The sequence below is a fragment of the Choloepus didactylus genome, chromosome 6 (genome assembly GCF_015220235.1).
Source record: "Choloepus didactylus isolate mChoDid1 chromosome 6, mChoDid1.pri, whole genome shotgun sequence".
NCBI lineage: Eukaryota > Metazoa > Chordata > Mammalia > Pilosa > Megalonychidae > Choloepus > Choloepus didactylus.
In genome coordinates, this window is record NC_051312.1 from 131148916 (window position 1) to 131725631 (window position 576716).

A 576716-nucleotide genomic window follows, 5' to 3' on the forward strand; every position below is an offset into this window, starting at 1 on the left:
GTACTTTCTTCAATACCACAACTCACCCCAAGTTACTGTTTTATCTCAAAAGGCATTGTCTCATCCGTCTTCCCTTAAAAAAAAAAATAAGAGTAAATGCCAAGACGTCATTGTTTCTCTTCATCCCTCAAAATGCATAGCTTAAGTTTAATAAGATCTTTTTCCCTGTTGAGGTTCATTCTAGAATGAGTCTGTTCCTTTATCTAATTTTAACTCTTCAGCCATCCTTCTATCTGAATGTGCAAAGTCTCTGACCTTTTCAATATTTCCATCGGGGCATTGGACAGCTGCTCCATGTATTATTCTGGACATCTTGACTTTGGTCTCGAAAATGTGGGTGCCTTCACACAGTCTCGCTTCTGGCATTCCCCCATCTGCATGTTCCACTTTTAACTTGCCACAGTTCTCACCTGCAGATTTATTTAACCTCATCCAAAATGTGACTTTAAAGTTTTGCTCTAAGCATCAGCCACTCACTTTCATACCAACAAAGACAGCACGCACTTCAGCTCATTACAGCTACTTCTTCAAGGCGCTGACAGCACGTCCCTGTTACAAACACTCAAATATTTCATCTCAGCATTCTGGATTCACACCACACAGTCATACCCAGGTCTCTTTGTCTAACAGCAAGACTCTACTCCCTACTGAAATGCAATCTAACAGTTACCCGTGGACCCAGTAATACCACCTCTGATAACGTATCCTAAGGAAATAATTGGGAAATGGACAGAGACTCACGCACTGACATTCACCACATATTATATATAATAACCAAAAATTGGAAACCATCAAAGTATCAACAATAAGAGAATAGTTAAAAAATTATACTACATAACTACAAAGGAATACTATGCAGCATTTAAAGATGATGTTTTCAAAGACTATTTAAAGACATAAGAAAAATGTTTACAATATAGCATTAGATTTAAAAAAAGAAAAGAAAATGACTTTCAAATATATAAAGGGTTGCTAGGTGGAAAAGGGAGTTAATTTATTCTGATGCACTCTGGGGGAAGAGACAGAAGTAGCATCAATAAGAGAAAGCTACATTGAAACTATTTAGGGGCAATATATGAAGAATTTTCTAATGGTTATAGTTGTCCAAAGATCTAAAAGATTATTTCCTTTGTAGGCAATGATCTCCCTGATAGAGGGAGAATTTAAACCAAGGCTGGGCAACCACTAGATGGGGATGCTGTGAAGGGGATTCAGGAACTGACTGAGCAATTGACCCAGATGACCTTCAAGTCCCTTCTAAGCTGGAGATTATAAGATCGCACTAGTAGCTTTTGCATCCTAACCATATCTGAGCATGACCAGTGTAGGAGAAGACTGAAAGGAGAGGGCATGAAGGATAAAGGCATGGCCAGGGCAGTTAGAACATCCAACGGGCCATAAATTTATCGAAGTACCGCAGATGCGTCCAGCCTCGGTTCCTCCTGGCCCATCTTTATCAGCTCGTGTGGCTCAGGCTTTGGTGTCTGTCGTAGCTTCTAAATAAAGAGATTTGTTTACCTTCCTTAGTGGCCCATTTTGCACGGATTGATACTCACAGGCAGACATTTTTCTTCTTGTCCAATTGGAGCCTGCATTCACCTTTTCAGTATGTATAGTTGTGGTCTTCTGTGGGAAGACATGGAATACAGAGGTGGAGGGACCAAGCAGGCCGTGATGACAACTGTCCTTCCTCAAAAATAAGTGCCCAGTGGGCTATTTCACTTCATTAGCTCTAGTTCAGGGTTCCTTTATGTATGTTTGATTCATTGTGGGACTCTGGAAACTATTAGGCTATAGGGCAACTTCACTGGGAAAGGATGGAGAAACTACCTGGGAAATGGCATAAGAGAGGAGATTTGTGTAAGACAAAGGAGAATCTGAGGTTTATTGAGCGTTTAAAAATTCTAAGAAACACCTAGTGCCCAGATCTCATTTCTAACGGCATCTGCCAATAAAAGGAACCAGGGCTCCTTAGAGAAATGGCTGGTTCTAGGACTGAGGCAGGAAATATACAAGATGGGCCTGAAACATCTAGTAGTACCTGAAAGTAAGCACCAAAAAAATAAATGCCTGGGGCATGTCAAAGGAATCCAGGAACCATCCTGAAAGAGTTCTCAATGGCCAAAGCAATTTGAGCAACAGATTAAATAATGTAGTATTGAAATATAACCCAAAATATATTTTAAAAAATGCCCATGAGTCCATACTTCTACAAATATGAGACTGATTAAATAAATAAATGGGGAGAATACACAAATCTCCCAGAAAGAAGATTTCCAAATAATTTATGTAGCTACTCCCCCCTCAAGGAGGTAGAGCAGAACTCCCCTCTGCTTTTCTGGTGGCTGCACGTGGGGACGTCCTTCCCAAGAGTTCAGTATGGTAGGGGAACAAAGAGTGGCTTTTGTTTGAACACTCTCTGGGCCAGGTGATCAAAGTTAACTTCAACAGTGATAAGTTATACTGAAAGTCTGCACCCTCAATATAATGTGGTGAAAATGGCACTTTATCTCTGTGGTCTTCCTCCCCATAACCCACAACCCCAGTCTAACCATGAGAAAAACACCAAACAAATCCTAATTGAGGTGCCTGCTACCTAATTCCTGACCAGTGTTCCTCAAAACTGCCAAGGTCATCAAAAACGAGGTAAGTCAAAGAAACTGTCTCAGCCAAGGGGAATCTAAGCAGATGTGACGACTAAATGGAATGTGGTCTCCTGGATGGGATCCTGGAAGAGAAAAAGGTCATTGAGCAAAAACCAAGGAAATTGGAATAAAGTGTCCACTTTAGAGAATAATAATGCATCGATTTGGGTCTGTTAATTCTGGACAAATGTACCATACAGATGTAAGATACTAACAACAGGGGAAACTGGGCGTGGGGTACATGGGAACTCTCGGTACTGTCTTCACAATTTTTCTGTAAGTGAAAAACTTTTTACAATAAAAAGTTTATTTTTTAAAAAAAGTGTAAAGAAGATACTAGAGAGGATTTGACCTGCACAAGCACTTTGTAGAAGTCAACTGAGGTCAAATGCTCAGAGAAAGAAACAAATTGGTTGCATTTCCAGCATTGGGAAACCAAGGAGAACAAAGTAATAGGCCAGGAGAATCAGGGCACTTTGGGGAGAGCCAGTTTTAGCCTGAACCTGAAGTTTTTGCCTGGCTCCTGCCAGAAATGGCCCTGCTTAGTCAAGCCTCCAAATCTGAAACAGATTGTCTGCTTGGTTTAGAGGAAAGCAAGCTGGAACAAAGATCAGAAGGCTTTGTGTTAAGGAAGACAAAGCTAACCTCTGAGACTCTGCCGCATACCAGCAATTTGACAACCTTTGGTATTTTCTTTAGTCCCTAACTCCAGGACTTAGTCACCTGGAATAAAGTAGTTCTTTCATTTTTTAACAAACAGCTGAGCAAGGCGATGGCTTGTACACCTTCCAACAGAGAAGATAGACCAGAAGCTGGAAGCCAGGCTGCAGGTCCACAGATCGTTGTCTGGAGGGGCAAATAAACACATCTCCATTTACAACCTTTAATTCACGTTTCTTGGAAGCAGATAAACTGGACACTAAAGAGAATGGTTTGACTGAGTCCCTGGCCGCTGCCGTCCTGGAACAAGGTGACACAGAAGACTGGAGAGGGCCAAAAAAAGGAGACCCAGTAATGAAAGAAAAGTGAGGGAGCCAAAAACATCCCTTTCCCAGCTCTGAGTAAATTGAATGAAAAACAAAAGGCGAGGGGGGCAGAGTGGTTGTTTCCTGTAACTTGGAGCACTGATAAGCCCCCGGTCCTGGGTGCCTATTGTCCGTGGGTCCAGCCCTGCCTCCCTTTTCTGTAATCTGCCAGGCCTTGGGCTTTCTTCCACCCCAGAACTCCCTCCTCCCATCGATTTCTATGGGTCTGGCTCTCTGAGCCCAGAGGGTGCCCTCAAGCCATGCCTACTGATTGCCCCCACTTGTTCACATTCCAAGGAAGAGTAGTAGAGAAAAAGTTTGGGGGGTCTTATGATTAAAAAATTGGCTGGGCGATGTTTTATGCATGCATCTGTTATGCTAAAATAACCATCCTTTCTAACCAGGCCCACCTGCTGTCTTTTTCAATTTTAAGTATTTCTAAGTAGCAATCAAATCAGTATAATTTGTTCTTTATCTCGGCAAAACCATTGTGAAAGAAAAATGTGACCATTATGTTACATCAGGGAAAAATACAAGCCCTTTATTTGCAGCCTTCTCTATATTCTATCAGATCTCACAGTTATCATTATGCCAGTTGTATTTAATGTTGTTCAAATGAACAGAGCTTTCTTTAATCACTACAGCCTTCTTTCCCCTAAATGCTCTTTCCAAGGTTATGGTTTTCAGAGATAAATACATAAATACCAATGTTATGAATACGTTAAGGGTATCCAAGAGACAGCTTTCAGGATTTGTAGCAAGAACCTGCTGTCACTGGAGTTACACAATAGCCGGCTGATGTTTTGAGTATGAAGTTACCGGGTATTAGGAGCCGGCCTGATACCCCGTGCGGAGGCGCCGGGCTATTTTGAGCCCATCACAATAGACCACTCAGCAAATGCTGACTTTATAAATCTGGTATCAGGACCCTCACTGCTAATAACCGCAGCCAGTGATGCCCAGGGCCGTGGGCTCCCTCTGCCCAGAGTCGGGTGGGGTGGGGGGTGGTCCTGGCAATCTGCCCTGAGGCTTCTGGACCCCTCCTCAAGGAGTGGAGATGCCAAAGGCAAGCAAGACTGAGGTCAGGCTTTTAGATCCAGAAGGGACAATCTGCTCCAATATATTTCATTTGAAAATTAGGAAACAGAGGTGTTAATATATTGGTTAGATGGTTTGCCCGAAAGCACATGACCAATTTGGGACAGAGCTAGAATCCGAGTCTGCTGAAAGTATAATTTTGCTTCACTAACAATTTGAGCATTCCATTTCCTTAGCAAATATCACATTTATTCATTCAGACATCCCTTTAGCAAATATTTACTCTTTGCTGAGATGTTGAGAATTATTATTGTTGTTGTTGTTATTGTTATTATTATCATCATCAATAGCTAATATTTTTGAGTGTCCAGCAACAGTTTAAGTATTCAGTGTAAATGAACTCAAGATAACCCGACAGGGTAGTACCATTAAAATCCCATTTTCCAGGTGAGGCAAGTGAGGCACAGAGAAGTTAAGAAACTTGCCAGGGTCACACCCTGAGGAAGCCAAGACTCACACCCAGTGGTTTGAATCCAGAGCTGGCCCCTTAATCACCACAAAGGAAACATTTGCCTGTGACATTGTAAATGCCGACTAAATGTTTGTTGAATAAAGCATTACATCTTGCCCCTGAGAAGCATACAATAGAGAGAGAAAACATTTATGTAAACATATAACTGAAATGCAAGCTGTGATATAATGTGTCAAAAGAGAAACAAAAACAAGTACTAAATTGCAGAGGAGGGTGAATACCAGCCAGGGGTCGAAGAGACAGGAGCAGGGTGCAGGGGAAAGAAGCATGGGCTGGGGCGAGAGAACGGGGTCCCCTCTCACATAGTCTGAGCAGGGAGAAACACAAGAGGTCCCTTCATCTTCTCATGTCCAGTAGGAAAATAATATCTGTGCACTTTAATTCAAAGGGTGTGAATGTATTAAAGGAGCAAGTACATGTGGAAGTGGTTTGTAAGTCATGAACCCTTTACTGAATTTAGGATTATCTAGTGGACTGTGAGCCCCTGAGGGCAGGACAAACATCTTATTCACTGGTTGTACAATCTTTGCTCAGTGCAGTGTCTGATATGCAACATGCAATGGGTATTGTTGGACCATGAAAAGAAGGAAGGCAGAGAGGGAGGACAATTAGTCAAGAGATGAGAAAGGGTGCCATTCCAGGAGAAGAAGCTGGTGAAGCGAAGCAGAGAGGCAAGGAACAGACACCGAAGTTGGATATGAGCATTTCTTTAGCTTGAGGATTTGGCCAGTGGCTGCCAGGTAGAGGGTACCACAGGTAGGTGAAGGCAGTCAGCTATATGATTCCTGGGAAGTTACTTACCCTCTCTAAGCCTCAGTTTCTTCATCTATAACATGGGCCTCTTTGTAGTATATCTAGGATTATTGTGAAAGTGAAATAGTATGTACAGACTTAAGGACTTAAAACCAGCAGCTTGAAGTCACTAGACAAACATTTGGGGACCGAAATTAGCCATCTTAGGACTGCCAGAAGCCCCACAAAGTTTGCCACCGGATGGGTCTCGGGTGGTGGGGGTTGGGAGGTGGTCCTTCTTGATCCAGAACCACAGCCTGCCCACTGGGTGTACAGGACCCCAGTGTAAGACAGGGGGACCCTGCCTTGAAGACCAAAGTGCTTTGGAGTTTACAGACCCAAAAGACACAAGAGTCCATCTGGGTCACCTTGGGCAAGTCCTTTAACCTCTCTGAACATCCCACTCTTCATCTATAAGAGGGGGATTGTTCAGGAGAAAGCACATGAGATAATAATGCATGTGGAAAAGCAGCACAACGACCAATGTTAGCTAATCATGCCAAGTGAGTCTGTTTGTTGGGATGTGTGTACCAAAGAGGCCTTCTTGAAGCCTCCAGCTTTTGCTGCTTCCTCTCTACCCCAGCACACTGGGCTCAAGCTGGCCCCACGCTGCTTCCCACGAGTTGGCCTGGCTATGGAACCCAGCATCTAGTGAGAGAGCACCGCTACAGCCCAGCATCTCAAGACTCCCCAGAACTAAAGAAAAGCCTCAGATGACTAAAACCGACCACCTTGAACCAGAGTCCTTAATTAGTTCCAGAATTCAGGTTTCACAACCCCCTTCCCAGCCACTCCCACCACACACTCATATACCTTTTAATGATGAACTTTCTCGAGACGGAGGAAACTGGCAAGCGAGCAAGTTGGCGTAGGTTTTCATTCTGGAATCCGTGTTCAGGGGCAGGATGTGGTTGACTCAGAATCCTCTACCCTTCCTCTTCACAGAACTGTGTTCAGAGAGGGCACTGAGTCATCAAGAGACAGATAGCCTACTTTGTTTCTAGCCCTAACTGCAAAGGCAGGGAAATAGATTATACTCTGTTTTACAAAGATGTGTGACTGCACAGGTGAAGACAAAAGGGGTTTTCTCAGTAACACTCAGTTAATCAGAGAATCCAATTCACCACCGCAGCCGTTACCACAAACATTGTGTAATTGAGACGTTAGACCGAGTGATTAAACATTGTCTCGGGGTAAACAGGGAGAGAGTAGTGGGATTCACCTAATTAGATGACTCTCAGGGCTACAGTGGAAGAGTGAAGTTGAGAATGTGAGCGGGCTTTACTGCGCACCTACCACGTGCCAGGCACTGGGCAAAACACTCTGTGACTCATCACGTTTACTTCTGGCAACAAATCAATTTGATTTAACCTTCATTTTGCAGATAAGGAAACCGAGGCTCAGAAAGGTGACATGATTTACCTAAGGCCACAAACATAGTAAATGGCAATTGTCTGACACCAAATTCCCGTATTTTTGCCCATAGAGGCAGCAATATCAAAGTAAAATAGCAAACTTAATCCATGTAGTTTTGAATACCGGTATTTTATAAAGATGAGAGCTGCAATTGTTCTACCCTTTATTGTCAGATGCTGTTCTGATTGAGAGAGCACCAGTTCCAGCACTGAGGGTCCTTTGAGGATGGTTCCGAGAGAATAAATGTGGACCTAGTGGATTATAGCAGAGGGAAGCCGAGGTAATCCCACTCAGGCCTGGAGAGCAGGGAGGTGGTCAGGATCAGGGAGAAAGGAGGGAACCCTCTTTCCCCTCTTCTTCCCCAATCTCTGTACCACCCCCCTCTTCCTAATATTGTCCTAATATTGCTTTTCCTAATATTATCATGCCCCTATTCTAAGAAAGCTCCATCAGGAAACTCTGGCAGTAGGTGGAGGTCCAAACTGGTTTTGGAGAAAATATGAATCACTCCTAAACATCCCAACATAAGCTATAATGCTGAACTTTGTGAGATATGGGGATCAAAGCAAAAAATAAGATGCTTTGGGGGGTTTAAAATGGATAAGAGATGTGGTCAAAATCTTTCCTAGATGGTACATCTTTGTTTGATTAGTTCGATTTTAATGTAGCATATCCCTCCCAATATATCTCAAGATGTGAATAATTCAGGCTTCAGATTTTTAAAACTTCTGAAATAATGGCATTTAGCATTTATTAAAAATAATGTTAGTCTACTTTAAATTCTGCTTATCTTACATAAATATTACATTGTTATATAACAGCATGCTTTATATAAATTACAATAGTTAAATACTATTATTCTGCTATTATAAAAAATAGTACATATTTGCACCAACAAAAATACCGGTACTTTTGTATTTAAAAATAGTATAATATCCATAATGCTGGGATACCCCAAACCAATGCTGCAATTATGAATTATGTTCCTTTTCTGTACTACATCCCACTAGGCAAGCAAATATTTTTATAACAACTTGAGAAGCACTTTCTTCACACATTAGCTCACTTACTCCTCCCATCAGTGGTAGGAGGCAGGAATTATTTTTATACCTATTCTGCAGATATGAAAACAGAGTCCCAATGTCACACAGCTTGGAAGTGTCTGAGCCAGAACTTGAGTCCAGGTTTTGGGCTCCAAATCCCAAGCGCTCACACCTATTTCCCTCAGCATCTCCCAAGAGGTGGACTGGGGCTCTGTTTGAGACCCCCAGGTACTGGCTCTTGTTATTCACCTGTCCTTTCCCTAAATCAAAGGGGACTTCCTTTCCTGGTAGGAAGGGAAAGCAAGAAAGGCAGCTCCATTTGTAATGCCCTGGCCTTCCCTGGCATTCTAAACCACGGAATAGCTTCCAGCCAAAGCAGAGGAAGATTTCTGCTGCTGCCACAAAGGAAAGGTTACAGTCGTTTTCTTGCAAAAGGGTAGGGTAATCAATAAAGTGCACAAATAGTCGTTTTTCACTCCAGGAAACCTCTTGACAAGACTGGGGAGCAGGAGGAGCAGATACGCTGAAAGGCAGAACATTCTCCCAGACCCGGCCCGCTTCCAGGGACACCCACTAGGAGGCTGGGCCCATTGCAAAAGACATTCTCCCCACTACCAGCCCCTATGCAGGATCAGTCAGAGCAGCGTTAGTGTCACCCCCAGGGATTCTGCTCAGGGCCGGGGGGTCTCTCCACGGAGACGGAAGGTTTGGAGGAGGTCAGAGGAAGATGGTCACTCAAGAGTGGGTCCATGGAAGCACAGCTCAGCTGAGCTAAAAGGCAAGGCTGGTGGTCACACAGGGCCCCACTCAGAAGGGGGCCCCGTGCTGATGGTTTTATTGCTCTGCAATCGCCGTATTTAAATTCTTAATAATTTTATCTTTGAATAGTGTTTTGTAAGTGAAGTCTGACGGGACAGTAGAACATGTGCTGGTAGCTTGGAGCCTCAGCACACTGCGGTTCCACCTGCTGCCATGCCCGCTGCCACCTCCCTGCCTCCCCAGGATGGGCACTTGGCAGCTGGCTCCATGCTCTGCCGAGTGACTGCTGCCGCCCTCCATCCCCAGTGGGTTCTTGGCCCAAGTGCCGGGAAGGTCAGGCGGGTGCATCCTGCACACCAAGTCACAGGTGGGGGCTCTGTGAGGGGCTGCACTCTCCCTGCAAGTATCCCTGTGCCAGAGGAGCATGATATTAAATAGCAAATAAAAAACACCATGATGTGTCATTTTTGAACAAGAAGCTCCACAGTATTCTTTTGTACTCGTCCCTGGAAAGTATGTAGTCAGCCCTTCTAAAAGGGTTAAATGTCAGCTGGGGAAACTCAAGGCCCAGAGAGGAAGCACCATCCCTGCCAGCGTCTTGCAGCAGAAGTGGAAGGTTGGGAAGGATAAAACACTATTTTTTGTAGTAGGCAATGTCGGAAGTCTAAGGAGTGGGTTACTAATGGTGGGGTTCCAGGTATTTTAAAAAGTCAGTATGGTAATAATAATGGCAATAATTGCCATGATTTATTGAGTGCCTATATTGCCAGGCATGGATAAATAAACAATACCTCAAATCCTTACATCAACTCTAAAAAGAAGGTAGTATTACCTCTTTTACAAAGAAACTTAAGTTTAGAGAGGTATCTTACCTCCATCCACAGACCAATAAATAATAAAATAGAATTTGAACTTGCATTTTTCTGACTTCTGATCCTAAGTTTGGTGCAGCATAATCAACAACCTACTGCCCCTCTGCATAAGGAGAGTACTGGATTTAAGAAGCAGGCCATGAGGGGCTTTAAGAAAATGGTCCTCACAGGCTTTGAAGGACCAAGAGAGGGGGCTGCAGAGGTTTTGACGGCTGCCCCATTTCTATCCAGGAAGTGAGGGTCACCTTGGCTTTGGAAATCCAAGCTGGCAGCTCTTCTTAAGAGGAAATGGGCCTGAGAAACAAGCAGCCCAATCCAACCAACCATTCTGCTTCTAACTAAAGTCACTGGTATCTCAAGTAACTGAGAATTCATTCATAAACTAATTAAAAAAAAAATTTAAGAACCCACTCTGTGCAGGACACTGTGCTAGGCACTGGTGGTTCAGGATAAAAGTGATGGGCTTGGTCCCAGGCTTCTTGGAGTTTACAGTCCTAGGAGAGCTGCAGCTTCAAATGTTTATGACCATAAGCTGGATTAAGAAACACATTTTACAAGTCACCCCAGAACACAGACCAGCCTCCACACACCTACCTGAAAAAAATTTTTACAAAGCAATACTAATACTAACTATATATGATCCACTATTATGTTTTCTTAAATTATGTTCTGTTTCATGTTTTAAAAAAACTACTGGTGGTGATCAATTGAATTGATTTAAGACTACCTGATGGATCACTAGTTAAGTAAGTCCTAATATGATAGGAAGTACTGGGTTTATGGAAATGCATGAAATGAGGAGCCCCTAACCCAGATGGGGGGATCAGGGAAGGTTTCCTGGAAGAAATGACCTTTAAGCTGAGATGGAAATCTCAGAGAAGTAAGCAGGAGCCAGATCATGCAGAGATTTTTAAGTCCTGTAAAAGGAAGTTGGACGTTATCCCATGAGCCATGGAAAGCCAATGGGGGCTATTAAACAGGCATAGTCATTAGAAGTGTTGACAGAGATCCCATTTTTCCTTCTAGCACAAGGTAGCAGTGCATTGCCCTCTCTCTTTTGAAGTTAAATGGAACCATGTGATGTGTTCACCTAATGAAACATGAGCTGAAGGGATGTGTGTTATACTTCTTATTTCGGAAACTTTTAAGAGCCAATGAACAATCTGTCATGTTTATTTCCCCTGAACATGATAACTGCTAAGATCAAACTCAGCAATCCTAACTGATATAGCAGGAAGTGGCACCATTTATTAAAGTTAGTGATGAGTGCTAAGAAAAAAATGAAAGCAGAGATGGGGGATATCAAAGTGCCCACTGAAGACCTCACCGAAAGGTGATTTTTTTAGAAAGGAAATGAAGGAGACGTGGGAGTCAGCCATGCAGATATCTGTGGGAAGAGCATACCAGCCAGTGGGAGCAGCATGTGCAAAGGCCCTGAGGCAGAGTACACCTGGTATATTTGAGGAATGACAAAGGGGCCAGTTTGGCTGGAGTGAATGAAGGGGGAGTGGAGTGGGCAATATTTCCCGGGCCCTTTGACTACAGAGCATTTTCTCAAGAAGCTGCAACTTCTGGGACTGCTGGTCCACAGATCACTGTTGAAAAGAAGCTCCTAGACTCTGTCAGTTTAGAAAAGGGAGTGGTGAACAATGGTTGAGGGACTCTGAGGAGCAGAATTTTCCTCATCCTCCAGGGGGGACCCCAGAAGCTCACTTGCTGGGATCATGACCCTTGATGGCTTCTGCAAAAGTGATATTACCTTCTGTGGCCATTGGACAGTTTTGAAACCTCCTCTCTCTACTTTCCGCTGAGAAGCAACTGACCTTAAGCAAACAAGGTGTACTGAGTGGCTGGGGTTTAAAATCTTTACTTGCTAAAAAGAAGTCTGTTGTAGAGAATCCCAAAAGAAGGAGCCCATCCCTATCCTCAGGAGGCCCGAGCCAGCAAGAACTCCTTTCCCTTATGTGCGTGGAGCTGGGCCTCCAGCTCTTATCATTAGCAGTAATCGGAGGTCAGGAGGGGTTGCCTGGCTGTTCTCAGCTACGTGGGCTGCTTGCTGATTTCCTGGGGCCCTTGAGAGAAAAACACAAATTCTGCTTTAGAACGGAGTCTGTGTTTATTTATCGGTAATGATCCTCTCCTTAAGTTCCCTGAATGCGTAGTTTTCCCTGTGATCCTAATAGCTCCACCTTGTCCCTAATCACTCACAATGTCTACAATCCAGAGGGTCTGAAAATCAAGGCCATGCTCACCGACCTCCCAGCCAGGCTCAAAGGAAAAACAAAACAAAACAAAACAGGCCTCCATGTCTTCTCTAGAGTTTCCAGACAAAAAGCTTCATCTCCCAAAGGCAGTGGCACCAACACTAGAGCCCAGCCCCCCAGGACCTACAGCTTTTGTTATGTCTCCACGCCCACCGGGCTCCAGCTGCTTGGGACTCACTGCTATGCATACGTGTGTGACAGTAACCACCACTGTGAGTGTGTGTGCCATGCCAGGCTACTTAGGAAGGGCCAAGGTTATTCTGATCGCTTCTTGCTCCAAAGTCACACAGCGGGGACCTGAGCAAGAGAAGAGGTGGATTCGAACAACCCCCATCCCACATTGGAAAGTGAGTTCAAGGTATGTGACCACCAAGCATTTTGGTGGTGTTATTTTTGTGTAAATCTCAACTGAGTTGCTGCTGGGTGCTGAAGACCAAATTATGAGTATTACATCATCCCTCCCAGCTAGCACAGAACATAGACCTAGAAATGTCATATATATGTGTATGTGCAAGTCTGGACATGTACGATATGGTATGATTCATGTCATACGATGCATGCAAGAAAAGCTAGATGAAGGAGCAATTAGAGGTGAGAGGATGTGCAACGGAAGGAGAATGTCAGAGAGATCAAAGAAATAAGGTCTGATTGGCCTTAAAAGATGAGGAGGGGGTTGCATTTCGGGTGAAGGGAGCCGCATGTGCAAAGGCATGGCAGCGTACAAGTACTTAGCCCATGTGACTGCACAACACGTACCATTTCCCACATAGCTGATTTCACACTTCATGGGAATCAACTAATTAGCCCCAATGCATTAGCTGTAACCACTTCAGGAAGGGTGGCTGCATCATTCTATCATGGTGTGGTAGGGCCTCTGTCATCCCTGTACCATCACATATTCACCGAATGCCAGCTACGCTCAAGGCCTAGGTCAGGCTGTGGACCTACAAATAGGTATAATAATAATGAATAATAACAAAAAGGATTTATTGAACATCTACTATATATTGTCACTGTTTGGGCTCTTTACACTTATGTAATTTACTCTCCCGATAAACTATGACATAGTTATTAATAAATAATTTATTAATAATAACAGATTATTTATTAATAAAATGGGTTATTCCCATTTTATAGACGGAGGAATTGAAGCTCATAGACAGTCTGTACCTTAGGAACTCACAGATGAGTTGTAGAGACTGAATATGTGCTTAGAAAGATAAGCAGGAATTCACTACAACTGCTAACATTTAATGAGCACTTACAAAATAAAAGCATGGTGCCGGGGGCTTTAAATGTCTGAGCTCATGATGCTTACAACACCCCTCTGAGGTCATCATTATTATTATACCCACTTTACAGAGAAGGAAAGTAAAGCACAGAGAGATTACAGAGCTTGCCCAAAATTACACAGTCTGTCCAATTCCAGAGTCAATATGCTTAATTCCTGGAATTCAGTTTCTTTCCTCACATGTGCCAAGCTCAGTGGAGTACACAAAACAGGAGCTAAGGAACTTAGAAGAGAGAGCACACACTGTCATCTTCACTGGTGAGAGTGGCTAAGTTGAGCCTTGTAGAAAGAGCAAGCTTCGGGTAAGAGAGAGAAGCCAGGGCAGGCTGGGAGCAAGACACAGGCTGGCTTCCCTCCAGGCTTGCAGTCTCCAAGAGGCTGCTCAGGAAGGCATTCATTCTCTTTGAGAACTGACCCTGGACAGGGTTTGTTTGCCAATCCTCCAGGCTCAGGCACCTGATTTTCTTGACCACCAAGAAAAGAGCCATATTTCAGAAACTCTCTAATATTAACAAGAATATGTAAAATTGGAACTCCAGTTTATTTATTTGTATGAAGAACTATATTGTCCTGGGGACACAGCAGTTTCTATCTAGAAAACCGATTCATAATCAGAATAATAATAACAACAGCTAACATTTGTTGAGCTCTTACTATGCACTACACACATGAAGCATCATCTGAATAATGAAAAGAGTTGGATAAATTTAATATATGATGACATCGCACTAAGAAAAGCGTATGTGCCATCTCCTCCAATAAGAATGGCCTGGACCGTGAGACTGAAATGCTTGGAATATCATGGCCGAGATGTCCAGCTTCCATCACCAGAAAAGGGCTGACAGTGACATTGCAAGTCTGTTATGTGGCCATTGCGTGGGTGACTGTCTGGCGTTATGTGCATTACGGCTGAGCAGCATCGCTTCTAATTAACACATGCTTCCTGTAGGTGTGTTAATACATTCAATCGGGTTACTGTCAAGTCTTGCCGCCCAGGGAACCGTTCTGTCTCTTGAAGGTGACTTTGCATATCTCTGCTCTGTACAGATCTGAAAGTTTAATTCTCAGCAGACAATCCTAGTTCCCTTATCTACAGATTCTTGGGAGATGCCTGTTCAGCCCTCACATACAGGCAAACATCACTGGAGCAGAACATTGTGCAGCAAAGTTAAAATTGGAGTGGTGGATTGGACCACGGAGCACTGAATGCCAGGATCATTATCATCTAGAATCACCTCTAAAGTTCACTATTGTGCCGGGTACCAAATGGGGCAAAACACAAAGGAAAGTATATGCTTGTATATACATGGATAGATACACAAACACACTCACAAATAAATAGCCCCTGCCCTTGCTAAATTTCCATTCTAGAGCAGACAGGATTACAATTTCATTTATGCATACATTTATTCATTTGTTCATTCCTTCATTCTGCACAAATTTACTGAGTGCTTTCTATGGGCAAGACTTCGTTCTTACAAATGTATCTTCCTGAATGGCAGTGTCTGTCTCCTCTCCCAGCTTTGACACCAGATGGAGTGGACACAGAAGAGGGAGGTACCCCGAAACCAGACCACGCTTGCCACCTTCACTCCAGAAAAGGTACTGAAGTGGGAAGAGTATTAAAGAGAAGATCATACATCATTTCTGCTCCAAATCTGAAGCCTGATTAGAGTTGAGAAGGGTGGAACAGATGAAGTTTGAATCTGATTTGGGATTAGAGTTTTAAACTTCCCTGGACTGTGTTTCTCCAATATAAAAAGTGGCCATAACATTGAAGACTGCCTGAGATGCCAAGGGACAGAAAAGGAGCAGAGCTGCAAGCAGCCATTGGAAAATAAACAACTAAAACCTAGCCCATAAATACATGATGTTTTTATTGGTTCCACCCTCTCCGCTATGGTTTAATTCTCCAGCATCTCTCACCTGGACCCTGCAAAGACCTCCTTTCAGGTCCATCGTCATCCACTCTTGCCCTGGTCCAGTTCACTTTCCAGACAATAATCAGTTTGATTTTTCAGTAACCTTCTATTTGTATCAATCTCCTTCTTAAAACTCTTCATTGCCATCTCATTCTGTGGATAAAGATAAAACTCAACAGTAGAGATTATGGTTAAGAGGACGTACTTGGGAACCAGACTCGATGGGTTAATTCTGTCTCTCCATTTACTAGTTGTTTCACCATGCACAATTTGCTTAAGTCTGTGACTCAGTTTTCTCAGTAAAATGAGGACAATAATGGAGCCACTTCATAGGATAGTTGTGAGGATTAGATGAATAGATGTGTGTGTTAAGCTCTTAGAACATAGTCTTACTGTATATAGCAATCTGTGTTGGCATTGTTATCATAGGGGGCTGGAGAGCTGGAACTTAGTTGACAAGGAGTAGAGTGGGCTTCCAAATAAGGCAGGAGAGACAGGCTCACATTCACATCTTCCCTACCTAGCCTGGGACCTGACATGGATAAAGTGTTCAATAAATATTTGTTGAATGGATGGATGAATGAATGAATGAATGAGATAAAATCCTTCTCCTAGACAAAGGCTTTCACCCAAGGCCTCAAGAACTGCTTGTACTGGACCCTGATGCTATCTGTGCATCTCCACTTCCTCAGTTCTAAAGGCTACACAGAAGGGGCTGCTGTAATTTGGCAACAAGGGCTTCTATAGAGACAAAGCTCCAGACAATAAAATCAGGCACCCAGTCCCACCCTGCACCTGAGTGCAGAGCGTGTGCAAATGGGAGCTTGCACCTCTGCTCCCAGAGCCCCCTTTAGGCCTGCACACTGCTCTTAGGAGCAGGCCTGGCCTGTATTTGCCTGGTTCTCAGAGGGCAGCTCCGGGATCCTTCAAGGCCTCAGAATGGGGAAGGCAGAGACTTATATGGCAGGGCAGGTGGGATAAGCAATCAATGATATTTGACTGGAATATGCAAAATAAGATGCTTGCCCACCCAGACCAGACTCTGGCCTAGGAACGAAATGAGGAGGGTTTCGGTGCTTATTCTGAACTTTGTAAAATGAGCAGAGAGACTAGCTGATCCCCAGGGTCCCTCCCAGAGCTAATAGCCCATGAATCTGTGCCATTTTCCACCCCACCCCAAAGAAGAGATCTACTCATTTGTATCCTGTGAAATCCCAGTTCTTTTCTCCAGCTCCATTCTCCTCTGATCAACCCCATTTTATAGTAACTTGCTTGGAAGACACAGGTGTTGACATAGCGAGATCCCCACATTCCAATTGCCCATACGCAACCTGCAAGCTCATAAATGCTGCTCACCAGCTTGTTAGACATTGGTCCTTCAGAGCCCAGAGTGAGACCACAAAACCATTAGATCGAGGAGGGGCCAGGGCGTCAGAATCTAAAGGATGCTAGATGGGCCTTTGAACCGACCCCCTGAAGCCATGGGGGATCTGAGGGACCAGGGAGAGTCTGGGGGAGAATCATGTGCCCAGGATACTCCTGGTGGCATTTCTGCCTGCTGAATTACTGCACCCTTGCCATGCAATAGAGAAAGGAGAGGTGAGAGGGGCCGACATTAAACGCTGAGAGGAGTTCTGGTGTGACCCATGCTCCCCAGCTAATCGTTAGTGGAAGCAGAGGTGGAGGGCTTGGTGCAGGGACAAGAGGGTGGCCCTTGGGTGCACCTGGGAGCACAATTCAGCTCAGCCTCTGCAGCAGGGCCCAGCGGGCTGGCCTGTTCCTTTCCCAGCGCTAAGAAGCCCATGCCAGAGAAAAGACCTTCCCAGGAAAATGCCTGCCAAAAGGTGGTCACCCATAATGAGGCAATAAACAGGGTAATTACTGGATAATTACTGGCCCTCCAAGTGTCTGGGAAGCCGTGGGGTGAGAGAATTTGGCCCACACGAGTGGCCTCACATCTCCATGAGCTGGAAGCCCAGCTGAAAATTAGACAGTGTGGACGGGCGAGGGTGAGGCTGATTGGCAAACACGCACTTCATCTTTTCTTTCCCTTTTTCTCCTTTCTCTCTCCTTCTGGCACAGGTTCAAGGCTGTCGGAGAGTGCCGGAGGCCTACATACTGGCAGGGAAATAGAGGTTGTTGCACAGTCTCCTGGCAGCTCTGAAGACTAAATCCTGCCCTACCCCACCTGCCTCATCCCACTCTGCCCACAGAGCCGAGCCCCTGAACTCTCTGCTACCAAGAATCCCAAATCACCCATCAGCGCTGAGATGGGCACAGCTTAATTTGCATTCATTTTGCAGGCTGGTGATGGTAGGCTGGTAACTTGGGGTCCAAATGCTGGTTCTTTGCAAATGCCTTCCTCTCCCTTCTCCTTTTGAACGCTAGGTCCTAACCTCTTGCAGCTCCTTTCTTCCAGTGAGAGAAGTCAGGCTAGTTAGCCGAGGAAAAAATGGGAGTGCTTGTATGTGCAAAATGACTGGAACTGTTGAACCATCGAAGAAAATGAGTTTGCTTGGTTTGGCTGAGGGCAGGGTGGAGATTTGCAGGAAGGTAAAAATGAACACAATTTTTTTTCGTGTCTTTTATGGATCATATGTCACTTTGTTAGTTTAGGAGCATTAAAAATGTATAACAGAGCTTGTTCTGCTCATGAAAATGATACTCTTTGGCATATTAAAATTTAAAGTATAGTTTATGCAGGCAGTAATTGCACATTTACTAATTGAATTTACCTTTAAATATTTCAAAGTTTTATAATAAATTGAGCTAGAAGATACTGAGCTTCAAGGTATTTGTACTGGATGCTTTTAAGAAATAGGCAAAACCTTGAAAACAGAAGAAATCATAAGCATTAGAGTAAAATGGAAAAAGGTTTTGTTTTCTGTTGTTTTCTAGCACTGACAAGGACAAGAAGCATAACAATATATTACATGGCCCTTTACTGTTTATAAAGCACCTTGACATAACATTCCTTATTTGATTTTCACAATAAAAGTTTAAGTAGAAAAATAAAGACATGTTTGTTTAAAAATAAGGAAAATTGAACTCAGAGAAGCTGGGTGACTTGCCCAAAGTCACACAGTAGTAGTGGTGGCGTTCAGGTTTGCTCATGGTCAGAAAAGCTTCCTTGAGTATAATTTTGCCCCCAAGAAATCTATTTTATTTGCTGAACTACCCCTTTCAGCATTTTCTGCTTCTTCTAAATCCTCCGTTTTCTCTTATTCACACACTTCTGAGATCCAAAGCTCTGCCTTGATTACTGCAAGATTTCGCTTCTGTTATAAACCAACCAAAACCAATTCAGTTTTCTGTGGATAGTTGAGGGTGATAGTCTCATTCCCAGGTAGTATGTTACAATAAATGCACATTTCAGACTGGGTTCTCCCATGCATATAAATATTTATTAGCAAACTGGCCCTGAAAAAATAACGCATCTGGTAAGCTCAATGAAATTCCAGCCTTCTGATCTTTTAGGCCATGCAACAGCACTTTACATGAAAATGTGACAATATTCTAGTGCTGGGTTAGGAGTCAGGCTTTAAAATTCTGACTTGTGGCTATAAACAGAACTGGTTTCAAGTCTTAGGGTGCCATTCGAAAGAGTTGATGTCACCACTGGACTTGCAAAATTTATGTTATTTTCCCATGTAAGGGCAGGGAAGCGGTCCTGTAGGATACTTCTGGTCAATACACACATTGCAAACTTCGCTTGTTTCAACAAAGAAAATAATTTCTGACATCCATTATGTTAATTAGCAAAATCTCAGGTGTCTATAGGAGATAATAATAGCCCAAGATCTTGTAGAAGCTGCCCATGAGGCTACTACTGATGGTAATAGGGGCTGCTGCTTGGACTCTTTTTAATGCTAGGTAACCACCCCTGAAGTACATATTCATGATAAGGATTCTCCAGATGTTAACTAATTGTCCCCTAGAATTTGGATCCAGAGAATATCTCACAGTTAGTGTTGTCAGTTAAAATATACGTAATATTTGGGAAATATTTATATGAAAAAAGTATTCATTATTTATCTGAAATGCAAATTTAACTCTGTTCTGTATTTTTATTGGCTAAACTTGGCAACTCTGTTCACAGTCTATGCTGTACTGAATGAAGTATTTTAAAATAAACTGCAGATGGTGTAACATATAGCTTCTGAAAAAAAAGTTTTAAGTTAATGTGGTAGGTTGAGTCATATACGCCAACAAAAGACAAATTCTTAATCTTAATCCACATTCCTGTGGATTTGAACCCATTGTAAAAAGGACCCTTTGAGATTGATTTAGGTGATGAATGTACAACTATGTAATGGTACTGTAAACAATCGAAAGTACGATTTGTTTTGTATGACTGCATGGTATGTGAATATATCTCAATAAAATGATGATAAAAAAAAAAAAAAAAAAGGACCCTTTGAAGATGTATCATCAGTTAAGGTGAGGACTCATTTGTGAATAGGATCTCCTAAAATTCTTTTTGGGTGTGGCCAACCTGAGCCAGGTGGGCCTTAATCCCTATGCCTGGAAGCCTTGGAGAGAGAAGCCAGAAACCAGAAAAAGGCTCAGGAAGAAGCCGGATGTCATCAGAAACCGGAAGAGCAGACCCAAGGAGAAAAAGATGGCCAGGTGAGGCGAGGCAGAGATGCAAGCCTGGAACTCCAAGGACTGTGGCAAGCTAGCACCAGAGCACTACAGACTTTGAGGAGAAAGTGTGACCTTCCTGATATCTTGATTTTGGACTTCTGGACTTTAAACCCATGAGACAATTAATGTTTGTTGTTTAAGCCAAACCCATTGTGTGGTGTTCCTCATAGCAGCTCTGGCAAACTAAGACAGTTCATGGTTCCCTGCTTTGAGTGTGAACATAGCCAGATACGATTCTTCTGCTGCCAGAGGTAGACAGTTCTGAGCTGGTGTCACAATAAGCTACTTGTTTCTAAAATCCAGAGAAATGAATGGATATTACTGCCATCCTCCATGGGTCTCCACTCCCAGTCCCTCGATGCCTAGAAGCATAACCACTGACGTTGAGATCAAAATTCAGCAATAGTAAGCCCACAAGCAAAGAAAGACGTCCCTGGATCTCTTTTCTATGTGTGGATGCGTGTGTGTGTGTGTGTGTGTGTGTGTGTGTGTGTGTGTGTGAATATGGTGTGGCCCCTGGATACAGAACTTTGTCTTACTCTTGCATGTAAAAGCGACGTGCACTGCTTGTCCTGGTGGACAGGGATCACAATGAGCTGATACTCCAGATAGTTTCACATTAAAATCTTTTCCTTGCATAGAGGGATTTAGAATTCATTGATGAAGGCTGGGGAAGGAGGGGAATAAGGTAGGATAAAAGCATCCTCTCTAAAAGATCTTAGTCAACAGTCTAAAATAAAACAAATTTTTTTTCCAGAATTTTTCTAATTTTAACTTTCACAATTTTTCAAAGGAAAAATTCTCAGGGCAAAAATCAAACACTGTCCCACTGCCCCCACCCCCATCCCCATCCAGCAAGTATTTGGGGTTGGAAAAAGACAGGAGGGAAAGCTTTTCTTTTTTGTTGGATATTATTAAACAAACTCTCCCAAATGCCACAGAGAAGGTGAATGGTTTAAAAAATAGAGGCAGTGCCCCTGACCAGGCCCGTGTACCAGGAGGGCCTCTTTGGAAAGGTCACGGAGCAGGTCAGAGCCTCAGCAGCAAGCCCAGGGGGCTGGGCTCCCACCGCCTCACTCCTGCGGTTGCGGCTTAATAAAGCTTAATAAAAGGTGTGATTGCCATGGCAACCTCAGTAACACTTTCAAATAGATGGCCAATTATTATTCACTCATTTACTGTTTATTGTAGCGATGCCAATCGCAATGAACTCCAGGGGTGTGTTAATGGAGATGTGATCCAGGCTGGGCGCCCTGGGGAACTGCATTGTAATGCCTCGTTCATTAGCACAGTGCCTTCCAGGTGGGTGGGTGCACAGCCACGCCCCTTGGTCCCCAGGCACTTGGCACAACCAGAGATGAGGTGCCAGTGTGCTCACACACACGCACACACACACACAGAGGCAGATGCACATGGAGATACGCACTTGGCCAAGAGGATGGCCAACATTACACAATTTACCCACTTACAGGGAAAACCCTCAGCACACCCTGATCTCAAGACAAGCAGACAGACTGAAACCTTTGCTCGGCCCCAGGAGGTGTTTTCAGCAGGAGTTTAATATTTTTCACACTTCCCCCTGGACCCTCTCTCCATTTCAAATTCAATAAACAAATTACACCTCCTTCAGGCTCTCAGGGAACAGTGTACCAGGCCTGTTTCCCTTTCTGGGGTGGGGGAGCTTTGCACTTGGTGGTTTAGGAGGCTGGGAGGGGAAACTATATCAAGGTAATGCTTTATCCTTTATTAAAACTCTCCACCCTCCTCCAAGCCCTGTTTCTTTCCTTCCCCCTCCCGCTCCTGCCAATCTGACAGCATAAACACAATCGCTTCATCCTAGTGAGGAGAGGCACAGAGGCGGGATAATTTGTTGAGATGTTAATTTGTGTTTTCTTAAAGTAATTTTCTCTCCCTCTTGAAGAAGGTAGCCGGCCATTTCCTGAAGCAGATGTTACAGGAGGAAGACTCCCTTCCTCGTTCCTTGGACTGATAAGGCCAGGCCCTCCCGAGGGGGCTGTGCTTAGGGAAGAAGTGGAGGGAAAGCGATTTTCCAGGGCTGGATGGGGTGGGAAGCAGCCGTCCTCAGACCAATGGCTTCTTGGTGTATGTGGTGAGCCTCAGCAAGGTTCCCTAGTTACCCCCAAGTCTGGTACCAATGCAAGAGAGCCACCCTCACTCCGGGTCCTTGTAGCCTGGAAATGACCACGCCAATGGGGACAAGTCGGGGCCCGTCGGGATGGAAGGGCAGAGGGATCTCCATGCTCTGCTGTGTGCCCGACCAGGGGCCGAGGGCAGGGCGTGGGTAGGAAAGAGTTTCTGGGATAGAATTCCCTGCCAACCTGGTTGGATTTCGTTTGCTTTTAGATATTTCTTGTACACTGGAGTGCCTGGTAAAACCCAGGCTCACTGTGCAGACCGGCAGCTCCAGCAGCCAGGGAGACCCCACACCCAGGGCAGCCTGATCCTTGCCCTGCCCGGCTCGTGGCTGGGATCCCGAGGCTCCAAGCCCCGTCTCAGTTGCTGTCGCAGCTCCCGCCCACTGGTGCCAGTCAGGACCAAAGACAGATGATGGGGGTGGAGAGGTGTGAGCCTGACTCACTTGTTTTCGCTTGCCTCTGCCTCTGCCCAGGCTCAGGATGTGGGGGCAGGCTCTGGAAAGAGGCTCTGGGGGTGGAACAGCAGAACGAAACATCAGACTGGGCGGGGGGTGTCTTCTACTGTTTTCTGGCAAAACCAGGCAGCACTCATGGACAGCCACTCAACCAGGAAGAGTGTGAGCATAGAGCAAAGCTCAGGGAAGGCTGGGTTAAACTATCTGGGAACTATTTCCATGCATCCGGTCTAAGCTAGACTCAGGGCAATAACTGTTTCAAGTCACATCATTTGGGATAGCCAAGAGATGTTTTGGCCCTCAGCCTTTCCTCAGTGGTTACTTGCTGGCCAGAGAGGAATTCAAATCCTGCTCCACTCTCTTTGCCCTCTGGTGACCATAGGCAAGCTACCTAACCTCTCAGAAGCTCAATTGCTTCATCAGGAAGGTGACGGAAATATGAGATGACCACCCTTCAAAGGTTTTGTGAAGATTTGTCACAATGGTGTTTATAAAGTGTCAGCACGGTGCTGGCCCAGAAGTGCTCAGTAAATGTTGGATCCCCATCGTCACCCCAGTCCAGGAGAACTAGAATAAGCGAAGGCTATTGTTCCCATTTTGGAGGCCTGGAGAAGTCCCAGAGCTCCCCCAGAGGCACAAGGCAATGCTCTCTGAATGATCTTGTCCCTTCTGAGTTGCTTCCCATTGCAGGATGGTGCTCTGTCCTCCATCCTCACAGGGCTGTCTCAGTGGATCCTACCACACACGGAGCTCAGTGCACATTCTCCAGCTGCTTCTTTACGTGGCAGTGAGGTGCAGGAAGGGTGGAGAGCTGGAGAGCAACAGGGACCCCATGAAGCCAGAAAGCTTGCCCTCAATCACAGACGGAGGCAGTGGCTGTGCCACAATTTGGGCATGACTCTGGACTCTTGGTCAAAAGTTCCTGAAGGAATGAGACCCAGGAGAGGTTTCAGGGGGGACATGGGGTGGCAGGGGTCCCCCAAAGAACAGTGCCCAGAAAGCAGACCCAGGCAGGGAATATGCAATGGGACACCTCAGGCAGTTTAGCTTGAAATTCACCACCAGCCCTAACTTCAACTCAGCTCAACAAATGCTTCTAGAACATATTTTGTGTGCCAGACACTGACTGTACTCGACATTGGGAATACAAAGATGAATAAGACACAGGCCATGCCTCAAGAAATTTACAGTCTAGGGAGGAACCAGGAATGCAAACAAATTATAATAATCTGTATGATGGGTTTTATAACAGAGACTGGAAGCCAGGGCTGTAGAAAAACAGGAGGGAACTATTGATTCTGCCTAGAGGGTCAGGGGGCTTTGCAGAAAGGGAGTTATTCGTTTTGTCATTCAGAGAAGGGAGCAAAAACCCTACAGGCATAGAGGTGGGAAAACCCAGGGCCTGCTTGGGGAGCTGTGGCCACAGCTAGAACTGGAATCAGAGCACCGGAAGACAAGGCTGGAGAGGCAGGAGAGCAGAGCATGAGGAGGTCCACGAAAGACCCGCTGGGCTGCTGGACTTTTAGAAAGGTCATTCTGGTGGTGGCCTGGAGGATGGTTTGGGGTGAGGGAGAGTGGGGCTGCCACTGCCAACGTCCTGGCAAGAGATAAAGCCAGTGAGGAGTAGCAAGAGTCAAACCTGTGAGTCAGACAGACCTTGGTTTGACTTCTGCCTCCTGCGCTGATGTGCATTGTGGAGCAGATTCTGTAGCCTCACTGGTCCCCAGGATCATTGTCTGTAAAGTGGGGATACTAGATGTTTTGGTTTGCTAAAGCTGCTGGAATGCAAGGGTTGGCTTTTACAATGGGGATTTATTTACTATAATTTACCATTCTAAGGCCATGAAATTGTCCAAATTAAGGCATCAACAGGATGATACCCGGATCTGAAGAAAGGCTGGCAGCATCTAGGACACCTCTGTCTCGGGAGGGCACATGGCCAGCGGGTGCTCATCCTTTGCTCCTGGGATTCATTGCTTTCAGCTTCTGGTTCTGGTGGCCTCTTCTTTGTGTCCTGCAGGTTCTCTCTTAGCTGCTCCAGGACTTTTCTAAGTTCTCCAGGCTTTTTCTGTCCTTTATCCTCTCATAAAGGACTCCATAAAAGGATTAAGACCCACGTTGAATCGGGTGGGTCACATCTCAAGTTGAAACAACCTAACCAAAAGGTCCCACCCACAACAGGTCTACACCCACAGGAATGGATTAAAAGGACATGGCCTTTTCTGGGGTGCATAACAGCTTCAGACCAGCACAGTAGATAATACCTGCTTTGTGGTTGTGGTGAGGAGTGACTGAAACAGTATTATCAGCCTCCTGACACAGTATTCCTTGCTATTATAGCATCAATCAATGTAGGGTTCTCCTACAGCAGTGTCATAGGAGGGGCAGGTTACACTTACGAAAAAGAAGTACAAGACGTAGAACAGTTTCTAACACACAATTAATACTCCAAAAATATTTGATGAGAGAATAACAAATTGAATGTGGGAGAAGAGGGGAAAAGGAGACAAAGATGCTTCTGGAAGGTTCTAGAATGACCTCTAGAATGGGCATAGAAGACGGACAGGAGGAGGGGCCCACCCAGTTGATATGGCTGCCTTGGGATCCTACTCCTGCTCTCCTGTCTCTCCCGGGTCCTGGAAGAGGCCTTTTCTCTGCCACCACGGCCACATTCCTCCCCTGGGGGGCCTGCAGTGTGTCAGGGGTGGGCGGCCTTCCTGATGTGTGGTGGGAGTGAATAGGAACGGGGTCACGTTCAATAGGGGAGGGGAACACATCCGTCACGCACCTTGGTGTGCCAGGCTCAGGGCTTTATTCCATTCAATCCCCACAGCAAACTCTTGAGTCAAGTCTAATTACCACCATCCACATTTCAGTGATGAGGAGAACGAGGTCCAGAGAAGCTAAGGGACTAGTCCAAGGTCCTATAGCCAGTAAGCAGGGGAGGCAGAGCCCAGCCAGATCTACCTGGCCTCAAAGTCCTTGCTTTTTCCTTTGATTCTCCTAGAGGGTCCGAGACTAATACAGTAAAAGGCAGATGATAGGAACACAGATGCTAAAAGGAAGTGTCGAATGTGAAAAATTGGACAGTAGACATGGCGGAGGGTGGGTCCGTTTGTGGTGAGCCCATCGTCCAGTCTTGAAGGGGGCTGCATCTCCCAGCTAAAGGTCACTCACCACTTCCTCGAGTGTCAGTCACGGGGCTGAGTCCTGCACATTCAGCCTGTGTCACTCTCCACCCTATTCACTCAGATCTTATCCCCTATTACCCTCCACAAGTTGTCCCATTGCCAGTAGGAGGCTGCCTTCTTCTCAGAGGATGTTCCTGTTCTCCAAGTACTTAGGGTCCCAGGGAGCTCAGGGCCCACACACTGGGGATTATTCCCCAAAGGCACAGTCTGGTTTTCCCAGACCGATTTACCCTGACTCACTCCCTGATCTGCATCTCTAAATATTCCAGTGAGCAGCTGGGGGATCTGAAGCTCCATCAGACCTAGATACAAACATCCCTCTTCTGTGAGACCCTCTCTGACTACAACATCTGGAATATTTACTGTTGCTACTGTCATTCAGGGTTTGCTATGTGCCAATGCTGTACTGAGCACATTACATATATTTTCTCATTTAGTACTCACAGCAATCCTATGAATTTGGTATTATTGATCCCATTTTAGAGATAAGGTAACTGAGGCTTAGAAAGCTGAAATAATTTGCCCCAAAGCCTATGGCTAGTAGGAGGGGCAGAGAAGACATCTGAACCCAGCCTACCTGACTCCAAGGCACCCACTCTTGTCCATTAGGATACACTTCTAATAAGCACCTCTACAGTGGTTTGAGACTGCATGTATCCCCAGAAAATCATGTTCTTAAGGTTGGTCCATTCCTGGGAGTGTGAACCTATCGTGGGTAGGGAATTTTTAACTAGGTTACTCCAGTTGGGGTATGGCCCAGGGTGAGTTTTATAAATGGGATGAATACAGAGAGAAAGCCACAGAAGCTCAGAGAGAAAGCCAGGGAAGCCAGAAGCTGAAAGCAACGAAACCCAAAAGAGAAGGGAGCGATCAGCAGATGTCGCCATGTGCCTGGCCATGTGACAGAGGGGTCCAGGATCACCGGCAGCCAGTCTTCAGGGACAAAGTTTCACCTGATTGATGCCTTGATTTGGACATTTTTCTAGCCTCGAAACTGTAAGCTTGTAAGTTGATAAATCCCCACTGTAAAAGCCAACCCATTTCTGGTATATTGCTTTCAGCAGCCCAACAGACTAGAACAACTAGAACAAACTCTGATGAGTGATGGGCTGACCAAAAGGGCATGAGGACCCCAGAGGAGCGCCACCCACAGAATGGATCCCAGGAAGAATATCCTGAGTCCGGAGATGCTGGGGTGTCCTGCTCTGCCCTCCCCTCCTCTCAGTCACTGCCGAGGATGCAGGAGGAAGGGCAGGTCCCTGGAGGCTGCCCGTGCTCAGCACAGGAAACAGACCCAGTGATGCCACTCATTTAGACCTTGGTGGGCTTCCTCACAGTGAAATACTGAGCAACTGACAACCTCCCTTAGCCTAATTTCCTCTATTAGAAAAATGGAAATGATGGCACAGGGTATCACAGAGACTTACTAGGATGGTGGACATGAAACACTTTATAAACTGTAAAGGGCCATACAAATATAAAGTGTCATAGTTAATTATACATGAGCGTGCTCACCCCCCACACCCAGATCCATCTGTGCCCATACATTTGTACACTCACTCACTCTTTTTCCAAAGAGAAATTAGCGTAATGATGCAGCCCTCTGTGAAATCTCCTGCTGGGACCTCCCTGCCCTGCATCCTCCCTTTGCCATTACCCACTTAGACTGAGTGGGTTCAGGAAGGTTGAGGAGGGGCTGAAGAGCTTCAAGGAGCAGGTGGATCTGGAGCACAGACGGCGCAATCCACACCTGCCCATTCCCTCCTCAGAGTTTGGATTTGTTTGCCTCTCCTTGATATGCAGGCATCTGGGAACTGTGAAAAGAGCCCACACACTCAGAGAAAATGCTCAGCAGAGCAAGGCCAGCTCTGAAAGGGAGGTTCAGATTTAGCCGCTTTCTTGGGGGGCTTACTATTTATTCATTCATCCATCATCCCAGTCAACAAAATTTATTGAGCACCTACTATATATGCGCAGAACTTCACTTTGTGCTGGGACACCAAAGATAAGTCAGTCAGCTCCTGCCCTTGAGGGGCTCACAAAGGCAGCTATACGAGCAAAGGCAAGGAGCAATGTGGCAGTGAGAACATTTGGGAATGGTGGGCAGCTCTATACAGCGAGGGCAAAAAGTGGGCAAGTGCTGCTGCCAGAGATGGGGCTGAAGAGGCCAAAGGCTGGGGCCCAGTTCTGGGGGTACTTGAGGCCAGGCTGAGACTTTGGGCTTTATCCGTAGACCACTAAAGGAGTAGTAGGAAAGGGAGTGGCATGAGCTAAGTATATTTCCTTCCTTTTTTTAGTGTTTTCCCTATCTTTATCATATTCCTCTTCAAAAATGAGAGAAGGTATATAGCTTACCAGAAGCAGTGAAGACATATGAAGTCATGTAAAGAAAACATCCCTAATCTCTTTTACTCCATTTCTATGCTCCTGCTTCTTCCTCCATGTCATCTAGGAGCTTGTTAGGAAAGCAAATTCTTGTGCCCAGGCTACTGATTAAGAAACCCTGGATGAGCCCAGCAGTCTGCCCTGCAGGCAATTCTGATGCATGCTGAAGTTTTAGAATCACTGCCCTAGATCCCCCAAGATACCCACTAGTTTTCCATATCTGTCTCCGTGTTCCTAAAACATATATGAGCATGCACACACATATATGCCATTTTTGTCACTAATTGTTTTATCAAAATCATACTCATTACTAAGCAACCTGCTTATATCATATTATGGATATACCTCCTATTCACAAGACACAGAACAAACTCAATTTTTAATGTGTGCATAATTTTTCAGAGTATTGCATGTGGTAAAATTCATTTGACCATTTACTTGTGGATATTCAAGTTATTTGCAATTATGTTGACACCTAAAATTGTATTACAATAAAGAGCCTTACCTATGGTCTTCCATATCAGTACTTTTATTTCTATAGGAGAGATTGCCAAAAGTAGGATTGCTGCATCTAAGGTTTTGGTATTTTTAATAAATACTACTGATTACTTTCCTCCCAAGTTGTAGCAATACACAATCCCATCACCAAAATATGAGATGCCTGTTTCGTCACATCCTCACCAGCACTTGATTTTGTAGCTCTTCAAATCTAGGTTACTATGGCAATTGTGTGAAAGATGGATTTGATCCAATGGGAAGGGTGGTGCAAAGCTGGAGGTAAAGAGATGAGTTAGGGAAGTATTGGGGTGGTCCAGCTGAGAGATGATAAAGGACTGAATGAAGAACGTGACTGTGAAGATGGAGAGGCGGGGTCAGATCAGTGGTGGACACTTTCACTAACTGATTTATTTAATCCACGTAAGAATCCCCTTTCCAGATGAGAAACTTGGAGACGTTGTTAGGAGATGTTGGGATTTGCCGAGTGTACCGATGCTGATCACTTCCTGACCCATCTATGGCCCATGCTGAGGGAACTCACCTTGCACAAAATCCCAATTGCCTAAGTAGCTCATGACCCCACTCTCCCAGCCACAGATGACTGGGTGAGGGGTGGGCACAGGAGCTGAGAGTAACTGATCCAGTGAGTGGCTAGGGACCTATGTCCAGGGGCACACACATACAAGATGAGGAAGATGAGCTGCACCCATCAGGTTCTTTCTGGGGTTGGAGAGGAGGCATTCAGAAGGTAGTACAGCAGAAAGCTTGTGCAAAGACAGGGCTGGAGAGGCCATGGGCAGAAAGAAACTGAAATCATGGGTGAGTAGAAATGATGAACAAGGAGTGTAAGGTCACTGAAAGGTACGAGAACAGAGCAGGTGCACAGGGAAAGGCCAAAATGCTGAGCAAGAAAGAGCAGGCTGCCCAAGGGAGAAGGAGTAGCAGTTCCCAAGAGCTGCTGTGAATCCAGACTCACCTTCACTCCCCATGAAGCCTGGCACCACTGCAGTCCCTGCCCTGGGACAACTATGAGATTCTCATTTCCTTAATAACCCTCTATACAGACACACACACACACACACACACACACACACACACACACACACTACTGTCCTTACAGGAATGTCTGCTCATGATTGTCAACAGCTCTAGCAGGTACCAGGTCACAGAGTTCACAAGTATTAGTTTCAATTTGCCCAGTTCTTTTGATTTCAAGCTAAAGCTATCCAAAGACAAAACAGTACCCCCATATATCATTTGCAAAGTGCTTTTTATCTACATTGTCTATTTCAATCCTTCTCCAATGAGTTAGTAGAAGTTCAGAAAAGTAAATAATTTCTCCAAGAGCACACAATTAGTAAATGGTGGAGAGGGGATTGAATCCTGGTCCTCTGATTCTGAATCCCACGAGAGTCCCGGCCTCCTGCTGCGATGGCACCCAGGCCGCCGGGACCTGCGGTTCCTGCTCATCTCACACCCCCAACCTGCATCCCGCTATCATGTGGCTATCATTCCAAAACCTCGTGCTCATGCTTCAGTGGGTTCTAGTTCAAATGAGGATCTTGGTGGACAAATCCAAACACCCAACTTGTGACCCACCTCTGGAGTGTGGGGTGTGCTGTAAGGGATCAGTTGGAAGACCCCACCATACAAGAGGGTCTTCCTGAAAGGGAGTGACTCAGGGACCAGAATATCCACGTCTTCTGTTAAGGCCTTTTCTTGATTATATCTTTATAAAAGCACATCTAAAACACATCTATTTTAATTTTGGATGAGTCATTAGTTCCCACCAAGACAGGAGCAAGAATAGGCTTAAAAACTAGAAATAACTAACATTTATTGAAGCTTTAGACATTGTGCTCAGTTCTTTACATAAATTCATTCAAAACTCCCAATCACCCTATGAGGTAAGTATTATTAGCCTCATTTTTCAGCTAAGGAAACTGAATCTCAGCGAGGTTAGTAATGCCCAGGGATACAGGGCTACCACACGGGAGAACCCAGATTTGAACCTGGGAAGTCTCCTTTGTGAAGCCGATCAGATTAACTGGACTCTTACAGCAGGTAAGTCCTGGGGATATGGATCACAAAGGGGACGTCTTCTGGGGGATGGAGAAGGAGGGGGGTCACCCACAGTATCTGTTTCTTCTAGGAGGTCAGACATGGGCAGGGGTTTTAGGAAGTTCGGAACATCTGGGTCAGACCAAGGGAACTGGGTGACGAGGCTGGAGAGCAGGTATGTGAATCCAAGAGCAAGAAGTGGTTACCGAAGGAGACAGAAACAATCCTCCTCCACATGTTATTAATCGGGGGCCAATCGTCACCCCCTTCCAGATTTCAACCATCCCATGACTGCCTCAAGACTGGTCTGCGGGACAAAGAGATACCACAGCCCTGGACAAAGCTCAGGAACCAAACATCCATATGGTCCCCACCAATTGCCACCCAGACCCTTCCCAGGAGAATTCTGCTGTAGGTTTCTTAGTCTTCATTGGGGCTTCACAGGAATACTTGCAACTGCTTTGGGAATCAAGAGACCCAGGCTCTGAAATCTGATCCACCACTCATGGACCATAGCCTTGGATAAGGTTCTGAAATACATGGGCATTTAATGATATTGTGATGATGCCTCAGACTCTTTCCAGATCAGAGTGTTCTGAAAGGTGACAAGGTCATGGGCTTTGGAGCCAGAAAGACCTGTCAATTACAAGGTGTATGAATGACTTTGGGTGAGTAATAGAGTATCTTAGCACCTCACTCTTCTCAGCTGTGCAATGGGATAAACTGCTCTGCTTTTATCCCAGGCTTGCTCAGAGAAAGGAGTGAGATCATACCTATAAAAATGCTTTGCACTTGGCAAAGCACTCTACACACAGATGTGAGGTATCCAAATCTGATTTCTTCCCTCCTCAGCCCTCCCTGCAAAGCTGACCTGCTGGGGTCTCATATGCAAGCTCCACCAGTGACTGGAATCCAGCGGGATGGCACGGACCAGAATCACCCCCAACTGGGCCTGGGTCCCCTCAAGACCTTAATCCAGAGCAGGCCACTCCCAGCACCAGGAGGGGCTACCCCTCGCCATCAGTCCCAGCGGGATCCTCTACCCTTCCTCATTCCAAAGTCACCTCTGAAAGTCAGATCTGTTCTGAACTGTAGTCACCTCCAAGCCAAACTTGGGGCCATGGGGGTTTGCTACAGGAGGTGCCCATCCTGTGTGCTCTGGAAAGCAGAAAGAGCTCACTGCACAACCATCTCACAGTCCATTTTTCAAAGTTTGACGTCAATTTGCGGCCCTAGATTGGTTTTTGTTTCTCCGTACTTTGTTTTCTTTTTAGTGATGAATGGTTATTGTCAAGCTGGCTTAGAAGAAGCGATAGGCAGGAGGCGGGGGCTGGGGTGGAGATAGCACAGTGGTGGGTTTCTTGCTTGGGTTATGGTTTACGTTTTCTTTTTAGGGAAGAAAATGGAGTGGGAGGTACCCGAGGTCACGAATGGGTCATACGAGATGGATATCAGTGTTGCGGCTGTCTGTCCCTGTCACCAAGGCTTGGGGAGGCTGAGACCTCTGTCCTTTTCTTTTCCCCACAAACCCATGCCTGGCCTGGGGGACAGGCGGCATGTCACAGCTGCTGCAGTGGATGCTGTCAACTGCAGATAAATACAACCAAAACAGACCCAGAAAATTATTTCCTCTTAATGGAAAAATTATCAGGCTCTCAGCAGCCTGATCTAAGGGCTTTTAGAAATGCACAGAGAAATATACTTGAGCCTTCTCTCGAGCCCCTCTCTCCTCCCTGTCCCTCTGGGGAGGGCTTTGCAGAAACCAGCTTTGCCCAGGCTTCCCTACTGGGGCAGAGTGCACTCCACTGGTTTGCCTGGCTGAAGACAGTATGCTCTCAGAGATCAGGGCTCAGGATCATAGGGTCGGTTCCTCAGAGTCTTTGGAGGTGTGGGCTTGAAAGGACATTTAAAATTAGTCTGCCCATCTCTCTCATAAAACAGGTAAGAAAACTGAGGACCAGGGAGAGCCCACGTTCCCACTCCACTCCCTGAATCAGCCTGGCCAGTCCACTCAGCTATGTGAAGCCTCTTACATCCCTCATCCAAAAAAACACAAGCTTAGAGGCCAGGGACATTCAATTTTTTTTTTTTTTTAATAGGAAATAAGCTATCTGAATGTAAATCTTTTTTATCAAAGAAGTTTTGGGTTTACAGAACAATCATGCATAAAATGCAGGGTTCCCATATACCACCCTTTCATGAATACCTTGCATTACTGTGGTGCATTTGTCACAATTGATGAAAGCACATTTTTGTAATTGTACTGTTAAGCATACTCCATGGTTTAACTTAGGGTTCACCATTTGTGTTGTGCAGTGCCATGATTTTTTTAAAAAAATTATTCTAGTAACATGTAAACAACCTAAAATTTCCCCCTTTTAATCACATTCAAATATATAATTCAGTGCTGTTAATTACATTCACAATGTTGTGCTACCATCACCACCATCCATTACGAAAACTTTTTCATTGTCCCAAATAGAAACTCTGTACATTTTGAGTCTTAATCCTTATGCTGTACCTCAACCCTGTCCCCTGTTAACCTATATTCTGGATTCTGACTCTATGAGTTTGCTTATACTAATTGTTTCACATCAGTGAGATCATATAATGCTTGTCCCTTTATGTCTGGCTTATTTCCCTCAATAGGATGTCTTCACTGTACATCCATGTTGTCGCATGTCTCAGAACTTCTTTCCTTTTTTCAGCTGAATAATACCCCATTGTGTTTATGCCACATTTTGTTTATCCATTCATCAGTTGAGGGACACTTGGGTTGCTTCCATCTTGTGGCAATTGTGAAAAATGCTGCTGTGAACATTGGTATGCAGATATTTTTTTCAAGTCCTTGCTTTCAATTCTTTGGGATATATACCTAGAAATGGGATTGCAAGGTCATATGGAAATTCTATACTTAACTTTCTGAGGTGCTGCCAAACTGTCTTCCACAGTAGCTGCACCATTTTACATTCCCACCAGCAATGAATGAGTGTTCCTATTTCTCCACATCCTCTCCAACACTTGCAATTTTCTGTTGTTTTTTTTTTAAATAGTAGCTATTCTAGTTGGTGTGACATTGTATCTCATTGTGATTTTGATTTGCATTTCCCTAAAAGTTAATGATGTTGAGCAACTTTTCATGTTCTTTTTGGCCATTTGTATATCCTCTTTGGAGAAGTGTCTATTTGAGTCTTTTGTCCATTTTTTAATTGGGTTGTCTTTTTGTCGGTAAGTTGAAGGATTCCTTTTTATATTCTAGATATTAAACCCTTATCAGATATGTGGTTTCCAAATATTTTCATTCTGTAAGTTATCATTTTACTTTCATGATAAAGTTTCTTGCAGCACAGAATTTTTTAATTTTGATGAAGTCCCATTTCTCTATTTTTTTTTCTTTTGTTGCTTGTGCTTCAGGTATAAAGTCTAAGAAACCATTGGCTAACCTAAGGTCGTGAAGATGCTTCCCTATGTTTTCTTCTAGGAGTTTTATAGTTCTGGCTCTTATATTTAGGTCTTTGATCCATTTCTATTTTTTATATGGTGTCAGGTAGGGGTCCATCTTTGTACTTTTGCAAATGGAAATCCAGTTTTCTTAATCCATTTGTTGAAGAGACTATTCTTTCCCCATTGAGTAGTCTTTGCCACTGTCAAAAATCAGTTGGCCATAAATGTGAGGGTTGATTTCTGAACTCTCAATTCAATTCTGTCAGTCTATATGTCTGTCCTTGTACCAGTATCATGCTGTTTTGATTACTATGACTTTGTAATAAGATTTAAGATCAGGAAGGGTGAATCCTCCAACTTTGTTTTTCTTTTTCAAGAAGGCTTTGGCTATTTGGGGTCCCTTACCCTTCCATATAAATTTGATGAATGGCTTTTCCATTTTTGCAAAGAGTGTTATTGGAACTGTGCTTGGGATTGCATTGATTCTGTAAATCTCTTTTGGTAGAATTGACATCTTGACAATATTTAGTCTTCCAATCCTATGAACATGGAATGTCCTTCTATTTATTTAAATCTTTTTTGATTCCTTTTAGCAATATTTTGCAGTGTTCTGTGTACATGTTTTTTACATCCCTGGTTAGATTTATTCCTAGATATTTGATTATTTTAGTTGCTATTGTAAATGGACTTTTCTCTTGATTTCTTCTTACAATTGTGCATTGCTGTTATGTACAAACACTACTGAATTTCAGGTGGTGATCTTGTACCCCAGCACTTTGCTGAATTCATTTATTGGCTCTCAGATCTTTGTTGTGAATTTTTCAGGATTTTCTGTATATAAGACCATGCCACCTACAAACAGGAAAGTTTTACTTTTTCCTTCCCAATTTGAAAGTCTTTTATTTCTTTTTCTTGACTATTGCTTTGGCAAGATCTTCCAGTATAAAGTTGAATAACAGTGATAACAGTGGGTATCCTTGCTTGTTCCTGATTTTAGAGGGAAACCTTTCAGTCTTTCACCAGTTAATATGATGTTAGCTGTGGGTTTTTCATATATGCCCTTTATCATGTTGAAGAAGTTTCCTTCTAATCCCACTTTCCTAACTTTTATCAAGAAGGAATGCTGGATTTTATCAAATGCCTTTTCTGCATCAATTAAAATGATCATGTGGTTTTTTCCTACATTCTGTTAGTGTGTCATATTACATTAATTGATTTTCTTATGTTGACCCATGCTTGCATACCTGAAATAAATCCCACTTGATCAAAGTATATAATTCTTTTATTGTGCTGTTGGATTCACATTGCTAGTATGTTGTTGAGAGATATTTATATGTAGTTTTCTTGTGATATCTTTATCTAGCTTTGGTATGAGGGTGGTATTGACCTCACAGAATGAATTAGGGAGTGTGCCCTCCTCTTCAATTTTTTGGAAGAACGTGAGTAGGATTGGTGTTAATTCTTCTTGGAATAAAAAATTCCCCTGTGAATCCGTCTGGTCTTGGACTTTTCTTTATTGGGAGATTTTTTTTTTAATTCAATTTTATTGAGATATATTCACATACCATACAATCAAACATGGTGTACAATCAACTGTTCACATTACCATCTTATAGTTGTGCATTCATCACCCCAGTCTATTTTTGAACATTTTCCTTACACCAGAAAGAATCGGAATAAGAATAAAAAATAAAAGTAAAAAAGAACACCCAAATCATCCCCCCATCCCACCCTATTTTTCATTTAGTTTTTGTTCCCCTTTTTCTGCTCATCCATCCATACACTAGATAAAGGGAGTGCAATCCACAAGGTTTTCACAATCACACTGTTACCTCTTGTAATCTACATTGTTATACAATCATCTTCATGAGTCAAGGCTACTGGGTTGGAGTTTGGTAGTTTCAGGTATTTACTTCTAGCTATTCCAATACATTAAAACCTAAAAAGTGTTATCTATATAGGACATAAGAATGTCCACCAAAGTGACCTCTCGACTCCATTTGAAATCTCTCAGCCACTGAAGCTTTATTTCGTTTCATTTTGCATCCCCCTTTTGGTCAAGAAGCTGTTCTCAATCCCATGATGCTGGGTCCAGATTCATCCCCGGGGGTCATATCCTGCATTGCCAGGGAGATTTACACCCCTGGAAGTCAGGTCCCATGTAGCGGGGAGGGCAATGAGCTCACCTGCCAAGGTGGCTTAGCTAGAAAGAGAGGGCCACATCTGAGCAACAGAGAGGCACTCAGGGGGAGACTCTTAGGTACAATTATAATCAGGTTTAGCCTCTTCTTTGCAGTAACAAGCTTCATAGGAGCAAGCCCCAAGACAGAGGGCTCAGCATATCAAACCGTCAGTCACCAATGTCTGTGAGAACATCAGCAACAATCCAGGTGAGGAAGTCCAACACCTCTGCAACCTCCCCCAGCTCCTCAGGGGGGCTCCAAATATATATTTTTATTCTCCACCCAAATTGATTTGGGATGTGTTGCTGTTTCACTGTAACCTATACAGACCTGCCATATCTCACCTCCTATTCAAAGTTCCATGTAATTGTAGTGTTTGAACAAACTGACCAGAGAAGTTATATTGTTTAGAAAATAAAGATCCTACACCAAATTGACATCTCTTCCCTTGGTGTCACATGGAAGTTGAAGTTTTAACACATAGTCAGTTTCAACCTTTACCCTTTGGCCCAATTTTCCCTAGTCTTAACCAGATCTGCTTCATTCATATCTCTAATTGAAGTTTGGGGTCTTTTTCAGCTTTTTTTTTTTTTTTTTTTTTTAACAGTTGCTGCATGCGTTAATACTGACATTCATATCTGCTGAGCTCTAGCTCTGAATTTCAGGTGTCACAAAGATACCCAATGTTCCAGAGACCAATCAAGTTATACACAAAGGGATCAACATCTCAGAGTTTGGAGATAGCCATTACAATTCAGGAATAGATTTGACTGCTGTAAGAGCTTACAATCTAGGGACCATTACAATAACCGTTCCCCTCTTAGACTGTGTTCTAAGATTCAATTCTGAGTTTACGCATTGTAGTTAGTCCATATCAGTGAGGCATTATAGTGTTTGCCTTTGTTTCTGGTGTACTTCACTCAAAATGATGTCTACAGGATCCATTCACCTCCTTATGTGTCTCACAACTTCACTCCTTCTCATAGTTGCTCAATATTCCATTGTATGCATACACCACAGTTCACCATTCTGTTCCTCAGTCAGTGTACCCTTAGACCACCTCCACCCACTGCAAATCATGAATACTGCCTCCATAAACACCAGTGTGCAAATGTCCATTCATGTCTCTGCTCTCAGATCTTCCAAGTACATACCCCACAATGAGGTTGCAGGACCTTATGGCCCCACATATCTAGCTTCTCGTGGAACCACCACACTGACCTCCAGAAAGGCTACACCATTCTGCCTCCTCATCAACAGTAAATAGGTACACCCCTCTCTCCATGTTTTCTCCAGCCCTTTTTCCCCTATTTATATTTTTTCCTACAATTTTATAGAGACATATTCATATAACATACAATTAACCACAGTGTACAATCAGTTGTTCACAGTATCATCACATAGTTGTACATTTATCATCACAGTCAGCACTTGAACATATTGATTACTATGAAAAAGTGTTTTTTCTTGGTGAGTAATAAAAAAGATAATAAAAAGAAAACTAAAATGTCATACAATACAATATAATAGTAAGGACAGAAAACAACACCACTACCAAGAATCTCATATCCCTCCCTTATAACCCCCTCTCATGAACATTTACCTTTGGTATATTGCCTTTGTTACATTTAATGGAAGCATATTACAATGCTACTGTTGGCTGTAGACACCAGTTTGCTTTGATTATGTTTTTTCCCACCTTTTTCAACACTCTGCATGGTTGACATTCATTTGCTCTCCCACGTGTGAGAACATTTTTATATTTGTACATTTAGTAAGAGTCATTGGCCCCTCCAGTTTTTGCCAAGTTATACAGTCCCAGTCTTCATCAGCTATCTTTACCTCTGGTGTCATACATTTCCCTATCCCACCTCTCAGCTTTACTCACAGACACCTTTGTTCAGTGTAGTTACAATATTGTGCTACCATCACACAGTGTTATGCTATCTATTTCTGGATCTATACAATCAATCCTGCTGAACATTCTGTAGTCTTTCCACATCAAATGCTTGATCTCTACTCTCTTTCTATCTCCTGGTAGCCTGTGTTACCAGCTTTTAACTCTCAAAGTTTGCTCATTAATGTTAGTTTGTATTAGTGAGACCATACAGTATTTGTTCCTTTGTTTCTGGCTGACTTCACTCAACATAATGTCCTGAAGTTTCATCCATGTTATTATATGTTCCATGTCTTTGCTCTGTCTTACCATTGCATAATATTCCATCATGTGTATATACCACAGTTTATCTACTTGTCCGTTGATGGACATTTGGGCTGCTTCCATCTCTTAGCAATCGTGAATAATGCCACAATAAACATTGGTTTACAAATGTCTGTTTGTGTCTTAACTTTCAGTTCCTTTGATTATATACCTAGTAATGGAATAGCTGGGTCATATGGCAGATCTATACTTAGCTTCCTGAGGAACCTCCACACTGTCTTTCAGAGTGGTTGCACCATTCTACATTCCCACCAATGAATAAGTGTGCCTCTTTCTCCACATCCTTTTGTTGGGAGGTTTTTGATTACTGATTCAATTTCTAGTAGTTATCTGTTTTTTGAGAGCTTCTATTTCTTCTTGAGTCAGTGTAGGTAGTTTGTGTATTTCTAGGAATTTTTCCATTTCAACTAGGTTATCTAATTTGTTGGTGTACAGTTGTACACGGTAACCTCTTATAGGGCTTTTTATTTCAGTGGGGTCAGTTGTAATGCCCCGTTTCATTTCGGATTTTAGTCATTTGTGCCCTCTTTTTTTCTTCATCATTCTAGCTAAAGGTTTCTTAATTTTATTTATCTTTTCAAAGAAACAACTTTTGGTTTTGTTGATTCTCTCTATTTTTTTTTATTCTCTATTTCATTTATCTCCACTCTAATCTTTGTTATTTCCTTCTTTCTGATCACTTCAGGTTTAGTTTGCTCTTCTTTCTCTAGTTCTTCCAGTTCTGACATTAGGTCTCTGATTTAAAATCTTCTTTAAGCATTTAGAGTTATAAATTTCCTTCTCATTACTATCTTTACTGCATCCCATAAGTTTCCATATGTTGTATTTTCATTTTCATTTGCCTCAAGATTTTTCCTAATTTTCCTTGTGATTTCCTCTTTTACTGATTGGTTGTTTAAGAGTACATTGTTTACTTTCCACATATTTGTGTATTTTCCACTTCTCTCTCTGTTAATTGATTTCCAGTTTCATTCCATTGTGGTTGGAGAATGTACATTTTATGATTTCAATTTTTTGGATTTATTGAGACTTGTTTGTGACATAATTTATGGTCTATTCTGGAGAACAATCCATGTGCACTCAAGAAGAATGTGTGCTCTATTTTTGTTGGGTGAAGTGTTCTATATATGTCTGTTAGCTCTAGTTGGTTTAGAGTACCATTCAAGCCTTATAGTTCCTTATTCATCTTCTGTCTATATGTTCTGTCCATTATTGAAAGGAGTACATTATTAATGCTACTATTAATGTAGAACCATCAATTTCTGCCATCAAATCTGCCAGTATTTGCTTCATATATTCTGGGGTTCTGCTGTTTGTTGCATATAAATTTATAATTGTTACTTCTCCTTGTTGAATGGACCCCTTTATCAGTATATAATGACCGTCTTTGTCCCTCATAACTGCTTTGACTTAAAGTCTTTTATCTGATATTAGTATTGCTACCCCAGCTCTCTTTTGGTTACTACTTACATGGTATATTTTTTCAATACTGTCACTTTCAACCTACTTATGTCTTTGAATTTAAGGTGAGTCACTTGTAGATAGCATTTAACTGGGTCATGCTTTTTTATTCATTATGTCAATTAGCTCCGGAGCATTTAATCCATTTAAATTTAAAGTCACTACAGATAATGCAGAACTTTTTTCTGCCATTTTGCTATTTAGTCTTTATAAATATTACACCTTTTTTTGCCCCTTAATTCTTCCATTTACACCTACTTTCATATTTATTTTATTTTTTGTATTTTACCATATTGAGTCCTTTTTCATTTCTATCTGGAAATATTTTTCATATATTTTCCTAGTGGTTATCACGGGGCTAAAATATAGCATTCTAAATATATATCTATCATATTTGATTTGATACCAACTTGACTTTAATAGCATTCACATACACTATTCCTATACCCCTCTGCCCCTCACCTTTTTTTGTACATTGTATGTCCAAAACCATAGATTTATCATTACTTTTTATCCATTTGCATTTTAGCACCTGTAGGAAGTAAGAAGTAGAGTTATATACCAAAAAAGACAATACAATAGTACTGGCATTTATAATTACCCAAATGGTTACTTTACTGAAGGTCTTTATTTCTTCGTACCACTTTGAAATACTGTCTGGTGTCCTTTTGTCTCAGTCTGAAGAATCCGCTTTAGCATTGCTTGTAGGTCAGGTATAGCGGTGAACTCCTTCAGCTTTTGTTTATCTGGGAACGTTTTAATCCCTCTCTCACTGTTGAAAGAAAGTCTCACCAGATGTAAAATTCTTGGCTGGCAATTGTTTGCTCTCAGCACTTTAAGTATTTCAACCCACTGCCTTCTTGCTTCCATGGTTTCTGATGAGAAATTGGTACTAAATCTAATTGAAACTCCCTGTACATGACATGTTGTTTTCTCTTGCAGCTTTCAGAACTCTCTCCTTGACCTTTGCATTTGAGAGTTTGGCCAATATGCGATGGGGCATATTTTTCTTCCAGTTTACCCTGTTTGGTGTTCTCTGGGATTCTTGGATGCACATATTCATGTCTTGTACTAAGCTTGGGAAGTTTTCTGTCATTATCTCTTTGAATATTCCTCCTGCCCCTTTTTCTCTTTCTTCTCCTTCAGGGACTCCCATAATGCATATTGGTGTGCTTGATGGTGTCCCACAGATCTTCTAGGCTATTTTTACTGTTTATAACTCTCTTTCCGTTGTGCTCCTCATCTGACTCATTTCAATTGTCTTGTCTTTGAATTCACTGATTCTTTCTTCTGCCAGCTCCAATCTGCTGTTGAAACCCTTCTGGGAATTTTTCATTTCAGTTATTGCGGTCTTCAACTCCAGTAGTTCTGTCTGGTTCTGTTTTTAAATCTCTATCTCTTTGTTGACATTCTTATATTGTTCATTCATTGTTTTCTGATATCCTTTAGTTCTCTGTATATTCCTTTACCTCCTTGAGCATTTTGAAGTTCATTTTTTTAAAGGCTTTGTTATGTCCACAGTCTGTTCTGCTTCATTGCTGTACTCTGGATTTTTATCCTATTCCTTTGGATGGGCCAATATTTCCTGTCTTTTTGTTTGTCTTATAATCTTTTGTTGTACACTGTACGTTTTAGTATTTTACAATATTAACTCGGGGATTTATTCCCTGAGATGTATGTTTCTTGACTTTGCAACCAGCTGGTGATATGACAAAGATTTTCTTGAGCGTCAGTGTGTCTATCAGAAAGGCCTGCACAAGGTGAATCCCTGTCTTTTCTGGCCCTGGGTATTGTCCTGTGCTGGTGCTTGCTAGTGGCTTAGGAGTTCCCCCATTTACAGGAGTTTGAATGGTGACCGCCCACCCCACCCTCTTCGTGAGAGACAGACCTTCTCCTGCTGGGTATTCCACTGCCAGAGGTAAAGCAGGTAAGCCTTTGCCCCAGGTTGCCCTCCTCAATTGTTTCTTACACTGCTTTCATTGTATCATGGAGGGCATCATTGCATGGAGGGCAAATTCTGGGAGTGGGTGCACGCTGGAGAGGAGTTTCCCAAGTCAGTCTTTCCCAGCTGGAGCAAGGCCAGGGACCCACATGGGAGCACTGGCGAGCTCCAAACTGCCCTGGAGAGGGGATGAAAGAGGGGCCAGGAAGGCACCAGGAGCTTCTTCCATGGCTCCCCAAACCTGCACTTGCTTGACTTGGCCCCTGCCCAGCAAATGCACCCTTCCACTATCCTCTGCAGCTCTGAGGAAATGTTCCATCTTTAAGTCTCCTCTGCTGCCTTTGTCTGGGATGGGTTGAAACGATGTCTACCCTCAGAGCTGGGCCCCCAGAGAGGCCTGAAGAATCTAAAGCAGTGATCGGTGATCAGCCCCCAACCACCATGCCCTGCCCCCCAGACCTTGGAGAAGCAGATTTTCATGGCCTTCTTTGGTGCCAGCAAGCTACCCCAGGGGCCAGTCCCCACTGCCGTCTGCCATGAGAGTGGTGGATGGGTGCCAGTAACCACCACAGAAAGAGGAATTTACTGATATTTACCATAAATTACCAGACTCTTCCTTCTGCTTTCCCTTGGATGATGCACAATGTTCTGCTGGACTCTGGAGTTTTTAAATAGTTGATTCACAGCTCCTGCCTGTCTACTAGTTTTTCTGATGGAAGGACCGATTCTTGGAGTTTCCTACTCCACCATCTGGACATTCGATTTTAGGTAGGTAGTTGATTTACGAAAGATGGCACTTGTGGTTCATTACGTTATTTGTCTACAATTCTTCCTTCTCCCCCTTCCCTCCCTTTCTTCCCTTCACAGTTTGCAGAGTAAACATCTCCACCCTATTGACTCTGTGCTTGGCCTGAAGCCTGCTTTAACTGGTGGAATTTTAGTGACTGTGACATGAGCAGAAGTTTAAACATGCTTGCGTGGTTTGGCATGGTGGTCTTTGCTTCTGCCATCTGCTGTGATGCTGGCGATCCCAGGAGGAGAGGCACGTGGATCAGATCTGAGCAGGATCCTCAGCCTGGAGCAGAGCCACCATAGTCAACACATGGACCTGTGGGTGAGAAATATAAATGTTTGTTGTTGTAAACTGGTGGTTTTTTCAGCAGAATCACAGCATAAAATCAACTATTACAGTATTCCATCCCTTCTCCTTAAGGCAGGACTTGCCCCAGGTATTCTGGTTTGCTTAAGCTGCCATTTTGCAAAATACCAGAAACGGATTGGCTTTTATAAAGGGAGTTTATTTGGTTACAAAGTTACAATCTTAAGGCCATAAAATGTCCAAAGTAAGGCATCAATGATAGGGTACCTTCACTGGAGAAAGTCTGTTGGTATCTGGAAAACCTCCATTAGCTGGGAAGGCACATGGCTGGCATCTGCGTGCTCCCAGGTTGTGTTTTAAAATGGCATTCTCCAAAATGTCTGCGTCAGCTTCCAATGGACGTCTTCAAAATGTCCGTCTCAGCTGCAGCTCTGAGGTTCTTCTGTTTGTGAGCCCCTTTATAAGACTCCAGTGAACTAATCAAGGCCCACGCTGAATGGGTGGGGCCACACCTCCATGGAAACATTCAATCAGAGGTCACACCTTAACCAAAGGTGTCACTCACAGTTGGGTGGGTCACATCTCCATGGAAACAACCTAATCCCAATATCCCACGGAACTGGATTAAAAGAGCATGGCTTTTTCTTGGGGAACATAATATATCCGAACTGGCACACCAGGTTTCTTCTTCTCCTGGTTATTGGGAGCCTCCTCAGAGTTACAGAGGAGCAGGGAAGAAGGGCCAAAAGACATTGGACAGGATGGAGGTGGCTCTAACCTCCATGGAGGATCCAGACAAGCTCTCATATAGGAATCTGATGTGGTCCAGGTCTACCTGCTTCTTTTTCTCTTAGGTGTCCCACATGGCAGGATGCCTATTGTATTAGTCAGAGCAGGCTGACTGCTCTATCAAACAACCGTGAAATCTCAGAGGTTTAACACAGGGCATGTGCATTTCTCAATCACGTCACAATCTAAGATAGTAGTAGGTTTGGGAGGGGAAGCTCTGCTCTGCACAACATCCAGAGACTCAGGATCCACCTATCTACTGTCTTCATCATCCTCTAGGCCTTGGAGTCCTCCACTGGATCCACTGCATCCAGAAAGGTGTTGAGCAAAAGGAGACAGTGTAGAACTCTTAGGAGCTTTGGCGGATGAGGTCTGGAAGCGGTACACATCTCTTTCATCCATATTTTATTGGACAAAATTCAGTCAAATGGCCCCAACTATCTACAAGGCAGTAGGGGAGGGTAGTAAATGTGGTCTAGATGTATGCCAGGACTAAGAGGAGAAACGTGGATACTGGCGAATGATCAGTCTTCACACATGCAGTGTAATTCTCTCTGTGTCCACACCAGAATGGTTTGGTCTCTCTCCTTTCACAAGCCTAAGACTGCAGGTTACCCTAACAAATTCCCTGTGGCTAACCTCTCATGGGCTCGTGGAATTTTTTCTAGGTTCCACCTTCAATTGGAGCCATCTGCCTCTCTTCTTGTCTCCTCAGTTTCCATTACTTCAAATCCAAATTCTCCCTCTACGCCTAGATGCTTCCAGTTGATGACTTTTTGTACAGTGTGTCTGACTCTGATTTAGTTTCTCCCCTTGGATCCACTCTTCCTCACCTCTTTCTACAGATGTTACAGCCCTTTGCTCTTGATGTGCCACCCCTAGGCTTGAGCAGTTTTCTGAGAAACCATATTCTGGCCATGCCAAGAGGAACAGTTTGCATTTAATTAGAAAACTGAAAGTGATTTTGAACTGTTGATCAGGGGAGTAATTATAATGAAAGTGGGGTTTGAAGAAGAGTCATCTAGCTGGATGAATCAGAGAAGACTGAAAGGGGGTGAGAGAGAGGCCAATGAAGATTCTGTCGCCATAAGCCGGGAGAGAGATGTGAAAGACCTGAACTAGAACTGAGGCTGTGGGATGGAGAGAGGAGGCATTCAAGAGGCGCTTGTAAGACAGAACTCATGTTTGGAAGCACAGTTGCCTTGGGAGATGGAGGGAAGGTGGAGGCAGGGCAACCTCCACGCCTCCAGATCTGTGTGGGCAGTGCACTTGCAACGAGTCTGATTCCCTCCGCCCACCTGCTAGCCCCCTTCAACTCCGGCCCCACCAAGTAGCAAGACTGCCCGGCCCTTCCAATCTACTTGGAGGAAACGTGGAGTTACATTTAATTAAAAGTATCTACACAGAAACGAGATTAATTAAGTCTCTTTTACCCAGGAGCCCTCTCTTTGTGTTCACTTAAATGAGGTTTTAAATGTTGTCTCAATGTTATACCTGTGCGAGATTTCTCCAGACAACCCTTTGCGTGGTTTTGAGGCTCCCGCGTAGCTGGCTGGAAATTATCTAGTGATGAGAATAATCCAAAGACGGCCTCTCCCCCCTCAGTCAGCTGCGCCCCAGGCAGGTGGGGACCTTGGGCCACTGAAAGCGGAGTTTTATAATGAAATGGGGAGACATTCTCTCAGACACGAGCTGCCTCCCCAGGCCACCTCTCAGTGTAGAACAGCTGGTCTGGGTGGTTTTCTGAGGCATGTTTATGGAGAGCTCACTCATGGAAGTTATTCTGAATACAAACATAGCCCTCAGGAGCCAGGCGGCTGAGGAAGCACTACCCACAGGCAATACACCTGTTGCAGTCAGCTTTTTGTGAATCCAGCCCAAGACGGAAGTTGGGAGCAAGGCCGAGAGAGGAAGCACCCCAACTACCTTCACCATCCCTCAGGATGATTGCCTTTACCCTAGGATCCTTTATAAAAATTGTTTTCCCCAAAAAGTTCATGGAGTGGGCCATTCTCAGAAGGTACTCTGGGAAACTGGAGACATGGGTGCACTAGAGGCATTTCCCACCGCACGGTCAATGAGATGCATGGGTAGGGACAGACACAGGCACAGCCACCACAAGGACCTTTTTTCCTCAAAGATCTTAGCCTAAGGCCAAAAGAGGCATATGAGACCCCAGGCCTGGAATTTATCCTGGAACTGTTTTAGCCTAATTTCGGCAGAGGTCTGTACCTGGCAACAGCATGCCTGCTTTTGGTTCCTATCATTAAAACAAAAAGGTAATTCTCCCTTCTTGGATCAGATGGTGTTGAATTGTGTATCCTAAAAAGATATGCTCAAGTCCTCACCCCTGGGTTCATCAATGTGACTCTAACTGGAAATAAGGTCTTTGTGCATAAAATTAGTTAAGACTCAGCCAAACTGGAGTAGGGTGGGCCCTAATCCAATATGACTGGTGTCCTTAGAAGAGAGGGAAATTTGGACACAGTTGCACAGACGTGGGGAGAAGGCCACGTGACAATGGAGGCAGAGACGGAAATGCTGCAGCTGCAAGCCAAGGAGCACCAAGGAGTGCCAGCAAACTCCAGAAGCCAGAGGAGACTTCTAGCCTCCAGAACTGTCAGGAAGTAAAGTTCTGCTCTTTTAAGCCTTCTAGTTTGTGGTACTTGGTTACAGCAGCCCTAGGAGACTGACACAGATGGTCCCTTGTATAGTGAAAGTTTTAAATATTCACTTTTCTCTTCATTGCCCCACTTGAATCATTATTAGTTTAACTTGATAAGCATTTTTGAGCACCAAAGGAAATGTCAGGCATTGAGCCATAGGCTAATTTCATAAGGCCCCATGAGACAAACTCCCTGGCCTCAGGGAACTTACATTCTGGGGAAAAGAAGAGCAACCAGCATCACCAAGGAATGGGATCAGCCCTTTGAAAGGTTCCACCCAGCATACCACGGGAGCAGAGAAGAGGGGCATAAGACGCTGCCTGGGGTGGGAGGACTTGGAGGACATTCCAGAAAAAGTGTATGTCAAGCTTTAAAAGATGAGCGGGGATGATCCCAACAGAGAAGGAGGCACTCGAGGGGGTGAAACCGCCTCATCATAGCCAGAGCAACTCGAGCAGGGTGGAGAGTGGAAACAACTCGGATGTGGCTTCTACCCAGCTCCACCACTCGGGATCAGCCAGCTGCTCAGTCCTCAGGTTCCTCAACCGTAAAGTGAAGGAAATTGTTCATTCGGTGCTTCAATGGGTTTTGTGAGGATCGGATGAAACAGTGCCCGAGCCTAGCTTATGTCAGGCTCTCCAGAAACATGAATTTCCCTCCTTCGCCTCCTGCTCTGTCTGGTAAAATGTATTGTTTTAGTCCGGTTTTTGTTTGTTGTTTGTTTGTTTTTCAGTTCCAAGCAATAGACACTGACTGGTAGATTTAAGCAAAAAACAAATTTATTTAAAAGGCATCGCATCGTTCACAGAGTCATCAGGAAGGTGAGAGAACCAGGTTTGGAAAATAGGCGAGAGGCAAAAAAAGACCATGCAGCCAGCAGCACAGGCAAAATCACCACACAGACCTAGGGCCGAGGAGGCTCGTGCCCCCCGTGGCTGGCACCACCGTCAGTGGAAGTGGGTTGCTTCTGGCCCCGCACCAGGAAGGAGTCCCCCTTCCCCCTGCTTCCTTGCTTCCTGGATTTAAAGCCTCGGGTGGGGGGTCAGACTGGGCATGTACGTCAGCATGTCTCAGTGAACTGGCAAAGCGAATGGCCGGAATTTTCTGCTCCTTTTGGGGGAGGGATGCTCTGCCTTCCACCAGAGGGGGAGGCCCATGTCAATAACGAGGCAGTAATGACGCTGTGGAGCCAAAATATAAATAAATAAAAAGAAATAAAACGACAAATGTCCACTGAAGCCCTCCACCGAGCCCTCTCCCTCTGCGGCCTGCAGAGTGCCCAGCAGCAGGCACCTTTCCCTCTCCCCAGCCTTCTCCCAGGACGCCCTCCAGCCCCTGGACGGTGGCCAAAACGGGAGGAGAGGGTTCTCCAGCGCAGAGATTCCGCGGCTACATCCGCCGCTGTCACTGCTCCCTCCTCCTCCCCCAGCTCACTCCGGAGCCCCCCGGACCCATTGAAATGGTGAGCACGAGCCGCCTGTAGCCAAAGATTAATTGGTGCGGGATTGGGAGATTTCTCTTCCATAACAATGGGCTTTTCTGCTTGTACTAATAAGATGCCAATTAAGATATTTACATTTTGGGTTCAACACAAAGTTATGCCCACTTTCTCCGAGGTGGGCCAGCAGGTTGGGCTCTCCTAACTGGGCGTCAAAGGGGTGGGTGCCAGGGTTGAGATGGAGCCCCTCCCCGGGTCAGGGAAGAGGCTGCTGCTAGCTCTGGGGGGAATTCAAATGAAGCTGAGCCCCCACCCCCCACCCTTTTCCTTCAGCAAGGTTCCAACTCAATCCAGTGGCTTCAGACAGTGTCTTATTACATATGCCAAATACTGCTTTCCCCCCCCACCCCCAAAAAAGAGAAAGAAAAACTCTGTTAGACATAAGAAATCAATCCTGCTTTAATTTATTTTCATCCCCCTCTTTATTTGCTCCCCCAGCCCCCTCCTCGAGACGCCATCTAATATCACCCTCCCGATCCCCATCCACTGGCCAAGAGCTGGTTATGGGTCCTGGCACTGGGTCATGGGTTCTACCTGGGCCCTTTCATACTCATGGCAGGAAGTAAGCACCTGCTATAGGGTATCTGTACACCAATAGCACACTTAGAACAAAGGATCCCAGGGGCTCTTGGGAACACATTATTTGCATAGTCAGGTCCTGTTCTTGGGCCAACTACAGAGAAGCTAGAACATTTTCCAGCCTGGGCTAGAAGAGCCACACACTCGGTAATTAAGGTGCATCTCTCACCGGCAGGCACTTCATCAAACAAGATCCTGTTCCATTTGCTAATCGTTTCATACATGTGCATCTTGCTTCCCCAGCCAGCCTGTGAGCATCTGGAGGGCATGGATCCCAGCTTCCAGTTCTCCCGGAAGCCCCCAGTTCCCAGCATCACAGTGAGGACGCGGTGAGTATTGCCTGGTTGGCTGAGCTCAGAGTTACCCACCAGCATGACAGAGGCTGGTTTTCAGCCTGAGGCCGTGTCCGTTCCCAGGCCGGCGGCACGGCAGGGTTTGGTGTCCGAGACCTGAGTCTGACCCGCTATAGACACGGGCCTGCTTCCCAGATTCTGCTTCACTGCCTGTCCTTTCCTGTAGCTGCTCTAACAAATCACTACAAACCTGGTTACTTAAAACAGTGGAAGTGTTCTCTCATGGTCCTGGAGACCTGAAGTCGGAAACCAATATCACTGGGTCCAAATCTGGGTGTTGACAGAGCCAAGCTCTCTCCGAAGGCCAGAGGGAGAACTTGCTCCTTGCCTCCTCCAGCTCCTGGTGGCTGCCGGCATTCCTCGGCTTGGGGCCGTGTCACTACAGTCTGCAAAGCAGCATCTCCAGATCTCTCTCTGCTCGTCCTCCCCATCACTTTCTTTTCTATGTTTGTGTGTGTGTGTGCATGCGCGTGTGTGTGAAATCTCCTTCCACCTCTCTAAGTACATTTGTGACAGCATTTAGATACAACCCGATAAATCCAGGATCGTCTCCCATGTCAAGATCCTCAACTTAATAACATCTTCAAAGACCGTTTATCCAAATAAAGGCTCTAGGAATGAGGACCTGAGATCTTGGGGGGTCGTAGTTCAGCCTGAGCTGCTACCCCTCAGAGCTCTTATGACCTTGATCAAGATGTAGAACAGCCACTCTTGGTCTCAGTTAGCCCTTCTCGGGTACAGGAATGAGCTTTCCTGGTCTGCCAACTTCTTCCCAGAGTAGTGGGGGAAAATGAGAAGTAATATATATGTGTGTGTATATCCATACAAGAAAGCGTTTTGTAAGCTGTGAAACCCCCACACAAAGGCAAGACAACATTATTGCACTGGGACAGTGGAGAGCTCAGCACTAGAGAAAACTATCAGATTTTAAAACATGTAAGGGAATAGGAAACCAATGTTATTCAAAAACCTCATTTACACCCCACACCAAGCCTCCCTCCCTCCCCACCTCCACTCTCCCTTGTGTCTGTATGGGAGGGACAGAGACCCATCTTGGGGGTGGCTTTTGTGGCCTGAAAACAAATCATTCTTCACAGCTTGCTCCCAAGTCCAATAAGCCAGAAGGAATTGATAGATAGATTTAACGATGTGTATTTCAAGAAAAAGATGAAAATGTGTCTACTTTTAAGAGATGCAGTAAAAATGCATCAGGCCACAATAAACTTAGCTGTGAAGATGTATAGAGGGGAAACATATAATACAGTCAATGCAGTAATGTCTCATTTATAGGGAAATCCTCTCAGATATCTATTATAACATGCCTCCCACCCATCCCCTTTAGCACAACCTCTGCAAACTGTGGTATCTTACCCCTCCAGGTACCCCCAAACCCCTGCAGGTAGCCTGTTGGCTCAAAAGCAGCCTGCCCCTTGACTTCCTCCTGAGGCCCTCGGCTCCTCTTTCCTGTAAGATAAACTGGCTGAAAAGAGTGGGCAGGCCAGTTAGACCAGGGGTCAGCAAATTATGGACCCCCAGACCAAATCCAGTCCACCACCTGTTATTGTAAATACAGTTTCATTGGAGCACAGCCATGCTCACTCAATCTGTGTCTTTTGCATTACAACAATGGTGTCGAGTATTTGTGACAGATACCACATGACCCTTAAAACCTATCTGGATCTGCATGAAAAAGTTTGCCGACACCTGACTTAGACTATTAGGTTGTCGGGTTGTCTTTAGGCAAAACTGCACACGATGCTAATCACAGAACAACAGCTAGGGTCTTTTGAGCCTTACCCTGGGCTGGGCACTGTATCCTACCCTTCATGGGCTCTGCTCTATGGCCCTCCCATGCAGTCCCAGCAAGTAGGTACTACTGGGTGTATAGATGAGAAAACTGAGGCTCAGGGAGGTTTAGTAACCTTACTGAGGCTAGAATTGGGATTCAAACCCGTGTCTGTCGACCCCACAGCTGCAGCCCTGACCTCACTCTGTAGCAACAGTCTTCAGGCTTCCATGGGGGCAATTCCAAAACCCTCTGCAGCAGCCTCCTATTGTTTGAGAACATTCCTGTATCTAATTTCAGCACCTTCTGCACCATCAGCCTCCCTCCCGTGCCCACTCCGTTTAGGTCTGGAGAAGAGAAATTCTCCTCCGGCCTGCTTTCTCGTCCATCCTCTATTCCCCACCCACCACCCTGCACGTCCGCGCTCTGACCGCCTCGGTTGAGTTGGCTCTGCAGGCCTGCACGGCCCTGGGTCCCCACCACCCGCCCCGTCTGTCCCACTTCCTGGGTCAGTCCCCGATTCTGTTCCGAAGCCTCCAGTCTGCTCAGAGCAGGCACCAGTAGCGCCTACGGGGAGCGAGGCATTTGCATTCCACTTCCAGGGGCTGTTCAGATCTTACCTGCAATTCTTCCGACAAATCCTTATCAGCAATGCCCATGGCGGAGTCTGTGGTGACTTTGTTCATTCTTATTAGCTCTGCACAGATTAGCTCTTCACAGCGCTTGGCTGGTTCATACCAATTCCTGATAAATGTTTTGACTGATTTTCCTGACTTTGGAACGGTTGGGGACTGGGGCTCGGACCAGGGAGAGGGGTGCCGGTGAGGGGAAGGAGAGGAAATCGTTGACAGGATTACATCTGGGCTATGAAATATTCATCACATGCCTGCAAGAGCAGGGTCAAAACTGCTTCCCCAGAAACAGCTTCTCCACCAAGGAGGTGCTTTGAAAAGCACCAGCCCCAGTCTGGGAGCAGCCGCTGTGGCCCCAAGGCCTGAGACGCTTCTGAGGGAAGGGGCCAGGGAAAGTTAAAAGGCTTGCTTGGGCTTTGCTGTCCTCCTTGGTCCCTCCTTTTTCACCTGCTCTTCAAGAAACAGCTTTTGATGGTGGAAAACTGTGTTCCTGTGCTGGCTCCTCTTCTCCCGTGCCAGCAAGCCCCCCCGAGGTCTCCCCCCACCCTGCCTCTCCTGCCGGTGAGCTCCTCTGGCTCCCCTCTTTGAGGATTTTAGACAAGTGCTGATAACAGTTCCCTGTATTGCTCCAACTAGACTGGGTTTCTACTTAAAGACTTACATTCGCCCACCCCTCAAGTTCTTAGCACAGAGCTGCGCACATGGTACTTGCTCAAACCATCTTTGCTGAATTGAGTATGCTCCACTCCCCTTGGCAGGGTTAGCAAGGAGATACCATTCCCCAAGCCATACCAAGGCAGACATCACCAAAGGGTTTCCATATTCTTTCTCCCTAGGCCTAGAAAAAGCCTCCCAATATTTCTTAAAAAAGAAAAATTTGACCAGGAGATAAAACTTTCTTGCCGTCCTGGTCCTATGGTATCTCCCTGTAGTTTTCTTGTGAGCAGGGACCACTCTGGCACCTTGCCTCATATAAAATAGGTGTTTTTATGTATTTGGAGATGGAAGAGATGACTATTGCCCTACCTAGACATAGGAGTGTACATTCTAAACCAACTCTGGACCTATGAAACAAAGCTATTCCACAACCTTCCATAAGTATCTGGTGGAGGCTGACCCTCTAGGTGGTTTTTTCAGATATTTAACCCAACTCCTTCATTCTGCAGCAAGAGTATTCTCCTGGACTTTCCACCTGATGGGAGAAAAAAGCCATATGCTTTGAGAAATGAATAGCTCCTTCTTCACTGCCCTTCACCACTGCTCAGAAATTTAAACACTGGTCCCCAGCTGCCTCAATCTGGAAAAACCCAACTCATGCCAACCATACGCCCTCTTGCTCTTGTCCCTGGAAGATCATCCACTCCCTGCATCTAGAGGCCTGGAAAGTCCTGAAGGCCTTCTCTTGCTGTGGCCACAGTACACTCATTAGCTTTTTGCCAGATTTATGTTCTAACTGGTAGCCCGTGGGGCTTTGATTTGTCTTCCTGTCTCCAGGACTAATGCTGACAACACCACCCCGGGGGTGTCCAGCTCTCCAGCCTCCTGCCAAAGGCCTCAAGGAAAATGGATGAGCATTGGACCTGCAAAATAAATACCAGGCTTCCAGGTTTTGATAAAGATTAAATATTGGAGGAGTCATTTCAAATGAATATATAAAAGCAAAGGGGAAGACACCAACAGAGTGAAATACAGGCAAACAAAGAGAGACGTCTTCGGGGAAGTTCAATGGCAAGGAAGGTGGAGGCGCAGAATGCAATCTGCCCACAAATACTCCGGCTTCAGGAAAGATTCCAAAACTGTCATCCCTGCCCCCTAGCCCCTCCCCCACCGGCTCACGAGGCAGAGAAAGTGCTAAGTTCCAGCAGCCGCCTGCCAGCTTTATGCTGAAGTCAGCTCTGCTGACATTGGCCCATCCAACCGAGGGAGAAGCCCCATTACTCAACACCATCTGCCTTTGGCATGGGGCAGCCAAGAGCCAAGATTATCGGCGGGGATGGGGCTCCGAGGCCCCAGAGGAGAGAGGTACTGGGGAAGAGCAAGGTCGGGCACTGCTGAGTCAGAGTCAGGAGCCGAGAGAGGAGTCAAATGTCAGCAGATGGAGCTAGTGTTCCTTGGGCCTGGGGTAGAACTTGGTTTCTGGTCCGGAAACTCGTGCTGATTGGTCACATATCCAGAAACCTCAAATAACCAGAATGGCGTCTCTAGAATCAAAGCTTGCTTGATCTAGAAGGGAACAAATGGGAGACAGAACACAAGGGGAGAGGAAACTTCAATTTGTTCCACGCCCACTGTGGGTCTGGCACTGTGCTAGGCCCTTTGCATCCAGGGCCTCATTTAGTCCTTCTGACTACCTTATGAGATGGGGCTTGCTGCCCACGCTCCACTCACAGGGGCCTGAGGCTAAGGAGACTGATGACCAGAGGTGGACTAGAGAAAGAAAGGGGAACTGCATTTTCTGAGCCACTCCTATGGACTGGGCATTGTGTAGACTCTGTATCTATTTTGTTTTTTCCTCACAACCCTGGTCGTGGGTCCTGCTGACCCCATTTCACAGATGAGGCAACTGGGACTCAGTGAGGTCAAGATGGTGCCATTTCAAAGCAGCGGTCCCAACTGTGTCTGGCTCCAAATTCCACTCTCTTCCTAACGGGGATGATTTGTGGAGAGCTTTAAGGAACCAGGGAGATATATATATCAAATGTCACCAAGTTTTAGCTGGAATTTCCAAGTTGCTTTGAGTCATAGAAACTGAGTCATAAAGGGATTTGTAGATAGGGGCAAAAAGGGGAGTGGGCTCCCTCCATCCTTCTCCCCCAAGCAATGGCGACAGCCTGGGCAGCCTCCAGGGCCTCGACTCCTCTGGCTTCAGTAGTCATCAGGTCGGCAGAACAATAAGTCCAAAGGTTTTCATGGAAGAGCTTCTCTTACCATAGTCTGCATACCTCTTCTTCTCCATCAGAAACTGAGCTGCAAGATATCCTGGTTGCACCAGGGGGTGCCATTCACATAGAACCCAATCCACTGTGACTGACATGGCTGTCCAGACAGAGCCCGAACCCCTAGCCCATCTCCCTCAAGGGCTCCACTCTTCCCACAGATCTGGGACATAGGAAAGGGGGTACCCAGAAGCAAGGGATAAGGGGAGAAAACTTCAAGTACATTCCTGCCTTTGGGGTTCAGAGATGGGCTTGCATGGAGTAAACTTTGGGGCATTAGTAATCACCCCCATCCCAATAAGATACTTAGTTCAGATCAACAAATACTGACTGAGTACCTGCTCAGTGCCACACTCTGTCCTGGGCACTGAGCATATGACAAGCAGGGCAGTCCCTGCCCTCAAGAAGCCCCGTCTAGTTGGGGAGACATCACCGGTAGATAATGGGCAACCGGCTCTGTAATGAAAACAGCTGTGTTATCTCTCAAAATGAATCTGCCCTCCGCAAAGCACGCTCCCATCCATGTTTCATTCCATTCTCATGGAGAGTGGGAGCCGTTTCCCATTTTGCGACAAGAAAACCAGAGCCTAGCACAGTCAGGGGACTCAGCCGGTGGCAGAGCTGAAGGCAGCTCCGGGGACCATCTGCTCTGACCCACAGTGGCTCCGTCCACTGCACTCAGCCAGACAGCCCACCCGGTGCCTCCGGAGGGCAGAGAGCCTGCTCCCCCGTCCCCGAAGGCCTTGCAGGGCCCCAAGAGGCCAGGTCACAGGCCTGGAAATAACAGCAGAGAGGTTTATTGCGTCAGGAAGAATGAAGTGTCCAGACCAATTTCCATCTCCTGGCCTCCACTTCCCTTCATATTACCATGCAACTGTTTCCTTGGGTACCAGGGCAATTTAACAAGTGTATTTTGCATCAGGCCAGCAATTTCTGATATTAACTCTCCCCAGGCTTACTCCAGGCTGCCTCTCCTGCTCTCACTCACCCTCTCCTGACTGCAGGAGCCAGAGGGCACCTCCTGGGGCCAGCCCTGCTGCCTGCGAGACTGGCTCCAAGATGGTTTTCTTTGGGTGAAGTCTCCAGGCTCTGATGGCTGAAGGGACCTTTGATGATACCCTTGCATTGCTTCAAAGGGCTTGGAAGGCAGATTTTCCTAGGCCCATTTTACAAAGGCAGAAACTGAGTTGAAAATTGTTACATGGCCTGCCGCATTGGGATGCTGTCTGCTGATTTCCACATCTAGTTAATTTTTCACCACTGTTCTTCCAACGCCCCCATTTCTTCTCTCCATGTTTCAGCCCAAGGTGTGATTCAAAATTTTTAACAGTCTATAAAGCAGGGGTCCCAAACAAGCACAACCCCTCAGTTGTGCCACCTTCTGAGATCTTTGGGGTCTCAGGGGACGGGCTGGGGCAGGAGGATTGAGAAGCACTGGAGGCACTCAGAGCAGCGGGTCCAAAAGTATTTCAAGATTTGATCAACTTGCACGGTCCTCCTGCTGCCCACAAGCTGAATGTCAGCCCTACTGGTGGATGCGAATACTCCAGCAGGCCTTTTCAGTCACTCTTCCCCTCCTTCCCTCCTCATCTCTCACCCCTTTTCTCTTTCGTCTTTTCTTTCTTTCCTTCTAACATAAAGATGAAAGCAAGGGAATGGTTCATTCTAATAATTTGAGATCCCTTGCACAGGATGAGGACATGCCAGGATTTGCGGATGAACAAAAGGGAAAGTTAGAAGAGGCTGAAAATTACTGCCTGCCTATTAAAAATCAGCCAGGCTGAAGTAGTCCTGACTAGCAGACAGGGCCTGTAGCTCCAGGGAAGTGATACTTAAGGGAATTTGCAATTAAGAGATGCTTGGAGCCTTGCCACAGATTGCTTCCCCTGCCTTTTTTTATTAAAAAAAAAGAATCACAAAGCAGGGACCTAAAGGGAAGATGACAATAATGTAAGGTGACAGATGCCAGTTTGGCAGGAAAAGCCAGGAAGACTGAGTTACTTACCTGTCATGAACACTGCTGCCACAGGCTCAGCACTCCATCGTGGTCTGGAAGGCAGCATCCTGGTGGTCTTCCAGAGACAGCTGTCCAAATTGCTGGGAGCCGGGCTCAGCAGCCAGGTCCGTCCAGCCCACCCTGGGTAAACATGGGCATCTGCCGTCAGGAGCCCCAGCCTCCGCTGGCAGGCCTGCTCTGGGAATCCAGCCTTCTACAGCTGTCCAGTGGGGCAGGGGGGTGAGGGCTGCCGCCACCCACAGCAGCCTTTCCAGGGACTTGGCAGCCCAGCCCACCAGAAGCCCCACACATCTTTGAAGAAGGCTATTTCTGTTTTCAGGAGCAATTGACCCAGAGTCCTGGAAGTGACAGTTTGTAGCTAAGGGATGGGGTGCTAGCTAGGGAGAAATTTCCATTAGGGATTCCCAAGCCTTTAGTGCAGCAGAACCATGGGGGTGGGTGGTGGTAGTGGTATGGGAATATAGATTCCCAGGACCCAAGCCCAGAAATTCTGATGCAGAAGAGCCTGAGTGAGACCTGTGGACCCATGTTTTCCTTTTTTTTCAAACCTCCCCAAATACTTGTGATGGGCAGAGAGGTGTGGGAACCAGGGGTCCATATGACAGGATTTGGAGGCCCTCTCTCCCTAAGAACTGCCCCACTGCTGCCTCTGCTGTCTTAGTGCCTCTTTCTTGGGGTATCATACGTGGTTTAAAATGGGGATTCTAGGGCACCTTGATTAGCCTTTTAGATCCTTTCCACCTTGGCATGGAACTAAAACTGGTATTGCCCAAGGAAGGCATGTATGTGTTTCTGTGTTGTGTTTGTGTGTGTGCTTGTGTGTGTGTGTATGCATGTGAGTATCTGTGTGTGTTCATGAGCGTGAGTGTGTGTGTCTGTGTGTGTCTGTGTGTCTGTGTGTATGCAGGGGAAGGGAATTGACCACAGGGATGGAGCCCTTCTCTCCCACCAGCCACTGTTCTACAAGGCCAAGGGCTGTGGGACACTTCTGGAAGGAAATTTTAAATAAATAAATAAAAATGAATTTACATATAAAATAAGTTATAAATTATATAAACATAAAAATGAATATATTCTTATATAAATATATAGATGAATATATACATGCATGTATGTAAACATGTATTTGTGTGTATCAGTATGAATTTGAATATGTATATTTTTGCATAGAAAACTCCGATACTTCTCCATTGTAGCAGAACAAGATCTAAATCCTGGCATTGGGGGAACTCTTTTCCTCCCTGGCTCTCACCACTCAGCAACTACTCCCCTCCACACAGACACAGACACAGACACAGACACAGACACAGACACACACACACACACACACACACACCTCTCTAGCTTGTGTGTCACCAACACCCAACTCCTTGCCATTTCCCAAACAGGTCAAAACTCCTCAGTCGCCGCCCTCCTGGCACCTGCCTTTACTCAGCGGAAGGACCTTCCCTCAGCATCCCCACCCAGTGAACTTTTGCTCACCCTGCCAGGCTATAGAAACAGCACCTCCTCTGTAAAGCTTTCATGCACTCCCAAAGAGAACTGAGTTCTCTGTTCTCGCATACCATTTTGAACACCCCTCTATTGGCACTGATTCCATTGTGTGGCAATTATTCGCTTATGGGCCTGTCTCCCCCAACAGCCTGCAGTTCCTTAAGGAAGGAATTGGTCCCTTCTCACTTTGCAGCGCTGGCCCAGTGTCTGGCTCGCGCGGGCAGAATATGGGGTTGGACGGGGCGGGGCAGAACGCAGCTGGGGGCGACCCGTGGATCTGGGGGAGAGGCGCTGCCCAGGCTCCTGAGCAGCTTGCTGGGGGAGGGGGTTTGCTAGGCGAGTCAATGCCGGAACCGTCCCGTTTTGGGCGTTTTTTTCTTCCCTGCTACCGAGGGGGATCAAAGCCAGGAGTCCGCGCGCTCCGCTCAGCAACGCGAGCCCAGGTGATCCGACAAACAAAAGCTTCGAGTTCAACGTCCGGGGCGAGAGAATTGCGGGAGCTCTCGACAGCAAATTAGGCATGTAAAGCCAAGCGCAGTGGCCTTCGGAGATTAAATGCATTATAGATTTGCTAAATGAGAGACGAGTCAAAGAAGAGGTAGACAGGGCATTGCCACCCCCCAGGCAGCCGGGGTGGGCGGGGGGCGCTCCGCGGCCGGGGCGCAATCACGGCGGCCAGAAGGCGGGACATGTGGGCTTAATTATCATTTGCAATCAAGGCAGCGTCCCCTGTTCTCGTGGTTCCAGCAACACTGGCCCTTCCTCGGGTTCCTTTCACAGGCATCATTGCAGAGAGAAGGGAAAATTATCCAGAGATAATGGTGCTGATTATGGGACGGCAAGTGGCTGGGAAGCGACGCCGGCGCCTGCAGATGAGGAGCCGGAGAGGGTCGGGGCATGCTCGGGTCCGGGGGGGGCCCAGCCGCGCTCCCCAGCCCCACCCCCTGCTCCCGCTGTCCTGCTCTCCTGTCCAGCCCTGAACCGCACCCCAGAGTCTCCTGCTTCTGCCCTGAATGGAGAGATGACCCAGCTCAGACTTGTTTAGGCTCCTTGGAAAGTAATCCATTTTATCTCACCCTTCTTTAATCCAAGGAAAGTCCCAGAATGCACAGTATTCAGAAAAGGCTATGGGGTGGGGTGTCCTGGTCCCTGCTTCCTGCCACAGATGGGGGTGTAAGTCTGAGTAAGTCAGTATCCCCCTGAACTTCATTGTCACGTCTCAGAATCCCCCAGTAGGGTCAAGTGAGCGCCACTCTTCTGTGTTTACTGCAGCGAGGGGAAACGGCTCAAGTCTTATGCTCCAGGAGAAATTTCAGAACGAAATTGGGTGATTCACAATCTTTTCCAAAAAGTAGACAGAAGAAAATTAACTTGGTTGCAGCTTAAGGGACTCAGATTAGACTAAAAAAGAGAGAATTCTCACAGAGGGGAGTTGTTAAAACATGAACTTGGTTACAAAACCTCCTTTTCTCTAGAACTTCAGAGAACAATAGCTGTGCCTTAGTAGGGGACAGACACTACATGCACCTCCTCATAGATGGGGCTGGGGGTGGGGGGGCAGTGCTCTCTGAGCTTCATGACTTGACCTAATTATATGTTATATATCAGGCTCCACTATGATCCTGACACTAGTCCAGGCATTTCATGTGATGCTGTTTCCTTAAATCCTTGCTTTTGACCTAGCAGGTAAGTGTACTTTATCCCTAAAACCAGCACACAGAAATTTGGTGACTTTCCCAAAGTTGCCACTAGCAATACATTGGAGTTGAAGCTGACTGATTTCGAAAGCCATTCTCTCTCTGAGGCACATTTCCTCTCTTGCCTGGACAAGGCAGCATGGAGGGTAAAGAAGCATGTGGTCTGTGTGAGCATTTCTGCCAAGCCTAGGATGGCCACCACCTGCTGACCCTGCCCCACTGAAAGAACTGCATTTGTGGTGAAGCAGGGGTGAAATCTGAGAGCCTGGTCCCATCCCCTTTGCTGGGGGCACGGGGGCCCTGGGCTGGGGCTGTGGGCAGGTAGGAGGGTCCTCAGGGGACCCCGGGCAGGTGAGCCTGCCACGGGACTTCAGAGACTGCAGCACCAACTGCGGCTACCTGTGATCAGATATTCCTTTTGCTCCTTTTTCAAGTATGGAGAATCACCCCCACAAGCATGGTGCTTCCTGACAGCCTGGTGGTGCAGGCCATTAAGTCTCGGTAGAGAAGGAGGCTCTGTCAGCCTTGGAAGGCCAGGCAGGCACCTGTGGCCCTGGAAGCACTGGGTGCCTCGGTGGCTGCAAGGCTCCAGGCCCGCAGCCGGCTGCTCGGAGGCGGACACAGGCTTCCAGAGGAGAAGCCCAACTGCCCCTGTTCCCTGCTGCTAGTTACATGGGAATGTGAGGCCTAAATGCCCCTGGGTGCTGGACAGGGGTCCCAGACCAAGGCTAGAGGCATGGCTGCAGGTGAGCCAGGAGAGGGGGGTCTTTGGCCAAAAGCAAGTGACAGATGGCAGGGGCTAAATTCCTAAATCCTGCCCCAGCTCCTGCTGGCTTCCGCCCTGGGCCTACTGACCTCCTTCACTCTCCGTTTTTTTAATCTGTGGCCCCACTTCAGAGAGTAGTTAGGGGATTAAATGGGTGAGCACAGCTGAACAGCGTGGAGCAGCACCTGCCTTGGAAGCACAGTTAAGGGAACTACTGTTGTCCACATTATTATTACTCTCACTTCTCCTCTAAATCCACTGCTGTGGAAGGACATGGAGGGAGCAGTACAAAAACAAGGCCGGGAGAAACAAGGCATGTGCCGCCTTCCCCACCAAGGACCAGAAGCCTGTCCCCGGGTGCCTCCTGGGATGTCAGACCCAGCATTGCTTGGGCCCTAAAGCCCAGGCTCCAGTGAGATGGACCTGGTAGACTTGGGTGAACAACTAGTCCCAGTTTGCCTGGTTTTAACATTAAAAAGTTCCCCATCCTGGGAACCTCCTTATTTCTGCACAAACTGTGGAGGGTGGTCACTGTAGGTCAACACTCACCTCTAAGAAGACAAAGGTGGGGCCACATGTTAAGTCAAACGTGCAGTTGCTTAGCATATGTAACTTTTGCTTCTGTAGTTGCTTAGCATAGCTGCACTGGGAGTTGAACACTTTTTCCCCTTCCTCCCTCTTTCCTTCCTTCCTTCCTTCCCTCCTCCCTCCCTCCCTTCCTTCCTTCCTTCTTCCCTTTTTTATTCTATTTATTTAGTGTAGATTTCTCCTCTCTCTCTTCCCTTGATATGCCTGCAGGACACACACACACCTGCAGAGGTAGAATCCAAGGCTGGCTCTTAGGGGAGGAGGGGAAAGCCTGTCAAATCACCATGGTCTGGTGGTCTGGAAGGGGGGCCCAGCCCAATCTTGTTGCTGGGGGGAGGGCTTCAAAGACCCCTTTCCTGGCAAGTTAGAGAGAGGGCTCTTGCCTGTCCAGATGTCTGTGCGTGTTTATTTAAGGAAGGGAGTAGAGGCTGGAGAGCAAGCCCAGGGTGGGAATGCAGGAAGAGGGGCATGTGTGTGCACAGGAGAACACGTGCTCCTGGATCCAGTCGGTCTCCCCACACTCTGGCAAACAATTCTGAAAGGCAATAAAGTGAGAGTGGAAGAGGGGGCAGTGGGGGGGGGGGGTGAGGGGCAAATGCTAGTAGGGGGCTCCAGTGGGTGAGGCCCAGGGCTTGGGTGACACCCTTCACTGCCATTCAGGGGGTCAGGCATTAGGAGAGGCAGGGGCAGGGCCTGCATCATGGGGTCACATCTGGGGACCCCTCCCCCCCACACACCGCCTCTGTCTCAGCTCCAGCCCTGGCCGTAGAGCAGCAGCTAGCAATAGCCAATAGTCGGTGCTGAGTATGCGGTAGGGGTGCTGGTCCCTGAGAAGCAACCCTTGGCTCTTCTTCTAAGCCTTGCCCTCCCCTTGGGGCCTTGACAAGTCATAACGAACAGGGCAAGCACGGATGAGCGCCTTGCCCCTGCAGTCTGCTCTGTGGCTGGCTCCTGCTTCGCAGGGGGATCCAGGGAAGGAGTTCCGGAAGTGCAGCCTTTCCCAGGTTGTGTTCTCTAACCTCCTCTCTGGCTCCCTCTGGCCTTTCACAAGCTTCTTAGCGCCATCCGCCAGAGACAGCACTGGATCGGGGAACGCGCCCACCCAGGGCCCTCTGGCACCGGCCTCTGCTCTCTGCCACCCTCACGCCCCCGGGCAGAAGCTGCCTCCCCAGGAGTCTAAGACCCCGGCCCGCAAACTTCACACGCAAACCCTTCCTCCCAGAGGGACCACGTGGAAGAGTGAGGATGTCTTGGCCCTGGACCACCCCCACAGGCAGGGAAACAGGCCACAGCCCAGATTCAAAGGCTGAGGGGTCAATTGATCCCCCCTCGGTTTTAAAGGAGAGCAGTCCCATGCTGAGGACTCTAATGCAGGGATGCTGCCGTAGTCCTTGTCATGTCCTGAATATATTAAACATTTATTTTTCTTTCCCCATTAAAGAGTAAGCTTTAGTTTATGCATGCTTTTTCTGTAAACTTACAAATCCCCTAATTTTAAAAAAATAAAAGCTTTAGGAGAGCAGGGATTTACTATTTTTTACCTGCTAACTCCCCAGCACTTAGAAGTTCCCAAGAAAAACTGTTAAATGAATTAAGACATGAATTAGGTAGCATTATCCCCCCTTCACCCTATTTTAAAGCTGACAACCTTGGTTGGTACTTACCCATGAACATCCCTCCTAGCCTTGGGCTTTTAAGGAAAGTGCTTACCAACAACCATTACTTCCTGGAAGTTCTTCTCCTGGTCTGACTTGCTTCCTACACATTCTTTATGGAGTCCTCTTTTCTGATGAAGTGAATGGTTCCAATTGAGGCTGCCATCTTGGAGGGAAAGTCTTCATCCCTGCTCTAAGTAATAGGAACTGCCTCCACTGTATATCTGTCTTTTGCTGTGTAGAAGGGGAGGGAGCCCTTAAACGACTTTAGCCATGGAGCTCACAATTACTCCCTCTCTAATTTGGATGTTAATGTATTAGCTACAGCTTTGCCTTCTAGGCTAGAAATTGTTTTTTCCCCCACCCTGAAATTACACATCCAGATAGAGCAGTGTTCATTAAAGTAAGATTAGAAGAGGAAAATATGTGAGAGGTATGTAATCTTTTGCAAATGGTTAGTAAATTGGAGCTACCCCAGTTACCATCTTGTTCATCACACGGGGCTGAATTACTCTGCCTGGGACAGGCGTCTCTGCCATGGCTCTGCTCAGCTCACATTTCATAAATATTGTATACACATGATATTCTCAGCCATCTGCTTCGCTGGTCGCCGAGCACATTTTCTGACTTACTGGTTGACTGCAGAGAGAGGCGGGAGCCGGGCGGCTGCCGTGCCCGCCTGCCGCAGAGCTGAGCAGTGCCGGCTGTGTGCCCCGGGCTCCCTCCCACGGACGAGTGCCTCCTCGCTGGCCAGGCACCGGACTAGTGGCCGCTCCAAGGGGCTCACTGGGCAGCAACCTGGAAAGTGTGCAGTGTTGCTGTGCCAAGGAAACATTCTGGAACTGGCATGTGGGGCTGACAGAGGTGATGTAGGGAAGGCACATCTGTCCCTTGCCCTGGGGGTGGTGTGGACATCAGGGCGATGTCCTGGGTTGGGCTGAGGGGTTCAGATGACACACAGAAGCTGGGCCTTTCTTTGCCACTCACCCCTGTGGGTCTGGCCAGAGCTGCTCCCTCGGATTGCTTCATTTCCCTAAAATCCCATTTCTTTTGTGAACTTGATGAAGCATAGTTGTTAAGAGTGAGGTCCTCGGAGACAGAGTATTGGGTTTAAATCCTGCCCTGCCACTTACCAGTTGTGTGATCTGCGCAGGTGGCTTAACAACTGTGTCTTGGTTTCCCCATCTGTAAAATGGGTATGTAATAAGAAAACCTATCCTATAGGGTCGTGGTGAGTTAAAGCTTAGAACAGTACCCAGCATTGTGTCGGTACTCAATAAAATTAGCTGTTATTTTATTGCAGGGATACTTTGGGCCTCTTCCTGCAGATCTCAGCACCCCCCACCAAAGAACATACCAGAGTACTTGTGCTAGATGTTAACTCTAAGCCAGAGGCAATCAGATGAAGAGAAAGGGTCGGAGGTTCTTTGAGTGTTAACAGTGTGACCAACACCAGGTTTAGCAGAAGTTATTTCATTCCATTACTGCAATTCTTTGCAGCAGCTACATATGATTGTGCCCATCCTACAGATGAGGAAACTGAGGCTTGAAGCATTTTAAATACCAGACTTCATGTTGCTGCCTTGTTTAAAATGTTCAGTTTACCATTTGTTTTAGGATAAAATCCTGAAATGGCCTGTAAACCTTCCATAATCTGGTTCTAGCCCACCTCTTTGGTCATCCCCTGATCATTCTTGTCTTTCCTACCAGCTGGCCTCTTCTCTGTCCTCTAACACATCACATGCCCTCCCACTTCAGGGCCCTTGCACATGCTGTTCCTTCTACCTGCAATTGACCTCGCCTTCCCTTTTTGCTTAACTCCTCTACATCCCTCGGGTCTCAGCTTCTGTTTCCCTAGAGAAGCCTTCTTTGAACCCCCAGACTAGATCAGGCCCCACCAATATATGCTTCCCTAGCAATCTGTATGTCACCTTCACAGCCCCTCTTATGACTGTATCTAAATACCAAATGCAATGTGTTTGCCGTTTGCCTCAGTAGAGTGCAAGCACCATGAGGGCAGGATCTGTTTTAGTCAAGAGAGGCTGGGCTATGCAGTAGAAACAAATAACCCCCAAATCTCATGTTCCTCTCTCATGCTACGTGTCTCAGGGGAGTCAGCAGAGGCTCTGCTCCCCTTTGTCACCCAGGGATCCAGGACAGCGGAGGCTTCACCGCCTTGTAGCTGCACCATCAGGAATACCTGGCCTTCTTGGTGGCTGCAGCAGAGGTAGAAAAGTACTGAAGAACCATGTGTAAACAGGGGAAACACAGTCTCAGCCCAGAAGTGACGGACATCCCTTCTGCTCCATTTCACTGACCAGAGCTAGTCAAATGCTCTGCCAGAATGCATGGGGGCTGGGAAATATAGAGGAGCAAAAGGAATATTTGATCTGCCACAGAGACTGGAACGTTTTTTGGCTTGTTCCCTTGTGTGTTCTCCATGCCTAGCACATTGCTTGGCACATAGTAGGAGCCCCCAAATATCTGAATGAATGAACATGCTGGTGTAGGTCAGTCAAGGTCACATAATTGTGGAGCAAGCCTTTGGTCCAAGATCCTTCCAATTTCAAAACCTTTGTGTCCCCAAGTTCATGGAATGCTTTTTTTCTCTCAGTATGTAGAGAACAGAGTTATCATGCATTTAGGTACTTAATAGATTTGTTTTTCCTGATGAAGGTGATGAAAGTTGCATGTCCTCCAATCAGCCTTGCAATCAGTCATTCACCCACTCGCCAAAGACAAGTGGCAATTCAGATTCAGCTAACGTTTCCTAAGTGCCTACTATGTGCCAGGATTGCTATCTCAGCTAGTGAGGTGAGCACTCTTTTTCCTGCTCTGCAAATGAGGATGCTGACCCTCGGGAGTGATACCGAGGTTCCAAGGCTGGTTTGCTGGCTTTCATTCAGTGAGAACAGCGGTTCTAATGCTTGTGCTAGAGGACATTTTAAGGAAATGTGGATTGTTGGGCCCCATCCCCAGAGTGTTGGATTCAGTAGCTAAGGGGCTTTTGTGAACCCCCTCCCACCCCACCCCACCAGCCGTCAGTTGCAGGGCTGCCTGGCTGCGGCCAGCAGCACTTCCTGGTTAACTGGGCTGGGGGGGTCTCGGCTGGGGGAGGGCTGGAGCAGTGACACTGCCTCCCGGGGCTGATGCTTGGTACTTCTCAGCGAGGCCACCTGCAACCAGAGTCTGTAAAATGAGTGGGTTGGCAGAATGAGCTCGAAGGTCCGTGGCAGCTCTGACATTCTACATTCTATGATTGGATGAGCTAAACCAAAGCTACGGATTCCATTTAAGTTTCTTCATGGGTGGGAAGTGCTACAGACTAGAAATTGTAAAACAATAAGTACCCAGGGAAGTCAAGGAATTATTGAGTGGCCACTGTGTGCTTGGCATATTCTAGGGCTGTGGGGAATCTGCGGCGAGCGTGAGGTCTGGCTCCGTTAGCTGTTCAGGGCGCTAACAGCCTGGTTGTGGAGAGGAACCGGGAGAAAGACTGTGTCAGGACATAACCGAGTGCTAATTGGCCTGAGTCAATTTAGGGGCTGCCTGTGGGAGTTCAGGATGCCCCAGGGAGGAGGTAAGACTCCCGAAGCCTAGAAGTGTGACAGTCACCAAGAGCTAACATTGATATCGCCTTTTATCGCTTGCAGCCTCTTTACCTACATGATCCTTACGATCTGGTGGGGGGTGGATATTTCAAGGATGAAGAAACAGGCTGTGAGACTTGCCCAAGGTCGACTTTGATTAAGTGACGACGTTGGGATTTGAACCTGGGTCTGCTACCATCAAAGCTTGAGTTCCTCAAAACGTTAGGCAGGAGGAGCGAAAGTGGTGGCACAAGCAAAGATGTGCAAGTCACATCCTGCCTCCGTCAAGTGGAGAGTGTTTAGTGAGACGAATTATATGCCAGCTTTATAGATCTAAGCAAGCCTTCCCGGGACCCACGAGTACCAGGGAAGTACTAGTGGGCATGAGATGGCTGCAAGAGGTGTTTTAAAATTGCTAGCATTTTCACACAGGGTTAATGGTGGGGAGTGGCCAGGACCCCTACCCCAGGGCACAGTAGCAGAGTAACTGGATCCTGGAGGCTCCGAGTTCCCTCCACCTCTCTCCAGGCCAGTCCATACATTTGTGTGGATTAGGAAAAGGCACCATCCCTTCCTCCAGCAGGTGTCAGGGCCTGACGTTAGGCCAGCGGAGAGCAGGCTGGATTCTCTTCCCCACACACCCCCTTGACCTGACACCCTTGTCAAGCGAGCAGCCTGTACCACTCTATCTCATGATCTTGCCCCCTGCTCCATATGCACAACCCCCCACCCCCCACCCCATGCACATGTACATCAGACCCTCTCTTTGTCCCAGGGAATGCACTTTCCTGGGGTGTGTGGGAATGGAAGACTGGAAACCTCTGTGACTTCCCACCAGATTCACTCTCTCCCTCCCTCACTCTCTCTCCACTCACTCTCTCCCTGGGCTGGACACAGCTCTGAGCCGGGGAGAAAAAAATTCACAAGGTCACGGGAAAGCAGAGCAGGAAGCAGGGGTGCTCTATCTGCCTTTAAGGATAGAGGAACAGAGAGGCACCCAGTTAAGGGCAGACAAGGCTTTTGAGGCTCCCCATATCCCCCCACACTCCTCATCAAACTGTTAACATCGAATACAAAGCTCAAGTCTTTATTACAGAAAAAAAGAAAAAGAAAAGGGGTAGCAGAAGAAGAAGCGTGCGAGCTAGTAAGAGGGGAGAGAGGAGAGAGCCACGCTGAAATCAATACTGCCCAGGACAAGCATTATCCCATGTGGAACACCTCAAGCCTCTGCCTAGAAAATTTGATTGGATCTTCAGAAAAACCTATTAGTGTGTTGTCAGGACCTTCTGGTGATAACTGACCAGCTCTCTCCAATCGATGCTCTTCACTTGTGGAGCTCCTGATTTTTTAACAGCATAATTGTTTTTTTAATAACGGGCTGGCTCACCCACTTCAACTAGCAGAGAGTCCAAGTCAGACTCCCAGCTTAAAATATAGAGAACCACAACACTCTAGCCACTTCTTCCTAATTGCACAATTACTTTATGGAGAACCAGGGATGGAAGACTGCAGTGGCGGGGGGGGGGGGGGGGTTTCCCCCAGCCAAGCAGAATTGTTAAAGTCACAAAAGTAATTACACAAGTCAAAATTATTCACTAAATTAAAGCCAGTCTTCACAAAAGAGCTTTTATTTATTTTTAAAGGAAAAGGGCAGAAATTGGATGATCCCAGGATGGCAAAGACACCGTAAAGCAACAGTGGAATTAGTCATCAATTATTACAGCTTTTTAATTTCCAACTCAAGAGCTCGCAACACATTTTATTTGAGGGTTTTAAATGCAGGATAACAACAGAAGTATTTCTGCTCTTTACTGTGCCTTGGATCTGAGAATGTCAAAGTACTTTACAAACAAATAACTGGAAACAATTTGGGATGGAGACTCTTTACGGATGGAGAGCAGGGCCCAGGGAGGAAGTGATTTGCGATTTGCCCAAGGTCACAGGCTGAATCAGAAGCATAGCTGGAAAGAGTACTCATGAATACGGGCTCCTGCAGACTGAGCTCATCATCACCTGCCTATGGCACAATCTCCCCCCACCAAACAAAAATCAAAAGCCGAAAAACAGCAGCAGGGCAGAGAAGTCACCTGCACTCCAATGCCCAGGATATCCACACTGACAATTTGCTGTACAGCTTGGAGGGTGGGCGTGCAGGTCAGGTATTTCTATAGATCGCTGTTGCGGACACCAGGAGAATCAGGTGCAAATGGAAGTTTTAAAGTGCTCTATGCAAACTCAAGGCAGCTCAGTCTTCCATCCTGAGCCCCCAAGAGTATTCTTGAAAAGTGGCAACTTCCCAGGTGGGGTTTGGTGCTCACACCATAGCTGTACTCTGTCCGCCTGGCAGGTATGGTCCTTTCCTGGGCTGGCTCCCTCCAGAGAGTCTTGTGCGTGGGTGTGTGTGTGCATGTGGGGCGGGGGACAAGGCTATGTGCCCAGGGTCAGTGTGCAAGATTTGGAGGAGGAGAGAAGAGAGAGGCAGGGCTGTTGTAAGACCTTTGCAGGCCCCAGGACCTCCTTTATGGACGCTCTATCCCACACTATGTCAAATACATTACAATCCCACATTAAATACAATTTACATGTGATTGTTTACCAGTTAAACGTGGCTGCAGTTTACTGGTTGACAATGTTATGGTTTTGTAGATATTTAATTAAACATTTAATAATTTTGATTTTACAGTAGTTTTCCTTTCTTCTCTGTATTTTGCAGTACACATATTTTTCTTCCCAGGTCTCAGATACGTTCACAGGCCCTTGAAATGTTTATAGGACATAGGCACTGTAATTATTTAGCTGAATGTACAAAAGAGCCCAGAGAGACAGAAGGAGGGAGAGAGGGGGAAAAACCGATGATGTCAGTGACAACAACAAACCAAATCAAAACTAAACCAAACCAAAAATTTAACAAAGCAGAAAGAGTTCTTGAAACTTTAGCATTGCTGGTGAGAAAGAAGGAAGAGAGCAGGCCTTACCACGATATTTCCAGGTAAGATATGGACAGATGAAAGACAAACCCAACCAGAGATGAAAAATGTCTCCTTCTCTTATTATTCAATAATTTATTGAGCACAGGGCCAGATCCTGTGCTAGGCTTCAGAGATGCGGAGCTGGATCAGATACAGTCTCTGCTCTCAAGGAATTTACTGTTTTACAGAGGGAGACAGAGAGGGCAACAAACAGATCAGATACATGACAGGGGCACACGGGGAGGTAAGCCTGCAGGGTGGAGAAAGCTGAGAAGTGGCCTGAAGGGGTGGAGATGTTCTCTGGAAGGGGAGAAGGACACTCCTGAAATTTCAAGGCACGGAGGTGTGAAAGGTGAGGGACAGCAACTTGGGTATGGAAGGAAAGTAGGGCTTTGGGGGGTTGGCTCAGAGGTGTGAGTGGTGGGGTGCTGAGGGCTGAGCCTGAAAGGCCAAACAAGTTGATAGATTGTGAGGATTTGCATTTTGTTCTGTGAAGGTCAATAGCGAGTGGCTTGAATGCAGGGGAGGGACCCACTCGTCCTTCAGTTTGTGACTCATGGTGGGCACTGGGCGGGGGGAAGCTATTGCAGTCATTTGACTGAAGCCTGAAGGTCCTGGACGAGACAGGTGACATGGAAATGACAAGATTGGGTCAGGGAGGAGAAGCATTCAGGGGACGTGGACAGGAATTGACGACCAGTTGGAGGGTGAGATGAGGGAGAGCCAGGAATCAAGAATGACTCAGGTTTCTGGTTTGGAAGACTGTTTGATGACACTATTAATGAGAAGGGGGATGTAAGGGAAGGAGCAAGTTTGGAGGAAACATCATTTCTCCAAAGCCCTATGATCCTAAGGCAGGTGTCATGCTGGGGGTTGGGGGCAGGGTGATGTCCCAATGAGGCCTCTGAAAAGTTGCGAGGAAACCGCAGCAAAACTCATTATGAGGAGAGGAGAGTAGGGACATGGAGAGTCACTGGTAGAGTATGATTTTCTTTTTTGGGCACCCCTGGCCAAAACAGAAACAGGACCCTTAAGGCCAAGCATTACAATTTTTTTCTGTTTTTTCATTCTTCCTCAGAAAGAAAGGGGCTTGAAAGAGACTGAGAGAGAAAAGACACTTCTAAGGCCACACGGAATGCAGATTGGAGGCTCCTGTTGTGATTCGTGGTTGAAGGGAGTTTACTGGAAGGCAGCTAATAAAGGCTCCAAGCTATACCCCAGGGTCTGTATTCTCCCTGGCTGGTGACAGAACCCACACAGCAGCCAGCATGGGGGCAGGGGCTGGACTCAGACACAACAATCTGTCAATCACACCAAGTTCATCGGGTTTAACTCCCAACACCCAGAGCTGACCCTTTCCTGCCGGAGGAAGTAATGAGCTAGAAATGAGTGCTAGCTGAAGCTGAGTCTAAGTGAATCTGTGTTCATGGGCATTTCAAGCCATAGTTTCAGTTTGGGCTTTTCAAACAGATGGATACTCTAGCATGAAATTGCCAAGATTAAAAAGACAGCGCTAGTTTAATACACATGGCTGGGGAAGTGGCAGGGGACATCCATGGAGCTGGATTCCCAAATCTCAGCCCAGGACTTGCTCAGTATTCACGGGAAGTAAACACCCCAAAAGCAAAGCAACTGCATTTCTTTCCCTGGTCTTTGACGCTGGCAAAGGGAAGACAAACGAGGGCACTCTGGTTTGGGATGGCATGAATGAACCACACATGTCCATAAATAAACCAGGAGCCCTCCAAACACACTGCTCATTTGTTCACACAAAAGCCAGGCCTGGCAGCCTTCTCGCCCAGCCATGTTCACAGTTGGATCCTTAATGCATTGTGAGTGTTCAATCACTTTTAGTGGTGAAACTCTGGGAGCAGAAAGCCAGAGAAGCCCAAATGGTCCCTCGGCTTTTCCGTCTTTTGTGGCTGCCTGGCTGTGCTCTTATGGGTTTTGTTGTCAACAAACTCCTGGCTTGCCTTTGAACACTCCAAATTATTGAAAATGACTACAGCTCAAGACTGGCAGGATGATTGTTAAAAACAGCCCCGGCATTAATCATAGCTTAAGAGCTTTTGGAAAATGATTCTAATTCAGAAGGGGGGGCTTACAGAGAGCTTGTCGAAAGCAAAGCAGACATCAAATTCTGAAAGGCAAAGAGCCTCCTTGGTACCACACCTGGCTCCTTTTGAAATCCAGCTGGCAGAAGTGTGTGTGGGGGCACAGCTTGCCCACCAGCTCACCCAATATGAGACCACCTCGGGTTTTCTACTTGAGTCCCCCGACACTCCTACTCTTGATCTAGGGACCTTGAGCGTGGGAAAGATTTCAGGAAGGGCCCGCAGTTACAGGTCTTACAGGCAGTCCTTGGAATCAGGTAGAGGTGGCTGAGCGCCTTGTTTTCTCTCAACAGTTGGAATGTCTTAGACCGGTGCTAAAATAAGCTGTGTGCACAGAGGCAGCTGTGTGGGCAAACACATGGTCAGCATTTGCAAGGAGGAAGGCAGGGCAACAAGCTAATACTTCTGCCTTTTGCCTGCCTGGCACAACAAAGGAGAATGATTTTTGCCATCAGCATTCTCCCTATCACGGAATCATTACACAATTTAGTATGATTAATGATTTCTATTTAGGAGAAGCTGAGAATGAAAACAGTGGGGGAGTGGCAGCAACTCGGTTGGGATGTTTGTGGCTGCAACTAGAATGGAAGGGAGAGAGATCTGGCTGGTGCCTGCCGGCCCCATGCCCTCCACCTTTATTTTCTGGAGCCCTTAGGGAGACACAGAGGTGAATAAACACGTGGCTTCTGACATGCATTTGCAGAGCAGTCTGAAAACTGCAACCTTGTGATGCACTATTTGCTGTTTGATTCTTGCAGCCTTCCAAACACTTGTGACTGCAAGGCCATTCCCTTTGGACCTGCCAAAGGGAGTTTGGTTCCCAGAGGCTTATAACTAAGGGGCTGGGCCTGAGAGCCAGGGCATGGTGGTGGGGCTGGATAGCTGAAGCTAGTGGAATTAACTACACCACTTCTTGACATTCCTGATGGCCACCCGGGGATGCCACACAGGGAAGGACCCCACCCTTCTGCTAGGATGGTAGCAGGAGCCTCCAACACGGCCACCTCTGTCTCCGGAGCAACCAGGCTGGTGGAGCTAGACTCAGCTCTCAATGGCTGGCTTTCCTGGGAGCTCTTCTTCTCCACTCTGTGGCATCCTTTTCTTTGCACTCTGGAGGCACTGCTTCTTTTCAGATCTCACGGCTCCTGGAGGTGAGTGGTGAGACAAAGGCGGCCAGAGCCCAAGACTTGTGGGTGCTGATAGAAATCAAGCAGGAACACACCCGGGAGGGCCTGCATGTTCCAGCAATAGCCTTTGTGACTGAAGCCAGAAAAGTTGAAAATTGGTGATCTTGGCTGGGTCTAATGTGACTCAAGGCCCTTCTCGATGCATTGGTGTCTCTGCAAGAAAATCTATTATTTTCCATAAACCGTCTTAAGGATCTCCCGGGCTACATTTCTGGTTGTGTTAAGAATCAAGCCATCAAGAACAGCTGTGAATGTTAGATATGTTCAGCAGCAGCAATGGGCTCTGGCAGGGAAGTAGGAGCAAAAAACCCAAGGAGGACATTTCAGTTGGCAGTAATGGCATTTTCCCTTCCTCGTCCAAACGACAAAAGATTCATGCTCCTAACTGCAACACTATAGCTGCCCCCATCACTTTATTCTGGGAGAGGAGGTTAGAGAAAACAGGCCTAGAGAGAGGGAGAGAAAGAGAAAGAGAGAGAGATGGATAGTAATTTTGTCACTAGCTAACAGAGACTGATTAGTGCAGAAGACTGTCTTCCATGGCAATACTTTTTAATCAGGTCTGCTGTGTCTGGGCAAACGGCTTTTGTGGATTAGCTAGACTCGAGCCCGCCAGCATTCATTGCAAATTTAAACGATGAAATACACAACTACAGAGAAAACAAACCAAAAAGAGTAATAAAGTCACACATTTCAATATTCAGCAACCATTAAGGGATTTAAATATTTGCTTGCTATTAAAGGCTTGCATTCGGCTTTTCCAACACCAGCTCTGGAAGACTGAAATATCAATTACGGATCAATTTTCCCCCTAAGTAAACACTAATGCAGGATCAACGGTATTAGAAGATGCAATCGTAACATTGCTGACTTCAGGACGGGCTTCCTGCTGGTAACAGCAAGTTTAAACCTGGTGATTAATTAACCTGAGAAGATAGCACTTCAGAAAGATTTAAGACGGTCATGACTGAAATATAGCTGTAAGCCAGTGCCTGTCTGGAGGGCACCCGGAGTGTCCTGGGCCCTGAGTAGGTGTTGGTTTGCCCCTTGGTGGTCCTCAGTTTCCCCAGGGTCACTGCCCCACAGCTCAAGGCCTCGAAGGATTAGGAGGGAGCCACATGGGAGAAGGCTGTGTGTGTGTGTGTGTGTGTGTGTGTGTGTGTGTGTGTGTGTGTGAAAGAGAGAGAGAGAGAGAGAGAAACAGTAGACTTTAAGTCGGGTTCCTTGGAATTAATTCCACATTTAAATATTGCAGGGTGTGAGTTGCATTTCCCACCACACTGAACACCCGCGGCAGTAGACCGTTTTGAGCTTACTTTGCAATGACAACATAACCAAAAATAAAAACAATATGTAATTTCCTGTGTGTGGAAGAGCCTGGAAGTGGAGGATGGGAAGGCTTGAGAGGGAAGAGGGTTTTTGCTTTCAAGTCTCAGTGTTGGGGTGCTTAACACCTTCTTCCTACGTGTTAACGATGCAGGGGGTTGGTGGGGGGCACAGAGTGCTGTAGCTCCTACCAGAGCTGCCGTTCAACATCGTGAGGTGAACACGAATGAGGCAAGGAGTAGGGTATGATTTTCTCTAGGACACCACGCCTCACCCTGAAGGCACCTCAGACTAGATGGTGGCAATGCTATATCCTCGCTGAGCCATTACTGAAAATATCAGTCCCCATAGGGGAGAACAGGTATTTTGTTCCAGCCGATCCTTGAGAATGATGTGAAGGAATAGACTAAACTCAGGGCCACTGGCTCATTTCTTCAAGGCTGACCTGAAAGCAACCATATTGAAGAGGGACTTCTCATAAATGTCAAGGTTTGAGATACAGAATTGGTGGCGTGTTCAGAGGAAGTATAAAACAAGACTCAGGCAACCAGCAGCTTGACTCTTCTCCCTTCAACCAACTACTATATATTGAGAGCCTACTGTGTGCCTACCGCTGACTTTACAATAATATTGGCCTGCAAGGTCATCCAGATGACAGCTAAGAGTACTCTTTCTCCCTTTTCCTGTATCCATAATACCCAACCGCTTCATGTGGGAAATATTTTCAAACTCTACGTGTGTGGCTATGAATACAAATTTCACTCTTGAGGAATTTGGCTGCAACTTCTCTGTGACTAAGGACTGTATATTTAGCAGCCTGGTGAAAAGGTGTGTGTATTAGTCTTAGGCATAATTTGGAAACAAAACAAAATGCCTTCCCTTAAACAGAGTCTTGATACCTGTAGAATGGTGACTGTGTGGTAGCTTTAAGGTTCTGGATGACAGAATCAAAGAAGCATTTCTCCATGGAGTAAGTCCACAGCAGTCCAAGAATTACATTTCACGTAGACAGAGGACATTGAAAGATTGTACCAATTAACACTCGCATATCACCTCAGGGTTCCAGTTGATGTATTTGGAGAATGCAACCAGGGCAAAGCACTTGTGGAAGCTCTCAGGAGGAAACAAGGGCCATTTTGTTCTCATACGGAAGGAGGGACCAGGCAACTTATCAAGCTCCTACTATTGCGGGCTGCTTCTGGTGCTTTCTCATTTGCATGCCCTGTGGAACTCAAAATAGCCAACATGCAGCAGGTTGCCACCTCACTTCTGCTTCAGCTCAGTGAACTCTGTGGGCCCCTTCCCTGTAGGTTAAAGCCGACTCTGGGACCACATGCTACAAACAAGAGTGAGAGGGGTGGGCACACTAAATGTGATGTGTACCACATGTCATGGAATAACTCGCTAATGAATGATGCGGGGAGGTTCAAAGGGCACGGTATAGATACATGCACAGGAAGGGGCCCACTGCTTGGTAGCCACAGGTAACCTTTATCTTTCAATCACCATTTGCCTCTGCCCTGTATTATGACTAACACATAATGAGCGCTTACTTTGGATCTGGCACTTTCCTTTGCTAAGCACTTCCAGTACTATCTCATTTATCTCTTGTAACAACCCTTTGAGGTTGGGGTGATCCCTGGGCAGGCAACTTGCTCAAGGCTTCACAGCTAGGAGGTGGCGGGGCAGGGATTTGAACCCAGGCCGTCTCACACTGGCCTGTGCCCTTGACCTCTACTCTATATGGCTTATAGTGGTCTTTTTATATAAATATGAGGAATTAGTGCTCTCCATTGCTCCTTGCCCTCTGACAGAGGTTGGGAGAAGCCATGGAAATCTAGATTCCTCTGCCTGGATTTTGAGTAGCGCTACAAGAATGAACCTGCCCTACACACCTAGTCCAATTTCACTTTATTCTCCAATACAAACCAGCAGGCTGCCTGGGCTTATTTTCCTCTGTACCTTTGACTCACATTCTCTTTCCACTAAACCATCCTTTAAGATCCAGCTGAGGTCTTAGCTCCTCTGTGAACCTGTCTGACTCACCAGCCTTCACCAATCCTCCTTCTCCAAGACAGCCCCAAAGTATTTCTGCTCTCCTTAACTATATCCTGTGTGGCATGGCACAGGATCATTTTTCACATGAGTATGACTGATGACCCCATGTGCCTCCAGGTGGGCTTATACTTCTCTGCATCCCTTGCAATGCCAGGCATACAGCTGGTGCTCAACAACTGCATATTTGATTACAGAAACAGGGTAAGAGACCAGGCCAGGATGGAGGTGGCTGAAATGAGGTTCCCAGCCCTGACGCTTTTCTGGAGCTTACCTTTGCTTTCACTGCTGAGCTTTTCCCACTACCTGCCTGAGAGGGGAAAGGGGAGCTCAGCCACAGCTGGGGGGATGCTGGTGAAAGGGCCCGTCAAGACTGAACACTTTTCTGAGCAGTCACCACAGAGTCACTGCTCACTTCAGCCTGCAAGGCAAGGAGGACCATCACAGACCGAACCCTGCTGTCCGCCCGGGTATGGGAGTCCCAGCCACCTAAACGGCAAGTGAAAACAATCCCTGCAGTCAGCCCAGCCAGGCCTCCGCAGATCACGTCGTCCTTGTGTTAAAGGAGAGAGAACCTCAAATGAAGAAGGCAGAGTGAATTGTTGAGACACGAAATCCCAAAGGAAGAGACAGGTGGAGCAGCCGACACAGGAGAGTTGGTGGGGGCGGGGATTGAGCGGGGAGGGGGCGGGGCAGGGGGCCGATCCGAGGGCGGGGCCTGTCCGGCGGTCACTGCTGCTGCCCGCACACCTGCACAAATCGCCGCGTGGACGCCGAGGAGCCCAGGCTCTGCCGAGGCGCCCGGGCCGCCAGTCCGCTGAGCGGGGAGGAGAGAGCAAGGACGGGGAGGATGAGCGGAGAGAGAAAGGAGCTCAGAGAGACCCAGGCGGCCCATGCGAGGCCCTGGGGAGGAAGCTGGGCCCAGAGGCCCATCTCTTCTCTCCTGCCAAGGTGGCCATAAAAAGTGCATAATGAGATTAAAGGATCACTTTGTAACATTAATTTTTTTTATTAAGAAGACAGATATTTTATAGTACTTCTTTTTTTTCCGTTTTTTTTTTTTTTTGTAAAAATGGTATACATGAACCAATACAAAATGCAAATGGGAACATATGGATATGGAGTTTCTTACACTGTAACATTGTCCATGTACACCTTAAAAACAGAACTGGCCTAAAGGGAAAAATCAGACGTCGGTGTGACTAAAGAACAAGCTTATTTGGCATCAATTATACATCCTTCATTATTTTATATTCCTTAAAAAAAACCACAAAAAACAAGTTTGTTCTTTCTTCACTCTAAAAAAAGTGATCAACCTGTACAAAGTAATACTCAACAATACATTTCAAACAGTGCACTGTATACTTAAAAATACATAAACCAATATACAACTAAAATCCATAATTTCCTGTTTTTGCTTTGTTTTATTAATTTTTTTTCCAATGTGTGGGGCCTACACTTTGCAATCTACCTGAGACGGAAAACACCAATCAAAACACGTGAACCTGAGACATGTCAACATCGTAAGCCATAAAGTTACAGAAGGAACACTGCACTACTGTACACTTTTCAAAATAGGAAGATGGGATGTTCCAAAAATGAGATGCCAATTTTGTGAGCAATGCTAGGGTTGTTTTTTTTTTTTTTTTCGTTTTTTTGTTTTTTGTTTTTTCCCTAAAAAGAACTAAAAAAAAAAAACTTCCAACAACATACTAAATGGCTCTCACCCTTTGATGTAGTTATACTATGGTCAGAACGGTGCTAAGGGCTCGGAATAGAGCTGCACGTTATAAAATTCATTGAAAAAGGAATGTTGGTGGTGGCTTTTTGTCTTGGTTAAGTGCCTAGGGATAGGAGAGGGGTAAACAAAAGGCTGCTCGATAATGGAATTTCTTTTACATACCAGTCCGTTCCCAAAAGGCCCCTGTATTGCAATGGTTCTATCAAAGGTCAAAATAAAGACAAGAAAAATAAACACACTTTCAAATAACAAAGAGTTGACACTTTTTTCCCCTTAAATAAATCAGTGTTAAGTTTTCCACATAATGTAACAATAGTAAAAATGCACCTTGCAAAATCCAAAATTACTCACTGAAAATGTTATATAATATATATTTATATATTTATATATATAGATTTATTTCTTTTGATGCCATCTTTCCATAGGGACTGTTATCTGGAGTCTGGAGCCTTACCAAAACATATGGTAAGAGTTTAGTTTTCGTCCTTCAGGACCACTTCTAGATTTCCTAGACGTTTCAGTGAAAATCCCCACAACTTCTTTAGAAAAATGGAAATGGTAACTGGACTCCTCTACCTTCTCCCAAGGCTCCCATCTAAGGTATGTTCAAGGGAACTTATTTTTAGTAGCTGTGCACTATGGCTGCCATCATGCGAGGATCAGTAATTTTTTGGCAGATGGTTCTTAAGGCTGAGGAAAGAGGCCAAGGCTAGTGTATGAAAGGTAAAAAGATAAAAACACTCACATTTGAGTTTTGATTAAGTAACTGAAAATCCCTACATGCTGTTTTTCCACCTCTGCTCTGACCTTTCAAGAACTGAGATCGACAGCAGACCAGTGTGAGAACAATACCGGCCCTTCTTTTGTGCCTCCTGCCTTTGTCAAACCAAATCTGAAGGAATGAAAGTTTCACACAGATTCGAGTTGGAAATCCCAGCATGACAAATATCTGTAATATACAGTACATGCAGGCCGCATCCTACTGCCTTCCGAACTAAGCACAAAGGGAAAAAAAAAAAAAAACCTGTCCTGTTCAGTCATTCACATGCCACAAGGACTTGCTTTTTCCTACAAATTAGTGAGAAGTAAGGCCGATTGGGAAAGGAGGATGGAATCGTTTGGAACAGAAATAACCAGAGCAGAACAATCTTCCCCCCCTCTCTACTTCCCTTCCTGTGGCAACTCAGATTTGTCCACTTACATAAAAGGAGCAGACCTCACCTGTCGGGTCTGTTTAGGGCATTGAAAAAGGAGGAGCCCTTTACGCCCCAAACCTTCCTGTACAGTGTGGGGTAACTATACTGAGCCGTCTACAGATACGGAATTAAAGACAGATTCAATCTCATTGTGACACACCTCACTTGCAGATAACCCTGTACAGTAATGTAGTTCCACAGCAAACAGAACATTTTCTGAATCACAGTCTAATTTTCTAGTCTTCACTGCTCTAAGTATTTGAAACATGGGCAGCAGCAAAGAGTTCTCATTGTTTGTTCACCCAAATCTTTACGACAACAGAGAAGAATGCATTATGGATACACTAAATTCTGAACTATGAAATCTAAACTGTGCTGGTTCTCCTTTTATGAAACTGAAGTTTGGAACAGAAAGCACTTACTTAAAAAAAACAAACAAAAGGAAGTGAAAAGAATAACAAAATGGGGGAGAAAAGACTCTAAGGAATCCCAGCAGGCAAATTCCAAAATGAGAGATTTTGGAAACATTCCAAAATTTTTTTGGGGAAAAATAAATGTACACAAAGGAGGAAAAAAAAAAAAAGACAAAGAAAAAAAGAAACACAACAAACAAAAAACAAGGCACAGAATTTTCTGCAATCTACCTAAACTAAATCCAAGTACCCAGGTTTGACTTGGCAGGAAGAAATAAAAATTAAAACAAACCAACAAACAAAAAAAGAGGTGTCAAACAGCAGAGTGTACTTTTCAAAGAACATTTTGTCTTTTATACAACAAATCCCAAGCCTTCCCAGTCTCACACCTTTCCACCCATTCATAAAAAAACACACAAATTTCTCGCAAGTTCCAATATCACTGTCTCTTTATCGTCTAAATAGGGCCAGTTGGACACCTCATTGAAACAAAAAGGCTGATCTAGATGAAGTACTCTTTCTTTTCTTCAGAGTTGTTCTGTCCTCCTTCTGCATTGATAATAGCTGTGTCTGCGTCTGCTGCGTCATCGGCTCCTTTGGCTTCATGAGTGAAGTATGTACCTGAAAGATGAAGGGGTAAAGCACTGTGACTGTCTGATGGCCTCTGTGCAAAGTGGTACAGAGATGGCAACTTGCTTTATGGCCATCATCAGCCGAAGTGGTATGCAGGCAGCAGAGGGGAAAAAACAATTGGAAGAAGAGAGGGAGGTGGGTGAGACAAATGGGGATCCGGGGGTTCCAAAGGCACCACTCCAACTGAACCGCTGCGATATAATTCAGCAAATGAGACATTAGAGCAGTGATTATGACCAGAGGATGTCAGCAGAAGAAGACGTGAGTGGGAGCTAAAAATGCAGAAAGCTGGAGAGCTGCTGACTAACGTATAAACAGTAAACACCCAGGACCAATGACCAGATATGTGCACGTACATGGTTAAAGACCAAAGCAAGGAAGAGCAATTAGCCAATAAATGAATGAGGGTCCTGATGATGCTTCTGTTGTCATCTCGAATCATTTATGTGAACCCGAGTCTCCGGTCTTTGTGACTCATTACTGCCTATCCATCAATGAGAATGTACTTGAACTTGCATGAGTGTGTTTGATTTTCTCCCGCCTTCCATTTCAGGGTGGGGTTCCAGATGGAGAGAAGAATTTTATATGGTAACAGTTGTAAGTCAAGGCTTGGGGTCTATCTCAATGAACAAGTGATTTTCTCTCATAATGTATTTCTGACCTGGACCCGGATTCATGGATTTGCTAATTGGCAACAAACAGAACGTTACAAAGTTGGTGGCACTCTCATCACCAAGTTCCAACAGTTAAAGTGGAGAAAGACAAGGACTGCACCTCATTATGGTATATAGGTAGAGCTTAAACTGTCCTATCATAAGCAAAAAAGCCTCCTCCTGTTATATATTGTATTCTTATAGGTTCTATTTAAATGAAACCAGGCTGAGACACTGGATACATTTTCAGGTTTTTGAAGTGACAAATCTGAGAAAGCAGGCAGTGCAGTGCTTTCCTCCTGGACCCTTCTTTCCCCCGTGGAAATGACACACGTGCCTCTTGCCCGTCCTCCATAACTGCTGCCCAGCTTTCTACCCTGGGCTCTGGCCTTACCTTCCTGGCTCTGCCAAGCCAAATGCTGAGAGCCTGGCAGTTCTCGCCCCAAGCAGACTGCCTCCTGTGTGCAGGCCGAGGGGGAGGTACAGATAACTCTGAGAATCCCAAACTATTTTACGCTTGAGATGGGCACCGGGTATCCTAAAGGCAGTTGTCAAGTACTTTAGGCCTCCATCACTACTCTCAAGAAACCTTCCCCCAAACCCAAGTTCTCAAGCCAAGCAGTATGCAAGAGCCTAGAATCCTAGGAGGTATGACGGCCCCCCGAGCTCACTGCCCAGGGCTTGAGCAAAACATCTGAGCAAGACAAGGGCCGACAAAGAAAAGGACGCATAAATTCCCAAAGGGCGAGGAGAGGATGAGAGCAGCATGGGGCGGGGAGGAGCACCGGGAATGATGATTGCCCATCCAGACTGCACAGCTGAGAAGTGATGATTAATGGCAATTTAAATCAATTGCACTGATAATTTTAAAAATACATATTTATGTGGCTTTTAAGCCAAAGGAGTTCTTTTAACCCGGGCACATGAAACCAAGGAGGCCTTCTTGCTGTTGTGACCAGATTACACAGAGTCTGGGGCCAGGGAGCAGGGCTAGTCCACCTGCCTTCCAGAAACGGTAGGCTACGGGGATGCTTTCCCCAGGTTCCTCTTTGTGGGTATCACACCACAGCTCCCCTACCAGCCCCGACTTTCTAATCTTTAACTCTGTCCCCAGTTGTGGATTGTAGAATAACAGATCTAGAAAGCTTTATGTTGAGAGAAAAACCCTCATCAGGGAGTGCTACTCATCAACTTCCAGAGGCATCATCAGCCACTGCTAAGATTTCTGGTTTGTTCTCTTCCAGTTCCAGGAATCAAATGGACTGTGAGGCCACATCAACCAATCTGCCTAGTGAGGGCAACCATCTAAAGTCCCAAAATGCAGGGGCTGTGGTGACACGAGGCCTCTTGCCACCCAAAGTGCTCGCTTACCTTTATGCCTGGCAAAGTAGCGCCCCAGAATGATGAGCAAGCACAGCATGGCGAACACCACCACAGCCACGACGCCACCGATCACGGCGTGATCCACCGCCCGGATAGAGCCTTCTTCACCTGCTCGGGAATCTGTGGAGATCAGAAGAGGAGAGGGATGTAGAGCTTATTACAAGACACCAGAAGCCCTGGCGACATTGCCTCCAGGGTTGGGAGGGCACCTGCTTTTTTAATGGAGGAGTCAGAGAGAATTGAGGTGGATCAAGCTCCACAGAGAGGACAGACTGACTTGTCCAGTGCTGAACTGATCTGTTCTCCCCACAAGGCAATTTCACTACAAGCAGTCTAGGAGGACTAATGCAAGTGGAACAAGCTTAGGGAGGTAGGGAGAGAAGAAACAGAGTCTACCCAGTCCTGACCTAGTCTCAGCATTCACTCCATCTGAATCCAGTTGCATATCTTAATTAAGGGGGCCAACGCGGCCATTTAAGGGCCTTCTGAATGACACCTTCCTATAGACGCCCCTTGACTTACTCCCTGGAAGGGATATTCATAGGAGCTCAAAAGCCCCAGTTGCCTAGAGATAAAACAAGGATTATAAGACTAAAGCCAAGTGACATGCCTGCTACATTTAGGATGTATGAGGGAGTAAGCCTCAATCTAAAACCTAAAAACCTATTTCAAAAGCGACAGCAAGGAATAATTGTACATTGCCACAGACAGTTTTTATTTTATTTATTTAACACCTCGCAATGCAATTAATTTTCTTTTATAAGCATCACTCCCTCAGGATGTCTTCCTCCGACTGAGCAATGACATGTTTGGCTGTGGAACAACTCCAAAATGAACCCAGAATGAGCTATGGCGATGTGGAATGGATGTATGGCAGTGTAAACAATTTTAATTTAGGAATGTGGCTACATCACCCCTTGCTGAAATCCTAATGGCACCCGAGATTTATAATGTAGTAAAAAACAATTATTCTCCCGTTGATTAATACATTAACATTTTGGAATGGAAGCTAAACCATTGTCTTTTTTTTTTTTATTGAGTCAAGTACGACACCTCCATTAAAATGATTTACTAGCTGTACCTTACAATTTAAGCACAGCAGCAACAGAAACGGTAAAAATCTTTTAACTTTACATGATTTGTGAAGTCATATGTGAAGGATTTACCATTTAAATCTTTCAGTACAAGAAGCACATGGCCTATAAATCTGTCCCCCTTGCAGTGGCTGGACGCTGAAGAGAAATGCATTTCACCAGGAAGACTGAGAGTGCAAATTCAAGTCAATTTTTAAGAAAGATTTATCTCTGTCTCTCTCCAAAGAACAGAGCAAATCTCTGAAGCCTCCACCTCTAATAATATTTGAAGTTTATCGATCAAGTGTACAGATCCGTGACAGCTAAAGGTAATGGTGCTCTTTTGAGCCGAAACCTGATACAACGCTTTCAGCAGGAGGGCATGATTTATACTTTCTATCGATATTTCCAATTCTGCTCTGAGATTAAGTACTGAAGGATGTGGGGAAATAACTCGTGACTGAGGGTTCCATGAAAAGTGCTTTAATTAAAGGAGTTTAAATTTAAAAAAATGAAGTATTTAAAGTGTTTCATTAAGTTGCCTTTGAAAGGAACCAAAAAGAAAAAAAACCCAAAACAAAACAAAAAAACAAAAGCAGACCCCCCCCCCAAAAAAAAAAACCCCAACAAAAATGCCAAATCTGAGGCAGCAGCAGGTTGCCCAGGCCAACCGGATGATGGGAGTTTAATTGGAGAATGGAGATGGGTTGGAGGCAGAGTGCACTGGAGCCAATTAGCCGGCTCCGTGATGTGCGAGCCCCTCCAGCAACATGTCTAATAAGCTCAACTTGAAACGTGGAGGAGAGGAATCTCCCTCCTCAGTGGAAAGTGTTGCCGACTGCAGATGCTACAGCCTGCACTGTCTTGAAGTCACCTCAACACGGCAAAACTCAGCCAGGGCAACTTTTTGCTTCTTTTAAAGACAACAGAGCCTGCTAAAGGGGAGCATTCCCCATGGGAGGCCGCTGGACACAGTTGGGTCTCATCCCAACTGGACAAATTCAGAATCTTTCAGGGGGTGGGAGGAAGAGGGGGATAAGGTAACAGAAAAATCAGCAAGTGGTGTTTTCCTCAGGGAGCCGTGAAAAGAAGGGATCTGGTGGGAATGAGAATGAACTGATCTCCAATTGCCATAAGCTTCAGATCAATTGAAAATTATGCCTTTCAACTAAGTCCATGTCTCCAGATTGGGTGAAGAAGACAAAATGATACTAGATACTGAAGAGAAGGGAAAGTCAGGTTCAAGAGGCAAGAGGAGAAGAGAAGGCTCATCCCAGGAAGATCGATAGCAGAGAGGCATTTTGAGAAGCTGAATGGGAACAGACTTAGCCCATGTGGGGGAAGGCACTCTTATGCCTACTGTTAAAAGACTGCCTCCTCTGTGCCTAGGCACAGGAATACTCTAAAAGCCTAAGAAGAGAAAGCAAACACACACATAAAACCCAAAAAACCTCACAGGGCATGGATCTGTGGGATTAATTTCTTGAGCCAAAACTATTCATTTGATTTTTGCTTCCCATGAACTTAAAGCTAAATATGCTCAGTGCTGTTATTCCCCCCACCCCATGCACTTAACCCAAATTAAATAGCTAGGTTCTAGTTATCTTTCCCTTCCCTTTCAAGGACATACATATTTTACAGATACTTATTCATAAGGGTAATCTCTCCAGCTATCTCTGATACTCACTTTGATCAGAAAGTTTACTACCACCAGTTAATCACTGAGACATTTTTCCTGCCTTCAATTACTATAGATGGACAAAGACGGCAACTGCTGTTTAATTTACAGGGAACACTGCCAGTTTATGAACTCTTCCCCGCCTCTTCCCGCCCCCCACTCCCACCTCCTGGGTTTACCGTGGGAGGTATTACAAGAGTTGGGACTGCTCGCTGGTGCCTCTGTCACAGTTCACCCTCCTCTGTGAGGAGCAGAGCTATTTCCGGACTCATCTCGCTTCCTCCCTTGTTTCCGCATGTGGAGTGGGTGGGTGAGTTTTGATGGTGCCTTTGGTTGGCCCAAGGAGCGGGAAAGGGGGAGGGCTGGTTACCCACTACCGGATGAGAACCGTCTGTGCCTGCATGCTGGACTCATCTTGCTCATGAATTGAAGCAATAGCACAAGACAATATCCAAAGGGGCAGTGGGCTGATGGAGTAGGATGCCAGCTGGGAGCTAAAGGAAATGCAGACTATCAAAACGAACCTGGCTCTGACAAAGCCCATCTGCCACTTGACTTTTCCTATGCCAGTCATATGGAGAAGCCCTGACCAGTTCCTTGAGAAATGGTTTCTAAGTGAAACACTTGGGAAAGTCTATGGCTTTCACCATCAACCAAAGGTCTTGCTCGTCTTTAGATACAGACCCTTTCACTCTGGTGCATGAACTGCCAGCTCTCCTGGGAACATCTTCTCCAGATTTCTGGCTCCCTTTCAGAACCAGACAGAGAAGGTGACCAGAGCCACACTCTACAGCTGACCCTGGCTTCTAAAAGGCAAAATAAATGTTGAGCATAAAGCACTTACAAAGATGCTGATTCTCAGGAAAATGGGCGGCATCTCTTTGGTTTAGAAGGTATTGCTTTCCTGTTTTTGACTAAGCTTCACCCCATCATTCTGAAAAGAAAAGCTGTTTTTCTGCTTGGTGTATACCTATAGCGTAAAGGTTCCTCCAACCTTGAAGGACCAAGCAAGTTTGGGTAACACAGCCCAGCTGGAGTTAAGAATTGCATTCAAAATTATTTCACATTTGACTTCAAGCAAATTAAACCTAGTCATTTAATGAATCTGAATTTTAGGTGCATGTTGTAGATGTTGGGAGGTGTTCATTACAGCTCATAATCATGTTGCAATCCTTCCTGCCTGTGTTGTCATATCCTGTGGCATTTCTATGGCTCTAAGTGTGACCTAAGTTTCTTTAAGGACCGATAATCATGAGCTATTTAGTATTCGTGAGTTAGCTTTCCTTTTGGCAAAAAGCTGGAACAACTTGGCACCAGGTGAGAGTTTATGAGCTGCCTGCAGAATGTTAACTTGGCTACTACTGCATGGGTCACAGCTTCAACCACTCTGGGCTCACTTTAGAATCCTTGAAATCGCAAGGACAAAAATATTTCAAAGAAACTCCCAAGAGTGATACCCCAAAGTGCTAAGATTTCTTTACCTTGGGCTAGTTGACTTGGCCCAACCCATTCCTCATGGGCAATATGAAGGAGGAGTTCTAAAGGAAAGAAAGGTGACAGCTAGTGGAAATTTAGTCTCCATCCTTCTTCCTCTAGGAGACTCCTCTTTCTTTACTTGCTTTTATTCCTCATTTACTTGCCACAGTCATCCTGAATGCAGCACTCCCTGTTAAGCAGACAGATCCTGGTTTCTATGGCTACTTTACCACCTGGCATGAGACCTGTAACATAAACTGCCATGTGAATGCCGTCATCATGGATCCGTGATAAGCCTGGAAGGCTTTGTTGCCAAAGGCAGGGACCCATGGAAAACCACAGAACAGGCAGTAAATCCTAGACAAGCTCCTGGCAAATAGGGACTTTGGCAGCGGAAATCACTATGCAGAAACCTCACTTTCTGCAGCCTACCCATGTTGGAGCCCAGGGCTGCATAGAGTCTGAGCTCAGTTCTTTTTCAAAAGGATGCTGTTTCTATTTCTGAGGCAGCAGAAGTATGATAAGGTAATGGACAGTAATGTAAGGCACAGGTGTGACAACCACACTGAACTGACTTACTTTAACATTTTCAAAATGTCCCCGGCTGAGACAAGCACATTTTGCAAACCTGGGGGAGTTGCACACTCCCCTTCCATGCACTTCCCTGTACTTTTCATAGGTTATAAACTAACTTAGGTCTCATCTTAAAAATTAATACTCAGAAAATGAGGAGGTTTTAATGGTATTAGTTCTCCTACTTCTATTTATTGGACAATTTTAGATGTTCAACCTTCTGCAATTTTCACCTCCATGGATGCCCAGAGAAACAGAATTGTTGAATTTTTGCAACCCTTCTGTCACTCAGTTTAGTTTTAGTACCTCTTCTGGCTCAGGTCTTCCTGGGCAAGTCAGTTTAACAAAAAACTCTTAGAATAGGGGTTTATAATGGAAATGCTGCCTCCAGTCTCAGAGGTCTGTAGAGATTAGTCTATTTCAGAGAAAGCTAAATGACTATGATGTCATTTGCTACTTCTTACCAGAAAGAAGTAAAAAGCCTGACAGTAGATTTTCCAAATCTGAGGTGGAAACAAAATCTGACCTCAAAAAAGAAAAACCCCCTGGCACCCTCAGAAAAATGTTGCTACTTGTTCTCATCGTCTATTGTATCTCCCATCTATGGCAACAAAAATAAGAGTGCATTTTAAAAAACTATTACTGAAGGAGAACAAACTGAATGGCATGCGCTGACAAAATGCCACATTATTTGCTAATCCTAATATGTTATTCTTCTTTAAGATTTGCTTTTCTCAGCACCAATTCAATTATAGATGCTACAAATCCTTCTGACATTTAATTCCCTCTTGTCAGAGAGTAGTAAATGTATACAGTACATGCACAGCTTTCCCATTAAGATGTTAATATATATTGGAGCACACTAGCCTCTATGCAGCATAACCTTTCTTTTTGGTCTTCTTGGAAAGAGGGAGGGAAGGAATAAATGCAAGGAGAGAAAATCATGACAATTCCCATACAGCATCCCAGGCATCTAGTACTATTTTTCAGCTGCATTTAATTCCAGCAATGTATCTGCAACTATACTCACATTTCAAAGTAACTCTGTTAAGCTACTTAAAGGAAAACTGCAGTGATCATCATTGTGCCACCCGGAGCTCAATATGCGTTCATTTAAATCAGAAGTACTGCACACAGATTTTGGCTGTCTCGGTGAGCAGGACTCAGGGCTTTCTCAGAAGGCAGCCAAGACTGGCATTGCCTCCAGCTATCCTCCGGAAACAGGCGCCAACAGGTGATGTGGAAAGAGTCGGGATCTCTCCTCCTGCATGGCCCAGTGGAAAGTGCCCTGGACTTGCAGTCAGATCTGGGTTAGAAGCTGGGCTTCATTCCTTATCTGTGACTTCAGGCAGGGCACCCAGCCACTCTGAGACACTGAACACAATCATGTATGTGTGTGCACTGCTTTGAGACGCCATCTTTGCTGAATATGAAAATGCTTATCTGACTCAGGGATTGGCAAATCATAGGTACTAGATAAGTATTTGCCAAATTTAAATTCACTGTATTAAAGCCCAAGGAAGGGCTTCGTTCCAGTTCTTACTGATGATCCGAAGCAAACAGTTATCAGTTCTTTGGGGGTGAGGGTTATGCTGCATACTCAGCATTGTTCACAGATGTTAAGTAAAGTGCCCAATAAATACTTGCTGAGTTGAAGTCACCAAGCCCTCTCTTTTCATTTATACAGAATGGACATACAGTGTACCTGTTGGCCTAGCTTCCCCTGAGGTGGTTGAGGCTTGTGGGGGTGGCAGCAGAAGGCTATCTTGTCCAAGTTATGATTCAGATATACTATTTGAGTATCAGTATTTAAAATACATGTTCTTAACTAAATATGAGAATAAGCATTTTTTTAATGTTGATTGTTTTCCCTCTCAAGTTACTTGATTTAGTTAATTTAGCCAACAGTGGAAATGATGTCGATGCAACAGGATGCAAATCCTCCCAAGGCATTGAGCATCACCAGAGAGACCAAAAGGCAGGCTTATGAGTCCCTTCTACTCATCTGATAAATGGACTTAGAAGTATGATTGCCTTTTCCCATTTTAAGCAGCAGGAAGACACTGAGGATGATACCGCAGTTTTCCTTAAAGAAGTATACATCTGACAAAGAGGACAGAGTTGTAAAGTAATTCCACACATATAGTTCCCACTAGAATCTCTCTCTGGAGAAAGATGCTTCAGTGGACCTCAGACATTTGGGGGTGTGAGGAGGATGGATTAATGAATATGGTGAAGTCACCCCAAAGCAGTGTCCAACCTGTAGAAGTGGAGTTCACACTTTGTGATGGGGCCTGCCTCCCTTTTGAGTTTGGGGGAAAAGCCTCTATGTGATGGTCTCCTTCCTCCCCAGAGGCGGAACAAAGTAGCATGTTGGATTATGTGAAATATCAGCAATACCATGAAGTTCAAAGTCTCTTTGCATGAAAGCCAGGAACAAGCTGGCATCGTCCCAATATAGCTTTTTAGTGTGCTGCTTTATACTAAACGGTTTTAAAAAAAGGGAATCTTCATGTTGTAACTTTCCTGCAGCACTTAGGACCATTTTTAGGGGGAAACTGATCCCATAGTTCAGGAGAGTCGGGGGGACAGCAGCACTGAAAACGTCGGAGTTTAGGTCTCCTTTGAAAGGGGCAGGGCTTGATTTATACTGGATTTAAGTCTTTCCAGGTCAGTCAGCACGTGGCTCTATGGCCAATGGACTACAGAGAGCCTGACTCTCCCTTCATTCCCTGAATGTACACACTGAGTTGAAGAGGATTCCCAAGAAAGGCAATCCCAGAGCAAAAGAAGCTGTGGATTTCACGGGGAAAGGATGGCCATGCTAAACAAAGACCTCTATTTCATCAGAGGCAGAAACGCCCACGTTCAAATTCTGACTCCTGTCTCCCAAGTTAATCGCTCAACCTCTTGAGCCCCAGCTTCCTCATTCCAAAAACAACCCTTCCCTAACAAATCTCACAGGATTTTCATGACAGTCTGCCCATGGCTGGCTCATTCTCACCAATCAGGGCCTCCTCTGCCCTACTGGCCTTACCCTAAAGTAGCCTCCTGGCCCCCAGTCATTCCCTTTCCTTTTGTCCAGCTTTATTTCTTTCACAGCATTTATCACTGTCCAAAATGACCTTGTGTTTTGAGTCTGTCTCCCTCAGTAGAACATAACTCTAGGAGGGCAGGGAGTTGGCAAGTGAAATCCACAGTGCTCCAGCTCCTGGCTGTGCTTGGTCATTGCTGCACCCCTACTGCCCACCCAGAGCCCAGCACACAAGGAGCATGCACACTTTTGTTGAATGAATAAAGATCAAATGAGAGAAACAGTGTGTGTGAAAGAGCTTTCAAAGCTGTAAAGTATTATACAAATACGAGCTAAGTAACACCACACTTTAGATTTACAGGCAATGAACAGACCTTGAATGCGTTTCCACAGCCCGACTGGTTTTGGTTGTTTTCTTTACTATCATTGTTGTTTTTATTCTACCTAGGGAGATTGAAGTAGCTTGTTTGCCAAATCTGGGTCACATTCTATGTGGAGGTCAGTAAGGAAAGAGTCCCCCAAAATGCTACATCGATTGACAGTTTCTTGCACACATTTCCAGCCAATTCAGCCAGGCTTTTAGGACACTCACAGTAACCAGATGGCATATATCTCACCCCAGAACTGACAGTCTGGATTCAAAGCCTTTAATGTGTCTAAATTTAGACTATATATTGGGCCCATATTTATAATCCATTTAGGAGACAAAGTTGGTTCACCTAGATTCCTCTTTAAGATCTAGGCAGAGTTATCAAAGCCATTTTAGACGTTGCCCTTCACCCACCCTTTTCTATGGATTGTGAGGGAAATGTAGGATTTTTCCAGATCACTTTCTAGTTTGTAGGACAAGAGTTGAAAACACGTTTGGGGGAAGCATGACAGCTCTGGAATTTTTTGTCAGTGCCTTTGCTTCCAAAGCAGAAGACTGAAGGATGGCTTTGATTGTGCTGGAGGGCCATTCTCTGGCACTCTGTGTATTTACCACCACACTCCACTAAACAGTCCCTGAAGGCCCTTCCACTGCTGAAGGGAGAGAGGCAGTTGGAGACATTTTTTAAAAGTTTTAAAATAGAGGGATAAATATGCTTAAAGCCATTCTATTCCACATGGGTGGCGATAACCACCAGCTGTCACCAGGAAACAGCAGATGTAATTGATAAAACAATTCAAAACTCTTGTGGATCCATCATCAATAAAGTTAACACCCAAAAAGTAAACAAAAGGGTTCAAAGTAGAACTGGATAAGCTCCCCAGGTCTGCCAATAATTAAATCACTGAACTACACACAGGCATGGTTTTTTAATGCAGATTAAAGAGGAGGATCAGCTGGGCAACTTGCTTTGCTGGGTGAGGATGAAGCACCATATGTTGCTTATGGAAATGTTATTAACTGAGGTAGCACCGGTGAGTGGGGGAAGAGGGGGAGAAAACGGGATGAATAGAGAACAGACCATCATTATTTAGAAGGAAATTTGGTATGTAACATTTATCCATAATACAGAAAGGATGAAATTTCTACCCGGATACAGCAGGCAATGGATGGTAATATTATTCATTACCACAGTTTAGCATTAAATGTGCAACACTTACTCTAATTTATTGATGGACTGTTTAAGATGGGTGTTAACCTGTTTGTCTTGTATTATAATTGAATTCAGTCTCTAGGCTACAGAAATTTGAGAAGTTCATCCTTTCTCAATCAATATGCTCCCCTTCAGTGACCCATTTCAAGACAGCTTCATAAAAAATAATGTATTTTGTTTTAATAAATTTAAGCACTATGACAGCTGCTCAATATTTATTGGTTAGTTTTTTTTCCTTTGGATGTCTCTGCTGCCAAGCGAAGCCAAGCTCACAATCAATAGTAATTGATTAATCAGCATCCCCTTTGAACAAAGGTGCTAATCAGTTTTTGATTGGTTCATCAAACCAGATGCACGGGCGGCCCAGCCCAGGCTGACGGTTCATCAGTGTTCTACATGACTTATGGCTCCCGAGCACTGAAGGACAGTGGTGCTCCTGGAGGCAGGTGAGGGAGGGGACAACTTCATTATTAATTTAACTGGATTATTATGAACACAAACAGTTGTTGGTTTATTGTTCCTGACTGGGAGTGATTGTGAGAACTGCAGCAGAACTGGTGCAGAGCTGGGACACCCGGAGGATTCCCAACGGCTGGTACTGGTAAAAGGGGTGGATGGATGATTTAGTCACATTTTCCTAAAGCGGGGAAAAATTTCTTAGGCATATGTGAGTGATCCTTGCCTGGCTAATATGCCAAGAGGTTTCAGGACCAGCCCAGCCCACAAGAACTCTGCCCTGTCTTAATAACTCCTTGAGAAGATCCAAAATGCCCAGGGTCACTGTGTCGGAGTCATTTTATTTAGGGTCAGTATCGGAACTGAGACTACCTGCAATCAGGAACACAAGCAGAAATTACTTAGTTCTAGCATTACATCTTAAGTAGGGAGAAAGACTTATCTACTCTTCTTTTAAAAGAAAATCAGGCTAACATTTTTGCAGCTTCTCTAAATATACCACAAATAAGAGAGGCAAAAATGAAATAGTCACTCCCTTGGTGACCTGGCTATCTTGCTACTGTCCTTCCATATATTTATTTAAGTTCTTTGGGATTCATTTATTCATCCAACAAGTATCTGTTGAGTGCTTACCACATGACAGGCACGGTTGGGTGATGGGTATACAGCCATGAACAAAAGCAAGCGATGTGGCCTTGTGGAGCTTACACTCTGGAGAAATCCAACAGCCGAGCTAATCTGAGGCCATGCTACTTAGAAAATTAAAGGCATCCCTGAGGTTTGACAGAAGCACACATTAGGAAATAAATCTACTGAATTTTGAAAGACTGATTGTCTAAGGTCTGCACCTCAATAACCAACTACTCTCAGGAGCTGCAGTGAAACCTTGCCAGGAAGGGGCAATATGGAGCCTTCCTTTCCCATAGGCTACAGTGTGTGCAGTTCTAAGCTTTAGTATCTCCATTGCAATGACAAGGAAGGGGCTTTGATTACCGATTTAATCAGAAATTACTGATGAAAATGTTTAAGAAGCTGTAGCTGTATGGCACAGAAGTCCTACAACATCATGGGAGCTCATAATTGTTCAGCTCTGACCACTTTAAATCTCCTCCCTCCCTCCTTTTTAGGATATGCTTCTTATTCTGGATTAGTAACACCTAAATCCTGGAATCAAGCATGAAAACTACTTTTGCAAGAGCTCAGTGTGCTGTGAAAAAGGTCTGAGGTGGATAATTAGTTTACATCATGGTGTGTGACAAAACAACTGCTCCCACCCCCCTTTTTTCCTGCTCCTTCCCCATCCTACTTCTAAGATAGCAATGGTGTGGCTTTCCTAGTCTATTCCACAGAAATATATGGTCAATTTTTTTTTTTTTAACAGATCTTGTCACATAATCCAACATCCTTAAACTGCTTGTAACATGACAAAATTTCTCCTGAATCATTATGTATTTAGGATGTAAAAATTATTTTAAGACACTAAATACTCATGGAGTAGCTTTAGTACAACCCCAAATTAACCTTCCCTCCAATGTATTGATAACACTGGCCCCAATGTGAGATGTAAATACCATTACATAGAGAAGAGAAGTGAGTAGGTGGGGAGGAAGAAAGAGCATTAGTGAAAAATGTGTTTCTCTTTAGTCTGAAAATACACAGTCGCTAACTAATTGCTCAGTAAATCAAACGGCCCCTTTTGTGGAAGCGGACAGAGCACCCACAGGTTGGACACTGCAGGGCCTTACCTAATGACTAGCCCTTACCTGAGAGGTCCTCACTGTCCAGTTCTTCTGCGGAATTGGGCAACTGAGTAAGGCCTTACAAGTAAAAACAAATCGTTTTTCTTTCCATTCCTCGAGGGACATAAACAAAACACTTAAGAACTGAGGATGAATTTCTTAAAAAAACATGAGCCAAATCTCTTGCTATCTCTCTCTTTTTTTTGGATAGCTTGAATATATCAAACCATAAGTACAATTCTCCAATCATTTCATTTCATTATTGCTATACAATCAAGGCAGAAAGATTCCTCAGTCTCCACTGTTCAAAGCACATGAAACATGAAGGTGAATGTTTAAAACCACTCATTCATAACAGCATGCGGAAAGAAAAAAAAAAAAAACTAAAGCCTGATTGTTAGCTGCCGATGCTCTGATACAGCTCTTTAATACAAATGTATTTAGATGTTACATACTGATGTATGTAAGTTTTATTTCACATTTTACTGTAAATTGAAATCCTTTGCCAATACTGACAAATACAGTTCATTACCAATTTATGATTATCTCAGATTACATATTTTAAAATGGCACAGCATCTGCTAACTGTAGATTGCAGGTTATGCCATTGTCAGAAAATCTGATTTGCAAAATGATTTTTTTAAAAAAGAGAACTTCATAAATCAATGGTATTCCTGAAAAATAAAACCCTCAAAGCTGAAAAAGCAGTTAGGTCAGGAGCTAATCAAGGGGGATGCCTGTATCCACATCACCACCAGTGCTGGCCAGCCAAGATGGTTCTTAGCTCTGAATGGAATAAAGAGGTGAAGAGAGAGTTTATAAACAATGGGAGGCTCAGCTAGGAGATGGACTGTTTCCTCCTGCTTTATTTGTAGGCTGATCCTCTAGTGAACTTTAATAAAAACACAAAAATGTTAAGAGAAAAAGGGGGCCTTCATTTATTCTTTACTGTTCTGCTCAAAGTCCCATCTAACGGCCCCGAGTCCTCTAATTCACACAACGGGGTGCTCAGACTTTTCTAACGAGACTTGTCACTTTTGTAGATATTTGTGAACCTGTGAAACGGCAAGGTCTTTGAAGGGAAGGGCATGTCTTGTTTCTTTATTCATTTTTTCCCCTTCTTCTATGGCCAAGCACAAAGTATACTGTAAGTATTTGCTGAATTAATGATTTGGGAGTAATGCTCAGTAAACTTCCAACCAGAGCATAAAAACAATAAAAATAAATGCTCTGGAAACAAATAATGTCAAACTGAGCACACCATTTCAAACACACAATTTAACCAAAATGATCAGGGGCAAAAGGTCACTGAAAACTTGGATTTCATAAGCTGTTTAATAAATAAATGACCTAATATTGATAACCAGGGTTGCTTTTGTGAAGGAGGATGTCACACTGTCAATTCTTGAGGGAGAATTTCCTTTACCACCCTTGGGTGCCAATATTCAAGGGCAGGTGCCAATTAAAAATGGGAGGATTTCAAGCTATGGTATCCCCAAACTATGGATTTAGGCAACTCAAGGGAAAGCAATGAGGAATGCAATGAATTACAGAGGCAACCAACTACGGATGAGAGCCATTTGTTCTGAAATCTGATTGGTTGAAAGTACTCCTGTTTCTAATTGGCTTTATCCACTGTATAAAGACTGATGAATACAATTATTTGAATAATTGTTATAAATGGGCAACATAAAGTACTTCTCTGTAGTTAATTATGAATTTGCTGTTCTCAGAAGGCTAATCCCTCACTTATACGTGGCCCTACATACATGCTTGGTACCTACTGAATCATATTAAACAAGGATGTTTCAGGTAGGCAGCTTCACTGCTGAAGGTCTGTTTCCTTTGGGAGGGCATTAGAAAACTAATTAAAAAAAATAAAGACAAATAAGTTTATGCAAGATCACTGAAATGCAAAGCTTCCCATTAAACACCAACAGACAGTTGATATACACCTCATTAAAGATGAAACTGTCATTTTTAATGGCATCAAGTTTAAAATATACCAAATCATTTGGAATCCACTGCTTGGATTATGCTCTAAAGTGGGAAGCCATTCAGATTCGTGGTATTAAATTTGTTTTTGCCCTACGATTGTATTTTGTGAATCTATAGTGCTCTGCCTAGCCTGATCATTTCTGAATAAATATTAAGAAGAGTTTAGTGAAGACTTTACAAGTGAGGACAAGTAAAATTTACCCCCTAAAATTGCTTTGGCTTAAGTATTTTTCTTTCATGTTAAAAATTATACACCTCTCATTTTCTCAAAGAAAAAGACAAAGATGCATTTTATGAAGCAGAGAATATTCTTCAAAAGGAAACTTCACAATTTAAGAATAAGTGGGAAATTACCTCCTGGTTTTTCTTTTTAAACTTTCAAATCATCCATTAAAGCCCTTTCTCTTCACTTCTAAGTAAAATGTATTCTTTACACTTTGTTAAACAAATGAAAGTTTACTTTTCATCCATACAGGATTTTTAAAATGATTAATAAAATCTTGAGGTGCAAACATGGTAATTTAATATATGCACTACAACCATGTCTTCAGCAGAGACGCATGCCTTGCATCTTTGTGGTGGTACAATGTGCTGTAATATCCCCTAAGCCTTCTCAGACAGAGCTTCTGCAGTTGTTACTTCTCCTTTCAACGGATATCGCTGGCTTGTAAAAGCGGTATGTGGCAATTTTAAACCCAGTTCAGGAAAACTTGAGAAAATTAGAAATCAGAAATCCTGGAGCTATTTAAATAAATTCAAGGTCAAGGTCAAGGTCAAGCAAAATTTAAATGCTGATCGATTCACAGTACATCAGGGTATAATTTTTTCCAAAAATTTCAACAAAGAATGATCAAATAAAGCCCACTGGCCCTCGTACCATTCCCATGATGAAAAACAAAGTAAGCGATGGTCTCTCTCTTACCTAAGCGGCACACATCTGATCACGTGGCCATATTATGGAAACTGTTACTTCCATCACCAGCCATGAGTTCAGACGCCCCGGTAGTTTTAATCTAAAAGCTCAGTCATCCTGTTCTTCCTGCTTTGTCAGCTTTTGTGGAGAGTATTTCCCTTCTTCCCATTGCAGAAATTCGGTTCACACCGTTAAACAGTAGCACATTGTTTCCAAACTGCATATCAAGGCTGAAACACAATCTTCAGGTCCTGCAGCCATTCATAAACCTCTTTAGCTTTGTTCTTGGGTAGAACCGACAATGTCTGCAGAGTCCCTCGACTGAATGACAGCCTTTGAATGCCACTGTTATGTACTCAGACAGAGAGATGGGCGTAGGGGCACACACACAGACGGTGGACATAGTGGTTGTAGTAATGTGCACTGCTGGCCATTTTTCTTTAAAATGGACTTAAGAATCCCCCCAAGATTGAATATAAAGTGAGAAGAAAGTTTCAAGTGCTTTTAGGATTCTATCATGGCTTGTACTACTTATAAAATAAGTCAGGGAAAGGGAGATTCAGGGCACCCAAGGGCAGCAGTCTAGGGTATGAGCATGGACCTGGCACAGGCCAACGATTTTGAAATCAAAACTGAAAAAAGAAAAATTATTCTTCAGAGGGATTCCCAGTTTGAGTCTTCCCATGATTGCATACTGAATTAAAAACTATTTAAAAACTGATTTGGAATATAAAAATTCATGAGATCATCAGCCTCTAATGTCTCAAGAAGTGGAAAGCAGAAGGGCAGGTAGACTTGAAAATACTACAATAGCAGAGAGATGGAGATAGAGAGATCGAGATTGAGATAGAGACAGAGAGAGACAGAGAACCTCAAACCCGGAGGAAGCCAGCTGACTGCAGTGCAGCAAAAGCACAAGCACTATTTCCAGACCATGGGCATGCTGTCACCCGAACCCTCACACAGGGGGAGGGTGGGGAAAGGGAGAAGGGGGCACACAGGGCAGAAGAACAAGGCACAAGACACAGGGAGGCAACCACACTGAGACGAACAAACTAAAACAAACCATCACACGCACCCACACATCAATAATCATAATAACGACGATATCATCTGTGCTTTAAGTCACTCATGCATTTCTGCCATCAATTTCAGACCATGGGGTGCCGGGATCTGGCAGAGTGTTTTTTCTTTGTTTGGTTATTTTTTGCATTGCTCGACATGCACACATAACACAGGATTCTTCCAGTTCAGGCCTTAAGGATGAGCTCCAAAAACACAAATGCTCAAGAACCTTATTCAAAATGAAGGTCACTTGTGTCATACCTAATCTAAAATTCCCATTCTTACGCTCATATTTATCTTTATTTCCAATTAGATCCTTAAAAACACATTGTGGCTTGTGGTTTGGTTTCTTTTTGGAGAAAATCCGTTTAATTCTGAATCATGCCCATGCATTTCTAACCTTCCAATACATGCTTATTCCAATCAGAATTGGTAAGAACAAACGGTCAACATACATACACTGGTATACTTCATACATACTCCAGCAACACAAGCTTGAATAAAATATTTTAATGAGTCTTCAAAGGGAAAGCTTTTGTTTTAATTAGTTTTTTTTTTCTTTCTTATGTAAAAAGAGAAATATGGAAGGAAATCCAATATGAAAAATTTTGAGACCATAAGATGGTTATGACTGGCTGGCCTAATATGTCTTGTCATTTAAGTTGCCAAGTTATCAAACCACTGAACATTTTTCTAGGCTAAATCACCATAATAAACACCTCAAGATTATTCTTAAATGAATCCAAGTCAAGTGGTTGCTGTACTAAAGAAGCTGGATTTTTAGCCATGATTCACGTGAATAAAACTCGTTCTATCTCTTTGCAAATCTAACCCCAGCTCTGAAATTTTTACCATATTCTATTACCACCATTTTCTGTCCTGACAACTGACCAGATTTTTTTTTCCCTCTGTCAAGTAAAAATCTAGATATTACTCTGGCTTTCATTAAAGCTTTTTGCTGTGGGCTATACAGTCTGCTATTCCAATAGTGGTGGGACCCCTTTGGAAAGACGGGGGCTTTTGAAAAAGCAAGAAAATGCATTTATAAATGCATTATACAGTGATCAGCCTTCTCTCCTCTGCTGCTAATAGTCCAATTTAAAATATGGTAATATAGAGCTATTCTTTCTTTCCTTCTTATTTTCAAAATTTCTTAGCTCTAGTTGATGTTATATTTCTCATGCACTGCCAGTCAATAAAATCCTACTGAGGCATCACTGGCTTGAACATTGCCCCTAATTAATAAGATAGTGGTTGCTTCTCACAGAACACAAGCATCTCTGCTCCCTGCTACCAGGAATGCACTTAAGTCTGTTTCCAAGTGTCTCTTTGTTATACCACAAAAGAGATCACCTTCCCTTTTTCTCTCTCCATAGAGAAAGACCTGACCAAAAAAACAGTATCTTAATATCAGGATTGGCCCCCAAATTAACTTTACATTTTTCAAAGCAGGCAACAAATTTCCTACTTTAGATACTCCATCTAATTCCAAGATCTGCATCCCTCGGAGTAACATAACTATGCGGATTTTATTGAAAGGACCTAGAAAACAGAACTCAGGAGTCTTAGAAGATAAGTGATCAATATTTCTTCCAAGATCTCACAGAATTTAGGAGTCTTATGCTTACATATGAATCTTATGCTTAATTACATACAGGAAACTCAGAACTTAAAAGTACCTTAAAAAGAATAGAACAAGATCTCTTGAGCTACATTAAAATAACCTTAAAGCTCTGAGAATAATCAATAAAAGTCAGGAAGTGCTCAATTAATGATGAAACCTACAAATAACTAAGCTTAATGGAGTGAAATGCCTAAGATGTAGCAAGCATTATGGGGCATTACCTTCCAAAGTGAAAGTTTTATACCTAATTGATTTCTCATGACTGTCAGTGCACCTGGCCTTTTAACTTATTTTATGCACTTTTCCTCTGTGTCAATGACAGGAAAGGGCAGGGGTGAGGGGAGAGTGGAGTGGGGGAGGAATATATTGCTTCGTACCTAAGTTTGTTGCGTTTTCTCAGAACTCCTCATTGGGAAGTCCAGATAGGGGAATGATCTGCCAAGCATCAAAACTGACCTTCAAGGATAGCTCACACAGGGGGTTTGCTTAGAGATTTCTGATGGATAAGTCCTAAAATGTTGGTCTATTTAAGGAAGTCCCTCTGTGCTAGGAAGAGATGTTTCTCTAAAGTTGAATGAACAGTGCAGGGTTGGATGATCACCATTTGTCATTTAAATGATAGATTTTAACCCTGCACAACATGCAAAGTAATATAAGTAGGCCCTTTAAAAAATAATTCCCTTGGATTCAATTATTTAAATTCATCCCATTTTTAAAGTAGCATATCTTTCTCCAAGCACAATATGGCCAGGGTTAGATTTGAGCTAACTCAAAAAGTACTACGCAGATGAAACACGATTCTAATTGTCTGACTGGAGAGACATAAAGAAGTTAACAGACTTGTTACAACCTAGGAAGCCAATGGTGAAATTGGGAAAAGGAGCACACACTGCCTGATGCCCCCTCCGGAACTTCACTCACTCAGTTTTTATCATCTTTTGGTTAAAATCTTAACTTTCTAGTATTGCCTACAAAATATCCACACACAAATGGTTTTTTGTTTGTTTGTTTTTTAAGTCCCAGTTAATGCTGTTAAAATTTACATCTGGTATCTTTCTTGGTTTGGACATCTTTCCTGACAAATGTTAGCATGAACTTATATGAACACATTGGGATTAAGAGTAAAATGGTGAGAAGCTGTGGGGATAAATACAGTTTGGAACATAATTAAACTTATGACTTTCCTAAAGAAGAGCAATGATCTTCATTGCCACCTCGTGAATTTGCATAGGAAACCTTCCTCTTTGACCTATCCTTCGGTCTCAACTACTAAGTAATATAAATGACTGCTCTTCAAAATTTACCGAGGACTGTAGCCTATAAATGAAAGCAACTGGGCATTTAAATTGGATCCTACAGTTTTTAGGCGAATATGCGGTTTTTTCGAAGTCACATGTATTTCAGCGTTTTGTGGAGTTCTCTCAGTAAGGAGGACTACGTGCAACTTAAATTCCTGCCCTTCCAGCCAGGGAGGAGGTGGCCTCGTCCCAGGGAGCAACACGGGGCTGCTCAACTCACAACAGAAATGACAAGACCCGCCATCCTTTCAAGCCTTGAAAATTACGGTATATTTACGAGATCGGTCTACTTGAAACATGATTTCCCTTGAAGACTACATTTCTCTTTTTCCCAGGCTTGCCTTGCCTCTCAGCAGCGCTGAGAAAATAGATAAACAGTAATGTGATACCAACCGTGAACTGCTGGTTCTGTCGTCGCCGTTGTGTCTACAGACGGGAACAGAGGATTGGAGGAAGGGAAGAAACAGGAGGAACGGCATGCAAAAAAAGGGAAAATGGAAAAAAAATGGAACAGATAATATATGAGCAAGCTTTCAAAGAACATTGCGTGACAAGCAATAATAAATGAAAAGCAAAAAGCATCTGAAGTGAGTTGCACTGTTTTAAGACATGCCTTGAGCTCAAAGCTGCGAGCTAGTGAGGAAAACAGTAAATTCTTTGGTTCTGGGGGTCTTGCCAGGACACATATATTTGCTACTCAATAGTCAGAAGACCATGCAAAGTGATGAGAAACACCAGTGCAAACTCAGTGACTGCTAGATGGCTCTTAACGCATCAAGGCTCAGGACTGCGACAGAAAAGCTCAGTCGGAAGGCTGGTTAAACAATGGATTCATACATTCAAACATTGCCTTTGCTTTAACCCAACCCACCCGGGCACTCAGGCTTCTTGTCTGCCAACTCAGCATCACTGAATCACTCACTGTTAGTATTCTTCTACTGCTTATGCTCAGATGCTTGAAGATGCAGATACGGGTTTAAGTTTTCCATCCAGTATATTATTTCAGCAGAGTTTAGCTGGAAAGTTCAATAACTGGGAGGCCATGGGAATGAACATGTTAAAGTCTTTCATGGATTACTTTCCGTAAACACACACACACACACACACACACACACACACACACACACACAATCCGTTCTTCACTCTGCTGTTCTTAATGTTACAATCTAAGAGCAGAAGCCTCTCATGAAAACATCCAAGTCCACACAATCTGCCAAATGCCACTTCTAATCATAAGATATTCCCCAAATTTAAATATCCAGCCATCCCTTTGTTCACAATTCAGAATCCATTCACTGGTGTGAGCTGCCAGGAGTCCTGCCTTCTATGGCTGGAACTGGAGATAATGTGGTATTTTTTTCATTATGGATGCTCTTGCTGTAGAAGAAATTGTGGTCTTTCTCTTTCTTCTTCTATTTCTGATGCTGTTCACGTTGTTTCTCTCTTTTACCTGGCTTCCACACCAGGCCAGATATACTGATTTCTCCTCATAGGAAATTCTTCAAGGGGCTCAGGCAAGTCAAGAATTTTCTCTTTATTTTTGTCTAGAGAAGTGGGACAAATATCTACAAAATACAAAAAGACATTCTTTTTCCATAGTCATTTTAACTCCACTCTTCTGGCCGGTTTCATTCCAATGTCAATCATCTGGCAATGCTTTCCTTCTCAGCTCTGTACCTCTCAAGTACATTTCCTTCTACCTACTGCTGTCAGGCCAGAAAGGAATGGTGATACTGAGACATGAGCTAGTCATCACTAGTCACAAGCTAGTGGCTGAAGTGGGATTCCAGGTTAAAACTGCAAGGAGTTACTTGCCCTTTTTTATAATGCAGCTATAATTATTTCTGTGAGCTCTGGACACTCCAAACGACTCTTTCAGACTGGACTCAGGCAATGTTTAAATGCAGTAGAATGGTGAAATGTAACTTTTCTTAAAAAAAATTCAAGTGAGCCTGGTGCTTCTGATTTATAAATATGACACATGAGTTCACACCGGCATTCCCCCTCAATTTGGCATGCTTTCTTTTGGACCCTATGCCATTTGAGATGAGAGCCCTTCTAAGGAGCCAGAATTAATCAGAAATCTGAGAGGCCACTGAAGCTTAATATAACTTATAGCTGAGTTTCTGAAGAATAGATAAAGGAAAGAAAAACATAAGATACACCGCATAAGAACACAATACTTACTTACAAGCAAGTCTGTATGCATAAAATAGAGTTAAAACAATACAGGAAATTGTACAATTGAAACATCTATACCCAGATTCTCATGACACAACCACATATCTCTTAGTTGAAACATCCAAGTCCAGCGTTTGTTTGGGATACTTTAAATTTGGGAGGGCAAAAACAATGCATATTTGTACAGAAGCATTTGCATGCATGCTAATACATTTTACAGATAGGCATTGGCTCCTTTCCAAAGTTAAAAAATAAAAGCAATAAACACTTTGGCTCCTTATTTTTGCAGTAGCACTTTTAAGATGCTTTATTTTAACCAGGTTAAATGATTAGTATAAAATGAAAGAAAGGGGGTGGAGTCAAACCCAAGGGTTAAAAATCTTCAAAATAATATCTCAGAGTTAACCAATTTACTGTCTTCCTACAACACAACATTATGTCGGCTTCATGATGAAATTAAACCAAGTGAAGCTAGAAGTCAGCTCCTATGTGGGCACTAGAAAATAAATGAAAGCAAGTTCACAGTGCAGCTTGCTTCCCCATTCTGGGGATGGGAAATCCATCAATTGCACCCAAAAGGGGAGGAAAAAGAATGTTAAGAAGGAAAAACATGTTCTAAACCAGTTAAAAGCAAACGTACGTTCAAGTCAAACAGCACAGTTACCGTAGCAGGAAATGGCAAAACCATGATCAGCGATGGAGGCGCCTGCGGCAGAAACACAGGTTGGCTGCAAAGTTTAGAACAAGACTGAGGGTGATCTGGAGAGTCACTGCTTTCTCTAAGAGCTTCTAGTATGCTATCTAAACAGAGGTGGTTTCAAGTAAAGAATTGGAAAAAAAAAATTCTTTAGAAGTGACTTTATGGTCCCCACAGGAGAGCACCATGACAGAATCTAATTCTCCTTCATAATTGCATTATGACTTCATGCAGAAACCAGAGACAACCGGCTCTGAAGTGAGCACAGCTCTGTGAAGCAGGATTGATTAGGGTATCTTAATCATAAAACTGGAAAAATTTGCAGCCCACCTCTGTGAATCAACTTGTGAAGTCACCACATTGTCTGATAACATTTAAACTGTATGGACAAAATGCAAATAGCAAATTTCCTATATAACTTTAAAAATGCTGTAATTATCTTGAAAAATGAGTGTCTAATTGCCCTAACAGAGGCTTTTTAAAACCTCATTTTGTTGCTGCCTTTAAAAAATAATCTTTGAGCTATGCCTCTGAGAAAAATAGGAAACAAAAAGTTGAGTTGGACTTATGAGGGTGTTAGGTATGAAATTAAAAAGACCTAGTCGAGCTATTGTCTCTTTTAATTTTAATTATGATGAGGGCAAATTTATTGTACATTTATTTTATATAGTCAATAAAAAACAATCCCATATTCTCGCAAACCCAGTAAGTGTGTAAGGCCTTAATAGTCACTCTCTAGCTGTTTTATGAGTATAATCAAACAAGGAATTCAAGGGAGGGCACTGCCCTGCTATATGAAAGATGCATATTTCACTTAATATTGACTTCTTAGTCTCTCAACCATACAAATAGTTTATGGAACCCTACCTTAAATAAATAAAACATCAAATCTATATCAGGTCGCATTATAGGATATTTACAAAATGAAAAGGCTCTGACAATGTGTGAGATTAGAGACACTAGCCATTTAACCGAGTAACAAAAAAAAAAAAAAAAAAAGATTACAGCATGAGAGGCAGCTGGGCAATATTTAGTTGAAACAGTCATGTGTAAGCTCCACTGTGGCACATTCTAATCCTTTCATATGGATTCTCTCCAACTTAGAATTGTTCATTGAGTGTGACAGACTGGGGGTTTAAAACTAATCCATAAATTAGTCTGTGGTCTCAAACACAACGGGTGCCATAAATGAAAATGTAAATCCTAGAACAAAATTAAATTCACAACCTTAAATACTTTTTCTTCCCCAATTGATCTGTGTGTGGTGCTCCTGCTTTGCAGTGCACAGATTCACTCACCACAAGACTGCATTTTGGGGTGTGTGTAAAGTGTACATTAAAAAATGCACAGTGTAATAACCCAGAGAACCCAATCTGCTCGAGGCAGAACTTAATTGTAAAGAATTTAAATTCTCCCATTTTGATTGTCGTAAGCCTAAATGAAAGCATACTAAATAGTCCAGACATATTTTAATACACTTTTCCCCAGTTTATTTTCTTAACCAAAGTCAATAAGGAGCCAATGGGTTTTCTTAATTGAATTCCCCTTCAGTTTGTGTTTTGGAACTGCTTTAAATCTAGACACTAGGGCAGGCGTGGAATTCCCCTGACAATTTTATTTTTATTGTTGTGCTGTGCCGGCCCATATATATTAAATATAGCCTGCTCTCCCTCCCCCACCCCTTTTTGACTTATTTGAAATATATTAAAAGCAAATAAATAAATGCTGGAAAATTAAATTTTGAAAATTTATTTTCTACTGGTTTGTGGTTTAATTTTCCTTCCACCTAGGTTATGCTTTAAATAAACTCCCATTTCTTGGGGATGGGAGAAATGGAAAGGAAAAGAAGGAAAGCTAAAAGGTGCAAATATGAGAGTCATAATAAAGCTCTCTTACTTTTTAATGTCATCTCCCCTTTGAGTGAAGAGATTTTTGTGCCACAGAACAGCAGGAAGGGAAGCTGATGTTTTTTGTTAAGCAATTTCAAGTTTTGTTAAAAGCTTCTTCAGAACTGTTCACTAGTGCTGCTGTGCCCCTGAGATCTTTTCATTTGCAAACCAGATGTTCTGCAAAACAATAGGAATCTGTACAGTGGTTTCCTTTCACAAGGAATACAATTGCTGTATCAAGTAGTGTGTGAATGCTGGGTGGAAGGAGGGCCAGAAACAGGGAAGGCACCGGCCAGAGGAGGCGCAGAAGAGGGTGCTGCAAGGAGGATGGTGGTGGGGAGGCTGAAGAGGCTATGATGCTAACATGCACTTAGTGTTACGTGGGGGGTGGGTGGATCCTTTGTCCCTAGTCCTTATTTCCCTACACTAAGAATGTTAAGCACTCCAAGTACCACTTTCTGATTCTGAGAAACTTATATCATGCTATTATTTATTTGCATTATTAATAGAACTCCAGTATGGAAACATATCAAGTCCTTATCTCCAGGATTATTTTTAAACAAGGAGAATAAAATTATGGAAATATGATAATGCATTAGAAAAAAAGATTCTCACTTTCCATCTCTCATTCTTTTTTAAAAAAAGTAGCACCAGGTGACCTCAGTCTCGGTAGTATTCTAATTTCTTCTCTTCTGCCCCCCAAATCAATATGGGTCCAAAACTGGTTGCTATGATGCTATTTGTAACAGGTTTACAATCAGCAGCAAATTAAAAATGTAGACATTTGTGACAGTATGAAAAAAGTGGATGTGCACTTTTGGAGGAAGATACTTGAAAAGGTGGTTCACTATGTAAAAGTTGGCCCATGGGTATTTACCATGCCCTAATAATATTGTCATCAGGAACACTGGCACATCAGAAAACACTCAGTAAGTGTTCAATAAATGATGAATAAAAAACAATAGAGTAGAGGCCAATCCTAGGAAAATGGTATGGCAATCTGGTAAGTATTCTAAGATAAGAGATGTATATTTCCTAGCAACAAGTTCTTAATATGTTCCTGCAATATAAATAGACCAAAATACATACATTGAAGATAGAAGCTTAAAGTAAAGTTGGATCTTCCCACTTCATTTCCAAAATGTCATCCTCTCTTAGCCACATCCTAACCCTACCCATTCTTTGATGGGAAAGATCCAGGTATACTTTTTCTGGGATGTCCTCCTCAATCTTCTATGGCACCTTCTGCCTGTGACACTGCATGGGCCTCAACTGCATCTGTCTCCTATTGCATCCCAATGGGTTTCACCAATCATATTTTAAGGGGTTCAAGGAGCTTGTTGTCTCTATAGGCACTAGCATAGTGCTTTACATGTTACAGGTGCTCATTATTTGTTGAATGAATGCCTAATGACCCCGGGGGGAAGGGACAGCTCTAAGTGGAGCAAAGCTCTCTCTTACAGTTGAGATGGTCATGTCACAGAGGCAGTGATAAGCACAGGTGCACTTTTTAATCTAAGAACCTGAATCCATGTGCTATGGTGTTGAGCTTCCTACTCTGACATATTCCCTAAACATCACTGAAGAACAAGGGCTGTACTCACCTTTTCCTTATTTATGTGATGACACAAAAAGGCTTATTAGACCACATGACGCAAAAAAGCTTATTAGACCAATAAGCGAAAGTGAGCCTGGGGGTGGGAATCACTTCCATCAAGGCATATTGATTTTTCAGTGCTTAGACACCAAAAAGAAAAACAATGCTATTTCCTTTTCTAAGAAACAACACAAAATGTTTAATTAGATACGTGCCTAAAAGAAGAGAAAAACTCATTTAAAGATGACCTACTTCATTCTTATGAAAGGATTTTTAAATGTGTTTCGGAATTTGGCCCCATAGTTATTCATTTCTTATTCTAAGGTGGTTTTAATTTTTTAAACTTATGACAGTCACATGTACTATGTAACCTACAGGTTGAAAAACTCCTGGCCTGAGTTTTATATTTAAGCTGTTAAGGGTGTTTAAAACCGAGTGCTGAGTCCTTTCTATGGTACTCCTCATCAGGCACCTAACTCGGGTTGCAACCAGGCAGGTACGATACAATATCCAAAGAGAGGGAAACACAAAACATTTTCTTAAGATGACTACAGGGAAAATGCTTGATTCAACCAGCAGATAGGGGTTAAAACCATCACCAAACATAGAGACAGGTAATTTTATGTATACCTAAGATACAAAGCCAACTGACTTTAAAGAAAGTTAAAAACCAAACCAAATCCTAGTGTGACAGGCTGTTCTCCTCTTGTAGTTACTGAGAGGACTCTCAACAAAGGAAGCTTCCCTGGGTAACGTCCGGCTACCTCTGCATTCAACAAAGGATTCCAGGAGTAATTTAAATTATGTGTTTCGCGCTTTCCTATTATAGCATATATCTTTATGAATGAAACTACCTGGATAAGTTGATGTTTAAAAAAAAAAGGAGGGGCAGGCTGGGGACTCACAAATAGCAAGAATAGAAACAGAAATACGGTCAGAATATCACTGAACATGAAAGCTAACAGAGAAACCAAGGAATCTTGTGACAGAGCTTCCATTCTAAGCCTATACCCCAAACTGTTACATTTGTAAAGAGACTCAAATGACATTAATGGCTTAATAGTTTACTATCACTGTTGCTAGGGCAAATTGACACCAAATAGTTCTTTCAATACGTTTAGTGTCTGCAAAAATGCCTCCCTAGATCAAGTCCTCCTCTTAGACATGTACTTGCCACGTCAGGCAGGAGCTGGCTCTGCATGGGAGCAAGGCAGGAGGCAGAGAGCACCTACTCCTCCTACCCACGGGGTCCGAGATCCTGGGTGGACAAAGTGGAATCAGATTGGGCTTACACTTCCTCTTTTGAGGGTCTCCGGCATGAAGCTCTAACATGCTTTGAAGGAGTCAGGTGACTCAGAACAGAATGCCAGTCTGCCTCTCTAACAAGGGAAACAATTCGATTATCTTGGTTATGGAAGATAAAAGACAACAGTGGAACACTCCCTTTCAGAGAAATCAGAAATCAACTATGACCTCCCAAGTTTAAAAATATTTTTTCTATTGCATCTGTACATTTTTCTTGTAATGAAACTCTGACCTGGGAATGGGTTTCAGTTATTGCATCTGACTGGGAGAAAAGAAATAGATGACTATGGGCTTTTTTTTTTTTAGCTTTGACTTAGGCTTTATTTTACTGACACTGGATTTGGCTGCTGAAGCTTTTAAGGCTAATGGTGGCTGTAATGTACCAAACAGTGCAAGAGGGAAGAGGAGTGGAAATTAATTTAGCTATCCATTTGTCAAGATTTAGTCTGGAAGAATTTTTAGGAACCAATCTAAATCCAGGGGATAGCTTGGACCTTTAGAAGTGGGACACCGAATCACTCAGCACCATAATCTTTAATCTGTTTGAAGAAAGGGGCAAATGTTAAATTGCACGAGTGTACTTTCTGGCCAAGATAAATAGATATAAGGCTGCTTGTTAAGACACAGTAAGCCTATAAGATCACATCCATTAAGGCAACAGGTTCTACAAAGTTGTTTTAGTAGCAATTGTAGTTTAACCACTCTTGGGTATGCTGGTGAGGATCTGGGCATTCATTACTCGACTGCATTTTGTGTGTAGAGAGGATTCAACTGCTCCCACAGAGAGGCTAACCTGCATCCGTGAGATCATCTTACATTATCCAGAGCTGAGAGGCCAGCAGCAGGGCAATGGAAGCCAAGACAAGTCCTTATGAGAGATGCCTTTGATGTGGATAGAAATATAGCATTGTTTGTTTTTAAAATTTCGTCTTAAATGGAGCCTCTGCAGTAGGAGCTATGATAAGTGAGTTGTAGCTGTTTGAGGGCATAAGATTAGCTTTAGTCTAGAGTGAAGAATTAAGAGCTATGAACTGGAGTGACTTTGCTGAGTTGCTGAGGTTGGTTGTTGAGAGGGGAGGAGTTCAGGGAGTTTTAAGACAGGTCTTTAGAAAAACAAAAGCCTAAGCTAGTGAGAGGCCAGCCACAACTGAAAAGCATTGTTCCCTATTCAAGGGAAATGTGGTGTTTACACTCTTGAGTGAATAAGGCTCAACTGCTTTAAAATGTAAACCTGGCTAGCTAACTAGATAGGAACTTCAATAACTAGAGGTAATAAAGACTGGCTCATACCTGGGCAATGTCTGCAAAGACAAAACAGACTGCTGAAGGGTTTATTTAAAGGGTTAAAGTATGCTGGGCAATGAAGTATTAGGTGATGCAATTGACCTGACATCCAAAGGGCCTTTCAGAGGAAACTACCAAAACTTGGTAATAAGAGCAGGAGTCTAATTCAGTTTACAACTTGGGGAGAAAAAAGAATAAATATCTAGTTCTGAGTTTGAAAAGCTGTTATAGCACGGTTGCTCTGGAAATCAGTTAGGGTGGAACATCTTCAATATGTTTATTAATCTATAGAAAATGAGATGAATCTATTCACTATGCTAACAAACTGATTTCAATTAAGAAGCAGAAGGAACTAACAAAGGAGCTAAAACAGAAACGTACACAGGCAAGGATTTAGGAAGCAGCTGGGTTGGAGCAGAGTTCAGAGTAAGACACAAAAACCAACTGATGGATTTTCAGAAGATTCCGAATTAAATGCAGAACTGATAGTTTAGTAACCAACATTTGGAAAAATGCTCGATAGTGGCTTATTTAAGGATTCTCTTTGTTCCATTGTAATGGCTACAATGGTGAAGAAATCTGAGGTTAGACAATATACTGTTGTATTTCATAAACCGATGAGGCCTCCTCTTTCACTGAACACTTTGAATGTTTGTCAGCTCTATCTCGCCCACTTCTGTGAAAATGGAAGGATGTCTCCAGAGAGCCAGTGTAAAGGCTAGTTGCCATATCTAGGGTGGTAACAAGGAGTTCCATGTCAAGCACGATGAGTGAAATGGAACTCGGTGTTTATGAAGAAGTCCAGTGAGAGGATTAGAGTCAAAGACCCACAGCTCAGGGCTCCTTGCACTCTTCTCAGGCAACACAGTAGAATGTAAATGTTACCTTTTCAAGAGACCTTTCTTTTTCTCAAAGAGCAATTACTTTGATCTGCTTCTGTGGCAGATACCTGGAAAGCTGGTTGGGGAAGGTCTTACCTAAGGAAATCCTGTATGTCTAGTTGACGTGGCAGAGCCATAAGCTTTCCTACCTTGGTCGGCAGATGAAACTTCAGGGCTCCAAGACAAGTAACATCAAGCAGTGGGAGAAAGATACTGGGTACCAGAAAAGGGGTGGAGGACACACCACCTCCCTCCGTGACATTTGGAAATAAGAGAGAGTGAAACTCATTTTGAATAAGAGTTTCAGACGGTCCAAAGGGATAAAGCCACAGAGTTACAACCACTGTGGCTGCTGCTCCCACCCCTCCAACCCTGTACTGAGGGCAGGGAGGGTGCTCAGTAGGGAAAAGAGGGGACTCTTCTCTGATCTCTCTGGCTACCCAGGCAAACAATTAGGTAGTAACAGCATGTACTCCCCGGGGCAGGAAGGACAACTTTGCATTTGGTAACATGGCCCACAAGGGCAAGTTAAAAGGTGTGTGTTTTCCTTCATGTGGATTAAGATGAAGTTAAGACAAGAAGAAGATCCAAAGCCACAATACTTACCATTTCATCGACCATGGCTAAGCATGAGTTACTGGCATGTTCCCGAGTAGCCAGGCTGTCATTTTCCCTAGCATTTTGTTTTGGATACTAATGCTTAAAAAGGAATTATCTTGTGTATAAGCTACAAAATATCTGATCTACTGTTAAATGCTTTGGTGTTACAGATTTTGAAGTCCTTAAGATTCAACTTAAGAACATAGTATCTAATGTCTTTAAAGTTCCAGAATAAAGGAACAATCAAATTCCAAGGATTTAAAGGGAAATTATAGGCTTCTTTTTATTCATACCAGAAAGACAATATACATTCAGGACATTTTGAATGGTAATGAAGGTACCATACCTGTGATGATGGTAAGGATGGTGGTGGTGGTGGTGGTGGTGGTGGTGGTGGTGGTGGTTGTTGTGGGAGGAGGGATAGTTGTGGGGGGATCTGGATAAAAAAAAAAAGGAAAATCAAACCCACAATGCTGAACACAACAATGACTAGTAATGACAGAACAAAGGCATGAAGACATTGAGATGCTTGTTTGATGGGCTCCCCCCTTTAAAATCAAAAGGTTTTCCTCAAAGATTTATGTCTTGTAATTGTATCTGAAAGCCTTAGTTGGAAGAGCCAAGAAAAGAAGAAAGGAGATTTTTATTAACGAAATGAACAAGGAATAAGGAGATGTAAAGTGGAGGGGGTGGGGATCAAAACATATGACTCTCCTCGATTTCAAAGGTGAGGCTAACTCAGCACCAAGAGATCACAATGGTTGTCTTTTGGTTTTATAATTCTAGCGATAGGGCTCATATCAGCCAAGGATGTGTGTGCTTCTGCTCACTTGCTCTCTATGACTCGTAACTTCATTATTCTCCATCAATACATCTCAGCAGGAAGTAGAACTACTTCTATACTAGTAATAAATACTAAGAAGAGAAAATGTCACCACTAAATATCAAGTTCCAGGCATGTGAGATTTTACTGAGATTTTATTTCTTAAAAGTCAATAAATTTTACAGCTTATAAATATTAATAAGTTGCCTTTGCTCATGTTAAAAGCTTGACCTAAGTGGACTACAATGATAAAACTGAAAGATTGTTTTCCATCTTGTAAACAAGAGAACTAAATATAAAGGAGGTGTGACCCTCAAAGCCAGGGAAGCCTCTGTCAGTTATCTGATATGCTGTATATTCTTCTATCTTCTTAAAAATTATTTGGGGATAAAGAAAGGGCAAAAATGAAAGAGAAAAAAAATCTAAACCTAAATGATCAAACTGAATGTGTTAAATTGTCAGCAAGACTTTGAACTAAGCAATCATTCTGCTATAATAGACCATAAGATGATTTGAAGGCTTTTGATTTTAAAATTTATCTAAAGCACGTCAACTTTTTCTCCCTGACACATCTGGTGTCCTTTTATCTCCAAGTGAGCTCTCAGATTGTCTAATTAATACATCAAGACTTTAATTATATACTGCACCTTTATTGGGTCTGGTACAACTTCCTGAAAGTTTATGAAAAACATTACCTTGTTGCCAGTTTGTAAGGTCTACTTAGAATGACTCCTAACATATAGATCAATAAATCAAGGTTTTAATTTTTCTCACAAACTGCTTCTCTCACACACATGTATTTGTGTAAATTTGACAGGGAAGAATCAGCAGCAAACCGTTCTGTTTTATGGGGGACTTTGCTCATTTAAACTGGGGACACAAGTAGTTCAAACAATTGTGGAAAGCAGGCACCCACATGAGTCTGAAGGATTCCATTAAAAAAATTATCTCATTCTCCCTCAAGAAGTAGAAATTATTAGTTATTTTAAACTACCCGTTATAAATAGCCACGTAAACAGGTTGAGAACCGCTGTAAGTTGGCCAGTATTTTCAGTCTTGGTCCCCAGACATTTTTTACAGAGGCCACAAGTGGAAAAGCATTTTGTAAACTGGGAAAGCATTTGGCTGCATATGCTGATGAATAAGGTGCCCTGGCCCCTGAGCCGAGCCTTGGAGATATCCTGTTCACTCTACTACCCAATGAAGCTGTATCCAGAGTGGTACCTGCTGCCCAGCAGGGGGACAGTCACTGTGCGCTTTCTGCTCTGCTTCAATCACATTTACCACTGAAAAGGCACATCGGCACCTGGGAGACTTTCCCAGATACACTATAATCCTATTTCAGTATCTATTTCTAAAAGAATTAGCACAAAGAGTGTGATGTCCACAATAAAATACAACTGGGCCCAAAAGTGACTTGAAAATATGATTACAAACCAAGGGGTAGACCAGACTAATGAGGGGGTAGACTTAACAGAAAGGTCACCTGTCCTCTCATTTTGTGAAAATCACATATTTTCAAGGATTTCCATCACTATTGGGTTAACTGTCGTCCTTCACATCTGGCTCCAGCGACCTAAATGAATTAGATTCCATTAACAGGTATAACCTGAATGCTTAGATGATTTCTAGCCATGAGAGAAATGTCAGGTCACTGGTTAAGAAAATAGAGTTGGGGCTGATAAGCTGTGTGTGACACACACAGGCTGAAAGAACAAAAGCAACCAGTGCCCAAGCACTAACCAGCTAGTTGCAACAAGTCTATTAGTTACTGCCAGAAAATTAAACGTTACAGTCATATTAACTCCTTTCGTTTATAAAATACTTCAGAAATCACTATAGTAGTACCATAAATCAGCTTTGAAAAGGAAATCTACCCACCTCCTTCCCAAATTGCTAGAATATTTTATTAATAGATTAGCATTACCTCAGGTTAGTATTCTAGTCTGTCACTCCAAGTATTGCTACTAGCACAGGTTAAGGAGGTAGGTGGTATATTGTAGATCTATCAGATGCCTAGAAAAAGAGGCATACCATCTTGGGTTGAGAGATATGTGTACCTAGATGTGCCTGCCTAAAGAGGTAGGTTCCTGTGTTTCCTGGCTATCAAATAATGCACAGTGGCCCAAAGAGTTAAGTCTGAAAGGATAATCTTACATTGGAAGGAACTGTTCAATGACTGTCCAAAGAAAGGCATAAGCCTTCACTGTGGACTTCGGGGCCAGAAAGTATCCTGGCTCTGTAACTTTATGAATTTGGGCAAGTGATATGACCTTTCTAATCCTCATTTTATCATCTGTAAAATGGGGTGATAATAATGCTTATCTCATGATGTCATTAGATGAGATGAGGCAAGTAAAATATTCACCTTTGGGATTGGAATGAAGTGAGTGCTCAATAAATGCTAGTATATTTGTCCATCAAACTCACAAAATGTCTCCCATCTTGAGATGTGGGAGCAATAGATGCAATAAATCAAAACAATTTTTCCAGATAACTTAGTCTTCTCAATCAAGGAAGCATAAAACAGACTGGTGGAAATTTGTCGCTGCTTTTTAAAATATGAACAGTCTGAGGAAAGGGGTGGTTCTGCCTGTGCATCCACAACCAAAAATGGGTCATATCTCTCTCACCTACACAGAAAAGCTGTATCTTCTGGAAGATAAGGAATTAATGCTATCATCTGTGGACAACAGACCATGTGGGCAGTGTGTAAAGAAAAGAACACATAGGTCAGAAGTCTACAAATAAGATGGTAAGACATGTCCTTTCATTTTACATTATGCTAATGAAAAAAAGAAACTCATGAGTAGCCTAAGACTTATATTTTAATATCCATGTAGATATGACGTAAAACATGTTTTTACTTGACTAAAAAGACTGCCACTCCAATTTTCTTCATAAAGGAAGTGGCTATGGTTCCAAGATATACATTTCATCTATCTATCTATAGATATATAGATAGATAGATACATGTATGTATATATTCATACATACTTAAATACTCATACCTTATATTTATTTACTTATATGTGGATTATTTACACTGATAACATGAAAAAAGAAATGTCCCTACCCCAATATACTGAAATATTTGCTACACATTGAAATTTTGATTCTTATGATCACTCATTCTGTATTATATCAATGTTAATGATTATTTTATAGTATAAAACTAACCAGAAAATTTCACCTGGACAGAACAGCCTCAATTTGTCATCATAAGATTAGAGAGGCAGTATGTTCTTCAACTAAAAGAGAATATTCACCATACACAAAACTGACAAGACATAAATAGGAAATAAGTTAAAAATGCCTGGCACACAGTAGACACTCAATAAATATTTGTTGATTAGAGAATGAAAGTCATGATAATATGCTTTAATACCCTGCAAAAAGATGTTGGTTAAGAACACAGACAAATTTAAAAAAAGAAAGAAAGAAAGAAAAAAAAGCATTTCTGTCCAGTGCAGTAGCTACAAGTGGTTTATGTAAGCCATCAAGGACCTAGCATTTTTCCAGGCACTTACTGGTTTGTACCATCTTCTAGAATTTAATAGCTTCATGCTGAAAATGGAATGGTTTTGCTCATCAAAGCAGGAGAACGTGTAGCTCAGGTATCATAGGAAAATACTACTGGGAATAAACTTTCTGAGCTCCAAAGCCGTTAATTGGTCAGGATGAATTTTCCAGTCATTACTTCTAACACAATCGCCACGTCTTGTGCCTGAGGACACAGCTTTCCTACTCAGCATGACCAGTTACTGTGATCTAGTGGGAAATCCCCATGATCAGAGGGAGAGAAAAGTCACTGCTCTCCTAGGTGGGGACTTTGGGGTCCATGACAGGCCAGGCTTCTTTAAGTTCTTGAAAGAAACCAAGTGGTTTTTGGTTTTCATCTTGACCAAAAGCTTTAGGAGTGAATTACAAGTAGCAGCTACATGGAAATGAGTCTAGCAGAAGAACGGTTTATCGTCTCACGTACCGTATACATACAGCATATAATCCGAATGGGCGGTCCCCACTATGTTTGAAGCTTCACAGCGGTATGTACCATTATCTGTTTTGTTTAAGTTATTGATGAACAGATTGGGCCCGGACAATACAGCATGTTGAGGCATTTCATCATCAACTCTCACCCAAGTTACCACCACAGGCCTGCAGAGGAAGGAGAAGAAGGACAAGTTGCATTATTATTTCCTGCTATGCTATCTGTATCAAACTTTTTATCCATGCATTAAATGAATCACATGCAGGGTGACAGAATTAATGAGAACGTACAGGAGAATATTTTAAATTTACAGAATTCCAAAATTTGGTTTGGAATACAATTCCTTTTTTAAACATTATCACATGCTGAAAAAACTTTCAACAGACCACAAGGAGGAGATTCATTATTTTCAATTTATCTTCAACAAATTAGCCAATAAACGAATATGCCCTATTTTTATACCCTGCTGTGTGGTTTCACACCAATTCAGACAGGACACAGCTTACCCATTGTTAATCATCTCATTAATTAAGAAAAAAAATCAAGTTCCTGGATAACAATACATGCATTAATCTGATGGTTACTAACACATCAAAACACTTGCTTAGAAGCTACTTGTAATTTGGAAATGGATTAGACTTTCATAGAAAAGAATAGAATTTTACTGTTGAACAGCTCTTGCTTTTGGCTTTTGTTCCACCTCCAATTCTGGAAAGACACAATTACTTCCTATTCCCTAAAACCTACCTTCCCCAACCCAAGACACCCACCACACTATCTGATACCCCAGTCCACCTCATCTGTTTGTCCCTTGGCAAACTGCTTTTCTTGACTGGATCTCCACAGCCCAGACGGTGTTATACCTTTCCCCCTTGTGTGTGTGTGCAGCTGTGCAGAGGTCATCACAGCTTGAAAAGGAGGCTCTCAAGTTAATCATTGTGGAGTGCATCTCCACATAGATTCCTTAGGTCCTATGGCACTTGCTCATCAGACACAAGTTTGTTTTAGTGATTTAAAGTACCTACATTTGTACCCATCAGAAAGTAAATTTCACAAGATGCTCCAGAGCCAAAAATGCACACATACAAAAATACTTTTCAAACTCATGGAATCTGAAACCTCCATTCTTCACGGTGTGCCTGAAAACTTTCCTTTTAAAGGGAGAGCACAGAGGTAACTTCCTTTCCATTCCCACTGGTACCTCTAGGAGCCATGACACGACAAAAGACCCAGGCTGAATGATAAATGGATACTCAAGTTGGCTCTGTCAAGTAGCATTCCAATTTTCAAATGGGATGTGAAGTTACAATTTTTCTTTAATTACACATGGATTTGTCATCACAACCCAGTAAATTATTTAAAAATTAGTACTGCATATGTCCTCCTTGCAGGCAATGGCAAATGGGCCTGCCTGGCAATCAGATCTAATGTCCTGCTGCTTGACAGCTGAAACAATCAGTGGGGGTAAGTGCTGAGAATATTCACAACATTTAATGGCAAGTTAAATTACCATTTTTATTGTATGCAATTTCTTGAGAAAATAAATAGGTAATATGCTAGAAGGGATAGCGGCAGAGTAATGCGTGCTTGCTCATACAACCATATATATGTTCCTATTTGAGAAGAACAAACAAATACCCTCTCTGGCATAAATGTCCTGAAGGAAACATGTAATTTACTGTCCCCGTGGCACATTCAATTGAACACAGTACCTTCTTCAAAGGAAAAAAAATACAGAAGCGAAATATAGGTTAGCAAGCCATATACTGTATATGTACTTAATGTGGCTGAATATATGGGTATTGCAAGAGGCAAGAGGTTCTGAGAATTTTTTTTTCTCCACTGGGCTGTTTTGGAGGTGAGGTAAGCTACTAATTAGGACACATAATTCATATAGTTTACAGAAACAAAGATCTGAATCTTTTGCAGTGTTCAAAAGAGAAAAAGACCACTCTGCTGAGGCTTCAAGTTTTCAAAACCAAATAAACAAACAAACAAACAAAAACCCCTGGAAAAGCCAAAAAAAAAAAAAAAAAAAAAAAAGAAAAAAAAAAAAGAAAAGCAAAACAGAACTAAGACAACTTCCCGCCTCCTAAAGGTCATCTTTAAACTTCAAATGATTAGTACAGAGAGAAGCAGAGTCTAGCCCATGGAGACACAAGCTCAAAAATCAGGAGAGGTATAAGGAAGAAGAGAGCTGACAGCAGCCAGGCTTCCCTTTGGTTTGCTGGTCTCTTGTCATAAATCATTCCTGAATCATAATGGGGAGATTTCTTTCCAAGATTTTGGGGAAGTTTTGTTAAGATGTTAAACTTCTCATATGAAAACTGGGATGATGTTGGTTAGCAAAACTCTTGAAAGGAAAAAAAAATCCTACCACAGGGACAGCAGAGGGAGCTCAATGCTGTTTTTTTTGTTGGGTACCTCTATAAGTGTGGGGGCCCTTAATCCCAACATTGACCTGTTCTTCCATTTCATGATTCCATGGATTTCTTTTTCCCTAAGACAAGTTACAAAACAACCTCCACCCTATTAGAAAACTGAAAGAAAGATTCCCCCAACTCAAATGAAAAATATTTAAAGAGGTACCACTAAATATCCCCTGTCCCTGCCCCCTGCACCGTACTAAGTGATATGTGTAGTTCCTCTAATTTACTACAGATCATTTAACAGGGTCAAGTGAAATAGCTTCTTTATACTTTGCAGTAAAATTAGGGTGATAGTTGGTTCTTCTTTTCTCTTATGCAATGGCTTCTAACCCTTGAGAATAGTTCCTAACTATGCTTTACTAACAAAAATATCTCTAGGTGTCAAGTGTGACATTTTTCTTTGAGAGAGGGGGATGCAAAATTAAACATAGGGCAAATTCATCTGCCTACAGCTGGCCCTAAACATAGCAGTTTAAGTCTGAAAACCACCTTTCTGGCAGCTTGGACATCAACACAGAAAGTAGATTGTGGGTGCACTAATAAATTCATTAGGATTATTTTTTGTGTATAAAAGAAAATAATCCTGATCACGTTGATGATAATAATATTATAGAATTAGTTGAGATTTCAATCTTAGCTGGCATTTAATTTTCCCCCAGTTCTAAACATTAAGAACAAGAGATATTTATTCCTCTTTTTACTGAATACCCTTTATTTCCTGCAAAATCTACCACTCTTTGCAGCAGGAGAACGGTGACAGCTAATGAGTTGTGAATGTACAATCTCTGTGTTGTGACATTTACTGCTCATGACCCTCTGCCAACCTTGGCCTTCAGAACTTACTGGGGCTTCCCGATGGCTTCACATGTTAACTCAAGCGCGTCCCCTTCCCGGGTTAGGCCTTGTAGAGGATAAGTCATCTGAATATGCACTTGAGGCTTATCTGTGTGACAACAACACAAAGTATAATGTTTAGCAAATGATATTACACAAATCAGACTTGCATGCTGCCACAAACCCCACACTACCAGAACTTACTCTCTTCCCATCCTCATCCTTCAGTAACATCCTTCTAATTAGTTAGTAATCCTGGCATTTGCTCAAATTAAATTGACTAATAACTCTAAGGAATGAACCACAAACAGATAAGAGATTCATAAGCCAACTGCGTCACATCAAACATTTCCTGTGAAATACATTTTGTTACATACAAGTTTATCTCCAAACTCACTCAAGCTAAAGAAAACCCATTTGCCTTCATGCTGAGGTGAAGCCACAGATATTTGTGGTGCTTGGAATTGATACATTTTATCATATATCATATATTACTATGTGACAATATGCGGTGACACTGCATGTTAATAAGTCTGCTTCTTCTATGCTCTTGTTCTCAAATGGGAAAGGCAAAATTTCTGCTTCCACTCAGATGGCTTTAAGAATAAAGAACTGGGGGGCAATGTAGAAGAAGGAAGCACGCTGACATTTACTGAGAGCCTACCATTACAGGATCACTATCACTGGTGATCGCTTAAGTCCAGTTTTAGCGATGAAAACACTGGCATTCAGAGAAAAAAGCAGCCTGCCCAAGGCCATAGGGATAACCTAATGAGAAACAGCTCCATGAAATATATATTGGGAGGGATTTCTGATTCAAAACTGCATTTCCTAGTAGTTGGCAATCCATAAGTCAAGTCAGGTATAGTTTCTCAAAGGAGTGAAGTACTTAGGTAAATGATGTAGGTATTCTTATTTTCAGTAGCTTCTTAAAGTTGCGTGTGTGAGTTTGTGAGGTGAGTGGTGAACGATGGTTGATGGGGTAAGAAGGAGAGATGGTGTAGAAGAAGTTGGAATTAACAAAGATACACACACATTTACATTTATAAACAAAACCCAAATGGAATTGGGAGATTTTTCTTTTCAATGCCAAACTAACAAGCTATTAATCCCTAAATCAGTTTTCTCATTTAATTCTGTGGCTCTCTAAGTGTGTATTTTTGGAAATGTACTCAAGAGTAATACATGTGAGAGGGCAAGACATCAGTTGGCCGAAAGGTCAGAACAATTTCCATAGCTTTACTTTCTGAGACAACCACACCACCTAAACAACAACCCCTTGGCCTTTTACAAGCAGTGTTTAGCTCATTAACATTCATCCTATGGAATAAGGCAGAAGGCAGAAATATGGCAGGGCACAACCAATCTTGACCTGTATACAGCTAAATAAGCTGCACAAGGAAATCCTCCTTAGGGATGGCTGCTTTCCAGGTGCATTTTTATAGTCTTGTTCCTGCCATAGATCTTTCTTGCTTTCACACCCCTGGCATGGCACTGAAAACCCTTTAAGAGAGCCTCCTGTACCCCAGAGTGTGTCACACACTGCAAGTAGGTAATGCCTTCTGAGAAGCCAAGTCATTTGCCAGAGACCGTCAAGTTAACAAGCCCCAAAGCTCCAGCTGACCCATCCAAGTAACATGGTTTATTCTTGGACTTGTTGGCAAAGGAAATGTTTGAGAGCAAAATGGCATCAAGGATTGCAGAAACTGATAAATGGGTTAGGAAGGTTTAAGAAAGGCAGAAAACCTCATAAAGGGTAAACATGATGACCTTGAACTTGCATTGGCTGCTGGGCTGAGGCAAGAGCTCCTGGGTACCCCCCTTTACAGCTAGAGACAACAGCTTAGTCTAAATACAAACACTGAGTGACATATGTGGGCTCAGTGGTGTTACACACATTATGGTGGTGTTACACACATAGAGCTAGTTGGTGGAATTTTTTTTAAAACAGAAAAACAAGATGCAAAAAAATTAATGGAAGAAGGTTATGGCATGTAATGTGCAGATAACAAAAGACCTGCCACCTAATGCTTCAAGCTCACAAACAGCAGTATTTATGGAGCTCCTGGTTAGGGGACCTCTGCCATTCCTACTCACAAACTGTTCTGGGTGAGGCTAAATTGAAAATCCCAAATTTGGGCTGAAATGTAACATTTGCTTATAGGTTAATTTCTGATCCATGGAAGGACTGCATTTTCCATGTGCTGCTGACTTCAGCTCATTAATTAAGGAGAAGCTGAATGCTTGCTAGCCTATGCAGAAAGGTATTTTTTGTTTGTTTTGTTTTTTTCATCATGTAATTTACAAGCAAACAGAGAGGGTATATTTTTCAGCACAGTGCACTTTTTACATGCTCAACTCCCATTAATAATAAAGAGTGTTGAAAATCTAATCCACCGTGCCTCTTCAGTACCATGGAATTTGTTTTAGTTAAATGCTTTTTTATGTTCCTAATGAGCAGTTTACCAGTTCTCAATTACCAGCATAAATTTGGAAGAACAAGCTAAGGACTTGCTATACCTGGAATTTATGTAAAAATCATATACTAAACCACTGAAAATATACCTTCAATTTTGATAACCGATTTTCCCAATTTATTCTTTAGGTTTCTGGAGAAACACCTACCACCTACTTATGGGTTCAGTTGTCACAATTACTTTGATAGCTGGCTGAAAAGGTAAACATTAATCTCGCTTGTATTTTACAGCAAAATGTCCCCCTCCACAGATACATGCAGTCTTTATGGGCATATTACCGGACTATGGGCAGCTGAGCTGTGTTCATGGCCAGCCTAGGAACCAAATAGGTCTGTGTGCCAAGATCCATCCCTGTGAGATGGAAACTTAAAAACAAATTCTGTTCCTGTTCCTTGGCCCTGCAAGAGGAACTTAAGTGTTCTCAACAGGTGAAATAGAAACTCTGGAATTCCACTGGCACCTCCAGATCTCAGAGGCATTATATTTTCCAAGGAAGAGCCTGACTACAACATAAGTTTGTCAAAATACTGAACAATCCAGATGGCTGACTGAATAGCCCAGAGCTCATCACTTATATTTTAATTATGTCCATAAATCAAAATGTTATAACCCACCCAAATCTTTTCTGAAACAGAACCAGACTCCAAGATTTTTTTTTAAGTAATGAGGTAAGGCTTAGTACATTTTGTGGGTGATCGTTTTACACCTCAGTTGGTGTTGTAAGGCACAAGGCTAAAAGCCAGATGACACTTTCTACTCAAGCGCAATAACTGTCCAGAAATGTATTGCTCAGAACGGCTTAATGTCATTATAAAATGGAACTGCTATATAAAAATAAGAAAAATAGTTAGGTTCTGTGCACTTATGGAACATTACAGTTATAGAGACGGCATCACCAAAAGCCAATCAATTAGGTCGAGGGATCTGAGGTTTTCATAATACACTGTAATTTTTTTCCAACCCCATAAAATACATTTAGCAAGACTGCTATAGCAGACAAAATTCGTTATTAGTCAAAGTTGCACAGAGGGTTAAATACCAGGAGGTTTTAGGTCACACCACAGTAGCAACCAATTAAAAAAAATATATTAGAAAGACATTTTGATTTGATGAGACTTTCTTTAAATGTACTTTGCTCTCTATATAAAGGGAATATATATATAAAAGGAAACTCTTAAAGAGGTTAGAATGGCTTGCTGGCAGATTACAATTGATTTCATGCCAGTCTGACCTTGCACCAAATTCTATGATCTTTTCAGAAGATGAAACTCAAGACTCTGTAACCTGTATTTCAATTTCCTATGTAAATGAAAAGTCATGGTCTCCTTCTTTCTAGACCACAACACTAAAGCATCAGGTCTTTAAACTCTTTTTTATTTAAAACAGATATTTTGCAGGCTCCAGTTTCTTTTTGACTGGGATGCCACCTTTCCATGTACCCAGAAGAGTAGAGCTGAGGCAGGACGGAAGGCTCTAGAGACCTATTGCTCTGGGGGCTCCCATTACCCTCTCTCTCTTCATGAGAATTTCTAAATCAGGGAATGTGGGCACTGAATGTTCCTTGCTGTGCTGGCTGCAAGCAGGCCCAAGGACTTGAGTGCATTTGAGACAGACTCTTCATGTTCCTTCCTTAGATTTCAGCCAATATTTTGAAACACCTTTTAGAGTGGGATCTGATGCCTGTGGACCAAGTGCTAATTGTTTCAGGTCCTATCAGGAAGAATCAAGGGCAGCATGGGCACATGTGATGAAAGAATGGCTGGGGGGAGGGTTTTTTGGTCAGTACTTGCGCATTCAAGTGAGCAAGCAGTGATGAAGAGACTTTGTCAATCATGGAGGATTATTACAGTTTGACATGGAACGACAATGCAAAGATTAACCTGAGAGTTGGTGGGTCCTAGGGCCTGCTTGAGCTCAACAGGAATCAACCCGTACAAAATGACTGTCTAAATTACTGGGAGAGGACCGCTTTGCGACTGAAGGAGAGGAATGCCTAGTAACCCAGCATGATTAGTACTGGCTAGAGAACAGTCACACAGAGCTCTCAGAGTTGTTAAAGAGAACACATTGCACAAGGTTTAGCTTTCTATTGTCAAAAGACATTTATGAATAATTTTCGCTTCCGTTTATTTTGTTTGTTTGCAAGGTGAAGGACCTCCTGCTGTTAAATCTGTTGTATGAATCGTACGCTTAAACTGCACTTCTTAAGGCAAGCTGAGCTATTATGAGTGGGATGAGTCAAATCTGGTGGGACTGATGTGGGACCAAAGAGCATGTGCCACATAACCATAGCAGAATGCAATTTCCTCTTGTTGCAACTTGCAAGTCGTTTTGTGGATATTAAAATTACTGTTTACCCAACAGAATCAAATTTTATTCTGTGATGTTCTGGCATAAAGTTACCTTTCCAATGCTTTTTAAAGGGGATAGCACTCACAGAGCACTCTTCCCTATCTTCCAGAACTCTTCAAAATTTGAAAGCAAACATTGGACAAAGAAATCCTTACAGCAAGATTTTATTTTTGCACACGAATGTTATCTCTGTAAGAAGAGAGGCTTTTGGGAGTGGGGGGGGGCAGTATCTCTGGTGACAAGACCAGTACCTGGGATACAGTAGGTATTCAATACATATTCCCTGAATGAATGAATGAGAAAGGGGATATTATATTGAGGCATGGATTTCTAGTCCTTGCTGAGATAGTGATTGAAAAAAAAAAAAAAAAAAAATCAGACCATGAAACCACTTTAGCTCTAATCATAAGAAATACAATTGTGTTTTTCTTTGTGATGGTCAATCCAGCCCTCCAACTTTGAGGTTCAGGGATGTTAAGTTCTCCCAGGAATTCTGATTTACATACTTCCATTTCACTATGCATTTATTTAGCATTTCTAGTGTATTTGAAGGTGGTATCATAAAGGATGTTGCTTGACCATTCTTTTTAGATGCCAGCTTCACAACCATTTAAACTTCCACTATATCAAAATTTGACCTTGAGATAAAAACCACTAAGTGAAGACTTCACATTAAAAGACTAGTTTCATTATGTAAGTATTCCACGTATGCAGCAAAACAGACACAATTTTTACAAATACATTAGGTCAGACAGTGAGACGTGGGAACTAAGGAGGTCTCTTTCTGAAGGATGTGCCTTAAGAAGGTATCTATGGAGGCAAAAGCTTTTCTCCCTCATGGGTCATTCAAGTCTAGTTCACCATGTATTTCACCCAACATTCACTCTTTATATTCTGTATAACGGGTCCTCAACTGCTTGCCCCTTTTGGCATTGCAGAATGCATCGTAAACAATCTATAGAACTAATAGTATCAGGAAACTGGAACTGCCATGACCCTGTGTTAATACAAAAAACAATAAGTTAAACAATTAGTTTGAATCAGGGGGTCTCTATGCCTTGATTATTTCTCATGAGGAATAACAAATACTGACATAAGTTCCCTGAAATTCAATTCATTTCTTTAAAAATTAAAAGGAAGGGAGGAAGAATGTACTCTATTTTAAAGGGGACTGAAGAGAAACATCAGCTATTATGCTTGGAAGACTATAACCTGGGAACAGAATTGATACGGGAGCTGCTCTTGGAAATGGTCTTATCCTCCCCTCCAAACAGAAAAGGTTTTCCAATTTCCAGGTTTTTCTCCCTCCTTCATTGCAGGGCACTATCAATACCAAAGAAACATCTATTTTGGCTCAGATAAAGAACAGATTTTGATCATCTCCTCAATGCCCAATTTTCCCCCAACTGAGGGAATAAAAGAGAAAATCTAGCCTTCTCTGGACCTTGGATAAACAGGAATATGGATTTATAAAATACCTGGCTACATCGAGTCAATAAAACTCATTTTGAAAATGATGCCCACATATGTGATTAACTGTCAGATGATAATCAGAGCAGGAAAGACATTCAAACACCCATTTCTAGAGTCTTTGTTTTCTTTCTCCCTTTCAGACTAACCTCATGCACAAAACACTCACAAAATGAAGGTTTTTGCAAAGACATTTTAAAGAGCAAAGCTGTGATGGGTAAAAGCAAAAGAAACGCAGCAGTAACTCAAGAGCTTCAGATTTGCCTTAGCCTAGAGTAAGCACCCCCCCCCCCCACCTTATGCAAAGCAATCTGAATTCCATATTGAGGGTCAAAGCTTTCCTTTGAATTCCCAGCTTACATTGCCATGTGTTGCCACCTTGATGCTATTTAGACATTTTTCTTTTAACGCTCAGACAGTGAACTATTCTCATGTAAACAGGCTTTCATTTGACAAGAGTACATTCCCTCAGATCTGAAGCTCTACTAACCATGCTACAATTGTATCACACTCTGCTATAATCAACCATGTTGTAAATTTGTGCAATACCACGTACACAGACATCCCCCCCCCCAAATGCACAGAAAGATTTTAGGGTCACAGAGCTCAAAACATTAAAAAGCAAAACTGTTCTATGCATAACATCTAAGGAAAGAGAGCTCTCAATTCCAGCTTGCCAGCATAATTATTTCTGTTTTAAACATTTAACTGTGTGCTGCTGCTGTACCCTTGCTGAGTCTCAGAATGAAAGCTAGAAAACTAAGGGCCCTACTGTATGCTCTTCATTCCCAGCAACATTTCTATGAGAAAACCTTATTAATGAGCTTGCAAACGAGCACCCAACAGGGAAATGTCACCAACAAGAGCAGCTAATGCCCCAGAAAATCAAATAACTGAACACTTGGTTGATTGTGGTGCCTTTCATATTCATAATAAAAGGGGGGGGGGGGCTTTAATTCACTGATTCTGAAGGGGTCAACACCTTGCTGAACAAAACAACTCATTTATTTATGTTCAGAAATCTCCAGATGATAAATTACATTGATGTTAATCACTTCAATGCATACTACACAATTAATATTTGTACTCACTAAAAACTTAAGGATTATTAAAAGTATGACAGCATACACATCTGGCTGATTTTTCACATAATTGGGCACAATAATTTCTCCTGGTACCACAAATAAGGGTCCTAACAAACAAACACTGCAAAATTCTGTGTTCAATTAATTAAGACTTAAATCCAAAGACAAAAGCAATTCCAAGTCGTAGCTCAAGCCTTGTCTTCAGTGCAATATGGTAGCACTCCATTTCCTGGGGAGAAGTGTAACACTTCCTTTAATTTTATACCCTACCCTTTTTTTTCCTTGTTATTCTTAATGTAAGATATTTAATGGCATGCAATGGAAGTTCTCAGTATTTCGTTTGTTTTGCTAAATCATAGCATTAAAAAAAACCCTAACTTTATACAAATCCATTATCTGTTATTTAATACTTTTCATACCCTGGTTAGCATCCATCCATTCATCTTAGATAGGATAGAGGAGGTTTTCATAAACCTCGATTTAGCATAATGGGCCAATGTTAACCCAAGTGAAATACTTGACACCAATCATACAAGGTTAGATTTGCCTCCAACATGCTCTATTCAAAAAGAATAGAGCAATTCTTAATCTGAAGTCAATGGATGAGTTTGGTACTTCCTGAGGATAAGCTCATGTTTATCACTGATTTTATAAGAAATCATTTTAGGTGGCAAATGAAAGGACATTAAAAAATAATGGTAAAACAGTGTATAGATGGATGAGTAGAAAAATGGGGACAGGGACACAATGAAGATTGGTGTGGGATGGGGAGGATGATTTGGGTATTCTTTTTACTTTTGTATTTTATTCTTATTTTCATTCTTTCTGGTGTAAAGAAAATATTCAAAAATGGATTAGAGTGATGGAGGCACAACTGTATGATGGTACTGTGAACAGTTGATTGTACAACATGGATGACTGTATGGTATGTGAATATATCTCAATAAAACTGAAAAAAAAAAAAAAAGGATAGCCAGAATGCTATCTCTAGAAAGAAAAGTTGTCTATCTCAGACATGTGGGACAAGGGAATTTATAAGGACCTACCACTCAAAGTGTGGTTCTGGGATCAAGTGTATCACCTCAGACCCACCCCAGATCTACTGAGATAGAATTTTCACTTTAATAAAATCCCCAGATAATTCATATGGACAATAAAGTTTCAGAAGCATGGGCTTAAAGATATTTGTTACGATGTTAGTGTGGATAGCTGAAAAACAGGCTGTACTATTTTGAAATATTTAATAAGTATTCTCTAGATTTGGTGCTTATTTGAGATGAATTAAAGTTATTGAACCAAAAAAAATAATAATGGTAAAAATATAATGGTTATATAGTATAATGTATATTAGGCATAATATAAATAAATAAAACATAAGTTTATAGATATTACTACATAGGTCTTATGTTAAAACAATAAAGTGATGAAGAAAAATTCTAAATAAGGAAGAATACAGATGACCCATGGGCATGGAAAAACACGTGACTGTGGTCCTCAAATAACTGAAATTAGGAGAACTCTGTGGGGTAAATGGACTCTTTAAGCTGTGATTTTATACATTTTTTTCAGGTCTACAGCTATCAGAGGATTTTTAAAGGGGCCAATGATTTCAAAAAGGTTAAGAACTTCTGACTTCAAGGGTTTGGGCCAATTAAAAAATACAGGTCTAATGTTACTCTTCACTGGGTATCTAAAACAATTGAATATCTGTGCAGATTGGCTACTGAACAAATTATTCTAAGAACCTCATGCATCCAAATATTTGTTCTTTCCTCATGGCCATCAAGATGTGGTGCTGCTGGTGTACAGAGAAAGGACTCCTCCAGGAGGGAATGGAGCTGAGCCAACAGCACTCTTGGCCAATGGCTGAGAAAGCAATTGGGCCTGATGACTGAGTGCCCTTGTCATTGTGGAGGTGCTAGTGTTCAAGGAAAATAAAGCTGGTAGGAAATGATGCAGAGAATTCCAGTTGTGTTTGGAGAAGCAACATAAGGAATTCCTGGCTGACTCTGCAAAGCTCTAAGAAGAGCTCCAGGAATGGTGGGTAGAGAACTACCTGGTGATGTTGTTGAGCACAGTTTTATTTAAGATTTCAAACCAGACCCTAAATTGCCACTTGCATTAAGATAACACTTCATAATTCTTAACCTTCTCTGAGGCAAAATAAAATTGTTTCCTTAAATATATTTAAAAAAAAAAACAAAAACACCCCAGAATATACATCCAGGATAAAATGTTCACATGGCTTCAGTTGAATAAAAGAACAGAGAGTCTCCTATAAAAAGGTGCCATATTAGATTTCAAAGTGATTAATAGGCATGCCCTCATTTTTGGAAGGCATTGGAGTCACTTTCCTGCAGTTAAGTGCTAGCAGTACCTTATAAGACTACAGTCAACTGGATTCAGGTATGGAGCTTTATTCCTTTTCCTGGAAGGACAAATCTCACTTGAATCTCCAGAATATGGAGACAAGGCTTATAAGGATCATCATCAAGGGGAAGAGGCATGGTGATTAAAATACTTTGCATTGGGAGTGAGTATAATTTTGTAGTTGTAGGTAGATGGGGCTGTATTCTTTTTAGAAGACACTCTGGGAAAATACTACAAGACTTTAGGGGTAGGAACTTGGTGAAAGTCTACTCAGGTCTCACAAAGGAGCTAATGTATTATTAAAGCTAATGGGCCCCTACATGGAAAGTTAATGGACATTAAGTTTGCTTAAATGAATTACATATTAACAAAGTCACAAGAAATCTACTATCTGCCAATTTAGTTAATATCTGATCATTTCTGTTTTCCCATTATAGGGACATTACACCACAACAGCTTAAGTGATAGGAAAATTATAAGCATGATGCCCATAATGAAGCTACATAATGAAGTAGATGAAAAGAATTAACAACAACAACAACAAAAATCCTGCATTATGTAATGTTAAATTGAGCCAAGCTTACAGAATAAGAAAAGGTGAGAATGGGAGGGTCTCTTAGATGCAACTCTTTCTAAATTTCCCTGCCCCCTGTTTTGCTCAGGCAATTTGAACATGTGATGAGGATTGCAGTGGGCTGAATGGTGGTCCCCAGAAGACATGCCCAGGTCCTAATTGCCCAAACTGTGAAAGTGACCTTTTTTGGTAAAAGGTTTGAGATGTAATTACCTTAAGGATCTCAAGATGAGAGTATCCTGGATTACCCAGGTGGGCCCTAAATCCAATGACAATTGTCCTTATGAGACACAGAAAGGAGAGACAGACAGGGAGAAGGAAGAGAAGGCCAAGTGAAGAGGGAGGCAGAGACTGCAGTTACGCAACTGCAAGCCGAGGAAGGCCTGGAGCCACCACAAGTTAGGAGAGGCAAGGAAGGATTCTTCCTAGAGCCTTCAGAGGGAGCACTGCCCTGCCGACACTTTGATTTCAGACTTCTGGCTTCCAGAGCTGAGAGACAATAGATTTCTGTTGTTTCAAGCCACCAAGTTTGTGGCAATGTCTAGCGGCAGTTGTAGGAAACCAAAACAAGGATTTTCACAGAAGGTAATGCTTTTCTTTCACCAGACACCTACTCATAGCCATCCCAACCAAATTCTTGTAACATTTCTCTGTGCATACTCAAATATCACCCAGGATTTTTCACAGGCCAACAGAAGCCTTTTGATAAAAAGTGGGAAGCTGGCTACTTAGCCACAATCTTGGCACAAGGATGTTCTGTGCAGCAAACAGAAGGAGATGAGGAGACCATATTTAATCCACAGGGCACAGTGGGAGACAACCTCATTCACCAGAATCTAGCTTTTATTGATGAAGCCGTCAAGATCATGGCACTGATCCCAAAGATTTTGACTTTAAACTCATTGCTATAAATTAAGTTTAAAATTGAAGAAAACATGTAATTTAAAATCAAAATGTTTATGGAGAATGAGAATAAAATCCATTCCGTAAAAATTTAATACTTACCATGGAATTAAAAAAGGGAGGAAAAAAACCTAGAGTTTGAAGGTGGCATAGAAATGATAACAGTCTATAGTCACAAAAATTAATTAAGGCATGTAGTAGAGAAGATTAGAATCATTTTAGAGTTTTACATTTGGTCAAATGTAGTATTTTCAAAATCCTCGGTGGTACTCTGTGATATGGCAGCATTTCAGGAAAATATCCTTGTTTAATTTCTTATTTAATTCCCAATCCCTTGATTAGTTTTCTACCAATACAACAAGATATAAATTCTGTCTAATTATACAAAACATAAGTATCAAATAAATGGCTTCTGAAGTGTTTTTAAGCAACTGCTGCTCTATGCCCTAAAAATAAGGTGCTCAGGTACTTACACTGTACTTCTAGATACCGCTGGGTCTGCAAGTTTCCAGTGACAGCAGGGTGTTCCACCTGGCAGATTACTGGGACCCCGTCATCCTCCTTGTGTACCTTCAGCATCAGCTGACTAGTCACAGTGTACATGTCCGACCACTCTTCCACCTCTGATTTGCCTGGGGGACAGCAAACGTACCAAGAAGCCAGAGGTGAGTGAATTTCCATGGCTGTGTTTTTATATCCCACCCCTTTCCCATTGCTATTTTTACAAAATTGCTGTTACAAATGCTATTTGGGTAAGAGTCATGTGCGAATAGATGACTGATAAAATGATATTCCCTCTAATTTACTATTTTCAACCTTGCAGGGCAGTATTTAATATTTCAACCCCAGATAATATATATGATTTAAATTTAAACATACTACATATGTTTCTTCTATCTTAAAACCTTCTGACCAAAAAAGTCAGCTGACACTTGAACCATTTTTGACACTTGATTGCGCAAGGCTTTCAGGAGGAGGAAAAGAAAAGGGCTTTTCACCTCTACGACCATCTGAATTTGAAACATCTACTACTAGGCTGTCGTACAGTTTAAAAATTCCAGGACATCATCCAAATCCCTAAGTAATTCAATCAGTGGTAGAGATATAAACAACCCCCTTTTCCCACCCCCATCATCGACAATTAAGAGGGAAAGCAACTAAATGGATTTACATAATTGAAATTGTAATTGAAATGTTTAAGCGCTGAGACTTTTGGAAGACCACAAAAATGCAATGGCAGTGGGCTAAGGCAAAGTAAGACACAGGGCTTCAGGCCAAATGGGGGACATTTCCAAGAACACCCAGAAAAGGAGGGAGGTGGCTTCCGGATAGAATGAATAGGCCAAGGCAGCCCCTTTCCTGAACTCGGCACTCCCTGGGACATGGCACACCATTAACTTTCTTTTCATGTTAGGTTCGCATTTAATGGCTCAATTCACTTAGACAGAAAAGCAGAAAGGAAATGAGAAACTCCTTCTTTCCAAACCCATACCTAGGAAATAGTTTAAAACACAGCAAGCCTTTTGAAATTTGGGCTGCTATAGATATAGATTTTTATATCCCCTTTCTAAAAGGACTTACTCTTTCCTTCCTGGCACTCTCCATTTATTTAACGTACAGAGCACTTACTTTGGCCCAGGCACTACGTAAATGCTTTGCAAATATTCACTACTTTTGTCCTCATAAAAATCCCATAAGGCATGTCTTATGGGTTGAATTGTACCCTCCCCCAAAGATATGTTCAAGTCCTAACTCCTGGTCCCATGAATGTGACCCTATTTCTAAACAGGATCTTTAGTTACGATGAAATCAAACTGAATTAGGGTGAGCCTTAATCCAATATGACTGGCGTGCTTATGAGAAGAGGGAAGTTTGGACATGGACAGAAAGAGGGGAGAATGCCATGTGACAGGTGAGGCAGAGAATGGCATGGATAGTCAGCAAGTCATTGCTAGAAGCCAGGAGGGAGGCATGGGACAGATTCTTGCCCTCCGTCTCCAGTGGGTACATGGCCCTGACAACACCTTGATTTCAGACTTTTAGCCTCTAGAACTCTGACAATAAATTTCTGTTGTTTTAAGCCACCAATTTGTGGTCCTCTGTTGTAGCAGCACACAGTGACCAGGGCAGTATGTAATATTTTTATCCCCATTTTAGAGAAAATTGAGGCACACAGCTAGTACACAAGGTCAAACTGTTAGTAAATGGGAGAGGTGGGATTCAAACCCAGGCAGTCTGGCTTTAGAGCCATACTCTATGAAAAGAACCTATTTTATTCTGACCATTGTCAACTAACCAGAGTGGTTCAGCTCGAGTCCCTGGTTAAGGTTTCTTGCAGGGCAGCCTTGAAAAGACAGGAATCTGAATGCTGTGGACATGAGGGACTCACAATAACTGACATAAAGGATCAAATCGGGGCTAGGCTGCATCCTTTACCCAAAGTACCAGCTAAGGCACCCAATATTTCAGGACCCAGGAACCAAACCTGGGGTAAAAGGAACTGTCTGCACTGCTCCCAAAAAATCAGAAACTTTGAAAAGAACAGGCTAGTGAGCAAAGATGGGCAAATGAATTACAGGCTTCACAGGAAAGTCAGTACAGCTGATAGTGCAAAAGATGTTAGAATGACCCCAGGTTCACTGTTTGCAAGATTGTTAAACATTTTCTAAAAATCTGTAACATGAGAATATGGAGTTCTGACCCAACCTGGGCCACCACAAAAAAATAAAAAGGGTAAAACAATTAGAACTGAGGGTACAGACATGGCTGGCCTGAGTTCATGGGACACCAGTAGTTCCTGGCCTGAAGAGCTCTGGTTTACAGATTTCATTTTTTTTCCTGAGTAGCTGAATAAACGTCTAGCAACAGATATCACCATGAACTCACAGAATGAGATTATGAATTTTGGAACGATAAGTTGATGTTGCTGTTTGGGGAAGTATTTAGCAACTGATTACAAATTATATCTAAATGAATACCCTTGTTTCAGGGGCATGTTTTACAGTTATTTTAACTTCCACAAAGGCATACTCCTGTTAAAATCGAGTGCTAAGTACTTCTGCACAGGACAACTTGCATCTTACCTTTTAGCTCCTTATTCCCTTTGAACCATCTGATAGTCGTAGCTGGCTTGCTGGCCATGGCAGTGCAGTTGACTTCAATCTCCTCACCTTCCACAGCAGTGTCTTTCTGGATATCAATCATCAGATTACGTGGAGGGACTATAAATTAAACGTATGTGCTTTTAAAATACAGAATCCACTTCTGGACACTTTCTTCTAATCATTAGAAACTAGCACCACTGTTATCAAAAAAGGGGACAAATAATGGACACTTCTGATGGGAATTAAAATAAAATCAAAGGCACAGGAGGGAAAAAAAAGGAAGAAATGCTAAGTCATCATCAAATAAAGTGAATTATGCAAGTTAGTTTGTTTATTTAGAATTTCTTTCATATACTTGTCTTATAAAATCACCAGTCTCACACTCTAAAATTACCATGGACCAAATTATAACAATACAGTCATTAGATTAGCCACCAGTCAATTAGATACCTGACTAGAAAGTTCATTTAAAAGTACGAGGAGTACACACTATTGAAATATTGTCCTTACATGGAAACCCCTGAAAGCAATATTTTTCCTTGAGCTCAACCTTTGGATTTCAATCTTCACATGCAAGATTCCAAAAGCAACCAGCAAAGATCAAAAAACCTGGGGTCCCTTAAAAGAACCACTCACTGTAAACATTTGCAGAAAAATTGTACCTCAAACCAGTTCCATTTAATTAAAATTATTCATAGAGATCCAGAATATAGCCCCAACCTTCAATGAATGGTATAATAGTAAAATCCTTTAAAACACGAAGATACAGTAATGTAGGAAAAGCCAGTTGACAACAATTTCCCATATTCTGAAATCCAGTGCTCCTGATTTTTAAAATCAAAGTGAAAAAAACTTGAGTGCTTGCAAGCAGATTTCTCTATCAGATTTAAAACTACCCTTCTGTAAAGATATTAAACATATATGTTCAAAAATGGTCAAAATAAATGTTTTTGGACTGAAATGCTGAACATCAAATTCAGAATATATAACATGGTGATGATGATAATGAAAGCATATTATCTTTTATGAAACTGAGTTGACAGTGAAACGATTTAAGGTGCACCCTCACCTTAAGACTGAACCTTCTGAAATAAAAATCAGTAAGAATACTGCATTCAGTAAAGGGAATGTAAGATGTGTCCTGACCGCCATGAATAAGCAAAGACCGCAGTGAGACTTATGATTAACGTTTCTCAACTCAGAAGAGAAACAAGAAATTAAATATGTATAAACATGCCATCCTGATGATGAAGTTGAATAATAAATCTCTGATACTGCTTCAATAAGTTATGGGATTAAAACATGTATTTGGGATTTCCAACTGTTGTAGCCCACAGGAAGACTTTTACACTGCATTGGAGGAGTTGAAAATTCCTTTAAAAAGAAAGAAAATGTAAAAGGATTTGTTGTGTTTCTCAACAAGATAGCGTATGTGATGGTGGTGGTGGAGGAGGTGGTGGTGTGTAGTTATTAGAGCAAAAGCAGGCCTCTTCTTTGTTACTTATGTGAAAGGAAAACAACACATTTGCTCAATTGAATGTGTTGCTAATGTCATATGGTCCATGAGTAGTTAAACATGGCAAAGAACTACCCTAGCTTACATTTTAGGGAAACATAAGCAAAAAGAGAGATAATTTAACATCCAACTTGGACTTATACATATGCCAGCATTTTAAGAGACACAGAAAGGCAGTGACAAAGGTAAATGGGATGACTTCAGCTAGCTGTGTCCTTATAGTAGTCTATCCTTGCTAGGTGACAATCAGGTACCTTATAGATTTTCATCACATGTGCCTAGATAGTTGATAGGGAATACATTGAGCGACTGGGTGTTTAGAACTGACAAATATTACTGCATTCTGAGTGCAGTAAATAGGAATATTGAAGAAAATGCATTAGTTAGATCAAGTATCAGAGGAAAACACTGCCCAAGCCTAAAGAAAATAAGACCTTGGGAAACAAAGAATAAGAGGAGATAAAAAGGAAACAACTAAAAGACCTAAGTGTGTCCTTCCAACAAAAGGAGAAATGAAAGTCAAACAATAATAATTCCTTTCAAGGTCGAGGTGAAGATAAAAACAGTGATGAAAATGATGTTGACATATGCAATGGTTCCCAATGAGAAATGTAATTGAATAGTGTAATTGATGGGATGTGAAGTTAAGGAAGAGGTGACTCTCTTAAGAGATGACAAAGAGGGCAAATATCTAAACTACTGTAGTACATGAAAGCTCCCTTTCCTGGAAACTACTATGGAATGGGGTAGATCAGGGTGCAGCTGCTCACAGTTTATCTGTATTACATTGGGAGAAATTCCTTGATGGACACTCTGTGAAACCTGGGAATTTTTTTGATGAGAACAGATTCAGGAGTTGGTGAAAGATGTTGGTATGCATCAAGTCTCAATGAAATCTAGCCTCAAATTTAGTCTCTGATGGATATTTGTTTTCTGTCTGCTCCTGGTTATCTCTCCTTTCTTCTATCCTTTTTCATCTTATATAAGCTCTTCTCCTAAGCCCCGGGAGCTGTTCATCTTCAGTGATAATTCTTAATAGAAGTAAAAATGGACAGGTATAAATAAGGACTAAGGAAAACTCACCAACGACATGTCCTTCAGATTTGTTTGGGGGCTGAGAGTTTGACTGGCAGCAAATAGGAGCTTATCTGGATTACCTATTATTTGGTATTATTCATGTTAATTCCCTCTCTATTGCAACAGATATACTCTAAAGTTGTACAACCCTTCAGAGTGATTTTTGTGTCAATGTCAGTTCCTGGGATTATCATACCCTAGAGCTGACATCATCTTTAACTTCATGGCTAAAGTAAACTTCAAAACTTCAAAAGCATTGGAAAATATGCCATTCGTAGAAAAACGAAAGACTTATTTATTGATAAAAGCATCCCGAGAAATAGTTGAATGATTTTTTTCAAATCCACAAATAGTTCTCTCAAAATTGTAACCAGCATTTCTGATCTTTGCTAGGATTAGAAGAAGAAATGGGCATATATAGTGGGAGCTGTTTGGTTTACAAATGTAAAATAAAATCTGATAATGGGAGTCATAATGGTTTGTTGATATAAGTTATAAAGCTGACTTCTCTCAGTTGTTTTTTTTGTTTGTTTGTTTTTGTTTTGGAAAGCAAGAAAGCTTTGGAAAATGTAATTCAGGTGATTTAAGTCTGTCTTTCTAAAAGAGGGGGGCTGAACAAGAAAATCTTCAAGTTTATTTTGGTCTATTAACTCTGCCCTGTTTTCCCTTTAACTTCATAATGTCTACTCTAATACAAAGAGGTTAGTAAAGTATAAAAATCCATTTATAAGAAAAATGAATTAAAACTGCTGCTAACCCGAGAATACACTTATACATGGTCCACTAAACAGACACATTTAGTAAAAACTGCCTGCAGCCATTAATGAAAATAACCGAAGACATCTAAAGAGGTACATATAGATGAGAACCTGAATGAAAATCACATGGAGGGAAATACTAGAAAATAGCAAAGATATCTCAAGGTTCTTCTTAGCTAACCTCAAATCTGTTAAGAGTGCTAATTATAAACATTACGCCTACAACATTAAAAAAAAATCAGTAATATCAAGATGAGTCACATTAATTACAACAAAAGAGGAGACTTAAAGCTGATCAGTACATGAAATCTCACTCTAAGACCCTTAAAAATAATTAGGTTCTCCTGTTCCTAGAGTCTGAAGAGTGAACACCAGTCTTAGAAGGACAGGGCTGTAATAATATTAGCTAATATTATCAGTAACTATATTAATCTTAACGCATTTTTGTATTCTCACTCACATTCAGCTCATCTCTTGAATAGTAGAGTTAAGAGAGTCCTATGCTGTGTTCTGGGGAAAGAAACAAATCCATCACATGTGGAAGGAATGAATGAATATACTAAATGGCAGCCAAATGCATGAACATTATAGGAGAGTTTTCAGTTTTTACATGGATAAGATAATAAACATAATAGTAACTTAAGAAGAGTACAGATAACATTAACAAATACCCATCTCTATGTCATAATTATGCTGAAATTTTTGCTGAATGCATCAAACAACGAATAGACACATGCACTAAAATGAGCATCTTCAGTCTATCAAGAGGTTTGACAGCTGTGTAAGTACACATGGAGTCCTTTTTAAAGAACCATAGATAGCAAATGAGGATGCAAATACATCGTTCTTCCTTCATTTTAATATCTGAAAACTCTAAACCTTAGGAGAAAGGTTTGAATATATGAGTATCAGTGGAAATTGTCAGATTTTGGAGCATAAAAGACTCAAACACTGATGACAACAATTTTACTCTGTCAAGGAATCCTAGAGAAAATTCAATGGAAAGGATATTAAATGAATGCATAATATCTGCAAAAAGAACATCTACTAGTATTACGCTCAAGTATATTTAAGTTAATGCTTCTTAAAAAATACAAGTAGGAATCTATTACTTCTAGAATAATCAGACCTCCAAAAGGATTACAGACCTATTGCCTCTCAATGCCTAATGTTTGTATGCTTACAACCACACACAGGGCATATTCATAGTCAAAACAGTCCAATCCAGTGGTCCAGAGAAAAAATGTATCAGATACCGGAAACTGACAGACAGTAACTGCTTGCTGATGGCCAGATACACTCCTGAAAACAAAAGATGTGCACCTTCAGAGAAAAAAAATCTTAAAATAGCGGCACTCAGGATTTAATAAAAAACCTCAACTAGAAGATGTAAAAGTTGTGAAGCAGAATAATACAGACAGTTTTAAATTCCATGATTCCCAATTCTCTCCCAGTGCTTCGTAATCTGGGCAGGATGGCTAACCTCTGTTACCATAATTTTTTTTCTGTGAAACAGAGACATCACTATTTACAGGTATATGTAGGAAAATATTCTGAAAACCCAAAGTTCTGTAAATATACACTATTTTATTGCTGTCACTTCTGTGGAAATGCCATAAACTATGGTGCATTGTTTGGCTTGTACAACTCAATGGATGGTCAATTTGAAGTCTAGGCTAATGACTTACTCCAATAAGCAAACAGTGTTTTCAGATACTTCTACAGAAGTGCATGGATGGGAAATTTTCAAATGCATGCTTGCACATTTGGTATATTTGCAAAACACCGAGGAAGCTTTCCAGTGAAACCATCCAATGTTTACTATCTCTGCAGGTCTAATGAGGATTAAAACAGCAATTAGAGACAAACATGTACATCTGAAGGCCATCTAGCATCACGGACACAGAACATATTAGAAACAGTATGGATGGACTTTAAACATGATTTTCTAAAATCAGCATTCCTCTTACCAAGAGAATATATGTTTTTGTGACATGTTTCAGTTCAATGAATAAAAAATCATTTCCCCTTTTACAGCTGTGTTTAAATAAAGTAATGAGCCAGCAGCTCAATGTGTACATCCATAAATACATATATGTTCACACACACCAAGCAAAAATGTCCTTCATATTTATCTTCCCTCTTTAATCTTCATATCATTACACAGGAAAGCTGCGGTCTGCCACCTCAAATAGACTTTGATTCATCATCTTCCCAAAGGTGTAAATCAGAGATCTTGCCTCATGCTACAGTGTACGTCCTTGAAAACTCTGTTTCAAAAACCTAAATCAGCTGGTGCTATGCACTGGAGTATATGCTTGTGTAAAAGGAGACTAATTCCAACCACCTTCAACACAGAGATATCTGCTGACAATATCAAAATATGAGCATAGAAACCTGGCTACTGGGATTTTGCTGAAAATCACAATCTGGTGATCATAAATGAAGACATTCACCTCACTTAGAGGTGTAGTTAGCAGCCTGTCAATAGACTTTTTTGGTTATTATCAGTCTTCTCTCCCTAGAAACCCTTATAATTCTTTTACATCCAATAGTTGCAATTTGTGACAAAGTATGTGTTCGTGGGGTATGATTTTTACAGCATAATCAAGAGTAACAGCAATAAACAAGGCACTAAGTGAAGCCAAAGAAAAGAAGATCAACAATATTAATATGAGAATATAACTCAGAAGGAAAAATTACTCAGTGGATTTCATAACAGAGTTCTGCCACAGGTACAGATGTGGTAGCCCATCTCCCCCTTTTCTGCACAGAAGAAAAAAAATTCCTGGTAGTTAGAAGCAATGACATTCATGTGGTGAGTGATTCATTCGAGGGCTCTAAATTGGCTTGATCTTTGCTTCTGAGGCTTGAGGGTTGAAACCCAAGAGCAGGTGGAATCTATAAAGACTGCTGATTGCCATTCGTTAGAGCATTTGGTAAAATAGGCTATTTTTAAAATTCAGCAAGATGGGCGGTGATTCTTCCTAAAACAAGTCTGAACTGTAAAATTTACCATTAACCTTTTGCTTGCTGCCGAAAGCCATCTGGTTGTATGGGCCATCCCCTCTCAGTGTCCTAGTAGAAGCCCCAAATGCATTTCTTACCCAGGACTGTGATTGTGGTGTAACTTTCCTGTGGGGGGTCGGTGTACAGCTGGCAAAAGTATCTTCCTTCATCAGAAATTGAGACATTCGTCAACGATACTTTGAGTTCACTGCTAGAAAAATTCAGCAACTGAAACCTGCTGTCTTTCAAAGCTGTGACAGAAAACACAGAGTTAGTGAATGTGCAAAAGACCAAGGACAATATATTTTCCTTACTCAGATGAAGAAAAAGGTGACTAGAAAAGCAGCAACACAGTAGGAAAAAATATTAAGTCTTTTTGCACCTGCTGGCTGCTTCTTGGTACTTCCTGAATTCCTATTTTGGGCTCCTGCAATAATGCACTGTAGACAAATAACCCTGTGCAAAAGGAAACTCATGCTTATGGGGGTACATGACTGTGCACACACCCCTTGGCACAGTTCCAAAGATAATTGCTCCTGGTATTCAACACTGACTCATAAATTGCTTTGGCTTTTCCATCATACAGAGGCAAAATGAAAATGGAAGGAAAGGCAGGCCATGAGCCCAAGTGATGCAGTGCCCCAGGCATCTCAGCTTTTGGGCCTGGAGGTTCAGAGATGGTAGGGCCTACAGCCTTTTTAAGTGCCTATAAAAATCCGGTGTCTTAAAAAAATAAGAGTTACAAATTATGAAAGAAAGTTTAAAAACCATTATTAATAATTCCAAAAACAAAATAAAAAAATCGTTTAAGAAACTTTATAGCACAGTAATCCTATTTAACTTGAATGTGTCTTAATATATTTGGTATGATTTGGGGTGGAGCTGTCAAAAGTTGATGACCTGGGGCCTACAGAGGCCTGAACCCTGTCCTGCAGTTTTCTAACTACATGCAGCTTCACAGCATGAAAGTGATTAGGTATAAAGCAGGAAATCAGAATCACCACAAAAGCAATGCATGTGGACTTCTCATTTATTTTAAATATTCACTTTTGAAGTCCTTACGTTAATTTTGGCAAAAGCTAGCCTAGTATATATGGACAAAAATTCCTTTTAAGAATAGTAAGTTTTCTTTTCTTCTTTTCTCTTTCCCCATCCTCTTCAGGTTCCTTAGGTTTATCAACTCTTTCCATAGGCCATGAATGCTCTGAAGTGCTGGGGAAGAACAGGGAAGGGACCTGTGTGACATCTGCTTTGGTTAGGCACCAGTGCTCTCAAGTAAATTCTCAAAAGATTTGATTCATGCTCTTGCCAAGCCCTGACACCCATTTGAGCCATTTCTACTATACACAATTTCGTTTTGATTATTGGCTTTTGCGATATTACATTTGGAACGATTTCAGCAAGAAACCATATGGACACCTCCATATCCTGGAGGCAGTGGTGATGGGAGAGTTGGTTTTGTCTTTGTAGGCACAGATTGCCTTGGAAACTTCAATCTTTACACCAAACAGATTACCTTTCAGAATGCTATATTTTGCTTGCCTTACCCTATTTGAGTTGTGTCAGTTAAGTATTTGGGACTCGATTGCAATTCACCTTGAATTACTACAGTCAATTCCTATTGCAAAGTAAGACTGTCTTACTTTTAAAAGGGAACATTCAAGGTTTCAATTAAGTAGAAAGACTATGATTGCATGTCTGTTCTTCTCTCTGAAGAACGGACTAAACTTTAAATATCTAGCTTTACATTAAAAAATGGACTATAGCAATCTCTTTATCAAGACAACATGGAGGAAAAAAAGTTGCCGTCTAATACTACAGAGGTGGAAACTTACGCCTGAAGTCCCTGAAATAAATGGTCTGCCTGTTGGGATTCAGCAGCTGAATCACAGAGTCGTCACTCTTATTGACTTGGCAGCTGATGGTTGCAACTTCTCCCTCGATCACTGTCACATCTTTTGTAAACAAATTCTGTCCATCACCTTTAAAAAAGGGGAAAGAAAGGTCAGAAAAAAAATTCTGTAAATTAAATGTTAGCCAGTGGGATCAATTAAATGAGAAATATTCGGAAAAGAACACAAGTAGCAATATTTGGTATGGCTCTAATATCTTTTCTCAACAGCTCCACAAAATGAGCCTGTTAATCCAGCCTGAGAACAAAACACAACTAAGCCTAGAATTGACAGGCTCTCAAAAGTTGTGATGTTAAGGTTCTGGCCTCCAGTACTTGGTACTAGTGGAGTTGGTATTTTGGGGGAAGTACTGGAAAAGTCAGAATACCAGCCTTTCTGAGGAGCTGCAGCTCTCACGAATGGAGAGAGGGAGATACATATAGTTACCTTTAGCTCATATGCCCTTGAGCTAAGCTATTTGGTCACCTCACTGAAAACTCAAGGAGCCCCTTAATGGAAGTAGGTAAGAGGGCTCAATAAATAATCTCATCTTAGTGGATGTCTACATTCCCATTGTACAGGCAGTTGTGTTATTGGTTGTGTGGGAGTGAAGACCTAACCAACGCTGACTGTTTGCAAACCCCAAATCCTGGGAAGGCTTGTGGTTTCCAGAGACTGTTACGCTGCTCTCAGAAGCTTACACATTTGTGACTCACCTCAAACCCCAGGCATCCCCAAATCAATGCCCTTTCTGCAGACTACTTTCTTTAGCCATGCAGAGAATCTCTTTCAAAACCTGTGAAACAGGCACGGCTTTCAGATCTACTGAGATAAGCCTTATCTAGGGATCTGCTTTAGTTTGTTGCTTCCAGGAATAGTGAGAGCAGCCAAGGCCCCTTGCAAATGCCCGACAAGATCCACTAAAACAGGCAGGAGGAGAGGAGAGGAGAGTTCAATTCAACAGCAAAGAATGAAACAACTTTTGGGTCCCCAATTCTGTGCCCGACATAGCAGGGGAAATAAGTATATAGCATTGTCTTAGCCTTTAAGCAGCTAGCAATTTGGGTGAAAACTGATACCTAATTCCCACTTACAGAACAAAAACAAAAAGTGTGGTACAGGCAATAGGTATAATGGTCAATCAGGAAGGGAGTGAGAGACATTACTTTTTATCTGTGCGATCTCAGGTAAATTATTTAATTTCCCTGAACCAGTTGGCCATATGCAAATTAGGGAGGTCTTTAAAAGCTATCTCACAGAGCTGTTGGCAGAATTAAGAGAGGTAATAAATAAATTTAGCACCAAGTGTGGCTTCTAATAAAGCTGCATAATTGGTAGCTGCTATCATCATCATCATCATCATCTCTCTAGATGTCAAATCCAAACATTTATTAATCAACTATTATGTTCTGGGACTAGTGTGGATATAAGGATGAAGATTCACCATCTCAGCTCTTCAAGGAGCTCTCAAGTGTAGTAGTTGTATATCAACTCACAGTGACTTATTCACTTCCTACAGAAACTCTGTCACATTGAGAAACAAAGGTCAAAGATAAATGCTACCCTAAAAAACTGAGACAACATAAATAGAGCGGCAATTAGAATAAATGAAGGATTTCCACCTGCTACTGTATTTTTGCTGAAGTATCCTTTTTGAGCAGAGCACAGTGGGGAAGTGTGAGAAAAGGTGTCTAAGAAGGCTTTAAGCCAAGTCCACCTAGAAATAGACCAGCCCCTGGCAGACGATTAGAAGAGAAGAAACTAGAGGGATAAGGGAAAAATTACTAGAGCCACAGATAAACATAAATTCTTGGTACTTGAGGAGCAAACCAAAGTGAGACCTGACCTGGAGATCCATGAGCCAGGGAATTATCCCAGGTGTGAGCCGCAGGCCTGCAGGGCTTGTGGTGAGTGAAAGGGTCACTTTTCCCTGACCTGATCCTGCAGTGTAAGCTTAGTGGGCTGAACAGTGTGACAGAGTAACAACAAAGAGGAAAAGTGATCCAAAAAAAATGAAGGAATCTTATTTTGTCCTTAGTGGATTATTGCGACAAATACAGAATTCAGAAGCCAGCTGGAGGGAACACATTAGTCCCAGATTTGAGAAAAGAAAAGGGAGAAGGGAATTTCTGCCAATCAAGCAAGCTTTGCAAGGTGGTTTTGCTGGCCCTGGCAAAAGTATGTGCAGAAAGGACAATATCCTTCCTTATTTCCTCAGGGTAACCCAATCTGGTATGAAAATTACGGAAAAAAATTAAACCACACGATTTAAATGCTATAACTGTCTTAAGTTTTGGGACTGGCCTTGAGGAGACCAGAATAACAAATGAGGTCTGTTGGGTTGTGGGAGGGATTTTTTTCTGCCTAAAGGAAGTTTATTAGTAACACAAACAAGAAACCTCAATTTACAAATGTACATATGGAAAGATTACCCACTGACAGGCAATAATCCCTTCAACATAAACCAAGGCCATACACATCCTGGCTACTATCTTGCAGCTACTGGAGGCCTGAAAAACAAGTGCAATTCAATTATGTGCTAATAGAATAGTTCCTCCGGAAATAACTATATACTTTAATCTGAGCTTCTTCCTCCGAATCTTAAGGCTGGTATACTCTGATAGCAGCATACTATATTCATATTAAGGCTATACAAAACATTATAGGGGATAGGAGCAGCAAGCTGTTAGCCATGATTTTGCATTTTAAGCAATGACAATAATAGAGCAGAAGAGTTGTTTTTGTTTCCCCAAAAAAGTCTAAACATTCTTAATTATGATTTATAATTAAGCAGTTTAAGACCATATCACTTTTTTGTATTGTTACTAAGTAAACCATTCAGGTAAAATTTCTGCCATCTATAAATTTTTGTCCTTGCTGTGCTCTGGCACATAAAGTGCTCTGAAAATCCAGGGTGCTATCATCCTCATTACTATATTATTCTTTAAAATTGCTAAGGCCATTCTAAAATCCAGCATCTCAGAAAATGACCATTCCTAGCTGTGTTACATGGTTACAATACTAATGCTTAAAAATTATAAGTTATGAAATATTTTGCTGAAAGATATCAAAGTGCCTTGGCTGGCTGATGGTGGTGGTCTAAGGATATCATTCTGTAAAAAATCACCAACAAATTATACAAGTCAGCTGAACAGCAGTTATATTAAACAGAGTTCCATACTTCGAAGAGCCTTAAGATGGCTGCAGTGGAATAATAATGACCTATTTATTTGAGGCAAAGGAAGTGAGTGACAAGGATAAAAATATGATAGGTATGTCAGTACTCTTAACTGCCTGAAGCCTTTATGTAAAAATAATTTCTGCTCACATCCTCAGGTATTTCTTCCAAACAGAAGGGTACACTGTGACTTGATAAATTTCTCCTTGAAATAGATATCATGACAATTAGGCTGTTACTAAACACAACTTGATGGGTAGCAGAAGGATACAAACAGGCAACTTTGGTGCCTTTCTTAAACAATCCACTTTAAAAACCTTGTCTGATTTTCTGAAACTCAATTAGCAGATACATTGTCAAGGCAGAAATAGCACATGTTCTGGGCAAAAGAAATAAGAAAGGTACAATACATTGTAGCCATTAAGTAAGGCTGTTAACAGCCAGGTAGTTTATTTCAAGGGTGGAACAACGTCTGACATGTATAGGCATTTTGACTGCTAATTGGTATACATAGGTGAGGTTTAGGAGACAGAATCAAACTGGATTTTAATTTTTACCAGTAACTGTATTCCCTATAACTTCCCTAGTTGCCTCACAATTTCTAAAAATAAAAATCTGCCATTTGAAAGGGCCATTCAATCACAAGCAAGTCTGTAGTAAACTAGAAGTTGCTAGGACATCAATTACAAGGCTGAAAAAAGCATATTATCTTAAAAAAACACACACATAAAATTTACTCTGATGATTAGTAATGACCATTAGAGTGGAGTTAGTTAGGGCTGGGCTGGGGGTGGGGGCACAGCTGGTGCGTGTTTAGCTTTCCAGCTACTAAAACAAATACTGTAAGGAAGGGTTGGCTTAACAAAAGGAATTTATTGGCCCATGGCTTCAGAAGCTAGAGAGCTTGTTTCTTCCCAGAATGGGTATCTTCTGGCTGGCTGGCAACCCTTGGGGTTCCTTGGTTTTTCCGTCACATGGCAATGCATACTGCAGTGTCTTCTTTGTCTTCTGGGTTCCACTGACACCCAGCTTTTGGCTGCTCCCCTTGGTTTCTCTTTCCATGTCCAATTCCTTCCGCTTATAAGGACTTCAGCCATATTTGATTAAGGCCCACTGTCATTCAGTTTGGAACACCTTAACTAATGTCTTCAAAGGTCCTATTTACCTAGGACCAAGAACCTATTACAAATGGGTTCACACCCACAGGACCAAGGGTTAGGAACTGCACATGTCTTTTGTGGGGACATGATTCAATCCCCAGCAGTCTGTCCCTGAACCCCAAAAAGACATGTTCTTTCAACATGCAAAACACATTCACTCCATCACAACATCCCAAAAAGCTTAAGCCATTTTAGAACAAAGCTAAGTACAAAGGCTAAAAAAAAAATCGGTTATGAATATGATCCATCCTGGGGCAAAACTTCTCTCCAATCATGGGAATGGTGGCCAGGTTCTCTGAGAATGCTGGGGCTCAGGCCCCACCATCACTAAGCATTGGAGTGGTGGCATTCTCCCCGAACAAAGGGGTGCAAGACCTGATCTTTCCATATCCATGGGTGGGTCCACTCTTCCTGGCCCAAGTTCTCTTTGGTTAAGGCCTCAGCTTGCCATGGTTCCACCTACGTAGTCATTCCTCCTTCAATTAGTCCCTTTTCTGTCCCTTTCAGGCATTGCCTCTGTTTATACAAATTTTGCAAAAATGTTTTTGCCCTTGCATGCAGTTCCAGGGGGTTCAAACCGTCAGACAATATAACTTTCAAAGATCCTTCCTGGATAACTGCATTTCCAGTCCTAACTTCCTCTGAAATGAATGGATGGATCCATGTTCAGCCACACCCTCTTTAGCAAATGGTTGTTCAGTTAAAACACTCACGTGGAAACGTGTTCTCTGAGAACTCACTTCCTGAAATCAGGGCGGTCCTGCTAGAGCCTTGTCTGTCCCTAGTCTCCGAGCACACTACCTGGGTGGGTGATGGTAGGCTGAGAATTTTCCAAATCATCCATTTCTGGTTTCTTTGTGCTTATCAGTTCATCTCTTTATCTCTTTCCTCTCTCATTTCACTCTCAGCTCCAAGGAGAAAGCAGACTGCACCTTCCACACTTAGCTTGCAAATCTCCTTAGCTAAATATTCAAGTTCATTGCGTTTAAGTCTTGCCTTCTATTCAACATCGGAATACAATTTCACCAAGTCATCTGCTACTTTATAAGGACCGCCTTTCCTCCAATTTCCAATAACATATTCATCATTTCCTTCTAAGGCCTCATTGGAAGTACCTTTTATGTCCATACTTCTGATGGTTCTCTTCAATGCCATCCAGGCTCTTCTATCAAGCACCTCACAATTTTTCCAGTCTCTAATCATTGCCCAATCCAAAAACCATTTCCACATTTTTAGGTATTTGTCATAGCAACACCCCACTTTACAGTACCAAAAACTGTTTTAGTTTCCCAGCTACTAAAACAAATATCATATGATGGGTTGGTTTAAAAACAGGAATTTACTGGCTCATGGTTTCAGAGGCTAGAAGGCTTACTTTCTCCTTGGGGTTGGTCTTCTGGCTGGCTGGCAATCTCTGGGGTTCCTTGGCTTTTCTGGCACATGGCAGTGCACATGGCAGCGTTTTTCTCCTTTCTCTTCCAAATTCCATCGACTTCTAGCTTCAGGCTCCTCCCTGTGGCTTTTCTTCCCGTGTCCAATTTCCTTTGCATATAAGGGCTTCAGCCATATTGGATGACAGCCCACCCTCATTAAGTCTGGGCAACCCTTCACTAATAATCTTCAAAGGTCCTTCTACAAATGGGTTCACACCCACAAGACCAGGGATTGGGACCTGATCATGCCTTTTGTGGGGACATGATTCAATCCCCAAGAGCAAGTACATTCCGTATTAATTCCATTTTCAATTAGCTTAGTTCATGTATTCTTTTCCAGAAACCTCATTTTGTTATAAACTCTGTTTAAATGGCATTGCACAAAACACTGGCATAGACTGGAATCTATTCATCAACAATATTGCCACCAGAGAGGGGAGATTGACAAATCTCAAAGCAAGAACTGAGAAATAAGAAATGGTTCATAGGGCAACTGGAAAGGAACAAACATCTATCCAGTGCTAGGCACTGTGCTAACAGTTTTACACATTTCCTGTCTCAAACTCCTGGAGTTTTCAATATCACCATGTTAAAGACTAAGAAACTGAAACTCAGAGAAATTAAAGGACTTGCCTAATGTGATTCAGCTGAGCTGGTGTTTGAACCCAGTTCTGTCAAATTCTACAGCCCATACAGCTTGTATTTTTTTACCAGCCAACAACAGGATTCATTGCCAAGGTTCTACTGGCTCTGCTTTGGAAAATTTACTTGTTTTTAAAGAGGGTTATTTTACTTTAAGCAACTTCTGATTTTTTTTATTTCCGTAATTTATCCAGAACACAATTAAACACTTCACGATGAGAGAGAAACTGTCCTGAATGTAAAACACCTTGTTTACTACTGCTTCCTTCTTTTAACACTCGACATACTATGCCCCTAGAGAATGCCTTTATTACCACTGCACGGTGGGCATTTGCCAGCATGAAGAACTCTTGCTCCTGCTGCCCGGCTGTTAATAAATAAAGCACTTCATTTACACCGGGGGAGTCTCTCCAGTCACGTCTATAATCAAAGGGCAAGTCATAGTTAAAACAGGATTCAGTTTATACTATGGCAACTATGTAAACTTTTACTGACACCCAAGGAATGCCAAGGACTTTTAACTGGAAAGACCGTTTGTCCAGAGAAAGAGCAAATAAAGTCCCCTGACCTACTCCTTTGGTGACAAAATCATATTAGGGAACCTTTTTTTCCCCTTCCATTGTATGGAAGATGAGACCTAACATTATCAGAACAGTCATGTTGTCTAAAGAGGTAAAAGTCAAACCCAAAATATGGATTGCCCTCCACCCACCTCTCAAAAAAAAAAAAAAAAAAAAAAAAATCAACCTGCTAGTGATCAACATAGTCATTGATTTTAAATATACACACACACACACACACACATATATATATATTTCTTGAAAATTTTCACAAATTAAAGACAAAAGGTTATCTAGGTTTGGACTTTTCCAAGAAGCAAAAACCTTGCATGCTTTTGGAAATCTTATTTTCTTCTGGTATGTGAGCCCTCTCTGACTTGACAAATGGCTTTCTCCCCATTCTCTTTTCTGTGGATACCATTATTACAACACTGCTGGTTATGTGCCCAACTTGGAAGAAGAACTCTATGCCTACCAAACAGAATAAAACCATCACCAATAGAAGCACCACAATTCCTGCTAACATTCTCATGTATAGCACAGAGGTGAGTACATTTCAGGAAAAGAAAAAGAAAAAATTAAGATTCTTTTGAAACCCACAGGGAAAAATCTTGTTCCCCCAAGTCTACATAAACATAGCGTTCACTACAAATCACTAACACAGCTATTAAGATTTGATTTCTATCTAAGCAATTATTGTCAGCACAGTTTGTACATTTCCTTTAAAAGACTCAATCCTATCTTTCAATTCATTAAACTGTTCCCTGCATTTACAGAGTTTTATATTAAATCAGAAACCTATTTGAATTAATAAGAATTACAGTAAAAGTAATTTGAAAATAAATTATTTGAAGTTCAAGCCACGAAAGCTTTTGATGAAAGAATTTAGTCCCATTAAAACATTACAGTAACATTCTTAGTTGTTCAATGTGAGATGGTGAGAATCAGTGTCCAAAAACAGGGATCCATCCACCATGGATAAGGTTAAAGGTGAGACCTCTTCAAAACAAACAGAATTCTTTATTTTGAAGAGAGGCAATACTTCAATCTTCATGAGTACTTGAACACTTATTTAAAATCAAATGCATTCAGTCTGTCTGCTGTTTACAAGTCTTCTCTTAACCTTTTTGATCCTCATCCATGTTTCGCTATCCCAAACAGTAAAGCTGAATATGTTGGATTGTCTGTTCTGAGGACTGTCTAATTAAGAGTCACTTAATTAATAATGAATGCAAACCATGCAGATCATAAGCTCAGAGAGAATATAAACCAAACCAACTCAACAAATAACTGAGTGGGCAGGTATATGTGACATTGGCCAAAACATTTCATTTGTGCCACCTTCTTTTTTGTTGAACCCTATGGAATCAAAAATCAGTAGAATTGAAAAGAACCTAGAGATCAACTCTCATTTTACAGATGAAGAAACTGAGGCCCAAGGAGGAGATATGCCTAAGAAAATATGGCCAGAGTAAAGGCAGAGCCAAGAATAGAGTTTAACTCATCTGACTGAGTCATCAAGCTATTTCTATTTTTGGTTATTTTTAAGTAATGTTTTATTGATTTGTTTCTAATTATAAAAGCAATGTATGTTCAAGATCATTTTAAAGCTTTGTTTGATATGTAGTATTTCTAACACTGTGTCCTGTGGCATGGAGATGGTCAGGATTTCAGAAGAGTTTCCTGTAATGTAATTACCGTTGTGTCACTTGAATTTCTGGAAGGAAAAAAATGTTGCATCTAATCTAATCTCCTTTTATAATCAGTAAAAGGTGAGGCAAATTTTTGAACGGCAAGTTAAAGAGTAATCTTCCTCAGTGCTGGTTTTTTCTTCAATTAAAATTGTTGATTTCCCCTGAATACAAAACAAAAAATATCATCTGACACAACATGAAGCTATTCATGAATATTCTGTATACACATTCTTGTTTAGTTGACTAATGGCAAATTAACGTTCTCTAGTTTAGCTTAAACACATACTATAGGTATGTTTGATTAGCATTGAATTCCAAAAGCTGATTACTATGCATGCTTTGATTATGTAATTACATAATAGAGTATAATGGCTCCTTTGGAGTCATTATGATCTATATGGCAAATATGTTTCAGTTATGCTATAGTTTAAATACACGTTGGGATGACAGCTCATAACAAGGCTCCACTTTTCAGTCTTATCAGCTAAATGGGCATTTTCCCATTCATCCTAGCATCTCCTTGACACCAATTAAGGCCTATTGTGTCAAGCTGCATACACTTTTGAGAAATTCCCTTTGTTTTCTTGGCATTCAAAAAAGGACATTAATTTTAAAAGCTGTATTAAGCAAAAGGCCTGGTTTTCAAGAAATAAAAGCTAAAATTCCATCCTTCATCCACCCGTTGAAAGGTCTGCAGGGAATCAAATCTACTTCATTAATCAATGCTTGGACAACCACAAGGGGGTTAAAGATGGAATTTCACCTTTAACTCTAAAATGCACAGGAACGGAGAACAGCCAAGAATATTGATGCTAATGGTGGTGGCTCACCACAGTGTATTCAGCTCCAGGTCCAACATCAACCACACTAAGTTACACAAAGACCCAGTTCTGGAAATCTCATTTCTCCCAATACCCCCTATATTTTGAAGTTCCTTTGGGGAGAGGCAGCTATGAAATAGCACAGCAAGATTTCTCCTTCACCGTCCCCAAAACAGGTTTTTAATGAATCAAAGGCCAACAAAACTTAACTAGTGAATACATTTTTGATAATTCCACCCTCAACTTCCAAAATGGAAAGTAGTCAGGTTTTGAAATAGGATAAAAGGTATTATAAAGAATTATGTAAAGTGTCTGTGTCCCCATGGAATCCTCTAATCTTGTATTACCTCGGCTGCAAGAAGAGCTGTTTCTGCTTTTCCCTCCCAAGAGAACGATCCCTTACACAATGCTCAACCAAAGGTGATCTGAGTCTTAACTTCACAGACTAATAGGCATCAGGCTATTTTTACCTTCCTGTCTATTGGTTTTCAACATTAGGGCTGAAGAATGGAGGTCAAGCACAGTCCAAGCTGTATTTACATGTGGGATGAGTATCTCTTTTGTGAAAGGACACATTGATTAGATGTGGGGAACTCTTTTCACGGAAGACTATGACAAAAGAAAGTAGTAATAGTGTCCAGTCCGGCGCTATTTCAATTCCAACCATCACATTAGCAGCCTTCCTTTTAAAAAACTCCGAGCTTCATAGGGCTTCTTAATCAGAGTCCATTGCACTGAAAGGGCCAAACAATTACGACGTTTAAGGTCTGAGCTGCCTGATCCCATAAAACAAAGAGATACAATCCCCTCCAGAGAATGTTTGTGGGAAGTGATACTCATTCACTAAACTCGAAGATGTGAATTAGCTTCTCCATTAAAACTCACTTATCAAAGAAGCTAAGGGCAATAAAAGAAAAAGGAACATAAAAATAAACCATATAAGATAATAATAATCACTGAAACTTTTTGCTCTTTCCACTGAAAGGTGGAAAGCCCAGCCTTCTTTCTTCTCTTATTTCTTTTCCTAGCTGGACAGATATCCTGGTCTTTTCATTCATCAAAAAGATAACATCTTTTTTGGAGAGAAGATAGCCTAACTCTGAAAAAAAACCCCTCCAGTGGACAGCTTGTATGGGAATTAAAGGAGAGAAAAAAATAGAGAGAGAGCCAAAAGAGTAGCAGAGCCACTGTTATTATTTGCTTGTGAGATGACATTGAAATCACCTTGTGGAAGAGTCATCTTAAGCCTGCTAAATCTGCTTAGAGGCTCTTGGGAGAAAGGGAGCTCTTTAAAAATATTAATTAAAAAATAACCACAGTCATCCAACTTGGACTTTGGAGAAGAACAATCCGAAGACTGAGGCTTCTTACGAAACTAATTGTGTTGGCAAAGCAAGCAGTTTCTTCTCAATGGATTTGATTCTGTGATGCCCGTTTATGGCAAGAGAAGAATAAAAGAACAGCTTTAGATTGAGCTGCTTCAGTAGCAATTCAAAACTGGGTGGTATTCCAGCATTTCAAAATATATTAAGTTTCTTTCAAACAAAATGGAGTTGTGCTTAAGGCCAACTGTTGATCTTCTGCATCACTTTGCTAACAAATTGGTAATATATATATATATTTTGTAATCTCTAGGATATCTTACAGACTGCTTTGTCGAATGAAAACTGGTTGTACAAAATTCTGCTGCTCACAAGCATGGACTGTAGGGGAAGTCACATTCAAAGGGAGAAACTGTGTAGACAGCGGCATGTAACTGATGAGGGACAGACTCTCATGCCACCCAGAGTGGTGATTATGGGCCCTAAACTTAGCTGAAGTCTGAAATAATAGGTGTTTTAATTCATATAAAGAATTATCTACATTTCCAACACTATAAGCTATTCACGACTAAAACAAAAGGTTTACATCATCAAAACTCAAAATACATATTAAAATATTTGAAAATCACAAAGAGATACAAATATTCCATTCTATTATTACTATGAAGTTTTAAGGGAATTTGTGCTTCTCTCACACCAGAAGAGATCTTACTAGCTAAACCATTTAGTCTATACACAGCAGTGGCCTCTGGTGAGTTTTCACTTTGTGAGAAAATATAACGCCTTTTGTTCTAACCAAATGAAAAGAAAAATTTAGAATTTCAAAGCTGTGAGGATGATTGACTACTTGGTCACTTCTACTCAACTGATAGTTCTCAATTTCCCTAGGTCATAAACATATCGGATGCCGGTTTTTCAGAACGCTTGCCACTGCTAATTGTTTCTCTACAAAATTCTTTAAATTGAATCTCCCTAGAACCCCAATCTCAAGTATCAATGAGAAGGGTACATGCATTTTTCTTATTTCTTAAATTGTTTTTAAGCAACCAATTTAGTATCATTTTTCCTTTGATAAAAGGTGCCACGATTAAACTTAGATCACTTTTTGTTCCAACTCACTAAAACTGTTTTTTTTCCCCTTTACATTTGCCTCCAGGATGTTAAAAGAGTAATAATTTATATAAGATTTTTTAAAAATCAGAAGGCTATAACATTTAACAATTACCATACATAGAGAAGAAAAGGGAGGTAACTGCTATTCTTCACATCTGGAGGCAAGAGAAATAAACTATTTCTTTTCCTAAGTATAATTATTTTTTTATTTATTTATTTATTTTTTTAAGATCTAAAAACTCCCACAATTTTCTGGAGGAGGACATTATTTTAATTATCTGCACGATAATAATAGCTAATATATTTTTAATGTTTTCTATGTGCCAGGCACTATGCTTTGTTTTTTCCATCCGCTCATTGAAACCTCACAGCAATCTTTTGTGATTCAACATTTTATTATCATCCCCATTTTACAGATGAGGAAACTGAGATTAAGAGGGATTAAATAAGTGGTAGAACCAATATCTGAACCTACCTCTATTTAACTCTAGGTCTAATGCCACTAACAATTAACACTACATTAATGAGGTAGCTGGAAGGACATTAAACTTCATTATGTTAAAAGAATGGAGGGGAACCAATGAAAGAATCTACTGTTTAGCATTTGTATGACTCAGGAATAAAGCCAAGGTAATACTCTCAGCATATAGACAAACTTGAAGCTAAACAATCTATCAGCAATCAGCATGTTCCAATATGCATCACTGACAGGCTATAACCAGAGTCTAAATATCAGGCCTTTATTGTTTAGAAAGATGATGTCTGTGTTTCTGCCGAATGATCCTGACTCAAAGGCAGTTCAACTCCAATTTCAGTACCTGCTTCAAGGGCATTCATTAGTATTGACAATCTATGTGACTGAAATTTGGCTGTAATAGCAGTCTCTCTTCTACATCTCCTCGTTCGTTTTTTCCTGCCAACAAGAGCCATTGAAAACCTTCCAGATTTAAAGCTTAGAACCGACAGGACAAGCAGGTAAGGATATCAGTTGGAACACATCAGATACAGACTCAGTGAATGTCAGCTTCAACTGGTATTAACTACAGAAAATGAAAACAGGGAAATAGGAAGGGACAGATGTTTCATATTCTTATTCTAGAAAATATTCTGAGTGTGTGTAACATGGTTTGTTTAAGAAACAGCTGTAAATCCACGATAATCATCATGCTGAATAATGCTGCCACATTCAACTTACATCTCCTACCAGAAAGCCAAGTAGCTTTGGACTGTTATATGAATCAACAATTTCTTAGCTGGAAAATTGAGTCCTGTGACTAAAGCCCTCACTGATGAGTTATTCACTCTATCATCCGTCAGTCATAAAACAAGTGATGTTTTGTTTACTTCTGGGGTCTTAAGTTGCTGGTCCCAGCTGACTCTGGGAAGAAACATATTAGAGTTAGAAAGCTCTTTTAAGCCAGAGTTTGAGGAAGGGATTGAATATGGAGAGAACTAGGTAGCCAAAGAAGATTCCAGAGTCTACCTTCATGTTTGCTGATCCCCAATACAAAGCCTATATATGTCAGTCAGATATACTCAATAACTATCCAAATTGGTACCATTAAAAAATAACTTGATTAGTATCAATCAAGGGTATGCTGTCAATCATTCATCACTGAAATCAGAAATATGTGATAGACATCACCTGTGCCTATTTTCCACTAGTCAGAGGGCAGCCAAGGAGAAATGGGAAGACCATGGGCCTTGGAAAACCATAACTTGGGCTGTAGTTTGGAGCTTACAGATAATAAAATTGGGAAAAATCTCTGAAACTCAGAATCTGTTTCTGTTCTTTAAAATGGATAAATGGTATCTTTCATACAGGGTTATTATGAGCATAAAGTGGTAGTATTATTTGAGCTCCAGTAATGCTAAAAAAATTATTACAATCACTTCTTCCTCCTCCTTCACCAGCATAATCATCTTCTATGCTGCCTCTGTCTCCATTACTGACACCTTCCTATGACCTTCCAGAATCCCAGGGAATGTCTTCAATTTCAGAGGCTTAGCTGTTATTTTTTTCATCCAAAGGTTAACAAAAAACATCTTCATCAAACACGTATGTTAAATTACAAACTAAAACCACCATAAGTATGAAAAAAATGCAGGCAGAGGACTGGACATGTGAAATTGGGTTGTATCTATAATTAAAAACATCACTTGTTGTCCTGGTCTCCCTACCTTTAAATATAGGGCCAGAGTTAGTTGAGAGAGTATTTTCCATGTTCCAAGGGTGTAAAGGGTTACAAGAGTTACGATGGTAATGAGGTACCACAAAAGGGAGGGTTCCATACAATAGAATCTCTCTCTCTAAATGCTGAAATTAAAACTGAACGAAATGAAACAAAAACAATTTCTGCAAGGCTTGTTGACTTCACTTTCTTTATTCTATGTTCCTACAAAAGGAGGGCCCAATGAGTTACTGAAATATGTAGAAATGTTTGCCCCTTCTCTCTAAACAATCTCAGCCTGTTAGGCTTATATACGCCCTATGCAGCCTTCCTCCAATGCTGGCTGCCTCTTCTCGGGGATAATTCCTTCCTTTTTTACTAAGTGAAAGAGCTTTGAGAAAGCTACTGGTGTTGAGATCTTTCCTGCTTACTAATGAATTCCTGGGTGTGTCTAGGATGTTTGAGGTCTCTAGAAACCTAACCTTCATAAAATGATGTGCCACTTAGCATGAAGTGTAATTTTTCCCATTCATTTGACCCTAGAGAAAAGAAATGTGCACAAACAAAATTTAATTAATAATAACATTTGGTTTTATTTGACAATTATACTTCAATGCTAAGAGACAGTCTTAGGTAAAAATATACCTTGAATGTAGGAAACAAATCAATAAATAGTTGGTGACTGACACTAGTTTGTTATTGACATTAATTTATTATTTTATTACTTGCTCAAATCCATCTATTATTAATCTATTTAGAAGAGCAGGAAAACTGACCATGAAGAAATTCCTACTTGTTCTGGAGGATTCAGCTTGAAGTCAACAGCTTTCTCGGTGAATCTTTGATGACTGCCCAGGTTTCCTGACTTACAACTCAAAGTGTATCGTTTTTGTTTCCGTCTCCACACTTATTACACTGGTTGCACTGTGATCATTTGTTTATGTTTCCTCCATATGATTTTCATCTAGGTTCAAGTGCTGGCTCTGCTGGTTATTAGCTAGACCTTAGGAACATTATTTAAGCTCTCTAAAGCCTCAGGCTTCCCACATGAAATGGGTCTAACAATACCTCCCTCAGTAAGTTATTTAAATGAACGTGATAACACATGTATTTGTACACCATGATGCTTGGCACATAGGTTGTGCACCCCCCAAAACATATTTATTGATTTTATTATAATTATTTCAATTACTCTTAGCTCCTTGAAAGCAGTCACACTATCCTATTCATCTTTGTATTTTCAGAGCATAATACTGTGCCAACTTATAGAAGTGCTCAGTAAACATTTGTTGAATGAAGTTGCTAAATGAAGGACTGTTTTAAGACCTTTGCAGACCCTAGGCACTCTCATTTTTGGAGACACCATTTCATATAATATCAAAGTATATTAAGTTGCACCCATAATCCACATTTAATATAATTTTGAATTAATAACTGAAAAGGATTTTTATAATTTTGCTTTTGAAATTATTATTCATTCCAATTGCACATTTTATTCTGAAGATCATTTTCTTTTCCATGTCTCAAACATTTTCACAAGGCTCTTGAAAATAAATAGGACCTGGTATTGTGCCTATAGTGCCCAATAGACAAAACAGCCCTGCTTCGAAGTTCCTAACCTTGTGAGGCAGACAGAAGTACACACAAACAATGACAATACAATGTAATGAGCAGAATTTTAAGTCAGAAATGTAACAATGTTCTAAGAGAATGTGGAGGAGGGGGGACCAGCTCAGGCAGGGTGGGGATGATTCCAGAGAGGGGGAAGCAAGAGGGGAAATGTGAGAGAAGGACCAAGGCTTGCTTAGAACAATGTGAAGAATACAAGATGTCTCTCAAGAGTGACAGGAAGGAAAGGTCATTAGGTCCAGATATTGAAGGACATTATACGCTGGGCTAGGGAATTTGCACTTTATCTTGTAATTAATAGGGAGCCATTAAGTGATTTTAATCCAGGGAGTGATACGATCACATCAGTGTTTTAAACGATAACTGCTAGGTAGAGAAGAAGGAGAGATTGAAGGTAGGAAAAGGGCAGGAGCCAGGAAGATCAGTTAAGAGACTTCTGCCACAAAGCACTCAAGAGCTGATAAGAATCAGGCAGAGGAATATGGAGATGAGAGAGCAGAGCTCAGATTGTAAGGAATCAAGAGTGAGATGCCGAGAGGAGCTTCAAGGTTGGCACATGAGCTTTGGCATCAGTCAGTTTTCTACTCCATGAAGAACACAGTGTTCCTTTGTCACCTCTGCTAAATTCTAGTTAACATTTACCGGCTTTATAAGGAAAGATCGGCAAAGAGCTAAGAATTTAAAAAGGAGTTAGAAGACAAAGGGCACACACATTCTCTTCACTTCCGTTGTTCAGTACTGAGATGGGTTTTTCATAGTACTCATACCAAAAACATAGTTAGGAAACCAGGCTTTCTTTTTTCCCCTAGAGCCTTGCTATTCCGTGTGGTTGATCAGCAGCTTTGACAATCCCTGGGAGATTATTAAAAATGCAGAATCTCCAAACCCATACCAAACCTACCAAGTCAGAATCTGCATTTTAAAAAAGACTCGGATAATTCGTGGGCACATTAAAGTTTGAGATGATCTGGTCTAGCGCACATTAATTCTAATTGCTCCCTTTATATAACAAACTTAACTTGAGACTCATGGCTTGACAGAGGAAGATCTTAGAAAGAGGTATGTTCCTGGACAACTTGTCTCAAGTTGTCAAACTGGTGCATCTCAGTGAGTGGCGGGGTGAAGATCATGAATCCCACTACCAACTGAGGACAGTCTCCAGGGAGAAACATGGCTTCAGCAACTTCTATTTATATAAAAACAGATTTCTAAAAATTCAGATTTGTATGAAGACAAATTGATGTGGACCATTCATAAAGCCCATAGGAACTAGAACCTAGAATTCTTCCTCAAGCTCCACAGAACAACCAATAAATACACAAAGGGAAAATCTTCTCCCAGAGCAGCTAGCTGATTGCGTCCAAAGCAAATAGATTATTCCACATTTAGCTGCAAAAAAACGATGACTTCTAGCCAGTCACTTAGCAGGGTTTGTCAGTTCACATGCTGTACCCTAGTTAATTTTTGCTTATTTGTTTTTATTGTTACTGCATGTTTTGTGTTCTTGTGAATGTTGAACCAGTGAAGACAAAAACAACAAACAGGGAAAGAAAGCAAGTGGTCCAAAGTGAAAACTGAAAAGAGGCTGCTGAAATTCAACTATATGATCTGAAGGGAGGCAAAAATAAAAGCTACACTTTCCATTATAGCAAGCCTTTTCACTCTGTGTCTGGTAGATAAAATTTCCTACAATGCAGGGAAACAGTAGCCTTCGAAGCTGCTCACAGGAGGAAGGAACACTTACCTTGAAAGCAAAAAAGCAAAGAATTCACCTACAAGTAAAGATTGCAGTTTGGGAAGATTTTTGCCTATCACTCTGAAAAGTCATATATACCTAGAATTTTGAATCCTGTAAAAGTTTCCCAATAAACTTTTATTTCTTAATAAACTTCTTTTGGGGTGTGGGCAGCAAAAGGGTCATTGCTGTGTTCTACTTTCTAGTCTTTCTGTTCTTAACATATGGCAATTGCAATAGGTTCGTACTTCACTCCTGTAACAAATTTGTTCTTGTATGACGGCTTTCAGCAGTCTTTACCACTGGCACACCCAGATGCCTTTACTGCCATGGGAGATCTCAGAACAGTTTTCTGCTGGGTTACTAAACTGCAGTTTCAGAGAGAATAATGTTCTGAATTTTGGTCTCTTAAAAAAGTCGTTAGGTTTATGGGCAGTCATCCTTGTCACATTTAGAGTGTGAATTACGTACTTCACGGAAACATAGTTAAACTCCCACAGTTGTGCACAGCCATAATTTCTGCAGAAAAAGCATCAACAATTGAGGAACTTTATTACCACTACTTTTCATGTAAAGGATGCCAAAATCAACCCTTCCAATATTATAAGGCAGTGTTTATTCTTTTTTAAAGTTTGTTATTTTTTTAATACCAAAAAAAAAAAAAAAAAAAAAGAAGAAGAAGAAAAAGAAAATCCCTAATGGGCTACTTGCTGTTCTACTCACTTTTTAGATTTGCCAATTTTTGAATGACTGCCAGCACCAGGGACTCTTTGTAGTACCTTGTACTTGGGATATAATAAAAACATGAAATGATTAAAAATACTGTGAGTGTAACTGCAGAAGGGACTATATATTCTGGGCCCCAAGGAAGACTGTTTCTTTGCAGAATCAGACAGACTCCATTTATGTTATTAAATTGTAGCACTATTCACTGTCCAGGCTGGAAGCTTCCTGACATGTCAAAAGCACTAAATATGTCCAAAGCACACCTTACAAAGTTAACCTTTAGAATGCTGGTTACCTCTATCTTTGAAAACCAGAGGAGTGTAAGAATTAATATATCCAGTTCTATGACCTCTGAAAAATGTTTATCTGTCAAAAAACGGTTCTTTTTGCCACTGATTCACCAGTGAATCAAAAAATATGAGGAATATAGGACTTGTAAGCAGAATAAATTATTAATACAAATGGTAGGAACAAGTAATATGAACAATAAATTAAAAACACCAATTAAATGCTTTTATGAACCCTAGCTCTGTGCCTGACATTGCAGGAGTTGTTTTGCACACATCAGTGATTCTCAAACTTTGGTATGCATCAGACTCACCTAGAGGACTTGTACGCTGGGTGGGCCCCACCTCAGAATTTCTAATTCAGTAGGTGTGGGGTGGGACCCCAGACTTTCATTTCTAATAAGTCCTAGGTGATACTGATGCTGTTCCTTCAGAGACCATGCTTTGAGAACCTCTGACAACAATAATTTTACTGAATCCTTCACCATCCATTAAAGTATCATCATGTCTATTTAACAACATGACAAAACTGAGGATCTGAGAGGAGCTCTACCACTTACTAACTGTATAAACCTGGGCAAGTTAGTTAACTTCCCTGTGCCTCTGTGAGGGTGACCACACCCACTACGGCATTTCTCATGGTCAAATCTTGTCCTTCCCCTCTAAATGTCCCTTTGACTTTATCTGAATGTTAATCCATGTCCCTTTTTTCTACTGCCCATTACTAGTACCATATCAGCTCAGATTTATGATCTGCCAGCAGTGTTGTGATTAGATGTCATCCCTGTCTTTCTATTACTCTGATATTGATAGATAAAATTCTGTGGTGATGCATCACCTGCCCTTTCAAAGGTTACTGCCAGCAGATGCTAGGGAATCAATACAGTTCTTATCTGTCACAAACCACAAGAAAAGCATGGTAAACAAGGCTCAATGAAAGGCCTATGAACAGGTCAAAGACAGAATTCTGAGATGCACCACGCCACCAGTTTTGTTTCCCTACCTACTACAGAACCTGGCCTTGATGGATCTCAAATTGTCTTAAGATTTTGGCCCTATAACCTAGTGGTGCTCAAAACTAGGCCCTGCATCCAATACCATCTCTGATGATCCTTGTCATGTACACTGGGAGCTAAGGCCAAGAGGCTGAAAGTATATTTTTACTCTAATATGACCAAGATCAGTAAGATATTTGAGTTTTTTGGAGGCAAGTGATAAATAAATCTCAGAAAATGTGGTAGGCTCATTTATACTTTTTCATTTTCTCTGTCCCTCTTTCAGTTAGGAAAGAGTCCTGATTTGGGGACCAAATGAAGATAAAAAGAACAGTGTTTTGTTTTGTTTTTTTTTTTGTTTTTGTTTTTGCTTTAAATACATGTATCTCCAAGTATTAAACAGACCCAAATGGTGGTTATAGGTGCCCTAGAAAAAGCATATTTCGAGAACATACAAGTCAACTTTCTAGCTTCATTCTTTTCCAAGGGAAGAGCTGCAATAGCAAAAAGCAGGGCTAGAATCCCCACCTACCCATTAGGAGTCTACCCCTTTAAGGCTGAGTATAGCTCAAGGGGAGCTAAAGGAATGGTTCCGCCAAAGAAGGCACTGGTAGAAAGCTTTCCATCCAAAGATCTGCTCCTGAACTCTGCATGTTCACTCTTGCTCCCACTGACAGCTCTAATCCTTCCCAGCTCATTTCATCCAGGTCTCCACCTCCCATTTGCTTCAGTCCCATCTCAAGCCCTAGTTCCTGCATCAGTTAACCTGCTTCTCCAGCACTTGATCCATTTCCAAGAGGAAGGCTCTTCTTCACCTCTTGTTTTAATGTGCTTGAGACTGGCTTAGTCTCAGGAGAGCATAGGCAGGCAGGACTCAGCATGTGAAGAACCTGTTTCCTTCTCTGGTTTGTAACCTAAACATATCGCATCAGGCAACTCTCATTGTGGACAGTGGGCCTCTAATTTCATGCCTGATGGCCTCAGTAACCTAGGTGAGGCCTAAGTTTTAGGAATAATTATGGCTAGAGTTGCTAACAAGACACTTAATCAAATGGCCACATGAGAATGACCAATACTGATCAATGAGGGGCTGCAATTGTGAGCCATGGTTTTTTAAATTAATATTATTAAATAAGATCATTGGTGTCTTTAAGGAATTTGCAATGTAGAGTTCACCCACTTGCTACACGGGACAAATACCTTTCAGTGCTTGAGACTTACAAGCCAGGAGAGAGGAACCATGAGGTGGGCTAAATGTCTGGAGGGCTCAACTATCATGGAAACTGTGTTTCTTCCTATATGAATATATCAAAAACATATTGAGAAAAGTGCACAAAAATGAAGCTAAATTTGAAATTATTATTTATGCTACACAAGAAGACTAAGACTAGCTTTCCTGAGCTCTGGAAGGATTCTCATTTTACTTAAGGCATTTGTTACCTAGCCATTGTATTAGGAGTCCTGAAACCTCAACACCACTACTTTTAATAATTAGTATTCCCTTCTTAAAAAATAACACAATTGTTTTATTCTAATTATAAAAATTATACATATTCATGGTAGGAAAAGTAAAGCCAAATGAGTGTAAAAAGAAAATCCCACAATCTATCACCCTGATAATTACTGCTAATATTTTAGTGTATTTCTTTTCCTTTCCTTTCCATATATACAATATATATAATTTCACAATCTACGTCTTCCACTCAACATCAGAGGAACTTTTGCATGAACACTAATTACTGTATTTTATAGTCCTCCATACAGGTATACCATTAGTCATTCAGCCACCCCTCTCTGGTTCTTCATTTAGACTTTGTTTCTAAGTTTTATTATAATAAAAAATGATACAAGGTAAATCTTTGGCATAAATATTTGTTCTGGTTTCAGCGCATTTGAGAACCTCTTTTAAATATCAAAAATTACATGCACACATTCATTATTTATGTTGCATTTTTTTTGTTGCTAAATAAAAACACAAAATAACGATGATTCCAACCCTAAGGGATCTGAAAGACCCTACCCCTTCCAAAAGCTCTGTAGCGCCCCCTAGGATCTGAGAAACACCAAAAAAACTTAAGACACTCTTCTTACTTTTAAGGCATTTAGACTCTTAGGATAAAATCAACTTCAAAAATTATATCCTAAGTGCATCCTTCCTATAGAAAACCCTGATTACACTTTAAATGAAAGATTCAACCATGGGTTTATTCACATTACAAAGGATTATCAGGAAGCCTTTTCTGGCCTCCCACAACTGGGTCAAGTGCCCCTCCTATGTGCTTCCATAAGCACTCCATTTCTAACAGGGCCCTTGTTGAAACCTCTGCCCACCCCACTAGGCTGTGACTCTAATAAACATCGGCTAGGACCGACCTTCCTCAAACCAGGCACTGTGCCAAGCTCTGCAAAGGAAGAACCCAGCCTTATCTTTTTCACTATATCCTCAGCATTCAGCACAGTGCCTGGTGACAAATATTTGTTGAATGAATAAAAAAAATAAATGAGTGAATAAAAGGACTAATTTAAGGATTCCTTTATCTAAGCTTTCCTATGCCCTTGATAGATCTTTCTTTCTTTCTTTTTTTTTAGCTTTTTATCTTGAAATACTTTAAGACTTACCAAAAAGTTGCAAAGAGAGTACAAAGAAGTTCCCATAAACCCTTCACCCAGCTTGCCCTAATCACAGTACAATTACCAAAACTAAGAAATTAACATTGGTACAATACTACTGCATGACCTTGACAGTTTTGAAGAGTACTGGTCAGGTATTTTGCAGAATGTCTCTCAATTTGCTTTTGATGTTTGCTCACAATAATCCGAGATTATGAATTTTTATGAACAACAACACAGAAGTGATATGTCCTTCTCCTTGCATATTGGAGGTATATGATATCAATCTGTCTTATTACTGGTGAGTTATCCTTGATCACTTGGTTAAGGTGATGTCTTCTAGGTTTCTCCACTGAAAATTTACTATTTTTCCTTTTCTACACTCAATTCACTGGAAGCAGAGTCACTAAATCCAGTCCACAATCAAGGAGAGAGGAATTAAACTCTACCTCCTAGAGGGAGAAGTATCAAAGAACATGTGAATATATGTTAAAATCACCAGAGTGATTAATAAATATTTTGGAGGAGATAATTTGAGGCTATACAACTATCCTGCTTCTCCTTAATCTTTTGCTCATTGCTTTTAGCATTCATTGGTGACTCTTGCCTGCAGCAATGATTACTGTGGTTTTCTGAATGGTGATTTTTTATTCTTCCAATCCTTTTATTTTTGTTAAGCAAACCTCTTCTGTAAGAAAGAACTGTCCCTTCTGCACCATTTATTTTTTTATTCCGTCATTTATTTATATTGACATAGACTCATGAATGTATATTTTATTCTTTGGGTTATAATCCATTACTATTGTTAATATTGTTGTTCAAATTGCTCCAGCTTTGGTCATTGGGAGCTCTTTCTGATAATATCCAGCAAAATAGAATTAGAAATAACTTAAAATTAAGTTATTGAACCAATAACAGACAAATAACGACAATGATAGAACAGAAAGTGAATTAATTAAACAACATTTTAGAAATAGATTTCAGAAAATGAGAGAGAGGAAGAGTACATTGTTTCAAAATAAGAACAACAGCAAAAGAGCTGGAAACCTGCTACATTACTGTGTCTCTATAAATTCTAATTCCAGGGTGACAGTTTACATTCTTATAAGGCCGCTGGGTGATGGGGGCACTGTAATAAGAGGAGGAAGATGAGTTAGAGAGTCAAATTCTAACAGACTCATGGTCCCTACAGGCTGCTGCCTCCACCTGTATGTTTAAATACTACTCAATTAGGATCAACATTCATCTTTTATTAATGCTCTTCCGAGACAATGGCTCTTTTATCTACATTTTATCTTCCAGTTACATTAAGACCAAGGACACTCTCACAGAAGATCTAAAGGAGACCCTGATGAATTGGGAGTTTAAAATACAAATGGAACTTCCTTTGTCAGTCTTGACTTGTTTTATTAACATCTGAAGGTTGATTTATAGCAGATTACCAGGCAGGAGAGAACTGTTTGTCCAACCACTTACTTAACACACACAATTAGAAAAAACAGTCAAAAATGTTTCCTTTCTATGAGCTAGTGGATGGCACATTCAGTTCTAAAATTGTCACTTCCATCTGTCATTTATTGCAGTGGCCAAGGACAGGTGTATCCTAACTCAAGACCACAGAAAAATATTCTCCACAAAATGAAGGTTTAAAAGAGCTTAATTTTTCCATGGATGCAATGAGAGCTCCTGTGCTAGGATGTCTGTGGTCATGATACAAGCTCTGTGCAGAGTCAGATGGACCCAGGCTCAAATCCTGTTTCGACTTGTACAATCTTTGTGCCCTTGTGTAAGTTATTTAATCTAAGCCTCTATTTTCTCCTCTACAAAAATGGAAATATTAATAATCATTGCAAAAGGCTGATGTGACAATTAAAGGAGATGATGGAAATGCCTAGAGCCTGACATTAAAAGGGTTCAATAAACATCAGCTCTTATGATGATAATGGTGATTTCTCTTAGTACTCTAATAGTCACACCCAAAAACGAGGATAAGCTGGAAGTGGGGTGGGGATGTGTAAGAATAATCTATTGCCTGATCTCAGTTACCGACTGGGAATGTCATGGAGGTAAGAGAATGGCTGTATTTCTCCATCTCTTTGGAAGGAAATGTGTATGTGCGAACTGTTACATCAGAAATGAAAAGCAAATCAGTAATAAGAAAAATCTAAAGGCAGCCATTACACTGTGTTTGCTCTTGAAACAAAATATACTGAACTGGCTCCCATCTTCCATACTACCCCACCCCCCCTTTCTGAGGATACTATTTTTGGAAAACTATATACTCCCGGTTTTTAAAACCAAAGATTCTTAACATCCTCCTGTTTTTTAAGGAATTCAATGCCAATACCAAAATTTCCTCCTTTCTCATGAGGATAAAAGAAATGTGACTATAACCTCTATGAGGGAAGGAACCCGGCTATTTCTCTGGTGCCTAGAATACTGCCTGGTTTGGAATCTTCCGGGCCTCTGGTTTCTCACCTATAAAATGAGGACTATAGCAAAGCTGGGCACCTTGGCCAGATGCATTCTAGCTATTTTACTTTCTTTAGGCTCCTGCATTTTCATCTCTCCTCACAGCAACCACTTAGCCCTGTTTCTAGGCATAAGGAAAATGCTTTTCAGCATGTATTTCTTCTATTCTTACATGTTCCAGTGCTCATCCCACATAAAATCATGGACAGATGTCCTCGTGTCCACCACTGAGTACACAGACCTGTGTGGCAAATGCAAATGTTCCTCTTAAGTGCAAGTTGTCTTATCAGGTTTATTTGGGACCAGGAGTTCATATAGTTAATCAACAATGTCACTTATAGCAAGGAATCATTAAAAAAAAAAAGATACATACATGCTACAAACATTTCGTTTTAATTTAAAACATGTAATTCTATATTCATTGACCAATCTTTTGGTGTAAAGTCTGGGTCTTTTGTTAGAGGTGGTTTGGGAACCAATGAAATGGATTCATGGTAACCATGTAACTTGTCTAGTAAAACTGTCCCACAAACTGTGGTCCCCAGACCACAGCATCACATCATGAAGAACTTGTTAGAAATGCAAATTCTTAGACTTTACTTCAGATCTACTGAATAAGAAACTATAGGGGTGGGGCCCAGCAATCTGCATTAAAACACCTTCCAGGTAATTCTGATGCCAACCAAAGTTTGAGAACCATTATGGCAAAAATGAAATATGCAGGTGTGGAAAGGCCCAACCAGTATTCTGGGTGCCGTGGGAATCAGCTAGTAGGAATGACAGAGGGGATGAAGTGTGCCAGTTTATCCAGTTAGTCAGTTATTGTACTTAAAAAAAAAACACAGCATTAGTCAGCTATTCTTTAGAGTGTGGCAGCAGAATGTATCAGTATTGAACCATATCTAATATTCACAACTTCCAATCTTTCTAGAATACTATGACTTTCTCTGCTGGGATGTCTGCACAGAGCTTACTGGGCTATTCTGCCTCTGGCCTCCTATCAATCATCTCTCTGATGAGAGGACCCAACAATCACCTTGACTTTACATCAGCTGATGAAAACCCAGGGTTGTGGGGGCCCCACTCCCCATCAGCCATGCTGCACTGGGCCATAAAAGAGGTTCAATACCTCCCCATGAAGCACACCAAGATACACTGGGTGTTATCTTCTACATTTACCAACTCAATATCTGCTTTATGTAAATCAATGAATAGCACTCTTTCTACTACTAGCCAACTTAACACCCCACAAGTATAAGCATTTCCTGAGTTCTTTTACCATTCATAACTTTGTTCTGTCAATAATATCTGTCATTCTTTGCACTGCAGCAAGCTCTTTCAAGTCCAAGACATTTATATTTCTAAGTGGAATGTTAGATGAATTTCGATAAACATACATTCTGTATCTTAATAAAAGGGGATTTTTCCACCTTAACTACCTGAATACATAAATGTTTAAAAAGTTTCTGAAACCTGTGTTAGCATTAAGCAAAAATTCAAAGTCAAAATAATATTAAAAATACACAAAAATGTAGGAAATTGTTTTAACCATGATGTGACAGATAATAAATCAGGACATGAGTTACTCTGTGATTATGGGTTTTCTTCATTCTTTAAGCTTCTGGCCTGTTACACATCAGTGAATCAACAGCCTTTAGTTTAACAATTATGCACAAAGGCAATTTTGTTAGGACTTGATAAAGCACTGTCACCATCTCTGTCCCTGCCATACAAAATGCTACAGTTAAAAGCTATCATGTACCAAGCTGCCAAGCACTGGGGTAATGTGCCCAAACAAGGAAGTTCAAAGTAAAGTTCCAAAAGATTGAACAGAAGTTGGAGTGCTTGAGGGAGAAGGTAGGAGATAGAACCCAAATATCATTTTGTATGTGGGCAGTTCTCCATCATTATGCCCATACTGACTTCCAGCTTATTTGGCTGGCTAGTACACATGCCCCCTTTTGGATGCTACTGTATTTCAGTTGCTGAGCCTTTTCCAAAAGCCAAGAGCTTCATTTTTAGCAGTGTATTCTCACACGAGGACAGCCAGGATGCTATCTCCTTGAGGGATATTTACTTACATATTCAGTTCAAATTTACAGTGCCTGGCTTGCGAATGAAACGCCACTTAGGAAGAGAATGCCATACCATTGTGGGAGATAAATCAAACAACCACTTCCTATTTTAGCACATGCTGGAAATCACACATTTCTAAGCAGTATGTAGGTTATCTGCACAACAGAAACACGTTCCACCCCTTTCAGTACATTTCCCTGGCTACTACACAAACTAACCTAAAATTGCTTCCTTCTGCAAAAGTCTCCTTAGTGAAGAAACCAATTAACCCCTCTGATTCCTTTAAAGCATATGATGATTTAAAGACAACATCACTGGGTGGAAAGTTTAACCTTTGAGAAGGACATTTTGAAAAGAAGTAAGATTTAGGAAAAGCCCCCTTGGAGGTCAGAATCATATGCATAACACAGTCACTGGGCTAAATTCCAACCTCAAGTGCAAGAAACCGTGTAAATAAGGTTTGTCTGGTTAGCAAAAGAAATACTTATTTCTGAGAATATATTGTTAACACATACCAAACTCTGAGAAGTGGTAGCTTCACGCAGCTGCTCCCGTCTGCTGATGATGGCACTGAATCATCTTCTGTAAGTCTTTACTAAGAATTGTTTTTCCAGTAGTGTTGATGGATTTGCATTGAATCATTCACACCACTGGCCTTGTAACCGACAGCCCACACATTTGTGAGCTGCCAGCTTGGGCTAAGAGACTGGTGCTGGAGTTATTAGCTGTAGATAACTGCTAACAATTCAGAGATATTCCATGTTCCTTAGAAAACAATCTTGGTTTTTACACTTGAGCTTCTCTGGTTTGGCCACTGTACTAAAACATCTGCAGACTTAGGGATATGTAATTCAGCTTGGGAGGTAGAAAAGTTGCTGGAAAACACTGGAGGCTTGTTCTCACACCGTCCTCTTCATAAAAAACAAAAACAAAAACAACTTACCACCATAACAAAAACAAGCCTGTCTCTCTAGAAACTCTCTTCAGCTATCTTCTCAAAAACTCGTATAGTCACTGTTAGTGCTAGGAAGGGGGCCACAAAAGACCTCAGGCTCCGTGCTCAGCAAAAAAAGTCACAGGGGTCTGCAAGGAGGAAAGGCCCCCCAGCTCCAACTCAGGGATCTGGGAGCACTTTTGAGGGTAACTGGAGGAGGGCCCAGCACTGCCTCCATTTATTGTCTGCAGATTTTCTTCTTCGCTTTCTTGACGAAACTGTCAATCTTTATAATGGTGTTAGCAATCACAGGGATGTGCTGCAAAGCAGCTTGAAAGCATCTGATAAAGAGAAAACCTATGCTCTCCCGTACCTGAGCCCCTCTTTAGAGTCAGTTACCAGCGATAAGGTTGAGCATCCTGACTTGGGCAGAGTACAAGAAATTTGACTTGGCAAGTCAAACTGCCACTACCTCGACAGAACAAACAGGATCAGAGCTCTGTACTCTTTTCAATTCTACAGACAGGCAGAACTTGGCATCACAATACTGCCTTGTTCTGGCTGGCTGAACTGACCAGCACCAGGTAAAAATGCTTGGATGTCAAGGCAGGGGCAGACATACTTTGGCCTCTCCAGTCTGAGGTATTTCCACACCCTCACATGGCCTCTAGACTGGCGTCCAAAGAACAGCTCACCCTATACATGAGTGGAGCACGGTACAACTTCTGCGCTCCAATCTAAAAAGTACCATTGCCCCGCCGGTTATAGGAGCCAATGCAAACTAGCCCAGGGCCCAACCCTTGCTCTTGTGAAATCTGATAGGGCAGGACAGAGACCCCCATCAGCAACAACCCACAGACTTGAGAGAGCCTGCTGTTTCTTCCCAGGGCAATTCCACACTGGCAGCTTTACCCAAGCCAAGTGGGCAAATTATCAAACTGCAGCACGCTTCAATGCGTTCTTTGTAGGCCCTCCATTTCCGTTATTCAGGTCTCCTAAATTGCAAACCATTCAAGGGCAAAGTGAGGTTTATGCTCCCAATTAGTTATTCTTGAAAACTAGGAGCTGTACTACACATTAAAAAAGGAAAACTGCTTAGTACATCCTCTATGGGGGCCTCCAAACAGCAGGTGATTCCATAGACCATATGTGATCCAACATCCTAAGGCACCAGAGGGAGTAGAGGGCAGAGCTGGGGCCTCAACTCTGACTCCAAACCACAGAAGCCAAGATTTAGATTCAGAATTGCAAAGTGGTGTGAGAATCATATACAGTAATATCTATCAAATCATGTGACTTAAAGCATTTGTCACAAGCCCAGTATGTTTCCCCTCTGCAAAGTGGGAGTACCCTTAGCCATGCCCATCTGTCACATTGGGATAGGCACCCCAAGGAGGAAAAGTTAGGTCCCTCTGGATTCTATGAGGCTTTTAAGGAACAACTCCTCTACTCTAGTGTCTTAGAAAGAAAGCTGACCCAAATGACCAAAAATAGGTCATTTGTCAAGCTGTTATTTGCTGTATTTTTCCTGCTGGAAATTATATTATGCTTTCTGCAAGGAAGGTTTAGGCATTGAAGAGGATTTGTGTAAAAGTGTGCAGTAGTCAACTCCCACTATTTCCTTCTCTTCAAATACATCCCAAAAGGGACATGCATTTAAGTAGCTCAGCAGGCCAGTATGACCAAAATGACAGCGCTCTTTCCAATTTATACTTCTCAAAAAGAATAAGCAGACACACAATAACAAAAGCCTTTAGTCTAGATTTCATATCAGACACTTTGATGAATAGTAGCCTAAAGGTCAACATATTTATAAGTTTTAAGTCTCTCCTGCAACACAAACTGTCCTGATTTATCCCTACGATAAAGGCAGTTCTGAGAGCTACTTTACCATATTTATTATTTTACAGAGGGGGAAAAATGTTGATTCAGCCCTCAATCTGCCACTGTTGGGAGTTATAAATGCTGGTAAGAGACCAATGCTGATATCTATAAATATTAATCTATTCACCATAAGTTCTGGGCCCCCCTCCCCTTTTCTTCCAGAACATTTCCCCCTTATTCTTGCTGCATCTACAGGATTTGCTTTATTGGATAAAACCTTGAAAGGAATAGAAAGGGTAGCCTCTCTGAAGCCCATTACTGCCTGTGAAGCTGATGGTCCAGCAAAGCTCCAATTCAATGTTTATTTTTAAAAAAGCTTTACAGACAAATGTCATTCCTCTCTTGAAAAAATGATAAACAGGGCCACTTATCTGCTTCTATATACATCCTAGTCCTACCTCCACTTACAACATCAATATGGAGTTATTATCTAAGATTATTAAGGTCCTTTATTTAAAATACAGGCCTCCTTACTTCGACCTTTGAAATCAAGAAAACAGTATCATTTTTGCTAAAATCCAGCTCACTTGATTTAAGACATAGTTAATAAATCATTTTTGGAATACACCTCGAGTCACTGCTTACTTCAGCTAACTGTGAACCATTGGGAGTTTATTCATTAGCAGATATGAAAAACAACTGAACAAAACCACCAGCTTGTGTTTGTCTACAGTGTCAGAGTGAACTGTTCATTAACATTTGTGAGAAACGATCAAGTCACCAAAGGGTCTTAAGTCAACCTGGATGAGGGATAGAGACTTAGGGACTGATGTGTTAATTCACTTTCCTGGATTAAATAGCAGAGACAGGTTCTTGGTACAGCTTCATCTTTATTTGCCTAAGTGTTAGGTTAGAAATAGATGCCCTCCCAGGAAGAAAAGGGCCAAGATATACTATTATAACCATGGTCAAATTAAATTAAAGCTCTTCTGCATATAAGATTCTGGCTGGTGCACTCAACTACTTACTCTATTTTGCTGCATAATATTTATACCCATTATAGGTGAACATAGGTTATAATCTTTTATTCTAAGTTGCACTTCTTGGGAGTGGAGACTCTTGAGAAAGGCATACAAAGAAACTAAGGATTTTCAGGCACTTTTCAGAAGTTCCATTTGTACCATTCTTGGCTAAATGTGAAAAAGGCTCGGTATATAAACACTGTATGTGCTGGTTGGATTGGCTCCCAAAGAGCCACTGAGCTATGGTATTCCATGTGGATATGAATCTTTAATTAGTCTCAATAGATTCTGTATGTAATCAACATTAATCTATACCACCTGTTCTAGACTAAAAGTATGAGAATGGTTCTAACCACTCTTCCGCAGAAAATTACTCTGTTTCTTCTTCCAATAAATTCTGAAGGCTCTCTGGAAGGTCTTAAATGTTGGTTTAACATTTCTTCTTCCGGTTCATTATAGATATTTTTATAGGAACTTGCAAACACTATCACTACACAATTTTGTTAAAAGCAAAACAGAGCAGTTCAAAGATGCATTATTAAAATCCTGACCTGAAACACAAGCAAGAGCCTCACACCTGCATTTTAATTGTAGTCAGTACATTTTTTTCATTTCTACTAAGTCTTCTGGTCAAAGGATTGTATTCAGCTGCAACATTTCTCCAAATTTTGCATCCTAGCTCAGAAATCTGTTAATAATCCACTCTTGATTTTTGAGCTCATTCACTCACTATAATGATCAGACTTTTTTTCTTATTATCAGATAGTTTACTTTTATTTCAGATTTGTTCTGATGCATATATTTTAAAGTAAAATATATATATATAACTGTTTTAAAGTAACTGTTGCTCACAGTTAAAAAAAAAAAAAGGGATTGCAAATTGATTTTAAAATCACTTAGACTAAACAGAACTTATCCAATGGCTAGATCACTAAGAGTTTGACCTTAAAACACAAAACAAAACAAAACAAAACAACCCTTTATCTCTCCAGCATACCATGAAACTTAAACTAAGTTTTCAATGGCATCTAATATTAACAATTTGAAGGGGATGGATGTTGTGATATTCACAAATAATTCAGTAATTATTTTTCAGAAGTATAGAGGCTCAAAACAAGAACATTTTTATGACCAAACTCTTGTGAGCCCTATTTTGATTTAGTACTTTTTCCTGAAGGAAGAAAGCAACATAACAAAGCTCTCTGTTTGATGAAGGAAAGGCAGACAGAGAGAACAACTTTAACTTCTGCTCATTGGCAAGCAGATCAGAGGCATAATAAATACAGGGCTGGTAGGGTCATTACAGCCTGGGAAGATAAACCACTACTGTACCAGGCCTGGCTCCTTGACAGCTACGCAGTGTCGACCATATCCTAGCAAGAGGCTAAAAACTGCACTTCTGATGTGAAGGCTAAAGAACAGAGCTGTTTTGCTCTAAGTTACCTAGTTTATGATAAGTACTCCAAAATGTCTAAATGGCTATCGCTAGACTAGATATCAGAATAAAAAATATATATGCAAAATAAAAAAACAAAATAAAACTTTGCTGGACCACAACCAACAGGCCTGAAACATCATCACTGTCTGTATAAAGTATGTCTACACCTCAGTGGCAGTTTATCATTTGCTATCACATTAAATTCAGAAATGTCTCTTAAATGTTCCTCATTAACCGAACACATTATTCAATTCTATGCTAAATTTCAAAATAGCTCTTTTAACTAGAAATGAGAAACAAGAAGTCATCCCGGATATCAGTTTGATAGTTAAATGAGTTCACCGATGTTTCAAAGACAGGAGGAAAAATGAAACTCACTGATCTTTGTTACTAGAAGCATCATGATTTTTATCACATATTTAACCAAAGAACTAGGTACCTTAAATGCCAGATACAAACATAAACTGTGTTTGGTTTTTAATTAAGTCTTTATCTTTGTGTAAAACAAAATTTAGGCCTGGGGGTTTGGATTGTCATTTTACACAAAAGTAAATGGTAAATGCCTTTCTACATGCAAAGCCATTAGATATAATTATGCAACGGGTAAAGTGTGCATCACACTATAAATGTCTTTTGGTTTTACAGTTATAAACTCATCAACATTTATCAAAACATTGCCTGGAGAAAGAATGAGATGGCTATAGTTAGTGAAAATTCAATGGCATCTTTGAACACATGACAAAGAAGTGTCAGTAAAACCCACACTAATGTACAGAAGTGGTGGCCTTCATATCCATTTAATAGAAATTCTGTTCTCTCCAGAAATGTCCACAACCACAATACATTTCAATGGTGTTTCAAGGTCTGTTTTCCTCCCTGATAATCACACATCCTGCTCCATGCTTCTAAACACTGACATAAGATGCGTGTAATTCTAGCCAACCTCTGCAGGTAGAGAAGCCCATGAATTCTTCTAGATGAGCTTTAGGGTTTGATTTCAATTGCTTATTCAACCACAAACCTTAGAGCTTCTTAGTTAGTAATCTCTTAATGGGGTTCTGTTCAGGGTCTATTCCTGCTAGGTTCCCTTTAGACAACGGGGGTTTGTTTCATATTTCTTGCTCTGAATCACGGAATGGCACAGGTGCTTAAGCATGAACACCAGGCTCTGCTAGCACACTGTGTTAACAGTTCTCCTTTCTGAGTGCCATTTCACTATCCACATCAATCTGGTAGTTATCGCCTGGGGAGATTTGTCCCTTGAAAAACAAAATGGCTGGGCTTAAAAAAGTCTCCATCTCCTCTTGGCCTCATTTCAGTTTCACACAACTTGTTAATACAAAGTCTTGACAATGGGTCTGGGTAATAATGCCATCGACTGTGTGTCTGTCAGAGTCATTCCTATCCTTTGTAGCGCCGTGCCTAAAAATGGGGGAAGGAAAAGACCACAGTGACAAATACAAGGGAGGAGTAATAGTGCGCTGTTGAATATGTAATAAAGATGATAGATACACAGGAAGGTATTTTGATTTTCTATAGTTTCCATGCTATTAATAACCTCATTACACCTTTCCCTGAAGGCTGAATGCTTCATACAGCCACAATAACAGTACTTTCTTGGGTGGGGTAGCTTCCAGGGACCCAGCAATTGCAACAGGAGTGCAGACCTTGTGTTTTCCCACTGCCTGTTTCACCTCCACACTCCTCCTTTGTCTGTGATGTAATTCTTCCCACATGCCCTGGTTCCTCTACACATCTCCTCCATTCAAGATGGCATTTCAACCGCTCTAAATGATCATCTACCATTTTCTTAACTGGCTCAAGAGATAGAGGACTATCAAGGAAACACTTGCGAAATTCTAGTTCTCTTAATTCCACAAAAATCCTTTTTCAGATTGCATTATTGCCATGATCAGTTCCTATAACAGTATCAAGCTGCCCCTTCAGCTTCACCATGGTTTGAGGAGATGCAGCTATCTCCATATGCACTGTAAGTCCCCTCCTCTCTACCCCACTTCCCTCTCACCCCTCTGAAGTCTGGTTGATTCCAACTCATCTTGCAGATCTCAGTTCAGAAGATCTTCAGGAGGCCTTCCTTGACTCCAGCCTCCTTAGGCTTAGGAGCCCTTTTTAGGTGACCCCCAAATACCCTGTACTTCCCTATCTCAGTACTTATAAACTCTTCAATGGCTTTACAATTGTCCTCAAGATGTTTGCCATAAATAAAGAGAAAAATCTCTGTTAATTAAATTTGTATGGCATAGAAGACTGAAGATAAAAGGTATATACAGTTTTTGATAGCAAGGGAACACATGATTTCAAGATAATATAACTGTTTGCTCTTTGATCCTAGTCTTGTATTTTGTCAAGTAACTTATGAAATAACAAATGAAGCATAACTGAAAACAAAGGTGTTTTATACGGGATTTTAGATGGGGTTGGAGGGGGGGGGGTAGAAATGAATTTAAAGGGTAAAGGTTCATTTAAACTATTCTAAGAGGGTCCAGTGAGCCTTTTTAATAAAGGGGCAAATAAGAAGGCATTAGAAGATAATGGTGCATGTCCTACTTAAGGTTCTACATTTCTTGTTTTCCACTAACAGATGTATTTTTTCTTTAAATTCAAGCTGATCACATTAGCAGCAATTTCCAATTTGCCAGTCTTTTCAAATAGCCATGGAACATCTGAAAGCACAAAAAACTATCTATTCCATGACAAAGGTTAGCAGACGCTCAGTTATTTCCATTACTTGTATTAATTTCAAGCTTGCCAACTCATAGCTTCAGAAAGAAAGGAGAAAACAGGTTATTTAAAATTGATGTGTTTTATCATTACCCATCATTAAAAAATGATGCTGTTGTACCATTTCAGAAGTAGCAGGCAGTGAATATCTAATGATTATGCTAGTATTTATTAATTTCTCATTTCTACCATTTTTTACAGAATGACTCTTTTAAATGATGGTGATTTATATTTTTTACAGACTCTCTGGCATTAAATTTCTACTCAAAAAAACATTTGTATTGGTGCTTAAAAAGCTACTTAGTAGCACCTATAAATCAAGGAAATGGTGAAAACAACAGGCACCATCAGGATTACAAGGGAAAAAGTCATGTGTGTACACCTTGAGCATTTGTAAAAGAGGCAGCTTATGGAAGAAGGAAAAGAAATAGCTGCAGCATGCCACTCACAAATTTCTTCGTAGAATACATTAAACTAATAAAGAAGAGCAAGTCAACAGACAAAGCTAGGTGGAGAAGGAGAGAGAAATAAACACAAGCACACATACATACTTCCTCACAATGAAAAATAAAAGTGTATGTAGAGTCATACCCCCCAACATGATTTGGGGGTATCAACATATACATTAGTTTTGTGGTCTCATTATATCATAAACAAGAACCATCTTTTAGGTATCAGTTTCTTCCTTTATCTTCTGTCTATCTAGAGACAAACTAATCGTATTCTGTTTTTATGGACAAGTATATTTCTTTGATAATTAGTTGTTGATTGGAATGCTGCAAACAGCTCCATGAGGGCAAATGAACTATTTCTACCTGATAGGCTCAAATCATCTCTAGCATTCTGGGTCTGAGCACCCGAAAACTCCTGGTCTCCTGTACTCATACTGTCACCTGTCCCCCATTTCTTCCTTGCACTAAGCATCCCACTAGCTCTGCAGAAGCGGACAAAGAAAAGTCGATCTGTGTCGAACACTAATAAAGATCACATTTTCTCAACAAGATTGCATCCAGTAAATTGCGAGCCTGAGGGCAAAGTACAGAATGGGGGAGAGGCTTGTCAGCAAGGGAACATCTCACAGTTGGTAGCCAGTAGCCAGCCTGAGTAGACAGGAACATATTGCTGACCAGCAATCTAATGCCCCTCCACAAAGTCTGCCATAGAAATATATTTTGCTATAAGTTTTTGTTTTGCCTTTTTTTTAAAAAAGCCTATTGGTGGGGGACTCGGGCAAGATGGCGGCATAGAGAGGAGTGGAAGCTAAGTAGTCCCCCTGGAACAACTACAAAAAACCAGAAACAACTAGTAAATAATCCAGAATAACTGCGGGGGAAAACGAGACCATCCACTTATCATACACCAACCTGAATTGGGAGGAATGCCCGAGAACACAGCATAAAACCTGCGGAACCAGGTCAGGAGACCCCCTACCCCATAGCCCGAGCTGCAGAGCCGCGTGGTGCCAGAGAGAAGCTCTCTCCCAGCAAGCGAATACAGCTCAGCTGAGCTCCAACTGGGGTTTTAAGTAGCGAGTGTGAACTGCTCACTACAGGTACGCAGCCCCAAAAAACAGACAGAGGCTTTGGGTGACGACTGACCTGGGAGAGCTGGAGGGTTGCCTTGGACTGGGTCTGAAGGGGACTATCTGTTTCTTTTTTGGCTCACTGGAGAAAGCCCCAGTCATTTTCAGTTTCCAGGGCTGTGACTCTGGGAAGGGTGGAGACACCACAAGCAGAGAGTGAGAACATTGAAATGCTAATGACCTCCACCTGAGGGGTCTGTCTTCTCTAGGAGGAAAGGGGTGGGGCCCTTTCCATTCAGAACCAGACCCCAGAGCCTGGGGGAACACAGCCATACCGCCTCACACCAGTCACGAATTATAGGCTAACAGGCATCACCTGCTGGGCAGAAAAGCACAGTGACCCGAGGCATCAAAGGGTGGAGCAATTTTCTAAGACACACCCTCAGGGAAACCAGATACTGAATATTTCTTCCCTCTGGGACCTGAGCCTGTTCTGGTCTGGGAAAACCTGATTTGGATAACCAAGGAAACCATGCCTAGACAACAGAAAATTACAACCTACACTAAGAAAAACAAAGTTATGGCCCAGTCAAAGGAACAACACTTCAACTGAGATACAGGAATTTAAACAACTAATGCTAAATCAATTCAAAAAGTTTAGAGAAGATATTGCAAAAGAGATAGAGGCTGTAAAGGAATCACTGGACATGTATATGGCAGAAATCAAAAGTTCAAAAACCTACTAGTAGAATCTATGGAAATGAAAGGCACAACACAAGAGATGAAAGACACAATGGAAACATACAACAGCAGATCTCAAGAGGCAGAAGAAAACACTCAGGAACTGGAGAACAAAACACCTGAAAGCCTACACGCAAAGGAGCAGATGGAGAAAAGAATGAAAAAATATGAGCAACGTCTCCGGGAACTCAAGGATGAAACAAAGTACAATAATGTACATATCATTGGTGTCCCAGAAGGAGAAGAGAAGGGAAAGGGGGCAGAAGCAATAATAGAGGAAATAATTAATGAAAATTTCCCATCTCTTATGAAAGACATAAAATTACAGATCCAAGAAGCGCAGCGTACTCCAAACAGAAGAGATATGAATAGGCCTACACCAAGACACTTAATAATCAGATTATCAAATGTCAAAGACAAAGAGAGAATCCTGAAAGCAGCAAGAGAAAAGCAATCCATTACATATAAAGGAAGCTTAATAAGACTATGTGCAGATCTTTCAGCAGAAACCATGGAGGCAAGAAGAAAGTGGTGTGATATATTTAAGATACTGAAAGAGAAAAACCGCCAACCAAGAATCCTGTATCCAGCAAAGCTGTCCTTCAAATATGAGGGAGAGCTCAAAATATTTTCTGACAGACAATGAGAGACTTTGTGAACAAGACACCTGCCCCACAGGAAATACTAAAGGGAGCACTACAGGGTGATAGAAGACAGGAGTGTGTGGTTTGGAACACAATTTTGGGAGATGATAGCACAACAATGTAAGTACACTGAACAAAGGTAACTATGAATACGGTTGAGAGAGGAAGATGGGGAGCATGTGAGACACCACAAGAAAGGAGGAAAGATAAAGACTGGGACTGTGTAACTTGGTGAAATCTAGAGTGTGCCAGTTTGAGTGTATTGTGTCCCCCAAATGCCATTATCTTTGTAGTCTTGTATGGGGCAGAAGTTTTGGTGTTGGTTAGATTTGCTTGGAGTGTGCCCCACCCAGCTGTGGGAGATAATTTTGATGAGATGTTCCCATGGAGGCGTGGCCCCACCCATTCGGGGTGGGCCTTGATCGGTGGAGCTATATAAATGAGCTGACTTGGGGGGAAGAAAGAGAGTGCAGCTGGGAGTGATGTTTTGAAGAGGAGCAAGCTTGCTAGAGAGGAACGTCCTGGGAGAAAGCCGTTTTGAGGCCGGAGCTTTGGAGTAGATGCCAGCTGCCTTCCTAGCTAACAGAGGTTTTCCGGAGGCCATTGGCCATCCTCCGGTGAGGGTACCCGATTGCTGATGTGTTACCTTGGATGCTTTGTGGCCTTAAGACTGTAATTGTGTAGTGAAATAAACCTCCGTTTTATAAAAGCCTATCCATCTCTGGTGCTTTGCATTCTGCAGCGTTAGCAAACTACTGTCCTAGTTTGTCTTTCTTCCCCCCAAGTCAGCTCATTTATATAGCTCCACCGATCAAGGCCCACCCCAAATGGGTGGGGCCACGCCTCCATGGGAACATCTCATCAAAATTATCTCCCACAGCTGGGTGGGGCACACTCCAAGCAAATCTAACCAACACCAAAACTTCTGCCCCATACAAGACTACAAAGATAATGGCATTTGGGGGACACAATACACTCAAACTGGCACATTCCACCCCCTGGAACCCAAAATGACATTATCTTTCCAAATACAAAATACATTCATTTCATCACAATATCACAGAAACTTAAATCATTTCAGTAACAAAAGTACAAGATCCCATCAAAATCAATTATAGGCATGGCCAGTCCTAAGGCATAATTTTTCTTTAGCTGTGGATTTGTGAACTTAGAACAAGTTATGTGCTCCCAATATACAAAGGAGAGACATTCATAGGATAAACATTTCCATTGCCATAAGGAGAAACAGTAAGGAAAACAGGGTTAACAGGAGCAAAACAGTTCCTAAAACCCACAGGACAAAGTCCATTAGATTTCAAAGTCTGAGAGTCATTTACAGAACAACGTTGCATCCTTGGGGCTTGAGAGAGCGGGAGCCTAACCCTTCCCAAGGGCCTTTTTGGCAGCTGTTTCCTTTCCAAATGCTTGGGTAAGTGCTCCAACATTTCCACACACTGGGGAGACCACCTTCTCGGCCCCACCCTCCTCAAACCTCGGGGCAGCTCCCAGTTTCCCTTCCATCTCCGGGGCACACGCTCAACCCCTTCAGAACAGTGTGGTGGCAGCCAGGCTCTCCCCAATTCCCTGGGAATATGCTCCACCCTCTTTGGGGCTTGGGGTGGCAGGACATTTCCTGAGCAACGAGGCGGAAAGCCCGCCCTCGACCTCCAGGGCAAACTCACCCTTTCCATGCATGTGGGCTGCTCCGCTGTCTCAGCCCTAGATCTCCTGACTCCAGACCTCAACCTCCATGGCTCTCTCTTTGAAGAGATTTTTCCTTTAATTTTTTCCTTGTCTGTCTCCTCCCGTCCAGACCGGCAATGGCTCTGTCTATAAAGATCTCGCAAAAATTCTGTTGGCTTTGCATGAAGCATGCAGGGGTCAAAGCCATCAGACAACAGGAGTTTCCACAAATCCTTTCTGGATAATTCCATCTCCAATCTTGGCTTGTACTGAAATGGCAGCTGGATTCCATGTTTGGTTACATCCTCACGTTGGTCTGTAGCTTCTGGGATTCCACACCCTGGAAGCCTGTAATTTTCCAAGCCATCGACTTCTGGTTTCTTTGAACCCAAGAGTTCAGTTTTAAGTTTATCTCTCTCTGCTCGCATTTTACTACAAGCTGCAAGGAGAAGCCAGGATATGTCCTCCACATATAGTCTGGAGATCTCCTCAGCTAAGTATTACAGGTTGTTGCTTCCAGATTCTTCCTCCCATCTGACACCAGGACTCAATTTTGCCAAATTTTGTGCCACTTTAAAACAAGGATCACCTTTCTTCCAATTTGCAACAACACATTCATCATTTCTGCTCAAGTCCTCATCAGAAGTATCTTTAGAGTCCATATTTCCACAAACAGTCTCTTTAAAGCAGTTTTGGCCTTTTCTATCAAGCTCCTCACAACTCTTCCAGAAACTCCCCCTTATCCATTTAAAAAGCCGTTCCAACATGTTTGGTATTTGCAAACTCAGCAGCAAAAGCACCCCACTCTCGGTACCAAAATCTGTCCTAGTTTGCTAATGCTGCAGAATGCAAAACACCAGAGATGGATAGGCTTTTATAAAATGGGGGTTTATTTCACTACACAGTTACAGTCTTAAGGCCACAAAACGTCCAAGGTAACACATCAGCAATCGGGTACCTTCACCGGAGGATGGCCAATGGCATCCGGAAAACCTCTGCTAGCTAGGAAGGCAGCTGGCGTCTGCTCCAAAACTCTGGCCTCAAAACGGCTTTCTTCCAGGACGTTCCTCTCTAGCAAGCTTGCTCCTCTTCAAAACATCACTCCCAGCTGCACTCTCTTTTCTCTCTTTGAGTGAGCTCATTTATATGGCTCCACCAATCAAGGCCCACCCCAAATGGGTGGGGCCATGCCTCCATGGGAACATCTCATCAAAATTATCTCCGACAGCTGGGTGGGGCACACTCCAAGCAAATCTAACCAACACCAAAACTTCTGCCCCACACAAGACCACAAAGATAATGGCATTTGGGGGACACAATACACTCAAACCGGCACAAGAGTATTCAACAATTGTGATAAAATGTACAAACATGTTCTTTTACAAGGGAGAGCAAGCAAATGTCAACCTTGCAAGGTGTTAAAAATGGGGAGGCACTGGGAGAGGGATGCAATCAGCATAAACTAGAGACTGTAACTAATAGAATCATTGTATTATGCTTCCTTTAATGTAACAAAGGTGATATACCAAGGTGAACGCAGATAAGAGGGGGGGATAGAGGAGGCATGTTAGACACTTGACATTGGTGCTTTTGCTGCTTCCTAGCTGTCTTTTTTTTCCTCTTTCTTTTGCCTCTCTACCTTCTACGACTCTCCCTCCTGCCTTGTGGAAGAAATGTAGATGCTCTTGCTTAGTATGAGCAGAATGTTCAATTAGGATGAACTTAAATGTTTGGAAATGAACAGGGGTGTTGGTAGCAAGATGTGAGAATAACTAACAGCGCCGAATGGCGTGTGAATGAGGTGGAAAGGGGAAGCTCAGAGTCATATATGTCACCAGAAGGAAAGTTGGAGGTCAAAAGATGGAAATGTATAAAACTGAATCCTATGGTGGGCAATGTCCATGATCATCTGTACAAATACTAGAAATCACTTCATGAACCAGAACAAATGTATGACAATACAATTAGAAGTTAATAATAGAGGGGCATATAGGGAAGAACTATATACCTATTACAAACTATATACTACAGTTAGTAGTATTTCAACATTTTTTCATAAACTAACAAACGTACTATATCAATACTAGGAGTCAACAATTGAGGGGGGTTGGTTAGGGATAGGGGAGGTTTAGAGTTTCCTTTTCTTTTTTTCTCTTTTCATCTTTCACTTTATTTCTTGTCTGGAGTAATGAAAAGTTTCTAAAAATTGAACAAAAATTAAGTGTGATGGATGCACAGCTGTATGAGGGTACCCAGGGGCAAGTGATAGTACACTTTGGATCTTTGGATAATTGTATGGTATCTGAACAATCTCAATAAAAATGAAAGAAAAAAAAAAAAGCCTATTGGTATTATTATGCTGCATTGATACTCTGAGAGCTCACAATCAGCCACCAAGCTCTCATGTTAGTCTAGAGGCTTGATGAAAGCATAGCCTGACAAAATACACAGGGCTCGCAGCACCCTGAAAGGTATGACTTCTTCTTTAAATTAGTAACCACAGAAATGTGCAGAACGCCATCATTATACAACAGCAATAATAACAATAACAGCAATAATTCTCCAGTCCACTGAAATTATGGTGATTGTTTCCCTGAATGTCAAGATCATAGCAGATCATAATTAGCTAGTTAAAATCATCCCATTGCACCCCACCTGATGCCAGAGATTAAAACAATACAATTTCCAAGGTCAAATCAGGAAAAGAGATGGGCTGAGAAGAAGTCCTTGTACACATCTTAAACAGGAATTGCACACCATCTTCATGCCTGCCTGATTCACAGGAAGAAGGCTTCTGCTAACACAGGGGAGACTGTCCATTGCAGCATTTTTATTTTTTGCTCCGTACTCATCATCAAATGATCATACATTTACTATTCACTGTTAAAACTACAAAAAAAGAGTAAGTCACATTCCCCTTCTGCAAGGGCCTTATGGTTTAGCTGTCTGGGCAGGCAAATAAAAAGTAGCAGAAGAATACAAAGTCAATTTGCTAAATTCTCAGTGAGTGGTGCAGGCACTAAGCTGTATGGGATTCCTTTCCCTACAGCTTGCTAACATATAGGAGTCATTCTCCTCATCAGTTCATTCCATCCCTGATATTATTCTTACAGTGGAGTGTTTGTTTCTACCTACCCCTGAAATACCTCCTCTACCACCAGATTCTCTTGTCCTGTTTCCTGGCTGTGATCTCTGCAAATCCTTTCCCCATTCTGCCCTGCGGATTGCCACGGAGCTTTCCCTGATTATGTTGCAAAGAAGTGATCTCTTCTCCCTCTTTGAATATCATGTACCATACTATAAATGGAAATAATAACAATGATAATAATAACAATACCTGAACCTCATGAGGGTAAATGAGAAAAAATGTGTAAAGCACTTAGAACAGTAATTAGCACATACTAAATATTGGCTATGATTATCATTGGCTATGTTTATTATAATTGAATGTGGTAGATATAAGCAAGTTAAAGAAATAGAAGTTGTCTAGGAATTCAGAAGACAGGTCTTCATGTAACTGGCATAAAGGACAGGCTATGATAATGATCATATGAATACTTTAGAAAGGAGTAGTGGGAGTTAGGATTGGAATTAAATGAAGTAATTACCTTCATTACTGCAGAGAGCTCTGAATGCCACAGAAAGGAATACAGACCTTATCCTCTAGATGTTGAAAAGTGATTGAAGGTTGTTAAAAGTCTATGAACATTCAAACACCACAATTGCATGGAACTTTGAATAGGAAGTGAGATACGGTAGGTTAGTATAGGCTGGAGTGAAATAGTGACACATCCTAGAGTAATTTGGGCAGATAATAAAAAATATATTTACAGCCTCCCCCTCCCCAGCCCTGAGGATCTGGGGGAAGGTGCGGATGTGTTGGACATCCTCACCTGGACTGGTGTTGATGTTGTCACGAGCATTGGGACTGGCAGTTTGATGTGCTGAGCCCTCGAGCATGGGACTTGCCCTTATGAAGCTCATTACCACAAAGGAGAGTGTAAACTTGTATGTAATGGTGCCTAAGAGTCTCCCCCTGAGTACCTCTTTGTTGCTCAGATATGGCCCTCTCTCTCTCTAACTGAGCCATCTCGACAGGTGAACTCACTGCCCTCCCCCCTACGTGGGACCCGACTCCCAGGGGTGTAAATCTCCCTGGCAACACAGAGTATGACTCCCGGGATGAATGTGGACCCGGCATCGTGAGACTGAGAGTATCTTCTTGACCAAAAGGGGGATGCAAAATGAGATGAAATAGTTTCAGCGGCTGAGAGATTCCAAATGGAGTCGAGAGGTCACTCTGGTGGACATTCTTATGCACTATATAGATAACACCTCTTAGGCTTTAATGTATTGGAATAGCTAGAAGTAAATACCTGAAACTACCAAACTCTAACCCAGCAGTCTGGACTCCTGAAGACAATTATATAATAATGTAGATTACAAGGGGTGACAGTGTGATTGTGAAGACCTTGTGGATCACACCCCCTTTATCTAGTGTATGGATGAGTGGAGGAATGGGGATAAAAACTAAAGGACAAAGGGGGTGGAATGGGGGGATGATTTGGGTGTTCTTTTTTCACTTTTATTTTTTATTCTTGTTCTGGTTCTTTCTGATGTAAGGAAAATGTTCAGAGATAGATTGTGGTGATGAACGCATAACTATTTTATCATACTGTAGACAGTGGATTGTATATCATGGATGATTGTATGGTGTGTGAATGTATTTCAATAAAACTGAATTTAATAAAAAAAAGAAAAAAAAGTCTATGAACATTGAGGGGACAGGGTAAAGAGGTATTGTGCACTATATTATACCTCAGGAAGAAGAATTCTACAGAGGTTTATAAGATAGATTGCATAGCATGTGTATGATGAGGGTGGGAAGCAGGGAGACCACAAAAGTGAAAAAACTAGCTAAGAGGTTATTGGAGCATTGCCACAGAAACCAGGGTGGGAGAAGCAGTGGTAATAAACAGAAAAGATCATATCCTAGAACTACAAAGGAGGGGTTCATACAATCTGACTAATCGCAAAACGATGGTGTTGGGGTAGGGTGGAGGGAGTCAAGGTAAATGCCAAGACTGAATCTGAAGGGCTAGGGCGCATTCCCATCGGGAATGGAAAGCCTGAAGGATGTGGGCAGGGAAGAGGAGATGATGAGTTCAACCAGTTGGATGTGTAATCCTCCATTTTTAAAGTGAGCTCAAGGCTAAAGATGTAAATTTGTAGATTTGGGACTACCCCAACTCAAGATCAAAGTTGGATCAGACCCTCAGAGTCCACGGTTATGTGGGCAAATGCCCGGGATCGTCAAGAGAGTCACATGTTGAAGCACATCACCTCCTCCCACTGCACTCCCATCAGTTCCTTTGTAGACAGAACCTTTAAGAATCTACCTACCGGAAAGCTAGACTCATTAGCACAATTTCTCATTACAGTATTATTAGATGTTCCAAGGTTGAAAACTTGGAGGAAAGGTATAGTCAATGTCTACCAATGGGTTATCAAATGAAATCAGACAAATTTAACATTTTTGCCCCCCCCCATCAAATATTTTACCAAGACTACCTAAAAGAAAAATGCCAGGCTAGGAAGGAGGAAATCCTGTGTTCAGTCCTGATTTTCTCCCAAATATCCAAGAATTATTTAATGCTACAATTACTTTTCTTTTATAAATGAAAACATAGTTAAAGCCCTGGTGTTGGTACCATGGATTCTGTATTAGACAATGCAGACAGAATTTTGATTATCTATTATAGAAGACTGAACTCGTCCCCATTCTTCCAAGGAAGAGAAATATTTAAGGGTCAGGATAACTGTTCTGGCTCTCTAGGTTTTATTGTGCTGTCCAGTATTAGTATTGCTAAACAATATCTAAAACAAAAGCCCTTTAGCAAGGATGAGAGGGGGGAAAACCCAATTCTTCTGAAAATACATGTAATTTTTTAGACATACCCCAATATATTAAGTACATATTTTGCCATGGGCATCCAAATTCAGTCTAATTAGAACAATATGCCTTCCTGCATCTGAAATAGTCTGCTCCTTCCCAGCTCGTCGTGCTGCAACGTTCCCCTGTCCAGAAATGAAATTACGGCAAGCCAGTACCCTAGGAAGAGTGTGTGACTTGCATACCACACGGCTGTACAAAGCTAAGCGCCTTTTCATAAAAGGACAACAGACTTAGCTGCACTGCATGCTAACACCAAGCCACTGGACTTAATCCAGTTAAACACAAGCTTCAATTAGTAAGACATTTGCTATCCAGTTAAGGATGTGAATCTTGAGTTAATAACCTCTACAAACAATTTGATCTCTGTGTTTTAAAAGTTATAAAGCAAGAGAAAAGAAGCACAGACCATAGTGGCAATATCTCAAAGAAATAAACCATCATTTTCTGTAACATACTCAGAAGACCAGAGACTCATCACTTGTAACTGGTTGTGCCACCACTCCAGCACCTGGTTAGGGAGTAGACGTAAACATGGCCACAAAATGGAATGCCTTTTTCACTAAAATGGAATCTGAGCTGTTTTCTTTCTATCTAGAGGGGTTACACATATAAGCTTTTTATTGCTTGCATCTCCAAATTGCTTTATGTGGCATAGTGATGAAAAATGCTGGAATTTATATACAAGATAGCCACCAGATAAGAAAGCAGGAGGAGAAAAGGAACAAGGGATTAATTATCAGTCCTACAGAATGAACTTTACCCTGATAAGGTAATACAGTCTCTGCAGGCACAGAAGGTGAAAAAATTATAGCATGCCTAACACACAGAGAGTTATTCATATTGTATACAAATCAAAGCAGGCCTCATCAAGCAGCTCTGGCTCACATCTTCACAGATCCAAGGTGTATCGCCATCATCGGAATTAAATAAGGCAGCTTACTCCGAGCGTGCAGCACCGTTGCTGACCTGGTCGACAAGACAGGAGGACGTCAAAAAGATATGCTTTCTATCAAGATGTGGCTTTATCAACGACTTTACTTATTTGCCTAGGAATGTGGTCTCTCAATGATTAATGATGAGGAATCCTACCATGACAAGTAACTTCTCCTTAATGTGCCCGGTTCAAAAACAGGCAGCAAAGAACTGCACATCTCACTAGACAGTTTGTCAATTTCAGCTTCTCAATGGGATAGAAATAAGAGCTTACTAATGACAACTGCAAGGGCCATGATCCCTCTGGCCTTGACCTAATGTTAGCTATAAGTGGATTGGCCTCTCAGTAGATTGGGAAAATCCACTCAAGTACAAGGCAGAATCTGTTCCCCTCATTATGGAAAAAGGCGACAGAAAGAACCAGGCGGTGTCTTTTTGCCTGAGCCTCCCTAAAGCCATGGTCACAGAAGACCCGTGCCAAGCCTTTTTGAAAAGACCTATCAGACTGCTCCAGAGCATGGGGGAAGGCTCTTTTGTAGTACAGGGAAGACCAAGAAACTTCCTATAACAAAATCAAATCAAATAAACAGCCAACATCAAGAGTTCGTGGAATTTTATCCCTCAAGACTTGAGCTCAAAGAGAACACCAAGGTAGATGCTGTTTTTATACCTGGGAGGGGAATGGATTTTTACAAAGGGGAGCAAAGGCATTTTCAAAACAATTCTCAAATATTTTAACAATTTCCTAATACAAATTCTACATATCAATTTATTTCAAAATTGTTGAGCTTTTGAGAATCAGTGGTATCCAGCTTAAGATTCCGAATGGCCACTGCCAGTTTCATCTGCCAAATAATGAAACTTGTTCTTCAAAGGAATCATTTAGTTTTGTGAGTTTAAAATGAGTCTGCTAAAAAAGATGGATCTTCAGATCCAGGGCAAATACGCAGTACAAGGTACACCGTAAGTGGAAATACATGAGCTGTCTATAACTACAAGTGGTTTTCAATGAAAAAAAGCTTAGTGCCTAATACAAAAAACAATTTGCTTTTCAGCTAAACAACTGATGGGCAGAAGGAAAGTTAAAAGTCATAATATTGCATTTGATAGCTAACTGAAGAAAGAGACAAAACACCATGCCATTGACATTTAATCATGGAGTTAAATAACTGGTTCACTCATTAGGTATACTTCTATTTAGGTATATAAGACATTTGGAACTAGCTCTATAAAGTAAAACATGTATCAAATGCACGCAAGTCATCCATCTTGGAGTTTGATTGAAATGGTTTGGTTTATCTTAGATTCAGCAAGTTCCTTCTGGTTCCTTTCCTTATTATTATTATCTTGGGGGGCAACTCATTAAAAATCTGGATAAGAATACTAAATAAGTACTGCTAAGCAAAATGTGCCACGCACTCTGGTGATACTTTTACATGAATTTTTTCATGCTTTCCTTACAGTAATCTTAAGCACAGTGATTGACCTCATTTAGCAGATGAGGAAACTGAGTCCAAGCCCTTAGCTTCCAAGGTTTCATCGCATATTTTTTTTTAAAGTGTGATGAACCAGATAACATGATCATGAGGATATGTAAAAGGTCAGACACAGCATATAATCTCAGGATTCAAATACAAATCACAATATAAGAGGTATCTTAAGTTTTATTGAGAACACTACAGTTAACACCACTGCATTCCTCTTATAGCACTAGAAAAATATAGCCCAGAGGGCCCATGGGCTTTGTCCCCTCATTCATTTCTAGGAAAACACTGGTTATTTGCCCTCTGGGGAGCTGTGAGGGAGGGCCACGGGTTCTCCCAGGCTATTGCTACAGCTGACAAATAACCAAGGTAGCTTTCCATGGGGGGTGGGAGGAGGGAGTGTTTTTGGGTTTGTAGTCAGTACATTTTCAGACACCAATTTCCTTGAGATGTGGAGGCAGCAGAGACTAGAAGGGCTATGGCTGAGGGGACAGTCAAAGCCTTAGCAATTATTTATAAGGGAAAGAAGGGACTATAAATGAGGATATACTGATATTAAAATTGAAAGAAAAACTAAGTGGGGTTAAGAAAGAATCCAGGGTTTATGGTAAAATAGGGTCTTCCACACAAGGAGTTTACAAATTACTATCCTTTAACGTACACTGAAGCAAAAGGTCCTATGAATTCATCTTTTGCCTCTCTGTGGGCTGAATTATACTCCACACGATATACTAAAGACAGCCATGAACAGCTTTTATAGTGTTGATGAATGGCTCTTTAGTTTAGGTTGCACTATGAGAACAAAACAAGTGGTCATGAATCATAACATTTTATGGGTCTGCTGCTTCATATAGTTTTCTAAAATTAAGCCTCTAAATTATACTCCTCCCTCATTAGGAAAACAGTCCCAGAAAGAGGAAAGCATTTTAGAGGCTATGCAAAAGAGGTGATGGTAGAGAGGTGCCCAGAGAGCCCTCGAACTCCAATTAAACTGATGGGAGCAAGGAAGAAAGGATGTGGTGGTAGAAGGAAGACATGTTGCTGCCCAGGAACCGAGGGCCAGAAGACACCTAACTATAATTAGCTGACAAGCAGCCCTTTCTCACTAGAATTCACTACCTATGAGCAAAAATGGTTCAGAGGCCTGCCACTGTCATATTCTAGCTGACATCTGAAAGAATGCAGTGAGGGGGAATCATTCCTATGCAAGGGCCAAAAAAGGCGGAGGAAAGGGAAGGGGTTCTGAGCAAATCATAAGTGTTTGCTGAGTATTTACTATCCACTGGGTATTGTGCAAAAGCCTGTGGGGATTAAAAAGGCTGCATAAAAAAATAAAATAAAAGCCGGTTGCCATCCAGCCAGGAGGATGATAACAGACAAGAAAGAGAACAATGCAAGCCAACAGAAAATTAAACACTCACTTCCCTGGAAGCTACTTACTACAGCCTCTCTAGACATTTGGGGCAAGATAAGAACAGTGAGGAAGACTGGGCAAGGTGCCCCTCTCTGAGCTCCTGCATACTCTGTGTGTCCCATCCTGCCATAGCACCCACCATGGTGCTGTAAAGGCCTGGCCTGCATCCCCACCACCCCGAAGGTCTTTGATGGTAGAGCCCACCCCACCTGGTACAGTGTTGGGTCTCCAGCGCTGAACACGCAGTAAATATTTCTTGAATTGGATTGAATGTACTGGAAGAGTGAGGAAAAGCTTTTAAGGGAGGTGGGTCTTGGACTAGCTCCTGAAGGATGATAGAATTATTGAGGCTGAAAGAGGAATTCTAGGCAGGGAGCCTGCAAGAACCACGGTGGAGACTTACAAGCACAGATTGTGTGTGTATACACTGAGGAAGAGGGTAAAAGCAGACCACGGCTGTACAGGGAAGCACTTGTAGGTTGAAGACTTTCTGCTCCTAGAAAGGGGTCAATCATTTCATGGCCTAGAGAGGACTTATTATTATATCAGTAATAACAGTAATACATGTGAATTTTTTAAATACTATTACTGTCAATGTTACCAGCTGCCAGAAGGAATAATTCCCATTGCCAGCACAAGAGAAGGGGGACAATAGGCTGGCAGTCCCTTACTAGAATAATGCTCCCTTCCTCCATTTCTCTTCAGTAGATTTTAATGTCAGTTTCACTGCTCCAGTTGACCAATTATTTAAAGGTTATAGTCAGTCAGACAAGGTTTGTTTAAAAAAAAAAAAAAAAAGGAAAAACACAGAAGAAGATAGTTTTCAAAAAAGAATAACATACATTCATGCAAGTTTAAATTCTGTCACCAACCACAATTCCAAATGCTCAGTTTCTCCTTTTTCCCATTTTCTCCTCACTAGTACTCAACCCCAGCATCCAATAAACATGGTCAGTCTGATGAAGGAAAAAAAAAAACAAAAAACAGCAAATTTTTTTTTCCAATGCTTTAAAGGTATGGTTTAGGCTGTACATTAATGTCAAAGGTTATGTATTACTTTGCACCCTAATATTTTTCTGATTTCTTTTTAAAGGATTTGTGCTCGATAACTAATGCTCTCCCATTTTCAATATGTCTAAGTGGCTTACACCGGATTTTCTAAGTTTGTTCCTGTTAAATGAACTGACCAAAGTCTTCACTTCCTAGTTAAATGGACTCTATCCAAGAATGCCATGGAAGACAAAGAATCCAACTGGCTCAGTGGCTCAATCCAATGAAGCATTCACCCTCAGCCTCTGACAGCTCAATCTCAATGCTTCCTGACAGTATGAAGGATTGCTAATTTCTTACGCTCACACTGGTGGTTCTTAAATGCTCACCAACGAACCAAATGTTGATCAGTCAATGCCAAGGAATCAGAAACCAAATTGCCAAGCTCCAGATTTACACAGTACAAAGACTCAGGAGAGTACAGCTTCAGGTTTAAAATCAGATCAAACACTTGAGCACTTACTAAAATGTTCTAAAATATGTATTCACAGTGAAAACAATTGTGAATACAATTTATAATTTAAAGCAGAAAGGCAAATATTATAGCTATTCATATCTAACATTTGCTGAGCCCCGCTCTGGGTTAGGGACTGTTCTAACTACTTCAGAGGCATTAGCTTGTGTTATCCTCAACAAAGAGCTATGAAGTAGTACTCTAATCCCCTTTATACAGATGAGGAAACTGAGGCACAGAGACTTTACTAACTTGCTCACGGTCACCCAGACAGTAAGTGGTGAAACCTGGACCTTCTGATAGAGGCTTGCAAGTTTAGCGTCTGTGATGCAGGGTGGTGTGATCTGGGGAAAGAGGAAAAGACTTGGACTAGAAATGAGATGAAAAATGAACATTGCCTGGGTGACACAGATGTTTTCACATACCTCATTTAATCCAAAGGCAAAAAGAAGGTGGATATTAGTAGCCCCAATTTTATAGATGAGGATGCAGAGAAATTAAGCAAATTGTCCAAGACCACATAGGTGGTTGTGCTGACCCCAGAGCTCCTGATCTCCAGGTGAACCCTCGCCTCTCAGCTGCTGCAGCTCTCTAGGCATTTATTTCCTGTGGGGCAGGGCCCGGGTCTTACACCACCAACCCCCAGAGCCTCGGCTAGCACCTGAAACCTGGACATTCAAATATTTGTTTTTAATAATGATGTTACTCAACTTCTTGGAGCCTCAATATTTTTCATCAATAAAATGATCATAGACATGGTTGTTATGAGGAGAAAATGAAATAGTTTATAAGAAAGCACCATGTATACTGTCAAGCAACAGACATAAAAATTATAAGAGTATGAATAATAATAAGCACAATAAGCTCTTTGTTCTTCAGTTGTTCTTCTAATGGAGGTGGCATCTTAGACATGTATAGCTAATGTTTTTTAAAAATTAGCAAACTTAAAATTGTTACTAGCCCTAGCCCCACTGGAATTTGTTTTGTACTTAGGGCAGAGCTGTGCTGCCCCAATGTATAAGTATTCAACACAGGGTCATATAATGCTACCTTATAATCCTCTTTTCTACCCTCAGATCAAAACATATACACACATACACAGGCATACCAAAACAAGCCAGGAAAGAAAATCAAAGGGAATTTCATTTTCCTTCGGCCACTAAATATCTATTGGCCATTTTTTAAAAGCCTAGGGTGCTAGGCTTTATGCATGTGCAAAATGAATTTAAATGCAATGACCTGACAATGGATACAATAATGAAACAAAATTCTCATTACCATGCTCTAAATAATAGTACGAGAGAATTTAAGCCTCAGCAATATTTTAATGTTACTACAAATGCCTGCTTCAAACCCAGTCAGAGGCTGCTTAGGATTTCTAGTTGAAACAAAACCTAACCAGGGTGAAGCAAACTGTCTGGTAGTTCAATTTGTATGTTCTGGAGAGCACCTGTCTTTATAGAACTACCTTTCCCCCCAATTAAGGGACAATTTTGCCAATCAGTTTTCCTCGCCACTCGGCTTCACAAAAGGAAGAAGGAAGGGGAGAAGGGGGAGGGTGTCAGGAAGGTGGCTGTACCTCCTGTCACATCACCACTGATTAAAGAGGCTCGGAAAGGACAGAAGGAAAGTGCACTTCAAGAACAACAGAACCTTTCAGTGAAAGTACATTCACCTAATTGAAAAGCAACTGGAAGCTGTTATTTTTATACCCCCAAATGCTGAATCATTCTTCAAACAATTTCACAAAATCAATAAAAGAGAAGTAGTTCTCTCCCTAACCCTTATCCAAACCACTGCTGGTTTGAAACACTGCCTTCCCTTTTTCTCTTCTCTTTAGATTTGGGGCCAAATAGCCAAAGAGAAGCAGGAACACACTGTGTTCTCTCAATTAAGAGGGACATGCTTTGCAAGAAAAGGGGCTTATGCATCTTGCACAAAAGTTTTTCTTCTGAAGATTATGCCTTGAAATTCCACAGCCCTGATAACACATGCTTCCAATAGGGGTTATTTTATTATTAGTTGCTGTTATTTTTGTTGTTGTTGAAAGGTATGATTTAGAAAGCAAGGAAGGGAAGGAAGGAGGAAGGGAGGGACAGAGGGAGAATGGAAAAGGCAAGACCAGATGCCTGGTTTAAAATCTGAAAAATAGGACGGTTCATTGAAATTTCCATTATCCTGGCACCATGGATACATTTTGTTGCATTGCCTTAACACTCTAGTCATGGTCCTGGGAGACTGTGTTCAAACACCAAGAATTGCCACACTGGGATGGAAGCACAGAGCATCTGCTGTGTCAAAAGGTTATTTGGTCAGGTGAAGGTGGGGGTAGGCTCTAAGGTTAGACTACTGAGAATAACCGAATTTGCTACAAATCCCTTTAGGGAGCTAGAATATATATCGAGATAGAATTTGTACACTCAGCACATATTTATTAAGACCTAGCATATCTAGGCACTGCACATATGGCAGTGACAAGTCCAAGTCCCTGTTTTCATGGAGCTTACATTCTACAGATGGAAGTCGGACCATAAATAGACAATAAAACGTAATATGCCAGGTGATGTTAAGTGCTTTGATGAATGCAGCAGGTTAAGGGGCAGTGGGTAGGAAGAACCCTGCTTTCTATAGGGTAGCCAGTAAGGCCTGTATGATGAAATGACATTTGAACAGAAATCCAAAGGACATGAGGAAGAGTCAAATAAGTGGGAGGAAGCGTGTTTTAGTTCTAGGAAATGGAGCAATAAAGCACAGGCCCTGCAGGGATAAAGCACAGGCCCTACAGAGAGAGCGGGCTTGGTGTGTTCCAGAAACAGCAAGGAAGCCAGCACAGCCAGGAGTAGGAGTTGCTGACAGGGAGAGAATGGCTCATCTTCTAGGATAGAAGCCAAATAAAATAACACTTTGCTTCCAGTATATAAGGAGAAAACTTACATTACATAGCAAATATTTTAAATGAACTACAGGAGCTTGCTACTTAAAGAATTTTATGACAGCTTATTTTATATAATCAAAAATCACTGACCCCTGGTCTATATAACCTAGATTTTTAGCATAAGCTAAAGAGGGGCACATTAATGGCAAACAAACCAAAACTACACTTGAGGCACAACCTGTGAGCCTTCCTTGATGTATGGTCCTCTTCTTTTCTCCCTCCTCCCCCACTTCCCACTTCAACATGTTCCCATAGAATCCCCAGCACATGTATATCATGGCACTTATCCCACTGCTCTGTTACTGACACTTGTCTCCTTCCATTAGAGATAAAAAGGTTTTGTTGACTTCACTGTAATGGCATCTCAAAGACTAAGAAAAGTCTGTGGAATGAATGAATGAAAACAGGTAGATGCTCAGCCTCCCCACCTTGGCCTAACTTTCTAACTCCCTACCAGGTCGCATGATTCAGACAGCCCAAAAGGAGCCCAGACTCTGCCTCCTCCCTCCCTTTTCTGTGCCTGTTCACCTCGCATACATTGATTTTACTTAAAAATGCCTTTTCAGACTGACTGTTCTCAGGAAGAATTGAGAATTCCAAAGCAGCTTCAAAAATTCTGGAGATAGAAGATAAGAGTGTTATTTGTTTCCATATTTGCCTCTTTAATCACTGTCAGCCTTTAAGAGTGGTGAAGGGCCTGGAGCAGCACTCCCCAAGAGAACTTTCTGTGATAATGGCAGTATTACATATCGGTGCAGTACAATATGGTGGCCACGGGAGACATGTGGCTGCTAAGCACTTGGAATGTGGCTAGAGTGACCGAGGAATTGAATTTTCAATTGTATTTAACTTTGGTTGACTGAAGTTTAAATAGCCATCTGGGGCTAACAGCTTTAGTAATGCCAGCTCAAGCCCTCTAATAGTGTCCTTCCTTTCAGACAGGTCAACAGGGATTCACATGTAAGTTCCATGAGGGCAGGAGCCCAGTTTGTCATGCTTTCCCAGGAATCCTCAGAGCCTGGCACAGTGCCTGAGACCTGGGAGGACCACAGGGACCATCTGTGGGATTGCATAGGCACCCCCAAATGGATGAGTGAGGGGCGGGATGATGATGTCAGGATTTGCAGGGCCCTGGCTGTCCTGACTGTGGATAAACTGGCATATCCTCTGCATGGTGGATCTGAAGACCCTCCTGATAGGACTGTTTCCTTATGCAGTCTGTAAGACACACTAACTTCCCTATTGCTTGTTTTTCTTTTTTTTTTTTTAAGTCAGAGAAGAGTTTCTGTTATGTGAAAGCTGACTTTACAGAGCTGATTCTTCTTTGTGCTACAAGACTGCTGCAGGAACTCTGACAGGATGGAAGTCACTCAGCTAATTTCTCTGCTTTCCTGAAACATTTCAAGAGTCAGGCATACTATAGGGGAGGGATGAATTTTTTAACCTCATTTGTGATTCTGAGAAGGAAATTAAAACCTGTACACAAGAAAAGAAAAAAGTCCTGATGTATTTGATCAGGAGTGCTTTATGAAGAATTTATTATCAGGGAGGAATATCAAATGAGAAACAGAAACAGCACAGAAGCCCCAGTAAAGCACCAGCATTTGACAAAATAAAACAGACGCTGATGGGCTTGAGCTGTTGATGGCAGAGGGGATAAGGCAAATAAACAGAGGAAATTAGAACAAATAAGATGGATGAAGTAATTACGCATTGAAAATAAGTAGAGGGGAAGAGAAGTTTGAGCTCGTTGGCCACGGAAAGCAAGCTATTTCAACCTTTTTGGATCCAAAGTAAGGCATGTTTAGAGCTTGCATATATCATGAAGAATCTATATTTAAATACCCAAAGAGCAAATTGGGCCCGCCGTGGGTTAAGGGTTTGCCATTGCCTTGTATCCTGTCTTCGGCATACCAAAACATCTCTGGATATAATAGCGGGGCTCACCTTCAGCTGCATGATATTAACTCTATCCTGCTCCCCACTCCTTGTTCTCAGTTGATTGCCTTCAAGATAGCACAGTGCCCAACATGAAAGGATTACTATAGCAACACGGGAAGCTCTTTTATCAGTGTGGAGGAGGTTCCTGGAGTGGAGCAGGTATATCCAGAGGGCAGAGCAATGAGGAGTGCCCACTGTCAAACCTTCCTCCAGATAATCTTAACTGGAGGATGTATGTTCCAGAAAATGATTAATGCTTGGAGAAAAAAAAATGTTCTAATTGAACATACAGTAATTCTGAATTTTCTTTTTGTGTGATAGATAAGATAAAATCATTGAATTTCTTTCTCCAGAGGCTTGTAGGAAAAAAAAAAAAAACCCTTTGTGGAAGCAATATCTTCCGTGTCTGAAAGATAGTCTTTTTATATGAAACAAATTCTGCATTGGGTTACTAAAAGCATCCACCTGCTTATCAATCTAAAAGCTGCATCTTTAAAGGTCACAAGTGAAGGAAAATCAGATAGACTCATTCTAATTCCTAGCAAACGGGAGCTCATTTCTCACCAATCCACCCTGCAGCGCCCAGGAACGTGACCTTTCACTTACAAAGAGAAGAGCAGATTTCTGTCTCTCATGTGCTATCCTTCCTTCCTCTTCAGGAATTAAATGCGGTTTTGATATTATCATTACACACTTCCATAACATTCCATGCAAAGGACCTGTAAGTTAGCATTACTTTGCCAAAATGTCCAGCCAAATGTCCCTCACAATCACTTGGGCCCAAAAAAGAATATTAATTAATTAAAAAAAAAAGTTTGGCATTCAGTACTACAGAGTCAGAGAAATCTTATAAAACCTGTGACCTAGAGCAGTAAGTGAATAAAAAAATTAAAAATGAATATTTAATTGCATGTTGCTCTTTTAAATTTGGCCTGACAAATTCACCTGGGAAAATAACTACGGAACAGTCATTCTTTGGCATTTCCAAGAACATAAGCACCTGGGAACCTATGGAAAACACAACTGGGAGAGGAAGAATTTCATGTCTGAGAGTAATGATGACTAGAAGCTTATCTTCTGTTCGTCACCACCCACCGAAACAACAGCTGGCGGGGTCAGCGACACTTATTTCCAAACAGCCACTGACAACCTTGTTAAAGTCTGAAGTCAAAAAACTCCAAATCCATACTTGCACACCAAGATCAGAGTAGTAAACAGAACATGTGCAGGCATGTTTATATTAAAATGAAGGGATTTGTAAGAGTATATCATTTAATTTTCAGAAGAAATTCTTTTTTGTACCTTCATGCAGTAATCTTAGGTAATCTACATTTAATTTATACTAAATTCATTAATAATCTGAAAGGCAAAAGTGATTTAAATAGAAAACAAAAAGCAGTCCGTTTCATTTCTATGTGTCTCAATTTCCCTCATATGAAAGAATGGGAACTACATCACTTCCCTATCCCAGACCAATTTAAATTCTATGTGGAAGCCAGAAAAAATCAGATGTTTAATAAATTTAAATTAGTAATAATAATTCAGAGATGACAGTTTCTTCTGAAATAGAAGTAATCTACACTGAAATACATCATGATATACTGATGACATCATTACCTTTGATCCTCCCAGGGACCTGTATGCTGGGCAGAAGAGACATTAGAATGCCCATTTTGTAGATGAGGAAAATGAAACCGGGGGCAGTTCCGCAAACAACATGCAAAATATCAGACAATGGGGGACCTAGAACTCAAACGCTGATCAAACCTTGAAATCCAGTGTTATTTCCACTACCCTGAAAGAGGATTAACATTAGGTCAGAAATGTTTTCCTTTTGCACATGTTGAAACAATAGTGATATTCTAATTCAGGAGTCAAGGACACGCTTTGTTATTTGCATATTATAATAGCCCTCGGGATAATTATTAGATAGATCTTTCTTAAAAAGAAGCCACATGTTTACACTACTTCCCTGCTTTTAGAAAAATAGAATGCATGACATTTACCAAATGCTGCAGTACAATTAGCCATCATCAAACTACTGTGAGGAAATAAACAGAAAACCCAAACTTCCAATGACTTCTTAGGTAAAAGATTAAATATGACTATTCTGCCCCACATAGAACTCACAAAATCCATTAAAGGTCTCAGGGGTTTTTATCCCTTATTCCACATCACAAGAACAACAAAAACCAACCTGTACTTAAAGTTTCTAGCTTACAGTCTCATCTAACCCAAAACCATTAGTTTGAAGAAACAAATCAAACGTTGTACTGCAGTGCTCTGGGCCAGTACTGCTAGATGAGGCAACAATAGTAGTTTTTGTCTCATCTTCACTTAAAAATACTTATATTATTGGCTATGATTAGTTCTTTAATATGTGCTTAAACTAAGAAACAACCCAGGGTTTGCAAGTTTTGATTCAACATTCTGCAGTTTTAAAGTTCTGCTTCCAAGTATAAAAACAGGGAGAAAAAAAAAAGCAAAATTTCTTCTAAATCATTAGGCATGTTATTCTTCACAAATTATCTTTGTGATCAGAGGCTGTAGTAAAGAGAGGTAAATAAGGAAAATAAAAATGATAGATCTTCAGTTATTTCACAAGCACAAATGAGGGATCCGAGTAATTGTTGGGAGGCGACCTGGGCTTCCCTATGTGTCAATTTGCAAGGAAACATGGTGAGAACCAGGCTGCCTCTTCAGATGCAGCCCCCAGGCAGCACCCCCACCCTCATCAGAGGCGCCTCACAGGGAATTTGGGAGGCCATCTCAAGTCAAGCAAGGGTTTGCAAGAGGCCTCAGCTTGTACCGGGGAAGGGAAAGGTGGCCTTATCTCCATTAGAGCTGTCTATATTTACACTTCCTCTTCCTCACCAAACACTCCTTTCTTCAGTGATTTTTAGTTTCATTGCAACCATGCTATTGAAATGAAAAAAAACTCTCTTGAAACAATGTCCTCTTTAGACACTAACACCGAATAGCCTTTACTCATCTACCTCAATCGCCTTTTAGTATTTAACACTGATGCTGGCCCACTCCCACCTCAAAACTCTTCCTTCAGTTTTGTGAGCCTGCCATTATCCTGGCCCTCCCTTACTGGCTAACTTTTCTGGGCTCTGTGCTCGCCCTCCCATTCCTCCTCCTTGTCCTGCCCACTAAATGTGGTTATTCCTCCGAAGAGCCTCACAGGTAATAAAGGGGAGAGAGGGGGTCTCAGTCTAGTGAAAACATTTCAAAAAGGCTAAACAGAAACTGGACTTTTACCTGTAATAAGCGTCCTACATAGAATTACATCAGCTCAACGAAGCAACAATGCTTATTACTTAATAAACTTAGCTTGCTTAGTAGACATTTTATCACAGGTCTGCTATCAACTCAACTACTAATTGCATATAGAAGACCCTCAAATCTCTCTCCAATATCCTGACCACAATTCATCTACTTTCCCATATCCTTACTGTGATGGTTAATTTTATTTGTCAACTTAGCCAGGTTATGGTGTCCAGTTGTTTGGTCAAACATTGGCCTAGATGCTGCTGTAGAGATATTTTGCATATAGGATTAGGCATCTACAATCAGTTGACTTTAAGTTAATGAGAAGGCCCTTAATAATGTGGATGGGCATCATCCAACCAACTGGAAACCTTAAATGAAAAGAATTGAGGATTCCAGAATAACAAGGAATTCTGACTCAAGGCTACATCTCCACTATTTCTGAGTTTGCAGACTAAGGGATTCTGCCTCAAGACTTCAACAACACTCTTACTGGAATTTGGACTTGCCAGCCCCACAAACGTGTGAGCCAATTCCTTCAATAAATCTCATATAGATACACACACACACACACACACACACACACACACACACACACACACACACACACATATATCCTGTTGGTTCTGTTTCTCTGGAGAATCCTGACTGATACATATACTGACAATGAATGCTGGACTTTTTCACCTGGGTCAGTGAGGACTCAAGTCCACAACAAAATCTATCACATTGATAGATCCTCATGTCCCCTCCATCATGGCTGTTTTAGTTTGCTAATGCTGCCGGAATGCAAAACACCAGACATGGATTGGCTTTTACAAAAGGGGGTTTATTTGGTTACACAGTTACAGTCTTAAGGCCATAAAGTGTCCAAGGTTACGCATCAACAATAGGGTACCTTCACTAGAAGATGGCCAATGGCGTCCGGAAAACCTCTGTTAGCTGGGAAGGCACGTGACCGGTGTCTGCTCCAAGTTCTGGTTTCAAAATGGCTTTCTCCCAGGATGTTCCTCTCTAGGCTTTAGCTCCTCAAAAATGTCACTCTTAGTTGCTGTTTGGGGCATCTGTCCTCTCTTAGCTTCTCCAGAGCAAAAGTCTGCTTTCAATGGCCATCTTCAAACTGTCTCTCATCCGCAGCTATTCTCTCATCTTCTGTGCATTCTTCAGAGTGTCCCTCTTGGCTGTAGCAAGCTCGCTTCTTCTGTCTGAGCTTATATAGTGCTCCAGTAAACTAATTCAGACCCACCTTGAATGGGTGGGGTCATACCTCCATGGAAATCATCCAATCAGAGTCATCACCCACAGTTGGGTGGGTCGCATCTCCATGGAAACACTCCAAGAATTACAATCTAATTAACAATGGCGTTTTGGGGGACATAATACATCCAAACCAGCACAATGGCTAAAGGCCTCCTCCCACTCACAGTTCTGGAATCCTTTCTAGTCATTCTGACTCCTCTCATTTGTCACTGATTGCCCCACCTTTGTACATTCTACATCCTGCTTCTGCCCTGGTTAATGCTCTCAATACTCCTTGCCTGGACTATTGTGATCTCCCAGTCTTCAGACTTTCTGTTCTGCAATCTCTACACCATCCTTTGTTCCGTAAACATGAGGGAGGAAGGGAGGGAGAGAGAGAGAGAGAAAGAGAAAGAGAGAGAAAGCACGAGAGAGAGCGAGCAAAGCTCTGCTATTTCCCCCTCTTAAAAGTCTTCAATGACTTCTTACTTTCTAATGAAAACAATCCAGAGTTCCTAACATGACATTCATATCTCTAAACGATCTACTACAATCCATCTTGCCAGCATTATTTCTCTTTACTCTTCCCAGTTTTCAGTCAAACTGGCCTATAACACACCATTCTCTCAATATGATTTGGGCTTTCCTGCTTCTATGCTTTACCTCAAAATGGGACCTCCACTTAGAATACCTTCAACTGTTATATTCCTACTTGCTACAAATCTTCCATTTTGTCAAACCCCAACTCAAGGGTCCCTCCTTTCATAAAACCATTTTTGATCAGGTCAAATGGAAATGAGTTCTCCTTCCACTACAGTACCATAGCATTTGCTGAGAATTTTCTTATTGAAATCAATACATGATGTTTCTCTCATAATTAATTTTATACATATCTCATCTTTTTTTTTAGAGCAGGAACAGTATCTCACTTTCAAATCATACACAGGGTCCTAAACACAATGGATTTGTCATAATAAGTATTTGACAATGAATTAATGAATAAGTCAGCAAATTAAATTCCTGATTTACTAATGCCAATTTTTACCCCCAAATCTCTGTTTAGCAGATTGCAGTCTCTAGGCAGAACAAGCTCCTTTTATATTCAGTAAGTATAATGCTTCAAATATTCCTAAAGTACACTCCCCTCCTTGCTATACAGTATTTGGCTTTGAAAAAATAAATTAGCAAAAGGTTGTTACTTCACTGAATATGCAATAGAAAATTAACTTCTCATAAAATGGTTCAGTTCATGTTTAGTAGAAAGCTCTCAATCTTACTGGTTGCTTTTCGGAAAATTTTTGTTAACTATGATCAGAACAGTAGAAAGCAGAGCTGCATTGACACAACCATCTAGGATCAGAGAAACCTGGATGATGCAATTAAAAGGTGGACAGACAGGTAGACAGATGTTCAGCTGCATGATCAGGAAAAAGATTGTATGAAAAGTCTTCTTTCATCATTAGAGAAACTGCCATAATGAAGCCCCAGATACCTACTTGGTGTTTCTGCCGGCTCTCATCTCCAGCAGGTGTCTTCTAGAGAAAATAAGGCAAACACAAACAGATCCACTGCCAGCTAGTCAAATCTGCTTGGCATTTTTTCCTGTTGATTAAGCCACAAATAAAATCATACTTGTGTTTCTGACACAGGCAGAGTATGCAGTTTGTGAATCCTCACAGAATATATCTTTCTGAAATATTTCAGTATTCATTACTCTGCTGAGATCAAGAAACTAATATATATGTTCAGTAGAGTATCCTATGTGATCCAAAATGTCCCCAAGGGCTGAGAACATGACACAAACTGTAAGCACCAAAATGGATTTAAAAGGCAAACAAACCACAGGACAGTAAATTTGGAAAATGAAGGCAAATCGTGAACACTGGGGCTGCAGAATCAGTAACACTGAGATATTTAGAAGAGTGGAGAGCTGTACGAATGTGGATCAGTCAAAATGGTGGAGCTAAAGGTCATTCATATTTATCACTGAAATGCACTGCATGGTCCCCTAAAGTAAAGTTGGCTTTTTGTTTCAGTTGAAAAAGAGAGTGGATTCCCTGATCACACAGTAACTGACAGGGATCTAGGTGGTAATTGGGGATTCTCCTGGGAAGATTGTTGCTGTGAATTATCCACCAAGTAGAAATGTGAGCACCGCTTTGCGCACAGTTATTGACACCCTTCAGTGTTGGGCATACCAATTCATCTCCTTGTCTTGGGTTCCTCATCTGAAACGCAGAGACCACTGTAATACTTGTTATTTGTCTGGCAGGGATTTTAGGAGTGTAACTAAGGTGCCAGATGCCTGCATATTGCATTCTTCTCTTTGGAAGAAGATATATGACTCATGACAGCATCATTTCTTACAGTATCTGTTGACTGATTCTGGCTCTGGGCTTCGGGTGAGGAGGAAGAAAAAGGGAAGGAGGTAGGGAGAGAAAGAGGAAGAGATCTAGTCACTAGATCCTATCTTTACAGCTTGGGGCAGAGGTGAATGCCCCAGTAAATCACATTTTCAAAGACAGATGGTCCTCTTTAACAGCAATTTCTCCTTCTAGAGTGATCACTTCATCTTGTGAAAGACTTTAGCTCCATATGTTCATGAATCATTGATCCTGTTACAATTGTGATGGCACAGCTCTGAAAAATATGACTGCACTGTACCAGCATGGTGGGTCTTTGATGAGGAAATGAAAAGATACAACACTGTAAGTCACAGGTCAGAAAATCAGCCAAGACATTGGTGCTCCTTCTCTTCATTTTACAGTCACAAAGCCCATTCTTAATACACTTTAATTAGGTGCTCAATATCACGTGTCTTTTGCTAAATGTAGAAGAAGTAGGTCACAATGAGCATGAAGGAGAAAGGCTGTACTCACTCTTGGTCACAGTGGTTCTCTCTATACTAGGTTTCCGTGAGGAGTTCTTTGCATCACCACTTGAAATCTCAATATTTCAGCCCAATCTGTGATGTTACCTGAACAATGTCAGGTCAGACTCTTTCAGAATAGTAATATCAAGATCACCACGACATCTGCCTACTGTAGATAACAATGTCCAACCATAAAGGTAAACTTAAATTGGGTTCTCTTTCAAGATATCACTAACTCAAATTGCTTTTGTCATAGTTCTTTTCAAAAAAAATATTTTCAATTTAGAACTGGAAGGAAACATGAAAGAGTGAGCCTGACTGCCCATGAAGTTCACTACTATAGCAGTGCTAAATGGGCACAGACTGGGAAGACAAATGAAATAAGACAAATGCACTTCTCCCTTATGCTCAAGTACTGTATTTAATACAGTTGAACACTGTATTTATTTTTATCTTTGACAGGACCAGAAATGGCCACTGACTTTATCTGCAGATGGGATATTCTCAAAAATAATTTTTCCTGCTCTGCAGGAGAACGAATTTTACTGGGAGTTCATCAGCAGAAAAAATTGGCGAACGCTGTGTGCATACATTTTTTTTCCCTTCAACCATCATTAAAGATTAAATATCAGCAACTCTTAATAGATTCTAGAAACAACAGCTGGAAATGAGTGAGAATGGCAAGCCTAGACACCAATATGCATCATGATGGAAAGTCGTTTTAAAAGGTATTTCCTCTAAGTTGGGAGATATTTATATAGTATATAGAATCTCAGAGTTGGACTGCTTTATTATGTTGAAATTCATTCTTATATTCCTGCAGTTTTGCAGTTTGACCTATTTGTCTTAAGGTTGGACTGCATTATACATTCTTAAGAAGCAGAAGCAAGATGGAGATGGCCTTGAAAATCACCATCAACATTGTAATCAGTCTCTTTGATAGAGGTGACACAGAGCAATGACATTTTAGCCACCATTTTCCTTTAAAATGGTATTCTCATTCATTTGAAGACAGCAGCAGAGGCCCCTGCCTTGAATTTGCAATGTTTAAAAATGGGAGAAATATACCATTTGATTCGATGTTCAAACATTAACAAAGTGCATTCAAGGAATCTACATCAGAAAAAAGGAAAGAAAACTTAGTTTGTAGTAATCTTTCCACAAAGGCATCCAAAATTCCTTTCTGATTGAAAACTGTGATTTCAGATTAGCTACTCTAAATGGATTAAAAAAGGTAAATGTAACAGAGTTTTCAGTTGATCCAGCCTAAATTAGGCTACAAATAGTGGAGTGAAACATTTTTAAAAACCTACCAAAACAGATATAGAGACTTCTCAGTACTTTCAGCTGCTCAGTGATGATCATATTTGAACAATATACCTAAGACAAGTTATTGAAAGGTAAAAATTTTCAGGGGCCTTCCACATCTAAATTATGGCAATAATTTCTGCCCTCTTCATCACAAATGCTGGTACAAATAGAAGAAAGAAATTCCTTTCTTGGCTTTTAGGCTTTTAACACTTGCATCCTCACTTTAAAAAATGACCCCATCATTTTTCCTTAGACAGGAATGTCTTTTCTAACAGAATGGAAGGTCTAAGATGCTCCTTTGAGAAGGACCAAATTAAGGGATCAAGGAATCCAAACTACAGTTTCACATTAACATCTAGCTCCCTTCCCTTTTTTTTTTTTTTATACCAACACAAGGTGTATTTTATTTCTTAAGCTCATATAAATATATCACACAAAACAAGTACTATCCCAATTCTGTTCTGAAGAAGAAGAACTTTTGAAACCAATTTTTTCAGCAGTAATATTTCTGGACATGTACAAAAGGAATGCTAATACCTCTTATTTGAAATGTATCTTAAGAGCCTAGATCTACTATCAATAAAATTAAGAAGCAAAAACTACGAGGAGGAGAGAGGAAAAGAAAACGAGAATATGGAGGGAGGGCTGCCTACCCATAGCTTCTCTGTGGTCATCATTGATTATGGTCATCCTGGAGGGAAGAAGAGATTATCTAAAACTTTTAAACATGCATGTTGGCTCTGGTCATGAAATCATGCTCATCCTTGTCAAGCTCAATTTAAGGTGGCGCTCCCTGTTATCAGGACAAGGGAGCTTCTCTAACCATCTGTGAAGCACTAGCCTTTCCCTGAACAAAGCATTTTTGTCCACCCCCTCCCCCCTTTTCCCAAATAGCACTTCCTTTATTGCTCATAGTTTCTTTTGCACTTCAGGGGATTTATACTGAATGATGGCAGAAGAATCCCTCGTCTAAAGCAAAATTCTGTATTGATATTTAGGATGATTTAAGCATCAGCATATTAGAGTGAAAGCGTGGATGAAAAACTCTGGTTATTATTCCTAAAGCTGACTCACCCTCACAGAAGAGCCTACAGCTACTGAAAAGGGTTTAATTTTTCAAAAGAGAGATAGGATAGTGTGAGTTGACCATGGCAAATCGAAAAGCCTTACAGTGTTCAGCTTGCAACACCAGTTTGAGTTTGTTTGACACAGCCTGAGGGGGAAATAAGCATGCTGGTAATTAGTCTTGGGTATTGAGAACTTTAGTTTGAAGAGCATTAATTGTTTCCAGCTGCATCGAGATGTTCAATTGAGTTCTCTTACCAGTCTAACCTGAATATACCAAACCAAACCACATACACAAAAAACTTCCTCGTCTGTCAGTCTTTTGGGACTGCATCACACAGAAGTATCTTGTGATTTTCCAAAAAATGCAAATCACAATTATAGCATTTAAAACTGACATGTGGACCTTTGTGCTTTTCCAATAACTTAGCCCCAAGTCACTTTCCATGAGTTGTAATATAGTGTAGTGCATAAGAGCTTGAGTTCTGGACCCAGACAGAACTGGGTTCCAATCCTGGCTTCACTGTTTATTAGGTATGCAATCTTGACTAAATTATTTTATTTCTCTGAGCTGCATGTTCTTCATCAGAAAATATAACAAAAAAGCAAAAAAGAGATAATAATCATACATACTCCATAACATTATGAAGACTAAATAGTAAATGCATTCAAAATGCTCATCACATAGCATGAGTGAGTTTTTTGGGGAAGAGGAATTATCTGTATCTTGATAACATATATACATATGTTAAAATTTATAGAACTGTACATCAAAAAATTTTACTGTGTGATAATTCTAAAAATGTATAGACATAAACATATGCATATACATATATGTAGGTATATATACATACGTGTGTGTGTGTATATATATATATATATATATAAATATAAATTACATTGGGTAAATTAATCAGTAAATACACTTCTTAACACTGTGCCTAGCACATTATAAGCATCCAAAAATGCTCATTCCAACGTTTTTGTGGTGGGGCTGCTGCTGTTGTTAACAAGCCAAGTAGAACACCTATAATCAGGGTGACCAAATAAAGCGGGTAACTGGCTGGCTCAGTTGAGGATCCCAGAAAGAGTGAAGGCAAGGTAAACGGTGCCACGCCTAGATCTAAGTGGGTTACAGCTGGGAGCTAGGATGTGCATGCATGGAAGAATGTCGCCATCTCTGTGTAGCTCCCAGGTTAGGAAGAAGACACATTACCAGTTGAAATAACAAGATGCCAGAAGAAAAAAGAAAAGAAAAAGAGCAGCAATTTCTGCTGTTAGACACAAAAACAAACCAACTGAGAAAAGTGCTTTGATGAGGAGAGTGTATGCTGCTGGGTGTGTGGGCTGGAGTCTACCTCATCCTCCAAAAGGGAGGGGATGAATAATCCTGCAGGTTCAGCCTCAAATGGGTGCACTGCAGAAAAACAAAACACAAAACACACAAAAACATTCTATTTTTAATAACCTTAAATTCTGTTCTCCTTTCTGGTCTAAACTGCCAACATTCAAAGTTGGAAAGAAGAATTTTGTTTTAAGGACACAAAGGATATGGGAAAAAATTCCACACCAGATTCCAGTATGAATGCAATCACTGAGATTTCCTATGCCTCCATTTAAAAAATAACATTTTTGCTCAAGAGCCAGGAAGCTACTGGCTGCCACAGACCATATAATGTGTTGACGCTCCCCGATGGGCAAGCAGACGACAGGAAAGCACTTATCTCTTTGTGAAAATGTGTTCCCTCTCAATATGCAAGTCTGTTTTTCTTCCTGCAATAAACTACATTTGTTTGATGTGGTATCTGATAGTTTTATAGTGTTTGTTCACATACTCACTAATTTGCAAGATTGGGTAATTTGCAACGGGTCTCACAGGTCATTAGTGCAAATTAACAGCATTCTGTACAAGATAAAACAAGAAAAACTATACTTTGTCATAGTGCACAGTTAAACATCATATTTCAATTTAGGAATTTGATACTCTGTATTCATTCTTCCATAGCGAAAAAGGTAGATTTCATCCTCTTCCCCTAACACTTCCCAGCAGTCAGGGAGCATTAGTAAAAGAAGAGTCTAACCCACCTCTTTTATCTCCAGGTTGTGATATATTTTGAAAATAGACAACGGTATTAACATCCCTTCCTGGCAGTTGTCCACCCTAAACAGTATACTGTTTATATTTGAACCTCAAAAGAAGGCACAAAGGCCTCCTTTCTACACAGCCCGGTAGGCCTTCTTGCAAAATTACTCAATGTATACAGCTGCATTCCACAGTTTTCATTAAGAATTCAAGAGATGAAAACGGTTGGCTTCCATAGGAAGGTGACCAAATCTACAGGGATATTATGTACAAATAGTCTGGTTAGAATAATAAATGCTGCATGTGCTTTATAATGTTAGACATGTGCAACATGGATTCATTTGTGATCTGAGTCTCAGATTCTTAAAAACGGATCCTCGCCTGCCTTGAGATAAACTTAAGTAAATAATGTTTGCCATCAATTCTAAATGAAGAATGACAGTTAAATTTTATAATCATCTTCACAGCTTCAGGACTTACTTTATATTTTCTCAGGCTCATGACCCAAATGTTGCCATAGCAACTAGGAAATCCTACCTTATCAAGCACTTACATTTACATTCCTTGCAGCAGCTTCCCTTTATGAATTAAATCCATCATGGTCTTCTATTCTCAAAATAAAAAGTTCTTAAGATTATTTTGCAGAAACAAGAATCAAACGCTTTGATAGAAATACACTATTCAAAAGTTAATTCAATAGTGGTTTTCTTTGGGAAGAGATATAACTATAGCATAATAAACAGCTTATGTCCAAACTTTGTGGCTTCAAAGCAAACTTAAACAGAGACATTGTGCTAAAAATGACACATCCCATGCCTATGTATTTCATCTGCGCGTTATCAAAGAAACAATCTGATTGGCTATCATACCTCAAACAGGTGTGTAGACGTTCAAAGAATTAAAAGTGCCTAAGATAAAACCTTGTTTCATACTCATGTGCATTTATATATTAATAAAAGGGATGAGAAACATATATAAATTCACTACTCAAATTGGGAAAACGAAACAATAACAAGCTTCACTTTTATTAAGTCCCTATTTTCACACAGACAAACACACTTGGTTTTGGGTCTTGCATTTGGAGTAATCAAGTTGCCTGGTAATATGGGATTACTCCTTGGTGTCTATGGCTGCATGTAATCATTATGTAAGCAATGAATAAACCTATCAACCTACCACCTCTGATCAGAAATAAAGGGTAAAGAAATGGATACACCATTGGTCAGTCTTGCAATCTAAGACTTTTAGTGTGTCTTGTCATGCAAGGAACAGAAATGGAGAGGAGATACAGAGGCTCAGATGGTGAAATGAAAACTCATTCAACTAAGTGAGGAAATGGACTTCTGAGAGATATACTGGAATCCAAATCACTTGGAGTCCTGAAGTCACTGCTTGACAAGCACTTAATGGAGATGATGTAGAGATAGAAAAAAACCTAGACTCTAGCCTCATCTGCCATCCAACCCCCAGAAGGCCAGAAGATTATCTAGACTCCTGCTTAAAGGCTCCTTCCAGCTCAGACAAGTCTCTGATTATGTACACAGACCTCAACCCAGTTTGCATTATCAAAAAGAATTTTCTTCTCTCACTGATTTCAAGGTGTATCCTTTCCATTCTGTCCTTGAAATTCTTTTCATTTTCTGAGTTTTCAGTCCTATGCTTCCTCTAGCCAGTTTTTTTTTTTTTTTTTTTTTTGCTTTTTTGTCCTTTTGGTTCTCTGCTTCTTATATGAACTCTGATTCTCAATCTTTTCTCTCCTCTCTAGCTTGGAGAGTCACAGCACAGTGAGATAAAGGATAAATAGAGCATTGGTTAGCCACAATGGAAGAGTGATTCCTTAAAGTTCTATTAAAACCTAGTTCCTTCCACCACCAATATAGCTCTTTCCCTTTGGTATTTTCTGCAGCTAATAGGGAACTGGCATCTTGACTTCAGATTTTTTAGGGGTGGGTAACATCTCAATTCTAAAGCATTCAAAGACCAAGCGTACACCAAGGATACCCTCAGTGTTTTATTAGTGACTCATGTTACAGCTGGCAACAGACCAGTCATTTCTTTTCAGAATATTCAGTTCTGATCACATTCTTGTACAAGTGAAATAAAAGAATATGCAATGCAAACTTTCAGGTAGTGTAAGATCGAATTTCAATTATACACAGTTCCCCCACATTATACTATGTGTCAAACCACCTTCAGCAATAAGCATTATTTAATCTCATAATTTCATTTAAGGTATATTTAGGGGGTAGAACACACAGACACAGACACACACAGATACACATCACCTACTAAGATTAATGGTCATCTACTCACTTTTAGCAGGGCACCATTTTAAGGATTCCAATAGTCATTGATATAGAACAGAATTTGAGAGAGCATTTTATCTGTTTGCTGAACACAGCATGAGAGAAAAGCCCTGTTATATATGTATTGTAGATTTTTGAGCCATTGAGAACTAGGATTATTTTGCACAAATTAGTGAGCAAGATGAACTGTTGTCACAGGATTATCTCCCCTAACCAGTTTATAGGAGACACAAGGGGAAATTCTGGGAAGTCTTTTTGATGAACATAACTCCATTTTACAGTAATGAAATTCACAAAGACATGTCAATAGCCAAGCATACAGACATGAGAGTTTTAATTTGGTTAATGCAGTTTTCATTCATTATTGGGCATCAGTAAAAACCTGGGATCCAGCTTATGGATGCATTGCTTAATTACCCATGCTTCACTTTGCAAAATGAGAAGTATTTAAGCTGTCCATCAATACTTCATGTAGGGTAGCAACCAGGATCGATAGTAAGTGAGTTAGTGAGTGAATGAGTGAGTGAATGAGTAACACGGTCAGAATGTTAAATAGAGTTGGCATCATGCTGTTGCATTAAAACAGTGAAAGAAATTTCTTGTATTCAGGCTAGTCAGGTGCATTATAAGACATTTATAATATATATTTTAAATGTTTTCATTTCTGTTTTTCTGTATTTCCATATTTGAGGAAAAATTTGAATTCCCTACATTTCAAGAGATATTTGTTACAGCAACACCTCCAATCTATTAAAAGTATTTGTTCACCATGTCTGGTAAAAACTTCAAGTAGAAGCAAGCATTTATAATAACTAGAGTCTAAAAAATTTTTTGATAACATAATTTTCCTCTGCAAAAAGTAACTTGAAAAGGTGAAATGCCCCAGGTAGCCAGATTCTGCAAATCAGAAAATAAGTTCTTCAAAGGGCCCTACTTTCTATCAGTAGGGACACCGAATAGCAGTTACTGTGTTTTCAATGAGACAAGACAAAAAATATAAACATGAAAGAAGAAGGTCAGAAGAAAGTTTTAAAATGGATTTTCAACTACTTAAGCCACAAAGAAATATGCTGAGGCCCAACTGCTAATGTCACATAATGCCAAGGCTGACATGGATCCTGGTTGGATCCTGGTGTTCTGCTTTGGCTCATTAGGACTAACCAGTATAAAAGCCAAAGTATCTGGGTTCTTCCTGTCCTAATGTTGTACATCAGTCTTCAGGCCTGAATAAGGTGAGATTTTAAATTGATGAGACTGAAACTTTTAACAAAAAAAGTGGAATTTTAGATTTAAAGGAGTCCTTCAAAATAGTCACCTTGAAAGGCCATATGCTTATGCAAGTAATGCTGCCATTGCCCCCAAATATTTTGAACTACTTTTTTGCCCTTCCCTTCCAAGACAGTCTGTATGTCCACACCTACCTCCTTGTGTTTTACAGCTACACCTAAGCGTGCTCCCTCTCTCTTTTTTAAGTCCACAACTGCAGTATCCACCTTATTAACATGACTCCAAAATGACTCTGGGCAGGTTCCAAATAAATCAAATTATTCTAAAAGATAAAGATCCTCTACTACTGAGACTATTCAAATAATATTTGAATAAAATCCATAAAGAGGTAAAAAAAAAATTTGCTCCTTGACAGCCTCAATGAAGTAAGTCTATGCGACTTCCAAAAATGATTACTGTAAAAGACACAAAGACATATACATACATTTACTTATTTACAAGATTTTATATATATATGTGTGCATAAAATTATATATACATATAAAAAACCTACAAGTAGGTTTTTGTCCTTAGGTGACAGTTTTAAACATCACAACAGAGGATTTCAAAACTCTGAAACAACACATTCTATGTTATCAGAAGAAGGAATCCAGATCTACTTTCTAGAAACAACTTTTGGGAAGCCCAAGATGAAACATAAGAAGGGTTAAGTCATGGATAGCAGTAGATGCTTCATATATACAAAAATTATAACCATTGCCAATTCTAAGTCTTTTTACTCACTAAATATATTAGAAAACATTTCAATGAAATGAAGACCATGCAAGATAATTTTCATTGAGTACAAAGCTGAGCTTTTGGGCCCCCATGGAAAATAAAAGAATCTTAGGGTGAACTCTTTCACAAAGTGACTTCTTCCATTCTTAACATTGGGATTTTCTTGGAGCAAGGCATATGTGTTAATGATACCAAAAACTTTTTTGTTATGTGCACTATTCCTTTTTCCCTAACTTTCATAAAATACAACTGTTACACAGGGTGTAATTACTAACACATTAACCTTTTCCTTTTTGAAGGGAATTCATTCATTCATTCTGTCAACAAATATTTATTGAGGCACTGTGCTAGATATAAAGTGATGATTTACCTCTCATCACTTTAAGTTGTCTACATGAGACAATGAGCATTCAATTAAGCCAAATGTTCCACAAAAGGTAGAAATTTGCTTCCACAACCCAGAAAAACATATTTAAGCAAGGCATAAACTCTATTCACAATTTAGAATTAAATCAGAAATGCTCTGCTGAAACCAATAATTTGGGGTTTCAATTTTCTTTTATCTTCTCTATTCTTATACCAGCTATAAATCATATCACTACTTACTCATTCTTCTAAGACATGAGAACATTTAAGTGAAGGTTATGTTTATCCTTTCTCCAAACCAGTGACTAAAGTTAAATAAAATGTTCTTGGGGTTAAAAGAACACGCCATGGCTTTTAAAATTGTCAACCTTCTAAAAAAATTTTTTTTAAAGAAACCAAAAGAAGGATTGTCAATGAATAATTTAAAACATACAGATTAGCTTTAATTCTTGAGCGTTCAGTATACAAGCAAAATATTCTGTCAAAGTAAAAAAGAGCAAGTGAATAGATGTCATGAAAAGTTTAATAAAGGACTTAAATCAGTCCTTTTTTTTTTTTTTTAACTTTTTGTCAATTAAGAAACACAATCTCAGTTCTTATAAATTCTGTAAGATTAAATTGGGAAGTCCAAGAACTCAGCAGTGAGCCTTGTGGCTGGTATGGAATCTGCAACATGGGCAAAGGGTTGGTCAGATGGGTGGGGTGCTGATTCTGGCTCTACCCTCTGGCCTGGTGACTTCAGGCAAATCATTCAACCTCTCTGAATCCCCATACCCTCATCTGTAACACCGGGGTGAAAACAGCATCTATCTCCATCAACTGTGGTGAGGATTACTAAGCACTTTTTATGTGAATGGCATTGAGCTACATGCCAGTGACATGGTGGAGAGCAATCCCTATCCTCAAGCGTATAAAGCTAGTCATGGAGATGAAGTGGGTGCTGATACAGCTGTTTTGGGGGTTTGGTGGGATTTAGTTATTTGGGGTGTGGGGGTTGATTCCGGGTGGAATGTTTAAAAAACTAAAAATACAAATGCTGGCAAATTTGACATTCAAGGCACCTTAAGTGTCTCTACTATCTAAATGTTGATTTTAAATTCCTTCCAGGGGAAAAATAAGGGAGAGGAGAATCACATATGCACAGTGTGATAAAGCAACAAAGGAAAGTTACTTCACAATAAAAAGCCAAGACTATTTCCAAAAATCTACCTGGCTAGCTGAAAATGCCAGAGAAAAGGAAGAATTCTCAATTTGTCTGAATTGTCATGTAGTTTTTCACATAATCAGTTTTTTCCGACTCCAATTATATTGATGAAAATGTTCAAAAACTTTATATAATATCTACCTTCCCAAACAGTAAAATAAAACAAATTTCACCTTTATTTCTGGTTCAGGTCAACATTTGAATCCTGCCAAGTATTATCAATGAACTCCTTGCTACATGAGATGACTTTTACTAGCAGCACCCCCTACTCTTTACCTCTCAAACCCCAAATTTCCAGCTCCAGTATGTGTAGTTTAGAGAAAAGATAGCTAAGGTAGAGAATATTTGGTACATATTCTATACGATTATAAAATTAAGAAATAATTTGGCCTGAGACAAACCCCAGGGATTTTTCGTGGAATAATTACACAACCTTTATTAATGCAGACTTTGTGACATCTTTTATTCCAGCTCAAGAGGCCTTTCTGGTTTGTTCCCAATCTTTCAGCTATGTTCCAGATAGCTTAGGTTATCTGATGCATGGCTTCCAGATAAGTGAGTAGCACTGTACCACATCACCAGATGCTAGAAAGAACAGAAAATAAATGCTCTCTCTTCAATAAAAGGTTGGGGGGGAGGGGCAAAAAACTTGCATACTTTGCAGTTTCTGACTTAGAAATCTACTCCTCAAAATGAAGAAAAAAGAAGAGTAATATTTGCAGTTAACACAAAAGTCTGTGGCATCTTATCATTTCACTGTGTTTGAGCAAGCTTTCAGAACCATCTGATAGCAAGGGATTCTATTAGTTACATGCATTAAATGCTGGAAAAACAAACAAGTGCCACTTTAAAACAGTTCAACGAATTCATGATATGACATCCCTATAAAGCAGAGAGGAAGACAGTTCTTACTACCTCTTGTTCCCCATGGCTGTGCAGAACTACACTTACACCTAACTTGCAGTAACTCCCTACTGGTTGGGATGGCTTTTGAGGAAACAGTTCTATTTAAGAGTTAAATGAAGTAAAACAAACCTAAAAACCTAAATAACTCATAGAAATTTTAAAGATTTAGTATTCAAAGAAGACCTCTGAGGAAAAGAAGAAGCTGTTTTCGTCACCACTATCTCCAGGGCTATCATTTGTTGGGAGCTTACTATGTCCCAGGCTAAGCACTTCACCCAAAATATCTCATTCGGTCCTCACAACAGATGGGTAAACAGGCTCAGACTGGTCAAGGAGCTTGCACGTGAGGTCAGACACATCACACACAAGAGGGAATTTTCTCACGAAAAGCTTTTGTTTTTACAGCTAAGTGAATGAAACAATGTTGTCATTTTAGTCCAGTATACCTGATGTGTGTTTTTTTCTTGATTTTTAAGAAAAATAAAATTAAATAATCAAAGGGGCAGAGAAATGCAACAAAAAGATTCCTTCTAGGGTGACAGTGTGATTGTGAAGACCTTGTGGATCACACCCCCTTTATCTAGTGTATGGATGAGTGGAGGAATGGGGATAAAAACTAAAGGACAAATGGGGTGGGATGGGGGGATGATTTGGGTGTTTTTTTTCACTTTAATTTTTTATTCTTGTTCTGGTTCTTTCTGATGTAAGGAAAATGTTCAGAGATAGATTGTGGTGATGAACGCATACATAACTATGTTATCATACTGTGGACAGTGGATTGTATATCATGGATGATTGTATGGTGTGTGAATGTATTTCAATAAAACTGAATTTAATTAAAAAAAAACGATTCCTTCTATACAGAAAACATAGATCCATGTTTTCAAATATTGAGGGAATGACTTTAGCTTAGTGTTAGTATTCACCTATTGGCATAAGGATAAGATTTTCCTACTTTAAGATATTGACTCATCTTTTAATTCATTCATCAGCTATTTATTGACTAGATATGTTATGCAAATATGAATAAAATGTGTTCTCTTCCTGCAAGAAGCTCACAGTCTAGTGTAGAGGATGGAAATGTACACAAAGAATTATAAAGCTGTGTGACAGTGCAGTGACAGCCATATGAGCTGCTGTAAGTGAGCAAGGCCAGGTGGTGATCAGTTAACTATCAGAAAAAGGAATTGTTTCTTGCTCCATGCCACTTTTATTTAAACTTCAGGGACTCTATTTTTGGATAACTCCAATTTAACAGACTCTAGACATTAAGCACATTCACAAGAGCTGGAAAACAGATTAATATCACCATTAGATAGGTGTTTTTTCCCCATCACCTTTAGCAAGCAATTCTACTCTGAAGCATCTCATGTTTTGATCACTGGAGGGTAGATGCTATATAAATATACTGCTGCGAGGTACTAATCCATTAATAGTTGCCTCAGTATAGCTGAAATCACAGGACTGTGAGCTTACAGTGAATCATATGCAGAAAACACTTCAGAAAATATCTACTCCTACTTTATGCAGGCAGTATCAATACTAGAGCAACAAGATATATCAAGGAGGAGTATGTTTAAAATGAAACTATCTTCTACATAAAATAAAGAGCATATATTACATATTGATCCTGATGTGGATTACATCTGGCCCTATTTCTTGCCCCTCCCTCATGAAAAATAAAACAAAACTCAAAGTGATTTGTGCTGGCACAAAACCAAAATTAAGTGTCTGGTTGTGCTAGTACTTTAAAAAGTCACATGACTGTCATCTGAATTTTACCTTAAAAATAACATTTATTGCACAGCATGAACTCTGACAATCCCTTGTTTGTGGGACAGTAGCAAACTAAAAGAGTAAAGCCAAACTAAACACAGGCTTAAATTTCTCAAAGATCTTGACATATATCATCTTGAAGTATCCAAGAGATGGTTGGGAGTATAATTTTTCTGAAAAATGGGAGGAGAAAATCAAGACACTATCCCTAAAATCTAATCAAGGTAGAGGAAAGCATGCTGTAGATGATTTTTGAGATCCTTGGAGGAAATAAGCTAGAAAAGTAAAAAGCAATAACACAGGCAACAATTTCTCATGTCACCTCAGAACTGTTTCTGACAAGATCCTGAATGGAAACATAATTTTACATTAGGCAATGACCATCTGTATATACTATAAAATAATATTTGTAGGCAATACGGACTGTGTCCTCTGGGTTTTCCTGCACAATGACTAGCATACCATTGTATGTCTTCCCAAATGAAGAAAAAAGAAATTACAAATCTACCAAAATGTCCCTATTCTACCATGCTTCCCAGAGACAAAAAGAATGGAAGGAAATGAAGCAAGCATTTGAATACTGTACAATAGCAAGTACTTATTTGTCAGACAGACTTAGGTTATAACTTCAGAATGTAAAAATATGTGTGCACAAAGTATTGAGCCCTTGATATCAGCCAGAAGCAGATGAGCTAGATGCTCTGCCCATTTTTCTGATGGTTTGTATAAACAGTTTGGGCCCAAAGAAACTTAAGTGGGAAATGATCATTGTAGATAGTATTAGCTATTGTTTAAAGTATAAGACCAACAGTGGGATGCTGCAAAACAGAGCTGCTGGCCATCTAATTGGTTAGGAAAAGCCTAAACTGAGGGGTGACGACTGCTCACTGCCTACTAATCCATTTGCCCAGGCAGCCTGGCACAAGGCTGGCCTGCTGTCTACATTGCTCAGCCTTCCTTGCGGTTAGGTTGGCCAGATGACTAAGTTCTTTCCAACGTGAGCAGAAGCGATATGTGCCATTTCCTAGCCATTGCCTAAAAACCAGACTTCTGATCCTCTCTGTTCTCTTTACCCCCACCAAGGGGCTGAAATGACAAGAGTGACTCCAGAAGCTACATGTAGAAGGTGGCAGAGTCACCATGTCAAGTCAGTGAAAGACTGGGTGGAGCTGAGCCACCCACAGACCTGGAACACCCCCCGCCTCCGTTTGAGCCACTGCGTATTTCATCTCTTTAGTTACAACAGATAGGATTTTCCCTTCACTAATACAGTCTCAGAGGGCTGCTGATATAGATGCAAGAGTATCCATAAGGACATCACAGATAAACCTATCAACTGACCAATCATGACTGACCAGTTAACCTTCAAGGTCAACAAGTCTACTGGAACATCAGTCCCTGGGGATACCCCTGTGCAAACACTGCCACTACCTCCACTGGTTGATGACTGTAAGGATAGAGAAGGGTAGGTGTGGAAGCCATTGTCTTCAGGAGTCTCTAATCAAAGCTCATTGTTAAGGGTAAGCGGGCAGACACTGGGGGAGGGAATTGTCAGGAGCCATTAGGCAATTAAGTTAATGAGCTCAGGTTCTGGTTACACATCAACATAGTCACTTTTCCTTCTCACTCCAGTAAATTCTTTCTTCTATGAGTGTAAAAAGTTACCCACACACAAAAAAATTGCTCCTGCCCGTCAACGTCAAAGGTCATACCTCACTGTAATTGATACGTAAGCCTTACTAATTTCTAAGAAACATGAGAAGGATAGCCAAGTAAGCCCTCAAAGTCTAAGATCAGGTGTAGTATGATCATGTGAAAAGTGTTCATTTGCCATTTATTTATTAAACATTTATTTTCAGTGGCTCCATGCTGGGAGCCACGAGTATGGAAGTAAACAGAGTGCACAAAATTCGTGTGCTCAGGAACTATTAAAAATGGAGTTCCTGGAGCCAGCTTGTATGATACAAGTAGCACCACCAGTGGAAGACAAACAATAACGAAACACCCACCAAGCAGCAGTACACAAACCCTGCCAGGAGAAATAAAAACTCTAAAGATGATTTTGTTTCATAGGCAAAGTGGCCATAGAAAAACGAATAACTTCTATAGCTAAATCAATTTTGACCATGACATATTGGCATCTAGAACAAATGGTCACTTTAAGTGAGAACTCATTTTGTAAATTAGGGAAGGAAGTTCAGGAAATGTTAGAAATTCCAACCGAGCAACTGGGATGTAAATTGTGATCAGATTCAGAGCTGACATGTTACAAACAGTTTAATTTCAGTACAGCTCTCAGCAGTGCTGGGCATATGCAAGAGAAACAGATGCCTTGAATCATTTCAAAGTACATTCCTGTCAGAAATGTCCTTTGTGACACTAAAATCAATTTCCTACGGCTTTACTCACCATTCTACCAAAAGAAAAAGGGGGGAGGAGGAGAAAAAAAGGATTCTTTTAATCGAACGTCTTCCCACTGAAGCAAAATTAAGCCCAAACCTATTAAACACTGCAAACTTATGTTCAGTTTTTATAATTAGTGTTGCTTTGATAGAAAGAATGGCATGAAGACAGGATGGGACACAATACATTTTCTTTGTGGAGAAATATAAGGTTTTTGACTTTTCCTGGGAAAATGAGAGAAATCCCAACATGAGTTGTTATATGAAAAAGTGAGACTCCAGTTCTAGCCCAATGAGCTCAGACAACTGCATGAGAACAGATTCTATTTTACCTGGGGGTCTCAACTACATTATCCAAACTCAGAAGCTGTTTTTTCCCCTTCCTTAACAGAATTGTTAAATTCACATGATCCTAAGTAGTGCATCTTTAAAAATACTTTATGAATGGTGCCTGTACAGTTGGGTTTGGAAAATCACTTAAACTCAAATCTCCTATGTTTAACAACAACAACAACAAAAATATCAAAACACCACTGAAACAAGACAAAAATGGGAACACACACTGAATATCTAAAATACTACAGCAGGTCACATCTCTCTGGAAGCAAGGAAAAAGTGCCACAGTCCCCTTCCTCAAGCAGCACCAATTAAAAACACCATTTCCCCCCAGTTTAGTTATTTTAACACACCACAAAAGCCATACTCTAGCTAAAAACAGAATAACTAGTAATACAATGCAATTCTCATTGGGCTGGGAGGGTATTTTCTAGCACACTTCTCTCCACTTTCTTCCAATTTGTTGATTTAATAATCAAAAGCCCTACAGGCTCCTCTTGTACCCAAGTATTCTTCAGTGAATGCCTGGAAAGTTACATCCCACCAGAACCCAAATAATTTCGCCACCCGTGTCCATGCCTGAGAATAACTTTCATCTTCTAAACATGTATTGTTGCCATTTATTGAACTAAGATATATGTTTTTTAATGCTTGGTATGTAAGGTTTTTCAAGTTATTTGGCATTTAGGGGCTTACCCCAACCACTTGGGACCAGCAAGCTAACTTGTATCCCAGAATGTCTGATCCCAATTAAGTCTGCTGGAAAAATCTCCACAGTGACTTTTCTATGGATAATGAAAAAAGGAGTTTATCTTGGAAGAAGTGAATGACTCAGTAGCAAAGAAAGCATTTAAACCTCAGAACAAGGCTCTGCTCACACCTAAGTGTGTTGATATTTTTCATTTTCTCTGTGACAACCAAAGAAGAAAAAAAGAAAAGGCAGAGGTTTGTGCCATGATGTGTGATAGTTCTAAGGTGGAACTCCGGTCCCTTCCATCTGGCACCTCCTCGTACTAAATGAAGCCAAGAGGAGACACAGGCATCAAAAGCAGCATTAAGCAAAAGCAAGGAATCTTATCCGGATATATGCAGCCATAAATCCATCCTTAAAATGGATAGTGTTGACATGAACAGCCATTTTGAGCTGAAACTCAGAGAATTGTTATGTCCCTTTAGTGAGACTGTCTGGTTGACTCCAGTGCAATATACAAACTCCAACCACCTCTCCTTTTGGGTCTGGAAGAGAATATTTAGCATAATGGCCATCAAGAGAAGCCATGTTTAAGTTCCCTCAAAGTGTTCTACTAACATTTTTTACAAGGAATAAGAACGAGAAAAAATAAAGCAAGATAAAGCGAGAAAAAACACAACACACTATACTGACTTTCCAGTCAGCAAAAGTTAATGAGTTGCAGATCACGAGCATCTCAGTGTAAAACCACAGTGGGTGCATGCTATGAAATTACTCTACAAAAGATTGCTTAAGCAAATTTACAATGAAAAACAACACCAAAACACCAAGGAAGTGGAGTGAATATGAATATAAAGCACACTGAAACACCTAGGACATCTTACTTTGGAAGTTTAAAAAAAAAAAAAAAGGCTCCTCAATCATCAGCAATGAGTTTTTCAAACTAAAAAGCATCCTGATCTTCTTCATAGCAATATATATGTTTTACACCAGCAAATAAGACCAACCACAGAAAACTGATCTTCAATTGCCCCTGAAGCCATGCAGACAGCATGCAAAAATCCATCCCTGGGCACACTTCAAAGGGTCGAACAACACCTGGAGATGAACAAGAAAAACTTAAATGGGGCCCACGGGTCTCTAAAGAGCAGTTTTTAACTGGCCCATAAGCTAATAAGAGCAGTTATAAACTGTGAACAACCAATGCCCTACCAGGAAGAACATTTATCACACTAACGTGCCTTTAAAGTGGAGAGGGCTCACCCGCATGCTCTCTGCAGTTTCTGTTAGAATGTTAATTGTTCCTACTGAAGAAAAGGAGACATAAGAAATGGCTTTTACCATCATGTGTTAAGTTTATTTTTGTTCTTCTGACCAGTTCCCAAGGGGCAGGAGGCTAATGACTGTTCTTCATCATCAACTGCAAAGGATATTTACATCCATCCTGTAACCATGACAGCTGTGTCACTAATTCCCTAACTGCCTCCACCACATGAACCAGTCATCTGGCATGAAGCTGCAAGATGGAGTGCCCTGCAGTCATTATTCACCAAGCACTTTCATTAACAAACTGCCCTTAATTACAGAGGTAATTGCAAAATTATTTCATAGCAGCAATTATTTTTCTCAGCCAATCCAGGCTATTTAAGTAGGACATTGCCTATGAAAATGGCATAAGGCCAAGTAATCTATGACCAAAGATATGTTTTAATTGTAACACAAACTTAGTTTCAAAATATTGCATCAGAGGGCTCTGAAATTATATTATACATCCCATTACACACTACACACACACATACCCAACTATAAAAATAAAGCTAACTTTCCTTACTTCTTTATTTTAATTTGAAAGCAAAATGCACTCATAACATTCACATTAAGTACCTAAACTAATGCTAGTATTTAGCAAAATAAAAATAATGAGTTTTTAGATTTTAAAAACCTCTACTTTGAGATCTGCTGAACAAACTAACCGATCCACTAGACAGACTCCCCTATCCATTCCTTTTACTCAAGAGGCCTTTGTTCTTTCCTATCTATACATTTATGATTAGGAATGCTGGTACACTCGTCTGTCTGTTGGCCTCATAAAATCACAAAGGAGTTTCCAGGAATTGCACCTTGATGGTTGAAATTACATTCTGAAATACATTTATGCTTAGTTTCCCTACATTCTAACTTCAAAATTCATCAAAATTTACCCTAAATACGAAACTAGTCAAAATGGCCTCTTTGGAGACTAGTGACAGACAGTTGAGAAACTCATGAACAATTTTGCAGGTAAAATTATGCTTGGTGACTGTGGGAAGAGAGAGCAATAAGGTAGTCACAGATTGCTCTGAGGTGTCTAGATTGCAGGACTAGGTAGGTGGTGAGCTAGGGAATGTAATAATGATAGGTTAATACATTTAAACATTTTAAGTGTCTATACGATATTAACCTACATATTTAAGGAAGTGGCTAGACAGAAGAACAATGAACATTAACTGCTTACTTATATGGCAGGCGCTGTGCTAAATGCCTTAGTGAATTAGCTCACTTGATACTCAAAACAATAGGATCTATTTTCACAACGATTTTTAAAGATGAGGAAGCAGAGACTCAATGAGATCAGACTGCCCAAGGTCCTCTGGCAGAGCACCAGTCGCCTAGCAAATAACCTTTCTTCCCTTCATCCTTGGTAACAGATCCCTTCTTTTCAGCTGTCCACAGTAAAGATAACATTTCCTGCCTCCCTCACCTCTAGGTCCTGGGCTGTAAGAGGAAGTGTTGTATGGGTTGGAAAAGAAACTGGTTCTGCTGGGAGGAGTTCTTCTTTGTCTTTCCCACTGCCTGGGATGCAGCCACACTGGCTAAAGTGTCAGAGTCATGGTAGACCATGAGATGATTTCCAGGATAAAAGGCACCAACTGAGGATGATGACGCAGAAAGGAGGCGGCGGAGTTCCTGAAGACTGGGCGGAGGCACCGTACCAACCCTGGATGGCCCGTCTCCAAACTTCCCTCAGGTGAAAAAATAAACTAAACTTGAAACCACTAGTTTGTCAGTCTCTTTTACCACCAAAAGGAATTCCTCCTGGATACAGTCAAACAGTTAGCCAGTAAGTAGCACAGCCAGGATTTGAAGGCAAGTCTTTCTGATTCTAAATCCTATGCTCTTAACAAAAGGGCTGGACTGACTGCACAGGAGAGAGATTAAAGCTACGAGGGCAGACTGTCAGTTATTGGTTCTATGCACCACAAAACATCTAGATAGATGTCTACTTCCTCTAATTTAGAAATAAAGCAAAATATATAGCATCATTGTAAAAGGCAGATATTATTTAATAAATAATCCAAATAACATGGAATTAATATATTACCAAGTTTAGAAAACTAAAATAAATATTTCTAACATCCCTAAATTATCAGGCACAATTTTAACTTCCTGTTGAGGTCTCATTTGGGAATTCTGTAGGATATTTTTGTTAAATAGGGCTACAAAAGAATTTACAAGTTACCTGGATACTGGGTTAATGGAAAAAATCTAGCTCCTTCTTTTCTAAATTTTAATGAGATACAAATCTAGTTCTATAAAGAAATAAAATGCCAATGGTTTTTTCAATAAGGTATATTTTCATATAAAAATAATTTGCAATGTTCCTTGTCAAAATCTTTAATAACCTATAGGCTGAAATCAGTTATACCCCCTGCAGGTAGGTGTTTACAGATATTACACATTGGTGAGTATTAACTACAGGTTAATAATCTTTGATTCCTACAAGAAGAATCAGAAAACTACTATTTACACTTTTAGTTTTCTATCTTCGATACCTGAGTGTCCTGGAGTTGGTGGGATCAAGGCGAAAAATGCTTCATTTAACTAAATACAAATGTTAGATCTCCAAGTAGACTATCTGGAAGAATGATGTGATCACATGCTTTGTAGTAGCAACACTCTTAAAAACCAAAGGAAAAAGTTGCATTACATAATTTAGAAAAAAATTCAAAAGGAAATGTGGGCTTTTCCAAAGAAAAACTTATGGTCTCTTGTTAAAACATTATTTTTGATGTTCATGATTTAACTAGAATTCCAAATTTAGCCTTTTCAGCAAAGAGAAGAGATAAATGGATTATTCTGTCTAAAGCAACTGAAGCCATATATTTAAAAAACCTTCATAGTTCATACTTTTAACAACATTACAGCCGGTAAGTGAATGTATTTCACTTTGATGACTTCATATATCGCATTAATGAGAAAAATAGAGACATATTATCTTAGGATCTAAGATATTGTACAATTATAAGTTTTATGCCAGCTTTCAAGTAATTCAGTTTTTCAAAGATAGTAGTAAAGGGCAAAAGAATCTGAGCTAATTAAGGAAATGCAAATAAAAACCACAATGAGATATCATCTCACACCTACCAGAATGGCCATTATCCAAAAAACAGAAAATGACAAGTGCTGGAGAGGATGTGGAGAAAGAGGCACACTTATTTATTGTTGGTGGGAATGTAGAATGGTGCAACCACTCTGGAAGACAGTATGGAGGTTCCTCAGGAAGCTAAATATAGATTTGCCATATGACCCAGCTATTCTATTGCTGGGTATATACTCAGAGGAACTGAAACTTAAGACACAAACAGACATTTGTAAACCAATGTTTATTGCAGCATTATTCACAATTGCCAAGAGATGGAAACAGCCCAAATGTCCATCAAAGGACGAGTGGATAAACAAACTGTGGTATATACACATGATGGAATATTATGCAGCTGTAGGACAGAACAAAGACATGGATCATGTAATAATGTGGATGAACCTTGAGGACGTTATGTTGAGTGAAGTTAGCCAGAAACAAAAGGACAGATTCTGTATGGTCTCACTAATATGAACAGACATTAATGAACAAACTTTGGGAGTTAAAAGCTGACAACACAGGCGGACCAGGAGATAGAAAGAGGGCAGAGATCAGCCATTTGATGCTGAAGGACTACAGAATGTTTAGGATTGATTGCATAGATCCAGAAATAGATAGCATAATACTGTGTGATGGTAGCATGGTATTGTAAGTACACTGAACAAAGATGTCTGTGAGTAAAGCTGAAAGAGGTGGGATAGGAGAATGTATGACAGCAGAGGTAAAGAGAGATGATAAAGACTGGGACTGTATAACGTGGCAAAAACTGGAGTGGCCAATGACTGTTACTACATATACAAATATAAAAATGTTTGTGCATGTGGGGAAGCAAATGAATGTCAACCATGTAGAAATTTGAAAAAGGGATGGTATTCAGGAAAAAACATAATCAAAGCAAACTGGAGTCTATGGTCAACAGTAACATTGTAATATACCTCCATTAAATGTAACAAAGGCAATATGCCAATGCTAAATGTATATGAGAGGGGGATATAGGGGAGTAATATGGGATTCTTGGTAGTGGTGTTATTTGCTGTCCTTAGTAGTATATTGTATTGTATGACATGTTATTTTTCTTTTTATCATTTTTTCTTATTGCTAAAAAAAAAAAAAAACAATTTTTCTTGTAGTAATCAGTATGTTCAAGTGCTGACTGTGGTGATAAATGTACAACTTTATGATGATACCATGAACAACTGATTGTACACTGTGGATAAATGTATGGTATGTGAATGTAACTCTATAAAATTGTAGGAAAATATATATATATAGGAGTAAAAGTGTTGAAGAAAACATGGTGAGAGGGATGATGCCTCATCAATACGGACTAACTACAATGTGTAAACTCAGAATTGAATCTTAGAACATAGCCTAACGTGGACACAATAATTGTAATAGTCCCTAGATTGTAAGCTCTTACAGCAGTTAACTCTATCGCTGAATTGTAAGGCCTATCTCTAAACTTTGAGATGCTGATCCCCTAGCGTATAACCTGATTGGTCTCTGGAACAATGCATATCTCTGAGACACCTGAAACTCAGAGCTAGAGCTTGGCAGATATGAATGTCAGTATTAGTGCATACAGCCACTGTCAAAAAAAAAAAAAAAAAAAAAACAACTGAAAAAGAGCTCAAACTTCAGTTAGTGATATGAATGAAGCAGGTCTGGTTAAGATCAGGGCAATCCAGGCCAAAGGGTAAAGGCTGAAACTGATTGTGTTTTAAAACTTCAACTTTCATATGAGACCAAGGGAACAGATATCCATTTGGTACAGGATCTAAATTTTCTAAACGGTACAACTCTACAGTTGATTTGTTCAGACACCACAATTGCATGGAACTTTGAATAGGAAGTGAGATACGGTAGGTTAGCATAGGCTGGAGTGAAATAGTGACACATCCTAGAGTAATTTGGGCAGACAATAAAAAATATATTTACAGCCTCCCCCATCCCCAGCCCCAAGGATCTGGGGGAAGGTGCGGATGTGTTGGACATCCTCACCTGGACTGGTGTTGATGTTGTCACGAGCATCGGGACTGGCAGTTTGATATGCTGAGCCCTCGAGCATGGGACTTGCCCTTATGAGGCTCATTATCACAAAGGAGAGTCTAAAGTTGTATGTAATTGTGCCTAAGAGTCTCCCTGTGAGTACCTCTTTGTTGCTCAGATGTGGCACTCTCTCTCTCTAACTGAGCCATCTCGACAGGTGAACTCGCTGCCCTCCCCCCTACGTGGGACCCAACCCCCAGGGGTGTAAATCTCCCTGGCAACGCAGAGTATGACTCCCGGGGATGAATGTGGACCTGGCATCATGGGACTGAGAGTATCTTCTTGACCAAAAGGGGGATGCAAAATGAGACGAAATAGTTTCAGCGGCTGAGAGTCCAAATGGAGTCGAGAGGTCACTCTGGTGGACATTCTTATGCACTATATAGATAACACCTCTTAGGCTTTAATGTATCGGAATAGTTAGAAGTAAATACCTGAAGCTACCAAACTCCAACCCAGCAGTCTGGACTCCTGAAGACAATTATATAATAATGTAGATTACAAGAGGTGACAGTGTTATTCTGAAAACCTTGTGGATCACACTCCCTTTATCTAGTGTATGGATGAGTGGAGGAATGGGGATAAAAACTAAAGGACAAATGGGGTAGGATGGGGGGATGATTTGGGTGTTCTTTTTTCACTTTTATTTTTTATTCTTGTTCTGGTTCTTTCTGATGTAAGGAAAATGTTCAGAGATAGACTGTGGTGATGAACGCATAACTATGTTATCATACTGTGGACAGTGGATTGTATATCATGGATGAGTGTATGGTGTGTGAATGTATTTCAATAAAACTGAATTTAATAAAAAAAAAAAAAAGAATCTGAGCTAGATAGTCTCTCCCTTACCAATGAGAGAAAATAATTAAATAATTCAATTTAAGAATTTGGTTTTCTCCCAGAAGAGTTGTGTGATCGGAGAGAAGCACTGGATTAATTCTGTATTCTCTCTGCTTATGTGTGTTTTTAACATTTTCTGGAGTAAATGTGTTAGTGGTAAGCACACAGTACTTGGGGGAAAATGCATATTGCAGGACACTCTCTAGACACTCCATAGTGACTAAAAGCAAACATCAACAAACACCTGCCATCAAGTTCAGGCTTCTCCATTTACCGCATCGTCTCTGAGCACTTTAAAACATGCAAATCATATTCCAATGTATGCTTAATGTTTGACCCAGATTACACAAAAGAAACTAGGGTAATAAAAGTCTTCATATACTTTATTTGCAAATGTGGTAAAGACGGGTATGTCATGGATTTTTCTTCCTAGAATCCTAGTTCCAAAAGCCAGAATTTCATGTGGTATTCAGGTCCTGTTGCACATTTGTCCTCCAAGATTTTCTGACTACATTAATATCACATGTTTTTCTTCCTGGTAATTCTGCAACAGTGATGTGACACTCTAGGCAAAGCATTCCATAGGGTTATAGCGCTGCTTGAGGGAACCAGAGGTCTGCAATCATCACCCACAAATGCACCATCTGCCGTGTCTTACTTCTTAATTAAACTAAAACGCGTAAGTTCTTAATTCTCCCAGCTCATAAAAATAAAGGTCACAACAGAGCATTGGCATCATGCATCATCCACATAACATACAGTTGCTAAAATATATTTTGCCAACCCATCACTCAAAAGAAAAATGAAATACACCATCTAGCTGACATCAAAGCATAGCATGGTTTTATCAGTCTGACATCAGATCAATGGCTGAGAGAACAGAAGTTTCAATTACAGGCCATTGTTCGTTTACCTCCCTCTTCCCCAAAATTCTTCAACATGGTATAACAAGACAACTCATGAATTTGTTTGTTCACTCATTCATTCATTCTTCAACCTTTTATTAAAAACTTACATATGCAAGGCATTTTGTTTAGTACTTTGGAAAATACAAAGATGAATCAGATGCAGATGCTTAGTATATACAACTGCTAATGTTCCCAATATATAGGCATATTTTTTAAAATTAACAACCTTATTGAAATATAATTCATATACCAGACAATTTAAAGGTATAATTCAATGGCTTTTAGTATAGTCACAGCTGTACTACTATCGCCACTACCAAATTTTGGAACACTTTCATCACTCCAAAAAGAAACCCCATATCATTAGGAGTCACTTCCTGTTCTCCCCTCCTTCTAGCACCTGGCAACCACGATTCTACTTTCTGTCTTTATGGATTTTCCTATTCTGGACAATTCATATAGCTAGAACCATACAATATATGGCCTTTATGGCAGGCTTCTTTCACTTAGCATATATTTTCAAGGTTCATCCATATCATAACATATATCAGTACTTTATTCTTTTTTACTGCCAAATAATATTCCATTGTAAGGCTATACCATATTTTGCCTACCCATACATCAGCTGATGGACATTTGGGTTGTTTCCATTTTTTGGTTATTATGAGTCATGCTATTGTAAACATTCATGTATATGTTTTTGTGTGGGCTCATATTTTCAATTCTCTTGTGGAGTTGCTGGATCATATGGTAACTCTATGTTTAACATTTTGAGGAACTGCCAAACTGTTTTACAAATTGGCTGCACCATTTTACATCACTACCAGCAATGTCTGAGTATTCAAATTTTTCTATATCCTCGTCCACATGTATTATTGTCTGTCTGTAATTTTAGCCAACCTAGTGGATGTGAAGTGGTATCTCATTAGGGTTATGATTTGTATTTCTCTAATGACTAATGATGTTGAGCATCTTTTCATGTGCTTATTAGCAATTTGTATAACTTCTTTGGATAAATGCTCCATATACTTTGAGCAACTTAACCATTTGGTGGAAATACATGAAATACTATATTTAGTAATCTTCTAGCACCAATGTGTGACATTTTCCACTAAACCACGTACACGTTTTCTAACCCTAAAGTTTCTTTGGGTGTTTAAATGTAATTACTAACAGAAATGTACCAAAACAGAGAAGTCTTGAAATTCCAGAGCACAATTTAAACAGGGGAGGATGAATTTCACTTGACTAGTTAACTCTTGCTAGCCAAAAGCCCATTTCTTAAATCTACTGAAAGTCAACTAATAGAGTTTTGGAAGAAGATATGTGGTGTGGAAGCAGGTGAGTTACAGAAAATTCAAGAGGATGAATTTTTCTCCAGAACAAGGAAATGCAAAAATAAAAACAAAACCAAAAAAAGTTACAGATGTAAAAGCAGCAGAACTTGACTGATTTGGACTTCAATAGTAGAGAGGTGTTGAAGATAGCTAAGTTATTTTCTAGGACAGTGGATGAATTATGGTGTATTAATCCAGAAGAAGAGGGAGGAGGTGTAGGGCAAGAAGAAAAAACACAAACCACACTGAAGGAGGATGTTTTTGTTGCTCTTTTAAGGGGGCTGGGGGCTGTAGAGAAAGGAAAACACAATGGAATCCAATTTGGGCCACAATGGATCAGGTTTGCGATATGAGTTCTCATTCTGTAAAGGGGAGGGGAGAGCCATGGACAGAACCCAGCAGGATCCACAAACATGGAGCACAAGAGAGGCTCTGGGTTAGAGATGCTCATGGGAAAAGAAATAGCTGCAGTCAGTTCATAAAGCAAAGAGAAAAACCCTATTTTGTTCTTAACTCCTTTCAAACCAAATCATTCTAGTTAGAAACAATGGGGAACTTAATTCAGTGCCATAGTTATGAGATACTGATGAATGAAAATAATTGATCCTCATTATCTCTTCAACATCCTTAATGTATCTGTAAAAGTAATCACACATCTCCCTTTGACTTCTTTGAAATGAATCATGCATCTTAAACTTTCTTTGTGGTGTGGGTTTTTAAGATACCTAACATTTCTCTCCAAGGAAGACAAAAAAAAAAAAAAAAGAATCAAATAAACAACATCAACAATAAAATAAAATGATGATTTGTATTCCAGGCGCTCCACAAGAAACAAAAGAAGGCAAAACTATGAAGGAGTCAGCAATACCTTTACATGCAATGTACTCCCAGGCCCCCAATCGATAACCCTCTTCTCTCTTGGTGTGTCTGTGGAAAAGGTGCATGACAGCAGAAACAGACAGAGACCTTAAAAAGCAATTAAGGGTGAGGAATCTCCCTGCCAAACAGCTAGTACAGATGTAACCTTTTTTTTCCCCACAGAGCTTAGCAGAATTCCAAGAAGCTTGATAAATCCTATATGATGAACAAGTGATCAAATTTATAAAAACTAAAGATGAGAAATGACCAAAGGGAGAACCCACAGGTGTTGTGAACAGGCTGAACTCGCGTCTGTGTTCCTTCCTTCCTGTAGGTGGCGCCAAACTCCTTGAAGAGGAAACAGAACAAAGTTAAAGGCTGATGTGCGTCTAGATTGAAGCACTAAAGAATTTGCCTGTGAGTTGGCAATTTCTCTTTCAAGGCAGCTTTTCTTCACTGGTATTGGCAAGCTCTAGATTTCAGACGTGATTCACCTACACCATGTTATTTATGTGCTGCTTCTCTTCTCCTCTAAGCACCCAGCCTCACATTCAGTGTGACCACCTTCAATGCAGAGCTCTGCTGTGTCCATTATGCAAATGAAAGGTTTGTAAGAGTATCTATTAAAAGGATTTTCAAAGGTAAAATAGCATTTTGAAGCCATTAGGGTCTCTCACCTTAAGCTTTTTAGGAAGAAATGTCCCAAGACTGTTATTCCCAATCTTCAACCGGGTTGTTTCTGGTACCCACAGAAGCTGCGGGTATCCAGCAAAAAGTTGGATCACCGTATCAGAGGGCTCTCACATCCCTAGAGGCTCCTGGTCTTCCAGGCCACGGTGTGAGAACACGTCAAGACGCCCTCCAGGAGCTCAACACAACATGGATCTCCTGGTGGCCCTGCTCTGGTCTGTGAGTCATGGCTCATAGCTAAGTGAGTCCTCGGTAAGGATCCTTGCCGAGAGGAAGCAGTGGGGGGTGGCGGGAGGCAGAAGGGTTCAAGTCAGGATAAAAGGAGGATGAAGAGAAGGGTGTGTCTCTGCAGGCATATACAGGCAACCAAGAATTAGATATTTTATGCCAGTTTTCACTATCATTCTCTAGAGCCAATTTTTATAACTAACAAACATTTCCTGACAACCTCCTCAAAATTTTATACGACAGCCGCCAAGATTGACTTCCATTCAGCACAATTACATAAGGCCAAGCAGTGCATTGCTCTCATTTTTGGAGTTTTGTGTTGAGCTCCCTCATTAATCTTTCAGTCTTTTCCCATCTCTGTCTGACTATAACTGCCCTGAATTTATCCAAGCCTGCAGGATGCCAGGCTCACTGGTGTCTAAATCACTGAGAGCTGAATACTTTTCTACTCATGGGACTCTACACTTCTATCAGAAAGAACCAATCACAGCTTAGGAGAGGTAAACCTCTTTTTAATTGTATTCTATGATACTAACAGGCATTCATTACACATGGACCTTAAGACAAGATTTGCTCTTGGCTGCTCATAATTGTATTTCTACAGCAGTTTAAACCGTTGGCACCTGTGATTGCTAGCAGGCCTAAGCTAAGAATTTCTATTATCCCAGTTTCAAGGGTTACATTTAAAAGAAAACTCAGAGGAGCAAAACATTACATACACACATATTTACACAAATTAAATCCTATGCACAAGTCAATACCTTCTGCACACAAAACTACATTAAACTCAATTAGCCCTAAGCAAAACTACAGGAAGCTGGTTCTCCGTGAACCACAAAGTCGTTCTGTATAATAAAGAATATAAAAGCAGCTAGGCTATAGAGATCTGCAGAACTGTCGATAAATGCTTTTAAAAAAATCATTAGATACTGATTTCTAAATTAATTAATACAAACCACAAATTAACATAAAACAACTGAACCCTCAGGAATTTATATATAAGTAACTTCTGACTTCTGGGTGTTAATAAAGGAAGGCTTTTTAAACATATGTGTATGTCATTTGTGACTCTTCCGAAGCATAATCCTAACTGGTAAGCCACAAAACAGTCACCAAACTAATGTACAATGTCCTGCTTGTTCAAGTTTCCTACTTGATTATGACCAAAATTAAATTATACAAATATTTCACTAAATATCTTCTCAAACCTTATAAATATTAATATGAACTCAATCTCCTATGTGCCCAGCATTTATAAATCCATTTAAAAATCTTGGAAACTAATTTAAGATTTCCATCTAGAATACAAATTAGCAAGTCTTCTTCCTAGCTCTGTTTTGCTCAGCACCCATATCTGCACATTTCATACTGAATGTCAGTTGGTAGCACTTAAAGATGATGAATATTAAAAGCATGCTTCTGCCTGCTAACATATTAGAGCTTGGCAACTATTGAATTTGTCATAAGCCACATTTCCAGTGAACAAACTACTGCCTTTAAAACACCAAAACATTCTGTAAATTCCCAACTTGTGAAAAGGGTACACAGAGGGTGAAATTTTACTATTAAATACCTCAGCTGAGAGGATTGCATGAAATTAAAACCTTGTTTAAAACTTACCACCTTATAGTACCCACTTGGCATACATTCTAAAGTATTTACTGGAGGATTGTACCTGAACAATGAATAATAATGCCAGCTACTATTAATCGAATATTCATATGTGCCAGGCACTGAGCTAAACAGTTTAAACACATATATGCTCTCTTTACATACATACTACCTTATTGCATACATGCATCATAATCAAATTCTCTACTACCCCAGAGAATTCAGGTGACTTATTCGAGGTCATAAACAAATGAAATAATAGAAGAGGAATCCCAATTCAGGTCTTCCTCTCCAATCCCCCATACAATACTCTGCAGCCAACTTTCTTGCCTATAAAACCTTCTGAAGGGCTGATGTAGTGGATACTGCTCACCCCATAGCTTAAAACCTATTTATTTAAGTTTTGCATTAAGATAGGCTTCTCATGTACAAATCTTGTTCTGCAAGGATTCATTCATCCAGAATGAATGAAGCAAGCAAAAAAGTACACCTTTGATTGGAATACTGAGATCACTAGTGTTTTTTTTTGTTTTTTTTTTTTACTTAATTAAAAATACTTGTTTGGATCACCTATTAGCATACATAACACAAACACACAACATCTTGGGTTATTCGGTCGAATCGCTTCACAATATTCCTATTCGTATCTAACTTTCTAGCTTGAAGGCAGGAGAGTATAGTGATTGGGACTGGGCCCTGGAACCAGAGTACAAAATACAGTGCTGCTTCCTACTAGCCACCTGATCAAGCCTCAACGTCCTCACTTGTGAAATGAAGATAACGTTAATACCTCTTTCATAGATTGGTAAGGAGATAAAATGAAATGGTGCATTTAGAGTTCTCAATGCATAGTAAATTCTCAATAAGAATTAGCTGTTGTTTTTCTTTGGAGTGTCAGATTTTATCAGCACATCTTTACTGCTTTCCTTGGATGCTATATGGTTCTTTAATTTGTCTCTCTATTAGGGACTGTCTTACACTCAATAAGTATTTTTTCTGCTCATTTTATGCCATCAGCTCCACAGCTCTCCAAATCATTCTAAATTATTCTTCTATTTCTCTGGACTTTGAGAGATTTAATTCTTTTCCAAATTATATACTCAGTTCTTCTTTTTGAGTGCATATTCCTAGCCACTTAATCACTTCTGTTGACCTCTGATTTTTCTATCAGATTGGCCAAATCTTGTGATATGATGACATCCAGATGAACAATCTGAATTAACCTTCGAGAGACCCTAAAAATCAGGACTTGTTTAACTTCTGATTTCTGCTTCCCCTAGAACTTACCAGTATGTTCATTACTACATGCTCATCTCACCATTTCCTCCATGTCTTACATTATGACAGATGTTTTGTCCATATTTCAGAGTAAATTATTTTCTTCCTCTCTCTTGGGACAAATAGTGCAATTCCATATAAAGTTATGGTTGTAGATAGAGTTACATTTTCCAAGTGTACGCTAGTTAATATATGTCTTCATTCATTCCTTCAACAAATATTTCTTTAGTGCCTACCAAGTGCCAGTGTCTTCTCTACCTCGGGTGGATCATAAGCTTTGTAAAGATAAGGCAATGTCTTATGTTTTTATTCTGCTGGATGCCTGATCACACAAGTTTTCTGAAAGAAGGAGTATTATGATTTTAAGAGTCAAAATTATGTTATTTCCAAATTCAATCTGTCTTGGAAAAACAAAAACAAGACAAAACCACAGTGGACTAAAAAGTCCCTGTGAAAGTTGCCAGTATATTTTATGAGAAGTGTTTAATGAGATATAAATGTGAGTCTGCAGATGAGAAAAGGAAAGGGATTCGGAACAATTCTGTTCCTATGTCACTGGATGGGATTAGGGTGTTTTTATTCTGATTCTGTTTTCTGCAATGATTTTTATAGCATCTGCTTTTTCACTTGTATTAATTACAAAATCTTGAATAAATCTTCAAACACTTATAGCTGCACTATAACCCAAAAAGATCATTTTGGTTTCCTTTTAATGGACAACTAAGAATTTAGCATTTTTACTTCCCTTACACTTCTACCTTGACTCCCAGTTTTCAAGTTGAAAAAAAAAATCATCCAGATATTTTTCAGTGTTCATTTGTAATTAGAAACTGCCCGGAATGTGATATGGCATATCAATACTCAAGACTAGGTCTTCTTTAGATCTGAAAAACGTACCTCCAATAATTATCACAGTTGACCAATTTATTTTGTTCTGTCTTTTTCAATAATCCCTATAATTTCTGGGTTGGATCTGTGTCTTTCTAAGATTCTCTTTTGCATTTTGGGCATTTTCCTAGATTGTAATCCTTTATCACTGACTGAATTTTCTAAGAAAAGTCTGCTTTTTTATTATTTACAATAAAGATTTATTTTACCTATTATAATTTTCATTTCATTATATGTTTTTAAAATTTCACATTTACTAGATCTAACCTCTTTACTTATTATACTGAGTTTACAAAGCAGGGAGTTTCCTATCAGTTTCTCATTTCATAAAGCAACTCTGTTTTCAGAAAGATTTTCTGCAGATTCCTACAATTTCTTTGCTCTGGGGCTGTTTTCATTATTCATCTATAATATGTGGTTTGGTTTCTTTTTTACATCCTTAAGCTTGGTTTGTTGACCTTAGTCTTCAATGTTTACCACCCTTTCAAGTCTTTCCTAACAATTGAGTTTCATTAATGAATTTGACAAATCTCTTCAGCACTTAACCGTGTGCTAGCCACTGCACAAAGGGCTAGCGATTCAATGGAAAGGAATTCACCCCCCCCCTTCTTTCTTCCGTGCCCTCATGGGAATCTAATGGGAGAGACAAACCAAAACCCAAACTAATAACCAAATGAAAAGAGGCATTTACAGTAGCCCTTGTGTTCAGGGCGGGGCCAATGGATGACTGCTGGCAGGTACAGATCCTGGTTCTTGACTTCCAAGCCCAGTGACCACAGACCAAACCAGAATGTGGGTGGGAGCCAGCAGTCAGCTCAAAGAAAGAAGCTGCCCTCCCTCTCCTGCACCCCATGAAGGAGCAGAGTAGGTCAAAGAAGGAGCAGGTTAGCTGCTATTTATAAGAATCAACTAAAACAACTGGCAGCACTGAAGATAAACAAAAAGAAAAATAGGCCAGTACGTGGAGAGCAGAATTCATAACCAGAGGAAGAAAATGGCTGAGCAGGAGGAGTAATCAAGTTGTGATGGGGGTTGCTGAAGAAGGGGCAACTCTTAATCTGGTTTCAACGACAGGAAATAAAGTAAAAATTCCTTCCAGAAACTAGAATGGGCTCAATGCCTGACACTCACTGTGGTTACTTCTGGGGATGTGTCTCCTTTTCAGACAATTTCCTGGGTATTTTGAAGGAAAAAGGAAGACATCGTTCACAGCCCTCCCACTCTGCTGTATTCTTGGAAGTCAGGGTTTCAATCTCAAACGAGACTTCTCACTAACGTTATGTTTGGTTACTTGTGCTCTCTAAACAATAAGTATTTTTTAGGCAAAGATTTCCTAGCCTATCCAACTAAATTTTCCATCCCCAAAGCTCCACAGGCAGATCTGTGAAGCTTGCTATCACAAGACTCATTTTTAATTTTAAATTAAATTAAGGGCCCAAAAGGTAAGCACATTGTTTAGGTTATTCCAACCAATCTCCTAAACATACAGTTTCAATGATTCTCCATCCAACTGATGACTCCTACTATAATGAAGAATTCATAACCCATGGAACCAGGTGACAAAAATAAAAATAAATAAATATGATTCACCGCTTGGAAATAGGAAAAAGCACTTGCACAGTCCAATTCCTAACTCTCAAAGAAAAAATATCTGAGCGAAATTTGTGTCAAGATTCTATCAAGTCTACACCTACAAGAAAAAAATGGTGCACAAAAGCTGGCTTTCTAATAAAAACATACAAAGTTAAGAAGATTTCAAATTTCTGACCACTATCAGTTGACACACATACACAAATATTCACATAGGCAAAGCTAGTTAAGACAGTAAAATGTAACTAAAATAAAACACAGGACTGATTTCCTTCAGAACAGTTCTAACGTTTCCCCCTTTCTGGACAGCTCTGTGTGTGTGTGTGTGGGGGGGGGTATTTGACAGATTACTTTATTCCAACACATTTATTGATCCAATTGCCCCATATTTCATGAGGTTTTCTAACAATGCCCAGCTGCCTGAAAGTAGGAGGGAAAAAAAATAGGATGACAGGGAAAGAACCTGGGATGGAAATGATCAAAGAACAGTGTTTGAGGAGATCCATAGGGCAAGTACAATCATTACTGAACCATCTGATTATTTCTGGGCTGTGTACAGAAGCAGGAGATTTGAAGGGAGTTGCCATGCCCCTTCCTAACCTCCTCCATCACAAAACAAGGACAAAACAAGGGATGTGAACTGGGAAGAGAGAAAATAACAGGTACAGGAGAAAAGGGGGGAAGGATAAGATGTAAGTTAGAAGCTGTTTTAAAGAGGAGACTAATAGAGTTTGAAATATTGAAAGTGGAGCAGATCTATTAGGTGTGGCATGTGTGTGCAGAGCTGAAGTGGAGTGAAGATGGTCATTTTAGTTGAGGGATTTAGAGAACTACAAGATCTGGGTATTAGAAAAGTCATCAAAATGAATACTATACTTACTAAAGATCCTGAACTGAAATCACTGAGGAAAACGTGAGAATATCTTGAAGCAATTGCGGCTCCAGAATTTTTATTGGGGAAGTGGGGTGGGGAATGGTATTGAGAGAGGTATTTAAAGTTGGATTGGTAGGGCATTTACATATGCTTGGTAAAGTGTCAATGTCCATATTTAAGAAAGGAAAAGATTATAGATATTATGGGGGAGTACATCAACTCATCCCCTGCTTAATGCCCCCATTGACCTGAAGGTAAACTGCAGTGCATAACTAAGTGATACATGTAAATTTCATGCTTTTTAGGTCATTGAGAAATAATAATGGAATAATCTGTTAGCAAACAGAGAGAGTCAAGGAATATATTAAATCTTTTGTTCTCAACTCCGGAATAGAAAGAATGGGGTGTGGGGTGGGGGCAAGTGTTGTCCCTCAGCCACTCTTGGGATCTCCCAGAGCTTCCCTGAAACCATCACTCCTATGTTCTTCGATTGCCAAACTCACCTCACCAGTTCCAGACCAGCATTTTCAATTATATACTGGTCTATTTCGGCTTCCTTCAAAATCACCATGGCTAAAACCAAGTTTATGATCTTCCTGTTTCTCTCTGCTTGTATTCACATGGCCAACCAAGCCAGAAAGTGATTTTCAAAAACTCTTTCCTTTACCCTCCCCACTCTCCGACACCAAATGGTACGCAAATCCCAAAGAATTCAACTACTGATTTTACAAATCCATCTGCTCTTTACCAGTCTGCAACAATCTTAGAGCCAAATATCTTTTCTCACCTGATCTGCCAAATCACCTCCTAATTAATTACTCAGGACTTGAAAACATCCTGTATGCTACCACCAGGGCAATCTCTAAACAATGATCTGAACAGATTACTTCCTCACTCAGAACTTTCCGTTGCTCTCTGTGCCTACAGAACGAGATTCAAAACCACATACTCTCCAAGGCATGCTCTTCTATAAAACAAACAAGCCAAAAAGGAGCTAGTACCTATCACGCGTCTCCCAGACTTGTTAGGAGGAGCAAACAAAAATGCATGTAGAAGCACATTCAAAAGGGTACAGCATTATCTAGTGGTCTTTACCTTTATGGGGTCACAGTCCCTTTGTAGAGTCTGATGAAAGCTCTGGAGTTTTCACAAAAATACAAACACACACATCCGCCTACACATAAAATTTGGCATCCAATTTCAGAGCATGCATGGATGCTCAAAGCCAATCCACATTAAGAGCCTTACTTATCGTATTTATTATTTTCACATTGGTTCTCAGAATTAGAGTCAGCATCATCTCAACAGCATTTCCAGCCTTACAAACAAGCAAGTGGCTCTCCAGTGGGCAGTCTGATTATTCCTGCAGATGTCTAAAATATTCAACAGTAGGGTCACTAGGCACATAGTGAATATAGGCAGAAAATTAGTACAGTAGTTAGTGCATAGGGCTACAGTCATTTCATCTGAGCGCAGCTGTCTCTAAACACACAACGGTTTGAAAAGAACAGGTTATTCTGAAACACAGCCAGCTGAATTCAGTCAAAAAACTGGCCAGTGGGTCTTCCCCTAACTGAATGAAAATGAAGTGAGATTCCTTCCTTTTCACATAGTTCATCGATGCAAAAACAGACACACTGAAGCTATCCCATAGTATAAATGTTCATTATTCATGAGCCTGCTTCTTGCAGCTGCATCTTTCACAATTTGGTTTAGGCTCTATTTGTCTGTATGTCCTTCTACATATTTGTGCATCTTGACACGTATATTTTAGTTCTCAAGAAACTAGAAGGTAAGGAACAATGCTTACTCTGCATGTCTGTACAGGACCCATCACACAGCACTACAGGGTGTAGTATTTAAGGGTAGCAAACTCAAATTCTTCACCACAGTGTGGACCTTAAATCCACATTGTAAAAAACTGATCAAATTTGCCTTCAGAAGAATGGTATCATTGAAGTTTGTGTCACTGACCAATGTCTGAAGCTCAAATCAATCACAAGTGATGATATGCCACAAAAATAAAATGCCACCATAAACATGTCAGTATTTCAAACAATAAATACACATCCCATGTCCTATAACATAACATACAAGGGGGTGCTGTGTACTATAAAATATACATATGGAATGCAAAAGTAAACATGTTCTTAGTGTAAAGCTGGCCTAAAACCAATGTTTAGCCTTTAAAAATAAGCATGTAATTAACTATTCTTTTCTTGCCTTCAGAAAATTAAATATTTTTAGTACGTCTGTCTTAAGATATATCCCTTGGAAATCTGAACTTCAGTCTTTCTTTTCTCTTGATAAATTTCCAAGAAGCACTCATGAAAGCTAGGCTTCCCCCAAACACCTGCATTTCCCTGTTTTGTCATGAGATGGCGATCTCATGTGTTGGTAAATCATAACCATAAGCAAATGTAATTTATCACTTTAGAGGTGTGGTTCCAAAACTTTATGGTGTTCAGGGCCCCTTTAAACTCTTGAAAATTGTTGAGGAACCCAAAGATCTTTTGTTCACATGGGTTACATCTATCTATATTTGCCTTACTAGAAATTCAAACAGAAAAAGTGTTAAAGATTTTTATTAAATTTAAAAATAATAAACCCATAACATGTCAACATAACATAGTTTTATGAAAATAACTACATTTTCCAAAGCAAAAAGATTAGCTAGAGAAAATTTTTGCAAATTGCTTTAATGTATGCTTAATAGAAGACACCTGGATCCTTAAGTTTACTTCCTCATTCAATCTTTTGTGATATGTTGCTTTGGTTGAAGTACCTGAAGAACATCCAGCCTCTTGCAGATATGTAGCTGGAAAAGTATTATGATGGTATTTTCAGATAATTATGGATATTCATCTTTGGTAGTATATCAAAACTCCACAAGTGGTGGTTTCTCAATGGTTAAACTGCATTGTGGAATCTTTTCATATTCTTTTACATTAAAATCCACTGTCTGTCTTGCACTTTGAATGGATCTTTTACCCATGCATGATTTTTTAAGATCACGCATTGGTCATCTGGAAAATACTGGATCACTGTGTTAGGTAAATCTTCCAAATGTTAACACATTTCATTATTCAGTATAAAAAAAAAAATCTCATTCATTAATATCACCAACAATCTCATCAGAAGAGCCTTTTATTAAGAAGCTGTCAAGCTCAGAGAGAAGGATACAAGTTTCCTAAAATTCTTATTTTCACTTCAAAGGTTGAATTTTATCATTGACAATACTGTCTCTGATGTTTCCCTTAAAATGACAGGCTCACCCTGTTTATTTTACAGATGAGGAAATTGAGGCTCAGAGAATTGATTAATTGTCCACTAATGCAATTTAGTTAGTAGCTGAGCTGAGTTTAATACCAAGTCGGTCTAAACTGGCTGACTTCAAAGATGAAGCTCTTAATTCCTGCCTCTTTTCAGGGATTCACGGGGTTTGCATCTCTGATCTCCACCTGCAAACAGATCTTTGATGGTTAGCTTCCTACTGAAGTTTAGTTGTATAGTCATGTGTTAATTTGACATACTATAGACACCAAGTCTCACACTTAACACAAATTTCATTTTTTCCACATAATGGTATGTCTTCTGATCTTATCAATTTGCTATTTAATTTTTCAACATGAGCTCTCTTTTCCAGTAAAATTGGGTTGCTCACGGTTTATTTGAATACACCACAGATACCCACCCTCTACGATTCAGCCTGCATCCCTCCTTCCTATTGAGATCCTGCCTTCTTACTTATTCTATGAAGTCATTCTCCAAGGAGTTGAGGCCTAGCATTCTCCTTCTATCTCCTTACTCTAACCACCACTTAATCTTTCATATGAATTTGTTGTATCTTCCCAACTAAGTTGCAATTTGTTTTTGCTCCACAACTTCTATCACAGTACTATATTTATCACAATAAAAAATATGCCCACAAACACTTCTTGAGTTAATACTCAATGGAGTTGTGATAATAATGTTGCTGTGATAATGGCTTAGTCAAAATCCATTTTTCAGGAAACTTAAAGGAGATAAAAATGTTATAAGAGGGCCATACAGGTGTTTCTGGTAATAAACCACCTCAGGCACAATGAAGAGAAACAATTACCATTACTAAACTAGGGTTGAATTTGCAAGTTCTGCTTCCAAGAGATTGATTGGGAATAACCAAAGCACAAAGTTGGTGGCATACTAGGTAGCCCTGAATGGACTGTAATATCTAGGGTTGTGAAATACAGGTCTGGAAGCTTGGTTCTTCTCAAGGAGTGAATGACTAAACTGAGAGAAAGCTCATGCTTCTACAAATGAATTCTTCTCAAGAAGAAGAGTGACAATGATGGTGATGGCTAAACACATGCACAGTGTTACCCTGTGGTAAACTATTCTAAGCACTCAACATATTGTTAACTCATTTAATAGTCACAAAAACTCTTAGGAGGTAAAAACTATTGTTATCAAACTGCCTTTTACAGGTGGGAAAATTGAGTCAGAGAAAAAGTTGCACAGCTAGTGATAAACTCACACAATAACCTCATTTGAACTATTTAATTATTTGCCTAACACTGAATTACCTAGGTAATATATCAAATTTTAGAAAAATTACCACTTGCAGAAAGATTTAAAGGATTACTAATATCTATTTACACACTAGTGCATTTTCTCTTTATTTAACTGTGGATTTATTGTCTTTTTAAAGAAGATTGTAAATACTTGAATCCACCATGCTTTGATTACCATAATCACTTAAACCTTTCTCAAATCTGCAAGTGACCAATGGCTTACAGTAGGACCCACACTGTAGACCACTTCCATAATTGGTCACAGAATCCCTACTCTAGTCTATGTCACTTCTCAATTCTCTTTAAATTCTGGCAACACATCTCACCCTACTTTCTCTCCAAATATCCAGATTCCTCAATCTATCCTGGTATAAAATTGATAAAAGTAGGGGGAAGAGACTGTAAGTGCTATACTCTTTGCAATATCCTGTACCTTCTACTTTAAAGAGGTTTGTTCCATATTTTTTTTACCTTCTAAAGATGTTGCAATTTTAAAAAGCAAGCAAATCTAATCAGATTTTTATGGCACTTTTTCCATACCTGCTTTAGAGGCTACCCTCACTTTTTGCCTCTTCACTAATTTTACTTATTAAGACATTAATTTTCATTTTCAATATTTACCTAATTATTAAATAATTTATGAACATACATGCAGCTATCTAATGCCGAAGGAAAGAACTGCAGGAAAGAGAATTAGAGCCAAAGTTCAATTACCAGCTGGGCACCTTTCAGTAAGTGTCTTAACCACCAACCAAGAAAACGAATGTCCTTTCAATCTGTAACATAGAATAAGTACATTAAACCTTTTACTGGAGAGCTTAGGCATGATTTCTCTTCAATCCACTACCTCTCAACATATGCTAACTCAACATATGCTAACTCATTTAATAGTAACAAAAACTCTTAGGAGGTAAAAACTATTGTTAACAAACTACCTTTTATAGGTGGGAAAACTGAGTCAAGAGAAAAAGTTAAGAAATTTGCCCAAGGACACACAGCTAGTGATAAACTCACATGATTTCTCTTCAATCCACTACCTCTCAACTGAGATTCATAATATTCTAATTTTTAAGAGATAGAGAAAAAAGTGTTGATCTGTCTAGGTATTCTGAACTTTATCTGTTTTTCCAGTAAGGTGAGCAAACTACCTGGGATCAAATTTAAAATTGGTCTGTTTATTAGGTCTGCATTACCATTCCCTGTCCAGACATCCACACTGTAAGGATGGGATTCTCAATTACCCAGAACCAAAAAGCTACAGTGTTCCAGTGTGGATCCTGGATGCTGGCTGACTTCCTACCTGGGTCTCCCTAAGTCCACTGTCAACATGTTTTTCTTCTTCAATAATTACAAGTTCTTTTGAGCATACAGACTGCATAAGATTCATATTTGTACACACCTCAGATATTTATTAAATAATAATAAAATATTATATAAGTTTATCATTGTATTTTTGTTTTTAAGGCATTTGGGTCATTTCCAGGATTATCTTAGTTGTGTCTTTGCTCATAAATGCAAGCTCCATTGTTCCTAGGAGGAAATGATTTATGAAAAAAAAAATTACAGTCTTTTTTATGATGTGTTTCTCTAGGAACACTAAGACAAGAGCCAAACTTGGTGGTACTGAAGAGAATTTTAAAAGTTTAGGCAGTTGCTGAAATGTAGTTGTGTTCTGGAGTGGGGTCATGGAAGGAAAAAAGAAGTCAGATCATAATACATGTGGCATAATGCTCTCTATTTAAAATAAAATTTCCTATAGTCTGAGGGTCACAGAACATGATAAGTTTTCAATCCATGCAAATGGAAGAAAATATTGGTATAGAGTCTCTAAAATGTAATACATTTCAAAAATAATATTAATGAGTTCCCATGCCTACTGGAGCACTGGTGACATAGAATACTTCAAAAAACTTAAACTCACACTAGCTTAAATGGAAAAAGAAAATGTCCAAAGTTACCAGCTCTTGGATTGATGGAGAGATCTGCATATTCTGAATGATTTTTTTAGATTTGTACCTTCCTAGGTCAGAGGCATAATTGGTTCATTCAGTATTTTGAGTATTTTCTGTGGTCAGGTTTATATTCTTATATATAGTGAGCAGGACAGGCTATTATATTCCGAGCAATTTAAATGGCCTCCTCTAGGCTATAACAAAGCAAAAATAAGCAAAAGTTAGTAAGCAATCATTGCTGACAACTAACTGGCCTTAATTAATAAGATTTGAAAGCTTTAAATGGGATATTCCACCCTAAGAAAATTTAGAGTTAAGGAGAATATAAAATAAACCACAAGATAAACTTTATATAAACACTGCTGTCCACTGAGGAATGAGAGAACTAGAAAATTCTTTGTTTTGCAATTTTCAGTTTGAGCAAGATAACAAAGTTTACAAAGAAGCACTGTGCTTTTGCTCAGGAGATAAAACATTATCTAACTGTCGACCTAGAAATAACACATAAAATTATAAATTTGTCACATGAAAGCTTTAAGGAAACAAGCAACTTAGGTAGCTCAAAGCAATGGTTAATGGTAGATTCAGGAAGACTGTGTATTTACCAGTATGTGGCAGAGAATAATATTAAGAGCCTTTCTTTCACGTTTTTTTTTACTGTTTTGGAACAGAAAATAAGTAGCAGAACTTCTCCTTTACCTTCTGGAGTTCAATACTAACACAGGATGAAAATACTGTCAACTCTTATATATGTAACTTAAATCTCATAGCAATGCAAAATTACCAATACAAACTTAGTGAATTGGGTTGTATATTATTATACAAAATGGATCAGAATACAATTTACTTCATGCTTGTCAACATAAATGTTTTAATATCTAATCCAATGTTGCAGGCTGAAAATTTTATGAATTCATAAAAAAAATGCCTACCCAATACATAAGATCTCCAGTTATACCCATCTACAAAGCAAAAATAAATTATGCCAACCATTTGTCATAACTGTCACTGAAAAATAAGTAAATCTAAAAATGCTATAACTTACCTCAAGAACTGAGACTACATTAAAATACCTACACTTGCAAAGCCTTCCATCAGACTATAACAAGAGATTAACTTTTCTTCAGAGAAATCAGATCAAAGTAATCACACAGCACCTAGAAACTGAATTCCAGTTTTGCAAACTGGATGTGTACCCTGGCCTGAATTAGTCTTAAGTAATACACAATGTAGTATCATGTTTCTAAGAGAAACTAGGAAATCCAAAAAACTGCCTGTGTCATGAAGGAGATGGAGTCATGATAAAGAGAATCTAGGTGGAGAACGAGTGAGTGGAAAGGAGAAGTTAAGCTCCTCATCAGTCTCTAAGTCCCCAAAGCCAATGGCGAGTATATGCCCTTAAACCGAAAGGCCCCAGAGACAGAAAAGGCCATATGACAGGCCTTGCTACACCAAGAACACCTTCCCTATCTCTATCAAAATACTATGCATCATCAACATCCATTTTGTCACCTCTTGCATGAAGCCTTCCCTGATTTCCCTCAGCCAAAATTAACCTCTCCAATTGATGGGTTTCTATAGTGCTTCTCCCCTTTCGAAGACATACGTCAGGGTGTAGGCTTCATCACAGCAATTTAGTTTTATCTCTTAATTCTCGTATTCGATTTTAAATTCATTACAGATAAGGAAATAAGGAGATTTTCATCCTTGTATAACCTACTATGCCTAGGAACATTTGCATCCTAGGTGTGACTAGTATAACTTACTATGCCTAGGTTGGTAAATTGCACCTACTATGTATGCTACAAATGTTTACTTTTTTTAATATACAAAACTTCATAAAGATTAAAGACCTTTTAGAAAGTCAAGAGGAACACAGCAATTCCACTTCTAAGAATTCACTATAAGAAAACAAGCAGGAAGACACAAAAAGGTTTATATGCATCGATGTTCATTACAGCATTATTCATAATTGGAATGATTATAATGGTAATAGTGAAAACAATCATTAAGGTATTGTGTCCTTAAAGTCAAGCACCGTGAAAGTGCTTTATCTGTACTACTTCACTTAATTCTCATAGCGGCCCTATACGGTAGATGTTACCTAAGCTCAGAAGAATTAAGGCAATTGTCCAAGGTCAAAACTAGCAAAAGGTAAAGCCAGAATTTGAACCTAAAAGATGTAACTCTAAAATACATGCTCTTACACATACTAGAGTTTACCATGTGCCAGAGTTTTAATAAACTTAAAAGTTGTCCCGATAAAGCCTTCTAAATACTCATTTGCTTCCAAATGCCTACTATGCCAAACTCACTTCTTAGTTTCTTTCTCGCAACGTGACTCAAGATGTGAAAATGTCCACATTCAGAGTTCAGCACCAATATGGACATAACAACTTCGTTTATTTCTACTATTATCCCTAGCCCTCTACAGGCTGCCTACCCCCAACCCAACAGCAAGAGCAAAATCAGGTACACTTTTATACAAATTATCTTCAGTCTAAATTTCTAGCACTGATCTCAATCCCGAACTCTTATCCTTTATCTATGTTTAAGGGATATTTCTTCTTTCATTGGCATTTTTTCAAGCCAGGTCAGCAAGACTTACATATTGGTCATAGTTTACTCCTCCAAATCCTGCTTCCCCACAACTGGCTGTCACTACTTCCTAATACTTCTCTTACTGCCTTGTGGATTATATCAACCAGGGGTACCATGCACACAGAACAGGTGCCACCACTCCCCATTCCCGTGCTCCTGCCAGACATCACTAGCTGATCATTGAACTGTATCCCACTGAGCCCAGTCATAACTTTACAATTCTTTCACCACACCACTCCAGGAGCCATAGACATTGACTGGAGTTGGGATATGAGATGAAGCCCATCTCTCATCCCTGGTCTATTTATTTTTTTTTTCCACAACTACTCTTGCCATCCTAATGCAAACCTCTTATCATAGCCTGACTGGGTTACTACAACAGCCCTTGACCCAGACTCTCTGGTACACTTCTCCCTCCAGTCCAGCCTTCGCATTGTCTCTCTCCTGCTCAGTTACCCTCAATAGTTCCCCACTGCCTGTCCACAAATAAAAATATTCTCCTTTGTTGGATGTTCATGACCCTCAATAATTTGGTCAGAGTCTTCCTTTTCAGAACCATTTCTTACTATTCTCCAACATCAGAAGTTTTCAAACATTTTTTGGTTTTAAAACTTTCAACAAATAAAGTCTTAAGGCAAAGTCTCAATAAATTAAACTGATAAAAACAGAACTGTTTTGACTGAAACAGGCCAAGGCGGTCCAGTGGCAATGAACTACTTGGGCTCCCTTCATCTCCTTGGCCAGGGCTAAGGCACTTCTGCAGAACCACCTAAAAAGGCTGTCCACATACTGACCAAAGGAAACGAGAATCTAAATTAGACTCCCAACCAGCCTTGGTTTATAAGCTCTTCTAAGACTACAAAATAAACCCAGAACAGAACTAATCAAAAGAGCACAAACACTTAAAACCAGAGCCAAGCAATACACACAGACATACCCCTCCTCATCCATAAATTTAACATGATTTTCTTCTGCTCTGAAAATGTCGGTGCTCAGCAAGGGACAGGACAAGGTTAAGAGAATCTGACAGAAAGGATTGGATGGAGTTGAAAGCTGAAGTCCTGCAAGTTTATCTACACAAGCAGCACAAGTTCTCCTGGCATATTCCCAACTCAGACTAATGCCCTCCAGCTGCATAATAGCAATAATTTTTTTAAACACCCTCATTCTGTCCTACCACATCTCGTAATGTTTAAAGCCCAGCCGGATGGTCTGTAGGATTTTGTCAAGCTGCCTTTAATCTTTAGCTTTACTTCCACTCCTAACAACTGAGCTGGCAAGTACTTCAGTTGCTGATGTTTACATCCTGCTTGTTTTATTATTCATTTCCAAGAAACACTTTTGGTCGATACAGGCCAATGGCAGGGTGCCATTTGTCAGAGTCTGACTGTGCTGCTCCTTACCCTACCAGGAAGCATTTCTTCACTCAAAACAAATCATTTTTGCATTTCAACTTGACTTTTTCTCATTCAGATTTAGAAAGGAAAAGGTACATGCATCTAACAGTTCCTCTGAAAACAGAATAAAGTGAAATCATCTTAATTAGGTTTTCCAGATGTCCTTTTTCTCTATCCTACATTATGCCTAATGATTCAGTAAGTTGACTGTTGATCATCTCCACTGAAACTGGACCACCTCTTATGGACCCTTCTTCTCATGTGAATATTTTTATTTTAAAAAGTCCTCTTCCCAGGGATCTTCACTTTTCAGGCTGGATGGAAGCACAGCAGAGGCACTTACCTCCCAATTATCCACATTTGGTTTAACATAATCCCTGGCAGTTCTTTAATTCCAAATTGGTTTACCTTGCCACTCACTACCTGGCTTGGCTTGGCTTGCTTAGGGATGGCAAGTATCAAAATAAGAATAAGCAAAACAGAATTAGATTAACCTACTGGAGTCAAATTTCATAATATATTACCAAATCGAGTCTAAATAATTTCAGCAACCCATTGTTGAGAGACGATTTGTGACACTTCTTTTCTATTGAGGTGAATAGTGGAGAACTGACCAGCATTCTTTTTGGAACTCAACTTTACCTGGCTTTGGGGGGATGAACAGGAACTACCAGAGAGAGGACTACACTGGACCACAGAGACAGACTAATCAATGGAATTCCACAGAATCCATCATATTTCATGAGGATTTGCCCCACAATTTAGTTCCTAAGTGTTCATTTTGTTTGTTGTTATATTGCTCCAGTACAGAATATTGACCATTGCCAACAACTGTTTAGAAAACTGTTTGAAGTCATTCCTGCTACCTGATCAGATTATGCATAACCCTACTTTAAAAAGAACAGTAGCACCATACAATGTCAGAAAAAAAAAATAGCTATCAATTTAAAAAATCAAAGAGATGCAACAAAATTTAGGGTACCTAAACAAAATCAGTGCATAAACACACACTCTCAATGCAACACCAAGAAACTACCCAAGGACGGAAGGAAGGGAAGGTGGGGGCATGGGTGAATAAAACAATCCTCATGGTCAATAAAACTCCCCAAGACAGGTTGTTATTAAGAATCTAAACTGCTTTTCCATTCTCAAGTCAAAAGTCAGGGATAGACCACAGTAGGAGATTCCTAAGCAAAGAGCACCCATCTGACTCATAATGTTTTGTGGTCCTAGCCCCACATACAAATTCTTCCTGGCATACATCTTCACTCCCCTCCTTCACCATTATACTCACCCATTGAATAACTTAATGAGACTGACATAAAACTGAGAGCAGGTGTGTGCAATATGTTGTTTCCATCTCCTCACTAGGAGTTATTAGTATCTCCCATCACTCAATTTGGCAGGTCCATTTTAATATTAGCATCACACACAAGCTGCATCCTTGAGAAAGGAGGCCATTTCTGACTTTTCTGGTGAACTATTACTTAGATAACAGAACATTTATTTCACGTCATTATAAAATTAAACTTTACCTCTGGGTCTTTAAAAGACTAATAGTTCAACTTCCTTTTTTGACATGCAAGAAGAGAAGAGTCTCCTGACATAAAAATATTAAAGGGCATTCTTAACCACTATGACAATTATCCCAGGCTGCTACAGTCCAATGGAATATTTTTCGACTGTATAAAAACACCTCCATTAATGCACTTTTAAAAACCACATCATGTTACTCAGGTAAAGAAAGTTTAATGCCCTCACTTTACTGCCATGCTACAATAGCTTTACATCTCAATTATGTACATCCAAAGTAGGTTTCAGAATCATTCACAATGTCAATCGTATCTTATGGCTCAGCTGTAACCAATAGTATTGTCCATTACACATAAATACAGTCTGTTTAAAGAGAAAGAAAAACATTTGACAAAGTGGTGCACAAAAAATAAGGTTAATATAATGCTCTGCTTCCTTTTATACAATTTTAAGTATTTTGAGGGAGTTTTTCAGAAATGCATTCAAAAGAACAGATCATTCATTTTTGGAAGTTAATTACATATTATTAAGTTCCAAGTAACATGGGAAATCAGTTCAAGCACTTAGATTGTGCTTGGGCATTGAAAAGACAAACCACACCAAGATTTATTTGCTAAAGGTAAGGTAGGATTATACTAAAGCCACATATATCTCTACTAGGTATAGATAAACTTTAACTACTAGAATAGAGTTGATATGAGTGAAAAGATTACTGTAGGAAGTTTCCTAAGTTTGCTAATAAAGATGGTAAATTACCAGGGTGAAATCTGTCATTTGATAATCAAATTTAATAGTAATTTCTTCCTGCAGACACAAGCAGAAGACAAATTATCAATTTCTGTAAATCATAATTAGTTCAGAGGCAGTTTCCAATTCTCCTAAAGATTAGCTCAGTGTAGTTTAAATTAAAGGCCCTCAGTTACCAAGCAAATTGTAGAAAACCTCAGCCTTCACCGAGGTGCTTGAAATCTTGGATTATGACCACTTGAAGATTTGCGGTAATAATTCAAAATGCTTTTACTTTGTTATATTCACCGATGCCAATTTTCAGTAAGTGCACAGGCAAGAGACTGAGCAGAGAAGTACTAAATGCAGTTCTTGTCTGCTATATTCTCCCCCATGTAGAGGGCTGTGCTGCCACTGAGACACGAGGCCCTTTCCAATCTTTAATTTTCTTTAAGAGTGGATAAGTGCCGGGAGCAAAACTGCTCACCACTGCTCTTGAGGTGCTTATTTAAAAAGAAATAAAACATGATTAATTTCAAGTGCTTTACAATTAAAAATATATGACAGGAGGGTCATCTGGGCAATTTAACTACATCAGGAAGGGTCACAGGCCTGTGAAGTTTGAGAAACCCTGAGCTAGACTCAGTACATGTATTTATTGTCACTGGTAGCATATTAGATTATTAAAGGGGGCATGCTAATGTGACATTTACTGTTACAAAGGAAACTCAGTACTAAAATTAGAGCATAAATCAGGCAGATATGCTTCCAGACATGCAATCAACTCCGTCTTCCACTCATCTTCCTTTACGCATCAAGGCGTTATATTAAATTTTATTTTGTATTTATTTTTTAACTATCTGTGTTGCTCTTTTCTAAGTTCAATGTGAGTAACAAAAATTTAGTTGCATCCCAGTAAAACAGATTAAATTTAATGCAGATAAAGCATGGCGATTAGGGTGTCAGAAAAATATACTTTAAAAATCAAGACTAAAATATAAACCTATTAGTTCTGAATATTTATCCAGATTACATTTCATATGCAAGACTCTCCTCACTAAAGCTCTCTTCTTTATTGCAGGAAAGTATCTATACCCATAAAATGGTAAGAATTGTCTTCGGAAAAGAGCTTGACAACCCAACCATTTCTGTTCCCAAAACAATGGCTAGTTTGGGGGTGTAAATGACAGACAACATAAAGTAAATCATTGTCATGAAATAATAATTAGCATTGTAAAAATCACCTCCACTGCCTCAGCTGACTAATGCACAATTCCCGTTTGAGCCCATATTTCAAGTCTGAAAGTCAACAAATGAAATTAACGCTTTCATTACAAAGGCAGATTCTGTTGTTATTTTTGCCTGGAAAGAAAGGGAAACCATTTCATACTCTCTCTCACTAATCCAAAATAGCAAAAACTTGTCATCTTTGTTGCTTAAGGGGAAAGCTGTTCAAGGGCTTTGCAGGGAAGATCACAGTTCCATTCAAATAGCCGTCTTCTCCCTCTCCCCACCCATTGTTCTAGGTTTTTCCATCAGCACAGGGATTAGTGATTCAGATTCTGTTCAGACTGTACATGTCTATAGAACTGTAGGGCTGGGCAGTTCAGTGACTGAGAGCCCATATTAATGAGACAAAATCATGGCTTGATACCCACGTGGGCCAATTAGTTTTAATCTGTTTCACTGCCATACCATCTTTAACATTAGTCATCCTACTGCAAAAGCTTGCCATTGGTCAGAAGGATGATTCAGGAAGTGTGTGTAAATGGGTCAGTAGATACTTATCATAAAAAAGAGGGAGGGAGAGAAAGGACCCTGTAAAAATCCTAAAAGTGCTTTGCCTTACTGTCTGAGAGGCCTGTGACCATTATTTCTTATTTTTTTTTTATAAAAAACACAGCATATTCAATCCATATATATTCAAACATCAAATAGGAGTACATAGTGATTAAGAAAATGGTTAGCTAGCTGATTTATTCTGAGTTGATTCTATACTAATTTTCAAAAAATTAACTAGAGCTATATAAAATTAACTAAAGCTATATAAAATTAAACAATGCATAAGAATTAAACACTATATTTCATGCCTTAAAAGAACTCAGCACATTAGCAATTAGCATTTTCTTTGTTTTGAATTCACTGAATTTATATCATCCTTCAACACTGTTTAGCAAAAACAAACAAAAACAAGAAAATTTGTTCTAAGCCATATAAAAGTGATCTGGAAAGTCACGTTTCAAATTGCTATCATGGATTAGCTTAAGGCAATTATTTCACTTGATGCATTCTTTTACGGGAAGTTAAAAAAAAAACAAAAATAAAAAAACACCCAAGCTTCTTGCCTAACAAGAAAAATGAAATCCCATTAGTTGTGTCTCCAGTGTATATTAACATTCCTTTTGTTTAGAAAGGTTAATATCCCCCAAATAAAGGAGCATACAGTGCCTGTTAAAATAATTACATCATGACATTTTAGAATGGCTGGCAGATAGACGTGGTTGCAAGCAAAGAAACAAACAAAAATAAAACAAAGTACTTTTTAAATTATCCATGACTTCAAATAATGGAAAGCACTGGAAAGTCCACCATGTTTGCAATTTCCTGTGAGCTTCTCTGGTTTCTGGTGTTTGGCTTTTCTCCCACCTCTTCAATATTTTTGTCACAGAAACTGAGGAAGATGTACCTTCATGCTCTAAATCAGTTGATCTATTACTTGAAAAGGAAACTACAAATCTGACAACAAAAAAATTTCACAACAGATCGGTGGTTGATAGCATGAGGTACCAACATCAAACCCAAGCATTTCATGGGCACTTAGAGTCCCAAAGTACTATATGTGGTGTCACTGAAAAGGATGGCTTTTCTATCCTAGATAAGCCAAACTAAGGGGGCCTGACATCATAAGACTGAAATCAAATCTCACCCCTAAAAGACCTAAAATATAAAAAAACAAACTAAAACAAAAACTTAAAAATTTATGCAAACAAAATATGGAACTATGACCCTACTGCTTGAGGCAGAAAGAGGCAATTTTCCACATAAGTAAAACAAATTATTAAGCTTTCAAACCTTTGGCTATCATAAACATTTTTTTAATCAAAAATAGGAACAATAGGAATATGAAACCTAACCGGCTCACTATTACTCATTGTCCAGGGCACAAAAGCTCTTCTGGGGCTCCAGAATAGGCCAAACTGTTCTGCTGCTCCCAGAGATAGTGAATGAAATAGGGAAAACAAAGGTGAAGAGAAAGATGATGTTTTTCTCCCCCACCACTTAAACCATGGGAAAGCTTCCTCAGTTAATGATAGCTCAACCTCTGGGCAGCAGGTCAGGGAATCTAATTGAACAAGTACTTTAAGAGGCTTATTAATATTCCCAAAAGTCATAGAACACTTTACATCAGCAATTCCCAATAACACCAATAACAAATTGTGCATGTGTAGTGAAGAAAAGGCCTGCAAAACAACAACAACAAAAAAATCTAATAAATGAAGAGCCTCAAGTTACCATACATGATATTCAAAATAGTATAAATCTCAAAAGGGAATTCGGTGTAACATCCCACCTGACAGTCCTACGATAAATCTGTAAATGATAGCCTGGCCCAGCTTTATATACAAGTAAAGCATCCCACACCTTAGGCCTGGGGCTTGTCAGCATTAAATGATGCCCCTTAAGGCCTCATCTCCTGCAAATGCAGTGCCCTGTTGTTGAATGAATGAACAAATAAACAATTCATATAGAATAGTCCTCCAAAACAAGCTGTAAAGCATCTAAACGGACATTTTTATTTAGCTACTGTGCCAGGTTGGATGTATTGTGGTCCCCCAAACGCCATTACCTTTGATGCAATCTTGTGGGGCAGATTGATGGATCTTTTTGATTAGGGTGTGACCTTTTGACTGGATATTTCCATGGAGATATGACCCACCCAACTGTGGGTGATCACTTTTATTGGATAATTTCCATGGAGATGTTACCCCATTCATTCAAGGTAGGTCTAAATTAAATCACTGGAGCCATATAAATGAGCTGACAAACAGAAGGAACTCAGTACAGCAGTGAGTGACATTTTGGAGAGCAACTGAGAGTGATATTTTGGAGCTGCTGCAGCCTGGAGAGGAAAGTCCTAGGAGAAAGCCATTCTGAAACCAGAATTTGGAGCAGATGCCAGCCACGTGTCTTCCCAGCTAACAGAGGTTTTCCGGACATCATTGGCCATCCTCCAGTGAAGGTACCCAATTGTTGATGTGTTACCCTGGACACTTTATGGCCTTAAGACTGTAACTGTGTAACCAAATAAACCCCCTTTTATAAAAGCCAATCCATTTCTGGTGTTTTTCATCCTGGCAGCATTAGCAAACCAGAACAACTACCATAGGCTATGAAGAGTGCTGGCTGAAATTGAGAATATTTCCGGAAGCCAGCTAAAATCTCATCTCCAAGATCAAAGTAAATTCCTTTCTTTTCCATTTTCAAGGAATATGTGTTTCTTAATAAGAGGACAAAAAATAATGGTGATGATAAAGCAAACACATAGCATTTTCTCAAAGCTGGGTACTGTTCTAAGTATTTTACACTAATTAACTCATTTAATCCTCACAATTGCCATACAAAGTAGGTATTATTATTATCCTCATTTTGCAGTTGAGGGAACTAAGACGGAGGTAAGTTTCATTTGACTAGTCCCTGGCAAAGTCAGATTTCAAGGCCAGGCAGTACCACTCTAGAGTCTGTGCTTTTAACCTAAATATGCTTTTTGTAAGAGTGTACTTCAATAGAACTTTCTGGCATAATGGGAATGTTCTATATCTGCACTGTCTAATATGGAAACCAATAGCCACATATAGTCACTGAGTGTTTGAAATGTGGCTAGTGCAACTGTGAAACGGAATTTTTAAACTTACTTAATTTTAAATTATCATATTCACATATTGCTATTTAAACTTCAGTTCAATTAATTCCATAGTATAGACAGTTTGTGCAACTATGGAACACAAGATTTGTAACACATGTCAGCCTTTGTGAAATCAACCCTTAACAACTTTCTGTACAGGAGCTGACAAGTCAAATTTCAATATCTACTCAATGGGTCACTTCAAAATGGGTCACTGGAATAAAGCAATGCCTTCCAAAGTACACTGTGCCATATGAGTGACAAAACTATCCTAACATAACATAGAAGTTTGTAATCTGTAGGCCCCATTTTGTCCATATTGCCCTCTGAGTATGTACAGGGGCAGGGGTGAGGGGTGTCAGTGGAAGGTATTCTCATGCAATCCTCAGGAAACCTTTCACATCATTCATTCGATGAACATTACTGCACATTTACTAGAGGCTACAGTGAGGATAATAAGATACAGTAATACACACATACTCACACACCACATACTATTTTTTTGGTCCAGTATTTGACAGATAGGATATATCTAGCAAGTGCTGGATAGATGGATGAATGAATGGATGTCCTGACAATGAACAAAGGCTAGGAACTTGTTCTCAATAAACTTACAACCCAGGATAGAACTTTATCATCTTCCTTCACAAACCTGTTGCTCCTGAGTTTTCTTTATCAGCAGCAACCACTGAAACTAATAAGACAGAAAACTGAGTCATCCTCATTCAAGTTGACTTTCTCCTCTAATATCTCTCAAATCATTCTATAAATCTGGTCCTGACTATCACTGCTCCAGGTTGGCCCCAGCATTTTTCATTTGGATCTTTGCAATAGTCTCCATTCCAGTTTTCTTTCCTCTAATATCACCCTCTTTAAACCCATCTTCCTTAATACTTCCAGCATGTCCTTCCTAAAATGCAAGAATGACCTGGACACAACTCTGCTTAAAATCCTTCAGTAGGTTCCCATTCCTATAAGATAAAAGTCCAAGTTCCTTAGTATGGTGCACCATGGCTATGATAACTTGGTAAGTGATGTTTCTTGCCTTTTCACTCACTATTTTCCATCTTGCACTTATTTGGGAATAAAAAACTCCTTGTTTCCTGAGAACACTATCTTATTACATAACTTCATACTTTCATGCTGTTCCCTCCACCTGGGAACACCCCATTTATTTCTTTGTGTGTGCATGTTTTTCTCCTGGATAGTTCATCGCCGGAAGTCTTGGTTGAGGCAAAGTTCCTCTAGGAAGCATTCTCGGAACCCCACACAAGGCTAGCTGTGCAGCACTTACCATACTATAGTAAAATTTCACTGTTTATTAGTTTCCCAATCTTAATTTTCTCAAGGACTGGAAATTAAGTCTTATACTGTATATTTCCAACAATTAATGCAGTACCTTACAGGCAGCAGGCATTGAATAGATGCTTTTTCTGCTAATTGAAACATAAGAAAAAATGATAATTAAAGTGAAAGTTATATTTGTCATAATGGATACAAATAACTAATAAACTGCTTGGGGCTGATCAGGAAAAGGAATAAAGGGCAACTTGGGAAGTCATTCCAAGGGGTGTGTTGAGGAGGGAAAAGTAAAATTCTAATGGAATATCCGAGCAATTATGAGCTCCAGTCATATAAGAAGGGTAGGGAGAATGGAACTTTACTCCCATTCTCTCCTGGCCATCCACCTTTGCCCACTGTCTTCCTAGACAGTCCCCTTCCATCCTATCTCCCAGAAAGAAGGATTTTAAAACTAATAGCACAAATTCTATGGCACTGAGGGTTAAAAGTGGGCAAGATCACCAAGGTTGATGGTTCAGCACATATTTTTTGCACTCTCTTCAACTTTTTGCTTCCAGGTTCCATGTGGTAAATAGAGCAAAGCAAGGTCAGGCCCCTTGAGGCAGGTTGGCCATCCTATCTGCCCTCTCTTCCATATAGCTGGGTGGGTAGATAGAAAGAGGTCTGCTCTCAGCAAGCTCTTACTGCCCCTTCTCTTTCCAACTTCAATCTTTATTATGGTTGGCCAAAAGATAGCAAGATTCCAAGATAAAGATTTGGGCCAAACAGAAGAGCTGAAGGCACCTGGGTTCAAGCCTAAACCCATGAACCAACCTAGTTTTTATCAAAGCTCTGCTTTGGGGACTAGGGTGCTGGTTCTTAGATTCCCAATCTGCTCTTTCTTGCCCTGGGAGGGAATGGAGGGTGACAAGTGGGTAGAGGTGATGGGCAGGGCAGGGTTTGGGCCTTCCTGGGTCCCTGGATATCTTATCCCAATTCCTAACAACTAGGAAGAACAGAGTATTCAATTTGTAAGGATTGTAAAGTATGTGAAGGAAAGCGTTAGAAGGTAAGGCTGGAAAACTAGGTTACAACCAGACTGCCAACCTATGTAAATTTTATTCTCTAGGCCCAAAACAGTGATGAGCTCTTTAGGTTTCTTTGTTTTTGTTACTTGTTGTTATTGTTGTTTTTATCCTGGACAGGACAGGAAAAGTAAAGTGTCTAGCACATAATGAGTAATTAATAAATATTTACTGATTGTGAGCAAGGACTTATTTTAGGAACATTAATCTGGGAGCTATATTTAAGCTGACCTGAAAGCAGAAAAGACTAAAAAATGTCAGGGAAGACAGTTAAGAGGCTATTACAATAATCTAGTGTAATTTAAAAAATTACTAAAGGAGACCTGGATAGAAAGAGAAAAAGAAACTGTCATTTACTGAGAACCTACTATGTGTCAATCATTAGGATAGTCACTCTTTCAATTAGTCCTCAAAACTCCATAAATTAAGCATGATTATTTATGCTTTCAATTTAAGAAACTAAGGCCAGAGAACATGTAATTTACTTAAAGTCACACAGCTAGTAAGGAACCAAATGGCTACCCAAGCCTTGATCTGTGTATAGTCAAAGGAAGCAAATTCTTTCTACCCACACAACCCTGACTCTCAAGACTTGTTAATCAACCGGATAAAGCAGGGAGAGGGAGAAAGAAGGGTCAAGAAATACCAGGAGGTCTCTGAGCCTTGGTGATGGATACTTTCAGTAAGTCAACCAACAATTTCTGAAAACCTCTTACGTAGCAGGCCCTGATCTAAGCACTGTTGGTGCAAATTTCAATATGCAAATTTCAATATGACAAATTTCCTTGACTTTAAGGGATTTGTTGCAGGGTAGCCAGATAATTACAACATATGGTTAAGCTTAAGCCCTTACCAGCAATAGGGAGGTCATGAGAAAAAGCAAGCACACATACAGAAGAAATTATCCTGAAAATTATAGGCCTTTACTAATGAGAAGTTTTCAAATAATACTGAAATTAAGGATAACCACCTCAGAGTCTCTGGAATGTTCCTCAATATCATTAAAAAGGAAGACTTTCACCAAATTAGCAATCATTAACTTAATTAAAAGATTTAATGCATTCATCTTATTTACCACCAATACACTACAGAGAGGATTTACCTAAACAACTCTAACGTACCAATCTTTGCCAGTTAAGAGAAATCTGTGTTTATTTCCCTTCTACCCAACCAAACACTCATATATCTCTTGGGGATGTTTAATTTGCTAGAATGACATTAACTGAAACTATCAAGTTCTAAAACCCAAAGCCTTAGCCATTTTTCAATACAGAACACAGAATATGGAAATAATTAACTCAAAAGTCATCTGAAGAGAAATTTAAATTATAAGCAAACTACCTAGAAATAAAAAACTAAACAGTTTTGGTTCAACCTCAAATCACTAACACACTAACACATGCACATACAAACTTAGAATGTGGATTTATTGTTGAATTATTCCATGCATTTTTATTACTCTTTTCCTAAGGAACATTATTTTTTATATAACCCACATGGGATAAGCTGTTATTATTCTCTTTTTATGAAATAAGGAACAAGGGCAGTAAGGTCAAGCAACTTGACCTAAATAACCTGTGACTTTGGCATCGCTGACAAGTAAAATATAAAAGTGTTAACAATTCTGATACATCTACTATCTCCCAAAGCAAAACTATAGGAAGAAATGATAAATATCCTCCCCTAAGGCAGAATGTTTTTCATTTATCCTCAGCGCCTAACACAGACCCTGGCACATAGTGTAACATTGATATTATTTTCTGAGTAAATACATAAACTAGGGGTATGTCTATGAAACATAAGTCTAATAAAATCACTGGTATATTCCATTTCCCTACAAGGGATTGTTTTTAATGGGGCTATAAGACATCCCAGAAATCTTTTAAAGATATCACCTAAAGGGAAAATAGCAGTCCATGGAAATCCCAATGTGACCTCTACCCAGTAGTATATGAGAAATAATACCTCTGTTTGGAAATTGCTGCTTTTAAGTTAAAATAAAATAAAAAAATTTTGTTTTGTAAGTGTTTATAAATTTAATGCACTGCCATTAAAAAAAAAAAACTGAAGACAAATTGATGTAACTTTTTTAAAAGAAGATTCATTTATCTAAAAAAATTATTTTCACAAATGTAATAATTCTTCATATTCTACAATTCTCAGGAGACAGTATTATAATTGAAAACAAGGGAGAAATAAAGTGCATTTGAACCATGTTAAAACTCTAATGCAAACGTTTTTGTAATCCCTTTTTGGCATTTTAATATTGGTCTACAAAAAATCAACTAGCTTTCAGAGGAACCTAACAAATAATAAAAGTGTGAAGAAAATTTAAACATATGCTCTTTTCCTCCCCCTCCTGGCATAAAATTTCAAATGTGACATTGGAGGAGAAATGGTCCTCAGGCCCTCCAGGAGATCTGGCTAGATTTGCGGGCAAAAATCATGCTCCCCAAAAGTGTTTTCTTCCGCTCTGCCCTACTCGATATCGCATTCGGGTTTCAAGCAGCATAAACAGAGCCACATATAATATGACACTTTTGCTCTGTCAATATCAGAAAAATAAACAAAAGGAAAAGGATTTTCCCCTAAGAAGACCTTGGGTTCATTCATTCATTTTTAAATGTTTACTGAGTTCCTATGGTGAAGGTGGGGTACTAGGAACTGAGTACCAAATCCTTGCCAATTTCCCTGACACAGCTTCATAAAAATCCACAAAAACCAGGAAGAAATGCCCATGGGCTCAAGTGCAGAGGTCAATAGTACAGATTTAAGTCAGGCAGCTTCAATTTAGCTTTCTCTTCACTTACTAGCCAATGATCTAGGGCATGTTACTTAACCATTCTAAGCTCTAAGCTCCGTTCCATTTTCTATAAAGCAGGGATAAGATAGTCTCCCTTAAAAATATGTTGTGAAGATTAATTTTTGAGAAACTGTTCTGCAGATGTTCTAGGGCCTAAACTTTTGTTCCTATGAACACTGACAATTTTCCAGCTGAGAGGCCAAGTGCACCACTCATAGGGTATGAGCTTCTGGTAGAAAACCAATGCAGATGGGCAGGGCAAGCAATTCCCTTCAAAAGATTACATAGTAGGCCATTTCAGTATATAAAAATTGGATCAAACATTCTCTTTCATTTCATTATCAAATTTCTTATATTAATCAAGATGAGATGATATATCTTAAGCCTCACATACAATGGTTGGCACATAATAGGTATCTCAATAAAGCATAGCCATTAGGGTAACATTCCTCATAGAAGATCAGCCTAAGGTAAGATGTGACAAAGTCATATTACTAACTTCCTTAGAGAAATGGGTCCCTCTCTTGATTACAGTGAATACAACATTTTCAAATCAGTCATTCAACAAAAGTGCACATTTCCTGTGTATGCAGTGTTGATCTAGCTGGCCAACAAATATTTAATGAGTATCTATTGCATGCCTGACATTGAACAAGGTTTTTTTTAAAGATGAATAAGATCCTGACTCAATCTTTGTTGATGTTCTAAGTTTGAGTTTAAATGTAAGATAACAGCACATGTAAATACTCACACACCAACACTGTACTGTTCCAAATACAATTTATTTCCCAGTAAGGTTAAGTTTGAGACCCATGAAAATAATAAGGCATAAACTAGAATGTGACATTTCACAAACTTCACTCAATGCTCCTCATTTATCCTCATAATAGCCTTGATAATCCAATATCTAGGTGTCCTTCAGTCAAACATATCTTGAGAGCCTTGAATAACAACCACAATAAAGTTTATATCCATTCATTGCACACCTACTATGTGCCAGACACTACTATGTCAAATTCTGCAGTCAATTGGCTAACAACACAAATAATATAGAGAAGGAAATAAATAAGCCTTTCTTCGGAAATAAAATATATCTGCTATTCTGACTTTCATTTAAATCACATACTTCCAAGTTGACATTGATAATGTATTTGTTATTAAAGATGCAAAAAGCAGCCAAATAATACGATAAGTATGACTACAATAAAAATGAGCCACCTGAAAGCATCTTGTGCTTTTTGCTGACTTTGTGGTTGCATTCTAACCAAAAAGGTACAGTGAAATTAAATTATATTTCTGATACAGGTTTTACATTCTTAAGCATAGATGGAAATGGAGCAATTCTCAAAAGCTGCTAACACTGCTTACTTGATTATTAATGGTAACAGAACCTGGGCATGAACAGCATCAAAGAGGTAACTTAAGAGAAAGAAAACCATACACACACACCTTCCAGATGAAATCCTAGAATTAAATGCTGACACCCAAAAGGCATGCAGGTTAAGCAACTACAGCAGATGAAAATATTTCAAAGCCAGATACATTTCCCGTTGAAAATTTCTTACATTCCATGACTAAATCCTAAAGGCCACAAGCAACATTGCAATCTCAGATTATGCTGATGCACAGAAAGGAAACTGTACTTGTATGGCAGTGCTGTCAGCAGAACCCCTAGACGGAACACGGTGGCAGTCTTAAGGCAAAATAAAAGTGTCTGGAAGGCAACTCACATGTATTCAAAGACAGAGTGCCAGCCGTGACCTTGAGCCTCTTCTAAAAGTACTCCTGCTTTAAAGTCTTACTGGGTTCCTGAAACTTAGCTCAACAAGAATATATTTCTTTTAAGATTTTAATTCCACAATAAGATGAAGACTCCTTGATACATCTGTGGTCCTCAAGGCTTCTACTAGAGTACAAACGTACTAGACATTCAAGCTACTCAAATTATGTTTTAACCTATAATTTACATTTGGACTACAAAACACCTAAAATACTCTATAATGCCTATAGGTAATCGAGAATGCCCCATTTCATGGACTTCAGATTCCGCTAAATTAAAGAAAAAAGTTGGGGGGGGGGCGCGGTTTGCAAAAGCACCTTTAAGCAAGTAAAACGACCACTCGTACAGCATACAACATTGAATCATCCTCAATATCTAGTGCTTGTCTGTTCAAGCTTATTAACAAATAATCCTTTTTTAACTAGAGCTACTGACAGGTTTCCAGACATGCAAAGCTGGGTACCTGGCAATTCTCTTGCCAGAAAGAAGTCAGTAGGATTATAATGAAGTGGTAGTCAGTGTTGCAGTTAATCTGCAGCCCATAAAGGAAATCAAAATACATAACTCAGGTTCTATCTATGACTAACCAGCAATCACTTGAACCATTTTACAAGTCCCAGAGTAGATCCACTCTGTAGCCCATGAATATTTTGAGTAACCTGTGCTTTGCTGAAGTTGACCCTGAAAGGTGTAGGCAAGCCATTATTTATGATTGCTTATGGTTCCTCACCATATTTTGCATCTGATTGGGAAGGAAGCAATTCTCAGAACCAAATTTATTCCAAGGAAAATTCATATTATATGTTTACATTGTATGTGCATGTGCACACACAGACACAGAGACACACAAGCCCGCCTCCAAATCACACACCCAAGCTTTTCTTCCAAATTCTCAACAATTTTAAACTCTGTTGACTGAGTTTGGACACAGGCAGTTTGTCTCATTTAAATAATGGAGTAATATTATTCAAAAACAAGTTCTAACAATGGCTTGTAATAAACTCTTCACTGAGGTTAATGATGCCTATACCTGTGGAATATTGATGAGGCAGAATTGCCTAAGAAGCACTTGGTTTAAAATAAAATGAAATCGAGTACCAAAACATGGTCAAACTCCTTTGCCCTATCTTGCACCACTGAGAATTAACTAGATTAGCCATTTGGAATGTTGATTCTCAAAAGAATATACCTTGATATAAGAAAATTGACAGTTTTGTATTTCACCTTTTCAACCTCACAAGGTTTCCTGTTTTCTGTCTTATCTTTGAGAGGAAAGATAGCTAAGCACAATTCCCACAGGCCTCAAGAGCACTGAGACGTAGTCAATAAAAATAGTTTGAATTAACAGATAAATTTGCAGTTTAGTTGGTAGGGAATTTACTTAAAGCTGTTTAAGGAGAAGACTGGAGAGTAATAGTATAAACAGACTATTAGAGAATTTTTTTTAGTATCTCTTTTATACAGTCTTCCATATCTAGGCAGATCTTGGCAGAGACAGATGGCCTAAGCCTCTATTTAACAATGAATGATTAAAAGCAAAGTAAAAGAGGCAAGATACTATTTAATCCTTCTTCACAAATAAACACCAATAAAATTATGAGATCACTGAGTACTTTTATGCCTATGATTCCAAAGAAAGTATTCCATATTGCTTAAATGCATAACAGTAACTTCATTACTTTTGCAAATCTAATGCAGATATAAATTCTATTAGACACCCACACAATGTTTCTTAGCCAGAAAATGTAGTTCAGCTGATCCTTCATTCAACAATCAAGCACCTACTAGGTGCTAGGTGACAGGAACACAGAATAAAGCTTCCCTTACCTGTTGAAAGATCTGAACTTAAGGTTTATCTCCTCCACTGATTTCTTCAAGTCTCTACCAACAGAAAAATCAACCCAGCCCACTCAATCCAGATAAACCTCCCAATAAGGAGCAATCAGACAAGACTAGAGGCTCAGACTCTTTAGCCTCTTGTCACTACATTCAGAGTTCTTTTGGTCCCACACAGTAAACCTTGGCACTGGTTCCATGATCAGCACGACATGGCATAACTGGAGCCAAAATACCACAAGCATTCAAGCACCAGTGACCTTATATAGAGGTCATTATTACCATCTCCTACTGCTTTTTGACAGTTGGCTGCTGTTCTTTGAATGTCAGAACTCTCGAATTTCTACTGAATCATTCAACTTGTGAACAAAGTTAATTAGGGGGTGCTCCAGGTAATGAGTTTTCAGTATTAAAGAAAACAGTCCCTTCTCTTCCTATATGAAATGTGTCAAGGATTCCAAAAACCTGGACAGTGATAGATTTACTTGCAAAAACCGTTTTAGGGTAATGTTCCTTTTTAAGCAGCAATCTGGATGATTAAGTTAAGAATAATGGAAAGAATAAGATGAATGCATGAAAAGGCACAGCAGAAGAGGTTTAAAATCAACAGAAATTTGTTTCCTTAGACTCAAGGTCCACTGATCATTGCATCAGTTCAACTAGGAAGGCTGAAGAACGTACCTTGTTTCTTAATGGGGAAAGTTGAGATTCCTTGCCTAGTCCAGTGCTGTCACTGGAGCCCAAATCCAGTCCTCAGAATTGCTGCTTCTTCCAATTTTGAATATACCTATGATCCTTGTCAGTGAAATTTAAGAGATGTTCATTCTTATTCTGGCAATGAATGTATCTCATCTCATAACCTATAGCCCTTGAATTACTTGCTTCTATAGACTCTTTTCTAAGGTCAAGTTTCCCTTTCAAACATGTTTCAAATATTTACATTTATGCCCATGATTAAGTCTCTTTTGTACTTGAGGTCTTCCCAATTAAATTCTATTATATCCTTCTTTCACTCCTTTTTTTCCCTCCCTTTTTAAAATAAATATTTGCTGAACTCAACTCCCCCACATTCCCATCAGAAATACTTGGACTTGGTCTGGTGGAAGCATGTAGCCATCATGGCCATAAATGTCACCATTCGAAAAGTCCCCCATGCATTCTCTATAGCAGGGAAAAAATATAAAGCACTACAAATAAGCAAAAATAATTTTTTAATTTAACTTTTTGATAAGGATCAGATCCACACCTGTACTACTATGACTCTGAATATGGGGCATCTGAGACTCCTAGAACCCTGTAACTGTCAGTAGGATACTTAATTCCTTGATAACCTCATCTTTCCAATTTCATTTCATATTGGCAGCATATCTAACTTAAAAAAATTAAAATAGCACCATAAACCAATCAAAAAATATATTGCATATATAACCAATACACAAGGTAGTAAAATAGCCAATTAAGAACCTATCTGCTGGCTTGGAGCTCTTATGTACCCCAGAATATGCCATGTTCTTTTAATCCATTCTTGTGGGTTCCAACCTATTATGGGTGGGACCTTTTGATTAGGTTGTTTCAACTGCAATGCGACCCAGTCCATTCACGGTGGGTCTTAATCCTTTAGTGGAGTCCTTTATGAGAGGATGCAAGGCAGAGACATTTGGAGAGAGAGCAGAGAGAAACACACAAAGAGGCAAGAAGGACCCACAGGAGCTGAGAGAGAGGGCTGCTGAAACCAGAACACAGGAGAGAAGGACCAGCAGATATCTCCATGTGCCTTCCCATGTGACAGAGGAACTGCAGATGTCAGCAGCCTTTCTTCAGTGAAGGTATCCTCTTGTTGATGTCTTAATTTGGACATTTTCATGGCCTTAGAGTTGTAACTCATAACTTAATAAATCCCTGTTGTTACAAGTCAACCTGTTTCTGGTATATTGCATTTCAGCAGCTTTAGCAAACTAAAACAACCTTTAAAATAATGCAAGCATGTAAATTAATTAACAACAGTTTCATCACTGTTTTCTCAACTATATAGGACTTTAATTTGGAGAAGAAAAGAAACAGCAATGGCAAAAATTAAATTCTAAATTAGTTTTCAGCTGTAGTTATTTGTAGACATTTACAGAAAAACAACAGGCTTGATTAAACAAAGACCTGTGTTCCCTCTGTAAAACCTGCTAAGTGGTGCTCAGAATATTCTGAACCAACATACTAGTAGGCTTCTCTAGTATGCCCATGTATTTCTAGTCTTACCAGATGAGATGCATGTCTACCACTAGTTCATGGGGTTTGTTTCCAAACCAATTTATTCTAGTTGTATTTGTTAATGTAATTTTGTAATTGAATTAAAAAGGTATATAAACAGACAATACCATAAATATCAATGAAATGTGAGTGAAAAAAGAAAGTGATTTGTTGTTTCCATCAAAATTAAGAATTGCTTGAAAAGACTTGATAAAGATGAGTCATTTTAAAAAGTAGTAATAAATGTTAGATAACGGAAAAGTTTGGGGAGAAATTTATTAAAATTCCAGGAAGATTCTGCATTTAGATTGTTTCACACTGCCCTTAAATTATGACTCCATTTTAGAGAGACAAGAGTTTGAAAATCATAAGAGATTGCATCATGGGTGTAGTTTATGCAAGAAAGATGTCAGGGAACTCCAATCAGTGAAGTAGATTGGAGTAGCTGTACATCAAATATTGACAAATAAATGAAGAAGAATACTAGATAGATGACAGATAGACAGATGTATAAACACTAAAATTTAAAATTGAAGACATGTATTTATAATTTGTTATGACCTTTTTGATTAACCAACTACTAGTTTCAATCAAACTGGACAAGAAGATTTTTATTATAACTTTTTAGTTACCTTCTATATTAGTGAAGGAGTTCTGGATGCAGTGGGAAAAAAAAAAGTCCTTTTGTTTTGGACCCAAATTTATGAATTTTTTTCAAAATATCAAACCAAAAATGTCAAAATGCCCATATTGCTAATGTTTCTTATGCTACGAATCATTGTTCTATTTCAGGACAAAAGCATTTAGAAATTCAGTCTCACTAATACGGGAAGATTTTACCCAAGTGCCCTACAACAGTCACAGTTAGCATCGGCACAGCTGTCTACTGATCAGACCTTTGTCAAAGCACCAAGTAGGTTTTATAAATGAGGGTGGCTGCCAATAAACTGCTAGGATTAATCTGCACACTGTGTGGTAATATTTTCATCCAGATTAATGGCCCCTTTTAGCTGGGGTACATTTATTTCTGTCACAAGGGTCACATGTTATCATACAGCTCTCCACAGATAACACTGGCATTTTCTATACTCTGCTCTGATCATATAATGCATGCGCATTTGGAATCATCAGAAGCAAACATCACATTTCTCTGCAGCATAAAAACAGACGAACAAAAAGACTTGCTAAGCAAATTGCCTGTCTCAGTGCCTCCTTGATAGGAAAAGTCAGGAACCTACTTAAATATTTATTTTTAATTCCTCTGGCTAAGATTCTGACATGCAAAAATACAAAATGCATAGCTTTTTAGTGTCAAGTGATGTCCAAAGCAACAGGCAGTGCATTTTACACGCAGGTCATCTGTACTGCATTTTGTAAAGCAGTAAAGAGGGTTAGTCTTTTAGTACCTGCCAGTTCACATCCTCTGGGAGATCTCAAAAAGTCCCTTTCTAAATACAGAGACTTCCTAATCTTTTCCTTTCTTCCAGTCATCACGAAAAGATGCATAGAAATAAGCCCTTTTGTAACTGAGTGTGTATGATGTAACAAGTGGCACTGAAGTAGAAACAGAAGAGAAACAGCACACCAAGAATAGATTTGTATTCAAATTTCTTAGAACATGCATTTCTTCCAAATAGGTCAAAGCAATTTACAAAAAAAAAAAAAAAGCTTTCCTGGAGTATCAAATAAGAAGGAATACAGAGGAAATGAGGAAATTAGAAATATACAACTTGACATACTCAAGGTCACAGTAAGTCAGTGACAAAAAAAAAAAAAAAAAAGTAGACCTAAATTACCTTCACCCCCAAAGTAATCTTCCTACATTATTTCATCAGAAATTAATGTGAAATCGGCTGAAAAACACTGAGCACTTTTAAATTATTTTACATGCAATCAATCTTTCCTGCAAGTATCCTAGCATTCTGGCAGTTGGCATTTGGATGTTTCTTTCAGACTTTGGATTGGCCATGAAATGTTTGCCATATATGTTGAAGAATAACAAGTTTTAATAATTTGCATAAAAACCGCGAAGACTTATTTGCCTGACCTCCTGAATATTGTTAAAGATGAAAAACAAACAAACAAACAAAAAAACAGAAGTGCTGTCTAGATAATACATTTTCTCTTAGGAAAGCATCCAACATCCACATGGAATTAGCCTCTGTCCAAAGAATCTCCTTTCTGTTTACTTGATTACCATAGAAAGCATGGCTCTATAAAATCAATCAAGGCTCTTCTTCAGCATGTTCTTTTCAAGTGATCATTTAAATTTCCTTTTATTTTTATAATTATGAAAGCAATGCTTATTTTATAATTATGAAAGTAATGCAATTTTATAAAAAATTAGGAAACAGAATAAAGGAACAAATATCAGCCTAATCACACAGCCCAGAGACAACCACTGTTAACATTTTGGTATATTTCCTTCCAGGCTTTTTTCTGTGCACTTTTAACACATTTATATGCACATAGATTTTCTACATTTTAAAATCCATTTTAAAGGGAATATTCAGTTGTCTTCTGATTTCACTTTCAGTGGCATAATAAATTTTAATCAACCTTCCTCTGCAAACTCTTTGGGGAAAAAACGAGTAAGACTACCTCCAGAGGTAGATACTTTATATAACCAAATTTAATTGAACCCTGAATATAAGAAAGAAAAAAAAAATCCGAATATAAGAAAATCTTCCATTTTCCAAATGACATGATGTCTTTCAAGAAAATAAGGCCTTTTTAAAAACTTGAATATATTAACTTTTAGGAATGAAATTGAAATGGTTAGAAGTCTAGGTATAATAGTTATTTTATTTAGCTATATGTACTTGTTCAAAATGACATGGCATATTATAGAGCATATTAAATTTAGAAAAATGCTTTGCTTTTTCTCCTCTTACATTTCTTTAAGAATTTTATTCAAACCCTCCCCATGCACTTAAGTGTCTATTATCATGAGATAATCTTTTTTATCACTTTATTATCACTTTAGTTTTTAGTGATATTTTCCTTAGTAAGTTCGTGGTTGCTTGAGACATACAAACATACATACATATATATATATATATATATATATATATATATATATATACACTTTTAAAATAATATATATATATATATGTATAAAAGACACAGTTACCCCATGCTAAAGCCACTTAGAGTTTTGTTTTACCTTTCTTTAAAAGGCTTGTTTACAACAATTTCCAAAACTTGTAATTTGGAAGTCATACTCAAATTGTTAAATTTGTAATAAATTTCTTTTCCTCTTTTTTTTTTTTAACTAATTCTGCCAAGCGATTTCTTTAAGCATTATGAACGAGCATTCATAAAGGACATTTTAATGTTCAAAATAAAGTTGAGAGATTGATCAGTAACATGACAGTCTTTTAAGAACTTGACTATACTTAATGACTTCTTTTTGAGGGATAGTTTTCTAGGGAAAAATTCTAATACTAAGGATACATATAGTGACAAGAACACATCAATAATCCAAGGTAATTTTTCTTGTAGCATGTTTTTCTTTGTGCTTCTGTTTTCCTGGGTATCCCTTGATTAACGTGACTCCAAGAATGAACACACCACTACAACCACGTTTTGGGAAAAGACATCTGTATAATAACCTCTAGAGCAGTGGTGTCTAATAAACAGACAGTTCTCTATCTGCACCACCCAACACGGTGGCCACTAGTCACATGTGGCTATTTAGCACCCATAATATGGCTAACATGACTCAGGAACTGATTAGCTAATGTTAAATTGAAATTGCCACATGTGGCTAGTGGCTACCGTATTTGATAGTGCAGCTTGAGGAGGCAAGGGGAGTATATTAGTCCTCCTTAAAGCCCCACAGTGCCTAGCAGACTGAAAAGAACTTTTGTTTTTAATTTAGGCAAGCAATAATCATTTGTTAAATGAATCTTAATAAGGGAGGCCTCTCTTCCTTAATAAAAGCAGTGAAGAAATCACTGTAAGAAGAGACTGTGCTGTGTAAAGGAAGACTAAAATGCCTCTAACAACCCAATCTCACTGCAAAGCTACCACTAAAGGAAAGGTAATATCTATGATCCAAGCATTTATGTATTTCCTATGGTACCTTCTTTGAAACCCTTGGACAAACCCAAAACACATTAGGGAGACTATTATTTTATTTTTAAACTACAGTTGAATTCTATGGGAGTGGTTAATCTCTTATTCAGAGCAAGTAATAGAAACCAGACATATAAGATTTTATAATCCTATCTGCTGTAAGACGCTTGGCAGAAGATGCATTGGTTAACTTAACAAAACACAGTCACAATTTCTATGGTGGTTTGGAGCTATATGCCCTAGAAAAGCATGTTCTTAAATTTAATCCATTCTTGTCGGTGTGAACCCATTGTAAATAGGACCTTTTGATGAGGTTATTTCAGTTAAGGTGCGGCCCAACTCAATCAGGATGGTTCTTACTAGAATCCTTGAAAAGAAAATGAAATTCAGACAGATAAAGAGAAAGCCATGGGATGCAAGAAGCTGGAAGTCAATGGAACTCAGAAGAGAAGGGAGAGGCCAGGAGAGGCCGCCATGTGCATTGCCATGTGACAGAGAAGGAAGAACAAAGGCTCCCCGGCAGCCAGCCCCAGAACGCCAGTCTTTGGGAAGAAAGCACTGCCTTGATGATGCCTTGATTTGGACTTCTCCTAGCCTCAAAATCATGAGCCAGTAAATTTCCATTGTTTAAGCCAACCCATTGCATGATATTTGCTTTAGCAACAAGGAAACTAAAACACAATTTTCTTTTTCAATGAATTTTAAACACTGGGAAGAAAAGTATTTCTCAGATATTCAGAGAAAGGACGACTAACAAGTTAATGGAATAACGTAAAATATAAAATTCTGGTCCCACATAAAATACCAAACAAATGTAAGGGCACATTAGCATTCTGGAATCTCTGTAACAGAAGAAATATATCTGTAATCACCCCTTATTAAGAAAAGAAATACAATTCAACCACCTCACTCACATGAAATTTCTGATTTCATTAATATCTTTACAGATTTTCCCCTGTCCACAAGCACTGATTAAGAAGAAAAAACAGCAATGAGTCTGATCAGGCTTCTGACTCTAATAGTAACTGAAAGGAGAGGGACAAGCAAAAATCAAGCTACAATACATTATTCTGAAATGCTGCCACAGGAAAAAAGACTTAGCACTGATTCCATCCACTTCCATTTCCTTAGCAACAAATCTGTCATTTAAGACTAAGATGTTAAGATATGACTTATCCTTGCTGAAGCCATCTTCTTATAAATGCAGATCTCCCAACAGGCTTCATAGCACTGATCTCTTCCTACAAGTTGCTCCTGATTCAAGCAGATAATTACACACTCTTTAATCCAGTGGAACTGAATACATTCTTGGCACTTAAAAAAATTATGGGAATCAAAATGCACTTGCCAAATAAGTAGAAGTAGAAGTAGGGTTCTAGTCTATTAATGGGTAAAGTGTTCCTTATACTATCACGGAGCCTCCTAGAGCAGTAAGAAAAAGATCAGAGCAGATGTATGGTTCTGGAGCCTTAACCACAACTTAACTGCACAAGTTATATGGAGAAAGATTCAGTTTCGCAGAACACTACACTTCACTTAAGGTTGCACATTCAACTTGAGTTTTACAGTAGACCGCCATGATCCTTTTATACTAACCTCTGAAAGAACAAGTCAAAATCACCCACAGTGAATACTTAATGTCACCACAACTCAGCTATTAAAGAGTTCACCATTAATTATTGGCTATTTAACCTACATTTAAAACTAATGTAGACTTCTGCTTCTCACCAGTTTCCATTCCACCTGAAACAATAACAGCAAAAAGACAAAATACAGAAACAACAGTTTTCAGACACCAGATGTTCTGGGTTGCTAATGCTGCCAGGATGCAAAACACCAGAAATGGATTGGCTTTTTTAAAAGGGGGTTTATTTGGTTACACAGTTACAGTCTTAAGGCTATAAAGTATCCAAGATAATGCATCAACAATCGGGTACCTTCACTGGAGGATGGCCAATGGCATCTGTAAAACCTCTGTTAGCTGGGAAAGCATCTGGCTGGCGTCTGCTCCAGGGTTCTAGCTTCAAAATGGCTTTCTCCCAGGGCGTTCCTCTCTAGTCTGCAGCTCCTCAAAAATGTCACTCTTAGTTGCTCTTGGGGCATTTGTCCTCTCTTAGCTTCTCCGAAGCAAAAGTCTGCTTTCAAGGGTCATCTCCAAAATGTCTCTGTAAGCTGCAGCTCCTCTCTCAGCTCCTGTGCATTCTTCAAAGTGTCCCTCTTGGCTGTAGCAAGCTTGCTCCTTCTGTCTGAGCTTATATAGTGCCCCAGTAAACTAATCAAGGCCCATGCTGAATGGGCAGGGTGACAACTCCATGGAAATTATCTAATCAGAGTTATCATCTACAGTTGGGTGGGTCACATCTCCATGGAAATACTCAAAGAATTACAATCTAATCAGCACTAATACATCTGCCCACACAAGACTGCATCAAAGATAATGTCATTTGGGGGGACATAATACATTCAAACTGGCTCACTGGACATCAGGCAATGAAGGACAGTGATTTCTGAGATATCAAAAATAAATGAGAAGAGCCCCACACTGTCCCCAGCTAACTGTCTTGAGAGAGTCTGAGAGTCTCCAGCATGTGTGTAGGGAGGGGGAATTGAGGCCCAGCCCAGCTACCTTCTTGTGTAGAAGACTTGGAGCTGAGAGTTCAGAAAGACCAAGGCCTCTGCAGTTTGCAGGACAGAGAGCTGAGGAGAGAGCTGCACAGAGAGTGCCCTGGAGATCTGCAGAGGGTCTCTCTCAAGTATTCGGCATAATATTGAATAGTGCCTACATGTGATGAAACTACTCAGGTTGGAGAAAGAACCAACTGAAATGTTCAGATGGAAGACTGCCCAACACTCATACAGGGCTGCAAATAGTGCCAGTTCCCATCAGACAGAATGGAAAACCTGATAATCTCCAGGTACTGGGAAGGGTGCTCAAAAGGGTATTCCCTCACTAGTGGGGAATAATTAGCCCTAGACTAAACACTGCTCCAATTCCATCTAACAAATCTTAAAAACAGAACAGAAAGGATCAAATTGCTTCCAAGTAACTTAACTGCATCCAAGAACAAAGCTCAAGAATATGTACAAAAATAGCTAGCACCCAACAAGTTAAAATCCACATCTGGCATGTTATCAAAGATTAGCAAGCATGCAAAGAAGCAGGAAAATATGATCCATACTAAGAAGAAAATTCAATTAATCAAAACTGACCCAGGCTGACACAAATGATAGAATTAACAGCAAAGAACATTAAAAGAGTTAATATAACTGTATTCTGTATGTTCAAAATATTAGAGACAACACGGATACAGAACGACATTAAGATATGGGACAACCACAGACATGGGAAGTTCAACAGATTCCAGGTACAATAATCATGGGAGAAAAAAACTACACAAAATCATGTCCTTTAAAAATTGCTCAAAACCAGTGATTAACAGAAAATATTAAAAGTCGCTAGAGAAGAATGGCACATTATATACAGAGAAAAAAAGGTTAGGGTGAGACCAGATTTCTCATTAGGATAGAGGAACAGCATCTTTAAAATATGGAAAGAAAAAAAAAAAAAAAAGACTATCAACCCAGAGTTAACTATCCAGTGGAATTCTCTTCCAAAACAAAGGTGAAATAAAGACATTTTCAGACATACAAAAGCAGAAATAATTCATCAACAATAGATAGGCACTATAAGAAATGTTAAAGGAAGTTACTGGGCTGGAGAAGAATGATATCAGATAGAAATATGGATCAATAGAGAGGAATGAAGTGCATCAGAAAATGATAACTACAAGGGTAAATATATAAGAATTTTTTATTATTTAAATTTTTAAAAAGATAACTGACTATTTAACAATAAAATGTATTGTGGAGTTCATAACATATGTAAGAATAAAATATATTACAAAAGTAGAATATAGGCTGGGAGAGGAGAAATAGAAGGATATAGATATAAGGTTCATATACATGAAAAGGTGTATCACTTGCAGGTAGACTTTGATAAGTTAAAAGATGTACATTATAAACTCCAAAAAAAACCCATAATATTTTTTGAAAGTATTGCTAATAAGCCAACAAAAGACATAAATTGGAACAAAAAGTACTCGACACAAAAGAAGGCAGAAAAAGAAGAGAAGGAGAGCAAAGAACAGATGGGACAAATAAAAAACAAACAGTAAGATGATTTAACCTAACCACATCAATAATCACATTAGAAGTAAATGGTCTAAAAACCCTGATTAAAAGGCAAAGACTGTCAGATTGGATTAAAAAAAAAAAAAAGGCAAGACCCAATTATATACTGTCTATGAGAAAGGCACCTTAAGTATATAGATACAAAAAGGTTAAAAGTAAAAGGATTCATTGTCAACACTAAAATCTAGTGAAAATATTTCCTTTAAGCATGTATTTTGTACCCTTTGGTGTCTGATATCCTCAAGTGTGAAACCCTGCCAATGAATTCACATGACATTGGTTAAGAAGAGTATAAGAACTGGTCATAGAAAGTTTATTGGCATATCTTTTACAAAATCATCAGTGAAGGTATAATTCATTGCTACAAATGTTCCTTAGTAGGATTCACACAATATATTCTTCACAGAAGTCAGTGCCAGGAAAACATCTGCATTTCGTGTGAATTCATGCACTTTCTTTAATGAGATAAGTACTATATGAACCAAAGGTTTTCCTTTTTGTCTTGGCTAACAGAAAGCTCAAAGCTAAAATTAGTGCCAAACTCTAAAAATAAATCCATTCCAGGCACTTAGCTTTATTCTCTCTCTTAATTGGTTTTTGACCTTTCCTAAAATTATTTTACTTCCATGCAATATTGGAATCTTCTTTGAATTCTCCCTCTCTCTCTCTCTCACTCTCTCTCTCTCTTTTTTACAGCTGGGTTTTATAACTGAAAGAATACCAGGATTTAAACATGAGTATTTGTTCAACAACTTAATAGATGTGTTACCTAAATCAGAGAGTTGAGTAACTGCTCTGAAGTTCCATTTTGCACCATAAAGTGAGAGAATAACATCGGTCACTCTGCTTCCCTTTCAGGAATATTGATAGAATGTGAACGCTTGCAAATTAAAAAAAAAAAAAAAAAACAACAAAGCTATGTTAACATTAATTGAGGTTAAAGGATTATCAGAATTGATGTGGTTAGATTTTTAACCAGGTTAACCAGCTCCATGTTTTCCCTGTAATCAACACCAAATCAATTAAAAGCTTGATGGACCCATGTGGACCTATAGTCTGTTTTAAGAGGGAAACAATGAAGTGACCAGCTAGAGTCAGATTTCAGAACTCTATGCAGTAACCAAAATAAGGAAAACATGTTCTCTCAGGTGAGCATGGATGAAAGAAGGCACAACCCAAACCAGGTCTGGATCTGCGGAAGTATGAAGATGGGTCCCCAAAGGTTTGTGAATTCAGGTAGGCACTTGTTACTCCTTTGATTGTGAATTAGTATTTCTGCATAAGAGGAAAGAAAGGGAGCAAGGGTATAAGGACATAAATTGCTCTGATACTTTATCAAATGCAGAGGTGCCCTTAAGCAAATCCACTCCAGCACCAGGCATTTTGCTCAAAGCAGTGAGGATTCTCCCTCTGGCCTCAGGCAGAGCCTTAGTTGTAAGGTTCACCTGTATTTTAGCATTCCAAGTGGTCAAAGATAAATTGCAGCTTTGTTTGCACAGAAGTGAAATAACAGTAGTCTTTTCTATTAGATGTGTAAAGCAATGATTTAAACAAGGAAAAAAAAAAAGAATTCAAATGGTTAAAAGGTGAATTATCAAGAATATGGTTAATCAAGAAAAAAGAGAGGGATTCTTAGGAGAAAATGGGAGGTACAGCTTAAGTATCTACAACTTTTATTTCAGGAGTTCTCATACTTGGGAGTTTATCAGAATCACCTATGGAACTTATTAAAAATGCAGATGCCTAACTTAACTCCCTAGAACCAAATAGGTGTGTATGTTGCATCCCAGTTTGAGAAGCCCCAACAACTTACATTACTCCCTTTAAGGGATTCACAGAATGTGATCCAGTGACAGATCTAGAGCCGCAATTAGAAGGACTTACAGCTTTGTACGTTTAGAAAAGCAAGAGTAGGGGAAGGCAAAAGTTTTTGAGTCTTCCGTTGAATAGCAAAAGCACTGTTTTTATTTACAGTTAAAGCCCCTCCAAGCCATCCTTTGTTAGTTCTTGGTGTAGTAATACCACCTACATTTGAGTAATAGGGTACTGCTTAAAATGTGGATTCTTGGGCTCCACCCTAAACCTTTTAAGTAGGAAGGTGTGGAAGAGGGGCCTAGAATATATATTTTAAAGAAGCAGCTCTGGTGATTCTCACAAAATTCAGGTTCAGGAACCATTATTTTGTAGAAAGAAGACTTTATGTTCTCAAGAGAACAGGACTCCAGTTCAGAGTTTCTAAATCTTCCTGGAAATAAAAGGAATGACTCCCACCTGCCTGTCAGTTTCCCAAATTACTGGCTGGCCCATACCAAGCCTTGAGAAATCCCTACTTCCCTGCCTAATCTAGAAAGTGAAATTTGCAGCGTTTCAGTAGCTGAGGTTTGAGATCTTCCCACAATAAAAAGAGGAAGAAGAGGAAGAAAGTTTTATGCAAAAGTGATCAAGGGACATTCTCACAAGCATTGGGGACTACCAATTTAGGAGGCCGAACCTCGATCTTGGGGCTTGCCCTTATGAAGCTTGTTACTGCAAAGGAGAGGCTAAACCTATTTATAATTGTGCCTAAGAGTCTCCCCCAGAGGACCTCTTTTGCTGCTCAGATGTGGCTTCTCTTTCTAAGCCTTGGCAGGTAAAGTCACTGCTCTTCCCACTATGTGGGACATGACTCCTGGGGATGAACCTGGACCCGGCATCTTGGGATTGAGAAAGACTTCTTGACCAAAAGGGGAAAGAGAAATGAAACAAAGTAAAGTTTCAGTGGCTGAGAGAATTCAAATGGAGTTGAGAGGTTATTCTGGAGGGCATTCTTATGCATTATATAGATACAGATATCCCTTTTTAGTTTTTATTGTATTGGAATAGCTAGAAGGAAATACCTGAAACTGTTGAACTATAACTCAGTAGCCTTGAGAATAGCAAGGTTGTGGTCACAGGAATAGAAGTTAAATTTTTCTGAATATACCTTATTTGTTAGATTTGGAAATTAAGTAAATATTTTGTATGACCACAAAACAAAATTAAAATTTTAAAAATTCTAAAAACTAAAACTGCATATTAAGTTGGTGGCATAAACACAGACACCGAGAAACTATTTCAAATGATTTCATAACAAAGCAATTTGACTATACCTTCAGAGAGACGTAATCTAAGTGCAAAAAGAAGTGCCAAAAAAATAAAATCTTAATCTGCTTTCAGTAATCATATTGTTAGCGGTAATGTTGTTATTGTTATTCTGAGACTGTTGTATGTGAATGATGAGATAATGCAAAGGAGTAAATGAATAATTACATTGGTCATTAGGAACAGGGATTTTTAGCATAAAGGAATGGAAATACAAATGCATGACTTAAATAAAAGCACAAATATAAGTAAAAACCTGAATTTGAATAGGAAGAATCAAGATGAAGTCATCATACATTGATAACAACACTGCGTTTCCTAGCTCTGAGAACTAAAATATAATCACAATGACCCACCCAATAGTAATAAGGAGACCCTAGTGACCAAAATTTGGTCTCTAAATACCATTTCCCCCTAAAAGGAATAAACTCCTAGAAAAACAGCTAATTCCAAGTCTGAGAAAATAAAAAGTAATAAGATGAATCTGGAATATTCAGGAAAGAAGGATGTTAACAAAAATTCTAGGCCATGTTAAAAGAGCTTAGGAACCAACAAAGAGTCTCTCATTGGCCAAAATAGGATAAGCTGTGCATCAATAAGAATAATTACTACAGTGGATTAAAGCATGAGTTTAAAACTATGAGTTCATAACATTAAAAACAGAAGAAAACCTCCATGGTTACCTTTGAAGGCTGCCAGAGAACCCATTAATTATTTTGAAAATTAGTAAACAAAGGTAAAGAATCAATCATTTACTTGGCCCTTCCTATCTGTAGTACACCTCAAGGTGAATAATAAGGGGAGTTTCTCTTTTATTCCAAATCATAAATGAATAAAGAATGATGGAAAAGATCACCATTTTGCAGCCCCCGTTTAAATACTGAATCTAAGCAATGATCATTGAATGGTTACTAACATCATAAACACAGAAAAAAGGATAGACACTATATCCCTATATACATAGTATTCTTGTTCTTCACCCACCCACCCTACCCAAAGAGAAGAAAATCAAATATGAATCTGATATACCTCCAGTTTAATTTAAAGAAAATCAAAAAGCAGAGAAACATGTTAAACTAACCTCATAAGGATGTAATAAGCAAAATCAGATTTGGAAAACGCTACAGGACAAATAATCCAGTTTCTTCAACAAATAAACCTCCAGGGAGAAAAAAAGAAAGCTGGAGGGAGAAGCTGTAAATTAAAAGAGACTGGACGTACTTATCGATCAATAGTAATTCATGGATTTTATTTGGAACTTGATTCAAATTAACAAAAAGTTATTTGTTTTTTTAAGTAACAATATTAGAGGAGTACAGAATTTGAATACTGACTGGGTATTGATACTAAGGTATTACTGCAAATTTATTTAGGTATGAAAATGGTACTGTGGTTATCTTTTTAAAAAGGAGTTCTTGTCTTTTAGAGATATAGACCAAATTTTTTATGGATGAGATGATATAATGGCTGCAATTGCTTTAAAGTGATCCACAGTGTGGGGGAGTGGTGAGATTTTAGATGAAATAACATTGGCCATGAGTTGATAATTGTTGAAGTTGAGTGATAGGAACATAAGGGTTCAATATCCTATTCCCTCTGCTTCTGTGTTATGTTCGACATTTTCCACAATAAAAAGTTTTTTTTAAATGTCAAAAGCAAAAACAAATAAAAAACACAAAACGATGGTGTTAATATTCCGATATGGGTTATCTTTAGAGGAGGGAAGGGTAATAAATTGGAAAGGTCATAAGGAAAGTTTCCAGGTGCTAGCAAAGTTCTAATTCTTGACTTGAGTAATGGTTACTCATGTGTTTACTTTGAGATAATTTATAGAGTTGTGCATTTATATTTTGTGCAACCGTTTGGTGTTACACTTCAACCAAAAAATAGTTAAAATCAATATGCAGAAATCTAGACTACTACTCAGCAATATGAACATAGGAAATATATTCAACAGAAAGGAAATATTTAATACTTTGTAATGCATAATACTTAAATAGAGTTTAAGAAGTTTATGGGCATTGACCAAAGGCAAAAGTAATGTATTGTGAAAGTTGCATTGTAGACTTCAATCTTATAGGAATAAATCATACGACATACAGACCCACAAGAAAATCAGGACATATTAAACAACAGGAATATGCGAACAATAATAATAATAGCAAATACTTATAAAGCACATGTCATATGCTAGTTGGATTCAAGGTGGTCATAAATGCTTTTAACTATTCTTTGAAATAATATACAAATATTCAACTTTCATGTAAAATGTTAAATTCATATTTGCTGATACAGTAGGAAGCAGACATTTATTTACTGGTATACGGTATAGTACAAAGGAAATTACTGTCAAGCTCTTAATAAATAATTTTATTTTTAAAATTAAATTAACACATTTATTTTGAAGAAGGCCAAAGTTATTTGAAAGGCCATGTTGCTCAGTGTTAGGAGCATGAACTTTGGTGTCAGATAGTCTTGGATTTGAATCCTGGCTTACCTGCAAGTTAGGTGACATTGAGCAAGTCCTTACTCTTTTTGTGCCTTAGCTTTCACATTTGTAAATGGGTAATAGTATTATCACTCAATTAAATGAGCTAGAACTCTTAGCTCAGAGCTTGGCAAATAGTACCTGCTCAGTAAATGTTAATTACTACATATTTATTATTGTTGTCATTATAAAAGGATATTCCTCGGAAATATCCCCCTAAGTAGAATTTCAAATTACTCCTCTAAAAGATACATGATTTGAGAATTGTAAGAAGTAACGGATGATCATACATAGAGTGGGCAAAAAAAGGAGATTTTTTTTTATTTCAAATAAGAAGGAGAAAACAAATGAAAAATAAAGAAGGAAATGGCCTAGCACATGCTGATGGCTAAAAATTTAAAAGCAAGACATTGGAAAAGCTAAAACCAAAACATAATTGCTGTAATGGTTTCAAGTTGAAAAACTTTAAAATTGCTTCTAGCTTGAAAGTTTACACACCAAGGCAGAGGTAGAAGAAATTATTTAAAAGTTACACACCTGTGGTTGAGAGAATCAGGTCATGCACTACAAAAACCCATGGGACGGGGAGGCGGGGCAAGATGGCAGACTGGTGAGCTGTATGTTTTAGTTACTCCTCCAGGAAAGTAGGTAAAAAGCCAGGAACTGCGTGGACTGGACACCACAGAGCAATCTGTCTTTGGGCATACTTCATACAACACTCATGAAAACGTGGAACTGCTGAGATCACCGAAATCTGTAAGTTTTTGCGGCCAGGGGACCCGCGCCCCTCCCTGCCAGGCTCAGTCCCGGGGGAGGAGGGGCTGTCAGCTCCAGGAAGGAGAAGGGAGAATTGCAGTGGCTGCTCTCATCGGAAACTCATTCTACTGATTCAAACTCCAACCATAGATAGACTGAGGCCAGACACCAGAGACTCTGAGAGCAGCCAGCCCAGCAGAGAGGAGACGGGCATAGAAGGAAAACAACACGAGAAGCTCCAAAGTAAAAGCAGAGGATTTTTGGAGTTCTGGTGAACACAGAAAGGGGAAGGGCGGAGATCAGGCCTTGAGGCGCATATGCAAATCCCGAAGCAAGGCTGATCTCTCTGCCCAGGGCACCTTTCCTTAATGGCCCTGGTTGCTTTGTCTATTAGCATTTCAATAACCCATTAGATCTCTGAGGAGGGCCGTTTTTTTTTTTTTTTTTTTTTTTTTTTTTTAAATCCTTTTTGCTTTTTCTAAAACAATTACTCTAAGAAGCTCAATACAGAAAGCTTCAAAGAATTGAAATTTGGGCACGTCAAGTCAAGAGCAGAAATAAGAGAGCTCTGAGACAAAAGGCAATAATCCAGTGGCTGAGAAAATTCACTAAACAACACAACTTCCCAAGAAAAGGGGGGTGTCCGCTCACAGCCACCATCCTGGTGGACAGGAAACACTCCTGCCCATCGCCAGCCCCATAGCCCAGAGCTGCCCCAGACAACCCAGTGTGACGGAAGTGCTTCAAATAACAGGCACACACCACAAAACTGGGCGTGGACATTAGCCTTCCCTGCAACCTCAGCTGAATGTCCCAGAGCTGGGAAGGGGGAGCAGTGTGAATTAACAGAGCCCCATTCAGCCATCATTTGAGCAGACTGGGAGCCTCCCAACACAGCCCAGCAGCCCAGAACTGCCCTGGGGGGACGGCACTCACCTGTGACATAGCACAGTCATCCCTCAACAGAGGACCCGGGGTGCACAGCCTGGAAGAGGGGCCCACTTGCAAGTCTCAGGAGCCATACGCCAATACCAAAGACTTGTGGGTCAGTGGCAGAGACAAACTGTGGCAGGACTGAACTGAAGGATTAGACTATTGCAGTAGCTTTAAAACTCTAGGATCATCAGGGAGATTTGATTGTTAGGGCCACCCCCCCTCCCCGACTGCCCAGAAACACGCCCCACATACAGGGCAGGCAACACCAACTACACACGCAAGCTTGGGACACCAATTGGGCCCCACAAGACTCACTCCCCCACTCACCAAAAAGGCTAAGCGGGGGAGATCTGGCTTGTGGAGAACAGGTGGCTCGTGGACGCCACCTGCTGGTTAGTTAGAGAAAGTGTACTCCACGAAGCTGTAGATCTGATAAATTAGAGATAAGGACTTCAACTGGTCTACAAACCCTAAAAGAACCCTATCAAGGACAGCAAATGCCACGAGGCCAAAAACAACAGAAAATTATAAAGCATATGAAAAAACCAGACGATATGGATAACCCAAGCCCAAGCACCCAAATCAAAAGACCAGAAGAGACACACCTAGAGCAGCTACTCAAAGAACTAAAGATGAACAATGAGACCCTAGTACGGGATATGAAGGAAATCAAGAAGACCCTAGAAGAGCATAAAGAAGACATTGCAAGACTAAATAAAAAAATGGATGATCTTATGGAAATTAAAGAAACTGTTGACCAAATTAAAAAGATTCTGGACACTCATAGTACAAGACTAGAGGAAGTTGAACAACGAATCAGTGACCTGGAAGATGACAGAATGGAAAATGAAAGCATAAAAGAAAGAATGGGGAAAAAAATTGAAAAACTCGAAATGGACCTCAGGGATATGATAGATAATATGAAGCGTCCGAATATAAGACTCATTGGTGTCCCAGAAGGGGAAGAAAAGGGTAAAGGTCTAGGAAGAGTATTCAAAGAAATTGTTGGGGAAAACTTCCCAAATCTTCTAAACAACATAAATACACAAATCATAAATGCTCAGCGAACTCCAAATAGAATAAATCCAAAAAAACCCACTCCGAGACATATACTGATCACACTGTCAAACATAGAAGAGAAGGAGCAAGTTCTGAAAGCAGCAAGAGAAAAGCAATTCACCACATACAAAGGAAACAGCATAAGACTAAGTAGTGACTACTCAGCACCCACCATGGAGGCGAGAAGGCAATGGCACGATATATTTAAAATTCTGAGAGAGAGGAATTTCCAGCCAAGAATACTTTATCCAGCAAAGCTCTCCTTCAAATTTGAGGGAGAGCTTAAATTTTTCACAGACAAAGAAATGCTGAGAGAATTTGCTAACAAGAGACCTGCCCTACTGGAGATACTAAAGGGAGCCCTACAGACAGAGAAACAAAGACAGGACAGAGAGACTTGGAGAAAGGTTCAGTACTAAAGAGATTCGGTATGGGTACAATAAAGGATATTAATAGAGAGAGGGAAAAATATGGCAAACATAATCCAAAGGATAAGATGGCCGATTCAAGAAATGCCTTCACGGTTTTAACGTTGAATGTAAATGGATTAAACTCCCCAATTAAAAGATATAGATTCGCAGAATGGATCAAAAAAAATGAACCATCAATATGTTGCATACAAGAGACTCATCTTAGACACAGGGACACAAAGAAATTGAAAGTGAAAGGATGGAAAAAAATATTTCATGCAAGCTACAGCCAAAAGAAAGCAGGTGTAGCAATATTAATCTCAGATAAAATAGACTTCAAATGCAGGGATGTTTTGAGAGACAAAGAAGGCCACTACATACTAATAAAAGGGGCAATTCAGCAAGAAGAAATAACAATCGTAAATGTCTATGCACCCAATCAAGGTGCCACAAAATACATGAGAGAAACATTGGCAAAACTAAAGGAAGCAATTGATGTTTCCACAATAATTGTGGGAGACTTCAACACATCACTCTCTCCTATAGATAGATCAACCAGACAGAAGACCAATAAGGAAATTGAAAACCTAAACAATCTGATAAATGAATTAGATTTAACAGACATCTACAGGACATTACATCCCAAATCACCAGGATACACATACTTTTCTAGTGCTCACGGAACTTTCTCCAGAATAGATCATATGCTGGGACATAAAACAAGCCTCAATAAATTTAAAAAGATTGAAATCATTCAAAGCACATTCTCTGACCACAATGGAATACAATTAGAAGTCAATAACCATCAGAGACTTAGAAAATTCACAAATACCTGGAGGTTAAACAACACACTCCTAAACAATCAGTGGGTTAAAGAAGAAATAGCAAGAGAAATTGCTAAATATATAGAGACGAATGAAAATGAGAACACAACATACCAAAACCTATGGGATGCAGCAAAAGCAGTGCTAAGGGGGAAATTTATAGCACTAAACGCATATATTAAAAAGGAAGAAAGAGCCAAAATCAAAGAACTAATGGATCAACTGAAGAAGCTAGAAAATGAACAGCAAACCAATCCTAAACCAAGTAGAAGAAAAGAAATAACAAGGATTAAAGCAGAAATAAATGACATAGAGAACAAAAAAACAATAGAAAGGATAAATATCACCAAAAGTTGGTTCTTTGAGAAGATAAACAAGATTGACAAGCCCCTAGCTAGACTGACAAAATCAAAAAGAGAGAAGACCCATATAAACAAAATAATGAATGAAAAAGGTGACATAACTGCAGATCCTGAAGAAATTAAAAAAATTATAAGAGGATATTATGAACAACTGTATGGCAACAAACTGGATAATGTAGAAGAAATGGACAATTTCCTGGAAACATATGAACAACCTAGACTGACCAGAGAAGAAATAGAAGACCTCAACCAACCCATCACAAGCAAAGAGATCCAATCAGTCATCAAAAATCTTCCCACAAATAAATGCCCAGGGCCAGATGGCTTCACAGGGGAATTCTACCAAACTTTCCAGAAAGAACTGACACCAATCTTACTCAAACTCTTTCAAAACATTGAAAAAAATGGAACACTACCTAACTCATTTTATGAAGCTAACATCAATCTAATACCAAAACCAGGCAAAGATGCTACAAAAAAGGAAAACTACCGGCCAATCTCCCTAATGAATATAGATGCAAAAATCCTCAACAAAATACTTGCAAATCGAATCCAAAGACACATTAAAAAAATCATACACCATGACCAAGTGGGGTTCATTCCAGGCATGCAAGGATGGTTCAACATCAGAAAAACAATCAATGTATTACAACACATTAAAAACTCGAAAGGGAAAAATCAATTGATCATCTCAATAGATGCTGAAAAAGCATTTGACAAAATCCAACATCCCTTTTTGATAAAAACACTTCAAAAGGTAGGAATTGAAGGAAACTTCCTCAACATGATAAAGAGCATATATGAAAAACCCACAGCCAGCATAGTACTCAATGGTGAGAGACTGAAAGCCTTCCCTCTAAGATCAGGAACAAGACAAGGATGCCCGCTGTCACCACTGTTATTCAACATTGTGCTGGAAGTGCTAGCCAGGGCAATCCGGCAAGACAAAGAAATAAAAGGCATCCAAATTGGAAAAGAAGAAGTAAAACTGTCATTGTTTGCAGATGATATGATCTTATATCTAGAAAACCCTGAGAAATCAACGATACACCTACTAGAGCTAATAAACAAATTTAGCAAAGTAGCGGGATACAAGATTAATGCACATAAGTCAGTAATGTTTCTATATGCTAGAAATGAACAAACTGAAGAGACACTCAAGAAAAAGATACCATTTTCAATAGCAACTAAAAAAATCAAGTACCTAGGAATCAACTTAACCAAAGATGTAAAAGACCTATACAAAGAAAACTACATAACTCTACTAAAAGAAATAGAAGGGGACCTTAAAAGATGGAAAAATATTCCATGTTCATGGATAGGAAGGCTAAATGTCATTAAGATGTCAATTCTACCCAAACTCATCTACAGATTCAATGCAATCCCAATCAAAATTCCAACAACCTACTTTGCAGACTTGGAAAAGCTAGTTATCAAATTTATTTGGAAAGGGAAGATGCCTCGAATTGCTAAAGACACTCTAAAAAAGAAAAACGAAGTGGGAGGACTTACACTCCCTGACTTTGAAGCTTATTATAAAGCCACAGTTGCCAAGACAGCATGGTACTGGCACAAAGATAGACATATAGATCAATGGAATCGAATTGAGAATTCAGAGATAGACCCTCAGATCTATGGCCGACTAATCTTTGATAAGGCCCCCAAAGTCACCGAACTGAGCCATAATGGTCTTTTCAACAAATGGGGCTGGGAGAGTTGGATATCCATATCCAAAAGAATGAAAGAGGACCCCTACCTCACCCCCTACACAAAAATTAACTCAAAATGGACCAAAGACCTCAATATAAAAGAAAGTACCATAAAACTCCTAGAAGATAATGTAGGAAAACATCTTCAAGACCTTGTATTAGGAGGCCACTTCCTAGACTTTACACCCAAAGCACAAGCAACAAAAGAGAAAATAGATAAATGGGAACTCCTCAAGCTTAGAAGTTTCTGCACCTCAAAGGAATTTCTCAAAAAGGTAAAGAGGCAGCCAACTCAATGGGAAAAAATTTTTGGAAACCATGTATCTGACAAAAGACTGATATCTTGCATATACAAAGAAATCCTACAACTCAACGACAATAGTACAGACAGCCCAATTATAAAATGGGCAAAAGATATGAAAAGACAGTTCTCTGAAGAGGAAATACAAATGACCAAGAAACACATGAAAAAATGTTCAGCTTCACTAGCTATTAGAGAGATGCAAATTAAGACCACAATGAGATACCATCTAACACCGGTTAGAATGGCTGCCATTAAACAAACAGGAAACTACAAATGCTGGAGGGGATGTGGAGAAATTGGAACTCTTATTCATTGTTGGTGGGACTGTATAATGGTTCAGCCACTCTGGAAGTCAGTCTGGCAGTTCCTTAGAAAACTAGATATAGAGCTACCATTCGATCCAGCGATTGCACTCCTCGGTATATACCCGGAAGATCGGAAAGCAGTGACACGAACAGATATCTGCACGCCAATGTTCATAGCAGCATTATTCACAATTGCCAAGAGATGGAAACAACCCAAATGTCCTTCAACAGATGAGTGGATAAATAAAATGTGGTATATACACACGATGGAATACTACGCGGCAGTAAGAAGGAACGATCTGGTGAAACATATGACAACATGGATGAACCTTGAAGACATAATGCTGAGCGAAATAAGCCAGGCACAAAAAGAGAAATATTATATGCTACCACTAATGTGAACTTTGAAAAATGTAAAACAAATGGTTTATAATGTAGAATGTAGGGGAACTAGCAGTAGAGAGCAATTAAGGAAGGGGGAACAATAATCCAGGAAGAACAGATAAGCTATTTAACGTTCTGGGGATGCCCAGAAATGACTATGGTCTGTTAATTTCTGATGGTTGTAGTAGGAACAAGTTCACTGAAATGTTGCTATATTATGTAACTTTCTTGGGGTAAAGTAGGAACATGTTGGAAGTTAAGCAGTTATCTTAGGTTAGTTGTCTTTTTCTTACTCCCTTGCTATGGTCTCTTTGAAATGCTCTTTTATTGTATGTTTGTTTTCTTTTTAACTTTTTTTTTCATACAGGTGATTTGAAAAAAGAAGGGAAAGTTAAAAAAAAAAAAAAAAAAAAAAAGAAAAAAAAAAAAAAAAACTAAAAAGAAAAACAAGGGCAAAAAAAAAAAAAAAAAAGATGTAGTGCCCCCTTGAGGAGCCTGTGGAGAATGCAGGGGTATTCGCCTACCCCACCTCCATGGTTGCTAACATGACCACAGACATAGGGGACTGGTGGTTTGATGGGTTGAGCCCTCTACCATAAGTTTTACCCTTGGGAAGACGGTTGCTGCAAAGGAGAGGCTAGGCCTCCCTGTATTTGTGCCTAAGAGTCTCCTCCTGAATGCCTCTTTGTTGCTCAGATGTGGCCCTCTCTCTCTGGCTAAGCCAACTTGAAAGGTGAAATCACTGCCCTCCCCCCTACGTGGGATCAGACACCCAGGGAAGTGAATCTCCCTGGCAACGTGGAATATGACTCCCAGGGAGGAATGTAGACCTGGCACCGTGGGACGGAGAACATCTTCTTGACCAAAAGGGGGATGTGAAAGGAAATGAAATAAGCTTCAGTGGCAGAGAGATTCCAAAAGGAGCCGAGAGGTCACTCTGGTGGGCACTCTTATGCACACTTTAGACAACCCTTTTTAGGTTCTAAAGAATTGGGGTAGCTGGTGGTGGATACCTGAAACTATCAAACTACAACCCAGAACCCATGAATCTCGAAGACAGTTGTATAAAAATGTAGCTTATGAGGGGTGACAATGGGATTGGGAAAGCCATAAGGACCAAACACCACTTTGTCTAGTTTATGGATGGATGTGTAGAAAAGTAGGGGAGGGAAACAGACAGACAAAGGTACCCAGTGTTCTTTTTTACTTCAATTGCTCTTTTTCACTCTAATTATTATTCTTGTTATTTTTGTGTGTGTGCTAATGAAGGTGTCAGGGATTGATTTAGGTGATGAATGTACAACTATGTAATGGTACTGTAAACAATCGAAAGTACAATTTGTTTTGTATGACTGCGTGGTATGTGAATATATCTCAATAAAATGATGATTTAAAAAAAAAAAAAAAAAAAAAAAAAAAAAAAAAAAAAACCCATGGGAAACCCCCCTTACCAGAGAGTCATGACAAGTACATTAGCCCTGGTCTGAAGCAGTTAGCGCTCACCTGAGTACAAAGGGATAGTGCCAGACACTCAGCATCTCATTGAGTAACTTCTGAGGACACTGCGCTCCCTTTCTCTCTCTCTCTCTCTCTTCCCCTCCCTCCCTCCCTCTCTGTAGCTTCTCAGTTCTCAAAGCCCATAAGACTCTTAAGCTACTTAAATATGTGGTATATTTTGACAAAAGCATGTTTTAGAAGTCATTTGTCATCAGCAAACTTTAGACAAGGTTAATGAAAGTTCTGTCACTTTAATGTCTAGCCAGCTTTAAATTACAAATGTCATGCGCCGTGACTAAAGAAAGGGCACTGCAATAATACCATAAACCATCATCTCCAGGGACATACAGGTAATTGCATAGCTCATTAAAAACTGTTTTAATTATTAATTGACCATGTCAGAGTTGTCCTTTGAAGTCAATTTTCCTTTTTTTTTTTTCCTTACAAACATTACAATTTCAAGCTGACCTATAGAACTTTGTGTACCACTTAAAAAACTGGCAAAGGTGCTTGTGAAAAAAGCATCTGATAATGGAAATTATTTTCAAGTCATTTGCAAATAATTTGCTTATCAGGGGAGGAAAATGGTAGATCACCTGACGGTGAGAGACAACAGGTCAAAAAATAAATGAGCAAATAAAAATACTCAGGAGTTGAAGCAAGCACTCATCTTTGTTAAATTTCCTTCCATGAGGGTGCAAAAAAAAAAAAGGATTAAAAATTTTTGCAGAAAACCACAGGGCAGTCTTTTTGCAATTTAGTCTAAAGTTATGAAGGAGCTAGCTAAATTCCCTATTCAGGAAATAATTCTAGAAATAAGCTGGCTGCAAACACCAAAACAGAATAGTCATCATTCACAATGGACAGTAGTAATAACTCATACACCTAAATCAATCCTTAAGTTCCACTATTCAAGACAGAAACTAGTATTCTCACTTCTTTAATTTTCTGAATGAATATGGAAAGAATCTTGAAGAAAGTATATGTCCACTCCTGTGAAAGATGCCAATTGCAAGTTTAAATGACTAATTCTATATTTATAAAGAGGCAAGCATCCTAATATCAAATGACAGTGTTCCTGCTGATTTATTCGCAAACTGAACTTTCACAAGAAGAGATAAGAATTTCTCAAAATCTGGATCTTATGAAATTAATCCAGCCCTTTGTGAACACCATTTTAAAAAGACACTTCCAACCTTAAGTTTGAATGATTCATTCTCTCATAAAAATTAGAGGTGAATATGTCTGGTGGCAAGTTTCCGAAATAAGAACCCACTTACAACACGACATAAAAACCATCTGACACCTTTAACAGACTGTCCTGGGGCAGTAATGAAGCTGCTTTCAGACTATTTCCATCAATACAAACACTGGCAGCAAGTTTGTCCACAAAGTTTCAGAGCCAGCAACATACAATTCAAACCTAGGATCAATTTATGGACTATGCTCTTGTTAATGACCATGCAGGGAAAGTAACACTGGAAAACTGACAGCATCCTCAGGACCAACAGAATATCTCCCAGAACGTGAAAATGAGATAAGTCAATTTTGCTGCATTGTCTGCACCTCGAGAATTAAACTGCAACTACCAACTGATAATGGAAATTACTTTCATTGGAGGTTGAACACCTGATTCTCCTTTGCCACATCAAGCAGAGACTGACAGATAATAGAATGAAAGGAAAAATTCATTCCACCAACATTTTCTACAATAAGAAAAAATGACCATGCAAGAATACAGAGCAAATCACCTAAGAGATATAGGTAAATAAATATATACAATATAACCAATAAACTAAAAATACAGTTAGAAATGGGAATCTATAGCATTGGGTCAACAAACTAAGGCTCATAAATCAAATGCAGCCCACTGACTGCTTTTGTATTGCCCATGAGCCATACTAAGAATAGGTTAATACTTTTAAATAATTTTTTTTAAAAGAATAATATATCATAACATGAAAATTATAGAAATTCAAATATCAGTGTCCATAAATAATAAAGCTTTATTGGAACAGAGCCATGCTCATTTGTTTACATATTGCCTATGATTGCTTTCATACTACAATGGCAGACTGGAGTAATTGTGACAAAGACCATATGGCCCACAGACTCCAAAATATCTACTATCTGGTCCTTTACAAAAACCTCTGTTACAGTAAAACAGGACCTAAAATCCTAACTTTTGATGGCCCCTTCAAGCAATCCTGATATTTATATAATAAAGACTTCCCCAAAAGAGGAGATTTCACTTACTGATAAATCTCTCTAGCTAGAGGATACGGCATGAGTATTTCCAAATTGATTATACAGTTCTGTCTCTGGTATACACATATAATCGCAATACAATGTACAATATTCTAATTAAATTGAAGAATGGCTGCACAAGCCATGTTTCTATTAGCCAGGTCTTATTTGATTTAGCAGCAGTAATGAAGGCTGAATCAGGTTAGGGTTGTTAAGCTTATCTGGCTTTGCCAATCTACTGAAATTGGGATAATAAAACTGAAGATACATAATACTGAAGACATTTAAAAAGCAAACTCGTTTATCTTCAATTAAAATATCCACAATACTGACAATAAACTTATTACTCCTCCCACAGAAAGTTTAGATTGAAGAAAACTGCACATTAAAAAGAAATTCAGTCCAGCATGGGGACCATGGAGTTACATTTTAGAAGACCAAAAATAGCCTGGTTTTCTTGTGATACCAACATTTCACACATTTGTGGGGGAAAAAACAACAGGAAAACACAGCAGCTCAAAATATTCTCTAACTGACAAAACGCTGTACTAGATTTTTGGCTTCAATAAGCTAAAATTCCCTATGTAAAGTCAGGAAGGGGTGGTGGTCGAGTTTCTTGAAATGAGCAAAACCCAGTGTGGGCATATTAAATTATTTACTTGTACAAGCCATTGGGGGAACTATATGGTCACCGGCTCTGATCAACTTCACCTTTTGAGATTAAAAATAGAGCTGTGGCTCATTTCATACTCCAGATTTTATGAGTTTATTGACATAAATATGTAGAATATATACTCCTTACCGAAACTATATCAATCATCTTGGTATGTTAGAAGATCCAGTATCCTTAATATTATTTGTCTCAGGCATCAATTAATTTTACAAGGGAATAATAAAACATTAGTCTCTTTCTCCCCCTACAGGACGGACTATACAGTAAAAGCAACAGATATAGGCCAGATCAATAGGGTGAAAATAACCCATTAGTTCCAACCCTCAAGAGACACTGATTCCTAAGGCTCCACAGCCCCACCTCAGCCAAAAAGCCAGAGTGGCCATATATATTCAGAAAGGAAGACATGCATTTCCTCTATTTCCCCATATCCTATAATCTGGAAGGCATAAAATGAATTTGGTAAATAAGTGAGACAGGAAACCAAGAAGAGTATAATCTAGGAAATAAAAAACAAGGTATAAAATGGTCTGTCTGTAGCTGAATAGAAGTTACACAAAACTGCACTTGCACTAGCTCTGATGTTGAACATGAGCAATTCACATCCCTCACATGCCAGTCCTGATTATTCTCTTAAAAGTGCTTCTGTGTGCTATCTTCAAAATATTAAACCATCCATCAGTGTAAGTGATCCCATTAAACAATCTCTGTGTATGCCATCCAGCTGAAAGAAAATGAAACCCTAATGATTATCTGAAATGGAAATGAAATGATTTAAGGGGAAAATATATAAAATGTTTTTACAAATTTATCAAAACGCAAATAATAATTTTAAAGCTTTTGCTGTTCTCCACCACCAAAATACATAGACATTTGTCTATCTTGCAACTTTTAAGTACCAGAAAAATTAGTCTTGAAAGGCTATAGTTGCCTAAACCCTCTTAAAATTATTCAGTGATTAAAAAGAAGTTAGTGAGACTTCATAATTAGAGATAAGCAAGCAAAGGCTAGATGATCAGAAAAGGGGATTCAAACATTCACTAATGGATAAGGATGGTGAATTGTAACACATCACCTCCAAGATTTCATCTCAAAAAAGTATGTTAGGTCACATAAAATGAAAAACAGCTACTAAGAGGCTACCTTTAAATTAAATAAGGCGCTTAATATATGTTTTAAACTCTTAATTAGTGATACTTTTAAAAATTAAAAAATGAGCATATACCTCTCAGAAGTGCTGAGAGGCTCCTTTTACACATGCCTTAAAAGGAAGGTGATAACAACAACTTTCAAGACCATACAAAATACATTTCCAGAGGAAAATCATGACCTATAAATACCATTCACTGGAAACTCTCTTCCAACCAAACAAGAGTAACAATCAGAAAGCAGATCATTATAATAATGCCCAAAGTTAATTAATTATTGGGAATCAGCAAATGTAGCAAAAACAGCTAGCACAGACTTCAGAATCAGATGGATCTAGATTCTTATCTCAGTGCTAATTTTTACTAAGCTGTTTGGCCTTGAGAATATCAGTTTTCTTATTTGTAAAATGGGAACATTTACATCACTGGGTTGTTACAAGGATTAAATGAGAAAACATTTCTAAGCTATTGACAATAGTACTTGACACACCACAAGAACATAATAAATTTCATTCTCTCCCCTCCACAATTAAACAAATATTCACTACATTAGAGACTGTAGAAGGCAAGGCTAGGAAACTGTTTCTCAATATATGGTATATGAGATGATTTTAAGTGGTACATCAACAAAACTAAAAATTTTAATAATTGGGATTTTTATTTAAATGTGTATTAAAAGAAGATACAGCTCAACAAACCTGCAATTCCATGGCTTATAATGATTTGGATAAGGCTGGGTGGAAAAAAATAAATCAACTTAAAGAGAAATAGTATGTAAATAGTAATATTGACAATATAACAATAGGGCAAAAATATATACAGGTTCATAGCAGCATTATTCACAAAAGCCAAAAGGTGGAAACAACTCAGATGTCCATCAACAGATTAATGAACAAACAAAATATGGAATATAAACAATGGAATATTACTCAGCCATAAAAAAGAATCAAGTTCTGATACATGCAACAATATGGATGAACCCGTATTGTTCATGTTGAGTGAAATATGACAGACACAAAAGGACAAATATTATATGATTCCCCTTATATGAAATACTTAAGAAATATGCAAATTCATAGTGACAGAAAGTAGATTACAAGTTACCAGGGGCCTGGGTGGGGGTGGGAGAGGGGAATGAGGAGTTACTGTTCATTGGGTACAGAGTTTGTTCAGGGTGTTAAAAATTTTGGGTAATGGATAGTGGTGATGGTAGCACAACAATGTGAATGTAATTAATACCAAAGAATTGTATACTTAGAAGTGGATATTTGGGAAATTTTATGTTGTATATATATTACCACAATTTTAAAAAACCTTAAAAAATCATACAGGAAAGAAACACTATGTTATAGGAATACAACATATATAAAAAAGAGTCCCGGTTTTCAAGAAGCTTACAGTGTAAGGGTTGGGTAGACCAAGACTGAGCAAAAATGAAACACCACAAATAAGAGCTCAGAGATACAAATGTCATATTCGGGAAGAATGGTGTTAAAAGTCCCTCTCCTCCCAGCTATTTTAACATGCACCACATGTAAAAGCTTCTTAAAAATAAATGAGTTTGACAATTGTCATGCTGAGTTGCAACATAAGCTGATCTGGAAGTCCTTGTATAGTATCATGTTAGGGATTTGTTTGTTAAATCTTCTCTTTAAATTAACTAGAAATCATTATTTTCTCATCTTTATTTCTTTATAAGAAACTGAGAAAACAAACATTTCTCCTGGTTTACCTACCAGGCATATCATTCAAGTCAGAGAAGAATAAAGAACGTTTACTTAAAACTGTAAGATCAAGAACTCTAAGTGGTTTTAGATTTTTGCAGGTATGATCCTTAGAGACCATATATGTGACAGGAATAAGCTGAATTTGCATTTGAGAATAATAGAGTAAAACAAACCAAGTCTCCGTTTCAAGGTAAATGGGTAGCAAAATAGGAAAGAAAAAGAAAAGGACTTTCTATATGTTCCTAACCACAGACTCCTTGAAAGCACTCACAATAGACCAGCCCTTCTTAAAACTCTTACATATCTTTTAAAAAATCTATTATCATCTCATAATTCATTCAATGTATAAACAAACTCTTAATTGCGTTTTCTTCCTGTATTATTCTCCAACATTTTAAGAGTAAACCAGCATCGTCATAATTCTCTATACAAATATTAGTTTAAGAAAATAAAAATAAAAAGCTACAGACAACTGAAGCCATGTTGAAAGTGATCCAATACTCAAGGAACACACAGTTCTGTAGCAGAGATATACAAAAGGGGATTGTGCAATGCAAAAGGAAATATATAAAAGAGAATAAGTGAAAAGATAACTAGCAGTGACATTCTCTAAAATACAATAAGATATGCTTCTATAGCTTGGACCATACAAGGGGAGAGCATGTTAATGGCTAATTAGGATCCTGTATTAGCTAACAGGCAAGAAGAATAAAACATTGCCATATCACAAAATCGCTGTCATATTGGCATTCACTCCAACTGTTGCTAGTGAATCGATTTTCTTAGAAGCCTTATAACCACAGTTAGAGCAATAACCACCTGCATCACCAGCTAAATAACGCTGTAGAATAGAAAGAATGGATAGAGGTGGGAGAATTCACAAATTATCATTTTTCTTCACAACTTGTTTAGGAAATATGTAACAGTGCGAAAAAAAAATCTGTAAAAACAGACTTGGGATTTAATAGAGTTTCTTAGAGAGTAATTTCTGAAATATAAAAAGCAATCCTACATTTACTTTAAAAGCAGTATTTTAGTCCAAACAGCTGCTCTTGACTCAGGTTCTTTTGTTTTCTGAGATTTTTAGCCAGTCATCTTTAGCGACCTTTCACACCAAGGGCCACCAGCCAGGGCCTCAAAGAAACACCTCAGAAATTCAGTAGACCCCCAAGAATTCTGCATGAGTTCCCCCCCCCCCAAAAAAAAAAAAAAAAAAAAAGCAACTGATCTTCATCTATGTAGAGAAGCACAAATCCCAGGGTCATTGCCACCAAACGGGCAGACCAATGTGATGAGCACTGCTGTCAATATGGCTATTCTACCTTGACTTTTGAATGTCAAAAATAATATGGACAGAATTGACTAAGCAGTCTCCAAGGTACTGCCTTTAAAATTTTTAACTTTATAGCCATTAAATATTGAACAGATAATTGGATTTATCCCCTTCAGTGCTTTATGGATGTACAAAGTACCTACCTTCTCCTGTTTTATTCAAATTAATGGTGCTCTTTTAAAGTGTCTGCCCTGAGTGAACACTATTGCCGACTCATTAAAAGGAGGCTTCATCTTCTGCTTACCAGCTCTTTTCTCCATTTGCAGGGAGGGGGCAAAAACTACACTCAAACCCACATCGACAAGTGGAAGAAAATCCACTGAGAGTCACCCTTAAACCTAAAATTTCCCCGCCCTAAGCTCAAGTACACAGTGTGATTTAGCAGTCGATTAGCTGTTATCAGGGAAAACCACCACAAAGAATCCATTTATTCTGTTTTTAATTAAAACATTTAGAAATGCTTCTTTGCAACTGTGTAGCTTGCTGCTTCATTTAAAAAATCAAGTCGGAGAACACAGGGATGCCGGTGTCTCTCTAGAGGATTAGCCAAATGAAACCTTGGATTGGGTATTGAACAGGGACAAAAATACACCCCTGGAAATACTGTGCAATTCACAGTAGTGATAAGGTATTTCTATCAAGTATGACTAACACCTACAAGCTTACAATCTGAAAATAACTCTAGTTGAAGTGTTAGTAGAAAGGGGTTACTAGAAATGTTTTCAATTTAAACAATATAAATCCACAACTGGCATTTCTTTAGCCCATGACCTCCCTTTACCCAATCATTGTTCAAGACATTTGCTGGTGTAATTGAAACCTTCTTTGAGAGTCTTTGGATTTCATTTCATGTTTTGGGGGCAATGTAGCTAAAAGACATTTACCATCCATCTTTCTTAACATTCCTAATCTAAGCAGAAGACCCAAATTCTAGACTGTGCTTTTAATGGATCACTCACCTCTTTATACAGTAGAGGTCAAATAGATCCTATTATTGCTTTCAGAACCCCTACAGAAAACACACATTCATACTTATTTTAGTTTTTACCACCTACCTGAACAGCATACATTTATTTTTTTTTTAAATGTGATTTTAAAGGAATAGATTTTTTCAATTAAAAAATTCAGAAGAATAAGATTTAAAAAAAAATGACATTAAATGCAGGTGGGAGAAAAAGCTCAACAACTTGACACGTGAAAAAATACAATACTGTGGAAACAGGATTTGCTGCTCCTGAGTAAAATGCTATAGATACTCCAGAACTTTGCCAATGCACAGGTTCATTTAATACAGATCTCCATCTGTTAAGAAATGCCTCCATCCAGTCAGCCAATGACATTAACATGACCCTACTTGGGACATACTTCTTCTGAATTTTATCTCATTTATTCTAATACATTGCATTTAGAAGAACGGCTTTTTTTCTAAATGCAAGTTCTATGGCAATATATTCACACACCACATAATCCACCCAAAGTATAGAATCAGTGGCTCACAGTATCATCCCATAGTTGTGCAATCATCACCACAATCAATTTTAGAATGTTTTCATTACTCCAAAAAGAAAAATAACAGATAGAAATAAAAAATAAAACCCAAAACACCCCATACCCCTTATCATCCCTGTTGTTCACCCCTAGTATTGGTGTGGTACATTTGTTATTGTTGATGAAAGAATATTAAGATACCTTGCTTAACTATAGTCTGTACTTGCAATAGGTACATTTTCCCCCATATACCCCTCTATTATTAACTCTTTGCAAAAGTGTCATACATTTTTTCTGGTTCATGAAATAACTTATTTATATTTGTAGGGTTAATAACAGTCATCGTCCTAAACGGGGTTCACTATGTTATACATTCCCATATTTTAACCTCTAGCTTTCCATCTGGTGTTATCTGTGACTCTAAACCCCCTTCAACCACATTCACAGACAGTTCAGCACTGTCACTTATAATCCTAGTAATGTGCTACCATCACCTCTATCCATTTCCAAATGTTTAAGTTCAACCTAGTTAAACATTCTGTACATATTAAGCAACAACTTCCCATTCTCTAGCCTCATTCTATCTCTTGGTAACCTATATTCTAAATTTTATGGCTATGTGTTTACATATTATAATTAGCTCATATTAGTGAAATCATTTGTCCTTTTGAGTCTGACTTATTTCACTCAGCATTATGTTCTCAAGGTTCATCCATGTTGTTGCATACTCGAGGAAGAAGAATGGCTTTTATTTTAGGTTTGTCTTGGAATGTGTGCAAGGCCTATCTAAAATGAGGCCGGCCAATTTTTGACTGCTTATGGCTAGGTAAATTGGAAGGACTGAGGAAAAAAAACAAAAAACAAAAAAACACCTTAATTACATATTAAACTAGCAGCTAACTTAATCAGGAAGCTTTTATAATCTGTTTGCCAGAAAAATCCCTCCTGAACACAAGTGGATAAAGCCTTAACTTCACCATTCAAATAGGCTTCCCGGAACAACTAATCGGCTGCACAAAGGCAACCTCCCTTTATATTCATCTCTGATTTCTTTGATTTACAGATGTCAAAGCTGACCAGTATGAAAATTACAAACAAAGCTTACTGACAGCCTTCCCCCCATCCCACTCCAACCCCCCACCATGGCACTAATTCTAGAGTGTGTTTGGGGTACAAGTTAATTTCTTTCTCTACACTTGGATTTTTCCTATAAAAGAACAGGATAAAACTGGACACATTCAGATATTAAGATTGCATAGGTCACCTCTAACAAAATTACCTGCTGGAATGAAAGGAGAGATTGCAAAGTTTGTTGCTGCCCTTAATTCTACAAATTAGGTCTGTCCTGGAACACCATTTCGCCTTAAGCTATCTGGCAGTTCAATAAGTCTTTCAGGATTAACTGTGGTGAGCCAGTCATTCCACAAACCCCAGATATAATTTTGAACATGAGGGAGGTTATAAGAGTATTGCATGGGCAAAGTGCACAAATTCCAAATATTTAACAAAGAAATCCTATAAATCTCACCACAACCTAAAGTGGGAGGGAAACACTTAAATCCCATATAGAGCTGCAGTATATGTTACCCTTTTATATTAAATATATTTTAAGTCTTCATGTTAAGGAAAAAAAGGCAATTTAATCTAGAACGTAACTCTTAAAAATGCACACACTTGATACACCCACCACTCAAAGATGTTTTTAAAGGTAAACTAGAAGAAAGGGAGCTGGTGAAATTTTCACTAGTAAGCTTATAAAGGAGTCAGAGTGAAACAAACAAACAGGGCAGCAACAGTGTGTGGAAGCAAGGAACTTGATCAACAAGATACACAGAAAAGGGTCTTAGTATTCCATGAAGTACATGGCACTTGCCCCATCTATGAACCAAACATTTCTTATTTTGTACTACAGAAAAAAAAGCAAGGCTGGGTGCAAAAATCAAAATTTATTTTTGCTCTGTTTGAATGCTAGAGAATTATGCTTGATTAAAAAAAAAAAAGAAAAATAATAATTTAGAAGAACAAATAAGGCAATCATTTTAAACATAAGAGAATGATTTCCATTAAATAAATGACAAACTTCCTGCACTGGCACATCTCTGAATATACCTTTATATAGAGGTTTGAATGTGGGGAACATTGCCAATGTTCTGCATTAAAAAAATAATAAAATTAAGTAAACAAGGTTGGGAAGAAATAGAAACCTAAAATTGAAAACAAACTTGAGTAAATGAAGTCAAATGTACTTCAAATTAATAACATGACAACTATGTAGAGAGATAGGAAAAGAATAATACAAGTTAAAACCTCAGTTTTTTACTACGTACTCTATTATAGGAAGGCATGGAGGGAGACCAGCAAACACATCCTAAGCGTTTTTTAGTAGGCTTGTTTTCTATGGTGTTATGGGTGAAGCATTTCTAAAATTATTTTTAGATGTGTTATAGGATTGAATACATGAGTAAATGTGTTAGGATCCAGGGTTTTCACAGTGGGAGAAAGAGAATCAAATATAGAATAGAGATAGGCATCCCCTATGGAAATGGTTTAGAATTGAAGGTACCAGTGTGAACTTAAGGTTCGTAAAATATGTACACTCATGTATGGATGTTTATTTGTGCATATTATTTTTCCTAACCCTGTCACCTAAAAAAGGCCTAGAAGGGATTCTACTCCAGTAGTGAGTAGCATGCCTAGCACCCCAATATTGGTTTTCCAATACCACTCCTCACTAAAAGGAGCCAGATTTCTTCAGAGAAAGTAGTAGATTCCAGGGCTATGGCAGGGAAGGTACAAATGAGCAGCGCAGCTGTAAGTCAATGATAGGTAGGTAGGTAGGTAGAGATATAAGATGGATGGAAGGGTTCTTGTTAATAGGAGAGTATTCACTTCTGATTGGTAAATGTTGACAGGGTGCTAGAGTTGGAAAATGATCATAGAAAAGACTGGTTGATGCAAGAATCATCAATGGATTTAAGGGGAAATTTTTGATGAGGAATAAGCTATTTGCATGATCTTAAAGTATCTCCCACTGATTGCTAATTAGTTGCAAGAGAAAATATAGTAACTGTATAGTGGAAAAATCAGATGACACCTTGACCAGATAATCAAAATCAATATCACCAATGAGGGGCAGAAAGGCATTGGGCATCTCTGGATGTAATACCCTGAGAAGGACACATCCCTTTAGTTTTATTCCTCCTGAAAATACACAGTCTGAAGCTAATCATCAGAAAATATCAGACAAATCAAAAGAGGACCTTTCTATTAAAAAAAAAAAAGAGGGGAGGACTGGATTTTTTCAAAAATATCAGTACCATAAAACACAAAGAAAGTATGAAGAACGGTTCCCCATTAAGGAGACCGAGGATATAACAAGTAAATGTAATATGTGATCCTGGACTGGATCTGGTACAAAGGGAAAAGTAAATGCCATAAAGGATATTATTAGATCAACTGACCAAACTGAAATATGGACAGAAGATTAGATAGAAGCATTCTGTGAATGTTAAATTTCCTGAAGTTAATAATTGTACTATAGTTACCATAAAAAAAAATGTTCTTATTCTTTGGAAATACACACTGAAGTATTTGAAGGTAAAAAGGCATAATATATGCAACTTACTTTCAAATAGTTCAGGAAAAAATGCATAAAGAAAGATGGGAAGAGTCAGAGAAAGGAGGAAGGAGTATCCACTCCCACAAATGAGAAAGCAAATGAAGCAAAAAGTCATTAATAGATGAATCTGTGGAAAAGGCCCATGTATACTATTCTTGAAACTTCTTGGTAAGTTTAAAACTAAATTGTTTCCAAATAAAAGTTTAAAAGCAAGCAAACAAAGAGACCATTCTCTCCCAAACAGCCCCAGTGAATTTAAAATGAGACAGTGTTTCTAATCTCATGACCTTATTTGTGGAACTATCTCATAAATGTAGAAAAAGTGTTGTGCACAAAGATGTTTGTCACAGCATTATGTATAAAGGCAAAACATTTGAAAATACCACATGTGATTTAAAAAAACAAGCAAACAAGAGGATGGTTCATTAAATTATGCTCCGTAAATTCAAAAGACTCAATTATTTAAATGTCTACAAAAGTTTATAATAGAATGGGGAATCACATGATATAATATTACACGAAAATAGCAGGATAAAAGATGATATAAGCAGTATGATAACAACTGTGTAAAACAGACATCTAAAAGGAAAAATACCATAGAAAAGGGGCTATGGAAAGAAAACTAAGAAAATGCTAAAAATGGTCATATGTCTCTGGGAGATGACTAATGGATGATTTTCTCCCCCTTCTATTTTCTGTACATTCTTAATTTATAACATTTATATATAATGTTATGATAAAAATAAGCTTTATTCTTAAAATAATAACTTAATAGAGATAAGTTTCATTTACTTGAAGCCCTTCAGGAATACCTGTTCTATAAAGAAACTGACACCATGGGTGTTCAGCTATTCAAAATCTAATCTGAGTTATTCTTAGTCCCAAATAAATAAAATAGAGAAAGGGAAAATAATAACAAGAGACGCTTCCAAGTGGAACTTATTTAAAGTTTGTGAATTTTCACATTCATAAGCCACTATTGCCTCCTTTTTCCTTATTCTGAGCCATCAGAGGACAGTGAGATCACTTTATACCATCCCACCCTACCCTACCTCACCCTCTTCTCGCAGGAAGGGAAAAGAAAAGTAATGGTGCTTACAAGGATGGAACATGTAACAGTAGCCTTGATGACACCACACTCTGAGTTTCTGGGCTCAACAGTCATATTTCTTACCACTCCTGCTCAGTTGTTTAGGAGCATACATTCAAGCTGAGTCTCCAGTTCAAGCACAGGCAATGACCTTGGTATTATTCCATAGGTCAATTCCATAGGTCAACTGGACAAACCCAACTACGCTGTTCAGAGAATCTGTCTCCACATAGGGGTCATTGGGCTATTTGTTGAAAGAGAAAGTGAGAGAAGAGACTGGGGAGAGGGAGAGGGAGGGGGAGGGCAGAGGAAGAGAGGGACAGGGAGCGGGAGGGAGAGAGAGAGAAAGAGAGAGGACCTGTGATTTTTAAAAAGGAGGCAACAAGGATCAGATATAAATGTTTACTTAATTGAAAGGCTGAAAGGAAAATTGAAGCAGTGCCAGGATTCATTTTTGAATAGCCCATGAGGCTCCCACAATCACTGCCAAAAGGTCAGGCTGTTTTTTTAAGAAGAGGTATTAAGGGAACTGTGTATAATAAAACAAAAAAGGAAGTTCCTTGATTAAACAATTATTACAGCTCTGTTCCTGTTTAAGATACACACATTTGTAAGCATTTAATTATATTTATTTCTTAATGTATCCTTGTTTGAGTCATCTTGAACATCACATCCCATAAATGCAGCCAATGAAATAATTAAAATTCTTTTGCCAACTTGATTTGGATGAAAAAGTCAAACACTTCATTTAAAATTTATGTGAGGCATATTCATAAGAATACACTAATTTCTCATTCTGATTTCAAATTGAATCAATTTAATGACTGCCGATAGCAAAGCGATAGGAATGCAAAGAAGAAAAACAGTCATACAATTGACAATTACCCAAAGTTCCTGTCATGATTTATGAATTAACAATTGTCTCCAAACTGGTAAAAGAATCAATGTGCATTAGGGTCTAGAATTTTATAACCTATCTGCACAAAACTAAAAAATGAGTACAATTAGACATACAAGTTAAAGAATTTATAATTTGAATGAATAAAAATAAAGAACTTTTCTATGATTCCATGTTCCTTTTAAAGACAACACAACTCTCAGACTGTCTAGTTACCACTATTTCTTCTTTGCATTCTTGTTCTTTATCAGCAAAATGATTGCAATGGTCTTTCAGACTTCAGTGATAAATGGCAAAACAACATAGTTCCATTCTAAAATATGAATGGCCTCAGAACACGGCTCCAAAACCCAACAGTAATGGTTATGCCAGAGAATAAATAACACCCAGCAACATTATCAAATTTTGAAATTAAGCAAGAAAAAGGAGGAATGGAAATGAAAGTAGTAGGATGGAAGCAGAAAATAAAAAGAAGATGGAAAACCACCCTACAATTTCAACACTTAAACAATGAAAAGAAAAGTGAAAACTCACTGTTCTTCCTGTTTTCTCCTTAAACAAATCATAACAGTAGGGTTTAGCACAGGGTAGGTTAAATTATTCCTCACCAATACACTTAAATGGTGAAAAAATCTCACTCTAGTTTTATCTCTTGTCTCTCCACCCCAACTCAGATTTACAAAACTTCTTTTTCCAGCTACACATATTCTCATATAAAGAAGCCACAAATTCAAAGCTCTGCTAATACAGCTGGATGAGCCAGATTAAAGGCAGAGTTCCCACTGATGCATCCAGACAGGAAAACCTACTTCCAAACCCCTCCAGCAATGTAAATGGAGGGATCTGGACCAATGTTATTCTGAAAAAGAGATAACCTGCATAGCACGGAATTGAATCTGATTTATTAAAAAGCAAAACAGTAAGCCCACACTGACAATGTCACCACTAAGAATAAACATTTGGGAGAAAATAAACTCACCAGTATCAAATTTAAAAATTGAAATATATATTTTTTCCTCTACATAATTAGCAAAGATTTTAAAAACTAAGATTCCCCAATATGGATGGCAATGCAAGAAAATGGTCGTTCCCAGACAGTGGGAGTGAAATAGAAACAACCATTCTAGAGAGCAATTTGGAAATAAGAATTTAGACCTTTAAAGCATCCATATCCCTGATCCAGGTTTCAATAGTAAAATTTTATTCCAAAGAAATACTTTGAAAAGTAGACAAAAATCAAATCCAAAGATCTTCATCAAAGCATTATATCTGATAGGAAAATTATGGTAACAATCTAACGGATTACTAAGAGAGAAACAGTTCAATTCATTATGGTATATACACAAATTGATATAATACAGTCTTTAAAATGTATGCTTGAAAGATTTTTATAAAGACAAAAGACTGGGAATAATTTAAGATCAAATGAATAGAGGTAAGTCCAGTCTGATCTAAACAATGCACAGCACTATGCATAGAAGGCAAAAAATATTAATATCAAGAGTATTTATCTCTAAGTGTTAGCTACGATTATAGGTGAATTTTATTCTGTAACTTACACTTTTATGGGTTTTCTTTTCTTATTTATTAAAATAGTCATGGTCTACTTCTATAATTATAAAAAAACGTCTTGAAAGAAAGATTTCAGAGAAGAGTAAAAGACAGTAGGATTTCACAGAAGAGCTGGGATAAAAAATGCTTTTAAAGGATGTCATTATTTGCAAGAAGAGTAATAAAGTCATGGAAAATAAAGTCACAGGAAAAAAGAGTAAATGTTAGCAGTATCTGGAAAAACACAGAGGTAGCATGTTTAAGAAATAGAACACCGTCATTCCCCTCTAAATAAAAAACAACAAATAATAAACCATAGCTCCGAATAACCTCTAGAGGGTCCTTTCATTCCAAAACCACATTCTTAGGATTTTTCTCTGAAAATTCAATATGAAATTTGACAGAGAATCTTGGAATCTTTAGACAGGGAATCTGATAACTTTTATTTCTTAGCTCACACAGCTATGAAAGAGGAACAAAACCTGAAGAAAAGGGAAAATACAAAGTATTTATGGTATTAGGACCATCTTTCCTCATAAATATAAATAAAAATTATTGATAATAAGTGAACTTTCCAATATATGGGCCAAATAGTCACTGATTACAGTGATGAATTACCTCCTAGAAAAAAGGTGAATTTATAAAATCAGCACTACCTCTATGGCTAGTTAGAAGAAAAAACTACCCAAGCTCTTAGAGGAGCCCTTTTTCTTCATCTATCCAGGTAGAAGAAATCATTTAGACTATCCTAAAACAAATTCAAACATTTGAAACAAAGATGATGGTGTGGCTTACAGATATAGATCTACAGACACAACATCTGCACACGTTCCTTGGAAATCTAAAGGACAGTGTCAATAGAAATATGAACATCCTCAGCAGTCATCCGACAACACTGCTTAATGAAATTATATCAGAATCTCTATCTAAACCAAATTTTAGGGCTATCCATAGACTCAGTATAAGAGAAGGTGATGGAAAAGTAAGAAAATTCAAGCAAACCTATTACTTTTCTTTTAAGCTCAAATATATTTCTTAAGGCTAAATATCAGAAGATGCTTGGATACCAATGCTTTCCTTTATAACCTTTGCTATGTATCTAGCTCCAGAGGGAAAATCATGTTTACAAGAACCACGAAACATGTGAAAAGCAATAACCAAGATAAATGAAAAATGCTGGGGTAAGTTTTAGTCAGAACTTTATTGCAAAGGTACTTTGTTTTATGAGATGAAGAAATCTACTTTTCCTCATCTCTTCTAGCGTTACATATTGAAAAACTAAAACATGATTAAACTATTCTTTTAATGTCATCTCATCATTTATAAAGAGCTTAAGGAAAACAATTTGCTTGCAGTCTGAACACACTATAGAGATTGTGCATAGTGTGGAACACAATGTCAAAAACTAAAGTTCAATTTCCAGTGTTAATCAAGTTTCTAAAATGGGAATTATGTTCTTTTGCCTACTAGCTGCATGATTTTTTTGTTTAATAGTCTTAATTCAAAATCTTCTAAAACTTTGGAGTTGGTTTTTAAAATGACAAAAGCAAAATGTCAAAGAAAACATCAGAGTTAATTAGTGCTCATCAATTGGTCTAATTCCAGAAGAAAGGGAAAAGTCAGAGGGTCAGAACTTTTTGCTTACTTTAATGGTGTGTGTTTTTGAGAGAGGAAATGAGAGAGTACCAGGGAGATTCACCATAACAGAGAATGACAAAGCACATTTATAAAAATAAAAAACAACAGTGATATTTAAGTTATCAGGCATTACTACATACAAAGCAGTGGGTTGCCAAGCTTGTCTGAACACTAGAATAACTGAAAATCTTTTAAAAATTCCAAATCCAAGATTATACCCAGACCTATCAGATCACCATTTCTGAGGGTAAAATCAGGCATCAGGATTTGTTGAAGCTCCCCAGGTTTGAAACCAAACAAACTCTTTCATTTCCATTGAGATTTCCAACAGATGTCATCCCAGAGAATTAAAAAAAAGAAAAAGAAAAGAAAGGAAAATTCAATAAACCAGTGAATTAACCTGTATCTGCAATTTTAAGAAAATCATTCACATGCATACTCATTGCTGTTACTAAAAGCTGGCTCAACAAAATGCTGAAAAAAATCATTTTAAGAGTGCATGGCACATTATGCTGACATTAATTTCCACTGCATAGCATCATTCCTTTAAGAAGGATGCTGATTTGGGTGCAAGAGTACAAGGGAGAAAGGGTCTTACTACAAACTCAAAATGAAGTCATGCAGATTCTAAGGTGATCACCATGGCTTTCCAGAGACAAAGTGGCAGGAGAGTTGTTTGAAGAATGTAAACTTACTTAGCCTCGCCTCCTTTAGTGTTTTTGCTAATACAGTACCCTCCATTAAATTTCAAGATGGAGAAGTAGAGAGAGAAAAAAATCCTAAACTCTGTGATTCCAATTTTAAAAAGGCTCATTATAGCTAAAATTTCTAATTGTACATATGATTTAAACATTGTCCAAAAGATTTTATTCATTACACAGCATAGTCTTCCTTTGTAGCTCCTTCTAGCTCCTGTATCATGAAAAAAAAAAAATGGTTTAAGGTATGGGTGTTCTGTTTGTACTATTGGTTCACGACATTCAAAGAGTTCATTGTGTACATAGCACCACCTGGGTACTTAGCTTAAATGTGTGGAAATCTTTCATCCCTAGAAACAGCATAGATTATTTTTATGCTATCCAAATGGGAGAATGTCCCAGATACCAGATGATGAAGGGGCCCCTGAGGGACCATAATACTAACATGCATATGAGCACTACAAAATTTGGCTTCAAATACACTTCTTGATTCAGCAGAGCTTCCACATACTTTCATGAATAGTAAAGCTGCAGTTGCTAACGGCAGTGGAAGCAAAGGGCGTTAGGTAGAAAGCATGTCCTTGTGCATACGACAACATTAGATTTAAGATATAAGAAATTCTCTTACAACAAAACCAGAAAAATTGGTGTATCAATTTATGTGCTACAAGCATGGCTGTACTTCATTACTGTAGCATAGGATTAAAAACATAAATCTTGACTACTCTTCAAAGACCTAAGGTCGAGCTGCATAACATTTTTTCCTTAGTGCTTGCTTTTGGCATTTTGGTGATTTCAACGACATTTATGATGAGCCATCCTTCGACAAAGAATCACTTAACTTTTTTTTTTTTTTAAGAGCACATAAATGTGAAGGGAATACTTTTTGTAGAACAGATATGCTGAAGATTAACTTTAGAGTTGTTCTCTTTCATCCTAAAATTTTCTTCTGCGTCCATCCGCAGTGAAATCACGATACAACTGTGACAGAATAACTCCCATGGCAACAGACTGACATCCTAAACACCAGATTAAGACTTGGCTGCAAAGCCAAAGGAGATGACAGGCTGGGAAGAAAGAGGCTATAATTCAAACAAATCTCTTCCGTAACAGCTATGGGAATACTGAACATTACTGGCCAAGTAAATTGCTTCTTGTATAAGTGTTCTCTTTTTTGAAGTTTGCCCCAATGTGAAAGTCTCTCTGGAAGTCAAAACCTTAGCATTATTTTAATGTACTGTTCTGTAATTAATAATCTTATGCTTCAGACATTAGTCTGTTACCATGGGAATGACAGCAGCACAACTACAGGATTATGGCTATCAAGCAGGAGAAAAGAAATTATGAATAAGCCTCGTTATGTTCAATAATTAGCAGCTACATGGGAAAAAAACAAAACCATGAATTTAGGTTGATGTATTTATCTCAGTGTTTGAATACAACTCTGAGTGCATTATTGCTTTAAAATGAGATGCTAACAAACTGCCAAAAAATTCTTGACTAACAGTTGCTAGTCAGTGCTTTAATTTAAAAACTCATCCTGTCCATCTCTGTCTTCTCCTATTTTAGTTCTTCCCAGGCACAAGACTGGTTAACTAATGGGTAGTACACAACATTCCAAGATAGATTCTGGTAACTTCAGCCAACATTTTGGGACAATACTGAACATTACTGGTTCCTTTGTTACCTAGGAATGGAACAGCTTCCAAGGAGAGGATGCTGCCCTCCCCCACAATGGAAAGTCTACATGACTAGATGTATAATGATACCTCTAAGCACAAATCACCTCCCAATGAAAGAGGATCTGAGGATGAAGAAAGCTCTCAGTGAAAGCACTGGCCTAGAGTTCTCCTTTAATTCTGTCACTAAGTTGAAATGTAACCTTAGGCAAGTCTTCTTTCTCTGAGCTTTAGTTTCATTACCTTTCAAGTGTGAAGAACAAAACATAAAGTCTAACTGGGACCAACATGAGATCCAACCAGCCCTATATTTATTTCTTCTTCTAAAGTGACACTAAGGGAACTATGTGCTATTATGTTTACATTAAGGACCAAGGAAGCTCTCCATGCAGTTAGAATTTTCCTTAACAAGGCTTGCCACCTTACTAATTGTAGGGAAGATGAGCAAAATGAGTGATAAAAAATTTTGAGATTACCAAAGAGTGCAGAAGCAATGCTTCTCGTAACCAAACACTACATCAAATAGAGAAGCAAGTGCAGAACATTGCCAATGCCATAGCATCAAGTCTTCCCTGAATATGTGGGGAAATGCCAGACCTCTGCATCCTGTAGAATCATCCACCCTCTCTGTAAGAGTGGCAATTTTAACACTGTCCCATCTAAATCAGGTGGCAAGAACTAAATCTTAATCTTCTCTTAAACCAACAAACACTTAACTAAAACTGACAGCTCCTTGGTACTTTCAGACTTCCCAATGTCCCTCTCTTCCATGAGGTTTCTGCATTCTTATGGCACTGGCACAACACATCATTGGAGGAAAGTAATTTTAGAACATTCCATCCAAATTAACTGGTCATGAATAGGCTCTGATTAAAATATAAAGAGCTTTTAAAATAATTTAAAGCGATTCACTGGAACTAATTTGGAGATATTTTGATCTCTGAATGAGCAATGAACTGTGGTCTCCCTTGGCCCCTAGCCTCTCCTTAAAGAGGGACATTTCTAGTTAGGCCTTTTGCCATTGGGTAAGAGGTATCTGAGCTACACAAACCAAACTGCTCATGCCTGCATTTCCCCTGCCTTTTCTGATTTATGTCTTTCCAACATAAGCACAGGTCTCTTCCACTTTCCAAGCCAGATTGTGTGTACTTCCCCTTCTTGGTGAGTATCACTCATCTATTTACTAGAGCAGATAACTAGATAATTCCTAACCCAACAATGTGGCAATTATTTAAGAATCACATGAGACCAAAAGATCTCAGCTTTCATTCTTTAGTCATTTGTTTGAATTTCAGTTTAGATTAAACAAAGGAATATTTTCCCAACATAATGTTCTAAGATATTCACACAGATTCAGCTAAGGCCACTTGTGAACCAACACCTAAGCCACAAGTAACTTACTATGAAGTTTAAGGGGATGTTTGATGCTTTGGGAAATGCCTTGATAGACCCACTACAGATTCCTTCATAAAATCTTGTGGTGTCTGGTCTCCAAGATTTCCTGAAGCTCATCCAAAGACACTTCAGATAATAAGAGGAAGAGAGCTGGTCTCTAGACCTTGCTAGGTTGCTTTGCTTTGCTTTGTTTTGTTTTGTTTTGACACTCCAGTTAAAGAGCTGGAGCTGGAAAGAAGAAATGACAAGTAAAATCTATTTATGTGGAAGACTGTGACAAGGACAGATATTTCCTGATTTAATCCTTCCAACAACCTTGATGAGGTAGGTATTATTATACCTACTTAGTACATGAGGGAACTGAGGAAGAATAAGGATCCTCAACTGGACGATCACAAAATTGGTAATGGAAGACCTGAATTGAAACCCAAGGCAATTCTAAGAACTTTGATCTTTCTGGACATTCTTACTGAAATCCAGTCTTCTGAAAAGCAGGAACTCCACCTTTTTTTCTTCTGTGTAATCTCAGAGACCACACATACACAGAGTTCTTAATAAAACACTTATGACAAATAAGAGGCAAAGTATTCATAGGAAATTATCTGTTTTCCTCAGCTGAGCCAACCCCCTTGCCCACAGCAGACCAGAGCATACACGTAACTATAACTTACTACCAAAGCATCAGAGACGAGGAATAGAGCCTTAAACACCCATCCATTCTGAAGTTGATGTATCCAAGCATAAGACTCTCACTTACCTAAAAGAAAAATGAGAGAAAACACCATGACTATAAATATAGACATTTGCCTCTTAGAAACTTTATCTACTGAAACACTAAAATACATTCATTTTATAATCAGTGTATTCTGAACACAATAGTACATTAAGAACTAGTTTGTCATCACTCTCAAATTCTCAAGCCCATCTCTTATTCTTTATTACTAAATATTTAAATTCCAATAATTTTCCTACCTTAACCTAGTACAGTCATTCTTTATCTTTATTGAGAAGACAGAACTGATGAGTCCTCTCTCCAGAAAATGACAAACAGGCACCTTTTGCACATAGCTTTAGAGGGTTCACAGTCCTCCTGCAGTTGACCCACTGACCTTACATAAGGAACACCTGACATGGGGACCAAACTGTTCTGATGCCTCTTATCTTAAACATGCTTCGAATCGCTCTGGAATCCCATATAAACTCTAAATTCCTAAAAATGTGTGTGATACACATGCAAAATTCTGCACCCAGCAAGCAGAAGATGCACATTCTATTTAAGCATACATAACACATAAACAAAAAGTTGGTCAATACTAGGGAGCAAAGAAAATCTCTAGAAAATGCAAAGAAATGGCAATTCTTTGAAGCTAGATATTGTTGGTTATAAAATCCAAAATTTAACCAAATTTAAAACACACAAGCCAAACAAAGATTTATGAGGAAAACCTGAAAAAGAAAAGAAAAACAGTGTGTATATGTGTGTGCATATGTTGGTGTGCAGATGAGGCTAGCCCTACTGGATATTCTACAAGTAAAACAGTGTGGTTTTGTAACAGGAACAAACAAACCAATGGGACAAAGCAAAAAGCCCAGAAACTGACCCAAGTATAGATGGAAAGTTAGTATATAATCAAGGTAACATCTCAAAGCAATGGGAGAAAAAAATGGGCATTTAAATAAACGATGTTGGAACAACTAGATAGTCACTGAAGAAAAGACTTAATTGCATCCATATCTCCCATTATGTATCAAGAATACACTCCAAATGATCTAAATATAAAAACCAAAACCATACAAATACTGAGAGAAAATTTGAGTGAATTCCATTATAAACAGAGTAGGGAAAGCAGATCCGGAAATAATAAAATCAAAGATTAATACAATTTTCTACCTAAAAATTTATTTAAAAACTCCTTAAATAACAGGTAAAAGGTATGGATGGGGCCTACAGAAGAATAAGTAAAAATGGTCCAAACATATGAACAGATGCTCAACTTTACTCATAATTAGAGATATGCATTCTTTTCTTACTGATCAGACTGGCAGAAAATCCAAAACCTTGACAATGTATTCTGTTGGTGAGAAACGGCACCTCTGTATCTTGCTGGTGAAAAGGCAAAAATCATACAAAGTCCTATAGAAGGTGATTTGACAGTTTCTAGCAAAGATGCAGAGGTAGAATTACAAATCACTGGAACAAAGATGGGCTCTTTACTTACTGGCACTGATAGAATTCTAACTAATACATGTTGAAAGAATGACGGAAATAGAAAATCACCATTTGACAAATACCACAGTCAAAAATGGATGCTAAAATTACAGATAAAAATTAATGATTTCACTGTGGAGAAAGCCGGCCGACACCTTTGACAAATGGTCAAAGTTAACATCACCATAAATGGGACAAATTGACATCTTGCCTTCCTGATAGGATGCACTGAGAAGAGCACATCACTTTCTTGCCCTCAAAATGCATAATGTAGTTTACTCATGAAGGAACATCAGAAAAATACACATTAAGGGACATTTTTCAAAAATATCTGGTCAGTACTCTTCAGTAGCATCGAGGTCATTAGACAAAAGACACTGAAAATCTGTCATAGACTGGAGGGGATTAGGGACATGACAAGTAAATGCAGAGTGTAATCCTGGAGCAGCCAGAGGTTATTAATGGCACAATTGGTAAAATTTGAATAAAGTCTGGAGATTAGGTAATAGACTTGTGCCAATGTTAATTTTCTGATTTTGATAGTTTTACTGTAGTTATGTAAGATGCTAACATTTGGGGAACTTGGATGAAAGGCATATGTCGGTTGTTTAGGGCTTTTTTTGCAACTTTTTTTGGTGTTTCTTTTTAATGTTAAATTTTTTTAAGTTTTTTTTTTTTTTTTTTTTTTTTAATGGAATGCTGGGACAATCAGATATCCACATGTTAAAAAAAATTAAATTAGACCCTTACCTCATACCATATACAAAAATTCTTGATAAATTAACTGAAAATAAAAGGCAAAACTCTGAAACTTTTAGGGGGAAAAAAAGAGAGAGGACATTTTTATGAGGAGGTAGGGAAGGATTTTGAAAGGAAACATAAAACTAAAACAATAAAAAAAACTGAATTTGCCTACATTGAAGTTAAAAATTTTTGCACAACAAAAGATTGTATAAACAAAGTAAAAGGACAAGTCACCAACTTGAAATGTGTATTAAACAACAATGGACTAGAATTCAGAACATAAAGAATTTCTACACATCAAAAAGAAAGACAAAACAATCCCATAGAAATACAGAGGAAGACTATGTTTAGGCAACTGACAGAAGAAAAAACCCAAATGACCAATAAATATGAAAAATGTATTGGTCATTTGAGATACTCAACCTCACTAATCCAGGAAATGCAGATTAAAACAAGGAGATATCTTTTCACTACCATAAAATTGGCCAAAATTGTATTCTCTGACAATACTAGTGTGGGAGAAGAAATGAAGCAATGGGTATTCTCACACATGGTCTGTGGGAGCACCAATGAGCAACTAGTAGATGTCCAACACAACGTCACCGTTAGGTACGACCCCAGAGAAACTCCTAGATGTGTACAAAAGTAGAAGGCATACTCAGGATGTCATGTATGAGAATGCGCATTGCCACACTGGGCATAAGGGTGAAAAAATGGAAACAACCTAGAAGCCCACCAAAAAGAGAAAAAACAAACAGAGGTATATTCACAAAATGGAATAATATATAGTGGCGAAAATAAATGAACCAGAGATAGACCCATCAAGATGAATAAATTTCACAAGGATGGAGTTAAAAAGAAAATGTCAGCATATGACAGCATGATAATATTGCTATCACTACATTTAAGATTTTATTAAAAACATGCAAAAATACTACATAGTATATATGAGCATACAGCTTTGTAGAGAAATGCTGAAAACACATATGGGAGTGATAAACACTCAATTTGGGACTGTAGTTTAACCCTAAGGAGAGAGGACAGGAAATGAGGAGAGGGAGGGGCCGAGTGAAACAGGCAATTGCAACATGGTAAAGTGTTAAGACAGGAAAAGTGTTACAGTGTGCTGGTTGCATGAGTATGTCCTACACGCTATACATTTTTCTATAAATGTGAAGTATTTCATTTCAAACAGAAAATGATAATAAAATGTGGGGCTTTACTATTAAATCACTCTTCAATTGGATTTTGCTTCACTTTGGTTTTTTGGTTTTTCTTTTTTGTTTTTTGTTTTGTTTTTGAAGTTTTATCATGATACATCTTTTTTTCTTGATTTTATATTGGTAGAAAAAAATATGGCTATCTTTAGACCCTATATTCTAAAAATAGTGCCGCCTTTTTGTTTCCTTAAAAACGTTTACCCAAATACTTCCTCCCTCATTACTCATTCAGTTGCTTCTTGAAGATATCCAGAAAAAGTTTAACCAAATCCCTGTGGAGTAAGCTAGACCCCAGAATAGATTTAAGATGTGAGGATGTTTTAAAGAGGTGTGATTTTTTTTAATCAGATACTTTGTGGTGCCTTTAATAAGATTAAATAACCAAATAAAACGGCATTTTCCATAACAAATGTCAGTTTATATATTACTATCCAATTTGTTGAAAAGGATATATAATTGCAAATTACCACATGACTGAGGAAGCATGATAAAAATGTAATAATCTAGTTTCAGGTATATTTAGAAAGAGGCAGTTTCCTGTTATCACACTGAAGTATTGTGTTCTATTGCTGCTGAAATTCACCACAAGTAACTGTCATGATTCACCACTCAGAGGATCAACACACTCCAGCCTCAGAAGTGCTACAGATATTTTGGTGAAGGCTAAAAAGACCCCACTTGCTGCACTTTTCCAAAACGGTGACCTCTTCTGGGCAATAATGTTAACTGTGAGGCCAGAGACATGGAATCCAATTTTCTCCCATATTAATTTCACAAGGGAAGAAGTTCAGTCCTCTGGTTCCCTAGACTCGGCTTACTGTCGTTCAAATTGAAGTCACTGGATAATTCAATGCAAATCCCCCACCACTGCAAGGATCAAGAACCCCAGCACCGGATGGACCAGAAGCATCAACACAGAGGAAGACTGGAACATTAGTTTTCATTAAGTGCTGCCAAAATGACTAGAGGTATAGGTCTTCCTATCTCTGATAGCCTTAAATATAGAAAGCACCCAACAATCTGACCCTCTACATTAGGAATGTTTCAAAAACCCACGCAAAAAGGATTCTTTTTATTTCACACTTATCTTTGAAATGATGCGTTGTCATCTAAAGCAAGAGTTTTAGTTTTTGTATGATGAACAAGAGCAAACAATTTGAAATGCAGAATAAGCCCCTTAATTATCAACTTTTTTTAAAAAAAGTATTCTTGCTCTAAAGGTGCAGGGGGGCAGGGGGCGAGGATGGGCTTAGAAACTGAAGAAGTTTCATCCCCAAGCAAATTTTCAAACAGGGCCCTTGAAAAACAAAAAACAAAAAACAAAACAAAAAAACTTTGAAAGGTAGTAAATATTGGTATTGGAAACAGCTTAAACAAAAGCCACATTGTTTCCCTTTTCCACATATTAACTTGGGGATGGAAATGCAGGAATGGTGTTCCCTAAAAATAAAATAGCATACATGTAAACTTTCCTCTGCCTAAAGAAAATGTGTCAATTTTAATTCCTCCAACAACAAACTTTGCATGAGCACAAAAGCTCATTTCTTCATACTATGGCCAGTTGGCTCTCCCTGATCAGTTTAAATCCCTGCACAGTTCAAGATCTGGGACTGAAACCAAATGGAATAAATCAATGAAGGCCTGGATTTCTACCCCACTATGCAGGCCAGCACTCTTCTAAGACGAGGAGCAGCCAAAATCAGTGGGGAAGTTCACAATTGTGCTGCTCACTGATCTAAAATTACATGACAGGGGAAGGATGTGCCCCCATCAAACTACTGGGAAATCTCACTTAATCCTCCTTTTACTGTGCCATATTACATCACCAAGTTTCTACATAGCTCCTCCTTCTAGTTGATTATTCATTCTCTATGCCAAAAAAATTATTTAAGACATCCCTCCTACGTGGAAGTGCTCCTAAATAATCAAAACCCTGAGATAAAAGAAATCAACACATTATTGCATCGCACAGAAGCTGGAAGGGGGGTGGGGGTGAGAAGAAGGAGGGAGATGATGGCCAAAGAATACTTATTCCAACAGAAAAGTTACATTTTGATTTGTTCCAAAAAGAGAATATTGGCAGGAACCTCCAGATTTTGTGCTTTCTGCTGCTACTGAAATGAAATAGATTTTAGTTCTAATCCGGTAATATGAAACAAACCAAAAAGCATACAGACTAGCAAAGCAATTCTGGATTCAAAGTGTCATGCATCATCAGCCCAGGGAAGTCAAAACAGAAACCCAGATAGCTATGAAGTGTATGCAGAGATGGACAATGAACTTTGTTTTAATCCTGATCTAGTGAGAAGGCATAAAGGAGTCCACCTGAGCAGAAGGCTTCAAAAGCTAGATAAGGGAGGAGGAAGAAAGCAGCTTAAATGGCAAACTCATCAACAAGCCAAGAATATAATAAAGCAATGCTAAACTTCAATTTTTTTACAAGAACACCGGCATTTCAGCACTCAAAGAACACCTTTTTTATACAAAGAAAATGTGAAATCCATGCAGCGCACAATCCCTGAAGCAAATGCCAGGTGGGGCTAATCCCCAAACAAAATTTCTTAAGAAATCCCATATTCCACTTTATTTCTTTTTGGGTTTTTTTTGGCTTTTTTGCTTTGTTTTGTCTTGTCTTTCTTTTCTTTCATTATTAAATATTAGCATACCAAAGAAAGGAAACTTGAAAAGCAATCTTCATTCACTCAAGAGGCTGAATCAAGTCCTCTTGAACCCAAGGGGCCCACCAAAATAAAGGGAATTCGAATTATGGGATTTTAATGAAGCAGTAGCCCAGCTAAGTAACTAGGGAAAAGTAAACAGAAGGTGCTAAAATCTGACCTGGTGGCAAAGAAAAAAGTCCACGCATATCCATGGTGGATGCATCCAATTTTAAGGATTCTGAGCTCCTTTACCCTCCATGCAATCTTCCTCAGAGAATGCTTCCATATGTGTTTAAAAAAAAAAAAAAAAAAGAAGAATAATCCAGTTTTCCTGCTTCCAGATATATAGCATTAGGGCAGGGATAAATTTCAAGCTGGCGAAAGTCCAAATTCGACAGTTGCAGCTGTAGTAGCTGCCTTGTTTACAAAGCAATTCAGGAAGCTTTTAGAGGGCAGAGTGCACCAGACAGAAGGGGGTCTGTAAGCAAAACATGGATGGATCCCAATGCATTCAGAGCAGACAACACATCTGTTCCCAGGTCCCCCTTGGAAACATGCTGCATGTGAATCCAAGTCAACCTTTAATGCTCATGTTTTTCTTTTTTTTCAGGAAAACGTATTTACTTAAGCACTCAAATCAAAATTACATGTTGCTAGTTATTGAGCCCTTGGGCCATCCCCAGCATTCTGACCAAAACACTGAAAACAACATGCTGCCCAATGTTTTAAGCAGACTTCAAATCAACTATGCCCTGATCAACTTTGCCCATTAACGATGCCATGCATCAGTATGCCTTCTATCGGAAGACTCTTTAAAACTCTGCTCCTTGGCTTCTCTCTGAAATGGTCTATGTCCAGGACAACTATTTGGAGAAATTCCATGTGCCAGTGTGTATAAATATTATGTTCCCAGAAAAAGCCATATTTTTTTAAGCAATCTTGTGGGGGCAGATAGATTAATCTTTTTGATTAGAGCATGACCTCTTGATTGAATGTTTCCATGGAGATGTGACCCACCCAACTGTGGGTAATACTTTTGATTAGATTATTTTCATGGCAACATGGACCCCACCCACTCAGAGTGGGTCTTGATTTAATCACTAGAGTCCTATAAAAGAGCTCGCAAACAAAAGGACTTCAGAGCAGCTGAGAGGGACATTTTGGAGATCACTGAGAGAAACATTTTGGAGACGGCCATTGGAAGCAGACTTTTGCTGACACTGTGGAGATGCTAGCCCAGTGTTTGCTCCAGAGAAGCTAAGAGAGGACAAAACACCCCAAAAGCAACATTTTGAAGAAAGCACAGGAGCTGAGAGAGGAGTGGAACACAACCCCGGATCAGCAGATGCCAGTCACACGCCTTCCCTGCTAACAGAGGTTTTCCAGATTCCACTCGCCTTCCTTTGGTGAAGGTATACTTGTGTTGATGCCTTAATTTGGACATTTTCATGGCCTTCAGAATGTAAATCTGTAACCAAATAAACCCTCTTTATATAAGCCAATCCATTTCTGGTATTTTGCAGCATTAGCAAACCGGAACACTCCATATCCCAAATCAACCTCAACTACTTTTGTTACTTCCTCACGTTCAAAAGATTTCAATAATCTAACCTGCTTCTATTTCTCTTAAATATTTCATAATGTTGTTCCATTGCCATTTTTCATTTCTTGCCATAGATTAATTCAGAATTTCTTTCTAAAGAAAAGAAACATACAGTGAAGAGAGGGACTGGACAAGGCCGGAAGGTAGGATGAGGGGGTGGCAATAGAATAAATGGCAAAAAGAAAGCAGCAAGTACATTATGCTAGTTGACAGAGCTTAAAAACAAAATGCAATGATGATGGAATAGGTTAGAATAAGATGGACACAGATGTGAGCAAACAAAGCAGAAAGGTGCTCCTAGATGTATAAAAGGGGTAATTTAGCTAGGAGGAAAAGTAACCAAATATGTAAGAGTATAGAAGAGAAAATAAAAGGTTCTTTAACAGATGAGTTTAACATGGGGCTTAAAATATTAAATTACATCTACATCTCCTGTAAATTCCAGAGCACGGCTAGCATAGCACAGTGTTCACACACTCAGGACCATGATATCACACCAAAACTTTCTGCTGTGGGTTTTCTAGTGGAATATTTGACATAGCCACAGTAAACGACAATCATCATCCAGTTGCTTCCACAACCATAAAAATGCTTCTCCCATACTCATATACAAAAGCATATACCCTGATGACAAACCACTGCAGATTTACCGTGGGAATAAATGTTTGGCATAAAATCCTAACTGTGTCTTTGTGCATGCAACATCCATATAATACATCAACATAGAGCCCAGCTCTGGTACACCTCTCACTATGTAATTACACATATTAATTACATGTTTAATCACCATATATTAATAACATCTAGTCTATAATTGCAATGTATTCATGTAAACCTAATCAAGGAAAACTAGAGACCTGCATAAAACTTGTAATGAAAAATACAACTCCACTAACAAGATAGGGATAGGAATGCATATCTGTGACAAACTGTGTCAAGAAGAATAGAAAGCGATTCTCTTTCCTGAAAATTATTTCAGGCCCATTTAGCACAATCTGTACCACTCAATGAATGTGCAGTGTCCTACACACATCAAATCAGATTTGGATAATGTTCCCAACTTAAGATAAAATTTCATTACTATATTTAGATATGGAATGATAGGAAATGCTTCCATTTTTAAACTTAAAACTGGAATGTGCTAAGAATTAGGAAATCCTCACTACAATGAAGCGACGTGGTATTTAAACAGCAAACCAAGCCTACTCACGGGTGACACCATGCAATGTCTGACCTAATGTCACCCTTAAAATAAACAATTAAGAAAAAATGCAAATCCTCATGGCCAAAGAATGTAGAAATCCTGTTTTAGGAGAGTTGCAAAGTTAATGATCAGTCATTCCCTGCCTATAATTTTATATACTGTCATTGCAAACGGGGACTTCCTGAGTTGTTGAGGTTTCATTTCTCCAAATATGGACCAGGGTTTGACAAAAACAAATACAAAGTCATCTAAAACATAGCAAATGCTTTGAACTCAAATAATAACTTAAGACTGAAATTAGGTCTCTTTATTCTAATTGTTTTCTGATTTCTATGAAGCACCTCTTTACCAGTCTAAAAACAAACATTTTTACAAAATCCTAAATGACAGACTTCAAGATATTTTAACATAAATCTTGGCAATATTTTCGTTTTCACTCCTTAGCAATATATGCCATTGTTTGCTCACAACTAAATCGAGTTGATGAGAAAAAGCACATAAATAGCTCTGTGAAGCAGACTTTAGAAACAACAAAAAATTAATACTGAATCTGCTATTTAAAAGTGATTCTCAATTGCATGTCTTTACAAGGCAGAGCAATGTAATCTTCCAACTAATTCTAAAGCTGAGGACCTAGTGCAAGCATATTTTAGCAACAAAATTTTGTTTCTCTCTTTCCCTGAGAGAGAATGATTCATAGGCGGTCTGTGTCACTAACATGCTGTCTACTTCACTGGAGTTCCAATGCAACCAGGCTGTCAATCTAGTGAGGGTCCCTACTTAGACAACATAATTCACCATTAACATATCCTGGGACAACTCAAAACCATAGGTATTTTACAAGCAACAAGGGGCCTGACCCGCTAAATATAGCTAATAATCATCCACACACCATAATGGAAGAACGCAATATTCTCCACAAGAAATGGTATCATTTATCTTTTCCAAAACTGCATTCATACCACAATTCACACCTGTCATCATCACTCCTAAAATCCAAAACAAGTAATCAACTGACAGGTGAATTCTCACCAAACTTTCACTGTATTTACACACGAGAAAAGAACTTCAAAACTACCATTTCATTCAGCCATTAAATTAGTCACTTGAAAGTTTCTTGGTAAAAACCTAAAGGAATAGAAATGCCTGGGGGCACAGGAGAGGGTAGGGATGGGGAGTAGAGAATAGGGAGACACAGAGGGAAGAGATGATTTGCATAACCATTATTTGATACATTTAAATGTTTAGAAGATCTAAAAGTGTGTTCTCAAAAATATTACAAGCTTTTACATATCATTCAACAGCAGACTTGGTTTTGTTCTTTCAACAAATATTTACGAAATTATTACTTTGCCTCAACAAAACAAAAGACAGCCCTAAAGTTCTCATCCCAATTCAAGTTTTTCTGGGTTGTTGTCTTCTCCAGAAATATTTAAACATTAGTAATATTTAAAAACCATCCCTGACACCTTTTCAGTACTCACTATGGGCCAGGCATTGTTCTAGATATTTTGCATCTATTAATTCACTTAATTCTCACTGCAACTCTATGAGGAAGGTTTAGTAGTGTCCCCAGTATTTAGACAGGGAAACTGGTGGAGAGAGATTACATACATAACTTGAAATGATCATAAAGCCAGTAAATGGTAGAGGTGGGAGAGGAGCCCCGGCAGGGTGGCTCCAGGGTTCACTTCTTAACCACTTGGCTAAAATTAAGCTCAAACTGCTATCTACTATCAGTCTTATGACATCACACTCAGAAAGAGTAATTCCTCATATAAGTGCTGCTCAAAATAAATAAATAAATAAATAAATAAATAAATAAATAAATAAATATGTATACAGCTAGAGCACATAATTATTAATCCATTAAATAATGCAAATGTTCCATTAAAATAAAGTCCTTGTGCTCATTTCAGCATGGCCCCTGCTCAAGGATGGCATGCAGTCATGAAACATTCCATATTTATTTCTGCTTTATGTGTTTATACATTGTGTCTAACTATAAAGAAAGAGAAAAGATAACACATACACACACACACACACACACACACACACACACACACACACACAAAATGAAGTCCTCTTCTAGAACCATTTACTTATTTTTCCTGGCCTCAATTACATTTAACCTGATGGACTCTGATTTTCATTAAACTATGTAATTGGGGAATAGAAAAAGAAAACCCCTACTATGTGAAGAAGGGCATCTTTATGATATTTATGTAATAATTGCATTAGTTCAGAGACTCCTAGTTATCGTAACATTCAATCACTGCAGACCCCACAGTTGGTAAGGAGACAAAAGTCATCATAACATTAAAATACTAATACACTGACCACTTATAAAACTAATTCCACCCAATTAACATTACAGTCTCTCCCCATCCATAGATGTTTCTTCTTTTAAAGGTTTCTGGAAGATTTTACAATGCATATATAAGGAAAACAGACTGCTGCATAAAATTGAAACACTTATCAAAGATGCAGAATTCCATGAAAGTGATGATAAAGTCTGCTTGAATCACAAGCACAAATCGCTAACCAATAAGTAGTTGGCAAAGTTAGACCAAATAACCAGAAGGGGAAATCTACAAGGTTGAAGAGAAGCTAGGCACTTAAAGTGAAGAGAATGACATTGTAGCATTATCATCCAACTTTTTCTGGAAAGTTACACTGGAAACCAATTAACACACAATTCTTTTGTTTCCTAGTTTTAGGAATTAGCACTGGAAACCAATTAACACGCAATTCTTTTGTTTCCTAGTTTTAGGAATATCGCTTAAATATTATTAAATATAAGATAAAATAACATTACTACTTTTTAGTTTCATTCTCCATAATAAAGTTTAATCAAATCTCTTTATCTCTGTTTACTATGAAATTCTGGTCCCTGCTTTAAGGGGATTCACTTTGGTGACCTTTTCCAAGCATCAATTATCCTATAATAAGGAGGATCTCCTGTACACGATCTGCATGCTAAAAGAACTCACAACTTCAGACCTGGGTGACAGAGAACTAGAATATCTTCTAGCAGAGCTATCTAATGCAGGAAAAGGTTGCATTTGAAAAACAGGGTTCAACTCTCATTGGAATTACATGGTAGCTGTAGTGACTTTGGGCAAATCTTTTAACCTGTCCAGACAGTTGTCCCACCTGGAAAATGGAATATTTCCTCCCTGGTGGTGCTATTACGAAGAGCAAATGAGACAACTTATGTGAGAGCAATTTTTAATCCGTAAATGGCTAACCAAATGATGGCTATTGTTTTACTCTTCACTCTCCCTTTCCATTTAATTTCACCAAGCATTCAGTCATTCATATATTAAATATTGATTAAATATCTATTTCTTGCATCCATTAGGTGCATGTGGGAAGTAGCTAAAAACTAATATATATACACATATACATATGTTTTGAATCTGCTTGAGTTGTGAGTTTTCAAAGATTAGAAGAGAAGGCATATGTGAAAAAATTAGCATACAAGGCAAATAAGTAATATGTCATAACAGTTGCAAAAACAAAGAAAAATGGAAATTCTAAGAAAGAGTCTGATTCCAACTGGGATGATCAGGGTAGGCTTCTTGGAAGAAGTTACATGAAAGAAAGACAAGCCAAGGTGATTTTAGGGTTGAAAGACCTTATATCCACCTCACTGTATTTGCCTCATCCTACTCCTTTGTATCCATGTAAAAGAAGCCCCAAGAAAAAAACGATGGTAAGAAAGCAATATAGGGCTTGCAAAGACCTTCAATTCGTTGTTATCTTTTCCAGCACCTGCCATGTCTGGCTTGTGGCTTAAAAACTGTAGCAGCATACCTCTTCTACTGATAATGCCAAGTCAAAGTATTGATACACAACTTCACTGAAGATGCTGACAGAAAATTTTAGCTCCAGGTCATGCATTTATGAAGAGATAATCAAAGACATATTTTTGTGAGAAGCAAGAATCACATTCAAAACTGTGCATCTTTGGCCAATTGTCCACTGCTTTCCTGTATTAAATCTCCAGACTAAAAAAATATGAAACAATGTATTTCTATTTTTGCTCATCAGAATCACTAAACCCTGATGTGAAGCAAACTGCTCAGATTGTAAACATGGAATGAATAAATCTGCTGGGTAACAGTAAACTCAAGTAGCACAAATCACATCTAGTATTCTTGTAGACTCTCCTTATCAGTGTTTAAAAAGCAGAGACAGTTAGAACCAACAACCAGAGATAAAGCATCCCACACTATTTAGATGCATCTGGTGTACAGTATCCTGGTATTCTGTCCTATGGGAACATGGGCAGCTGAGTTTCTAATTCAACATATAGCCACAGTACTCTAACCTGTTGAGCCCTACCATTAGAGACAGTAGCTGCTGACCTCCTTCATGGTGGTAAATTTTACAAGGATTATAGATGCACACAGAAAAAACGGGTAAATTTTTTTCTTACCGTTAAAAACTCAGCAAGCAATCAGATGTAACCAGCTAGTAAACAAATGAAATTATAAAATATGCTATATAACATTTTGACTTCTTCAAACCATTCCAATAATTATTGTTTGGATTGAATCTTATCAGCCAAAGGACACTGCATTTAAAGTGACAGTAGAGATGAGAAAAGGGAAAAGTTTCTGAAACAGTATAGCAAAAAGCATTTTTAATGAGTTCAGTGGCTTTTGAGATGGATATTTTTGAAATTATTAGGTGTATTTATAGAAAGACAGGAAAGGAGGAAACATTTAGGAAAAAATGTGGTCCAATACATGTCTTTCTTTAACCATCACAGAAAAAGAAATTTCAATTCACTTGAAAACTGGCTGGCTGGAGACTGTAATCTCCCCCAGTAGCTCATTAAACTGTTACATCACCCTGACAGTCAATTTCTAAAAAGTTAAATGCAAATCAAAACATTTTTAATTGAATCATGCATTATATGACTAAGGAATCTCACTGTTTATAGGAAAGTTGTGGTGAACCTTTACAAAGTAATTCATTTCTGTGCTAAAGTAACTACATCACACCTGATAAATATAACTCAGATTTTAGCGCATCAAGTCTTCTTCAAGCAGAGGACTCCTGTAGTGAAAAAATGCTATATTTATACTTATGTTCCTCAACTTCATGTACAGCTCTGAACCATTATAATACTTAATTCAGAAGTGGATAAGAAATATGGTGAGTTGTAAAGGAGTTCAACTTGGCATGAACAAAAATTTGCTCACCCTCCTCTCCTACCCTTCATATATGAAAAATTATCTTTCTTCAACGAAGTAAGATCTTATGAAGATACTAAAAGAAAAACATTCGCCTCACTCAGCCTGGAATGCAAAGGTCACTTGTGGCTCAATGTTTATACTCTGTATATGTTGATAATCCACAGAAGAAAATGAAACTTCTTTAGTAGTATAGCCCGGGGGTAAAGGGGGAGTGGAACACTCAGGTGGTTTAGATTATCCCCCTTAATAAGAACAGACAGTCCACTAGTCTACTACTTCATGTGATCTATTTACAATCAAGAAGGCTATATTTAGAAAAATCCTCCAGTACATGAGAACTGAGAGATAAATATCAAGCTACTACCCTTCCAGGCTTCCAAAAAATTCTATTAGCCTCAGGAAAGCATGAGCCATTGGGGGTTTGTTTCAACTAAGATCCACAGCAGAATCTGAACCAGAAATATTCTTCCTTTATTAAAAAAAAAAAAAATCTTGCTGCAAATTGCATCGTGTACCACTTTAAATTGCTCCATACTTGAGATCAGGTTTTATACATATTAATATCAAAGAGCCTGCAGCCCAAACCCCAATGTTTATCATCATGTGAAAAATTAGATAAAATGTAACACATTAAAGCAACCAACCAAATTCTGTCTCCATTAGACCCAAGCCAAGAGTGAGGCCTTCACAGTAGGACTGAAAAGATTAGGGCTTCAAGTGAACAGAACAATTCAAATGTGAGACTTCACAGGAATGAGTACTTTTAAAGCACCTCAAGACAGATATTTACATAAACTATACAACACCATAATCTACTAAAGATAAAAGATTCAAGAACCCATTAAATCACAATTTAGAGTACAAATATTGCATAAGAGAAGAAAAGGAGACTGTACTGTTAACTGGGCCCTATAAATGAATGCACAATGACAGAAGATTCTTTTGAAGACAAGAGACAAGATCACCAAGGGGTGAAAATGTAAATGTGTTAGCAAAAACTAAAATGGGTTTTTAATTTTGCTGTGGTCCACTACAGATATTAAATGCCCATCACAACCCCCCTTTGAAGTTTTTATACTTAGAATTCTCTTTCTCATTCACTTTGCCCTTATACAGTTCACAATTACACACATTTGGCTTTCTCCAGTTAATAAATAACTTCTAGCCATTAGCCTCTTCCTTTATAGATTATCCCTTTGTTTCAATTTCCTCCTATCCACTCTCCTTTCTCACATACTCTGAGGCACACAAGTAATTTTTAAAAAATTTTTTTATTGTGGTAATATATATACAACATAAAATTCCCATTTTAACCACTTCTAAGTATGCAACTCAGTGGTATTAATTACATTCACAATGTTGTACTACCATCACTACCATCCATTTTCCATCATCCAAAACAGAAACTACATCCAACTCCCCATGCCACCCTACGCATCACTGATAACCTATAATCTACTTTCTGTCTCTATGAATTTGCATATTCTAGTTATTTCATACAATATCTGTCCTTTTCCGTCTGGCTTGTTTCATTCTACATGATGTCACATAAGCAATTTTAAATATTTCTACCCTTTTCCCTCTTTCACCAATTGCAGTAGAAGGTAAAACCAAAGTGTGTTAGGAATTCCTTTCGATGCCCATCCCCTGCCTTTAAGAAACACTCCATAAAAAGAAATACACCTTTCTGATTTTTAAACTCAAACAATTTATAATAATTATTACAAATTAAAATCATCAGAGTTTTCCAGTTTGCAAAAATCTCCCAGTTAATGAAAGCTATGTTTTCAGGTTCATAAAACTAATAACCCATCTGGTCTTTCTAAGTAGGAAATTAACTAAATACTCTAGAGAATTAAGAAATCTTTGACCATGAACCTGAAAATGAGCGCCTGAGATTCAATAATCTGATTAGTTAAACTAGATGAACATGATGACAGGAAGGACCTTAAATGGGAAGATCCAGAGCTGGGAACAGATGCTAGAATCAAGAAGTGGCTTGCGTCCAAACTAAAAGTCAGTCAGTTGGCTCTTCTGTAGAGATTAGTCAGGGGAGCACGTTTATGCCCTTAGCCATTTTCATCTCAATTGTTCCCAAGCCCTGAATGATATATTTTGCTATCTTTATAACGAGTTGATTTTCTTGACCAACGAATTCAGTTTGTGAGCTCTCATGACCTGGTCCAGAATCTCACACTCCTCAACGTTATATTGAGGCACTCATGAAAATACTTCTCAATCAAATGTGTACATCAGAATTATTTGAGGAACTTTTTAAAAAATGCACATGACCAGGGTCCATACCACAACTACTGCATTTGACTCTCCAGGGAAAAGTCCCTAAGCAGGTATCTTTTTTAAGATCCTCAGCATCTAAAACTCCTCTGATACACAGCACTGGTTAAGAGCCATGGACTTGGAATTTAGAACAATGGGTATAATGTGACAAGGAAAGACACAGCCACACAGGAGACTGCCACATAAGCAAGGAGACAAGTAATAGCAGAGCACTTGGAATTGACTTCTTCCAGATGATTCTGAACATGCTCCTGCTCCTCTGATGGTTGAAAGCTGTCAGCCAGGCTGTGGCCCTGTGGGCAAAGGATGTATCCAACAGCCCTGGCACTCCTTTGGAATATTCAACAGGTTGCTTCAAGGGGTATGGACATTTAAAGTTGCCATTATACTACTAGAGCTGGCATCCTGGAGTGTCACAGGTGTATTGATAATTGACTCAATCTGTTTTGTTTACAATTTCCTGCCCAACAAATTGCATGTTTCTGCAGATGTCTAACAAATTCAGGACATTTAATTCCTCAGCTGCCACCATCCTGCTGTTTCCACCCTCCTCATCTATTGGTTACGATGGTGTCCAAAGACACATTCACCAGCATTAGAAAAGGTCATTAAAAAGCTCTTAGAACCATCTGTACCCAGATGGACAGGTCTCCAGCCAAAACCAGAGAGGTTCTCCCCTCAAAGAGGCCCAGAGGACCTGACTCCACACAGTGTCACAGTTGGTTTTTTAATTATTGTTTGTGGGTCCTGAATTATTTACATTTGCGCTGTAAATCTTAATGACCCATGCCGTGTTCGTCTTGGCTTACTGATGGCGAGCAAAGCCAAAGCAGTTTCATTTACCTGATTCAATGCTGCTATAGGATGGGGGCCAAAGAAAAGTGCATCTTCCTAAATCGTCTTACATGCGTTCTTGGAACACATCATTCTTACTTGGATCCTTGTCTAGGCATTTGCCATACACTTACCAGTTAATTCCCTACTGCCTTCACACTCTTTATCATCCAGTGGCATATTTTCTATGCAAATGACTCACTTGTGCAGATATTTTTTTTAATTTCTTGTTCCTCGACCACTGCATTGCACATACAATTTTTTGACTTTATGTCAAATCAAACTGCAATGATTTTTTTACAATGTGTCTATAATGTGTTACAGATATATAATGTAGCAGAGCCCATTTCCAGAGCAAAGAGTTTGAAAAGCTTAACACACCCTGGCAAAGATCTTCACAACTAAAACCAAAACCACAGAAAGAGGGGGTCAAGTGCTTAATAAAACAATCTTGCCAGAAGAAAATCGAGTCAATTCTGGACTTCAGCTAACCTTAACCAAATGAATGAAGGGGAAAAAGATTCTTTTACTCACAACTACCTGGCAAAACTGGAGATCTTTGTCCTAAGTATTGACCGTCAACGCATTTGGCAAAGGGAATTCTGAATTCCTGACCTCACACCTCTAAGCAGAGTGTCTCAGCCACGCCTTGTAACAAGAGCTGGAGTGCTTCCCTACACTCCTTCTGCCTGCCCTTCAGAACTCCAAGCAGACGTGCTCACCAGCGGTGCCAAACTGTTAGACTCATCAAGTTTATGAACACTGCATACAAAATGCAAACATTTTCTTCCATTTGGGCAAACATTGGCACAGGAAACTTTCTCTCCAATGTTAACAGCAGGGAGCTTAAATAAAAGTTCAGTTTCTAGAAGGGTGGGGGGAGAGAAAAAGCTAATTCTAAAAATATGTCATCAGCAGCATGCATTGGCAGAGAAAATTGTGCCTGTTTCCCTCAAGCACGGTTCACTCGAACGAACTTGACAGCTTCAGAGATCACTTAAAAGAAAAAAAAAAATGTTGCATGGGGCCTGCCAGATACAAAAGGGATTGTGTTTCAACAGATAAGATTTGATAGATCCTCATCTTAAATATTTCTGTACAATGATTATTTGAAATCAAAATTAGTGCTTTGTCACATATTCACAAACAGGCTTATGCCCAAAGGGTATTCTTGCACCCAATCACAAGAATCCTTACTAGAATCTGACAATTAACTTTAAGATCTTGCTACTGTTATTAGTTCCCTAGAAAATAAAGGACACCTGGGCATCCAAATAAAATTACACAACTAAACTTAAAGTAAGCAGGTTTTCCTTTGTCCACAAGTGTGTCCAGGCAAGTTAAACAATTTGAACCGGGTTACAAATTATAGCTGCCAGTGCCTTCTCTCAAATCCAACAAATGCTGGAAGACGCTCCTCTCAGGCAGACTATTTCCTAAAAGCAGACCATTCTGGATAGTTTCCCATTTAAATATAATACTCAAGTTACCTAAAATAGTGTAAAAATCAGGTATAAATATGCTCGTTTGACCCAGAGCAGCAGCTCTCAAATATCTGATTAAAAGGAAAAGCAGGCAGGCATTACAACTCCCTAGAAAGCCACAAAAATAAAAGGCTCCATCTTCAAGAAGAAGATCTCCAATTACAACACTATACTGGTTTGAAGAAATGCCCAATGCAGCAGTGAGCTGCAACTACCAATCAAAATTGTTTCTCATCTCAACAGGGACAACATGGAAGCTAAGCTATCCAGTCAGTTGTAGAAGCTGAATACATTTATTTGTTTTCTCATCCTCTTAGCCTAACCTAGATTTCTGCATCCTGGTTTAAACTGAATAGACTCTAAACAAGAATCTTTAAAAACGCCATGGATAGTTCACTGTGCCCTTCAGAAAGATGAGGGAAAAATCACAGGTTAATCTTTGATATTAAATATTTAATGTGTTTTAACACTTCAGTCCTTTAGATTTAATTTCAGACTCTATGCACCTGCCAGAAACTGATTGTTATGATTTTACTGCAACTATACAATTTTCTGACATTCAGAAACAGAAGACTTTCAAAAGATCCTGTATTCCAGAAAATCCCAAGCAAAGTTCAGTTTGAACTATTTTCAAAATACCTACATGGAAAGACATTTTCTTCTACAGCAAAAAATGAAAACAGGTTATTAAATACACTAAAATATAAACCTAGAAAATGCTGCAAGCTGTCCTCTTTTTTCTATGTTTGTGCTTTTTTTTTTTAAATACAGCTGAGACAAAAGCTAAGCCTTAGTGACAACTGGGTAAAAGCTAAATACCTTTTGATTTACATAGCCATCAATCTCCAACATTCCTAAGTGAACACCTAAGGAGGACAACAATAATGATATTTTGATGCCGGAAATCCCACATGTCCATGAAATGACTAAAGTACAGAATCTGCATAAATTTATGTGATCATATTTAGAAACCAGAGTAGTCCCCACCCCCCAGTTCCAGAAAGAAATCCTCGACGGTGAGCTTTTATACTCATGTCTATGTATTGTACTTGCACCTGGATAATTTTAAAATACCCATCACTTAACAAGGGGTGATGGTGTACAGAACATCCATTTTAGACCTAGCAAAATTCAGAACTTGCTGCTATGCGAGGTGAGAGAAGGGTATGGAGTGGAGACAGGGCACATACCTTAGACTGATACTTGAAGAGCATTTCAGCACGGACCACAATTTTAAACCTTCACAACAACCTATCCCTTTTTCTTAATTTGGAAGAGAATGCTGTATGTTATCTTTATCCTTGCACCATACTTCTTACTCTATCAAGAATATGATGGCAACCTAACTTTGAACATTATTAACCAATATTGATTTAAGTAGAGGGAAACAAAGTTTTTACTCATCTGATATGCAGGACACATACCTATTTTACCAAAAGGTTTACTCTGCATATTAATCTTTTATGCATTTTATTCCTCCAAGCGTGAAAAGAAACAAGTTGAAGTAATAGAGGTTGCCAGGTGTTGGTGGCACCCATTCCACTGTAATGACAGCCATGACTTAAGGCTTTGTCTTGCTCTACTCTTCCTATGAATTGCAAATCTTCAGGTTGCCACAGCAACTCTATATACTGACAGGTAAGATTCAGGAAGCATCCTGGTCATCGTTTCCATCTTGTTTGCTCTGCATCATAGCACTCCAAATTCCCTGTTGTACTGGAGCACCCGGGGTTGGTTCACCTTACAGAGTTATTCTAGTGTACTGTCCAGTCGCAGCGATTAATCATTCCTGCTTCTTGAGCTGACATATCGAGGTGGGGAAACGACATCCTAAATGAGCAGAGCTGATTACCTGGGAAAGCAATTCTTCAAGACAGCACAGCTAACTAATAGCTCCATCTGCCACACATAAACACATTCCAAAGCCCCAGAAGTAATGTCAGAATACAACTAACAGAGTTGGTCCTATATGCCAGATTTCTGTGTGTCATCACAAATGTCTGATGAGCACAAAAAGTACTTGAACTTTCCTTCATCTGGGGGATAACTGGTACAATAACTTGTTAGGATCACAGGCCACCACCCAGAAGAGGCAGGTATTCTCGGATTGATTTAAAAATATATATTTTTGTGAAACAAGATATCAGTATGAAGCTATCTGAACTATATACAAAGAACTCATAGGACAGACCTATAGTAAAACATACTTTGCTATGACGGATCAACAACAACAAAACTCAATGATACCACTAAAGATAAGAAGCTTTTCAAGTCCATCAAAATACATAATAGTATATAGTGTGAAAGATCTGCAGCTTGTTTTAAAGTGACTAAATAAAATCGAATCTTTAAGGATTGTGACAATGCATCACAGTTCTGTAAATTGAACAAACTTCTTAAGAAGGCTCTGGCTAGAATTCATCAATAAGCTCAGCAGACAGTTAAATACAATTTGGTTATGAGAAACAGAGTTGTACCAAGCTCGTATTATAGATGAAACTATACATGGCTCTCTGAATTTTCTAAAAAATCTAAATAACCAGCTGTTCTTAAGTCTCCACAACAGATTTTGTCTGCTCTTTTATTAACAAATCTTTGATAGTATAAATCAAATGGTAACATATCTATGATGGGTGTTGCAGGAGGCTGCCAGTTTCTATTTTCCTGACCAAAGCACTGGCATTTTACAGAAGCTGCATTTAGCACTGCTTCTGTATCAAATGGGAACAGGCTCAAGTTCTTTCCACATTAGCTGTGATTTTAATAACATGCCAAGCAAAAGAGGCTAGCGTGATAAGTTTCATTGCACCCACTTCAACAACAGATAAGCACCTCATTTTCATACAGTTTCCACTTGTTGCTAGGTAACCACACCATAACGAGACATCTCACGGCATTATGCAGAATGCATCCTCTTCACCCAAATTTGATGTGCTTTGGGCATTAAATACTGTTATTTTAACCATACCTATCACTCAAACGGTTTAAGCTTTGCTTTAGATTACAACATAGGTTTTGAGGATTGGGGTTTCAGAGGGAATTTTGATGTGCAGAGATTCTAAAAGATAAACTATGATAATATGTACGGCCCTCTCTGGGTTGAGTTGATAGCCTGACACTTCATATAAAGATAAAGTAAACCCTCTCAAAAGATGTCCACACTAAGCCCTCCTAACAGTAGACAATGTCAATTAAAAACTTCCTTACTGCTTTACGTGGCCATGAAGGGAACTTTGTAAGCAGGGGTCTGTATGGAGTTGGGCTTCACCTGCAGGCTTCAAACAGAAACCCTTTAACTAGGCGCATCTAGGCCAAAGCAGGAACCCCATCTGTCAGCCAAACAAACCAGCTTTCTGCTGGAGAAAGGGAAAGCTCTGCGGGAACAGATGCCGCCCGACCTAAGATACTGAAGGACTCAGGCGACAAGGAGGCAGGAGGGCTACCTGCAGGAAAGGCAGCAGACACTGACATTTTAAAAAGAAAATAAATCTTATCAAGCAGCACTAGGCATCTCCCAAACATGAATTTTCTTCTGCATTTCAGGACTATTTTATTCTGCGTGATTAGTGGATGATAGAAGAATGTGATATAACCTCAGATTTGCCCATGGGGCTGAAATAGTTCCTCTCACTTTTAAAACTGAAAGAAAATTAATCACAATTAAGAATGGTACCAAGACACAAAACCAGATTCTGACTCTCAGCCCCTTCTGGGCCCAGCCCTTTATTCTTTCCAGCTTTAATGTCAACCCAAGCATGCCTGCCCTCTCTTTTGAGAGGCAGGGAGAGGAGGGACTCACACTGCAGCTTCACTCCCCTGCTTAAGTCCTGGCTTGCTAAGCAATCCTTTCCCCTCTTATTTTTCCCCCAGTGCTATAAGAAGCAGGAGAGCAAAGGGTTTTGCCGCCATCTCCTCCCTCATGTGTACTTGGTGTGGAAGCATCTATGTCAGAATGGCCCCTTTCTCTATTTCAGTCAGGACAGGCCTTTGTTGCTTCTGCTGCACCAGCTTTGGTTTCATCCATAATACTCTTTTTCTTTATACACCCTCCCGTCCTTCCCTTTGCTCCCTCTGGGACTTTCGTCAGCCTGGATGGTTTGGCCTATTTTAAGTTCCTTTTGAAATTTGGATAATTTTAGTTGGAATGGCAGGAGTGGGTCCCTACCTTCTACAAAGATACACTAAGATGAAACAGGAAGAGAAACCTGACGGATAAAGCAAGACCCAGCCTAACACCCAGCAGGAAAACGTTGTTGTGTTTCCTAAGGCATGGATGTTAATGAATTTCACTTAACCTATTCTAAAACTCCATGAAAGGTAGGAAGGACATGCAAACAAAGGAGAGTATAATTAAACCATCTTTATTTTTGTCCCATATTTTGTTCCATCACTTGGCTCAGCTCTGGACTGATTTTTACCTTTAAAAAGTTGCCTAGTTCCTGACAGAAAGTTTTAAATGACCAGTAGAGTAAAAAGATATCAATTAAAATTTAAAATGTGCATTCTCTATGGTCCACAATGCCATTTCATGGTGCATATGCATATCACACATGCACACAGGGACACAGGTACAAGAATCTTCAGTGAAGCACAGGTGACAGTAAGAAAAATCTGGAAACAACCTATTTATCCATCAATAGGTGAATCATTAAATAAACAGAGATTCAGTCATGCTATGGAATACAATACAGCACTTAAATAGAAAAAGCAAATTTACATGTAACAACATGGCCAAGCATCTAGGACTCTGTTGGTGGAAGAAAGCAAGATGCGCAATGATGAGTACAATATGATATCACTTATGCTAGACCATAGGTTTCTATAGATACAAAATATATATATCTATATCAATATTTACATCTCCATTAGATGATAGGTGGGAAGATAGATATAGGTGGATGGGCAGATGGATGGATAGACGAAAGAGTACAGAAGGAAACAGAAATTAGCTACAAAGAACAAAAGGAGACTAGGATTAGGGGACAGCAGTGGGAATATTAGCAGTTTCTAAAACATTTTTTAAAGGAAAATATATTTAATATTACTTGGCTAATTCAAAATTAAAGAAAAAGGAAATATATTTATAATGAACTGGAATGGATTTAAAAGAGATAATATGAAGAATTAAAGGGAATATATTTGAGTCTTTCTGTTTCTATTGAAGAACTAGTAAATGAACCTGCTCTACCTCCTATGAAAGAGTTAATTTTAGAAAGCATTCCCAGAAAAAGGTACAAATATTTAAGAAAAAATAGTTCTCAGAGGAATGTGAACTTTAAGCTTAAAATATCTAGACATTTAAAATACCTAGACATTTATGTGTTCCTTTAGAAAAGAGTCAACTTTACCAATATAACTAACCTACTATCACATGGCAGTGCATCCATTAAATGAAAAAAAAATAATAAAATAATTCTTATAATGCCTTCAGGGTAATTGGTCTGGGAGGAAAATATAAAATGGGACTCATTTATACAAAAGTGAATCTATTAAGAATGGCAAGAGTCCTTGCATCTGGTAATATTTTTTAAGAGTTTGGAATTGTGCCTAGAAGTCATCAGCTTTGTTGCTAGTGAACCCCCATCTGTCATAGCTTGAATCTGAACTATATATAGCTCTTATTCCCCAAATCAATATGCTGTGCGTTCATGTAATCTAGTATCCAGTCTAGAAGCCTTGCAATTGTCTATAAGCTTCTCAATTTTATTTTCACTATTCGTTGCTTTGTTATAATTCTTAATATACAACTGACAGTATGCAGAAATGTCATTTTCAAGATTTCACTCACTAAAGCTCAGCTGTACAGAATAAACAACTAGCACTGGGGTGGGTGTGTGTGCACTAGGAAACCCAGAAAGGATAAAATTATAAACTATTGTACTACATTGAAATAAAGAAGTTATTGCCTCAAAGAGTACTCAGAGGAACACGTCTTAGACAAGACAGTTTTAGTAATATCTCATCTATGAGTCCAAATATACAGCAAGCCCAGCACTCCAGAGTGTCAGAGAATCCACAGAGAAGCATCTAAGACAGTTGAATGTCACATATCCCTTCCTCTACTTAAGCCATGGAGAGGACAGTGGGCCTTCACTTCTAATTAATTTTACCCTTCTAATAATGTTAGTTATCTTGTTTTCCAGATGACAGTAGAATCAAAACAACAGATTAAAAAAAGGAAAAATAAAAAGCCGAGAGCAAAAGAAAAGAAAGGAAAAACAAGAAATTCTTAAGAACTGGAAAAGCATAGCAATCTCTCTGGGTCTAGAATGTTCAAAATGACCGATCTATATTAATGATCACTAAGCAAAATATATTAATTAGTATTCTAAAAAATCCCAAGGAAAAGTGAATTCAACATACTAATTTTTTTTTTAAATAGCAGAGAATTATGTATTATAATTTGGAACAATTTTCATCAAACAATTTGTTGAGCTCTACTGAGTTAAGAGTGTCATGCAGAGAGAGAGAGGGAGGGGAGAGAAAGTGACTTCAGGTGGTACTAACAAAAGTAATATCCAGAGCAAAAATGTCCATGAGGACAAGGACCTATCAATTTGTTTCCTGCTTAATCCCTAATCCTAGAGCAGAGTCTGGCATGCAATACATTGTCACTTAAGGGGTGAATGTATGAATGTGATGAATGAGTAAAAAGCTCAAGAAATTCATGCGTGGGGAGGTTGGATGAAACGGACGGACCAAGTTTCCTCCAAATTCCATCATCCTATAGTTTAAATTATGTATCAAAAATTTGACACCTGACAGAGTAACCTTTGGAAAAGTAACTTGTAAGGAAAACCATGAATGAAATGTTATTATGAAAAGAAAGTAATGTCAAATAAATTTAGAGAGAAGAGGAGACAATATGTTGATGTCTTTTAATTGCGTAGCTTATTCACAAGAACTGCGCCACTCCCACGTTTTCTCACTGCACTTTGTCATCCCCCTCAGGGCCATTAGCTGTGGGATGGAGATGCAGTGCACATGTTCACCTATCCTTGAGAGGTCTTTAAAGTTGGGTGTTTAGAGACCCTGACAGCCTATTTTTTTTTTTAACTTCAGATTTACCTCAAAACTTCAGTTTTTACTTTGAAAAGCTTTCTTCCTCTAATGTGTCTCAAAAATAAATTCCATCAACATTAAATCACATCTTCTTGAATTACAAACCCATCAAGCTTGAGGAATTAGCCTTAAGCTGCCAACATCAGAGCAAAGAGCCCTGCCTTGAGAGAGAAACCACCTACCTGATTTATAGCCCTGTCCGTTGCATTCAGAGTCATGCTAAGCAGAAAACAAAGGGGTTATCAAATTTCAGTAATTAATATGAGTAAACATGAGTTGAGCTCACAAAAGCAATTACTTGGAATTTTAGTACCATTATCTCAACATTTCATGTTTTTCCTCTTTCAGTGGAAAGCGGAGATGAAAATGAATGCCTCAGGACCAGAGATTTGGTCATTTCATTCAAAAGTTGCCATCCACCTGGGTAGCACGGTTGACAGCTAATTTAATACTCTCCTCCAGATAAAATAAATTACACTGACTTCAGTTTATGAAGAATAAAAGACTCCCTGGTATTTTAACTCATTTTTGATATGAGAAAGATCATTTAAATTTTCTGAATTAAAATCAGCAGGGAAGGTAGGAGGAAGCAAATGTTTGTTTCTGATGGGATCTTTACATTTCGCTGACATGGCTGGAAACTTTTTACTTTGATATTATCATCTGGCTTGGGCCTGTGTCTTTTTCTTTTTGATTTTTATTTATTTTTCTATTGGAGAAGTTGTGTGCTTATAGAACAATCATGCATAAAATACAGGATTCCCATATACCACCCTATTGTTAACACCTTGCATAGGTGTGATATATTTGTTGCAGTTGATGAAAGCACATTTTTATAATTGTATTGTGAACTATAGTCCATGGTTTAACTTAAGGTTCGCTGTCTGTGTTGTGCAGTTCCATGGTTAGTTTGTTTTTGTGGGGAGGGGGGCTCTGCTTCTTTTTGCACTTCTTTTTTAAATCATAACTGAATGTATCCACAACCTTCATTAATTAGAAGGAGCAGAAGGGGTAAGAACTACAACTTCCTTTCTCAAAGACACAAAAAAGTACCAGAAAATAAGGGCTTATTTCATGTTATTTAACCTGTCAGTATAAAATGTCATGCTATGGCCTCTGACTGTCCTCCTTTGACCAGCCTTCTTCCTCACAGCCCATATCTAACCCATCATCAGCCTGTGAATTCTACCTCCTAAATGCTTCTCACCTCCACCCACTTCCCTCTACCCTGCCCCATCATTTCCTTAATACAAGCCACTGGCCACCTCTCTGCCCCACACAGGCAATAGACTCCCATCTATCTGTATCAATCTGTGTCCACATTTTAGCCACAGTGATATATTCCAAAAAATAACTAGGATATGTCACCCCTCACTACCTGATTAAAACCCTTCAAGACTTCCCATCACTCAGAATAAAGCGGCAAGTCCTCCACAAGCCTACAGGGTCCTGCACATTCTGCTCCCACCTTTCCATTCTCCTCTCTTAAAACTACCCAGCTCTCTGCACCCAGCCACAAGAGCCGCCTTTGAGTTCCCTGAATGCACCTCTCACCATACTGTTCTTGGCCTGGAAAGCTCTTCCTACCCTTTTACCCTGGTTAACTCTCGCTGAACCTTCAGACTGCAATTCAATCATCACTTACCCAGTGAAATCTTCCCTGACCTTCTTGACCAGATCAAATGCTCTTGTGTACGATTTCATTGCACCGTAGATCTCTTCTTCACAACAATTGCATCACTTTATTTTTGTTCGTTGATGTGATTATTTGGTTAATGTCTAGCTCTGCCACTCGATTGTAAGAAGAATGAGGGCAAGAAAGGAACCAAGTCTGCTTTTGCTCACCACTGTCTCCCCAGCACTTCATTAGTTGAAGATGTAAAAGCATCTTCAACTAATGAATGTGTGAGCTACAAATATCCATTGGGCTCTGCCTTCCTTAGTGGACTGTGGGGTCAGAGATACTGCCTTTTCCCCTCTTGGCATCCTGAGCACCTAGCCTAGAGCCTAACACCTGGTAGACTCTTGATCAATAATTGTTTAATAAATGGCTGAGAATAGGAAAGAGTAGTTCTCCATAGAAGCCCATCTCTTGGCATGATTAAGAATTCCAATATGTGTATTACTCTGGAGAACCAATTATCCAAACTTCGTGCAATGTTGTTATATGAGAAGGGATTTGTTGAAATGAATAAGGTGGCTCTGATAGCCTAAGGGTATTACACATCCACCTACTTAAAACTGCTCCCTTTAGACAAATTCAACACGCCCAGCTCACACATGACAAACTAAAATCTGTCCACACAAATTTTTTGTTAAACTAGGAACATATCTGTTCAGAAGGAGTGGAAAATTAACTCCTGTGGATTTCTGAGATTTTGAATTCCTATCTTGGATTCACACAGCACAGTTACATAAATGATCAAGGGGTAACTTCCTGGTCAAAATCAGGTGAACACCAGTATTTAAATAGCATTCCAAAGCATGGTTACCAATTGCCAGTTGTCAAGTTCAAGATCCCTTTCACAGGCTCTGTAAGTCCAGCATGGGTAATACATAATGTAGGCATATATCTGTTCTGGTGTTTTGGAAAGTCAGACGCAGAGACCCCAAGCCTTTACACACAACATGGCCCTTCATCTGCTTACGGCCCTACGGTGCCTTTTCTCCATCTTCCTCAAAGCCATGTAGATAATATTTCAACAATAACCACACATCTCTCCCTGTGACATAGACACATACAAAATGCATTAGGAAAAATGCCAATGACTGAAATGCTTTTCTCAGTAGCTCTATTCAAGTGAGTGTCTCACAGGTGCTACAGAAGTGCACAGCTTTTTGAATTTGGTTCCAAAGGGAACTCAAAGTCAATAAGCCTCCTCAGCTATTATCCAGCATGACTAAATCACTCCAAGGGCAAAACTTTCGGAATTATGTGACCATTCCTTTCACAGAGTTTTACCAAAAACGGCATGCCATAAACCAATTTAATTCAAGGTAACCCAAGCTGCTGCATAAAAAGGAGCCCAAGAAATGAAGAGAAGGAATAAAACGTAAATGTTTCAAGTTGCACAGACTCCTCAATCACATGCCGAAATGAGCACAAATTAGCAAACCTAGAAGGTTCCCAGGACCTATAAAGTATCATTCCAAAAAAAATTTCCCATTCCCATTATTATATAAAACTGTCATTATGTTGGGCTTTTTGCCTTTTAAAGTGGTACAGCTAAGGAAATTCTTTGCCAAAGAGAATTATACTGTGCAAACATGTCAGTTGGTTCAATGTTGTTCAGAGGACATTCCAGGATGACTTTTACGTTGTTCTCTTGTGAGCAATGGACAAGAGGACAGGGAATTCTCCACTCAGAAAACACTCAATTATTTTAATAGGATCATATTCTAGATTGACAATGTTTAAAATAGCCTCCTGAATTTATTAGCCTGCCAGCACTTCAAATAAGTAATTTTAATGCTAAGCTCTTTTAAGTTTAAGTAAATCACTGGCAATGAGCCAAAAAATTTCCTCCAGCTTTCTAAAACACAACACTCTAGCTATAAAATGGGAGTTCACGAACTCAGTAGTAAAGACCTTCACACTGGGTCGTTCATGTCTATGATTTGCCACATTTTTAAATATATGAGTTTCTCTGAACTTTTTTTAATTATTATTATTACTCCTCTTTAGTTTCCAAAAGCATATTCTGGCTCAAAAAGACATAGGTTGACTGCAAGTTTCAACTGAACCCCGTCCAAGATATCATTTTCTTTAGTCCCTAATGCCTTATTATTTCATCCTTCATCACCCTAGCCCCCCTTGCTACAGACAAATCAATAATAGGTATGGAAGGCCCATCACAGGAGCTAGTTTAGTACTGTAAGCAAGCCAAGCGGTTTGTGTTTCCCTACTCCAACTACCCACCCAGAGTCAGAGAGCCGAGTTGGAATCCAGACTCTGCCATTTACGTTGTTATCTTCAGCCAGTTTCTTAACCCTCTAGGCCTGGTTTCCTCCTCTATAAAATAGGGATGAGAAGAGTTCTTATCTTTCAGAAATCTTGTGAGGGTTATATGGGATGATCATGCATAGCACTTCACGCAGTGCTGGTTCACACAGGCATTCAGCAAGGACAGGGTCACTACTGGCCCTTGTTGCTTGTTTTCACCTCTCCCTTCCCACGCTTCAAGACACTGAATTCCTACCCCAGCACCCCTTTAAAATGGAATGAACTACTTTCCTTAAAAGAGTTTTTCTGAGAAGTTGAGTTCTGATTATCAGTTCTCTGAGGATTATTAAAGTGTTTCACTTTCTCACACAGTTGCTCCCAAATTAAATTATAACATGGCAAAGCTTCACATTAACAAGTGACACAGGTTGGGGGACATAAACACTATAGGGTCTGGAGCAGGGGGCCAAATGCAGCCTTTGGGCCAAATGCAGCCAGAAAACTAAGAATGGTTTTTATATTTCTAAATGGCTTGGAAAAATCAAAAGAAGAATAATATTTCATGACACGTGAAAATTATATGAAATTCAAACTTAAGTGTCCATAGTAAAGTTTTATTGGAACACAGCCATGCTCTTTAGTTTAGGTATTGACAATGGCTGTTTTCACACTACAACAGCAGAGTTGGGTCGTTGTGACAGAGAGTATGGCCCACAAAGCCTAAAATATTTACTATCAGGCCACTTGCCAATTTGTTGGCCCCTGATCTGGACCAATGTTTTCTGGTTTGGGAAAAGCTTAGCACATTGCCAACATTTAAGAAACTTACAAACCCCCTGGAAAACGACATACAGTACTAGACATACAGTACTACTTGAATATTCATACAAAGACACTGTAACGAGCGGTAACCTACATAGCAGCTCTGAAATTGACAAACTACTGTTCTCTTTCATCTTACTCACTTATCCACCCACTCCACCCCTTTCCTCATAAAGGAATGCTTGGTTTAATTGCATCTATGTTACAAAGGGGCAAGAGGGGCCCATGTCCTTTTTTTTTTTCTTTCTTTCTAATTCTGAAAATCCTTTATAGCTTTTAATTTAGGTAAATATTTTTAGAGGTTTTTTCAAATGTGTTTTTGGAAACACAATTCATCTTCTTGAGTTTCTTTGCTGCTCTGCTCTCAGATCATGACTGGGCATCTCACATTCACCCTCAACCCATTTATTGGATTTTGTGTTTTGGGGACTCCTCTGGCATTCTTTTTTTGACTCTCTGCTCTGTTTCTTAAGTTACTTCATCATATACTTTGACTCTTTTGGATTTAAATACAACTAAGATAATAACAATTATAATAAATGAAATTGGTTAATTCTGTGCCACTATTACAAGTCTTGAACTTAATTCTCCATGGACCAGTTAGTTTCTCTGTCCCATGATTTGGCAATGTCTGCATTTGGTTATAAGGAGGGCCAAGTAAGAGAATGAGGATAACGCATGCATGCATATCCACCCCCTGTTAAATCCTAACTGTATGGTAGCAGTGCCTCTATGAATGACAACTTAGCCCTAAATTTCTTAAAGGAAGGGGACTTTGACTTATTAACCATGCAATCCCCTCCTGCTTCTAACATACAGCCTGGGATGCAGTAAGTATTTTACTTAATTTTTGTTTGAGAAAAAAAGCCCTCTTTCAGTGGTTAGTAAACAAACTGAAGAACTGCTACAGAGCATACCTGAGTCTGATTTGAACTTTGTTCTCTTCATTTTACTCCTATCAGCTTCAATGCTTTGAGTAAGCATGAGGAATACAGATATGAAAGAAAAATAGAACCCAAGTAATTCTTCTGGAAGGTAAATAAAAAGTCTTGGTGAAGCCTGCCGAGTAGCACTAAGGATTGTACATTCTAATATACAACAAAATCTGGCAAAGTGATAAGTTCTAAGAGGACTTAAATCCTTGGATGAAATGTGTCTTCCCTCTTTGAGATATTTTATTACAAAAAATAGGGTAATGGCAAGACATGTAAGACCTGCCTCAAAGGTGGAATGGAGAGCTCTATCTCATTATTGAATACATAATTCTGAGCTTGGTCAATCCTTTCATGAGCCTGAGAAGCAAAGTGTTTTCCTTTTTTCTTTTCTTATTTTGAGCAAGGGGGGAAAAAAGGCACAGATAGATAAGACACAAGGATAAGACCAATTCTCTCTGGACTTCAGAAACAAGAAACTAACACTAAATTATATTTCCAAACTGCATCTGCCAAGAAGTGCCAGTTGTTTCCATCTTAATTATTCTGAATATTTCTACAAAAACAAAGCAGCACAGGAATAAGTTTTCTTGACTAAGGAACGAGGCCCTAATCATATCCAAAAGATGGCAGGTAACCAGAGTGCCCGAGAAGCAAAAGAGACAAACAGGAACATACCAAAGCAATGCGCAGGTCCACATCCCTGTAATCCCCTTTCATGGCAAAGCACTTAAAACTCAAATCCTAATCAGACCAAAATTAAAACTCCAAAGTTGGATTATAGAGGAACTAAAAAAAAAAAAAGAACATACTTCTTGCTACCTTGCTTCCCTTCAGAACCATTCTCCTACCACTGATTTTATTTATTATGTCAAAATGATAGTAACCAGAAGCTATGGTATAGAATTTACACCCAACTCATTATCAGGATGGGGAAAAGGGGAAAGTCTGAGGAGGTTTTACTACTCTAAATCAAAAGAAGTATTTAATGGAGAAAGGAAAACAGGAGAATCACAGCTAACAATACATAGCTTTAAGGCTCCTGATGAAAGAAAACAGAACTACAGGAGCATGGAGAAATGCCTGATTGCTGAGTGAATGTATTTTAACATACTAGTTGTCACAGCAAGTCAATGGGATTTGAGAGCACATTCCTGTTTTGACATCTGGCCCATAACAAAATTACTATTGATCTGTTAGGAGCTTCCAGCAAAACAGTATAACCTAGCCTCAGAACAAAGAATCATCCGCTATTAACGGGCAATAATCATCCTGTGTGTGTGCCTTTAGTCCAAAAATCACATCTTTGCTGGTGTTCTACTTAGCCCATTTTGGGATAAGCATCTTATTCCTGAATAGGGGGTGTTGAGACTTTTTTTTTCTTTAATGATTTTTACCAATTTGGGATTAATTCTGCCTTTCAGTGCCTGGTGGCGGAAGCAGTATAAAGCTGACATCTACCTCACACACACACTCAGTTTGCTGCTGATTCTGGAAACTGGCAGGACAAGCACTATTTTCCAACAGATGTTCTACAGGCAGTGGAAGGAAATGATGTACAAATCAGACAGTCAGAACTGTTCATGGAGAATTGGGAGGGATAGGAAAAAAAAAAAAAAAGGCGGGGGAGAAGAAGAAAGAAAAACCATCGGCCTGATGTCTGATTTATTTATTTTTCACAGCTCTAGAAAAATACACAGGTAAGTGCCACTCACAAATGGCACAGCTTTCATTAGAATGATCATTTAGAACTCTTGGTGTGCTATATCCTTCAATGATGCCAATAAACTATTAGAGAACCTTAACATATTATGGCTTGTTCCAAAGAACCAAGCTCTTTTGCAACACAGTTTATCTGGAGATTGATTGTATGTTGCCCAGCTTGGTAACCACCCAACTCATTTCAAGCCTTGACCATATGCATCCCCAAATTTATATCACTGCCTCCTTTTTAGAACAAAGCTGTATTATCCAAGAGGCAATCTGATGGTCTCCTCTGCCTATATCAGTCAAAAAAAGACAAACAGTATAGATCAACTGCATCTGTGCTCTAGACTGCATTGATTTGTTGCATGTGTGGTTCAATCGCATCTAGCAGTCTTAAAGATGAAGAAACCACCTTTCCCACTCTGGGTGGAGAGAAGGGTGTCAGCTCAGTGGCTCTTTTTCCTGCCGTGCACAGCAGCTGCAAAACTGTACCTGGCCATAAAGTACTTTTCAAACATGCAATACTCAGCACTACTTCCAGCAAGGGACTTTAAGCGAAATGATTTTGTAAGTGAAGGCTAACCAGATGTTCATTACCACCAAAGAGAAAACTGGCTGAGAGGTAGAGAGATGGGATGGAGGAAAAAATAATATTATGAGTAAAGGAATAACTTCTTGCTCCTTAAGGTTTAGTATCCTGGCATTTAACAAGAGCCTGGACAGGTACCCATCTTGGATGGTTTAGGTACAGACATGGCCTTGGGAAGAAGGTGAACTAGACAGCAACCTCCCTCTTAGGAACTCTTGTATTATTTTCCAGCATCTTTGCCTGCTAGCTCTATTTCACTGCCCTTGTTGGCCTGTAGAGTTGTGTAGATTAATACACTGAAACACTACACATTTCTGTTTGGGGCCTCAAAGGATGTGGTCTGGACAGACTGCAGCTTAAAAGGACCAATTATTTAACCAATTTTTGCAAAGATGTCCACAAGCTGACCTCAGCAACATTAAAGTCATAAAATTATTATGCAAAGTCATGAATGTACACCCATTTCAGAGTTATCTATGGGAAACTGTCAGATCAGCTTTAGTGACAAAGCACAGCCAAGTGGTGTTTTGAGAGACAGAATCCATAATACTCCAGTAGCACGGAAGGTCTTTTAATAATATCTACACAGAGAACAGGAACCATTACTCATTTTTTCTGGTTTATTTTTCCCTATCAAAAACCTGGAGTAAGGTTCAGAATTTCTAAAGTATAATAGAATTTTAATAAATTCTGTTATGCCTTTATTATATGCTAGTAAATTTAAAAAACAACAACACACAAACTATTCCCTGTATTAACAGCTCCATAAGTGAAAGAAACCTGAAAGCATAACAAACATTATCCTGGATTTGCCAGGACGGTTGGTTTCAAATATTCTACTTCTTTATAGTTATAAATAAATGAAATATCCCAGAAATTCATATATTTTAATGTCTAAACTACTTCTTTAAGAATTCCACTCACACTCCATCTTGGCACAAAAAAATTATCTGGCATAATCCTTTCCACTCTAATTTTGGTTCAGGAAATATGTAATCATTGCACCAATATGCTAAACTGCAAACATTTCACCTCCTCACAGAGGCTCTCCCTACAATTACCACATATAATATATGTTATATTTTGTTTGTTGCCTTGTAATCCCATTAGACTCTAAGCTCTTGGAGGGCAGGGAACCTATCTGTCTTGGTGACTATTATTTCCTAATACCTAGCATGGTGCCTGTCATGCAATGGGAGCTTAATAAATATTTGCTGAAAAAAAATTGAGTGTACTCTCCACCCAGGGAAATCTTAATTAAATAAATGCAAGAGGGGGCTTCATAACTTCCTCACATACAGGTATTGTTGTGTTGACCACAAACAGACAGAAGGTGAGTTTGATGGAAACACCCTTAATCCAAGGAATGACATAGTAGGTCAAGGAGATCAGGAGACCACCATTCGAATAATGATACATTTAACTATGGTTCTTGAAGTTTCTTTCACAGCTTCTGAGAAAACTATGAATACTCTGTGGTATTTGCCTTTCATTTTTCAAGCATAGAAACCTGAGTCAAGTTTAATTTGGGATCTTAGCAGTCACTGCTCTCAGAAATAGCGACATGGCATCTTTTTTTCTTCTGGAAAAAAAAAAGTAAGACAAATACCTAAGCCCAAAGAGGTGAGGTCCTGTCCTCATGCCTGTCCCTCTAGGCTTAGAAATCATGTGCATACTCAAGGTTTCTCCCATTATATGAAAAGAGTAGGATAAGTTGTGCCTTATAGGAAGGATGGACCACATAAATGAACACAATGACTTGTACCTAAAATGGCCTTGAGGATTTGATCACTCAAATACAAACTGGATAAAGCTTATGGAGATGCAAAATACCCATAAGACAAAAACAAGATTCAAAAATTTTAAAAACTACAATGTTTTGTTTCATTTCTTAACCAAGATATTTAATAATGTAAATGTGACTTCTACATGGAATGGCAAAAACAGTGGAGAAAAGAATGACTGGGCCCAACACATGGGAAATCTAGGTGCTTTTGCAATGACATAAAGATCAGGTGAGGGATTTCTGAGTGAGAAAATTGCTCATTATGCTATTAAATATGTGAACATGAGCAAACTTTATAAAAAGTGAGCAAGGTACTTTTCTCATTCACCCCAACTACCTGGATGCCACAGGCTAATATTTTCAGAAAGGAAACTGGACTCTGAAACCAATGAGAAATTGTTCTGGGCCACCTTCAGCACCCTTATGGTTATTTTACAGTCCCCAAGATTAAGTAAAGCCCTAAATCAGGCAACTCTGCCAGCTCTGAGAGGTTCAACTGATCTTAAGTTCGATAAGCAATGTGCAAATATAGTGAAAGAAACAAGGAAAGTGATAGTCATTTCTACTCCATGCTGATCAAAAACATATATATTCAGGAATGTATATTGGTAAGAGCTGGCATAGTACCATGAACTCAAAATTGTAAGATGTACTAGCCATGATCCCTGCCTTCACAGAATTCAGTCCAGCAGAGGAGGCAGGTGAACAACTAAAAACTGTAATACAGGATATAGAAAGTACTGGCAGGTAAGAGGCATGTGCAAAGTGTGTGGGGAGATGGAATGAAGGGGTAGGGGAAGGGCAAACAAAGTGGAGAGACCATTTAACCTTACCTGGAGATCAAAGGGGTGGGGAAAGAAGGTTAGGAAGAGTGGTACAGAAGAAGTAACTTTTGAATTGAATGATTCAGTGATGAGGATGACTAAGAGGGTTGTGAACATAGCATATGCAAAAGCATAGAGGTATATAAAAGCATTTGATAAGGGGACTTAAAATAAGACTATGTGCAGTCAATGGTGCCACACTTAAGAAGGACAATGACAAGCAAGGATTAGTCTCTGGGGAACAAGGCATGGAACCAATAAGTGGAAGTTACAGAGAATAATAAATATCATAATATTTGAAAAATCACTCCAATAGTAAAGCTATCCAAAAATGAAAATATCAAATTCAAAGCCTTTGGAGAGGCTGTACTAATGCTGAATCCAATCTCTAAGATCCCTGACAACTCTGCAATTCCCTGATTGACCAATCCTAAATACCAACAGTGCCCCACCCAACCCTGCAGAAAAAAATAGCACAAGGAAAGTTCTCATTTTTAAAACAACAGAATAAACAGAATACCACCATCGCTCCATCAGTGCAGGCACATTAAGCAAATCCGAGAGTTCTTCCTCCTATTAGAGAACCTAATGTAGCCTTAAAAATAGGTACCTACCACAAGCAATGACTTATGACAGATCTGCAATAATGTATTTTTATTTCATTGAGTTTACTCCTCCCTAACTAGTAGGGAAAAGAAACTAGTAAAAACATTTGCAAATTGCTCCTTTTCCTGAGTGCTGTATGCCAAGCCAGACTAAGATGTTAATATTCCCAATAAATAGCTTGTCTAAAAGTAACTCTTCATGTTGTAGTGACTCTTATAAAAGGCAGAGTGCTTCTTCTGAAGCACGAGTCTACAAGTATTAATAAGGCAAAGTGCAACTGTTTCGTCCACCATGATCCACATGATCTAATACCTATTACTTAACAAGGTTCCAAGCCAAAGAATCCTTTCTCAGCATGTTTATAAGCTTACTTGCATATTATAATGGTGACAGTACCAGATGACAGCTTATACAAGAGGGTATCATTTCTCCTCTAAGCATATGCCAAAGCATACTTCTGAAGAAAAATGCTGCCTTATTGTTAATAACATACTCCAGCACCTCTTTTATTAAAAACCAAGTTTAAAGTTTAACTATTCTGACTTTAAAATCAAGTAGATGCAAACATTCTCTGGCTCTGAGCCAAAGGCTCCCATGAATTACCAATTAGGTGAATGAAGGGGAAAGGAATTTGAAAACCAAGGGAAAAAAAAAGCAGATGAAGATAAACCCAGCTAACAGGCCGTGTTCATCAACCAGCTTCTCCAAAAGCCAATCTTTGACCATCACCTCAGCACCACTTTATATATCAATTATGCATCAAAAATAAACCAGTGATATTTTTTATAATACAAACAATGGAACACTGTGTGATCCAAGCACAAAGCCCCAAAGCAGGGTAACTTGGGAGTAAAAAAGGTTTGGAAACCAGAAATCAATGGTTCTAATCCCAGCTATGCCTCTCTCTGGCAAATCATTACTAACCCTTGATCTTGATTTCACACCTTAAAAATGCAAAGACTACCTGCCATATGCAAAGTTTTTTATGATAGAATAAAGATGCCTAAACACGTGGTTATAAAGAGTTTTAGTGCCCTCAGAAGATACTGAATCTCAATATTATTGAAGTATTTCTAATTACAAATATCAACAGAAAGAAAATAAGAAAGTATTTAATCAGTACTTCAAAAAACATCTTTTGTACATCTAATATGTGCCAAGCATTCTGCTAAGCTTGTGAATGCAAAGATGAAACAACCAAATCATGACATTCACATTCTCTAGACTTTGGCTTACCAGGGTACAAGGATAAGAAATCAGATAAATTATAACATGACATATTAAGTATGATAATTTAAAAAATGGGCAATATGCTATGAGAGCGGAGGAAGAGTACCCAACAAACCATTTTTAGTATCATATTAAGGCAGGAGACTAGATGTTTGTGGATTTCACATTTTGAAATCCAAATGAACAAAGTTCATAGCCAACATTAGGACAACTGTTCTAGTTTGCCAATGCTGCCAGAATGCAAAACACCAGAAACGGATTGGCTTTTATAAAGGGGTTTATTTGGTTACACGGTTGCAGTCTTAAGGCCATAAAGTGTCCAAGATAATGCATCAACAATTGGGTACCTTCACTAGAGGATGGCCAATGGAATCCAGAAACCCTCTGTTAGCTGGGAAGGCACGTGGCTGGCATCTGCTCCAAAGTTCTGGTTTCAGAATGGCTTTCTCCCAGGACATTCCTCTCTAGGCTGCTGTTCCTCAAAAATGTCACTCTTGGTTGCTCTTGGGGTGTTTGTCCTCTCTTAGCTTCTCTGGGGCAAGAGTCTGCTTTCAAGGGTCATCTTTAAACTGTCTCTCATCTGCAGCTCTTGTGCTTTCTTCAAAGTGTCCCTCTTGGCTGTAGCTTCTGGGGTTTCACCCCCGGAAACCCAGAGTTTTTCAGGCTATCAATTTCTGGTTTCTTTGAAACCAAGAGTTCATTTCTCAGCTATCTCTATCCTCTCACATTTAACTGTAAGCTGCAAGTAAAAGCCAAGCTACTTCTAGATTTTGCTTGGAGATCTCATCAGCTAAATATCCTAGGTTGTTGCTTTCAAATTCTGCCTTCCATCCAACAACAAGGCTCAATTTTGCCAAATTCTCTGCCACTTTAAAACAAGGACCTTTCTTCCAGTTTGCAACAACACATTCATCATTTCTGCTCAAGGCCTCCTCAGAAGTATCTTTAGAGTCCATATTTCCAAAGACACTGGGGTAGAAATCACCATGTTTCCATAGAAGAAATTGCAAGAAGGACAGTGGGAAAGTAGTTACAGATAAGGTCTGAGAGTTGACCTGAGATCAGTTCATATGCGGCCTGGATGGCTTTGGTGGGAAGGTCCCTGGGGGCTTGGTGGCTATTTGCTTTGTCATTTCATCTTATACAGCAAATCTTGCTGCTTTCCTCACTATCGTCCATATTGATAGCTCCATTCAGTCTCTCCAGGACCGTTCCAAGCAAACAGTCAGCCCTTATGGCACCGTTTTGGACTCTGCAGTATATGAGCATGTCCACATGAAGGGAATAAATCCTTTCAAGAGGGACAGCATGTATTCCCAAATGTGGCAGGTGATCAACTGCAGCAATGGATCAGAGAACAATGTTCTGGAGTCCCAAGCAGGGATTCAAAAGGTAAAATACGGAAATTATGCTTTTGTGTGGGATGCAGCTGTGTCAGAATATGTGGCTATTAATGATCCAGATTGTTCCTTTTACACCATTGGTAATACTGTTGCTGATTGAGGATACGGAATTGCATTGCAGCATGGCAGTCCTTACAGGGATGTGTTTCACAAAGGTGGGACCTTTCGATTAGGTTCTTTCAGTTGAGGCCTGCCCCAGGTGGGTGTTAATCCTCTTACTGGAGTCTCCTATACAAGAGATGAAATTCAGAGAAGCACACAGAGAAGCTGAGAGAGAAAAGCCAGAGAAGCTGAAAGAGGATGCACAGAAAATAGAGAGAAACCACAGAAACAGAGAGGAAACCACTGAAGCCAGAAGCTGGAAGCAATGAAACCCAGAAGGGAGAGACCAGGACATGTTGCCATGTGCCTGCCCATGTGACAGAGGAGCTGAGGATAGCCAGTAGCCAGTCTGGGTAGAAAGCATTGCCTACTAATGCCCTGATTTGGACATTTTCACAGCCTCAGAATGGTAAACTTGTAAGTTAATAAATACTAATTGTAAAAGCCAAAAAAAAAAAAAAATGGAAATATGGACTCTAAAGATACTTCTAATGAGGAGTTGAGCAGAAATGATGAATGTGTTGTTGCAGAAAGGAAGGAAGGCAATCTTTGCTTTAAAGTGGCAGAGAATTTGGCAAAATTGAGTCCTGGTGTTGGATGGAAGGCAGAATTTGAAAGCGATGACCTGGAATATTTAGCTGATGAGATCTCCAAGCAAAATATAGAAGAAGTAGCCTTGCTTTTACTTTCAGCTTATAGTAAAATGCGACAGGACAGAGATAAACTTAGAACTGAACTCTTGGGTACAAAGAAACCAGAAACTGATAATTTGGAGAATTCTGGGCTTCCAAAAAGTGAGACCCCAGAAGCTACAGCTCAATATGAGGATTTAACCAAACATGGACTCCAGCCACCATTTCAGTACAAGCCAGGATTGGAGATGAAGTTGAAGTTATCCAGAAAGGATATGTGGAAAGTCCTGTTGTCTGATGGCTTTGACCCTTGTATGCTTCATGCGAAGCCAAAAGAATTTTTGCGAAATCTTTATAGACAGAGCTGCTGCCAGTCTGGACTGGAGGGGACAGACAAGGAAAAAATTGAAGGAAAAATTTCTTCAAAGACAATGGAGGTTGAGGTCTGGAGTCAAGAGGTCTCAAGATGGGAGAGCAGAGTGGCCCACATGCATGGAAAGGGTGAGTTGCCCCGGAGGTCAAGGGTGGGCCTTCCGACTCAATGCTCTGTTAAGAGTTTTCCCACCCCAGGCCCCAAAGAGGGTGGAGCACATTCCCAGGGAATTGGGGAGAGCCTGGCTGCCACCCCACTGTTCTGAAGCGGATGAGCGTGTGGCCCAGAGATGGAAGGGAATCCGGGTGCTGCACCGATGTTTGAGGAGGGTGGGGCTGAAAAGGTGGTCTCCCCAATGTGTGGATATGTTGGAGCACTCACACCAGCATTTGGAGAGAAAAGGGCTGCCGCAAAGGCCCTTAGGAAGGGTTAGAGTCTGCTCTCTCAAGCCTCAAGGATGAAACGTCATCGTTCTGTTAATGACTCTCAGACTTTGAAATCTAATGGAGTTTGTCCTGCAGGTTTTAGGAACTGTTTTGGTCCTGTGAACCCTGTTTTCCTTTTAGTTTCTCCTTATGGCAATGGGAATGTTTATCCTATGAATGTTCCTCCTTTGTATATTGGAAGCACATAACTTGTTCTAAGTTTACAGGTCCACAGTAAGAGGGGAATTTTGCTTTTGGATAGACCACACTTGTAACTGATTTAATGGGATCTTGTGCTTAACTATTGTTACTGAAATGATTTAAGTTTTTGTGATATTGTGATGGGAAGAATGTATGTTGTATATAGAAAGATCATGTCATTTTGGGGTCCAGGGGGTGGAATGTGCTGGTTTGAATGTATTATGTCCCCCAAAATGCCATTATCTTTGATGCAATCTTGTGTGGACAGACGTATCAGTGTTGATTAGATTGTAATTCTTTGAGTGTTTCCGTGGAGATGCGCCCCACCCAACTGTAGGTGATGACTCTGACTGAATAATTTCCATGGAGGTGTTACCACGCCCATTCAGGGTAGGTCTAAATTAAATCACTGGAGCCATATAAATGAGCTGACAAACAGAAGGAACTCAATGCAGCTAAGAGGGACATTCTGAAGAGGAGCTACAGCCAAAAGGGACACTCTGAAGAATGCACTGGAACTGACAGAGGAGCTTCAGCTTACAGAGACATTTTGGAGACAGCCTTTGAAAGCAGACTTTTGCTTCTGAGAAGCTAAGAGAGGACAAACACCCCAAGAGCAACTAAGAGTGAGATTTTGAGGAGCTGCAGCCTAGAGAAGAACGTCCTGGGAGAAAGCTATTTTGAACCCAGAACTTTGGAGCAGATGCCAGCCATGTGCCTTTCCAGCTAACAGAGGTTTTCCAGATACCAACAGCCATCCTAAAGTGAAAGTACCCGATCGCTGATGCATTACCTTGGACACCTTATGGCCTTAAGACTGTAACTGTGTAACCAAATAAACCCCCTTTTATAAAAGCCAATCCATTTCTGGGGTTTTGCATTCTGGCAGCATTAGCAAACTAGAACAACTGACCTGACTCCAGTTAGAATTAAAGAAATATCATTCTGTTTAATTCAATTCTAGTAATCCAGGAACATAAAGGATGATTAAGTAAATAAGTATAGCTGCCAACCAAGCCATACATAAACCCCAACCAACACCCAACAACAGTGAGAAAAAGGAAAAAAAAAAAAAAAAAAAAGAATTCATTGGGAAAAAATGCATTCCAGAAGAAATCAGTAAAGAGTTAATAAAGCCTTCTGCAAACTTAAGAGAAAAATATCTCTATAAAAACGTACATGTAATAAGGCTACAGATCATTGGTTAGCTGCCAGAAAAATGATGGAATATGGTATAGTTTACTTATTTCTTTTTAATGGCTCCAACATTCCACCTGAAAAATTGGTCCCGGAGCTGTATAATTAGGGATAAAAATTAAATGACAGTTTCCATTTGTCATGATGAAAGCTGATCACTTGTATTTTTTCATTTATCCACAATGACTAAAGTGGCTCCTAAAGTCTACCAAGCCAATCTTTTTCCTAGCAGTGAAAATAATGCCATTACTAAAATAAAGGCAGAAATGGAATAAGCCATTGGCACCTGAATGTACACGTCCTTCAGGTCCCAGAGTTCTCAGGTCTCTACTTCCACGTGGAATGGAGGTGGGGGCCTGGTAGAACTTTTAGGCTCCCCTTAACATAATCTGAGAATATGCCATTAGTCCTATTTTCTTATTCACAGAAAGGGGAAGGCAATCCCCCCAAAAAACATATTTCAAGGTTTAAAAATAGATTTATGTCAAGCTGCCTTGAAGCATGTGCCTTCTTCTCTTTCATTCTCAAGTCAGGCTGATTTCAGTTTGATTGGATTTTCATCAGTGACCTCTGATGAAGTGTTTCAAAACTAGAGTTGAACAAAGCAATATGATTGTGGGGTGAAGAGTGCCAGCTCTGGAGTCAGACTGCTGTGTCCCCATACACCCTCTGTGTGAGCTCGAGCAAGATATTGAATGTATTTGGTGCCTGCATTTCTCATCTATACAATGGAGATAATAAGAGGTTTATGAGCATTAAAGGAATCAGTATCCACCAGTTAATAGAATACTTACTTTGTGGTAGCAACTACAACAAAGAACTTTACATATATAATTTCCCTTACTCCTCATCAGAGTACAATGGGCCAGGCATTGTTGTCCCCATTTTATAAAGTAAAAGGCTGGGAAACAGAAAAATGAGTAAGCTGTCTGTTTCCTTATACCTACTAAGTTGTGGCACTGAGATTCAAACCCTTGTGTGTCTGACTCCAAAGCCACACCCCTACCTCCCATTGTAGGTATCTGGCCCTGCTTCAGAAGAAACAAGTAACCCCTATGCACATAGTGGGGTGCCTGTATGTTGGTGCTCATCTTAGGCTTGCCCTCCCAGAACCTGCCCTGCAGGCAGAAGAAGCTTGTGGAAAGCTAAATCACTGTAAGAAACAATTCAGTCCAAGTGGCCTGGGACAAAGGATTATCTGCTCTAAGTCAAACAATAGAGCACCATGGAGGGGGAGGCAATAGTGGGGACACTCAAATTCCTGTTAGCAGGGGAATTCCTAAGGTCAGGAGCAAGCACAAACCCAAGACACAGGTTCAGAAAAGACTGCACTTCACATTTGCTTCAGAATGCCCTTGATAGGAGGGCTAAGCTCTGAAGGAGAGCACCAGCCAACACAGAGCCAATTTGCAAAGACTGTACAGAAAAGCATTATTTTTGCATTAGTTTATTTGTTTTTGTTAGCTCCTGGAACTCAAGGAAATCTCTGTCATATCACTAACTGGATACAAACTTAAGGAACAGATAGCTCAGGAATTAAATCCCAGAGTTAACACTTTAAAATATTAAAATGTATAATGAACAGCAAAAGATTACAAGACAAAGAAATAGGAAATGATGATCCATCCAAAGTAACAGGATAAAAATCCAAAAACCTCAAATGAAGAAGAAGAGACTTCATACTTATGGGACCAAGACATTAAAAAAATGATCCTCGATGTGCTCAAGGAGACAAAGGCAAACACAGAGAAAGAACTAAAGGATACCAAGAAAAGCCAAGAACTATCATCTTCTGCTTCCACCCTCCAGAAATCCTAGTTGAGACCCCAGGGAGCTGTCAAATGGTCAAACAGGCATGGTGTTCAAACTCTTAACTGATGAGTAAGAGCACAGCTATGATATGGGTAAAAAGAGCCTCCGGAAACTGCACTGAAATAGGAACAACTTATTCTTTTAAGTATCAAAATTTAATAATATATGGTGTAGGACCAGTGGGAAGTGAACGAAATAATGAATAGTGATATCTGGTATAACATGTACATAGGAGTACTGGTGCACTGTCAGTTTCTAGACTTGACTGTTAGCATCTGTATTTCAAAGAGACCAGTGGAAAGTACACGGCCTTTAGAAAATGACAAATCTGAGTTTTAAACTTGTATTTGACATTTATTAGCTATATGGCCTTGAACAAGTCAATTGATCTCTCTGATCTTTAATAAATTACTTTGCATGTTAAGTGGGATAAACAATACCTACTTCTAGTCTCTTTAGGATTAAACAAGAAGCATAGATTTATCAATTTATTGGCTCTCAGCTCCAAATACAACCTTTTTGTCTGCTCTGTAAAAAAATGGATCTGTGCCCTTTAAATGATTTTCCTTCACCAGCTGGCACAATGTTAAGCTTTGTCAGTAGAGGGCGCCGGAGAGATAATAAGAGCTTTTTCAGTGTGCAGCTCCTGCAGTGCATGCAGCTTCCCAAGTGCCCTAGTTCAGCACTGCAGAGCAGCCAGCAGCAGCCAGCAGCTTCCTTGACACCCAGGTGCCTCCAATGAGACACTTTCCGGTGAAGTTTTCCCCAGCATCCTGAAGGGAGATTTCCTGCAACTAATGCAGTACCATAGCAATTTCTCCTCCATTTAGTGATCCACGGCTATGGACTCTCCAGCATAGTCTGGATCTCAGTCCACGACGAGAGGGAGGGGTTATACCTGGACCTCACTATACTGGTTGCCCCTTCCTATCTGCTCCTCCTATATTCTTTAGAATTCTCTTTACTTCTTAGTAGCCAAGCTCTCATTACTCCAATACCTTGTTGTAGTTCATTAGTCTTGATATTAAGCTTTTCTTGTTCGAATTACTGTATGGGTTCTCTCTTCTGATTCTATCCAGAATAAGTTTCCTAGAATAGTGCCTGATATGTAGTGTTCAATAAACAGCACATATCATAATTACTATAAATGATTGAGTTCCTCTCATCCTTATTCGTAAAAGGCAATTTCCATCCCTTCCCTTCATTCTATTTTGACAAGAACATAAACCTATTTCTACTACACAAATCCGTACATGGTAGAAGTGAAGTAATGAGTAAGTAAGGAAAAAGATGTCCCAACAATTTCTGCCAAAAATCTGAATTAAAAATAAAAACAAAAACAAAACAACGGAATTGCCTCACAACTATACCCTTACTTGGCATGCAACTTAGAAAATTCTTTCTGCAACTTCCTTGGTTGACCTAAAGAGAATGCCCACAAAGTTTGAAAATACCTTCTTTTCTTTGCCAAGGATATTCCCAAAATGACCTAAAGAACAAAATCCATTAATACATGAAACTTTTTTAAAAATTTAAAGAGTAATCATTTTATTTTCTCATTTCTCAGGTTCATAAACTGCAAACATTTTTTAAAAAATCACAGAAAACATCGAACGTTCATTCACCTATACGAGAATCACCAAATGAATGTGTTTGTATGGTGGGGGGAAATAAGAGGAGAGCTCAGTTGGGAGAGCACTATTCAGAGAGAGAGAAAGAAAAATAATGGGTTTAGGAGCAATATTGCAAAGTCAACATGTATTTCCCGATCTTGTAAATGTACCTCCTTGATTCCTGGGAAAAGAAGTACAAAAATACATTATTCAAGGTGTCATGTATTGTTGGCACATACTGTGAAATTGAATTACTAGAAAAATACAGAAGATCTCAAATGAATTAAGTTTCTGTCTTCAAATTCTGTATTTCAAACCTGAAAATTCTTTTTCCTCTGAAAGGAAAACTAGCACCCTCGACACAACCCATGATATCTGTATTTTTACTTCTGTTTGAAAGTCTCACCTTTTAACAAGGAGCAGTAGACCATGGGGGAAGGAGGGGATCCCAACATCTTTTAGGCAGGCAGCCTGTCCAATTTCTAGAGCTAAGATCCATCTTAAAACACCCCAAAATAGATATTGCAAGCCACCAGCAGGACCCCAACATAAAGCAAGGCTCCTCATTAAAAGTTGGAATGAAACCTGCCAGGTATGCCTGTGGGGATGCTCAACAATAGCAGTTTATACCCCATGCCTTTTTCGTCTAGATTAAATTACTGACAAAATGGACAGACTACCCAAAACCGTAAGCAATACCTTTTGCCAATGAAAATAATGATTGTGCTTGGTATAGCACACATGCTTTCTGCTCAGCTTGTCAGCATCTTCAGTTAAGGGGCTCAGTGGTCTTACCAGTCAACCCTTTCCCTGCCAAAACCAATAAGCTACCTTCGTTTCTTATGCCCCCTCAGGGCTTTGAATTATTATCCATTTTGCACTTAAGGTCAGTCCTGTAAAATTGTTTTCCCCCCTAGAAGAGTCATAATCAGAAGCAGCCCCTTGCTAGCACCAGCCTACATAAAATGCAGATAGAAAAAATATCAAGAATATGTGAGCTTGTAATTATCTCCTGTCAGTTTTTCATACTTGCACTCTTAAAAATTGCATCTACTGCTTAAGAAGGCCAGTGTATTTTTTAGCAATGTGATCACTTAATGTTCTTAGTGTTTTATATGAAAACATGTATTTCCCGAAGCCAACATGTAACAGAGCAATATTTCAAAATGGCTTAACTATATAGTTCCAAACATTCTAGTGAATTCAACAATCTCAGTATAAATAATAATAAAAACAGAGAGAGAGAGAGAGAGAGAGAGAGATCTTAAGTATACATTCTGTGGATTTTATTTTTAGTTTTCTACCAGGTTATTCTGGTAAGTTCTTCATAGCAAATAAAACCTTTCCAGCAAAAACAAACAAACAAACAAAAACAAAAAAAAAAACAAATCTTATCATTTAGTTAATTTTTTCATTCATTCATTTAAATAATTCATTTATTTATGGAATAACTCCCCACTCTAGGAAGTTTTTAAAAAACATGGATGGAAAGAAATCTCCTTTCATTTCACCCTACATCTTTCCATACAACAAGGGAATTGGACATAGTCACTCTGTTTGACCTAGCAAGTTCAACCACTAAAGATAAGGGCCTTTGTCCTAAGGAAGGGTCTGACAGATGCCAGTTTCAAAGATAACTTTTAGATTTCAATGGAAGATGTGGACAAGATCACCATTCTTATAAAGTACTGGCCCAAAGGCCCATCTTTCCTCACAGTTCCTTCCACTTGCATCGAACTTTGGGTTTCTACCTCCAGACCTTCCACAATTCTTAATGCCATTCATAGCCATTACTCCTAGTTCTAAACTGTGCTTCCACCCTAGTAATGTGGTAGGAGGAAACTTGCTAAATGCATCCTTGATGCTGATGTGGTCTTTCCAGTCATTGAATGTTACATTGAATTTTCCACTATACAACTTCAAATGCAGAAAACAGCCAATTCATTTTGTTAACTGTTGTTCAGTATAGACAGCCAGCTCCATAACTATACACTTTGATTTGGTACATGAGAAAACGTATTTTTCATTACATCCCTTATCCTCCTAATGACATTTCCAAACAGGATTTTAAGAACTGTGAAGCAGAAATAAAATTATGCTCAAGTTCTAAATTGATCTCATGGAATGGAAAATGGCTATCATTGCCAGTGAGTGTTAACAGGACTCAAAGCTAGCAAGTTTCTAGTTCAGAAACATTGCTCCAATAATGATTCGCTTTCAAATATCCTTTACATTACCAATCACAACAGAAATTCTTTTCGAGAACTGAGGAGACTACGATGCCATCCTTCATCCCAAACCCCATTCCTTCACACTGAACCCAGTCTTCACCATCAACTTCAGTGTACTTCCCTCCTTTTCCACAGTGAATCAGGACTAAATTTCAGTTATCTGGATTTACACACCCACACAAAAGCCATGAAATTGCTTCTGTAAAGCACGTTCTGTGGTGACTTTTAAATAGCTTTAAGACAGTTATCTTAGGTTAGTTGTCTTTTTCTTACTCCCTTGTTATGGTCTCTTTAAAATGTTCTTTTATTGTATGTTTGTTTTCTTTTTAACTTTTTTTTCATACAGTTGATTTAAAAAAGAAGGGAAAGTTAAAAAAAAAAAAAAAAAACAAGGAAAAAAAAAAAAGATGCAGTGCCCCCTTGAGGAGCCTGTGGAGAATGCAGGGGTATTCGCCTACCCCACCTCCATGGTTGCTAACATGACCACAGACATAGGGGACTGGTGGTTTGATGGGTTGAGCCCTCTACCACAGGTTTTACCCTTGGGAAGACGGTTGCTGCAAAGGAGAGGCTAGGCCTCCCTATGGTTGTGCCTAAGAGCCTCCTCCCGAATGCCTCTTTGTTGCTCAGATGTGGCCCTGTCTCTCTAGCTAAGCCAACTTGAAAGGTGAAATCACTGCCCTCCCCCCTATGTGGGATCAGACACCCAGGGGAGTGAATCTCCCTCGCAACGTGGAATATGACTCCCGGGGAGGAATGTAGACCTGGCATCGTGGGACGGAGAACATCTTCTTGACCAAAAGGGGGATGTGAAAGGAAATGAAATAAGCTTCAGTGGCAGAGAGAATCCAAAAGGAGCCAAGAGGTCACTCTGGTGGGCACTCTTACGCACACTTTAGACAACCCTTTTTAGGTTCTAAAGAATTGGGGTAGCTGGTGGTGGATACCTGAAACTATCAAACTACAACCCAGAACCCATGAATCTCGAAGACAGTTGTATAAAAATGTAGCTTATGAGGGGTGACAAGGGGATTGGGAAAGCCATAAGGACCACACTCCACTTTGTCTAGTTTATGGATGGATGAGTAGAAAAATAGGGGAAGGAAACAAACAGACAAAGGTACCCAGTGTTCTTTTTTACTTCAATTGCTCTTTTTCACTCTAATTATTATTCTTGTTATTCTTGTGTGTGTGCTAATGAAGGTGTCAGGGATTGATTTGGGTGATGAATGTACAACTATGTAATGGTACTGTGAACAATCGAAAGTACGATTTGTTTTGTATGACTGCGTGGTATATGAATATATCTCAATAAAATGAAGATTAAAAAAAAAAAAAAAAAAAAAAAAAGACATAATGCTGAGCAAAATAAGCCAGGCACAAAAAGAGAGATATTGTTTGTTACCACTAATGTGAATTCTGTGAAAAATGTACAATGTTTTATACTGTAGAATGTAGGGGACCTAGAGATACCAATTAGTGGAGGGGGAATGATAATCTAATAAGAACAGATAAACTAAGGAGAGTAATCTCAATGTTATGGGAATGCTCAGGAATGATTATGGTTTGTAAACTTTCTTGGATATAGGAAGATCATGTTGGAAGCAATAGAGTTATTTTAGGTTTTTTTTTTCTCTTATTCCTTTGTTTTCTTAGGGGTTGTTAATTTTCTTGGGGTATGGTAGGAACATGTTGGAAGCAATGTAGTTATTTTAGATTATTTGTTTTTCTTACTCCTCTGTTTGGACATGGTTTATTAATTTTCTTGGGGTATGGTAGGAACATATTGGAAGCAAAGTAGTTATTTTAGGTTATTTGTTTTCCTTAATCCATTGCTTTGTTTGAAATGTTGTGGGGTTTTTTGGTTGTTGTTTGCCTGTTTGTTTTTAATTTTTTGATAAACAAAAGTTAAAAAATTGAAAAAAAATCAGTAGAAAAATGGGAGTAAAAACTAAATGACAAATAGGGTGGGATGGGGGGATGGTTTGGGTATTCTCTTTTCACTTTTATTTTTTATTCTTATTCTGATTCTTTCTGATGTAAGGAAAATGTTCAGAAATAGATTGTGGTGATGAACGCATAACTATATGATCATACTGTGAACAGTTGATTGTATACCATGGATGACTGTATGGTTTGTGAATATATATCAATAAAACTGAATTAAAAAAAAAATAGATTGGGGTGATGAGTGCACAACTATAAGATGGTACTGTGAACAGCTGATTGTACACCATGGATGATTGTATGGTATGTGAATATATCTCAATAAAACTGAATTAAACAAACAAAAAAAAATAGCTTTAAGAATAATATGGAAATAAAAATACTGCTGTAGCAAGTTTTATTTCTTCTACACACATAAATTAGAGCAATTTCTTTCTCCTGGTGATAGAAGGGAGGCAAATGTCTAAACTTCATAATTGCAGCCAACTGCAGTCTACTGTCATCTTGGTTGCATTAACTGTCTGTTTTCCCTACGTTATCAAGGCCTGAGAGAAGCCTAACAGTCACTTACTTCATATTACGTTTGTTCTACTATGGAAAGGATTGTTCTTTATTTCAGGGTCTTTCTGCATTTATGCAGGTATGTAAAAATTCAGTACGGTCCAGAGTTTTACCACTTGAAGCCATTTGGAGAGGCCAACTACTCGCAGCCACACGGATAACCTCCCCTCTCCCTTCATCCCCTGCACCCCTCTGTATTAGTCTGCATTTGCTGAGTACTCACAATGTGGGAAGTGCAACACAAGAACGATCTAGACGATGATCTTCAGTCAAGCCCTACACTTCAATGAGTGATGAGGAACAAGCACTACGGGATTATCCAAGTAGCAGCAGCAACCACTATTATTTATTCAAATATCCCAATAGACCCCTCATAGGTATAGACTACTCACTGGCTTTAGCTTAAGAGACACACAATCCCAACAAAGAGGCTATTCTTGAAGTAGAGATACCATAACCATGGCAGTGCTGGAAACACTTTTCTTGCTACCTTAGGCATAAGAGGAGTTTCCTAACTGGGCTGGGCTTCTTTCATAGCTACAGGAGTAAATGTGCATAAAAGACAATCTGAATAACACATTAAAATACCAAAAATGTCCAGATTTCTACAAAAGGTTGCAAAACATACAAAAAATCAGGACGCTATGGCTCAGGCAAATGAGAAGAATAAAGCATCAGATACCATCAGTTAGTAGGACCAGACCTGGGACATTCCAGACAAAGACTTAAAAAAAGGTTCCTAAATATGGTCAAAGAGCTAAAGGAAAATATGGACAAAGAATGAAAGAAAATGAGGAAAACAACAGACGAACACAAAGAGAATATCAATAGAGAGATGGAAACTATGAAAACAAAGCTGAAGACCACAGTAATAAAAATTAAACACTCCCTAAATAGGTTCAACAGCGGATTGAAAAAATCAGAAGAAAAAGTCAGTGAACCTAAAGATAAAACAATTGAAATCCTCCAGTCTGAGGAGCAGAAAGAAGAATGAAGAAAAGTGAACAGAGCCTGAAGAACTCATGAAACACCATCAGTGCACCAATATATGCATTGTGGGAGTCCAAGAAAGAGAAGAGAGAAAGGGACAGAGAATATCCAAAAAATAATGGCTGAAAACTCCCCAAATGTAACAAAAGACATGAATTTACACATCCAAGATGTTCAATGAACTCCCAACAGGATAAACTCAGATAGATCCCTGTTATATTCAAACTGTCAAATGCGAAAGATAAAGAGGGAATTCTGAAAGCAGCAAGAGAAAAGTAACATGTCCTGTACAAGGGAACCTGAATAAGATTAAGTGCCAATTTCTCATCAGAAACCATGTAGCCAAGAAAGCAGTGGGAAGACATTTAAGGTGCTGAAAGTAAAAAATCACCAATCAAGAATTCTACATCCTGCAAAACTGTCTTTCAAAACTGAGGGAGAGATTAAGACATTCCCAGATATACAAAACATGAGGGAGTTCATCACCACTAGACTAGCTCTTCCAGAGATGCTAAAGAGAGTTCCGCAGGTTGAAAGGAAAAGGACAATAGACACAGATCGAAGCCACATGAAGAAATAAAGATCTCCAGTGAGGGTAAAGACAGGGTAAATATAAATGCCAGTACTATTGTATTTTTGGTTTTTAACTCCATTTTTTTTTTAACTTCCTACATGATCTAAAAGGCAAATGCATAAAAGGTAATGATAAGTCAGTAGTTTTGGACAAATAATATATAAACATGTAATTTGTGACATGAATGCAGAATGGGTGTGTGGCTTCTGTTCAGGGAGACGGGAAAGTTTTAGTAATAGAAGGTGGTGAGGATACTACCATATCATGAAATGTCATTAATCCCACTGAATGGTATATTTGGGAGTGGTTGAGATGGGACGGGAAAGTTTTATATGTTCCCACAATTAAAAAAACAAAAAGGGTGAACAATTTAAGAGACAATGATAATTAAAGGCAATGCATGATCCTGGACAGGATCTAACAACTGAGGAAAGAAAGCTCAAAAGGACATTATTAGGACAGATGAAAAAGAAAAAAAAAAAAAAAAAAAAGAAAGAAAGAAAAAAACTGCAACTTTTAATCGATGTTAAATATCTTGAACTTGAGAACTGTATTTAAGGTGGTTAATTAAGTGAATATCTTTGTTCTTAGAATATGCATATGGAGTGTTAAGTGTTCAAGGAGCATTATGTATACAATCTACAATCAAGCATTCAGCAAACTGATTGATAGAATGATATAGCAAATGTGGCAAAATGTTAATTAGTGGATCTGGGTATCAGAGGGAGAGGTAGGAAGGGTAGGGGTATGTTGGAGTTATCTTTATGGGGTTTGTATTATTTTTGTGACTTTTATTTTTAAAGTATTTCAAAATAAAAAGTTATTTAACAACAAGAACAACAACAACAAAAGACAATCTGAGGAGTAAATGTGTATGTTCAGGTTTGCTAACCCTGCTATTATGCAAAATACCAGAAATGGACTGGCTTTTACAAAGGGGGTTTATTTGGTTACAAATTTAGAGTTCTAAGGCCACAAAGTGTCCAAACTAAGGCATCAACAAGAGGATACCTCCAATGAAGAATGGCCAATGGCATCTGGAACACCTCTGTCAGCTGGGAAGTCACGTGCCTAGTGTTTGCTGGTCTTTTGCTCCTGGGTTGTGTTTCAAAATGGCTTTCTCCACAATGTCTGTTGGCTTTGTCTCTTAGCTCATCATCTCCAAACGTCCTTCAATCTGCCTCTCCAAGCATCTCCAGGCGTCAGCATCAGCAAGCATCTGGGTCTCTCCAAAAGTCTCTCTCAGTTTGTCTTGGGGTATTTTGTCCTCTCTGCCCTCTGTGCTAGCTCTCTTACAGGACTCCAGTGATCTAATTAAGACCCACCCTGAATGGGTGTGGCCACACCTCCATGGAAATATCTAATCAAAATTTTTTATCTGCAGTTGGGTTGAGTCACATCTCCATGGAAATAACCTAATCCAACAATCCCACAAGACTGGATAAAAACATGGCTTTTGGAGGACACGATATATCCAAACCAGCACAGTGTATAAAAGACAGGTACGTAAATCAGCGTACACTCAGGGAAACAGTAAAAGCCAGTCCTCCAAAAATGGCCCAGGAAAGAGATGACAGGAGAGCATCCAGGGCAGGAGGGGAACAAGAAAGGATCTCAAAATAGTCTCAGGGGAAGAATGAAGGGCCTGAAGCTGGCGGCAACTGATAAGAAATGAAGGGAGAGTAAGTATTGAATGAACTGTATTTACCTTTCTTAACCATGTTTAATTTCTTATTTAAATTCCTGAGAATTTGGGGAAAATCATCCCCAAAGACCAACAGACTTACACAGGGAATAAAACAAAAATCACTGTTTTTGATGTTCTCTTTTATAGGTGACCCAGGGCTTCCTCTGATGATGTGAACTGGATTTCTGTTGCAATCCTCTCAGCCAGAACCTATGAAATTCACCTGCAGCACAGCTCACCAACTGCACTTTAGCCCTGAAAGTAGAAGTGAAAGTCTAGTGCTATATCTACTCAGACAAGCGACTTCTTCCCAGCCCAGATCAGGAGTATTTTAATGAAATGAGACTTAAGTGAATTGTTGACATAGGCATTAAATGTTGTCATTTAATATCAACAGTATGTTTGATTTGTACACAGTTATGAAATGTCATTCGGACCAGAGAGTTATATTGAGGTTTACCACATTATAGGGATGGATTTCCAGAGGGAAGTGAACTGATCTGTCTCAAAATATAATATGTTTACATTAATACTTGGGGGAAACAGACAGCACTGCACACATAGATGGAGAGATAAAAGTAAGACCAGCACAAAACTCAACTTGGAATAGAATAAAATATAATTTCTGGGCTCTGCATGTACAATATTTCACCATGCACTTTTCTTTATCTTTCAAAAAATAAACTGCAAAGTTTATATTGGTATGAAATATCACTTCTGGAGACTTCGGTCTCCCAAATAATTTTTAAGGGGGGAGGGTGGCAGTGATTGACAGGGACACGGAAGAAATGATTCAGAAAGCATCCTCACTTTCTATAGGCATTGCATATTTTGCATGATAAAATTATGTTAATTAAATTAGTTTTATCTAACTAATTAGCTAGATAAAATTACATTTGTTTTCTAGTTATTCTAGCAGTGGTATAAATACACTGGCCCATAAAAGGAGAAGCATTTGTCACTAGGTCATGTGTCTTGAACTGTTTTTTTTTTTAACTAGCAGATGGTTGTGAGTTGCACCAAATAAATTACTTTCTTCCACAAATCCAAGTAAAAAAGGCAAATTTCATGACCCCCAAATCAAGTATTCGCCCTCTCACAACAGCCTTAAAAATGAAATTTAAATTCCTAAGTACCAAGATTTAATGGATTAATTCTAAATGGATCAAATTATAAGATACATCTTCCTAATGACCTTGCCTCTCCATGTATTTGAAAGCATTATTGACAAAGTTCTCTCTCCTAGAGAGTCTAAGTCCTCTGGTTTCTAAGCAATTAAAGTTGATTCAAAGGAAAACTTGAAGGAAGCTCTCACAGCAAAAAACAATGCTGTGATGAGCCTTTGTTTACAAAAGATCTTAATTCTTTATCCTTCACTTGAGGAAGCTGTAAGGTCTTTGGCACCTGGCTAAAAATAGCAGCAGTAAAGCAAATGACAAAAATGAATGGCTCTCAGAGACACAATTCAGAGCACAGAAGTATGTGACAAAAACTTCAGTAGTGTCTGCAAAAGATACTTTCTGGCCAGGTAAATCAGTATGGAAGTGAACTCACCTCTTGGGGCAGAATCACTGTTTGCCAGGTAGACAGCTCTCTTTCAGTGTTTCATTTTCACTCTTGTGCTCTATTTTTTAAAAAGTATTTTGAAGCCCCAAGGAGCTGGTTTTGCCACAGGATCAATGAAACCTGTTCCAATGTAACCTCAGAAAATGGAAAGAACATACATTGTTTTTTCACTCAAATCCCTTGAAAGATATTGGCAAAACGACAAGCAAAAAAAGCACATTAAACTGCAATAGGAAATGGGACTTAGGATGCAAGCCTTCGATCCCTGATTGAGTTACAAGGATCCACCTGCCCACTGTAAAGGCCTTGGCTCTTCTTGGTTCAGCTGAGACTTCATATCTTTTCAAGACTTCAATTTTAGATCAGACACCACAAGATAAGATTAAAGATCATTCCTTTAAGCAAATTTCATCCTAAAAGATGCATCTCTTAGTGGTGCTTACATTGTATGTCTGTCCATCTGTCTATCTTAAGGGACAAATGTTGCACCGTATCTTCTGATATTTCAGGAAGAAACCATTTACCATCAGCCCCTTCCCCCAGCTTTCTTGCCAACTCATAAACTAAGAACATTCACCTTCTTGGAGAAGAAAGTTTCAGGCCTTCCTTGCATCCCATGGTGGTAGAACGTCTTCTCTAATGGGTGAGACTGGAAAAGGCCTTGATGGAGGGGAAAGTAGCTCTTTCTGGGCTCTATTTTTCAAATTCATTTAACTAATTCAGCAAAGCCACCTTGGATCTCACCAACTACTAGTTTTAGGTTTATTTCCTTCTTCTGAATCAATTGCAAAAATAAAATAGAAACCCAAAAGCCCTACACATGAAGATCCAAAAATCACGAACCCTCCACCCCCACCCCACTGAAAAGTACAACAAGTTTTATTAGCTATCCAAATCTTCAATGCAAAGCGTGTGTATGGGTGAAGGAAGAGGTATCTGTAAGAGCAGAGACACTGCACACAAAAATAGCATGGAAAAAAAAAAAGAAAAAAAGAATAAATGTGGTGGCTGGTTAAAAATCTCCATATGTAGTTCTAAATAATAATGTACTAAGAATACAAAATGTGAACAATGCCCTGTGGAATGTTCAAAGACACTCTCAACTGTGGAAAAGATCCCAATAGAGTCAATTTCTTTAAGAAAATCTTGGATATTCCAAGAAAACCAAGCAAGTTTTCTGACCAGTGTACCTACCTAAAAGGAACAACTTTAAAATATCTGCCCTGCAAACCAAAAAGCAGTCCTTTCAAATGCTCTTCTTCATGTGAGGGGAGAACCTGTTAATTTGTTGTGTGCCCAGCCTGGTGAAGTATTTCACAGATCCCTGGCACATTAGCATTTCTATCCATTCACAGCAACTTCGAACTCAAAGATCAAGTTGACAACACATGCATGCTCTGCATTCTTATTTGGAAATGCCAATAACTGGCAGGATCCAAAAGCAACTCCAGGGTTCAAGTAAGTATCCTCTAAGAAGTGGAGCTCTGCTTCTGCCTTTCATGTTGAATATCCTACAAGTGGCACAGTGGCACCGTTCCTAGAGAGCAAAGAGAATGGAAGTTGTTGTCTGGGGGTGGTTACTTTCTTGTTCATGCATTTGCTTTTTAAAGTCTTAACAGCTGAAGCAAAAATCCAACATGTTTGAATCAAGTACAGTGAATCAAAGAAGGGCCCTTAAAAGAATACCCTACAAAGAAGTATTATGAGCATAAATGCAGATGAATAGTTAGAATTGGGGGCTATTAATTGCAAACTCAGCAAATCCAAACAGATTTGCCCATTCTGTCAGACATCATTAAATATACTGATACAAAAACAACCTGCACTTTAAAATTAGGAAGTGACATTTTGACTCTACAATACTGCAGAAAAAAATAACTACACTTATATAGGTATATTTATATATATATATATTTTTTAATTACAAGGTCACAAGTGGTATATATTTAGAAGCTAAAGTATTTCCCCATTTTAATTTTTATATAATTGTGTAGCTTAAGTTGGATGAGTATGAGTAAAAATGTGTAAGTAAAAAGGGTGATGTAATGTCTCATTAAATTATTATTAAAGGCTTAGCATTTGTGTGAATAGATAAGACATATGACTAGTTGACTTATACCGTAGAAAGAGCACTGGACAGGAAATGCAAAAACTTGGACTTTAATCCTGGCTCTCCTACTAGCTGTGTGGTTTTGCAGAAATCACTCAAATCCCTTATGAAATAGAGACAGTAATCCCTGTATGCCAAGTAGGGTTTTTTCAAGGATCAAATGAAATAAACTCTGTCATGTGTATTACAAACCTCAAAAACATCACATCAATTTAATATTCCCAATTATATTAATAGGATTAGGTGCACTGAAACATTGACAGCTTCCCAAATAACTGAAAAACTTTCATGATTCCCAAAACCACCTCTGCTCATGCTGTTCCTTCTGCTTGAGGTGTTTTCCCATTGCCAGACTACCAACTCTGTAAGGACAAGAACCCATCTTATCCACCTGGAATCCTGTAACAATGAGCAGAGTGCCTAGCATAGACTTCAGAGTCACCACATATTTAGGGCCTGCTAGGCACTAAGTACTAAATTAAGGGCTTTTACATACAAATCCTTAATCCCCTCTTTAACCTTATGAAGTAGGGATGATACAGACTAAGAAACTGATGCTCAGAGAGGTAAAATAACTTGCAAAAATGATGGAGCCACATGGATGGCAGAGTCAGAATCCAAACCAAGTTTTTCTAATCCCAAAACTGTGTTTTTTCCACTGTGTTATGCTTCCCTTCAGATTGAAGGTGCTCAATATACCGACTTTGATAAAAGGGTTTTTAGTCAAAATGTTACATAAAACAACATTCAAAGTAAGTGTTTCAATATAAACTAAAATTTCAAACTTGACTTTTAAAATCCATGAGCTTAGCCAGGGTAAGATCTCCCAAACAAAGCATTTGGATTTGCAGATATTTTTAAACACAGGTGAGGAAAACCCACAGCTACATCATACTCACTAGTGAAAGACTGAAAGCTTTCCCCCTAAGATCAGGAAAAAGACAGGGATGCCTGCTTTCACCCCTGTTAGTCAGCATTGTAATAGAAGGTCTAGCCAGAGCAATTAGGCAAGAAAAAGAAACAAAAGCCATTCAAATTAGAAAGGAAGAAGTAAAACTGTTCCTATTCATAGATGACATGATACTACATAAAGAAAATCCCTAACAACCTACAAGAAAGCCACCAAAGCTAATAACTGAATTCAGCAAAATAAGATCAAAACACAAAATTCAATGGTGTTTCTATATACCAGCAGTGAACAATCCAAAGAGGAAATCAAGAAAACAATTCCATTTACAATAGCAGCTAAAAGAGTAAGATATTTAGGAGTACATTTAACACAAGGATAAAAAGGACTTAAACATGGAAAACTACAAACCATTACTGAAAGAAATTAAAGACGACTTAAATAAATGGAAAGATATACTCATGTATTGGAAGTATCATTAAGATGATAAGTCCTACCCAAAATGATTTACATATGCAATGCAATCCCAATAAAAATTCTAAAACCTTTTTTACAGAAATGGAAAAGCTAATCATCAAATTCACATGGAAGGGCAAAGTACGTGAGCAGTCAAAACCATCCTAAGAAAGAACAAAGTTGGAGGGCTCACACTTTCTATTTCAAACCTTATTACAAAGCTATGGCAATCAAAACAGTGTTGTACTGGCACAAGGAAAGACATACAGATCAATGCAAAAGAATTCAGAGTTCAGAAATAAACCCACACATCTACGGGCAACCGATTTTTGACAAGGATGCAAGTCCAATCAACGGGAAAAGAATAGTTTCTTAAACAAATGGTGCTAGGAAAACTGGTCATCCATATGCAAAAATATGAAAGTGGACTCGTACACCTCACACCAAAAACAAAAATTAGCTCTAAATGGATTAACAACCTAAATACAACAGCTAAAAGTATAAAACTCTTAGAAGAAAACATGGAGAAAAATCTTCAGGACCTTGACTAGGCAATAAATTCTTACGATTTTACACAGAAAGTATGAGCAACAAAAGAAAAAACAGATAAATTGGACTTCATCAAAATTAAAAATTTTGTGCATCAAAGGACATTATAGACATCTGACACTTGTTTACTATCTAGAACATATGAATGAACTCTTACAACTCAACAACAAAAAGACAAACCAATTTAAAACTGGGCAAAGAACTTGACTAGGCATTTCTCCAAAGATATACAAATTGCCAATAAGCACATGAAAAGATACTCGACATTATTAGCCATCAGGGAAATGCAAATCAAAAATGTGAGATACCACCTCATACCCAACAGAAGAGCTATTATTTAAAACAACAGAAATGGAAAATAACAAATGCTAGTGACAATGCAGAAAAAAAGGGACGCTCAATCACTGTTGGGAATAAAATGGGGCAGCTGCTGTGGAAAAGAGTTTGGTGGTTCCTCAAAAAGTTAAACATGGAAACCATTATACGACCTGGCAGTCCCACTTGTTGATATATACCCAAAAGAATTGAAAGCTGGGACTCAAACAGATATTTGTAAACCAATATTCATAGCAGCATTATACACAATAGCTAAAAGGTGGAAACAACCCAAATATCTATAAACCAATAAATGGAAGAATAAAATGTGGCATATCCAAGCAGTGGTATGTTATTCAGGTGTAAAGAGGAATTAAGTTCTGATACATGCTACAACATGCACAAAACTTGCAGACATCATGTTGGGTGAAACAAGCAGACACAAAAGGACAGATAGTGTATGATTATACTTATATGAAATACTAGAATATGCACATTCATGGAGACAGAAAGTAGATTACAGTTTTTCAAGGGAAGAGATGGGTGGGGAGGGAGATGAAAGTTAATGCATTAACAGGTAAAAGGTTTCTGTTTGGGACGATGCAAAAGTTTTGGTAATGGCAGCACAATATTGTAGGTGTGATAAATGCCACTAAATTGTATGCTTGAGAGTGGCTGAAATGGAAAATTTTATGCTGTATATATGCTATCACAATTATAGAAAAAGAGAGAGGGACTAAAGAGACAATGACAATTAAATGCAATACATAATCCTAATAGAGGAGGAGAAAAGGCCCAGAGGACATTATTGGCACAACTAAAAAAAAACTGGAATATAGACTGTGTGCTTTATATCAATGTTAAATTTCTTGATTTTGATAACTATATTTAACATGGTTACACAAGTGAACCATGTATTGTTCTTAGGAAATATACATGGAAGTATTAAGTGTTAAAGGAGGATGATGCATGCAACCTACTCTCAAATGTTTAGAAAATGACAGAAAGAAAGAAAGAAAGAAAGAAAGAAAGAAAGAAAGACAGACAGACAGACAGATGGGCATTAATATAGATAAACAGAAAGAATGATTAACAAATGTGGCAAAACATTAAAAATTTGTAAATCTGGGTATCTGGGTAATGAGTATCTCAGAATTCTCTATTGTTTTTATATTATTTTTGTAACTTTCCTTTAAATTTGAAATTATTTCAGAATAAAAAGTTAAACACACACATGCACACACAGCTGAAAAATCCATTCTCAGTTAGCCTGCACAAAGCAGGCCTAAAAAATATGAGTGAGGGGTAGGAGAGAAAATCTTGATTACTGCCTCGACAGGAAATCCTTAAGTAATTCAGCCCTCGTTTATTTAAATAATTAAGCAATTGCAACTTTATTTAAAGAGCACTTACATGAATCTAAATGTCTAGGCTGCCAAGAAAAGTGGAACAGACTTTAAAACCTCCCCCTAAACCTCCTCTCTGAGAGAAAAACCAGCCTAAGGAGTTTCAGCCGGGTAGGTAATTGTTTTGTAAAATTAAAAGCCACAGAAAATTGGAGTTTAGAATGGAAAAGGTCATCTCAACCGTAACACTAATAAAAACAGCTAATGAATAAGTGCATTCTGGCAAGAATATATAAAAATTGCAAAGCCCGATGTGGACAGCACAGAATACAGAAGGAAACCATGTGAGTAAACATCAAATGGAGGATTATCCTTATTTGAGAAGAATCCATTCCAGCAAGAAATTGAACTAGAGACCTTTTGCATGCAAGAGCAGCAGGACTACCTGTGGCGTGCACAGAAAATGTTTATGTGTCCTCTTCTCTTTCCCCTTGTCACTCTTAGCTGTGTAAGCAATAAGCTGATGTTCCAGGAGTATTAAAGTCTCCAGAGGAGAGAAAGAGAGAGAGAGATTTTCCAGCTACATCCAGCTCCAATTAATTTTCAAAAGTATAAATGCTTATATGTAGTGAGGAACAATAACTAAAATTATAAAGGCTTTAAGACAATGAGCTCTGCCTTCCCATTATGTTCTACAGCAAACATATGGTATGGTCTTCACAGAGAGAGATAACAGGGATCAAGTCCCAGCTTTGTCAGCTGTGTTATCTTCAAACAAGTAAATGACACAATCTAGCGAAGGTTAGGTTCCTCATAAGTAAAATGGGGACACTAGTAGCCACTAGAATAATTGTGAGAATTAAATGAGAAGATGAATATAGAATGCTTGGTAGGCAATATGTACTGCAATATTAGTTATAATTATTGTTGTTATTATTATTATACTGCACCCTGTCCTTGTTCCATGCATGCATTTCATCTTGCAAGCCTATTCTAAAGTCTCCAGTATTCACCTAAAAGACCTGTATAAAAGGTCCCTTTTTTCCCCATTCATATTTTGCACTGCTCTCATTTGTAGGGGTTCAGTAAACACACACCTGTTCAGGAATACCATTTTTGTGACTTCAAATCTAAATGCATACAACTGACAACATCATCAGACATAATTTCCTTTAAAAGTTCCTCTGGAATCAGATAAAAAACCAGTCCAGATATCAAACTCATCTGATATTTCTAGGTTAAGGTGTACATACAAAGCTCTAATAGATTTTTTTTTAATTTATCAAAGCCCTTCAAAGTTAGAACCAAGAAGATACCCTTTTCCACTTCATCATAGTGTATGACGCATAGCGAGGCTCCACAATTCAGTTAATCACTCACCAAGTAAACAAAGAAACCTCTCGAGAGCCAATGAGCAACATGTGCATGGATTCATGATGCATAAGGGTTTTTTAAACAGAAACAATGCAATCTATTCAGTAGGGAAGAGAACACTGTGCCAATTAAATATGTTGGGTTCCATAATTATAACTGCGATAATGAATGGAAAGGAGTGTTACTGCTGCACAATGCACTTCTGTATTCCAGTTACTGATTTGTCTCTGGTCTGATTCCTTTAGAGTCTTCCTCTGATTAGATCTTACTGCAGAGTACTCTCTATTATAAATTTAATGCAGTCAACTCTTCCACCTAACAAAAGGCCTACCTTTAATACATACTTTTAAGACCAAAAAATTGTATATTCCCTTGATTTGGTTTTGTACCTTTTAAACATAAAGTTTGTAGCAACAATGTCACAATTACATATTCCTGGGAGAGACCACAAAGCAATGAATAAAGTTTCATTCAGACTTGTCTTTCTCTCCAGAAAAGAAATGTAGAAATCTCCTTCTAATTTTTCCCCCTGACAGAGGGAAGGAACTCAGAGCCAGGATAAGTGGGGTCTTATTTTCCTCCTGGCAGTACAGTCCAATAGGAGCACTGACAGTTGGCTTTCCACCACTAGCGAACCTGAAGAAACAAAATTGGAAAGACTTTCACACACAAAGTTAATTCAAAATGGCTTAGTAACTGCTTGTGACCATCTCAGAAATCTGAAGAATTTCATTCTGGACCATATGTGCATATGGTTTCTCTCATCCTCACATTTACGCTTCAGTGGGTTCAATAAATTTTAAAAATAAATTACCTCCTAGTACTTCACCATTCCATACTTAGGCCAGACTATTTTCGTGTGTGTATATATATAATTTGTTGAATCTTCTATTAAACCCTCTACTGATTTCCCACAAACAGGATTTAAATTTTGGAAATTTACACGTACTTGGGTGCTTCAGTACTTGCAAAGCAGCCCCTGAACACCTGGCACCTTTTTTCTCCAGGAAGCAGGTAGGCTCACAAAGAAGATTTTGTTTCCAGAGAAAGCCTCCCACCAATGCTTAGCCTTTTCTTAAGCTTCTCAATCTTATCTCCTGACAGCAAAATGCTGCAGCAAGTCAGTCTACACAAGGGTTAAGAAAGCCACACACCCGCCCTTTTAACTTCTCCCAGTGCAAACCTTTTCCCTTTTGCCACGGGTATTAGTTTGCCACAACTGTAAACAGCTCTTAAGATCAACCCCAGAGGCCAGGCTTTTCAGGTGCTGGAAGTGTGCCACACAATATAATATTTACAAATAGCCAGAAACAATACAAGTCAGCTACACACAACCTTACCAGTAAACTTGACAAAATCCTCTCCCACAAATAACCAAGTGCTGTAGGAATCCATCTGGCAGCAGCAGGCACTGACGTCCATATGTGCATTAACCCTTGTCTACCAGGTTTACATAATTCCCCTCTGAAGACTTCTAAATGCAATGTAACCAGTCTTTTAAAATGAGTGACAATAAATGGCAAAGCAGAAATGAAAACAGCAATAATAATCTTTATTTATTGAGTAATTAACATGGCCAGGCCTCACATACACATCTCTTATTCTCCTGTGTCCCAACCCTGAACCCACTGCCTGTGAGTCTGGCCATAGTTACAGGAAGTGAAGTCACCTGATATTGCCCATGGGCCAGAAAAAAAGGTAAAAAGCACAATACTTCTATCAACAACTAGTCATTGGCTCTATGTTTCCCATTTTTCTTTTACTAAAATCCTGAAAAAGCCACAGCCTGTTTATTTTCAAATATAGATGAATTTATTTCAGGTTCCAAACCTATAAACCTATGCTAATTTGCATGGCTAAGTAGAAAAGCTCCAAAAACAATTAGACAAGAGATCTTTAATAGCAAGAGATCTCCAGTAACTACAGGTTAGCCTGCTAACCTGAAATAGTATTTCAGTGTAGAAGTTTATTAATTTATTCAATAAATATGTATTGGGCCCCTACTATGCCCATGGTGCTGTGCTGGGTGGCATACAAATTGAAAAAAGATAAATAAGAAGGCTCCTACTCCATCACTTTTTACATTCTAACAGAGTGATAAAACAGGAACACAAATAACTCCAAACAAAACTGGGTAAGATAAATCTCATAAAAAATAGTAGTTCTGATAAAGCAGAGGTGGTCAGGGAAGGCTTCATCTTCCTAAAGCAATGTAAAAGATGAATAATATCTCAAAGCATGGATATGGGAGAAGACAAATGTTTAACAAATATTTAGGGGTGAGAAACTGCAAACTGTGGCTGATACCAAGTTGGGAGACCGGATTTACACAGGGGAACGGTGGGTGAGCCCAGCACGCCAAAGAATCCAGCTCTTAAAACACTGAAGCTCTGGAGCCAGTTAGTGATTAGAAGAGTGTTTAAGGGAGATAAAACCACCTTTAACACATGGAATGGCCAGGAATAGTGGGGACGAAGCCTAAGGGAATAATAGCTGACCCAAGAGATAGCAATGGGAAGTCTGGATGTAAGAAATGTTTTGTTAGAAAGGTCACTTGCACATGAAGCATTTACAGAAGATGATGTCTGCAGAGATTCAGGCCTGGGGGCCACCCAGGAGAAAAATGGTGAGCCTTGAAAGGAGAGAGGGAATTAATGTCAACCACCTGGTTTGGGGGCTTGCTTCTGATGGTGGTTGCAGCTGCAGCTTTTCCAGTTTGGGGTTTTAGGGTTTTGTTTTGTTGGTTTGGTTGGTTGGTTGGTTGATTTATTTGCATATTTATTTGAGAGGTAAGATGGAGGATAGGTGGAGGTAACTTCTGATTTAAACAAGAGTTTGAGGGCACAGTGGGACTCTAGGGGGTAGTAAGAATAGAGGGCAGTTGACAAAACAGTTCAAGGAGGAAGAAAAAAAAAATGTCAGGCTGGAAAGAAAAGCAACACTTGAAGCTATGGAAGCAAATGAGATCTTGTACACCAAAAAGGGCCTATGAAAAAGAGAAGAAAATGGACAAGGACAAAACATTGGCAAACATCTAGCAGCTTGGAGGATGAAAAAGAACCAGTACACATTGCCAAAAAATTCATCCAAAAAGACAGAAAGAGGCATTGCTGCAGAAGAGAAATGGAGGAATTTTTAAGAGAAGAGTTAATAGTTCCAAATGCTGTAGGGCAGGCAAGGAAGATGGTACTTAACTAAGGCCCACTGATCCTTGCTGACCTTCAAAAGTATCATTTCAGTACAGCGGAGGGGGCAGAAATTAAACTGTGAGAACTACCTCAAAAAGCTGCTGGCTTCACTCGTTATTGCAAAGGAGAAGCTAAACCTGCTTATAATTGTCCCTCAGAGTCTCCCCCTGAGTATCTCTTTGTTGCTCAGATGTGGCCCTCTCTCTCTAGCTAAGCCAACTCAGCAGGTGAACTCACTGCCCTTCCTGCTATGTGGGACCTGACTCCTAGGGGTATAAATCTCCCTGGCAATGTGGGATATGACTCCCAGGGATGAATCTGGACCCGACATCATGAGATTGAGAACATCTTCTTGACCAAAAGGGGGATGCAAAATGAAACTAAACAAAGTTTCAGTGGCTTTGAGATTCCAAATGGAGTCGAGAGGTCACTCTGGTGGGCATTCTCATGCACTATATAGAGAACCCTTCTTAGGTTTTAATGCACTGGAATAGCAAGAAGTAAATACCTGAAACTATCAAACTACAACCCAGGAGCCCTGACTCTTGAAGACGATTGTATAGCAATGCAGCTTATGAAGGGTGACAGTGTGATTGTGAAAGCCTTGTGGATCGCCCTCCCTTTATCCAGCATATGGCTGGATGAGTAGGAAAATGGGGACAAAAAACTAAATGAAAAATAGGGTGGGAGGGGGGATGATTTGCATGTTCTTTTTTACTTTTATTTTTTATTCTTATTTTTACTTTTTGTGGTACAAGGAAAATGTTCAAAAAACAGATTGGGGTGATGAATGCACAACTATATGATGGTACTGTGAACAAATGATTGTACACTTGGGATGACTGTATGCTATGTGAATATATCTCAATAAAATTGAAAAATAAATAAATAAATAAATAAACACAAAAGCTCCTGGCTTCAGCTGGACAAATAAACGGCTGAAGAGCAGCAGAACGGAAAGGAAACAGCCTTCCGTATCATCGCCATACCATCCAGCAGCTAAATGTGAGCACCTCGGGTTATACCTTAGTCCTCCCACACAACAGCACGACGCTCCCTCCACTGAACCACCCAATTTAGGTTTGCAGGCCACCATGACCTGTGCTCAACAAGGTGTACCGACATCAGCAGCAGTCTCTGCTGACAAGTGCCACATTTCATCTCATACAGAATTAAAACAGATAACACCAGAGCAAAGCCCCATGAACCTATTAAATATTCTACAAGTAATTATTTTTGATGTGGAGGAGGGAGAGGGGGGAAAGTAAGGGAAGTTAGGAAACCATCAATATGTTGAAAACTATCTGAGTATCAACGAGGTAGGGGGTTATAATCACAAGAGTTAATTATCTTGTCCTGGTAGAGCCAGGGAGTCTACTTCTCTGACTTTAAGGCAAGGAAGACTTAAGGAAGGCCGTTCAAGTTTGTGGTCAGTCAATATGACTAACACTTAGATCTTTCTTTCTTAAAGCTTTCACATAATCGAGGCAGTGGGGGAAAGGATGAAAGGGGGAGAAGGAGGAAGAAGGATGAAGCAGGGGAAAAGGAAGGGGAAGAAAAACGTGATACAGAAAGCTCACACTTGCCTATATAACAGGCACTTAGAGATAGCTGCCAGGAGTAGCTTTATTTCAGGATGGTCTCTCTACCCCTTTATAACATGGATCCTCCCAGGAAAAAAATGCACACAAAATATTGCACATAATTTCAGGAGATTCACAGAGCCCTGAAGCCCATCCCTGGATCTCATGAGGGTCCCACAGACCCTGATTGGGAGCCCGCTGTGCTTCACCTCATCAGACTTACTTTTTTCAGCACCTTCACACTTCTCACAACAACCCTTGAAGCAATTCTATCCCCGCCTCGGTTTACTAATATCTCTCCTCCAGCGTGGGGGTAGGGGGAGGCTAAAACTAATTCCAATGTCAACATTTGTTACAATATTTATATTTCCTGGCTTTAGTAATTTCTTAACATGCCAGGAGCCTTCTCTGGTTAAAAAAAAATCAATTCAAAGCAAAACATGATGTCATTGTCAGAATTACTTTTTACCTACACACAGCCAACAAAAGAACTTCAAATGAGAATGGGGTATATACGTACATTCATTTATCAATTGTATTACAGGAAACAAAACGAAGACTGCCTTCCTTTCCTTTGCAAGAATTCAGGTATCTGAAATTTCACTGCCACTGGGTACTCTACGAAAGATTATGTTTTTATAACGGAAAAATTCTCACTGACCCACTGGGATTTCTACTTCCTCACTCATCAATTAAAATTATCAGCAAATTTCAGCTTGCTTTAGTGAAGTACAGATTAGTGTTTTAAAATTGCCAATACACAAAGAAGATAACACACTGAAATACTACTTCCAGAAGTCATCTCACAATCTGCACCTGAAGCTTGAAAACAAAGCTTGGGGGGTGGGGGGTGGGGAGCATTCAAACTTTCCATAGAAAGAGTTTCCTGGCTCCCAGGTGTGAGTTAATTTCCCCCACTTTCTGGCCCAATCACCCCTTGCAAGAAACACTCTATTATCCATAAGTCCTAAAAAACCTCCCGGATGAATCATCTCCAACTCAGACTTCCCACAGCCTTGTTTGCTCAAGTCTGCTGACAGGAGACTCTAGGCAATCTGCATCTATTCCCTTTTCCTTTACATTGAATCAATTAGCAATGTTAAATATTTAACACATTAGCCTTATTTCACTGTACAAAACAATTCACAAGCAGCCGGTGTAGTGGAAGTGCAAGATAGGAAAGAGACCAGGCATGTAGAAAATTGAATGAAGGGAAAAGTATGTTTTAGGTGAATGTATATTTTTTAAAAATATAAAAATCTATTCACAATTCACTGAAGATGGATTGCTTATTTCTTTCCTTCTACTGACAGATCCTGAATCTTTATAGAGAACATTAAATTAAAGCCCATAATGGGTTTATGTAGTGTAGTGCACATTTGAGACATTAGTCATGTCCCTTAAGCATTTTTCTCATTTTCTAAGCCTGACTTAAGCCCCATTTCCCCATTGATGAGGGAAGTCCATACCAACCCACAAACCACATCTGCAGTTTGGTATGCCATTTTTTCACATTTGGTGTTGTCACCAGAGGCTCTGACCTGCACTCACAGCCCTACAGATTATTACATTTGCAGCACAGTTTACAGGAAACAGTGAAAAGCCAATGGGGTCATTCAAGTGGGAAGTTTTGTTTTGTTTTGTTTTTCCCTCTTCCCTCTTCAGAACACACTGTGGCATTAAGGAGGAAGAAAAAAAAAAAAAAGCCCTTATAGCTTCTTGCAGAATGTGACTGAATAGATGAATAGGACAATTTCTACTCAAGCACACAAGTCAACTTCACACGTAATACAGCCAGCTCAGAACCAACAATCCTAGCTCACGTGGGAATGTCCAGAACATTCGAAGCCAATATTGGCATACTTTATCAATAGCCTAATCTGGTGCCACACTCTAAAGTGATTACAAGGAGTCACTCCCATCTACTGAGCTTTCAATGTCACAGTGTCAGGCTGACCCACTCGAATGCTGTTTTAAACATACGCAAATTGTGCAGCTGCTTATTGGAGCATCTAAGCAAATCTGATGCTAATGAGTAACCCAAAAAGAACTGGTTGCCTGCCACATAGCTAGCTTTCATTAGCATTATACAAATGCCTGCATCATATTATATTTGCTGTGAAATAATTAGAACCCTTGATCTCTGCCTGGGAGTGCTACTTCCTCAGCATATTGTGTCAAGCTTGAAGGAACAAGGTACTTTGAAGGGAGTTGAAGAGAAAAATAAGATTACTCCAGCAAACTTCCTCCAATAACCTACAGCATGAATTTGGGATAGTGTCTCATATCCAAGATCATATCCTCATCAGGAACTTTTTAATGGTTCCAGATAGCTATGTGCTGAGTGACATGAGAGGTTTTTTAATAAAACTTAAAATCAGTAGAGATAAGAAGTTCAGTTAATATCTTAGCACATGAAGCCCATAGCCTTCTCCATAAGTACCTGAAAGGAGGAAACAGGTTTACTTTGGTTACAATGGTTAACATTTACAGAGCCCTTATCAAGTGCCTGGTACAAAAATTTTATATAGATATAGATATGGATATACACATAGATAAACAGATATTCCCACAACCTCATGAGGTAGATATTATCACCATTTTACAGATGAGAAAACTAGGGCTCATATATGTTAAGTTACTTGCACAAAGTCACACACTTGGTATGGGAACAGGTGAGATTCAAGTTTTACCACAGAATCTGCCTTCTTCACTGTTACATTTACCTCCTGTATTTGAAACTCTGAGATTTTTCTTTTTGCAAGTTGTCTATTTTTATCAAAGAGCCTCTACAACTTTTTACAACTATGAAAAGTAGAACCAGTGTCATAAATGTTAACCTGGGAATTTAAAATGCATTTGCCGAGATTTTTCTTGATGTTTTGATGAGCACATTAGCCGTAATTCCAGAAGAAGCTTCTGCTAGACTGGATAGTAAGTAATTTACTGCCTTCCCATGCAGAGGAGGCAGCAAAACTGAGTGCCCTGTATCCATTCCATAACACATGACAGGACTCCAGCAATACCACCTGGTTTTTAGAGAAGGTTCATTTAACCACACAGGTAATTAATCATTTATAGAAATGTATTCTTTAACAAAGATATTAAGAGCCAAAGAAGCTATGAAAATGCCTCCCTCATTTCCCCCTACCCTGTTGCACCTCCAAAAACCAGAACCACAATTACTGATAGCATCCTAGGTCTGCAGTGGTTCCTGGTCCACCAGACTGAATGAAAGCAGAACTAGTTTGACATTTCCTGCTGACTGTGATTAGAGCATCTTTTAATGAAGCTCACTTCAAATCATTTTAAACCCATTTGCTCATGTCAACATCAATGTACTCAGCATTATCTACCAATTAGTAAACCGGAAAATATTCTTTAGATAATCTGAAAACTCAGTAAAATATTCAGCATGTTGTTCATTTACCATAAACTGCCCTGTAAAAACAAATTAGCAAAACCAGCTGTCACAGGACAACATAAACGTCCATTAATACAGCCCAACTACTTCAGTCTCTAGCTAGGTTTCTCAAGAAAGAGAAAATGCAGTGGAAATACAAATCAACGAGAGTTTCAGATGCTTAACGTGTCTTCATACCAACATGCCTGCACCAATATTCAAGTGAACATTTACTTTCCCTATGTGTGAGATCAAACTTAGACTGGGAAGAAACGGGTTAAATGAAACAATCTTGACAATTCCTTCAATAAGGTTCTCAAGTCTTTGTGCTGCAGTAAGTCTAGAAGGCCAAGAGTTCTAACATATGTCATGCTTCATAAAGATCAGAAATGTCAAAGAGCATGAAAGCTGACCGAATATGAATATCAATATGAATATGCAAGACAGTAATTAATTCAACTGCAAGACCCAGACTTTGCATAATGCACTTATGTATACTGCAGAAAGCACCTCCCAAATTACAGGAAGCCCATGAGCACATCACTTACCAGCTAACATTGACTTGTCCTTTCCACAAATCAGCCCAGCAAAATTCTATAATTTAAATGTGGCAATATTTCAATAGCCACCTTCCACTTAGGACCCTTTCAGTATTTTTCATGTTAATGCATTGGTTATAAATAAACTGTACCAGCACCTGTTAAGAGGGATTAAAAAACGCTTTTATATTATGAGAGACCGGGTGAGTGCTTGCTCTCTGATGAACACACTCACGATATGCAGAAGATGTCTGTAGTGGAGGAGCAGTATTCTTCAACAATGACTTCGATTTAAGAATCTAAATTAGGCTTCAGTCACTGATGACTACTTCGACCTTCTAAACGATATGGAACACTTTGGAGTGGGTACCTAACACAAAGGCTGTCAATCACGGAATGGAATCAGCTCCAGTTCACAAACCCAACTTACCTAAGGGAGAAAAAGGCTTGAGGGAACAAGCCTGCTCTTTCCTTACAAGAGCCATGATCCCAAAATGATGGACGGCAGCAAGGGAACCAGTACAAAAGGTGCTGGCAGTTTCACGAAGAGTTTCCTAAATGCTCATGGAGCCACCCAACTATGAAGAAGCTCAATTTCTAGGACATTTCCATTTTGAGATTTACTGGGCAGATTAAGGCTTAAAAAAATAAATACCCTCTAAAATAGGCAGCGTGTCACCAAGTCCCTCCCAAAGGGGAGGGAAAAGGGTTAGGCAGGGAAAAGAGAAGAGCCGTAACAGGGACCACTTCGGCTAATAGCCTTCTAATTTAAAACTTTACTCCAATGGATTAAGAAATGTAAAATATTCTCATCTTTTTAAGAATGACAGAGTTTATAGGCACACTAGGGTTTTTCCTTACTCCACAGCAAGTCAAAGCAAACACATAAGGACTTTCAAACAAAAGAAAAAGAAAATCAAAGCAATCTAAAACAACTTCAAAATCACAAAACCAGTCACATCCATATATCCTCCAGAGAGAAGTCATACACTTGTCTTAAGTTTACACTTCTCTTCTTAACATTAATTATTAAGAAAAGCTTTTCATCTTGATTATCGCCATTAATAAATTAAAAGTGAATCTATTTCTATAAGTACCTAATTTCATAACCAGGTGATAACACTCTCAGCCTGTGGCTTTCATATATAAAGTCTTAATAATACACAAGCATTCTGTACATGGTATTTTTGAGAAAGAGAAATATAAACTTTAAGAATAATTTATAATTTTTCAATTTTCAATTCCCTACTTCCCTTCTTCCATTTGCCAGAATTTTAGTTTGTCCACATTTTGAAAACAGATACAATGTTCACTAAAAAAAAAAAAAAAAACTCTCAAGCCACGCAGAAATTACAAAGAAGACTGTAAGCACTGTAATGTCAGTCTTGGGTTCCCAGCATCACACTATGTGAGAGAAGAAGGGGGCACTGGGAAGAAAACGCTTGAAGACAGCCAAACTTGGCACCTTCTCCACAATAAGGAAGGTGCCCCTAGAACAGGTGATTTGCCAAATCCAGAAGAAAAGAACAGACAAAACTTATAAACAGGATATTTTGTTTCACTTGTGAAAATCCTAAGAGAAAGACTACAGTTTCCAAAGAAAGCAATTAACAACTGTTGTCACTGGAAATGGCTAAGGTACTTTATATTTAGGGGGGTGTTGGAGTGGGTGGTATGTGTGTGTTTTTTGCAGTGAGGCAAGTGACTGCAGTTATGGCTGGCAGAGCATTCTACTGTAGTTCTTATCATGGGTTTTGAATTTTAAGAAACAGAAATCATGCAGGTGCTCCAAATTTCCATTTATTCCAAGGTCAGTAAATGAACCTAAGTCTACGGGAAAAGCCAGAATGGGGCATGATTCCCAAAATGCAAAATATACATTCTACCCTATTAGAGGCCAACTTAAGAATTCAACATTTCTGTCAGAAGCAGCCCTGATTTTCACTTACATAATTATAATTATGTCTAAGTACAATCACTTACTTTTCAAATAAACCTCCTGGACCACTCTGCTATAGCGGTAATAGCAGCTAACATTTACATGGTACTTACTATGTCCCAAGCACTGTCCTAATCGTTCTACATACTGACTTGCTTAAGGTCACACAGAAAGGAAATAGAGAGCCAGAATTTGAACCCAAATGATCTGATTCCTGCATAACATAAATAAGCCACATAAATAAATTCTGGGAGCTAGTGGTTTTGGATGACATGAAACTGTAAATTGTGTCCATGCATTAACCCATGAGCAACTGGAACTTTTAATCATAAGTATATCATGCTCACCTCCCAAGGCTTTTATTTTTCCTTCTGGTTCTGTGACCATGCACAAGTCATTAATTTCTCTGAGCATCAGTTTTCTAACCAGCAAAATGAAAAAACAATTCCTACCTCACATAATAATGTGAGATATGATACAAGGCACATTAAAGTACTTTGCAAACTATAATGGACCAGAGAACTTGCTATTATAATGATTAAACTTTTCATAATGTCATCTCTCTTTCTCCATGTTAGAGCTCTGGACAGTTCCATTAATTAGATGTGTTAGGAAAAGAATAAAACCTAAATAAAGAACCAAATACCACAGTAGTTTGAAACTGTCTCCAAATAATACTGATTAAACCAGCCACTGACAATGTAACAACATTCTTGGTAGGGCATTGTGTCAAAAAAGTCCATTTAGCTTGCCTAATTTATTCTACTAGAAAAAAATATAAAAACCTTTCAGATACTATTAGAAAGTAAGCTATCATCCATTAAAACTAAAGTTGAATAGAGAAATTTTAAGAAATGCAATAGATTTGTCAAAAAGTCAAGTAATATTTCTTACCATTTATTAATGATTATAAAGCACTAAAACTTCAAGCCCTGTACAAATTTGGATGCCTGCACAGAACAGAACCACAAAATGCCATATATATCGATCAATATAGTGCAGATAATAAGTGCCTACTAAGCAGAGAATAGAACTGCTTCTGTGGAATGATATTTTTTTAAAAAATGCCCTGTCCAGTGGGGTTAATAATGAAAGGTACCATATATAAGAGCATCCAATGTGGGTCAGGCATTCTACAAGGACATTACCTGCCAAATCTCACTTAAATCTTGCAATACAACAACCACATGAAGCAGGCGGTATTGTCCCAATTTTTCAGAGGAGGAAACTAAGGGTCAACAGGTAAGTCAATCACTGTAAGAAGTACAAGACCCAGAAGCCACACCAGACTCCACTTTCTGCAGCACATCTTCTTTCCTCACATTATCCAGAGTGCCCCAAACTTTTCAACCTCTAACATCAGAGAAGGAATTAATGAATACCCCAGGTGGCCTAAATAATATAGCCAAAAGTTGCCTGCATATAGACGCCCCAACCTTGAAAATTCATGTACATTTTGCATTCTACTCTGTTAACATATTTATTGTTTTGATATTTTTAGAATTCATTTTTTCTCAAATCTTCTGGTGAAACTGACATACCAGAAATATGTACCAAATATATCCTGTGCCAGTTTGAATGAATGCATTATACCATTCTACCTGCTGAAGAGACAGAACATACATTTGGCGATCAACCAACGCCTTGACAGAGTAACATGATCAGCAACGAGAAATGAACACAGCATAAACCGAACACCTATTGCTCAAAGAGTAAACTGAGACTTCCTCAAGGAAGTGAATTTTGAGCCTGATTTTTCAAATGAGAAATTAGAAGTGGCTGAGGAAGGGAGAAGTGTATTCAAAATGAAAATGAAAAGACACAGACACTGAGAAATGAAAGTAGGCTAAGAATAAAGGTAAGAATACTGAGCACTTGGGACCAAAGGGTTTATGTAGGGCAGTGTTTCTAAAACATTAACATGTATCGGAATCACCAGGAGGGCTCGCTGTACACATATTGCTGGGCCCCATCCTGAGAGTTTCCGATTTTGTAGGTCTGGGGTGGGCCTGGAAATTTGCTTTTCTAACAAGTTCCCAGGTGATGCTGGTACTGCTGGCTGGGGCACCAAAGTGGGGGAGTGGTTATCCCAGAGTTCCAGGAGAACAGAGGAGGAAGGCACCATGCCTGCTGGAGTGGACCGGAGGGTGTGGCTGAAGAGATGGCAGCTGAGCTATGTATGTCCTGGCATTTGATCTGCAGAGATATTGGGGGAGAAAGGGAGGATTCTGGGTGGAATAAGTAGCTTGAACAATGGGATTAAAATGAAACATTTGGTTTGGCATGAATTGTATTCCAATTTGGGAGCTAGTGAGGCACCGAACTAAGGTGATGATCGTAAATCAAGGGAGGAGGCAGAGTGCGAAGGGCCTGGGAGGCAAAGGCATGAGAGGAGCTGGATCCAAACCAACTGTGTAGAAACCATCAGCAGAAACTGACTATGAATTGTATCATACCAGAGCCAGAGAGACAGAGAGGTCAAAAATGATTCTGAGGTTCCAAAGAACGAGTATGTATGAGGTACTGTTATTTGCATACTGATTTCTGTCTTGTAGAAAATAAAGGGAAAATTAGAAATGTACACTTATATGAGAGTAAGGAGAAAGTGAGTTCAGTTTTGTGGATAAGTTTCCAGGATCAAAAGCCCATCCTAGTAGTTTTATCCTATAATTAAGTAGATGTCAGTGCCTGTGAAGCAAAAATAAGCTCAAAAATGGAATGTAGATATGGGTTTTAGAGTCATTTGCCTTTCGAAGAAAATTCAAACTATGTGAGAAAATGGGTTCTCAGAAGGAATAAGCATATATAAAAACAGAGTGCCTAGGCTGAAGTTATTAGAGATGCTGCTCAAATATATATATGTATATATACATAAATATACACATATGTCTAGTTACTAAGAGATCAAGGGATAACCTTAGTTTTTAACAATCCGAAGTTAACTATGACATACATAAAAATTCCCCACTTTGCCAATATTGAAATGTTAATTTATTATTCACTGCCACATAGTGTCACTCTCTCACCTTTTATCAAATTCCTTGCATAAGCCATCTGGAAGCAAGTTGCTGGTAGCCCATCTGTGTTCTCACATTCACAAATCTGAAACATTCTTTTCTTGCTACACAAGGAACATGTATTTCTATTGCTTTCTTTAAAATAAAGGAAAATGACTTACACATACGGCTGTCCCAAATTTAGAAAACAATGTTAAACCTTGTTAAAAATACTGAAAACTAATTACGTCTGATAATTAATAGCCTAACAAGTAGAAAAAAAATTGGGCTTCCCATTTTAGACAACTCAATGAGATCTACTTGTCACATCAGCTTTTCCAAAATCATGCTGCTCTAACATTTCCTTTAACAATTTCAATCAGGAGAAAAATAACTAAGACCAGGACAGTTACCAATGTAACTTCTAAGCATAGCATGGGTTTTAGAGTCAGAGTCCTGGTGTCAGTACCAGTTCAATCACTTGATAGCTGAATCACCTGAGACAATTACTCAGTTTGACTAAGTAATCTGAGCACCTCCCTCAATTGACAAAGGGATAAACAACTAGATTAATTAAACAGAAAGAGAAACCAAAAATAGAACCACACAAATATGGTCGATTGAATTTTGACCAAGATGCAAAGGCAATTCAAAGGAGAAAGGACAGTCTTTTCAACAAATGGTTCCGAAACAACTAGACATTCATATGGGGGGGAAAAAAGAAACTTCAATCTACACCTAATACCTTATAAAAATTAACAAAATGTATCACAGACCCAAATGTAAAATCTAAAACTATCAAACTTTTAGAAGAAAACTTAGGAGAAAATCTCCAGGACCTTGGGCTAGGCAGTGAGTTCTCAGTTACCTCACCAAAAACACAATCAATAAAAGATGAAATTGATAAACTGGACCTCATCAAGGATAAAAAAAATTTCTGCTCTGAGAAGTTTCTATTAAGAGAATAAAATGACAAGCTACAGGCTGTGAGAAAATATTTGTAAATCACACATCTGACAAAGTACTTATACCCAGAATACAATTCACCAAAGGGCAAATAAGTACATAAAATGATCTCAACATCATTAGTTATTATGAAAATATAAATTAAAATCACATTGAGATACCCATATATATATATACCTATTAGAATGGCTAAAATTAAAAAAAAAAACAAACACACCTAGGCACAGGCAATATTCAGGGCTGAGAGGATGCAGAACAATTGGAACTCTCACACACTGCTGGTGGGAATGCAAATTTGTACAGTCACTCTGGGAAAGAGTTTGGCAATTTCTTAAAAATTTAAGTGTATATTTACTATATGACCTGGCAATCCTACTCCTAAGTATTTACCCCAGAGAAATAAAAACTTATGCCCACAAAAAAACCTGTACATGACTATTTATAGTTGCATTACTCATGTCATGGAAATAGCCTAAATATCCTTCAATGGATGAATGGATAAACTGTACTACATCCACACAATGGACTACTACTTAGCAATAAAAAGGAATGAACTACTGATACATGCAGCATTGATGAATTTCAAATGCATTATTCTAAGTGGAAGAAACCAGATTCAAAAATTTACATCCAAAATGGTTCCATTTATACGACATCTTTAAAAAGGCAAAACTATAGGAATTGGGAACAGATCAGTAGTTGCCAAAGGCTAGGTAGGGGTGGGGACTGACTAAAAAGGGACAGCATGAGAAGATTTTGGGGCCTGAGGGAAGTGTTCTATATATTGATTGGAGTAGTGGTTCCACAACTCTATGCATTAGTCAAAACTCACAGAACTGTACACCAACAGAAAAAAAAGTTTAGTTTATGTATATTTAAAAACAAATGCTGATACATATCAATTAAATGAAATTTTCACTATTAAAAAAGTACCTACCTCAGAATAGGTGAGGGACTCAATGAAATGGTGAATATAGCATGTACAGCACAGCCCACAGAGTAAACATTCAGTAAATTTTAAAAATTACTATGGTACTACTCTGGTCTCGGTATTTAACATACAATTCACATTCAAATCAAATCAAATCAATATATTTATCAAGGACTAATTATGTCCTGGGACACAGAGTTAGCTTCTACAATAAATACAAGACATATATAGCATCTCTACTCTCAAGAGCCTCAGGAATGTAACATGGTTCTGGTTATATAAAAATCTAAAAACTAAGATTAAAATTCAATTCTAAAATTATTTAGGAGCAAAGTCAACACTAAATTATCAATACTAAAAGATGACAAAGGTGGATAATCCAAGATCATTTCCATGTGATGTTTACGTGTAATGGGTGACTGGTGATTTGTTTGCTTTTTATTTTTCACCAAAGGCACATCACCTTCCCCATTAGCTTCTGCATAGGCCAAGATTAAAATGGGTTTGTATTTCCTATGCATACGTTGGTGAATAGCAGCAGGAGAAGGCCCAGCAGCATGGTAGGGGAAAGCAATCCTAGAATTAAACATTCTGTAGTGCATAATCCACACTGAGAAAACACAAGAGTTTACTAGCATCACTGAATACTCTAGACTACTTAACATTGATACGATGTAAGAGAAGCGGGGTGATAAAGACTTCCTGGTTGAAAACCCTACTGGAAGAAAGATGGCTTCAAAATCAACAACTGTGTATATCTAATAATGAGGTAGGTTAATTTTGACATCCTACCATGTTAGGGAACAAGCTATGGAACACACAGCATAACTGAAAATTAGCAACACACTGACTTCCACAGAAAATGACAACACTCCGGAAATATAGCAAATATCCAAGCCCTTTGGTAATTTTATTCTACTGTAATCTGCCATTCTTCATATTAATGATTTTCAAATGGAGGGTGTGAAGGATTGAATTGTGTCTTGATCCCCATTCTGGTGGGTATGTATCCATTTTAAATAAGATCTCTTTAGGATATTACTTCAGGTAGGGTGTGGACCAAATGAATCAGGCTGAGCTTTAATCCAGACTACTGGAGTCCTTTAAAAGCAGACAGAAGTCAGATGGAAAGAGAAGCAAAGGGAAGCACCAAAAGCAGGAAAGTAATGGAACCTGGAAGAGAAAGAAGACGCTGCCAAGTGTACTCTCATGTGACAGATAAGCCAGCCCCAGAACACCCCAGTCTTCTCAGAGAAAGCATCCTCTAAATGACCCCTTGATTTTGGACTTCTCCTAGCCTCAAAACCGTGAGCCAATAAATTCCCATTGCTTAAGCCAATCCAGTGTATGGTATTTGTTTTAGCAGCCAGGAAACTAAAAAAGTGGGTCTGAAAATAAATCTAATGGGTCCCAACAGTTTTTTTTAAAAAATGAAATAGACTAGAAATGGATAGGATAGGACAGAATAGAGTAGGGGAGGGCACAGTAGAGTAACATAGGATAAGTAGAGTAGGATAGGGTAGTATGATGGATAGATTAGGGTAGACAGGATAGGGTAGACAGGACTGGATTGATAGGAAAGGGAAGAGAAGAAAAATATTAGCACACACTGAAGAAGTAAGGGATAAAATATATCACACAAATTTACTGTGCACATGGTTGTGTAGGTCATGGTCAATAAAAATATCTGAGAAACACTGCCTTGAATCATAACCTATGGTATAGTAACCTCTTTTCCAAAATCACTTAAAAAGCATGTTTCCAGTACTCTTCCCAAGGATAAGAATGTAATAGCTATTTCCAAGACAAGGAATTATCTTGTACAACTTTATGTGACTGAGGCAGAATAGGAGAAAATAAAAATGTAAGGCTGTTTTCTAAATTTGTATTTAATAAATAGGTCCACAAAATATATCCACAGTGTCAGCAATGTGAACTAAGACCTACCTCACTATGTAGCTTTTGCCTAACAGATATCATCATTGTACTGACACAGTGAATATCAGAGCAAGGGTCTGAAATAGTAACTCTTTTCTGCTCTATTCCCAGAGCTAACAAATTAGGCTTATAAATTGAAAATGATAATATATGGCAGTCTATGTGCATTTTCTTCCTAATCCTATTTGCACTGATTACTTCCCCCCAAAAAAGACACACTGACTGCCCCCAGAGAAGCCTCTTATCTGGATTGCTGTAGTTGGGGTCCAAGCAGACGGGGACCAAAAAAAGAGAAAAGCACAAATAAAGAACCATATAAATTCAGTACAACAGAGACAGGATCCAGAAAATGGCAGCCAGATGAAATCCTGAAGACCATAAATTCCATTCCTAAATTCCCTGGTATATAACAGTTTGCATAATTTTGAAATAAAAGACATCAATATTCAGGCCACCAATAATTCTGTTAACAGAAAACCAAGTCCATCAAAGCATGTTCGATAGCAACTAAATAGTATCAGGTTACAGGTTACCTTGTAAAGAGATAATCTAAAGAAAAATACATTCTTGGAAAACAACTAAAACCTGAGAAAACAAAACAGATGACAGATCTCTAGGAAAGAGTTAAATATAAATTAGTGCAAGGGTATAAGAGATAGATATAAACGCCTCTTTAAACAACTAGGTTATTTAGATAAAAATGAACAATAAATAAAAGGTTTCTACAAAGCCTGATGCATTTACATGCAGCATCCCTTTTGACTGATTTCCTAGACCCTTTAAAAAATAGTGAGCTTTGGATCTTTTTTTCCCCTCTAATTACAAAGGTAACACATATTCATTACAGAAATTTCAAACAATATCCAAATATAACTTAGAAAGTAAAAGTCCTTCATAATCCCACTCCCCATTATTAACAACTTAGTGTTTATTCTTCAGATTTTAAATGAATATACCACTTAGTACTCACTATAGATTAATTATATATAAAATACTTACACATTTTTAAAAGAAAAGTGGGATCATTCCACATATACAGTATTCTGCACTGTACTTTTTTTCACAAACTGATATATTGTGGAAATTTTTTCCTGTCAGTAGACATAGATCTACATCACTCATTTTAATGACTACAATGTATTTCATCATATGGACAGACCATAATGGATTAAACAGTCCCTTACTGATGGACCTTTGGGTTGTTTCCATTTATTTGCTGTAAAAAACAATGCAGCAATTACATCCTTCCATGTATGTTTGTACACTTGCAAAACTATTTCTGAAGGCTGAATTCCTTGAAGTGGGTTTTTGCTTGAGGTCAAAGAATATGGTAAACTTTTAAAAAATTATTCACTTAACTTTAATTCATGCTACCAAAAATCTTTTAGAAAGTAACAATTACTCTTATTGCTTAATTATTTTAATTTTTATCTTTAACATTTTGAGGGGAATAATTTATTCTACTCAAAACTAATTGCTTAGGAATTCAATCAAAAGGTATGTTTTAATGCAGTACTGATCACTTATTAGAAAATATGTTTTGGCTACATTCTACATAGAAACACTTCAGTTTTAAGAAATTTCATGTATTCCAAAATCATTCAAATATTCTCAAATCCCACATTAAACTTAGAAGTTCTTCTTAGACTAAAATAGACTCACTGTAATCACAGTTTCCTGTTGTCTTCCAAAGAAAGAAAGAACACAAAGATACCCATCACACACACAGCTTCAAAACCTAACCCAAAAAAAGCCTACAAAATTACCACTCCTAAATGACTGCACAAGAAATCAAATACAAAAAGTCATGACATTCAGAGTCTGACTTCCAGTAAATCACCCAGGACACATTTCATGGCAAACAAAATACTTGCTAAGAAATATAGTTACCAGGGCAAACATAAATGACCTTTTATGTTTTATTTATCAATCATATTACTGAATTATTCTTGTTCTTGGAAATGAAGGAGAAAAATGCATTATTAACAATGATAATTAATTAAGGGTCCCCTGCTCCACACTAAATCAATCCTGCCAAATCTGTTTATCCAATAGACCTACTATTATCTGTTTCTTAGTTTTTATCTGGGCTAAGGAGGCGGATGACAGATTCCAAAGAGGCATTCAAAAGTTACCTATACTAAAGTTATTTGATATTCTAGATGGACAAAGTATTAATATGAGCATCAATTCTCAACAGGCAATCCAGAAAGATATGGAACTCCTTGCTACTGCATCATCACAATGCCTGCACCTAGTAGGTACTCTTGGGATGCATAATGAAAGTTAAAATGAATAAATCCACCTATCTTTAAAAAATTAGATAGTATACAAAAATAGCAATTCCAAACATTGCATCACATAAGATCAACCTTTTACAACTCCCTAATAATATTTTCATCTAACCAAATATCACTTCAACTTAGGAAAAAAATACATAAACTTACTTGCTTTTAGTATCCTAGAATATAGTTATGCTTCCTTCAACTTGGAAGAGAGGGGGAAAAAAAAAACTGGAAGAGAAAGAAAATGGTATAAAATTCCCAGTGTACAATAAAAGGAATTAAGAGCATTTATAACGAATGAGATTTATTCATAAAGCACAAATAGGAGGTAAGAAAGGTACAGAAAAGAGAGTCTTGGGTTGCAAATCAGGTCTGTGATTTAGTCTTGGTTTTGTACTTACTTAAATCACTTCAACTTTCTCAGTCTCAGTTTCCTCATTTACAAGATGAGGACGTTAGTCTAGATGATCTCTGAAGTACCTATCAACTCTAAATATCCATGACCTGCCTTCCCTCTGAAAGGGAAGGAAGCTACCAGGGACACCTCAATGCCTAAGAATCTATGTGAGAAAAAGCAACATTGAGTCTGCGCTCAAGTAAAGACGGACAATCAGTAACATGGGGACTGGGGTCAGTACAACAAAGATTCCCAACCTCATTTAGGTGACCATTACAATCTTGAATTCCCACAGGTGCTATTTCAAATCTTCCCATCTCTCCCTCCAGCATCCTACTCTTTATCATTACACATCACCATCAGCAGGCACAAGGTGGCTCCTGCTTTCCAAAGCAGGTCCTCCCTCCCTCTGGTCCTCAACACTCCCAGGTACAACCTTACATACATCCTCATTCTCTCCCATTGCCTTCATCTCAGAAGAAAAACTGGTCTTCTCCCTTTCCTCTTCTCCATGCAAATGCCTCCTCCAGAGCCTCTTCAGGGGCCTTGCTCCATCAGTGATTAGCTCATGTCTTTATTGTCAATCTCTCAATGTACTCTCTCTCATTTTATGGCATATATAAGTCTCCTCCCTCCCTAATTTAAAATATATACATTTTTTTTTTTAAGTTTCCTCAGTCCAACATTTTATTTCCGCTTCCTTCTCCTTCTCCTTACCTTCACCAGCCAAGTCTCTTAAAAAACACCTGTCTATACTCCTGCTTCCTATTCTTCACTCCTCATTTGCCCTACCTACTGACTTGGTTTCCACAGTCACCACTACATTGAAATTGCTTAGACAAAGCTGACCTATACATGCTTAAGTGCTATATTCACAGGCCTCTTTTATCTTACTCGATCTTCCTGCAGCATTTGACACTGTTCCTCACTCCACTTCTTGGAAACTTCTTCTCTCTTGCTTTCTGGGACAAAAGCCTCTCCTGGTTTTCTACAAAATCTCTGACAGCAATTTCTTCGTTCCTTTCACTGATTCATCTTCTTCGGCCTACCGTTAAATGTTGGTGTTCCTTGAGGTTCTGTTCTTAGCTCTTCTTTGTGCTCTTACCCAGTGTATACATTCTCCTTAGGAGCCTTATCCATGACCATGGCTCCAAACAAGTGTTCCACCTGGATACGTCACAAACCCACATATCCAAAACCAAGCACATCATCCTTAGTTCCCACACCTGTCCACCTTCTGAACTCCCTGTCTCCAGTTAATGGACCTATTACCCATGTAGCTGACCAAGCTAGGATCTGATCATCAAGCTAAACACATCATTCTCTCCTCACTCCCTCATTCAGTCAAGAAACTTGACCTCTTAAATACAACTGGAATCCGACTTCCTCTCAAATTGCACAGCCAGTACCTTAGCGAAGGCCCTCATAATCTCACCTAAGTGTTCTTCCAATCTCTGGTCTTTACTCCTCTCAATCCATTCCACATACAGCCAATTTGATTCTCCCCGCCCCACCCTCGCCACCCCTCACTGACACTCTCCATGACCTCACTATTATAAAGCTGGTCTTCATGATCTGACTCCCTTGTACCTCCTCCAGCTTCACATTCTGCTGCTCCCTAACATTTTCCCCAGTCATACCAATCTACTTGCAGTTTCCAGAATCCACCATGCCTTTTATATTCCCATATCTTTCCATATGTTATCTCTCTCCACCTGGAAAAACTCCTCTAATACCATGTCTCAGGCTATCTCTGTGGTGGCTTGGAACTATGTACCCCAGAAAAACATGTTTTTAATGTTAATCCATTTCTGGGGGTATGAACCCATGATAAATAGGGCCTTTTGGTAAAGTTACTTCAATTGAGGGGTGGCCCAAGTGAATCAGGATGGGTCTTAATCCTATCATGGGAGTCCTTTATAAGAAGAATGAAATCCAGACATAGAAAGAAAGCCATGGGAAGAAGCTGAAAGTCAACAGAACCCAGAGAAGCCAGGAGAGGCCACCATGTGCACTGCCATGTGACAGAAAAGCCAAGGACCAAGGATAGCTATCAGCTAGCCCCATTTCTTCTGGGAGAAAGTAATGCCTTCATGACATCTTGATTTTGGACTTCTCCTAGCCTCAAAATCACAAGTCAATATATTTCCATTGTTTAAGCCAACCCACTTCATGGTATTTGTTTTAGCAACCAGGAGACTAAAACAATCTCCTACCCTCCTCAAGGGACCCAACTCAAGGGACCCCTGAAAGCCTTTCCTGAGTCTCCATAATGAATTAGGTGCTCTTCTTCTATGCTTCTACAGCACCCCAAACTATGTCTATTGTGGTTACTTAGCACACAATATTGTTTTTACAGTATCCTGTAAAATAGTCTAGAATATAAGTCCCTTAAGAGAAGGGACCCTAAATAATTCATCTTTGTAAACCTAGTACTACGATGTCTAGCACATAATAGGTAATACACACACACACACACACACACACACACACACACACACTCACCGCTTGCAGCGTTTACTCAAAAGGCATTAACAGGCTGAAAATAAAACTTATAGTCACATTAGTTTTAACTCTTGGAAAAACAGTATATCCTAAAGCTTCTCTATATTCATTATAGTACAGAGCCTTCTTGGGCAGAGTCACGGGGTGATTTCATTTGTTATTGTAAGTAAAGGGAGAAGACCTTATGACAGAGGTGTTTCTCTTGAGAAATATTTGCTGTGTATAAGACATTATGGAATCCCCTAAAGAGTTAGGTCCTTCCAGGAATTTATACTCTCATAGAAGCTTTGAGATGTACATCAAGAAAAAGGCAGAGAGATTTTGGTGTATATGCATTTCAATTGAAAGTGTAATAAAAACAAAAAGGACAGTGTGAAAATTTTGTTCCCAAATGAAATATTCATTCCTTATATTAAGATTTGAAAGTTAACATATATATCCTTCTGCTACCTCTTGGTTTCATTAGTTATTAGGCTTCAAATCACTGTCATTGGGCAAGCAGTGAACATGCAGTAATTATTTCATATTTTTCTTTCTCCTCTATCACCTTTAAATCCACAATATCTCAATCCAACCGATGTCAGTAAATCCATTCTGTCCTAACTTTTCTCTAAAACTCTTAAAACTATTTGAATGAGGTGTTGAGCAGCTGTCAGTTATGGATTTGAAAATAAAAAAAGAGCCTGGAAATTGTACGTTCAGTATAAAAAGATTAGCTGAAGCAATTCAGAATGTTTAAGAACTTTAAATCAAGTTAAAAGCAGTTCCTATGGCCAGACCTCATGAAGCTCCGCTTAAGAGTCACATTAACCTGGCAGTCAAAACTATTTAAAATGAATAATGTTTTTTTCACAATTCACTCACTTTCAGCATCACCAAAAAAAAAAAGATAACAGTGTGAATCGGCATACGGCAGTAAAGTCACGTAACGTCAACCTTCAAGATTTAGCTTCCTAAGGACAAAGCTGGAGCTATTAATCTGTGCACTAGATGAGCTATACCCCTCTAAGGCCAAAAGGGATAATTCTTCAAGTGACCAAAGGACAATTAAGATATTTCAGAAGTTTTTAGACATGAAAAGCAAGAGAAAAGTAGAGGAAAATGCATAATCTGGGTGGCCCATGATAGGTCAGTTCAAGTTTCAATACAAACCTACTGAATTTGGAGTGAAGGTCAATTTTCTAACTCAACCCCTCTTCCAACCTCCTCTACCCAGTTAAAGCTATTGATGAGCATGAGAAGTTGACTTTTTACTTTGTTTCAGCCTCGAGTTATGCCATGTAATATGGTAGCCGCAAGCCATGTGTGGTTATTTAGACTTAAATTAATTAAATGAAATTAAAATTTCAGTTCCTCAGTTGCAACATTCCAAGTGCTCAACAGTCACATGTGACTTGACTACTATATTGGACAGAAGAGATACCTGACATTTCCATCATCACAGAAAGTTCTATCAGATAGCACTGGAAAAGCATGGCTGGAAAAATGATGCTAGACTAGCCAGCTCAAGTCTCAGAGCCCAACTGCTAAACTGAACTACTCGCTGACCATCCCACCTATAAGAAAAGACGAGTCATCTTCTGAAGGTAATATGCAAAAATTCCACAAGGATGTTTCATATACGTGGAAGAGTTAAAGAAAAGCAGACTACAGCTCAGCATGCTGCCATATTAGGCCTGAGCTATACACTCACTACTCAGCTATAAATCAAAATGTTCCCACACATCAATTTAATTCCTGATTCCCCCACTGACTAATATGTGCTACGGAACCAGGCACAGTCATTCTGGACTTTGCACACCATGTTGAAAAGCAGGGTGGCAAAAATTAATCTACCTAAAGACTAAGAGTTGCCATTAAGCTGACCTAGATTCCTCCTGCCATTCTGAAAGTTGTTCCCTGGGCTACACCAGGATTTGTTTCTGTTCTCGGTTGGTGATTTTTAAAGAAGCACACTTCCAGAAAAACAACTCCTATCTGTCCTTCCTCCATGCTTAAGTCTTTCAAAGCTGCCATTCATTATGTAAGATACAAGGACAGTTGTGAGATTCATTAATTTGCTTTTTATTCAATACCACTACCTCAAGAATCTTAATTAAACATTTTAAGTAATATGGATAGGCTGGACAGGCTCTCCATTGTTCCTCCACCGTGGTAAAGGCACAATTTGGCTTACTGGTGTACTGCAACGAGAACCTGGGAGTCCAAAATCCTGGAATCTGGTTCCAATGTTGCCACATTCTAGCTCTGTGACTGGCTAAGTCACTTAAGTCAAAATCATTTGCTTTCATACCCTCCTCCCCAGAGTTCATGTACTTCCAAGACAATCTCTGGCCCTTCAGTGATTCTTCAGCACCCACAACACCCCACATCAACCCTGCCCTTTACCTCTTACTTCTTCTTCCACATGATCATCTCTGATCCTCCTCCGAGTCCCTGCTGGTGTTCATCACAAGCTCCTTATCATGTCCCCTAAAAACACCCAGGATCTCTCATACACTCTTGTCCCAGCTCCAGTACCTAGTACAATGCTTGGTACATACTGGACATTTCAACAAATGTGTGTTAAGTAAGTAACTGAACAAATGCATAATGTAGAACTTCAACTATCAACACTTTGCAGGTTGATAGCTGACTTGACTCCCTGGTCTAGCTGAACTACTCATCCCCCCCAACTCCCATATCTATCTATCTACCTCTCTCTCTCTCTCACACACACACACACACACACACACACACACACACACACACACAGACACACACACGGGGTGGGGGGGGACTTCTGTAGCTGTACAGAGACATTTCTCTCATAGCACTTTCCCATTGTTTTAAAATTCACCTCAGTCTCTCAGACCAGTCCTTAAGTTCCTTTAGGGAAATGACTTCCTCTTATTCTAATGATTGCTAATTCCTATTGTAGTATCTGGCACTTAGTAGAGGAAGGAAGGAGGGAAGGAAGGAGGGAAAGAATGAAGGAAGGAAGAAAGGAAGGGAGGGAGGGAGGAAGGAAGGAAAGGGAAGGGGAAGGAAGGGAGGAAAGAAGGAAAGGGAAGGGAAGGAGGGGGGGAGGGAGGGAGGAAGAGAGGGAGAGAGGGAGGGAAAGAAGGAAGGAAAGAAGGAGGGAAAAGGAAAGAAAGAAAAAGAAAAAAAATCTCCAATTCCAGCTCTACTCATGGCTTCTCTCCTAAATTCTGGTACCACTGGTCATTTTCACCTAGATGTTCCAACTGTAGTTCACAGTGCTAGCAAGCTCAGTGTCTTCCCTTACTAAACTTACTGCATGAATTTTTATTTCTGTTAACTAGAATAGCCATTCTCCTAGTCACTCACTCAAAATCAAAGCACACCTTCATTTCTATTCTTTATTTTCCCTCAATCCCCTTTAGACAGTCAGCCACCTAATCCAGGCAGCGCTCTCATTTCTCCTCCCCTGCCCTAGTTGAAGTTCTAGGCCTTGCTTGAACTACCACACCCCTAGCAAATCTCTCCATTTCTAATTCATCCACAAACCACTGCCAGATTCACACTGCTAAAGCACCAATCTGATGTTACTTCACTGTTCCAAAAACCTTCAATAGTTCTCAATTACCTCCTGCATTACATCAAAACCTGGCATTCAACCTTTTTCCCCAGTCTGGCCCCAAGCTACCTTTCTCCAACCCCATCACTCACTCACCATTCTAACATTCCTACCAGTAAGCCTTTACTCATGTGGTTCCTCCTCTACCTGGAATGTCCTTCTTTCTCACCTCATCGGTGGAAATCTTCTCCATGTTTTCAAGACCTCCTTTAAACGCTGCCCTTGGAAAGCCTTCTAGACACCACAGTCCCATGCTAGCTCTCTCCTTTACACCCCTCTGATGGAAAGACAGAGATGACCCTGATCAGAAATCTTGGCTCCTTACGCAGTCCTCTGCTGCAACCAGAGCCGCACCTTCCAGGTCCCAAGGGGAATGTGGAGAGGAAGGGTCAGGCAAATGAGCAGAACTTGTTACTGCTAGGGCTCTGGCCTCAGCCTGACGGGCTCTCCTAGGAAACTGGGCTTTATTCTCCTCAGCCTAATTGTTTCGAACCTGAAGGATGCATTGTGTTTAGGCCAGAGGTTTTCAAACCCTTTTCAAAAGAGTGAAACTTTTTTTTTATTCAGAGGAAATCTTATGGGAAAACCTAATATATACATGGAGCTTCTCTGGGTTGAAATGTAGATAGAGTGCTTTGGGAACTAGCACCAGATAAATGTTAGAAAATGAATTTAACTCTGATCCGTTATTCCATTATAAGTAGATTATATATTCATCCTTTTTTTAAAAAATCTATCCTTTTCTTGCTCTTTTAGTTCATGAAAAGTTCAGGTCAAAATCTTGAAGGTGATGACCTCATTTCAAAAAATCCTAAAATCTTAAAAAATATTCTATTAAAGCATAACTTTGTGTGCACTCACCTTATGAAATAAGGATAAAAAGATGCAATCATAGGTAAATTAATGTGAAAATGGGGGATCATTTTTGGTTAAAAAAGGTGAAGGAAAATTCTGCTACTACCTTAGTCTGAAATTCTAACTTCCTAGACCTGATTTATGCCACTGCATGAATGGAATATAATGCCTGAAAAATTATATTTCAGGAGGAAAAGAAAACTGAATGAGGTGGTTATTTAAAGAATCATCAACTTGTTTTCATGCAAATGACCAGAATAATGAAATAAGCAATCCTGCTGACAGGAACGAGAAGCAATTGTTTTTAAATAGGATGCTTGAAGCATTAGCCAACTAATTCTAGAAGAAATTGATTAACTAATCTTTTCTTCTTCTTGGATAATAGTAATCATATACTAAACATTAACACACTGACAAAATTTTTATTTCAAAGATATCATTTTTTTTGAATATTGCTATCAGATCATTATTTACTTGGCAGTAGGTCGCAACTGATAAAGATATATTTACCAAGAACAATGCTGGAAAGAAAGGATTCAATGCCTCTAACTTGACAGACGTCTTAAAAATGCAATCCCTGGGAAAAAAAAAACGTCTACCAAGAAAGGGAATATAGCACATAACAGAAATCAAGAAGGCATGGCATCCCTCTCCAAACTTCAACTAATTGAAATAATCCGCACCCAATGCCTAAGAAATGTAAGCTGTGTAACCTAAGACAATATAAAGCTATATAGCTACAAGGGAAGCATCAATAAAATTCTACTATTCTTCATAAAATTCAAAGCATTTAAAGCAACAAACACAGACTAGGCTGGATGTATGCCTTAGGCAGGGCAAAGAGAAGTTTAAATAGATAGATGTGAATATGAAGGGAAAACTTTAGAAATAAACCATAAAAATTAGTTATGATAGGTCCTCCTCCCCCTCCCGAGGCTGTCACGAAGTTAGAGTTATTGAATAGGCATCACTTGTGACAGTGAGAGAAAGGGCTTACCACCCCCCTCCCCTCAAAAATGTCTTTACAAGGTCATAGATGTATCAGTGTCACAAACGCATTTTAAAAATATTACAGCAACATGAAGACCTTGTGGATCACACCCCCTTTATCCAGTGTATGGATGAATAGAAAAATGGGGATAAAAACTAAAGGACAAATGGGGTGGGATGGGGGGATGATTTGGGTGTTCTTTTTTCACTTTTATTCTTTATTCTTGTTCTGGTTCTTTCTGATGTAAGGAAAATGTTCAGAGATAGATCGTGGTGATGAACGCATAACTATGTGATCATACTGTGGATAGTGGATTGTATACCATGGATGATTGTATGGTGTGCGAATGTATTTCAATAAAACTGAATTTAATAAAAAAAAAAATATTACAGCAACAAACTCTGGTTAGAGTGGGTTCCACCTCTATATTCACAGGAAAGAACAAACTCTAAACTTCTCCTAAATTAAAAGGTAAAGTGAGGAAACTCCCTCTCGCTGTTTGCTGCAAATGAAATCTCTCCCATCTTCCACAAAAAACCCAAAAAGAAATCTCTCTGTTTCAAACTCAATCAGTTGCAGGCTTAATTTTGCTGGTCTTATTTAGCACACTCTATACAGTCAAACAAACAGTGAAAATATCTCCATAAAACAGGCTGCCTTAACCATCTCATTTTTTAAAACACAGCAACAAGCTATTTCTCATGTTTGATCCAATTACTGTGATCTGTTTTTTGATTCTGTAGCCACTGATGCCACATATATCTTTATTACTGTACAAGGAAAACTATTACCTTGAGGTTTAAATTTTGGTTTAAATTTCCCTGTGTTCACTACACTGCTGCTGAGAGTATATCTCAGTTTTAAGGCGAGACTCTCGTGAAGCCAAGGTGAAGAGGAGCAGATGGCCTCAGAGAAAAGTTTCTTGGATTGTTGCTTCAATTCTAAAGTGTCGATATGGCCTCAGCAATGACTCAAAGTCCAGTCACTAGGACAGTCAAATGATTAAATAAATGGAAACGGGTTCTCTTATCTGAGCTGGTAGTCTAAATCCTTCCTATGATTGCCTAACAACCGAGTATGAGCTAACACACTAGAAGTCAGTCCTTCAGGCTACAAGAGTCAGGCTTGTTGACAGTTTTTCATCCGTCATCAGAGAACAAACAACTTCTACTAAGAATTAGAGCTCTAAAAGCTGATAAAAAGGCAACCACTAAATTAAATTCAAAAACACTAACTCCTAGTGCAAATTCTATGCCCCATAACAAATGAAAATGGATAGGACATACACATTGGAAATCAGATTGTGGGTCAGGAAAATGATGAGTGAATAAACAACTCTGGGGCGATTCATTTTTGCACTGGTCTTCAAGACTGAATTAATATCATGTTCCCTGTTCACATTTATGCTGGAAGGGTTGGAAATTATTTAATGGGCAATGCACACCGAATTTCCAAATCATCACTGCTTCCACAGACGTTTACTAAACACATACTGTGTGTAGGGCCTTGTCCTATCTGCTGTTAAGGATACAAAGACTCTCCTACAGAGGGTGTAGGATGCATGCAAATGTGGACACGTCAACATATTAAAAGGTAGAAATATAATTAAGTGTCAAGGAATGGCTAGAGAAATTGGAATGAAGTTTAAAGAAAAACATTACATTCAAGCTGGGAAATTACACAAGACTTGAGAAAGAGGCACTGGAGTTGGACCTTTAAAGAAGGCATTGGCTTTAGACATGCAGACATGGAAGGCAAGAGGATAGGTCATTTCTGCTGGCAGAAACAACTTGGACAAACACAAAATGCACATGGGGTACACAGAGAAAACTGCAGGGTGTTTGGCAGAAGCAAAGAGATAAGTCAGGGAAGGCCCTTAGGGAAGTACAGAAGAAGGGCCCAAAGAGGCACCTAACCAGCCTGAGAGGTCATGGAAATTTCCTTGAGGAACCGGTGCTTGAGCTGAACCTCAAAAGATATGTAGGAGTCAACCAGATAGAGGAGGAGGCTTCAGCAGGGGGTAACATATAAAAAGCAGGGAGGCATGAGCAAGCATGATGTGTCTAGGATACATTTACTTCAGTAGTCCTAAAGCAAGAACACCGTGCAGAGCTGGCAAGGAAGACAGGAGCCAGACAATGAAGGGCACTGTAGACTATGCCAATCTTTCATCTTTAAGGTGCCAGGAAACCATTTAAAGATTTAAAGCTGGAGAGTGAAGATCTGATGTGTGTTCTAGAAAGATCTATTTAGAAGTAGTGTTTAGATGCATTACAAGAGATGAGAATAGAGGTCAGTAGACCAATTAAGAGCCTGTTACACCAGTTTAAGTCTATTTTCCTCATCTGTAAAATGCAGATAAGGGTAAACGAACACAGTGAAGAGTTAAATGAATAGGAGCAGATGCAAGAGATAAGCAGGATTACTAAGTCATGGAGGAGGAGTGCGGAAGAGGAGAGGAGAGCGTGCTCCAAGATGATTCCCCGATTTATGTAACTCATCGGATAAATGTTGGTACCTTTCATCAAGACAGGAAATATGGGATAGAAGGAGGTTTGGGAGAAAAGATGTTAAGTTCAATCTTAGACACCCTGGATTTTAGGAAAACATAGTTAAGTGTTTAAAGACCTGGTTCAGATCCTGGGTTCTCCTACTTACTATTTATATCTCTTAGACAAGATACCTATCATCCTCTCAGCTCTCTCATCTATAAAACGAAGCAACAATGGTAAACCATTTATAAGGTGATGGCAAGGATTTAATGAGATCATGAATAAAAACACTAAATAAATGATATTACGATTTTGTAGTTACTATTATTGAGATAACTGTGGGACCTCTAGATTGAAATGTCCAATAGGCAATTTTAGAACATGGTCTGAAGATGAGATGCAAAAGGAGTCTCAGCTGTGCACTTTATAACATAAAGTTATACCTCAATATAAAAGACAGGAAGCATCAGGGCATCAGGACTTGAGATACAGATTTACCAATTTATTGGATGAGGGAGAAGGGTAAAAGATGACTGATTAGAAGCAAGGTAAGGCATGGTTATTAAACATCAAAGATACACTATGTTATATGGAAGGGGGCAGTCCTAACTTTCTTGTAAGTCACGTGGTAAATTAAAAGAATTGTTTACAACATTCTTGTGTACACTACCCAAAAAGAACTATTACCTAGAATAAAGAAAACAGAAGAGAAACTGAAATGGGGGGTGGGAGGAGGGAGGCTTCTAAAGTAAAATAAAGCCAAATGAGGGGAGAAATCATCAAAAGAAATGTGATAATCCAGGATTTGTCAAATACACAAATACAGAGACAGGGCACAGGGGCACAGGTAGATGTTAACACAGATTTGTGGAAAAGTGTAAAGAAAGAACAAAACCACCCATTGAAATTAAGAATGTATGTACGTAAGGTTTTGCTTATTTTTTCAAAAGGAAAGAGGAAGGATATATAAGAAGTGAACAAAACTGGCTACTACGGAAGACAGGTGGAAATGAGGTGCAAAGTATAGGAAAAAGAGTGAGACTTCTTTACATAGCTTTGATTTTTGAGTCATGTTAATGAAATTACATATCCCAAAATTAAAATTAAATCAACAAGGAAAGAAAAAAACTAAAACTGAATACACGCAGAAACGAATGACCCTAACTGTATATCTGATTGATAACATAACCACACACGCACACACAAAGGAATTAATTTGTGAATTTGTGAACACAGTACTCTGACTTGCCACCCTCAGTGGGAACAAAAAGAATAGCAAGGAAATCTTGAGCTTTATGTGGTAAGTCAATTGTCTATAATGGTCTTGGCTGAGTCATTCCAAAACTCTTTTGTATTAAGTATAGGATACTGACGTTGTTGAGACCTTGACTGGAAAAAGCAGATACAAGAAAGGAATAGAAGAAGGAGAGAAAGAACCCTGGGATACTAAACTGGAATTGAAGGTATGAGTACAAACTCCTGATTTAAATGTATAAATAAAAATAAATTGGTATATATAATACATATGTACATGTATGCATGTGTTTATATAATATATATATTTATATCCTAGTTCTGTCCAATGAAAAAGTCTAGAAAAATTACAAATCAGTAGCAAAGATATACAATGAATATCTAAATACTAATCCACCACTAAACGGAACCAGAGTCCTTGGAGAAATAGCTGATTCCAGGTCTGTGGCAGGGAAAATACAAGGGAAGCCTAAGCATCTTCTTGTGAAATAAAATAAGAAAGTAATTAAAAATTAATGGGATATGTCAAAAGAATACAGAAACTAGTCTGCAGGGGTTCCTGCTGGCCAAATTTGATGGTAATGAAAGATACCACACTGAATTTTTTTTTTTTGTTTTAATCTGAGTCGATAGTGATTTTCAAAACAAAAATTTGGGGTGAAGCAAGTTCCTTACACAAGAATGCCTCTATTCAATATAGAGGAATGAGAGAATTAGAAAATCACAATTTTGTAACCACCAGTGTTTAATATTTGATTCAGTGCTGCTGAAACCAATAGGGGAAACATTATTAGAGAATATGATCTTCAGTCTCAAAATATCCCACAGATAACTTATTAATTACAAAAGGGCAAAAATGGAGAACCCTGTGGATACCTCCTAAATTAGGTGACTAAATCTCTGTCCTTAACAAGGAATCAAATTTACCATCACCAATAATAGAGCAAACCAATATTATGTCCCTCCTGATACAATCCTAACAAGCTGGTGGCAATGTGAGCTATACAGTGTTCTTGCCAAACATGTTTAATCTGAATCGAATCACAGGGAAACAATCAAACTATCTGTAGAACTGTGGCACATTCTACAAATAACAGGTTTGGACTCCTCAAAATGTCAATGCCATGAAAGCCCGCCCCCCTCCAAAAATGGAAAAGGTTCCAGATTAAAGGAGACTAGAGACAGGAAAACCAAATCCTATGTGGGATCCCTAATGGACTCCGGATCAGGAAGAACAAAGAAACAGACATAGAGAATATTGATGGGATGACTGAGTACATTTGAACATGCACCAGATGTTAAATAATATTATTCAATCTATGTTAAATTTCTTGAATGGGTAATGGTTTTAAGCTTGTGTAGGAAAATGTCCTAATTCTTAGGAAATATATGTCGAAGTATTCAAGGGTGATATGTCACAGTGTCTGCAACTTGCTCTCATGTGTTTCAGAAAAATAAAAGATATGTGACTACATGTGTATAACTTAATTAGAAAGACAAGACATAAAGCAAAGGGGCAGAATGTTAATAGTTGATTATTCTGGGGTATATTTCATTATATTCTTTCAACTCTCCGGTGGGTTTGAGATTTTGCAAAGGAAAAGTTGAGAAAAAAATAGATTACAAAAATAGTAATAATAATTGATTGTAACCTTCTGGACATCAGGGATGATCCTACCCAAATATGAATATGCCTAATACAGTGCCTGGTATAAAAGCAGATATTCAATTTAAAATATTTTTTAAATATTCATTTTTCTATCAACTGCCTTATACATTAGCTAAATAGATACCATTTCTTTAGTCAATGTAGTATATTAAATACAGGAGGCTTAATAAAAGAAAGGCCTTTCTGGGATAAAAGGCATAGTTCTTTGAGATTGTAATCATTGTCAGTTTCTCCAATGATTCCATTTACTTCCAAAAACATTCAACCCCAGGAGGGATCTTCAATATCACTTTGTTCTTTCACCCTATAGACAGTTGAACATATCCTGAATCAATTTTTTTAGCATAATAGTCTTTCAATATTTCCAAACATGAGAGGGATATACAATAGTGATTACTATTAACCTAGTACCCACCAGTAGCAAGTTTTAATAAAAGCCCTATATATTTGTATAAAATACTTCCTTCTCCAGCATGTTCATATATATGATCTTATTTTATTTCTGACATCATGTAAGGTAGGGTTTTTTGTTTTGTTTTGTTTTTTTGTTGGGCTGTTTTTGTTTTTGTTTTTAGGGTTTTTGTTTGTTTGTTTGTTTTAACTTGTGAGTAAAGCACTAGCATTTACTCTTCTGTAAACTAAATTGTCACAATCTGGTCCAGAGATGGAGAGATTTGCTTCAGGGAAGGGAAATGAGCAGCAACCAAAAGTCATGTGATTCCTAACAGAACTAAAGGAAAGAGGATAGAGGCCTCTTCACAAGGATGTGTTGCTTCCAAGATATGCAAAAGGAAAAGTGAAGTTCCATGCTATTTAAACTAATCTCTACTTGAACCTTTTAAGAGATAAAACCATTTGAGCAGTAATTTAGTACTAAATTAACTTGGTTTTTTTTTTCCCTCCCTATCTTTGAAGTTTTCATTGTTTAAATAAGGGTTTCTGCAAGAGAAATGAAGCAATGCTCTTTTTCTCTTCAGAAGAGAGAATCAAGCTGATGACTGTAACCGTCTGGGTGGTTCAACTTATCACAGGCATAATCAGCAAGGAGCCAAATACATACCACATTTGACATGCAACCTTTCCCCCAAGACTGTCCCAAAATACTCCATGATAATCAAGTTTTTTTATCACTGTATTATCATGCTGCATAACCTTCTACTAACAAGAACTGAACTCCACAGGGGAAAGACACCAGACAAGGAAAAAAAAATAAGGGAAGAATAGCAGCAGATATTACTACCAGATAAAGGCTCTGAAAAGATCCTTAAGATAACACGTTTAGCAGTTACACTGAGAAACAAAGGTTTCATTTTTTCTTAAGCCACTGACGAGTTATCCTCTATATCATCAGCCAAAATGTGGCCAAATTCATAGGCCTGCCATGATGTTGCTGTGATTGCATTTAGTTAGGAAGTACTGCTTCCCAAATCAAAGGTGTTTAAGACATTACTAACGAAGTCCTCAGTTTTAAACTGCTGACCTTCCAATTCCCTAGGCAGTGCTTCTTAGTAACTGGATGCGCCAAACACTCTTGTGGCCATCTCTTGGATCATCTTCAGAGATGCTTAGTTTATGTAAAGTCAGCAGCTCTAGACTAAGCCCTTTGACCTTGACCCTTAAGAAGTCTTCCTACTTCTAAGGGACTGAAATTTTCGTCTGAAAGTCTTACTTTATCTGCTTGTAATTGAAGTCAATTTTGCTATTTTCATGTCACAAGAAACCCTAATATTCAAACATGGACTACCAGATAGGTACGACACATTTTCAGCATTTTAAAATTTTAAATTTTCATTAAAATAATGACCATAATACTTAAAGATTTTGGCTTAGAGTTACGAAAGGTACTTATGTATACACCTGTAAGGCATAAAAAAGAAATGTGTTGGGGCATATTTTAGAGAGGTACATGTCAGTTAAGCTGAAAGATGCAAAGGGAGGATATTTATTCTGTAGGTAGGCAATGAGAATCAGCCATCCTACACCTATAAACCAAGACAGCCAGCTAAAGGGAAAACAGATGAGAGAGCAGTTTTAGGCAATGGCAACCAGCTGAAGGCTGATCGGTGGAAGCACTTTCTTCCTCAGTTTCACTGGAGAATCATCAGTCTTCCAGTCCCATCAGGATTGGGCTGAAAAGTAATGAGAAATGAGGGCAATTAGGGCATGTGAGAGCAAATCAGGAAGGACAAACCTCGAGACAAAGCAATGTGGAATTTGATTCAAGAAGCAAGAATCTGGGATTAGGTTTTGGAAAGGGAAGTGTCATAATCATGTCAAGAACTGAATTAGAACTGAGGTGGGTAGACTTGAGTTCTGTCTGACCTGCAGAGGCTAGGGTAGAGGGGAATCGGCTAGGAATCTTCTGCTAGAAAAACATGGTGTAGAGAGGATGTTGACAGTTCCAGAGAAAGCCTGGAGAAACAATCAGCCCATTTTATTTCAGCCCAAGAGTGAAAGTTAAGGAGGATAAAAATGACTCCAAATTTAGGGGCCTTGGAATTCTAGTTGATGACAGTGTCACTCACAATAACGGAGACTTTGAGAAAAGCTGATGTCTACGGCAAAAAGATGAAAGGTTCCATGTTTGACATGTTAACTTTTTGGTTAATCCTAGCAAGTGGAGATGCAGTACAGACAATAGGAGAGAGGGGGCTAGTGAACCCTCTGTTTTCAAGTAGGAAAGTGGAAATTCTCAAAACTGGCAGATTCTCCCCCCATCACCCCACTCCCACCCCCACCACTGTGAGGAACCTCATAACTTAATTCCAAGTTGACGCTGCAGTCCAGAGCCGGAAACTGAACAGAAATTAGCACTCCTACCTTCCCAAGGAAGACTGCCAGGAGCAAGATACTTATTCTGGGCATTTTTAAAGTCCATGTCACTGGAATATCAACTTCAAACACTGAGTAACATTTAATATACAGCACAGCACTTTCATTTCAAGTCTATTTAACATTTCTGAAATATCTAGATCAAAATGTTGGGTCAAATGGCTATATTCCAGTCAAATATCTACTAAAAGGAAAAAATTTCCCCCATGCCACATCTCCCAAAAGATTATCGCCTCATTCGATCCTAACAGGTCTCCTTAGTGCTTGCTTTCTCTCAACCTGACCTCATGTTTCTCTTTTGAGTAATAATAAAGGTCACGCATCACTTTTGCTGTGCATGTATATAAATAGCAATATCTCCCTTTTTTCTAACCCTACTTCAAGGCCAACTATACCAAAGCTTTTGAGAACCACCACTGGAAGATCTTCAAAGAGAAACTGCCCATTAACCACAACAGCAGCTGCTGGCTAGAGCCTTCAATTTAAATCTCTGAAAAAGAAACTGTGGCTTCTGAAATTTAAACAAGGAGGTGCCACTTGTAATTACAAACATTCCAGTGGGTCCTTTCCTTCATTGAGGGTTTCCTAACAAAGGCTTTTTATTCGATTTTCGTGGTGCTAACTAAACCGTGAATGCAGGCATTCCTTTGTGCTTTTTTTGTGCAGTGGCCAGCTCAGGAGTTGTGCAGGAGTCGGGTTTTTACCTGGCCAGGGCCACTCAGACCCTTCAAAACCATTTCATGTGTAATTATTTGTTTGGCTGAAAACCAAAAAACCAAACGCTTCAGATTTATAGTCCACGTTAAATACAACATTCAAGAAAGAGCCTCTTAAAAAAAAAATACCTCACATTTCACATTTCACAAACCTTGGAAAATGGAACCAACCTATTTCCAGAGAGACCAAAGTTCAGAGATAAACTCTGAAGCAATCCAACATTTCTAGCTGAAATTTAAAATTAATATTTTAAATCAATGGAGCGATTATTTAGAAATAAAGGTAAAGGTAGTAACCCTTTCTCTCCCTACCACCCCCATCCCACTAAAGCAAGGCGCAAATACTTACAGCTTGTTGTATGGGTTTCCCACACCAAGAAGGCATTTTGTAATCACTTCAGTTACAGAATACTGGCTGAAATTAGTATTTAGCCAGTTAGAAATGGAAAAAGACATTTTTCTTTTCAGCCACATATTCACAAAATGCAAAGACATTTATATCATGGAAACATTTAAAGATAAATATACGAATGAGGTACCTCACAGCCATCAAGCTAAAATAAGCCTTTCCTAACATAAGTCCTCAGATAGACGGTATTCATTATGGGAACAACTGGAAATGGCCAATTTTGCTAGGGGTGCTTTCCACAGCACTCCACAGTTGAGGAATTAGCTACAATTACTGCATATTTACACAACCATATTTACCCAACAATAAAACTCATCTTATCCGATCCAAACAAAATTTTGCTCAAAATAAACCAAACCACACTAAAAGGTCTCCTCAGTGCAGGCCATAATCATGTTCCAGTTTCTCCCTTTGCTTTTTTACCCAATGCAACACCCCTTCAATGCTACCTTCCTCAGTAAAGGAAGGGTAGGACAAAAATTGTGTATATCTAATTGAGACTACATTCAAATAACAATACTGTGATTATGAGGGTGGAAAAAGAGGGGATACGTCTTACAGAAATTCATTCTAAAGTAATTATGGATAAAACGATAACCCGTCTGGGATTTGCTTAAAATAATTTGGAGAGGGAAACTGACCATGGGTTGATAATTATTGAAGCTGGGTGTCTTGCACACAAGGGTTAATTATAGCATTCTCTCTAGTTTTGTATATATTTGAAAATTTCCCCAATAAAATGAAAAATAAAAAAAGGGAAATATGACCAATGTAAAAATGTCACCTTGCAATAATTTTTTCTTTTAAAAAAGAAAAATACTTACTCTCAGCTTTTTCTCTGCTGAATGAAAACGGATGAGCACTTGGTAAGAAAATCAAGATGTGTTCTTCTTGACTTAAGAACCCTTCCGTAGTTATGTTGAACCAATTCTACCATTAATACTAATCCTTAAAAAGGCAAATAGAAATATTAAAAATCTAAACCTGAATCTTCTGAAGCATAGTTTTCCTGTATCTAACTTATTACAGCAATACAATTCCAGAGTTTTCCCTTATGAAGGCCCTTTGGACGGCATTCGTGTTGTGGCTGCCAAATAAAGTCCAGAGGTTTCAGAATCATTTGTCAACACCAAAGACAACCTTACCAAGAATTGGTCCTTTCTTCGGAGAGGTCACTCCTCTGATACATGGGTTTATTACCTAGAGCTACAATTAATCTTGCTGCCTTCAGAATACAAAGTATTCCTAGCCAAGACATCATCTACCCGTGATCCATATCCCTGCCTGGGCAGCCCTGCAGGGAGGTGGAACACAAAGTTCACTGGTTGGACATCAAGGGACCTGCTCCCTGTCCAGGATCTGGAGCTAACTTAGCCCCAGTTCAACTGTGAGCAAGGTCCTTCCCTCTCTGGGCTTTGGCTGCCTCACTTCAAAACAATGGCATTTCAACAGATGATTTCTAATGTCCTCCTTTTGAAAATTCCATGGTTATAAGAATCTCCAATTCTTCCAAAGGTCACATTAAGAAAGATAGCTTTATTGCTAAACTAAAGAAATTACATTTTCTATCAAATACTTTTAAATGTGAATATGAATATTGAGTTAAGTTCTTAAATAATTTGCATATATAGGTATGTGTGCATATATATATATGTGTGTATATGTATCTGTGTGTGTGTGTGTGTACATATATATTTCCATGAGTACACAAACACTAACTGGTACCACTAGATGCTTATAAGGGACTAACTGCTTCCAACTCAAAGCAGCAAATTTTCAATTCCGCAACAGATGTCGCTGTGTGATTTCTCCTTTCTATGCAGGATTTTTCAGTTTAAAATGCCCAGCATAGTGGTCAGTACTATTCTTTCCAAGAAAGACATGCAGCATTTGGATCCCTTTGGATTTATCTCTCATAAATCTTCTTTGTATCCTGGTAAATTTCCATTCAAATCATAGTATCGATTAGTTTGGCCCAATTTAAGAGGTTCCCCCACATAAACATGAGCCTTTTGTTAAACACACACACACACACACACACACACACACAACAACAACAACAATTTTTACAAATAAAAATTCTAAGTGGTGGATAAGGCATTAAAATGTTAGATACAGAAACCCAATGAAACAGAGAGTTTATATTAATAGCAATATTATCAATTTTTTAAAGCCTGAAAATCATTTAGCAATATAGGCTTAGAAATAATAAAAATTCACTTTTGCACGAGGCTAAACTATACCAGGTATGGGTAAAAGTCACTAAAAAGAGTAACATTCATGAAAATTTTGGATTCTAGATTTCCCAGAAATTTTTTAAAAAAATAGAAATCGTAAGGCTAATATTATAATTGCAAGACATCTTACCAATCTGACATTCACTATCAACCACTTCTTGACGCATGTCATAAAAGAGTAACATCTCTTTCCCTACAACCAATATATCCTCCAAAGACCATCAATCTCAACAGGTAGCTAGCACTTTCTTCTGTTGAAATTCAGAGCCGGAGGAAAGGATTTCAAAATCTCCCTTTTAGACCCAGGAACCCATTACCTTCTGGGATTTTAGAGAAAGTGAAGACAGATGAGCAGGCAGTGAGTCAGGACCAACTCCGATAAGAATATGAAGTCAGGAAGTGAGGGAGGAAGCGAAAGTGTCTTGCCTGTTGGCTTCTTCCCTGTCCCACTCCCCTTTACCAGGAGGGCCATTGGGGAAAACTGGATAAAGCATGTACAACATCCATATGAATAAAGCTCTTTGTTCCAGAGAACTGCCTGCTCTTTTATTCCCCCGTTTTTCGTATTTGTTCATTTCAAAAGATTGCTCAATGGGTCTCTTGTTCCTCCAAAATGTCCCAGGCAAATAATGCAAGCTTGTCTCGTCACACAAGTCACTAAATGAAGCCTTGTGCGTCTCCAGTGACACACTGTAAATATAAAGTGGCATTAATGAGGGATATTTTATCAAAGCTATCACAGACAAGTGCAAGTCCAAGTCCCTCCTGCGGCTATTCAATTTGATGCAGGGAACCACAATAGCGAAAGCGGCAGTTTTTTGAAGTCCCTATCCCCGGTATGCAAGCCCCAACAGGCCAGAACAAGCAAAACTCACCACCCACCCACCCCACCTCACCGGGCTTCCTACCACCCGCAAACCCCCACCCATCAGCCATCCACTCTCATGCTGAAAAAGGTAAGAGGGAGGTGAATCAAGCATTGGTTCACTCAGATCGAAAATAGGAAATGTCATGCATGCACTTAAAACATAACGGGCTTGATTTCTACTGTGGAGTAAGCTTAGGCAACACCATTTTAGCTGCATTTCATTAACATCCATTTCATCCAAGCACCAAGAGAGGGATGAGAGATTTTCTCCAGGGGATAGATGGATTCAGTTACAGCAGAAAACAGACACAGGACCCACTGCACAATGGCCCTAGTTCGGATTCCCAACAAGGATGTAAATGAAACAAGCTTAATGAAGTTAAAAGGCAGCACCAACAGGTTTCTCTAACCCTCGCAGTGAGAATTGGAAGCCTCTGAGAAAGCTTAAAATAAGACAACTGAGAAAGAAAGGTCCCACCGGTGCCCAAGTGAAATTCATCCACCACCACACCCCATCCGAGCCTTGGACCAGTGGCTGGACTAAAGACCCCCTCTCAAACTCAAACCAAAAAAAAAAAAAAAGCATTAAGGAAGAAAAAGAAAAACACTTCAAAAAACTCTTCTCACCCCCTCACTACAAATCAAACCCAATTACTTTCTAATTTGAACACAAAGAGCAAGAAGCTGCTTCCATGGTAACTAGCAACAGAATTTTCAGCATGCACTGTTGCGTTCCAGACCGCTCCTTTCTAAGTCAGCATAGATCCCTCGCCCGGAAGACAACTTCTTACCGCGAGACAGTTACAAATATAGTACTGTAGCTACTACCCGGTGCCTTCAATGAGCATTCTTGACAGGGGAGGCATAATCTAATCCTCCTCTGCTGCCAAACGGCATTGCACGGCTCCCATTTTTTAGTCGAAAGGCAATATCCCGGACCAGCGCTTCCCTCCACCCCCCGCCTTTTTGTAGCCAATACAAGTCTATTGTTGCCTCTATCATGCGCCAGTTACTGAGCCTTTACCCACGCTCACGTTTAACTGACATTGGCGCTTTTTACAATGCAGCAGCATGAGGGATCTCTTTCAGGAACATTTTATTGAACCCATCCAGTCAGAGACATCACCCGAAATGAAGTTGTAACCACACTAGCATCGGCTGAACCCAATTATCTCGTAACTCATAAATTAAGAATTCACAGAGGAAAAACAACATAAACAACAGCCGGAGACAGACAGTGGCAGGGAAGAAAAATTCTCAGCTTTAGAACTAAAGCTGCTGCCAGATTCCCATCCCTATACGGCCCCAATAGGTTCTCCAAAGCAAACTCCTCCGCAAGCCTGTGTTGGGGGGAAGCAAAAAACCCAACCCCCTCCCCCAAATCCAAAGCTAGTACCCCCAGACATCCCCATTTCCTACAGCGTGTCTCCTGCGGTGTTTACATAACTGTGTGTCCTCTAGCGTGTAAACAAAAGGCACAGCCCAAGCTTAGAGGCGTCTTCCGAGAGGCACGGTGGCCCTAGCGTTGCGCCCGCCTGGGCCGGGGCTCCGCAGGTGGGGGCCGAGCTCTCGGTCTCCTCCGCCACTTGTTGCTCCTGTGTCCTGGCAGCTCCCGAGCTGCAAGGAGGGGATCTGCAGGCGCAGAGTCCTGCTGCATCCCCTCCTGCACCTTCCCCCGCCCCACGCAGCCCCGTGCTACTCGGTCCCGGCTCCCCGCCTGGAGCCCGCAGCAGGCGGCCAGGGGCGCGGAGACGCGGTGCGGCTGCCGAGCGCGGCGTGGTGGAGGGAAGGGGAGGCAGGGTGCAGTACTGCCGGCCTCACCGCCGGGGAAAAGCTCCAGCTTCCTTTTGTTAGCAAAAGCAAACACTGCCCTCTTCTTTCCCAACCGCGCCAACGCGCCCGGCACGCGGGCAGCCACAGATCGTGCTCCTACCCAGCGCTCGGCGTCTTCGGGAAAGGCGCCGGGCGTGCAGAGCCGCCCCTGGGCAGATTCCCAAGGCAGCTCTCCACACTGGAGGCGCCCGGAGGCCCGCAGGTCCCCGCCCGGCCGCAGAGGCCGCGAACGCTCCCTCCACCCACCTCGGGCTGCCAAAAAGGACGCGAAGCCTGGAAATCTGGTGTCCCCACTCGTGGCGGAGAACGCCGCGGAGCAGGCAGGCTGCGGGCTTTCGGCTCCTTCCCGCAGAGGCGGCGACAGCAGCCGCCCCCCTGCGGGGCCGGGCTCGGGGAACTTTCCCTGCTTGGAGCTCGGCCAGGGAGACCCGCAGCCGAGGGGAGGGAGCGGAGGGGCTGCGATCCAGGGCTGGAGGGAAACACTAGAGGCGTGCAGTTCGGGGGAGAGGGGAGAAAAGCAGAACGAGGGGAGCTGAGGAAAGACCCGACAAGTCTGGGGATGTCCTGTAGACCGGTGAGGAATCACGCCGAAGGCGCCTGGGAGTAAGCCATGGGAAGCTTCGGGGGATGGAGAACCTGGGGGGGAGGGGTCCGATGGAGAGGTGGGGGCAAACGGGCAGCCCTGGGAGATGAGAGGACCTGCAAGTTACGGGGACAACAGCGAGTTTAGGAGGGTCCGGTAGGTGTGGGGGGTTCCTTCGGCACATCCCCTTCCCCCATATTATTTGGCCCTGGAGCCCCCCGTTCTCACTCCACTCCACACCCGCACCAAGATGGGAAGAAAAGGTGTGGGTGCAGCTGTCCCTAAGGGCTTTCATTCATACCCTGCTGGGCAAGGAAGAAGGGAATCACGGATTTTTCGGTCCCTTCCATCTCACCCCTGAGTTTCCTCTCCACACTCGCTCCGTTCGGATTTAGGAAGTGGGAGAAGGTTGTCATGGAAACGTTCCCCCCTCCATGGCTACAGCTACTGGGGTGCTTTAAGAGATTTAGGGGACCAACCCGCTGAAGCCCACACCTACCTGTGGGGATCAGTGCCGCGGCGGAGAGGAGCAACAGCAAAAGCCTGAGCCGGAGCCCGGGAGGCGCCGCCGCCGCCACCACCACCGCTGCCGCCGCACACTGGGATCCGCTCGGCAGCACAACACTCGCCATGTCGGGCACCTGCCTCAGACTGGCGGCCGTGGCTTCCTCGCGAGCCTGAGCGGACAACTAATGATATGCTAATGACATGCACGGAGGGCGGAGTCCGGACAGACCAATCACAGCGCCTCAAACCCAACCCCGCTCCCGGAGGACTCGCCCCCTCCCCCACCCCGCCCTTTGGCGCTGGCTTTCGGCGGCGCGCCCGCGCCACCTAGGGGCGGTGCTAGGGGGAGGGGCATATGCAAATATGTTTATGTTAAAGATTCGTTGTTGCTTACCCCGGATCAAGGAAAAAGTGTTCTCTAGGCGCCTGGCGAGTGAAGGCTCGGGCTCCAGGGGGCGGGTCTAACTTCCTGTACACCTTTATTAGGAATGTTTATAGCAATCGCTGAATCAGACCAACGCCTGGAGAATCTCCCTTAGGAGGCTCCTCTGCCGGTATACCGAGTGTATGTGGCCTCGACACCAGACATTGCAAATTTCCGCCACTCACCTTGCACGCAAGGAAGAGATCTTTGGGAAATGGGGGCTGTTCAGGAGTGGAGAGTGAGAATGCAGGTCCCCGGATTGACAAAACAATCTGGGAGAAGTGCATGCGTGGTTTCCACGTCCGGCGGAGCAGGAGAGCAGGCTGAACACCCTAGCGGTAGACTCGGGCATAGTTGGGAGAAAGGAACCGTGGAGTCGAGTTCTGGGCTTTTTGCGGTAGATTCTCAGGATCGAGAACGGTCCGCTCAGGCTCCCCCAGTTTGCTGAGGGTCTCCTTCCCGGTTTAAATATATATGTAAATTTAATATATAGGTAGATAACATTTCATATCATATATTTAAGGCTACACACATTAAAACTGAACAAAATCTATTCGGTCAAGGCTTCAAGGCTGGAGGGCGGGGGGCGAAGATAAGATCTGCCATCCTTCCTCCTTCTGGGCTCAAACCCACTCCCCCGCCTTTAGGCCCCCAGCCCCTCCCGTTTTCTAAGGCTGCTGGGACCAACAGGTGCTCAAAAGCTTTCCAAATCTCTGGGAGAGGCTCCCCCGGCTGAAGAGACTGGCTTTCTACAGACTCGCTCTCCCTCCCAGAAATTGTCTTTGCTTCCTTTCAAACCAGGCAGCCGGCCCTCTTGTTTATCTGCTTTTTAATTACTTATTTTCTTCCCCTCTAGAAGATCGTGTGTGCTCTGACCCTCTGTTGCTCAAGCATCAAATTGAAGGACGAGCCATATTAAGTGTAAAGGTTTATAATAATTTAAGTATTCATAGAATGCAGAACAATAAGATGTAGGAAATACAATTTGCATAATAAATATCAATATCACAACAGCTAAAACAAACCATGACAAATTATCTGTGGCTAAATGACCAAGAGATTACTGAATTTAAATCGCTAAGTCTGAGCTATAGTCTAGGGGCACTAGCCCAAATGACTTCTGTAGCCCTCTGCCCTCATCTTCCTGAAAAAATAATAAATAAATAAATAAATAATACATATCAAAAAGGAAGTCAAGATCTGCCAGCCCACCAAATAAGTTACACTTAAAAAACAGCCTACCATTATCATTATGCATAAACTAATTCTCAGACTGCCCTGACTTCACAGCTCTGGATATTCTGCTCTGTAATTACAGGCCTGTTGCATGAACTGCAGGCACTCCTCCAGAACTTAGGGAAGCTCCAGCCAGCAAAGAGTACTAGAGGAGGCAGGAGACCATCCCCACAGGGTGGCAGGAAAACGGCCCAGTCTGCAAAATCCTGTGAATGCTTATCACCTCCAGAAGTGAAACTACCTGGATCACACCAAATGCAAAGCAGAGTCCCACCAAATTAGGAAAAAAATGTGAGGTCATGTGCATGCTGAAAGTGATTTGTAAACTATAAAGTAAAATCCTATAAGACAAGAACCCTTGCATAGAACCTGACACAGAGTAATATTAATAATTGTTTTATTATTATTATTAATATTATTGCTACTACGATAGCATTTATTGAGCTCTTACCAAGTACTTTGCATGCGTAATCTCATTTAACCCTCAGAACAATCTTGAATGTAGGTAGTTTTTAAACATGATTAGAAAGATTAAGCAATTGCCCTGAGGTCGCAGTTTCTAAATTGTAGACAGTGCCCGTGCAATTAACCACTATGTTATACTGTGCCTCAAAAAATATTTGTTGAACGAATGATTAAATTTCACATTATAATGCATGAATGATAAGTAAATGGTATCTACATTTTTAACATAAAGTGAAAATATGCCAGCAACTCAGAACATTTTTTAAATAACAGGATTGCAGTACACTCCTAAGGAAAAGCATTCCTTATGAGGCTGAATCTCCAAGATTATCTAGTCAGGCCCCAAGCCTCCCACACTCAGAACACAGTATGGGACATTGGATGATGTGGAGTGTTTTCATCTCCTTTCATATTCTTGGCACAGCGAATGAACACCTACTCAAATTTCCAGTTGGCAAAGAACAACATGGGACACTTCTTTAGGAAATGCTAATGCAGTATAACTTTACCTCACCAGAGAAATTCAAATAGCTTTAGAAATTTCCACAATAAAATGCTACCTGTGCCATAAGGTAAAGGAACTTGCCCATTCGGTTTCACAGGTAAAGAAACTGAGTCACAGGACACCTTGAGCCCTGGGTCTCAAATGGGAGGAACCAGAACTGAGAATTTAGGATTAAGCTGTTGCTACTCTATCCACTAGCCATACTCCTCTCCCACCCCCAGCTCTTTCACACTAAAGCTCTCGCCAAGTGATATAACATATGGAACATGTGAAGAACGTATCAAATTCCCGCAGCCGCTGAATACAAGTTATGACTACTCTGGCTTTCTCATAGTAAAGCTCGTCATTTTCTGCTTCGTGGACTAGAATTCCTCGCCAACTGTAAGTTCCAACATTTTTTCCCCTTGCTACATGGATTTAACCAATTTCAAAAACCAGATGGTGTTTTTGCCATTTATAACTGATAATCAATTGTTTTGTGAATTTAATTTTTCAAGAAAGAACTGAAATACTTACCAGAATTATAGTCTGGGTGCTACTTGTGTTAGGAGAAAATTGCCAAAAGCACCAAAAGCCCAGCTCTTATTTTACTTTTCTGAGAAGACTTTGAAGAGTGTGGAGAGAGACCTTATATTGTTTGCCTTCACTAAAACGGTCAAAAAATATGGATAAACACGTGAAAAATAAGTGTTAAAGGAAGATTCAGGTTTGGGGAATATGTCAGAGATAATCAATAAGAACTAGTTACGTCTTGCTTTTGAAAATGTTAATTATTTGAGTACCCATGTATAAAGAGCAAGAAAGACAAATTATTAAAGAAGGAAAACAGTATTTGGAGTCAGCTTTGGCTCTGCCACTCATTTATTGAGTACCCACAGGAAAGTGGTCTAAACCCTGAATCTCAGCTTCCATCACCAAAAGGTGTATTGAAATTATAATAAATGTTAGCTCTTTTTATAAAAGTATTCCACAAATGAATGAATGTTACAGTTCAAATGAATGAAGTTACAGTTTATTCGAATATTGGATTGGAGTATTGGTCTTACCTAGTAGACAGCTCTTATATACTTAAATTAAGAAACTCTTCTTCGGGGGTATCAGCCCAGGAATCTTTATGAAGTATAAAGCCAGTTAAATCCATATTCCTAAATGAGTAATTAAACATTTTACCCACAGGTTTATTCTTCTAGAATCAGAGTTGACAGTAAACTCTTGAAAATTAAGATTTGAATATCAGTTTGAAGTAAAGGGAGGTACTTAAATAGGTTGCAGGAAACTACATAAATATAAATTGGGTCAAGGAGCAGCCCCAATTCCCTTGGAAGGGAAGTCTGCCATAGGGACCCAAGTCATAGTTTGTTCCAATCAGATATCTAGGAATATTTCCAGGTGTCTGTGGCTGATCCAAATATGTATTCATTAAAAAAAATTACAGATCACCTCCAATGAAATAGTCACTGTTAAATGCAGGGAATACAAAGATGAATGAGAAGCTGTATCTACTGTCAAGACACAGTATAGTGGGGGAGACAGCTGTATACCAATAAATTATTATATGTGTTAAATGTTTTTATATGTCCACCTAGCTCTATGTGAACCAAGAAGGGAGGCTCCTAAGTATACTTAGGGAGAAGTTGTAAATGTGTGTGCATCAGGGAAAATTTCACACAGGAGAATGTTCTTAGGCTGAGTCTTGGAAATTGAGTAAAACTCCACAGGGTAGACAGGGATACTCTGGGGAGAGAGGGAAGGTGGGGCTGAAGGGAAGAGTCATTTACAAGGCCCCAAACTTGGGAGAGCCTATGTATATTTGGGAAATGACAAATGGATGGCTGGATCACAGGTTACCAGAGGACAAGTAGCAAGCAAGGAAGCTCAGAGAAATATATAGGGGCCTGAATGGATCTTGATTGATATGCTACAGAGTTTGGATTGTTTTCTTTTTTACAGGTAATGAGACCCTACTGAACTAGAAGAATTACACAGTAGGATTTACATTCTAGAAAACTTACTCTGGTGATAGCATATTAGAAAAGTCTTAAAATGAGTCCTAGATTTATAGTTTCAGCATTTGAATAGATGTTGATGCCATTCACCCAAGATGGGTATAAGGGTATGAAATGGGTTTGTTTGATTGTTTATTGTTAGTTCAGGGGATAGTAAGTAGGAAGAAGATAATAATTTTACTTTGGGACAATTTGGCTTTGAAATGTCTATAAAATATTCAACCAGGCAATAAATCATTTGAAATGCTGGTCTAAAACTCAGGAAAGAGACCAAGCAGGGAGTTGTCAGCATGTAGGTGGAAGTTGAAGCCATGGTGTGCTAGTTTGGATATATTATGTCCCACCAAAAGCCATATTCTTTGATACAGTCTTGTGGGGGCAGACATATTAGTGTTGATTAAGTTGGAATGTTTGGATTGGGTTGTTTCCATGGTGATGCGACCCACCCAACTATAGGTGAAAATTCTGGATAATTTCCGTGAAGGTGTGGCCCCGCCCATTCAGCATGGGCTTTGAGTAGTTAGTAGAGCACTATATAAGCTCAGACAGAAGGAGCGAGCTTGCTACAGCCAAGAGGGACACTTTGAAGAATGCACAGGAGCTGAGAGAGGAGCTGCAGCTTACAGAGACATTTTGGAGATGGCCTTTGGAAGCAGACTTTTGCTTCAGAGAAGCTAAGAGAAGACAAACACCCCAAGAGCAGCTAAGAGTGATATTTTTGAGGAGCTGCAGCCTAGAGAGGAACGTCCTGGGAGAAAGTCATTTTGAAACCAGAACTCCAGAGCAGACACCAGCCATGTGCCTTCCCAGCTAACAGAGGTTTTCTGGATGCCACTGGCCATCCTCCAGTGAAGGTACCTGATTGCTGATGTATTACCTTGGACACTTTATGGCTTTAAGACTGTAACTGTGTAGCCAAATAAACCCCCTTTTAAAAAAGCCAATCCATTTCTGGTGTTTTGCATCCTGGCAGCATTAGCAAACCAGAACATGTGGACTTGGGGGAAGGGGGTGACCCCAAGAGAGTATTTTGAAAGACTTTAAAAAAGAATTCAGGAGTACCACTATAAATGAACACCAAATATTTAAGGGATAGATGGAGCTTGAGAAGGAGGCTCATCGTATAGGAAAGGAAAAAAAAGAGAGCTAAACAAGGAAACTGAAGAAGGAAGAAACGCTAATTAACCATGTCAATTGCCTCAGAGAAATCAAATAAATACTCTTCACAAAGATTATCAGGAGTTGACATTACAGATAAAATTCCCTTGTACCACCAGTCCAGGATGTGCCTAGCCTCACTCTGGGTATAAATCGTTTGATTAAAGTTTTGACAAAACAAGGAGAGGGGTATAGACTAATTTTGCTTATCTTGCCAGTAGGGCAGGAAGATGTGATTTGCTAGTGATTTTCTAATTCAGAAGAAGTAGGTTTAGAATTTTTCAATTTGACATTCAATTTCACAGACACTGACAGACAGCCTTGGGTGGGATAGAGGGATTGTTGCAACTGAGGTAACCCAACTAATTATCACATATAGACCTTAGTTTTTATTTCCAAACTAAAATATGATTGGTCATGATGCTGAAAAAGTTTTCTTCCACATTTTATGTCATATTTCCCTGATAAAATATCGTAATTGTCAGATCTAGCTTTGAGATAATTCCAAGGCAGTACAGTATAACTTCCTAGGCAGCAGGATTTGAGCAAGATCCATTAAAAACAGATATTGATATCTATAGATTTCCATAAAGCTGCAAATATAAAATAGCCATATTATGAAGATGAGATTGTATCACTCATACTGATAAAAGATGACAATGCTAATATAATTTTTTGTAATATGGGTTGTAAACAGGACAAGTTCTGAATAGAAATTGTCTTGATAATCTATCTTGCAGCCCCAAACAGGAAAACTTTTAGGAGAATGGCCTCAAAACCTGTACTTGGGGTCTTATGATGGCCCTGACCAAATTTACATACCTGTCCTTAGAGTTTTAAATGACATCAAAGTCCTCAACTGCATTATGAATCAGATATTCTACTTTTGTTTCTTATTTTTTTCTGGTTATCCCTGCCTAACTAATGGACTACTTAGAGATTTTGTATTTTTCACAAAAGTGCCCATGTTTATTCGTTCTTCAAACTCTGTCAACTTAAATCAAACCATTGTCTGACTTACGACAAACACCAAACCCCAGATTTCTAAAGGGCTGCATTTAGTTTAGCAATGCAGTTCACATTAAAGTCAATGCCTGCCTAAATCCCATGTAACCCTTTGAAAATATAGAGGTTTGTCAAAAGGGTTCCAGAAGAGGAATAATCATCTTACTCTTTTGCAGAGTTAAGTAGGGTTTTTTCCTTTAAAAAAAAAAAAAGTTATTTTGGTTCTCCAAGGATGCCTTTCAATCAGCTGGGAAGAACCTCATGTGGTGCTTTGAATATCTTCTCTTACCTGTCCCCAAACTGTGAAGAACTGAAATTTAGTTTGTTTAAAGATCATGTTTTGAAGAAAAAAAAAGCAAGGCTTAATTTCAGTCTTTCATGTTCACTGACAGCATTGTCACTTGCTAAACTATTTCTCTAAGACTTTCGTTACAGTACTAATATCTCTCTATATATTTTATTTATGTGGCTTGGTTTGTGATGAATAACACATTAATGCAAAAATCTCAATATATCTACAAGATGCCAATACATAGAACGGGCATACTTTCCTACACTGCAGTTAATAAAATGTGGTAAATAGCATATAGTTTTAGAGGCAATTCGTATAGTTCATGACTTCAATTACCAAGAAAAAAAAAGCCCTTATGATTTCTAATAATTGTTATTTATCTTTCATCTGAAGTGTTCTTCTTGTCTGCATCAGGTTTGGCCCAGAACTAGCATTGTCAGAGGGGAAAGCATTCAGCTGCTGCTCACCACACTAGGAGTGGAAAGAGAAATTGAGGATCAGGACCCTGGAGCTAACTACTCTTCTTGGAAAGCTACTCCTTGGGACTTTGGATTCATTGTATTCTGCTAGGTCAACCACTCATGTCCTCCTACCAGTGTCAATTACCTGGCTTCTCAGTTCTTATAGCCAACCTGAGGAGCACATTTTGCTTGCTAATGGGAAGGAGGAGAAAAGCTCACGAAGGCAATTGAACTTAGAAAAGGTTAGAAGTTCCAAGTTCATAAGGTCTATGGCTTATTTGTCTCTTAAAGAGGCACTCTGCAAAGCATGATCATCTGAACACCAGATACCACCAACTCTTTTCATCTGATTTATTTTCTGATTGCCCGGGGAACAAGCTCGAGGAGGGCTCTCAAGATCATCTGTCCTGCTCTCCATCTCTAGCCAGATAGATACCAATGGCTCTGTGTCCTGCTCCTAAAGGATCTCCCAAGGAGGCTAAGAATTGATAACTAGAGAACCTAGGAACATCATAATTGATATTTAAATGGATCTGACCTCTCTTCTCAAACATGCAAAGCATCCATCACACTTGCTTCAGGCTGACCACGTTATGCCGGTAAATTGCATGTGTTCAGTATCTTCCACAAATACAATTTCTGATTTGCAATTTACAAAAGTATCTCTTCCACCATCTCTGGGTTTGCATTGTGGCTCATCCAGGGGCTTTTACTCACTATACGTTTTTTAATGAAGATCAAAAATTAAAAATAAAAAACCTTCCACTTCCTCTTCCCCCTCCTCTGCTGAATGCACTAATAAAACAAAGGCTTTTGATTTTGAAGAAATAGTATTGAGGACTTAACAGTGTGTCATCAGGGTAGCCTTACTTCTTTGTTATCTGATTCTTTTCTCAATAGACAGTGCTTTACAGAGACCCATATTCTTTCAAAACCAATGATAAAGGAGTATTTGGAATAAACAGAAGAGCTCCTAGTTAGTGAATACCTCAGATTGCCATGGATTGTGACTTTTAAAGCCAGATCCTAGGCACTCAACCTTTTTATCTTCACATGTTCAAAATTAATTTGCTGAGCCATACAGATGGGTTCTCTACCCTCACTAAAATTGTCTTTAAAATCACTGAAGTTTAGACTGTGCTTTCCATACTGAAACAGAAGGGTGGTTATTTCTAGTGTTTTCTTCTTTTTTTCACTATATCATTGATTTATTTATTTTGAATAATTGAGAAAAGAGATCTGTTTTGAAGAGGGCAAGAGGGCTGTGGCTAATGCACAACCATTGCGTACACAACACTAGCTCAACTCAATTATCTGGGGTTTGGGGAGACTCCAACCTGCCCATTTCTGTTTCCCAGAGGCAGGATAAAAATCACCCAAATGGAAATGGTTTGCTGAATCAGGTTGCAATGGCCAATTCCATATTCTCATCATTTTCAAAAGATTGCTCCTCTACTCTGAAAGGCATTGCAAATAAACACAAAAAAATAAGCAAGGAAAGAAAAAAAAAATAGACCACCTTCTCCCTGGAAGGACACATTAATGGTAGCTTAGCACCCTTGCGTCCTAGCATTATGGGTAAAGCCGCAAATCCCTGAAAGGATACCAGGAGAACAACCTAGAGGTCACATTGGGACGACTATTACATGGCCCCCTACTCACTAATGAACAGTCTTTTTATTTCAAGGTATTTACGGATATCTTTTTTGGTCTCTAACCCCCATAAAATGCATCATTTACAGTCACTTTGCATTTTGATTAAACTCTCCATTCTTGAAAAAATTATCATTTTTCTGAAGGTTAGTTGCTCGTTGTGTTGACTATTAGCTTTTTTGTTACGGGAAAACTGCAAAAGGGAGAACAGGAAGGAAATTAATATTTGCAAAACATTATGTGCCGGGAACTGTGCTGGTTTGTCTTGCATGCATAATCTCCGCCCCCCAACCCCCAACCCCCAGAAAGCTCTCCATGTTCTTTCTTCATTGATGAGCATATCATCCACAAGGCCCTTTATGGTGGAAAAACTTGAAAGAGGCTTATTTTAATCTTAAAAAAAGGTTAAGGGGACATTATTTGAATTTTTGCTGCGGGGATCCAGAATGCCAAACTACTTCACTGGATAAAAGGCATAATACAGATAGGATCTCTATTCAAAAGGTGTATTACTATTTTTCCTTGGTTAGTTTGCAATGCATTTTGACAAATTTTAATCAGAGCTGAGAAATATAGAATACAGAGAAAAGCACCAATATTTCCTTCAAAGTTTGAGATATTTTTCACTAACATCTCTCTTCATGAAGCTCAAATGTTGAGTGGACCTGCCTTCATCTTCCTTCACAATTGCTATCCCGGGTATTTTAGAATTAATTGGTCAAGCAAATATTTATTGGTCAATATACTATGTTAGGCGGAGAAAGATACAAAGCTGTAAAAGATATGATGTGTTATATTTAAAGAATTTATAATTGCACTAAGAGGGTAAGATCTGTGAAAAGTTAACTAAGAGTTCAAGGCCACATATGAGATGCATCTAATTTGTAGAGGAAAAAAGCTAGGCAAAGATATTAAAATTCTGTTAAACAAGTCCTTATTGTACAGATAAAATTACTTTGAGAACCAGCTTATGTCCCTGATATTAATAAATTAAAAGGTCTTATATAATGTAATTGACTTCAAATGCAACCAGATTTCAAAAAACATGGCACACTTAGACATCCAAAAGTAATGTAATGCTGCTGCTTTGTCATTCTGAGTTGTCAACTCAGGAAAAAAAAAAAACAAAACTGGATGATAAATTTGCCTATGATTTCAATTCATATACAAAGGTAGCTTCTCCCTTCCTGCTTTTTCTTCATTTCTTTCTTGCCATTTTGAAAACCAGAAGGATACTGGGGTAGGCTGAATAAAGGGCACCCAGAATATCTAAGTCTTAAGCCCTGGAACCTGTGATGTGACCTTGTATGGAAAAGTCCTTGCAGGTATGATTAAGTTAAGGCTTTCAAGATGGGGAGGTTATCCTGGATTACGGTAGGCCCTAAACACAATCACATATATCCTAAGAGGGAGGCAGAGGGAGATTTTACATATACACAGAGGAGAAGGTGATGTGAAGACAGAGCAGAGAGACATTTAAAGATGCTGGCCTTGATGACCGAAGTGATGTGGCCACAAGCCAAAGAATGCTGGCAGCCACCAAAAGCTGGAAGTGGGAAGGAAAAGAGTATCCCCTGAGCCTCTAGAGGAAGGCAGCCCTGCTGACACCTTGATTTGGGCTCAATGATATTGATTTCAGTCTTTTGGTTTCAAGAACTGTGTAAGAGAATAAATTTCTGTTGTTTTAAGCCACCAAGTTTGTGGTAATTTGTTACAGTAGCCCCAGGAATCAAATACACTAATGTGTTCTCTACAGTGCTCCCTATGAGCCAGTTACTTTATATAAGATATCTCATTGAATTCTTCTGGCAACCAAGTATTATTATTGCTACATAAATGTGAATATTGCAACTATGAAAGTTTCCGTAACTGGCCATATATGACTACAAAGCCCGTGCTCTTTGTGCTTTGCCATATTTCTTCAAAGTCTTTCTTTTTCCTTGGTTGTCAGCTATTCTTGTGTCAGACTAGGGTAAGCCAGCCTAATGTGAAGTATGACCAGCTTCAACATGTAAATATGTGGATTCCTTGCTTTTTGTCTGCTCTACATTTTCCATGTTAATCCAATACATAAGCTCAGGTCCTGGTTCAGTTTAAAATAAAATAAAAGAAAATAAACCACTGTTGTCTTCTTTCTTTGGACCTTGAGGGTGGTCTGGAACCCACCCTTAGAACTTAGCTCCTACCTGCCTGGGTAAGTCATATCCTAGACCCAGATGGAAACTCTTCCCCTGGTTTCTGCTGCAAACACACATATCCGATGATGATCACGTGCACTGCTAGCTAGCATTTTGGCAAAAGAGGCTTTTTAATGGAGAAGACAGGATGGGGTGGGGGAAGAGTGGAGTTAATCTTGTCTCTGTTTCCTCTTTCTCCCTTTGAAGGCTGCCCTGGCCGTTGAAGTTGGGTAAACACACAGCATGGTGGGAGGGGATGCCAGCTGCCCAGACACCACTGGCAGAAGACAGAAGAACTGTTGCCTTCCCTCCCCAGCCAGGGAGGTGTGCCCTATTGCAACACTTCTTCCCTGGGGCATTCCACATTGGGAGCTGCCAAATAACAAATACCAACTGGTTTACAGGTCATGAAGCCTTAAACAGCAGCAACTCTGGACAAGGGCTTTCTGGTTCCAGCATTGTCTTCTCAGCTGATATTTCCCTGTTTGGGTCATCATCTGTGACATCAGAAAAAAGAGTGGGAAGGGCCCCTTGTCTCTTTCTTCTTGCTTCTTTTCCCTCCTCTTCTCTGCACTATCCTCTTTCCAAATTCTTTTGCAAATCTTCTTTCTTTTCTATTAAAAAGAAAGCTTCTCCTCCCCCCTACGTGGGATCAGACACCCAGGGAAGTGAATCTCCCTGGCAACGTGGAATATGACTCCCGGGGAGGAATGTAGACCCGGCATCGTGGGATGGAGAACATCTTCTTGACCAAAAGGGGGATGTGAAAGGAAATGAAATAAGCTTCAGTGGCAGAGAGATTCCAAAACGAGCCGAGAGATCACTCTGGTGGGCACTCTTACGCACACTTTAGACAACCTTTTTTAGGTTCTAAAGAATTGGGGTAGCTGGTGGTGGATACCTGAAACTATTAAACTACAACCCAGAACCCATGAATCTCGAAGACAGTTGTATAAAAATGTAGCTTATGAGGGGTGACAGTGGGATTGGGAATGCCATAAGGACCAAACTCCACTTTGTCTAGTTTATGGATGGATGTGTAGAAAAGTAGGGGAAGCAAACAAACAGACAAAGGTACCCAGTGTTCTTTTTTACTTCAATTGCTCTTTTTCACTCTAATTATTATTCTTGTTATTTTTGTGTGTGTGCTAATGAAGGTGTCAGGGATTGATTTAGGTGATGAATGTACAACTATGTAATGGTACTGTAAACAATCGAAAGTATAATTTGTTTTGTATGACTGCGTGGTATGTGAATATATCTCAATAAAATGATGATTAAAAAAAAAAAAAAAAAAAAAAAAAGAAAGCTTCTACATAGTTGATTCGTTCATTTCTTAAACATTCATTAAGTAGCTGCAGTATGCAATGCAATTTGCTAGAGTTTGTGCTATAATAAGGCTTAGCTTGGTGCCAAAGAAGTGAACCACAACAGCTGGATGGTAGGGGCAAAAAAGAAACTAGCAAAGGGCTGTGAGTAGAATCCATCCTAGCTCTTCTTCCAGGAAAAAAAAAAAAATCTTACATGGAATAGCTTTCTACTGAAGCAGACATCTCTAGGTGTCTCCAAGCCCCCAAAGCAGCCTAAAGACTGCATAAAAAACCCCAGGAGACAGTTTGACCTCACTGACCAAATGATTGGAAAGACGCAAAGCTGGAGATCAAAGAGTGGATCAAAGACTAAAATCCAAGACTAAAACCATATTCCTAAAAGCACAAAAGTGTAGTGGGCTTGGGACTGACCTGGGTAAAACTCCTGGCTTTGTGGTTAGATGACCATGCATAAATTTCTCAAACCACTCTGAGGCCTGGTTATCTCATCTGTCAGTTAGCCAACAATAATCTCCACCTCAGGAGTGGTGGGAAGATTAATTAGAAAATATATGTAAGGGTTCTGGTAATTTAGTTATTCCCCCCAACTGTTATGGTCTTCCCATCCTTCATGATATCAAGCATAGGGCCTGTAGTATAGTAGATGTTCAATAAATGCTTGTTGATTGATTGACAGATGGTAGGTTACACTCCATTTCTCACTGAATTTAACTACATATCTCAAAGAGTTGGCTCTTAGGAATGTATCATGGAAGGGTTTCGATGAATACCCTGATAGCTACAAGAAAATAGAGATAAATGTTACTGATTTTTATTAAAAAAAAAAAATAATCCAAAAGAGGAAGTGTTTGCGCTTTGGTTTGCTACAGCTGCTAGAATGCAATATACCAGAAATGGGTTGGCTTTTACAATGAGGATTAATTGGCTTACAAATTTACAGTCTTAAGGCCATGAAAATGTCCTAATTAAGGCATGAACAAGACAACACCTACTATGAAGAAAGGCTGCTGGCATCTGGCACATGGGAAGGCACAGGGTTGGCTTCTGCTGGTCCTTCTCTCACAGGTTTCGTTGCTTTCAGCTTCTAGCTTTGGTGGCCTCCTCTCTCAGCTTCTGTGGGTGCGCCCTTGTCTCTCAGCTTCTCTACAGCTTATCTGAGCTTTCTCTGTGTGTCCTTTACCCTCTTATAAATGGCTCCAGTAAGGGGATTAAGACCTACCTTGAATGGTGTGGGTCACCTCACAACTGAAATAACCTGATCAGAAGGTCCCACCATAATAGGTCTCCACCCATAGGAATGGATTAAAAGAACATGGCCTTTTCTGGAGTATGTAACAGTTTCAAACTACCACACTTTTAAAGGTAGAAAGAGATGGAGACTTGAACAAGACAAGTAGTTAAGGCTCTGTGAAGGAATAGGGAGAAGGGGTCATGTTTAGCAATCTGTGAAATTAGGAGAAAAACAAAAATTGAAAGTGTGTCCTCTCACAAGGAAAGCAAGAATCAGCTACGAACAAACTCAGGTGGAAACTTCTGGGACCTGTTACTGGCTTCTGTTAGGTCCCACCCTTCTCTCCTTGGGGACTCAACTAAAAACTCCTCCTGTCTAAGAAGTCTTCTGAGTTTAAAGAAACAATATCATGATTGCTGTTATGTCTTTTGATGATATTAATACTTAAAATTTGTTGAACACTTACTAGTACATGCCAAGCTTTGTGCTAAGAGCTTTATCAAATACAATGTTCTCTGCAACAGGAAGGTACTATTGATATCTGCGTTTCATAGATAAGGAAACTGTGGTTTGAAGATGTTAAGTAGATTACTCAAGGTAACCATTAGTAAGTGGTGGAACTAGTTAGAAACGATTTAGGAACTTGGACCTAAGTATGTGTGTTTTAGTTTCTGGGCTGATAAAACAAATACATGCAATGGGTTGGCTTAAACAATGGGAATTTATTGGCTCAGGACTTTGAGGCTTGAAGTCGTCCAAAATCAAGGTATCAGCAAGGCAATATTTTCTCCGAGAAGACTGTGGCTTCTGGGACTGGCTGCCAACTCTCCTTGGTCCTTGACTTTTCTGTCACATGGCAATGAATATGGCAGTGTCTCCTCCTTTCTTTTCTGAGTTCAGTTGACTTCCAGCTTCTGGATGCATCCCGTGGCTTCTCTCTTCCTCTGACTTTTACTCTGTTTATAAGGGACTCTAGTAATCCCCAACCTAATTCAGGTGGACCGCACCTTAATTGAAGTAACGTCTTGAAGAAATCTTATTTACAAGGGCTCCACACCCACTAGAATGCAGACCAAGGCCAAGAACCTGTCCAAACTTGGATACACAATTCAATCCACCACAATGTCAAATTCTGAAGTCTACATTATATTGCCAAATATATAAATGGTATGGTAAATGATATGGATGTATACTCAACCCTCACCCCCCCACATACACACATACCCTCTTTAGCATTGTCCTTATGGAGATTGTATTCTGCAATAGCTCTTTGGTTCTCTTCAAATCCCCTGATGTCATGATGTGACTTCAACCTATTTCTTTCTCCTACTGTTTCTAAAAATGCTGGCCAATTGTCCAAGGAAGCAATGATGTTTATATGCCCTCCATAACATTAAGAATATCTACCCATTTATAGTTCTCTGTTTCCTGGACCATTTTCGCAAATCCACCTTGATCCTTTGTGAAACCTGGGTTTTAACATAAAGCTTAATACTCATCTTCTCTTCCCTTGCAGTAAATTCAGTACTGCTACACTTTTTTTTTTTTCTTTTTAATTATTGAGAGTCAAAACCATTTGCCAGAATACTAAATAAATGGCAGGAAGCAAAGTCTTAGTGGAGAGAAGGAACTCATTGGGAAACATGCTCAACTAAAGATAAAACAATGGAGAGCTCAGTGGCAGAGAAAGTACTGTCTGCCGTGTTATCGCAACAGTACTCCCTGATCCTTAAACTTGAAAGTGCATCAGAATTGCCTGGAGGACTTGTTAAAATGCAGACTACTTGGCCCCACCCCCAGAGTTTCTGATTCAGTAGCCTGGGGTGGGGCTCCAAAATTTGCATTTCAAACAAATTCCCAGCTGATACTGCAGTTGCAGGCCTGGGTGCGACATTTGGAAAATTACTGGTGTGCAGAAATGGATCTATATACCTGTTTTAGAACTAAATAACATTCTAACCTTTCTGGGCTGCATGAGACAGTATTAAATGGGGACTGTGTGCGTGAAATAGCATATAACATAGCACTTCTAAGACGGTGGGTTCTGAGGCCAGACAGACTTGAGTTCAAACAGCCAATCTTCTCATTACTAGCTCTGCTACTTTGGACAACCCACAATTAAGTGCTGGAGGACCCATTTCTTCATTCCTAAAATGGAAAAATAAGAGTGCCTATTTCATGGTATTGTTGTGAGGATTAATTGAAATAATGCTGGAAAAGTTCTCCAACACACTTTCTGGCATTTGATAACTATTCTGTGAACATGGGTGTTATCGTTCTAAGTCTAAAGATAAAGACACAGAGAGACAAAGGGACTTGCCCAAGGACCCCACCCTGCTGGGGACAGAGCTGAGCCTCAAGTCCTATAGCCTGCTGATGCCCAGGCCTGGATTCCCGTTGGGACGCTTGCAGCACACTGCAGACTCTCTCCGTGGCTTTGAGGGTGGTGGTACCCGGGTTAATGAAGCCTCAGGGAATGGAGCTCTTTTAATCCACATTTTAAAAGCAAACAAAAAACCCTTCATAAATCATTTGAAGAAAAGCTGCATGCATTCACAGCTGCCCCTGACAAAAATACCTCTGAGCCCAGCTTCTATTTGTCCCTTCCAGTTGGATATAGATAGGGCTCATCCTAGGCAAATCTGTAAAGATGGAGATTCCTTTATTCCACCTCAGTGGCAAATGTCAGGTGTTCTCCTTCTTCCCTTTCCTTTTCAAAACAAGACAGAGCCTGCTATCCGTCTTATTGGTAGGTTGACTTTAGTGTGGAGGAGTTTCGATATACAGTACATCCTCCACCACATTTGAATTTTAAGACTTCATATTTAATTATGGGAACCAAAACTTTTCTGTCTTTAACATAAATTTCAGGCATTAGCTGGCAGACAGAGACAAATGAGAGAAGTTATGAGAAACCTAGAATATCTGCTCTGCCTCCCTGAGATAGTAGGATGAACTGGAAACTGTCAGCCTCTTTCCTCCAGACCAGTGGTTCACTGGGGAGTGAGGTAGGATGGGGTGGGAGTGGGGGCTTCCAGGATCTCCATTGTCCCCTCCTCCCTACCAAGTCCTCTATGTAAATGTACAGTATAAATAAAATCAATGTGTTTGTCTTGCAAACAGAATTTCAGGACAAGTGTTCAAACCTCACCCAGCCAGACTGCCATCCCTGTAGCCCTTCTTCATGAAAATTCTGGAGCCATCACTGCTTTAGCGCCTCCTTCTGCCCCTTCCTCTCCCTTTCTTACTTGACTTCAGATTAGGCTCCTTTTTTCCATTACAGCATGTGAACGTGGACCAATTACTTAGCCTTTCTGAGTCTCATTTCCCCAGTTTTGTAATAAAAACGAACGTCTCCCTCATTGGGAACAGTGAGAATGATAGATAAGGCTCCTAGGGTAGCATCTGCTCCTGGTGGACACTTAATAAATGCTTATACATTCATTCCGGTGCTCGGTTTGTCATTTGCTCAGTCATTAAAATAAACAGTTACAGACATATGATATGAGCTAAACACCAAGCTGGCCACTGGAGGTGCAACGATGAGCAAGACATTGTTCCAATGGAGTGAATAGTCTAGCACGGGGGTTCTCAACACTGGATGTAAATTGTGTCGCTGGTAGAGAGATCCTCCCCTGGTCCCCAGTCCAGACTTCCTGACTTGGAATCTCTGGGAAGGGAATTGTTGTATTAAACCCTTCCTGGAATTGTGGTATAGACATACAATGAAATATTACTCAGCTTTCTAAAAGAATGAAGTGCTGATACATGCTACTACACGGCTAAGCCTTGAAAATATTGTGCTGAATAAAATTAGCCAGATGTGGCCCTCTCTCTCTACCTAAGCCAACTTGAAAGGTGAAATCACTGCCCTCCCCCCTACGTGGGATCAGACACCCAGGGGAATGAATCTCCCTGGCAACATGGAATATGACTCCCGGGGAGGAATGTAGACCTGGCATCGTGGGACGGAGAACATCTTCTTGACCAAAAGGGGGATGTGAAAGGAAATGAAATAAGCTTCAGTGGCAGAGAGATTCCAAAAGGAGCCGAGAGGTCACTCTGGTGGGCACTCTTACGCACACTTTAGACAACGCTTTTTAGGTTGTAAAGAATTGGGGTAGCTGGTGGTGGATACCTGAAACTATCATACTACAACCCAGAACCCATGAATCTCGAAGACAGTTGTATAAAAATGTAGCTTATGAGGGGTGACAATGGGATTGGGAAAGCCATAAGGACCACACTCCACTTTGTCTAGTTTATGGATGGATGAGTAGAAAAATAGGGGAAGGAAACAGACAAAGGTACCCAGTGTTCTTTTTTACTTCAATTGCTCTTTTTCACTCTAATTATTATTCTTGTTATTTTTGTGTGTGTGCTAATGAAGGTGTCAGGGATTGATTTAGGTGATGAATGTACAACTATGTAATGGTACTGTAAACAATTGAAAGTACGATTTGTTTTGTATGACTGCGTGGTATGTGAATATATCTCAATAAAATGAAGATAAAAAAAACAAAAAAAAAAACTAAAGGACAAATGGGGTGGGATGGGGGGATGGTTTGGGTGTTCTTTTTTCACTTTTATTTTTTATTCTTGTTCTGGTTCTTTCTGATGTAAGGAAAATGTTCAGAGATAGATTGTGGTGATGAATGCATAATTAAGTGATCATACTGTAGACAGTTGATTGTATACCATGGATGATTGTATGGTGTATGAATGTATTTCAATAAAACTGAATTTAAAAAAAAAAAAAAATTAGCCAGACACATAAGGACAAGTGTTGGTTGATTCTACTTATATGAATTATCTGGAATAAGCAAATTCATAGAGACAGGAAGCAGATTAGAAAAAGTTTTGATAATGGATGGTGGTGATGGTAGTACAATATTGAGAATGTAATTAACGCCACTGAATTGAACCCTTAAATGGTTAAAATGGCAAATTTTATGTTATATGTATGTTATCACTAAAACTATATAAACTCCTTTATGGCTTTGATGTACAATCAATGTTGAGAACACCCTAGGGGTTAAATCTCTTCTCTTCTCGTCCCTGAAACCTCCTATAACCTTAACCCGGTCCTTCCTCTTTCTTCCCTTTGCCCAGGGAGACAGCACAGTTTAGGTTTTCTGTTACATTCTTTGAGATTTTAGTTAGTATTTAGTATTGTTTTGATCATAACCCTTGTCTTGCATCCTGGCACACGTCCCTCTACTGCCTTTATGTTTCTGTTTCTAGTAATGATGCTTATGACAGGGAAGTTTGTCATTGAAATGTGTCTTCTTTGTGAATAACGGTTATGACTGTAGACTTAACTGTGTTGTCTGAATTAGAGTCACAGTTTTTCTAAAGCCCCCGTATTCTGGTTCTTCTTGGTTCTTTGCTTTCTTTCTCTAGCCTCTATCACAGAGGCTGGCTTCCTTCAGTTCATATTAATTAAAGTAACAAACTGTGGAAGTTTGGAGCTCAAGTTTCCCATCCATATCAAGATAATTACTGTTTGGCAAAAAGGTATATTTGGATGGCAGAGGCCTTATGAGTTCTAAGTTTATACCAAGTGCTATAATTATGGCAATTTATCACTCAAAAAAACCTTTGCTAATATAACCAATTCCTTCAAAGAGTCATCCAATTTATCTCTGAACCCAATACCCAAGTGTTATCTAAAAGTCAGGTTCTGTTGTAAGACACAAGACCCATGACTGATCAATGGATGGATAGACAGATACGCAGGCTATGGGCAGGTCAGTTATAATTCTAAGCTGCCAGGTAAAAAAAAAAGAAAAGAAAAAGAAAGGAAGAAAAAGGTTAAAATCCCTAGATTGGGTAGAATGAGCTGAAGTGTTTTCAAATGGATTTGAGAAGCTGAACTGTTCCCAGGCGGAAAGATAAAATGTGAAGCTGCAGTCAGTCTGGCTTTCTGGCTTGCCTAACCTTTTTACCGTCGGATAATGAGGAATCAGCTATAATTTAGACACAGTATTCTTTTCACAGATTATATTGGGGGTGGGGGGAGAAAGGGGAAGGGAGAGAGACTCACTTTATAGTCTTGCATCATCGCTCTCTAGCAGACTAGTAGTATGCCCTCCCCATGGGGCACATCGGGGAAGCATTGCCCTCTGTATGTTGTGCGAATTCCAAGTCAAGAGGGTGCTTGAATTGGATTTATTACAATTGGAAGAAGAGAAAGTGTAATCTTTATTAGCCAACGACACGGAGCCTTATAATAAGGGAATAAAGGATTATTTCAAATTTAAAGCAAATTAAATTACTGGAATCAAATTTGAAGGGATCACATCCTTCAGCAGAGACATCTTGCCATCAGAGTGTTGCTCATGTATATGACATCCTTCCTCTCCCCCACCCCAGGTTTTACATTAACATATAAGTGATTTTTAAAAACTGCTTAGTACTCGTATGGAGTGAAAATGCCATAAAAAACCAAATGGTCAATGGATGGGAAAAGGCGAATCTCTCAGTGGTAAGCCAGAGCTTGCCTTCATTTACTTCTAGACTTGCAAGGAACCTCATCAGGTCATCTGAGCCAGGACCAAGCTTCCAGGTAGGCAGGGGCACATCCAACAGGAAAGGGTGTCTCATTTTCAAATTTTTCATGGAAAGAGATTCCGTAGTGCTTTCAGTTGTTTGTTCAGATTGTCAGTCCTTGAGCAAGTACAATCAGTTCTGCCTATGTCTTACCAAACTCTTGCCCTACAATTTAAGCCCTTATCTCTAGCTTGTCCTTAGTCCTTAATCCTTAGTTCTTCAAAAATTCCCACCATCAATATTGTTCTGGTCCTGGATAGTGCCTAAAATTAAGCTTCACTCCCAACCAAAGATTTTCTCATAATTTAGCTTTTAAGGAAATGTATACATTGACATCTATATATAATACGTATAATACATATCCATCTTGCTACGGGTCTGCTCTTCCTGTTTCTCACCAAAACAAGGACCAGCATTGCTCCTCTCCTTCAACTCCGAGGCTCTGCATCCTTGCCTCCATTCTTGGCCATAATCCCAAGCTCCTTGGGGTCTATCTACTTCTTTTTCTTTGTCTATTTCTTCTACCTCTCAAGAAATGGGCAAAATAATAAGAAAAAGATTCTATTTCTAATCCAGCCTGTTCAATGACACATTGAAAATTAAAATAAGGAAACGGAACCCAATTTTGGCCATAGAATTAATCGGGGAGCCAAATATTAAATAAGCTAAATAGATGACATTTTCCCTTCTTCCACAGTTTTAGGGTTAGGACAATGGATAGTTAGAAGCTTCACCAAGCCTGTGAGTAGAAACAACAAAATTTACCTTCTGTTCAATGGTCTCAACACATCTATATCATTATCCTCATTGTAGAAGTAGAGAGTGAAAGACAATAGCTAGAAATAGTGCTAAGCTGTCATATGCAGTGGCGGTCAATGCTCTCTACCCACTAGACTATTTTTCCACCAGATCATCCCAAAGGGACTTCCCTTGCCCCTTTCATCATCATCTCCTTTGAATCACAAATAGGCCAAGAAGACCCTCAGTTTTCTCTGGAATAATAATTTTTCTGCTCCTAAAAAAGGTCTTTCTGGAGATGCTTTGTGAAAAGTGAAGGTTTAGATGATCCAGATATTTAAGTGCACATTAAATGCAGTCAGATACTGTTCCCTGATCTGCGTCACAAGCTCTAGACTGTACTTCTCTGGAATACTAGCTTTTTATGTATTAACCATCTACATGTCCCCATGGGACAGAGCCCAAGCCAAAATCAAAGACTTGGACAGGAGAAAAGTTTTGCATTGTAAGCTGTGTGGAACCTCGACCTTGAGGTCTGAGTTTTGCATTAACTTAATATCATTACCGATTCTTCAAAGAACCCAAATAATTGGGCAGCCATCTGCTTAATTCACTCTTCTTTTAAAAATCAAGAGTAAGAGGGAAAAAGACACCAGAAGTGCAGGTGTCTCTCTTTGTCCAAGTTGTGAGGTTATTATGATTTACATCCAACACTCATCGTGTGAAGCGCAGGGATTTCTAAGCAATGTAGACTCTACAAACATAAGGAGGAAAGGAGCTTTTAGGATGGAGAAGAGCGAAAAGGGTGGTAGGGCATTTCAGAATCATAAATCTTTGAGCTGTAAGAGACATTAAAAAATCATCTAGTCCAGCCTTCTGTATTCAGACAAGGAAAGGCAGTAGAATTTCCCTTTGATGTAGGGGAAACTGAGATCCAGGAGAAGTAATTGGCTACATGATTTACCCAAGGTCACATAGCTAGTGAGGGCAGGAATGGGTCTCATCCCTGATGCCCTGCCTCTAAGTACAGAGCTGGCAAAGGAGAGCTCAACTCTCATCTGCGGAAGAGTTGTAGATGTCTTTCCTTCATCAGAAACAAACTACCTTCAGGCCAGATGGCTCGAGTTATCAAATTAATATTAATTCCACCCCCCCCCCAAAAAAAAACTCTTTTAAAATGGCAAATAGGAGTAGCACAATTGAAAGCTCTGTCCAAGAAACATGAGAAGCACATAGACTATGACTCTGTAAAGGACAGGCCCTCCGGAAGCTTCATTGACTCCAAACCAAATTATTATGGTGATTTCAATCAGCAGGTGGGATTCTACACACAGTAACATTAACAAGGTAATGTTCATTCGGAGTAATAGCCTTTTCCCAAGAGCCAATTGGTGAGAAAGGATATAGCCAGCCTAGAATACCTTTCCTACCTTCAATTAGTTTTTGGTTCAACACATGCATAATACACATTCTTCTATTTACCCACGCCCACACATGCACACACATGCATTTATGCCATGTGAATACACATGGCCTCAGGATACCTCATCTGTAGAATCTTAATCATTATTTGTGTCAATTTCAGACTTTCTCTGCCAATAGCAAAGAGCAAAATAGTGCTGGGCAGCAGTGTTCCCGTAGCAAAGAACAAAGTTGAAACTCCCATACAATTATGTTTGATCACAGTAGAAGGTGAAATCATTAGATATTAGCGAGGTGCAGTGGAATAAAAATGATGTGTTAGTGGGGGTTCATTACACTGTATTTTCAGAGCCAGGAAGATCAATGCGTTCATGCATCATGAATTAGGCTCCGGCTTTAGCCTTCCCTGCTCTCCGGAAACCCAACATGATCTATCACCAACCATACATCACCGTTTCAGGATTGCACATTAACGAGAAAGCTGCAGTTTCCACCTGTCAAGCTGACCAGCTACCTCTTGCTCTGCAGAAAGGGGAATATTTCTGGTTAAGGATTTTACTTTTGAAACAAGAATGGGCAAACAAAGTCTGTGTCAGCTGGATGGTCACACAGTCTGATCTCTGCTGGTCCTAATGCTCAGATTGATGGTTCTATCTTCTTGGTCTCTAACTATCCTGGACCCAAGCCTACAAGTACTCACTGCTATGGCTTCAGATGTTAGATAAGGACATGATCCACACAACACCCCTGGGCATACCCTTTCCTCCCATGGGACTTGTTTAACACCAACACTATATTTAGAAGTTGCAGAGAGATTCGTATGTTAAATGTCCCCCTTTTCCATGTCCACTACCTCTCTAGCCCCTGCACACACACTCCTTCCCTTAAAAGAGGCTCTTTCACTACCCAGCAGTTTGCCACTAAAACTTTCCCTTCATTTATTTGCAGTCCACCTCACTTCCCCCCTGCCTGGCCCCACACCTGCTAGTGTGGCCCCTCTTCCCTGCGGGTGCTCAGATACCCGCAGTCAGTTCTGATCGCTGCTTTTAATAGGCATTTAGCTAGTCTGTCCATATTTAGTTCTTTTAATCTTTCCTCATCATTCAATCCCTCCAGCCTCTTCATCATCTTTTTTTTTTTTTTTTTTTTGGTGTGTTGCTCTTTCCCGAGTTTCATCCAATTTGTCTACATCATCCTTCTGGCTGTGACATGCCCATCGGCCCTGAACTCCAGCACTACAGGAAGAGTGGCTGATACAGTCTTGATCCACCCTTCTCTTCTTCTCTCAAACTTACTCCTTCTCCTTCCTCATCAACAGAAGAAGCAGGAAAAGCTTGGGGTGAACTTTGACTGGGCAAGACCTGTCCCTTCCCTGTCCAGCTCATTGCTGGAATACAGGTTAAGGAAAAAGAAAGAGTGATGTTAGCATAAGAGAGACTGAAGCTAAATACATGGAAAAACTTCCCAACTCTCATTCCATGGAGAACAAACAAGACCCTCATCTACCTGGGCTCTGGGAGAAGGAGGCTATCTCAGGAGGTCTCTCTGTTTCCCTCTTTCTAGCCAACAGGGCTTGTGGGGAGCAACCTGGTGGTGGTAATCAGCCCTGGGAAACCAGCCTCCCCCAGATAACATGTGTCATATGATGAAACTGAGCACTTGAGAAGGGGTTTCCAGCCTCCTTTGTGGATACGCAAAAGAACCAACTTGAGGCCTTGCAGGGTCCCAGTTTGAGGGGTTACAACCTTACAACAAAATTTGAAATCAGCAGCACAGACCATGCATGTTGTTTATATGAAGACACGTTTACCAGAAGACAATATGGAGCTCAGATGGGCAGACTGCAAGATTCCAGATCCAGGTGGTTTACTGCCCAGAACCATTGGAAGGCAGTTTTTAGGGAAGAGAGTGGGTTAGGGCTGGTTGGAGAAGGGCAGACTTTTTATTTGAATAGACAAAAGGAAGAACTGTATCTTAATGAGAGGCTTCCTATTTATTAGAAGTTTGGTGTCCATTCACTTACTTCATTCAGATGTCTTCTCAACTGCCACACTCCCTTAGGGAGAACTTCCTTGAAAACACCATCTAAAATACTACCCTACTTGGCTTTCTGTCCACTTACCTGCAAATGTACCGTGTTTTATTTGTTAAACTCTTTATTGTCCAATCCCCCCACCAGAATATAAGCTCCCCAAGGGCAGGGGTTTCCCCAAAACAGTAGAAGCAGTGCAGGACACTTGCACTCATTTGATTATCAATGAACAAACTGCTGTCCTGAAGACCCAGTACAGGCTCACAGGATCTGGTGAACACATGGGTTGAAAAGGTATGAATCAGCCTGGTTCTCCTGGGATCTCCAACCAAAGCCCTGCTGGATTCGGGGTGGGGAGAATGAGCTGGAGTAACCTGCCCTCTCCATATTGTTTTCTTCTTCACAGCTTGAAGTGAGAGAAAAAGGAAAGTGTCCATTGAGAAGGAAGGAAATGGAAGGCCCAGCACCCCTCTGCCTGCCACAGGCTGCCATCAAACCTGCTTATCCTGTTTCACTTTTCAAAGCCCTGAACCAAAGGGATCTCTGTCATTGGTTCTTCCCCCATGAAAACACAGCTGCTGTCTCCTAACTACTACCCAGGTTTTATGAATGGTTTAAAGCTCTCTCTCTCTAAAGGAGTGTGTTGGCATCTGAATGTATCCCTACTCCATGCCTTATTCTGAAGACTAGTGGGATCCCACTTGGAAACACTCTTCTAATGCCAGTAACTTACTAATACAGTCCGAAAACCTAAATTCAAGGGTCCTGAAACCTGTGAAACATTTAAAAATCTACTTTATATATTTCATAGTTGTTCTTTCTCTGGCTATACAATCATACTTTGATTTCTTTCTCATTCCCCACTACCTACTGGAAGTTCCATGAGAACAGGAAACGTTATTGCTTAATTCATTACATCTTGGACCTACAACAGTGGCTGACACGTGGTGGATGCTCAGTTAATACCTGTGGAATTAATGAATAGCTATATTCCTTTTTACCTTGTCCCTTTAGATCTGTAACTCTCAACTTTGGATACATAGTAGAGTCACCTGAGAGGCTTTTAAAATATTCTCATATCAGGGCCCCACTCCAGACAATTTAAATCAGAATCCCTGGGGCTAGGGTTTAGGTGATTCTAAGAGTTGAGAGCTACCATTCTAGATGCATCTGTGTTTGCAAGAGTTCTGCTAGTCCAGATTAAGAAATAGCTCTGAATACAATTGTCCTATCTTGAGATTCTGTGGACATGGCTCATTTTTCACAGTGTGGCACTGGAGATGAGGTGGTACCAGGACTTACGATCTAGGTCCTGTGTTGGGAGAGCCAACCCATTTGCAAACGCCAACCATGAAACACTGTCTGGTGGGCAGTGTCTAAGGGATGAGGATATTTTTTAGTTGCAGCACAGATATAAGCTTAACTTTCAGGAGAAAGTTATGAAATTACTAGGTAGGGAGAAAAGAATCTGTTAAAAGTGAATTGGAGTGGGGAGTGTGTAAGAGTTCAGACAGATAGGCAGTGGGAATCAGTGAGGTGTGTCTAAAGGGTATCAGGGCCGGACAGTGGGATGGAGTTTAGGTCAGAACCACCAACACTGGGTAGTTAGAAGGGGACTTGCTAGTACAAAACAGGGCCTTCCAGGACAACTGGGGATTAGTCAGGCTGGTGGAATAGAAACTCAATGTAGAGGTGGAAAGAGATCTCTATGTTAGACTAAGGTGCTGCCAGGGAGCAGAGACTCAGATATAAAGCCAAAGTCATATTATTCTGTGGTCAGTGTTCAGAAAACAAACCTGAGAAATACCAACCTAACAGGATACTCAATACTAAAGCCTTCCAATGGCTGGAAAGAGTTGCTGTAAGCTACTTAAATGATTCCTGCCATGTCTATTTTGTGCATTAATGCCTAGCAAAGTACTTGGCAAATAAAAGGTTCTTAATGAATGAGGAAGGAAGATGCTAGATCGGACTTGAATCTGCTGCAGGTGAGGATCATTAGTAGACTTAGGTTTGAGAAGCTGGGAAAGGGAGAAGTAGGATGGGGGAGTGGGATGAAAAGTTGACAATGGAATTGTTTTCATATTGGTGGTAGTAATGATCTTATTGCTGCTTCTGCTCATAAGAAAGATGGGTCCAATGTTTTGGTTTCTTTTGGTTAATGTAAAAAAACCTCCCCTACCAACCTCCCCTGCCCCCACCCCAACCATCTTGGGCACAATTGCATGTTCTTTCAGAGTTGCTTTTCAAACTGGTAATAGAGTAAGTATTAAGAAGCTGTTGCAGCCTCCCAATTAATACAATCTCCATAATAATTAGTTGAAGGGATGCTTTGAAGTCGTGGGATAGCGTGTTGAAATCATTCTCCTTCTGAAGGAAGGGCCAGGGCTTCCTCTGCGTTATCAGCCCAGAGGGAGGGCTATTCTGAGCTCAGATAGCCAGCTGTCGCAGCCCACTCCTTCTCCAAGGCTGTCTCAAGGAGCCCTTCCCTCAACTCTTTCCCTCCTGGCCTTCTCCCTGTTGCTTTCTCCTGCCTCCTCAGCTCTTTCTATCTCTTAGGATAGAGCAGCCAAATTCCCTGAGAGCCACTAGTGTTCATGCTGGGCCCTTTGGTGTAGGAGTGTTCTCAGAGCCATTGCTGGGGTCTTAACAGGGAGGGGGCCATCAGGGACTTCTTGTCATTTGCAGAAGAAGGCCAGGGTCCCTTGTGCCTGGATCTAGGCAGAGAGGTGCGCCCACTCCATCAGGCCAAGGAAGCAGGGGACATCTCTGCTGTGATATAGATGGGTAGCCCAGGCTCATTCTTTCTGGAGGCTCCAGAGGAGACAGCCAAGGACTTGTGCTAGAGGAGAAAACTGGGTGGGGGGTGGGGGGAATACGAGAGATGGGATTGGTTGGGAAAAGAAAGGAGAATAAGGTGAGAGAGGAGAGAACAAGTTGGGAGATGGTTTTGCCTGAATCTGGATAATGCCCACTAATCTTACTGCCCAAATCATCAGGCAAGTAACTGGAATTCCACAAGGGTTATTTGTGGGGGAAGAGTTGTTATAATCTGGAGATGCTTTGTAAGAAAAGATGTAATATGTGCAACTAAGGAAAAAACGGCGTGCATTTTCATTTCTTTAGAGTGTTGTGGCTTTGTCCTCCTCACCCTGGGACACAATAAACTTGACTGCATTTTTAGCCAGTCTATTGGTTCAGGTATCCATCTTTAATGATACCTGATGGTGTTAGCTGTAGATACACCCCAAGCATATCATATTTAAAGTAGTTCTAACTCCAGTTCCCTTCTCAATAGAGAATTTTAAAAAAACTTGAGCCAAGCATGGCCAGTTACTGTTTGAATCCTTTTTCATCTTCTTGGTTCCGTATCATTCACTATTTTCCCCGCAGCTATAGACAGACCACCTACTTTTGAATAGTTACTTCCTTTTACCTGGGCTTTTATAATAATTGGAAAAAATTCTCTGTGTCTCTGGCAGCAATTTCTTAAAGTTTTCCCTCTAAGTGCAGAATCTCCATTAACTGTTTTTATGCAGCTTTAGCTACTGCTGTTTATAATAGCTACTATGCCGATCCATGCAATACTGAACCATCCCCCTATTCATTCTATGAATTCTCTGTGAAATTACCTATAACCCCAAGAACAATATCTTTTTATAGAACTATCGATTTACTCTGTCTCTCTACTTCATGTGTTCTTTGAGCTAATTTGAAGCACTCAGGAATTTCATAGTCCTTGTTTTTGTTTGTTTGTTTGTTTTTTAAGAAGGGAATAATGCCTTGCTTTAGTAATAACCAGAAAAGTTTTCCCCATCATACAGAACTCATTGAGTGATATATATTATTATATAATAAATATATTTTATTATGATTACATTATAACTATATATTATATCTTGTGTTATTTCATCTCTACGTATTTTTTCCATCCATGTGAACATGTGAACACAAAATTAAATGACTGATTCAGTTGGTTATTTCAGTTAGAGATTTTATTTTTAATTCCATAAACTGGGCCTCAGCACAAAAAAAATCCATAATGTTCCTAACGCGGTCCTGACATTCTCTGAAGTGGGAGGATCTGTGTTCTTCCGGTAGGAAAACATTTTTCCCAATGAAAGCCAGCATTTTCCTGCATGCTTTATTCTCATCTGAACTGAGACTCAGACTGGCGTAGATTAAGCCTCTTCTCGAAGCCTTTTGGAACGAGTATGGTGAAAGTGGGGCTAAGTAGGTGTGCCGGTTTGGATGTATTATGTCCCCTAAAATGCCATGTTCTTTGATGCAATCTTGTGTAGGCAGACATTATCGGGGTTGATAACATTGGTATTCTTTGATTGAGTGTTTCCATGGAGATGTGACTCAATCAACTGTGAGTGAAAAGTTGCACTGGATAATTTCCATGGAGGTGTTACCCCGCCCATTCAGGGTGGGTGTTAATTGGATCACTGGAGTTATATAAAGGAGTTCACAGACCGAAGGACCTCAGAGCAACTGAGAGTGACATTTTGAAGAGGACAAAACGCCCAAGAGCAACATTTTGGAGAACACCATTTTGAAACACAACCTGGGAGCAAGCAGATGCCAGCCATGTTCCTTCCCAGCTAAGAGAAGTTTTCCAGATGCCATTGGCCATCCTCCAGTGAAGGTACCCGATTGTTGATGTGTTACCTTGGACACTTTATGGCCATAAGACTGTAACTGTGCAACCAAATAAACCCCCTTTTATAAAAGCCAATCCATCTCTGGTATTTTGCATTCTGGCAGCAGCATTAGCAAACTGGAACAGTAGGCTACGTATTATTTAGGATAAGTAATGCTAGCCACTGTAATAGATAAACCCCAAAATCTGCGTGGTTCAATGCAATGGCAGTTTATTATTCACTCACTTTCCACTTCAAGGAGGGTAGTTCCTAGTTGGGTGGCTTTCTAGGTGGCCATTCAGGGACTAAGGCTCCTTCTATCTTGTGGTCCATCCCTCTTCAGATCTTCAAACTTCTCTTCATTCAACTGGAAGAAGGGAAGGGAAACCAGGACTTATAGGGGAGAAGATTCTAGGGGCCAGGCCTATAAGTAGAGCATTTAATTTGCAGGATCTCAGTCTATGGTGATAATTCACTCTAAGAGAGGCTGAGAAACGGTCTACCTACATGCCTAGGAGGAAAAGGATATGGGATTCAATGAACTTACAAATGTCTCTGCCACTGTTGGCTTTTACTGCTTCCCTCAAGTTGCCCCATATGCATGATTTGCTCTCTTATATTCCCTCTGAGGTAGGGGAGAGGATGGCAATGAACATGTCCTTTTGGCCACTTAAATCATATCATGTTCCTCATGAAAGTAAGAGCATCATGTGTTGAGTATCTATTATGTGCTGGGCACTCTGCCAGGTGATGTAGACAGTGGGAAGCAGTGTCCCTGAATAGAAGGTCTTAGGAACAAGTTGGTGAAAATGGAAAAGCGACTCCCCTAAAGTATTGTCAGAGAGGTTTTCTAAGAAGGATCAAAAGGAAAAGAGATTATTACAGAACACACTCTTAAAAATCGGCACCCCTTCCCTACTCCCCAAATGACAAACCTAAAATTTTAAAGCTGGGTTATAAGTCCTATCTGATCTGGCCTCTGCTTACCTGTCTTCTCTTTCCACTCCCTCCTTTGCCCTCCAGCCAGCCTGAAGTCCTTGTAGCTCCCTAAATGCACCAGGCTTTCTTTTCACTCCAGGTCTTGGTGCACACTGCTCCTTCCTCTTGGAATTCTCTTCCCTCCCTCTTGGCTCGGTGAATCCTTTTCTTATTTCAGTCTCAACCTGGATGTCCTTTTTCTAGGAATACTTCTTAATTGATACCCACAAGAGAAATCAATGAATTCCATCACTAGCCTTAATTTTCTGTTTTGTTCTTGCTGTTGCTTTTTGTTTTGTTTTTCCTGAAACTTTGCATTCAAGGTGGTGACTCCCCCAGCACAGTGCTTGTCACTAGGCATGACATATTGTTTCTGGGTCCCTCTCCCAGGATTCCATATCCAAGCACAGGCCACACATCAATTGTCTAGAAGGATCCATGAAAAGTCAGTACTTCCCAATTGGTCAGGGCTTCTCTCTACATGCCTGACCATCCCAAACTGAAAGCCAAGAGCGAGGAAGTAGTGTGCAGGCATATGGACATGATCTGCTGCCCTCGCTTAAGGTGAGCAGAGAGATGGATCCTTTGCAGAAGCCAGCATTCCTGGACCTGTTAGCTGGTTGGAGTCCAGGCACCTCCTGGGAAACATGGAACAAGGGGCTCTTTTAAGAATTCTGAAAAGCAGTCGGTACAATGACTGCAGAACCATGGGTCATTTCATTTATTCCTTCCTGCACACATGCATTCATTCATTTGCCAAATACTTATCGGGCCCTAACTGTAAGCCAGAGACTATTATAGACATTAAGGATCAGAGGTAAGCAAGACAGGAAGATCCCCTGCTCTCTTCTAATGAATAAGACCAAAGCTAAACAAATACCCGGGAAATCAGAGACATGGTATATAGAATTATTTCATGTAGTGATACATGTTTTCTCAGTCTTCATGGAGAGACCATATCCTTGCTGCGGATGGAGGATTTAATGCCCCTTCTTTTAGCCTGAATCATGGTTCTGCTCTGAGTGGATAAGGCCCCCTCTCCCCTCGGGATGCTTACAGTGCCCTGAAAAATCCACATTTGCCCACCTCCCCTACTCCTAGCAAGCAGCAGCTGCTCTCCAAGACACGTCAGCCCATTCCTCATCCTTCCTGAACCTGTGAGTAAGAAGTCAGGCTCTCAACAACAGCTGGAGCAGAACTGGGCATCATTTGTGTTCCGTCTGTCAGGCCTTACCCAGTTTCTAGGCTCTGCGCCCCTCTCTTCCCTCCGCTGAATCTTCTTGGCTGCCAGAACTGCAGGCTCAGCTCTGCCCCAGGCTCTAGGATCAATTCTGACTTCAGGCAGGAAGAATTTACGATGCTACAGCCCAGCGGTGTTGATTTGGGCTTGTCACTTTGGCTCCTTGTTTGTTGTCTCTTATCTGGTGCCTCAGTGCAGACAAGTGGATGGGCTTACATGGAGTCCCTAAGTCCCTGCCTTGGTTATTTGCCTGGTACTCAGGCCCTCTGAGTCCGAGGACATGTGTTGATCAAACAAGTGCCTTAGTGCCTTACCTTGGCCTCTAGTCCCCTTAGGGACCATGTCTTGCCCTTTTACCTTGCTACCTGCAAACAGGGGTGGCTTCCTGCCAGCACTTCTGATTAGTGCCTCTTTTTGGCTTACTTTTAATGCACATCTCTACACCCATCCACCTATCAGGTGGCCCCTAATATTTTCTACCAAAGCCCCAAAGCTACCTTCTTGCTTACGCTCTCATGTGGTCTGTTACTAAATCTGTCAAATTCTATGCTCCTCCCACTGGATAGTTGTTCTGCTCTCCCCTTTGTGCTTGCCCCACCTGAGCAGAGGAGTCTAACTCTAGAGCTCAGAACCCCTGCTGCCTTTCCTGTCCTAATGTAGTTAATCAGTCCATGCCCAGCTGTGATCCAAGATATGCCTGCCTTCCCCTTGGGACATACCATCCTTCTTCTATCTTTTAAGTTCCCCCAAAGGTCTCAGTTGGATAATCAAGAGGACCCAGGGCATCAGATAGCCAGGGTACAGAGGGGCTGATGGAAAAAAACAAAACAAAACAAAAAAAAACAGCTCAACAGAAGGCTGGGGCAGCTGTAAGTGAGACATGGCAGCCTTGCTAAGTAGGGACCTCAAATCCCTGTGGTCTGAGGACAGATGTCCCATAAACCTGTGTGCAGCCTAATTTATAATGGATGGTTAGTTCTGCCACGGGAAGGTTATCTTGCCTGTGCTGAAAGCAAGGGTGTCCAGTGAGAGTCCTCCTCTCTAAAGTCTGCCCAAGCCCAGGAAGGAGGCACCACACCTCACCTAAAAGGGATACTGCTGAAATCCTGCACTTGCAAGCCTAGTCCTTAGCAGCCTTCACCCTATGATCCTCCCTTGCTTTCTCCTTATCTGATCTGTGCCTGACTCTAGGTTTTACCCTTCTGGTTTTCCATTTGCTCCAGTCAAGCCTCCAGCTTCTGTGCCTCAGTTTACCTACTTTTCCTTCTTTGGTTATCTTCTTTTTCTTTTTCTTTCCCCCAACTTATGGTATTCATTCATTTTCATTTATCCAAGGTCCCTACTGGCAAGGAACTTAGATTTTAGAGAGAAGACAAATACTTTTGCCAATAGTTACTGGATACAGTTGTAGCAGTTACATAGGAAAACCAGAAGATACTACGGAAAGGTGACCAGCTTCATCTGGTGGATTCAGGAATGTTTTCCAGAAGAATGGACTTTTAAGCTGTCCATTGGAACCAAGACAAAGGACATGGAAAGCTGGGCTGGGAGACAAGGAGGGCCCAAAGAGAGTGCCAGGCTCAGTGAACAGCATGGTGAGAAGTCCCGAGGCAGGCAGAAGCTTGTCAACATCTTCCTGTCTCGGTGTTGCTCACCCTGTCTGCTCAGGAACCTGCCTAGCTTCCTTGACCTCAGAACCTTTCCCTACTCATTATGTCATGGAAGCCCCATGGGTTTAGCCTGGAATTTCCAGGGTGCATCCCTTTCCTAACTGGCTCTGAGGGGTTGGAGTGAGAGTTGTGGAGATTCCCCAGGGGTCCCACATCTTTGTTCTCCACACTGGGCCCAAGTGAATGGGGCATGAATGTCTGTTGCCTGGGGAAGTTCATCCAAGGCCCTGGTTTTCCTTATCCTCCCTAACCCCAACTCTGTATGGGGCCTAGACTTCTCTCTGTCACATGCTTCTGGGGTGAGGATCTGTGCTCAGTGCTCACAGCGAGCACTCCACAAATGCTAGCTGAGTTGATTAAATTTGATCCGGGTTAATGTAAATAGTACTGGAGGAGAAACAGCAGAGAGAAATCAAAGGATGATGAGTGTAAGGGGAGCAGTGATGCAGTTTTAACCTAAAAATGATCTGTGAATAGATTGCACAGTTTATTCAAGCCTGTGTCTTTCATAGTTGAATTATATGCAAATATCCTCTGGTCCTCCTTCCCATTTGGTATTCCTGGATACAGCATTTTTGGAGAAGCCAGTGGAGCTCCTTGAGGTAAGAACAAAATGAAAAGACAAGGGATTTAAAGGCAACAGCAGTCATTTAATACAAAGTGCTCCCCCAGTGGAGACCACCCTCTTCAACATTCTTCAGTACCCCTTGTCAGATGATCTGTACTGCTTTACTCCATTTTTGGAAAGCTCTAATTGGTAGACATGTCTAATATCGGGGCAAAGCTGTAATTTCTCTTGTTGGTCTGAGTTCTGCCTTTTGAAACTACTTCAAATAAACCTGATTCCTTTTCCATTTGATTTCCACTCAAATATTTTCAGATGGCCATTGGGTTCCCCCAAGGCCTGGATCTCATGTAATTCCCACTGTGTTGCTGAGCCCTAGCCTGCAGGTTTAGTTCTGTTTGGGCTCTGGGTGTACGAGAAGGAACCAGAGGGCACCCAAATGCCAAGCAGCCTTGTTGTGGCTCCTGCGCGCCTCATGGCCCTATCACCAGCTGTTGTCTGCTCTACTCATTATAGCCAAGTATGTCCCGTTGTCCAGTTGCTGTGACTGGGGCCCACACTTCCTCTCTGTGATGGTTAAGTTCATGTGTCATCTTGGCCAGGTGGTGGTGCCCGGTTGTCTGGTCAAGCAAGTACTGGCCTATCTGTGAGGACATTTCATGGACTTAAATCATCAGTAAGTTGATTGCATCTGTGGTTGATTACATCTAAAATCAACTAAGGGGAGTGTTTTCTGCAATGAGAGACAATTAATCTAATCAGATGAAGTCTTTAAAAGGAGAGGTGATGAATTCAGCAGTTGGAAGAAAGAATTTCCATCTCTGCTTCACTGAAAACCTTCATCAGAGTTCCCAGCTTCCAGCCTGCCATACGGAATTTGGACTCATGCATCCCCAAAGTTGCATGAGACACTTTTATAAAATCTCATATTTACAGATAATCTCCTGTTGCTTCTGTTTCCCTAGAGAACCCTGAATAATGCACCCTCCAACAGCAGATTTCTGCTATAGATCCCTGCTTGGGACCTGTAACCTTGGGATGGAGCCCTGTCTTACCTCACAAGGCCTTCTCAGGAGTGGAGCCCAAATCCCCTGTCCCTGTGGATGAGTCCCCAGTATTTGATGGCAGGAACTTCTGCCTACATTCACTTGGGCACTTGCCTGCTGCCAGATGACTCTGATCTTTTCTGGTCCTGCCTTTGACTTCCTGTATGACTTCAGAATACTTGTTAATTTGCTTGTAAATTAAGGGAGTTTGAGTATATCAGTGGTTATAAAAATTAGCCGCATCTTAGAATTACCTGTTGGAAGCTTTACAAAATGCCAGTACTCACTGTTGGGACTAGGATGAGGCAAGTGTTTCAGTCTACTAATGCTACCATTATGCAAAATACCAGAAATTGATTGGCTTTTATAAAGCGGTTACAAAGTTACAGTCCTAAGGCCATAGAATTGTCTAAACTAAGGCATCAATAATCGGGTACCTTCACTGAGTAATGGCTGATGGTGTCCGGAAAACCTCTGTTAGCTGGGAAGGCACGTGGCTGGCATCTGCTCCAGAGTTCTGGTTTCAAAATGGCTTTCTCCCAGGACATTCCTCTCTAGGTGTCTGGGGGTGTTCTCTTAGTTTCTCCCAGGCAAACTCTGGGCTAGCAAAAGTTTACTTTCAACAGTGTTCTAGTTTGCTAATGCTGCAGAATGCAAAATACCAGAGATGGATTGGCTTTTATAAAAAGGGGGTTTATTTGGCTACACAGTTACAATCTTAAGGCCATAAAGTGTCCAAGGTAACACATCAGTAATCGGGTACCTTCACTGGAGAATGGCCAATGGCATCCGGAAAACCTCTGTTAGCTGGGAAGGCACGTGGCTGGCGTCTGCTCCAAAGCTCTGGTTTCAAAATGGCTTTCTCCCAGGACGTTCCTCTCTAGCAAGCTTGCTCCTCTTCAAAACGTCACTCACAGCTGCACTGGGTTCCTTCTCTTTGAGTCAGCTCATTTATAAGGCTCCACTGATCAAGGCCAACCCTGAATGGGTGGGGCCATGCCTCCATGGGATAGCTCATCAGAGTCATCACTCACAGCTGGGTGGGGCACATTCTAAGCAAATCTAATCAGTACCAAAACATCTGCCCCACAAGACTACATCAAAGATTATGGTGTTTGGGGGACACAATACATTCAAACTGGCACAAACAGTAATCTCTAAAATGTCTCTCTCAGCTGCCCTTGGGGTGTTTTGTCCTCTCTTAGCTTCTCTGGAGCAAACTATGGGCTAGCATCTCAAAGCATCAGCAGCATCTGGGTCGTGGCTTAGCATATCCCAGGGTGTTTTCATCACTCTGCTCTCTGTGTGAGCTCCCTTTAAAGGACTCCAGTAAACTAATCAAGACCTGCCCTGAATGGGCAGGGTCAAATCTCCATGGAAACATTCAGTCAAGAGGTCACACCTTAATCAGAAAGATTAATAAGTCTGCCCCTACAAGATGGATTGAAAGATCACGCCTTTGCTTGTGGATCATACTCCCTTTATCCAATGTATAGATGGATGAGTAGAAAAATGGAGACAAAAACTAAATGAAAAATAGGGTGAGCAGGGGGATGATTTGGGTGTTCTTTTTTACTTTCATTTTTTTATTCTTATTTTTACTTTTTCTGGTATAAGGAAAATGTTCAAAAAATAGATTGAGGTGATGAATGCACAACTATATGATGGTACTGTGAGCAGTTGGTTGTACACCACGGATGATTGTATGATATGTGAATATATCTTGATAAAACTGAATTAAAAAAAAAGTTCATGGCTTGTGGGGGACATAATATATTTCCAAACTGGCACAGCAAGCAAGATGCCTAGGGAGCAAAATGTAAAGGGGCTCTCACTCCAGGTGCCGACCTTGTACTTGCACGACCCTGAGAGCGGGTGTCTCCTTACATTTTGTGCCCCAGACACCTATTTTCCTCTTAATCCCTTAATCCTTAATGCCACAGTCCCAGAGATTCTGATCTATTTGGTCCAGGCACCAGGAAGAAGGCTAGATATTGATATATATATATATTTTTTTTAAAAAAGCTATGCAGGGGATTAATATGTGCAATCAGGGTTCAGAATCATTGGGTAGTTGGTCTCTTGGGTGATCTCTCAACCAGGAATGTGATCCAGGACCCCAGGTTTGTAACTGCTCTTCTCTACCTATGCTTGGCCCTGGGACTTTGCTAACCATGTGTGATGCCCTCCTCTTCCCTGATGAGTCTGTTTCTTTTCCAGATCCTAGCCAGGCTTGCCTAGGCCATCTCCCCCTAACAGAGGCCTGTTCTGGCCAACTCCTCTCTTTTCCAAGCAAAGTCTCCCTTGGATAACCAAGCTTCCAAGTCTACCACCATTTTGTTAGCTCTCCTTTAACCACATTGCAGTTGTCTGTGCACTTTTTACATAATATCATGTGAAGAGTTTGCAATACTAAAGCATTCTGGTACATCCTTATTCATTCAACAGCATATACTGAGCACCTGTTCTGTGCCCTGCCCTGTGCTTTTTGCCCATGGGGAAGAAGATACATATGATTCAGTTCATGCTTAGAACAGCTTATGGTAGACCAGGATTTCCCAGAGTGTGCTCTGATTAACAGAATTGCCATGCAAAAACAAAACAAAAAATATTTCCTGACTGTGGTGGTTTGGAGTTGTATGTACCCCATAAAAACATGTTCTTAAACTTAATCCATTCCCAGGAGTGTGAACCAATTGTAAGTAGGATCTTTCCAGGAGGTTACTACCATTAAGGTGTGGCCCACCTCAGTCAGGATGTGTCTTACTCCTATTACTGGAGTCCTATATAAGCAGAATGAAATTCAGACACAGAGAGAGAAGGCCACAGAGGGAGCAACCAGAAACTGAACATCAACTGAATCCAGAAGAGAAGGGAGAGGCCAGGAGAGGCTGCCATGTGCATTGTCATATGACAGAGAACCCGGGACAAAGGATCGTCTGCAGCCAGCCCCAGAATGCCATAGTGTTTGGAGACAAATCATCACCATGATGATGCCTGGATTTAGACTTTTTCCTAGACTCAAAACCATGAGCCACTAAATTCCCATTGCTTAAACCGTCCTTTTGCATGGTATTTGCTTGAGCAGCCTAGGAAAATAAACACTGTTAGAATAATTTAGGAAGACCAGAGTTAATTAGCCAGGTTTCTTTATTGTGGAACTTCTCAGAATCTTTAATATGCTAATATGTACTGTGCATCTTCAAAAGGGGATTCCAAAATAAAATGATCCCCAGATGTATTTGATCAACAATTTCCCATTTAACATGGTGTATCCCAGAAAACACTTTGAGAAATGCTGTCATAAATCACAGAATGCTAAATCTGGACTCAACCTTAATTCTAGCAATGAGAACTCTATTAATGTGATCCAAGGTTGTATTTGCTCCTTGAGCAACTGCATCACTGGTTTAGCTCATTGCAAGCCTGTGGTCAGCTAAATTGCTTGGGTTTTTTTTTTTCATGCAACTGCCTTTAAGCAGGTCTTTCCCTTTCAGAACTTGAGCATTAGAAATTTTTGGAACCTGAGTATAGGACTTAAGTTTAACTTTACCAGATTTAAGCCATAGTTATAGACTGTTGAGATATTTTTTTAAACTTTTTATTTTGAAATACTTTCAAACTTAAGAACAGTTACAAAAATAGTACAAACTCCATATAGAGTAATTCCAACATATCACTTTCCCCCAGATACCCAGACACACCAGTGTTAACATTTGCCACATTCGCTGAATCATTCTATCTATTTTCATTCATCTATCTATCCATCATTTCTATCCATTTATCTATTTATCCATCTATCTTTCTATTTTCTATACACTTGAGTGTAGATTGTATACATCCTGCTCCTTGAACACTTAATATTGCCTTTACATTTCCTGAAAACAAGAATATTCACTTATGTAATCACCTTAACGGCAGTTATCAAGTTTAAGAAATTTAACACTGCTAGAAAGCTTACAGTCTATATTCCAATTTTTTTCATATGCCCCAGTAATGTCCCCTTGAGTCTTTTCTCCTCTCTTGCTAGATCCCATCCAGAATCATGTATTGCATGTCATTGTCATGGTTTCTTTAGTTGCTCTTTCATTCTTTCTTTTTTTTAAATTGTGGAAACATATATACAAAATAAACTTTCCCATCTCAGCTATTCCCAAGCATACCATTCAATGGGATTAATCACATTCACAATATTGTGATATCCTCAGCACCTTCCATTACTAAAACTTTCCCATCTCTCCAAACAGAAACCCTAAACCCATTATGCCTTAACTCCCCATTCCCCCTGCCCCAGCAACCTGTATTCTAATTTCTATCTCTATGAGTTTCCATATTCTCTAATATTTTCTTTGCAGTTACCATGGGGCTTAAATTTAACATCCTAAATATATAATAATCTCGTTTGCTTTGACATTAACTTCAATAGCATACACAAACTACATTCCTATACCCCTCCATACTTCCACCTTTATGTAGTTCTTGTCACAAATGACATGTTTATACATTATGAGCCTAAAACCACTGATTGATCATTACAAACCAAAAATACAATACTTCTGGCAGTAATATTTATCCATATCACTGCCCTCACTGGAGATCTTTATTTCTTCATGCAGCTTTGATCCATTGTCTATTACCCCTCCCTTTTGACCTGCAGAACTCTTTCTAGCCTCTCTTATAGGGCCGGTCTAGTGATGATAAACTCCCTCAGCTTTGGTTTATCTGGAAATGTCTTAATCTTGCTCTTGTTTTTGAAAGACAGTTTTGCTGGATATAGAATTCTTGGTTGGCATTTTTTGTTTTTGCCACTTTAAATTCATAATCCTACTGCCTTCTTGCCTCCATGGTTTCTGACAAGAAGTTGGCACCTAATCTTTTTGAGGCCCCCCTTTACACAGCACATTGCTTCTCTCTTGCGGCTTTTAGAATTCTCTCTATATTTTGCATTAGACAGTTTTCTTATAATAAACCATGGCATGGGTCTAATTGGGTTTATTCTGTTTGGAGTTTGTTGAGCATCTTGGATGTGTACATTCATGTTTTTAAATTTGGGAAGTTTTCAGCCATTATGTCTTTGAATATTTTCTCTTCCTCTTTCTCTCTTTCTTTTCCTTCTGGATCTCCCTCAACGTGCATATTGGTAGACTTGATGGTGTCCCATAGGTTCTTACTCTGTTCACTTTTCTTTCTTCTTTCTTGTTTCTGCTCCTCAGACTGGATGATTTCATTTGTCTTACTTTCAAGTTCTCTGATTCTTTCTTCTGCCAGCTCCAATCTGCTGTTGAACCCCTATAGAGAATTTTTAACTTCTGTTACTATAATCTTTAGTCCTGTTTTGTTTCTTTTCATAATTTCCATCCCTTTATTGATATTTTCTTTATGTTCATCTATCGTTTTTCTGATTTCCTTTAGTTCTTTGCTCATGTTCTCCTTCAGCTCTTGAAAGCATAGATAGCACCATTTTTTTTTTTTTTTTTTTTTTTCTTTTTAAGTCTCCGGTATGTCCCAGGTCTGGTCGTTTTCACTGATGGTTTCTAATGCTTTAATCTTCTCCTTTGCCTGGTCCATCACTTCTTGTTACTTTGTATGTTTTGTGATCTTTGGTTGAAACCTGGACATTTTGATATTTTAATGTGTTATTAGTAGAATTCAGACTCTGAGACATCTAGTCCTTAAGCTTATATCCAACTGGTGATATGACAGAGCTTTTTTTTTCATTTCCAGGAGCTAACAAGAAAAAAAAAAAAAAGGAAGGGAAAAAAATCACCTTTCCCTTTCCCTGTCTTTGCAGATTGAGCTGTGTGAGTGCTTTCATTCAGGACTTGTCTGTACAGTTTAGAAAATAGCTCCAGGAACTCCCTGATCCCTTCTGCACATGCATCTTGTCTCAGGCATGTGTGTACTCTAGGAATTCTCCCTTTTACATGGTTCGAAATTCCCAACTTCCTTAAAAACAATTTCCTTATGGTCCTGGACACAGCACTCTATGTGCTACAGCCAGCAATCCCTTGACCCAGGCAGCACAATTTGACTGCTCTCCCGTGGTGTTCTGTAGGAGAGCTCTGTGAGCTGCCTTCTACATGCAGGGCACATTCTGGGACAGTGAGACATACATGTTCCCAGTACTTGCACAGGGGTTCCTCTGTTCCCACCAGCACTGGGACCAGGGATCTGCACTGGGAGCATGAGCCGGCTCCATGCTGGGCTGATGACGGGTGGAAAAGGAGCCAGCCAGGATGCTGGGATATCCTACTGCTCTTGAGTAGCCTTTTCCTTGATTCAGCCCTCACCCTGTTATGCAGTCCTTTAACTGTTTTCTGGAGCTGAGAAAGATGTTTCTGCCAGTTCTTGTGGGAAAGTTTCTGTTGGGGAAAGGAGACCTGAAATGTCTCACTTTACCACCTCGAATGGAGCCTGTCTCTGTTGAGATCTTTTTAATCTGTATTTTGTCCTCCGACATATCAGCTAGGGGTCTCAGCTATGCATCATCTACCATTTGAATAGGATTTCTTTGTCTTCATCAAAGCCCTGATGAACATACTAGATCCCTGTATCCCAATACTGGAGACTTCCCTTGGAATTGACATTGACCCTTTAATCAGCACTGTTTGGTTTTAGTCACTCAACAAATCCACCTGCTTGCCCCTTCACTGGGCCCACAATTCTTCAGCTGGTTTAAAGGATAATATCAGAGATTTTGGGAAACACTTCATGTAAATCCACATTCTCTTGGTCTACCAGTTTGGAAAAACTTCCAAAGATAAGAAAATAAGGCTAATTTACCTCGAGTAAGGCTTTTAAAGAGAAATATTACTTGTTTTCTTTTTTGTGACTATGAAAGTAACCTATGATGATTATTGAAAATATGGAAAATACAGAAAAAGCTCAGTATGAAGGAGAAAATAAAAAATTATTCATATCTAGCCATCTAGAGTTTATCTTCATTAACTTTTGCTATATTCCCTTCCAGTCTTTTATTGCGCCCATATATTGATTTATTCAAAAATATTTATTGCATGTCTTCTACATGGCCAGCATTGTTCTAGGTATATCAATAAGCAAAAGAGCTGAAAAAATCCACTCCCCCTTGAAGTTTACATTCTAGACAACTTTATACATAATTTATATGTACATACATACATACATAATTTAGGTGCAATCTTTATCGAAAGACACTTGAAAAGATATCCTGCTTTTCTCTCCCAACTTGACATTATATGGGAACAGCCATCCCTGGAATGACTTTGTGTTAATGGACCAAGGTCAGCATCTGGTGAATCGAGTTTTCCTTACTAGGTACCCCCAACCATCTCTTTAACACTGTAGGCTAGAATTTTATGAGGGGTTGACATCAAGCTCACCAGCTTGTGATTTCCGGAATGCAGCCTTTACCTGTCTTTGAAATTTGGAACAAATGCACTGATCTCCCATCACTTGGTACCTCTTCCATTCTTCACTCTTCCTCCAAGATTACAGACTGTGGTTCTGTGGTCCCATCTGACTGGGAGGGAATTTTTCTAGGCTTGAAGGCGTCAACTCATTTTCAGGTACTCTTTTACAATATCTCTTCCCATCCTGGGCTTTGGTCTGCTCTTACCTGCGTTTATTCTGCTCTTCTGAGACTGGAGATTAGACTCCTTGATAGAAAAAGTGGAAGTAAAAGGAGTCGAGGGGTTCTGTTCTCTCTGCTCTCTATTTGCATTATATCATCTGCCCCCTTCTTCCTTCTTTTTGCACTGAACTTGGAGGGGGGATGGTTACAGGAAAGCCTAGAAGACAACCTTTTACATTAGTTTCAATAACTCTTTTCTTTCTTTGTTTCCCGACAGTATTCTTGAAGGTCTGTGGTACTGTGGCATCCTAGTGTAGATGCTTACTCCCTTGCTTTACAAATGAAGAAACCAGGGTGTATGTTCAGTAAAGGGCATTGCATAAATCCGATCCCAAACTAAACTTGTAGTTTTTCATTTGAACCAACTTTGGAGTATCTGAGAAAAAAAACAGTCTTTCAAGGAACAGTTCACCAGGGAAGAAAAAAGACCTCAGGAGAAATTTAATTGAGAACTCCTCTGATGGGGAGAAGACAATGGATTTCACTGAATGAGCCCCAGATTTTAGCAAGTTTTCCCTAGTTGCAGGTATCTCACTGGGACCATTCTCGTCAGTTCTGCTTGGGAGAACAGCAGTACCCCACCCCCTTTGCCTTCAGTTTTTGGGCTCCTGCACAGGAAGCCAAACAGCTGGTTCTTCTCCATATGAGGCTACCCCAGCCCTACTCTCTTCATTAACCAAAACCCTTCCTCAGGGGAGAACCTGGAAGATCCCTTTGATTGGCTATTGACAGTCATGCTGGGTTTCTAAGCAGCTCCTTGTTAACCTTGAAAGATGACTGTTGCAGTTTTTCTGGAGTCTCTGTCACCACCTGCAGACAGAAGCAGATGATTTAAGAGGTGAGCAGGTAGGAATTCTGTGACCTTCAAACAGAGATATCCCCAGAATCAGTGGATACAACTGAATTGCTACATGACATGTCTGTCTTTATGTCCTGACTCTATCCCCAGTTCAGTGTTAGATAAGGGGTTTCATGTTACCTTCTGAAGGGTTGGGATTACTAGGCAAACTCAGAAGGCACCTGCAACACTATTCTTCTGTAAACACCTTTTGCAAATGCTGTGCTGAGTTACAGACCTGGGTAGATGCCATTTTGGCATTAAAAATGCCATCTTTCAGGGCAAAGGGGGGATAGGAACATAAAACTTATATATCAGGTTAATTAGTCTATTTAAATGTCTAAATAAATAAAGCATTTTCCACTTATGCATTTTCTAAACCAAGTCCAGGAAATATAAAATTCTCTGATATAAATAATAAAATATAATCATTAGTTTCATTTTATAGCTGGAAAAATCAGAGGAAGGCCAAGAAAAAGGAGAAAAGATGGGGAAAAAAGAAAAGGAAAGGTCCTGGAGACCAGTGCGGGCGAGGAGGAGAAGGAAAGGGACAGGGCAGACAGGGTGTTGCCTCTTTGATCTCTCTCTGAGGTCAGAACCATCTGCTTGATAGTCCTTGAAAGGCTTCTTTACAATAAACTCTATAAGGACGGCAATGAAAAGCAACATTTCAGGACTAACTCCACTTTGTGCAATGAACAATATGGTTTATCATAGTCAACTGCTACAGCTAGGGCACCAGTAGAACTCTGTTTTCGTCCTAGCAGGTGGACCAGGGCATCATTTTCTTATACTGTGAACCCTCTTCTCTCATCTTGCTGGATCACACTGACCACAAACCCCCTTCTGCATCTCCTGCCAGTGTGATTTGGACCCATCTCTTCCTTGCAGCGGAGCTGATATGCCAACTGCAGAATCGTCAGTCTGCCTCCAACTGTTCACTCTAGTATATTCAGATGTCTCCCTGTATTTCTTTTACTTTAGCTATTTCTGCTCCTATTTGCTGCCACCCATGTTCATGCAAATACAGGAATTTCAGGAGGTGCAATTCTTTTCCAGTGGAAGCCTGTTCCATGAATGCCTTCTGCACAATGCCTCTGCAAAATGGCTGTGAATGTCTGTAAATGTCTTCCCCAGCTGTTGTATAAGGGGTTTTTATGGTCTTCCATGGGGTTAGCTGGGAAAAGAGTAACTTTTTGGTGAAGAGCTGCCTGGAAGACTTCCCCTTCTATTAACAGCTTCCCTTTAGGGCTGCATCCAGTGTCCAACCATGGAATGGCCCTTGACCACAGCAACTGTGTTGGGTTTTATTTACTTTTTTGTTTTGTTTTAATTAACTCTTTCTTTCTCACTTAAATGTAGCCTATACTTCTGTACCTCCCCCTGATTCCTGATCATGGTTTTCACCCTTCATTGTTGGTCCCAGCAGCCTTATCATCCTCCATCCTTCCACCGTCAACCTCAACGTAGGCCTCAATGTCAGCTTCCTTACTGCTTAGAGCCCTGGCCAAATTGCTGTAGCCTGAAGTCTCTTCCAGGTCCCATTAATACTTTTGGAGCCTACATGGTCTCAGTACGTCCAGGTTCCAAGCTTGGAATGAACACCCATCTGTTAATTAAGCAAACTGGTTCTAAAAATAACTCTTCCAACAATATGTCTTCGACTCCCTTCTGAGCACCTCTTACCAACTTGTAGCAGGCCCAGTATCCCCATGAACCACAAGTACTTGGGTTGAGTCAACACCCTGGACAAAACCTTCCTCCTTCCTTCTGTTCCTCTTTCAGAACTAATTGCTGAACATTTACTGACGTAGTCCACAGCTGTGTTTCCCTTTAACCTGCTTAGGATAACCCTTTGCTACACAGTGGAGATCTCTGTGCTTTTAATCATATTTGTTGATATTGATCTCCACGGGGTTGTCAGGAGCAGGGTGCAGGTCAGGGGAGAGAAGTATTTTCCAAAGATTTGAGGGGTTGTAAAGGGAATGAAATTATTAGGATTCTATGAGGTTTGGCTTAATAGTCGTTACCTTGTCTAGTATAGAAATGCTCTTAGACCAGAGCCTCTTAAACTTTAATGTGTATATAAATCACCTGGAAATGTTATTAAAATGAATATTCTGATTCAGCAAGTCTAGGGTGGGCCTGAGATTCAGCATTTCTAACAAGCCTCCATGGATGCCAATATCACTAGTTCTACCTACCTGTGGACCACACTTTGGTTAGTAAGGGGGGCTAGGGTTCCTCCCACACTGGGCTCTTGACTTGTTCGTATCTCAGGTCTTCTTGTCTACCTGACTCACCGTTTGTAAAATGAGAGTACGGAACTTCTTGGCCTGTTGGTCCTTTCGAGTGATAATGTGTGGTGTGTTAGAGACCATTCAGCTCAAACATCACCTCTTTTGTAAAATCTTTCCCCAGTTCTCCAGTGGAAGTTTTCACCTTGATCTCCTCTCATGCCTCAATTCAACTTGACTCAGTTCAGTTCAGTTCAACTCAATTCAACCCAGAAACATCCACTGCATATCTTCTTTGTTCCAGGTAATGAGTAGATAATGATGCCTTCACTAAATGTGCAAGGTTTGGTTGAATAAAGGGAAGAGTTGACTAAGGAAGAAGATAAAAGAGTTTGTATTTGCCATGGTGCGTGTCACGTGCCTGTAGTAGGTAGAGGTGGACAGGCATCGTGGCATGGTATCCTTACGAGTCAGACCACATGTGTTGAGAACTTGGCTCCAACGCCACTTGCTGTGTATCTTGGACAACCTCTCTGGGCCTCAGTTTCCTTATTTTTAAGATGGGATCATAATAGTGGGATTGTTTAAGATGGGATCATAATAGTGGGATTGTTATGTTGTTAGGAAGATTAAATGAGTTAATATTCATAAAGACTTAGAATACTCTTGGTATATGGTATTTTAAAAGAAATATTTGTTAAACAAATACATGTTCTGGAGATGTCACTCAAGAAAAGTCAAGAAAAGGAGATATGGATTCGGGAGCTGTCAACATGTAGGTGTCATGAGGGCAGATATTTTCAAGGGAGAAAATAAACTTCAGAGTCAGTCATGAAGAGGGAACTAACGGAATCCTTAGGGGATGCCAGTATTTAGGGTGTGAGCAGAGGAAGAGGATGCAATGAAGGAAGCAGAGGAGTGGTCACAGAAGTAAAGAAGACACAGGAAGAAGTGAAATCAGAAGTCAAATAAGCAGAGAATTTCAAGAAAAGGGTGGTGGTCAACAATGGCAACCTCCATTGAAATATCACGTAAGAGGAATAAAAAGAAGCCATTTGTTCAAATGGCTAATAAAGCATGTTTCAGGCTGTCTGTAATTACTATTTGTGTCTGTTTTCACCCACCAAGCCATGAGTCCTTAACGTAAAGGACCAAGTTTATTATTCGACCTTGTATACTCAAGGGCTAGCACATGCCTGCAGGATAGCAGGACTTTCTCAGGACTGTTGAAATATTATTTTTGTTGCTAGATTTTCTAACGACTCCAATTACTTGGTGGCGCACTTCACCCTGCTCGTTTATTGAATAAAAGGACAATAGAAAAAGCTACGAGGGTCTCAATTTCTGTCTTGTCCTTTCTTCATGGGGGGTCCATGGAGAGGATGAAGCCAGGATTTCTTTGTTCTGGGCATCCCTTTAGCAGGAGACTGGCTCATTGCACAGATCCAGATGAGATCGTATTAGGTCTGCATTGCGGGGAGTGGGCTGATGAAAATCTCAGGAAGAATAATCCTCTTGGCGCTCACAGTATTGCCAGACAGCAATGACAGGAATTCCTTTTAGCCTAACATTCACCAGCAAGGCTCCTACAGCTTGTATGCAGGTCTATCTGCCTCCAAGGCTTTCTGGTGACAGCCACCTTTAGTCCCAGGAGACCAGCTGACCACATGTTGGTGATGCTGAGAGAGAGATTCCTCTACCGGGTTGCAGGTTGGGCCAGCTGGCCTTTAAGGTCCCTTCTGACTTCAAGATTCCAGGAACCTGACCAACCACGGAAGGCAACCATGGGAGCAGAGCCCAGATGCTTCTCCAGGTGGGGTCCAGGTGATGGTCAAGTGGGGAAGTCCTTGGTTTAGAGTTCTATACTTGTTTCTGCAGGTATATTTGCTTCTGCAGGATTGTAGGATTAATTCTGACTGGCAGGAAGGTGGGGATGGTGAGCTAGAGGAAGGAGGGGGAAATGCGTGTGGGTTGTAGGACTACGGAGAGCCCTGCTGAGAAATCATAATCCCCCGGGCCCCTGTGGGCCAGGTAAGAGGGAGGAAGGAAAGGCTGGGGTGGTGGGACAGGAAGGCGGGGGCAGCTCTGACTCATTCTAGTGTTGACAAATAGTCTGGATTCCTTTAACTCGGCTGGACTTTGCCCTTTCAGGATGTACAGCCAGCGTCAGCACACTGCTAATGGGGCTTTGAGAGTCTCCTTTTGATGAGCGTGTCCCAGAAAGCAGGTATTAGCCATTTCTGCAGGGGAGGCAATGAAGGCATTTGCAGCTGAAATCGGCTTTCCTGGCTGCCCTAATAAAGCAGAGACTTTCAAAGCCCCATTAGCAGTGTGCTGACTCCAGCTGTACCTCTGTACTAGCCCAGTATGGGAGGGGAGCACTCGGCACTTATATCCCAAGCCCCAAGGAACTAACTGCCTTCTGACTACAGCCTGCTTCTTTTCCATCAATAGACTGTGAGCTCCTTATCAGAGAATCCTTGTCTCCCTACTCTCAGTGCCTAGTATGGTGCCTGGTACAAAATAGATCCTTAAGAAATGCCTATGGAATTGGTAAATGCGTTTGGTGGTGGTGGCTCGGGGTATCTTCTGCTAAAAGAAGTTGGAGCACCACTTTATGGACAGTCCCCAGCACACTGCTCAGCCCTTGATGCACACTTAATATACGCTTACAAGATAGATGAATGACAGGTAGGGCTGAGAAGGTCTAGAGAAGGGAAGGGAAGGGATGATGTGAGAGAGAAAGACAATTAGCTCTTCCCTCCACCCCCCATTCTACCAGTAGGAAGACTATTTCTCCCTCCACCAGAAGTCACCAAACTTCCCTACAAGAAGCAGACTCCATGATTTCCCATCTTTCCCCGGAGAAAGCCCAGAGGACCCCTCTCTTGTTAGGTCCCAAAGGTGGGGAGATGCATGGGGGTGGGGTGGGTATGAGGTTGCCCTTGTTGTCATTGTACCAGGCTCCTTCACAAATGGTGGAGGCTGAGAAATTAACATGGACAAGCATGATCTCCACCTTATGGGTGAGGTAAGGGAGCCTCTCCTATATCAGATGCCTTGGCCAGATTCACATCGATGTAAACAGTGGGGCCAGAATTGACATCCGAGTCAGTCTGCCTTTCAGGCTCACATGCTTTCCCTCCAACCACCTCCTGCTTTCCCTCTGACCACAGAGTCCAGTGGGGCTGTCGTTCTGAGTGTTTAATATGCACATTAAACATTTTCCAGACAGATGATCTCCATCTCCACACTCTTTGTCATGCAGCAATCTAGAAGTGGATCCTTCCAATTTCCCATCAGCTTCCTGCCCCATGATCCAAAACAAATTTCTGCTGCACGGCCCAGTGCAGCAGGTGGTGGGGCTTGGTTAGCCGTCAGTTGCCATCACACAAGACGTTGTTTCTCCATTTGGAAGTGCCCTCCTCATGCCTCATCCTGTCTTTCTGAATGTACGTGGTTTTGGGATAAGGACCTTCTGAAGCTCTGGAAAGTAAATAATAAATAAGTGAAATGGAATAGGTAAGTAAATAAATGCCTAGCCTCCAGAGCCGCCTGCCCCCGTGGGTTCAGCTGGGTTTATTTGCTTGACTCATAATGTGCCAGGTCACGTGGAAGACTTCTGTGAGCCACTGGTATGTGACGGGGCAGGGGGTGGCTCTCCGCCCTGCCGTTCTGCCTTTTGAATATTTCCAGTCAAGATTTAGTCACTGCACATCTTTGAGAGTCCTCTAATCAGAGAAATTAACTCTCATCAGACACAAGAATTAATCTTTGTTAGTGTTGTTGTCAGTCTAACTTTGCCTTCCATGGCACCAGACGCCAAGAGGAAGGTCCTGGGAGGGGGCTGCCACCGCCACTGCCAAAAGCCCCAGTAGAGAAATGCAGTGTTTCCTCTTAAGAATAGGGGCTCCCCCACACCCACCTGCCACGTCTACCTGAGTCAGGCGGTATGCGGGATCCCTGAATACCTGGTGTTCACACTAAGCTGAGCTATGGGCAAGGCTCTAAAAGCACTGAGTGGCTTGAATGTGTGAATAAGGTAACAGCGAGGATGGAGGGGAGGCCTTCGGGAAGATGCCGAAGCAAAATGGCAGCCAGCTGGGACTCTCAGATGGGGAATTTCTTTTCCAGTTTACTAATTTGTTAAAAACACAGATCTATCTTTTGAAGCCACCCTTCAATGGGAGTGTTTGTAGCCCGGGAGACAGATGGGGAGGAAACAGACCCTCAGTTGCTTTGTGAAAAGTTTGGAGCCAACTTTGAGGTTCAGAAATCCATAATGACTTCAGTCATAGAAAAAGTGTAATGCAAAGAGAATCAGATGCTGCAGGGTAAATAAACGTGATGTTAACACCATCTCCTAGAATATATATTTCATATCCTCTCATTTGCTCATGAAAAATATATTATGGGGAATTGTCTGTTAACATCACTTTATTCACTCGGCAGCACTTGATTTTGTTCGTGTCAAGCTCTCTGTATCCTCAAGCCAGTAGACACGAGCATTGTATAGCAGATTTTCATTTTAAGTTACAACATTTTCTTGCGTGCATTTTCTTTTTCAGAACTAGAAAATGTGGGGGGAAGAAAAGCACTATACTTGGAATCAGCAGAGGCCACTTCCATCTTGCGTTGTCAGAGTGTGCTCTGTGACCTTGGAAAAGTCACTACCCCTCTCTGGTGCTCACTTTCCCCATCTATACAATGTGGTTATTAGAGAGGATAATCTATAAAGTCTCCTGTGGTTCTAATCTTTAGTGAGTCTTTGAGGAGCTACCAAAAAGGAAAGCAGGGGACTGCCTTTAGCAATCTATGGAGAAGAAAGGGATCGAAGTCTCTTTATAATTTGGGACACATGGAATTTATGTCACTTTCATGGCCACATGTCAGAGCTGCCGGAGTATCCCACCCAGACCGGGCTCTCTGTTTCACACTCTCCATTTCTTGGATGATTGCTTCCTCTGCTACTGGGATTAAAACAAGAAAAGAAAAGAAAAGAAAAACCCTCCAAGACAAGTCACTTTCTCATTGGCCTGTGACATGCACCATGAACCATCTATATTATGGACGCAACCAAGGATGCCACCAATGTTGATTCATACCTCGGTGGCCTCGTGGATCACTGACAGCCACACCACCTGGCAGGTTGCCTGGAATTCACCAGGGCCTGTCAGAAATCCCGGATGCACGTCCGCTTCACAGGCTACCATCGGCCCGGCAGCTACCCTTGGGTTTCCAGCTTACTATTGTCAGTGTAAGGAACAATCAAATCCTCAAATCAAAAGTCAGGAATTCTAAGAGGAGCAGTGCTGCTCACAGAACTGAGTGGTGACTTGCAGAAGCACAATGAGATAACAAAGTCTCTTTCAGACATCTTTTCATATTCCAAAGCCCTAGGTAGCCAATAAACAATGCCCTGCCAGCCAGGCTGAGTTCTTGCTATCTTGTTGACTGACGCATTCATTGTGAGGCTTCCTGAGCAACCTATTATGGGGGAAAGGAGGACTCTGACCACTTCTGCGGAATGTAGATTAATCTGCGGGCTGCACGACACCTTTACCTCATGGTCTTTGTCTCATAGGGTGTCACAAGGGAAGGAGAGTTGCTCTCTCTGCTTTCGGACACTTGCTTTTTAATCTTTTTTGCTGCCTTTGATTTTTGCTCTTGGCTCCAGGGAGGACGGGTTGTCATGGATGGAGCCTCGTGCCTGGTTTAGCATTATGTAAGCTGGCGGAGCAGAACTCTGCACACTCACTGGAGGGGTCAAGGCCAAGGTTAGCAGATCCCTTTTCTTGGGTTCCATGCTCAGACCATCTCATCAGATCAAACCAGGAGCACAACTACAAAAGACACACCTCAAAACATAACCATCTCCACAGCCACCACGATCCTGAAACACTTCTTGTGAGTCCGGTTGCAAGAAATTGAGGAAGGATTAAAGAAAGGGGGGACTGAGGGCTAAAGGCCAGTGTCATTCCTGAGAACACAGACACTTAGAGAACATTTGTCCCCAGAACAAGTCACTGTTTTCCAAGGTTGCAAATCGACCCCTATTTAGGAGTCTGAACTCTAAAGGGAATAATGCAATGCATTTAAAATATAATAGTCCACGGGACTAAAATAAACTGAAAATAAACTTTCTCTTTTTGTTCCTTTTCTATGGTTTCACAATTGCCATCAAGCAACACTACAGAGGAAAAAGTGGTGGTTTGCACATCGGACTAAAATTTGCTTAAGTTCTCACCATCTCTGTGTTCTGTTTATGAATCAGTAAAACAGGGACACTAATACTGTCTTCATTAAAGTTGTGAGATTTAGGGTGCCTGTTAAGTGCCTGGCACACAGAAGGTGCCCACTAAGTGGAAGTGTTACTTATATGGGAACATAACGTCTTCAGAGAAAATATGACTCCAGGCTGCTTTTGTTGACCTTTCTGTCCAGATTTGCTAAGAATCAGTAATCTAGAGTTAGTGATCAGGTCTGTGAGGGCAAACATGGGCCGATTTTTCTGTCTGGGAGTCATGATTAGTGAGGGGGTAGGTGACTGCCTCACCACCAGTAAGGACATTGACACTTTTTGGTATTTTCCTAGTGAGGAAGGAATAGTGGCAGCTTGTAACCAGCACTGTGGAATATTGCTGGCAGGATGAGGAATCCTGGACCCCAATCCCTTACCATACACCCCTTAAGGCCTGATGATTTAGTTCAGAATTCAGAATTTTTTAGATTTTTGGAAAAGTAATGTGGTGTAGCTACAATATATCATATAATGTCCCCAGCTGAGTCTGGGATGGCAAGTTGTGAGTTAAAAATATTAAAATTTCTGCAGCAAATATTCACTCTAGGCAGGATAAATGAAGTGTACAAAGAAACTCAAGTCAGTTCAGGTCAGGTTTTACCACTAAATGAGTTATGAAAATCTTTCAGCATTCAGAGCTTTTTGGTTCAAAATTGTAGATTGTTGACCTATAATAATAACAGAGATGATGATTAAAAATGAGAACAGTTGCATTTACTAATTATTTTCCCTGTACCAGGGATTCTATTTTCTTGTTTATTCTCTAACAACAGTCCTGTGTGGTTGGTATTATTATCTTCCTTTTTGTGATAAAGAAAATAAGGCTCAGAGATATTAAGAAACTTGCCCCGGGTCATAAAGTCAGTAAATGGCAATTCTAGAATTTGAACCTAGGTCCATCTGACTGCAAATCCTATGCTGGTAAAAATAGGTTGATGATTTTCCTTTCATTGTAGAGCTTGCCTCACTCTGGAGTCAAGAGAATTTGTCTTGTGGCTGGTAGAATATTTGCAAGGCTATTTTAGCCCAATGATTCCAGCTGGGTTGGAAGAGTCTTAGACTGGCTAGCAGCTGAGAGCTGTGAAGGGACAAGAGGTAAATGGGGTGTGGATGACATAAACCTGGCCCTTTCAATATTGGTAAGCAGGCTATATTGACACAGGCCTGGCCCATGCAGCCTTTGACCTTGATCTGATCTCCTATCCCTTCAAGAAAAGCTTCCTTCAGCTGTGAGTGGGTGAACTCAGCACTCAACTATCCAGAAAGGAAAAGTGAGCTGCCCGGGACCCAGACCAGGCCTCATCTCTGTGTGTGACCTCTATTGTGTGGGTAGAGTACTACAGAGAGAAAAAAAAAATATATAATGAGCCTTAATGTGGGAGGAAATGGCCATCCTAAAAATAACGCCAGGCCCTGTGGAGTAATGACATCATTAGCCAACTCCAGCCTTGAGGGATTCTAAGCAACTTGACCAGACATTTTATTTTAGCACAAGATGTATCAAGAAGATCTATTATGCTACTTGTCAACCCAAGCAAAAGTTGCAAGGCATGAATTAAGTGAAAGGCACACATGAAGGGCCATGCCACTTTCTTTAATCACATTTTACATGAGTGGAATAGTTGCTTTTTCCAAATCTCCGGCTGGGCAGTCTTCGTGACCACAACAAAACAGGCCTGGGAAGAGAAGAAATTCTACTGTCTGGAGAGGTCCTGACATTTTAACTTAATTCTAAGTCTTGGGCTGGAGAAGGGCCCCAGGGAACTGGATTAACCAAAAGCTGCTGAAAGAGATTGGGGAAGTAGATGTAATGGGAAATTCTTCCTCCCCAGGATTAGCCTCTTCCTTTCAGCTGACAAGTGAGCAGAAGTTTTCTCCAAGCGGGTCCTCTGGTCCCTTCCTTGACTGGGCTCTTAGGACCATGCGTGAAATGACGAGGTTATCACCTGTGTTTGGCCTCCTTTACTAGCCCGTGAGCTCCGTGAGGACAGGACTGGGCTTGGCCATCCCCTCTGCCCCAGCACGCAACATAGTGCCTGGTGCATCTTGGGAACCTCAAGAAAAATTTGTCAAATTAAATCAAATGATTGTGAATTTGCCTTGGAAATGGTGAGGGGATTATTTTGCACATCTCTGTTCGTTTGGAGGAGGTTATTATTAATATACCGTAATCCTGCCAACAGAGGGGGAAGCCAGTCCTTCTCCAAGAAGCTGGAGCAGTGATCTGTGCATTGGGCCAGGAGCAAAGAAGCCTGTATCCCGTGGCTTCCATCAAATAGCTCTTCAGTCAAATTGCTCAATCAAATACAGGCTTCCCTTCAGGTGAAGCGATGACAAAACTCCTTAGTATCCCCTGGCTTCACAGAGGCACCAGCAGAATAAATGACATTGAACCTGGTAATGGTTTGAAGACAAGTCAGCCTATTATTGAAACTCAAGCCTGAAGGGCTTTTCCCTTTTTCAACCCACTGGTTTTTCAGTGAGCATGCCCGTGAGCATGGGTCCTTGTGCACTCACCTCTCCTGAAGACGCAAGGAAGGTGCATATGATCAACCCTTTGTGTCTGGCCACATACTTGTGTCTCCCCAGAACAAGACGTCTGTTTCAGCTGCCTCCCTCTTTCACTCCCTCCCTTCTCTGCCCTCCTTTCCCACTTGTAGTTCTCGCTCATCTTCTCCTCTCTTTGCTCTGCCCCCCGAGGCCTGTCATAATTAGAAAAGGAGGAAGGAGGGGAGTCATGCTGGCCCCCCAGGGCTTTAGGGGGAGCTGGGACTGCGTGCCGGAGACCCTGGGCTGCACAGGTTTCAGTGTCTTTCTCCTTTTCCAACCACAGTTCCTGCTAAGACAGGCAGACAGACCCTGCACTGATGTTGGGAGTAGCCAAGGCCAGGAACACGTAGCTCTGTGTGTAGCTACGTACAACCAAATGTGAGTGCGATTGGTGGATAGTGGGGAGGTAAAGTCACGTGCGACTATGGGTATCGATTTATGATATGTTTCATTTCAGATGGGGAAGCAATTTAGAAACAGTTTTTTATCTGAAAACTATTCCATGTGAACACTTGAGGTATAAATGCTCTAAGATTCCCTTGTATCTGGTATTCCTTTTTACGATCCCCTCTCTCCTCCCCCACCTTGTTGCTCTCCCAGCCCCTCTACTCTTCCTTCATAAAGGAAAGCAGTGGTTGGAATAGATGGTGGGAACCTTTTCAAATCTTTTCTCCCCTGTCCTAAACCCTGGGTGTTGGCATGGACATGAGCGAGTTCATATTCAGCATAGTCTCACACAGAAGACGGATGTGGGTTTTTCCAGCTTCCACTGGGCCACAGTCCTGCTCGTGCTCTGGCATTTTCCTGGGCAGTGCTAAGGGGATCATTAATCTGTCCCCTTGCTATTTTTCTGCCCAGCCCAAGGGATGACTCTGGCCCATAAATCAGCCCAGTACTGAGTGAGAAAACCAAGAAGGGGATACAGTACAGAGGAAAATAGCCACTCAGTAGGGGTACACATCTGAGGTATGGGTCCCAAAAGGTGGGATGAAGGGAGAGTGATGTTTTAAGGAAATAACATGGAAAAGAAACTTGCACCAACTTGGCAGGCCTGGATCTGGGACAAAGTTGATCTTGAATCTGGTCTTCAAGATGTTATTCTAAGCTTCTTGCTTCAGCTAATCTCTCTGGGCTACAACTAGGCCATCTGTTAAGATGGGATCCCGCCACACCCTCAGTCAGCATTGTGCATTCCTGGGAACTAGAGCGTGTGCAGAGAAACAAAACAATTAGGTACGTGCAAATGATCCAAACTCCGCATCTTTGCTCATGCAAGTTAATTAATAAAAAGCACCCATGGTGAAGATTTCTAAGCAAGTGCTGGGAGGCAGCATGGCCAGTGGAAAGAACGTGGGCTGGGATCAGGCATGTTACTGATTCCTTCCGAGTCTCTGCACACTGGTCCATGCATCTTGTCCAACACCTCCGTGTCTTCATCACTAAGGTCAGCTGGAACCCCCGAATGTCTGTGATGATGGCAGATATTGCCAGCACAGAGACAGGAAACACTCTTATTTCAGTCAGTGACTCTTCTGCAACCTGGTCATCATTCCCAGATGCCACAGCTTGGAGGGAGAAAGGGCTACCTTAGGAGTCCATCACTGTGGGTCCCAGCTCTCGCCCAGGGCTCTCCAGCTTGCACGGACCTGACATCTCCCTTCTGGAACAAAGCCTGCTCTTGGGGCTTTTATATGTTGAAGCGTAAGGAGCTTAGGCTCTGGAGACAGAGGGACTTGGGTGGAAAGCCTCTGATGAGTATAGGGCCTAAGAGGATATCCCTAGACTGTCTGTGATCCTGTACCCACATCTGTAAAATGGGGATAACAATACTTGCCTTGCTGGTATTGCATGAGGGATAGTGTACGGAGAGCATAGAGACACTTGATGAATGGTAACAATGACTGTTATTGGACCATTTGGGGCTGAAGACTGGAAAGGAGAGAGAAATGACAGGAATAAATGTGCCTGTCAGGCCTGCATCTTCTAGACCAAAGTGTATGTGTGCATGAGTTTGTGCACATGTGTGGCTGTGTGTGAGCATATGAGTACATCTGTGTGCTGGGGTATACATGGATACTAGCTCTTCAAATGGACTTTGCCTTCCTTTGTGCTTCTCTCTCTACCAAGAATGCCCCTCTCTCCTCTCCACCCTGTAAACTCCAGCTCATTCATCACCTCCTCTTTGAAGCAATTCCTGAACTCCTTGAGAAGAGTTGATGGTTTTTTCTTCTGTTTCTCTCTCCCTCACTCTACCTAGGGAAACAGCATGTGGAGGGGTTAAATGTATAGCTCCAGGCTCAGATGCCATGGGTTTGAAGCTCAGCTTTTCAACTTCTAGCTGAGGGATCTCAGATGAGTTACCTGAACTTCAGAAGCCTCAACTTCCTTATCTGTTACTGAGAAATAATATTGGTGTCTCCCTCAAGAAGTTGATGGACCCGGTAAACAGTAAGTGCTCAGTCCGTGTGAGGTATTATCCTTACTTCTACTATAGTATTTACCACATAGTATTATAATGGTCCATTTAAATGTTTGCTTACCCAGATCTGTAAACTCCCTGAGGGCAGGGACTTGTCCTCTAGAACCACCCAGCAACCAGACACCCAGCAGCAGTTTAATAGCATAAAAGAAAATCATTATTAATTTCTCCTCGTCCCTACTTCCCTCACATCCCATCTATGCCTCCCCAGGCTCCCCTCACATTACCTTCGGAAGGCAGACTTGGAGCCTTGAGCTCAGCCTCATCCCAATACAAAAGACATCCTCAATCCACACAGAAAGATACACTCAACAGCTATACTTAGCAGGCATTAGGCTCTCACATTTATTACATCACCAAGGCTATTTTTTCCTGCAGTTACCATCAATGGACTCAATTGAAACACTAGAAAGCCCTTTCTGGCCCATCAATGAGTCTGAGGCCAAAACTTCTAGTAAGACAACATCCTACTGTTGCTGCTCCATAGAAAGCACCCTCAGCCACACTCATCTTCTCATCCCCCAAACACGCAACACCAAACCAAACTGTGCTGGGGGAGACAAAAATCCAGCTCACCACTGAAAATGGATCCCCAGACACCACGGTGCAGAATGCATACAAAAGAATGATTGTACAGGGCACAGGCTATCAATCTCTATAGCTTGTTAGAATGCCTTTGTTTAATCCCATTTCTCCATCCCCCAAATGGATCTGCAGATGACCCTGAACTGGAGACCCAGGCTCACCCTAGTTCTCAGGCAGTCTTGACTGGGGCAGTGGCTTCCATCCAATCACTGGAGAAGGATTGGAACTAAGCTATGTTCTCCCAGACCCGGGATTTGGAATAATCTGTAAGTCCTCAGTACCTAAGAAGCATGCTAATCAGAACATTTCCAGTCTCTTCTCTTAGTCTCCAGACCATAGGCCAAGACTTCTGCTTTGATGCCCTACTCTGTCATTTTCTCCCACTTCATAATTTTCAGCGATCCCTGTCTGGTATGACCAAGTCCCTTGCAGCAAGGACTGCTGCCCTGAAACTCATCAGTGATGGTGTCTCGGAGAGCCTGTCTTCCTCCCTGGGACTGATTCTGCCTTTTTGCATCTCTCTTCCCATTGCAAAGGTCTTGTTGTTTATGGGTAGATTGTCAAGGTTCTGAGCTTTACAATCAATTAGATTCAGACTTGCCTTTGTCCAATTTTGTCAGACAGGCACATATACTCTAGACATTTTGGTATATCCAAAGCAAGGTCTGGCCACTTGATCTCAGAGCATCAGGGACTACCTGAAGCTGTGCAAAAACTGCAGAGCTCCCTACCTCCACTGTCTCAGCATAAGGGTGGGTAATGGCACCATTCCTGAGCAGGAGGTTTGGCTGAGTGTGCATGTGTGTGCATGTACATATATCTTGATGAGAGAAAGGGGGAGTTTAGCTTTGGATGTGTTCAGGGTGAAGTGACTAAAGAATATACATATTGAAGTTTCCAATGGACAACAGGATATATGAATCTGGAACTCATGGGAAAAGTCTAGGCTACAGACATAAAGACACAGACTTGGGAATCATCAAGATATTTATGATATTACAATGGAATATGATTTAGCCATGGAAAGGAATGAAGTCTGATCTGTGCTACAACATGGATGAACCTAGAAATCATTATGTTAGGTGAAACAAGCCAGACACAGAAGGACAAATATTGTATGATTCTGCTTATATAAAATATCTAGAATAAGAAAATTTATAGAGACAGAAAATAGATTCCATGTTATCGGGGTTTTGGAGAGGAGGGAATAGGAAGTCATTGCTTACTAGGTACAGAGTTTCTGTTTAAAATGAAAAAGCTTTGGTAAAGAATGGTGGTGATGGTAGCCCAACATTGTGAATTTAATTAACATTACTGAATTATATATTTGATGGTTAAAAGGGGGAAAATTTAGGTTGTATTTATATAACTAGAATAAAAATTGAAAAATAAAACCCATAGGACTGCAAAACACAAAGAGTGAACCCTAGTGTAAACTATGGACAATAGTTAATAGTAGAATTATAATAATATTGTTTCGACAGTTGTAACAAAGGTCCTGAACCAATGCAGAGTGTTAGTAACAGGGAAAACGGTGTAATTTGGGGTGGTAGGGTGGGGTGGTGTTTATGGGAGCTCCGTATTTTCAGCATTATTTTTCTGTAAACCTACAACTTCTCTAAAAAAAAAACTAAAAAGAATGATTAAAATAGCAAATTTTATGTTATATATGTTACAGCGCGCGCACACACACACACACACACACACACACACACACACAAAGACATAGTTGAATCATTGCATTTGTTTAGGAAGCCCATGCAGCCTGAGAAGAGGTGAGAGCTGAGGTCAAAGCCCTAAAAGACCCAAAATTTACAGGATGGGCAGTGGAAAAGGAGCTGCCAAGGAGTCTGAGAAGGAGTGGCTGGAGAAGGAGAAAGAGAATTTGAGAATGGTCTCCCCAAAGCCAAGGGAGAAAAGATGCTCAAGAATGAGGAACGGTAAAAGTAAGATGAGGGCTGAAAAGCGTGCACTGGTTTGGTAACAGAATGCCACTGGTGACTTTGGCAAGAGCTGTTTCAGTGGTTTGGAGGCAGAAGCCAAACTGGAGAAGGCTGAAGCATACATAGGAGGTAAGATACTTGGAAAAGCTGGCTATGAAGGGAAGAGGTGTGGGAGGGTGGTGGCTACAGAGAAAGGCAGGCTACGGGAAGGGCAGATTGGATCGTTTTGTTTTTTAAAGGGAGAGACTTGAGTATGTTTGATTCCTCAGGGGATGTGGACGGGGAGCGGTGAACACAGAGGTTGGAGAGGAGACAACTGATGGAGAGAAATTCCTGAGGTGGCAGCGGGGCATGGGATGCAGAGCACGGGTGGAGAAATAAGCCTTAGACAGGAGCACGGCACCTCTTCACGTTTAGACTGGCTCTAGTCACCGACTATTGCAGCAGGAGAATGACCAGAGGGTACTGGGTGGTAGACCGGAGCATAGGCTAATGTTTGGCAGGGATAATCCACTCAGACAAATTTGAGTTGCCTGAACTTGAAATTTCTGAAATAATGAAATTCTCAAAGTGGCATTTCAGGGGCTCTGACCTACATTCAGAGTGACCCATTACAGGAGTGGAGAGATTACCTGGTGACCCCACAATGCTACCACCACATGGTACCTGCTTAGAGCTAACAGAAGTTGTAAATCTCGCCTAGAGAACAGGGTCCCCCTGGGAGGTGCTGCTCTCCCCAGGGTTGGGGGAGGGGGTTGCTGGGCAGGGGGCTTCCCTCTGGGGACTGATTGCAAAGCTCCTCTGTTGGAGCCTCTCTTTGCCCACTACCATTTTTCTTCATTATTTCTGCTGTGTCACCCATCATATTGTCAGTTTCCTCTCAGAACAGCGATAAATGGCGCCTCTCATGTGGTCCCTTAGGGGACACCTGTTATTTATTTCTATGATGGGCAAGATGTCATGGCTAATTAAGAAAAATTGTGGGCTTCCCACAGCCGATTTGTAGTTCCTGTTCAGCTCAGCCCCACAGTCCTTCACCCCACATTGGAGCCATTTCCCCCTCAGAGAGTTTGCAGGGGGGCAGGGGACCAGGAGTAAGGAACATCACTCCCTTCCTCCACCTCTAAAAAGAGTTCCCCACCCCTCTTCCAGCCACAGTACTAGGGGAGTCATTGCTTTTAGCTGGATACCTCTTCCAAGGCTCAGCCCTCTGGAGAGGTGGCTCAAGCCTTCCCGTGTATGCACCTAAGAAGCCCGGAGATGCCGCCAACTGAGTGTTTTCTCCCTCATGACTTGGCACGGAAGGAAAGACAACTCCTCGCGCCAGGGCCGCATGAACACAATGACCCAGATAACTGAAATGACTCCTGGCTCCTGCCAAATTACCTGACTCAGCTTCTTCTGAGTTTTCTCAAAACAATAGATTTGCAGGCCCTACCCAATTGCGGCTGGTTTTTCCTGAATTCTCCACCTTTCTCCTGTAAGAGGTGGTGGAAAGCGTGTGTGTGTGTGTGTGTGTGTGTGTGTGTGTGTGTGTGTGTGTGTGTAAAAGATCTTGCTCAGGAGAGGCAGCTCCTGTTGGGAGAGAACTCGAGTTGAAAGAGGAAGGATTATGGGGGGTTGGTAGATATTAGAATGGGCTATCGAGGGGCGTGGATCAGCTCTCTGCAGATGGTCTTAACTGAGGTGGAATCGCTTGTCTGGGAGGGTATGAGTGGAAGCCGACCCAGGATAGGAGTGTCACCAGGGAACTTCCTGAGCGCTCTGGCATCTGGGAATTTTGGAATTCTTTGAAGACATTTTCTTTTAACTTCAGGTGCTAGGGTTTGCCACTGTGCCTTGCAGATTCTTCTCTTTATAGTTCTGACAAAAGAGGCAAAGAGTCGCTGGAATTCAAGAGCAGGAGGAAGGGGAGGGCTTGGGGAGGGCTGGGCTTTGGGAAACGTTTGGCTGGAGGCTGGGTCTGAGCCCAGCATGAAGGCGCCAGAGCTGTCTGTGCCCCCAGCAAGAGCCCCCCAGAAACCCGAGCCCAGAGCCCGCAACCGCCATAGCAGGCTCCTGGTGTCTTCTCCTGCCGGTCCCAGGCTTTCCTGCCAGGCAGGCTATCAGAGCATGGCTCCAGAAGGAGTTACATTGTATCTGGAGATGTGATAACTTCAGACCAGTCTGTTTTCTCCACACTGGGACACAGGACGGCCTCCCCCTTCTATCTTTTCTTGATTTTACATTGTCCCTGCTTTAACACAGGGCCCAGGGTACAAAAGTGCTCTGTGTGTGACTCCTTCCTCCCGCTCACCCTGTCTGCTGCTCCCTGCCCCCATCCAGCCCTGACACGCTCCTTGCAGAGATGTGATCTGGGGTTGGCATTCTAAGGACCCAACTGCTTCAGCAATTGCAAATGTCTCCGATTAAAACCAGCAGGGCTAATCTGAGTGTGAGTTGCTACAATACTGAAGAAGATAACAGTTTGATGAGTTTCTCTGACTCCCTGTGTCCAGAAGAGAAAATATTCGCAGGGAGAAAAAGGAACAAAGAAGAAAAGGGAAAGGAATGCTACACATGGGAAAATGTAAGGGTCTGTGCCACCGTCTACCCAGACCAGGCCAGCGTTGATGCCGCATTCTGCACCCACATGCCTTGCCTAGTTTTACCTCCTCACGGTTTCCTGGGTAGATGCAACCTCTAGAAACCATTGGGAACCCCCTGGAGGATTCTTTCATTCTAGTTGAGATTAGGGCAACCCCCATGGGAGTCCTTGGATCAAGAGGCCTGCAGGCAGGGGTAGGAATGAGAAAGAAGCCCCTTATTTTCCCTGATGTCCAATCCTGGGGAAACCTTCAGCTACATTAACTTGTTCTATTTTTAAAACACGTTTGCCTCTGAGAATTGGCCAGTTCTTGATTAGCTGTTAGGCTGGACAGGGTTGGTTGGAAACAAAAGGAAGGGAGTATACCAAGGAAAGAACAGTTACAGAAACCCAACAGCCCCAGAAAACACTAGGAATATGAAATGGACATCCGGTGGGCTTGAGAGTGACTACCACCATAATGAGTTTATGGCTGAATTAATGTGTCATGCTGGGGATGGGGTGGGGAAGAGAAGCAGAGGCTCTTTCCAACACCTGTCCAGGCACGGCGTTAGCCCTTCAGCTCTCCCAGGCAGTGGAGTCAGCCCCTGGTGTAGCTGCAGCTTTGCCTGTCCCTGCCCTGGTCTGAGGTCTCGAGAGCACCAGCTGCTTGCTTCAGCCGCACTGAACTCATAGGAAGGTCTGACAACAGCATTCCCCACAGGCCCAGCCTCCTTCAGAGACCCAGAAGACATCAAAGCCAGCGTCCAGGGCTTACATGTCTAAGACAGCACCCAGGTCGGTTATCTATGTGTAAATGCTGAGCCTAGGTTGGCAGAAAGTTTTTCTGAATCCCTATAATTCTGAAAATGTTTCTCCAGGATTGGGGTTTTTCCATTCAGGTCCCACATGAACTCCCTTAAAGAAATCTGTATTCTTCTTTTCTTGATTTGATTCAATTCAAAGAGAAGGTATTATTTGAACCAGGCTTTCACAGGTTCCTAAGAGTTCACTGGGCCCATGGTGTTTGTTCTGGCATTCACTCAGCAAGCATCTATGCCTGACTCTGAATGCCCAGTACTGAGCAGGCATTGGGCTTACAAAGATGAGGTCACTGGCTTCGAGGAAGATGCAATTTAATGCCGGAGACAGGCACAGAAATAATGAACTATGATAGAAAGCAGAATGGAATAAAGGCTAAATAGCAGCATTTAAAATGACTTCTGCCTTGAGATTCAATCTGCTGCTATCCTGGGTCTAGGCTGAGCTTCTCTGGCTACCTGAGAAGTGTGTCTATTGTCTTCCATTTCTGCTGAACTAATTCGGTATTCCTCAGTTTTTCCTTCCCTCCCTCCCTCTTCCTTCCCTCCCTTCCTCCATCTTTCCTTCCTTCCTTCCTTCCTTCCTTCCTTCCTTCCTTCCTTCCTCCCTGCCTCCCTCCCTCCCCCCCGCCCCGTTCCTTCTACCTCCTGTCACAAATGCTTTGATGTGGTCTTCTTTCAACCAAATGACAATAATGATCAATTCTGAATGTGTAGTGCATCACAAATCTCTTTAGGCCTTGGAAAACTCATGGTATTAATAAATGGAAGAAACTGTAATTGCACCTCAATATGTCTAATTCTTAAGGAACTGCTCTTACTATGGCATCATCTTGCTTCTGTATATGTTTTGAGGTTGAATTTAACTACCGGAAACCATTTTGAAGATGAAGTATACCTAATTTTTAAAAAATCCCCTTTAACCTTTATAATATTCTTATGAGTTAGATAATGAATGATACTTTCCTGGAAGAGTAGAGAGTTACCTTGTTTAAAATTGAAAGAGTAACAGTAATACCGGACAATTCCATAGTGCTTTAAATATTCCAAAGAGCATACACACACTATTCCATTTAATCCAATTAATCACTTACATGTACAGTCAGATGGCATCAACATTAGTTACACCAAATATATCATCTATACAAGTAACATTGAATAACAGTTAACTCTTATTCATGGCAGGCATGCTTCTAAGTGTTTTACATATTTTATCCCCAAGAATGTGTAAGGAATCATAATTACCAGTACCATTTTAAAGATGAGGAAACTGAGGCAGAGATGCATGAAGTAGCTTGCTCTGGATCACAGAGCCATTAAACAGCGGAGCTGGGTTGTGAACCCAGGCCATCTGTCTCCTAGGCACTATGCTGTACTGATGAGTCTCCCTCAGCTACTTTTTTTTTGCCTTTTAAAAGTCTTGTTGTTGTCATTGTTATTTTTTAATCTATTTTTATTAATTGAAAGTTTTCAACATGAGTTTTTTTAATCATGGTAACATGTATATATATATTAATAACATAAAATTTGTCATCTTAATTTTTAACTGTACAATTCAGTAGCATTAATTACTTTTACAATGTTGAGCTACATTATCACCTTATTTACTAAAACTTTTTCATCACTCAAAACAGAGACTCTTTATCCACTGTGATAGTTTGAAGCTATGCACTCCGGAAAAGGCTATGTTCTTTTAATCCATTCCTGTGGGTGCAGACCTATTGTGGGTGGGACCTTCTGATTAGGTTATTTTAGTTGAGGCATACCCCAGGGCGGGTCTTAATCTTCTTTCTGATACACAGAAGCTAAGAGATGAAATTGAGAAAAGCTCACAGAGAAAATCCTCAGAGAAGCTAAGAGATGACCCATGGAAAAAAAAGGAAGCCACTGAAACCAGATGTTAAAAGTAACAAAACTTGGGAGAGAAGGACTAGCAGACACTGGCCATGTGCCTTCCCATGTGACAGAGGTGTCCTGGATGCTGGCAGCCTGTCTTCAGAGTCCAGGTATCGTCATGTTGATATCTTAAATTGGATATTTTCATGAACTAAGAACTGTAGACTTGTAAGCTAATAAATCTCCATTGTAAAAGCCAACCCATTTCTGGTATATTGCATTCTGGCAGCCTTACCAAACCAAAACATCCACGAAGTAATAACTCCCCAATAACTCCCTGTCCCCCCTCTTTCCAGCCCCTGGTACCCCTTAATTTACCTTCTGTCTTATTCTAGATATTTCATATAGGTGGGATCATATGATATTGGTCCTTTTTTTTCTGTCCTATTTCATTTAGCATATAGTTTTCCAGGTTCATCTATGTTGTAGCATGTATCAGAACTTCATTCCTTTTTAATTCAGTCTGAGTAATATTCTATTGTATGGATAATACAGTATTTTGTTTGCTCATTCATCTGTTGATGGACACTTGGGTTGTTTCTACCTTCTAGCTACTGTGTATAATGCTGCTATCAAAACTGATGCACAAATGTCTGTTTGAGGGCCTGCTTCCAGTTCTTTGTGATATATACCTAAGAGCTGATTTGCCAGGTCATATGATAATTCTCTGTTTAGCTTTTTGAGGAACTGCCAAACAGTTTTCCACAGTGGCTGCACCATTTTACATTCCCACCAGCAAGGAATGAGAATTCCAATTTCTCTACATCCTCACCAACACTTGTTGTTTTCTGTGCTTTTAATAATAGCCATCCTAGTGGGTATGAGGTGGTATCACACTGTAGTTTTGATTTGCATTTCCCTAACTTCTTCTTTGTCCTAATCTTGATTTTTTTCTCCCTACCCACACAGATGTTGATTCTGAGTGTACTCCTTAAGAAACTTCCTGAGTATTAAACTCCTTCTCAGATTCTGCTTCCTGGGGAAGCAACCTGTGACTGAAGGTGTGAGCTTCTCTATCTGTCTGTCTGTCTATCTATCTATCTATCTATCTATCTATCTATCTATCTATCATCATCATCGTCTATCTACCTATCAATATGGGAAAGAAAGATTTCACACCTGTTATGTTCTATTTTTTTTTTTTTCACTAAATGGAAGCAAGGTCATTTCATAAGTGTAAAGGATGCATGCTGTACATTGCAATGTTCTAATGTTAGAGGAAAAATTAAAAATTTAAATGTACAGCAATAGGTAAATGGCTTAGAAAATTATGACATATTATTTGAACAGAATACATGATAATTAAGAAAATGATGTACCAACATAGAAAACTTGTGGTTTAGCCAAGATGAGGAGACTCGGATATAGTAAAGAGGATTGAAAAATTATTTGGAATAGCCACCATGGAAACAGGAAAGGGAGCTTACTGAAGACTGATAAAGGGAATGCTAAGTAACCCAATGGTACCAATCAGCTAGTTATACGGTTATTGACAATAATTTTAGCATGGAAGCAATGATTACGAGGACAGAAAACTATATTAACACAGAGTAAGAAAAATAATCCACTTTGAGAGGGGCAGCATAGTTGTAGTGGTTAGGAGCCTACTATGACCCCTTAAGGCCTTGGGTTCAAATTCTCACACCACCCCTTGGAACCTGAGGGCAGGGTTGGCTTTATTGGTATGCAGCACATCTTGCTTCTCCAAGGGTCCTGAGCTTGGTTAAAGCTCTGCTGCCACCATCTTGAAATGCTTACTTAACTCTATCCTTAAATTTATTAAGTGAAGTCGGATGGGACAACAGAGTGCATACAAGAGAGTCTATATGCAATGTGCATGCCCTCCGTGCCTTGCTGCCCCATTTGCATATAGTTTTCGGTATTGCTAGGCAGCTTCCTGTAGCAAGGTGTCATTTCAACTGGTTTAGAGCCTTGCTGAATGCCCATACATCGTGGAACCTGATCTCTGTGCTCAAGTTCCGTATCAGCATGTCTACAACTGAGTAAGAGAGACTGACAGCTCCGAGAGGCCACACTTTCCATTCTAACCAGAACTTGGCTGCAACACAGAAAAGGAAAAAAGATATGGCATTCTAAAAAACACTAACAACCAGGGAAATCTATCATATTCTTTCTTACTTGTGTTATTTTCCTGAATTAGCCAACCGTTGAAAATGAGGACATAAGAGGGAAGGGAAAGTTAGGGCAAACTTTTCCTTTTCCTTTCGGTCTTACTCACCAGTAAGCCAGAGGTAGGGAGTGTTGATAGAATATGCAAGTATCAAGAAGTGAAATAAAAAAACAGTTTTATGCAGCAATTCCACTGTCCTGGTAAGAATGAAATACATATGCATGTCCAGTCTCTGAAACACTGGTGATTCTGCATACGACTTAAATGCCCTTATATTTGCCTTTAAAACTGGCATTGCACAATATAAAATGAAATAGTAATTCATGTTAATAATTCAAATTTTCAATTGTCCTTTATTTAGAATGATTACCTGTCATGTTTTTTTGTTTGTGTTTTTTTTCTGCAATTTTATTGAGATATAGTCACATATCATACAATTGTCCAAAGTATACAATCAGTTGTTCACATTTTCATCATATAGTTGTGTATTCATCACCACAATCAATTTTTGAACATTTTCATTACTCCAAACCTGTTTTTGTTATATTTGTAATAAAATATTTTTAAATGAAAAAGCTTATATATTAAGTACTTTAATGTCACTTTTCCCCTTGCTTTTTGAACAAAGGCCCTGCATTTTCATTTTGCATTGGGCCCCTCCACTTATATAGCTGGCCCTGATTGGAGGGCATTGGCCAAGTTATTCAACCTCAGTTCCTCCATCTGTAAATTTAAAAAATGATGAAAGTTAATGCAAGGTGTTAATAATAGGGTGGTATATGGGAACTCAATATTTTATGCATGGTTATTTGGAAAAGGTTTATATGGCTGAATCCTAAGGTAGAGGAAGAAAAGGCAGAAGGGCTGGTGGATGGAAGGTAGAAGAGCTTGAGAGATTGGTGGCTTTAAGGGTGATGATTCTGAAGGAGTCAAGGTGGAAAGATAGGAAGTTGGGTTCACAGAGTGGGCTTTTTGAATTTCAAGATTTGGGCAATGGAATAGCTCTAGGTGATGACAAGATTAAATGGAATGGAGGTTAAATTGCTTGAAGTAAAGGAAATCAAGAAGCGGTGAGGTTAAGTTATCAGATGAATCATTCACTTGAATACTGAAGCCATTTGGGATGAAGACAGAGATTCAGACCTACGAGCTGGGGGTCAAAGTTCGCTAGGAATCTGTGAAAGTGGTTGAGGTCAATAAATGGCTGTGGCGAGCCTGGGAAGAGGGTAGGATAGTTGGATGGCATAAGCCTCAAAAGAAGAGGAGGTGTTGAACATAGCTGTTTGTTCCAGTATGAAGCTGGTTTCCAAAGGGGCTCCAAAAGGCTGAAAATAAGAGAAATTGCAAACTATTATAGGAGGGACCAAAAGCATGCATTTTATCTCAAGGGCAAGTAGGGTGAAGCCAGGGACAAATGCGGAAAACATCAAGACCTAATTGGGAGATAATAGGATCACAGACACAAATGTGAGCCAGGGATCAAAGTACAGCAAAGTGGAGGAAGCAACAGAACACAGCGAGTCAGGAAATAAGGATGGAGATGTCCAATAATTGGATGAGACTGATAAGGGATCCACTTAATGCCTGGTGGCTCCTGCTGCAGCCATCTGAAAGGGGCCCATGGGAGTCTGGATGAGCTTAGAAAGCCCATCTTTCCTCTGCCCCCAGAGAGCATCTGTAAGATGAAGGCAAGCAGCCCCCCATCCTTAGTAAGTGTGGTAAGCATGTGATAAAAAACCTGCCCCTGAACATTTCTCTCTTTGTCTAAATCAAATTAAATTTGCTGAGACCCCAAGGTTGATTTAAAACAAAACAAACAAAAACAAAAATACTCCAAAATGCTCAGGCTTCTCAGGTCTCAGCAGGTGGAGGTGAGGTACCTGCTTCTGTGGTGGTCATTTAGCCGTGCTCCTTGCCCAGGCCCACATGGGCGAGCTCACACCCTCTGTGCACGCTCGCTTGATCATGGGAAACCTTCGTGCGGGTTCCTGAGGCCATGGCAGGGGGTGCCCGTTGCTCCCAGAAGGCTCCCATGCAGCTCTCGCCACACAGGTCCCCGTTCCTCTGAGGCGCTGCATTCTCTCCCACTCACGATTCCACCTCTCTGCAAACAGCAGGCTTCTTCCTTCTCCCTCCCCTTCCTGATGATCCAGTCATCTTCTCTGGGGCCAGCCCTTTCCTTTTTAACCTTGGACTACAAAGCCACAAAGCTCCTTCCCTAGATGACAAATCCTATGGAATCGCTTCATTGTCCCTGAGTTTTAACAAAAATAGTGGCGCTTGGCCACTTCTTTCATTTGCCATGAAACAGAGGTAAATGCTGTTAACGAGTGAAGAAACTTAGACCTCAAGGACACAAAAGCCCGGGGTGGGGACGGAATGAGGGATGGGGAGGAGGGGAGGAAATACCTTTCATGCCTTTGTGTTGAGCCTACTGCAGAGAAAAACAAGACATAGGTAATTTCTGAGTAGCTTATTCTGCTCCATTAAAGTCTCAATAAATTGCCCTGCTACATGCAAATTCTTTGGAATGTGAGCCTGGTCTTTAGTGGATCCAGGCATCACCCCGGGAGGGGAGCATACATGAACAACGTAGCACTAGTTCCCCGTCCCAGAGGCCTGTCACTGTGGCTGGGAGAAGGTTGCTGAGTCTGAGACAGGAGCTGACCAGGCCTTAAGCATCGAGTCCCTCGAGGATCCAAGATCTCACTGTGCCCAGTGACCTTCTGCTTCCTGCAGTTACCCAGAAAATGACATTAAACCCAATTGCTCCATGTGTGCAGGCATACAAATGGATATCAGAAAGCATTTGCCTGAGGTTGGGGGTGATAAAGAGAATGTATTTCTGAGCCAAATACAATAAGCAAAGTGCACAAACCTTCTCAGGATTACTTATTAGCCCAGGGAAAAGGGAGTTGGGGGAGGGTGATTAGATGGGGAGATGGGGTGGGGGTCCTCCAGCCATACATCCACCAGCAATGGATCCTCCTGTTCTTTTCACTCTCATTTTGGGTAACACGATGGCAGTGTTAGAACACTTTTTTTTTTTCTTTTTCTCTTAACACGATGGCAATGTTAGAACACTTTCTTTTTTTCTTTTTCTCTTAATGGGAAAACAACCCTCTCGGGTCTCTCACTCCCAGTTAACACTCCATATACTGTCTGAGCTCTTAACTCACTGCCAGGGTCAGGGAGAGATAGAAAAAAATATCCCCTGCTGCGTTTTGCCCAGAAGCCACTTCTCTTTTTCTTTGTGCTTTCTGTTTTTGCCTCATTCATTTTCAGAAGTGGTAGCAGGTCCAAGCTCTTTGTTTTCTGTGGCTCTGTGTGTGTGTGTGTGTGTGTGTGTGTGTGTGTGTGTGTGTTTTACAACCCTGGCAAGGGGCATTAGTAAGAAAATCAATATTTGTTTCAAATGTGAAATTTACAGGAAGGGCCTGGGGGAGGAGAGAGAAGTTGAGGCAGATAACTGGAATGCTCAGAGAAGAGGGGCCTTCTTGGCAATTGGCCAGTCAGCTCCTGAGGGAGAAAGCCACCCTAGAAGGAGGGGCTGCTCCTTGCGCTGCTCAGGGATGTGGGCTGAGGCCCTGCTCCATGGAGGGCTGTGCTGAGACCGTGGTGCAGGGACCGATGGGCAGGGGGAGAAGCCCAGAATGAGTTTTGTAGGTGGACTGGGCAGGCCTAAAGGCTTCCCTTAGAGGCCTGGTGATGGCAGTAACCCCATAGCCACCTCCCAAGGGGTGAAGTCATATTGGCTTCAGGCCAGACCAGTTGTTCAAAGAGGGACTTAGCAGTCAGTGAAGGTTCTTGGTGTCAGTCAAGATACAGAGCTTTTTTCTGGAAGATTTCTCTAGTTTGCCCAGAACCCCGTACAATGGCTCAGGTACAGGGATGGGTTGCCATCCCTGAGGGAGGGGCTGAGAAAGCCAGCAAGGGCCGGCTAGGATGATGGAACTCAACCAAGTGGGCAAGGGTCAGGGCCAGCCCCCAGTCCCACAGACCAGCTGGAAACCAAAGCTGGAGCCCATCACACCGACGGGGCCATCACAAGTGGGGCCGGTTGAAGCTCGGTGAGCACACAGAGGGCTCGGGTCCACTAGATACTGAGTTTCAGACAGCAGAATTCAGACCGCTCCTCCTGGTAGTGACGTAACTGTCATGTGCCCCACGCAGGACCAGCTTCTCCCTAGAGGGGTGTGGGTCTGCGGATGAAAGTTCCCCAGGGCCTGTAACCGAATGGAATTGAAAACTGGCAGGGAAGAATCGACCCAGAGAAAGTTAAAGACTGAGGAAATTTGCCTTCAGAGGTTCCTACCATAAAGGAAGGGTGGGAGCATCAGGTAGAGAAGAAAAGTGTGGAGTAGAACAGTCACAATCCAGAGCTCTTCCACTGGCTGATTGTGGCAACCTCAGAAAATATCTTAACTTGGGTATGTCTCAGTTTACTTATCTTAAGGCAACCTTACCTATTCTGTAACGTAGGTCTGTAAGAATTACTTTTTCCTTAAATCAACTTAAATCTGATTTTGGATTTCCAGTTTTTTGAGCAAGTGGGAAATTTAGTTTTAGTCATTAGTGGAACTCTCTACCCTAGAGCTGTGCAAAGGCCCTGGGGTCTTATTCACTGTTCAGGCATCTAGAAGTCTTTTTTATTCACTCAATGAACACTTATTGACATCTACTTAGACCAACACTGTTGCAGGCACAGAATAAATATATGAACAGAAGAGAGCGTTCACATTCTAGAGGAGATGGCAAGGAGGAGGGGGTGGGCAGACAATAGATAAACAAATGAATTAATCCAAGAAATATGACGATTTCAGGAAGAGGTAAATTTTTGTGGTTTAGCAAAGCCCAGTAATTAACATACTTGTTCCCAGCTTGAGTTCTGAACCACTTGTGTCCTTAACACGTGAGTCAGGCAGTGGAGAGCCAAGTACCAGCTTCAAGACTCAGCCAAGCCAGGTTGGAGGATGTGGCTTAAGAGTGCAGCGCTGACCAGCTCCATGGTTCTGTACCCCCGCGTTAGACAGATTTGCACATCCAGTCTCAGGCTTTGCTGCTCAACCATAGGCCTCCCTCCCCTGGTTGGGGCAGGACCTTCCCCAAGAAACCGACTTCTTGGTCCAGAACAGACTCATGCCATCTGCATGAGGCAGATCTCAAAAAGAGAGGGAGGGGCTGAGCCACTTAGGCACAGCAACTTCTCTAGATTTGCCAATCCAATAAGACACACCTGCCCTGTTTGAACTAGACCAGGTTGACTAGCGTTACTCTTACTCTGCCTGATGGGAGGATCCTCCACATGAAAGGAAACATCAGGCGTATTTCCTTCTAACTCTATGAAGACAATAATACAGAGTGATCAGCTAGAGAGTGAGGAGTGGGGTGGGGGAGCATGGGGATTACTTTAGGCAGAGAAGGTAAAAAAGGCTCTCTGGGGAGGTGGCCTTTGATCAGAGACATGGCTGATGGGAAAGAGCCACCATGTGAATATCTGAGTGGGGGACAGCAAGGGTGAACACTCTGAAGAGGGAATAAGCTTGGTGGGTTCCGGGAAGATAAGGAAGACCAGTACTGCTGGAGATAAAGTTGGAGAGAGAGCCAGGGGCAAGGTTGTGTGGGCCCTGGTGGGTCCAGATGAAGAACCGGATGTTATTCTAATTGCAAATAGTTGCCCCAGGAGTGTGATAAGTGGGGAGGAGCCCAGAGGCGGGGAATGAGCCATTCTGGTAGAGAACTCACTGCTCTTGATTCCTCCTCAGGTGCTCTTTCTGTGACTTGCCCAGAAAGGTACTTGCTTTGGAAATTAGTGCTATTTACAAATACAGAGATAAGTTGTACCTTTCCTGGCCTTGCCCCATTGCTGCTGGCTTTGGCCTGAGGCTGAACTTGGGGCTGAGCTGCCCAGAAGTTAAAAAAGGAGATTAGAGATGCTATCAGAGAGACCGAATCCAACTTCCCCAGTCTTAGAAGAGCCGTTTCCAGCAAGGTGAGGCAGAGAGGAAGCCCCGTGATTTTGGATTCCTAGTCTAGAGTTCTTTCCATTGCGCCATATTAAAGTAATGCCCTCATTTTTCTGTCATAGATTTCATCTTCTTGTAGGCAAATAATGAGAAAATAAACAAGCATTTGTGGAGCATCTATCATGTTCAAAGACTTTCTACTGGCCCTGGCTCCACTTTTACTACCTCATTTATTTTCTTTTTTTCTTCCCACTTGTTCTCCTTTCCTCTGTTTCATGCTCTTTAAAACCACATACACACACAAAGACTATTTTTATAGCAGTTTTAGGTTTACAGAAAGGTTGAGCCAAAAGTACAGAGAGTTTCCATCTACCCTTCTCCCCCTTTCTGCATAGTTTCCCTTATTAACATCTCACATTAGTGAGGTACTTTTGTTACAGTTAATGAACAAATATTAACTAAACCATTATTATTAATGATAAAAGTCCATAGTTTACATTGGGGTTCACTCCTTGTGTTGTACAGTTCTGTGGGTTTTGACAATGCATAATATCATGTTACCTCTTAGAATTGAAGTTTCACTGTGCTAAAAATGCCCTGTGCTCCACCCTCTCTCAGTCCCCCTTCCCCCAACCCCTTGCCCTCCCTCTTTTAAGTATTTCTTGAGAACCTACTAAGTGCTAAGTTTAGTAGTGTGATCTTGAGCAAAATAGTGTCACCGGGACACAGTTTCCCCTTCTATAAACAGAGCTGATCATAATTGCCAGCCCATGTCACTAGGTGTGCTGGTTTGGATATATTGTGTCCCCAAAATGCCATTATCTTTGATGCAGTCTTGTGTGGGCAGGAAAGTATTGGTGTTGATTGGGTTGGAGACTTTTGATTGGATGTTTCCATGGAGATGTGATCACTGAACTGTGGGCAAGATCTTTCATTGGATAATTTCCATGGAGGTGTAGCCCGCCCATTCAGCATGGGCCTTGATTAGTTTACTGGAGCACTATAAGAGCTCAGACTGAAGGAGCAAGCTTGCTACAGCCAAGAGGGACACTTTGAAGAATGCACAGGAGCTGAGAAGAGAGGAGCTGCAGATGAGAGACAGTTTGAAGATGGTGGTTGAAAGCAGACTTTTGCTCCAGAGAAGCTAAAAGAGGAAAAACACCCCAAGAGCAACTAAGAGTGACATTTTTGAGGAACTGCAGCCTAGAGAGGAACGTCCTGGGAGAAAGCCATTTTGAAACCAGAACTCTGGAGCAGACACCAGTCACGTGCCTTCCCAGCTAACAGAGGTTTTCCAGATACCATTGGCCATCCTCCAGTGAAGGTACCCGATTGTTGATGCATTACCTTGGACACTTTATGGCCTTAAGACTGTAACTTTGTAACCAAATAAACCCCCTTTATAAAAGCACATCCATTTAGGGTGTTTTGCATCCCGGCAGCATTAGCAAACTAGAACACTAGGTGACTGTAAGAATTAAATGAGGTAACAAATGTGGAACATTTGTAAACTGTCAGTTTTTACTAAGCTGTAAGGAGAAATGTTTTTATCACTCATTGATGGAAGGTAAGAAATCTGCGGGCTTGGTGAGCAGCCCCTGCTTGTTATAATGATGCAACCTCGGCTAGGCTTCCTTGCCAGGGCTTCTCCACTCACCGCCCAGCTCCTTAATCAGTAAGTATTTCATCTTCCCTGCTGCTGTTTTCTTTTTTCCCCTTCTTCCCCCACCCCCGGGGGAAACTCTGACCAGACACAGCAGCTGGTAGTCAGCAGAGTGCCTTTTTTTTTTTGACCTGATTATCTCAGTGGGCTTGCCTGGGGCACTGGAGGTCATGCCGTAGCCCTCCAGTCCTGGGCTCCCTCTGGCAGCTGCCCAGCACTCTGGCCAGTGCCACCCAACACAGGATTTCAAATCCATGCAGGCCAGGAGGAGAAAATAAAAATAGAGGAGAGTTAGAGCAGGGTTTCTCAACCCACTCTATCTTGGGCCAGGTAATTCTTTGTTGTGGGGGCCTGTCCTTGGCTCTCTAGGATGTTTGGCAGTATCTCTGGCCTCTACCCACTAGATGCCAGTAGCATTCCCCAGTTGTGGCAACCCAAAATGTCTCCGGACGTTGCAGATGTCCCCCAGTATCCCAAATCTCCTCCAGTGGAGAACCACTGGTCTAGAGTGTCCCAGTTTCAATTGCAAAAGGGTGAGTTGAACACCAGTTCAACTTTTTCATTCTTTTAATGTAAATCTAAGAATCTGTTTTTAAGTTTTGCTCTTAATGTATTACGTATGTGCATTAGAAAATGACTGAGTTTTCCCTGATTAAATGTGAATTTGTTCCAATATGATTCATTTATTAGGGAAAAACTTGAGCATAATGCAAGTTTTGCATTTGCTTATGGTAGATTTTGTCTTCTGGAAACACTAGGTGAAACTAACAACTTCTCTAATAATACATCACCAGAAGGAAAGCTAGAAGGTTAAAACATGGGAATGTATAGCACAGTGAATCTTGTGGTGGATGATGACTGAGATTAACAGTACAAATATAAACTTTCATGAACTGGAACAGATCTATGACACTACTACAAGGAGTTAAGAGTAGTAGTATATGGAAAGAAATATACCTATTGCAAACTATGGATTATAGTTAACAGTAATATCTTAATAGTCTTTCATCAACAGCAACAAATGTACTGTACCAATCTTATGGGTCAGTAATGGCAGGCGGGGGGGGGGGGATAAGGGGAATGGGATGTTTTGGGTTTTCTGTTTTCGTTTTATTTTTTTGGAGTAATGAAAATATTCTAAAATTGATTGTGGTGATGAATGCACAGCTATGTGATGATACTGTGAGCCACTGATTATATACCTTGGATGGAATGTGTGGTTATTGTGTGTGAATATATCTCAATAAAATTGCTTTAAAAAAATCTTATTCCAGGAAAAAAAGAGGAGATAAATATTAAAGAGAAAGAAAGACTAGTTAAACACAGAAAACTGGATCCTGCAGAATCAAGCTGCATAGAAACACACAAAATACATACATTCACACACCTCAGTTAGCCTCCTGCTGGGAGGCTGAGTGGAGTTGAGTTTGAGGACACAGTCTCTGGATTGTTAGGGAACTAGAGGGAAGTGAGGGAGAGAAGGTAGGAGGTACCAATGGAGGACTTGAACCAATGGGTGGCAATGATAAGAAGATATGTCAAGTATGATATGAGGTAGTATGAGATGTGAGTAGACTCCTTGGGCCAGAGAGAGTTTCTCATTCCTGGATGGATTCAAAAGGAAGCTGTGCTGTGGAGGGGTTGGCAACACCAGCTGGGAGTTTTGACTCAAAGACCCACATGGTTTCTCCTGACTTTAAGATTCCATAATTTGTGAAAGTTGCTATAGGTAATGGCCATTTTGAACAAGAGACTGACTTCCTGGAATTGGTGAATCAGGAGGATTACTTGGGGAGGTACGAGAGGTCATAAGAAGAAGAAGAGGTTGTAGAACGACCTACAGGGGACCCACTCATAAAATGATATGCATGCTGGGGTAAAGAGTAGGAAAGAAGGGGTGTAAGGGATGCTAAGGAAGGGAAGCATCTTTGGGGATTAATTAAATTTGGGAACAAAGTTGGAGAAGACGAAGAACCAATAGGAAAAAAAAAACTCAACTATTTATAAACATAGATGATTAAAGTGACTGTTGACCAAGGGGGAGGGTGATGAGTTGGGTTTTATGCTGTGGGGCTGTTTTCAAGATGGCACATGTTGTAATCTGCCTGATGGCTGGTTTTATGTAGCAATCATTATTGTATCTCATGGAGCAAATGACACAGAGCCAGGCACAGAGTAGGCACTAAATGACGATTTGTTGAGTGTTAGTTGAAAGGGTCCTGGTACAAAAATACAGGCCCCAATAACTCAGGCAATTTTAATATCTATCTATCTATCTATCTATCTATCTATCTATCTATCTATCTATCTTTGAAAAAGTGAACATTCCCATCTCAGCTGTCTCAGTTGGTGGGATGAACAAGTTCAGTGCCATTCTGATAGAGAATAGGTTGGGCTGGGGGTAGGATGCTGTGCAGAAAAATGAGAAAGGCCTTTTATTGTTTATCAAGATATTAGTATCTACAGCTCGTATTGTATAGAAGTAGCACCCACAAGGTCTAGACAGATTGAATGCTAAGTGACAGTGAATCATCCATTCAGAAATGTCCACAGGGCAGTTGGAGAGACTCAACTGGAGCTAAGGAAAGAAAGCAGGACTGGAATTTGAGATGAAGGAGATGTCACACTTCAAGGAAGCAACATCAAGACTGGAGAGTCTGGGGCCGCATCTGAGCCTCAGGCAGGTCCAGTGAGGGCAAGAGGTGAGGTAAGGAAGTGGGGAGTCTGAGAGCCAGTGCAGAAGGTGGGCGAGTGCCACCCTGTTGAGGAGGCCATGGGAGGAGACCTTTCCAAGAGGCAGAGTCTGCTGTCACATGCCGCAAACATCAGGGAGGGGAACTCTGGAAAGATGTATCTGACCCAGGTAGGGCTGCTGGAATTGTCAGAGAATGGAGTGGTAAGGATAGAATCTGTATGGCAGTTTTACCAAATCAGCGGGCAGTAAGGAGATGGAAATAGGGGTATAAATTGACAATTTTGTCTAATGGAAGGCTAAATTTGGAGGTGTATGGTTAAAATAAGTGGTTCAGAACTTAAGGCTTCAACGAACACACAAAAAGGGTTATTTGAGGTGACTTATAGGAGATCGAATTTGACTTGAATCTTATAAGACGGGTGAGAGTTTGCAGGGCCGAGGGCACAGGGCGGGAATTGAGGTTTAGTGTGAATTTGCCTCATGGTAAAATCTGGAAACCCCCTGGTTAGTAGAACTCTCCGTTCAAAATGCAAATTGTCAAGGGGGTTGAAAGCTTGGGCTTCACGGTTCAGAGAGACCTCTGAACACCACGACTTAACGGGGCTAGAAATGTGACCTTGACCAAGTTACCTAACCAGAGCCTCTGCTCCCTTACCTGTGAAATGAGCATAATAACCCTCTTTCAAAGAGTTATTGTAGGAATTAATGAGATAAGGTGTGTAGAGTCGTTTAACACAAATGACCAACACAATGTCAGCACTTGCTGGTGTTATTTTATATGATTACCAGATCACCCAGCTGTGTTTTTTCTTTTGTAGATCAGAAAACGGAAGTTATTAATCAAGGTTGTTCAACCAGTGTGGAGTGCAATGAGATTCAAACCTAGTTCTTCTGATGCCAGAGTTTGTGCTCTTCACTTGTTTTGCTGTTTCCCTTCCCTTCTTAACATTTATTAACTACTTTGGGATTAGACAGTAAGCTGTACGTGTGTGTGTGTGTGTGTATGTGTGTGTGTGTTTGTTTAGTGGCACGTTATGTGAAGGGGTGGAGAGAGGGGTACAAAGATAAATAAGGCATAGATTGTGTCCTTGATGTGCCCACAGTCCACACTAGTGGGGAAGGCGCTATGTAGGCAGGCGATTAAAATAAAATGTGATAAGCACCATTATAGACTATCAACAGACTGTCGGGGCAGCCCAGAAATGCAACAAATGAACGCTGGGAAAGCTGGGAGAGGCTTCACAGAGGAGGTGACATTCATCTCAGATCCTGAGGGATCCCCTGGCATCTGTTAGGCAGAGATTAGGAAAAATGCATTCCAGGAGGCAACGACGCTATGCAAAGGCCCAGCATCCCATGCCCAGCAGCTTCCTGTGCTCAGGAACAGAGGAAGATCAGAATGGGGGGATTTGGGGCACTTGTCAGGGGGAGTGGAAGATGAGGCTGAAAAATAAGTTGGGACCAAATTGTTGAGGGACCTTTTTTTAGTGGTGGGCCAAGGAGCTTGGACTTTATTTTTGGATAACAGGAAACTAGCAGAAGTCTTTTGGTGGTGGTGGTGGTGGTGGTTGTGAGCGGATTTATTTATTTCTTTTTCTTTTACTTTTTGTAACAGTTTTAATGAGATATAATTGATATGCCATCTAATTCATCCAAAATATACAATCCAGTGGTTTTTATGGTGATGGATTGTACAGAATTGTGAAACCATCACCACAATTTTAGAAAATTTTCATCACCTTCAAGAGAAACCCCATCCCTTTTAGCAGTGTCCCCTGCCACACTCTCTCTAGCTCCCCTCAGCCCTCAGAAACCACAAATCTTTCTGTCACTGTAGCTTTGCCTATTCTGGACAATTCATATAATGGAATCATATAATATGTGGCTTTTTTTGACTGGCTTCTTTCACTTAACATAATCCTTTCACGTTTCCTCCATGCTGTAACATGCATCAATACTTCCTTTTTATTGCTGAATAATATTCCCTTGGGTGGGCAAACTACATTTTGTTTATCCATTCTTCAGTTGATGGACATTTAGATTCTTTCCACATTTTTGCTATTATGAATAATGTTGCTTTGAACATTCACATATAAGTTTTTGCATGGTCATCATTTTCATTTTTCTTGGGTATTACACCTAGGAGTGGAATTACTAGGTCATCTGGTAAAAGGGTATATTTAACTTCCTAAGGAACTGCCAAACTGTTTTTCAAAGCAGCGTCATCATTTTACATTCCCACCAGCAGTGCATGAGGGTCCCAATTTCTCCACATCCTCGCCAGCTCTTGTTATTATCTGTCAGATTTCTTTTTCAGGGGGTTTACTGGGGCAGAGTGTGAAGGGTAGCCAGTTGTGGGGAGAGTCCAATTAGGAGATTTACAGTGGCCCACCTGAGAGTTGGTGGCAGAATGGGCTGCTAATCTGGCTAATTTTGTTACTGACCACACGAACGTCTTGCCTAAAACTCTTGTTGATCTTCCAATGGGGAGGGGAGTATCTACTGTGATGAACAAGTGTCTTCTTGCCTCCATGGACAGCAGCTTGTGCCTTTGTGGTCCCTTTTGTTTTTTTTGTTTGTTTGTTTGTTTTTTAATCTTCATTTTATTGAGATATATTCACATAACCACACAGTCATACAAAACAAATCGTACATTCGATTGTTCACAGTACCTTTACATAGTTGTACATTCATCCCCTAAATCAATCCCTGACACCTTCATTAGCAAACATACAAAAATAACAAGAATAATAATTAAAGTGAAAAAGAGCAATTGAAGTAAAAGAGAATACTGGGTACCTTTGTCTGTTTGTTTGTTTGTTTCCTTCCCCTATTTTTCTACTCATCCATCCATAAACTAGACAAAGGGGAGTGTGATCCCTATGGCTCCCCCAATCCCATTGTCACCCCTCATAAGCTACATTTTTATACAGTTGTCTTCGAGATTCATGGGTTCTGGGTTGTAGTTTGATAGTATCAGGCATCCACCACCAGCTACCCCAATTCTTTAGAACCTAAAAAGGGTTGTCTAAATTGTGCGTAAGAGTGCCCACCAGAGTGACCTCTCGGCTCCTTTTGGAATCTCTCTGCCACTGAAGCTTATTTCATTTCCTTTCACATCCCCACTTTTGGTCAAGCAGATGTTCTCCATCCCACGATGCCGGGTCTAGATTCCTCCCCGGGAGTCATATTCCACGTTGCCAGGGAGATTCACTCCCCTGGGTGTCTGATCCCACGTAGTGGGGAGGGCAGTGATTTCACCTTTCAAGTTGGCTTAGCTAGAGAGAGAGTGCCCTTTGTGGTCCCTTTTAAGCCAAAAGGAAAGGATTCCAATCCAAGAGGAAAATTTATTTTTGTTTTTGTACATTCATATTCTCAGAGTTAGATGATAGCTGTGAGGCTTCCCTAGCTCAGCTTCACGGCCATAGGCTTAAGGCGCCACGCCTTGTCTTCACAGAGAGGGCCCAGGGGCTCAGGACAGAGAGCAACTCTCCATGGGCAGAGAGTGAGATGGGATGAGAATCACCACTTTGGAGAGCTGGATGCTGAGTTGCTTCTAATGGAATCATATCTGTTATATGAAATTCCTTGGGCCAGCCTAGTAGACTCCAAGCCAGCACCACCTTCAAATATACAAAACCCAGCTAACAAAAGGGCTCTCTGATCAGAGAGTTTGAAGAATGTCACTTTCTCTTTTAGGCCTTGCTGTTCCACTAGAACTCTCTGAGGCTCTGAGTTAGGCTCATTTTCTCCTCTGTGGTGGTCTCAAATCTGTGCATGGTGGTTTTCCGTTTTCCTATGAGGGTCAAGACTCACCTACAGATTCATCCCTCTTAGCAGCATCAAGGAGTTTCCTCTGAGCATTCATTCATTCATTCATTCATTCATTCATTTAAGGAATACTTATCACTCCCTGCCATGCACCGAGCTCCATGCTAAGTGCTCTGCAAGTCCTGAAGGAGACAAAGGCCCCAGCTTCAGAGAACCTGTAGTCCAGTAGGATCTCCAGGAAGGGTAGGAGTGTGTGTGTGTGCAGATGGTTAGAATGCAGTCACTTGCCCTTGAAGTAGTTAGAACTATATTCTACCTAAACAGACTGCTGTCAGCATCAAAGGGCTGAGGGTGGGCAGACTTTCTCTCCTGAAACAAAATGGAAGGGTGTGTGTATGTGTGTGTGTGGGATCTCCTCCAGACATGAAAAACTGAGGACCCTAAAACCTCCTCCCTTCAAATTCCACCCCGCTCCTATCCCACACCAAAATATCTAATTGGCTACAGGACAAAGGGAGAAGAAATTGCGGGTCAGCAAAACCCCAAGTTTATAAAAATAAAGCACACACCAATGCTATAAAGTGTGTAAGACAAAGACTTCCCTTTAGAAGCAGGAGCTGGAAAGTGCAGAGGATCACAAAAAAACAAGGAAACGATGCTTCTCTCCCAATTATTGTGCACTCTCAGCTGTATTTTGTTGACCTCGCTGATTTCAATCAGCTTTCAGCACATCCAGCCTTCACCTGCTATGAATCAAAACCTGGAGGGCTCTCTGTTCTTCGTGCTCAGAAAAAAACCCTTTGATAAGGTTGTTATGGATGCAAGGCAGAGCAGGTTGGGCTGGCTGTTTTTCTTAGACTGGCATTACACATTTATGATGCAAACCAATGAAGAAGCGGGGGTTCCGGTGCAGGATCTGGGGAGAGAGGGCTGAGTCAGAGGGGACGTAGGGCGGGGTTTGATTTAGGGACGCTCAAAGGGTACCTCGCTCCTGTTTGTCTTTCATTGTTGGAACAAAAGGCCAATGAGTGAAGGGCAGGTGCTGGGAGGATGTGACAACAGTTGCAATTTGAGGCACTCAGTGCCGGTGAAGATCACTTTAGGACCTCCTCCTTATCTCTGTGCTCTAGGTGGACTGACTTTTCTTTGAGGAAGGTGAGTGGACTAATAGTTCTCAGTAAAGTAAGCCTCTTTGGCAGAATATAATCTCCATGCAGGCAGGGATTTCACTGGTCTATTCTGATGCGTTAGAAAAGTGCCTGGTACATAGTAGGTTCTCAAGAAATATTTCTGGAATTAATAAATTCTAAGCATCCTCTTTCTTTAGAGCCACCCTGATGGGGGTGCATAGAGCGCAAACCCATCTCTTGGCTCTCAAGCCAAGACTAGGGACCCTTCAGGGGTCCAGGCTGCTGTAGTGATGGCTGCTGGGCGTGGGGTAGGGAGGATGGTAGAGAGTCTGAGACCCAGATGGCAGAGGAGAATCAGGTGGTTCATTTAGCTTGCGCTAAAAAGTACAGATGCTCATATACATTTCAGCCACTCCATAACCCTCTGTTACCGAGGGAAAGGCTGGAACCCTCCCTCCTTACTTTCCTCACCATTTAGCCCCTGAGCTTCATTTTTTAACTTTTCTTCTTCAAGGCTACCCACAACATTTATTTATTCCAATCTGGATGCTGACTATTTAAGTAACCTTGGTTTTAACCTCTAATGCACCAGTTTCCTCATTTGCAAAGGGGGTTCATAATATTTTTCTCTTCAAGTGGTTGGGAAGAATAAATGTATATAAAGTCATAGCAGGTAAGAGGTGTTCTGTGAATGCTGTTACCACCCCCAACCACTGCTCTGGCTACTATAGCTAAAGCTGATTTTTGCTCCTAGACACAAATGCAAGTTTAGGATTCCCCTTTGTGATTCAGGCCTGAGGCTCTAAGAGGAAGCAGGGCGAAGAGCCATTGCTTATGGCTGGGACCATGACATTTCCTGAGCTGAGCTGGAAAACTTCCTTTAACAGAGAGAGTCCCTACCAATCCCTACTCGAGGCCCAACTAAACAGCTTGGGCTTCCCCAAACAGAGGTGCCCCAGTGGGCTACTCTCCCGTGGAATTATTTGGGAACAAGTCTCACTACTTTAGTCCTTCTTCAGCTCTCCCAGGGTCCCTTCTTTGTGCATGTAGGGTGACCATATTTTTCAAATTGGAAATTGGATCCTATGATCTGATGACGGCCTTGGTGTTCTTTTCAGGCTGGAAATCAGTCTAGGAGCCTTATGGAAACACAGTAGAATGAGGTTCTGCAAAAACTCTGACACCAACCATAATGGGCCGCAGCGGCTTCAATAACTTCTGATGGCAACTGCAAATGCTGCAGTAACTTCAATCACCAGCTATACTGCAGTTCAATTCTGACTCAACAACCCAGAGTTAGGCCAGACCCCACAGGTTAAGGGCAATCCTCTGTAAGAATGCCCTTTAGACACTAGCCACAAGCACAGAGGCCCAGGGCACCTGCCCTTCTGACCAACTGGCTACAAATTGGGGGTTCCTGCTTACCCATGCGGATTCAACAATTTGCTAAACGATTCACAGAACTCACTGAAAGTGCTATATTTACAATTGCAGTTTTATTGTAGTAAAAGGATACAAATAAGAGAAAGCCAAAAGAAGTGACATACAGTGCGAGGTCTGGGAGGGTCTCCCCTGCGAGTCCTTTCCACATGGAGTCAGAACTCACCATCCTCCTGCACAGAGATGTGTTTCCTTCATTGAGGAAGCCCTCCCAAGCTTAGGATGTCCAGAGTGTGTATGGGGTTTCATTAGGTAGGCGGATTAGTGGAATCCATGCCCGCTTGGTTGAACTCTCCAGCCACCCCGCTCCCTGGAGGTTGGTGAGGTCTGGCTGATAGGACTTGACTCAAAGGCCCAGCCCCCGGATCCCATGGTTAGCCTTTCTGGGGTGACCAGCCCCCACCCCCTGTAAGACTGCCAAGGAGGCTGGCCCCACCCTCAGTCATCACGTTAGCATATGAACTATCAGGCGTGGTCCCAGGCCCCCCTAGGACTAACAAAGTTCCTAGGATGTAGAGGTGAGCTCTCCAGGAGCCAGGACAAAGGCCAGACCTCTTTTTTGGAGGCCAAATTCCTTACCATGCAGTTGGTTAGAAGTGCAGGTCATTGGTTAAGCACGCAGGTGGCAGAGCAAGGTTGTCTGGATTCACATTTCTGCTCAACCCCTCACTGCTGTCTGTGAGGCGTTGGACATGCTATGAAACCTCTCTGTGGGCTCATTTCCTAGTCTAGAAAATAGGAGTCACGTTCCATCCAACAAATATTTATTGATCACCTCAATGTGCCAGGCACTGTTTATGATGGAATCTGCATCCTAGGGTTGTTGCAAGGATTAGATGAGATAGTGAATGAATTGTAGTGAGAACAGAATCTGTTCGTGGAAAGCATGGAACAAATGTGAGCAATTGTTATTATTTCAAATGCTTTAGGTGCCAACGTTTTGGAACTTCCAGGACGTGTCATTGATTCTCTTTTATTAAAGTGAATATCTGGAATTGGAATTGTCCGGAAAAATCTAAGCTCCATGGTCAGTGCATCTGTCCATTACTTGCTTCTTACCCCATCCCCAGCACCTAGCACCTTGGATATACTCAGTAATTCCTTGTGACTTGGTCCCTCCTTTGTTCATCTCTAATATACTCCTAACTCCTCCCTACTGAGTCATCCTTCTGTGTATTGAGGTAAAGCCTCAGTGTTGAAATTGCAGCAATGATGGCTGCACCTTATAAATATGCTGTCCTGAAATCTCAGTTTTCAAAAACGTTTTCAAGATACGGTTCTTCATTTCCGCCAATGGCCAGCGAGGCCTGCACCTGTTTGGATTGTGGCTAAAGATGACGCTAAAGCCCCAGTATGTTACAGAACTAGGTCTGATGCATAGTAGGGGAGGTTTTCGATTTACCCATGGCAGTGCCTGTGGTCTCTAGGCTCTTGGCTGACAAGAGCTAAGAGCCCACCACCCTCTTTATAGGCAGAATCATTGTAGGAGACAGTGGGTGAGTTTGGGGATCAAACAGACAAGGATTCAATCCCAGGTCTACACTTAATAAGGGAAAGGCCGAGCTGATTATAGACCTCTGTTTTCTCTGAGAGAATGTGGGGCAATAATACATATTCCATAAAGGTTTGTGAAGATGACATCCATGTCTAGTAAAATGCGTGGCACCTATCAATAAATAGTCCCTCCCTTCATTTCCTCTCCCCCCACACCCCGCCCCTTCACTGCAATGCTGCTTTCCCTGCGTGTCTCTAATGTTCTCTGGGGTCTGTCATCAGCCGCTTGTCTCCACTGTGCCAGGAATCGTGTGTGTGTGTGTGTGTGTGTGTGTGTGTGTGTGTTGGTGGAAGGGGGTGGAGAAAGGCACCAGGGAACCAGGCTTCTTTTCTGATCTGTCCTGTGGGAGGAACCTAGCATAGCAGCCCCGCGTGGCTCACATAATACCATAAGTAAAACACAAACAAAGCAGAGGTTGTTCTGCTTGTCAGCCTTCAAGACCATATGGAGCTGAGACATGATTGTATTACCTCTGCTATATTGCAGTAGAGCTAAAGAGAAAAGCCATAATAAACTATTCTGGGGAGGCCCCTGCGCTCCGCACACAGAGCACAAACAGATAAACAAGAGGGTGGCTGGTGGTGTTTTTTTTTTTTTAAGAAGATGCACCAGAGAAAAACAAAGGCAAGAGAGTGAGAAAAAATGGAGGGAGAAGAAAAAGAAAAAAGAGAAAGGGAGAACGTAGGAGAGAGAGCTATGGTGCAGGACGACTTTGGTGGACTTAAGTCAGTAGGGTTTGGCTTCTGAAAGGACTTCGGCCCTTTGGAGACTCGGTGGTTTCACCTGGAGATGTTAAAATCTGGTTGTAATTTTGGCTTCTCCGTGGTATATGTCTATGTTAGTGGGGGAGTGGAGAGTATTAAAGAAGGGAAGATGCAAAATGCATTTAGAAATAGCTGGGGCAGCTTTAAATCTCCCGATCACCCCCCTCTCCCCTTTCCCTTTCCTTGTGCCCCTCACTCTCCTGGCTCCAGTCCAATAGATTGAGACGACCCAGATCCCTATGGCACTGGCATGAGCCTTCTCTCATTTTCAGCAGATCTGGGGGCTGCAAGCTTGGGGAGTCTGTGAGTCTGTGAATATGCAGGCAGTGGGGCTGCTGGTGGAGGGAGTCAGGGGCTCGGATAGAAGCTGCATTGCCCCTGGGGTTGGGCCGGCTATATGCCTGGTGGGATTCTTCCCAGACTTTGGGGAAAACTAGAGAAAATAAATAAATCAGGAAGAAAAAAAAAAAAATCCCAGCCACCAGATGTTGCTTCTGAGCAGATTCTTACAGTAGGAAAGGATTCCCAATGTGGCAACAGACTCACATGAAAATGTTGGAAAGGGTAAAAAAAAAAATTCCCTGTTTGTATGCTGTTTATTCCAGGTGTGAAGAGCAAATCCCAACACTTGGAGAGCTGTTGTTTGTTTTGAAAGTGTATGCAAGTGTAGAGTTCAAAAGCAATGAAACCACTGACAGCAACCACCTTCTGCCCAAACTTTATAGCCACCTTTTAGAATGCTCAATTTATGGAAGTTTTAGGGTGTGGGTTTTTGATGTAGACAGACTTGGGTTCAAATCCCAGGCTGCCACTTATCTGCAGTGTGGCCTGGGGGTATCCAGTGCAAGGAGATGTGAAAAGCAGTTGTCTTAGGGGCTTAACTTCAAGGGCCAGAGTTCAGCTTGGAATTGGAAGATGGAGGATTGTGGGGGAGAAAAGAGCTAATAGATTATTTGATAGTTATAAATGTTTTGAAAATTATTGCTAAGTGATTGATCAGTTGGAGCATTTGCAGGGGAGTGGGGGAGTAACTGGTTCACATAAAACCAAGCAATGAAAAAAATAAAATCAGGTAATTACAAATTCCAGGAAAAAAAATTGCAGAATGCAGGAGAAATGAAATGTAATCATGGTAAACTACCTGGCTTAACAGTGAACAATATTTACGTAGTCATAATAGTGTAAACACCAACTATTGATTAACCCCAAATTGGGACATAATTACATTGGAAGGATTGGGAGTCATAATAGGAAGAGGGCGGCTGTGTATTAGAGAACTAAGCCCTCACCTTCAGTAAAAGGGATTTAATAGAAGCTGTTAAAAACTGATAACTTAAGAAATAACAGTATAAATATGTTATTTAAAATATTGGTGGGAAATGCCAGTAGACATTGCTAAGAGCTAAAATTTACCTCTGTGGGACTGTATAGGTGATGAGGGGGAAGGCAGTGGACTGCTATTGTTTGATGTGTTTTAGTACTATTTATTTTATTTAACCAGGTGCCCAGATTACTTTGATAAAAACAAAAATTAATTTAAAAAGATAATGCAGATGAAGTGCTTAGCATGGTTCTTGGCACATAAATGTTTAACATATTTTAGGTATCATGATGGAACTGAAATGGATAGTAAAGGTTCATTTTGTCTATTCCCTGGCCTTTATTTATTTAACTTTGTTCCCTTGCCTTTAGCCAGTACAATATCTAAACTCCTCTGCAGCCTGACCATGTCACAGGGTAAACAGACTTTTGCCCAACTCCAGTAACTGTGCCAGCATTAACTAGTCACCTGACATTGGTCAAGACATTCTCTCGCAGTCCATCGTGCCCTCAGCAATGTAGAAGGGCAGGGTGGAGCCTGAGTACAGTTCTCCAACAGGGAAAGTTGCTGTAATAGTTTTTCTGTCCTTGAGGAAGGCCCAATAATGGCCCCCCAAACATGTCCACATCCTAATCCCTGGAACTGTGAATGGTGCGTTATATGACAAAAGGGACTTTGTGGGTATGATTAAATTAAGGATCTTGAGATGGAGAGATTATCTGTCATTATCCTGGTGGATTGATGTCATCACAAAGGTCCTTATTAAAGGGAAGCAGGAGGTGGCCGAGATGTAGGCAACATAATGATGGGAGCAAGACTGGAGTGATGTGCTTTGAAGATGGAGGAAGGGGCCACAAGCCAAGGAATACAGGTGGGCACTAGAAGTTGAAAAAGTCAAGGAGAGAGATTCTCCTCTCAGAGCCTCCAGAGGGAACCAGCCCTGCCAACACCTTGACTTTATCCCAGTGAAGACGATTTTGGACTTTTGACTTCCAGAAATGTAAGAGGATAAATCTGTGTTCTCTTAAGCCACTAAGTTTATAGTAATTCATTACAGCAGCCATAGGAAACTGATATAGCCATAACCAAAAAATTTTCTCTCTTTCTCTTTACCCTCCACCATCTGGTAACAAAGGCCTCTCCAGGAAATGGGAAAATTTATTTGCATTAGAGTATTGTGGCTTATTGTATCAACTTTCAAAGAAGTTTTGCATCTTGAAAAAGGATTCCAGGGAAAGAATCTCACGAACAGAAAATTATTTTTGTTCATATTTGGGTTCCTAGTACCTATCACTGTGCCTTCTTACTGAACTAGTACTGAAAAGAATAAGTGCCTAACTGAATAAATAACTAATAGGGACTCTAGACTCGAAGAAAGATTTCCTCATTATTCAACAATATTGAATGCTCCTTACTGTTAAGAAAGTCTTGCTGCCTAATTGGAATCCCCCAAGCTGAATTTTAAGATCTGTCTTTTTTATGCTCAGTGGATTTAGTGAACATCTGGTCATCAACCAACATCTATTAAGTCACTTTTAATTTTCTTTTTTTTTAAGCTAAATAATCCCAGTTAACCATTAGTACCAGTCTCCTTCTTCCACGGTCAAAACAGACCAGTTTCCATGGTAGGTTTTGCTTTGGGCTCTCTAACCAGATGGAACTGAACCGGGATGGAAATTCAGTTGCAATCTAGTTCTCTCACCTTCAGCCACATCATTGAGGAAGTATAGTTGGGGTCTCCCCTGTCTTTCTTAGCTCTGTGCACAGGGAAAGTGGAATGGGGGGATGGTGTGTTCAGGGATCAGCTGTATGTGCAGCTGCTTTAGTTTCCCTTGGCACCTGCTGTCCCCGCCCTGAGTCATAACCAGCATCAGCAGACTGGGTTCCTAGAGCTGGGGCCCAAGGTGATTCTTAGAATAATGACGACTCTCCCCTCTGCTCTGTCCTCCGTGCTTTCGCATATTTTATCTTTTTGACACATCACAACAACCCAATGCGGTTGCTGCTATGACTAGTCCCATTTTACAGATGAGGAAACAAAAAGTTATAAAGGTTATATGACTTGTGAAAGATCACAAAATTAGTAAATTTTAGAGGCAGGATTCAGTTTTGGGTGGGCTGACACCAACTCGGTGAAGTCTTTCCGCTTAACTGCTCCTTCCCCCACCCCCTCCTTTTTCTTACCCTGGGGCTGGTACAGGCTGCTGTTCTAAATATGCTCAGAACCCACAGTTTTCAATCCGTGGTACTGATAGCTTCCGAGACAAAGTGTAAAAACATAATATCAAGCTGTAGGAAGTTTTCTCCCTGACCATTCTTTCTTTTCTCATCAGAAGAAATGTGAGGAGTTTCATTATGATCATCAGGATACTTTCATTAATATACTGATGCCCACTGTTTTGCTTTGTGCCAGACTTAGCCTTGAGGAACTTAGTCTTCTTAACTCCAGAGCCTTTGCTCATCATTCTCTACCATCCAGCTCAAAGGCCACCTTCTCTATGAAGCCTTCCCTGATTACTCAGAATCTAGTTCTTAGCATACTATGGTTTCTATTGTGGTTAGCTGTGAACATAACTGACTTCCTCATTAAAATATAAGCTCTTCGATAAAGAGGACTGTGACTTACTTATTTTCACGTCTTCCAGAATTCTTAGGACTCTACCTCATACACATGGGCTTTTAATAATGTTCTTTAACACAAATTGAGAGGTCAGTGTGTAAAGTGGAAGGTCCTGGGTTCTAGCCTGAGCTCTGTCATTAACTAAACCCTGTAGCCTTTGACAAACCACCTCACTTCTCTGGGTCTCAGTTTTCTTGTCTATAAAATATGAATGTTGGACTATGTTCAGGTGTTCTTAACCTAGGATATAGGCTTCTCTCCCCTAAAATTGCGTGCGATAGTTTACATCTAAGGCAATTTCTGTAGAGACGGTTAAAAATGTTCACCAGAGTATTAAAGATATCTGTGATCCAAGAAGGTTTATAAACTAAGACATTAAAGAAATTAGAAATTCGTTAGAAACTTAGATGTTTTCTTTAAGCTCTAACATTCTAAGAATCTGTTTTATAAAAATCTATCAATCAATGGAGTAGAATAGAAAGCCTAGAAATAGACCCATACTTTTATTGTAACTTGATTTTTGACAAAGGTGCCAAAACTATCCAATGGGGAAAGGAAAGTTTTCAACAATTTTTGTTGAAACAACAGGATATGCAAATGGAAAAAAATTTACCTTGACCCCTACCTCATACCACACACAAAAATTAGAGATGCATCGTAGACCTGGGTGTTACAGATAAATCTATAAAACTTATAGAAGAAAACCTAGGAAAATATCTTCATGACTTGGGGTAGGTAAAGATATCTTAGGACACTGGAAGCAATAACTATAAAATTTAAAAAATATATATATTAGACTTTATAAAAATGGAAAATTTTTGCTCACCAGAAGAAACTTAGGAAAAATATGTCAGCCACAGACTGGAAGAAAATAGTTGTAAAACAAATCTGGCAAAGAACTGGTATCCAGTATATAAGAAGAACTCCTATAACTCAATAATGAAAAGACAAACAACACAATAAAAGAATGGCAAAAGATTTGAACAGATACTTCCCCAAGGAAAAATTATTAATGGCCAATAAGCACATGAAAAAACACCCAACATCATTAGTTATCAGGGAAATGTAAATTAAAGTCACAATGAGATACCACCACCCATCCATTAGAATGTCTACAGTTGAAAAGACTGATAACATCAAATGTTGGCACAGATGAAGAGCCACTCTAATAACTCTAATTCTTATATTGTTGGTGACAGTGTACAACCACTTTGGAAAATGGTCTGGTTCTTTTCTGTAAAACTAAACATACACCTACCCTATGATTCAGCAATATGCCTCTTAGGTATTTATCCAAGAGAAATAAAATCATCCATCTACAAAAAAACTTACACAAGAATGTTCATGGCAGTTTTATTCATTATAGCTCCAAACTGGAAATAGCCCAACTGTCCATCAACAGGGAAATGGGTTCATATAGAGGAATACGACTCATCAATAAAAAGGAACAGATTGCTGATACATACATCGATATGGGTGTCTCAAAAACATTATACAGAGTGAAAGAAGCCTTACATTAAAAAGTACATTCCTTACTAGTCCATTTGTATGGACTAATAAATAGTGAATAAATCAGTGGGTGGTTGCCTCTGGGGGGTGACAATGGGATTAATTGGAAGGGGCATGAGGAAACTTTCTGGGGTGATGCTCATGTTCTGTTTCTTGTTAGGATTTGGGTTACATAAGTGTATGCATTTATTGTGCCCTTCATGATACGTAACTTTTACTTCCAAAAAGAAAAAATACTATAAACATATATTGAATTTGATATGCATGCTGAAGTGTGTAGGAGTTGAGTGCACTGATGTTTGTAATTTATTTTGAAATTCATACAGAAACATTAGATTGATGTACGATACAGATGGCTAGATGGACAGATACGTGATAAACAGGTACAGCACAATGTTAATTGTAGAATCTAGGTGGTGGATATATACAATTCTTTCAACTTTTCTGGTATGTTTGAAAGTTTTCATTAAAAATGTTGAAAAAAATCTATCATTCCAAAAACCAACCAACCATTCAATTAGTAATCAGTTAATATAGTATTTCCCAAGCTTTACTCATTAGATTACTCCTGTACCATTATTTACTTATTTACTTAAAATTGGCTTTTAAAACTTAAAAGTTAGTCTTATCCTAAGTAATAATATCTATGAAATCATAAATGTAATATATTGATTATATTTTCACAATACCAGCAATGCACATTAACAGAAACATCTAACTATTAACTTCAAAATGTTCACTCACATGCCACAGGTATTAGTTTGCTAAAGTGTTCACTCACATGCCATAGGTGTTAGTTTCCTAGCTGCTAAAACAAATAACCTCCAGTGGGTTGGCTTAAGCAGTAGGAATTCACTGGTGCATGGTTTTGAGGCTAGGAGAAGTCTAAAATCAAGGCATCTGTAAGGCGATGTTTTCTCCCTGAAGACTGTGGCATTCTGGGGCTGGCTGCCAGCGATCCTTTGTCCTTGGCTTTTCTGTCACGTGGCAAGGCACATGGCAGTGTCTTCTCTTGTCTCTTGCAGGTTCCATTGAATCCCAGCTTTTGGCTGCTCCCCATGGCTTCTCCTATGTCTAATTTCCTTTGCTTATAAAGTCTTCAGCCATATTAAATCAAGCCCATCCTCATTCAGTTTGGGCAGAACTTCAAAGGTCCTATCTACAAAAGGGTTCCCATCCATAGGACCAGGGGTTGGGACCTGATCATGCCTTTTGTGGGGACATGATTCAATCCCCAACACCTTGTAAAACATCTCGTAAAACTATTTCACTTACCTCGAGGTACGTGTATCACGCTTTGGAAGTTCTGGTCGCTGCTGCATGCTCTGGGGGAATCAGAAGTAGAGCACGTGGTCCCTGACCTCAAAGAGCTTTAGCGACTGCCCCATAAATCTGCAAGAAGGAGGGGACAGTCTCCATGCAAAATGGGAGCCGCAAGTGGCCAGCAAATGCTTACAGCAGGCATCACCCCAGGGAGGGCAAAGACAAAAAATCACTGGAGACACTCGGGTCAATGGCCTGTCTCCTTTCTAAAGACAAGTGGGGCCGAGACTCTTTGAAGCCTCAGGAGCAGGCACTCAATTGGATAGACCCTAGGATTTGAAGAGAGGAGAAAAACACACATAAACCAGACACCTAATCACAGGCACCCCCGTGGCTGCCCGTCCACCCAGCCCCAAGTCCCTATTCCACCCCTCTCAATTGTCAATTAAAATAAACAGCCTTGCCTCGCATGGCCTGGCTTCAATCTATCTTGGCCGGGTGGATACGTATACAGATTTGTGGCAGTGCCCGAAAGTCCTTGCTCAACCTTTTTAATATCTGAACAAAGCAATCAAACCTGATAAGATCTAGTGAAGGCGAGATCACTCTCTGTCCCTGGGATGGAAGCTTATTAGTCTGGGGCCCACATCATCAGAGTTATTGTGCCATGTTAAATTTATTGGTACTATCTCACCTCATTAAATACTTAAATAGACCTGACAGGACAGAAAAACGGGCTTTCTAATTTTTTTTTCCCTCATCGAAAGGGAGCCGGTGTTTCCCATGTCCCAGTTCACCTCTGCTATAGCTGTTGGCAAAGAATAAGAAATCGGCACCAAATGGAAGAGTCAGGCGGGCTGTTTAGAGGTTCCCAGGATCTGAGGTCCTGACTTGGGCTGGAAGGAAGAAAAGCACCCCTGAAGTGTGTGCGTGTTTGGGTGGGAATGGGGATGAAAAAGAGGCAGAGGGGAAACACAGTGTTCACGCTCTTTGCCAAGGCACTCGAGTCTGTCTGACATTACATTTTTCTAAGAGGAGCCTCGTCAGTCATTTACCCAGGACGGCTGCCAGAAATAAAGGTCAGGGTGACTGAGGAGAGAGAAATAATTGTGTGTGTGTTGGGGGAGTAGGGGTGGAGGGTGAGAGGGTAGGAGAGTGGGCAGCAAAGCAGTGGAGCTCTCAGTTCATCCTCCGGCACTGGAGCTTGTGGTCTTTATTTAGCAAATCGCCCTGGTATCCAGGGTTGGATCCGGCCAAGGCCAGGGATTTCCCCAGATTCAGAATGAGAGAACTTGGCAGGCTGGTGAAGCCTTCCTTGCAGAAAGCTACTAGCCCTGAAGGCCTCGGACAAGTTATAAATGGTAAGAGGTTAGTGTCAAAGAGCCGTAATATCATTTGGGCTTACCCCTTTCCCCAACCCCCTCATTGTGTTTGGGGGTGAAGTGGGGGGCAATGGGGGCAGCAGCGTGAAAATTCAGAAACTGGAGAAACTTTGCAATCTAAAAAATGTTCCTTCAAGGGTTTCATCAAGAGGTTGATTTTCCCTCATTTATCAAGCCAATTTCCTTCACAGCCAAGGTGATTTGGGACACATCCTCTCTGCATCGCCTTCCTCTCTTCGTATCTCTACCTGCAGAGACGGTCTCTTTTCTCCAGCTGTTCCACTCTCCCAGCACAGGTCCTCGTTTGCACCTTGTTAATAAGGTGGGCAAAGGGCCAGGAAATGGCTCCCAGGCGCCTTCCGTTCCTAATGTCCTAAATGGCCATGACACTGCATTTAATTTCCGTTTTAGTGCAACTGCTGGCAGGACATCAGCAGGCCGAGACCTGGGTCTGGTGACAGTGTCTTCAGCACTGGCCATCAGCCTCCCTGTAATTAGATGCCACTTGGAGCTCGCCATCCCGCCGTGCCACGGCTCCATGGACTTACGTAACTGTCCCTTTGCTCAGTGCACAAGGATCTTTACAAGCCCTGAGCCTCCCAGCGTTAAAACAGCTATAATCCCTCGCCCACCGTGGGAGGGAAGGCAGGCCATGGCCAGATGGGTTATCTATGTCATCAGCCCAGCATAGAGCGCAGCCTGTAAAACCCAGCGCTAGTGCAGAAAACGAAGCTGGTTGACATTTCCCAACTGGGGAGTGTTGCTCTTGATCTTTTTTTGGAATGTTCCTTAAGTAGACTTGGTGTAGCAGGATGGTCAGAAGCCACTGGTGGGGGCTTCTCCTGTCTTCAGTGGCATCAAAAAAATGTTAAGTGGGGAGTATTGTGGAATGTTAAGTGGGGTTTGCTGTGGCTTTGCTGTGGTGGTAATTACAAAATGTCAACCTTGACAAGGGTTTTTTGGGGAACTGGAAGTCTGCCTGTGTATGTGGGTATAAAGGCCCAGTTTGCGCTGAACTGATGCTGGTTTCCTGCTGGGAGGTGGGGGTGGTGATTAATTACTGCCTGGGTGGCTGTATGTCTTCATTTAGAAGCATCAGCCTCAATTATCTTTAATTGCTTCCCACATGGCCTTAAATCAAGGGCTCGTCCAGAATGGGGGTCAGCTGCTGAGGTACATTTCTCAGGTAGGCTGGCAACAGGGACCGTGGGGCATGCATGCATGGCATGTTGCAGCTCGGCTCTTCCCTCAAGCACTTAATGATAGAACTGTTGATAATTAAAACCTGAATTAATGATAACCCACTAGAGGGAGCATCTTCAGGGGAGCCCAAAGTCTCTTCCAATCCATGATCTCATTTGTGTTAAGTGACACACTAGGGATGTCAGGAGTGAATGGATAGTTTTCTTCCCATTTTTTGGATGGACAAAATAAGGACAAAAGAAAGCCGGGTTAGAGGCTGAGCATCTTTGCTTTTTTCTGAGCACTTTAACTCAGTGGATAGGAATCACTTAAGATACTTGTTAAAAATACAGACTCTTATACCAGATGTGGAATCAGGATTTCCAGGGCAAGACCACCTGTATTTTTACAGGCTGTGCAAGTGCTCCTCGAGTGACTGGAGTTGGGGAACCACTGTCCCTGGCTTGTCCTTCTTATTTTCTAATTGGGAGAGGCCAACCTTGTGCCTGCCTGAAGCCATCTCATCTCTCTGCCCTCCTCTTTCTTCTCCAAATTTTCTCAAGTGACAGGGCTGGAGACTGTGTTTTCAAAATCTAGGCCTCGCACACAAGGCAGTAGGAAAAAAAAGAATGAAAAATGATCAGAGACGTGGCGTCCTTTTCTTTAACATTGGCCTATGTCTCTGGGTGTAGATGGGGTGGGAACTAGGAACTTACAGAACACTATAGAAGAGGAGGCCATTTGGAGTAGAGCAATTCATGTTCCCTGCTCTGGGCCTGAGTTTCCTCAAATGTAAGATAGGGGGATCTGATAAGATGATTGCTAGGATCCCTTCCTTCTCTGACATGCCAGGATGTCAGGAGAGAAGAACATTTCTGCTTCTAGGTAAGGAGACTGAGCTGGAGTACGTTAATATCACTCTCAACATAGCCTGGAGCCTTGTCTGCTTATCAGCAGGCTCTCTGGCCTCTCCCCCAGCTCTGTCCCACACTTCATCTCTCTCTGTCTCCATTTGGACAGAGATGGAGTCCTCAAGCCAATAACCTATCCTCTGCTCCAGTATAGCCCAAGAAAATGGTCTACTCTGGGCAGTTGAGGACCTCTGGCCCATTTTCTGCTTTCATGTAGTCCTTTCTCCCCAAACTGCAGAATTGATCCTGGCTTCTTCTTCCATACTTGAGTGTCTGACACCCAGGCAGCCCTTCTCAATTTGACTATTAATTATCCTCTCAGAGACAAATATTTCTTTGCTTCTTGTTCCTTATGATCTGATCTTATTGCCCCCAGATCAAAATACAGGATACTCTGTCCCTACACAATCTTATTTATCCCAGTACTCAGCTACCTCAAGTTATTAGGAAAAGCAAGCCACTGTGTCTTTTCAGCTGGTTCCACCAGTGCTAGTCAAATTTATGAATTATATCCCAGGGAGAAGTCAAGAATGACTTCAGAGTATTTGGCCTAAATAACAGTAAGAAAAAAGTTGCTATTTCCAAATGACCACAGATTGACATCCGGACTGTAGTACAATCAAGTGTAATCTTTTGGAGAAAAGCTGGAACTTCTGATTTGACTCCTTTGAATTAACTCCAGTGGCGTCTATTGATGGCCACCAGTTCCTGTAGTGTTGGGCACTGGAAAAGTGAGAGGCACTGACAGGAAGAGGACATAGAGACTCAGAGGCAGTAGATGGGAGCGTGGGTGTGCCTGGGACATACTCTGGAGAAAAGCACAGTTGAAAGGACCTGCAAACGCTGCAGCACTCTAAAATTTAATCCTGCCATGGCTGGGTTTGGCTTCAGGTATGCGGTGTCTGGTTTCAACTTAGTACATGGAAAATATTTCCTTTCTTCTCTTTAAAAATTTGTTTCTACTACCTACTATTTACGAAGGTGTCGTAGGGTGGGAGGTCTCACAAGTACTCTTATGAGGTTATAGTTGGATGCAGGTGTTGCATGGTGCAGGCCTTGGAGGTGATAAATCCCATGTTTTTTGGGAGGATACTGACCTTGTGAATAGGCAAAGATAAAGAGATCTGAGTTCTGGGGCAGGAAGTTAAGAAATCAGAGAGTTTATGCCAAATTCCCTGATTCCCTAATTCTTTCCCTGATTCACATATTGATTCTTTGGTGTAGTGACTGATGGATTAATGATTAATTCATTTGTTCATTCAATAAACACCATTGGATTTCCTTATCTAAGCCCTTATCCTAGAAAATCAAGCTGAATTTTTCTCTTTCTTCTATTTTCTCTTTTCTTGGTTTCCTTCCAGAGCAGTTAGGGCGAGGTGGAGAGCAGCAAAGGAGAAGATGTCAACAAGTTTCAGCTTTTCCTCCTGGGATGCGCACCTTTCCCAATGCCAGCTTCCAAGGAAGAGAGGGACTTGAACATGGCAAGAGAGAGGTGGAGGAATCTTGGAACCTGAAAACCTCTCCTTTCCTTTGTGGTTGTCTTTGTTAATCCTCCTGGTGGCTCCTTGTTGTTCCTTTGTTCCCTGAGTTTTTTCAGCCTTGGGGTGGGTGGCCTGGTGAGATCAGCTGCTCAGTTTGCCCTTTGGGTTTCCTGACCTTCTATTCTGCCTCCTTCCCCAACAGTTCAGGGAGTTGGAAGCATCTGGTGCTCCTGTCTCCTGAGAGCCTTTTTAATATTATTTCATTTCTTTTAACCTTTATTAAGACAAACATTGAGCAGAGAACAGTCTATACTCCCACCAGAGACACTCTCCATTTTGATATTAAAAAACAAAACAAAGCAAAACCTAAACCCACCCAACCTGAGGCCTGGAGGAAAGAGAGGAGATGGAAAAAAAAAAAATAAAAATAAAAGAAATATCCTAGAGATATTTTTACCTTCAAAGATCCATCACTCATTACTGCATATCACAGACACGTCTGCAATCTCATCTTCTTACAATTCTCCGTGAAATAAGTGTAAATGGAAAATAATACCCCATTTTGAAAGTTCAACAAAATGTCTTTATCTACCAAATGTAGCCCCAGCTGTCTCATTTTCAGAAACAAAGCCTGATTTTATAGAGCAGCTCGCCACCTATATAAACACCGGCAGCTCTATGTAGCCCCACGGCAGAAGTTGCACAGTAACCCCCTGCATTTGCCCTTCTCCCAGTCAACATGGGGCAGATGTCTATGGTGACAAACACCCCAACTCCAGCAGGTCTTGGGGCTCCCCCTCTGAGGCTGGAGATAGGGCAGAGTTCTGTAAACAATTTAAAGCCACCTCTTCCTCTCTAATTAGGGTAGAGAGTCACCTAGATGGCAGTTCTCCCTCTTGCCCCGTCCCAATCCAGACCCCAGCATGCAACCCCCCAGTCCTTGGCAGGGAAGAGGAGGTAAAGAGAAGGTTCCTTACTTTGGAGCCAGCACCTGGTTTCCACTTTGATAGACCAATGATGGGTAACAGTAGACTGTTTCCCCATCAGTGGAAAGGTGCTTAGAAGCACAAAGAGGAGGAAAGGCTTATACATGACAGATCTCATCTCCTTTCACTAACTAGTTCTAAGACACTGAGCAAATAATTGAGATGCCCAGTGCCTCAGTGTTTTCCAGGCTCATATATTCTACCACTTGGATGTCTGATAGAAATTTCAAATAGCACATCCAAATTAAATTCTGCCCTTCCTTTCCCTGCAGTCTTCCCCACCTTGGTTAAAAGCAACTCCATCTGTCCAGTTGCTCAAATTGAAAACAAAATAATTATTTAAAAAACTTGACACCTCTCTTTCTCTTATACCCCACATCTGATCTGACAGCAAAACCCATTGGTGCTACCTTCAAATGTATCTAGACACTGACCTCTTCTCTTCCATCACCACCCTCACAGCCCTGGACCATTAATCCTAAATGCTTTCAATCCTAAACGCTTTTGTGCTTGCCATGATTCAGCAGCAGGGGATGGTGGGGAAAAGAACAGAATCTGGAGCTAGCCAGCCCCGATCCAAAACCTGGCTCTGTCACTTACCAGCTATGTGAGCCAGGCCATTAACTTAGAGACTCTCTGTGCCTTTGTTTCCACATCTGTGAAATGGGAACGATTACAGAATCTTCCTCCTAGGGCTGTTGTGAGGATTCAATGAGTTAATATGCACACAGGACACAAAACGGTACCTGGAATGTGGTAAGTGCTTTGTAAGCATTAGCTGTTATTGATGTTTTTCTCAATGTAGCAACAGAGCGACCCTGTTAAAGTGTAAGTGAGATTGTGCCACTCGTCTGTTCAGAACATTTCAGTACCTCCCTCAGGATAAAATCCACAGTCCTTTCCTAGGAGGCCCTGTGGGAGCTGGCCTCCTTGTACTTCCCAAGGATGTATTCCCAAGGTTGCCTCCCAGGCAATTCCTACCTTAGCGTCTTCTCACTTGCTAATTCCTCTGCCTGGAACACTATTTCCCCAGAAAACCACATGGGTGGCTTCTTTACCCACTTCAGATCTGTTCAAATAGCACCTTCTTGGTGACAGCATCTCTGACTCTCCTATTTAAAATTAACCAGAATACTCTATTTTTTTTTTATGCATAGCAACATCTAATATGCTATATTCTCTACTTACGTCTCTTCTCATTAGACTGTAAGCCCTGTGCATGTAGGATTTTTGGTCTGTTCATTCGTTGGTTTGCCCCCAGCACTGGAATAGTGCCTGGCCCAAAAGCCATTTGGTAAACACTTGTTGGACGGATAAATATAAATAGAGGTAGTCAAACCTGATAACCTTGAGAATCTCCCTTTCAGGTTAACATTCTATGATTTTTTCGTTTTTCTTCTTGCCCGTGAAGCAGGGATGTTTGCAGTTACATTGTCTAAAATAGATTAAATGACTTTATTAGAGCCACAGAAAAACTGGTAGCAGAGCCAGTGCCAGTGCCCAGATTTTGTAACACCTCCTCCAGCCCTCTTCCCTCCACTTGGAGCCGCCTGCCAGCGCTGGGCTTGACCCAGCCACATTTGCTAAATGAATGAATGCATGAGCCAATAGGTTCTCCCTCCTCCTTGGGAAGTGGGCAGGAGATGGTGAAACTCGCCTGGTCTGCGGAGAAGCCTGGAGTCTGTTTTGACAAGCGTGAGGCTGCCACAGAGCCCAGCCAGGTAGGAAGGGACCATCAGGGCTCCTGCTTAGCCATGAATCACCCCCAGTGATTCAGGAGCTGGGAGGCCTGTCAGGGGAGCCTCCAGTGGAATTGATGTATCAAGGTGTTGCGCTCGCCAAGTCGTTTATCGGAAATGACACTGAGGGAGATTGACAGGCAGTCACTGGACAAATAGGCAGATCACAGAGACACCCATGGCACCTGTTGTGTGAGCCTCTGGAGCTGGCTGGAGGCCCGGCAAGCAGGCAGGCATGAGGAGCATGGGAGGGAAACAGGAGTGACCCAGCCTTGGGGCCGCACAAGGGGTTGGGGATGGATGCACTTATTTTTTCCCTCCGCTTTATTCCTTTTGGTCTTTTGCCTTCTCAGAGAGCTAAAGGAAGCACTTCACATCAATCCTGAAGACTCCCATGAAAGGGGTCATAGGAGGTACAGAGAGTGTAGGTTGACCAGAACTCAGTTTGCCATTGGACCAAGGCTGTGGGGCCATGATGTCTTCTCAGTCCTGCACTGACCTGCTCTCCAGCTACTGCTAACATGAGAAGAATGGCTGATGTTTATTGAGCATTTACTTCATGTTAAGTCCATTACATGCTTTAGCTTATTTTACCTTCACAACAGCCAAATGAGGTAGCCATTATATTCCCCATTTATAGTTGGAGAAATGAGAATCTAAAGGTTAAATTATTGGCTCAGTGTCATATGGCTAAGCAGTGGCTGAACCAGGATTGCAATCCAGGTATCTGTGATTTAAGGCCTCAATTCTTTTTTTGGAATGTAATTTTATTGAGATATATTCACATACCATACAATCATCCAAAGAATACAGTGAGCTGTTCACAGTATCATCATATAGTTGTGCATTCATCACCACAATTTTTTGAACATTTTCATTAATCCAAGAAATAAAAATAAAAATAAGAATAAAAATAAAATAAAAGTAAAAAAGAATGCCCCAAACATCTCATACTCCTTTTCTCCCCACTATTATCATTTACTTTTTGTCCCCCTTTTTTCTTCTCATCTGTGCATACACCAGATAAAGGGAGTGTAAGCCACAAGGTTTTCACAATCACACTGTCACACCATACAAGCTATATAGTTATACAATCATCTCCAAGAATCAAGGATACTGGATTGCAGTTTAACAGTTTCAGGTCTTTTCTTCTAGCCATTCTAATACACTAATAACTAAAAAGGGATATCTATAAAATGTGTAAGAATAATCTCCAGAATGACCTCTCAACTCCATTTGAAATCTCTCAGCCACTAAAACTTTATTTTGTTTCATTTCTCTTCCCCCTTTTGGTCTAGAAGACCTTCTCAATCCCACAATGCTGGTTCCAGGCTCATCCCAGGGAGTCATGTCTCATGTTGCCAGGGGGATTTACACTCCTGTGAGTCATTTCCCATGTAGGGGGGAGGGCAGTGAGTTTACCTGCAGTGTTGGCTTAGAGAGAGAGGCCACATCTGAGCAACAAAACAGCTTCTCTGGGGGTGACTCTTAGGCACAATTATGTGTAGGCTTAGCCTCTTCTTTGCAGTAACAAGCTTCATGAAGGCAAGCCCCAAGATTAAGGGTTCAGCCTTTTAAATTGTAGTCCTTAATGCTTGTGAGAATATCAGTAATTCCCCGGGTGGGGAAGTTTAATATTTCTGCATTTTCCCCCAGTCTCTCAGAGGGGCTTTGCAAATACATTTTTATTCTCTGCCCAAATTAGTTTGGGATGTATTGGAGTTTCACACTAACCTGTACAAAGCAACCAGATCTCACCCCCTATCCGAGGTTCCATGCAATCATGGTGTCCAAACAAACCAACCACACAAGTCAAGGCCTCATTCTTAATTCCTGAGCTTTATTCTCCCCACTGCACTCCCCCCACTCCCCCACCCCCATTTCTACCCTTTATGACACTCAGTCAGGTCTTCAAAGCCCACCACTGTTAGGTACTTCTCCATTACTTCCTATTACTCCCAACACAGATTCTCTACTTAACCCAAACCCATATTCCTTCTAGTTCCCATTCTTATGAGTTCCTTGAAGGTCTTTTCATCTTCGTGCCTCAGAGCTCATAGTCAGAGTTCAGTAAATGTTTTTTGAATAAAGGAATGACTTGCTTATAATGCACCTGCTTCCTACCCATCCCAAATTTATCTCCATGCTTGTCATTGAATCCACATGCTTCCCTATTTTAAAAGTTTACTTTCTTCTGTGGCTTATGAGTGACTTGATGCAAAATTTAAGGGGATATTTGACAATAGCCTTAGAAATCTGTTTATCCTCTGACTCTAATTTTATTTCTAGGAATTTATCCTAAAGAAATAATCATACATGTGCATTAAAAGATAAGCACCAGAATATTCAATGTAGCATTGTTTAAGGTGGCACAAAACTGGAAATCTCCTAAATGCCTTATAATAGAGGACTGGTAAAATAAATACCTATTCCATTTTACATTTGTACAATAGAATACTTAGTAGTCATTAAAAATAATGAAGATATATATCTATTGACTTAGGAAATTAAGTTAAAAAGGAGGTTATAAAATAGTACCGCAGAATAATTTGATTTTTATTAACATTGTATTAATATAAATAAATGCATCGAAAAAAGTCTGGAAGGACATATATCAAACTGTAGACAGTGGTTATCTTCAGGTAGGGATTGTGTGAGTGGTTTTTGCTTTCTTCTTTCGGCTTATTCACTTTCTAATTTTGCTTCAGACAACATGTATTTGTTATGCAATGTTTAAAAAGAAAGAAAAATGCTTGTTCTCTAAGAAATATTCCCTGATTACCTCTTACCCTCCCTCAATCCTCCCCTCAATCCTCCCCATTGCCTGGTGGTGTTCCAGCTCCTGTGTGGGGTTGGATTGATTGTAAGGGTCTAGCGTCGTTCCCCGAGGTGATGATTTCATTCTCCTTTACAGGCTCCTTGAAGGCTGGGGTCCCAGCTCCTATTTTTTTTTTCTTTACTGCAGGATTTAGTATAGGACTTTGTACATGTGAGTGTTTACATTTTTCCCTCTTCTCAGCCCCCCTCATTATTTATTCCTATGAGGTAGAAAATGAAGAGAGTTGAATTCACCTAGCCCTTGGGGAAGAAGGGGAGCAGAGACAGTTCCCCAAGGGCTAGGCCAAGGCCCACACGAGCCCATGAAGCCAAAGCCAATAAATAACCCGGGACCTCTGAGGTCAGGGTCGGAGCTCTCCGGCAGCCACCCCGGCTGCGTGATGGCCCCAGGCAGTTATGAGTCACGCCACGGCCACTGGGCTCCCGCCAGCCTGGCCTCAGGAGCTTCCACGGTTGGAACTGGATGGGCCTGAAAATATGGCCCCCCAGGGACAGCCCCGGCCATGCTCTGGGGAGCCGGGCGGGCCAGAGGTCGGGAGCGGGTTCTTAGACTCAGGCCTAGAGCCACCTGGCTGCCTCGGCCTTCTCCTGTCTCTGCCGCTGGGGCCCCAGGGAGAAATCTACAGCCATTATCCAACCAGACAGAGCAAAGAGAAATGATTTAAAGTACCAGAAGGAGGACTCGGATAATAATAATATAGTGAGTGGCTCGGGCAGCAACTGCTGCAATAATATTATCTCCCATTTGTACGGGACTAGACTGTGTACAGAATGCTTTCACATGTATTATCGTAGTTGACCCTCACGGCTACTTGTGAAAGAGAGCCCTCACCCAGATTTGCAAGCAAGAAACTGAGGCTCAGAGAGAGATCAATTTACCAAAGTCCCCACAGCTCTAGTAAAGGGCCAGGTCTTCTGACTTCACTATGCTAACCGGAGATCTTCCTAAGTAAAGGAATGGACAGCACAGTGAAAGGATAAAGAGACTTCATAGATAAGCTATTTATTTATATACTTATTTATATTTATTTTTAGTGGTAACATAGATATACTAAGAAATTTTCCATTTTAACCTTTTTGAGTGTACAATTCAATGGTGTTAATTATATTCATGATGTACTACCATCGCCACCATCTACTACCAAGACTTTTTCAAGACCCCACACAGAAACTCTGCACATTCCCCCCATTCCCTCTTTCCCCCAGCCTTTGGTAACCTCCAGTCTACTTTCTGTATCTCTGAATTTGCTTATTCTAGAGATTTCATTAAGTGGAATCATATATTTGTCCTTTTGTGTCTGGCTTATTTCACGCCACAAAAAAAGGTTCATCCATGTTGTAGCATGTATCAGAACTTCATTCCTTTTTATCACTGAATGATACTGCACTGTATCTGCACACCACATTTTGTTTCTCCATTCATTCAAACAGCTTGGTTGTTTCTGCCTTTTGGCTATTGTGAATAACACTGCTATGAACAGTAGTGCTGTGCCAGTATCTGTTTGAGCCCTTATTTTTGATTCTTTGGGGTATATACCTAGAAGTGGGATTGCTACATCATACGGTAATTCTGCTTAACTTTTTGAGGAACTGCCAAACCATAGGTATGTTTTAAGAATAGAGGACGCCTCACTCTGTTTGGATGAAGTGTGTGTGTGTGTGCGTGTGTGAGTGTGTGTGTGAAATGACCCTGAATGCCCCAGGTAGGTGCCATGGCAGCCTGGAAGGCAGAAAGGCATGCCTACAAACGTGGGTGTGTGGTGTTTCTGCCTTCCAACACAGAATCGCGTGACCCCTGGTAGCACTGTGACTGTGCAGAGTTTGCTCCTGTTTTTAGACACCAGTGGCTGAGGATGATGGAATTCTCTATCCAGACTAGTAATGAGACACCTAGGGTGCAGTGTGTGCAATTATGAGGGCACAAAGCAGGGTATATGTGGGACCAGCATGCAGAGAGTCAGACTGGTACATGAGCAATTAGAAAGAACATTAGAAAGAAAAATCTATCTCTAAGTTTGTCCTTGTCAGCCCCATGGGGGTGGGGTGGGGGTGGGGGTGGGGGAATAGCAGTAGGTTCTCTTGGGGAAAGTCAGTCAGGTAACAGCTGCTCTGCACCTTCTACCACAAACACGGTGCAGAACAGTGACCCATTTCATTTGTCAGAAATGGCTCCAAAAGCAAAGGACCCAGTGGATTTTCTCCTCAGCTCACCTTAAAGGTACAGTCGGTCTTTTATTCCCTTCTAATTGCAGGTCTCATGACCACCAAAGTTGGTGCTCCTGCCTCCCTCAGAATTATTCCTGCCCTGTGCTTGATGGGCCTCTCCTCCTTGGCAGCCACACAAGGACCTGGGCTTTGTGAGCCTCAGGAGTGCAGCCCCCTCCCCCACCCAGCCCAAGCCCTGGTCTGCACCCTCTGCTTTGCCTCAGGGGTGAGGGCGAATGGCACCTGCTGGGGCTCCAGTACTCTGGAAAGCTTTGTTTCAAGGAGTTCGTACCTTTGGGGGTCCAGCCAGGAAAACAGAAACCACTCTAGGCATTTCAACAGAAATGATTGTAGAGAGGGGATTGGTTAAATGGAAGGAAGCAGTTATTACCCAGGTCTGGGTGAACAAAGAGAAGAGCTTAGGGTTATCAGAATCTAGAAGTTCTGAGGAGGGGCCCTGCAGAGCTGGGACCCAGACCCTAGAGGACAGGGGTGTTGCCTGCTGCTCCTGACACATCTGGACCTCGAAGGAGGGGCTCCGAGGCTCAGAGCTCAGATATAAAGGTGTAACCCGGCTGCAGTTACTAGCATCTCAGAAGCTCCAGAAGAGGCTCTGCCGAGCTGGGACTCGGACTTCCAAGGGGGCTCATTACCTTGTATTACCTGACCGGACCTCTGAGGGGGTTCAGTAGAGTTGGAGACTGGGACCACTGCTGCCACTGGGGCAAAGTCCTGTGCTGACATGACACTGGCTCAAACAGCCGGCAAATCCATTCCTTCTCCTCCAGCTTTCCAGTCTTCACCTAACACCTCCTGTTGGCAGAACTGGTAAAGGAGAAATGCAGTTTGCAGAGTCCCAGTCCCAGTATCACAAAACAGAACAGAGAAAGAGCTTAATAGCTGGCACTGAGCCTTATTCTCAGAGGATATATTAATGGGGGAATTTTCCAGAGTGGCATAAGGAGCCACAGAATGTGGTTTGGACTCTCTCATAGCCCGTCCACTTGGCCAGCTCTTTGAGTCACTGCGTTTGATCTCTCGGGGTTAGCTCTCGATGACAGGTCCTAGGTTTTTATAAATTGCATTTAAAAAAAATCTGGGGAGGGCAAGTCTCCATCTTTATCCCTTTGGGGATCATTTTGATCCTTTGCCCCTTGCCCCAGACTGAACAAAGCCCACTTCCAAGTGATTGGAAAAAGGGAGATTCAAGTGTCAAACAATAATAGCAAGATATTATCAATGTATACCCGTGATTGTGTCATATAAAAAATAAAATACACACCAGTTAATCAAAGCACTACAGACACTTTTAAGTAATCCCACTTTGGCTTTGCATAACTTTATATACTGCCGGCAGCACTCTTGTCTACCACCAGAGACCATAATATACATCAAAAATTCTCCTTTAAATTTATTTTCAGTAAAGATCGGTCTTTTGAACTGCAGCAGTGGAGGCTTAAGGGTACAAAATCTCTCTCGCCTTTTTCTCTTTCTTTTTCTGTCTCCCCTGTTTTCCTCTTTGGTGGGGGGCGGTGACTGTGGGACAGGGGATGGGAACAGCAGTGGGTTCTGCACATCTTGTTGAACCTTCTGTCCTTTGCATGGATCACTTCCTCTCATCTGCCACTTGATTAAGACATTAAAGCAGGAAGGTGAAGGAAGGTTGAGCGGCAGCAGAGAGTGTGAGAAACAATTCTCTACGTGCTTCAGAGAAAAGTTCTGATGGCTGGGCCCAAAGGTGTACTTTCCTAGAACTCCGGGTTGTGGAATCCACACCTCTGGGTACCTTGGGATACGGACGGCAACCCCATACCAATGCTGAACCTTTCCTGGCTGCCCTCAAGAATGGGGCAGCAAATGGGACAGCCTCCCCAACTCATAGAGGGACTGCAGCAGGTGAGTTTGTTGTGAGCATTCATTTCAGTGGTTAGAGCTTAGTCCCAGGTTTGAATCCTGCATTTATTACTTAATAGCTGTGTGACCTGGTGTCAGATTTTATTCTAAGTATACTGAGAATTGCCAGCTCATAGACTCTGCTTCCTTTCCCTGCCTTGAAGTAAGACTGGGTTTAGTAAAACCTATAGAGAGAAAGATGAGAATATATCCATAGGCTGTTAGAGCTGGAAGGGATCTTAAATATCATCTGGTTCCATTTTGTTGTTATGGAGGGATCCCCCCAGGACCACTTCTGCAGTGGGAGGTGGGCTGGTGAGAGTAATCCTCCATATTTTTCAAGTGATTGACGTATTATTTTTCCCAAGATGTCTAGATCTCTTATGTCACTCGATCATAACAACAGGTCTGAGGTAGGTGCAGACAGGTGTTGTTTTCCTCATTATACTGAAGATGAAACCAAAGCCCAGAAGGTAGAGTTGAATTTGCTCCTGAACAAATGGAGTCCCTTGTTTCCCAGTCTCCTAATCCTTCCACAACTCTGCACTTCCTCCAGGTATGCCCGGGTGGGCAGGCCTGTTTATATTACATACCCCAAGACAGCTATTTGAACCTCCTGGATGAAGTCCCTGAAAGGGAAACATGCTCATTCGGTACTGACAGGTATGAGCTGGGGTGAAGGGAGGAGCTCAGAGCAAAGGGACTGACTGCCCTCAAGATTGCTCAGCTTCATGAAGACCACCATCTTTTGAGATTCTTTCTAGCACCTGACCTAAGTCCCATCCACAACAATAATGATTTTCTTCCCTCGTGTCCTGAGATCAGTGGGAACAGAGAGGGGCTGCTGGCTGTTATTTATGCTATACCTGTAAGAGACAAAGTTCCCATTCAGCCTCCTTTGTCCTTGACTGGATCTCTCAATCCCGAGCTTCCATGGGGAAGAGAGGAGGCTGTAGATAAGGGATTTTCCTTATCATCTTTACTGACAGCAGCAGCAGGGCTAAGAATGCTCATGGTGCCACGAGGGGCCATCCCAAGGGCATTCCCACCAGGGATTCCCTAAGTGTTGGGTGAAATCTAAGAAGAGCAAGCTGCTGTCCATCTGCCAGCCCCAGGGGTCAGGCACTCCCAGATGGTGCAGAACGGGCAGGGGCAAAGGGCAAGGAGAAGTATGTCAACTGCAACATCAGAAGAGTCTAAATAAGGATGTCCTGTTCCCTGTCCATGCCTTTCTTTTGATCTTCTGAAAGGAACACAACCCTACAATAAATACTCCAGTCTTATATAAATAAGCACCCGCCTTCAACTGCCGCCTTAGCCTGCTTCCTGGAGTCCTAAGAATGAAAACACAGGTATGTTCCCTAAAAAGGTGTCGAGGTTAGGAACTATAAAGACCATCCCCAATGAAGGTGATAAGCCCCTGGGACAGGCAGCCAAACGGTGTAGAGATGGGGTGGGGAATGGAGGTAAATGCTATGGGACCTGCTTCCCTGGGCAGAGCGAAGCAGAGGAGAAACGCAGGTTTCCGAGTAGTCTAGAGGCAAGAACAGATGAAACAATCTCAGTGGGGACTGAGCAGCTGAAAGACTCCGGAAGCCAAGGTCTGAGTCTCTGGAGCTTTCTTTTCAGCGGCCCTAGCTGCAGATTCCTGAAAAACCAGCACTTTGCGTGAGGCATCTCCCAGCTCAGAAATGAGTCACGCCTGCTTATTTTAAGTTCTGACCTCTTGCCGGGAAGGGAATCCGACATGGAGAGCCACGTGCTGTGAAGCAACCACGGCCCTGGGCCAAGGGGAACAGAGGCCCCTCCAGCTCCCTGACAACCTCCTTTCCAGCAGTCCAGTGTCAACAGAAGCCAAACGGCTGTCAGCACTCACACCCTGCTCCTGTGCTCAGGCAGCGAGAGTGGGACACACGGCGCCAGTGGTTCTTATGCCCCTCGCGGAGCTACTGGAGGCTGGGGGAAGGGGGCAGCAGGACAGGGAAAGAAGCCCGGCTTTGTCCTCTTTCTAGGGCTCTGGCCTTGTTTTTACCGTCCACACCAAATTGTCCTGGGAGGCTACTGTAGTCCTTTTGCACTCAGCCAAATGTATTTAAGTCTTTTAATAATTCATATCCCCGTTTCCATAACCAGCCCCACTTAAAGAGGGATGGATCCCAGGGAAACCTAAAAGCTTTGCTGATTGCACAGGCTCATCCAGCATCTTCATAAAAGGTTCTCAGAATCGACAGCATCAATGCTTATGAAGAAAAACTAGTAGTTCCAGCTGGTAGTCATTGAAAAGTCATTTAATATTTCTCAGTGCAAGGAGCTGTACTTAATGGGACACAGTGTTTTTTCCCTAAGCAGTTGGGAAAAACCCTTGACATCATATTAATAATGTCAAGTTTTATTGGCTCTCTCATTTGACATGATATTAAACTTTTCAGACTCTATCTCGACTGAGGTACAAGGTTGTTAAAATGCGGACAAGATTGGAATTCTACGAAAACGTGGCATGAAAGAAATGCCTGACCCAGCGAGTGGAGAGAGATGGGGGAGAGAGACTGAGGGGCAGGGGGTGGTGGTGGAGGGGGTGGGGGGCGTTAATAGACAAGTGTTACTTTGTGGGGAGACTCTGACTACAGTATCCCTTTCTCTGTGCTGTTTTCTTTCTGAGAGGGATGGTTTAGGCAACTCAGGGGAAGGATGGGTGCTCAAAACTATTTGGCACTGGCTTACTCATCACGCTCTCTAAGTCTAGTTCTCTGGGTAAAATAAAGTGCAAACATCAATGTTCAAGCACTTTACAGAGTCTGAGGTGCAAACACAAGCACCACTTTGCTCCAAGCATTTTCTTGGGACAGGAAACTCCCTGGGTTTTCATAGCTGCTTGAACGGTGGCCCCCAAAAAGTCACTTTCATGACCTAATCCCTGGAAACTGTCAATATGATCATCTTTGGAAAAAGCATCTTTGCAGATGTAAGTCGAGGACCGTAAGATGAGATCATCCTGAATTATGTGAGTCGGGGCCCTACATCCAGTGATGGGCGCCCTTGTAAGAGGAAGGCAGGGGGAGATTTGAGGCTTGCAGAGAAGGCTACGTGAAGATGCAAGCAGAGGTTGGTGTTATGTGGCCCTGAGGTGAGGAAGCCCAGGGTAGGCGGGAGCCAGCCCAAGCCGGAAGAGGAAAGAAGTATCTTCCCTAGAGCCTCCCTGCCGACACCTTTAGTTTGGACCTGGCTTCCGGAATTGTGAGAGAATATATTTCTGTTGTTTTAAGCCACCAAATTGGTGGCTATTTGTTGCACCAGCTCTAGGAAACTAGGACACTTAATAATAACAACAAGCAATAATAATAGCTAATGCTTACCTAGTGCTACCCCATGGCAGACACAGTCTAAGTGATTCATCATGTTAACCCTTGTTGGATCCTCACAGCTGCATGAGTTGATGCTATTGTTGTCGTCATCATACCCATTTTAAGACAGGAAACTGAGGGAAAGAGGCATTATGGGATTTGCCCAAATCTCATGGCTAGTAAGTATGAGACCTGGGAATCAAATCCAAGCAGGCTGTGGCTGGAGTCCATGACCACTCTTAGATGCAATGCGAGTCGCTTTGGAAATGCAAAGTGTCACGTGTAAAGGTTAGGCCCTGACACCTGGCCCTGTTAGACCTCGCCCAATCCCTGTCCCCCGTCCTTTTCCCACCGGTTTCACTGTCGGGGCCTGATGTGAAGGCAAGGAGGTGGTTTCCAGCAGGCAGTCAGCATTTGCCTTTGCCTGTCAGGCACAAAACCATAAATAACATATTTTAAGTAAAGAACACCCCAGCAACCCAATAATGCATGTCTAAAGCCAATTTGATGTTGCAGAGTTGCAGTCATACTTTTATGCTTTGTTTAAAGAAATTGTTTCCAGCATATTTGTAGTGAAATCACTCCAAAGAGTTTATTTTGGATGATTGATTTATAGGAATCTGGCTCATACACCCAGAAGATGACACTTAAATCATATCTTCTTTTCATTTATAATAAGGAACAAAATGATCATATTTTGACAAGTCTGATCATTTTGGGGGTTGAACAGGTTCCCTTGGTGGGCTCAGTCTAAAGCTCACAGAACTGATAAAATATTATTATGTCTCACTAAAATCGCTGCAGCTGCTCTGGCTGGCTGCCCCACAGAACACAGAGCGATTGGCGGTTTATCCTGAGTAGTCAGTCTACTATGGATTTTAAAGAAGGAGACAACTGGAAATATCTTTAGTGTGATTCCAAAGTCTTCCTTCCTTAGTTTTGTACTTAAACACCCAATCCCTGCAAAGGGGTGAGGTTGTAGATTCACAAGTCATTCTGTGTCCTTCCCTTCCCCTTGGGGGTCTGCTGTAGGCTCTGACCTCCCGACCCTACAGAGGGCTCATCTCATTCCCAGGCTGAACGGGAATTTTAATGGCCAGGACAGTGGCGAGGGTGGCATTTGCTGGTTGGGGCCAGCCTTCTCACTAAACCAAACAAGTCGGTTTTGTAGGTCTCATTTGTTTCCAGATTCTCAGCTGGGACAGAAGCTGCCTGTGTCACATCCCCAGATGTTTCTATCTTCATGCCCCACTGCCTTGCTTGGGTTTTGAGTCACGCCGAGCAGCCTGGGCTCAAGTCTGCCTTCTGCCCCATCTTCACACGTCTCTCATGCCAGAGTTGACAGGCATCCTCTCGTGCCTTCTCTGGCAGGGGCCCGGCCCTGCACCACTTCCGTCTTCTTAGGGAGAAGAGAGTTCAGTCTGTGACAACCACACAGTGAGAAGACCAGGAAAGTTCTCCTGGAACAAAACCTCACCACGTTCTCGGGGTGCGTGGCAGTCTGTGTAAGCGTAGTGCAGTGAAAGATCTTCCTTCTCTCATCTCCCTCTTTCATCTTCCCTAATCCCCTCCCCTCGACTTATCTTTCTTTTTCTCTGTGCCCCCAGCCCCCCTCCTCTTTCCGTTCACTATCGAGAACAGCCAATTTAGCAAGCAGCCATACAGCTCCAGCAGAAGTCCCCAGGATCCATGGCTGTAAGGAATGACAAAGCTGGAAGGGAAAATCGGAGATGAAACGAGCATTTGGATCTTGCTGAAACGGGAGCTTAGCACCCTGAATGCATTTCTCATGTGTGACACGGGCACTCCCTTCTCTATGCTCTCCACTGAGCTACAGCAGAGCCCCGAGTCTGCTGGCTTTGAAACACTTTGCACTGTGACCCTGAACTATCCTCAACTCTGCAAATGGTCCAGAAAAGGCCGTGCCCTGGTCTGGCTTGGGTACAGCCACAGGCTCAGCGAGAAGGAAACCTCAACCGTAGTCCTTGGGCAAGACACTTCAGGCAGTGGGTAACAATTCTCATTTGGTGTTTAGCGCTCAATGCCTGAACCAAATCCTGCAGGAGTTTCTGGCTTCTAGTTGATTGTTTTAAAATGTGAATTACTGACCTTGGGCAAGTCATTAAATTTGTCTGAGCTTCATTGTTCCATGTCCAAAGCCCGGAGCTCACAATGATGTCCTTCCAGGGATGTTGTGAGGGCTGAATCAGTTAACATATGTGAAAATTCTTTGCAAACTGTAAAGTGCTATATTAATATGAAAGCAATTAAGAAAGACTGAACTGTATTGGGTATTTGCTATGTGCCAGCCATTGTGTTATGTGCATTTGCTCATTAAACTCTCATAAAAATCCTTGTGAGGTTGGATACTATTATTGCCCCCTCCCCCCTTTTTTTTATGCCAATGGGGAAATTGAGGTGGCTCAGGGGACTGGTTAAGGGAAATCCACAGCTCGTCAGTGAAAGAGTGGGGATTCTCCAGAGCCCCAACTCATACCACTAATATTTGTAATAACAACAGTGTATAATATCAGTATCAGTATTATTGCTATTACTATCATTATTTTCATCATAAAGATCTTACTCTTCCCTCCCACTCAGCAGGTGCCCATCCTAACTGAGGCGCAGTCTCCTCTCCTTGCTTTGCAGGCAAACACCAGTATGGACTGACCAGCCTGCCAAATATTTTCCTCTTCCCAAATGCCCCTGGACCGGAGGGCAGTTGGATGTCCTGGGCCTCTTTGCTGCTCCATTCGTACCAGCTCTCCATTGACCTGAGTGAGTGGGCCAGTGACTATTTGCAAGGCTGGCTCTCAGCTTGGGATCCTGATGCAAAGGCACTTCAGAGCCTCCTTGGGGCCCCTACCTCTGTGGATCCCAGGGCCAATATTTTGTCCCAACCCATTTTCTCTGGGACTCATTTATCAGAGCTACTCCTTAGCAAGAGTGAGCTACTATTCTGAGAGCCAGGCCAGAACTTGGGGGAGCTAAATTAAAGAAGGGAAGGGAAAGGAAAATATGGGAAGCAAAGGGAGAAGAGAAGGGAAGAGAGAAGAGAAGACCCCTAAGTGCAAACCCTTTGATAGAGCCAGTGAGAGATCTTCCTGGGGGATTACAGTGACACACACGGCGCCCTCCTCACCAGCAAGCGTTTGGAATAATTACCCAGGGGCAGAAACACTCAAAGAGGCAGTAAGCTGGCTAAGGCTCTTAAGAGGCAGGCCTGATGATATGGTTGTGTATCCGACTCAGGGCTCAGGTCGTGGCAGGGTCGCATATTAGCTGATTATCTGATTCTGTCAGCAGAGAGTTTTCAGTGAGTCCAAAGAAGCAGCCCCCAGATTTCCTCAGGGAAACGCTAAGCTTAGACACCTGTCGAGGGGTCCTTGTGTGGTGCTTTCCTGGAACGTGTCCTCAGTACATAGTGTATCCACGTAGGAGGTAGAGTCAGAAGCGTGGAAATGTCTTCCAAGCTTCATGTTGCCACAGGGTTCTGGGAGATTAGGTGCCTGGGAATTGTGGCTCCCCTCCCTCCTGAACTTCAGCTCTTTCCTGTGAGAATCTTGAGCATGGACAGCCTACAGATGCTGGTTTCAGCTGTTGAAAACTTTTCTCCCTCTAGCCTTGCTGGGGAGTGTTGAGGTGACTGGGAAGAATGGCTGGGCAGGAGGGGCTGAGGAAGAACCACTGCTGTGACGCAACACAGAGCGGAAGGCAGGAAAATGCATAGGTGGACATGAGTGGCTGTTCTCTTTCCAACCAGGGGAGTCTTACCTGGCAGCAGGAGGGACTCAGCTTAGACACAAAGAAGAACTTACTCCATTCAGACAGTAAGCCAAGATGCCTCTGATAATTGTGTCATAATGACTAAATTTTATCATTTACTCTATTTACTGTTCTGAATGTTCTTATGTTATCTCATTTAATCCCCCCAGCTACCCAATGATAGGGGCATGATCATTATATTTGTGCAGCTGAGAAAGCTGAAGATCAGAGATGTTAAATAACTTCTCTGAGGTCACACAGCTGGAAAGGGATGGAGCCAGAAATTGAGACCCAGGCAATCTGGGCTCCTCACTGTGACTTTACACTGCCTCCCTGGAAAGAGCTAAGAAATGCTGGAGATGGTTCTGGCTGGGTGGTGCATAAACCCCATAGACAAAGAGGTAGGGGAGAGAGTTTCATGGATGGCCTTGGAGCTGTGTGGATTTATGAATCTCAAGAGAGCGAGGAGGTTCTCAGTGACTCTGTGAGCAAGACATCCTTGCTGATGTGATCTCCCTCCCCCCTCCCCTACAATTTCTCCGAGCTCCCCCTCCTGCCCCTTCCAGAAAGGTGGGGGGAGGGAGGAAGTGAGGATGAGGGCTCCTTTGGGGGGGTAAGGCCAGCCCAGGATGCCTCTGCCCTCTTCTGATTGGCTCTCAGCACAGCTGCCTGACCTGCCCCTGTTGGTGGCCACTGATTGCCAGGTAGGGCCAAGGGTCAGCCCCCTTCCCATTGAGCCTCCTGCCCTGAGTGGCGCAAGCAGTGCCCGCCAGGCCCATCCTCCCAGCTCTCCTTGCCTCCTAGACACTTTTTATCTGGCCCGTGAAGCCTTGTCAGTTTCAAGAGCCCCCTGACCTTTTAATAAACATTTCCTATGCTATCGGAGTGTTTCCTAATTCATTCCCTTCTGTCCTAAATCCTATTTAAGTTAATGCCCTTCATTTTCATTTATAAAGACAGATACAAAATAATTATTTCCTATCTCCCTGGTTTCCTTATCTTCTGTCCTAATAAATGCCTTCGGCGGGAGAAAATTTCCCGTCAGTTGAAAGAGTTGGAGTGTTTGTTTTTCTTTCTTTCTTTAAAGAAGAAAAATAAAATGAGTGCTCGGTTTTGTCTCCTCCCCTCCCATCTCTCTCTCGCCCCTTGCGGTCTTTCTGTGCCCCCTGCCTCCTCACCACTGCTGTTCTCCCAGGGCGCTTCTCTTTCTCTCTCCCCTCCTGGCTTCTCCTGCTGCCCGGGCCCTTGCCCAGCTGCCTCGGGACCCTCTCTCATCTTCCTGTTGGTGCTGATGTCTCTGTAGCCTCCCATCTGAATTTCATCAGCCCTTGAACCTGCCTTTGAGCCAAAGTCCCCCCAGCTAGTAAAATTGGTTTGGATGAGCAGACGTGGCCTCAAAAAGAAACATTCTTTGGTTTCCCCTCAAGAAAACTAGTGAGCAGAGAATTCACAGTTCCCTTCTCCAGGCACCTCTTTGAAGTGTTTGATTGAAAGGAGAAGGGATGAAAAGGGATGGGGGTCGTGGTGGGGATAAGGATTCCAGGTTTAAATAGCGGCTCTGAAGCCAGGAATCCAGACTTCCGGGGACCCTCTTTTCCTTGCCATTTGGGGAGGGGCAGCAGTGACTGTTGTTTTTGGCTGTTCTGTACCCACTGCAGTCTTCCACACTCCTTCCGCTTATTTGGGGATGAAACTCAAAACACAAGTTAAATCCCAGGTTTGGAGAAGAGAGTCATTAACGGAAGCAGCCTGATTTTAAGGGGATCAGTCCTGTTCTCAGCAGAGAGTTTTGGTCCAATTCAACATTTAGCACTTGCTGGTCACCTTCTACATGCTGACCCCAGAGATGATTTCGTGTACATTTCACCGCGACCCTGTGATCCAGGTGCCATTATTTCCATATTTTACTGAGTCTCAGTAACTTGCTCCCAGCACTCGGCTGGCAATGATAAAACTGGGCTTAGACCCCAGGCTGGCCCATCTCCACGGCCTCTGCTCCCAACACGTGTTGTTCCTTCATGCGCCTCATTCTCCGGGGCAGTGCCATGTGCTTCTAAAACCCAGGCCTTCAAGAGAAAGGATTTCTGCCATTCTTCCAGCTGTAAAGTCTTTGTCAAGGCGGAGAAGGAACTCTGAAGAGCTCTTTTTTTTTTTTTTTTTTTTTCATTTTTATTGAGATTGTTCAGATACCATACAATTATCAAAAGATCCAAAGTGTACAATCACTTGCCCCTGGGTACCCTCATACAGCTGTGCATCCATCACACTTAATTTTTTATCAATTTTTAGAAATTTCATTACTCCAGACAAGAAATAAAGTGAAAGATGAAAAAAGAAAAAAAGAAAAAGAAACTCTAATCCTCCCCTATCCCTAACCAACCCCCCTCAATTGTTGACTCTAGGATTGATAAAGTACATTTGTTACTGTTTATGAAAAAATGTTGAAATACTAACTGTAGTATATAGTTTGTAATAGGTATATAGTTCTTCCCTATATGCCCCTCTATTATTAACTTCTAATTGTATTGTCATACATTTGTTCTTGTTCATGGAAGCAATTTCTAGTATTTGTACAGTTGATCATGGACCTTGCGCACCATAGTATTCAGTTTTATACATTCCCATCTTTTGACCTCCAACTTTCCTTCTGGTAACATATATGACTCTGAGCTTCCCCTTTCCACCTCATTCACACACCATTTGGTGCTGTTAGTTATTCTCACATCTTGCTACCAACACCCCTGTTCATTTCCAAACATTTAAGTTCATCCTATTGAACATTCTGCTCATACTAAGCAACCACTCCCCATTCTTAAGCCTCGTCCTATATCTTGGTACCTTATATTTCATGTCTATGAGTTTACATATTATAATTAGTTCCTATCAGTGAGACCCTGCAATAATTGTCTTTGTATGTCTGGCTTATTTCACTCAGTATATTGCCCTCAAGGTTTTGTCATCAACCATTTTTTTTTTTTTTTAATATGGTTTTGTTCACTCACCATACATTCCATCCCAAGTAAATAATCAATGGTTCTCTGCATGGTCATATATTTATGTGTTCACCACCTTCACCACTATCTATATAAGGGCATCTACATTTCTTCCACAAGGCAGGAGGGAGAGTCAAAGAAGGTAGAGAGGCAAAAGAAAGAGGAAAAAAAAATGACAGCTAGGAAGCAGCAAAAGGAAAAATAACCTTAAATCAAAGTAGAATAAAGAATCAGACAACACCACCAAGGTCAAGTGTCTAACATGCCTCCCCTATACCCCCTCTTATCTGCATTCACCTTGGTATATCACCTTTGTTACATTAAAGGAAGCATAATACAATGATTCTATTAGTTACAGTCTCTAGTTTATGCTGATTGCATCCTGCCCCCAATGCCTCCCCATTTTTAACACCTTGCAAGGTTGACATTTGCTTGTTCTCCCTCGTAAAAGAACATATTTGTACATTTTATCACAATTGTTGAATACTCTAGATTTCACCAAGTTGCACAGTCCCAGTCGTTATCTTTCCTCCTTTCTTGTGGTGTTTCACATGCTCCCCACCTTCCTCTCTCAACCGTATTCGTAGTTATCTTTGTTCAGTGTACTTACATTGTTGTGCTACCATCTCCCAAAGTTGTGTTCCAGACCATGCACTCCTGTCTTCTATCACCCTGTAGTGCTCCCTTTAGTATTTCCTGCAGGGCGGGTGTCTTGTTCACAAAGTCTCTCATTGTCTGTTTGTCAGAAAATATTTTGAGCTCTCCCTCATATTTGAAGGACAGCTTTGCTGGTTACAGGATTCTTGGTTGGTGGTTTTTCTCTTTCAGTATCTTAAATATATCACACCATGAAGAGCTCTTTTGTGCAGGTATCTAGAAGATGAACTCTGAGCTCTTTTATCCTTGGTAGGGAATATAGGTTAGGAGGGCAGAGAAAGTCACGGGAGAAAAATATTTGAAAACATGGTGCTAGGGAGAGGTCATGGACCAGTGGATGGGGACTGGGAATTTATCTACATCAAATACTTTTATTTTATAATCGAGGAAACTGAGGCCTTGGGAGGAGGCAGTTCTGCCCCTTGCCTTCACGTGGCTCAGCAGCTAAGATGCACTGACTGATCTTGCCGTGGCCCCGGAGAGCACTGCTTCTCTGGGGGAAGCTGTGGAAACCGCCTGGGGATGGGCCCAGGGATGCCAGGGAATTGGGCACCTCTCTCGTAAGACCCAAGCTTGGGAGAAAGAAGGGGCTTAGGGAGGCCAGCAATGGCCAGAGGCTCCAGGACAAAGAAGGAGCTGTCATGGGGCTAACACTCCTAGCTTCCCAACCTCTGAAAGGAGCACAGGTCCCTGAGCCCCCACATCCTGAGAGGAGTGTCCATTTCTGGTCAGTGGACAGGGCCATCTCGCACTGGTGCTGGCTTTCTTCTGGCTCCCTGGGAGACCTCGACTTGGGGGACCAGTAGCATGGCCATCCACAGCTTAGTGAGTCTCAGTGATGTGCAGAGGAACCTTACAAAACATCATCATCACAGTCTTTAAGCAAGTCAGGAAGGATGATGTTGGTGAGGAGGCACCCACAGCCAGAGACTGTTTGCAAAGTAGTGTTAATCAAGCAACTGCTTCATAGATTGAGGTGCCCAAACCCCACACCCAGTCAGTTGAGCTCGCATCTTCCAGTTGACATTTAAAAGGCATTTAGAGGCTTTCCTGTCTCCCTCTTGTCCTGTGACTCCACCATTAGAACATTCTCTTGATTCTAGGGAATCTTTCTCTCTATATACGTCATGGGCAGAGGGAAGCATATTAAACCACCAGTATAATTGGCTTGACACGGGGCAATGAAGGGACAGGGCTCCAAGACAGGTATGGCTTGGTGGGTGAGTGTGTTGCTAGTGATGGGACAGATAGTGGATTTTGAAATTCTCTGAGCATAAGTCACCTTGGTGAGGGGTCAGGCCCTGGTGGGGAGAGGGGAGACAGAAATGGAAAAGAGTTTGGGGAGGACGAGCAATCTTGAAATGTGGCTTCCAAGACATGAAAGAAACTTTGCCAATCTCACATTGTTCCTATTGGCTGCTCCAAGGGGATGGAGAGGCTACAGGGTGTGGAGACAAGGGAAAATGGTCAGGGAATTCCTGGAGCTGGGTTCCAAACCTCTCTGAGCATCAGTTTCTGGTCCCTTAAAAAGAGAGTGTGTGGCTCTCAGTATTTTCTAAACTTCAGCTTATATGAGTACAGTTTTCATGAGTTTTGTCAGATCTGCAAGTATTTTTCTTTCAACTGACTTTTAAAACTTTTTCTCACTCTAAACATACTATCCAGAGTATGTGGGTCTGGTGTGCAAATCATATTTTCTCTAATGTATACTAAAATATATTTGACCCCTAATTTTCTTTACGGTTCATCTGTGCACCACCTAAAATTACCTTTTGTACTTACTCTTTGAGAAATTCTGAAATTCTGGGTTATGTGGTTGTATTCCCCTTCTATCTCTGTGAAGTCATGATGTATTACACAGGGGAATACTTTCATTTTCCTTTTGTAAATGGAGGGCAAGATTTGGAGAAGTTCTGAGTCCTGCTGGTAAAGAGAAAAAGATCTGCATGTTTCATGGATGCCAAAGCCAGATTCTGAGAGCAATGATAAAGTTATTACTAATTGCAGCCAATTACTCTTTTGGGTACTGGTAAGGAAAATGACTTCAAGTCTAGAGTTGTCTCAAAAAGAATTACCCTACTGGTAAATAATTTTGACTTGGGTAATTTTTAATGCTAAAATTTGCCATGAGTACTTAGAGAATTAAAGAAAAAAAAAAGCAATAACCCCATTGGAGCTTAATAAGGCAGTTTTGTAATTAATAACCCACTAGTCACACCTGTAATTTGGGGTATGAAGAAGAAGAAACATTAGCTCTGTGTTCTTTCTTTGTCCCTCTTCTGGAGGGTGAAATTATTTTCCCTCAACCTCCTAGGCCTGAGAGCATCCCAGAAGTTGTCCTGAATATCTCAAGGACCTCACTTCCCATCCATCCCTTAGTCTAACAGGACAAATGTCCATCGAGGTAGACCGTGCACTGTGCTTCTCCAGCTAGGCCTTTGAATTCCTTCTGCCTCTTTTCCTGGCCATGAGAGAGTGATTGGTTACTTCTATTTTTCTTGGGCCTCAGTTTCATCATCAATAAAATAAATATGAAGTGAAATGGTCTGAAGACAGTTAAGCTTGAGAACCATGTGTGTGTGCATGTATATATATATATATATATATATATATATATATATATATATATGCTGTACTTGCATATAAATATATACATGCTGTAAGCTGCTGCTGGATCTTTAAGCAAATATGACATTAAATTGCTTGGAATAATTTAATTAATTTATCATTTTTATTATTCTTAGGCATTAAGTTTCTAATAAACACTCTCATTCAGTTCATTCATCCATTCATCCACTTTTCCCACAAATATTTATTAAGTATTACTGACAGGCTAGATTTTGAGGGAGACACAAAAGAGGTATTAGAGATAGTTTCTGCCCTTCAAGTCTTTATATTCTGTTTATCCAAAAGACATTGGCAGATAATAGTTAACTCACTGTACACCTTAGCAGGAGACAACAGTGACATGAATGATGCAGAGGACAAACATTCCAAGAAGTAATCATTCTAAGAATTCAAAGAAGGAGAAAGACATCTTTGTAGGGTGAGGGATCCAAAAAGCATTTGGGATTTGGGGAAGTGAGGAGATCTGAGCAGGGTATTAAAGGATGAATTGCATTTGGGTTGGCAGAGAAGATGGTAAAGGGTGAAAATTGAGTGTTTTACATGGGAGTATCAATTCTGCCATCCACTTGCTGTGGGACCTTGGCAAATTGCTTAACTTCTCTGATCCTCAGTGTTTATCTCTGAAAAAAAAAATAATAAGGGTTGGACTGGTTTGCTCTGAAGTTCTATGATCCCCTGAAAATCTGGGCAGGGGCAGGGCATGAGTTAGTCCAGAATGGAGGAAGGGGAATGGCTTAATGCCCTTTAAAGAACCTTGTCTGGTTTTGCCCAGAGTTGACCGTTCTGATTCAGAGACCATTGGCGAAGCTGTGATTGGACTGAGGACAGTAGCCTCGAGGTCTGATCTGAATTCGCTTTCCCTGGACTGAAAGAAACACTGCCTCACTATCTTGCCAACAACTGCCTATGGCAAATTCAGTACGCTGCTTGATGCAGCATTTGGAGGACATTTTCCCCGTGAAAACAAAAGTTTTTGCTTAATTATTCAGCACACTCATGTGTTTAAAAATAAGGTCCACTCTCTAACTAGCTGTCTTTTTAACAAAGCTCGTTGGCTTCTGGGGAGCCTGTCCCCCATTGTCTGAGGCTTCCTTATGAAACACTCTGGGCCAGGCATTGTCCCAGTTGTCCCAGGGCTTAGAGAGAAGCTTCCCCAAGCAGAATGAGGTGTCGGGACTGCCTTCCCTCGGCAATAAGAGGAAGGTGCAACTAAGTGCCCTACAGGCACAGGCAGAGTGTGGATGGGGATTAGACAATAAGATGAGGTCACTTGCCCCAAGGGTGGATGGTGAGTTTTAAGGGGCGTCAGAGAGGACTTTCTCCACACTGTCTCTTGACTCAGTTTTGTTTATCCATGCATCTTGCCTCCATTCATCTCACAATCCACCTAACACGTATCATTGCCTGCTCTGCGCCCTGCTCTGCTCTAGGTAGTTGGACCCTAAAAATACAGACGAATCAGAGTAAGACAATTTTCAAGGGAAATTGATCTAGAGGGGATCTTGCCATCTGCCTTGCCCAATGGAGTCTTTGCTTTCTTGGGGGCTCCCTAGCAGCATGGCATTTAGAGGGTTTGGCTGAACTGGTGGAGGCTAGCATACCCTAAGGAGGGGTCAGACCTCGGCTCCCAGAGGGCAGAACCACATCTGTATTTCTGGCTTCATACCCAGAGCAGCAAAAGCCCAATGATTGAAGGATTTGGATGATGAAAATGCTATTTATCAAAATAGCAGCCCACTTAGATGCCAGAGTTATAGCACTTAATGCAGTCACCAGCCTACCTGTGTCCCCTTGATACTCTAGCCTGCTTGCCAAAGATGCCAAGGAACAGCAGCATCAAAAGACAGAGAGAGAGTGCTTGAAATCGGAATCATGCGTCATTCTAGAGTGAAGCCAGAGAGTCAGGGAGGGACTGTCATTTTGCCTGTGATCCCGTCAGAGGGTCTTTCTGCCAGCACTCAACTCTTCTGGGGAGATACCTGCCTTCCGTCAGGGGTGGAGGCATAGGCTGAGCAGTGGTGGTGGTGGCTGTGGGACTTCAGGAATGGGGATTTGCAGCTATCTCCAACCCTGGGTTACAGAAGGTAGTTCAAGTGTATCAATCATTTGTGTTCCACAACTGGGATGTCCAATAGAAGACAATGTGAGAAAAGAGTCGAAAGTAGCCTTAAGGAAGGGTTTAGGTAGACATCTGGTACGACTTCCTATTATTGTCCCAAAAGAGGCTGAGGAGTTGCTGGATTACCTGTGATCTTTGTTTTTTTTTTTTTTTTTTCACCTAAAAAGCATCTGCAAAGAATACCAATCTTGGATGCAGCTCTGATGATGGAATTTAAAGAGATAATGTATAAGAAGGCACCTAGCTCAGTGGTTGGCACTGAATACTTGTTGCTTGAATCTAAATCTGAACCCCAGAGAGGGGAGGAAGTCTTCTTGTAGTGGGTAGCTTCTAAGCTGAACTCCTAAGAATATTTTGACCAGTAGGATGCTGCCTTTTAATGAAAATGCCCCCACCCCCCCATAGTCAGTCCTTCTTGCACATGGCTCGTCTGATATTGACTTTTAAACCAAATTGATTATCCTGAGCCCTCTTGGAAACATAAAAACCAAAGTGCAAACCTTCCTTGGCTTCCATGGTTTGCCCAAGCCAAGAGCCAGGAGGTCTCACAGGTCACTGGCACTGAGCGCTGGCCATCAGCTATGGTTTCTGAGCAGGTGGGAGAACATAAAAGCCCAATATTTTGCCACTAAGTGTCTCAACCCTGTACTGCTGAGCTAATTCTTTCCAATTGCCTGTTCCTTTCTCACACCATAACTTAAGGGAGCAGAGATTTTCTATCCCCACTGCTTACATAACAGCAGTGAGGATTTAAAGCAGAAAATGGCAAGGACTTCCAGATAGAAAAGAAGAGATTAAAATAGAATGGATGCCGGGGCCAGCCCAAGAATCTTTTTCAGATGGATCCAAGATTGGGAGAGGCTATCAATTACCATCTACCCAGGGTAGGTGCATTGTGAGATCTCCTTATAAGATTTCATCTAGACCCAAGATTTACTAGGGACAAAGCTGGGAAACAGTGTCCTGCTTAACTTAAGAAGCTGCTCAGTGTGGTCAGGCTCAGAGGCAGTCCCTTTAAAGGGCATCTTTTATTTCTGCTACCATTTAGTAAAGGGAGGCACTGGGCTGGGAGAATCATTTGACAAGTGGGGTCATGAAAGTGGCAATTGCTTGATCCCAGGTGTCCAGAAAGCCTCCCTGTGAAGGCAGACAGAAGTGGAGATAGACAGGGCTGAAGGGTCACTCCATTAGGAGGCTGACAAGGCCAGTTGTCTTCTGGAGCCTCTGGAAGGGGGGATGCTGCTGTGATTGGCCTGAGTCTTGGTATCATGGTGCTAGGGTGTGTTGGGACAAAGGATAAGAGCAGCAGCAAGGAGAAAGGGATCTGCGTGCAAGTGAGAAAGGGGCATCTTTGGCTCAGATGTGGTTTCTGCTTGAAGCATAGAAACTGCTAACTTTGGGCAGGTACTCTGCCTTGTGCTGCAATTGTGCCAAACAGAGTTGAGTGGTTGGCTGAAAAAAAAAAACAAACCCACTTACTTATTTGCATGTGGCATTTGCATCTCATTTACATACTATTCACTTAATGTCAGATGCAGGCAACTTCCTAGCTCCTGTTCCACACCCCTCCAATTTAGTGAAAATCAGAGCACAGGATTTGGAAATGGGCAGACCCCGATTCTAATCTAGCCTCCTCCACATAGCTGTCTTCTGAGATTAAGCACATCTGTAATCACTCGTACTCTCATCTGTAAAATGGGAACACTGCTACAATGCAAAGAATACATTAAAGTCAGTACAAAGCACCTGGCACAAAAGCAGGAACTCAAGAAGACTTGTTGGTTCTGGTCCTGGCTCTCTCTTGATGACTTCCACATCAATTTAGGAAAATTTTGCAGCCCTGGAGTCCCTATTTAGTGTTTTCCTTGGAAGTGATGAACAGCCAGTTGCTTCTTCAAATTCTCCACTTTTTTAGTCACGTATCCTAGCTGAATTTAGAGCAAGGAAAAGGGACCAGTGTTCCTTTCTGGTATTTTCCTGTGGGCTTTTCTCACTCATCTGCCCCTTCCTCTGAGGTCTCATCCCCAAATGGTCCTGCTTTTCCTGCAGACTCTCTGCTAGCCTCCCAGTAGCCCGATCCCCAAAGCCCGGGGGGACATCATCAAATCCCTGTCTCCACCAGTGTCCATGATTAGACCTGAACCAGCTGCCGAAGGTCCTGGGTCATCTTCGAAGAAGCCCTCGCTTCTTCATCCAAACAGCATCTTGGCTTTTCTCCAGGCATTACCTTCAGAGTTCAGAGTTTGAGTGATGCACAGGGAGCACTGCTAAATCTCCACTCTGCGTCCTGAGCAGCCACTTCTGTGAAACTCCCCTTCCACCTCCTCATCTCTTTCGTCAGCCATTTTTGATGTCTCTATCTCTCTGAAGCAAGGGCAAGGGGTTGTAAAGGACAATAGTAAGCATGGCTAACACTTGAGTAGCACTTACTATGTGCCAAGTCCCACTCCGTGTACATTACCTCCTTTAATCCTCACAACACCCCTGGGGAGTAGACATTATCATCATCCCCATTTTATAGATGAGAAGGAGAAGTTAACTAACTCATCCAAGATCTCACAGCTAGGAAGGGTGAAGCCAGGATTATAAGCTAGGTGGTCAGCTCCAAAGTCCATGCCCTTAACTACTTGCCATCATGGATCAACAGAGGGGAAATGGGTGCAGGATGAAGAGCAATTATTCTTGATGCTTTTCCAGTTGGGGATAAGGAAGAGCAAGTTAAGTTGGAGGAAGTGGGACTAGGTGAGACATCAAGTAGAACTTCCCATTTCAAAGAATTAACAGCATGGCCAATACTGTCATATCCTGGCATCAAATTGTCGCTCTCTTGGGGCCTGCAAAAACCATGTGTCTGTCAGCATGGAGGAGAGGGGTTGTCCACAGATGAGGAGTTGGGGCTGAGGGAGAGGATTAAGGACTGCTGGAAGGCATCAGAGAATGACTATTTATTGAGTGTTATATATAAGGCACTTTAATAAGAATTTTCTGAGATTCTTTTTCCTGCAAGGTGCTATGCCAGGGACTGAGGGAGACAGGCTAGGGAACCTCTTTGGGTCCTTTCCAGGTTCAGAAGACCATAAAGTCTCATAGTGGGGCAAAGAGAGGGCAGACTATAAAGCCATCACCTTGTTCTCTCGCTCCTGCCATGATGTGATCCAGATCTTCTGCCCAGATGTTCATCTTAGGTCTGAGAGCCCCTGCCCCTCAGCCGGGACAGCCCTGCAGTCTCTGCAATCTTAGTCCCAGACCTCCTCTCCCCAGGGGTTTGCCCAGAAGGACGTCCCTCGCCAGCAGAGAACTCTTCCCGAGTTCCCTCTGAGGACTCACCTGAGACTTGTTGGACTGATTTCCAGGAGTGTTGAGTGTCAGTTCTTTCTAACCCTGTCAACTAGTCATAAGTTTACAGGGGAGCCATTCATTCACTTAGTCATTGGTTCATTTATTCTACAATCAGTTATTAATAGTCTCATATGTGACAAACTCTGTACTAGAGCCGAGGGATACAGAGATGCAAGAGTTCTCTATGTTCCTGCTTTCAGGGTCCACTGTCTAGTAGGGGAGACAGACAACTTTAGAGTGGTGGGAACCATGTCCCCATGTCCCCAGACCCATCCTGGTTTAGGGGAGCAACCTGGAAAATCACTTCCTTGATCAGGGTCCCCTGCTGGTCCTGTATTTTTGGGATGGCTATCTTTGCCATCCATCAAACCAGTTAATTAATTAATTACATTTACTTTATATTCTGGGAGTTTGGGCGTTTTGAAGGCAAAAATTCAAATGTATGCAAATCAGCACACAAATTTATGCAAAGACAACATGGAAATATGTCCCCGGATTTCCAGGGGGAAAAATCTGGAGGCCTTAGCCAGTCCCCCAAGCAGGCTGCCTGTCCCCAGGTCTGTCCTATCTTCCCTTTTGTTTGGGTTCTTAATCTCTGCTGGGCTCCCTGCCTGGCCACTCTGAGGTCAGTGAGGTAGGTGGGCAGGTGGCAGGCTGGCCAGCCAGCCGTTATCTGGAAACCTCTCAGCCTCCCAAGCCACCAGAAAACTCCCTCACTACCTATAATCGGCTTTCATTTGAAACAATCAAGAGATTTCCTACCACTTTCCCCTATGACCAGGTCTCATAAAACACCCAGATACCGAGTTTCAGGATTGGAGCTTGGCTTGACGAAGGGACTTAACAGAGAAGGTTGGCAATGTCTGCTTGTTGTTATCAAAAAATAAATCCAAACCGTTTTATTGACCATCTTCTGCATGCATAGCCTTGGTTACCTGGAGAGCTGGGAGAATAGGGTTGGAGACGGGGAGTGAGGGTTGGGAGGATTGCAGAAACTCTGGCTTTGCAAGGTGAAGTTGCCCAGCAGGTGTCATGGTGATAAACAGCCTGTCTCCTGCTCTGGACAGGAAAACTCATGGAAACAGCATGGTGGGAGGAGGGGCTGTGGAGGGCAGAGGTGGGTGGGGACAGCACCAGCAGGAGGATTGGCTTCGTCAACTTGCAGAATGTCATCAGGTAGCCTGGAGCTCTGCAGAGTCAGAGAGCAATGGTAAGCATGGACGACGCAGACTCAGGGCTCAGCCAGGGTTGCAGAAGACAATGGGAGGGAGCGCTGACCCAAAGGAGGACCTGGATACCTGCTGACATCTCCATCTCTCACCAGGAGAGGAAGGATGAACATGATGTCCAGGTCTGTGCATTGGCATACCAAGCACATGTGCTATCAATTTACCAAACAGGCCAGTCTCTCAAGAAAACGTGTAAGCTGAAGGCTGCCTGCAGGATTTGATTCAGGCTGAACGCAGAGAACTTCCGGAGCGTGGGTATTGTGAGTCGCTAGAACAGGTGCCTGAGAGGGGATGTGAAATCTTCCCCTGGAGAGCCTTGGAAACAAATTTGATACCCATTTGTTGTGGGGGAGAGGAGGCACAGCTCTGTCTGGAGGCAGGGGGATGGACTGGATGACTTCGGGGAGCCCAAGCTGATGAAGGATAGATCTACCCAAGTAGATATACATACAGTGTCTACTTGCCTGCTCATGTGTGGCCATGTCCAAAGACAGAGCTCAATCTTTCTCACTCTTTGCCTTCTTCCTTGCGATGGGAGTCTCAACAGATCGGGGGGTCAAACCATCTCCTGCAGGATGAAATGGAGCTCTGTTTTGTCCAGTCACTCACGGCCTCTTCCTCCTCTGGGTGGATGCAGAGCATCTCCCCATCTCTGGGGGCAACCCCCTCCCAGCCAGCAGTGCTGGGCAGCCTCATTGCCATTCCGGCCAGAGCCTGGGACTCAGCCCTCTGGAGGGGCATGGGGGCAGCGTTCTGGCAAGCAAGCATGTCAGAGTGGCTCTGGCGTTTCCCTAGAACAATTCAAATTGCTTTTTTTACACCTCACTGCACTATGCCAACCCTGATTCACATTATTTGTGCACTCGCTAAGTGTACATTATCTGATCCGTCACCCTGTAAAATGCTGCGAGAGGAATCCATGGCTCCTGTCTGCTGCTGACTGTGGGTCAGGCACAGAAGTCTCTGAACAAATATTTTTGCAAAATGGGAAGGAAGGAATAAACCCAATGCCACCCCCAACAATAGTCCCCAATGGCCGTGGGCTGGGAGAGAAAGTCGATGCCTGCCCCAGTAACTCGGACTCTTCCTGGAGGAGGAAGCTCAACCAGAAAGCCCCAGCACCTTCTCTTCCTGTGGCCTCATTTCTGTGTCACATTATTTAACAGGAAGAGACAAGCAGGAGGAGAAATGAGTCTTTGAACCCAGCTATGCAGATTTCCTCTGGCTATAGCTAACAGAGCTGGAAAGAACTGGAAGCAAGGGGTAGTGTGTATTTGTGTGTGTGGGAGGTGGAGGGGTTGTGAAGGGAGCTAAAAGGACAATACTCTGTGTCTTGCATATCTCAGCTTCTCTAGGGGGTGAAGAGGACTCTGTCCTCTCCAGTCCAAGGTGCTCTGCAAAAGTGACCTTCATGCTCAATGTGACTCATCTGGGGGCTTTGCCTAACTGGCTGCCAGCTTCCCCTACTGGGCCCTGGAGATAGCTTACCTCTGGGAAACCCAACTCTTCCAGAGTTATTAGAAAATTGTTGGATTCTTGCTTTTGACCAGATACCATTCTGCCCGTCCGCTTCTCACTCTTACAATCTGTGTAAATGGGACACTTCTTTGTTCTTGGAGATCTCACTCTCTCCCAAACGACCCCTGGAACTTTGGCAGTCTATGCCATTGAAGAGCGGGGTCGTACTTCCAAATGGGAACAGCTAAGATCTCCTGTAGGCTGAATGGGGGCCCCTGTTCAAATCTGAAAGTGGATCTCTGCAGGGAGAGCTTCAGGCTCTTCTTCACGTTCAAGACCCACTGACTTTTCTCCGCAGGAATCCAGGTTTCCTGCTCTGCCTCAGCTCTCAGCATGATTGATTCACTGCCTGCGTATGGAGAACACGCAGGGTGCATAAGCCTGCTATACTGGGGACTGTGGGATGGAGGATGCAGAACAAGAGAAAGACCTGGTCCCTGCCCTGGGGTTGCTTATGATCTGTTTGGATTGACAAATAGCTATCAGTTCCCAGCTGTTCCTGATTTGGCTCCAGCCCCAGGGCTCCTGAAGGGCATTACGCTGCAGTGAAGCCCAGGGGTCGCCCAGCTGAGATCCACGTTTCCTTTCTTTTGGCAGGAGCCAGCAGCTTCCACATGGGAGCCCACATCTCAATGAAAACAAGAAATCTGATGCCTGACTGACAACTCATTTTCTCAACCTTCATTCTGGAGAAAGGCGACTTTGTGTTCCAGCTGCCATATTGTGGCCGCAACCTCTGATGCACCATCAATTAAAAACAGCAATAATTATGCATGGGAAGAAAGCCACAGATAATAGGCTTCCATTAGATTAAGTAGTTATATGAATAAAAAAAATAAAACCTATACTTCAGCTAATTAAGCCCACTCACCATCTGATTAAGATGTGTTGTGAGACCATGGAAATTACCAACCACTAACTGTAAGTAATCCAGCACAGACGGGAATTAATAGCATATTCCCTGGCATGGAGATAATGGATCTCCATGGAGGTTAATCAGAATCATTAGTAAGCACTGACAGGATGGACAGTACCAAACATCTGGTACCTAACACTGGGGTCAGGGCAGGTCATGCTCCCAATAAAAATGGCTTGCCCCTTCCACTGCATCTACTGAGATGAGCTGCTGAAGAGGGATGCATGTGCTGACCTCTTGAGATGCCATCAGTTTTGAGGTTCTATTGGTGTTCTAGACCTCCTCTCTGGGCTCCAAGGAGCTGAAGAGGAACTGTGACCCAGCCAAAGAGCATGGAATGAGAATCTAGCTGCCCTGCCTTGCAGGGATCCCTGCAACCACAGCGCTTCAAGGATACCTGGGAACCCAAGCAGTGGGTGCCTGGGAAGGCTGCATGCCCACCACCGAGAGCTGCACTCTTCTGGGGGCATGGCTTGGGTTACCATGGAAACCAGGTCTCTGGAAGGCTTAGGTCCTAGAGTGTGGCCTGGCCGACACGGCTCAAGGCTATTGTTCGGGGGGCTGAGAATCAAGGGCAGACCCCAGGGACAGCCTGGGAGGAGGAGCTATGGGGAGAAAGATGAGTACAACTGCTGCATGGGGAGTGAAGCAGGACCTGAGGAGCAGGAGTTGGCTGGTCAGAGCGCTCTCAGACCAAGTGTGTCCAATGCCCATTTAGCAGCTACTCTCCAGCCGTCTCTGTCCTTCGGAGCAGCTGTGAGGAGAGCACCAGGGCCTTGCCTTCTAATTACCACTAATTAGGTAAATGCTGAGATGATCTCTCTCTCCCTTCCCCTTCTCTCCCTCCCCCACGAAAGGCAACTGAGAGATACAGAGAGAGGTCAAAAAGAGACTTTTCCAAATGGAGACAGCCTCAGATGACAGGGCTTGAATACCAAGCAGCCACTGCCCAAGGGAAGGGGAGAGTGGGATGTAGGGCAGCCGGGCTTTAAGAGTGAGGTCAGCTCTCAGGGAGGCACTGAAAGAGGAGGGCAGAAGCAGGACAAGGTGGGGGCTGAGGTCTGGGGCCCACATCACCTTCCCAGCCTGGGTTCCGTTCTCCTCCCCTTCTGTCTTGTTTGGAAGGGAAGTAATAGAATCAGTCTTCTGAAGGTTTGCTCCTTGAAGGAGTCATAAGACTTGGGATCTTGAGCACCTGGGTCTCTCCCTGTTCATGGGATTGGTTCCTCACAGGGTGATCTGGCTGGGAGGGCAGGCCTGCTCCGGCTATGTGCAAGGTCAAATGCACAGTGAGCACCAAGGGGGAGTCTCAGGACAAAGACATGGTGGCTTTCCTTTCCCCTAGGCTGTGGTTGGGAACCAATCTCCATGCCTGAGGCAGTCGTGGAAGATCATGGATTTTAGGTTTGTGACAATAAACTGGTTTAGAAAAGGAACTTTTTTGTTTGTTTTCATTTTTCTTTTTAATAGATATCATGTCTTTATCTTCCCTATATCTTTGTAAAGCTGGGAGGTGAAAAGAGAATGACTAGATCCTTTTACAGGTGGAAAAACAGGCCAAGAGCAGAGAAGTGGCTTCCTTTGGGTGCCTGTTCCCAGAGTCGACTTCAGAGCCAGGAAAAAATCCCAAAGTGTCTGAAGTTCTAGACAATCTACCCTTAATCCATAATGTTCAGAAAAATATTGCTTTGGTTTTAAATTATGCAAATAAAGCATGCTTATTTTTTTTAAAAAATATTCGAATAGCGCAAAAGAGTTTAAAGTAAAAAAGCTAAAGTCCCCAAGTCCATGCTTTCGTCTCGTAGGTCCTACTAGTTTTCCTTTGAGAAATCATCCATGTCTATACAAGCGTGCATGTTTATCTCTCTGTATTTTTCTCAAATTAAAAATACTATAATACTGTATTGCAGCTTTACTGCTTCATTTATTTATTATACCTTTATAATTTTTTACAGTTTGCAAAGTGTTTATATTCTCACACTGAGGCTACAAGGTAAGTGAGATGGGCATTATTATCCCCAGTTTTCAGACGAGGAAACTGCAATTCCAAGGTGTTATGGCATCTGTCTAGAGTTATATAGCTGTGTATTGTTGGAGCCAGAACTCAAACCTGGTTTTTTTTGGATTCATGCCCAGTATTCTTTCCACAATAACATCAACAGCAAACACACATAGAGAACTTGGTAATAATGACAGCAAGCACTCATGTAGTAGTTACTAAGTGCCAGGCACCTCTCTAAGTGCTCTCTGTTATCTCACATAATCCTCTATGAGGTCAGTACTGGTATTACTGTTCTCAGTTCACAGAGTGAGAAATGCACACCACAGAGAGCTTAAGTAACCTCAGGAACTAGAGGTGCTGGGTTTCAAACCGCAGAATTGGGCTCTAGAGTCTGTGTTCTTCACTTCTATGCTATGCTGTACCTATGCTATGCCAGGCACTGCTGTATGCTCTCTACACAGGGTTAGCTCGCTCAGTCCTCATGACAACCCTGTATCAAGTACACTGGGCCATGGGGTGTCTTTGCCAAAGTGCCAGGCTCAGAAATAAGGCACCTCCTAACAGCACTGGGATACTTCCAGTGGTACATGACCTACCAGGGAACTGAATAAACCAATTACTGGCACAAAAGGAACACCCAAGCAAATCTTTGCAATGGATAGTAATAATAATATCAGCTATTATTGACTGAGTGCTTACTATATCACAGGTCTGTGCTAAAGGCTTTACAGTCATCTCTTTATTTAATCTTTACATCAACCGTGTGATGAGAGGGATTATTATCCTCATGTTACAGACGGAGAACCAAAGGCTCAGAGGGATTAAATAACTTTCCCAAGGTCACACAGCTATTAAGCAGAAAATCCTGACTTTGTTTCTGCCCAGTGCATATCTTGTTTCCCAGATTGGTTGGGGTATCGATATCTTCTTTCCTTCCCACTCCAAGGCTTGGGGCAGCCCTACCTGCCTGCCTGGGGAGGAGTAGTCAGTGTGTGGCCATAGCTTCTATTTCAGAAGAATAATGGGTCTTGTCACAGATCCAATCTGCTCCCAACTCTCCTGGAAAAGCAACCCTCCAGGCTGTGTGGGGTTATAGGCTGGCTCAGTTGGAGATGGTTGCCAGGGCTTGAGCATCTTCTTCCCTCTTTGAACCCTTACAGCATTTGGGATGCATCTCTTGACACTTGAACTGTCCTGTATTGCAGTTAATTGGGTTCATGTCATCTGCCATACTGGACTGTAGGCACCTCTGCAGACCTCAAAGCATGCAGTAAACATTGTGCATATAATAGGTGCTCAATAAATGAGCTCTCCAGTACCACCCAGACTTGAATTTTGAGGGTCAGACTTTTCTGGCAGAAGCTTCATGTTTGAATCACTCTTCATGAGCTGCCTGCCTCACCAAATATCCTGCCTTCTCATGGTATGTGCTGGAGGAGAGAGACTTCGGGCCAGCCCTCTCTCTGGTGCTTCCAGAAAGGAGGCTTGTCTCATTCCAACCACATGTACTAGGGTAGCAAAGGATGGATATAAGGAGTCCCAGCTTTCTCAGGGACCAAAGGATGTGAGGAGGACCAATACTGCACCCAATACTTTTTAATCCCACTGGCTTTCACTCTGGTCTCATCCTTGTATTCTCAGAACTTCTTCTTTCCATAAAAGTGAAGTCGACCCAAAGGACAAACAGAACTCATCAGCCTACTGATGCACTCTCTAAGGCCTTGGACAGGTGAATTTTTAAGTTCCCTGATTAGTGTAGTTTTCTTCTCTTAAAACACATCCAGCCAGTCATTCACCAATTCCCGTATTTATGCATTCAGTGAGCATCCATGGAGCATCTATGGTGAACCAGCCTCTGTGATAAGCCTTGTAGATTAAGAGGGAAGTGAAACAGTGTCCTTGCTCTTGAAATGCCCACAGATTTACAGGAGAGATAGTTCTTTAACTGGTGCACTGTGAGCACCTCAGAAAGGAGAGTGGGCTGTTTCTCTGGTGGGAGAGACAGGGATGTGTATGAGGAGAGGGTTTACAGAGGAGACAATGTATGAGCTGTGTCTTGAAGGATCAGTAGACCTTTGGCAGACAGACAAGGCTGAGAAAGGCATTCCAGGTAGGGGAGCAGCACCGGGTACAGGAGCAGCATAGAAGGGAGGGGATGAGGCAGCCTGGGGCATCCCAGAAGCTGCAGGTAGTTCCAGTGACTGGAGCACAGGGTGTGAAGAAGGCTCAGGGAGAGATGAAGCTTCAGGGGCAGGAGGTATCCAATTCGCATGGGGTCTTGCTCACTCTACAGAAGAGTTTTAGGGAACGCTGGGTGCTGTATGAGAAGTTAAGCCCAGGAAAGCCCACTGGGGAATCTTCCAGGAAAAGAGGCATTTAAGTCATGATAGATGTTCTCCTATATGTGTTGGCATGTTGTTGCAGGGGTCAGGGCGTTGGACAAAAAGATTTCCGAGAGTATTACACTACTGAATTTAGTGATCCAAAGATGGTGGATCCCTAGCCTAAGAATTAACTGGGTCCCTAGCTTGGGTCCAAGAGAGGAGATGTTGAAGGTGCCAACTATATTCAGTAGGGGCTGGTTGTTTGTGTTGGTGGTGAGGCATCCAGTAGCTTAGGAATAGCAGCCAGTCACATGCTAGAAGAACCACCAGCTCAAAAACACCCGGACACTTCAGGACAAAGCAGCTAAGCGAGTCACCTCTGGTTTTCAACTAGGGAAGAAACAGGAAACCTGCTGAATGTGAAACATTGCCAACCTGAATCATTAGGAGATACCTGGGACTATCAGAAATGTAGCTAAGAGAAGGGGTGGAGCCTGGACTTGAGCCACAACACCTGATTCTGGATCTGGTTCATTCATTTCCCAGCTATGTAACATGGGAGAAAGTGCTTAACTTCCCTGAGCCCATTTTCTCATCTGTAAAATAGGGATGACAAGACTCCACTTTGCTTACTTTTTATTAGAATTTCAGGAATATCCAAAATAAATAAGATATGGTAGGTGATTACAGCTATGAGGCATCGTCATCATTCTGAGCCACATTATTGGGTGCCAACAAGGGTTATGGGCTGGAAATGATGGGATGGAGGCAGCTTACAGAGCAGGGCAGGGAAGGTGCAGGAAGGGAGGAGATGGAGGTGAGCTGTGATTCCAGGGCACAGACACGGGTGGGAAACCACCAACCCTTGGGGGTTAGGTGTAGAAATTTACTTGGAGGCTGCTCTGGGATACAAGGGGGGCAGAGCCAGGTTGCGACCCCGTGAGGGATGACACTGCTGCCATTGTGTGACTGCCCCTTTCCCAGACTGGGACCTATCTCAGTAGGCAGATGGAGCAGTGATCCTTGAGTGTTCCTGCCATGCCTGCAACAGAGCACCAAATCTGAATTGAGGGAGGAAAGCTTGGGTCTGGGACCTGCTTCTGCCGGTTTCCTCATCGGTGGCTCCAGAACAATACCCAACTTACCTAGGGGGCATTGAATGTGAAAGTGCTGACAAACTCCTCATTCTTGCATTGCCCTGCTCCGTTTGGGAAGCTACAGGATGGTGCTGTCATCACCAAAAACTTGCAGCTGTTCTCACCAATTCTGGGCCTGCGGGACCTGCCCATCCACCCAAGACACTTTGTTGTTCACCAACCGCGGCCGCCCAGTACGCCTGTAAAAGCTAAGAATACGTTATAAAACTGCTGTAAGGTTTTATGAGCCCTCTTTCCCAGGGACTGATCTTGGGGCTGTGAATCATACCAGCGTCTGTTAGTGGGGCGCAGAGCATGGGGCTGGGAGGGGGAGAGCAGATGGGACAGGGTGAGGCAGCTGCAGGAGGCATGGGAGCCGCAGGACGGTGCTGCCTCGAAAGGGTTCCAGCTCTGGGTGACCTTGGCTGGCTCTCCTGCCCCCTTGGTTGGGCCATTCAGTCTGGGCCCAGAAACGAGAAGGAAAAAGAAAAGGAGTGTGTGTATGTGTGTTTGTGGGGGGGTGGGGGAGTGGAGGTAGATAAGGACTTAGTGGTGCAGTGTAAAAGCTTGGAGTCAAGCAGACTTGTTACAGGCCTCATGTCCTCCATTCTCTAGTTGCATGACTAGCACAGGTCACTTAACCTCTCTGAACCTTAATTTCCTCATCTGTGAAATGGAGATAATAATAGTACTAAGCTTATAGGGTTGTTTGGAGGTTAAATGAGATAATGAATGTAAAGTACTTAGCAAGGTGTCTGGCACAAAGCGCTCAGTATATGTTAACTCTTTATTTTCAGTGTTTAGTAAATAGTAAATGTCCAATTTGCTGAAGGATAAGTGAATTAATGAATGAGTGAATGCACAAACTGAGATAGTTGAAGAAGAAAAAGAGAAAGAAAAAAGTGTAGCTCAAATGCCACCTTGGCCTTGAAGCTTTCTCTTCCCACTCTGGCCTCTGTTTTCCTTACCCACAAATTGAGGGTTTGAGATCAGTTCAACTTCAAGTTCTCTTCCAGCTCTCATATTTGAAGATTCTTCATTCAATACTTAGTTCATTACTTTACCCAATATTTATTGAGCACCTACCATGTGCCAAGCAGTGTTCTGGATACTGTGAACAAAACACACCAAGTCCCGCCCTCTTGAAACTTGCTTTCTATAGGTGGCATAGAAAAAACACATAATAAGTAATGAATACATAAATTATATAATAAGTTAGAAGTTATTAATTGCTATGGAGAGCTATAAAACAGGGTAAGGGGCATGGTGAATGCTAGGGGGAGAATATTACATTTTTAAGCAGGGAGGTCAAGTAGGTCTCCACTGACCTGGTGATCTTTGAGCAAAGACTTAAGGGAGGTGAAGAAGTGAGCCATGCAGATATCCGGGGGAAGAGTAGTCCAGCAAGAAGGAACAGCCATTGCAAAGCCCCAAGGTAGACACTTACCTGGCATGGTAAAAGAACAGCAAGGGACACGCAATCCCATCCTCCCTAGGAGAGAAAACGTGGAATAAGAAATGTGCTCCTCTTAGTTGATCAGGGAAGGACTCCAGCTATGGTTTGTCATCCGTCTTCCTGACCTCTGCATCCTCTCTCTTGCTGTTCCCAGTTTGCTCTTCTGTTTGAGAATAGATGGTGTTAAGGAGGACAAACTGTCTGTGCTTGCTTCTTTTTAAGTGGAATAATTTAAGTGTTAGCAATTCCTCTACTGGGTGGAAATGAAAACCCAAACTTAGGTTGGGCAAGTAAGATTGAGGAGCAGCTGCTAAACATGCATCTTAACCTGGAAGAAAGAAGCAGGCGGGGAAGGTGTTCTGGGCTGGGCAAAGGCAAGGAGATACCAGAGAGCCAGCACTGATTTATTTCTGCCTTGTGCTGGGAAGGGCACTAGACCGGGAATCAGGATACCTAGTTCTGGACTTGCTTCTCTGGACCTCAGTTTCCTCCTCTGTGTAATTGGAGGGTGTTGAACATGGAGATCTCTAAGTTCTGTCTAATATTCTGAGTCTAGTGGGCATGTGTTTATCTTTCCCACAAATCTATAAACTCCTAGAAGGTGAAGACTGATTCACCTTTGTAACCTTGGCATCTGTGTCACAGAGCTCATGTGTGATGAATCCATGGAGGGTTTGGGTCTTGGGAAAGGAGCTTCCCCATAGCCTGGGACCTTTGTCAAGTATCTCTTACCAGAAGATATCTCTAAGCTAAAGCTCTTTGGCTGTTCTGGCTTCAGAGATCCTGCTTGCCTGAGGGTTACACCTCTTCAGCCAAAGGGATCTTCTATGAGGGGGTAGGTGATGGGAAAAAATCAGTTTGTTTACTTTTCATTAACTTCTCTGTGTAGATAGGGAAGGGAGAATGTTAAGAGCGGGTTAGATAGGTGGATAGTCCCAGGTTAGCCTCTCTTCTTCCAAGAGACCCCTGGGCCAATCTGTCTTTCTCTTCTCCCCGTCATCCTCAGATCAGAGCCCTGCCTCCCCAAATGCCTCCCAGCCTCCAGTCCTGGGAGTCTCCAGTCTTGCTCCACTCTCACTTGGAGCCCGGCTGCCTACTGAAGGGGCCCTGTGTTCCTGCCTGCGTCCCCAGGCTCCTCTAGAGCGAGGCTCTGCTGGTGCATGGGATGCCTCGTAATTGTCCAGCTATTGATCTGAGGATGGTCATTCTGAAGCACCCATCGGAGCTCTGTAAGAAAGTGGGTGGTGGGTGGGGGTGGGATGTGGTGATTGCCTATAGAAGAGGATGACTGTCATGTCATCTGTGGCAGTGCAGTGGCCCTCAACTCTGCAAGGCACTCCTAAGATTCCTGGAGATGGAGCCTCTGAACCTCCATAGGAGGGAGGGTAGGGAGGGGGGTGAGGGGTCTCACTCATCATTCTGATTGGTTGGCAAGGTGGGGAGGGGGGAGACCAGGAAGTGGACTCTGCATCCAGGGCCTGCCTGAGGCACCCAACTTGATGAACTGAAAGTGACAATGCAGGCTGGTGCGCCAAGTGCAGAGACTTCCCGTGGGAAAACAGATCCGGATGACTGGGCCACATCTGAGAGGAAAGAGCGCCTGAGCTATTGACTTTAAAAATAATGTATGTAAAGAAAATAATGAAATCTAGCTTCAGCACCTTATTTACATATCCTCAGACCCAAGCAGAGAAATCTCCCCAGGCCCTGGCTCCTCTCCCCAGGAAAGGCTCTGAGATTCAGGGCAAAGATCTCAGGACCTGGGTTCTTCTATGTTCCAGTTACCAACTTGTGAAAATCCTAGGGCCTTCTTTCCATTGTCTGACTGCTGGTTAATTGATTCAAAAATGGGAGGTGGCCTACAGAACTGGGTAGGGGAGAGTTACCAGAGAAAGCAGATGGGAGAAGGTTAGCTGTTGGTGTTATGTTTACTTTTAGTAGCTACTAATAGAAGCATTTTAAAATCAAATGTATAATACAAAGAAGGTTTTTCCACCCTAACCACAGAAGATGATCATGATACTCTCTGTCCCAAAAAGGCAATGAGTGTTTTGGAGAACTCTCTACGCCCCCTGCCCATGCTAGCCAATATCCATCCCACCTGCACTTTCTGTTTCCTAAGACCTTGGACAAATGACCTCCACAGGCCTCAGACAGGGATGATGCTGGGATTGTGATCTCTAAAGCCCTTTTTATATAATTCCCTGATTTACAGACTTCACTGAAATCAACTTTCTTGCTGTCATCCACCACCCTCTCTCCTCCACGCCGGTGCCTCCCATACAGTCCTAAACTTTTTCCTGTTCCTCTCTGGGGGATCTACCTTGGACTTCTGGAAACTTCTCCTTGCTATTCTCAACCACACGCCCCCTTCCCCATATCCTTTGGTCCTTCCAAGTTTGACAAGAGGGAATTGTGTCCTTCCTGCCCACATCTGTCTACCTGTGAATTCTTTAAGTGGCTGGGAGGGAGAAAGGTTCTCATGTATTTTTGGTACCAGAGATAATCAGATAATTGTGCAATTAGCAGTAATTTTATCGCTCCTGTGATTTCCTTTTAACGAGAGCCCCCTCAAAAAAATAAGACTTTTTTCTCTTCTCCTCCCTTGTTGTTGTTTTGTCTGGAGTGTCTGTCATCAGGCGTTTGGTCCGACACCCACGCGCTCCGTGAGGAAGGCGAGGGGGAAGGGAAGGAAGCGGGAGGCAGAACTCCTGGGGGAGAGAATCTGCTGAGCGCGGGCGGCTCTCCTCGGCTCCCCGCCCTGCGCGGGCTGCGGGAGGCCACGGAGCGGGAGGAGGCGACTCCTGTCCCTACAGCGACTCCCTGTGACTGCCCCCCACCCCGTGTCCCCGGGCCGCTGGGGAGGGACCCTCGGGAGAGACACCAGAGGCCGGGAGGGTGGAGCGGGACACTTGGTGATTAGGAGGGAGGGCTCCCCGCGACACGTCGCGGCTGGGATGCAGGGGGGCAGCGTCGAGGACCACGGGCCCAGGCTCGGTCTCGACAGCGCGCCCGTTCCCCTCTCCTCCGCCCCCTGGGCTGCGGCACAGAGGGGGCAAACACCCCCAAGGCCTTGTGCCAGGTAATTAACCGAGCAAATTCACGGAGATTTCCTGTCCTCCCCCCGGGCAGTGCCTGCTGCGTGTTCCCTGATTCGGGGCCCCGACTGTGCAATCAGCGTCAGGTAACCTGCGGGGACCCGTAATTGCTCTGGAGTTGCCTGGGACTTTGCAAGGTAAGCACACTCGGCGCTTCTCCCAGCCCTGGGTGCGCGCCGCGCGCGTGGCGCCTGCCCGCCCTGGCCGCATGCCGGGGGCCCCGGGGACCCATGTGGGGCGAGATCCGATTCCGCTAGGCTGAGACCGAATCTTGGGGCTCAGAGGGCCGGAGTCGGGGAAGCTGGAGGGGAGAGGGAGGAAGGAGGTCAGACAGGGCGACCTGTGGCAGGAGACAGGCCCCCTAACCATGTCCCCGGGGAAGGGGACTTGGGGGGCATGGGATCCTCCTGTCCCTTTCCCTTCGGTGGAGAGGCGCCTCACTGATGAGCCTTGTCATCATCCTTCAAGTGTAATTTTTTTAAATTGCAAAAATCTTACAGAGCTATTAACCTCAAAAGGGTTTAACATATGGCAGACCGAGTCTCCCTCTTACCCTAATTATAAGGCTTGCAGTAATGGGGCTGTCTTTTAAGTTACAGCTGCTGCGCTTTTGGCTTTCGCTAACATTACATCCTATTAAAGAGCTACATTAAATGCATGCAAATTGCCAGAGCAACCGCGCTCTCCCGACCAATGAGGGGGACGGATTGCAGCCGAGGCGGTGATATCGAGGGTCAGACTCACCCTGCTGCGAGCGCCATATGATCTATCAATCAAACTCCTCTCATTAATTAACTAATTCATTAAATATCTTTATATATGAAGGCCCGGCCAGGCGGAACATTGTGTTGACAGGGACGTCCCATCAGCACTTAGCCCTGCGTGCCCCCCTCCCCTCTCGCACAAATCACCCAGTGACTAAGAGAGGTCAACTTCCCAGTGTTTGTGGGGACAGAAGCAACCACTGTGCCTGCTCCTGGGGGTGCCGTCCCCGGGCCTCCTTCCGCATGACCCCCCTCTGTCCACCCCTGGCGTGCCGGTCCTGCTCTCACCAGGGTATTGTTATAACGATCTGTGTATGGGTCTGGTGCCTCCCCTCCTGCTGGCAAGCCCTGGAGGGTGGGACTGGGCTGGACTTCGCTCATGTTGTACCCCCTAGAGGCTAGCACAGCGTCCAACATGTGGCAGATGCTTTAAATGTTGGCGGAATGAAGGGAGGCATGCTGAATTGGACTGTTTTCCTCTCTCCAGGACCCTCAGCATCACTGAGGCCTTCCTTTGCAACGCTCTTCTGGAAGACTGGGCACTTCATGGAGGAGAGGAGGACAGCAATGGGAGCAGATGGCATCCCTGGAGAGGGTGGGGTGGAGGGGTGGCTCATGGGCGGTATTAGAGAAAGGACAGGCTGGGAAGGGAAAGGAACTTCTGAAGTTCCCTGTTGGTGAACAAGGTACCACAATGCCCAGGTCTTTGAAGCAAAGTGTGTGGCAGGGAGGGTGAGGTGATGTCACTCTGAACAATGGAGAGACATTTGGGAATGGATGATGGCTTCCTTAAAAATTTTTAATGCAAGTCATTAAAATTTTTTAATGGCAATTACTATATGTCTCTCCTTTCTTACAGTATCTCATTTAATGCTGACAAAAATTTGGTTATTTTTACTTCCAGGCCACAAGAAAAGAAAAAGGCTCAGAAAGGGTAAGTAACTTGCTCGAGGTCAAGAGGCAGAGACAGCGTTTGGACTTGGGTTTTCCGAATTCAAGACCAATGCCTACTGCTGTGTCATCGGAATACTAGAAAAGAAGAATGACACTTTCCTGATGAGTGGATGTTCCTCTCTCTTCAGTCACCTGCTGTCCCCTTTCTTCTCCTTATTTTGCAGCAGTAGCTTTCGCCACTGCCTTCTCGCAGCTGGGATGGGGCCTCTGCTCCTTGTTTGGGAGGATGGAGGTCACAGCACACCCCATGATAAAGCCCGCCAACGCTTGCCCAAGCTTAGAATGGGTTGGAGTGTTTTTCCATCTAGAGCACCTGCGATGGACAGAGCCAGCTGCTTTATAGCTCTAAGTCCTCAAAGACCTTGAGCAGCTAGATACAAGGAATGGATATGAGATGGGCAGACTCCAAGTCAGCTCCAGGGGAATGGTCCTTTCCCAGACTGTGGAGCCTGCCAGAGAGGGCAGTTACAGGTGAAGGCTTCAGCTCAAAATGAAGAGGCTCCATGCAGGTGTCGGCCCAGGCCCCTGCCATTCAGCTCAAACAAGGTCCCAATCTACCCAAATAAAGGGAGTTACACCGGCAAACTCCCAAAGCCTAGGAATTCCTGGAAAAACACATGCCCAGATTCCATTATGCTCCTTCTCTCTCCTCCTCTTTCTGAATCACTCACTCTCATGCGCTTCCTGAGACATGGGACTAATGGACTTTGGCTGTTAGCTCCCGTAATGTTGGGCACCAACCTCGCCATGGGCCTTTATAGCTTCCTCTGGCCTCCTTGGTTCCCAAGAATAGTTTTGGAATGGGGCATGCTGTGCTAATGGGGGTTAATGGTAACCTCGGAATCAGTTTTCCCTCCCAGAAGAAAATTCCCCCAGCTTAGGCTGCACAGACTGTAATAGTGAAAATGGCTCTAGATTTGAAAAATTGGCACGTTGTAGTCCAACAAGGCAATTTTTGAATTGTTCCATGCAGCTGTGAGCCTCTGGATGCTATGCTGCTCGCGTCCGAAAGCCACAGGATGGAAAGCACTTTCTAGCCAAAAGCAGCTCAGAGGTTTTTTTTTTCTTCTCCTACCCTGCCTGATTTTTTTTTGGTCCATCTGTCTCAAACTCTTGGAGCTTTGGCCCATACCTTAGTGGTTGCTGGAACTACTGGGCAGGAAGACAGAGTCATGGCTCTCTGCAGAACCTCACTCTTGTAGGTCTGAGGGCAGAGGGCCTGGGAAAGAGGATCCCTTGAAGATTGTGGGTCTGCACAGGCAGCAAAAAAAAAGGCAGAGTAGCCCAGAACCCACCAGCCAGGCAGCTTTCCATGGCCAATGTCCAGGCTGGGCAGTTGGGAAGGGCCTTTTCTGAACTGAATGCAGAAAACTCAGAAGAAATGTCTGTAATTATTGGGCAGGACACTTGATTTGGATGAACTGTATTTCCTCTGTTACAAGATGCAATTCATTTTGTCTTGATTATAGAAATGTAAAAGGCAAAACAAAACATCTTAGAATTAAAATATCTGATATATATTTCAAATAATAGAACCACAGAATGTTAGAACTTCTAGGCTGCTTACCAATTGCTTCGTAATTGTCCCCACTGTACAGATGGGGAAATGGTTGCCCAAGGTCACAAATCTGGCTGGTGGAGAGGAACTTGCTCTGGCTTCAATGCTGCACGCCTGTTGGGTGATGACCCACATGGCCAGGAAAGCCTGTCCTATTTCTTTACTCCTGTGGCCACAACTCTCTTCTTTCAGCTTATGAGTTCTCTTCACAGTGGGCCTTATTTGTTGACCTGAGATTAGAACTAAGTAATGTGTTAAAATGGAACATGGGACATGCACTGAACTGGGGTCACAGCCTGATCTGCTAACTGGTCTCCCTCCAATCCATTTTCCACAATAGGCCCTGGGAGCTTTAAAACATCCATAGATCAAATCATTCCCTTACTCCTCAGGATACAGTTCAGGCTCCTTGGTGGTTTGCAGTGAATCATGATAGAACTTATGTGTGTTTCTCAAGCCCCACTTGCCTTCCTTCCTACACCACCCATCCTCCTGCCATCGTACCCTGTGATCCTGCCACACAACTTTTAAAAATTTCCCCAAGTTTGGCTTACCATCATTTACCTCTACACCTCTGCACATGAGATTATGCCCTCAGCCTAGAGATCTCTACACCAACCTGTCCCCCTCTTTCCCACCTCCCTTCACCTTTCTAGTCTCAGCTGAGACACTGGTTTCTCCTTACTGAGCCCCAAGTCTGGATTAGCTGCTCCATCTGAGGACTCCTATATTACCGTTCCTTCCCCTGTGCTAATTGCCTGTTGACAGATTTTAATTTCTCATTAGAACATAAGCTCTGTGAGGGCAGAGCCTGTGGCAGGTACACTAGTTTATGCCCCGCACCTTGCAGACTGCATGGCTCATCACAGGCACTCCATGAACAGTTGAATGAATTATATTAAAAGTGATGCTACGACTCCCACAATAAATAACAATAACAACTGTTATGTACATGTTAAAGTTCACAATTAAAAAAATAATAATAGCTGACATTTATTGAGTGCTGTCATGTGCCAGAAACTATGTGACGTGCCTTAGGTGCATGATCTAAGTTATATCAGTTCTGGTATGATTTGAATGAGTCAAGAGACAAGGGTTCTAATCCCGGCTCTGCCACCAGCTGACCATGGCTTTCAACAATTACCATGGTTTTCTCATCTTTAGAACGAAGGAGAGACAGGGGTCAGACCGGAGTAAATTCCTCGGATCTTTTTGCCAAGCAGAAGGTTTCCATAGGGAGGCAGGAGTCGGTCTATGTGAGCTAAGGGGGAATAAACCCTCAGGACTGAGAGAACCAGCAGACGCAGAGGGTCAGCTTTTCAGGAGAAGAGGGATATGGCAGAGAGACTGGGAGGGCAGCGGGTTGCTCTCTCATGCTGTGGTAGAGCTTCAAAATAGAGGAACCCGCTGCTAGCTGAGTCATTAGCGCTGGTCTCCTCGCTTTAACCTCGGGCATTGTCTGATTTAAGTGTAATAGCTTGTTTGGTGGATTTTGCCTTCTATAGAAATCCCCCCAAGAGTGAAGTGCTGCATTCAGCAGAGAGAGCGCAGGCCTTTGTGCAACTGATGGCCCTGCCTCCGCGGAATGTGTTTGGAGTTGGTTATCAAAGGGGAGGATGAATTAGAGCTTGGGCTGAAAAGAGAGGGAGAGGGGGACCTTTCGTGAGTGGGGCTGAGCACTTAGGCAGCTGTCTTGGGGCTGGGAAGCCCCATAGCTGGCCTTCTTGCCTTTTGGCAAGGGTAGTGCAGTAGGCTGGGCTGGCTGAACCCCGGCAGAGCCCAAACTCTGAGATCCAGCTAGCCCCAAAGGATGCAGCAGGAGGGGTGACAAGTGATGCTCATAACACATTGGTCTCCAGTGCCTGGAGGCGGGGAACTGGGGACTGGTGAATGGGACATTTTCCACCTCTGCCCTGATTGCCTTTCCTTTTCAGCTCAGTTTGGATATTTGCACAAGCCTTAAGCCCTCTCTGTATTTATGGAGATCAAGTTCAGATGGTGCTGCAGGCTCCGAGGGGGCCCTCTAGTCTTGTGGATGCTATTCAGAGCCTTGGACCCTTCTCTTTTTGCCTTCCCCCCATCTTACCACTCTTACCACCTCAACGTGCACTTACAAGTGGATTCTCAAGTGAATTTCATGGAGTGTGCTGGTCAGCCACAAATATGAAGCTCCCAAAATAAAAGATCCTGGGCAATTGCCCCTTCTGTGAACTTGGCTTCTGATGGCCAGATTCAGAGGCCAAGCTGGGCACAGCTGTCAGCTGAGTCACAGGCAGCACTGCCTAAATAATAAATTGCTCTAAGTGCCTAATTTATTCCTGCAAATACACCTCCCTCTATTTTTCCTCTGGGTCTTTTGTCTCCTAGCAGTGTCCCTGAGTTCCCCCTTGACAGTTTCCTATGATTTGGTCTCAGATCAATAGGGGCCATTACTCAAGGAACCAAGGACCTGCCTTTTTTCTGCCCATTAGCAACTAACCCTTAACAACAAAATCTTAGATGCATATCACTTCCCATCTGGAAGGAACCTGAGAGACTGAGCTGAAGACCCATTATTCGAAATATTTTTGGGATGGAGATATTTTTGAGAAGCATCTGAGAATTATGTCCCCTCACTCCAGCAAAACACACATATTCACACGCATACAAAAATTGACCTGTAGTTTCCGGAGGTTCATGTCTTTGAAATCTAGGTATACATCCAACCCTGGCTGTACATGTAACCATGATGTTAGGATTTAACAAATGGTTACGATCACTGAATCAGTATATAGATATTTCTTTTTACTTTCTAGTATATTAGAATAGCCAGAGGGAAATACCTGAAATTTCTGAACTGTAATCCAGCTGCCTTGATCTCTGATAATGATTATATAACTATATAGACTTTATTTTGTGATTGTAAAAACCTTGTGACTGACCCCCATGTGTACCCCTTATCCTGTTTTTCAACTTTAGAGTCTTATGATCACAAAAGACAGCACCTAATGTTTATTAATGAAAGGCCTTGAAGTCAGTCCAGAACTAACCCACCCCAATTCCAAAGCTATCTTGCTAGACAGGGCTGGATCTAACCAAAATTGACCTGACTGACATGTGCAGTAGCTTAAACTTTAACCTATAAGTGACCTATACCTCATTATAATACTAAAATTCATGCCCACCATAAGACCAACATTTTCTTACATACATTCTGTGACTAAGCATGTAATCAATCTGCACATGTCAATAATTAGATCATCTCTAACCTCATCATTTCAAGCTATTGCGCTTATTATCCTAAAACCTACTCTTCTTTTGATAACTATAAATCTGCCAGAGTTACTGCAGTTTGGGGAAACAGATTTTTAGTCCAATAGGCCATCCGAACTCCTGCTTCACACTTGGCAATAAAGTCTTTCTCTTTTTGAAACCCCAGTGTCTCTGGAATTGGTCATTTGCACACATCAGGCAGAGAATCAACTGCTTTTGATCAGTATTACACATTTGAATCACCTGGGAGATTTTATAAAATTCTGAGGTCCAGGCCCATACATCCAGAGATTCTGATTTAATTGCTCCAGATGGTATCTGGGCATTGGTGCCTTTTTCTAAATTTTTCTAGGTGATTCTTATGCAGTCCAGGCGCTAGGGACTCTGAGACCCCTGCTTAAGAACCCCTGCTGTGGACAGCCTTACCTGTGCAGAGAGGCACATAAGAAAGCCAGCGCAGGAGCTGTTGCCGGAAAAGGGTTAGACGCCACAAGCAGATTTATCGTTTTGCCCACTGTGTTTAAAATCCTTTTCTTCTCTTCTCACTCCTTAAGGGGAGCTTCCTTGGCATTCACTTAAAATAATTTAAGCACACCACAGTGGGAAGGGAGCCTGGTTGCCTTGATGTGTTCCTGTCATTTCAAAGAGCTCAATAAAAATTTAGCTTCGGTGCTCGCTCAATGCAACTTCCACGCAGAGGTCTTACGTTGCAAACCAGATTTCTCTTTTCATCTGGTCACCCCCAGGAAAATTGTGTATTTGGAACTCAAACAATATTTTGGGCAAAAAGAATTTCTCATTATATGTGGTGGGGAAGGCCAATGAGAGGAAAGTGCTGAGAAAAGATTGAGTGACATTTCTATTTGCTGGTTTGACTTTTCCACCAGTGGAAGCCATGCTTTGGAGCTGCCGGAGAACCTCAGCTTCCTGGTGTGGACTGGAAATGCCAGGACCCTGGAAAAAATAATTTGGAGGAGCAAAATGTGAGTGGGTAGAACGGATTTGAAGTCAGTGTGACCTCAAATTGATATCGCTGGTAACAATGAGTACAATACAGGGGAAGAGTTTTGTGTTTTTCACAAGTCTCTCTAGGGAAGAGATTATCTGAATTCTAGATTCTCACAGAAGGGAATTCAAAATTCACTTTGATCTCCCTTCTTTGATGGGAGAATCCCCTCTCTAATGTCCTGAAACCAATTAAAAATTTAAATTGATTAAAAACAGAAAGAAACATGTTTTGAGCCCCAACAATGTCTGGGCACTTGGCAAGTTGTCTGGGGGTATTGGATAGAATACCTGCCCTTAAGTAACATACAGTCTCCTGGAGGATCCCAACAGCTCAAATGCCAGGAATACAGCGATGGGTGCTGTGAAGGCAAGGGCTGAGGGAAAGACCATTAACCTTGACTGAGAACCCATTAAGTGCCAGGTACTTTTCCCCAAATCACCTCTTTTAATCCTCACAAAACCCTTAAAGATAAGTCCTATTATCATCACCCCCTTTTTTTTACAGACAAGGAAACTGATGTTCAGAGAGATGAATTGGCTTTCTCAAGGTGACAGAGCCAATAATGAAATAGTCAGGATTTTAACCCAGTATGTCCTAGGCTCATGTTCTGATTTCTTTAACAAACCACTCTCCTAAGAGGACTTCAAAAAGAGTAAGGTCTGGCTCTTTTTAACAATTATTATTATTTTTTAATGAGAGAAGTTGTAGGTTACAGAAAAATCATGCAGAAAATACAAAGTTCTCATAAACACCCCCCCATACACACAGTTTTCCCTATTATTAACAATTTGCATTAGTGTGGTAACTTTGTTACAATTGATGAAACAATATTGTTATAATTATACTATTAACGGTAGTCCATAGTTCACTTAGGGTTCACTCTTTGTATTATACAGTCCTGTGGCTCTTTTAAAAAATTTTTAATTCTAGTAACATACATACAACCTAAAATTTCCCCTTTTAACCACATCGAAGTATATAATTCAGTGGTGTTAATTACATTCACAGTGTTGTGCTACCATTTCCACCGTCCAGTGGAGGTGGATTAAGGAGCCGCCCTAGATGGGTTTCAACTGGGAGAACAATGGTGTCAGCCCCTTCACTTGCAAGCCAAAGGAGGCTTGCAACTGAAGGAGCAAGTCTTATAACAAAATAGAACTCAGGGCACTAGGAGAAGTTGCAGATGAATGGGGGAAGATGCCAAGTTTGCTTTAAACCTAAACCTGTATTAAACAAGAGTGGAAAGCAACCCAGAGCCTGAAGAGCAGACCCGGGAAATAGCCATTTAGTTGTGTGCCTGGCTTTTCTCTAAGTGGCTGCTCTTCTTCCTTGACCCTTGTGTCTTGGGATGCCCCATCTCCATGCTGCCTTTGACAACTGTCCTACCAACTCTTCTGAGCCTCTTTCTGAGCTCCCACATACCATCTACAGCTCCTTCCCCAAATGGCCAGAGCATGAGGGTCTTGGGTCTCTGTCTAAGCAACTGATGGGTCCTCTTTGGGGAGGCTGGGTGTGAGGGATAGGTGAGCAGAGCCCCCAGACTGTGAGAACTAAGAAGGAAAGAGGAGGGTTGGGCTAAAAGTGGTAAGTAGAGTAGAAAACAAGTGCTGTGCTTTGGAGGAGAAAACTGATGAGTGATCAGTTTGTGACTTCGAAGGGCTTCAGGTTGCCACAAGAATCCTTCCATGTGGAACCCAGTGCCCTTCTGAATTCACCGCCTGTGCCTGATAGAGTGCATGTGGCATCGCAGGGTGTGTGGTGGATACCAGCTCCCTGCACTGAGAAGCTGCTAGAAGGGACATGAAGGAAGGCTGGATGGCCTCTGGTGAGCAGGGAGGCTCAACCTGGAGCCCCTGAGCCCTCCTCCATTCAGTACCACCCTGCCTGTCGGCTGCATTGCTGCTGCTGCCACCACCAATATAGTTCATTCTGATGGTTCCCTGAGTTATGCACTGGGGATTCCTACCAAAGGAGGCTTGCAACTGAAGGGGCGAGTCTTATAACAAAATGGCCAGCCTGCTGTCAACCAGGTGCTCTGCCTCTGCAGAATGGACTCCAGACAGGTTGCAGTGTGATAGGCTGCAGCCTGCCTGGGCTTGGCAGAGGGTCCTGTGGGCAGACAGAGTCAATTAGCCAGAAAAGTTCCACTCAACCTCCCCTGCTGCTCACAGACCCTGCCTGGGCCCCTGCAGTCTTGCTGCCCCCTGCCAAAGTACTGGAGGCCTGAGCTGGAGCCAGCTGCCTGCTGACCCTGTCCTCAGGCATGTCCAGTGCTGCCCATCCCAGGGGTCGGCCTTCTGCCCTCATCAGCTCTAGGGCACTTGGCCAATGGATTGCTGTCTCTTTCCTTACAGACATCATGATCCTCAGATAGGAGGGACATCAGCAGGTTGCCTTGTTTATCATGTACCACTAGACAGGTACTCTCTCACCCTTTTGTGGGACATAGCATCCCACATAGTCCTCATCTTTGTCCATCACATGTCTTAGTACAGTTGAGGTGTTAAGATCTGGATTCTGGAATCAGATATGGATTTGAAGCCTGGCTCAGCCACATGCTACTGTGTGACTGGGCAAGTTACTTAACCTCTTTAAACTTCAGTTGCATCATCTATGAAATGAGAATAATAATTGTGTGTGTATATATATATAATAGGATTATTATGAGGATCAAAGAAGATGGGGTGTAAAGTTCCTGGCACATGATAAACACTCCACACATATTCTTTCTTGCTCTTGCTCCTCCTCCCCCTCCTCCTTCTCCTGCTCCTCCTCCGCCTCTTTCTCCTCCTCCTCCTTCTTCCTCTCCTGCCTCCTCTTCTTCTCCTTCCCTACCTCCATCTCCGCTCCCCTCTCCTCCTCCTCCTCCCCCTAGTCTCCCTTCTCCCTTCCTCTCCTCCCCCCTCCTCCTTCTTCATTTACGGTCCTCCCTTATTATGAAGTGTGTTGTGTTGACTCCTCCTTTCTCCTGTAGAGAGCTGTTCCGGGAGTAGGCTGAGCTTCCAGTCCAGGCTCATCCACCAATTCTCTTCACAGAGAATTCAGTCCACAACTCCAAAACATCTAAGGGAATCAGGGTATGTTTCCCCCAATTGCTTAGTGCACAGGTTAAGGAACTTGTTTTATTTTCGCTCGTAAGAGCCACTTCTTTCTGACCATTGATGTTTCATATTTCAAAGGCATTTCCTCTCCGTGCACACCCTTGACCAGCCCAGTCATCTCTGAAATGTTTGCTGTTGGTCAAAAACACCCAAAAGCTTTGCAAGTATAGTGCCATAATGGGATTCCAGCTCCAAACATATACCCAATGGATGGAAGGCAGAATCCACAGTTATTTAGTCATTAATTCATTCAATATACACTGGCTGAGAGCCTACTATGAGCCTGGGAGTTGAGAATTTAAAAGCGAATAAGACACAGCTCCACCTCTCAAATAGTAAGCAGGCTGATGGGGAGCTGGCAAAGTAGACAGATAATTATAATAAAATGTATTATAAGCTATGACAGAGGTAGACTAATGGCACTGAAGGAGAGGGGTACACGCGGGCTTCTGGGACTAAGTGGGGAGACACGTCCTGAAAGTCAAGTAGGATTTAGCTGCAAGAACCTGGAAACAAGGAAACCGAAACTGTTCCTCCATCTTCCTGGAGACAGTATGGCTCCTAAGGATGGAAGCAACTGACTGCTTAGTGGGCTCCAATCTGGTCATCAGCACTCTTTCCCATTTTGGACTTTTTTCTTGAAATCCATACACAAGGTCATCCTTCTGAAGGACCTTTCCCCTAGTGGCCAGGCCATAGCTGGAGCAGAAGAGTCTGGGTGCCTCCCGGGTTTGGCGCAGCGTCTCCCCAATCCATCTGCCTTGCCGCGGGGGTGGGTTGGTGAGGTGGGATTCCGTGATCAGTGACTCACCCTAGCACTGTACTAATTGTGCCAGACAGAGCTGTTTAAATACCACCAGACAGAATATTACTCAAATTAAAATGAGGCCTTAAATGTCATTATTTGTGTCATTATTAATAGCCCCTAATTGTGTTCTCTAATCATCATGAAATTATGTTAGTATTAATATTCACGTCAAAGCTGCCGAGGGAACTTGGAAGATTTTAAAAAAAAATTATACCATATGTCAGTTCCCACGAATGTGAAACAAATGGTGGTTTTAGTGCTTTATCTCAGGCCAGAGATGAGACGGTGGCCCGCGGTGGCTGAGGACCGGGACATCCCCCGATGGCAGAGGTTCCCCTCATCTCCCACTCCCGCAGTGATGGGCCCCCCTTCCTGGGAAGCCCCTTCAAGGGTCTCAATAGGACCTAGTCTTGTGATACACCCCAGAGATCTCCCGCCAGGTGCTGTCGCCGATGAGGGAGCTGGAGTCTGCACAGTCACAGTGACAGGCCTCGGACTGGAAGCTGCCCAGTGTCCTGGGACCTGACATCTGAGCTCCTCTCCCTGTCTAGACACCATAATAAAAAACATGTGGCAACCCTGCCTGTCCTCACTCTCCATCTACTCACCGGCATTACCTCATTGTATTTGGATCCTGCCCAAACGGCCCTTCATGGCTCAGGGAAGTGGTGCAAAAGGGATGGCTTTGAGACTCCAAGAGAAATTTATTTTATACTGTAATACAGAAAAACCTTTCAGAAAATGTTTTTAGAGACTCAGAATTTACATGCATATTCAAGGTGTCCATAAAATCTGGAAACAGGCGAATGTACAGGGGTCCTCAAGAATATCTTCAGAATATAAACAGTAAAATAATATTATCTATGTTTCCATGCTTTATGGACAACTTGTACTTTGCCCAAATTCTAACCTTGCCAGAGCTTTTTGGAAGAAACCTTGGCTCCCAGTATTAGGATGGGACTCCCTTTGGATGCTCTCTTTTCTTATCAGAGGCATCAGGGAGTGAGAGGCTCAGAGCTGAGCTGTGCCTCCCCTCCTGTCACATGGGACTCTGCTTCTGAGTCCCCTTAGGTTGACACCAGGTGTCAGAGGCAGGTTGGTGACAAGGCAGGCAGCGCTGCTAATTAGAGTCTCCCTCCCCGTGGGGATGAGTGGGGCCAGTGCCCGGGGACCCCCAGAGGCATCAGCCTCCTGCTGACATCACTCACGGGCTCCTCTTCATCGTTCCTACAAGCTCCTTTAGGCGGCCTGCTTAACTCCTCAGTCGCCGCTAATGGCGCCCACGTGACCGCGATGTGTCAGACAAATCGGGCAACTGCCTCGCTCTCTTCCCAGAGCCCCTGGAATTCTCTGGAACTGAGAATATTCAAACGCTTTCCTTGGTGAAACAGCAGGCTTCCAACCCCTCAAATATTATGACTTGAGTTAAATATAACCCAGAGCATGAAAATAACGGTGCAACACGGGGAGGGAGCGCCGGGCGCGCGCAGTCATGGGGTCCGGGTGCTGCCTCCCGGGACCCCGCGGCGGCGAGCCGGGAAGCCCGGGGCATCGCGCAGCGCTCCGGGTGCACTCTGGGCTGCGCAGTAGCCCCTTTAGCTTGCGCGGGCCTTGCATCTGCTGATCTCGGAATAGATTCTCTCTTGTCGCTGGGGTGTGATTTACCCGTCGAGGGGAGGAGTCATCATCTTACCTGTAGCGTGGAAAGGGAGACTGGGCTACTTTCCTGCAAGTCTGGGATACGCTCAGGCAGTGTAGAAAAGTAAAAAGTGTTTACTTCTCGAACGGTGCACGCCCCTCTGGCACCAAACTGCCTCCTAAGACAATCTAGAAGGAAAAACCTTGACCTGAGTTGGGGAGGGTGGGTAGATGTATGCTTAGTACCACGATCAGTTTCTCCAGCCTGGCCTTTCTTGGTTCCCCCTGTAACTGTATGCATAAGTGGATGGTGAAAACTCCACAGGTAACAGATAAGCAAAAGCTCTTCTGAAAGTCAGACGCTCTGAATTCCAAAACCAATGATTACGGTAATTTTTGGCCTAGGGCTGGATTTGAACCAGTGAATCTCGAATAGAATAGTTGAATAGGCCCCTGCTCAGAGCCCTTCCTTCACGGAGTTACCCAGCAACACAGCCAGGCCTGCTCCTCTTCCCTCTGTTCTGGGCAAAATGACAAATAGTTTAGACTATTCCAAAAGAGCAGATATATTGGCATCTTCTTTGTAAAACCTTATGCATGTAGGAAGATTTATTGTTTTGGTAACATGTTTTTACTTTGATCCTCAAAGATTAAGTAGACAGATACAATTATCCCCCACTCTACAGATAAGAAAGTTGAGTCTTAGTGCCAGCATTTGCCAAAAGCTATTTGGATTACAAAGGACAGAAGTGGAGTGTGTTGCAAGTCCTCTGATTTCTGGCAGGACATTTTGAATAGCCACCTCCCCTTAGGTACACCACTCTCTGTCCCTCCATTCCCACTTAGCAGCTTGGGAATTCTGGGAGAAGTCAAGGGTCTAGCAAGACATTCTATACAGGCATCAGCAACGCCATTGTTAAGCTCCCTCCACTTCCCCAAATCTTTTCTTCTTTCCCGTCAGATCTCAGGCGTAAGTGAGATGAAGTCTGGAGGGATGGGTGAGAAGATGTGAATGGAAGGTGATGAGAAAGACTTTACCCTCGTGGGGTCTTTGCTTTTGTTCTCTAGGGTCCCTTCCTTGAAGGCACACTGACAGAAGCAACCCATTCCTCCTGAATTTGAAACCACAAGACCACAAAAGTACCACCCTTCTCCCCTGCTCTCCCATAAATCTCCAAACCCCAAGACATTGTATTTGAGAGAGGACTTGGGTTGAAGAAAGTGGTCCCACCTCACTGGGCTGCTGGCGTGAGGGTCTTAGAAAGACATAAGAGCAACACTGAGGACTCACTGACTGGATACACACCTGTGGCTGTCTACCTGCCTCCCGCTTAAGGAAAATGGACACAAAGCTCTTCTGCTGGGACACACACACACATACAAGAAACACTTGGTTTCTTCCCTCACTTCTATCCTGAAAACCACTGTCCAGCTTTCCGTTTCTCTGTCCCCAAATGCTCGCTCCACCCCCATCTTCTGCTATTCAAAGCCCCTGCTCAGAGTTGACAAAGCTGACTGGCTGCCTAATGTGCTACAGGTGTTGTTGCTAGGCAACCACCCCACTCTGCAGCTCAGACTCTGTCAGCCCAGATCAAACCCCTGGTAGCACTTAACCCCATAACTGCTTAATGTAAACACTAATTACCCAGGCCCACCAAACAGTGCATTTATAAGCCACAATCAAGGATCAGAAGAATGGATTCCCACCACCTCCAGTCCTTCTGCTAACGCTTCTTAGCATTCAGTCCTGGGTCAAGTTGACCCAGGCAGGATGCTGAGGCCTTTTGCTTGTCATTGAAGGTTCTTGCTTTTCTGGCCATGCCGAATTACAGTGATGGTCATTCTACCCACCCCCTTCCACTGGACTGGATCCTCCCTAAATCAACCAAGTCCTTGAGTTAGCACTCTCTGGTCTCCAGGAAAGAGGCTATGGAGTTTGTTCCTGCAATTTAAACTCCTTCCAGGTTAACACTTGGCCAGAAACCACACGGCCACACCTGAAGTTCTTGTCTTTGATGTATGTATTCAGTTGAGCCGGAGAAGCACACCATCGTTTTTGATGATTCTTCTACCATTTGAGGGTTTTTATGCCTGCTTGTTCTTTAGGCTTCACTGCCCCAGATGGAATAACTCAGCTTCCTTTTGCTTGACCAGGAATGAAAGGAAGCTCTAGGCATGTGTAGATACATACTTATATTGGAATATAGCTCAATCTGCAGTAGAATTTATCTGTTCTTGAATCTGCCATTTATCTGTTCTTGCATCTGCCTCCTCCTTTCAGATGTTATCACACCACCCAGCTCACAGGAGGTGCTCAAAAAATGTTGATGAAAGCATAGACACCACCATGTTTTTAATTTCTGTTTTCTCATACCACAGAGTATGGTTGACAGGGGTGAGATAACCGCTCAGATGCAAAGTGTTCCTTCTTTCTACACTTTTCTTATGAGACTAAACTCTGCCCATAAATCAGACTATAGGCAATTCCCACGTGGTGCTGAATCTCCTCTCTGTTGGTGGGGTGCTGTGCCAGTTTGGATGTATTATGTCCCCCAAAATGCCATATTCTTCAATGCAATCTTGTGGGGGTAGATGTATTAGTGTTGATTAGGTTGGAAACTATTGATTGTTTCCATGGAAATGTGACTTGGTCAGCTGTAGGCAAGATCTTTGATTGGATGATTTCCATGGAGGTGTTACCCCACTCATTCAGGGTGGGTCTAAATTAAATCACTGGAACCATATAAAAGAGCTGACAAACAGAAGGACCTCAGAGGAGCTGTGAGTGACATTTTGGAGCTGTAGCTAAGAGAGGACAAAATGCCCCAAGAGCAACATTTCAAAGAATGCCATTTGAAACACAACCTGGGAGCAAGCGGTGCCAGCCACTTACCTTCCAAGCTAACAGAGGTTTTCCAGATGCCAATGTCCAGCCTTCAGAGAAGATACCCTATTGTTGATACCTTACCTTGGACACTTTATAGCCTTAAGACTAAATTTGTAACCAAATAAACCCCCTTTTATAAAAGCCAATCCGTTTCTGGTATTTTGCATAATAGCAGCATTAGCAAACCAGAACAGGTGCCAAACCTGTTAAGCTCTGGTTTTAAGGGCCAGTTCTAGACATGGTGGGCCAGTGCAAGTGGGGAGTCCCATCCATTCCCACAAGGTAGCTTTTCCTAGGCAGGCTTGGTACCTCCCCATGATGCTAGGCCACTGGATGGAGTTTCAAGGGGTTACTACCACCCTCCTTCCTAGCTGGAAAACAATTAGTTAATCCATCCCTACTGGCCATTGTCTAATTATTCAGGACCATGGATGGGCAGAGATCTTATTTTCATCAAGAATTTTTTGTTTATTATTTATTTAGCAACAGATATTTCAAACTCAGAGTCCTGTTGCAGAGTTGTTAGATTCCCTGTGAATGGAGTGTGCCAGTACTGCATTAGTTTATGTACCTATTCTCCTTTAACCTTTACATTAACCTTTACGTTAGCCAAAGTCTATGGATATAACTCTCTATCCTACATGTGGGAAACCAAAGTTCAGTTTGCTCAAGTTGACACAGCTAGCCAGGGCCTGGCTGGCATTCTAAGCCAGTTCTAGAGCTGATGTTTCCCCCACTCTGATACTCTGCCTTTCAGGAGATTCGGAAACCACAACTAAGATGGGTGAAGTGATTTGTCTGAGATCTCACTGCCAGTGAGTGGCGGGACAAGATTTGAATTTTGATTGCTCTGACTCTAAAACCCTTTTCATGTTTTGCCTCGAAGCCACACGTTTTTGGAGTTATTCCTCCAGTTTCTGTGATGGGTGATGCCTCCTTAGAGGTGAAAAATCCATGTGTCCAGCTTGGAGGAGAAGCAGGTTCTGGGGAGCAGCACAGACTGTGTCTTGTATAGACTGTATCCCGAAGTGAGGGTCTCCTGTCCATCTCCTTTCCACCTTCATGCAAAGAACCATATTGCAGAGTAGGGCGGGGGGAGAGAGAAAGGGAGGGAGGGAGATCCTGATTCTCCAGCTCCATGGCCACCTGCTCCCCTCTTGCATCTTGACTCAGTATTGCCTTGGCTTTGGGCTAAGCCACTGGTGCCAGCTGGTGGCATTAAGAGTTGGGATTGCTAGAGGGCCAGCTCGGTCACAGGTGACAGGTTTGGGAACAACATCATGGCCTTGGCTTCTTCCCAGTAGACTCAACGAGTCATGGAAGGCCCCAGTTGGGGAGCCAAATGGGGGACAAAAAGAGGCTGCATATCATGGGCCAGGTAGGGAGGGAATGGTGAAGGGCTCGCCCCATGAGTTTAACACTTTCATGCAAGTGGTTTCTCCATAAAGTATTAATAATGTTCCTATAATTGATACTTCAGGGCAATAACCTCTGACAAAATGGCCTTGATTAGTAGATAATTGAGTGTGTTGGATTGTGTCCTGAGAGAGCTGAATGCCAGGCAAGGCCCATTAGCCCATCATAATGACCCCTTTTGTCAGGTATTAGTGTCATTAAGAGCCTGCTCTCTGAAATCAGTCTCTTTATTTAACTCTTTTCCCTAATTATATGGATCATTTTACAAATCAAAGCAAATGTTTGCATACAGCCCCCAGTCATGCAATGGAGTGAGATGATGGAGGAACAGGCTGGAGATTTCTGATTGGAGAGCCCTTGGTAAGGAAGGCATTCTTAGTCGCTGAGAGTTTTCTGGAGGAGATGGACCCCGGGAAATCCAGCCAGCCTTCCACGAGGGTATAGTGTACCCTGTCAGCTTAGGTGCCTGCATGGGGGACAACATCTGGAGAAGGAGTGCCTTGCCAAGAGAGTGGCAGGCCACAAACAGGTCTTCACCTGATCCACCTTGGCCAAACTCTATCCTCCTACACACAGAAGAGCCAGATCCTTGACACAAAGAGCACTGGAACAGAACAGGTCGGCACTTGAGCCCAGCCACAGGGTACCCAGAAGACACAAAATACCTAAGCTAATCATCTGGGTTATGCCCAGAGCAGATTCACATCTCTGTCAGGAAGCAGGAGCCTCTGGGAGTGGCTGACAAGGATGAGTAGGTCCTGAATCCCCCAGATCTGGAAGAGTGTGATCATGGTGGATGCGTGTCCGTGCTTAGGGCTGCTAGCCAGCTAAGCTGCTAGTGCTCCTGGACTTTCAGGGACTTACAGTATGATCAGCCCCCGGGCCACACAGAAGTTGACACAACAGGGAAGCTCAAGGGACAGAAAGCTGCTTACTGACCTATTCTCCCTAGCTCCTTCTCACTCATTAAAAAGTATAGACAGTTCCCCATTTATTTGAATCCAGTCACTGCCTGACACCTTTTCCGCCCTCCCCAGCACTGTGCAAAGCTTTTTATCCCAGGGCAAGTTCAGTGTGGGTGAATCAGAAAGAGGTCTCAGTCTCCAGCATGAATTGCTCAGAAACGAGGGACTGATAGCTTGTTGGCAGCTAAGAAGGGTATATTTTTATATATACCAAAGATGAAGTTGAGAGGATATCATCTATTACAGGAAAGACCCAGAGGTTTGCTGAGCTGGAGATGATTTATTTATTTGGCGATGGGATGGGTGAATTTCCCAAGAGGAATTAGACTCTGCTGTGGGCCCTGGGGTGATGTCTCTGGACTATATCTCCTATCCCTACCTCATTTCTACAAAGTGAATGCTCCTTGAGTTTGCTTTCCCCTTGTTTTACTCAGTGAGGAGCTTGTGCTCCCATGATTTGCATTGGGCCAGGTGAATTTCCCAGCATTGGCTTTGGGTGGAGAGCTGCCAGCCGTGCAGAGAAATGCTGGGATTTTTGCCGAGGAAGCAGAATTTTGGTGGTGGAGTGTGACATTCTCCTCTCGGAAATAATACCTTTCATTTAAGGTAGGAGAGGAGGTTTGACATCCCATGAAAATATGATTTTCAACCCTGTACTGCTTTGGGTAGACTTTTTCTGCAAGGCCTGGTTGCTGAACCAGGGAATAAAAGCCCCTGGACTATGAGGGGCACTCCATAAGACTCCTCTGAGAATGGGGTTGTATATGGGGGAAATTCTGCTTCCTGGCTACAGCTCTCCCAGGGGTCAAGGAATGCTTGAACCCCAGGATGCTCCTCCAAGGCATAAAGAATATGCATCAGACTGGCCAGGAATAGAGTGACATTATACATGTTTAGACAAATAAATTAATAAATACTCTATATCATGCAATTTCTAAATAGTAACTTGGAATTCTATGTTTATTCAATCAACAAACACTTTTTAAATGTTACATTGACTAGGTCCTGAACCAGGCACTGGGTATAGATAGATGAATGAGACATAGAACCTGCCCTCGGGTAGTTTGCAGTCTCCTGAGTGTGTGTTGGCAAGAGAGTGGTACACAGCTGCTTAATTCAGTCCATTGCATTGACACTATAATAGAAATATGTTCTAGGTGTCAAGGGAATGGATAGGTGGGATAACTACCTATGGCTGGGAGAAAAGGGGAA

General features: G+C 41.0%; 1 protein-coding gene across 6 annotated transcripts; it reads right to left on the reverse strand.

The window, feature by feature from the left end:
* Positions 1–77649: 77649 nt before the first annotated feature.
* CADM1 (cell adhesion molecule 1) lies at positions 77650–417655 on the reverse strand. Of its 6 annotated transcripts, XM_037841523.1 has the most exons (12): positions 417518–417655; positions 141610–141756; positions 139873–140025; positions 133394–133531; positions 130784–130942; positions 119089–119188; positions 115811–115983; positions 111349–111438; positions 100962–100994; positions 93695–93748; positions 82047–82178; positions 77650–80010 (listed from the first exon to the last, which is right to left on the reverse strand). In XM_037841523.1, the coding sequence occupies exons 1-12, from the start codon at positions 417648–417650 to the stop codon at positions 79892–79894; spliced, it is 1431 nt and encodes a 476-aa protein (XP_037697451.1). In that variant the 5' UTR covers positions 417651–417655; the 3' UTR covers positions 77650–79891. The 6 variants fall into 6 exon arrangements, with proteins under 6 accessions (XP_037697451.1, XP_037697454.1, XP_037697452.1 ...); XM_037841526.1 differs by lacking the exon at positions 111349–111438; XM_037841524.1 differs by lacking the exon at positions 93695–93748.
* Positions 417656–576716: the final 159061 nt, after the last annotated feature.

Excerpts from the sequence above, each read along its gene's own strand:
- CADM1 (XM_037841523.1), bottom strand. The coding sequence starts at position 417,650 with ATGGCGAGTGTTGTGCTGCCGAGCGGATCCCAGTGTGCGGCGGCAGCG. Across the intron at positions 100,995-111,348 it reads CATCCTTACCATCATCACAG|ACACAACGGCGACGACAGAA; the intron begins GTATGGTACCTT and ends TCCCGTCTGTAG. Across the intron at positions 93,749-100,961 it reads GACAGAACCAGCAGTTCACG|GCCTTACTCAGTTGCCCAAT; the intron begins GTTGGTATCACA and ends TTTACTTGTAAG.